At 50.7% G+C, this 553,013-nt stretch overlaps 11 protein-coding genes across 44 annotated transcripts; 4 read left to right on the top strand and 7 right to left on the bottom strand.

The window, feature by feature from the left end:
* Positions 1-2,085: 2,085 nt before the first annotated feature.
* Positions 2,086-47,605, bottom strand: CDON (cell adhesion associated, oncogene regulated). The gene is given in 21 exon segments (XM_050983508.1): positions 2,086-2,433; positions 3,347-3,603; positions 7,975-8,054; positions 10,360-10,634; positions 11,682-11,909; positions 13,341-13,463; positions 16,614-16,719; positions 17,887-18,068; positions 18,702-18,908; positions 20,209-20,337; positions 22,543-22,717; positions 25,104-25,396; positions 29,887-30,225; positions 31,147-31,359; positions 31,362-31,415; positions 32,248-32,535; positions 33,263-33,406; positions 33,698-33,844; positions 35,339-35,611; positions 37,642-37,778; positions 47,365-47,605. Coding segments are annotated over 20 exon segments (3,756 nt in total). The 5' UTR covers positions 37,718-37,778; positions 47,365-47,605; the 3' UTR covers positions 2,086-2,266.
* Positions 47,606-69,876: 22,271 nt separating this feature from the next.
* On the bottom strand, positions 69,877-77,417 carry CHEK1 (checkpoint kinase 1). The gene is made up of 12 exons (XM_050983652.1): positions 77,282-77,417; positions 76,486-76,709; positions 76,317-76,381; positions 75,614-75,683; positions 74,816-75,004; positions 73,504-73,608; positions 73,272-73,367; positions 73,092-73,200; positions 72,715-72,892; positions 70,483-70,614; positions 70,296-70,397; positions 69,877-70,127 (listed from the first exon to the last, which is right to left on the bottom strand). Exons 1-12 carry the CDS (start codon positions 77,344-77,346, stop codon positions 70,032-70,034), a joined length of 1,431 nt encoding a protein of 476 aa, XP_050839609.1. The 5' UTR covers positions 77,347-77,417; the 3' UTR covers positions 69,877-70,031.
* A 213-nt stretch (positions 77,418-77,630) lies between these two features.
* Positions 77,631-85,941, bottom strand: STT3A (STT3 oligosaccharyltransferase complex catalytic subunit A). 3 transcript variants are annotated; one of them, XM_050983516.1, is made up of 19 exons: positions 85,851-85,941; positions 84,710-84,807; positions 84,461-84,611; positions 84,303-84,363; positions 83,693-83,814; positions 83,377-83,522; positions 83,046-83,136; positions 82,310-82,416; positions 81,767-81,931; positions 81,088-81,268; positions 80,456-80,611; positions 80,216-80,307; positions 79,430-79,585; positions 79,136-79,324; positions 78,946-79,062; positions 78,762-78,864; positions 78,262-78,450; positions 78,033-78,148; positions 77,631-77,946 (listed from the first exon to the last, which is right to left on the bottom strand). In XM_050983516.1, the coding sequence occupies exons 3-19, from the start codon at positions 84,546-84,548 to the stop codon at positions 77,908-77,910; spliced, it is 2,118 nt and encodes a 705-aa protein (XP_050839473.1). In that variant the 5' UTR covers positions 84,549-84,611; positions 84,710-84,807; positions 85,851-85,941; the 3' UTR covers positions 77,631-77,907. The 3 variants fall into 3 exon arrangements, with proteins under 3 accessions (XP_050839473.1, XP_050839471.1, XP_050839472.1); XM_050983514.1 differs by having other exon boundaries at positions 84,461-84,586; positions 85,851-85,940; XM_050983515.1 differs by having other exon boundaries at positions 84,461-84,586; positions 85,790-85,889.
* Positions 85,942-86,245: 304 nt separating this feature from the next.
* On the bottom strand, positions 86,246-94,034 carry EI24 (EI24 autophagy associated transmembrane protein). The gene is made up of 11 exons (XM_030233397.2): positions 93,959-94,034; positions 92,941-93,088; positions 91,165-91,310; positions 89,893-89,953; positions 89,180-89,246; positions 88,659-88,783; positions 88,316-88,435; positions 88,116-88,227; positions 87,242-87,353; positions 87,084-87,158; positions 86,246-86,960 (listed from the first exon to the last, which is right to left on the bottom strand). Exons 2-11 carry the CDS (start codon positions 92,980-92,982, stop codon positions 86,801-86,803), a joined length of 1,020 nt encoding a protein of 339 aa, XP_030089257.1. The 5' UTR covers positions 92,983-93,088; positions 93,959-94,034; the 3' UTR covers positions 86,246-86,800.
* Positions 94,035-94,661: 627 nt separating this feature from the next.
* Positions 94,662-99,130, bottom strand: FOXRED1 (FAD dependent oxidoreductase domain containing 1). The gene is made up of 10 exons (XM_050983633.1): positions 98,963-99,130; positions 98,011-98,255; positions 97,818-97,928; positions 97,623-97,741; positions 97,441-97,535; positions 97,158-97,259; positions 97,013-97,080; positions 96,783-96,931; positions 95,902-96,031; positions 94,662-95,826 (listed from the first exon to the last, which is right to left on the bottom strand). Exons 1-10 carry the CDS (start codon positions 99,102-99,104, stop codon positions 95,467-95,469), a joined length of 1,521 nt encoding a protein of 506 aa, XP_050839590.1. The 5' UTR covers positions 99,105-99,130; the 3' UTR covers positions 94,662-95,466.
* A 68-nt stretch (positions 99,131-99,198) lies between these two features.
* Positions 99,199-105,393, top strand: SRPRA (SRP receptor subunit alpha). Its single transcript, XM_030233267.2, has 14 exons — positions 99,199-99,380; positions 100,008-100,091; positions 100,900-101,063; positions 101,160-101,320; positions 101,442-101,595; positions 102,046-102,196; positions 102,358-102,464; positions 102,655-102,773; positions 103,057-103,143; positions 103,234-103,406; positions 103,497-103,710; positions 103,787-103,950; positions 104,076-104,174; positions 104,394-105,393. Exons 1-14 carry the CDS (start codon positions 99,261-99,263, stop codon positions 104,520-104,522), a joined length of 1,926 nt encoding a protein of 641 aa, XP_030089127.1. The 5' UTR covers positions 99,199-99,260; the 3' UTR covers positions 104,523-105,393.
* A 117-nt stretch (positions 105,394-105,510) lies between these two features.
* Positions 105,511-115,830, bottom strand: FAM118B (family with sequence similarity 118 member B). 16 transcript variants are annotated; one of them, XM_050983577.1, is made up of 9 exons: positions 115,752-115,823; positions 115,361-115,392; positions 113,083-113,178; positions 111,579-112,537; positions 109,416-109,668; positions 108,395-108,622; positions 107,112-107,240; positions 106,554-106,839; positions 105,511-106,085 (listed from the first exon to the last, which is right to left on the bottom strand). In XM_050983577.1, exons 4-9 carry the CDS (start codon positions 111,647-111,649, stop codon positions 105,742-105,744), a joined length of 1,311 nt encoding a protein of 436 aa, XP_050839534.1. In that variant the 5' UTR covers positions 111,650-112,537; positions 113,083-113,178; positions 115,361-115,392; positions 115,752-115,823; the 3' UTR covers positions 105,511-105,741. The 16 variants fall into 16 exon arrangements, with proteins under 16 accessions (XP_050839534.1, XP_050839537.1, XP_050839545.1 ...); XM_050983580.1 differs by having other exon boundaries at positions 111,579-112,013; XM_050983588.1 differs by having other exon boundaries at positions 111,579-111,656.
* Positions 115,831-115,985: 155 nt separating this feature from the next.
* On the top strand, positions 115,986-121,426 carry TIRAP (TIR domain containing adaptor protein). 4 transcript variants are annotated; one of them, XM_030231749.2, is made up of 6 exons: positions 115,986-116,141; positions 119,067-119,150; positions 119,619-119,686; positions 119,884-119,938; positions 120,212-120,820; positions 120,956-121,426. In XM_030231749.2, exons 4-6 carry the CDS (start codon positions 119,932-119,934, stop codon positions 120,997-120,999), a joined length of 660 nt encoding a protein of 219 aa, XP_030087609.1. In that variant the 5' UTR covers positions 115,986-116,141; positions 119,067-119,150; positions 119,619-119,686; positions 119,884-119,931; the 3' UTR covers positions 121,000-121,426. The 4 variants fall into 4 exon arrangements, with proteins under 4 accessions (XP_030087609.1, XP_030087606.1, XP_030087608.1 ...); XM_030231746.2 differs by having other exon boundaries at positions 119,619-119,719; XM_030231748.2 differs by having other exon boundaries at positions 116,134-116,281; positions 119,619-119,719.
* Positions 121,427-121,506: 80 nt separating this feature from the next.
* DCPS (decapping enzyme, scavenger) lies at positions 121,507-139,797 on the top strand. Its single transcript, XM_030231745.2, has 6 exons — positions 121,507-121,731; positions 123,220-123,388; positions 131,495-131,640; positions 134,181-134,294; positions 138,416-138,526; positions 139,337-139,797. The coding sequence occupies exons 1-6, from the start codon at positions 121,507-121,509 to the stop codon at positions 139,601-139,603; spliced, it is 1,032 nt and encodes a 343-aa protein (XP_030087605.1). The 3' UTR covers positions 139,604-139,797.
* Positions 139,798-143,558: 3,761 nt separating this feature from the next.
* Positions 143,559-163,047, top strand: ST3GAL4 (ST3 beta-galactoside alpha-2,3-sialyltransferase 4). 13 transcript variants are annotated; one of them, XM_030230829.2, is made up of 13 exons: positions 143,559-143,583; positions 151,857-151,926; positions 157,944-158,073; positions 158,504-158,576; positions 159,076-159,157; positions 159,695-159,778; positions 159,884-159,981; positions 160,444-160,504; positions 160,747-160,842; positions 160,914-161,103; positions 161,200-161,343; positions 161,440-161,583; positions 162,023-163,047. In XM_030230829.2, the coding sequence occupies exons 3-13, from the start codon at positions 158,041-158,043 to the stop codon at positions 162,107-162,109; spliced, it is 1,092 nt and encodes a 363-aa protein (XP_030086689.1). In that variant the 5' UTR covers positions 143,559-143,583; positions 151,857-151,926; positions 157,944-158,040; the 3' UTR covers positions 162,110-163,047. The 13 variants fall into 13 exon arrangements, with proteins under 13 accessions (XP_030086689.1, XP_030086687.1, XP_050839445.1 ...); XM_050983490.1 differs by lacking the exon at positions 143,559-143,583 and adding an exon at positions 149,533-149,553; XM_018922792.3 differs by lacking the exon at positions 143,559-143,583 and adding an exon at positions 151,589-151,607.
* Positions 163,048-163,137: 90 nt separating this feature from the next.
* On the bottom strand, positions 163,138-542,011 carry KIRREL3 (kirre like nephrin family adhesion molecule 3). 2 transcript variants are annotated; one of them, XM_050983486.1, is made up of 17 exons: positions 541,932-542,011; positions 300,069-300,146; positions 272,138-272,287; positions 267,858-268,007; positions 224,812-224,969; positions 219,792-219,942; positions 213,831-213,936; positions 190,745-190,893; positions 190,279-190,406; positions 186,721-186,847; positions 181,124-181,224; positions 180,848-181,046; positions 179,658-179,693; positions 176,782-176,889; positions 172,176-172,285; positions 165,224-165,310; positions 163,138-164,274 (listed from the first exon to the last, which is right to left on the bottom strand). In XM_050983486.1, exons 1-17 carry the CDS (start codon positions 541,990-541,992, stop codon positions 163,831-163,833), a joined length of 2,343 nt encoding a protein of 780 aa, XP_050839443.1. In that variant the 5' UTR covers positions 541,993-542,011; the 3' UTR covers positions 163,138-163,830. The 2 variants fall into 2 exon arrangements, with proteins under 2 accessions (XP_050839443.1, XP_050839444.1); XM_050983487.1 differs by lacking the exon at positions 179,658-179,693.
* Positions 542,012-553,013: the final 11,002 nt, after the last annotated feature.

The raw sequence follows: 553,013 nt of genomic DNA, 5'->3' as shown, positions 1-553,013 counted from the left end.
TTTTTTCCCTGCATTGGTGCAAGCACGAAGGGAAGCAGGGTCCAAGGAAAGTGTCAGGCAGTTCCCAGCTTTCCTGAGTCCTTATCTTCTGCCGTGTGTGGAGACAAGGGCACCTTGGGCCATTTTCTCCTCTATTTGGTTAATAATAACCCATTGGGAAGTATCAAGCCACACGAACCAACCTTGATCAGTGCCCACAGAGTATCAGTCTCCACACCAGCCATAAAGCATCATTAATCCCTTTATCAAACTGCCCCCAGAAATGCAAATCCTACCCAAACACCCTGCAAAACCATCACTTCCAAACACAGAACATTCCAAAGGGATATTACAGCTTCTCTGGACAACAGAGTGTCTTTATCTGACACACCCACAATACAGGGGAGATTTAAGCTAGATTGCTTAAAACCATAGTTAAATTTCAGTATTTGGGGAAAACAAAGCATCCACAGTTAAATCCCAAATACTCGTGGGCCAATCTCTTATGGAAAAGGGGAAAACCTTGCAGCAAGATCCTGCAAAAGGAAAATCCAGGCTGGGAGGACAAGATAAACAAAGAGGGAGGAGGGAGATCTGTGGTGGCTCTGGGGTATGTGCCAGCCAAAACCCACGGGTGTGAAGTCCAAGGTGTGCAAAGAACTTTGGAATAAGGCAGCTCTGGCTGGGAGGATGCACAACCCTGAAAAAAGGGCAAAAGAATAAACAGAACCACAAATAATGCAATAGAAGACAAGGCTTTGGGGAGAGCTCATTGTGGCTTTCAATTACCTGAAGTAGGAGGGAGAGGGATTTCTTATACAAGCAGATAGTTACAGGACAAGGGAGAATGGTTTCCCACAGCCAGAGGGCACGTTTAGATGGGATACTGGGAAGAAATTCTTCCCTGTGAGGGTGGTGAGGCCCTGGTACAAGGTGCCCAGAGAAGCTGTGGCTGTTCCAGTCTTGGAAGTGCCCAAGACCAGGTTGAATGGGGCTTGGAGTAGCCTGGGATAGTGGAAGGTGTCCTTACCCATGGCAGGGGGTGGGATGGGATGAACTTTAAGGTCTCTCCCAAATCAAACTGTGCTGGGATTCTATGAAACATAAAAAAACCCATTCCAACACTTGGAGCAGCCTGTGAAACTGCTGCTACCACAGCAGATCTCAAGGGTTTCCTCCTAAAACAGACATTACTCCCCAAACCCTGTGGCTGGTGAAGCTGCGCCAGTAGCCCTGAGCTCCCCAGGGCTTTGGAGCAGCTGCAGCCAGGTTGGCACAGCTCCCTCCCTTCCCACACTGGCCAGGGACACACTGCTCTGGGCTGTATGTGTCACCTCGGGGTGGCCATCACTGTAAATTGTGCTTCATTTCTGGGGCTTTGCACTGTGACTCATGTGGGGGGAGGGAGTGCTTTGCAAGCACTGGTTTGGTTTATTTACTGGGATTAAATTTGGAAAGGAAAAATTAAAAGACCCACCCAAGCTCTGCATTTAAGGTTGCAGCACCTCCATCGTGCTGTGTCCAAGATGGGCAGGTTCCTGACAGTCGTGCCCAGGGCTGCTGGGAGCTGTTTCACCATGACTGGTTTAATTTCAGAGCTATCCAAGCTGTTAGTAATCCCTCAAACCAAGAGTTGAACTGGATTTTTGTCTTCTGTGAGTGAGAAAGTGAGACAGGCTGGAATTCCACCTGTGCTTCTGCAGAAGGGTTATTGAGCACCTAAAGACACAGTCACTGACTCAAGTTCTGCTTCAAGCTGCACAGGACAGACTCAACCGAGGCTCATTTTCCTTACTGATCTTCTTATTTCTTCATTGGGATCTTCCCAGAGAAACCAAGAGAGGCCAGGAGGTGTTCATGGAAAGGAGGGTTCAAGTGCCATGTCACTGAGCTGCCAGGGAGGTGGCAGCTGTTGGTCATTTCAGACCTGCTTAAATCCCTCTCTTGGGCTCCTCGGAAGTGCTTGTCCTTATGGTAAATTGCCATGGAAACACACTCCACATTTCCCATCCTCATTCTTTATATTATTACAATTCTTTTTTATACACATAACCAGGCTAGTTTTGTGGTGTGTGGGGGAAGAAAAAAAAAAAACCAACAAAAAAGGGATTTCAAGGCATAAATAATATAAAAAGGCAACCATTTTGAAACCAAGATACATTCATATGACACTACTACAAAAAATAAATAGTGACTCTCTCTGTTATAATTAACATCCCCCCGTGACTCCCTTTCAGCGGTGCTGCGGTGCAGTTCCTGGCCTTAAGTGGGGACAACGGTCACTGCCTCAGGTTTCCTGCAGCTGGAGCTGACAAAGGTCCCCAGAACCATTTAGGGTGACTCTGGATGAACTCCATCCTGGTTTTTCCTTACAGTCCTTGGAAAGAGGCTGAAGAATGAGGGGACTCCAACTCAAAATGTGGTTTGATGTTTCCGAGTGCAGGAAGCTGCTGCCTGCAAAGCAAGAGCAGGGCAGGTGGTTGTGTCAGGTTTTTCAGGAGATTCTCTGTCAGCTCAACAGAACCACATGCCCCAAAAACTCTTTAATTCCAGTGGGTGATGCTCCTTGGGCTCAGGCTTATTCCCAGCATACCAGGCACAAGCACAGGGCACAGGCTCCATCCCAGCACAGCACCTGTATTGAACAGCTCAGAGGAGGTCAGCCCAGCACTGGAATAATAAAACCTGCTCTGAGATGGCTGCTGCTGAAAACAGCTATGAAATAAAGCTGAACCTTTAGGATTCATTTGCACGTGGTCACAATTCACATAACTGCTGCATTCATCCCAAATCAGAAACAGCTCCAGGCATTTGCTGGAAATGGGTCACTAAGGAGTTTGTGGCACCAAGGCCACACTCCTGATCTGGCACGTCCTGCCAGAGGTGTGTCCACCTGAACCCCCCTTCCCCTGCTGCCAGGGGTGGGTGCAGAGGGAGCTGCCTGATTTCAACACACAAGGAGCAATGATTCCAGGGTGGGACAAGGAACAGGTGCTCTTTCCACCAACAGAGACTGGGTCCCTCCCCGTGCCAGCTCCTGTTCCCAGGATGGCTCTGGAATGCTTGTGTCCCGTGTCAGGGCCAATGGGTGTGCTGTGAGGGCAGCATCCATCAGTCACAGCCTCTTTATGTGTCAATGAGCCCTTTTCAGAGGCACCAATCACAAGGACATGACAGGACCAGGCACTGGAGCAGCACTGCTCCCACCTCCCACGATGGGAAAGGCGGGACGCTTCACCTTCCCCCAAGCCTGCTCTTACAAGGGTTTCATTACTGGCTTCTCTGCAGTAAATTAAGCTCCCTACTGATGTCCTACAGAATATTCCCAGCTTCCCAGCCAGCTGCTATCCTCTGTGGGATGCCTCACCGTCCATGCAATCCACAGAGAGCTGGCCGATGCCCTCCCGGCAGCAGGGGGGCTGCGCCGGGGTCTGCTCCGTGCTCTCCCTGCCCTCCTCCTCCAGCCGGGCGCTGCAGTCGGGGCTGGCCGGGGCCAGGCACATGGCCACCATCACGTGGGGGCTCAGGGGCTTCATCTCCACACCATCCTGCTGGAAAGGGGCTCCCAGGGGCACCACGGGCAGCGTGCTGCTGCTGAAAGTGCCGTTGGTTTTGGTGAAGCACCTGCGGGAGGGACAGAGGCCAAAGTTACTCAGCGGCTTCTTCCCCCCACAACTTTGAAATGTTTTACCATATCAATGATCAGAGCATTTGTCAAATCAGCTTTAAATATATTTGTGGAGCGATTCTGACATGAAGAAAAGGATTGAGTGTTTTTTTCTTCTCCCAGCAGACAGCTGAAAACATTCAGAACACGCTCAGTTCCTTCCCCCATCAACTGAGACCCAATGACCTGACTTGTGAGTCCATTTCTCCATCAAAGCAACTCCATAAAACATGTTTTCACTGCCAAGATAAAGAGCTCAAGTTTGAAACCCAAGCAGCACACTTAGGTACCTTGAAAAATAAATACTAAGTGTTATCGGAGTGAATGCAAATTAGAAAAATAGATGCAATATAACAAATTTAACCCCCCTGTTCTGCTGTGTAAGTCAGACTGTGGCCCTGCAATACCTGTGTAAAGCTATGGAACTGAAGTTAAAGTGCTGAATCAATTGTTACAGCTGAGGTATTTAAGCTTTAAACAAAAAGGAGCAGGACTTTGACACACACCCAGTATTGCAGGACAAGGGAAAACACCTCAGTGTTTGCAGCCCCATGAACAATGTGGCCTCAGGGAACATTTATATAAACAATTCCTACATAAGAAAGCCATAACTACCCCAAAAATAAAAGGTTCACTTGTGCAGCTACCACAAATTTTGAGAAACTACACGCCAAGATGCTCCTTGTTATGTGGTGCAGGACAGAGACAGATCCCCAGATAAACACATGGAAACAAGGATGGAAAGTGTTCACACCCTCCAGTGACACCCCAAAATCCTCCAGGTTTCTATGTGCTAGTGCAGATACAACTGTGAGCACCCTTCTCTTTTTTCTGACCAGATGTAAACCCAGCCCTCACCTGCTTTGCTCACAGGGATCAGCCCAGTGCACTTGCTCCCTGGGGCTGTTCAAAACTGCATTTGGAAATACAAAAATGGATCCCTGGGACCTGCCTGCTCAGCAGCTGGCTCAGCAAGTGGCACTGTGTGCTGCTCCAGACTGATTCTGGCCCAAACCTGAGCAGAGCAGATGAAAAATTGCTGGAAAAGGAGGAAAGATGGAGTGGGACAGCAGCAGTGCCAGGGCAGCGGCCAGCAGAGCTGACACTGACAGCAGCCCAGCACTGAGCTCCAAAGGGTTTCAAACCAGGACATGTTAAGCTTGGCAGTCTCAGTTAAGTCTTTCCCAAGTGCCAGAAACCACTTTTATGCCATTAAAAAAGTCATGGCAATAAGGAAAACCATCACACTGGAGAGACCTGTCCTACAGCCCTGCCTAGAGCCTCAGCTCATACCTGAAACCTGATCAAAACCTGGGATCAATATTGCCAGAACTGAAAGAACAACAAAACACCCAACAACACAAATAAACTTGTCAGAGAAGGAGCTATAGTGAGCTTTCCCTCCAGCAGATGCTTCACCTGCAAAGCCAGAACAGGACAAATGGGCTCCCTCTGGAGCCTGTTCCCCTCCCAAAAGCTATGAGGATGGAGCAGCACTAAGCTTCAACCTTCACTCTCCTATTTTGTCCTCCCACTCCTGTAACTGCCTCCAAAATCATTATTCCAAGTACCAAAATACCACAGAAGCCACTGGAGAATCCACATGAAACACATCTGGTCCTCAAACAAATCCATTTATTAGTTTGCCTTTCTCTCCACTGAGGTTTTGACTGCACTCACTTATTATTTAGAAAAAAAGGCTCAGAGAAACCCATCTAAATGTTTGGGTTTGCATGCTTCTGGGGGTTTCTTCTTAAAGATACAGGGGTCAGTGGAGTTCTCAGTATTATTGTAAGAGCTTGAAGGATGTTTCAACACAGCAGTTCAGCCTTCTAAGCTTCAATAACCACATTTTGATGGAAACTAGCCATGGGGATAACCAGAGCAGAGTGTGGAGGAGGAGTGATGTAAAATCCCTGCTGGGAAAACACATCTTCTGTCAATTCTTAATACTGAAACCCTACTAAACTATAATCTAAAAAAAAAATCATAATTTAGATGAAAAGGCTGGAAAAACAAACTGATGTTCCTACATTTGATTTGTGTATTTCAGAATTCTGATCAAAACACAGCGAATTTGCAAAGGAGAGAGATCTGCAAAAGTGTAAATTCCTCTGCAAACATCAGGTATCTTGAGAGCTTTAGCACAAAGGCACAAGAGAAGAAAAAAGATCAATTCTCAATCCTGTCAACCACAGGCTTTGTCCACAATAGCAAAGCAGGTCTCCAGTTTTCAGCAGCTTCTCCCTCTGGCAAGGCTCCACCAGAAGTTATGAGGGATAAAGTGCTAATTTAAACAGAAGATCCAGGGATTTCAGCACTGGAATAATAAAACCTGCTCTGAGATGGCTGCTGCTGAAAACAGCTATGAAATAATGCTGAACCTTTAGGATTCATTTGCACGTGGTCACAATTCACACAACTGCTGCATTCATCCCAAATCAGCAACAGCTCCAGGCATTTGGTGGAAATGGACTGGTGAGGAATTCATGGCACCAAGGCCACACTCCTGATGTGGCACACCCTGCCAGAGGTGTGTCCACCTGAACCTCCCTTCCCCTGCTGCCATGGGGGAGCTGCCTGATTTCAGCACGTTTCTCCAGGGTGGGATGAGCACAGTTCAGGGGGACAGCCCTCACCTGTGCAGGGAGGTTGAACAAAATGGGCAAAACACTCCAGCCTCAAATTCCCACTTGCCAAAACCTACTGGGCTGGCTGCACTAACCCAACAGGCCTTCCTCCTCCTTCTCCTCTTCCTCCCCCTGGGCATACACCCAGCTCCCTGGTGTAAAGCTGAGGCACGTTCTGCTCCTCTCCACTCCCCTCTCCCATGTCCTCTTTGCATTCCCCCAGCGGCAGGACAGGAACAGAGCGGTCCCTGCTGTGCAGCTCTCTGCCAAACCGAGGTTAATGATCCCCTCCGGGGCAAGGCAGCTCTAAGGGACAACTTGTTTCTCTATCAAGCAGGCAAATATAGAATGGGGCTGTGAAAACTCAAAGTTCAGGCCCTGCTGATGACCCGTCTGGGAGGAGCAGTGCAGTTGTAGAGGATGGAACTCTTTCCCTTGCTTTCTTAGGGAAAAAAAAAAAAAGGAACAAATAAGGAATTAAATGTGTTTAACACTGGAAGCAAGCTCTTAATTACAGTGTAACACATATGGTATGTTCTAAATTATTACCACGAGGCTCAGACATCCTGGTGAGAGCTGCTGCACAGCCTGCTTGAAATCACAGCATTGGTGTGTGAGGGAATGTCCTGGGCTTTCCTGAGACCTGTCAGGGACACTGGGCCAGGCAAGGCATGCCCAGCTCCCCCTGTGAGCAGCAGCTTGTCAGCATTACACTGTCATGCCCATATTTATGGAAGGAAGAAGGATTCAAAGCTCATTATAAGTGGTATTTTAAAAAGTAAAACTATGAAAATAAAGTGAACGTGTTTTCTGCCTTCAACAACAGCTTTATTGCTCAAGAGGGGTTGGACTCAATGATGCTTGGGCCCAACTCAGAATAGTCAATGATTCAATGAATAATTTCAACTCGGCTTAGCCAGATGCACCCCTAAAGGAAGCTGAAGATTTTAACAATACTGAAAAATCAAAGTATGATTGAAAAAAAAGCCCAGAACCCACCAGTCAGAGGAGCCCTGCTTGTCTGACTTTCAGTCCTATTTCTAATCATTAAAATAACCAGAGATTGAGTCAGAAGTCTAAGGAGGATAATAACTCCAAAAGTGAAAACTCAGTAATTTTTGTTAGGTTTCCAACTCCCTGCTACAATGCAGAAGACAGATTTTCCCTTATTCTACACAGAAATCCTTTTTCACATGACAAAAAATGTATCTCACCCTGACAATGGGTGGTCATCTCCTTTTGAAGGCCTCAAGAACTTCAAATCCCATGTTTTACAAAGAACAGCATTGTGAAGGCAAAGAAGTGAGTTGGTTAAGGGAATGTCAGGAAGTGTAAAATATAGAAGACCAATTAAATCCAATTTGACAAGCTCCATATGGAATGATTGTGTTATCTCAGAACTGAAGAAAAACACAGGAAATACAGATTTTTTTTTTTTAAATCCAGTGCCCAACCTGCCTCACTTCCTGGAGAGCATCAGAGAAGCATGTTGAGGAAAGTGAGCTCTGGAATTTTAAAAACTTGTTTTATTCTGTCCTATGGAAAACCCTCAATTGCTCTCCAGGTCATCCATGGAGCTCCTCATGCTAGCCAGGAATCCAGCTCTCATCTTTTGTCAGCCCCAGCTCCACCCCAGCAGACAGAGGGAGGGCTGTTCTCTGGGTAGGTCATTTCTCACCTGCTGTTGTCATTTCTCACCTGTTATTGTTCCGACAATTCCGGCAGCTGATGCACTCCGAGGGGTCAGCCTGTGGCACTGTCGTGTACATCCCACCACCCTGCAGTAGAAAGGATTAATAATTAATAATTAGAAATCAAATCACTGTTGGGACACCCAAGAGCTTGGACTCAGTTTCCCCACTCTGATCACGTTATCGATGCCCTGCTCCGGGCTGTACGTGCCACAGCAACACTGAGCGATTGTCCAAAGGCCAGGGGAGGGCTTTGCCAGTGTGTGTGTCAGGGAAAAGTAAATAACTGCAGCTTAGACAAGTATGTGGTCATTTCCCTGGTCTGTTTTCAGCTTAATATGCTGAGGTTTAATTTAATAAACACACTGTAAATATATTTATTTTTAACGCTGATGACAGACACGAAAGTGAATTGCTGTTCATTAGCACGCAAGGCTTGTTTAGGGAGACAGAGGATTAAATTTGCAGGGCTGATGTCACATACAAACCCATCCCACTTTCCTGTAATTACTCCGATTAGATCAGTTTACTTCACTACACTGATTTTTGAACCATTTGGTATTTGTACAGATGGGGTAATTCCTCAGCCAGCAATGACTCCGGGTGAGAGGGATTTTGTGTTGTTGGTTTTGGCTAACGGGGCCATTACAAGCCAGTTGAAATGCCCAGATTAACACATACCTCATTGTTAGGGACCAGGCAGACAGTGATGTGGGAGCCACTCCAAGGGGGCTGCAGAGCCAGGCTCCTGCACTGGGCTCCAGAAGGGAGCCAGGCTGGGAAGGCTCACCTGGCTTTTGGCAGCTCAAGTGGTAGGCAACTTCTAGCAATCCCTACTTTTGCAAAAACAGAGCTTACCCTGAAGTTTTTGAAGGATAGGGAGCACTGAGGAAATGCCTAATTAGTCTTGATTGCCATCCTGGCCAGTTTCTCCCTTCCTCACTTAACTCAATCATTGAAACAATAAAGAGCGCCCTAACGAGGATCAGAACATCCTGTTCCTCTGCCTCGCCCACGTGCCAGTCCCAGCCCTTCTCCATGGGCAGAGATCCTGTGACTCAAACTTTCTGCAACACGGAATGGGGAAAGAAAAGCTCAACCCCATCACCTGTTCCCAGCAGGACAGAGGTGTTGGGTGGACACCTCATGGCACAGAGGAGCTCTAGGAACCAAGACCTGTGTCATCACACATGTATTTCATTTTTCCCCCCAAAAAGATAAAAATGGGAGGGACAAAACTTAATGCAAACTCCCAGTCTTTCTCCTGGGCAAGCTTTTGAGCACTGCAAATGTTCCCTCCCTGAGGGCTTGGAGATTTTTGGAGAGTTTCACCCACTGGGAGGGTGGACAGGTCAAAAAAACCCAGTTTGGGCCTTGGTTGCCCTTGAAAACAACAAAAAGTGGGCACTTCTTGCTACATGTGTAGGCCAAGGGCAGAATGGGGTGAAGAACTGACTGATCTGGGCTCAGACTGGAGGGAAGTGAAGTGGCAACTACTGTGCAAGTGCTAATTTGTTGTTCAATAAAATGAAGTGCTTGTGCTCAATTACCAACACAAACAATAGACCCGTTTTTTTTCTCCAGAAACAGCATGGGTTATTCAGACTTTTGAACTTTTTCTTTCAGTTTTCCTGGGCAATGTTCACAGTTTTGAGTAAGTTTAGTAAGTTTGAATGCAAGCCATCTGTTTCCATAGACAATAATGAAATCATTATTCTCTCTTGGAAACAGGACACGTTTCAGCAAATGAAGTATTTTTCCACAGCATACAAAGGCTGGGTCGCAGACTGAAATTAGTTTTTAATTTTATTTTCAATTTCAAAACAAAAAACGAGCCTGTCTCAACAGTCACAAACAGGGGACTGAAAAAAAAAAAAAAGCAGTGTTATTACTCTGCTGCAGCTCAAGATGTATGGGGCACTTCATTCCATGGAACCTCCTGCGCCATTCGTGCTTTGCCATAATTAATAGCATTGCTCAGGGTTACAGATCTGAAACAGGTGGGGGAAAAACGGGTGATCCATAAAGCTGCAGAATAAGCAGCTATAATTAAATGTATTTAACTTGGAGATTGAGAAATACCATATGTACAAGTAAAGTATCTCAGCCCAGCACTGAGGCATTCTCAGAGCTTACATGCTGTTAGGAGGAGGGTAGAGGCAGATTTCCCAGAGTAAGTGGAATTCTTGCTGTCATCTGATATTCTCAAATGAAAACCATGATGTTTGTATCACAAATATCAGCCCAGTTGCTTCCTCTGGGATAAGGAATTCAGTGGAACTGGCTGTTATCAATGGATGAGTATTCCCCCACACAAACTAAGCTGGCTTCCACAGCCCCTGAATGAACCCCAAGGTCTGGGCTGAGCCCCCCACCCAGTGTAGGACCTTACGTTCACAAGGTGATGGGGATGTTCATAGTCCATGTGTGTTCTGGACAGGGAGTTGGTGTGCCCTGGGTACAGTCCTGCTCCTCCTCCACTCATGATCCCATTGACACCATTGGCAACTTTGTGGTGGAGGTGGGGACAGCCGTTGCTGAGGCCATTGCTGAGGAAGTTCCCGTGGATGCTGCCGTTGACCCGGCTCGTCCCGGGCAAGGTCGTGTACTCAACCATCTGCCCGTTGATATCTGCCCCTTGGTAGAGGTAGCCTGGAGGGTCATATTCTGCAAAAGACATTTTTACTGAAAGCACTTCTGCTGATAAATGAGAAGCTAAATGAACAACCCTAAAAAATAATGAAACTCATCTTTTCATTCTCCAGCTTTTGTGAGCTAACTCTGATATCCAACTGCTTAGCATCCGCATGTAGACATGGAAAACAGCCACATCCTGGAGAGCAGGCCACAAATGTTGGTCTGGAAGGACCTGGCTGCTTTCAATCACTACAGGAGCATCCTAAAACCAGGCCTTTTGTAGCACCAACAGATATAGCCCTTCTGCTATATCTGCTATAAGACGCTTCCAGAAGATCTCTCTGGGCTGCAGCTGAAGATACTATCTTTATTATCTCCTACATTTCTCTCTGTAGGAGAGTAAGAGCATTTATAAATAACCACAGGCCGTGGCAAGAACAAGGCTGATTTATGCACAAGGAGCAGAAAAGGCCAGGACAGAGATTCTGCTGGCTCTGGGCTGTTGGTGGGCACAGAGCACCTTGCAAAGCTCCTGCTCCAGGCTCCTGCTCGCTAATGAACAGGTTTTCCTTATTAACACCTCTCTGTTAGACTTGGCCATTGAATGCCATCTCATTGTGCACAGACTAAGAGGTAACATGGGACTTGTCCTAGAGCTGCAAGTTCTCTTTCTTTCCAGATGCACTCAAGTAAGGGAGAGATCCAGGGTTTAAATCTCCACAATTTTAACAAGTGATTATGATTACATGCATTCTACCTCTGCAACCATCAGATACCTATGCAGGGGCTTAAAGTTAAACAGAAACTGCAGAAATTTTGCCCAGGCCTTTCCCACACCTCTGCCTGGGTGAAACCGCATCACAGTCCTCCAGGGACCCAGCAGGACAGGGAGCATCAGTGTGAAGAAATGGAGACACTGCTCTTAAAAACCCAAGTCTGCACCTAAGGCACACCTGGAAGTCCAAGAAATGCAAGCTGGCTCCTAACAGGAAACTGCTTCCCATCCATAAAACGCAGCATGGACATTCCTAATTTTACCCTGCTAATATTTTCCCCATGAAACCAACCCGCACTCACTCTGCATGGCGTTCTGCTGCCGGTTCTTCCAGAGGCACATGGCGATGAAGACGATGAGGATGAGGACCATGACGCCCAGGACACAGCCCACAATCAGGTAGAGCATGTCCCCGCTGCGCACGGGGCTGCTGGCAGCCACAGCCCCGCTGCCCCCAGCCCGCTCGGGGGGGCTGGGCGGCGTGCTCAGGTCTCTCACTGGATACTCAGACGCTCCTGGCGTGCGTTTCACTGGTGAGCAGAGACAAGCATGTGTACATCCACTCAATGCATTTTCTAAATGTGTTTTTTTGTCATGAAATGAAAATAATTACTGCAGAGTCTGAGTCCCGATACCTCACAAAGAAAGCCTCCAAGTCAACACTAAATCCTGCAAAGAGAATGCCAGCTCCTATTGGGTAATAACTGTTTGCCTTGGAAAATGGTGAATATCCCGCCTGCTCACCCCCTCTTTGAGGTCACTGGAACTTTAACGAGCCGCTCGAGGTACCCGTGGCTGCAACTGCTCTAGCTCTCAACTTGAAAGAGCACAAATCTTTCCACTTCTGAGGTCAGGAAAAACCACAACACTCATTTTTCTCGCCCAGGCTCTGCCAGATGACCTACCCTTATCTGATGTGAACCCTGCTAACCCCCTTTCCAAACCACACAGATGAAGATCAACCAAGAGATGAACAGAAAATCACTGAAAATGAGATGCTGCTTCAACCCAGGGATTGCATTTACATTAGTTTCCAGTACACCACAGTTCAGATTTATTTCATTTGACACTAAAACCCTAAAAGAGGTGCCTGGCTTAGGAGTGAAGCTGGTTAGAGAGACAAGCACCTCCATGCATGTATGCTGGATAAGCTGGATCACCCTTATAAGCCTTGGGGAGATGAATTTTAAGGAAAAGGCAGTGTGAATGACAGATTACATCTTGCCCATTTTAAAATTAGAGAAGAAAGTTATATTCCTTGCAGGAGGGAGACTAACTGTGTGCACAGCCTTGAAGCCCTGCAGCTCCTACTCCTTCCTTCAAAGGTTTCACTACTCACTTCACTGAATTTTGATGCTTCCGCTCCCAGAGGGCTTTTTTCTTTTTTTTTCTCAAACATTTTTTCATAGCACTGCATTTGAAGTTTACTGTCTGCATTTTCCCTTTACAGCCTTACTTGGTTTTAGAGATTAAAGGAGACAGGAATTCTTTGCAAAATAAATGTGACTGCCATATCTGACACTTCCCGAGAACAGTACAAACTTTGTGCCAGAGGCATGCAGGATTAGGGATGGAGGCAGCCAACACAGCCATCAATTGCTGTGGTCTGCACTTATACAACGTGTCACAGAGCCCTGAAGACATAAAACAGATGTACAAATCAATTCTGTCATCTTCAGGCGCATGGTTGTCTCCTAAGGAGAGGCCATCAGCAGAGCAGAGGCAGCAGCGCTATCTCTGAGGGCAGGCAAAGCTGCAGAGCTCTGCTGAGAGCCTCAGGAGTGTAACGGATCACTTTCCATATGTTCAAAACAATCCCAGCTTCGGAAGACAAAACAATCCTCCGAAACATTCCAGAAAATTATGGTCATCATCGCAGCTGACTTTTGTGCTGCACAAAAATTCCCCCAGTGGATCTTTCCCGTCCCAAAGGCCACCTCGGCTGGACCCTGCAGCCTCACCTTTGGTCTCGCAGATCATCACGTTGCTGTACTCACTCTCCCCTCCCTCGTTGTAACACTGCATCTTAATGTCATAAGAAGTTTCAGGCTGCAGGTGATTTATCAGGTGCCACTGCTTTGTACCTGTGGGGGGGACAAAAAGTAAATTGCAATTCATTTACCCATAGGAGCCAGAATTATGGTTGAGTGCATTGCAGGGACCTTTTCTACCAAATGCAGGGGCACTGCAGCTTGTCTTGTTAGCACAAAAATCTTCAGCAGTAGTTTATGGACAAGTGGCATCCCTGCTCATGACAGAGGGTAGGAACTAGATGATCCTGAAGGTCCCTTTCAACCCAAATTATTCCACTCTAAGACTTGTGTTATCTTGTGAAATTGATTATTAGAAGGACCTTTTGATGAATTAAAGTGAGGGTTTTTTCAGTATTTTCTTTTAAAGAAGGTCATTCTCTACAAAAGCCAAAACTCACTAAACTCAAAACCCAGTCATCCAAGTGCCCACACATGTGCATTTAAGTTGAACAGCAGCCCTGTGCACCCTAAACATGGAACTGTCAGAGGGATGGGTTTAGGGTGGATTATGGTGACTATTTACAGTAACCTGGGCAAATGACAAGGAAAACTGGCACAGAGAGCTTGGGACAAGGAAGAACTTGACTGTGAGCAGAGGTGCAAGGTACCACTGCAGCCATTGGTGTCACACAGAAAGGACACATCTCGGTTGCTCAATTTGGCCGAAACCCCAAATAACCGAACGTGCATTTTATGAACCATCCTGGGAACGCAGCAAGGCTGTCCTGGTGCCACTGCCCCTGCAGAGCCCAAGCCCCAGCCCCAGCCAGGCAATCTTCTCTAATAGGATGGTTTTGTCATCTTTGGCCCCCAGCCAGCTTTTCATTTAGACACCCTCCTGAAGTACTGAGCACTTCAGGATAAATCACTCCCAGTTTTTACTTTCACGGGCTTGTGACAAATTTTACTAAACAGCGACTTTTTTTTTTTTTTTTTTTTTAGGGAGTTTAATTAACTGTTTGAGTGCTCTTAATCCCTCTTGGAAAATACCACCTTGAACTGTTTCCACTGTTTCTAAGGAACTGTCTACCACCTACTGATTTAAGCATTAATAAAAAGGCTCGGGCGTGCTCGGCGGGCAGGGGCTGTCACCGTGATGCTGCTCAAACTCCTCCGGGACCCCAGCCCAGGTCCGGACCCTCTGCCCGGCCCCAGCAGGGCAGGGGTACCCAGGAGGGCCCCTCTGCACCAGGGGCTGCCCGGCACGGTCCGTGTCCACATCCCAGTGAGGGCGGACAAGCCCTGGCTGAGGCTGGAGCTGCCTTTCCCTAAATCACACGTTTTCCCAAGATTCAGCCTCGGTTTTCCCGGCGCCCCCACCCCCAAGCATTCCTTTCGGTAATTACTACACCAGGTTTTAGGTTTCCGCTTCAAACCATTAGTGGAACTGGAATCAGTACAGGCACTTTAACTGTCCTCTTCGTGCACCATTAGCAAGGGAAAACATTTAAACAACTGACATCAGACTGCATTTACATTTAAAATTCAATCTCCAGGATTCTCGAAACAGAGAAATTCAGACCAGAAACGAAGAAATGCCGACCATCGCTGCAGGACAGGGGTGATTTTTTTTGATTTTTTTTTTGCTGTTGCCTAAAGCGGCTGAGAGATAGCGAGGAGCCATCAGAGCTTTTTGCTTGTTTTTTTTTCCTACAAATAAAATCTGATTTTGCCTGCAGCGGCATTTATAAGGGGAAAAAAAATGTTTCTGCAGAGTTTTGAATGTCTCGAAAGACAAGACTTAACAGGAAGCGGTGAGGAAAGCCTGCGGCAAGCACTTAGCTAGCACAGGCATCACAACACTTTTTCCACAACTCATGCAGTCATTTCAAGATAAAATTCCCTGTCATAAAGCAGATTAATTCAAAGGTAACAGGGGGGAAAAAAAAGCAAAGAACAAGTGATTTATGGCAAAAATACCTTAAGTCACATGTTCCTCTACATATTTCACATCAAGTGCTTCCAATCACAACTTAATTGAAAATAGTTCTCTCTTTTTTTTTCTTTTTCCCCTCCTGAAAAGCTAATTTAGGGGAGCACAGTAAAGAAAAGTTGAAGTTTAAATCTTTCCACCAAGTGATTTCTGTTGCAGGCTCTGGCAGAGCAGAGCAGCTGCTAATGGTTTCAGACTGCCACAAAGAGTTCAATACACACACGCTGGAAAAAAACCCGAAACAAGCTAATTTCACAGCACAGTGGAGCCCACTTAAACAACTAACTGCTCGGTGTATAAGATTTATAAACACACAAGTTCTGTCTAGCAAAGGCTAAAATACATTTGCAGATGAAGGTGAAGCCTGCATAAGGTTCTTTAAAGCCTCTGAGCTCAAACTCTGGATCTTTAATAGCTTTATAGTGTGCAAAAGCTTATGTCATGCATCAAAGTACTATGTGCAGTATTGTCTGGCAGGGGAAAATTTTCAAAATAAAGGTCCATTCCTCTTGTAACTGAATAAATGAGGGGGAAAAAATAATTAACGTCACTGGCCAGAATGAGATCACTGCGTTTGCTCAGCCCGAGCAATAAGGACATTAAATAAAATATTTTTAAAAGGGTTTTCCACTTCTGGACTAATATAGACATTATCTAATAACTTCTTCCAGGAAAATGATGATCTAATATGCACAGGGGAAAAAAATAACTTGATTAAAAGGCAAAATGAAGCACAAACATAGCTGCATTTGCAGAGTGCTACAGCACTTGAAGCTAAAAGCAACTTCCTTATAGTAGGAGAAGTGATTAGGCGAGGTAAGAGGAGAGAAGGGCAATTACACACAAGATACTACCAGCTTAGAGAGTCCAAACTGAGGTAAATAATTTTAAAAGCCAGCTAGTTGTTAGTACAGTCTGTAACCCAGATGTTTTTATCCTGGGTTAAACCTCATTTACACTGCTTTCTCTTTATACAACTTGAAGCTACACCAGTTTAAATAGACCTTCATTAAGGCTTTGCAGCTGTATAACAAGCCAAACCTAACCCCAGTATTTAGCTCTCAAGCTTCCATGTCAAAGAGGCTTCAGAAGGAAGAAACCAGCTCACGTGTGGGCAAAACCTGACGTTAGGGAGTTGAGATAGCTCCTTCTGTGAGATATATTATAAAGACTGCTCGGGAAAAGCAGTTTAGATTTCATATAAACACAGCCAACATGGCTACAGGGTGTCCTTCCCCTTCTCCAAGCAGGCGTGCCCGGCACCGTACCGTCCACGATATCGCGCTTGTAGTCGCTGTCGTTGTCGCTGTCCGTGGGCCGGTAATAGATGTAGAATCCTTGGATGGGCGTGTTGTTGTTGCTCGACGTGATGTACTGCAAAAGAATTTTAAGAGACTGCATGAGAGAAGAAAAGTTTTAACTGAGTCCTGCTGTGCTGCTGTGCCCGAGTTGCTGATGCTCTGCAAATATGAGTATTTTTAATAAGGTTGTGTAAGTAAAAGTGAGTGAACTCCCCTGAGTAGACAGAGAGTAGGATGGGTACAAGAGATTGAGTTTGGGCCGACTCTATCCTCCCACATCACTTCCCAAACCCTTAGTTAGGGTTTGACCATGCACAGCCCGAAAATCTGCATGATTAATGGAAATGGAAAAGTTAAAACCATAAAACTCTTCAGAAAGAGTTAAGGTCACTCTAAAAATCAGCTCAAGAATCTTTAAGTTATGCAGCCTCCTGAGGAACCAGAGGTTATTTTAAGTTTATTATCCTTAACATCTCTTAAGGCTGAGCTAGCAGAGCAAACTAACACTGGGAACTCTACACATTAAATCCTCCAAAGTATACCAGGGGGTTAGATTTCAAAACAAGAGCAAAGAATTTCTGTGGGTTTCAATAAGGACTTTAAAGTACTTGTTTACAATAGACGAGGTAACAGGGGAAAGGAAAATGTTTCTCTAACATGAAACCTCCACTGGATGTGAGGGAAGACGGCGGGTTTGAAACGCTCTCCCAGCCACCCCAGCCTGGATTGACAAAAGCAGCAGGAATTGCAGGAAACGGAGCCAACTCACTCACAACTCATGGCATGAACAGGGCTTGGGACAGAGTTAAGCCCACTGGTGCCTCTGAGATGTCTGTGCCAGAGCAGGTGGACTGGGGCGGCTGCAGCTTCTCACTGGAGCTGCCAGTTGGGCACATCTGGCGTAACCTGAGGAGGGGCGTGCGGGGTCCCCGGGGAGCTGGAAGGGGAGTGGGGCGGAGGGAAGCTGGGAGATGGTGCAAAAGACAACAGACAACTGACAGAGCTGCCTCTGAGCGGGAAAAAGTGTCTGGAAATGGGGGCAAAGGGCTCAAGAGGCACAAGTCCCATTAAGTCCCCCAGTTCTACCGTACAGCCATGAAGTGCCTCAGCCCCGTCCTAGGAACACGATCATCTCCCGGTCTTGCGGGGAGAAAAACCCCTGCTCACCACTTTGCAAACAGCTCTTAATCCTCAACTCCGAAGTACAAACTGTGGTAAGAAGAGGCAGAACTGCACCCACCGTCCATTTCAGCATGATCTGGGTGTCGCTGATGGCCTCGGTGTAGGCGATGTGCGGGCCGGCGATGGGCCGGCTGGAGAAGCGGCCGCTGAACCCGGCCACCTGGTAGGGGCGCGACGCCGCGCTCCGCGGGCTCTCCCCGTAGTTGTTCACTGCGATCACTCGGAACCTGTACATTTCTCCTTTTAAGGGAAAGAGGGAAAAGAAAGAAGCCCTTGTAGCAAAACAAGTGCTGGAAAGAGGATTCGAGGAGAGACTAAACAGATTAGGAAGTACTTTTTGCACAGCATCCAGTTAGAAAAGGAGAGGAGTCCTCGCCACAGGCTGATGTGGAGATATAAACAGCTTCTAGAAGTCACTCAAGGAAAATCCAAAGGCTATTGGAGATATCTCCATCAGCCCAGGAAATCCCTAAACTGCTGGGCACTGAGAAGATGCTTCAAAGGATCCCTATCACTATCCACTCCATCTTCTCTTATGTTTTTTGCCTGAGTTTTCAGGGCTAGACACTAGAAGAAGTCAGGACAGACATTTTTCCATTAATGCATTTTTCTCTACATTCTGAGTGTTCACTAGAAGGACAATTAAGTTAAAAATAGCAGTGATACACAACCCTCCTCTCCACATGAACAAGTATTAAATTATGGTGGGGTTTTTTTCCACTTGGAAAGCCAGAAATCAACTTGAATTCATGTAACGAGCTCCTAGACCATACACAAACCCCAAACCTAATCGAGCAGAAACAGGGTAATCCAAGCAGAAGTTAAAACGAAAAAACCCGAAGAGCTGCAGTAATGAAAGATCATTTCTGATACCTGGCTCCAAGTTCCTAACTTCCACAGACAGCTTGGAGGGAGAGATGTTTCCAGCTGCGACGAGCCAGTCGCTGTTGCGACCCAGACGTTTGTACTCCACTTTGAAAGCAGTGATGGGGGAGCCCCCGTTGGCACGGGGGATCCACGTGACATAGACGGACGATTCCGAGGCCGTGGATATCGTGGGTCGGTCAGGAGCTTCTGGAACTGAATGGGAAAATTCGGGTATAAGAGGATTAGAGTCAGCTGAAACTTCATTTTCACTGACTAGAATTGTTGCTGATGATTGTGTTGGACTTCACATATTAACAAGGAGAATCTTTAATCCTCCTGAAATCACCACTGCCCTTACTCTGCTGAAAAGGATGGATGATGAGCAATTCAAGAGGAACTGATTATCTTACCAATATAATATTAAAAAATTATATGGTATTGCACTACTCCAACCATTTCTACATGAAAACAGATACATACACTAAGTGAACAAGAAAAACATGGTTATTATTTTCAAGTCCCCAAAATCCCCCCAGACCCAATGAGACTTCAACCCATCTGCACTATCAAGTGCTGGAGAAACGAGGAGGAAGAGAGAACAAAGCATGCACCAGGATGTACTTACAGAACTCACTGAAGTTACAGGCAGCAGTGGGACAGAGAGAAGGGAAAGAGGGGTGTTAGTAAAACTGGTTGTAAGAGCTGTGAGGCTTTACTGAACCAGCCTGGATTCTTGAACATGGAGCTGGTGCTGAGGAGAGGAGTGGAGCAAGGAGCAGCAGGCTGGCAGCTCTGGGGCCTGAAGCAGATGAGCATTTGCAGCCAGGCACAAGTAAGGCCCTTGTGTGGCTCCTCTGCCATTCAGTGCTGCCACAAGCTCAGCTCCTTGCCTGTGTTATTAAAATTCTCCACTCACCTCTGGCTTTACCCCAAATTTTAGATACCTCTGAGAGCTCAGCCCCTGAGTAAATCTGCCTGAACCAGGCCAAGGAGTTCAAAGGCTGGGGGAAGGGGGGATGAGAAAACGGACTATAAACGTGCTCTTTTCACTGGAAACCAGGCCAAAAGACACATCTACTGGAAGTGCTTATATCTCCTCACCATCAGAAATAAGCCTGTCCCTAGGAAGGCACAGGAAAACGTTCAGAACAGATATCACACACTTTGAGAACTTAAAGCTCAGACACAGCCATTTCCCATTTCCTCTTCCTCTGGCTCTTTTTTGGTGCAAGGAAAGAGAAAACCAGAGTATTTAGCAAAAAGATACCACAGGTTTAAAAATGAGCAGTAAGAATATGGGTTGTAAGCAAAAATTCTCTTGTTTTTTGAGAGCCACACATGCAGGCAGCAGCATCCTAGGAAATATCTTATGTAACAGAGTAACCTCAGAGTATAAAGGAAATAGAGGAGGCAATACAAGCACCTGGAGCAGTAATAAACACAGGTTAATTCAGATACAGCTCCTCGCAACACAACTTTTAGTGCCCAAATCACAAACCATCCACCCTCCTACCTCCACTGTGGCGAGACGGGTCTGGAAGGATGACACCAAAGTTATTTGTGCCTTCGTGAACAACGGGATGTTTGGGGATTCCTACAGGTGGAGATGGAGCCTGTGTGTTTTTCGAGGACGATGTTCTTTCTAAGAAGATTTGACAGACAGTATATCAGTGTAGGGCCTGCATAAGGAAATGCTGTTTGTCAATGCTCACTCTACAAGGTCACTTGCTACCTTGCTGCCCTGACCTCAAATCCCAAGCTGGACAGTCAGGATAGCAATCAGGGAGTTTCTCTGGGAGAGCTAGAGAGATTTCCCACCCAGGCTGTGGGTGGGTGACTGTCCATCTGCAGTACTGACATCCACAGTGCTTAGTGGTGATGCTGCCAGCTCCCGCCTGTGCTGCCAAGCCCACTCATCACAACATCACCAGATGGGGAAAATTACACACTGAAATCCACGTTTAGAGAAGGAGTTAAAATGCTGTGGCAGCAGCTGGACCCAGTACACCAGGCTGAGAGGGATTTCGACCTGTGGCAGAAGGGGTGGCAGGATAGTGGAGCAGGGTGGGGTGCAGGACTGACTCCCCTGAGTTTGCCAGGGATTGACCACAGGACACTGAAGAGGAAGCATCACCTGGGTTTAATATATGGGCTGTGACAAGTGGCTTTGCTGGTGTGAAGTTTCTCAGCCCCCCCAGTAAGCTGGGAGGGTTTGTAGGAGGAGGAACATGAGTAGGAACACCAGGATGTCTTTTACAGAAAAGTATGGGTGGAATGGGATTTTGCCACAGTTTGGTACAATACCCTGGGGGCTGTTTGAACCTGACTCGTGGAGGAAGGTGGGGTGAGGAATGTGCACCTGTGATGATAAAGGGAGGAGGTGTAGCGCAAAAAATCAGGTAAGTGTGGGGTGTTCCACAGAGAATCCTCCTCAGACTCATCCTCTGAGGGTCGGTGCAAGGGAGGGGGTGGCTGAGAAGAGGCTGAGGATGGATGACTGTGGCCTCTCGAAATGGTGTTTGGTCTCATAGTAGCACACAGCCCATGAAGGGGGAGCAGGAGAAGGACTCCTGTGTTAGAGGTTGCTTTGTGTAAATAGGAGCCATAGAATCCTCATCTAGCGTGCTGATGGGTGCAGATGAAGAATGAGGCTCCCTCTGGAGCAGCTGAGGAACCAGTCAGCCATACTGAACATTTCTGTGTGGCTGGCCAAGGGTGGTGCAGGCTGGGGCTGTGTCTGCTGGGCTGTGGAGAGCAAGCAGTAGCTCAGCCAGGATTGGAGTTGTTAGGCAGGTGCCTGAGAGGGACCCAAAGTTTCATCAGGCAGAGATGTGCTGGGGGGTAGGCAGGTCACAATTAGGGAGTTGTTGACTTTTTTTAGCAGGGGAGAGATTTTCAGAGGTTGAGGGCCATCAATTTTTTTTGTACCTGTTCATTGATAGAATGATGATAAGGATGGATAGGGTAAAAGATCTACGTATGTTTCACAAACTTAATGAAGACATTAAATTCTTTTAAAAATTTTAAGTTATTGTGTTCATCATAGAATTCCAGGAGGATTTGAGCCAGAAGGAACCTTTAAGCTCATCTTGATCCACACCCTCCCCTGGGCAGGGACGCCTTCCACTATCCCAAGTTGCTCCATGCCCCATCCAACCTGGCTTTGGACACTTCCAGGAATCCAGGGGCAGCCACAGCTTCTCTGGGCAACCTGTGCCAGGGCCTCACCACCCTCCCAGGGAAGAATTTATTCCAAATATCCCATCTAATCCTTCCCTCCGTCACTTAAAAGCCATTCTTGGACAGTAGTACAAAAAATATCTACTTGTTTGTGTGCTAAAGAGCACAGGCAGCAGAGTCCAAACTTGAAAGAAAAAACGCTCTGATTAGGAATGTTGTGCTTGTTGCTGTCTGCACACAACTATCAGAACAGCTGGCTTGTGGTCGGTCAGCAGAGATTGTCACTGAGGTGTCTGCAAAGCAAACCAGGAACAGCTTTGTTGACACATGAAAACTCAACGGTGCAGAGTTTCTTCTGTGATACAAAACCTCAACAAGGACAGACTGCTCCTGACTTTGCTCCTTAAAGCAAGAGAGACCTCACAGTACAAATCTTAACAATCACCCCAAAAATAATATTATCAAGCTTTTAATGGCTTCTACTTACCAAAAGCCTCACACTCAAGGAAGTTTGCCCTCCAGCAATTTTAGCTATTAGAGGCCGCTCTTTAGCAAATAAATTGCAGAATATTTCACATATGGCTTAGCAGATGCCATTAAATGACTGATGTCATTAAATAAATGTCTCTGGAAGGCCAGGACACAGGGCACATTGTGCTGCACCTACCCTTGCTGGTGCGGAACGTCAGCATGGCCGGCTGGCCCTCGCCTGCGGCGCTCCTGGCCACCATCAGCACCTCGTAGAGGCTGGAGGGCTCCAGCTCGGTGAGGCGCAGCTCGTTCTCACTGCCGGGCACCCGCACCGTGTGCCAGCCGCCCGCCGCGCTCACGCCGTCCTCCAGCTGCACACGAGAGAAACTGTCACGGCATGTTGGAACTGGGGACTGCTCACACCCCGCACTGCACCCCAAAGCACCTCTGCTCCTCACCAAAACTGCTTTCCTACATTTTCCTATGGTTTGTCTCCAAGTGCTTCTACTACAAATCAGCAGCTTTGCACCCACAGCACTCCTTGGATAAACTTATTTTCCCTCTCCACACACATACACACAGTTGGTTTTGACTGTTTTTTTTTTTTTCATTTTCCCTTGTAGCTAAAACTACAAAAGCCCAAATGATTTTCAAGCCTTCAGTCAGCCTTCAGCTGTGTGCTACTAAAGGGCTGGACCCAATAACCTAATGAGACACTTTCCCTGTACTAGCCCAGCATTTTTAAAATGCTGTACTTCAGCATTTTAAAATATTTATTGGCTAAAATGGGCAACAAAAAGTATGTCTTAGTTATTCCTTAAGGGTGGCAAAAAAGTCAGCAGGGAGACCAAAGATTTATGTTTACCAATTTTTTAAAATCAAAACGACTTTTAAACTTAGCAGTGAAATAATCAGCTCCATTAAAGAAAAGAAAGACATTCTGGGTAGTCTCTTAATACTTGACCTTTGCAGGAAAACATTACCCCAAATCCCAAAGGAAAAGACAAAGATTCCACCAAAAATAAACTACTAAACAATATAAGACTTTAATAAAACATTGGAGGCAGATCTAAACGCTGTGGATTATCAAAGGTTATGCCAGAGGTCTTTGTTCAACTATTTTCTTCAACAGCAGCCACTCCAGGGCTTTTATTCCCCTGCTTTTTTTTTTTTTCCTCTATTAAAAGAGGGAAATCAATAAAATAATTTAATGACACAAAGAGAGCACCACCCTAAAAACCAGGATAAATTCAGTGCCGAGAAATGCATGAGTGAGCACATTTAATGTGGAAAGGATTGGTGTGAGAGAAGGGAGAGTGCCAAAAAGGTCAAAAAAGCATTCAGAGCTTCCAGGGCTTATGTGAACCAACCGCCTTTGGAAGAGAAATTATCACCAACAAACTCTGGCACTTGGTTTTCAGGAACCAACAGGTCAAAAATCTAAGCATTCCCTCCAGGCTAAGACAAGATCAGGATGTAGAGGATTAAAAAGCTTATGAAAAATAAATCAAACAGCTTTGCCATGCAGAAAACTGGTTTGCTTGGAAGAACAGACACAGGCATTGCTTGGTTCTGATTTTAGAATCACAGAACCTCCTGAGTTGAAAGTGGCCCACAAGGATCATGGAGTCCAACTCCTGGTTCTGCATAACAGACCCCAGGAATCCCACCGTGTGTTAAGTAAAAGAGCTTGGTGCTGTCACACCATTTTTAATGCCACAGTAGGTACTGGCCTGTAAATTTCAGCTCACTTTCATATTTTATAACTTCAGTTTCACTGAGTCCTTTTGGGACCCAGACCAGCAAACTCAGTGATGCACTTAGGTAAACTTCAGCTTCCCTTCAGCTCTCACACACAGGTTCAAGCTGGCTCACATTTAAATGCATTTTTAACCCCACTGATTCTGCACACAACATGCCCTGGAGCCTCATTCTGCATAATGACACCGTAAAGAATAGAAAAGCTTGGATAAATCTCACTTAAAACCAGACAGAGCAGGGTACAGGTGACAATGTCAGCCATCCCTCAAATAAGCTGTGTGGGCACAAGAACATTGTGCTTCAGACACTGTGTTCTGCCTGGCCTGAGCCCATGTCCTGGCTCACACCACTGTGGAGACAGATAAGTATGCCAAATCTCTCCCTTGGAGAGATGGTCCTTGAGTGGGCTGTGATAAGATCACCTCAACCCTCCTGGATTGAGGAACCCTCCTTGGTCATGGTGAGTTCCTAGCATGCTTTGGAGCCCCATGTAGATTCTTTATAACCCATTGGTTTTTCCCCCTATGTACCACCTCGCTTTTCCCCATAAAAACCCCAGTTTGTGCCCTGTTCAGGAGGGAGCTGTCATCACTGGCCTCCTCTGCAGGGTTGCTGGGATAAAGGAACTCTGTGGAACTGCTACACGGAGCTCCTGTCTCTGTCCCTGTGTCAGCCTGGGGACGGACACCTTGCAAGGCAGAGCTGAAATCACTGAGAGCTGAAATCCCTGCTAAGAGCTGAAATAACTGCTAAAAGCTGAAATCCCTGCTAAGAGATGAGGTGCCTGCCCCTTCCTGAGGTTACCCTGTGGCTGAAGGACTGCCTGAGACCCCTAAAAGTTGTTTCCTACGGGAGCTCTCTCTGGGAAGGCTGCAGCGTCCGGGTCGAGCCATCAGTCCCCTGACCGGCGGTCACAACCACCAGCACTGCTGTTCCTTGTGAGACCCCCCAGACCCGCGCTGTGTCCCGCGGGCTGGGCAGGGCTGGGGACGGTACCTTGCGGTATTTGACAAAGTAGGCGTTGATGGGCAGGCCCCCGGCGCGGCCCGGCCGCCACACCAGGCTGTACGTGTCCGGCTTCGGCGTCTGCGGGGGGCTCAGGATGATGGGCGCCTCGGGCGGCGCGGCGGCGCTCGACGCTTTTTCAATCGCAGCCGCGTCCAGAGCAGATTTCGTTGGAGGCGAGCTTGAAAATGCCATTTCTGCACCAAAATCTCCGCCGCTCTCGTCGCTCTGGGCAAGCTCCAGAGGAGCTGTTTCTCCTGCTCTCGTGCCAGTTGCTGAAGGAACTGCAAAGGGAGGGTCTGGTTACATCCCCACGATGACGTACGTTCGCCCCACGCCAAGGGGACATTAAATCATTTCAGAGTGACATTTCCAAACAAGCCCTGCTGCAAAACGCCAGGTCCAGAGGTGCCCACACAGATCCGAGCCTCGTGCCAAGCTGCGGCCTGGGTGTTTTTTCAGGGCACAGCAGTGGGGTTCGGTTTGTTTTGTTTGGTTTGGTGTTTTTCTCACAGTAGCAAAGAGAGAAAACCTGAAACTCAAGGTCTACAGGCACAGTTTGACTGTATCTCCACTAAATTAAGTCATGGCAATGCATGTTAAAAGAAATAAATAAGTATTAGCTAAATTTGTGAGACAAACCGAGTAATTTCTATGTCGTTGTACAAGGAACTTTTCATGGCCTGCACTGGCATGCACACAAGAGGACATTCTCCTACCCCAGTTTCTGAGGTTTTAGCTGTAATTTAGAGAAGCTTTGAAAGCTGTACAACTCAACTACTTCATTTGAAAATTTATGCTGAGAACTAACTCAGTTTACAGGAAGATCTACATGCAATTTAATACCAACGCATTTCTAGAAATCCTTCTCCAGCCTCCTCCATCCTATTTACTTTTGCTGGTATGAAAAAGAAATCTATATAGTATCAGTAGTCTAAAAGAGGCCACAAGACAAAAAAAAAAAGCCCTGTTTGGCTGATGTAGGGTTCATCAGAATTCCAGGCAGGGTAAGGGTGGCAGGTTGGACATGTGAGATTATCCAGGACAAGAAAACATCAGGACTTAAAGCAAGAAGGTTTGGGAAGCAGCACAGCTCCTCAAGGCTGCACACGGCAGCCGTGGGACAGCCAGATGTTCAGAGCCCTATCCGTCCTTTCAGATTTGTGTAGGTTTATGTTACGTGCTGGGGTCTGGAAGGGGAAGGGAATGAAGGGAACTTGGTTTACAAAACAAACAAATTCCTTGGTAATGTAAAGCCTAGGCAGTGTTAGCCTGGCTGACTCAGATTCCTTCAAACCTCCATTAAAATACCAGCAGCACGTGTGGCTGCTATTTTTGGCCACTTTTTAAAAAGCTGGGAAGGAAAGTTCTCTTTTCAAATTGAAGACATGCTCTCGGCAAGCATTCCTTGTTTGTTTCTTCTCATTTATTTAGCAATGCCACAAAATTCAGAGACAGGAAGAAGGCAACAACATGGGGAGGATGTCCCCAAAGCCCAGATGGTCCTAAAATGCCAGACACTCCCAGAACAATCCCTCAGTGAAAGGGTATCTCTGCTGTCAGTGGAGCAGCGGGAAGGGCGTGATATTGGAAACAAATGGGAGGAGGTGGAAGGCCCTCAGCACTGTGCTGGACCCTGAGGACGTGGGTGGGCATGGTTTGGTGCCTGCTGGCACTGGGGACACGGACTCTTGGAGTGGAGGATGAGTTGTGGTTTCAGCTGGTGACAGCAGACCCACAGCCAGCGCTGTGTTTATTGCTGCAGGAGGGGAGTCCTCAACAACTGCTGGGCTGTTGTATTTTTGCTTTGGAAAACAAGCCCCGGGTAACAATTCCCATTGAGTAATTCAGATCAAAGCTCTTTTTGCAAAGTTTCTGGTATAATTACTACCCACATAACCCAGCACATCAGCCTTCTCTCTGCTGCTGTGTCATTATGCAACTTTTTTTGGCTGTTGCTCTCAGTGCCATCCCTTCCCCCTTAGCCATGGAGATTTTTTCTTCCTCAGCTTCCCAACCCCACCAGGAACACCAGCAGCACGGAGATGAGTCAGGCCAAAGGCTGCATGCACCCAAAATACTGATCCCACCAGTAACCAGAGAAGGACTGAATGACCCAAATTTGAGTATAAAAAGAATGTATTCATAGAATCTTGAATGGTTTGGGTTGGAAGGGACCTTAAAGGCCATTCAGTTCCACCCCACTGCCATGGGCAGAGACACATTCCACTATCCCAAGTTGCTCCAAGCCCTGTCCAACCTGGCCTTGGACACTCTCAAGGATGGGGCAGCCACAGCAGCTCTGTGGCCTCACCACCCTCACAGGGGGGAATTTCTTCCCAATATCCCATCTAACCCTGCCCTCTGGCAGTGTGAAGCCATTCCCCCTTGTCCTGTCACTCCAGGCCCTTGTACAAAAACCCTCTCCAGCTCTCTTAGGCATGGGAAGGGGGTCTAGGATCTCCCCAGATCCTTCTCTTCTCCAGGATGAACAATCCCAACTCTCCCAGCCTGGCTCCAACTCACACATTCCATAATACCCAGTACCTGACCACCTGCTGTTGTTTCTCCCCTTCAGCCGCCTCATTTTGAAGGGGAAGAGCCCTCACTTTTCCAGCCTCTCCTCCTGCAGAAACCCTTCCCCACCTGCTGTGTTTCACAGCACCTTTGCTTGTTCTCCTGCTCCCCTGCTGACCAGGGTACAGCCACAGGCAGAGCCAGCAGCTCTGGGTTTTATCTCTGCTGTGCAAACAGGTCACATTCCCAGGCACCTCCTCCCTGCTCCTTTAGCAGCCAGAGGATCCTCCCTCTTTCCAAGCTCTCCAAATACCTCAGCACAGGCTGGGGAAGCGCTCTGAAAACCTGAACACAGCACATCAGTGAGGTCACCCACACCTGGCACATGTTTCAAATCACATTAGGACTTCTCAGAGCTTCTCTAAGGTTTCTGTAGGAGCAACTTCAGCCTGTTTGCCCCTGAAACACCCACCTCCATAGACTAAATGCTCCTTGTGTTTTTCACTCCCTCTCCTGCTACTCAGACTGCCTGCAGTGCATTTTTCTCGTTCATCTCCATTAGATGAAGTTATTTTGGAGATTTAACTTAGTGTTCAGTAGCTCTGGGAAGCTCCTGCAACTGTCTAAAAAAGACCCAAAAAAGGGAGGGCCGTGGGTACAGGAACCTGAGGCATCATTTTACATTTTGGTGGTTTCTCACTATGATGGCAGCTGAAGTTGTCCTGCCCACTGTAAGACCATGCAATGAATCACAGCCTGGAACAGATCCAGCAGAAGGGGGAAAAAAAGATATATTTTTCAGCCAAATGGGCTCTCTTACTGTGTGCTGGGACAAGGCAAATTACAGGACCAGGTACTGAAGCTGAGAGGTGTTTACGGTGATCCTTCTACTGAAGCAATGGAATCCCAGCTGAAGTCATTCAGGTGCTTCAGAAGTGTTACCTGGCAGGAACTCTTCATTAAACAGCTGAGTGTCTGAGCATGTCTTTGGCATGGCTGGGAGCTGTTCTAAACCCCTAACAGCTCCCAGAAAGTCCTCAGAGACTTTTATATCAAAACCAAATGCCTTAACCACCCTCTGCACCATAATCAGCAGCCAGTACAACGTATTAGAAACCGATAAAAGTTAATAAACAAAGCATGAAAATTGAACTCACTGCCATAAAATTCTGAGGCAAAGCACTGGGATTTTTTTCTTTAACACAGGCTGAATTCTGGGATGATATTTAGTTTCGTTTTTCCACTCAGCAAGGTCCAAAAATAACTGATTTATAAAACTACATGATGGGATCACTTTCCTGAGGTTTCTTCTTTCTTTTTTTCCCCTAAGTGAACCTTTAAGCATCTTTTTATGTTATTTACAGGAGTTTTAAACTCTAACCAAAGAACTTTAAATATGGGGCCACATATTAAATCCCACTAACCTGAAATCTCCCTGGCATTCAGCTAAATTAACTGAGGCAAGGTGCTGAAAGAGCTGAGAAACTTAAGTAACTTCATGTAACTAAAAATCTGTATCTTGGTTCTTGTGAAGGGAACTTGGGGGAGCTCAAACCTGTTATTAATGTCACATAATATTCCAATGTGAGGAAAGGCTCTTTCCCATTTTGCTTTAATGTAAGTACTGTCTTTTCCTAGTAGCAATTTCAAGAAATAAATAAAAAATACCACCCTTGTCGGAAATGGATTTGTAGAAAATTCTCAAAACCTGACAGAAGACTCACATAGTATGTATTTGTGTATAAACATTGAGACAAGAAACACTGACTTAGAAATGCTATAGAATAGGACAGATATTGCTGAGAGAGAAACGGAAATATAAACAAGTTTTAAAGGATGGTTTTGTAAAAAAGACTAGATACTTTGGAGACATAGAACTATGAAAGATGTATTGTATTAGGACCTACAAGGGGTAGTTTGAGACGACTGGCTTTAAGGCATGAAAGGCATTTTGTCCTCAATTGCCCCATCTCTGAGTCAGAAAAGGGCTTAGTCTGGCACACCCTCAGATAGTTTTTTTCACACAGAAGATGCTAAGCCCATGCAACGCATATTTTGAAGGGCACTGTACATTTGAAGGGCACAAAGATTCCTCCTTTACCTAAGGTGGGATGGAGGATCTGCTCCATGAAGTTCTAAGAATCCTCTGCTTCCTTCCCCTGAGACTCCGCCCCACCCGCTTGGCACGCATTTCTTACTTTAAGGCATTTCTCACCTAACCAGGGAGCCAAGGGGGAAGGCAGGGGCTTCAACTTACCGACTGCCAGGAAGGCTGTGGCCAGGGCAGAGCCGTGCTCGTTGCTGGCCTCGCAGCGGAGTTGCCCGGCCTGCTCAGGGCTCACGTTCCGCAGGCGCAGGGAGCCCCAGCCCTCCCGGGGCACCGAGGGGCACCAGGGCTCTGGCCCTGCTGGGGGAGGGCTCTGTGCTCTGGGGGGAAGCCCCTGGCTGGGGGGGCTGATCACGAGGCCTCTGCTGTCGTACCAGCGGATCAGAGGAGCGGGCAGGCCGGTGGCATTGCAGGACAGGGTCACATCCCCACCAGCCACCACAGTGGTGTTGGCTGGGGAAGAGATGATGATGGGGACAGAGTCTTTGCCTGGGGGGAAACACAACCAAAGAATGAATTCAATGAAGGGATATGACACTTAATGCCAGAAAGTCAATACAATTTAAACATCACATGTGGTTCCTTCTAACCATTTTAACAACTATTTCTTCTCTACACAGCATCTCTAGACTTCCCACCCAGTCTGAAGAGATTAGCACAGACTTCACCTTAGAGAAGGCTGATAAAAACCTACACTCAAACTGCACTCTAAATTCTCTAAATGACAAAGACTTGACTGTCAGTGAGGAACGAAGCACAGGGAAGACTGGCTTAGTCCACTCCACACACACAGAGGCCACAAAATCTCTGCTCAGCCAGGCTCTGAACAGCTCACGCCAACCATAACTGGTCCAGAGAAGGTTCAAGCTTCAGCTACACATGACAGGGAGAGAACGGGGACAGCAACAATCTTGCCTGCATCCTTGCGTCAGCAGAAATCAACTTCTCTGGGTATTAGAAGGTATCTTAGAGAGAAAAGAGATCAAAAAGACTGCTGGAACCTGATCCTGGCAATCCGATAGAGGGGAAGCGTGCATTAACCCCAAACCTGATGACTGTTGTGTAAACTTGATTATGGGACAGGCTTAACCACTCAGCAGCCAATACTACTAGGAGTACTAGCTCACCCAGCACAACAGGATCCTGATTCCATTTAAGAATAAATCCCATCAAGTCAAATCATAAGCTGATTTGATTGCAGCTGATAATCCAGGTTTTAAGTATCAAGTAGCCACACTGCCCCAGAAATCCTTGCAACTCTTAAAAACCAGCTGAAAGCACCTTCTTTGTAAGATTAGTGGTCAGAAACAAATTAATACATAATCCAGGGAGTAAAAAATACCACAAGAGAATAAAGTTTAAAGTATAAATGCTTGATGTGAGTTCTCGAGGGCTGCAAGTGCTCCTAACCTGGCTGGACACGGAGTCTCCCCGTGGACTGCACAAACCCAATTCCATTGCTTCCCATGCACTGGTACAAGCCAGAGTCCCCCAGGGTGACCCCACAGATCCGCAGGTGGTTTCCTGTGAGGAGATGCCGTGGGGAGGGCCGGAGAGGAGCCGCGTTGTGGAGCCAGGTGAGGCTGGGAGCAGGGCTGCCGCCAGCCTCGCACCAGAAATGGACGTCGCCCCTGCAGCCACGGTTTTGTCCTGCAGTCCCCTGGAGAGTGAGGGAGGTTCTGCAAAGGGAAATGATTCTACATAAACGACTTAGACTAAGTCCTGAAAAAACTGCTGTGAGACATTACACAGCCTTATCACATCCAAAGGCTGAACAAGTACCACAGGCTGCACAGCCTGAAGCTGGTTTTCCCACACAAGGGCTTATTTGAATGGTTTCTCCCTTTTATTGCAACAGCCACACATTTGCATTAATCTTGTAAATAAAAAGACTTCTATTTTCAAAACAATTAATTAGCAACATCCCCCAAAAAGAGGTGTGTTGCGCATCAACACCCTGTTTTCTGAGTAACTCAAACACACACATTTTAAAACCCAAACAAAATCTGTCACAGATGCAGAAAAACTCAAATACCAGGAAAACCTGCTACAATGGAAAGGGGAGGTGAGGAACAACTAGCAGCCAAACAAAAGAGGCCAAATATATGATTATGTTTTTTTTGCTTTTGTGGATACTCTCATCCAAACATATCACCTTCCCTCACCAGTTTTTGTTCACATCCGACCTCAAAAGAAGCAAATCTGGTCCCTGGCACATTACTGACACTGGCACTCTGTGGGAAAATAAATGGATCAGTTCTTCCCTTGGAGTTTGTTATCCTTCACTGTTTCATTATTTCAGACTGCAAATGGTTTGAAGAGATAAATAATTACGGATTTTAACTTGGGAGAATTGATGGGATATGGTCATTATAAACAGATCTGTATTCTTTATTTTAACATGCTTAAGGTTGAGCAAGAATGCAAGGCTGTTTGGAAGCAGATGCCAAAACTAGCAGGTATATGAAGGTATGTTTGTTGCCTGGATGTGAAAACATCTTTAATTCTTACCAAGTACAGTAAGCGAATAGTTAACATATTTCACTGCTCCAGAGTCACTTCCCACCACGCAGGAGTAATTCCCAGCATCTGATGGCTCCAGCCTGTCCGTGACCAGGTGGGAGTGCAGCAGCCTCCACCTGCCTGTCCTCGGTGCATCCTGGCCATCTTTCACCCAGCGGATGGGGGCTGGAGCTGCCCCGCTGACCACACACTCCAGGGTCAGGGTGCTGTGCTGGGGCACTGCCAGGCTCTGGGGAGCCAGTGGGTGAAGGATGTGGGAGCCACCTGAAGAAGGGCCTGGAGGAAAGGAGATGAATTGTGGAATAGAATCACAGAATGGTTTGGGCTTCTGGTCACCTTCCACTAGACTGGGTTGTTCCAAGCCCAGTCCATCCTGGTCTTGAACACTTCCAGGGATGGGACAGCCACAACTTCTCTTGGCAGAGAGACTCTCAGGGTCTCACCACCCTCACAGGGACCCAGTATCTAATCTAAACCTACTCTCTATCAGTGCCATTCCCCCCTGTCCTGTCACTCCAGGCACTCTACCTTCATTTTTCTTGTAGGCTCCCTTCAGATACTGGAAGGTCACAATTAGGTCACCCCTAAACCATCTGTTTTACAGGCTGAACTATCCCAATTCTCTTAGCTTTTCCTTGCAGGAGAAACCAATCAAGCTTTTAAACCACAGCCTCCCACCCCATTCCCTGTCCCCCTCCACATCTTTCAAACACTGCACTTGGGACTGAGCACAATGTTGTAACACTTCCAGAAGTCCTGCTCCAAAAGAGATTTGGGGACAGAAGTATTAGCAGTATTCCCTTTCCAAAGGTGACTGCCTGGGATTTGAAAAGCAATCACGCTACTCCACAGTGAGGGAAAATAAGAACTGAATGTGCAAAGAATGCAGGAGAGATCTTACATACCATGGTGTTGGAGGCACTGATAGGCCCTTGCTAAAAAGGGGATGTTATTTATTCTGTTTGAGTTGTATTAATTCTGGAAAGCTGAACTGAATACTCACGTGTGACTGTGAGTTTCCGTGCAGTGAGTTCTACTCTGAGGTCATGAGTAACTGGGTTGTATGCTGCACACTTGTAGGATCCTTTGTCTTCTAAAGATACATTCAAAATTTGCAGGTTTCCAGATGGAAGAATTAGGTAGTTGTCTGAACAAGGGGGGGAGGTGAAAAGAGGATTAAATTTAATTTTGTTTCAAAAGATGTCTTCCTTTTTTGTAATTTTTAAAATTACTTTGTCAGCTATACCTGTTTATTCTAAATATAGGATCAAAAAGAAATCACCATGCAAAGGAGACTTATTTCCAAGGGTAGGTTTAGATAAAGTAATTTGTACAGGAAGTTCTGCAACTTTCCAGAAGAGTTTTTTTTCCTTTAGGTTCAAAGAAAAAACTCTAGACAAGCTTTTGTTGGATATTTATACTGCACAAAACACCTCACCTGTTGATTGTTCCAGCCATTTCCCCCGCACCTGGAAGCGAACCTGTGCTTTGGGGTGACTTTCTGGCACCTTGCACCTGATGAGAGCTGTGCCTCCTTCCTCTGCTGCAACAGCAGCTGTCCCCAAGGCATCAAAGTCACCCAAACCTGGAGAGAGTTGGGAACAGGGTAAGAGCAGCCACGGCTTGGGAGAGGGGAAGGGCAGTAAGCTCAGTGTTTGTGTTCAGAATACAGTTGGTTTCACGCTGAGTATCTTCTCTGCTGCAGCTTTTGGACATTCACATCAACAGGCCTGGTCTATCCTGCAGCCCATATAACACCATAAACCCTCCTTATCCACTTCCTTACTACAAAAAGCTTTTACCTGGGAACAGTGAGAAAAAAAAAAAAATCCAACATCCCCCTCAACTGCTCCCAGAAAAGCCAGCGGAGAGACTGGAAAGGCTGCAGGACTTCTCACACGCTCTGCAGGCACTACAGAAGACAATTCACACTGACAGCAGGAAGCCTGTCCATAAAAACATGGAATTGTCTTTCTGGGATGATAATGAGGCAGGCAGAGAGCTCCCAGCACCTTCCTGTGTGCTGCCAAAACCTCCAAGGCAGGAGGGAAGTGTGAAAGCTGCTCTTCTACTCTCTCCATGTTCCAACTTCTTTGAGGCTGTGAAGTTTTCTTATGTTGGCTACCCTTGGAGCTCTCTTGAGAGGGACTGGCCATGGGTCAGTACTTTACCAAAACACTTATAAGAGATTTTCCTCCCAAGGGGATTTTGGACATGCTCCATAGATGAGGTACCCTTCCAGAGAAATCACTCAAACTCTGCTTGACAAAGACCTGATTCATACAGCCCACAGATCCAAGCAGACAAACCACGCTCATGCAGGAATATTGTACTCCCATTCTCAGCACTGCACTGTCCTTTCCATGTGGAAGACATCGTCCTTCCTCTTCCAAATCCCTGGAGGTCACACAATTTACAGATGAAGCATCAAGGCAAAGACTGATCAGAAGAGCCAGTGCAGCTAAGAGAAGGGGAGCTGTCCCTAAGAGGTGAGAAGACTGTCCCCACCTGAAGAACATCAACACTGGTTTGATCAAATCAAATGAAAATGAAAATCTGCAGATCCCTTTTATTTCCCAGGCAACAATTCCCACAGATTTCTCCCCAACTCTCAAGCACACTTCTACATTGGTATGGCAGCTCAGCTGCTCCTTGAACATACTTTGTGAAGGGAAGCATTTGGGAATCTTGTATTTTCAGGCCAATTCATGGAAATGAATATTATTTCATTGAGTAACATTTGTGTTTGCTGAAGGAGACCCTTGAGGTCCTTCAACTCGAAATGAGGCTGACACCACAACTGAATCCATCAGGTATGGGGTTTGGTGTAGCTGAGGCTTTAAAAGCCTCCAAGGATGGGGACCCACAAGCTTTCTGGGGAATCTGTTCCAGAGCTGCATCACCTGACAGGTCTCAGTTGATGTAATTAAAAAAAAAGGCAAGAAGCGTACAATCCATCATATTGTATGTACTGGCTGAGGAAAAATACCCAGAACATTTTGATGAAGTCAAAGAACAAACCATACAAGCCAGCTGAGAACTGGCAAGGAGCAAAGAACAGAAATGCAGATGAACTTACTGCCCATGGACACGGTGGCCGGCCGGCTCAGCACGGCGCCCACGCCACTGCTCGCCACGCACTGATAGCGCCCGCACGCCGCCGGGCTCAGGGACACGATTGTCAAAGATCCTGCCTGCATCTCCACCTCTCCCACCCTGCTGCTCAGAGGCTCCCCATTAAACAGCCAGGAAATGCGAGCTGTGGAGGGCTCGGCAGAGCAATGGAGTTGGACGGGCTCACCAGACTTCTGGACAGTAGATGAGGGCTCAGAAATAAAACGGGGAGTTATATCTGAAAGGAAAAATATACATATATTGAGTTAGAGACCAGAATTTTGCATGGACACAGGAGATGAGGTTAACAACGTATTGACTGGTAGGAAAGACTCACCATATAAAGGGACTCTAAACTCTGAGTGATACCCAAGCAAGTGTTGTCTTTTCCTTTGCAAGACGACCTCAGTAGAGATTCCTGCTCACTCTCAAATGCTGGGAAAACGTCAAGATTCAAACCCCACAAAGGGGGTAGCAACAATTAAATGCAGGTAGGTGCAGTAAGGGGGAGGCACATCCCCTAGTGTGCACAAGGTACAGGCATCACGCTTGCCAGGGCCAGCAAAAATTGCAATCCCACTGGATTTATCCAGAGGAAAAGAGCAGCCGTCACCTGAAGAGATGGAGCACAGGAACATGCAGCTGTAGCTGATCTGTCCCATATGAAGCAGGCCCGGACGTGACTTGTAAAATGCTAGAAATGGCAGGAGCCTGCCAGGTATTTACACAGAACCGTCTCCGAGTCTGCAGAACTAATTAAAAATAGCCGGATAAAAAAAAGCTGGACGAACAGCAAAGGCTCTTGCTAATTCCAAATACATGGACTTCATCAGGACAAGGATGATGAATTGGGCATCCATTATCTTTACTGAGTAAAGATGAACAGAAACAGGAAGAGAGCTGCTAATAAATAAAAGGTTCAATTCCACAGAACTTGGTTATGAGAATCCATTTATTTGCCAAAAGAAAATTCCTGCTTGTTGGAAAAGATTTTTTCCTATTCTGGCCAATGAAACACTGGGAAGTATTTCCATTTGTTTTCTATTGAATTCTCCACTAAAGATTTTGCATGAAGGAAGCAAGCAAAAGGCAATTAACACCAGTAATACTTAATTGGTTAGTAATATAAATTAGGAGAAAAAGCTAAATTAAAAATAGACACATTGGCAGGGGAAAAACAACTTCTATTTTGTAAAGGATCTAAGGAATTCCAGATAGTACGGGTCAAGATGATATTAAATGACATCCAAGTCAGAGACAGTTTTCTTATAGGTGGGGCCCTGGGTTCATGCTTTTCTTCTCAAGTCAGTCCATCCCAGCTCTGGTTATGAGTTTCAGATGAGAAACTGCACATTTTTAACTGAACCATAAACTATCTGCATAAACATAAAATAAAACTGGAAATTAAAGTGTGGCTTCACTTAACAAAAAAAGATGAAATCCATAAAAATGGTATCCAAGCATTTCGCAGGACTCCAGATGTCCATTTTTAGCTTTTAATTAGAAAACTGTTTTTCCTATTACTTCAGTTTGAATTTCCAGGGATAAGAGGGAAGCACTGACCTTTCAGTTTGCTTGCCACCAATTGCTATGAAATCATACTGCTACTTTCATCTTTGCCCCTGCCCTCACTTCTGACACCAACGCTGCACTTCGCGTAAAAGGCAAAATTGGTAGCAGTGACCCTGCAGCTGGAATTTATCTCCTATGACTGCTTGAAAAATAAAATTTATCCCATTTGCTCATAACGATTGGCTATGAAGTGCTAAAAGTAGTAAAAGCTTCTTTTTTGTGTGGTTACGTTAAGACAAGCTGACTACACAGAGCAGATGTGTCAATTAAAACCATCCCTCTTCTTTTTTTTAACACCAGAGCTGTTCCAACTGCAGCCACGCATCAGCTTTCGGATTTCAAAGGGCTGATTCCCCTCTCCCCCTGAAAATCCAAGCCCCTCCCAACCCCTGGGAACACAAGATGCACTGCATGCAGCAGAACCGGCGTCCAGCTGAATCCATGGAGATCCTAAGGAACAAACCCACGTATCTCAGAGTCTTCCACGTTCTGGCGCTTTTCCTGAGCCAAGTTTTCACAAGCAAAGTCATATTGAGTGTAAGGCTGTGTCTCAGTGCTCCATGCTTCCTTAAAAGCAGCTTATTGGCAATATCCATTAAAGTTGGCCACTTTGAAATGCACTCCCAAGCGTTGTTTGTTCCAAAGTTTGAGCTCAACCCCAAAACTTTCAAGTCCCCAGCTTGGGCAAGGCCTTACCTTTGCTGGTGACAGTGACAAGGCTGGTGGCAGCAATGAGGAGCAGTGCCTGGAAGCGCCCAGGGGCTGGATGCATAGCGCCAGATTATCCAAATTGAAAGCCCAAAGCTCCAGACTAAGATGAGGCACGGAAACAGCTACAAAACAAACAGGCACATGTCTACTGTGAGTTTCAGGAGTTTGTCTTTTAACTCTCTTACAACAAAGTGTTTGGGGTTTAAAGAAAAAAAAAAGCACAACCAGGAAACAGCTAATATTCTTTGCAATATCGAAACCATCTGTAAAAGTGAGTTAGAGCTGAACTTCAGTGTGGTTCCAAGTACTATTCTTAATGTAAGAGTTTTTCCACAGCTGAGGCATGAGGCATCCGCATTGAACCGCTCTGCCTTGATAAATTAGACTCCGTTCCACCCAGAGGAGCTGGAGTCCAAAGTAAACAGCTTATCTATTGGAGATAATATTGTTTGCAAACAATAATCATTTGACCATCTATCATCAGGCCGCACTTGTTTTACAAGTTTCTATGAATCTACTGCTGTGATGTCGTTACCGCTCTCTATTGCTCTAAACCTGCTCACTGAGACCTGTCATCTGCTGGTCCTTCTGCTGGGCTTTACAGACAAACTATAGCAATGAAAAAACACTAATGTTAGTCTTGTTCTCATTTATATTCCCCAAAAAATTGTACTTTCTCCTATATCCTTTTGTGGCATGCATTATATCCACTATTATCTCCATACCTGCTTCTAGAGAGAGCAGTCCTTTCCCTGGCCACATTACACATGACCATTCAGCTATGTGAGATCTCACTTTCATCATCAAAAATAAAAGCTGTGTCATTAAACCAGCAAAACACTAAATATGATCCCAGAGGTCGTTTCCACACTAAATGACTCTACAATAAATTGTTAAACCAGCAAGATACAAACTAAATCATGGAACCAGCAACAGAACTTGCCCGAGGTGAGTCTCAGGAATGGTGTTTCTGACACTTTGAGTCTCAATCAAACACTGGTTTCTCCAAGAAAACAATAAATCCACAGCTGTCATTCATGTAAATGTCCAACTGGCCTTGTGTAATGCTATGATGGATAAGATCTGAGCTCATTTAGCACAGTTACTTCATTTATCAGCCTGGCCATACAATTCCACTGCTGATAACACTCCACATAGACTTTAAACATCTCATCTATCAGCTGCATATGTAAACATGTATCCAACACACACACAATAACTGGGAGGTTTACTTCAGCACAGAAACAAGTGCAGCAATACACATGCTTGGTAGGAATAAGTCCCAGTTTATTGAGTGTTCATAGAGCTAGTTGCTTTCCAAGAAGCTGGATCCAGATAACAACAGCAAAATTATTCCTGTGGTTTATTTAAGAATAACCATATTTTATCATCACAGCATCACTGTAAAGTATATATGCAAATGAAGCATCAGGAAAAGCCTCCAATCATAATTAAATAATCACTCTGGATTTTATGGAGCTGTTTGCTCACTGCCACTTCTGCCCACAAACTGCACTCTGGGTTTCACTGACAGCTTGAGAGGGCGGCAAGAAACGCTGTCAAGTTCTGCTCCCGTTTCTGGGCAGTTTTATCTGATCCGGCAAATTTATTTCAGCTGCTGGGAAGACCCAGCGATCCTGTGGCCCAGGCTGGCTCCCAAGGCGAGCCAGGGCTGTTCTGGAAAGCCACAGATGGCAGAAGAGCCCAGCTGTGCCGAAGGGGTTGGTTTATTTGAATTCTCCCTCGGTTCAAGGGCAGGAGCGCCGCTCCACCAGCGCACGCAGAGGACAAAGTAAACACCCAGAGAACTTGTTAACATCAAACACTTTGCTGAAGAGGGCTGGGGGCAATGTTGCTTTTTGCCAAATCTTCCCTCCACTATTTATTTATCAAAAGCAATGAAACGTATATTCTGGGTCAACTTTAACCCCAGCACATGGAGCTACTGGGTTATTTTGCAGCTGTCTTTTCAAACAAGGCCAGCTCATTATCTTTAACTAAACTTTATCTTTGGAGATCTACTTTATCCAGGCTCTGATTTCCCTCTGTTTATCTTTCTCCTTACATGTTCCTCACTGCCAGTGTCAACAGCTACTCCTCTTTTGACCTACCAGTTTGGCTTTTGCAGGCTTGTGGAGTGGTAAGATCAACTGCAAAGCAGTGAGTACACAGAGTGAGCCACAAAGACCAAAGTTCCCTGACTGGGGGGAAAAAAAAGGAAAAATATTGTCTTTAACTGGAGGATTGCTCAGCAACAACACTCTGGCATCTGAATGAAGCTTCTCAACTTCGGCTTCTGAAGGGATGGCAGAAATCTTGCTCACTGGTAGATCTAGAAACACAGGGGAAGATAAGATCCAGCAACACAACATAACCCAAAAATGCTTCTTTCTTTTTCTTCTGCAGATGGTGACACTACAGAAGCTCCTTGATAAATACAGAGAAGAGGGCAAGATCACAGCTCATAGCTTTTGGTCTTTAGAAATCCCATGGAGAAACTCTGCCTCTTTAATATTGTATTAAAAAAAGCTCTAGGGATGGAAAAACATGACTCTTCCCCTTTACCATCTTTTCAATAACCCTGTGAGGTTATTATGACAGCAAATTTGGGACATTTTGACAGCAAATACCAGTCACTGGGTTCCTGTTGGGGTCTGAAAGAGGAGCATCTCAGTTAGGTGTGACTCCATTTTAGTGCCCTAGACTCCAAGATGAGCTCTGCTCAGAACAACTCTGCCCACTGCTCACTGTTCCTAGATTGGAAGGATGTACCTCCATCACTGGTGGATCAAATAGAAGAGGTGTCACTGTCTAGTAAGAGGTGTCACTGTCTGAGCATTTTAAACTAAAAGAGGAGTTATTAATATAAATAATATTCAAGGTTGAATAGAGACAGAAATAGTTTTTGTGGATCAGGAAAACGTACGTTTCACTTTCACTGGCCATCTCTCCAGCCCAGCAGAAAGGTACAGCATGGCAAAGGCCACATTTCTCCTACTTCCACCCAGACCTCTTCACCTAAAGTCATCCTCCAGTTATCTTCATGCAGCACTTGACCTCCTTGTCAGCTCTAAAGTAGGTTATTGCTCATGGATCAAGGGAAACAAGGAAGATAACAGACCTGTGTCAGGGGGAGGGGTCATCCTGACCATTTCAGTGGATGCCTGCCCCTGGGAAGCATGCTGCACACACAGAGGCACCCAGAAACGTGTGCCTGCTACTTCTGGACTCAATTAGCAAGATGAAGTATTTCTGCACATGACACAACTCTAGCTGTGTGCCTCATTTCTCACAGACCCTTTATGAAAGGAACCCCTCAGCACAGAGCTGTGGGCACAGGAGCCCAGCAGCTCCCAGTTTCAGCCCCACAACCTCTGGAATGCTGTGCACAGACAAGAAAATAAACCATCACCTCTAACTGCAGCAAACAGAGGGGAAGGCACAGTTCAACAGTGTTTCCCCAGCATGGGAGCAGGGCTGTCCCCAAAACCAGAATGGCACATCAGCCTGGCACACAGGATGCTGCAGGGCAGCTGGCACACAGCTGGTGTGGCCTGCAGACCTCAGCAGGATGGACATGGGTCACCCTGGACCACAGAGCAACCCACGGGCTCAGTGAAGCACCATACTGAGCCAAGATGGGGAGGCACAGGCACCAGAGCAGCTGGGATTTCTGCAGCCCTGGCAGTGACCCTCCTGTCCCTTCCCAAAGCTTCATGTTTGTCACTGCTTCTCCAGAAACCAGTGGTGTTCAATGCACAGCCCCACAGGCCCGGTCCTGGCACTGTAACTTAACCCTCACCTCCAAATGAACTCACTCCTACCCAAGTTTGCCCCCAAATAAGGCTTCACACTCTAAAAGATGACAAAATGCTGTTTTCCATGCATTCCCATGGTGCCAAGCTCCCATGTTCTTCCAATCACAGCTGAGATCCTGCACCACTTATTTACTGGACCATAAACTTCTCCTCTCCACCCTTGCAGCTGAGGGCAGTCACTATGAAAAGAGCATTATCTCATCCCCATTTTGGTTTAGCTCCCTGAATCATCTTCCTGCCTTCTCAGACCAGCTGGCAGGACACCACCAGGACCTCCCTTCCCAACAGCCACCACTCCACCTCAATGTGTTGATGCACTCCTGCTCCATCACTCCCTGCTCCAACACTCTCCCAACCTTCAGTGAGCTGTTCCACGAGGAACAGCTAAATGAGGAAGGGTTTCTGCACTACCCAAGTGCTCCAAGTCCTATAAATGTTGGGTAGAGCAGAAGGAGGAGGAAGGAAACAGCATGCTCGGGAACAGAGGGAGTTATTCAGGTTGCCCACTCTGCCTCCAGGAGCTGACAGCCTTTGCTAAGAAGCCCAAGGAAAAAGTGACTGAACCTCTGGGACGGCACTGCCCACCAGCTGCACTGTGAGTGACAGCCCTCTGGAGTGTACCAGCTTTGGATACACAGATTTCCCATTTTTCCTAAACAGCATCAACTCAAAATTGATTTATCCGACCTCATAACTTTATAATGCCGTATATGATTTAACACCCAAAGTTCAGCAAATTGGTTTTTTTCCCCCAGGTAATTTATTAGAATTACCAAGAAAAATTTCATTTTAACTTGCTATCAGTACAACAAACCCCACGAATTTTCAAACCACCTAAATTTAGAGCAAATGAATCCCCTTGAATTAAGTAAAATACTTTGGCTTCAGCGTGAGCAAGCTGAGTTAGATCATTAAATCTCACACCAAGACACCTTAAAAAAAAAAAAAAAAGAAAAAAAGGAGGTATTGAAGCCTGTGGCATTCCAAGAGAAAGCAATCAGACATTCCTGCCGCTCGGCTCCTCAGTGATCTCCAGAGCCTTTGATCACTGACTGTCTTCATGCTGTCCTCCTGGGGTCTGGCAAAATGAGTGTAACAGCTGGCACATAGCCTTCATTAGCTTTTGGGGCTGGGAGGAGCGGGCTCCAGCCCGGCAGCCACCGGCAGCCTGCCCGCGGCTTCACGGGCGAACCTGCCCGGGTTATTCCCGGCGCTGCGGGGCCGGGACAGCCCGGTGGGGCCGGGACAGCCCGGTGGGGCCGGGACAGGTGACAGCGGAGCGCTGCGGGGCTGGGACAGCGCAGGTGACAGCGCAGCGCTCCGGAGGTGGGACAGCCCGGCGGAGCCGGGACAGCGCAGGTGACAGCGCAGCGCTCCGGAGGTGGGACAGCCCGGCGGAGCCGGGACAGCGCAGGTGACAGCGCAGCGCTCCGGAGGTGGGACAGCCCGGCGGAGCCGGGACAGCGCAGGTGACAGCGCAGCGCTCCGCACCCACCGCGCCGCTCCCAAAGCCAGCGCTGCCCGCGGGATGCGACAGACGCGCTCCTAATGCCAACCCGCGCGGCTCGGAGTGCCAAAAGGCAACGGAGCCGGCCGAAGCCTCATTTTTATGAATGCCTAATGACCACTCAATCATTAACATCAACCTTTAAAAAGCAAATGCAGCACCTACAGTGTTCATTACCCTCCCCCTCCCCCCCTTTCAGGGTCTCAATCGAGTCAGTCAAGCGTGCAAACCGATCCTGTCGCCAGCAAAAGCATTTCCTTTCACTGTGGTCAGCCAAAAGCAGGGGAAAAAAATGGAAGTGACTTGGAGTTATGGCACCAAAAAGGCCAGACAAGCAAGGAAATAATCAACTCCACATGAGCCACTTCGAGCCCATCACAATGAAAAGGGCCTACGACTAACCCCAGGAAAGGTCAGCGGGACTATGGGGGTCAGAAGCTGAAAAAGGCAATAGCGAGCAGCTGCCAGCTGCAATAAGAATCAATGTGTTCCTAATTACACTCCGAAGAGAAGGCTCGAGCGCCGGGAAACGCCGGGCTGTAATCACAGCTTGGGCAGAAAACATTCAAATGCTCCCGTTTTACCCTTCTACACCTCGAGCACTGGAGCTGCAGTTTGTGTGCTACTAAATCACAGGAAGCCGAGTGCTGGAGATAAGGAGCCAGGCAGCTAGAGGGTTGGGGATTTTGTAAAAAAATACCGTAATTAAGCATTTGTGTTGGAATTATGGCATCACCAAAGAGAGGATTTTGTGAGCGTAAGCAATAAAATTACGTTCTTCAAAGGGATTTTGCATGTGCTTTTAGGAAACACGCCGAACAGTCCCATACACCCGGGATTTTCTTAATGCCCCAAAAAAAAAAAAACGTGAAAGGGAAAACCCCAGAAAAATCAGTTTGCTGATAGTAACCCTATAAACCAAACGTGAGAGACACAAACGGGTCAAAACACAATGAAACGGACGCCAAAGAATCCACAGAAACACTGAGGGGAGAGGCAATCAAAAATTACAAGAAAAAGCATCCTTTGATGTTCTGTTCATATTTATTTATTGCATTTTAAACAAATGAAAGTGCACCCTCCAGATCCTTATCAGAAGGATAAGGATCTCCTGAATAAAGGAGAGGAATTACAGTTGTTCAAACTTTGCAATCCTCAGCTTGGATTTCTGTAATGCCTCCACGTTTCTGTCCATACCCATGCCTGGCACCCACATCCACCAATGCTAGGCCAGATCCAAGTGCTTCCTATGCCAATTCCCACCTAAGGATTCAATTGGTATTTTTACCTTTTTTTAGGTAACATATCTTTTTATAAGCAGCCTTGCATGGAGCTTTTTTCTTGCTTCACACAATTTAACCCCCCATGAATGAGTGATGAATCCAAAGAACAACTCTGGGGCTGAAGTCCCTTATCAGTTGTGCATCAATTACTAATGGCACATCACTGTTCACAGAATGGCTTGAATTGGAAGGGACCTTAAAGACCTGAAAGTTGATATTTTTGTCAAAATACAGAGCAAGTGTTTGCTCGGGTGGCAGATGGCAGGAAAAACAAACAGTGCTGAGCAAACAAGACAGTGACTGAGCCCCAGAGAGGACAGGGGATCCCACAGCCTGCTGGTCTCTCAATAATCAGGCAGATGTGTTTCCTACCAAGCTATAAAAAATCCGAAATATCATCATTAATTTACTCAAAATGCTCTAGGTAAGGTCCAGTGGCACAGGACAAAGGTGACACAAGAAGAGGTTAAGCAAAACTGAGGAAGAATAGCAGTATTAGCCCAAACCATGGCCAAGAGGCTGTGTGCCTGAAAGATGGAGAAGGAGGTATTTTTTATTGGATTTTTCTATTTTGATTTCAGGCCTGGAAAGTCTCAAGGTTGGTATCAGCTGTTGGACTTGGATCAAAGTTTAGCCTTCCATTAATCTTTTGAGTTATATGTGAGGCTGATAGAGATTTTTTTTTTTTAGAAGACAGTTAAGATTACTCAGATACTTAATTTACACTCCAATATTTCAAAAACACCTTGACTTTAGAACTTTGGTCCTGGCGTACATATGGTCTTGATAGAAGAACGCATGCTTTGGCATGGACTGGAGGAATGGATATGGGAGCTGAGGGAAGGAGATTTAACAGTTTGTGTACTGTGCCTCAGCACACACGGATGAAAACACTCCCAAATCACGACTCTGCTCCAGAGACACATCTGTGCTCCCAGGGGGAGAGCTGGGGCTCCCATCCTTCCATTCCAACACTGGTCACAGCAAGACAGGCATCAGGAGAAAAATAAATAAATCATCCCAGAAGCCACACTTTCTTCTCCACAAACAGGCATAACAATTAGTTTAATTTTATTATTAACTTCAGCAAAGGAGCAGAGACAGTCCCCCTGCTGCCACACTAATGAAGTGGGAATGGCTCCTGCCTCCTCTGGCCTCGGGGAAGCCAGAGAACAGAGCATTAGCCTGATACATAGTTCTGCTGGGCTGCAATTATGCTTAAATGCCTAAATCAGGCCTTTCAGCCCCCAAGGGAGCTAAGGGTATCATTAGTTTAACAGTTCCATCACAGTAGGCCAAATACATACAAAATTCTCACCCTTTGCTCTTCCAGGCCCCCTCAGATCTCCCCCATCTTTATCTCTCCTGCTTTGGCACTACTTTGCCTCATATTTCCATTTTCTTCCCCACATTTAGCTCGACACCTGTGCCACTCCACTGAAGGGACACCTGTGACAGCTCTGCTGCCTTCAGTCATGTCTCTCCAAGGGTCCTTGGGCCAACACCCCCTCCCCTCCCCTCCTTCCTCAGGGCTGGCCTCAGCCTGGGAGAGAGGCGCCTGCTTTACTTCTCCAGCTCTGGTTTTTAGCAAGAATGAGATTTCGCAACCAGTTTTTCAGCCAATTTAAAGATGGGCTGCTGCTGAGGAGGGCAGCAACACCTTCCTTCAGGACCTGGCTTGCATTCTCCTATCTGCACCAGGGATCCTGCGGCCAGCAAGTGAGTCAGATCTGCTGGCAGATCCAGCTGAAAACTCAGCCAGAGAAAAAATGAGGTTCAGTTTTCACCTGGATGAGGGAGCAGTTTCAGCTCCCCATGCAGTCCTGCATCACGAGCCCAAAGGAGGGGCTGGGAATGGACATCCAAGTACAGGAACTTAGCACTTGAACAGCGTGAGGCCTCAGCTCAACTCATGAAGCACCACCCTGGTATGTTGAATAAACCCTGGACTGCAAGAACGTGTGCAAAAATGAAGAAAAAGATACAAAACCAAACTCCAAGTGAGCCATGCCCCTTTTCTCAAGGGAGCTAGGGAACTCACCATCCTAATTATCTGAGCTACAGGTGCACACACCACATCAAGCTGGAGTAACTGCCTCAGGGGGTGGTTTTTTCCCTCCAAAAAGTTTGCATTGTGCATGTCAAGGACCATCACCCATGATTATAATTTGTCTGTGGTTTCTAAAACCAGAATCCAGCATGAATAAAAAACAAAAAGGACTAGAAGAACCACAGTCTCGCTCTGGACATCAGAAAAAGCTGTCATACTCTCAGACAAAGGTGTTTGTGTCCACACAGGCTGCCTAAAGGTCCCGTTCCAGTGGCACTCTCTCACCTGCGTGGTTTAGCCCTGAGAGAACTGGAACCATGGCTGAGCTCTGTTAGAGGATAGCGAGCTCATTCCTCAGGCAATTCCAGATGAACACTGACACCTCGTCCTTTAGTAGCCTCCAGCAAGCAACAGCTCTAAAAAACGCAGACAAATGGGCTCTTTTAGCTGTGCTAGCCCGAGTCCAACTCGCTCTGTTGTAACTTGCAGGGATCCATGCTATCCGTGAGCCCTTAAAGGGAAGCACAGCCATTAAATCCACACCTGCAGCCAGAATTTACAGCAACCTCATCTACTGCTGTCTTACATCATAGGCAATTAGGAGCCTGTGAACTCATGGCTGCAGGATATGGGAGGTGCACTGGAAGCGGAGAGCCGAGCCTGTGTTGCAGCACAGTCGTTTAGCACCTTAGAATTCACCGTGCTGGAACTGCGCTCAGACTGGAGCAACAGACCCATCTGGGCTCTGCTTTCTAAACAAAAGTGCTGCCCTGCACTCCAAGTCACTGCTTCCCCCCTTGTTACAGCTGTCCACACGCTGTCACAGGCAATGCCAACACTCCCTGCTGCTGGACCAAGGCTCCAGGCAGAACAATGCTTATTAAAAAGCAAACCAGCTAACCAGGGACAGCTGAGGGAGAGAGCAGGAAAGACCCCGGCCTTTCCTCCCCCGATTAAAACAAGCCTTCACACAATCCATCCTCCAGCCTTACAGTAATTCAGTTTTACTGCTCTCCTCCCCTCCCTTCCCCCATGCTCAAAAGACCAAACCTGGTTTCAAAATTGAAGTCCGAGCTCTCTGGCAAACACACACTTCTGCACTTCTTCACCTCGAGGGAAGGAATCCTGACACAACTGACAATATTGCTTAGCAAAAGGAGCCCCTTTGCCTCAGGCCCAGATAAAAGCAGCAGCTCAGCAGAAAAAGAAATGAAAAAATTGTGTTGGTCAGGCCAGGTTTGCTACAACAAACCAACCTGGCTCCCAGGCAAGGAGAGGGGTAGTGGAACACGGGGAAAAGAGAGGGAGGCTTTGGGTTGGCTTTGCTCAGTGGTGTTGCACAACCCAGCACCGGTGTAGCTTCCCGCCTCCTTCCTCGCGCCAGCAGAGCGAAGGAGAGCACTGATCCAAGGGAGGGAGGCAGCAATCATCATGAAGCTCTGGCCTGAGGGTTTGGCTCCTGCAGCCCTCCTGCTTCACTCACTGCAGCCAAGCCCAGGCTGCCAGCTCAGCCCTGCCAGCAGCAGGGACCCCTGCCCAGGGCTGGGGGCACTTGGGGCAGCACCCTCACAGTGGCAGGTCATGAGTCAGAGCCCAAACCTCCTCCTGCAAATCGGGGCCATGGCAGCTGTTCCCAGCAGAACCAGTTCAAACACGAGCAACTGATAGGAAAGGAGTTAAGTTTCATCACAGGGACCAGGGAGAAATTTCCGCCAGGTTCACCTGACTGTGCCCTGTTCTCACTCGCTCAGACATATCCTGCTCTGCCGAACAGGATTTCTGTTTGGACATCCAACATCAGGCTGGCAATTCCTGGAGACACCTTCCCAAAGGAAGATGGATGCCACAGCCACAGCTTCACCACATAGGAGGAAATTTCCAGACTCTTCATAGCAAATCAACTCCCCCACAAGACTTTAATGCCGAGCTCAGCAACATGGGGGCCCTGCAAAGATAACCGGCTGCCGGGATTGATTCCATCCCACGTTAGCATCCATCAGATAGCAAGAAAAACAAGATTAAGCAGCACCACGGCATTAGTCTTCATTTAAACTTGGCAAAGAAAGCAAATGTTTCTTTTTTGTTGGCTTCTCTGTGTGTGTTTTTTAAAGCAGTCCCAGGCTCAGCCAGGGAAAGGTGCCTGGACTGTTTAATGTTGGGGGATTAGAAGGGACAACACTTGTACACTTGCCAGAGCCCAGATAAGCAGAGAGTGCTTGGGTTAAGCAGGCGAGCATCTGCCTCCTGCAATATATACATTGTCCCAGTGAAAATAAACAGCTTCACACCTTTGGCTCAGAGAAGGACTAGAGCTTCTTCTGCATCCTCAACCTGTAGCCTCTCCACTCAAGGCTGAAGGGTCACAAGGGTGAAGGTTACTCACAGTTCCCTTATTCCAAGTCTAAGGCTGGAAACTTTCTGTCTCCTCTTGCACTGGGTAGAGTCTTTGCTGCTGCACATCAGATCTGGTGTGCTTCCTTGTGTTCACTGTGCCCAGAGCTGTTTCAGACAAACTCTGAACATGTACACTTTCTACATGTGCTAGTTACGTACAAGCCACGGCAAACGCCTAATTAGGAAAAATGCTAACTTGGAAACTGGACCCTTTTTAAAGTGCTCAGCCACAAAGTCCTTAATCTAGAAAACCACACCTCAATTTAATGCTGCCACCCCAGTCACTGGAAATCACAGGGCTGATGACTCCAGCCATAACACTACAGTACCCACCACCTACAGTCTGCTCCAAACTCTTCTCTGGTCCATCTTGATGCACGATTTGAAAGTGCAATCTGCACCCTAAACCATGCCTCAGTCTGAATAGTTGAATTTAAAATTATATCATTAAGTTTGAAATTTCAACATACTTAGAGAGTTTTGATAATAACATTTTTGATTACATTCGTTGCCAGCTTCCTTCTACACCCTGACAGAGATTTAAAGTATACATTCCTATTTCATTCTGCAACAGAGATTAGTGGCAGGAACAGAAAACATCTTCTGTTCCAAAAAACCCTCGGGGTTTTCCTCCTTCTCTTGCATTTTATTAGAGGAGTCTCAAATCTACATCAAGCTGCAATACATTGTCACTGCAAAGCATTTAAGGCAACAAGTATCCAAGTGCTGCACTAAAACACACCTTCAGAAAAAGCTCCTGAGAAACAAAGAGATTTCCAAAGCTATCCCAAAGGAGAAAGTGCTCCCCAGCAGTAACAGCCTTCAGCAAGCTTTATGAAAATTTGAGCCTACGCTTGAGCGTATGGCACGCAGAGCCCTAATTCAAGAACTTTTGTGAACTCTTATTGTGGGGAAGAGGGGGGGAACAAAGGAAAACCACATGCTATTGTTTATTTTGACTCCGCAATACATTTAATCTACATGGAGTTGGAACATTACACAGCAAAACTCCTCAGCTCCCAGAATTTATGTACAGCCAACAGCAGCAGAGCCCATTCTCCAAAGGGAGAATGCCATTTCAAGTATGTTATCTTCACCCCACAGAGCACAGAAACTCTCCAAAATGCAGCTGAAAGCTACCACCAATGCTTCCAATCCCACACCCCAAGAGCATGGGATCAAGGCAAGGCTACTGGCACTCAAGACACAAGGAAAGCTTGTGGGGAAAAGCAAGGAAAGCTGGGGACTTCCACCAACTTGACCTTGAGCTATCAAAGCTTTTTTCAGTAAGACTGTGACTGCCTAAGGGGTCCCTGAGCAGGAGGAGCCCCAGGCATCTCACACCTTCTTTGAGCCTATCAACAGGAGCAGACCACGCTCCTGATGCATTCCAAGATGTTAAAGCAACAAGACCCAGCATATGAGCTGCCGAAGAATTATTCCAGTGCATCCACAGGGATGATAACAGATCTCACTACATGCATTCCACTGCTGTAGCTGCACAACTCCCTTCCAGCCTTGTCTCCTACTGGGGCTGTGCTAGCAAGGACTGCCCACGTGTCACTGAAGCCTTCGGTGTCCAGCTCCAGGACAAGCAGCTCCAGAAGCCGTGGCTCTGCTGATGAGTTACAGCTCTGCCCTGGCACAACTGAAGAACAATCTTCCTAAATATTTTTTTTCTGTTCAAAGCCACCCACTGCCATCCCCTTGTGCCCAGTGAGTTCACTCCCCCAACCCCAGCATTCCAGCTCCTTTACACAACTTCTGGATGCAGAGCCTGCTGCCTCACACTGGGGTACAGTCACTGCCAGGGAGGGACTGGAGCTGTGCAAGCTCACCCCGGGCAGGTGCCAGCACCAACACTCTCACCTACAGCCAGAACGTGCAGACAGGTGATGTCATGGCCAGAGCAGACAGGTGACATCACAGCCCCAGCAGCCCACAGGCACTTTTCTCCATCCTGGTTTATCTTCTCCTGCACCTGGGAGCAGAGGCCTTTGGCACAGCCCCATCCTGGCCCTCGCTGGGCCGGGGGCTGGTGCAGACACAGGTTGCTGTGAGGTTTCAACAGGCAGAATGAAACGGTGAAGAAAGATGCTTTTCAGAGGGGGAGGGGAGGCACACACGTACTGAACAAATCATCTGTTTGGAGCGCTGGCTCCTACTTGTTCTCAGTTATATTATTCACTCAAGGGTGGATTAATCCATCACTGCAAAGGAATCTCCTGATCTCAGAGATAAAGGCAACAAGTCATGCACTGACTGTCTGTGGATCCTCCTGGAAATGGCCAGCCTTTCTCATGGCCTTATTTGGGCCGATCCATCAGCTCTCCACTAACAACAAGCAAGAAAAAAAAAAAAAAAAGAAATTAAAAACTGAAAACATACCACCTGTCTACAGTAATTTCAAGTGGATTGATCTGGAAGCAAGCTGGGGATTTCAACTTCAAACAATCACTGTTTGTTTCAGAAGGGGCCACATGAACTGTCCCCTTCCCTTGTTTTTGTTCCCCAGGAGAAGACCAGTCACCTGGGTCCTTACCATCCAAACTGGCATGGAAAAAAGATTAATTTATTGCAGGATTCTCTAGAGTGAGGTCTTTTACCCAGATAAATGGTTTCTTTAACTCACTGGGGACTGGGAAACAAAACCCTCTGGTGCCATCCCATCCCCCTGCAGGAGCATCTCCAGCTAGAAGCTGCACTTGGACAGAAGGTGTCTACAGAGAATATAACAGCAATTCCAGGAGGCTGGACATCACCAGCATGTCTGTACTTTGGTGCTTCAGCAGATGCCACAGAGCGATTACAGAGACATTCAGGATCTGGCTGTTTTTCATCTAACATTAAGGGGGGCCAAGAAGCTCCCCACAGCTCGCCTCTGGCTGGAGCTGGCAGCCCAGGGCTCACCAGCACACAGAAGAGCTGGCAAGGAATACTTGACAGGCAACACAACCCTCATACACCTTTGCAGGGACAAAGCACCTGTGAACCCCTCCAAAAATGTAAATTTGTGGTGCTCAGCCTCTTTGCCAAGACCATTTCAATGACAAGCTGCTTACAGCTCGAGCCTTTTAGTCCTTGTAGTGGTATTTTATAGGTTCACTGCAAAGAAAACCATGGGCTGCAAGGCAGAGCCTCCATATACTGCGAGGAAGGAAGCGTTAAACTTCTCTTTGAATTAAACAAATAAGACTCAACCACTTGGTTCATTATCAGATTCAATGGTTGGAGTCTGTGGGGAAAGCTAAACAGCAGAACCCAGGGTATAAATCAAAGACATGATCAGAGAGACAGGTGAGGCCGAGGGTGTGGTTTCACCTCTCAGCTCAGCCATGGCCAAAGGGATGGTCTCCTTCTCCAGCACGTTCAGCTCCCCCCTGCTGATGGCAGTATCCCAGCCAAGCTGGTCTTGCTCACTCTGAGCTTTAGGGAATTGCTCACTCTAAGTTTTTCTGGACTCGTTAAACTGGGCATTTCCAGAGGCAGGAGATGGAGGGAGTTGGCCAGATCCCCTCCCTCTCTGCAAGGCACCCACCCTTGGCTGAGCAGCAGAGCGAGCATACAGGATCAGGAGACAGCATAGCCAATTTAGAAGCCAGTGTTGCCAAAAGGGGCCATCCCCCCACCAGCCCCTCAGGGCCTTCCCAATCATCCAAGTGGAAGATTTAGCAACTCTAACTGCGGGGCAAGATCCAGGAAAGTTTGAGGCTTGGGTACTTTTTTTTTTTTTTTTTGAAGGGTTAGCTGGAGTCACTCCCCTGCAGCTGCTCCAGTGCTGGATTCCTGCAGCAGGGAAGAGGCAGGAATGTACCTGCCACCTCCTGCAGCAGCGAGTCCTCAGATGGAGCTGTAATGTGAAACTGCGCCCAAGGAGCTGGGGAGGAGGAAAAAAGGGGGGAAAAAGAAAAAAAAATAGAGTCTCACCTGGCTAGAAGAGCTCCAAGACATCTCATAGGTATGGAAAATGGGAAAACAACCCACCTTACATGATTGTTTTCCCTCCTGTTGAAAGACAGCAGATATTTCTCACACAGAAAGAATGAGTATGGGCTTAATGGAAATGGCAGATGGTCTGGATGTACAAGGCTCAATCCCTTACTGGGCTGAACAAGCATTTCCCCTAAAGTGGTGGCTGTCACTGGAGAATCATCATCCCCAGCAGAAATGGACAAGTGAGCTAGGAAACTCAAGTGGAAAACTCTGACACACTCAACCCTGGAAGCTGTACTGAGCCATCTACCAAGGAAATTACTGGAAGAACACTCAACTGAAAAAAGTGAACATATACACAGATACACAAGGAGGAAACTATCTAGCCTAGAAATTCTTGGGCCAGCATAGTTGGAGACCACGCACTAGCCAAAGTAACACAGCAAAGAGGTTTTTGCTGACTTTGCCAAAGACAAACACTATCCCAGAGCAAACCATGCAGGGCAAGGGGACACACAATAGCAGGGTTTGCTCAGGGAGGCCTCCAGGGCAGCAGAAAGTGAGTAGGAAAAGGAAAACACCTGGAAGAAACAACCAGAAGTACCAGTCCAAACAACAAAATAGCTCCAAATTAACAAAATATGTCAAAATAACAAAAATAGTGGACAGAGAACACAGTTTGGTGCCCAAATACCAGCTTTAAGAGTCAAGATTGCAAGGCAAGCTGCAAATTCCCATTTAAGGAGGAAATTTCCAGGAAATGACCAGTTCCACTTGAAACAAGGTTTTTAGCTCAGTCTCACCCCAGCTGCAGATAGCAAGTGGCTCTGGAGCTCCCCAGCCCACTGAAACACCAAAAAATAGATAATGACAGCAGATCAACGCAGTGAGGAGGCAGGGGCAGGACTCAGCTCAAGGGAGCCACTCACTAGTCAGCAGCTCATAAGCAAGGCAGGAGACAAAAACCTGACTCTACATACAAAGGGCAAGTATGCAGTATCAATTAATTTATATTAAAGAGATGTTGCCTAACAAAAGACATTCAATTTCCAAGTCACTGATTAAAGCAATTCCATGAAAACCATTACCTGGGATGCCCAATCCCAGCAGCTTTGTGGTTCAAAACCCACTCAGTCTCAGGGCTTCTGGTACTAAACCAAAAGTTTTGAAGCCTCGTGGAAACTCACCAACAGGTTCACCACATTCCCATGTCATTTTGCACAGGACTGTGTGCCAAGACCACAGCACTGCAATGAAACCCCTCCAGAGTCACATCTGTGGACATGGGAACAAGGGAGATGCAGAGCAGGAGGTGTTCCACCACAGGCTCAAAGGCCTGGCAGAAACAGAGGAGGTAAAGGAGCTCTTGGAGAGGGTGTGAAGAGTGGCTTTGGTGGGTGATATGGGAAATTCAGGTGAAGCTCAATGCCTTTTTACACACAGAACTAGAAACAGCTCATATAACCTGCAGGGAACCTTCTCAATACAGCTCATTCTGTGTGCACATACAAACACCCAGAGATCAGCCCCTGACCCACAGCTCCTCACACCCAGCCCTGCAAACAACCTGAAATCACAGCACCTGGTCCTGTACACACCCAGTCACACCAACACCCATGTAGGAGAAAGTGCTGCTGACTGTACCATCACATCAGAAAACAGCTTTATTCACAAAACTACTTAATCATCATGTTTCCCTGTTAGTTTTTTGGCACTGAGACTTTGTTGGTCTTGCAGCTCATGGCAGTGCCTCATCTTGAGCACCCACCAATTAATGCCCTGGTCATGGTACACCTGAGACCTCGTCAGGCAGAGCAGTTCTGCTGTGGGACAGGCAGAGGGGGATTTATGAGATGCTGGAGCCTGACGTGGCTGTGCACTCACAATCCATTGCTTTGCTTCCCCATTTCCACATCTGCAGAAGCAGTCTTTAAACAAGCCAGGGTATTTTTAAGCTCTGACAGTTAAAATCCTCAAGTGACATCACCTGAAGTCAGAGCACAGCTGCCTTATTCCTCTGGCACACCAGCAAGCCAAAGTAAGCAGGAGCCTCGTTTATGGGCTTACAGCACACCTTGAGATAATGAAAGCACTGGGGGGACTTGCCCCGCAGTCAGGCCTCTCCTTGCAAGGCTTTTTTCCACCCCCTTGTCAGTTTTGGGGTAAAACCCAAGAATTTTAGCACCAGAGCAGCCCAGTGATCTAGCAGAGGGGGCATACAGGGGGACCAGCCCAAACCCCACTGCCACTATGCCAGGGTTTGGGGGTAAAGAACTAGAGAATAAGGATGAAAAATCACCAAGACTGTATGAAGAATGGCAAAAACCAGCCCCTGAAGCTATCTCCCGTGGTGTACCCGAGCTTGCCCGCCCACACTTCACCTTGCACACACGGGCACGGCTGTTTACGAGCACTTGGAGCAGCTTAAGGGTGTAAATCACATTAATCCAGGCGACAAAGCCACATCCCGCTCATCCTCGGGTGAGTTACTAATCCCTCCACACCGCAGCAGTTCCCATCTCACTTCCTACCCCTTGAGGAGGAAAAAAAACCCAAACCTTTTAACAGGATAGGTAACTTAGTGGATCCCACCGTCAATCTGAGTCCAGCTTTCAACAGCTTTGAGCAACAGTCATGGGTCTCCCCACAAGCCTGAGGATTTTCTGGGATGGAGACCAAGCCAGTCAGAGGCTTCCCTCTTCTTATGGAAAGGCGAATACAGGTCAAAAATATTTATTTCTTTTTAATCACTGCATTACCAAGTCCTCCCCACAAGATAGGCTTGCAGCTGCTTCGAAAAAGCAGGGCTTGGTTTCAATGTGTTTGACTCATGCTCTCGACACCTACTTTAATTTGGTGGAACAAAAGCATGCTGGCTGTAATTAAGGCAAATAACATCAAGTTCAACAGAAAAGCGTTAAGAAATTGTGCCGGGAAACGTTCACTGCGAATTTTTTGGAATATAGAAGGAGCTGGCCGTCGCCCGCAGCAACCGCTACCACAAAAGCACTTTTTCTCCTTAAAGCAGCTCCGGGCAGGCTGTACATCCCATAAATCGCAACTGTCAAAACACCCGAGTCGGGGGAGATGAGGCGAAAAGCAAACGGGCTCCACACAGCTCAGCTGGGACAGCCAGCACCCCAGGATTACCTGCTTTGTTCAAGGAAAGCGCCGGGCCACGAAGGCTAAACCCCAGAGAAGCAAAGCTTCCACGCTGCCCGTAACCTCGGTGACCGGGGCTGGTGTTTGGGTTGGTAAATTGTATTTCTGGTGCATGTGTGAAAGATACAACTCACTGAGTAAACAGCCCTTCAGAGCTGACAGCTTTACAGCCACAGGCTCGGCGCGACTACTCCTTCCCAGAGGCAGCAAGGCACTTGGGGAAAGCAGTAAAATAATAATTAAAAAGAAAAAGCTACATAAAGCCATCACATTTACCCTTTCACCAACCCTTTACACAGTTACGAGGCGGGAGCAAAATAAACATTGCCTGTTTTCTACCCGACAGTGTGTCACGGCTGAAAAACACATCCCTCTTAGTTTAAAAAACATCAGTATTGGAAGCATGGGACAGACGGCTGGAAAGTTCTTCCATTAGAAGTCAGGAACTATATAATTTATATTTGTTTTTGGCAAAGAGACAGATAAAGCAAGGGAAAGTAATTTAAAATTCAAGAATCGTGTGGCTTTAAGAAGGTAGGCAGCTTAATGCAATAAAAATAATAATAACAGAGATAAGATGTCAGGATGCTTTACAGCCAGAGACCTCAGGCATCACACACCACCTCCTGCCTTAGGGACTGACTTTCCACCGCTCTAATTGCAGAGAAAAGTGACCTTACAGGTTAAAAACATTGAGATTAACCATTTTAAGGCGGTTAAGAGGCTGGACGCGACCCCAAACCCATCCCCTACGGCATCTCCTTCAAGCAGAGCAGCGTTTAAATGACAAATAGAGAGGAGTGGAGGCGCGTTCCCGGCGAAATGAGCCCATAAATCAGAGCCGCGCAGCGCGGAGGGTTCGTCCCGCTGCCCGGAGCGCTGTGCACCGGCTCAGCCCCGCGAACCGAGGGCACACAGCGGAGCCGGACGGCGCGGGCGAGCCCTGCGGGGTGACAGCAGCCGCCACCTGCGGCCGCCCCGGGCCCGCTCGCCCCTCACGGAGCAGCCGCGCTCGCCCCTCCCGGCGCGCGCCCGCCCGCGCCCCCTTCAGCGCGCGCCGGCGGCGGGAAGCGCGCACGTTACCTCTCCGCCGCGCCCCCTCCCTGGTCCCGGTCCTGGTGCCGGTGCCGCTCGGCGGCGGCTCGCCAGGACATTCCAGGCTGGGGCGGGCGTCCCGGCGGGCGGGAGCCTCCATCCAGCGCCGCCCGGCCGCTCGGCGCCGCTTATCTCCCCCCGCTCCGCTCCCCGCCCCGCTCCCACCGGCGCCCCGTGTCGGGGGAGGCGCCGCCGCCCCGCCCCGCCCCGCGGAGCGAACCAAAGCCGGCTGGGGGGGGAGCACGGGTGCCCCGCGGGCGGACCCACCGCTCGAGGAGGGGAGGGAGCGGGCGGCGGTGAGCGCGGCCCGAGCTCGCGACGAGCGGGGCGCTGCGGGCCCTTTAAGGGGAACGAGAGGGGTGGAGGGGATGCACGTGCGCGCGGGGCGCCGCGGGGTCCGTACGCCGCCGGGCAGAGCCGGGCCGAGAGAGCGAGCCCCGAACCGCTGGGACTGGGCACCCGTGTGAGCCGGGACCCGCGGCACCGCGCCCCCGAACCGCCGGGACCGGCCATCCGTGTGAGCCGGGACCCGCAGCACCGCAGCCCCGAACAGCAGGTGCACTGGGCACCCACGGGACGGGGAAGGCGGGACCGGGCACCCACCCGGCCGGAGCGCCCTCGTGTGCGTGGCCGGGCACCGAGCAGCCGCGCACCCGCTGCCTGCGCTCCTACGGGACCGGCCGCTTGTGCAGCCTTGGGCGGCCGCACACCCGCGCTCCGTGCGCTCCCGCACCCACACGGCCCTGCCACCTGTCACCTGTGCGTGACAGTCACCCACAGAGCCGGCACCCTGTGCGCCCTCCGAGCGCCGCAGCGCGGCTCACCTGCGCGGCCTCCCGGAGCCTCCGCCCTTGCGGGTGCAGAGGTCATCCCGTGCCCGCCCGCTCGCTCCCACGCCGGAGAGCCCACGGCTCCCACTCCGGCTCTCCTGCGAGCAGTTGTATGTTCAGAGTGTCCCTGGAGTGAAGGAGTGGCTCTGGGTTTTTCCAAAGGGCTGGGAAATGCCCCCCACACATGCTCCATGCATCATCCTTCTCCAGATGACGCCACCAAGAACCCCGTACTCGGCTCAAAATAGAAAAAAGGGGCTTTATCGAGGGCTCATATTGTGCCCAAACCATTGACCCCTTCCAAAAAAACCCAAATATGCCCAACATGCCCTGTTTTTTGGGAATTTGTTGTGTTTTGGTCACTTCCACAAGTGGTAGCTGGAAAGGGATTTATCCCAAGGGGAGTTTCACCAGGAAAGCACCAGCACCACATGGACTGCAAAGAAACACAGTTGCTACGTTTATAAATAAAGAAAAAGTAAGCTTAAAACCCCCCTAAAAAACTAGAGTTGAAATAAAATCTCATGGTTTTCAGACAAACCTGTGAGACCAAAACGCTGCAGTACCCTGTGTTTACCAGCTCTAATTTTATCCCTCAGGAGGTTTCCTGTAGGACGTCATTATTTCCACAAGTGTGAAAGTGGGAAAAAAAAGAAAGAAAATGAAGAGTAGAAAAATCCTCAACAGATTAAAAATTCCATAATCTGAAGAAAACACCCCAAAATAAAACAAAATCGGGGTTGGCACAGCTGAGGAGTTAAATGACTTGATTTATGGCAGCCCCTGGAAAACATGAGGGCTTCAGGATTGTTCTCAGCACAGAAGAGACAGCCAAGTCTGGTTTTTTGGGATAAAAATACTCAAAATGAGGATTATAATGAAGGTGATTTGCAGACCAGGGGCGGTGCCAAGTTGCAATTTCTCCCTGTACAATTTTTTGGGGCGATGTTTTCCCCTCCTTGAGCTCATTTGCATAAGAATACCCTCTTGGGCAGGAGAATTGCTGCTTAATTAGCGAACAGCAATCGCTTTAATTAGCATGTCTCCATGCTCCCTGCTATTTTGCATAGATTCAAATGAGATGCTCATTAGGGAGCAGGCGCCCGGACAAGCTACGTCCTTTAGCCGCTCACTAACCCAATTAACTTCAGCCAAACTGTGCCGGGCCCTGTGCCAGGAGGGATCGGGCTGCTCCCAGAAGGAAGGTGCAGAACCTCTCCTTCAACCTGCTCACTTCCTCCAAACCTGTGAGGTTTCCTTCCTTGGGAGGCTTTTCTCCTTCAAGGTTTTCCTTCTTGCAAGATTTCCTTCTTGCAAGATTTCCTACCTTGTCAAAGGTTTTCCTTCTTGTAAAATTTTCCTCTGTACAAGGCTTTTCCTACATTGAAAGTTTTTCCTTCCTTGAATGATTTCGTCCTTCAAGTATTTTCTTCCTTGCAAGATCTCCTTCCTTGCCTAAGGGTTTCCTCATTGCAAGGTTTTATTTCCTTACGAGATTTTCCTTCTTTGTGATATTTTCCCCCACCCAAAGTTTCTTCTCCATGTAAAGTTTTCCTCTTTGCACGGTTTTCTTCCTTGGAGGTTTCCTTCCTTTCGAGGCTTTTACCTCCTTGCAAGTTTTCCTCCTTGTGAAGTTTTCTTCCTCACAAGCTTTCCCTCCATGCAAGGTTTCCCCTCCTCATAAGGTTTGCTTCCTTGCAAGTTTTTCCTCCTTTTCCTTGCTTGCTCAGTGCTGGGATTTGGGAGCAGAAATGGGGGGGGACACCCCCAAAAACCACCCTCCCTCCTTGGGGATCCTCAAGCCCTCTCCGTGCCCCTTCCCCCCGCCCAGGTGGGGCCATCATTCCTGGCAGGAGCAAGAGGGAATTTGAGGGTCCCCTTTGTTTTTCCGCCCAGCCAGCGTGGTCCCAGCGAGGTTGGGTTTTATTTCATTTCATTTCTCCTGCCCCGTAATCCCATCGTCTTGTCACGGTTCCCCGGGAAGCGGGGCTGCTCCGAACAAAGCCCCCGGAGCATCCCGGGCTCCCGGAGGGGGTTTTGCAGCTGCGCCTCGGAGCGTGACCGATCGGGAATGAGCCTTCGCAGCGCGTCTAATGCCGTTTGGACAGGGAGCCTTTCATCCGCTCGTGGGAGTGAGGCCCCGGCATTGACCGCCCGCTCCCCGCGCCCGGCGCTCGGCGCTCCCGGCCCCGCGGGAGCCGATCGGCAGCGCCGCCGCGGCTCGGGGGGAGCCGAGCCGAGCCCCCGGTGCTCGCCTCCGCTGCTGCGGGTTTGGGTGCAGAGCTCAGGGCCAGAGCGGAGGGGCTGAGGCTGGGAGATGCTCCCCATGGCCATGGGCTGGTCGCTGTCGCCCCAGGCTGGGCTCCGCTGAGTTCCTTCTTGTGGTCCCCTGGCTTCTGTCCCTGGCAGTACCTGAGCCCTGTTCCCACATCCACACCCTCAGCAGCTTCCTTGTCCAGGTCCGATCATCCCAGCCCTGTCCCCTGGGATCCCTCATCCCAGTCCGCATCATCTGTCCCTGTCTCTGTCATTACATCCCAGTTCCCATCACCTTGTCCTTGTCCCATCACCCTAGCCCAGATCCCAGCAGGTGCCTGGTCCCAGCCCCATGTACCTTGTCCCAGAGAAATGGCCCTGTGTCCCTGTATCTCTCCACAGGGCCAGCCCAACATCCCAATGCCCTTTGGCATCCAGTGATCGCCATCGAGGGAAGGTTTGTGGTCCTTTTTGGGAAGGGGACAGCTGGTGTCAGCCTGGTGCCCCCCAGCCTTGGCAGTGCAGGTGGCATTGGGTGGCATCTGCTGCTGAATGTGCCCTGCAGCATGGCAGGCAATGTGTGTGAGTGGGGAATCCTGGGATTTCCACTCCAAGGGAATGGATCAGGAACAGGGCACAAAGGCTGTAGGGGTGCTGGGATGGAGCACACATGGAAACAATCACCTGGCAAGAGAAGATGAGAAGAGACAAGATGAAAATGATGAGGATAGAAGAAACAAGAGACAACAGGAAAGAGGAGGAGGAGAAGGACTGAAGGATGAGGAAGACTGGAGGGAGGAGAGGGAGAGGGAGAGGGAGAGATGTCGCCTCTAAAGAAGCTCTATGTCCCTGTGAGGTTTGCCAACCCATCACTTCATGCATTGGTCAGGGGGGTTTTGTTGTTCTATTTTCCCCCCAGTGAAAAGTGGCTTTTTGACCCAAACACACGTTTTCATAGCAAAGTTTTTTTTGGCTGAAAGGCTTTTTATTCTTTGTTAAAAAGAAAATTGGGGAGGTTGGTGGGAAGGGTCACTTCTGTAAAACCTCTATTTTTCTTTTAAAAAGCCCCAACTAATCTATTTTGGCTTTTTTTTTTTTTTTTTTTTTCTCATCAGAAATTCCTCTGCAGGAGGCTTTGGGAGTGAATCATTCCCAAAATCCCCTGTCCCACACTGTGCCTGGTCCTGCCCAGCTTTATCATCTACCCTGCAGCAAACACCCAGGGGCAACAAAAGAAAATTAGAATTATTAGGAAACACCTTTTTTTAAACTTTATTTTTTTTCCAGCGGACTAGAGGGTGATTTTGCCTAATTTTTCCATATTTTGGTCATTTAACTCCATGGAGCTGCTTTGGCACCAAAAATTGCCTCAGTCTTTAGGAAGGAGCAAAGAACCTCTGCATGCAGTGATTGTTGTGTTTCCCGGGGCAGTGGGGTTATCTCTGGGAAGAGCCCAGACTGCTGGGGTGGCACAGAGCTCCCTGCACCCCTCTAGAGAGTTCTGAGGGTGACAAAAGGTTCCGTGACCTCTCCAGCACCTGCCTGCCCCAGGCCAAGCTGGAATGAGGCTCTCTCCAGCCTGGTCTCCTGGGCAGACCTTGGGCCCACAATTCAGGCACCTTGTCCTCAGCCTCCCCTCTGGATGGACCTCAGTGTTGCAGGGATGTTGTCTCCATCCTTATCTTCCTGGCGGATCCCAGCTCAGCATTGTGGGTCTTTTGTCTCCATCCCTGTCTCCTGAAGGATCCCAGGGGGTCCTGCAGGTACCTTCACTCCATCCCTGTCTCCTGATGGATCCCAGGTGGGTCCTGCAGGTACCTTCACTCCATCCCTGTCTCCTGAAGGATCTCAGGGCTGCAGGTGCTGCAGGTACCTTCACTCCATCCCTGGCTCCTGAAGGATCCCAGGGAGTGCTGCAGGTGCTGCAGGTACCTTCACTCCATCCCTGTCTCCTGAAGGATCTCAGGTCACTGCTGCAGCCAATCTCCACCTTCTCTGAGCTCCCCAAAACCCAACCCACCACCTCACCTTGCTGATGGTGCCCATTCCCAATCCCAGCTGGACCCAGCTCTTGGTGGATGCCTCTTGAGGGGCCAAGACCGTGGTGGAGGGAGAACTGGAGCCGGGTGGAGGGGATGGAGTGCCTTCAAAATTGACACCATATGGCTGCTCCTTATCCCCGGGCCCAGTAAATGGGTCTTTCATGCTGGGCTGGTTGCCATAGGAGCAAACACGCAGGAAATATCCCAGATAACTGGAATAGTGGTGAAAACATATGTTTTGGATAAAACCCGGCAGAAAATCGCCCCGTTTAACCCCTCCAAGTCAGTTTTAACGCCCCTGCCACACCTCAGTGCATGCATGCAGTGGGGAAACTGAGGCACACCCTCCTCAGCTGGCAGAGGGGAATCTGGCAGGCTTTTTGCCATGAAGTGGGATTGCTATCAGGTTCCCAGTGTCAGATTGCCTCCTTCTCCTTCTCCTCCACCTCCTTCTCCTCCCCAGAGCCCCTTATCAAGACGGATGGCTGGATGCAAGGCCGTGTGCAAGCATTTTGCTTTGATTTGCCAAGGAATTTGCTTTGCTTTTGCCTTTTTTATATCCCTTTTTTTTTTTTTACCCCCCTCTCTTCTTTTTGTCTCTTTTTTCCAGCCTGGGCCAAACCTTTCCTTATCGCATCTGGTGAGCAGCGCTGCCCTGGCCGCCGGCCAAGCACGGAGCCGACAGCCAGGCGGCCACAGCACGGCCAGTGGGGCTGAGCCTGGACACACTGACAGCCCTGGCTCCCAGGAAGGGGAAACTGAGGCATGGAAGGCCTGAAAAGCTGCTGCAGGTGTTCCTGTAAAGTGGGTTCGTGCATCCCTCCATGCTGCAAGTATCACAGTGTGCCACAAATATCCCAGTGCACAGCCACTGTCCCTGTGTGCTGCTGCATCCCATAAACATCCCTGGGCATTGCCAGCATCCCTGTGTGCTGCTGCATCCCATAAACATCCCCATGCATGGCCAGCATGCCTGTGTGCTGCTGCATCCCATAAACATCCCCATGCATTACCACATCCCTGTGTGCTGCTGCATCCCTGCATCCCAAAATGTCTATGCACCCTGCAACACTTCCCAGGCCTTTTCCCAGGAGAGGACATTGCTGCTGAGTCTTCCCAGCACTGCCTGAAGATGGAGCAACCCCGCGGAGTCCACCCCAAACCCTGCACCCAAGGGCAGCCTTGCAGCAGCCCTGTCCCTAGAAAAGACTGAAGGGGAAGCTATGGGTGCTGGGATGGGGAAAATTTTGGGAGGGGCTGCTCTGGAATGTCATGAACAGGACTTTAGCACAGGAGGGATTGCAGCTATGGGGTGCAGAGAGCACAGAGCAAAGGGATCAGGGAGAAAGGCCTGAGATTAAGGAGTAGGGGGCTGTGGGGCTGCAGCACTGGGGCCAGACCCATGAGGAGATCTGGCCGACCTGGGACTGCTCCTGGTGCTGTCTTGTAAATATTGCTGGTGGGAGGAATGTGCAAGCACAGAGGAAAATCCCCTTCCACGCCAGAGCATCGCCTCACAGCCTCCCTCCCAGTGGGATCAGAGCCCTCCTGATGCTTCTTATCCTCCCAATTCTCCTGGGGAATTTTTTTCCCATCTTGATTTTGGTGGGATGCACATCCTCAACAAGGTGCAGCATCCCTGCCACCCACACATCCCTGCCAGTGCCACATCCCTGCCACCCACTGCCTCTCTCCCACTGCCACATCCCTGCTCTGCTGCAATCCCAAACTCATTTTCCCACTTTAGCTCCTGTGCTTTGTTTTGCCCCTATTTTTTAATAACCTTTCCCTGCATCTCCTGCCCCCTCCTCCTCCCTCCAAGCTCTGGTTTGGGTTTTGGTGAGGTTTAGCAAAACAAACACAGTCAAACCACCCCCTCCTAATGTGTAAAATCCCTGGAAAAGCCACAACAGCTCCGCAGGGCGGCCGAGGGCTCGCACAAGGCACTGGCAGCCCCTGAGCTTCTCAGGCAGCCCTGTGAGCAGAGCACAGCAGATGAAATCCATTTAATTTCCCCCCTCCTTTTTGATGTATTTTCCAGCAGGATGTTCCTCGCACGCAGGTCCCTTTGCCCCAGGGGGTGTTGCTGGGTGCTGAGCCCACTGAGATGATGCTAAATCAAGGAGGGATCGAAGTGATGATAAAACTCTCCAGGACAATGGGAAAAACGGCATTTTCCCTGCCAAAACCCCTCACTTTCCTCCTTTCCACATCCCAAAACCCCCAGCAGTGGCCAAATGATGCTCAAAAACCACTTTAAAGATTCAGTTCTCTGCTCCCAGGGGGGATTTTCCCCTCCTCCATGAGATGTTTTCACACCTCTCCACCCCAATACTCATTTACTCCACACCTAGAGGTTCCAAAGAAGCAGTCTGGGGGTTGGGGAACTGATTTTGGGGGTTTTAGGATGTTTGGGTTTTTTTCCTAGGGCGTTTGGAGGTTTGAGGGTTCTGCTTTCGATGGTGAGAGCAGCACTTTCTCCCCACCCTGCCCAAGAATGTTTCTGCTGATATTAAACCCGACCCGGAGGCATTTGGAAGGAGCCGACTTCCTCGCCAAGAAAATGACCTCAGCCTTCTGCTTTGGAGCTTTTTTTTTTACCTTTTTAAAGCGTTTTTCACCCTCTCCTGCCTGCCAGGCAAGAGGCACTGCTGGGGCCTCACCCGTGTCCCTGGCACCACTGCCAGGCTGCATCCACAGTGCCAGTCCTCCAGTTCAGGGTGATTGTTGTAGGTTTTAACCTGAAATTCCAATTTTGAGCTATAAATTCCAGGTTTTTCCCCACAAAACCCCTCTCTGATACTGGCAGGAGGATCTAGGGGCCCAACCTGCTGCAAAGACCCCACCTTGCACCATCCTCTGGGTACGTGATGACCTCCAAAACTCATTTTCCCAATAAAACAGGGGAAAAAGCTCAAACCAAGAGCTAATGTTGCCCACGATGTTTCTGGAAGGAATTTTTGCAGGAGTTTCCTTAACAGACTCCTCTGCATTTTTGCTTTTATTAATGTGGCGGCATTCCCGAGGCTGCTGCAATGCTTTTGCAAGAGCTAAAACATCTCCTGAGTTAAAAATCCAACAAATCCAGCCCCCCAGGCACCTCCACAGGGGGAAATGCTAAGGAGAGAGGAGGGAAATGCTGGATTTGGGTGTCTTCAGATGGAATTGCTCCAGCTTTAGGGTTTTTTCTCTAAATAAATGTTTCTGTCCTGGAGACACCAAGCTGATGGGGGCAGTTCAGAAAATAAAAATGCTTCTGGAATCCTATTGAATTTCTAGTCCCTGAAGAGCAGATGTTATTGGGAAATTCTCTCATTTGCCCCTAATAATCAGATGGGAAATGCTTCCATCATTCTTCTCTGCTTGAGGTGGTGCATCACTATCCTGGAGTTTCATTGGTACCTCACATCTTCATCCTGAATCCAGCATCTACATCCTGCACCCTGGATTCTGCATTCCATTCCTTTTATCCTAGAGCTGCACCCTCTAATTTCATCCTGCCTTTGCATCCCACACCCATTCCCTGGATCAGCATCCTGTGGCTGCCTCCTGCATCCCAAATCCTTCATCTGCACCCTCAGCCCTGCACTCCATGTCCTGCATCCGCACTCTTGATCCCTCACCCTGCATCCTGCATCCCAAATCCTGTATCTGTACTCTGTGCCCTGCATTCCACACCCTGCATCTCAACCTCTCATCCCACATCCTGCCCTAAGCATCCCACTTCTTGCACCCTGCACTCTGCATCCCGATTCTTCCATGCCAAATCTACATCCCAGATCCTGCATCTCCACCGTGTCCTGCGTGTGCAGCCTCCATCCCACATCCTCCATCTGCACCTGCATCCAGCCCCCCCTCTACACCTGCACCTTGCACCATCCCTTGTCCTCCACCTACACCCCAAACTCTGCATTTGCATTCCACATGTTCCCTCCCCTGTATCCCACATCTCCATCCCACATCTCCCACATCCCCATCCCAGTGCCTGGATCCCAAGGGCACCAAACACCTCTGTAGGCCCAGCTGGCCTCACCAGGATCTCCCACCCCACGCAGGGCCCTGGGTAAGTTCAGCCCAGGGTTCTTACTGGGGCACACTGGGCCATACCCCTATAACTGCACCCTGGCTGTTGCTCATTGCCACCTCCCCCAGCCCCAGGACAAAACCTTAATTGAGTGAAAACTGTTTGTGAGGCTGGATTGGTCCCATCCAGTCCTTCCTTCCCACTGCTCCCTGGTCCCATCCAGGCATTTCTCCAGAGCAGGTGTGATATGGTAGAGCTGCATTCCCAACCTGGCCTGCCCACAGGGGAGTGGGGAGCTTTCCCATCCACAGGGACTCTGTTCCCCTCCCCAGCACATCTGGCGGGCAGATGTGGCCAAAGGCTGGGATCTGCCTCCCAGATGGGGGACAAGCTGCAAAATGTCTGCAAGGGCTTGGAAAGAGATAATTTTTTCCTTGGAAGTCTGCATGTCCCGGCTCGTTGCACGCACTCCCCATCTCCAGGGGTGCTGCGAAATCCCTGTGCAGAGCTGGGGCTGCTCTGGTGCTCTGTGCTGGAGCAGCCCAAGTCCTGCTCCTCCATCCCACATCTGCACCCTAAATCCCACTCCTGCGTTCCATGTCCTGCATCCACATCCCATCTCCTGTGTCCTGTATCCCACCTCTGCATCCCAAATCCCTCCTCTGCAGCCCATGCCCTGTACATCCTTCATCTGTATCTTATATTCCATGTCCCTCTCCACCTGTCCTATATCCCACCTCTGCATCCCAAATTCTACTGCTCTACCCCACGTTCTGTATCTGCATCCCATATTCTGCATCTGCCCTTTCATCCCATGTCCCGTGTCCTGCATCCCACATCTGCAGCCCCTCTCCTGTGTCCTGCATCCATGCCACATGTTCTGTGTCTGGAAAGCTGCATCTGCCTCCTAAATCCTCCATCTTGCATCTGGGAACCTGTGTCTACATCCTAAATTCTCTATCTGTTCCCTAAAGTCCTGTCTGCATCCTAAATCCTGCATCCCACATCCTAAAGGCTCCCACAGTCTCTCTTCTGTGCCCTACATCTGGCACCCTGTATCTGCATCCCAAGTCCTGACTCTCCCATCTGCATCCTGAATTCTCCATCCCGTGTTCTGCATCTACATCCTAAATCCTCAATCCCCCATCCTGCATCTATGTCCTGAATCTTATGTCCTACACCTGCATCCTAAATCCTTCATCTGTGTTTATATCCTAAATCCCATGTCCCCATTTACATTCCAAATATTCCATTCCAGAACTGCATCCTGGCTTCTCCATTCTGTGCCCTGCATCCTGTGTCCCCCACCTGCATCCTAAATCCTCTATCCTGCATTTACATCCCCAGTTCTATGTCCCACATCTGCATTCTAAGTTCTCCATCCTGCATTCTGCACCTACATTGTGAATCCTCCATCCACCATCCTAAATCCTATATCCCAAATCTCTATTTTAAGTCCTGCATCCTAAATCCTACATCTCAAATCCTATGTCCCACTTTTGCATCCCAAGTTTTCTGTCCTGCATCCTGCACCTACATACTAAATCCTGTGTCCCTAAATCCTAAATTGTCCATCCCCCATCCTGCATCAATGTCCTAAATCCTGTGTTCCATATATGCATCCTAAATCCTCCATCCTGTATCTACACCTGAAATCCCAAGTCTCCACATATCTCCTAAGTGCTCTATCCCACACCTTCCCCAGTCTTCTATCCCACAATTGCATCCTGGATCCTCCATCCTGTGTTTTGCATCTTAATCCTAAATCCTGTGTCCCATATCTGCATCCCAGGATCTCTTGGGATCTGTCCCAGATTCTGTACCTATGTCCCAAATCCATCTACATCCTAAATCTTGTATTCCATATCTGAATCCTGAAACCTGCACCTGTGTCCTAAATCCTATGACACCATCTACATCCTCAATCCTCTGCTGTGTCCCATGTCTAAATCTTAAATATTCTATTCTGCATCCTGAATCTACATCCTAAATTCTGCATCCACAGCCTAAATCCTAAGTCCCATATCTGCATCATAAATTCAATTTCACATCCTGCATCTACATCCTAAACCCTCCACCCTGTGTCTACATCCCAAATCCTACATCCCACATTTGCATCCCAAGTTCTGTCCCACAACCAACACCTAGATTCTAAATCCTCCATCCCCCATTCTCCATCTGTGCCCTAAATCCTGAATCCTGTCTAAATCCTAAATACTCTATCCTGCATCCTGAATCTACATCCTAAATCCTGCACCCACAGCCTAAATCCTAAGTCCCATATCTGCATCATAAATTCCATTTCACATCCTGCATCTACATCCTAAACCTCCATCCCAAATCCTATGTCCCACATTTGAATCACAATTTCTGTCCCACAATCACCACCTAGATCCTAAATCCTCCATCCTCCATGTCCTAAATCCTACATCCCATCCCTGAACCCTCCATCCTGCATCCAGCACCGCATCCCAAACTCTGCTCCCAGGATGCTGCCAGGAGCTGAGGGCTGGCAGAACCCCCTGTGCCCACTGGAGAGCCATGAATTCGGGATGAGGTGGGGGCAGAAGCCCCGGCTGCCCGCCCTGGCCGTGCTGTTGGTTTTAGGATTTGCCACGCTCCGGTGCCTCCGAGCACGCCGGGTCCCCGGCGGGGCCGCACAAAGGGCGCTTTCAGGGCCCTGCTCAGCACAGCCCCCCCACCCAGCCACATAGGAACACAAACCTTTCATCCCCCTCGAGTTTCCCCCACAGACCCCGAAAGAGGAAAATAATCCTCTCCACGGAGTTAAAAAACCAAAAGGACCCTCAAAATTGGGGTTGAAAATGATTCCCATGGGAATGGAGCTTGGTTAACGCATGAGACCGTGGTGGAGCAGAAGCAGCGTCCAGCCTCCCCTGAAGCATCCTGGGGAGGAGGGGACGTGCCCGTGACCCCCAAAATATCCCATTTACAGCAGGTAACAGGTGAAAAATTAATTTGTTTTGACAGCGAGACCCACTCATGCAACGAGTTGAGTCCAGCCTCATACCCCTCCACAACCCTCCCTTCCCGAGGCATTCCCAAAGATTTTCTTTTTCATGCCCTTAGAAATATAAATTCCTGGGGGGAATGAACCAGAAAACCCTGTATTCAGCCTAATTATCCCCCCTGGCCGCAATCTGTGATCTCTGGGACAATTAAAAGTGCTTAATCCCAGCTGAAAAGCAAACAAGGTCGGAGCGCGGCGTCTTCCTGCTTTCCCCTCGCCCGCTGCCGGGGTCTCGCTCCCCAGCTGCAATATAAATATGCAATTAAAAAATCGCCGCTAATTGCTTCGCCCAAGGGGGGTTCCCACCAGGGAAACAAAAAGCTGGGGAAAGGGATATTAAAAAAATAATAATTTAAGAAGGGGTAAAAAAGTAAAAAATGCTTTTTTTAAAGCCCAATAATTAAACAGTGATGCAGTTTTAGGGAGGAATTGTGGTGATATCTCAGGGTTTGTACCCTGGGGTGGGTTTTTTTTTGGGGGGATGCTCTTTTTTGGGGGGGATGGGGTTAATCCCTGGCTCTCCTCTCTCGCTCCAGCGCTAACAACCCCTGGCAGCTCTTGGGCTCGTTAGTCCTTCGGAAAAGCAATTAGAGAGGTTGGAAAATGAGGGCAGCCACTGCCCTGAGACAGGGCAGGAATGGGGGTGGGGGGGTCAGCCCCCAGCCCTTGGGGCTGGTTGAGGGCTCGGCAGAGATCCCGCAGTGGGATTTCCCCTGGCTGAGCAAAGCTGCGCCATCAGCAGGTTTCAGAGTGAACAACCCAGTGCAACTCCCCCTTGCAGCAGCCAGCCTCACCTCGTGTCCCCCAGGGCTTTATTGAACCTTCAAAACCTAAAACAGGTGACCAGACACCTTCACAGTATTTGGGTGCTGCTGCCAGAGTGCAGCCAGGAGGAAGAGGAGGAGGAGGTGGAGGAAGAGAAGGAAGAGGCAGAGAAGGGGTGTGAGGGCTCAGGTGCCGGGCAGCCAGACCTTCTGGGTGCTGACAATGTCGTTGAGCTTGGCCTTGATCTTCAGGAAATGCCTCTTGAACTCCAGGCCATCGCCCTGCGTGGGGAGAGACAGGGTTTACATCTCCCTACACCCACCTGCACCCCTCCCTCCCCTGGCACCCACCTCCCGTGGTCACCCCCACCCTGCACCCACTTAATGTGGTCCTTCCCCACCCTGCACCTGCCGTGCAGCCCCCACCACCCACCCTGACCCCACTCTCACCTTGGAGAGACGAAAATCCACCAAAATCTTGCTCTCCATCTCCACCAGGTTCACCTTGAAGATGAGTTTGTTGTTCCTCCTGTCTGTGGTTGAGATAGTGACCTGCAAAGGGGGGGAATGCCTCAAATTATTCCCTGATGACCCAGCACAGGGGGTCCCAGCCCCAGTTCCATCCCCTGACCCCCACCTGGTTGGTGCAGCTCATCTTCCAGCCGTAGCCCATCTTCTCACACACCTCCTTCAGCGCGCGGTAAGAGCCGTCGGCGTCCAGCTTGGTGAAGAACCGCGTCATCCGCTTCACCAGCCGCTGCCACGGGCTCTGCCGCCCCAAAAAAACATTCCAAGGGTCATAAATCCCGCCAAAATGTCCCAGATCCCACCAGGTTCCAGCCCCAGCTCTGACACAGCCTGGCTTCTGGTGAGGAAATGTTGGAAAGCTGCACCCCCTGATGGCACCAGCCAACAACCGCATCCCAAAGAGCAGAAATGCTGCACAGCCTCCTCCCAAAGAGCAGAAATGCTGCACAGCCACGTCCCAAAGAGCAGAAATGCTGCACAGCCTCCTCCCAAAGAGCAGAAATGCTGCACAGCCACGTCCCAAAGAGCAGAAATGCTGCACAGCCATGTCCCAAAGAGCAGAAATGCTGCACAGCCACGTCCCAAAGAGCAGAAATGCTGCACAGCCTCCTCCCAAAGAGCAGAAATGCTGCACAGCCTCCTCCCAAAGAGCAGAAATGCTGCACAGCCACGTCCCAAAGAGCAGAAATGCTGCACAGCCATGTCCCAAAGAGCAGAAATGCTGCACAGCCATGTCCCAAAGAGCAGAAATGCTGCAGAGCCACGTCCCAAAGAGCAGAAATGCTGCAGAGCCATGTCCCAAAGAGCAGAAATGCTGCACAGCCATGTCCCAAAGAGCAGAAATGCTGCACAGCCATGTCCCAAAGAGCAGAAATGCTGCACAGCCACGTCCCAAACAGCAGAAATGCTGCACAGCCATGTCCCAAACAGTGCAAAGTCAGCCCCTGGTATCACAGAAATGCTCTTTAAAGACACACATAGCATGTAAGACACACATTGCGCCCCAATGGTATAAATAGTGCAATGATGGACCCTGATATTGTAAATTGGATGAAAAGTTGCCTCCCAAATGCTGCAGAGCTGTGCCCTGGAACTGGAAAGTTGCATTTTATTATTCAAAATGCTGCAAAATCGTGCCCCAAATACCACCAGGTTGTACCCTGAGATGACAAGCCTTGCCCAGCAGCACCCCAATGCTGCCAAGCTGCTCCCTGATACTGTAAATCAGATGCAAAGCTGCTCCCCTAACACCACAGAGCAGCCCCCAACCACTACACAAAGTGCACCCTGATGCCATAAATGATGCACATTTAACACCCAAATCTTGGAAGGCGGCACCCCGAGATGATAAAACTCACAGCTGCATCTCAGCCTTGTCAAGCTGCTCCCTGATATTCCATATACAGCAAAGTTGCTCTTTAATGTGGTATTTATGATGCAAAGTTGCACCCCAATATTTTACACAGCACAATGTTGCACTCCAGTGCTGTAAATCAGATGTGAAACTGCCCCTCAAGTCCCTGGCAAAGCGACAAACTGATACTCAAAGTATTGCAAATTTGCACCCCAAATCCTTCACCTGACACCCTCAGGTGGTAAATATTCAACAGCCACAGCCCCAACAGTTGCTCCCTGATATTATAAATACAACAAAAGTTGCTTCTTAATCTTACATATCTAAGGCAAAGCTGTATCCCAGTAGCATAAAAGGTGCAGCACTGGATCCTGATGTAAACTGGATGAGACTCTGCCCCCCAAATGCTGCAGAGCTGCCCCCCAAGATGATGAACCTCACCCAGCCACACCCCACACATTGCCAGGCTGCTCCCTGATGTTATAAATATGGCAAAGCTCCTCCTCATTGTCATATATATGATGCAAAGTTGCACCCCAGTTTATACAGTGCAACGTTGGACCCCAGTGTTGTAAATCAGATGTGAAGCTGCCCCCAATCACACCAAGGCCATGGCAAAGTTGTCACCCTGATACTGAAAACACTGAAAAGCTGTGCCCCAAATCCTGCAAACTTGCACCCCAGGCCATGGCAGTGTCACCCGGATACTGAAAACACTGAAAAGCTGTGCCCCAAATCCTGCAAATGTGCACCTGAGGTGATAAATACAAAAAAGCTGCACCTCCAATATTGCCAAGCTGCCCCCTGATATTCCCCACCAGGCAAAGCTGCAGCCCAAGCAGCACAGAGCAGCCCCCAGCCACTGCAAGGTGCACCCTGACTCAACGCCGCGAGGTGAAATCCCGAGAGGATCAGCTGCATCCCAAGCACTGCGAGGCAGCACCCCGATATTCCAAGTGGTGCCAGGTGCCCCCTGCAGCCCCTGACCTGGGAGGAGCCTGGGGTGCCCAGGAGTTGGCTGTTGACCAGCATGTGCTCGGGGCAGGCGGGCTGCGAGAAGCTGAAGCCCTGCACCAGCTGGTCGATGCTTCCCGTGCCACTCTCCCAGGGCATCCCGCCCGTGCCAGGCTCCGGCTGTGACGTGGAATAGCTTGCCTTGTCCTCACTGCAAGGCAAGGGGGGACACAAGGGTTAGGAGCGCTGGAGAGATCCCGATGTGGGAACTGCATGGGATTTTGCAAGATCTGGGACGATCACAGGGGTTGGGCGGGGTTTCCACCCATCCACCTCCTGGACAAAATGCTGGGAAAGCCCAGAGGCGTGCAAGGAAGTGCAAACCCGTGTGGAGGGAAGCAGAGGCTCACCCCAGTGCTCCCTTCACGGGTGAGAAGTCTGTATCGGATCGGATGTGCTTGGAGAAGCCTCCAGGGGAGTCGGCGACTCCCCCCGAGGAGAGCCGAGCCCGCTTGACATCTGCAAAGGGACAGGACACCAAGTAACCCCCAAATCCGGGGGCACCAGCGCGCTCCCCCACAGCCCCTTACCCTTTTTGAGTGGTCTGCTGTACCACCGGTCCTTCTGGATGTCAGGAATGGTGATCCTCGCCGTCGGGCTCTCTGTGAGGATCTTGTGCAGCAGCGCTGGGGGAGACGAGGGGGTGGAACACAAGATGGTGTGTGTGTGGATATGTATGTATTTGTGTGTATATATAGCTATATATTTATGTGTGTATATATATGCATGCATTTAGGGAGCTGCTGGGTGCCGGATGCTTACCCAAGGGAGCGGAATCAATCTTCTTCCAAGGTGGGAGGTAGGTTTTCTTCTCCTTCCAATCACTGTATTCCTGGCAGCTGTCGCTGGGCTGGTCCCAAGGCAGCTCTGCCAGGAGATCCCACTGCTGTCACCCCCCCGGTGCCACAACCCGCCAGGCACACTCATGGCACTGTGGGGACGTGGTGTGCCAGGTGACCCTGCCCTGCCATGGATTCTGTGTACTCCCCACGCATCCCAAACCTCCCTGTGCATCCCATGGTTTCTCACATATATCCCATACCTCTCCTCTGCCTCTCATACACACCCACTACACATCACATCACTGCCCCCATCTGCAGCCCTCTATTCCTTCCATGCATCCCTATGGATATTCCAGACATCCCCCTCCATGCAATTCACATCTTCCTTATGGATCCACACATTCCATCTCTGTTTCACACATCCCTCCCATCTCATGTGCACCCCTTCCCCATCCCATACATCCCTGGTGCACTCCAGGCACTTCCCCTCACACATTTCACCCGTGCACCCCTTCTGCATTCCACACATACATCCCTGCACATTCCACAAACACTCCCCCATGTCCTCTGCACCACTCCTGCATTTCCCACACACCCCCTGAACATGTCACATGCATTCCATCCATTCCCAGAGACATTCCAGTGTTCCCACCTCCTTGAATTCCATCCATCCATCCCAGCATTCCCACCTCTGGCCAGCATGGCTGTCAGCAACAGGCCACCCCTGTGAATTCCATGCATCCCAACAATCCCACCTCTGGCCAGCACGGCCACCAGCACATCACCCTCTGTGAATTCCATCCATTATCCCAACATTCCCACCTCCAGTCACCAGCACATCACCCTCTGTGAATTCCATCCCAGCATTCCCACCTCTGGTCAGCATTGCTATCAGCACATCACCCGCTGTGAATTCCATCCATCCATCCCACCATTCCCACCTCCGGCCAGCATGGCCACCAGCACATCACCCTCTGTGAATTCCACCCCAGCATTCCCACCTCCGGCCAGCATGGCCACCAGCACATCACCCTCTGTGAATTCCACCCCAGCATTCCCACCTCCGGCCAGCACAGCCACCAGCACATCACCCTCTGTGAATTCCACACCCCCATTCCCCTCCTCAGCATGCCCCAGCACTCACCCTCTGGAATTCCAGCACCCACATTCCCACCTCCTCAGCATCCCAGCACATCACCCTCTGTGAATTCCACCCCAGCATTCCCACCTCCGGCCAGCACAGCCACCAGCACATCACCCTCTGTGAATTCCACCCACCCCAGCATTCCCACCTCCAGCCAGCATGGCTGTCAGCACCACGCCGCAGGCCCAGACGTCGACGGGCTCGGCGCGGAACTCGGGGCGCCGCAGCAGCTCGGGGGCCACGTAGGGCAGGGTCCCGCACATCTTGTTCAGCAGCCGCTCCCGCCCGTTGTGCCGGAACACCGTGGCCAGCCCGAAATCCGAGATCTTCAGGTTGTCTAGGCCCAAACAGAAGCAAAGCCAAGTTAAAACTTCAAATCAAAAGTCCAAATTAACCCACCCCCCTGCAACAAAATTAATTTTAAATGCAAGTTCAAATTTAAATAGAAATCAAAATGTAAGTAAAATTTTTAATTTTAAATTCAAACTTAAAATTTGCTTGAAAAATTAAAATTCAAGTTAAGATTCTAAAGTTTTAAGCTTAAAAGTTGAACTTAAAATTCGAATTAAAATACAAACAATGTTAAAAAAGAAATTTAAACTAGAATTTAAATTCAAGATTCTAAAGTTCGAGGTTTAAAAGTTGAACTGAAAATTTGAATTAAAATACAAATAAAATTAAAAGAAGAAATTCAAATCAGAATGCAAATTCAAATAAAACTTAAATTAAGAAATAAAGTGAAAAAATGGTAAAAACTTTAAATTAAAATGTAAAGTAAAATTTAAATTCAGAATAAAATTAGACCCTTACATTAAAAATTCAAATGCAAAATATAAGCATTGAAATTAAATCTTTAAATTAAATACTCAAATAAATAACCACAAATTAAGAAATGAAAACTTAATGGAGGCCGGAGAGGGACACGCCTGGCCCTGCCTGCCCCCACCTCGCTCATCCAGCAGCAGGTTCTCCGGCTTCAGGTCGCGGTGGGTGATGCCAATGCTGTGCAGGTACACCTGTGGAGGTGGGGGGGGGTCAGTCCTGAGTGGGAATCATGGCAAGGGTCAGTGCTGTGTGGGAATTATGGCAATGGTCAGTGCCATGTGGGAATCACAGCAAGTGTCAGAGGGTCAGCATGGTGTAGGGATCATGGCAAGGATCAGCACTGTGTGGAAATCATGGCAAGAGTCAGGGGGTCAGGATGATGTGGGAATCATGGCAAGGGTCAGCACTGTGTAGGAATCATGGCAAGGGTCAGTGCCATGTGGGAATCATGGCAAAGGTCATAGGGTCAGTGCTGTGTAGGAATCACGGCAAGGGTCAGAGGGTCAGCATGATGTGGGAATCATGGCAAGGGTCAGCACTGTGTAGGAATCACGGCAAGGGTCAAGCACTGTGTGGGAATCATGGCAAGGGTCAGTGCCAAGTGGGAATCATGGCAAGGGTCAGGGGGTCAGCATGATGTGGGAATCATAGCAAGGGTCAAGCACTGTGTGGGAATCATGGCAAGGGTCAGTGCCAAGTGGGAATCATGGCAAGGGTCAGCACCGTGTAGGAATCACGGCAAGGGTCAGGGGGTCAGTGCCGTGCAGGAATCGCCGCTGGCACCCGCGGCATGGCCGCCCCCAGCGCTGCCGCTGAGCACTCACCACGCCGGCAATCAGCTGCTGGAAGAACCGCTGCGCCTCCGGCTCTGGCATCCCGACATCCGGCTCTGCACGTGGGGAAGAACGAGGGGAAGAGCAGTTCTCAGCCATGTGGGGATGACAATTTAGGATGCCCCACTGGCCCTAAATCCCCGGGTAGCCCTTGCCGCACCGATGCGGTCGAAGAGCTCCCCGCCGCGGCAGTACTCCAGGAACAGGTACTGCGTGGCCCCCTCCCGCCGGTGTCCGTAGAACCGGACGACGTTCTCGTGGCTCAGCATCTTGTTGATGCAGATTTCCTTCTTGATGTTCTCCGGACACTCGGCCGCGCGCTTCATGTCCACGATTTTCACGGCCACGGCCTCCTCAGTGCGGCGGTTCACGGCCAGCTGCACCCTGCGGTGGGCATGGAACAGGGAATGGGCATGGGAGTGGGCATGGCAACGCTGCCCCCAGAGACAGCAGCAGGCAGGGAAGGGGGAGAAAATTCTGCCTCTGGAGACAGCAGCAGGCAGGGAATATTGCCACTGGAGGCAAGGAACGGGCAGGGAATGGGCAGCAAATAGTGCCCCTGGAGACAGGGAGCGGGCAGGAACAGGCAGGGAATGCAGGCACGGGCAGGCGCACGATGGGCACACAGGGGTGCAAGGGGGCGTGATGGGCGAGCAGTGGGCACACAGAGGACGTGCCACGACCGTAGTGGGCAAACAGCGGGCATGTGATGGGCGAGCAGTACGGACTGGGCAAGCTGTGGGGGGACACACGGCCTGCGATGGCCAAGAGGCGAGCAAACAGCGGGCACGCAGTGGCCTCGCAGAACCACGCAGGAACAAGCAGCGGGTCAGCGGGGACAGCGGCCGCGCAAGGGGCAGGGCAAGGCCTGGGGCGCGCAAGGGGCAGGGCAGGGGCGTGCAAGGGGCGGACCCGGCCGGCAGCAACCCCGCGCCCCCCGGCCCCGCCGCACTCACTCCCCGTAGGCGCCTTCGCCCAGCGTCTGCACCAGGTCCCAGTCCTCCACGAAAGGCACCGCCATGCCCGGCCCCGGGCCCGCTCCGGGCCGCGATCCCGGTCCCGGTCCCGGCAGCGGCCCGGCCACGCCGCCCTTTCCCGCCACAGCCGCGAGCCCCGCCCCACCCTGCGCGCGCACGTCCAAAGCCACGCCCACGTCGCCGAAGCCACGCCCTCATCTGGACTCCCGCGTCCATTACAGGCCACGCCCCCGCCCCACCCCGCCCCTCGCCTCTATTTACATTCAAATCTGTTAAAAACAGCTAAACGGCCCCAACGCCCTTCTGACAGTATGCAGGGAGAAACCCACCAAATTTATTTTTATTTATTTGTATTCTTTACAATTCCTGGTCAATCAGCCCCGGTGAGAGCCGTAATTCCTGATTTGGCGACGGCTCCGTGTGTATATAAAAATCACTCCCGGCAGGATGGGGCGGGCAGGGTCCTCCCGCCACTGCCCGCGCTTACAAACGGTATAAAACAAACCCGAAACAGCCCCCCTCGAACCCCCACCAAACCCCCGAATCTCTGCTGCACAGGCAAGGCTGGGTCAGTGCAGTGTCTGGCGTGGCCGGTGCCGGCTCGTCTACGTCCGCGACAACCCGCGGTTGTCCAAATCTTTCACCTGGGCAGTAAAAGAAGGTTCATTAGGTAGAATTCCATGGTTTTTTTCCCAAACTGGATGGGTCTGGGCTTGCTCTGGTGCCATACCTTGTATATTCGGACCAACCAGTGCTCTGTGGTGTACGCCTCCTCCAGCACGTCCAGCTCAAAGTCCTTGTTGCCAATTTCAGCGTTCCTCACCCGGTCATAGCCTGGAGGTCGCTCTAGGAGAAGAGGAAAGGAGAGGCAGTGCTGCTGCATCGCACCCAGAGATGTCAGGGCGCAGTGGGGCCCCCCAGAAGCAGTGCCACACCCTGGGGGTGACTCAGGGACTCACTGGCCTCAGTGTAGACCTGGCCGAAGCGGTAGTAGCACATCTTGTACATGAGGCAGTTGAGCAGCACCGGGGAGCCCTCGCGGTCGACTCGGAACTCCCCGGTGGGGGTGTAATAGTCGTGCTCCTTGATGTGGCGCCCCGTGTCCGTGCTGCCCCCGATCCGCACCATCCACAGAAACTTGTTGATGTCTGGAAGGCAGAGATTGGGGGGTAAAAGAATGAGAGTTTGAGTTGATTTGGGGGGCCAAGAGCAAGGGGTTGCATTGGGGTGAAAGAACAAGAAGTTGGGATGAGGTAAAAGAATGAGGAGCCAAGTTGAGCTGGGGGGCCAGGAGGGAGGGTTGAGGTGATGCGGGGGAGCCAAAAGCAAGGTTGAGATGAGGGAGAGCTCCAAAGAGGAGCATTCTGGCCCCGTTTTCACTCCACGGCCGCGGACAGAGGTGGGATTCTGCCACCAGCTCCCCTGGCTGGGTCTGACCTGGCTCACAGCAGGATCTTACCATCCGATGAGTACCCGGTGAGGCCACCAAAGATGACCAGCACGTAGCTGACGTCCAGCTCCCTCATGATCTCGTAGGCTTTCTCCTCTGTCGATGCCATGGCCTGGGGCAGACAAAGTGTAAGCCAGTGCTGATGTGGTGCCCAGAAAGGCTGGGCAAGGCAGCAAGGGAGGGAGGGACCCACCTGGCCGACGCGGGAGATGTGCGTGTTGTTCCAGGTGTTGTTGTCCACCAGGATGGTCCGGTTAGCCATGGCAGTGATCTGGTACCCGTAGTCCCACCAGGACATCACCTTGGCATCCTGCACCAAACACCGGCCGGGCATCAGCGCCCCAGTGGGCACTGTGGGGTGCCCAAGGCCCCACCTGCCGTACCTCCGGTGTGTTGTGCCGCAGCCAGTAGTAAGCTTCTCGGAAGTCATCAAAGATGATCCTGCTGCCATCGCCGCCACGGGCAGAGAGGACGATGGAGGGGGAGGAATAGGCCTCACTGGTCACCCAGGTGGAGTGGAAGGTGTAGGTGATCAGGAAGAACGCCATGACCAGGATCATGCCACTGGCAACCTGAGGGAACAACCCAGGGACTCAGCAGTGGAGGGACAGGGCCGTCAGCCTCCCACACTCAGCCCATCAGGACCCGGCGTCTTCCTGAGCCAGCCTGGTGCTCACCTCATTTTTAATGGGGTAGGTGGAGTCTTGCTGCTTTTTGCTCTTCTTGTCTGGCCGGCTGATATCCAGGTTCTTCATGTAGGTGGACAATACCTGAGAGACCCCGATGCCAGACAGGATGCACATCACCGGAGCCAGCACCAGCATGAGACGCACCTATGGCAACAGCGGAACTGTCTGATTCCTTTAGAAAAGGAATCCAGCAGAAATCCAAGGGAAGAGGGAACTGGATGCCATTCCTAATCCAGCACCTCAAATTCAGTGGATATATGAGCCTTGGGATAAACCTGTGGCTGGTTTTTTAGTGGGGAGTTGCCACCATCCCAGGCACCCCTGAGGGAAATTCCCTGAAGTGCTCAAAATTGGCCCACATGGGAAACTGAGGTAACTTCAGCAATCTTAGGTGGAAGCAAGGACTGGTCGCTGCCTCCACACCAGAACTCAACCACATTTAGTGTTCAGGGTGCCACATGAAGAGTGGAAATGGGCTCATCAACAACTGTCAGCACTCCCTGCCTGAAAACCCAGAGAATTTGTTTGAGATTGCACTGGGTACTCCGGGAGATCAGGAACACTGACCAGGCGGTGCTGGCCCCAGGGACACGAGTCACACCCAAACCACTGAGTTTTGCAACTTCACCTTCCCTCACTGCAGAGGGGCGAAACAAAACCACATTTATGGAAGGGAGAAAAGCCCTCTGGGTAAAAGAATCATTGCTAAGTTCAGAAAAACAAATTAAATTGTAATGAGCACTCGGTGGCAGTGCTGGTGCCTGCAGCCCTCACCATGACAGCTGAGAAGTACATGCTGGTCACACCGTACATGATGATGAAGATACGGGCATCCGAGAGGTTGCTGAAGCAGTAGTAGAGACCAACTGTGAGAGGGGAGAAAAAGGGGTCAGGTTCAGCTCAGTGATGAAATAAAACCAGGCACTGAGGGACACAGCGGGACACAGAAGGTTTGGCACAGCCAGAAGAGGCAGGAAAGCCCTCTGGTGACTAACTCAGGATCTGGCAACTCACCTGGGAACATGAAAACAAGGAGCTGCAGGTCAAAGTAGTAGGAGGACCAAGTGGTGGGCTGGTGCTCAGAGACGGAGGCGATGATGGGGATGTTATTCTTGGCATAGGAAGGGTCCAGCAGGGAATAGAAACGCCCTGTCCATGGGGAGATTTTCCCTAGGAAAGTGGAGAAAACAAATCCTTTTTGGATCCAGCAGAGTAACAGGCAATCCAATCTTGACACGCACTCTCCCAGAGAACCACATGCGAGGCTGAATGGGTGATCCCAGGCCTCATTTAGAATCTCTACCACTCAAACCTGTCATTTTAGAAAGGAAATACAACACAATTTCACTCTAAAATCTCCTCCCTGCCCAATCTCTACCTTTAGCATCTCTTTGCTACTACAGAGCAACAACCAGTATCTGCAGCACCAGCCTGGTGTCCCCAGAGTCTCTGCCCCTCTTATTTTACAGCTGCTGCTTAAATATTCCTTGTTAATGCAAAAATTCGAGCAGGTCCCAACCTTCCCCTTCGAGGGGACTCAGGCACTTGCACCACAGTAACACAGAGTTAGGATGGACAAATTGCATGCCTTTGGAAGCAAGGAAAGAGAGTGAAACACCCTTGTAATGGCAACAGCCTCAGGCTACCTGTGAGCATCAGCACAGCCCCAACAGAGAGGAGGACGAAGCCGACCAGGGAAATGACACTCCTGAAGAGGATTTCAAACTGCTGTGGGTTCAGCTTGCTCCGGAGGTAGTCCACGAAGGCATGGATCTGGCACAGGCCAAAGACTCCAAGGGCAGCCATGTGCTCCGAGGAGAGGACAGGCTGGGAGTGGGGCAGAGTGTGGTCAGACACAGAGATGAACAGGAGTGTTACTGGCTTTTTTCACAAATCTCTGCTTGGCACAATCTCTGTCAGCCACGGGAAAATGTTCAAATGTTCCCTCCCTGTGACTGGCACAGCTGGCACGAGTTCTTTTCCTACATCCGCTTTGATTCTGATAAGGATCCATGTGGAAAATTAACCAGATTCTCTTGAGAACATGAGCTGGGCAGGTCTGTTTCCTGCCATACCAAGACACCCATGGCATGAGTCCTTCCTTCACCAAAACCAAAGATATTTTTATGAAAGACAGCGGTGACAGGAAGGTTATTAGGAACTTTAAAAGTCATCCAGCACAGCCAAAGGCTCATTTTGCCACAGGTGGCAAGGAATCAGCACCCACTCATAACCTCAGTGATGAAGACAAGAAGTAAAACCAGGTGTCAGCATGCTGCTGTTCTGTTAGAACCCATCCCTGAGTCTGCAAACCCTGGTGCCCACCTGGAAGCCAACAAAGGAGATCTGCATGGAGAGGATGGTTCCCAAGCAGTAGACTGTGCAATAGGCTACGTAAATCCTGTGGGAGAAGCGCCCGGTGAGCATCAGCACCAGGACGTGCAAGGGGATGAGGTTGATCAGGAAGACATATCCACCCCACGAGGAGACCTGCCAGGACACAAAGCAGACACACACCCACAAGTTCCAGGACTGAACAGCTGCAGAGCTGAGGTGAAACACAGAGGTTTAGCTTTCCTGGGATCACGGGCAGGATATTACACAGTAGCAATACCAGCTGGGATCTGCTCTTAGAGCATCCTCCACCCCCCCCAGCTGCCAGAAACACGGATTTTTCAACACTACTAAGAACACCTCACACAAAACCCGTTAGTTTTGCAAGAAAGGACCCATTCCCTTTCCACCTCCAGAGGATCTAGCTCTCTAGACACACTGACACAGGAACAGCACACCATGGCTTCGTGGTGAGTGCATCCAGAGGGATCTCAGAGTCAGGTTTACCCCAGAGCTGGGAGAAGAGACACTCACCATGTAGAAATAAGCGAGGGCACACATGGCTGCCCAATAGATGGAGCCAGTTTTGACAGCCTTGATCCACATGTAGTAGGTCAAGAGCATGCAGAATATGGCGATACCTGCGGAAGGAGCCAGAGCCATTAATGCCATCCCTGGGGCATGGCAGAGAACTCAAGCCATTAAAAACAGATCTGTAAATGCTTTTGCTGCTCCATCACACAAAGAGCCAAGCCTGGGAAAAGCATTTGATATCTGGTTTCTAGACTGAAACACTGTGGTGTTTGTGTCTAACAGCTCACGTGGCTTCTTCCAGCCACACCAGCTGGAAGAACTCCTACACAGCCCCCAAAAGCCCAGCTACAGCAAAGGAGCCAGGATCCTCCTCTGCCCCAGGCTGTGGCAGTGAGATTGCTGCCTTTGCCAGTCCCAACATCTCTGCTGGAACAGGGATAAAAGCACAGAGGAACCAGACAGTAGCTCCAGTTCCAGGCAGAGTTTGGGGAGGTGACAAAATACTTTCTGACTGGCAAACAAAGATACTGGAGCAAACTCGCTGCCAGAGCTGGGAGACACTCCCTCTACTCCACAGCATGGCCGAAAACCATCTCTGATGGGTCAGGTTTGTTCAGCACAAACCCAGCAGGGATCATCAGGAAAGGACAGAGCTCTTGTGCTCTGCAGCATCTTCCAGCACCACTTTCCAGCACCCACCAGTCCTTAAAGGTTTCCCCAAGGGTCACAAACTCACCTTCATTATCATAGGAGCCAGCAACAGACCGAGAGATGTATCCAGGCACAACAGCAATCATGGCAGCAGCAAGGAGTCCTGCCCCTGCATCCTGGGAAAAACAGCCAGGGAAAAGACATCTGGGTTTAGGGATTTTATTACTCAAAGGAATAAGAACTGCATGTGGAAACAAAGTTTTCAAACGGATCTCCTGCTTCCCAGAAGGCTGGGGTTTTGAGGAGTGTGGTGGTCACCTCCAAGCCTCTGACCCAGCTGCTCTCCCAAATGGCAAACAGCTCCCACTCCTCTGGAAAGCCAAAGCCTGTGGGGCACACCCCGCTGGCCCCTGTACCTTGAGCTCTTTGGTGAGGTGGTAAGTCACGATGGTGGTGAAGGAGGAGAAGAGGGGAGCCAGGAACACGCAGACGTTGCGGATGTCGATGGTGATGTGGAAGAAGTGCAGCACGTGGTAAATTGCTGCTGATGTGATCATCAGGCCTGGGGATGGAAATGACACCATTATCAGGGTGCTCCAGAGCCACCAGGAGGGAGCTGCTGCCAAGGATGCATCCCCAAGCTGCCCTCTGCTCCAGCTGGCACTCAGGGATGCAGTCCCCACCCCGATTTTCCCTGGCACCAGGTGCATTTCAGCTTGGCAAAAGCTTTACCTGGGTAAATGGTTCCCCCGATGATCCTGCCCAAGGGGTACCACGCTCGGTCATCAAACCAGTTGTGGAATTTGTAGAAGCCCTCCTCAGCCAGGAAGCGGGTGGTACGGTAGTTGAAATACCTGTAAGGGTGACAGGGTGTGACAGCACTGTGGGGGCTGCTCCCATGTGTTCCATGCACAGAGAACTGGCCCAGTTTCCCTCAGCTGCCCCAAACCTCAGCTGCAAAGGTTCATTCCTCCTCCCAGTGGGACTAACAGTATGTTTACAAAAGTGTCAGTGTCCCTTGGGACTGAATCAATCTGCAAAAACTTGGGACAGACAGAAATTGCTCCAGGAGCTCTCTCCTTCTGTGCCCAGGTCAGAAGTAAATGCCTCCCAGAAGAAAAGCAACAGGAGGTGATTCTTGGATCTGGGTTGCAGGAAGACCCCTGGGTACCAAGGAAATTTGGGAGTGGAAGAGAAAAACCAAGATGTACTGAAACATGTCCTCCACATCCCACATGCTCAATGGGGATTAACTTGAGCCTGGCACCATCAGCTGAATTCTGTGTGCTCCAGAACAGGAAAAGTCCAACAGGCCCCCAGGAAATGAGGAAACGACACTTACGGGTCAAACTCATGGATGACACTTTCAAATCTTAAGACGGAGAAAAGTCTCGTGGAGAAAGCTGCAAACACAGAGAAGGGGCAGAGTGAACACACAGAGCTCATGAGTTACCCTCAGTTTTCCTACACCAGGAGCCATCCCTGAGGGCACAGACTTACACAGGACAGCTGCCATCGACAGGATGAGGAGCTTGAGCAGCGTGTCCTGCTTCTCATAGGAGAGCCGGAGGAACCCCAACTTGGTCATTTTCACATCAAATGCAGGGCCCGAGGATTCCTGAACGCCTGGACAATCAGGAAGACCAAAAGCCTTTAAAGCCTTCATGAACCTTCAGACTTTAAATCCCCTCCTCTGGCCCAGCCTTCACCCCTGCCAGACGCTTGTGCCTCCCCCCACAAACCTCTCACCTCCTGTCCTGATGTGAGCTGTCACCCTAAATCCTGGCTGGTTTTCCTTCCTTTACAGAGCCCAGAACTTCTCCGGGGCAGAGGACGTGCCTGTTTCTCTGTGCACAGAACAAAACCACAGTATAAACCTGAGCCAAACCCCTGCCCTCCCTCTGGACGCTCTCTGAAGTTTAACCATCACCTGCAAGCAATGCACAAAAAATAGAATCCATGGAGATGCTTTTTCTCACACACAGGAGATCTGAGTGGCTCCTGGTTACCCCCAGTTTGGATCACTTATATAAAATATATATATATATATATATTCTAGTAGTTTGTTAATGTAGACCAGGACAGTTAATTTGTTTTGCTCACACCAGACAACGTGACTGTTTAATTCAAACTCCCTGAGGGGAGGGAAAGCCACCTAAACCCTGGGGTTGCACACCAAGGAAGTGACACTTACTGAAGAATCACAGCTTTAACATCTTTCTAGCTTGAAAACACTCAGATTTCTTCAAATCATTTCTTGCCCAATCAGTCAGGAAAACCCCTCCCACTGCTCTGGGCAGGCTCGGTCCCACCACGGGTGGATAAATGTGCAGTTCAGGACTCTTGAGCTACATCAGGCAGGACGCAGTGAGACAAGCTGAGATTTAAAACCCAAACAAACTGGGCCTGGAAAAACCTGGCTGTGCCCAGAAGTGATTCCGACTGGTGCACGCTGGGCACTGCCTGCTACAGAAATACCGGTGGTGGTTATTTCCTCGATCCTCTGCGATAACGGAGCACAGCGCAGACGCCTGCGGGCACGAGTGGCTCTGCCCCGGGGTGCCCCAATGTCCTCAGGGAGGGACCCCTGACCCCCAGGAACTCCCATGACACAGAGCACTCCCGAGCCCCGCGCGGCCCCCCGGGCTCCGCCAGGCTCCAGCCCCTGAGCAGCCCCAGGATCTCAGCCCTCACGTCCCTGGACCCCTCAACCCCCGGGCTCCCTCTCCCCACAGGCCTGGGGACCCTCCAAGGCCCGGGCACCCCGTGACCCCTCAGGCCCCACACTCCGCAGACTCCGCACGCCCCGCAGCCCGGGCAGCCCTGCACCTCCAGGTCCCAGGACCCACAGCTCCCCCGGCCCCGCTCAGGTCCCGGTCCCGTCCCTCACCGCGGCCCCGCCGCCCCGTCCATCCGCCCCGCGCAGCCGCCCTGCTGCCGCGGCCGCCAGCCCGCGCCCCGCCCCGCACACTTCCAATTGGCCGTCGCGCACGCCACTCCAAGCACGGCCACGCTCATTGGCCGAAGCCCCAAAAATTCAATCGGGGGCGGGGAGGTTCGTGAGGCGCACGACGTCTCCGCATTGGTGGAGCGGGAGGTGGGCGGTGCCGGCGGGGAAGGAGCCGTGACGTGTCCGTCCGGGTTGGCGGGGCCGGGAGGGTCACGTGGGCGGAGGCGGAAGCGCGCCGGCCTGGCCACGTGGGCGGCAGAACCACGGCGGGGCGCGGGGGGAGCCCGGCCCGGGAACTCCGCCTGGAGTAACGAGAGCGGCAGGCACAGAACGGCTGAGAATCGTGGTCTCTCCGTTTAATGTTTCAGTGTGAAAATACTAGAGAAAAGTTGATAAACCGGCCCGAAATATCCAAAGGGGTCTGAACGTCACCGGTTCCTTCCCCGACCCGACAGAAACGGTACATGCACACGGCAGGGGGACGCTGCTCGACGGCAGCGGGAGCTCCCAGAAATACCCGCCCCCCTCCCACGACCTGAGTTAGGGGAGATGGAGGGAGCGGGAAGGGGGACAAGGGGCAGGGGGACACGGGGGAGACAGTAGGGACACAACAGCAAAACGGGTGACGGGGTTCCGACCCACGGCCCGAGGCGGGGAGATGGCACGGGAAAGGCGTACAAAAGAGTCCACTATAAAACAAGCGCAGGGCACAACCCGGCTCCTGGAAACTCACAAAGGTGTTAAAAACCCAGATTTTCCCAAAAAAAATTTCCAGGGGGAGACGCAGAACTGACAGTGACACCTCGTCAGGCTGGGTCCTGCCCGTCCCTGGAGATCGGGGGTGCAGAGAAGCCCGTGGGTGCCCCCCCTCCCCGGGGTCTGGGTGCAGCTCAGTGCCCCGGAGCAGCCGCGTGTTTGGCAGGAGAGGGCGAAGAGGAGGAGGAGGGGGAGGAGGAAGCACCGCTCAGGGCGGACTGAAGGTAAACGGTCTTGTGAAAGAGTCTGTTGCTGAGGAAAACCACCAAGGAGAAGAGACGGAGCTGGAAGTGGCTGAAAGGGAAGAGAGTCCATCAGCTCTGGATGCCAGGAGCGCCCCCGCAGGGTGCTGGGGAGCACTGGGGGAGGCTGGGGGTCCTGGACAAGGGTCAGTGGGTGGCACTGAAAGATACTCACTAGGTTTTGCCGGGGGTCCTGGCTTCATTGGCGCTGATGATGAAGAGAGGGAAAAGGATTGAGAAGAGGCAACCGCTGCAAGGGAAAAATACAGTAAAATAAAATAAGGGGCACTCAGTGGATGTCAGGAGGAGGAGGGGCCAGAGTGGCTTTCCAACCTGATGATGTAGGAGGACTGCATGGCCGTGAGAAATGCCAGGGGCAAGCCGAAGCCAAAGTAGTAGGGCCAGTTCCTCTCGATGTTGGACAACCGTTGGTGCATTTCAATTCCTGCCAAGAGGAGAAGCCCGTGAAAGGAACTCATGGGGAGGAGACACCCTCACTGCAGATTCACAGAGCCATTTACGCTGGAAAAGACCTCCAATCACCTCCTTTGACCAATTCCTACCTTGTCAATTGACCAGAGCACTGAGTGCCTCATTCAGTCACCTCCTGAACAACTCCAGGGATGGGGATTACACCACCTCCCTGGGCAGCCCCTTCCAATACCTGACCACCCTTTCAGTGAAGAAATCCATCCTGATGTCCAACCTGAACGTTCCCAGCACAGCCTGAAGCTATGTCCTCTCATCCTGTCACTTTTTCTGTGGGAGCAGAGCCCAACCCCTCTGGCTGTCCCCTCCTGTCAGGGAGTTGTGCAGAGCGAGAATAACCCCCCTGGAGCCTCCTTTTCTCCAGGCTGAGCTCCCCCAGCTGCTCTAGACTCTTCCCCAGCTCTGTCCCATCCCTGGATATGCTCCAGCCCCTCAATGTCCTTCTTGTCCTGAGGGCCCCAGAACTGGACACAGCACTTGAGGCCTCACAGTGCCCAGCACAGGCAGTGCCCTGGAGCTGTGGCCACACTGGGGCTGGTACAGGCCAGGTACCACTGGCCTTCTTACTACCTGAGCACTCTGCTGGCCCACATTTACCCTTCATCCCATATAAAAAGTGGCAGAAGATCAGCCTCTGACCCCCAGATTGGATGCTCCTTCAGTAGAGAAATGCTCAATCCAGGCAAATTCCCCCTTTCCATGCAGGAGCCTCCCTCACCTTTGTTGAACCAGCGGTACTCGAAGCAGTAGAGCGAGTAGAGCAGCGACATGTGGAGGAGGCTGATCAGCTGCCCAATGAGGTCGATGGGGAACAGGCTCACGATCATTCCCTGGGATAGAAAAGGAGCAGATTGAGAGAGGGATGCTCAGATTTGGGGGAGGGCAGAACTTGAGCTGTGGCGTGGTTGCTTGTCTCACCTGGATGAGGAAAAGTGCCTGCAGCAGGAGGTTGAACAACATGTCAGCGATGATTTTGCTGACGCTGGGGAAGGGGTGAGGCTTCCTGCCCGACACTTCAAACGCCAGGTCTGCGATGTCCTGCCAGCAGAGACAGGGGCTTCAGGCAAATGGAACTCCAGAGCAATGGGGGCCTCAGGGAAATTAAACCCAGGGTGATGCTCCTCAGCTCACCAGGAATATGCCCAGAGCCTGTTTTGGGGCAGGATTTCATCTTGTACTCCCACACCACCTGATCAAGCCCCACCCAGTGAGGAAACTCCCCCTGTTTGCTCAAGGCAGGGTCCAGGTTCCTGTCACCCACCTGAAACCAGATGGCATTGACCACCTTACTGAGCACAAAGAGGGGTAGGACCCAGAGAGCACTGAAAATGGAGGTGAGGATGAACTCCAGCCAGGACCAGACATCACCATGTAAGGAAGGGTCACCTTCAGAAGAGAGACAGTGAGACGCGCGTAAGGAACTGGTGTAGGAACTTCCAAATGCTTCCTGGCACAGCCAACAGGGAGTTTCTCCTGACTCTAGTTCTCTAATGTCTTTAAAAGCACATTTCCACCCACTTGATTTTTATTTAAATGCAAAACCACACAGAGAAATGTTTGAAATGGCAAGACCCCCAGGCTGGATCCCTGATGTGCACAGCAGGGTGACCCACTCCTGATTTTCTACTGAACGATTAATGATGAGATTGGTGGGTACTGGGAAGAAGAGGAAAACAACACAAGGAGACAGAGGTGTGAGGAACAGCTCAATGGGACAAAGACCCTGAACTCATCCCATGGACTGCTGAGCACCCTGGAACCCCCAAGGGGAAAGGCACCCACCGATGATCTGCGCCGTGACCGACTGAAGGACGGGGATGAACACTCGGTAGAACAAGAAGAGACTAAGCTGCAGGGAAAAACAAACAAGGGCCCTCAGTGAGGCACTGCATGGGCATTTTGTGCTCTTGTGATGGCTACAGATCCAAAGGCACATGGGCCTCTCCTCCCCCAGCAATCCACAAATAGAGAGGAGCAAGGATTTCTGTTTAAATACAGCCACAATCTACAGCTGAACACTTTAACATTTCCATGCCCATCCCTCATACTCTGCACCAGTGTAATGAGAAAATGAAGCCATTTATTTGGTTATTTGACTTATAAAGTGTTGGCTCCATTAAGGATCAGCCCTATGAACTAGGCATAGCAAGTCAGAGCTGAAGAAATGTCTTTAAGATGTCAATATCCAATTGGCAAAACAGTATCCCAGGCTGCAGCAAAGCAGGAATTGAATGTTCAGGAGGAAAAAAGTCTCTAAGACTTGGAAAAGCAGCTTGAGTTTCATGTGTGGATCTCTTGAATAAGTCTGTGGTCCTGTATCCCAAAGTAAATCCCTTAAAATAAAGCATTGGGATGGGAATGTGGTGGTTTCCCAAAAATTTCTGCTGCCATGCTGATGGCTAATCACTCACAGCCTATGAGGGCTGGAGCAGCACATGGGTTTTCATAGGGTTTTAAAATAAAAACTGTAAAAAATAAGAAAAATCTCCACATACCCAGAAGACACCTCCATTCCAGGCACAACACTGAAATATCCGGCTCACTATCCGGGGTTCACTGTGGGAGAGAGGCGTGTTAATGTCCCAGCACCTGGACACATGTTTCCTCACAAGTGCCAACTGCTTCTGCCCCATGTTTTGGACACCTTGGAAAAATCACCAAGAACCAGCTCAACACCAATTGTGCACCTGATTTTATCCAAACAGAAATCCTGGAAGGAATCTCTGCACAGATTCACACCATGTCTCAGCCAGTGCAGTCTCTACAAGACTTACATCAGGGAGACTCTTTCAACTTTTATTAATTCCCCAAATCTGCACTGAAACAGCAGAAAAACAAAGCTTTCTTCCAGATTTTTAAGCACATATTGTAGAGCTCAGGCTTTGTTCTCCCCAAACTCTTGACACAATAAAACTGTGAAATTTGGGGCATTTTTTGGTCTCAGAAGGGACTGTTTCAGCTCAGGGTGGTTTTGGTGTCTCTATTTGGACATGCAAGAGCAGCCCTGTGGGACTCTGCAGCACTTTCCCAGTCAGCTCTTGAGATCAGCTATAAAGAAAACCACCAAAATTCAGCTATTTATATAAACAACAACAACAAGTTATATTTTTCTTCAGAGGCAGCCCAGATGTGGAGCTGCAGAGACCCCTGAGGAATGTTGGGATCATGGGAGACTTTTCTTTCACCTTTCAGCCAACCTCCCACCCAGCCAGCCATGATAATTGGTAAATATGTCTCAGAATGTGCCTTACTGCCCAAAACCACTGTGTGAGGTGCCAGCCCAGTGCCATCAGGGCAGCAGAGACATCCTGGCATGGTCTGGGAGTCAGACATGGGAACAGATGCTGTTTGCTCCTGCATGGGGATAATTCTGGCATTTCTAGAGCCACTGAGGTTCTGCAGCTCCAAACTCCACAAAACACAGCAGGGCTGAAGAAAAGAGACACTCAATCTGCCTTGATGTGGACATTGGATTCAAGCTGCTGTTTCTTTCCTGATCTCACAACTGCCAGCAGCAACAATGGATCTGTGATAGCACGAGGATTCAGGAAGAAAAGAAACCCATAAATCCATGTTCTTTCAGTGGTAATTCAAACTGATTACCAAACAACATAAAACACCCAAATCCTTATCTCCTGGTAACAGCTCCAGCTCCATGACACAGGGCAAAAAGGGAGTTTCCTACCACGTGTTTCCCATTTATTGGCTCTGCCTACTGGAGGAGAAGGGAATTACCCCATTTCTGAGCAGCCACACCCCACACTCACTTCTCTTGCTTCTTCTCTTCCATGTGAAACCTCCGCTGGGCGAGTGCACTGTTGGCTCTCCTCCGCCTCTGCTCTTCCCTTTTCTGCTGGATCCGGGCATCCAGCTTGGAGATGGTGCAGATGCCCCAGATGGAGTCCTTAATTCCCTGTGGGCATGAGGAGAGAGGAGCAATGGCATGTGGCTGACCCAGGCCATCCAAACCCTCCTGGTGCCATGGCTGGCCCTGCTCCTTGGCTGCTTGGGCTCAGCTGGAGCAGCAACACCACCTCTCTTCCATGGCCTAGTGACCTAAATCACTGCAAATTCCAGCATCTCTGTGACCAGCAGTAATTTTGTCTGCAAAGGTGCAATTTCTCTTCCAATCTGCACTATTTAAAACCCTGGCAAAAAATCAGAGACCGATCTCTCCCAGCCTTGCCTGGCAGGAAGCCCCTCATCCCCTGCCAGCTTTCTGAGGCCAATAAAATGGAATAACACCAATATTTGGGATGTGTGAAGTCTCAGTGTATGCTATGAGTTTGATGCTTATACCTTCACAAATAAAAGCATCTATCCTCATCTCAGAAACTTCCTCCCACCAGCTACATCCATGCCTGTTAATAAGAGTGCCCAGGAGTCTTCCCCTACTCCATGTTTGGAAGATTTGCAGAGCTGCCTCCTAGGACTTGGCTTGTCCAGAGAAGCTGTGGCTGTCCCATCCCCAGAAGCGTCCAAGGCCAGGCTGCATGGAGCCTGGAGCAACCTGGGATAGTGGAAGGTGCCCCTGCCCTCGGCAGGGACATGGAACGAGAAAGACTTAAAGGTCCCTTCCAACCCAAACCACTCTGGGATCCTGTCCATTTATTCCCAGCTCCAGGTGATCCCACATCCATGGTCATCACAATTTCCCTTTAAAATAAAAATCCTAACGATGAGCCAGGATGGTGTCACCACCCTGTTGGGTTCATGGAGTTCTTGCCCAAAGAGGATAAGCTCCAATCCCCAATTCATGTCTGAAACAGCAGAGCTGGGCCCTGGCCCAGGCAGCTCTTCCAGCTGATGGTGTAGGAGCACTGGGAAATGACACAACTCCTGCTTTTAGGTTGTGGCCACAGGGCTTTGATCAAACCTTTGCCTGCTTTCCAAACAGAATTATTTCTGAGCATGAGTTATTGCTCAGTGACACAGCATGAGTGGCTTTTAGTCTGTATTTAACCCTGGATGATGGAAGACAGGGTGGGAGCAGTGAGGTGACACAGACCTCATTGCTGGGACAGAGCTGCTGTGGTCACAGACATTAATTTATTATTGTTGTTGTTATTATTATTAAATTATACATAATATTGTACAATCTATATTAAAATACATTATAAACTTTGTATGTTGTTATATATTGTTATTTGATAATTAATATTATTAAGACTTTTCATTAATTTGTGCCCAAAGGAAATCTGTCCGAGGTTCAGCAGCAAACACCAAGCCCTTTGCAATAGACACACCACACAGCAGTGTTGAAATACACCTGGAGACCCTTTTCCTTCCTTGGAAAAGTCACCAAGAACCAGCTCAACACCAATTGTGCACCTGATTTTATCCAAACACAGAAATCCTGGAATGAATCTCTGCACAGATTCACACCATGTCTCAGCCAGTGCAGTCTCTACAAGACTTACATCAGGGAGACTCTTTCAACCTTTATTAATTCCCCAAATCTGCACTGAAACAGCAGAAAAGCAATGCCATGGGAAGGAGGGTGCTCCCGAAGTGGCAGGAGCAGCCCCAGGAGCCTCGCTCACCCTGACGAGGTCATGAAGGAAGATTCTCACGCTGTCGGCCATCTCGACTCCAGCATCACCTCTGCTTCCCAAACTATCAACTACAGGGAGAGGGGGAGAGCCGGACCCAGGCCTCTCTCATCCTGGAGAGATGGGAAACGGAGGGAGCCTGCGGAGAGAACACACAGGGCACAGCTGGGAACAGCGGGCTGGCCGGGAATTCCAGGGCCTGTCACACCCCGCTGATTTCCAACAGGATTCCCGGCCCTCGCTGGGCACAGCCATCCTCCAACAGGCCAGGGAATAGACCCAGCGAGCCCAGGGGTAGAGGAACAGCTCTTGTAAATAAAAACAGCTCAGAGAAATAAAACCAGCCTCTAAAACAAGGCAAAAATAAACCACCAGCTAACAGAACTCGTGCTCTCCCACCAGGATGCAAACCTCTCGTTCCTCCCAGCAGAGCTCCTGGCAGCTCTGGAGCAGGCTGGTCACAAACCCCGGCATGGCAGCAGCCGCGGGACGCAAACAATTTAAAATCATTTTAAAGATGGGTTTGTTTTGGTTATTCTGAGTCAAACCCTGCCGGGATCTAAGCTACGGAACCAGAACTGACCTCCAGATTTATTACCGAGTTAATCACAGGCAGCTTCCTCCTAAAAACCCGAGTCGTGGAATACCCTGTCGAGGAGGGCACCCACAGGAATCGCCCCTGCTCTGGGGGTGACCTGGGGGTCCGCACCCCTGAGAGCTGAGGGAGTGACCCTGAGGCACCCGGGGAGGGACAGAACCCCGCCGTGCCTGCCGGGGCTCTGCGTGCCCCCCACAATTCGGGGGCCCGCGCTTTATCCCAGGGCTGTTCCCACAGCCTCCCCAAACAGTGTTCGAGGGGGACAGCTCCCAAATGCCCTCAGGGCCGCCCCCGCAGTGCCCAGAGCCCCCTGGGGGTTTGTTTCGGCACGGCAAGGCCGCGGTTCCCGGCAGTGCCCCCCGAGCGTGGCTCCGTGCGCCGCCCCCGGCCCCCCGGTCCCCACGCACTCACCGGGGCCGGCCGGGGGCGCACGGCGGGACGGGCCCGGCTCACACGGCCCGGGCGCGCCCACCGCGCATGCGCCGCGCGCACCGCGCACACGCACTGCCGCGGCCCCGCCCACCGCCGCTCGCCCCGCCCATCAACGGGACGCGCCCATAGCCGGGGCACCGCCCACCATCCCCGCAACCGCCCACCGCCTCAATTGCGCATGCGCCAAAAAATCTAGTGCAAGCACCTCTGCCCTTAATGCAGTTGCGCATACGCGCTGGTGCCGCCCGCCGCCAGAGGGCGCCACATGCACGGGGAAGGGAATTGGGAGCACCGGGGAAATACTGGGGGGATACCTACCGGGGAGTTCTGGGGCTCGGGCACTGCGGGGATACTGGGAACACTGGAGGATGCCGGGGGGAATGGGAGTACTGGGGCTGGGGCACTGGGAACACTGCGGGTATATCAGGGCTGGGGGCACTGGGGAGATAATGGGAATACTGGATGGGGTAATGGGCATACTGCAGCTGCGGACACTGGGGGAGATAGAGGGGATACTGGGAATTATGGGAGCACTGGAGATGGGGACACTGCAGGACTGCAGTGGGGATACTGAGAATACCAGGGCTGGGGGAATATTGAGGGCACTGGATCATAATGGAAGTACTGGAGGTATCGATGCAGGCGTTCCCCAGCCAGGGAATAATGTGCTCCGACTCCAAGATTCAGAAGGGAGAAGAAAAGCTTTATTAAGCTATATTATATTACTTTACTTACTATACTATACTCTATAGTAAACCACACTAAACTAAAGAAAAACCCGTGACCCTTTCTGGACAGTCACAGCACAGCTTTGACCCAACTGGTCAATCAGTCCAAACAACCATCACCGGTGTCCAATTAACAAATACCTTTTGGTAAAGAATCTCCATAATACATTCCACGTGTGCCAAACAACAGGCACAGCAAATCGAGACAATTGTTTTCCTTCTTCACTCTCACTGCCTTCCCCAGGAAAAATCCTGGGAGAGAGAATTATGTCTCTCTGTTCCGAGAATGTGAACACCACACTGGGGGAAATAGAGGTTAAAGGGGACACTGGGGGAATAACACGGACACTGGATCTGGAGGATAAGAACATAATGGAGGTACTGGGGCTGGAGGGGATTGGAGCGCCGGATAATGGGAGCACTGGGGGGATGGGACACTGTGAGGATACTGGGATTAGGGGGAACTGGGGAGACAATAGGTAACACTGTGGGATACTGGGGACTGCAGGTGGGGGAACATAATGGGGATACTGGGAGGGAATGGAGTATAGTGGGTACACTGAGGTTGTGGAAGGTGTCAATGGGGAATTAGTACTGAGGATACTGGTAGCACTGGTGGAGGGAGCAGGGAAGGCATGGACCCTGTTAATTCTCTGACACACTCATCATCCGTGCATCCACTTTATTCCTACAGGACACCCCTCTGGCCTGGGGAGGGGGTCCACAGCTGTGCCTCAGTTTCCCCCCACCCCGCCCCCATCAAACCACGCCATGCTCCTCCAGCGGCTCCCCATCCACCAGCCTGCCCCAGCCCAGCCTCTGCAGGTCCAGCGTCTCATAGCGGCCCTTGACCACCAGCTCAGCCACGGCCCTGCCAGCAGCTGGCGCGTGCTGCAGCCCGTGGCCACTGAACCCCGCGGCTAAGAACAGGTTTTCCAGCCGGGGGTGTGGGCCCAGCACCCCGTTCTGGTCGAAGGTGTTGTAGTCGTAGTATCCCGCCCAAGACCCCCGGACCCGCAGGGATTCAAAGGCTGGGACCCGCTGAGCCAGCCGGGGCCAGATCTGCTCCTGGAAATAATCGTGATCCACCGAGAGATCGCTGGGATCCGGCTCTTCCTCCTGGAAAAGGATAAGATGGGGGTGTCTGATAAGGAATAGGGGGGTGAATGATCTGAGGGGACCCCACGGGCTCACCTCGGTGGGGCTCATCCCGCCCAGGTAGTTCCCGGCAGCGCCGTCCGGACGGAAATAAGCACCGGAGGTGTCGATGAGAAAGGGGCAGGAGAGGCCAGGGCCATTGGGGCAGTGCCAGGTGAACACATACCTGGGGAACACCCAAAGAGAGTGTGAGAGGTGCTCCTCTTGCCCCCCAATATGGTGCAGTGGGGCTGGGATTGGACATGTTTGTCGCCCCCCCCCCCAAAAAATACCATTGAGGGGTCATGTCACTCCTAGGCACACTGGAGGGGCTGTGGGCACTGGGGGGATAATTAAAGTACTGTGGGGGTAATGGGGGTAACAGGGCTGGGGGCACTGGCAAGGTAATAGGGGCACTGGGGGAATAATGGGGTTATCGGGAATACTGGGAGAATGTTGTGGATACTGGGCCCACTGAGGGGCAATAGGTGACACTGTGGGGGATAATGGGGACACTGGGATTGGGAGTATGGGGACATAATGGGGACACTGGGGCTGAGGGCACTTGAGAAATAATGGGAGCTCCAGGATGCAAGCCCCCACTTCCAAAAAACAATCTGAGGAAGCTCATCATCCCCCCCAGAAGGTGGTGGGTTCTGGGATGTGTGTCCCATTCTGTGATCCCTCCAAAATAGCACCTAGGGGTTCATGTCACCCCTTCATAGACAGAGCATGCCAGGATGACACCCCCCTTAAATAAAAGTGCCTAGGTGCTCCCCCATGACACAGTGCGGGAGCACCACACAACAGCAGAACAGCACCAAGGGCATCACCCCCCTGAAAAAGGAGTTTCCGGGGTGTGCCCCCACTCTGAGCCCAGGAGCTGACCCCCAACAGAGGGGTGCTGCCAGGCTGTCCCTGCTGTGAGCCCCCAGTACCTCTTCCTGGGCTGGATGGGCAGCGGGGGCTGGCACAGCCCCCTGGGCAGCCCCTCTGCCTCCAGCAGCTTCCCGGCCCAGGCGCCTGCAGCGTTGACCACGATGGCACAGGCCACTGGCTGGTACTCCAGGCTGTCTGGCATGTGGACCTGGGGCACGGACAGGGGGTCATGGCTGCAGGGGGCTCACGGCCACTCCCGGGGAGCTGGGGGAGGCACACACACACTCACGTGGACGTATTTGATGCGCGCAGACGGCGGTGCTGACGACATCATGTAGTTGGTCGAGGTGACAAAAGCTGGAGGGTTTTGGGGTCAGGTGGGGGCTCCTGGGGGTGGCAGGGGGGAAGCCTTGCTGTGCACCCCCATCCCTCACCTCGCACCTCCCCAGAGCAGCTCTGGACTCCCAGGGATGTCGCTTTGCGCCGTAAAGCATTGAGGAGGGTCCAGGGGTCAAACCAGCCTTCATCCTCCAGACCTGGGCAGGGAAACATGGGGGAGAAACTACTGTGTGACTCCCCCATCCCATACCTGCAGTGTGGGGGGCTGGACCTCCCCTTCCATAAATAAAGCAGGATGAAGCATGCATCAGGAGGATGAGGATAAGGAAGGATGTTGATGGGGGGGGTCTCCATGCCCTCCCCCATCCTCTCACTTACCATAGGATGCCACAGCCACATCCTCTGTGTTCATCCAGGGGAATTTCTCCTTCAGCTGGGTGGGGGACAGCAAGGTCACCTGTGCTCCTTCATCCCTGGAGATGGCCAGCATGTGGAGGAGGGTCAGGATGACCCAGAGCCCCTGAAACCCCCCCCGGAAGGGTCCTATGTGTGTCCCCCACCTCTGCAACTGGACGGTGGCCTCCAGGGCAGCGGCGTTCTGGAGGGAAGCGAGGAACAGGTATCCCCCAGGCCGGAACTGGATGTCAATGGGGGGCTCATTCGGCACCCCAAGGTACTCCTGTAAGGAGACAGGGGGACCACAGTGAGTGGGGCTGGATTCCCCAAAATACCCCAGCCTATCTAACCCCACGTACATTGATGTTGCGGAGGAAGCTGGCAGAGAAACGCGACATCTGGATATTTTCCCGGAGGGAAAACTGCTGCCGGATCCCCCCCGCCGACAGCACTGTGGAGGCTCTGGAATACTGAAGGAAAGGACGCCCCAAAATAGAAGGGGTTGAGGGGGGTCCCCAGGCCCACAGCCTGCCCTGGGAGGGGGTGTCTCACCATGGGGTCCCGCTCCACCACGAGCACCCTCATTCCGTGCCGCCGCCGCCGGCCCTCCAGCACCTTCAGCCAATACGCCACGGACCAGCCCACCACGCCGCCCCCCACCACCACCACGTCGGCCTCGTCGGGGGGCCGGGGGTCGGGGTGGGTGCCCGGGGGAATCCAGCCGCGCCCGCCGCTCCCCGAGCCCGGCAGCTGATCCCTCAGGGTCTGCACCATGCGCTCCAGGGTCTGCCCCAGCTCTGCCGGCGGAGCGGGGGCTGCCGAGCCTGGGGGCACGGCCGGCAGCCCCCGGTACCTCTGCACCCCTCCAGCCCTCTCTGGGACATTCCCAGGATACCCCTCAGACTCTCCCCAGGTCCCCCTGGGTCACTGGGAAAACGCCCCCGAACCCCCTGTGAACCACCAGAATTGATTCCCAGTAATGTGGAATCACACCAGTCCCTCCCCCCGGGAGTCCAGAGTCCACTCTGGGAATCACCCAAGACCTCCACGAAGGTTCCTGCGACATGCCCCCATGGAACCCCCTCCAGTTCCCCTGGGCCTTCTGGAACCCCCCAGTCCCCTCTGAGTTCAGCCGCCCAGTTCTCCCCAGCCTCTCCAATGCCCCCTGCCATCCCCCGCAGCACCCAGGGATCATCCCCAGGCCCCTCTGGCACGCTCCCATACAAGCCCGTAACCACCCCAGCTCTCCCCATTCCCAGTTCCTCCCCATTCCCAGCTCCCCCCCCATTCCCAGCTCCCCCCCCATTCCCAGCAATCCCGACCCCGCCGTATATCCTCATAAACCTCAGCAGCCCCTCCATCCCCTGGGACACCTCAGTTTACCTGACCCCCCTCCCCATTCCCCGCCATCCACACCCCGACCCCCCCCTCCATTCTTCCCGTGTCCCTTCCCCCGTCTCCCCCAAATCCCCGGTACAGTGCCGGGGACCCCTCCGGATCTCACCGCGGAAGAAGTCGGAGCTGAGCGGAGCCGCGGTGCGGAGGGGGCGGCCCGGGTCCCATACCGGGGTCCCCCCCGGTTCCGGGGTGTCCCCCCTAAACCCCCCCGGTCGCCGCGCGCGCAGAGCGCGCCCCCACCGCAGCATGGCCCCGCCCCTTTCCTGTAGCCCCGCCTCCCAGGGCAGGGCCTTCGCCCCGTCCCCGCCCTCCGCCGTCCCGCCAATGGCGCGGGGGGGCGGAGCTTCCGGCGGAAGCGCGGGGCAGAGCGACGTGTGCGCCCCGCCGGGCCCGGCGCCGCCGCCATGCTCGACTTCTTCACCATCTTCAGCAAGGGCGGCCTCGTCCTCTGGTGCTTCCAGGGCGTGCGCGGGCCCGCCGCCACCGCCCCCGTCAACGCCCTCATCCGCTCCGTCCTCCTGCAGGTCGGGCGGGGCCGGCTGCCGGGGGAGGAGGGTTGGGTAGGGGTCACGTACCTGGCGAGGGGGGAGAGGGAGCGCCCAGCTGCCGTGAGGGAGGGGGCCAGTGGGACCCGTCTGCCTGGAGGGAGAGGAGATGAGGCCACAGACATGGCGGGGGAGGCGGGATGGCACCGTCTGCCTGGGAAGGGAGATCAGCTGAGCCCACGGAGCTGGCGGGGGAATGGGATCAGCCTTATGTGGATGGGAGGGGAGACATGTACCTGGGACGGGGAGGAGAGGGGTGGCATACAGGTGGGACCACCTGTTGAAGGGGACACATAGGCACGACCAGCTCTGGGAGTGGGGACGGGCGTGGGGTCACCTATTTGGGGGGTGTGGATGGGACCATCGCCTTGGAGAGACTTGGATGGGACCACCTGCCTGGAACGGGGCACAGGGGGCACGACCACCCCGGGGTGGGTGGGATGGATGGGACCACCTGCCCAGGGTGTGTGGGGTCATGTGTAAGGGATGCTGGACCGCTTTGGGAAAGGGGCGTGACTGGGATGATGGCGGGGAGAGGGGGATGACAGGGATGAGGGGATGGTGGGTGCTGCTGGCTTCCCCATTCTGACAGCTCCTCTCCTCCAGGAGAGAGGTGGCAACAACTCCTTCACCCATGAAGCTCTCACACTTAAGTACAAACTGGACAACCAGTTTGAGCTGGTGTTTGTGGTAAGTGACTGCACCCGCCCCCAGGCACCCCTGCAGTGGCAGGAGGGTCCCTCCAAGCCCCCCACATGGCCGCAAACCCGAAGGAAGGGGATTGCACCAGAAAAGAGGGGGAACAGTTCCCACTGTGCTGAGGTTTGAGCAAGCAGCTGTTTGCATTGCCTAGGGCTGGACCTCGGCTGCCAGACTGGTTTGGCTCCTCTGTCTCTGGGATTGTGGCGGGTGAGGGGCTGTGATGAGCAATTCAGGGGGATGTTGAGCAGTGACCCCAGTGTAGCCAGGCTCCCCACAGAAGGGGGGACATGGGTGTCTGTCAGCTGAATGCTACTGCAGTAGGAGCTTATTTTAATCATCTGCAACAGGATTAAAACTAATCAAACCTCAAATAGAAGCTGCAGCCTTGTAAAACTTCACTTTGGCCAGATCTATTGAAAAAAAGCCAGTGTGTCGTTCCCTTCACTTTATGGAGCATTTAACACTCTCTTTTTTAGTCTCCTGGCACCTTATCTCCATAAATCCATACTACTTTTCCTGTTGACCCACAGATAACCTAAAGGTTTTCTGCCCCTGCCCTACGTGTCCTTGTTGCCATGAGACAGCCTCATGTGTGTTAGAGTCACCTGTTGAAGTGAAGCTCTGGGCTGTTTTTCACCTTTTTGGGGGCATTTTAAAAGCTTGGGAAGGTGGAGCAGAAAGTGCAGGCTGAAGCTTGCCCAAGTTAAAGAACTCAATTAACCAGAGAGGTTTTTACATGCTTGTTGCTGTTGAATGTGCTGGAAGTGCAGTGTCTGTTGGCCATGCTTCTTGCCAGGTGGGCTTCCAGAAGATCCTGACTCTAACCTATGTGGACAAGTTGATAGACGACGTCCATAAGGAGTTCAGGGACAAGTACCGCAACGAGTTCCAGCAGAAAGGAGCCCTGGGCCTCCTAAATGGCACCTTTGATTTTAAAGATGACTTTATGCGCCTCCTCCGGTACAGAGCTTGGGTTTTGTCTTAAATTTCTGTTTTGAGCAGAGATGGGAGCGGGGGAAGAGCTGAAATCCAGGCTAATGGGTCACCTCCCTGCAGGGATGCAGAGGAGAGCAGCAAAGTCCGAGCTCCCACGGTAATGAAGACGTTTGAGCAGTCTCTGAAATCCCAGAAGACTGTCAAGTGTATGATTGAAACCCGAGGGGAGAAACCAAAGGAGAAGGTCAAGAACAAGAAGAACAAAGGTTCCAAAAAGGATGGTGAGTTGATGGGGAAGATAAGTGGGAGGGAAATAAATATTCCAGAGCAATGTGTTGTAGCCTGTGCTTTCCCAATCCGCTTGGAGCTGGACTGAGCTTGTGTTGGGGCTCTTCCTGTCAGGAACTGAAGCTGTGGCAGCACCCAGTAAAGCATCTGCAGGTGACAAGCAGCTCTCAGCAGCGGGGGACAAGGAGGAACTGACCAAGGATGAAATCCTGCAGAAGAACCGGGAGGAATTCTTCAGGAGACATATGAAAGCTGGGGAGAAGTCCAGGTGGGTGATGAGGGTATGGTCAGTCTGTCTATGCTTTGAACTAGGCCATGGCTGAATCTCTTCTCCTTTTGGTGACCCCTGGAAGCCAGATCTCACTTTCCTGGACCTTATTTCCCTGATTTCCCTCCTTGCTGAAAAATTGAGGGAAGACACATGGGTGTCCTGTAGGGGTAATAGAACCTGATTTTCTTTGCTGGGAGATGCAGAAGCCTTGAGAGAGATCCAGACCTGTCTTTAGTGAGCAATGCACAGTAGCGCATTGATACCTGGCTTGAGGGGAAGTGGTGCCATACAGGGTTAAAGTTCAGATAAATAAACTCTGGAGATCAGATTGGTCAATTTCTGCCTTTTTGGGTAAACCAGGCTTTTAGTTTCCACGTCTTCTAAGGAGGTGATGGCTGCTGCTTCCTTGCACTGAACACAATGTTTTTCTGGTCTTTGTTCCACCAGATCTCCGAAGCCTGACGCACAGAAGGAGAAGGGGAAGAAGCCCCGGGTGTGGGATCTGGGGAACTCTAATGCCAAAGTACTTGATTACAGTAATTCTGCTACCAACGGCAGCGCGGAGGCTTGTCCCGTGGAGGAGTTTGACCCTGACATGGTAAGGAAAAGTCAGGCTGCATTTGCTGTTGTGCATCCTCTGGGATCAGCTGGGCATTATGAGCCCAGCCCAGTCTCTGTGCCTGCATGAGAAGGGATCATGAAGAAACATGAAATAAGGATTGTGGTGCTCAGCCCATAAAGCGTTTCTTCCTCTTGCAGGCCCTGGGGGATAAAAATCGGGAGCCTGGCCGCCTCTATGACCTGGAATATGAGAGCGATGATGAAGCTGAAGAGGAGAAAGTTGTCCAGAACCCTTCAAAACCCAGGTAGAGGCTCCCACAGCCCTTTCTTGTCACATGGTTCTTGATTTCTCTCCCGTACCTCCTGTTCCAGTCTAACCAGTAATGCAGGAAGCACAGACTGGTGTGTTTGTTCTCTCAGGGCAAGCTGTTCTGCATCTGACCTTTGCAGATGATCATTTTCAAACCTCAATCTAGCTCTTTTGTTTCTCCACAGTGTGAAGAAGGGTGGCCTGGGGGGCATGTTTGGCATGCTGAAGGGTCTTGTGGGTTCCAAGAGCTTGACCAGAGAGGACATGGACCCTGTGCTGGAGAAGATGAAGGATCACTTGATTGGTACGTCTGGATCCGTGCTGTGAAGGATTAGTGGCAGTTCCCTGTGCTCTGTTGGGTGGGCCCTGGTCTGGGTAGTGCCCGTGGTTTGGGATATTCTTGCCCACAGGAACTGTGGTGGGTTCCTGTGTCACCCCTGAGAAGCCCTTGAGAGTGCAGCAAAAGGGGGGCAGCAGTCAGATCCAGTGGGAATCCTGCACACTGACTCCATCCTTCCCTTGACACTGATGTGGGATGTAAGTAACCTTCTCAGCAGCACTGACTCCCTGTTTTGTCTTTCTCAAAGCTAAAAATGTGGCAGCTGAGATTGCAGTGCAGCTCTGTGAATCGGTGGCCAAGAAACTGGAAGGGAAGGTGATGGGAACGTTCACCAGTAAGTGTCCGTGTGGCATCCAGTGTGTGGTTTAGAGCTCGGGAGTATTCCCCATGGGTGACATGTCCTCTTTGCATCTCCTTTTCGCAGCGGTAACCTCGACGGTGAAGCAGGCGCTGCAGGAGGCCCTGGTGCAGATCCTGCAGCCCCAGCGCCGTGTGGACGTCCTCCGCGATGTCATGGATGCCCAGCGCCATCGCCGGCCCTACGTCATAACCTTTTGTGGTGTTAACGGTGTCGGGAAGTCCACCAACCTGGCCAAGGTAGGACAGGACCCTGAATCTCAGGACTGGGGTGATGGGGTCTGGCTGTGTAGCTACTAACAGGCTTTTCTGGTCTGTTGCCTCCTGCAGATCTCGTTTTGGCTCATCGAGAACGGCTTCAGCGTCCTCATTGCTGCCTGTGACACGTTCCGCGCGGGAGCGGTGGAGCAGCTGCGCACCCACACGCGCCGCCTCAATGCGCTGCACCCTCCAGAGAGCCACGGCGGGCGCACCATGGTGCAGCTCTACGAGAAGGGATATGGCAAGGATGCTGCGGGCATCGCCATGGAGGCCATCTCCTACGGTATGTGTGGAGCTGGGGGCGGGGGGTGCTGTCCTGGGGCAGCGCTGTCCTTCACACTGCCTCCCTGCCGCCCCAGCTCGGAACCAGGGCTTTGACGTGGTGCTGGTGGACACGGCGGGACGCATGCAGGACAACGCACCCCTGATGACTGCGCTGGCCAAACTCATCGCTGTCAACGCTCCCGACCTGGTCCTGTTTGTTGGGGAAGCACTGGTGGGAAACGAGGCTGTGGATCAGCTGGTGAGTGTGGTGGCTTTGTTCTTGAGAGACAGAGAGGGAAAAGAACCCATTTCTGTAGGTTTTACCAGAGAATTGGATGGTGGCAGCACCACAAACTTATTTCTCGTATCTTTCTCCTCTCTCAGGTCAAGTTCAACAAAGCCCTGGCTGATCACTCCATGGCCCAGACACCGCGGCTCATCGATGGGATCGTCCTCACCAAGTTCGATACCATCGACGACAAGGTAAGGAGGCTGCTGAGGTGACTCTGCACAGAGCTTCCTGGCAGTGACTGAAGGGGAGAGATGGGAATTGTCAAACGCAGGGCACTCCTGCACTTTCTCCTTGTATTCAAGCCATTAAACCCAAATTTATAAGTCTGGTTTCCACTCATGGGGGATGAATGACTGACGAGCTCCCTGACAGGGAGCAGTGGATTTCATGGTGCTGCTTGTCCCTGGCAGGTGGGTGCTGCCATCTCCATGACCTACATCACGAGCAAGCCCATCGTTTTCGTTGGTACCGGACAAACCTACTGTGATCTGCGAAGCCTTAACGCCAAGGCCGTGGTCGCAGCGCTCATGAAGGCCTAAACACCAAATTGCTGTGTGCAGATGTCCCAGAAGAACCTGCTTTACCCTGTCACCAACTAGTCTTTCCCGTGTAGTGCAGAACAGAATGGAAGAATTGGCAGCATGAGGAGTACTTTTTTTGGATAAACTCTGTTTTATCCAGAAAAAGCCCTTCCCTGGGTTCCTCCATTCTGTGACCAGTGACACAGGCTCCCTTGCGGGGAGGCTGAATCCAGAGCTTTGTATTGTTCATGCTGCACGGGGGAGTGGGCGGTGCCAGGATCTGCTGTGCTTTTTGGTGGGTTTGAAGGCTTTTTATTGAGCTGCTTTTGATTTTTAGACCAGCTTAGGGAGGAGGCAGGAGGGCCTTGGGCTTAGGGACAGTGTTAGATCTGGCTGTTAATGTTGCTGCTCATGGCAGCTCCACTGAAGCTGATAAACCAAAAAAAGGTGACGGCCTGTACTGGGCTGGAGGGGACATGCTAAATTGCCTTAAAGTCCCCCATATCTGTCCTCACCCAGACTCTGAAGCAGGGTCCCCAGACACCGTATATTTGGGTAGGAGCTGGAGAGCTGCAGCAGCCAGGTCCAGAGGAGGAAGGCAGCGTGCCCTCCCTGGCTCCTGCCCACTGGTCTTGGTGTTAGTTGCTAGTAAAAAGGAAAAAAAACAAACCACATTAATACTGGAAGAGAATGGTGGCTGCTTGCTGCTTTCCTGCACCCTTTCTCCCCGCTCCGAGTGCCTCTTGATCCTGGTCGGAAGTGCTACACTGAGTAATACAAACCTCTGACGATGTCTTGTAGCTCTGTATTGCAGATGTGCTATAGTGCAATAAATTGAATGCTGTCTGCTAAGAGACATAATTTATATAAAATAAACTTCATAATTTGTTCTCTGTGTATAAATAACTTGCCTCCAGCCAGGACCTGTTTCCTACTGGGTTTGGGGGAGATGAACTCCCACAAGTGTGAGGTGTGAAAGGGCCTTTAAATGATACAGCAACCAAAGTTCAGTGAGCAGGCCTTTAATACAACTTCAACATACAAAATACTGTACAGTAAAAAGACAGGACTAGAAAACTAGAGCTTCCAGTAAAAAAAAAAAAAGCTCAAGTTTCATTTTTAAATTGAAATACAGAATATAAAAGCACTAGGTATGAAGTTAGAGGAGCCTGCAGCTCCCTCAGGGATACCGCGCTCCACAGGCACACACAGCCCCAGTAAAACCACAATTACTGTGTTAGACCAGGTGTTCATCCGAGGTGGCTCTGTCCTGGCCTCGTCCCTGCCGGAAGGGTCCTGGCTCAGTGCTGGACAGCAGTGCGACAGTGGTGGGCTCCGGCCTCTCTGAGGACTGCTGGCCTGGCCTGGGCCTGTCCCAGGAGCCCCTGCCACAGCTCAGGGCCTGGGCAGGGCTCAGGTTCAGGGGCTGCCTCCTGCGTGGAAGCAAAGGCTGAAAACCTGCTTGGGACACCAGGGTGCAGCACAGGGTGAAGCCCCTTGGCTCCAGAGAGCCTGCCTTACCTTTTACCTCAGTGTGGGCAGCGGCAGAGCCGTTCAGCTGCTGCCCCTCCTTGGGCACACCTGGGGCAGAGCAGAGACCAGTCTCAGGTGGAGAGCCAGCTGCCCATGTGGTGGTTTCACACAGGCTTTCCTGGCTGGGTTAACCCTCAGAACACCTGCCAGCAAGGCTTTGGCCAGTGAACCTACTTCCACCCATTTTTATGATTTAGTGATACCTCTTTTATGAAGGCACTGGCTCAGGCTGAGCAGCACAAGGGTCAGTGAGACTAAATACTTCACTAAAAAGGGAACAGCTGCACATGAAAAACAAAGTTTGCAGGCGTGGGAGGCAGGACAGCTGTCTAAACTGTTAAAACATACAGTGTTTTCAGAAAAGTAACCTGCAGATCCAGCTGCACTTCGAGACACGTTTGCTTTTTTTAAAAAAAAAGGCTTCAGGAATCTCTATATGGCATGGACAACAGGGGCTACTACCCCTGTCTACTCTGCATGGTGCCAGGCAAGGGTCCCCAGCCCCTGACCCCGTACCTGTGCGGCCCCGCATGGCAATCTCGCTTGTCAGCCGCTCAAAGTACTCGGGCAAGTCAGCGTAGTCATCTCCGTAGGAAATCACTTTGATCCCTTTGTCCAGCATGTTCTCACGGAGCTTCTTGAACTCATCCACGTCCCCCCTCCGCACCAGCATGAAGTGCTCCAGGTCTGACTTGTGCTTGACAGCCTCTAAAAACAGGGCCTGAAACGTGGTGTCATCAACTGTCCAACCACAGCCCAAGAAGAGGAAGGACTTATTTTCATACAGCTTCTGAATCTCTCGCTTTAAGAAAGGGAAAGATGAGCTTGGTCAAGGTGAGCTTCATCCTCACAAGAGACAGCACCTGCCCTATCCCTGGGGAGGCTCTGCAGCAATGCCATCCTTCAGCAAGTGTGGGAGGTGTTCCAGCACCTCAGTAGGCCAGGGAATTCACCCCTCCTATTTCCCTTATCTAATGAATTCTCCCCCACCCTCTGTGAAGCTCAGTCTAAACTCAGCTGAGCTGTGGCTGGTGGGAGCTAGAGCTGCCCAGGGCAGGCCCCAGCGTGGCTCACCATGACCTCGGTGTTGCGCAGCACGTTCTGGTAGCCAGCTGGGTGCAGGACGATGCCGCTGGGGTTGGTGTAGACTCCGTGGATGTGCAGGACACTGAGCTTCCTCTTCTCTTGTGCCCACTCCAGCACCTGCACAACACAAACCCGCAGCAATGTCCATGAGTGCATCACACTGGCTACCACAGCACTGCTAAATGCCATTTTGGGGAAGCATTCCAAAGAGGCTGCTTCTTCCTCATCTTTCCTCCATCGGCCTCTACGCCATGGCCTGCAGCCACAGCCTGGGGGGCTCATTTGGGTCAACACTTCAGCTGACTGCTGAATGTGATGAGAAGACTGAATCAAAACGCCAGATTGACCAGAAAAAGGGGGAAAAACTACAAATCCTATGTCAGCATGTTTCTCAAGGCTGAAGTTTTATTTTGTGGCCCTTACTGGCTTTGAGGGAGGCACCAGCTGAGCTGACCTCCATTTCAGACAGCTGCTTCAGAGGCTCTCGGTTTACTCCTGCAGACCTCAGCTCGTTTAAGCTTGCAATAATTAGAATGCTTACTTGTAACACTGTAAGTACTTCCAGCCATGTAGATTAAGAGGTCATGCAGGAAACGTGAAGCACAGAAATGAGAATGAAAAGAGAGCAAGGACTGCACAGGACACAGACATTGAGGGTGTTTAACATGCAAACAGAAGGATGAGATGCTCCCCACCAGTAAAACCCATGATGGAGAGATGAGGTGGGCAGGTGCAGAGTTCAGGGTCTCACAGCCTGACTGGGGCAGGAGGAGGGATTTTTGCATAAAGAGAGTAGGTCTGAGAGTGCATCAGGAGGAGCCATTCCAGTCATTGTAGGAGGAGAACATGGGGCAAGAGGGGAGCCTTGAAGGCTGCAGCTCTGAACGCCCATCACAAAAAGCACTTTGCAGCACCCTATAAAAATATAAATTTCCGCTTTGCATCTTGAGTGGAGTTTTTCATATGGGTTAGAAAAATCAGCCCAAGCCTTATGTGGAAACAAGGCCAAGCCAGAAGTTTCAAGGACAGAGATCAAAGGAATAGCAGGCTTAAGGACTCCTCCTGAGCACTGGATGGTAGCCAGCAAACCAGTGTTCCAGAAGGAGTGTTCCTCCTCATTCCTCTGCTTGCTGCCCTGGACAGTCAGAGCCTCTGCCTGGAGCTTGTCTGCCACCCGTTAAACCACTACAATCAGAACAATGCCCTAAGGTAGCTTGAGAGCACATTCTGCACCACCACAGTCCCTGACAAAAAAAATAATCATCCTTTACCTTCTTTTCATCAGTCAGGTCAAGAGACTCAAGGTGCTTCCCCTGGTGTGCTGCATACAGCTCCAGCAGGTTATCAAAGTTTGTGGTTAACACAAGGGCCCCGTTCTCCATCAAGTGAAGCACAGACTGAAGCAGCTGTTTCCCCGAATCTTCCATTTTGGATTCCAGGTCATCAAACACCTCGTATAAACAGTCCTTGAAAAAGGTTGAGCGAACGTTGCTTGTGCGCTGAGAAGGGGAGACAGATTGAGATCAGAGCCCAGCCCTGTAACACCTCACACCAAATGGCCCCATGAAAAGCTACCCACATTTCCCCAACACCCTGCAAAGCTCTGGGTCCTTGTAGGGCAAACACAGAGCCTTGGCTGCACCAGGGTGAGTGCTCTCCTTCAGCATAGTCACAGGATCACAGAATCCCAGACTGGTTTGGGTTGGGAAAGACCTTTAAGCCCACTCTGCCATCTCGTCCCCACTCTGTACCATATGCAGGGACACCTTTCACTAACCCAGGTTGCTCCAAACCCCTCCAGCCTGGCCTGGAACACTCCCAAGGATGGGGCAGTTTCTCTGGGCAATCTCACCACCTTCACAAGGAAGAATTTCTTCCCAATATCCCATCTAGCCCTGCCCTCTGCCTGTGTGAAGCCATTCCCTCTTGCTCTGTCACTCTAGGCCCTTGTCCACAGTCTCTTTCCATCTTTCTTGTCAGCTCCCTTCAGGTATTGGAAGGCCACAATTAGGTCACCACTGAAGCCTTCTTCTCCAGGTTTAACAATCCCAGTTCTCTCAGCCTTTCCTCATAGGAAGGTGCTCCATCCCTTTAATCATCTTGGTCCAGGTGAAATACCCAAAACCCATGTCCACAGCAGGGTTATGTCTCAGGCACCTGGCACAGTAAGTGCACCTGTGGTTCCTTGCACACAGAAGAATTGTTGGGATGGGAGCACCATTGCTGGAGAACCAAATCTGGCTATTTCCAAAAGCCAAATCCTATGCTCAGGGCAGGTACAAGCACACTGACCGGAGACAGCTTCTGAATAAGATCGTGGGCAACATGGACCAGGTTCTTGTCTTCGTGAAGACACTTCTGGAACCGTTTGCTCTCCTCATCTTCCAGGAGATCAAAGTCAATAGCAGCGTCCAGGAGGGCCTGAATCAGCCCCTTCCAGGACTTCAGTGCTGGGACCTGGGGAGCAACTGCAGCACTAATTCCTGTCCCAATCACCAAGACAAGTTCCCGAGGCTTCTTGGTTTTGAGACTTGGCAACAGCTTCCTGCAAAAGGAGAAAGAAGCACAGCTGGTACCACCATGAGTGGAAGGGTGTCTGGGGTGGTGGCACATGCAGACTGAGAGAGAGGCAGGTACCCTGTGCCTAAATTTTGAATCAAATATTCATTGGGGCTCTCTGATAAACAGAGCATGAGAGGAGCAGCTTGGTATCCTTAAAGGACAGCAGGCAGCTGCATGGATCAGCAGCACAAATGCTCCCAATACAAGGTCCATAATTACATTTTTGGAATCAAATCTGTTACCAGGACGGTTACTGGGGAAGTCAGTGATGCCCCGGGGTGCTTTTGAAGCAAAGCTAATCCACTGAAAGTCTGGAATAAGGGAAGTCTATTAATAAAGTTACATGAAGGGCTGGAGGGCATGGGAGAGGAGTGGTGAGCATGAGAGAATGAGACACAGACACGCTCTGTGTCCCGAGATAAAACGTGTGTCAGATCCCATGCAGGTCGGAAATGCGACCTGGCTTAAACAAGGTGCAGAACAGGGGCCTTGGGACAACAGCTCCATTTATCCCAGCACAGACAAAAGCAAGGGAAGGCTTCCTCCAGCTCTGCCCTTGAGGGGCCCAGCCCCAGTTTGCTGAGGAACCCCCTCAGCTGTACCAGCAATCGCTTCCCTGTGATGCCTGCAATGTCAGCAAGATGCTCAAGGCCAAATTTTTAGAATATCCCAGATGATACAGAGTCACATGAAAGGGCTGCAGGGCTGTATTCTCCTTAGTCCTCCTCCCCTCCTCCCTGTCTTCCTGGCTTTACACCTGCACAGAGCTTTTAAATATGATCTTTATCATTTATTAAGCAGATGTGCTGCTCCTTGCCTTGCCTTGCCTGGTGTCCAGCTGCTTTCTGCAGCGGGGACCTGCTGCAGCTTCCCAGGATTGAGGCAGCAGCCTGGGAAAGCAACTTGTATGGAAGAAATGGGCTTTATCAGCAAACACGTGATATTTAGTGAGAAGGGGAGAGGAAACCAACACCACACAGATGGAGCTGTGCCTTCCCTTAGCCCCTGCCTATGAAAACAGACTTGTTAACCCTTTCCTTGAGGAGGGCTTCACTGTTACTGCTGATAAACAGGGTTTGAGGACTGCAAGCCTTTTGTGAGGAATAAATTAGCATTCAGGCTAATGAGCTAGTATAAAAACACTATTGGAAATACAGGGACTGAAATCCAAATAATAGATACCCAAGTCTTAATGTCCTGCATGCCTGCCCTGCTGATAAATACACTTGTTTCTACCTTGATATCCTTTTCTGCACATTCCAGGGTCACCGATCAACCTCGAGACCACACAGAACTATTCTGCAGCCCTCCAGAACTTGCAAATAAATCAAGTTAGTGGGAGACAACCCCCCAGATGAATTAGCTGCTTGTTCACAAGAACTTTTGAGCCTGCAGCCGCCAGTCTCAGTCTCTAACAGACAAAATTATCCACCAGATTCCACTCACAGAACTGTAAGACCACCTACTTCTAAGCACAGGGAGCCTCAGAGTGAATTATTTAGCCTTTACATGCAGCTCAACCATACTAATTTGAGTAACTCCCTCTCCTCCTGGAAATCACCACCCAACTCAAGCAAAAAGCACAACCACCGTGTCCAACCTGACACTGTGAGTGGACAGGACCGTGGAGACAGGACAGCAAAATACAGCTTTGAGAGTGACCCCATCCCCTGGCTGAGGGTTAAAACCCCAAAAAAGTACATTCTGTATGTGAAGGTGTTTGTTCCACAAACAGCAGGAAAGCCCAGGGCACGGCCAGAAGCCAGCACACAGTTCTTGGATCAGGAAATGAAACAGCTGCGGTCACCAGGGGTCACAATCCTTAAAGAACAATGTGAGGCAAAGGAAAAGGTTCTTGTTAGAACAAATTCACTGGAGCATAATTAAATTTACCTGGGCTTTTTTGCAGGTGGCATTCCATCTTCCAATACTGTTTCCTTGCCCAGGTTCACCGTAGAAGCCATCCAGTTTCTGTAGCAGACAAATCACCACAAGCGAAGTCACTGCACATGGACACCACCACCTGAACAACGAGGTTTTACAGAACCAGCTTTGCACAGGTGGATAAATCTCAGGTTTGTTATCATTCCAAGATCACCTCTGGGCTGAGAATTGCACGTTTTTGTCTCTGAACTTTGTCCCACAGTCTCATTCTCTTCCTTAACCTCTTTTACCATAAAATCCTTGGCTGTTTTTCCCAGGTGTGATTGCCTCAGCAAAACACTCTTTGCCAGACCATTCGTTTCACCTCAGCTGCTCATTTTCCCCGAGAGCCTGGATCTTGGAGGAGCACTCCCCCCTTCCCGACAAGGCCCGTCAGCAAACTTGCTGCTTGGGAAACAGTGGGAGGGAAGAGAAGACAAAGAGATTTTTGTTGGCTCCAAAAAGCCACGGAGAGCATTTCATTCCCTGGTGATGAGAGAAGGGTTTCCCAGCCCTCCATGAGTCTGCAAGCACTGGGAAATGACCTTAAAGCCCACAGAAAGGAAGTGCAGTTTGAGAACTCTTTCAACAGCCCGTCACATAAAACACAAAAGCTCTGCCAGCACGCAGTACTCTCCCACTCTGCTTCTCCCAAATAAGTCTCTGAAAAGGGAATAAAAATTAACAGAACTGTTCAACCTCCTCTGCTTTTTCTTTGCCAATTGTAATGAAGAGTCCATCAAAAACTCTGTTAGACGAGGGCTTTTGGCCAGAGGAAATGCTGAGGAAGAGCTGCTGACCCAAAATCACAGAGTTTTTGCAGGTTTTGCCATCTCAGGGAGATGTGAGGGTTTGCTCTAGAGATGACACGCTGTGATTGCTCCCTGGCAGCCCAGCAGGTGACAATGGCAGGTCTCTCCAGGTAGGACCTGCAAGTGTTGGTATGGATCATGTGAGAAATCAGCCAGTATTCTAGGAAAGCACCACCTTTCAGTGTTGGATGATGAGAACAGGGCAAAGTGACACTGTCAGACAGCGATATGCTGTGTGTGCAGCCTTTACCCTCTGATCCCTTTGGAAAACTTTATACAATGGCATTATGGAGTGGTTTGGGCTGGACAGGACCTTAGAGCTCATGTCATTCCACCCCCCTGCCATGGGCATTGTACCGACAGTAGAACACCTCAAAGAGCTGGCTTTCACTACCTACCTCCTGAAACATTACTGAACACATGCTGCTCATCACTCACTTTTTATCTTACTGGGCCTTACTGTAGGGCCCAGATTTTGGATAAAAGTGTCAAAGGCCTTTAGCAAGTGAGGAATCTCCTGGTTTTCCCCCTTCTGTGCATGCCAGGCAGGGCTCCTCCATCACACCCTCTTGTGAACATTGTATTTTTCCAACCCACACTCAGCCCAGGAGCTCAGTGCTGTTCTGAGAATGAACCTCTGCAGCCTCACCGCCCCTGAATACCTGCAACCTGTCAGGTGAACTCTTCTGGGGGGGTTACATCTCCAAAGACCAAAGTCGTGACTCTCAGGAAGACAGGAGGACCTGCTGGACACAGATCTGTCAGATTCACCATTAAATCACTGCTGAATGAATGCAGCCAAGCATGCTCAGGATAAAGGGGGTAAAATCCCTCTTTTTCCTTCCCAGGAGGGTCCCATCTCTCCTTTTGGATTAGCTGATTTTTCTGGGAGGACAGGCTGCTTCCACAAAGCCAGACAGATTTTATTTAGTGGTGCAAAGATGCTTTAGATAAGGAAGGCACTAACAATAGATAATTGGAGTGTTTCAGAGGGAAGTTTGAGCTCTTGCTGGTGCCAGGGCTACCCTCAGCCCCTGTGCAGAAGCAGAGCTACAGCTGAAGGTAAATCCTTCCTTGCTTTCTAAATTGGATATAATTTAAGCTTATAATTATCTTTGCATTGTGAATCATCAGCCGAGCCTTGAATATCAAGGTTGTTTGTAAACTCCCACCTAGAGCTCCCCTGTTTGCTTCCACCTGCTTCAGCACTGCTCCCATCTCACTCACCCTGCACATTCCCATGTCATTAACAGCAGGAATGGAGCCATCAAATCAATTTTAAGTGCCTCTAAATGACATTTCAAAAGCAATTTTAAACTTAGGAAAAAACACCTTTTGGAATTATAATCACCTTGTAAGGTTTTCTGATATAATGACCTTCAACGTTCAAGTCCATTATTTAGTGCAGAGAGCCATAAAGGAACAAAAACCCCATTATAAATACAGCCTAGTTCCAAAAAAGTTATTACAGGTCTTAAAAGAATTCATGGGGATTCAGCCAAGAAATAGAAACCTCCAGTTTTTAGTCCTGGGGAGAAACTCTGCTTGCTAGAGGGATGGATTGTGCTGGCACAATTGAGGTAGCCAAAATTAAATGGAATTACCTCAGAGCACGACATTGCCATGGGAAAAAAACCACACCAGGTACTGCAGGTTCCCCCTGGGAACACAGGTGACATGGAGGAGAGGGAGCCACAGGCACTTAGAAGATAAGAAGTGTCTCTCCAGCCTTCCTCAGACATTGGGAACTTTCCAGCTATTTAGACTACAGGGAGCTGCCGACTGTAAACACAACACTCCATGGATTCCTGGATCAGCTGACACATTCCCCTGTCCCAGCCTTGTCCCCATCACTTTTATCAGGGATGCTAAGAGACTCCCTGTGTGGGTTTGCTGCGTTCTCTTTCTCCTTCCACACCACAGAAATCCCTTAATTTATCCTAAAGCCTTCCAGACTTCAGCTTTAAACTGTGCCCAAGTCACCCAAACTGGAGAAGCCCAACCACAGCAATTCCCTGTGTGACACAGACACATCCAGCTGCAGAAATGTTGGAAAGGTGAAGGTGTATCCCAGGTAAAAGCAAACACCTGAACACCACGTGTGTCAAACGAAGGCCAAGGTTCACACAGGGTGTGTATTTACAAAAACCTCTCTGCAGCTCTGCAAAACACAACCACATCACACAGTCAACACCAGAGCCCAACCTGCAGAACCAAAATGGGGAATTAATGAAACATCTTCTTCCCCGCTTCATGGAGAAGTTGCTGCTGACACCATCTCCATGCTCAGCACCCAAGACACAACTAAAACTAACCTGGGTGTTTAAAAATGAAGCCAAGTGATCCAGCACCATGCTGGAAGATGGGCTCTTCCAGAAGAGCCCCCACAAATTCCCAAAAGAAACAAGTACAAACCTACTGCTCATCCATTATTTTGAACTTCTTTGAGTGCTGAGAACTGCCACCAGCAAAGATGTCATTCCCAGCTTCTCTTTCAATTCAGCAGCTTTAAGGTGTTGGGATAAGATAGTGTAAAAGCCACTTCGTTTCAGCTGAAAGATGAGCTGTCCCTGGCCAATTCCCAAGCCCACCCCTCCACGTGGGAGCTGCACTGGAGCTGGATCAAAACCATCCTAGAAAAACACAGGCTCCAGGGACAATGGGACCCAGGGCAAGCCCTGCTCCTGTCCAAGCCACAAAAACACAGGATTCAGCCTCCTTGTACGTGAGTCAAAACACACCAGAGGTTTTTATTCAACGCTGTGATTCTCCACGTGCTTCCCAATGGCTCCATGAGCAAGGAGAGGCAGTGACACAGCAAAGCCTGGCGGAGCTCTGTATCCCATAGACTCCCACGGTCGCACGCTGGCTTTCCAGAACTGACTCTGGCAAGGGAAGCGGGGAGGGGGGTCACACCTTAGGGTTTGCTCGAGCCCTTACCTGTGCACTCCGTTGTGCCCTCCTCGCTAAAGCTGCGGGAAAAGCAAGAACACGGGGATTCAGCAGGCGGGGAGGACGGCGAGGCTCCTTTCCCACGGGGACACATCAATAAAAGCGAGCTTTTACAGAGGGCGACGGCGCGGCGGGGCCGAGTCTCGGCCGGGCCGCCCGCCGCTACCGGAGGTTTCCCGGCCCCCCGGCGCACTCCCGGCCCCGCGGGTCCCCTGCGCTCCCCTCAGTCCGCTCCGTCCCCTCAGGCGGGCGGCCATGGGACCCCCCCCGCTATGGCGGCCGCCGTCGCTATGGCAACAGCTCCCCCCCCCCCCCGCTGTCTCCATGGCAACCGCGCCCTGCCCGCCCCCCCCGCCGCTGCCGCGCGCCCCGCACGCACCTGGCGCCGCGCGCGCGGCCCCATTGAGGAGACGCCGCCGCGCCGCGCGCAGCAGCCCCGCCCCGCGCCCGGCCACGCCACGCCCCGTGGGAAGAGTTGGCCCCGCCCCTTCCAGCCCCGCCCTGTCACTGGCTGACAGCGGAAAAGGCGGGGCCAGGCGTGGGAAGGCGACTATGCTCTCGCGGCGCTTTGCGAGGCTATAAAAAAAAAAGCGGGCGCATGCGCGGCGCAGTGTTGAGGCGGGAGGCGGCGCCCAGCCGGTCTGTCGGGCCGCTGCCGCGCCGGGCCTGGCGGTGTCCCCGTGCCCCCCCTACCACTCAGGGGCTTCTCCTCCGCCAGCTGCCGTTGCCTGGGTTCCTGTATGTGCGACCGCGTCTCCAGCCCTATGAGGTACACGCGGTGCCTGGGCCTGGACGGCCGCTATGATTCATTCAAGCATATGCGTGGCGGAATTTGGGTGTACTTAGAGCTTTCCAGGAGAAAAACTGTTCTGTTTTCTGGGTAGCTGCGCGCTGTTTTGTACTGGCACCGTAAGTGAAACATTCATGGTGGTTTTAGGGATAAAATTAGCCTTATTTTCCCACCAAAACCACTTTTATTTCACCCTTCCTTGCAGCACCTGGTCTTTGCCGTTTCTTAATTCCACAGGCAGTCATGTAAGCCACAGGCTCCGGAACTCCTGCTGCAGGGATTTCAGCGTGGTGCTTCTGCTGCTGGGTCAAGGCACGCTGTGAATAGAGCTGTGCCTGCTTAATTATTCTTTAATAATGATTCTGTTATTGCTGGGGTAGGGTGGAGGTTGATCCGGATGGTGCTGCCTCGTGGGGTTGGGGGTTTGTGGGTTCACCCTCACTCAGGTTCCCTCTCTGGGATTTCCAGGTGGGGTGACTCACACAGGCAGGTGACTTGCTCTTCTCTGGGTCCTGTCCTCCCTCTGGGTGGGGAGTTCATTTTTGGGGGTGCTGGCAGCAGTGCTGGGGCAGAGACTGATGCAAAATGGGTCCCAGTGGGATGAGTGGTGCTGGGCCCATGACTGGTGGTAGCCTGTGGGTCCCTGTGGGGCTCAGTATCACTCGGCCTTGGGCTTTTCCCTTTAGGATTTGGCCACCAAGGGGCCAACTGGTGTCCCCTGCTTGGTGAAGAGAAAGGCAGCCGAAGTAGTGGCATTGGGTGGGGAGGAGCCCAGTGTCTCTCATGGAATTCATTGCATTTTTGGGTACAGGCTGCCCAGGTTCCTCTGGCTCTCAGCACCGTGTTTGAGGGTGGGCTGGGGGCCCTGCAGGAGGATCCTGCTTGCTCCTGCACCCCCAAGGTGCCTCCCAGGGCTCACAGATGGCCTGGCTTAGGAAATCCTTGGGGATGGGGAGGTGTTTACCGCAAGGGGTCAGAGCCATCAGGGAGCCTCCCCATTTCACATGGTTTTGTGTTTTGTGCTACTGTGCCCTGGTCTGTTGTTTTGCTGAAGGTGGTGGGTGAGTAGACATGGAAACACCTGTGGAAGCCACAGCCAGGTGGTGGCATGGAGGAACATTGTGTCCAACAGGAGCTCTTCAAAAACATGTGGGACACAGTGGTGATGTGGGCATGGGGTCCCAAAAAGCCTGACAGGTGCTGGTGGGTTTTGGGGATCTCCTGACCTTCAGCACTCCTTCCCAGGAGACTCCAAGGTCCCTGGGGATGAGGAAGCAAACAGCAGTGTGCTGAGCAAGGAGGTGGATTCAGTCCTGTGGCACAGCTGGCTCATGGTGGCATTGATGAAAGGGAGTCTTGACTAGCCCTGGCATGGGGTGTTGAGGTTAAATGGGGTGGGCAGATATTTTTGGGGGTCAGAGGACACAGAACTTTTCCTTGAGGGGAGTACTTTCCTTCTGGTATGGAGGTGTGGGGGTGGTTCTCCCAGTCAACTTGCAAGCAGTTGGGGGACACTGGGGTTGTGTTTTGGGGGCAGGGGCAGCAGTCCTGAAATTGGGGTGATGGGCACTGGGCACAGACTGCCCTCTCCATGAACACACTGAGTTAGGTCAGCATGGCCATCTGCCAAGGCCAGGCCTTCAAAGGTCAATGCTAGGAGCTACCTGGACTACTGGAAGGGACTTGGAACAAGATGATCTTTAAGGTCCCTTCCAACCCAAACTATTCTGGGGTTCTACAATTCTCCCTGCTGGAGTAGAGGTGAGGACCCACCTGGGTGGGTCCTGGTCCAGCTCCTGCAGGTTGGGGACCCCACAGTTGGAGCTGTGGTACTGTGTACAGTGGGGTGTGATGGCCACCACTCTGCTTCAGGGTTAACAGTGAGGGAGATGCTGACCCAGCTTTGTGCTCTGGTCCATCCTGGGGTCACTCTGGAGATGCTCCTGTGTGAGTGCCAGGGCCAGCTTCTCTGGGGATCTGAGGTCAGGGGGTTTTGCTGTTATTCAGGGTGAGGACTCAGATGGGTGAGGGAGGGACACATTCAGCAATGGGGCTGGACCCCCAGGCCCCCTCCTCCTGGTGTCCCATGGGGTGTGGGACAGTGTCCAAATCAGAGGGTTCAATGTCCACATCAGAGGTCCAGGCATTGTCCCCTAGGCAGGGAAGAGATGGGGAAATCTGTGCCAGGAACAGCCTGTCAGGGAGCAGGATGGGCATGCAGGCCTTGGAAAGCCCCCAGACTCGCATCTTGGGAGATGGAACCAGGACTCACCTGGAGCTCATTTCTCACAGGGCATTGAGGAGGAACCACCAGGCATTGGAGGGGTTGAGGATGATGAGGAGATGAAGGCAGTGTCAGTTGTTGGCCACCATCAGCAGCACCAGGGGAACGAGACCTGGGGAAGGACAAATACAGGGGGGAATTTGGGGTGAAAAAATGACTTGTTAGGTATATTTAACTTGTAAAATAAGTGTGAGTGGCAAACATGGACCTGTCTGTATTTAGTCAGGAAACCAGGGAGGAAAACAGATCTGGGTGCTGGTGAGGGCTGGGCCCTCTGACACCCAGGCAGTGACGGCATGTGGCGGATGTGGGAGGGAGGTCCTTGGCAGGGCTTGGCTTCCCCTCCCTGCAGTCCCGGCCTATTTACCCTGCCTGTGCTTTCACATTCCCCAGCAGAGGCTGGAGCTGCTGGCAGCTGGGGGCACCTGTGTGTTCAGGGAGCTCCTCCACTCTGTCCCTGGGGAGGCAGGTGAGTGCCTCTGCCCTCATTTCCAACTTAGGGTGGCTTCACGGGGAACCGCTCCTGGATGTGGCAGCTGCAAGGATGGGTCAGCCTTGCCATTCACTGCAGACCCCATCAGACTGCAGAGTGAACATCCTACCTGTCCTTTCCCACCCAGGTAATCCCAGAAGATCTTTCTTTGCCAAACTCAGGGGCTGATGCATCCCCTTCCCTGCTCTGGTGCCGGACTCCTGCATTCCAGGTAAGCATCCCTCCAGCTTCCCCCACTGCTCTCTGTCCATGCTCATTGTTCCTCACACTTGAGCTTTTGGCTGTCACTGAGTGGTGACTCTTGGGCATTGTGGTTTCCGTGGGTGTGCTGGGGTTTTGTGGGCATTTCCTGCAGTCCTGTGCCATTTTTGGAGTAGGGGAAAGGCTTCAGCATGACGTGGGGTGTTTAATTTTGGAAGGGATGATGCCAGCAGTGGAAAACAGCAGCTGTTTGCCACATTGCTGTTCCTGGGTATCTGCAGGGAGTGTCTGGGCTCCCTAAACCGTGCTGGAAGCACAGTGATGAGGATGGTGTGAGCTGGCAGGAAACAGACAGGAATGCCAGGGCAGGCAGCACTGAGGATGCACAGCTCTGGGCATCACCCACACTGCCTTTGGTTTGCCAGCACCCAGTCCATCCCTGGTGATCCCAGCTGATTTCCCCTTCTTCTCTCCACAGGATCCTTTTCCCACTGGTGGGAATGAGGGTTTCTCCTCCCCATTCTCTCTTGGCCTCGCTTGCTGCAGGTGTGTATCTTCAGTGGAGAGAGCCAGTAACAGGTAAATGTTCCTTCCCAGCACATTTTGGGGAGGCAGATGTGCTGGGGGCAATTTTGGGGCTGTAAGAGCACCCCAGAGGTGCAGGTCCCAGGAACAGACCAGGCTGAGATCTGCCATGAAGCAGTTCTTGCTCTCAGTTTTTTATTCCTCTCTTCTGCTTTCAGGAGAGGTGTCCTGCTGGCAATCAGTGGCTGAGCAGTGTGCTGCCCATTATGGCTGGTGAGTCTGGGAACAAACCTGGCTCTGTCCCCTCCCTCGCAGCATCCCTTCCCCAACAGAACACCAGGGTGTCCATGGGCTACTCCTCACAATGCCACAGCATTCAGGTGTTGGTGGCAGCTCAGTTTCAGGGACCAGGATGGTTTTGGGGTCAAGGTGAGATCCTACCCACCCCTTTCCATCTGGGGGCATCCTGCAGATTGAATGATGCTGTGGCTTGGGAAGTCCAGGGGGTGCTGAGCCCCCAAAACTCACTGTGACCTCACTCTGCAGGTTGGTTTAGGAGGCTCCTGCACAAACCCAAGCCCAGCTCAGTGGAAAGCCTCAAGTCCAGCCACTCTGGTTCATCCTCGCCTTCCTCCTCCTCCTCATCCTCTGCCAAGAGCTCCAGCTCTTCTCCTGGCACAAGCCTGGCCACCAGCTCCATCTCCCTGTCACCTGTGTCAGCAGTGGACATCAGTGCCTCGGACAGTCCCCGGTGGGACAAGAGCTATGACGTCTGCATCTGCCACAGCGAGGGGGACGTGGAGCTGGTGTCGGAGCTGGTCTCCTACCTGGAGGGCCAACCTGAGAGCTTTCGTTGCTTCCTGCAGCTGCGGGATGCGGCGGCGGGGAGCGCGGTGGTGACAGAGCTGTGTGACGCCGTGCAGAACAGCCACTGCTGGGTCATGCTCATAACCCCCAGCTTCCTGCAGGACCCCTGGTGCAGGTACCAGATGCACCAGGCCTTGGCTGAGGCTCCCATGGCCAACGGACGCACCATCCCAGTGCTGAAGGACGTGGATCACAAGGACTATCCCAGGGAGCTGCGGAACATCTACTACATCTACATGGCGCTGAAGGAGAAGAGCTTCAGGCAGATCAGAGACACTGTCATGTGCTGTGAGTATCCTGTGGGATGCTGGTGAAACCTCATTGGGGTGAGGGCCATGGGAAGGGACCAGATTCCATACATTTATTTAAAGTTGATTTTTAAAGTAATTGTTTGCTAATGGAGCTCATCTGTTATCCCTGCAGACCTCCGGGAACTGTGCCGGAGCTCCACAAAAAGCATGGAGTAGTGCTGGGAGCAGGCAGATGCATCCCCATGGGCATCATGGAGCTGTCGCCGTTGAATCTGGGTGTTGGCATGTCCCATTGGACCTTGAGGTCAAACCTGAGCTGCTCAGAGCAGACCTGGGACCAAAGATAGGGAGTTCTCCACGTCCATGAGGGACAGCAGACTGGAGCCCGCCACATCCCAGTGGGCAAAATCTCCTCGGGGGGAAAGAGACATTCATCACACAAACACTAAGCTGTGGTACCGGGTGGTTCTCGGGGTCATGAGAGCTCTTCACTGCACTGGCATTCTCTGTCCTGAGGACTCTGGAAACCCTACTAAACTGACTGGGCGCCTGCTGGGCGCCTGTGGGCAGGACAAGATATGAGGCAGGCAGCGACGCTGCACGGAATTGACGCAACTACGAAAATGCAGAAGTTTTAAATTTTGGTGGTTTTCGTGTTTTTGTCTCGGGCGTTTGTGGGAGGCGCCGCAGGGGTGCGCGACCTCTGAGCCGCCAGGGGGCGCGATGTCTCGGCGCGTCCCGAGGCGCCGCGCGTGCGCAGTGCGGGGGCGGCTGCGAGCCATGGCGGAGGGCCCGCAGCCGAAGAGGAAGCGGGAGGAGGAGGAGGAGAAAAATGGCGGGGCCGCCACTGAAGGCGGCGCCGCCGCCGCCTTCGCGCTGTCGGACCTGCGGGTGCGGCGCGTCCTGCGGGAGTCGGCGCGAGACAAGATCGTGTTCCTGCACGCGGAGGTACGGGGGAGTGGGGGGCGGTCGCGCCCGCCGCCATCTTCCCCGCTGTGGGCACGGCCCCGCCCCCGGCGGCGGGCTCGGGCAGGCCCCGCCCCCGGCAGCGCGTGCCGGGACCTCCCGGGCGGCCCGGCCCGGCCCGGCCCGAGGCGGAGCTGGGGCCGGGGAGGCGGCTGGGGACCTTATTGCAATCCTCTTTCTTCTTGGTATGATTTGATGCTTTTGAATTCCAGCACGTTCTTCGTGCTTGGTAGGTAAAGTGGCACTGGATTGCAAGCAGCGTGCCGATTCTGGGACTGTAAATTCTACAGCCGTTACAGGAAAATGTGCAGTAATTCTTGGGATTGTGCACGGTGAGGGAGCCATTCAGCTGCCTCGGCCCCTGTCTCCTGAAGATGTTCAGCCAAGCAGGAGATGAGGGCAGGGAGGTTCCAGGCTGCTTGTTTGATCTTGAGTCGGTGGTTTGCTGCACTAACAACTGGGCACAGACTCGCTCTGCCTTGTGAGCGTGTCGGGAAAACCCACAAACGCCAGAGGTTTATGCTTAGAAGGAGATATAGGAGTCCTTCAGCTTTATTCCAGTGCAGTGAGAGAGTGCGCTGAGCCACGTGTCCGCAGGGTTTTCTTTCTCGAGGTTTTGGAGGGCGCAGCCTCCCTTTAATCCTAACTCCCGGCCTCATGTTTTCCTCTTCCTGTCCCCATTTGCTGAGCTATTAGGAAGGTACAGCCTTCTTGAACGCCCACCCCATATCCCCCTTTAAACCTGCCATTTTACCCCGAAATTCAGGCTTGTGCAGACCCTTGTCTCTTTTTGGAGTCAAGCTGCCCAAAGTCAATGGAGACGTTAAGACCCATTACAAAGACATTAACACTCATCAGATTGTTTGTAAAGGCATTAGCACACATCTTCCTTCTCAAGCTGACAGGGTTGGGAGCCCCAGGTGAGCCTAGTTGCTCTCCCCAGGTGGTGTGGTGAGGCCTCACATGGGTCTTGTACAGACAGGGGTGGGGCTGGGGGATGTTCCACACCCAGCGCCTCCCAAACCCAGCATGCTGAGGCCACTGGATCAGGGGCTGAGTGGTTCCGTGGAGCAGGGCAGCAGTAGGTGCTCCCTGCCCCAGAACTTGCTCCCTGACAATGATGTAAATCCCCACTCCTGCCTTTGCCCTCTTCCTGGGAAGTGTCAGAGATGAAATTGGTGCTGTGGGTTAGCAGGAAACCTGGGAGCATCCGGGGAGGTGCAGATGGGCTGAGTCATTGCCCACATCCCCAACTCCCCCAAAAACCACCTGTGTTCCCTGGTGGGGAGCAAATTCCTGCTGGTGCTCCAAGGCAAATGTGCTGTTGTTTTTGGTTGGATGTCTGGCCTGCAGGGGGGTTTGGGTATGGGGACTGGGGGGCTGCAAGGTGTCTGCCATGATCCCTGACCTCAGACTGTCCACCCAGTGCTGGATCTGTGTTGCTGATGACTTTATCCATTGGTATTCCAGAGGATTGGCCTCTCTGGAGAGGGCACAGATGCTGTAGTCATCCTGGAAAAGACTCCTTTCCAGGAGGAGAAGATCCCAGACCTGCTGAAGAAGCCCATGAAATCAGAGCTGCAGATGCACAATGACATTTACTGCACCTTCTACCTGAGCCCTCCCCCGGAGCTGAGTGGTGAGTGCCCTCAGTCCTGCCCAGGGATCCTGGGAGGGCAGCTGGGGTGCCAGGATGTGGTTCCTGCCCATTCCAGAGGGGAGGATGCAGTGAGATGGGCAGGTGCCACTGCTGGACCTGGCTGTGTCACCCTGGTTGTGGTTTGGTGACAGCAGCACACCTGGCCCAGGTGGGAAGGTCAGTGGGTTGTTGCCATACTGGAGGCAATGTCTCATCCTGAGGCTTTGAATGCTGCCCTCTTTCATCCCCTTTTTCCCATGCCACAGACAGGTGGCTCAGCTGATGAGGCACTGAATGGCCATAGCTTGGTGACCTTGTACAGGAAGGTGCAGAAAGGCTCAGGGTGAGAGGGCTCTCTGTGGGTGGTTGTCAGTGCTCTTAGTGCTCTTACTTGAGTCAGAAAGAGTTGTCTCCTTCCAGAATGTTTCTCTTGAAACAGTCTGCAGGGCACATGCAGCTGCTTCTCATCCCATGGTGGCATCTCATGGGCTTTTTTGTCACCTGGTAAGAACAGGCAGTTTGTATTTGGAGGAGGATTTAAATGCTGGTAACCTCAAGTGCTGGGGCAGATGACCCCCATCCCCCTGAAGATTTCACACATCATGTGTGTTATAAAACTGTTGATAACCAAGTATGACAAGGACTGATATGCAGGTTGGGGAGCTGCAGTGGAAGGCTCTCACCCTGGGGAGGGGACTCAGGTCCCAGTGGGAAGGTGCCCTGCAGTGGTGGTTCTTTCCAGCTGCCACTGGAAAGCTGGGCTGGTCTTTGGACACTTCAGTTTAATCACAGAATTCCAGACTGTTTTGGGTTGGAAGGGACCTTAAAGTTTGTCTTATTCCAACCTTCTGCCATGGGCAGCGACACCTTCCACTGTCCCAGGTTGCTCCCAGCCCCAATGTCCAGCCTGGCCTTGGACACTTCCAGGGGCAGCCACAGATCCTCTGGGTACCCTGTGCTAGGGCCTCACCACTCTCTGAGGGAACAATTCCCAATTCTCAATATCCCATCCATCCCTGCCCTCTGGCAGTGGGAGCCATTCCCTGTGTCCTGTCCCTCCGGGCCCTTGTCCCCAGTCCCTCTTCATCTCTCCTGGAGCCCCTTTAGACACTGGCAGGGGCTCTAAGGTCTCCCCAGAGCCTTTTCTTCTCCAGGCTGAACACCTCCAGCTCTCCCAGCCTGGCTCCAGAGCAGAGCTGTTCCAATCAGAGCTTCTCCATGGCCTCCTCTGGACTTGCTCCAGTGGCTCCATGTTCTTCCTGTGCGGAGGGCCCCAGAACTGGGGGCAGCTCTGCAGGTGGGGTCTCACCTGAGTGGAGCTGAATCACCTTCCACAATTAATTCCATGTGAATGATGGTATATATTTAAATTCCAGAAGTGCAGTGATAAATTCCATTTCAATGCTTTTATAAACACAATAACAACCAAACAGGTTTAATAGTCAAAATTAATCTGAGTCCCTTAAGTAAGATGTTGTTCCAGGGCCAAGTTAAATTTTCATGATGCTTGATGTGCCTTTCCAAAAATGCTCTTGTTTTAGCTCTGTTCCCACAGTGTAGGAAGGAGCACTGTCTGGATTTGTCAGCTTGAATTGTGCAAAACTCCTTTTCTCCTGTGCAGGACTCAAAATTAAAGATTTTGTTGTTGCAGTGAGTTTCAGTCTGAGGAAAACACCATAACATCACGGGTGTTGTTGGAAGACCTTAAAGCTCCTCTTTGTTAGCTGGGAAAGCTCCTGCTTGGGTGCCTGCTGTATTCCAGCCCGGCAGGAGTTGCAGTGTTTCCCACGAGGTGGCATTGCAAGACTGAAATCCCCTGGGCTGCCTCCAGCTCAGCCCTGCCCGCCTTTGCCTTCCTCACAGCACTTGGCTGCAGCGCTGTGTAACTCCACATTGCTCTGAGAACAGAATTCCTTATTTTGTTTAAGGCTTATGCCAGGTGCAAAACCCCTCCTGCATGTTTGAATGGGGAAGAAGCCTCTGGTTTTCTTATGCTGAGCTTTATCTTTTTTATGACTTTTAAATCTGTCTTCAAAAGGTAATTTTTTGCAATATTTGTTATAAAACCCAGTAGTGCATCTTTCCTTCCCACCCCTCTCCTTGGCACCCCTCAAGTCGTTCTGGATGCTGAGCAGCCCCAAGCAGAAGATCAGGAGGGGGCTGTAGACCCTGGAGCTGCTATCCAGGCTCCCCAAATCAGAGTGGAGAGCAAGGAGCCTTCTTCTTTTGAAGCAATTAGCAGCAAATAGCTGTTTGGTGGGCACATTGCATGAACTGCTGGTGAGCAGCTGGGCTGGCACCAGGCAAACAGCCCTGTGTGTCAGGAGGGGAGGGAAATTACCCTTTGGAGCTGAGTCAGCCCAAGGACATAGTGTACAGTTGACATGAGGAGTGTGGCTTAAGAACCTAAACAGGAGGAATTTCCTGTGAGGCTGCAGTCAGGGTTTGACTGACCTGGGATAATGTCATAATGTGGAGACCCAGGGAGCCCTTGCTCAGGGTCTGTTGGCTCCTTTGTTGCAGGGTTAGTGTTACAGGGTTTTATTTCTTGGTCGTTGCAAGTTTACATTTGAGTACAAGATACAGTAAAATATTTTAGAAGAAAGGCCAGACTTTGGCAATAAGCAGTTTCTTGGAACAGTCCTGTGTTGTGTGATGAAGGAATTTACCTGGGGGATTTCACAGAACCCTGGGCAACTGAACCCTGCCACACTCAGCCTTTTGCTTCTGAGGTAAGATAAACCTCAAGACTGAGGAAGTGGTGACTGTGAGTGACTCGTGCTGATGCCATGAGGAGCTGCCTTCAGAGCATGTTTCTCAGTGCTGCCTCTATGCTCCCAGGTGCCTGGGGCTCTTCATTCAGCTGGAAATGGAGACTTCCTTCACTCTTTCCCCACCTCCATGCTGGCCAGTAGGATCATGGAGGTCATTCTTCTCCTGTACTTGTCAGTGGTGAGGCCTCACCTTGAGTGCTGTGTCCAGTTCTGGGCCCTCAGTTTGGGAGGGACATTGTGACACTTGAGCGCATCCAGAGGAGGCAACGAGGCTGGAGTGGGGCTTGGAACACAAACCCTGTGAGGAACCACTGAGGGAGCTGCGGTTTTCTAGCCTGGAGAAAAGGAGACTCAGGGGTGATCTCGTCACTCTCTACAAGAGAGATAGACCTCCTTTCCTTCCTGAAAGGTGGTTGTAGTCAGGTGGGGTTGGGCTCTTTCTCCAGGCAGCACTGACAAAACCAGAGGACACAGCTTTAAGCTGCACCAATGGAAATTTAGGTTGGATATCAGGAAAAAGTTTTTTACAGAAAGAGTAAAATTCTGATAAATATCCAGATAAATTTCTTGAATGGCTGCATGGGGAGGTGGTGGAGTCACCACCTCTGGATGTGTTTAAAACAAGACTGGGCGCGGCACTGGGTGCCGGGGTTTGGTTGAGATGTTAGGACATGGGTTGGACTCAATGATCTTGAAAGTTTCTTCCAACCCAGTGATTCTGTGACAAGGGTTGAATGCTGCTCCCTCTGTGCAGTCAAACCAGCACAGACCCCAAGCAATGATGACTTGTTTGTATGGTGACACAGGGAAAGGGAGGCCAAAGCATGTTGCTTGAGCAAATGACTCCCCTCTGACCTCAGAAGGGACATTTCACTTGGGGAAGATGAATTTCACTCTGATGAGATTTTTAGGTCTGGGAGCACACTGGTGTAAAGGCAGCACCAGATGAGTCTTGCTCATCTCACTGATTTTACTGCACGTGTCAAGGCTAAAATGGGAAATAACATTTGCAGACAAGCCAGTAATGGTCAGAGTTTGTCTGAAGGGCAACCCAAACCTGTGGAGTGAGGAGAGGGGACTTTGTGAATTTGTGAGGAGTAGTGTATCAGAGCTGATGTGACTGTGCTGCTACCAAAGGCAGGCACGTGCATCTTGTTTTAAGGCCACTTTCTGGATGTTGCCTTGACTTAAGAGGCAGCTTAAGCCTAGATGTGAGAAGAACCCCCAGCCTTGGCTTTCCCCTGCAGGGAGAGCAAGGGCTGATTTCACAGAAGGAGAAACATTTTCTGACTACCAAAGGTTGGATTGTAAAAGCCAGATGGTTCAATGTGCATGTTGCCTGATAACATCTATTTCCTCACACCCATTTGCCAAGGAGAGCTTGATGTTTGTGGCAAAAAGCAGCCTCTTCGTGCCTGGCTGCTGTGGGACTGTGTTTCTCCAGAGCTGTGCTGGTGATTTAAGGGCTCTTATCAGTCCTCTAAGGAGTCTTTACTCCCTGGCTACAGGCTTCTTATCTTTTTATCTTAAGATAAAAACATCTTAAAACAAGCACAATAGGAGAAGCTCTGGCTCCATTGCTCCAACATGGGGTGGAGAAATTGTGGGAAAAATGGGAGAGCGTGGAAGGAAAGTTTTCAGTCATGCAGGAAGTAATCCACATCCTAAAAAGAGTCTGGTTTTGGGCAGTGAGGAGCTGGAGAGACTTGCAGGAGCTGAAGTGGGAAGGCTGGTTCTTCCTGCGTCTCCATGCTTTGGCTGCCTCTGGGGTTTGCCCAGCCAAGGAAACTTCTTGCATTTACACTTAAAATAAAAAGCTCCAGCCTGAAGCCATGGGAGCATGAGGGGTGGTTTGGAGGATAGTGGGGGGTGTCACTGTGCTTTGCTCTGTGTTTTGCAGAGGTGGTAAACTGCAACTTTCCTCTTTGCAGTGCCTGTTTTAGCTAAAGTTCCCTGAGCCCCCCAAGTCCTGGTGTGAGCCCCAGGGGCCAGGTTGCCTTAACTGAGTCCCTGACAGTATGCTTGGCTTGCCCTGGCATGTGCTAGCCTTGGAAACTGTGAGCTCTTATGCAAGCTTTATCCTTTGCAGCTTTAATTCATTCACTTAAGAGTGCCCCAGCTGTCTGGGACAAAGCCGTGGGCGCACCTGGCTGGGGCTGGGTTGGAATCCGGTGTTCCTGTGTGACCATAAACCCAAATAGAGGCTGTTCATGCAGAGGGAGAGGTTTTGTGTTATATATTTACTTAGGGCATTATGTATTTGGTTAGGGCTGCATCCAAGGCGCTGTAATCCCACCTGATAGTGAGAAGAGAGCTCAGAGCTCGGTGTAGCAGGAAAGAGGAAAAAAAGACCTGCAAGAGCTCAAATGCTGACTTGCCTGTTGTTCCCCAGCCTTGGCACCTTCCTGCACCTGATGGTGAGGTTGATTGGGGAGCTTATAAATGAAAGCTCTGCTTCCTGCTAGCAAAGAGAGGAAAAAACACCCCTGGCCAAAAGGAGATATAGGTTGTGCCTATCCCGTGTACTTCTCCTGGCTCCTTGGAAGGGTTACATCTGTCTAAAACAGGCTGGTAGTCGGTGTTAATGCTGCAGTGGGGTGGGAGAAGAGAGTGTGAGGCCTCTCCTCACTGATGTGCTGAGCTGGAGTGGGGTTTTGGCAGAGCCTGGGGACAGTGTGGCACAGAAGGGGATGAGCCCCAAGTACAGATCATTAGTGAGCTTGGTGTGCCCTTTCCTACTGCACGAGCTCTCTCTGCTCATATTTTGTCCTCTCCTCCTGACAGCAGCTGCCTCCAGACAGCTCCAGGTTTTTCCTTAAATTCCCCAAATGGTGTTCTGATTTTCCTTTTGTCTTGGGTTGTGTTTTCCTCTCTTGTTTTTAGCAGGAGAGGGGAGAAGTGTGTGCCTGGTCAATCTGAGCCTCCTTTTCTCCTGGGCAGTTTCCCAGCACTGTGGTGATCCTCTCAAGTGCCTGTCGTAGAGTTACCAGCCTGGGCAGTCGTTCTCTGCCTCCTGCTCATCCAGGTTCCTTCAATTAAACCTCCTGGCTTTTTATAACCTCCAGTTAGTTGATGGTCAGTCCTGTCTTCCAGAATAAACCACAGATGCTCTGTGGTGGCCCCGGGCCGGTGTTCAGGAACAGGCTGGCTGATGTGAGTCAGATGTGAGCAGAGACAATCCCTGGTGCTTCAGCCAGCTTAGAAACCCACATCACGTGTCCAGCGGTTCCCTACCCCCGCTTCCAGGCCAGGGCAGGTTTTGGGTGCCCCACGGCCTACGTGCTGCTCCGGTGCACATGGAGCCTGCCAGGAGCAGACTTGGAAACCGGAGTGTGGCCGAGTGCCAGTACTGGGAAGATTTTGGGGCAAGCCTGGTCTTGCTGTGGATGTTTCCTGCAGCCGAGCCTGGGCTCAGCTGTGACTTGGCATCCTGTGTGCAGCTCCTAAGGACTGTCAGGCTCTGAGCAGGTATCAAACAGCCTCTCTGGCTGCACTGATTGATGCTAATTAGCATCGCTGGGGCATTTTGGGGTTGATGAGACCTTTAGAAGGGAAATAGTCATAAGTGAACCACAGCTTTCCCCTGCCTTTTCTTCCAAACATCTGCTCAGCTGCAGCTGCACATTAAGGAGTTCTATGATCTCTCATTTAAAGCACCCTGATCTCTCTCCCCACCATGAGCAGCCACCCCCAAGTTGGGGAGGTGCCAGGGAAGCCATTATGGGTCCCCTGCACCTCCACGCACTGTGGTTATCACCACCCAGCACTGAGGGGCTTTTGCTGCAGATCTTGCTCTATTTTTGGGGTATAAAATCAAATTTTGAAAGTTTCAGCCTGAGGCTGGCTGTGGTATTTTATCTTTTGCCTCTTTTGTTTTCTCCCCAGTGCTTTGCTGATCTTTTTAAGCGAGGAGAGCTACAGCCTTGTCTTTTTTTCTTTGGTATTACATCATCCTGCTAGAAGTGCTAATTGAGTCCTGGAAAACAACCTTGTTTGAACATGTGTATGGTGGGAATCAGACCAGACTGCCCTTGTGGTTTGCATTTTCATATTTCATGTTACCAGCATTTTCCTGTGGATTTCATTAAGCTGGGTTTGGCATGGAATGAAAAGGCAGAGTCTCTCAGATTGTACAGTGCTGACCTTAAAAAAAACAGAAAGCAGAAAACTAAAAAAGACTCAAACCATCCTAAATCCTGGCTCTGGGAACAAATAGGTGTTTATATTCAGTGTCTAGCTAGCCTGTGTACGTACTTCAGGAGTGAAGCACAGCTTTGGTGCCCTGCTGTGTGTCCAGCCTGTGGTTTTGTGTGGCAGACCCTGGGCACAGACTGCAGTGTTCACAGTGCCCCAGTCACTCGCCTCAGTCTAGTCTGCCTGGGGTTTGCTCAGGCTCATGGGGCTTTTCTCCTTCATGCACTGAAGTTTATAGCAGCTTTGTCAGCTGGGAAGGCAGAGACACTCCTGTGCCCTTGGAGCACCTTGGAGCTGTGGCAGGCTCCGTATCACACATCCAATCTTGGCCAAAGACGGATGTTTTCTGTGTGTTTTGGCCCTGTGGCTAGGATGTGCTGCTGCCGACATCACAGCTGCCAGGTGGACAAGGTAAGCACTTGCATCCTGTTCAATGGCACAGAAATTACACAGCAAAGTTCCAGTCTTGAGGCAAACAGAAAATGTCTTCTTTTTGCCAGGGTAAATACCGAAATGCTTTTTGTGGGCAGAGGGTCACTCAACCCTCTTCCTTTGGCTCATCCTGAGCTGTGTTGACCTATCAGCTCATTTTGCTTGCTCTGGATCTGTCCCTGTGCCCTTGACTTCTTTGCCTCCTGTACTTGGGGCTTGAGGCCAAGCACTCTGACTGAGCTCTGGGAAGAAGCTACTCCTGGGAGTTCGTCTTGGTTTGTGGCTGGATGAAGTTGCTGGGTGTGTCCTGTGAACTTTGAATTTAAGTATGAAGAAGACGTGTCTCTGTCCCCAGGGTGGTGTTTCTGTCCTGGTTGTTGATTGCTCATAAACACTGCCCTGGGAGCCCCTCCTCTGCCCCGATGTTGCTAATAGGTGTGAAAGAGAGAGTGTGGAAAAACTCAGACAGCAATCTCCTCCACCTGAACTGGAAAGACATGCCCTGGTTGTGGCCTTGGCTTTCTCTTTCTTCAGAAAAGCAGCAGCAGTGCAGAAGGTTAAAGCACTTGTTTGTTTTCCATGTCCATTCTCCCTCACCCTCTCTTCAGAATGTCTTAGTGTGGCATTTTTTGGAAGGGAAAACAGATTTGTTGGGGACTGAAGGAAGCAATGTGGTTGGTAACTCAGTGATTGTGTTTGTTCCTAGAGATCAAAGCCACAGTGGTGTACCCTGCCACGGAGAAACACATCCAGAAATATCTCCGCCAGGAAGTGCACCTCATCCGTGAGACCTGGGAGGATTACAAGAACATAACCCTGCCCTTCATCCAGTCCCAGAGCTTCAGCATCCAGGTATGGGTACCATGCCCTCTCCTGCAGACACAGATGTCTTTGGTCTCCTCTGTCAAAGCACTGCTGTCAGAACGCTTCTCTGAAGCCCCGGCTGGAGAGCCAGGAATGTTCTGCCCCATCTCCCTGTTGGTTGTGTTGTCAGCTCTGTAATGCTGTCACCTCTTATTTGGTTGGCTGGGACATCCTGTTCCATCTTTGAAGAAAAATGTTTGCTTTGGAGCTGGACTTCAAATTGCCTTTCCTCAAGTTTCTGGAGAAGCTCTAAGTTTTTTTCTCCTTTCCAAGGTTGGCTTCCTGGGCATTGGTGCTGTTCACTGGGCTTCTTAGGAGTCTCTTGGTTGTTGTGGAAATGGAAAGGCACAGAATGTGCTTGGATTCCTGCATCACAACTCACTCCTCCTGTCATTTAGCCCCTCCGTCCATATTTCATGTGGTGAAACTGTTACTTTTAGTGTGCTACTTGCCCCAGGCAGCCCCAGCTTTTTTACTTTTTGACTGTTCATCTCCCTGTTTCTTCTTTAGTGACCAAAGGAATACAAGTCTGTAGGGATCAATTCATGCCAGCCTTTGCAGAAGGGGGAATAAACCAAATCCAGGGGCTGCTGAGGCTCTCCATTAAAAATAACTCCCCAAAACTAACCAGGAGCCTTGGATTCCGCCCCCCCACCACCACCTTCCCCCATCTTTCCTGCTGCCTTAAACTGCAGCATTTATTAGCTGGAGAGAGGCAAGTGTGTGTTTCTTCCAGGCCACAGCCTTCATGGAATATTTTCTCTTTTCTTTTGCTCCCAAATTTGTTATGTTTCCTGGTGTAGCAGCTGCCTTCAGGAATTGCTTGAGCTCTCACTCTGCCTCTTGCCCCAAGTGCTTGTGAGCTGGTTTCACTACATGGAAACACGTTCCTGGTGACCATCAGGAGCATCTGCTGAGAAATCATGATTGTTCCTTGACCTCTGGCATTTAATAATGCTGTTCCTTGTCTTTATCCAACTGGTTTTGCCAAGTGGAAGGGGAAATGTGAGGGGTGACAGAAATACCAGGGGACTACAGAGGCAGCTGTGTTTCCTGCTGGAAGATACAAAGTGTGGGTGCTTTCAGGATAATGGTTTTATTGTGGTGCCAGTCTCTGGACATGTGTTCTGCTTGCTAAGCTTGTGCTGGGAGCAGCAGGAGCAGTCAGCCAAGGACCTGCCCATCACGAGGCAGCCTTGGGTTTAAAATTCAGCTCATCTGATCAGTGAACTTATTTAGGGCACTGATAGCTTGGCACTTGTGATCAGAGCAGGCTTAAAAATCCCAACAAAAGGCAAATGTCCATTTTCTACTGAGCTTCCCTCTGAAGTTCCCTCCCAGGGTTATGGATCAGAGTGAGCTTGTGCCATGCTTTTTAGAATCACTTGAAGAATCTAATCTCTAAGATGATGCTAAGGAGAAAAGATAGCAATTTAAGCCAAAAATCCCGGATTTAGGAATGAGAAGTAGTTTTTTCTCTCCAGATGTATTCAGGTCAGTTTCCAGCAATCCAAAGTGTTTATTAGATTAATGAAACTCTTGATGGATTTCCCCCAAAGTGTCTGGGGGGAAATCCAGCCCAGCTCATTTGGTGTGCTTGTGAAACTGGCTGCACCTTCTCTACCGACCTGGGGCAGCCAGAATATTTCAGACCTATATTTGGTGAGGAAAATTATGTTTCCAAACATTTTCAGCTTCCAGACTTTAGCAATTTCCTGCTGCCTTGTGTTACCACCTTCCAGGGACCTGGCTGAGGACTCTCTTGCCAGTCCAGTACTTAATCTAAGCTTTAGCTAGAGCATAACATGCATTTTGGAAGTGTAAAGAAAGATGCTGGAGCTGAGGCTGGGAGCCAGGGAGAGCAAAGAAGCTTTTCTCTGGTCTTACTCTGTCATTTATCCCTGGAGTCTTCCATTTCCATAACTCTTCTCTGAATGGTGCTTTGCCTTGCAGGAGGAGCACGGGGGGATAACCAGAGCAGGGATTACAGGCAGGCTGGAGGCTGGAACCTTAAGTATGGAAGAAGAAGAGTGGTGAGCTGTTTTCTAATCAGCCAGGGAGCCAAGAGACATCCATTGCCCAAAAAAACACAGGCCTTTCGTATCCCTGCAGAGAACTGCCAGCAGCCAGAGCCACATCCAACTCTGCTCCTTCCTTTTTGAATAGGGAACAAAATCAGCCGAGTTCCCTTCCCAGACCTGATTGTAAAGATTTTGCTGCAGCTTGGGGGGTAAAAAAGATGTAAATAGCCCCATGGTGCTGCAAGAAGTGTGTGCTGAGCCCCACAAGAGTTGGGTTCCACTGCTTTTTACTGAAGTGCTCATAATATTCTGGAGTTTATTGGTTGATGAAGTGTTTTATGGCTAATTAATTACAAATTATTTGGTCATTTAAAATAAAATTGGCAGGTTTTTTTAATGAATTCTAGTTGCAGAGAATGTGCAGTAATCCATGAGCTGGGCTAAATGCACCTGAGGTTTTGTTTTTTAATTATCTGCTGACTTCTAAATCACATATTTCTCTTTCAGTGGGTGTATAATATCCTGGAGAAGAAAGCTGAGGCTGATCGAATCGTCCATGAAAACCCAGATCCTTCCAATGGCTTTGTTCTGGTTCCAGATTTAAAGTGGAATCAAAACCAGGTTGGTTTGCTCCTCTCATGCTGCCTGTCTGAAGGTAATCCAGAGGAAATGTCCACTTTCAGGCTACTAAGAGCACCCTGAGAGAGTCTAAGTGGGTTTCTGTGCACACTGTTGTTAGTGATGACGTTGCCAGGGCCTTTTAGCTCAAGCTGATTAGGAATGCTGCAGACCCAGGCTGTTCTCTCTTGCTGAGATGTATTTATTAGGTTTACTTTCACTTGTCCATATCAACCCAAATGTTGTCAGGATGTGTTCAGACCAAAACCTGTGTATTTGTTCTGCTGAACTTGTCTGGTTTTTTTGGGGGGGTTTGTTGTTTTTTTTTTTTTTTTTTTTTCAAACCTTGACTTGAGGTGCAAACCAGGCAGCTGTGTTGTCCTTTGGTTGCTGCAATTAACTCTCCTCCACAGTGTTAAACAGATGGTTCTTGGCTGATGAGCAGCTGCTTTACCCCTTGTGGGAGTAGCTACTTGGTGAAAGTGATTTCTAAGACCAGGCTGTAATCCTAAACTGAGAATTATTTCTTGGGTTCTGGCTCCCTTTTATGCTTTAAATTTGGGGAGGTGAAACTCCATACACACACCCCTCCCTTGAAGTTGGTGGCATCAAAAAAAGTTCCCATCGTGTTTCTGATCCTCATATGATTCTGCAGGGGGCATGTGGGGAGAGTTGCTGTATGATTAAGGCTTAGAAATGAAAATTAAAACTCAAAAAAATGGGAACAGAAGGCTGCTGGTGGGCAGCTCCATCCTGTGTGTCTGTGCAGGGAGCAGCTGTTTGTGGTGCAGAGCTGAGCTGTCTCGGGGAGTCCCTGCAGGGCAGTGTCTGCTCCCTGTGAATTCCTTGCACATCACTTACTCCAAAAATCCCCTGTCAAGAGCTGATGGGACAGCTAAGCTCGAATTTCCACTTGGTCACCAGAGCACACCCTTCTCCCTGGTGAGATTTTGCAGCACAGGGGATACATGTCCAGCTTGTAGGATGTGCCCTGTTCAGTGCCCTCCCAATGGAGCAATATTTAAAAACATGCAGCATGTTGACCCTTTCCTTGCTGTGAGCAAAACCTTGGCACATATCCTTGTGTGCAACCAAGCTTGGCAACTCACATCAGGATTGGGCTAAAATTTGTGGTTTGGATTTCTCTAAAGAGCTGCTGCATCCACATCTCCCAGCTGGCGTGGTCAGGGAGTGTCTCAGTGGCAGGATTTGTCCTTAGGGGAGGTTTCCCCGTGTTTCTGTTGTCTCTTGGAGCGCTGAACAGGATCTTCTGGACTTCTCCACAACTGCTGGGCTGCTGTCTGCACCCCAGTCATCCCTGGAGCTATCTGGGCCCTTTGGACTGCTGATCTCCTTCCCAGGCAGGCAGACAGCATCCAGGTTGCCTCTGAGCCAAGGAATTTCTTCTTGGCTGTGGGTGGCACTGAGCCAGAGCTGATCCTGACAGCCCCGGGGCTGCCGGGGAACAAGGTTCCTTCTGCCACATCTCACCTGACAGGCAAGGCTGCTGAATGAAATCAGGGAGGTGAGATGCAGCTCCCAGCAGGACTCTCCCTCAGAAGTCCTTTCTGCAGTGTGGCCTCACTCCTTTAGTCCCTGGCCCACAGATCCTATGAATTCACCTGCAGTTATTTCAGACTACTGGATGGGGGGAAAATTCCCTTTATCACTGGGAAATCTGCTGGTCTCAGCCTTCTTGGTGCTGCTGCCCAACCTTGATAATGGTTTGAATTGGTTTCTTGGGCTGGTGGGGGTTTTGGGGGATTTTCTTTGGGGTGGTGGGGTTTTTTTTTTGGTTTGTTTTTGGTTTGTTTTTTTTGTTTTTTTTTTTTTTTTTTTTTTTTTTTTTTTTTTGTGGTTTTTTTTTTTTTCTGTTTTTTTTCTTTCACAACTTTTGAGTTGGTTTTAAATCTGCAGGAGCCCTGAGGCGTTGCCTGAAGCGATGCCTGGCATGACATCATTCCAGGCCTTTTTAGCAACAGGATTATTTGTTTCAAACAGCAACATGCAGATGTTCTAAGGAGAAGAGCTGTTTGCCTTTCCTCTCACCATCCAGCCTGGAGCCAAAGAGCACAAGCTGATGCACTGTCTTTTTCTGGAGCTGTGCATGGGAATCAAATGTAACCCTGAGCATGGCTGTGCTGGCTGGGTGCAGGAGCAGCTCTGTGCTTCGAGAGCTTTGTGAAGGGTCCTGTGAGCACCCTCTGAGACCAGCATCTATTTCCAAAGACCTGCATTGGGTTTCTCACAGCCCTGAAGAGATCTGCTGGATCTCAACTATCTAAACCCTTTTCTTTCCACTGTTTATGTTACAAAGCCACTAACTGAGCTAGAGGAGACTGGGATTTTTATTTTCTTTAAAGTGGAATGATCCACACCTTTGTGTCACATTAAACATTGAACTTGCTGAGTGCTTCAGGGGATGCCAAAGGTTTGTCTGAGAGCTGCTCAAGGGACATATTTAGCTGCCCTGGGTTTGTACAGTGACCAGTTAGGCCTTGAAAATTGTTTATAGAACTGATGTGATTCAAAAGTGGCCAGCTGTTTGCACAGTGGAAAAGTAGTGAGCTTATCACTGGGGAAGTTTTCAGTTTCAGTTTTAGCCACTCTAGTTTGCTGTGGTCTGCAGTGGTGGTGGTGGACACAACCTTCCCTGAGACCAAAGGCAGGACCCGCAAGAGCACCAACACGCTCTCTCCCGCTCTCTCCCGCTCTCTCCCGCTCTCTCCCGCTCTCTCCCGCTCTCTCCCGCTCTCTCCCGCTCTCTCCCGCTCTCTCCCGCTCTCTCCCGCTCTCTCCCGCTCTCTCCCGCTCTCTCCCGCTCTCTCCCGCTCTCTCCCGCTCTCTCCCGCTCTCTCCCGCTCTCTCCCGCTCTCTCCCGCTCTCTCCCACACAGACACACCCACACATGCAGCAGCTCGGCGGGGAAGGCATGGGAGGCCCTGGGCATGGAGCTCTAACATGCTGAAGGGATCCAGGGGCCAAAGACAAGGACGGTCCAGGGTATAAATCCGGGGAAAGAGGGGGGCAGAGGAGAGCCTCGGGGATCCAATGGTCTGAGGGCTCAGGGGCAGTACACAGGGGATGCCAGGGTGGATGGACAGGGTTACACAAACCAATGGCATAATGGGAAAGGGAGAACTCACTAGGACATGAACACATGAACTTATAAGGGTAAAAGGGGCAGGGAAGGCCAACGGGGCAGTGGGGAGGGCAGAACTGGGACAAATTAACATAGTGCTGCAGAGCACCTTGGGGGAAGCTTCTTTGCTCTCCCTGAGGTGTGAGGAGTGCCTGGAGCCTAAGGTGCATCTCTCCAGAGCATCACTGTTGTCTTCTCTCCAGTAGGCTTGTGGCTTTCTACAGTGGTTCACTGTAAATGCTTGCCTGAGTGTGCTGCAGATCAGTTGTCACTAAGAAGGCTGTGGGCTGTGCATGGGGGTGCTGGCAGGGGCTTAGTGACCCTACATGTTTGGGTGGGTCCCTGCACCTCAACTCCAGCCTCCAGTTATACAGAGAGAGCATTTTTGAGGTGCTCAGGTGGGAAGGGCAGCACCAAGTGCAATACTCCCAGCATGAGAGAGCTGGTCACTCCATCTGCCTCTAATGCTGAGAAAGTATTTGTGATCCCTCTGTTTATGGGTTGGGATGAGGCTGTTCTCTTCTGGTCATTTCTGGACAAAACCCAGTTTCACCAGAAATGATGCTTTGAGGTGTAGTGGGATTGTGGCTGAGCTCATCCCATACTGGGACATTCAGCCCCCCATGTGGTTGTTGAAGACAAGGATCCTGGTATGACACAAGAATCCCTTTATAACACAAATATCCCTGTGCAGCACAAATATCTCTGTATGACACAAGGATCCCTGTGCAGCACAAACATCCCTGTGTAACACAAATATCCCTATGCAGCACAAATATCTCTGTGTAACAGAAATAACCCTGTGCAGCACAAATATCCCTGTGTAACACAAGTATCCCTGTGCAGCACAAATGTCCCTGAATGGCACCAGGATCCCTATATAATAGCCTGGGAAGCTGTGAATAGTGTGTCAGGCCCAAAGCAGTGCTGCCTCCATGTGCTCCCTGTGTGTCCCCTCCATGCCCACCCTGTGTCCCTGCAGCTGGATGACCTGTACCTGATCGCCCTCGTGCACCGCCGCGAAATCAAGTCTCTGAGGGACCTCACGGCTGAGCACCTCCCACTGCTGAGGAACATCCTGCAGGAAGGGAAGGTGAGTGTGAGCCTGGTCCCACGCTGCTGCCCTGGCCAGGGAGAGCTTGGCTGCCTCTGCAAAGGCACGCCCTGGGTTTTCTGGCACAGCATCTGCCTGGGGGCTGCTCCTCAGGAGATAATGACTCATGAAACAGGGCAGTGTTGCCCTCTCTGCCCGGACAGCCTGGCTCCTGCTCTCCATCAGCACCTTCCCCAGATCATGCCACATCCAGGTGCTGTAGGAATGCTTTATACTTCCTGTTAGCAGTGAGCTCTTCATATTAACAACCCCGTCCCAATCCCTTGCCTGTTCTCACTGGCTGATGTGTTTTTCCACAGGGTGTGTTTGGGAGATGGATGTGCAGTAGCTTCTCTTTCCTTCACTGCGTTAGAATTTGGAAAGTAATTGCACTAGGGAAGGTGGGAGATTAATTAAGAGATTAGTCAGGGGATTGCAGCGAGCGGAGCCGGCGTGCCGGAGTTCGCTGTTGCTGTTCATAGCTTTAATTACACTGGCTGGTAACGGATCCCTGTTACTTTTCCAATGAGTTGGAGTGATAAGGGTGAAAGGGAAAATGATAGGGGTGGATAGCACATCCCATCATGGAGAGATAAAATTGGGGCAGCTGGAGGCCTTGCTCTGTCCCTGCAGAGGCTGAAGTGGAGGGTGGGAAAGAGTTCTGTCCTTCGGAACTTCCCCCTTTCCCTTGCTGTGAGGAAGCTGAACTCCCTTTTACCTTTCTCTACACCTTTCCTGCCATCCAGAGATGCTCTTTCCCATCCATTCCAAGGTTTTGCCAGTGCTGAGCTCTCTGTTTCCCCTCTGCAGGAGGCCATAGTGAGGCGCTTCGGCGTGCCGGGCTCCCAGCTGCGGATCTACCTGCACTACCAGCCCTCCTACCACCACCTGCACGTGCATTTCACTGCCCTGGGCTATGATGCACCAGGCAGCTCCGTGGAGAGAGCCCATCTCCTGTCTGATGTCATCGACAACCTGGCCATGGACTCCATGTACTACCAGAAACGGGCTCTGACCTTCCCCCTGCGGGCTGATGAACCCCTGTTTAAGAAGTTCCAGGAGGCAGGAAAAGTGTGAGGAGGCAGAGGTGTTTTTGTATAATTTTTTAAAAAATAAATACCCATTTTTGGGCTTTTTTTAAGGTTGTGTTCCTTTTATGTTTTTAAACTCTGTTTTTGTACAAGGTGGGGCTGATGATCCTTTGCTATGGAAACCATGTTGTCTGTTCAAGTCCATTAAAACACTGAATAAACCCCTTTGAGTGTGCTGGATTTTACCTCAGCCTGGGTGCCTGTGGGATGCAGTGAGCAGAGGGGTTTGGCTGGGAGTGGCTTTATGTATCCATCTTTTCCACCTGTCCCCAGATGACAGCCCAGATAGGGTAATAGGTAGATGGACATGTCCAAAAAACCCTGCTATCCTCAGAAAGCTTCATTTGTTTCTTTTCTACAGATTTACCCCTGGGAGTGAGTTTGTGCTTTCCTCAAGCAGGGAGGGGTGCCTTGCTCCAAAGAACTCCAGTGACTAACCCAAGTCCTCACCCTTCCTGTCTGGCTGTGTGGAGACAAATGCTGTGTGCTGCCTGATCCCCAGCCTGAGAGCCATCACCCCTCTGCTGCTCCTTAGTCATCTGTGTCTGAAACAGCCTCGTGTGCAGGGGCAGCCCTTTCTGACAGAAGCTGCTAAGGGTTTGCAAGGATTATGGGTTAAAACCTCCCAGAAAGAAATAATAGTGCTCTTCCTTCTGCTGAGGTGGTGGTAGGATTGGAGTGTGGCAGGAGGTGGATTCAATGATCCACTGTGGTGCAAGACCCAACTTCTCTGTGTGCAGGGAGCTTCCTTGGCCACCCAGCCATTGGTTCCCTGGCAGCTTCTCTGCTGAGCACCAGCCTCTGAAAACTTCATGAGTTCTTGGTGCCAGAAAGGGCTCTGGTTTCTGGTTGGTAACCAGGGATGTAATTGCAGGAATTGTCTTGCTGCTACCCCAGTTCTTTGCTCCTTTCCACACCCTGAGCTCTAAGAGGGGGTTTTTTTGCTGATGGTGGAAAACCCAGATGTGATTTATTTTTTCCAGGCTGCTGGCTGTGCCAGAGCAGAACCCAGAGCTGGCTGGAGCAAAGTGCCATCATTGGAGCTGCCCTGGGGCTCTGCTCAGCTCATCCCATTTATAAATATTAAGGTCAGGCAGCTCCCTGATGCCTTTTAGCAGCAGGGAGAGGCAGAGCAGCTGGATGCAGCCAGCTTCCCTTATTTCTCTGCAGAAATTCACATTTCCTGGGTGAACAGTTGGGGTTGGTGATCTTAGAGGTATTCTCCAAATTATTCTTGGAGTCTAGAAGTGCAATCCATAGTAAGAAAGCTGCAGTGATCTGCTGCGGGAGCCTTTCCCTCTTGCTTCAGCTCTACCACCTCCTGAGCAGAGCAGAGCAGTTGACTTGGAGAGCTGGAGAGCTCTAGGATCTGGACATGGTTGGTGGGGTTGCCTGTCCCATGCCTCTCCCCTTCCCTAGTTTTTAAATTGCTAAGGGCCAGGGGTGATTTGCCCATACCAAAACATTTTCTCTGCCAAGGGGGAGCTTGGTCTCCTTTGGTGAGGGAACATCCCAGTTTTATGTTTCCACTCAGGCCAGCCCAGGAATGGAGATGGTTAAACAACACACAGGTCTATGCTGTTTCTAAGGAAGGCTTCCTGGTCCTCAGGTATTGAAAAAACACCCTCAGTTTTGGAAATAGACTCTCAGAGGGCTGTGACAGACAATCAAGCAGCACATCTTCCACAGACCATCTGCCTGGCTCCTGCTGGATGAATCGTTTTCCTGGGAGACTGCACTGGAGAGCAGGGGGTGCACAGAGCCCGGGATGGAGGCTGCCTCTGCCTGCCCCAAAAGAAGGGGTCAGGGGGAGGCATTCTGATGGATCTGCGCCTTCAAAGGATTAACTGAGGTCCTGGGGCTGGGCCTGCAAAGCCAGATGGCATTCCCAGGCTGTGGCTTGAGGAAGGGTGAGCCTGAGGTGATCCAGGACAAAGCCGGCTTGTGCTGGGCATGAATTGCCACATTCTTGTCCCTCTGGAGCAGATGCTGCTGAGGGCATTCCCTTCCTCCTTTCTGAACAGATCCTGCTTGCCTGGTTCCTGCTTTGGCCTCATCACGCTTTTGGGAGCATTTTGGCTGTGCTGTGATGGATGGCACAGCCTCTGCTCATGCCCTGGTGGGGCAGGACACCAGCCCTGTCCTTCACTGGTTCCCCAAACCCTTCTGTCAATGTGAGTTCTGAAGGGTGATGGCAGAGCGTGTTACAAATTCAATTCTCAAACTGCCAGCAATTTTTCCCTCTCTTTTCTTCTCCAAATTACTCAGCACTCATCATGCTGAATTAATCCAAGTGGCAGTTTATCCTTTGTAAATTAAATATTAGGGCAGGGTGTAGTCATTCACAGTGATGAACAACCCAGCAAAGGCTCCTGGCACTCTGCTACGGCAGCAAATATATTCCTGTTTTCCAGTGGGCTTTGAACCCCTGTTGTCTGCTAAGGTTGTGGTGGCCACTGGAAGCTCATGGCTGATTTTTGGGTCCACCCAAGGCAACACAGGTACCTTGTGTCTGCTGGTGTCCTGAGATCCCTGTGGGATGGACACAGCTGGTGTCCAGCACTTGGTATGGGATCACCATTGTTCCCCAAACCTTGGTGATGCTCGAGCCACAGCACCGTGACCTCTTGGCACAGAGGCCTGGGCAATCAGAGGTCTGGGTGATCCTGGATTTGCATCTCTGCAAGGGCTTTTATTCTGCTCCCAGTCCTGTTGATGTTGCCCTGGGCCATGGGGGATGCTGGAGATGGAGACGATCACCCCAAAATGAGCCCAAAGAGCATCATTAGCAGGACGCAGCTGCTGGGGACTGAGAAGATCCTGGGAAGCAAAGCTTTGCAGCCTCTTTTAATATTCTTTCTGTCTTGGGGGCACAGCAAAAATAGACATTTGGGATGCATTATTATTGCTGGAGTTTCATTGAATGCTGTTTATTATTTTCAGATGCAATAAACCAGGATGTGGAACCCATGAGACTAAAGGGTCAAAATATCCTTCAGGCAAATCCCTGTGGCCCCACTAATTATCCCAGATTGTCTACAAGACCGTGGCAATTAAAACCTAATTATGGCAAGTTCTCCTGTCACCACGGGTAAAACTGCCCCACTTGTTAATGGCAAGGAAACCCCAGCTTAAAAAGGATGAGGAATGAGGCAAAGATTCTCTTCAAATACTGCTGTAGTTCCCTTGGCAAAATCGGATGTGTCAGCTCGACAGGTGTTTTATCAATTTATATTGGCACTGGACATGTTGTCTCAGGGGTTGGCAAAACTCACCCCGGGCAGAAGGGATGAGTTTGAGGCTGCAGAAATAATAAAACAAAAGTTTTGAGGGGAATTAAAAACTTCAAAAGTTGACAGCTGATTTTGTGAGGTGGGATGGAAATGGAATCCCGTGGGAGAGCAAGGTGGCCTGACATGGGGCATTGCTATGGTGAGGAGTAATTTATTTTCAGGAAAAAGAGAAATATTTAATATTAGTTGATGATTTAAAGCAAAGCCATCCCCAGGGTGTTTGTGTGTCATCTCATGATGGCTTAGAGCTTAATCTCACAGCGCTTCCAGCATCATCTCATGGGGGTTCGATGAGGGAACAGTGCAAACCCCCTGTCTCCATGTCAATCTCCAGCAGAAGGAGTTTTGCTCACCCCCAAAATTTGCTGTGAGCCAATTTTGGCGGGTTTTGGGGTTTGCCTGGAGGCCCTGCCCCCAGCCCCATGACTTCTGGGGCAGAAGGGCACGTTGTTGCCCACCCCAACCTCTCCCGTGCCGGAGACGAGGGACCGCGCGCCTTCAGCTCCCGGGATGCTCTTCCCTTCCTTCCTCCTCCTCCTCCTCCTCCCTCCGCCGCCCATCCCGCGCTGTGCGCAAGCGTGTCCGCCCCCCGCCCGCCCTCCGGGCCGGCCCCGCATCCCGCACCCACCCCCCGCATCCTCCCGCCGCACCGACCCCCCCGCGCCGCCCCATGGTGAGTCCGCAGCCGGGGGTCCCCCCCGACTCCCCCCCAGGTCCCCCCCCGAGTCCCTCCTCGGGTCCCCCGGGTCCGCGTGTCCGGAGCGGGGCTGCGGGTCGGGGGATGTTGAGCACGAGAAGAGGGGTGGGAAGCAGAGCCCCGGTGTTTTTGGGGGGCTGGAGGGGTCGGAAGGGGCGCCCCGCGCCGGGAGGGCACAGGGCAGGGCAGGAGCTTTGCCCGCCTGGCAGCTCCCGGCCAGGGCTGGCATGGGGGTGCACATTGGGGCTATGGGGGGGCTCCCCGTTCACCCCAGCTCCGACCCCCCCGGAGCATCCACGCCTTTGGCATCGATGTCCTGGCGAGCGCGGCACATGGGAAAGGGAGAAAGTGGCTTTATTTCTACGTTTTGTGGGTTTTTGAAAAATAACTATTATGATTATTTTTCTAATTAGCGCGATTAATCAGCGCCTGAAGTGTGAGTGTGGGCAGCGGCGAGAGGAAAGCCCCCGCTCTCCCAGTGCCCTTCCATCTGCTGTCTCCCCATTCCTGGCAAAACAAACCCCCTCATCTCGCCGGGAAAAGACGGCCTTTGGCATCGCTTCTGCCCGTGGCCACTCCCGGCAAGGAGATCCCACCCCGAGAGCCCCGGGGAGAGGGGGTCTGGGATCTCCCCATAGCGCGGGGTGGGCTCCTTGCGATGGCTCCGGGTTATCGGAATGCCCGGGAGCCGGGGTAGGGAAGGGAAAATCCTCCCGGAGGCCCTGGGAGGGGAGGACGTGCCCCGTGTGCAGCTCAGGACCAGGACGGCATCGCTCCCGTGCGGAACAACGGGCTGAGGAGGATTTATGAAGTGGTCTGAGGCTTTTTTCCTCATCCCTGAGCATCCTGACTGGTGGGTGGATGTGCTGCAGTAGCCTGGTGATCCCAAAGGGGTAGGAGGGGTCCCTGCTGGTCCCCCACCCAATGCTGGTGTGGACAGAGCTGCTGGCAGCGGGATCTGGGCATGTTTGTGCAGGATAAACCCCGTCCTGTCCCATCCTACTCCATGTGCCTGGAGCCCTCTTCTCCCACGGGACAGGATTGCTTCCAGGGAAGAGATGAGGATGCTTGCCCCAAGACCAGCATGGAAAGGACCAGCTGGACCTTTCCCCATTGATATTTTCATGTCAGGTCTTTGCAGGGTGAACCAGTGGTGTTTTATTGTTCTGGGGAGTGGAAAACAAAGGAAAGTTCTTCCTCTGGGGTTTTTTTGGTCTTCCTCAGCTTGGACACCATCTCTCCTGTTGGATCAGTAGTTTGATGCCCGGTGGGTTGATGCTGGCTGCTTGGCAAGTCTGCTCTCATCTCTTGGTGAGATGAGCTGAAGAAAGTCTTGTGGTGGAACTTTTTGGGAAACTCTGCTGAATTTCCCCGTCTTTTCTGCTGGGCTCTCCCTCTGGATGCTCCTGGAGGCAGGTGATGGATTGCCCAGGCTTTGCCAGCTGTCTCTGCCAAGGGTGTCCTTGGGACAGGCACCCCAGGCAGGGCAGAACCTGGGATCTGTGGTAGAACTGATGGTTTAGGTGTCCTCTTCCTACTCTGGTGCCTAACGATGTGTCCAACGTTTAATGAGCTCCTCGTGTTGCTATAAGCTGTAGGATGGGATCAGCATGCTTTGCTGGGCTCTCCCTGACCCCTGTCCCTGTCTGCATCATTAGAGGGCTGCTTGCTCATCCAGCTTCAGGCAGGGAGTTAACAGCAGCTGCTCCAGCAAGGCACCAAATTCTGAGGAATAATGCCTCTGCAAATGTAAATATAAAAGGAGGAGCTGTCTGTGGATACTGATTTTAAGGGATGTCCACTATGGAGATCTGCAAGTAGGGTGTGTTCCACATGTGGGATTGGAGAATCTTCCTGGAGGGAAAACATCCATTTGGAACTCTGGAGCAGCTGTACTCATGTCCACAAGCCTGTGTTTTAATAGCTTGTGTCATCCCCATTCTTGCAACCAGCATCAGAGGTGGATGCCAGGCTGTGGGATGTGGGAATGCTGAGACCAGTGCCTTCCCCATGCCTGTGTTCAGGGGTTTTCAGCTGGCAGCAATCCTCAGGTTGAATCCTGCTAATTAATTATTTGGCAATATCTCTAAATCCCATGTATTCTGTTGCTTATTCTCTTTGATGAAGTGATGGTCCCATTGCTTTAGCTTCGAATATTCCAGAGCTGATGCAGGCTGGCAGCATGGAATCTGCTTCTCCACAGCTTTCCCTATTGTGATTTTTTTTTTTTAAGATTTATTTTATGTTATTTTTTCCCCTTACATTTTTTTCCTCTGGAGGTTGCTTGATGGCTATGTAAGGAGCAGGGATGTGGTCCTGTTCCTGCAGAGGTTGGCATCCTGGATTCACTGGGATCCCTTTGGGATCTCACCCTGCTTTACCCATTCCAGGCTGGGACCCCCCCATAGTGGCCCCCAGGGACATGAGTGGTTTTGGTTTTGCAGTGAGGAAAGGAAATTATTTGATGCTTTCATGCTGCTCGTTGCAACTTCTGGTTCTCTTTTTTTTTTTTTTTCGTGTTTCTTAAGTTCCTGTCACTTTGCTTTCACACTTCTCTGTCCTCCAGCTGTAATCCTCATATTTATTGAGCTTTTTCTAGGAAAACCCTGTGTCTTCTTGGGAGGGAAGAGGAAAAAAACCCAGTACTTGGTAATCTCTTGCTTTTCCAGCTGCTGACCCCTTGCATGTGACTGGGGTTGGGCTGGAAAGCTTCCTTGGAGGAAGGAGAAAGACATTTGGCAGTCAGGGAACGGAAAAACCAAAGGAGCCGCTCTCCATCCCTGTTGTCCTTCGGACTGGCAGATGCTCGCAGCGGTCTCGGGCTGCGGCTGCTCTCCAGGATGTGTTTTGCCGTCTGCCGGAGCCCCCGGAGCCGCGGCCGCTGCTCCCGGCCCCGGCGAGGCGCGGAGGGGCCCGGGCTGGGCACGGCCCCGCCGGGAGAGGGGCAGGGCTGCGGCCAGCGCTGCTCCGGGGCTCGTGGTGCGGGATGGGGCCGAAGCGGCGATCTGGGGGAGCGGGACGGGGCAGGAGCACGGCGGGGCTGGAGTCTGCCCCTCCCACGTGGATCTGCCCTGTGTGAATTGCTCTGCCGGGATGCCCAGCGAAGGTGGGTTTGACCAACTGCTGCTCCCTGTCCCTTGGAAGGGGCTGGGGACTCCTCACTGCATCAGCTCCTTGTGGAGGACTGCTTGGTCCAAGCTAGGCTGGCAATCTCCATCAGCTCTTCCAGCCATCCTGACGATGCTGGGATGCTCCTGGACCATCATGGGATGCAGCCTGTGCTGGCAAGGGATGCTCAGAGGTGGGATGCAGTGGTCCCAAGGGATGGATGATGCAGTGCTGAAGGAAGACTCCTGACACCACACCAGAAGTTAGATCCACAAATCCATGAAAGGATTTCTGCGCCGTTTTGGAGTTTTGGTTTCTTTTTATTGCAAGTCAGAACGACCTTAAATCGCCAAACCACGAACAGATACAACCACGCAGGAAGCTGGTTTCCTTTCCCCTCTTCTTTGGAGGTTTTAAAACATAGATCTGTGCTGAAGTTTGGTTCTCCTCTTTAATCCTGGGTCTGTGAAGGAGGCTTTAACCTGAGCTCACGCCGTTGGAATTCCCTGTTGCGCCAGGGAGAGGCTCCTTGCCTCCAATCGCTTCCAGATGCCATTCCCGTTCCGGCTCTTCCCCTTGCAAAATGTCTCCCCCAGCCCGCCGAAGTTTTCCCGGCTGGATTTGACATCCCGATATCCGGCCAGGCTGAGTAAGCTGAGCCTTAATTTTTTAACCAGAGCCTGATGCCAGTGGTGGGAGGTTGGAACTCACCCACGGTGTTGCACAAGCCGGAGCCCCGGGGTGGATCCTCTGCCGGGGTTTGAGCTGCTTGCGACATAGGGTGGTCTTAAAGTTTCTTTTAAAACAGAAGTAAATGAGCTGAGATGGAGTTTGGGGTTTGGGATCCCTTGCTGCACTCTCTGCCCCCATTGCCAATGGGTCAGAGCTTCTCTCAGCACCATAATGGCAGGAAACTGAGGCAGGAGAATGCTGAGCAAGAGCTGAGGTGTCTTAAACACTGCTCTGGGGCTTTGCTGATGCTGTGTGCACCCAGCCAGCCAAGCATTCTCACCGTGGGTCATAAAACACCCCTGGATGGGGATTGAGCCCCCAGCACAGCAGCTCTGTGGCTGTTGGGCTCCTCTGACCCTCCTGGCTTGAGGTCTGTGGGTGAGATTTTGTGGCATAAGGATGGATCAGACCTGTATGTGCGGGGAATGGAGGAAAGCACTGAAGCATTGAGGGGAAAAATGAGGTGGAAAGTGAGAAGTGAGGGAGAAAAATGTAGAGAGGGGGGATGCAAGTGAACTTTGGGGATGCAGGACTGAACAGGCCTAGGGTGGGGGAAGTGGGATGGTGTCAGAAATGAAGGGCAGTGAGGGCATTTAGGGGTTAAATGTGGTGCTGCCTTCGAACAAGGCATCAGGAGCAATGCCAAGGGCTGGGAATTCCTCGGGCCCATCCCTGTGCGATCACCAGTGCTGCTTCCAAACCAAAAAAATAGACGGGAAAAAAAAAAGAATCACAAAGAAATGTCTGTTCGGGCATATTTGGGCTCAACAGGTTTTGCTCCTGGGCGGGTCTGGTATTTGGGGTGGGGGAACTGAGTGTGGCCAAGAGCCCGGCTGTCAGAACAGGCTCTTTATGCAACAAAAAGATGTGATTTGTCCTCAGAAATCTTATCCCAGGCTCCTTTTCCACTGCCTTTTTTCTCGTGGGGTGACAGCAACCCTCGAGGGCTTGGGTGGTGCAGGCAGTGTGGGAAGGGATGGGCAGCTCCTGATGAAGGGCTGGGGGAGCTGGGGGGGATTTTCGGTTAAAATAAGGATGAACACAAGGTTTTGACACCTCAGCACCTGCCCCAGGACCAGATCCCACTGCCAAAGCCCTGCATCCCCCACACATTTGGCTTCTTCAGCATCCTGGTGGTCCATTGGCATCTGCCCTGGAGCTGGGGCTTCCCCGGCCCCTTTGCTGCCTAATTAACAACGTTGCTGCATAATCCCCCCTGCATTTACAAGTTAAATCGACAGATTATCTGTATTATGCAAACACAGCTTTAAATCTTAATTATTTATTTGCATGGGGTGTCTGGAAATCAGCAGCACTAAGCTGGGGGATGCTGTTCTCTTGGAAGTGCAGACTTGCGCTAGAAAATGAACCCAAAGCAGGCTTTTTTTGGTGTGGTGGGTGATGCTCAACACCCCAGCCTGGGAATATGTTTATTTTTTCCTTTAATTTTTTTTGGGGTGGGGGGTGGTTATTGTGGGAGGCTCATCCTTAAATTGCAGTGGTTTATTTTTAGGTCGGTCGCTGCTTTGGATAATCCGGCTTGGCTGGGCAGCTTTGCTTTTCTTCCCATTCTCAGGGATTTGATAGAAATAGGTTTATTAAATTATTTTATTTTAAATAAAATAGTTTTTATAAATTTAATAAATTATTACTAGAATTAAAGAAACACAGGGTTGAAGGATGGAGGTTCTGCCGGTGGTTGCCCTTTTGTGCTGTCCTGGACAGGGAGCATGCTCTGAGATGACCATTAGTGAAACCTCTTCCCAAAGTGTAATTCCCACACTGGAATTACAATTTAGGCTCGGCCAAAGGATGGTTGGGAAGTGGCTGGGTTATCTCCCATTAAATACTTGCTGAATGAATAAGCTGCTGGTCCTGGGGCCACAGCAACTGGGGTGACGTGAGGGATGTGCTGGGCTTGGAAACACCTTGCTCCTGCCAGCTGGAGACGTTTTCTCTGGAGGAGGATGAGCTCACCTGGATTTTATTCCCCTCCCAGCCTGGCTTTTGCTCTCTCCCCCCTCGGGAGGTAATTTTAACCGAGGGAGGCTGGCGCCGGTGATGGAGCACCGAGGGACGGATGGACGGACGGCTGCCTCCCTGCAGGTCTGGAGGGAGACTCCTCTCCATCTCCCCCTCCCCTCTTTTAACAGCCCTGGGGAGAGTTGGTCCTCGATGGGGAGGATGATGACAGGAGGAATTTGGAGACTCGTCCCTGCCCTGTGTGTCCCCTCCTGCCTCTGGAATATCCGTTCCTGCCGGGATGCTCCGACACTGGGGCTGGGGCCCTCCAAGGGCCAGTTCTGGCTGGCTTCAGTCTTTAGCACAGGAAGGGATGTGCCCATTGGATTTTTGTTTTCTTTTGCTCAAAGCCACGAGCATCTTGGAAGGAGATATTGGGGAGTGGGCAGAAGGTGCCTTTTACCCTTCAAATTTAGAAATTATTATTTAAATGATTAAACTGATAGGCAGGAGAGGAAACTGAGGCCAGCAACATGGCTGGAGAGGGAAAAGAACAAAATCCAGCTTGTTTAGGGCTTCTTGAGGGGTCTGGGATTTGCAACGTTCATTTCCTGCTGGGATCAGCTGCTGGATGGGTTGAGCTGCCTGCGGAGAGCAGTGGAGACGGTGGCTCTTGACCTGCTGGACTCTGGAACTGTGATGGGACTTTTCTGGACCTTGGGCTGGGAACAACCACTCGAGTGGCTGGAAAACAACCCCGGGAAGAGTGGCAGCAATCCAGCTCCTGGCTCTTCCAGTCAAGCTGGAAAGACCTGCTTAGGGCAAGACCTTGGATCCACAGGATCCTGCCTGGCTGATGTGCTTTGCAGTATCACAGTCTCCTGCTCACCCAGGGCTGCAGGATCCTCCTGGAACCCCCAGGCAGCTCTGAACATCCTCATCCTCATTTCCATGGGCAGGGGCTGGTGCTGTGCCATGAAGTGCTTTAGCAGGAGTTCCCCAGGGAGAGTTTAACCTTGTTAGTGGATCCTGTAATTCACAGCTCTGAATGAAAAGGCTCTGTGTCAGAGGCAGCAATGTTGGATGCTCTGGTGGATTCAGGGCTTCTGGAAAGACCCTGGTGCCAAAGGTGAATTTTGTGGCCTCAAGTGCATTTGGTTTGGCTGCTGATTGCTCTGAGCCCTTGGGATTAATTGCCCCCCAAGGCAAACAGCGATGGAAGGAGGAAGAAGAGGTTCTTTGGGTGGAGAGGGAAGGTGAGACACTGGGATGGATCCATCCCTGTCATCCTGGGGCATGTGAAGAAAGCCTGATGCCTGGCGAGAAAAATCCATGAGAAACCTTCTCAGGCTCCTGGGTGGTTTCCATCCCCACCCCTCGGACAAGGACATAGCCCTCTTTGTTAAATTAATGGGATATTAAGAGAGGAGCATGCTGTAGGGAAGGCTTGTACCTCTCTCATCTCTGCTTTTTCTAGCTGGAGGAGATGGAGAGAGGTGAGGAACCTCTGGCCCTTCAGAGCTTTCCCTTGGAAGCACCTTACCTGCCAGGGCTTAAGGAGCAGCTGACAGAGAGAAGCTTGTGTTCCTCACCTGCATCATTGTTTCTTGCACTGAAATGAGCTGACATTCCCTCTCGTGTGTTTTTCTGGGAAGAGCCGTGGCTCCCACCACACCCCTTCCATCCCAGGGGCACAGGCAGGAGAGCAAAGCTGCTGCCCTGAGGCTAACTGGGTTAGCAGTGGCCTTGCTCCACTGGCTGCCTCATTTTCCCCTACCTGGGAGCATGACTTGGGATGCAGAGCAGGGAGGCTTTCTCTGAGAGGCAGCAGGGTTTCTGTGCATGGTGTGGTTTTTCAGCAGGGCTTTTCCTCTCCCAAATCATAAGGATATTACAGTGCTGGGCTAGGATGTGCAGTTTGGAAAGTTGTTGGGGGAAAAGATGCCAGAGATGCGGGAGTAAGGAGCGTTCTCTACACAGGAGGGCAGGAAAGCTGCATTCCCCTTTCCCTGGGAAAGAGCACCGCTCCATCTCCTGGGGTCTTCCTAAAAGCCCGAGTGAGTCACGGAAGGGGATTTCGGTGTGAAAGGCCAAGGGATGTTGGGGAAAGCTGCGGCGAGGTCTTTCCTCCGATGGGCCACACCTCCTGCTTAAAGAGCGGCTGGGAGCCCGGCCCTGGGGTGCCGGTGCCGGCCGAGGTGGGTGGGAGGTGGGAGGTGGGAGGCTTTTCGGAGGTGGGAGCTTTTCGGAGAGCTCACACCTCGGTGAGACCTGTGCCGGCTCGCCGGAGCCCCGCTCCCGCTGCCCCGGGGCCGGCTCCTCCCGGCGCTCCGGGCTGCCCTGCCCGGGGATGCGCAGCGAGCCGTGCATCCTCCGGAGGAGCCTGGCTGCCCTGCCGCTGTGGCTGCCTGCAGCCCTAAGGATGCTCTCCCTTCTTGCTCTCCCAGGGGAAGAGAGGACGGCCGCGTAGATCCCGCCGAGCTCCCGCCTGCTCCGCCTGGATCAAGAGGACGGGCCGTAAGTAGCCGTGACTTGCTGCCAGCTAATCCCCGCCCTGCTGGGACTGCTTTCAGCCTCTCCCGCCGCTGGGGATGCAGAAAAGGTCTCTCTGCGATGGGAATCCTCCTCCCTGCGTGGGTTAACGGAGCACTGAGGTGATGCTGGGGTTGCAAAGTGATGGACGGGGTTATTTGCTAGGAACGTCCCTCTGAACGTGAGAGAAAAGAGCAGAGAGGAACCCAGGGGATTTGGGGCTGGCCAAATCAGGCTGTGGGGTTGCTGTGGAGGTTCCCCTCCTCTGAATCTGGTGCAAAACAGGAAACAGAGAAGAAACCGCCGGGCCGAGGTTACGTGTAACCTTGCAAGGGGAATGGTAACGGCAGGCAGCTTCTGAGCCCCAGAAGGGAGCCCCCAGAGTCAAAAGCCATTGGGAGCAGGAACTCCCTGCAGGATAACTCAGCCCTGGAGCTTGATATCCCATAATTTCCCACCATTTTTCCCAGAAGAGCTGGGTTATTGCTTGAGTTTGGGGTGGGGGTGGGCTGGAGCATCTCCATGGTTTAGTTTTTACCTTCCAGAACTGTAAGGGAGTGGTGCTCCCGGTGGGTGTTCTGCCTGCTGCTCCCAGGAGAGCGAGGAGAGGCTGCCAGCACCCTGCCTGCACCCTGCCTGCACCCCCAGCTCACTTCCTCTCCCTTTCTGCTGCTTTTTGGGGGGATTTAGCCCAAAACACGGGCTCAAAGCTGTGTTGCCAAAGCTGCTTTTGCTGTTGCTGCTGCATCCCTGGGTGATCCCTGAGGATGGAGATACTGGAGAGTAAACACGGCACCGAGGTGAGCGTGGCAGCAAAGGGGGGCTGGATGGGGCAGGTAGGAGAAGGGTGTGCCTGGATCGATGTCAGGGGATCAGGGATAAAATCCCACAGGATTATCACTGCCCTCATCTCCTTAGCAGGAGCTTGTCACCCCATGGGTGGCTCTGCTCTCTTCAGCAGCTCAGCCATAACCTCCAGGGTGTAGGGAGAGAGACCTTTTCAGGCAGCAAGAAAAGGCTGCCTGAAAAGAAAAGGTTTTAAATAGCAAAAGGGTGATTAAACCTATATAATAAAAATAATAATGTGTAATCTCTAGCACTGTAGCTCAGCTGTAGTGCTGAGCTCTGTCATGGCCCAGGGTTACCCCAGAACAGTGAGATAAACAGGTATACCCACATAGCTGGTGGTTTGGGGCTGTAGGAGGGGATTTGTGTCCCATCCCTTTGTTTTTTCTGCTGCAAGGATTGAAAAAAACATAGGGGGAGAGAAGAGGATGGACCCAGGGCTGGTCTGAATCGTTCTAGAGCACATTAAAACCAACAGTGCCATGGGAAGGCAGAAGCAGCTTGGATTTATCCTAGGACCTGCCACTGTGGAAATACTTGTTGTACCTGAGCTTATTTGCTGTTGCCACCTTCAAAATTGCAGTCTGGTCATGGGTAAATGTTTTGTTAAGACTCACATGCCAAGGAGGGCTTGTTTCCCCTATCATAAATCTTTGGCTGGGTTATTGTGTGCCTGGGATACCATGGTAAAGGAAACAGCGCTGCCTCTCTGGGTGAGAGGCAATTAAGATTCCTTTAAAGATTCCTTTAAAGTGACTCGCAGGGCTCTTAAAATAGGATAAATGTGGGTATCAGTACACAGGCCAGGCTGGCTCCACACCCTCTGTGGGGTTGTGCCCAATGTGCAGTGGAGCTGATTTTGCAGTACTGTACCCTCATGACCCTCTTCATCCCCCTAACCCACGGCACTGCAGCTCCGGCTCTTGACATTGCTCTGCTCTGTGGTTTGTGGCATCCCAGGATCCCTGGTCCCCCTTGGCATCCCTCTTTCCCTTCCATGCAACATCTCTTGGAGGGGGTTCAGGTCTGATCCCTGCTGCCTTTTGGGCTTGCAGTGGTGGTTGTTGCAATCCCACAAGGATTTTCTCCCCGGCTTGGAAAAAAACTCCCCGAGCACCAGGAGCTCGCAGCGGCTGGGGCGAGGAAGGTTTGGGATGCCAGGCTGGGGATTTGGGTGTCTTTGATGCTGTGCCAAGCCCAGGCAGTGCCTGCAGTTGGCTGGATGCTCTCCCTGCAGGATGGCCCCCGGCCGCCTCCCAGGTTGCGCTCAGGCTGCGGCAGGCGCGGGCTGTGCCGGGGCAGGCGTGGCGTGGGGGCGATCCCGGCCCTACCGCGCCGAAAACCCGCAGGACGGGGGCTTGGAACATCCCGGGGCTTAAACTGCTTCTGTGGGGTCGTTGCTGTCCTCCACGGAGCACAGGGTCTGCCCTGCTGGTTCCCGAAAGCTCCGTGTGCCTGGAAAGCTCGGGAGAGATGGTGTGGCTGGGACTGAAGGGGTCTGTGCTGGCCTGGCTGTCTGTCTGTCTCCGTTTGATTCCCACTGCTGAGAGTGAATCCTTAGGGACTGCCAGTGCATCCCTTCCTGGGGTGCTACCCAACTCTCCTTCAGTTAAAAGTAAAGACATGTTTTTTTGGGATAAACTGTTGGAGATGCTTATTTTTCAGTGAGCATCCTTCTTACCCAGGGAAGTTGGACCAGGCTGTGGGTGGCTCTGTGTCCCGTGGGCATGTGGGATGGAACGGTGGGAGCACAGGAGAGGTGTCCTTGCCTCGTGTCGTGCTTTTCCCAATCCACAGGTTACCATAGGAACATAAAAGTACCAAGCCTGCTGGTCCATGATGCTTTGCCAGGATGGCCTGGGATCACTATCATGCTGGGATGGTGTGGGGGAATTTATAACCACTCCCCACCTCCATGCTTGTTCCATGCCTTTAAATTCCTTTTTTCCCTTTTTTTTTTTTTTTGGCTGGGAGGAGCTGGGCAGGTGCTTGCTTCTACTTTGTGGATTGACATGACTTAGATCTGGAAATGCTGGAGCTATTGAGGCCATGGTGGGAGATGGGAATGGGTGGATGGAGATACAGGGATGAACCTCTCTGAGTTTCCCCCCTGGCAGGAGGGTCAGTCTGTGTGGGTGTTGCTGGCATCTCCCAGGGGACATGGTGAAACAGGGAGGCAAAATGTTGCTCCAGGTCAGAGGCAGACAGGGAAACTCCATGAGGCTTGGACATGAGCTGCCTCTGCAGCATGCTGGGATGGGGCTTTCCCAGAATACGGGGTGGGGAAGGGAGTGGGAGATGGGGAATGGGCCATGGGGCTTTTGGATCCTTTGTGCAGCAATAATTGCAGCCTGCGGTGCTGTGGGGGTGCATCCTCCAACATCAAAGAAGGGCTTTTCCAGTCACTTCTTCCAGATGTGGGGAGCTGAATCCACCTGGGACTTTCCCCCCAGCTCCAGGGCTTGGTGGGGCAGGCAGTGCCCTGGAACAACCCTGGGGGAGCGAGGGTTGATCCCAGCGAGTGCTGAGTCTCCCCTGCCAGACAGGGATGCTGCAGTGGTGGGATCCAGGCAGGATGTTGTGGTGAGGGGTCTGTGCTGGGGGCTCTGAGGGGTGCTGTGATAGGACAGGGATGTTGTGGGGGCACTGAGGATGCTGTGGTGGTTTTGAGGATGCTGTGATTCTCAGGGAGGCTCGAAGAATTCTGTGGGGGCTTGGAGGATCCTGTGATGAGATGAAGATGCCAGTGGGAGGGGACTCTGAGGACATTGTGGGGCACCATGGATGCTGCAGGAACAGGGATATTGCAGGACTGGGGATGCTGTGGGAGGGCTCTGAGGATGCTGTGAGGCCAAGTTGGGTGCTCTGAGGATACTGTGATGGGACAGGGATACTCAGGGGGCACTGAGGATGTTGTGATGGGACAGGGATACTCAGGGGGCACTGAGGATGTTGTGATGGGACAGGGATACTCAGGGGGCACTGTGGATGTTGTGAGGGGACAGGGATACTCAGGGGGCACTGTGGATGTTGTGATGGGACAGGGATACTCAGGGGGCACTGTGGATGTTGTGATGGGACAGGGATACTCAGGGGGCACTGTGGATGTTGTGAGGGGACAGGGATACTCAGGGGGCACTGTGGATGTTGTGATGGGACAGGGATACTCAGGGGGCACTGTGGATGTTGTGATGGGACAGGGATACTCAGGGGGCACTGAGGATGTTGTGATGGGACAGGGATACTCAGGGGGCACTGTGGATGTTGTGAGGGGACAGGGATACTCAGGGGGCACTGTGGATGTTGTGATGGGACAGGGATACTCAGGGGGCACTGTGGATGTTGTGATGGGACAGGGATACTCAGGGGGCACTGTGGATGTTGTGATGGGACAGGGATACTCAGGGGGCACTGAGGATGTTGTGATGGGACAGGGATACTCAGGGGGCACTGAGGATGTTGTGAGGGGACAGGAATGTTGCAGGGGTCTCTGAGGGTGCCATAATGGGACAGGGATGCTGCAGGCTCTGAGGATGCTGCAAGACTGGGGATGCTGTGGGGACCACCAGGACCCTTCGGCATCGCTCACCCCAGCAACCCTACAGGGAGGACACAGGACCTGGCTCAGGGTTTCAGACCCTGCTTTCAGCAGCTGCTCTGGTTTGGGCTGTGGAGCTGGGAGGGCTTGTGGGGAGCTTGAACTCATTCCAGAGGCACCAGGGGTGCGGGGGCAGCCGGGTGTGCTCTGTTTTGCTCCGCATTCCCTGATCTCTTCACTAAACAACGTTCCTTCTCCTCTGGGATTAAAAGCCATGTTTGCCTTAGATGAATTTTGCATCAGGCCCAGCTTGTGCATACAAGCCTGGGAAAAGATCATAAAGCTTTCAAAAAATATTATTTAAAAAAAGCTGGTATGTAAAGGCAAACATTGCGGGCAGAGCAGATTTTCCCAGTGCTTTCACTGGTGGAAGGGGTAAAGTGTGCTTGGTTGGGTGTTTTGGCACCCAAAGATGAAGCTGGGGGGTGAATTTGATGCTAAAATCAGGTCCTGATGCCCAGCAATTTGCCAGCCCTGGGCAAACAGGAGTACTCAGGTCCCCCAGGAGCAAACCCAGCCTCCAGCTGAGGCAGTGGATTTCCCCTTGGGGCTTTTGTGGCCAGTTTTACTAAGAACAAAACTCCCCAGGAAGCACAAGCTGTTTTTACCTTCCCCTAATTTTACTTTTTCCAAGCAATTGTCATATGTAAAGGGGTGAGACCCCCCTGTTCCTTCTCCCTGTATTGACTCCACCTGTGAAGACCCAGCTGTAGGTTTCATCTTCCCAAGCAGGAGGGGCTTGTTGATCTGGAAATAGGGATGCAGGATGAGAGCCAGCTGGGATGGGGGGTTGCTTCCCCTTTCTGGAGCCTTCAGAAAGGGGGGGGCACAATTATCCATGTTTTACAAAGGAGAAGTGGTGCAGGGAGAGGTGCTTTCCTAGGGGACCACCTCACCTGCCCCATCCCTCTGCTGTCAAGTGGACACAATTTTCTTTTTCTAGTGTCCTGTTCTGCTGCTTTTAGTGTGGTTTAATTGTCCTTAACTGCCTTTTAATTGCCTGTCCTGCCCTTTTTCATTAATTGCTCTCCTGCCCTTTTAATTTCAGAAGCCCGTGACAGGGAGGGGAAGAGCCTGGCTCTTGTGGGACCATCTTTAGTCCCATTTCTCCTCATTCTCAATCCATTTTTGCCCCAAAGCCTGGTGATCATGGCTGGCTGAGGTGGCCCAGCCAGGTGTTTGGCAGGTGTCAGGTTTGTTAGTGACACTTGCCTGGGCAGGGAGGGGGTGAGGTGGGTGCCCTCCCTTGGCAGGTGATCAATCCCTGGAGGCTCTGATGGGCAGGCTCTGATTGAGGGACTGTTTGCATCGCCCTGCCCTGCTGCACCTTTCCCTTTGGCTGGCATTCAACACAGAGACGTGGCTGGTCAGAGGGCAAAGCCAAGCCCAGCTCTGAGCCTGGCTTAGAGCAGGATTCACCCTGGGAGCAAAGCCTCCCCTCTACCCCAAAGGTTCTCCCTCCGGGTAAGTTCATTTTCCGTCCTTGCTGTGTCCTGGTGGGATGGGATGAGCCCATCCTGGGATGGCTCCAACCATGGCTCTTTGCTCCTTGTTCCAGGAGTGAGAGGTTTCAGAGGAGCACAAAATTGTCCCTGCTTCCCTGGGCAGTGTTTGTGTGGGCACTAAGCTCCAGCACCTCCTTTCCCCAGGCTGGGATGGGTGAATCCAAGGCGCTGGAGGTTCCCCAAGTACGTGATGATCTTTGGTTTGATCCTGCTTGGCTGCTCCTGTCCTTTCTGACTGGCTTTGTGGTGGCACATTGGACTTTGTACCTGCTGGTGCCAGGTGGATGCTTAACTGGGTTTAAAGCCTCCCCCATGGGATTTTGTGGTTGAAACCCTACTGGGGGCTTGATTTTCCTCTCTAATTAATTTTTTTTTCTTTTGGCCTCTAACCTGTAGGGCTGAAGCTCCTTGGGAAGTGCTGCTTGCTTGGCTTTGATAAGCTCTCTAAACCAACCTTTTGGTAGCAAAGAAATGTGAACTTAAATAAACAAATCCTTTGGGGGCCCCTTGTACCTGCTTGTCTGCAGATGCAGATGGGCAAGCAGGGGGTGATGCCCCTTGAATGGGGCTTTAGGGTCAGCTCTGATGGGTTCTCCCTGTTTTCCTGCTGCAGGTGACCAGCCACGATGAGAGCTCTGGCCCCCGCCTGATCCCTTTCCTGCTGATAAAAATGATCAACAAGTCTCGTGAGTCCCCCAGGGATCCCCGCTGTCCAAGCAGGGATGGGGAGCCTGGGGAATTTGCATTTGGAATTCTGGGGGTTGGATGCTGCTTTGCTGTGGTTCCAGTTGAGTGATGGAGTGTTGGGATATCACAGGAGAAGGTCGCAGTGGGGAGGGTGGTTTTGAGCACCCTGATCTCTGGGCTTGGGCACCTGGAACCCCTCGGACTTTGTTGTACAAAAATGGGGTGGAGGCACGCAGAAAAGGATATTTGCCTAGGCTTTGATGAAAAGCAGGCAGGAGGAAACAGAAACGTCACAGTGGCTTTTAAACCTGGGACAAAACCACCTGACTCATCTTAGAGCCGCTCCTCTCCGGGCCATGTGCCAGTCAAACCTGCTCCCTGAGGAGAAGGCTCTGCCATCCTGGGTCTAGCTGGGGATGCCGTGGGACCCCACAAGCAACCATCTAAACCCCATGGCTGACATTGGTTTATCTCTCCCCCTCCCCTCTGGGCTTACAGGAGGGAAGATACTCGGGGTGCTGGCGCTGTTTCTGGTGATGGTTTGGTACTCAATCTACCGGGAAGACAGGTACACACAGCTGTGAGTGCTTCTTACTCAAGTTTAAAGGACCTCCTGCCCTTTCCTTCACTCCTGGGGGGCAGCAGCTTCGTGCCCATCCTTCACAGGGATGCCAGAGCATGGCAGATTCCCTGGATCCGAGGGGACTGGGGAGGTGGTAGCATCCTTGGCTGCTGCTGGAGAATGGGGGACACAATGAGGTTCCCCCTCGGTGGGTGGTGGTGCTTGGACTCTGTGGGTTTTTTGCAAATGCTGCTTTTCTGAGCCCAGGAGGATGGGAGAGCCCTGCTCTCTTCAAGGTGCCAGCGATTCTGGCGGAGATGGGGAAAGTGGAGCATGAGGTTCATGAGCAGAGCAAGAGAGACCTCTTCTGATGCTAGGCTGCAAGCCCAGCAGATAAATGCCCAGGCAGTGCTGGCCTTAAATCTGGCTGGAAATCTCTCTCTCACAGCTTGAATCCTATAGCGGGAATGCCTGGGGGTGCTGGAGCCCCTTTCACCAGGAGGGGGCTGCAGAGGAACAGGCATCATTTGATCTAATTAACCTCTTTCTTTACAGCTTTTATTTCCCTGTGCAAGAAAACAACAAGACAATGTGTCCCCTTGGGGAGGTGGAAAAGAAAGCGGCGCAGCTCATCGGGAAGTGAGTTTTGGGGCTGGGAGCAGGCAGTGGAGGGATGCAGAGCCAGGACCCCCCTCCCTGTGCCATCCCTGATCCCAGTGTCACTGACCCTTTGCTCCTTGGCAGCTACACGAGGGACCACCCACTGTTCTTGCAGCTGAAGGACTATTTTTGGGTGAAGACGCCGTCGCTCTACGAGCTGCCCTACGGCACCAAGGGAAGTGGTAAGCCTGACAATGCTCTGTGGGATCTGTCTGTCTGTCCTGCTGCTGCTTCTAGGGTTTCAACTTCCCTTTTCCTAAAGACATCTGCAAGTTGATTTTGCTGAGGACTATTTCCAAGCTATTTTCTTGGTTTTTAGACTCTCCTCACCCTGGGTGCACATGGTGCCTCTAAAAGAGTTAAGGGTGGGCCAGGTTTTACTAAGCCCCAGGGACAGATTATCTGCTTGAAATTGGGATTAACAGTAGGAGCAAATTTGGCCGGGATGGGGCAGCACTCAGAGTGTTGTGTCAGGCAGAAGCTGCCCTCCTCACCCTCCTCACCCTCCTCACCCTCCTCACCCTCCTCACCCTCCTCACCCTCCTCACCCTCCTCACCCTCCTCACCCTCCTCACCCTCCTCACCCTCCTCACCCTCCTCACCCTCCTCACCTTCCTCACCCTGTCCTTGCCCTTGCTTTGCAGAAGACGTCCTGCTGCGCCTGCTGTCCATCACCCACTACTCCCTGCCCGAGAGCATCCAGAGGTAACACTGGGGTGGGTTTAGGGGCTTTTCTCTCTTTTTCTTCATCATTGCTCTCTTGGGGGTGGTAGCGATTTGTCTGTTGTGGGCCCAGGATTTGGCAAAATGAACCTCTGTTACCCAGGGGTGGTGGATGGAGCATGGGAGGGTTTGGAGACGGGACAACACCAGGTTTAACCCCCCAGGGGGTTGAAACCACCCCAGTTTTAGAGCAGGTCTGGTTGAGACAGGGTTTTCTCTCTCAGCCTCAAGTGCAGGAGGTGTGCCGTGGTGGGCAACGGCCACCGGCTCCGCAACAGCTCCATGGGGGACACCATCAACACCTATGACGTCGTGATCAGGTACAGCCCCGGCCCACCGCTCCCTCCCCAGTGCTGCCGCAGCTGGGGCTGACACCTGTGATGTCCCAAAGGCTGAACAACGCCCCGGTCCATGGTTATGAGCAGGATGTGGGCTCCAAGACCACCATGCGCCTCTTCTACCCGGAGTCAGCCCACTTCGACCCCCAGACCGAGAACAACCCCGACACGCTGCTGGTGCTCGTGCCCTTCAAGCCCATGGACGTCCAGTGGATGGAGGCCATCCTTAACGACAAGAAGAGGGTGAGTGTGGTGAGAAACCAGGTCCAACCCCTTCCTGGTTCTCCAGACTCCAGCTGTCATGCCACCCCACCCTTGGGGACATCTGGGCTCTTGCAGGTTCGGAAAGGGTTTTGGAAACAGCCCCCATTGATCTGGGATGCCAACCCGGAGCAAGTGCGCATCCTCAATCCCTACTACATGGAAGTAACTGCTGCTAAACTGCTCAACCTCCCCATGAAGCAACCACGGAAGGTCAAACAGGTAAGGGGTGGGGATGGCCAGTCACCCTGCACACCCTGAGTGGGGACAGCCTGTCCCCGTGCAGCTCCCTGAAGGCTGTGGCTCTCTGTCCCCCAGAAGCCCACCACAGGGCTGCTGGCCATCACCTTGGCACTGCACTTCTGTGACCTGGTGCACATCGCGGGTTTTGGCTACCCCGATTCGGCCAACAAGAAGCAGACCATCCACTACTACGAACAGATCACACTCAAATCCATGGCCGTAAGTGTTTGCCCCACAGTTTTGTCCCTGTTCCCCCCATTTTTCCCCCAGGAGGGAGGATGGCAGCCCAGGAGAGCAGTGCCAGGAAGCTGAATGGTGTGGGAGGCTCTTCCCTCTCACTCCCCTCCCATGATGAAGGTTGAAGTCCACCTTTGGATGGTCATCATCCAATTTCTCTTGGTAGCTGAATGTCTTTGAAGGCATGGAGAGCTGGATCCATCCCCAGTTTATGTGTGAGGAGAAGAGCTCGTGGACAGGGGGATTGGATGTCTGTCCCTGCTTTTGGGGGGATTGGATGTCTGTCCCTGCTTTTGGGGGGCTGAAGTCCCTGCTGGTGGGGTGGGCAAGGTGGAGGGTGGGAAGGTGTAAGTGGTGGAAGGAAAGTGTGTGGCCCCTCCTCACCAGACTCTGGTGTCACCCCCTGCTCCCTGTCCCACAGGCATCGGAGCACAACGTGTCACACGAGGCCGTGGCCATCAAGCGGATGCTGGAGCTGGGACTCGTCAGGAACCTCACCTACTTCTGAGGGTGGCAGGGCTGCGCAGGGACACCATCCCGCTCAGCGAGGGGACACCGTCCCGTGCAGTGAGGGGACACTGCGCTGGCAGGGCCGGAGTGACCAAGGGCAGAGCATCGTTGTCACCGCTGCCACCACGGCCTGGGACTCCTGGAGCAGGGCTGGGGCTGGGGCCGCGCTGGCCCGCGGGTACCCAGGGTGGGGCAGCTCTCGGGGTGCAGGGAGCCCGGCGGGGCCGTGGCCCAGTGCCTTTTCTACTGACGCACTGAAGCGACCGAGGACTTGGAGGGGGTTTTTGGGGTAGGGGGTCCTCCCTCCCAGCGGGCCTGAGGGGGTGAGCCAGGGCAGGAGCCGTGCCCTGGACATTCTCTTTCCCTTAATTCCCTCCTACACTGACGAGGGCCCTGCTGAGGGGCTGATTTTGGGGTCCTGGCCCCTCCCCACCCAGGGAATGGGAGCCTTTGGAGGCTAATGTTGCCTCCTCCCTGCCCTGGACCTCCCCCCAAATATTTAATTCCTTCCCTTTTTTTTTAATTTCCTTTTTTACTTGGTGGCCCTGTCCTGTGCCTTAGCGCTGGCGTAGGGACTCCTCCCCACAGCCCCCCTGGGTGGGGGCACCCTGGGGTGCTTGGCTTCGAGGTCTGCCAGGGCCCTTTGGTGGTGCAGATTAATTTAATTAATTTAAATGCTTATTTATGGTGGAGCCTTCACCCAGGGCCTGCATGCTACTGGTGTCAGGGACGAGGGGCCTTGGGTGGGCTGGTGTGTGCTTGGCTCCAGGAGTGGCCATTTGGGATGTCCCCCCACCATGGAGGGGTTGACCTGGTGCCTTCTCCCTGCTGGTGTAGGGTCCCCTCTGCCCCCGTGGGGCTGCAGGTGTTGGGGGGACCCATGGATGGGGGTGTTGGGGCTCATGCTGGCACCCAATAAAGTCCTGGTGAGGCTGGGATGGGCTGGGTGCTCCTGGGGCGTGGTGGGGGCGTGTGAGGGAGTTTTGGGGCTGTGAGGTGCAGGGAGGGTGGCCTGTCCCCATACCTTTGTGTCCCCACATCCCCTTACCTGTTGTGACGCCCCATCTCCGGGCTCCCACGCTGGGCTTGTGGGGTCCCAGCTGCCCCGTGCCTCAGTTCCCCTCCACCACCGGCCATTTCTGCCCCCATGGGGCCTGACCCAGGAGGCCACGGCACACCCAGGCTCCAGGCTCCAGGGGCAGCGTGCCAGGGAAGCCGATGTCCCCGCGGGGCGGCCATCAGCCCAGGCATGCCACGAGAAACACCTCTTGTATTGACCGCGGTGCCACGATACAGCGTGGAGAGGCCCTTCCCGGGGAGTCCCTGTCCCACCGCCGTCCCCACCTCCTGTCCCCCAGGGCGGGACCCCCCCGACCCCCCACACGGACTCTATAAGTATGGACACCGAACACCACGAAGGGAAGGGAGGAGCCGGGGGGAAGAGGGCAGCGGGAAGCGGAGGCGAGCGGCTGGGGGGGCGCGGGGGTCGCGGTGGGGCCGGGGCCGTCCCCAGCCCCGCCGAGGGAACGGCTCCCGGGGCTCAGCGCGTCCTCGGCGGGGTTGTGCTTAGCATGTGCCAGGGAGGGGGATGCTCGGCCGGTCCCCTGCCCCCAGCCCCGCTCCGGGGGGCTGGATCCGGCTGTTCCCAGCGCCGCTGCCGGCGAGCGCCACTGTCCGAGCACGGCGCCCACGGGAGGGTCCCGAGCGTCCCCGAGGGGCTCAAACGTGCGTCTGCATCCGCCTCTGCAGGGGCCGGCTGGGATCTGAGTTTTGGGAAGACGACTGGGAGTGGTGGGAGGAGGATGCGGAGGCCTTGCTGGCCTTGTCGAACTGCACGTAGCCGTCCTGCTTGCCGCTGCTGCTGATGCTGCTGTCGCACTGGGTGTCGAGGAAGGAGCTGCTGTCGCTCATGGAGCCGCGCTGGAATTCGCGCTCGCACAGCTCGATGGAGCTGCTGCCCATGCCCAGCACGAAGCGCTGGCTGTAGTCGTAGAGGCGGCTCTGCCCGCTCAGGGTGCTGTAGATGTTGGTGAAGGACATGCCCGTTGGCACCCGCTGCTTGCCGGCCGGGCGCAGGTCAGCCGGGCAGCCCGACAGCGAGATGGTGGGGGTGGAGTGGTGCTCCTTGAAGGTGTTCACGCTGTAGTAGCCGTTGGTGGGGTCCTGGGGAGTGGGAGAAGTGGGGCAGATCGGTGGTGGCCTCTCTGGGTACCTCCCTGGGCGTTTGGGGTGCCCACCCTGCCCATCCACCCGGGACATGGGAGACTTATCAGAGTCATCTAATCTCCTTAGGTAGAAGAGACCCACCAGGATCATCCAGTGCAACTCCTGGCTCTGCACAGACTCCCCAACAATACCACCCTGTGCATCCCTGGCAGTGCTGTCCAAACCCTCCTGGAGCTCTGGCAGCCTCGGGGCTGTGCCCATTTCCTGGGGAGCCTGGGTAGTGCCAGCACCCTCTGGGGGAAGAACCTTTGCCTGACATCCAACTTAACTCTCCTCTCCCCTGGTACAGCTCCAGCTGCTCTCTCAGGTCCTGTTGCTGGTCACAGAGATTAGAGCTGTCCCTCAGGAAGAAGTTGCAGACACTGATGAGTCTCCCTTTGGTCTCCTCCAGGCTGAACAAGCCAAGTCACCTCAATGATTCCTCATATGAACCCTCCAGCCCCCTCCCCATTTTCATAACCCCCTTTGGAGGACACCTCAACCACCAAACCATCCAGCAATGTCCTCTTGTGTCACCAGTGTACTCCAATCTGTTCAGCCCCCTCCAGGCTGGGACACAAGTGCTGCTTGTATGCCACTCTCCTGGCACACCTTTGTGCTACCCCTAAAAGCTGCTGGGGCCACAAAACAGTGCCAGCGTGCCAGAGCCTTTCTCCCTGCACAGGGACAGCCCTCTGGGACAGGCCACCACTGGAGACATGGCCCAAGGACAGACAGCCTGGCAGCAGCAGTGCTGGGTGAGGCATGAGCTGGCTCTGCCCGGTGGTGGGCACGGGGAGGGGAGGGTTCCCAGCACGCCGGGTGCAGCCCCTCTGCCAGGAGTGATGGGGGGCTCTGATCCCATCTCTTCACTGGGGACAGGGGCAGGCCCCAGGATCCAACCCACCTTCAGGTTTTGAAACTCCTTCTCCTCCTCCTTGAGCACCTCGAGCTGCTTCAGCACCGAGTCCTGCTGGAACTCCCCCCGGTCCATCTAGGAAAGGAGGCAGGCGGGGTCAGCATCCAGCACCGCCCGACCCCCCCCCGCGGTCCCCACCGCCCCCAGGCCATGGGGGCGAGCCCCACATCCGTCATCAGCCCCAGGGCACAGGGAAGTTGCCACCAGCTGGATTCAGGGACTTGCCCGGGGTGCCCCAGCGGCGTCCGAGGACAGACGCCCAAAAGCCACACAGTTCCCTGGGTTACAGATTGTTCTTCTCCGTTTAGGCTGGAAAAAGGCAGGCTGAGGCAGAAAACGAATTATTTACCGAGATGAGGGCTGGGGCTGCACCCGCCTGCCCAAAGCAACCCCAAAAATCGCCTAGTTTTCTTTTTTTTCTTTTTCTTTTTTTTTTTTTTTTTTTTTTTTTTTTGTTTTGTTTGTTTCCCTTCTTTTCATCCTTTCCTCCTTAGCTGAACTTGGCCGCCTCATTAGTTTTCCTTTGAAGGCTGGCTGTGATCGGGGGGAGGCGGAGGGGAGGGACAAGGTGCACATTAATTACACCACAGCTTTAATTACCCTTCCTTCAGCACGCGGGGCTGTGCAGGAAGCAGGATAATTATCAACCAATTTCTCAGTTGCCTTTTTTTAGCTTCTCCCGTATTCACCCGACGCCTCCAGCCCGGCTTCTCTGGGATCACAGCCCCACATCAGCCCCAAAATCTCCTTTTATTGCCCAAATTCTCTCCTCTTTAAGATGGTAAGTGGCTGTGGAAATTCACCCCGCGGCACTTGCTGTTCATCTCCCGAAAGCCTTTGATGTGGCTGTTAAAGGCAATAAATTAAAGTACCTGAGTTTTCCTAGGGAAAAGAAGGCCTGTATCAGTCATTGATTTACCAGGATAAATACAAGTGTCGCCGAGGATTAAACGAGTGAAGCTAAAATGGGACGTGGAGGGCTTTTTTTGCTCTGCCAGCCCCGGCGACCCCCTCGATCCTCTAAAGCATCTCTGCAAAGGCAGACTGGGGCTGTTAACCCTATCGGAAGGGTTTAACAGGTCCCAGCTCGGAAAAAAAAGGGAAAAAAACACTTCTCCTTGAATTTGGTTTGGTTTTTGTGTTGGCGTGGATGACGCAGGGCCAGATCCAGAGATGGAGAGGGCAGAAGGGAGGTAGGAACCAAGGGAACAATCCCACTGTGACCAAACCTCCCTGAAATTAATGTCGGCTTTGATGGGGTGTTTGAAGCCATTTTATTTAAGCCATTTATTTAATTTAAGCCATTGAAGTGATGGTGGGAATGATCCAGGTACTGGGATGGTCCCTGAGCTCCGTGGGGACCCCGCCTGTCCCCGACGCTCTGAATTCGGCTGCACCCCGTGGATTTGGGGACTGCTGGGAGTCTCCACATGAGGTCCACAAAGCGCCGCCACATCACCGAACCTCCAACTCCCCCATTACAGCCGGCCATTAACGTCATCTTTATTAAAGTTTTCCGCCGTTAATTAGTGGGCGGTGGGATCCTCGTTAGTGTGATTTCCTCTTTGTCATCTCTGAGCCAACACCAGGAAGGGACCGACCTTAACTCAAGTTCACTCCATCACCAATATTAACCGCGATTATGAAGGGGGAGAGGGAAATAGATGGAAAAAGAGACCAGAGATGTCTGAGTGCCCTGGCATGGGATGCCCCAGAGTCATTCCTGGACATTTTTCCAGAGCCATCCTTTCTCCAGCCAGGTGACAGCACCAATATGCTCCGGGCCTGGCCGTGCAGATGGCTGGGGGTACACCTGCCTGTTAGAGCCCACCATCCCCTCTTGCCAGGACTTCATCCTGCCTGGCACTGCCAGGCGCCGCAGCCTCCCCTTCCCCAGAAGAGCGGGGCGCCGCAGGTGGGGTGTAAAGCCCTGCCCATGGCCAAACCCCGCCGGTGCCTCCTCGGTCAGCGTGGCTGGGGGATATGACAAACTGCCCTGTGACTGTCACTGCCTCAGTTTCCCCCACTGCAGAAGGCAGGGACCCCCTCAAGGTCCTGAAGCACCCCTCAGGCTGGCAGTGCTGGCTCCCCCGGCCCAGGGGCAGAGCAAAGCGCCTCCCCAGGCTCCCCCGGCGCCGGGAAACGCCGGCTGGGAGCAGCGGGCAGTGCCCTGCCTCCCGCTCTGCTACTGCGGAGCTCTCCCGCGTTTCACGCCACCAAACGAAGCCTCTGAGATGGAGAATCCAACAGGATATTAAATTCTTGGCTATCATTAGTGGACACAATATGTTTTTTAAAACGCTGCTTCAGGTTTCTGAGTATCCTCCAGACCCGGCGGGCTCAAAGTGCCTCCCCCCGCCTCGCTCCAGGTTTAATTACAATATTTCCGGCTGGCTGGGTAATTGGATGCCACCCGGCAGCACTTGTGCGGGCCAGACGGTACCAGGGTGAGGGATGTTGATGACGATTCTCGAACAGCGACTTCCTCTGCTCCCAGGGAGGGACAAACCCATGAATAAAGAACCCCTCTGGGAATTCCCAGCTCGTGGAAGCCTTATCACCTTCAAACACCGGCTCTGGCCTCGGTCAGTGATATGAGCTCCCGCTGGGTGGGTGTGGGTACCCACCACAGGAGAAGTTGCCCGCCTTGTCCCACCTCTCCCCAAAATCCTGCTTTGGGATGGGCTGGTGCCGCTGGAAGGGGCCGGCTGTGAGGGAGGGATGCTCCCCGAGCCTCCCGGGCGAGGCTGGGTGTTGCGGAGACGCAGCCCGCTCCAGTTCAGACCCGGCTGTGACAGCTCAGGGCTGCCGGTGCTTCTCAGGGTGCCGGTGGCCGCTGGGCACATGGAACACGTCCCAGCCCGCGGGCACGGGGGAAGGCAGAGGAAGGGGCAGAGAAAGGGATGCTGTGTCCACTGGGCTGCAGGCAGGAAGGAGCCTCGCCCAGAATGGAAATTCTGCTCCTTTGATTTTTCCTCTTCCACAGTGGGAACTCAGCGCATCACTCCTGATGTCCAGAGCTACGGAGAGAATCCTTGGGGGGCTCGGGGGCCTTGGAATGTTGCCAAAAGCACTTGGTAGCTTGATTTTGATCCATCTAGGGATATGCCACCGATGTATGAGGAGATGGAACCTGTGAGAATCACTCGGGTGTGAATGGTGAAGGGAAGACGTAGTTATAGGGTAAATCCCAGATTTTGGGGTTTTGGTACAGGGGAGTTGTGGAGACAAGATGGAAGAATCAGGGCGTGTCACAGGGCTCTTCTTTCTTCTTGTCGTCCATTTGTTGTGGTGTTGGCACTTGTGGATTGGTCTGGGGTGAGGGTGTATTTGGTGACGAGGGTGACAGGTATTGGGGATAAAAGGTAAATATGATATACGTAGTTTTTGTTATAAAAGATGTGCCCGCCTTGGGGGTGGTCAGAGTGCCTTTGGCTGCCGTGCTGGTCAGATCCAGGTCGGGCAGAGAAGGGACGTTGTAGATAAGAAACAATAAACAATTCTGAAGACCGAAAAAACCTGGAGTCCAGACTCATCTTTTGAGGCCCAGCGTACAAGAACCATCCTAAGCGTGTGTAGGAGCAGAGACAAACAGCTGAAACCCCATATTCCACCTGTCTGGAAAAGGTGTCTGGTGCAGATCACCTGTGAAGGCTGTGAACAATCTGGGAACGGCCCTTGGAGCAGAGGGATGGGTTAAAGGAGACAGAAAAGATAAACCTATCACTGGATTGATTACTTTGACTGTTCCACTCCAAATATGAACCACAGGTGAAGCCTGGATCTGCCTGGCCACAGCGGGGGATGAATGATCCAGGGCAGGAGATCTCTGTGATTCCCCTGCCTGCCTGTCCCCTTGGGATCGTTTCTGCTCACGGCAGTGGGGATGGCTCCTTTGGGATTATCGGCCCCATTTCACAGGTGGGGAGGCACGGGCTCCGATTAGCCAGGAATAAACCCAGCCGTGGTAAGGGAGGAGGAGGAGGAGGCTGTGCCACGCCGGGGCTGACCATGCTCATCATCTTCCTCCTCACAGCCCGGAGCTGCCGTGCCCATGCAATGCGTCCCGCAGGAAGGAGAATGCGGCTGTTGCGGTTTATTTTCCCCAGGATCAAACCCTTTACCAGGATCTTTTGCCTGCAGCCACTGGAGCTGGCAGCCTTTTCCCTGCCCGTGGGCACTGCCTGGCAGAACAGCTCTCGGAGCAGGGGGTGGGAACGCCGCTGAGGCAATGTGAACATATGCAAATCAGCCAGCGTGACGCGTATCCTAAGGTGTTAATGAGTTTATAGATGCATGAATAATTACTTGTGAAAAGCACGGTGAGCTGCCGAGGTCACAGATGGCTGGAGAATGACAAAACAGCGTTTGTGGGGACGGAGAGCCACGCTGGCAGCCTGCGGCAGAGCGGGACACGGGGAAAACCGAGCACAGAGGCACAGCCTCGGCGCTGAGCATCCTGAAATTCAGCAGGAGCGGGTCAGGCTGTGCTGGAGTCAGGGCTCGGGCCGGGATGGGGTTAGGATGGAGAGCAGCAAGGAGCTGTTTGCCAGCGTGGCTGCTCCTCGTTAACACCCACATTAATGGTCCCGAGCCCGATCGTGGCACTGACAGTCACAGCTGCCATTGAACTGCAGGGTGGGATGAACACCGGGAGGGAGAGATCATCTCAAGGGATGGAGATCTCACAGGACGCTCGGAGAAGGCAAATGGGGAAGCAGAGGGAATAATGCTGGGAGAAGGGAGAGCTGGAAAATCCCAGGGTGAGGGGAGGGAGGTGCTGGGCACTGCCCTCCTCCTCCTGCTAAGGAGGTCTCACTGCTCCCCATCAGCAAGGGGAAGTTTTTATCTTGATCTTTCATTTCATTGACAAAGTTGGGACATTTTATCAGGAATTGTTTGGCATCCACGGCTGGGTGTCTGATGGCTGGAGGAGGATGCCCACACCAGCTGTTGGGCACAGCAAAGATGTGGATGAAGGACAGAGGAGGGGTCTCTGCAGACTCTGTGGAGAGAAGGAATTGGGCAGTATTTCCTGGGAACATGCTTGCTGAGGGCAGATGGGGGTGGGGAGGTTGTGATCCAGGCAGGGGAGGGGGCTTTGATGCTTTCCTCCTGCAGGTAGAATGCCCCAGCTGTCCCAAACCCTGCCAGCATCAAGAGCAGAGATCATGGACCATCTCTTCCAGCTCCTGAACAGCACTGATCGAATGATGTAATTTCCAACTGTTGTATTTTCAGGAAAAATTCCTGGATTTGGCCAGGAAAGGGGCAGAATTGCCCTCTTCCAGTCCAGCCAGGCTGTGAGTTTCTGTTGTGTCCCATCTGAAAGTGCTCAGCCTGAAGTACGAACCCTGCTCACACTTACACCGTTCCATTGTGCCCTGACCAAACCACCTCTCACCAGTCTGGCTGTAAACCAGAGGAGCTCCACAACCTCTCCCTGTAAGGCATTTTTTCCCAGCTCTCAAACAATTATTGTAATTTTTTCTGCACCATTTCCACCCTGCCAGAATCCTCATTGCAATGTGCCCGGCACAGCTCCGCTCCCAGCCCCACCAAGGCACAAACTGATGTGAAATCCCCCCCTGGCTACTGAAAATAACCCAAGAAAGTCCCCAGGATGTCTTCCAAGATCCTGTGCTTGAGCTCCCACCACCATCCTCTTCCTTTTCACTCAGAGTTGTAAATGTTCTCTTCTGCTGAGGCTTGTGTGCTTCCAGCTTGATGGTTACAGTCTGGAGTGGGATTTGGGATGATCCCAGATGCCCCTGTGGGAGTCAGATCTGGGCTTGGCACTGCTGATCACACAGATGATGTACAGGGTCCCATGGAGAGAAAACTTCTCATTTCCCTTCATCCCAGCAGATTGCTCCAAACCCAACCCCAGCCTCCTCCGTCCTTCCAGCCTTGCAAATCCCACCATGGACTTGCAGATTTCTCAGGGCAAAGCCCTACTGGGAACGAAGGGTCTTGCACAGGAGCCCTAGTGGTGCTGGGATAAGTTGCCAGATCCCCACCTCCTCCTGCCTCATTGTTTGGAGGCTCCCTGGCTGTCTAAATACTCTGGCAATCCTGACAATTTCAGCAAGCAATTCCACCCACTCTACCATGATCAGCCTTGCCTTCCCACCAGGCATTCATGGAACAGCTTTTGCAGGCAGGACATACAAGTGCTGCCCAAAAAATTGAGATTTAGAGGAGGAAAAAAAACACCCAGCAGCCTAGAAAGCAGCCACTGGCTTCTTCAATCCCTCCCCCCTTTCCCATCTGCTCTTTTATCTCTCTTTTTTTTTTTTTTTTTTTTCAGGATTCTTTGCCATTTTTCAGCTTGCATTTGTCACCAGCAAGTGAAAGCCAATGCAGACTGGGGCTGAGCCACAGAGAACAGTGACCACAGCATACAGAGGGGTGAGGATGCACCAGCATCAGGGCACAAGCTGCATTTCCCGATCTCAGCCATCCACCTCTTGCCCTGCCCGTGTCTGCCAGTCCCCTCGGGTGAAGGCGGTGGCCTCGGGAGGGTGACAGCTCCCCGGTGTTACAGACCCAGGGGCAGGCTGGCCTCACACCCAGCCCTGTGCCCGCAGGAGCCCCTGGGCGCAGCTGGGTGATGAGCTCGTTCTCTCCTCGTGCTCGCCCCTCGGGTGTCTCCCTGCCCTCTGCAGCTTTCCAGGTGTAAGGTGGCAAATTTGCTTTGCAATTAGCCCGGCGGGCAGATGGGCCGCTGCAATAAACCCCTGGCAGCTCTCCCTCCTCGTTAGCCAAGTTTCACTCGAGGAGTTTTTATGGCAAGAGAATGTGGATCTCGAGAACAGCATTTTTGGAAGAGCATCTTTGCCTTGAGAGGTTATTACGGGCCTGAACGACACGTGTCTGGGCTTTTTACCATCAAACCTTGCCCGGAGCAATCGCCTGGGGAGAGGAAGGAATTCCTTACCATCAGCTGCTTGATGGTCGGGTGCTCCTCCGCCTCCCTGCCCGAGGCCGGCTCCTTGTGCACGATCTCCACCCGGATATCGTTCTTGGCAGAAACCACACCCTTGAGATCTGGGAAAAGAGGGAGATGGACAAGGAGCTTAGGCTGAGCTTCTACCGGGACATGACTGAGGATTCCCGGCAGCACCTGACAAAATAAACCCGGCTCAGCAAGCCCACTGGAGAGCTGGAGGAGCAATATTTGCGTTGCCAGAAGGTACGGACAGCTCAGACTCCTACAGGAATTCCTTTTGGAGCTCGGTTGGCTCTGCCACGCTCACGATGCTGTTACCAGGGGCTGGGCTGTAGCAGAACTGCTCCCACAGGGAATGAAATCGTTGTCCAGCCTGCTGATCCGTAGGAAATACGGCTCCTGAGGGATGGACCAGCTCTGGCCAGGCTCTGGGAACCCCTGAGAAAAGCCTCCCCCAGTCTGGGATGCAGACAACACACGGAAAAGGCCAAGCAATGAGCACAGATGTAGCCAGGGACAGTTTTATCATCTCCAGGCAGCCTGGAAATGACAATGAGAGACGAGAGAAACATTCCTGGAGAGACTCCCTGCCTTCCCTGAAGGTGTCAGGCGTGCTTTGAACAAGTCATTTTAGCAGAGGGAAACCGCGGAGCAGCGGGAGCAGAACGGCGGCGCAAAGCCGAGATGAAAAGCAGAGATGGAGGCAAATCTGAGCAGCGAGACCTCAACAGCTTTGAAGCTGTCCCCCAGCCACGGGCCTGGCTCTCACCTCCCAGGATGGCTGTGCCAGCCCTCCCAGACCCCAAAACTGCCTTGAACCGCCGGTTTGTCAGATCTACCTCCAGCTGACGGATCCAGCAGCGCCCTGCCAAGCCAGGATTGTGGGGATCAGTCCAGAAAAGGCTGGACCCCCCGGGAGCTTGATCTCTAAACCAAACATCTCGAAGCTCTGTCCTTGAATTCATCTCTCCCAGCATTCCCCTGTCCTCCACACCCGCAGCCCCCAGACCTCGCCAAGTCTCAGGGATAAGGCAAAGGGACAAGGCAAAGCCTTTCACTGGGAAGTTACAACAGCTTCTTTTTTTAATGTTGTCCTGCTGGGACCACGTTCCTGGTGCTGGAGCCTCTGTCTTTAATCACAAGGAGATGCTAATCAGTGTCTTGCAGCTCCTCTCCCAGGAGTGTTCCCCCTCAAATAACTCTGGGCCGTTAAGTCACTGAAGGTATAACAACAGATGCACAGTAAATTTTTTTCCTTTCCAGAGACTCCAGGCTCGGTATGTCTGCACCTGGTCCTTTTTTTTTGCTGCATTTCCCCAAAACATGGTCAGGAATTGCCTCCCCCATTGGTGTTAGTTGTGGTCAGGGGCTGGGGCAGGAGATTCCTTCTCCAGAGTTACTCTGGGTCACTGTGTCCCCTCGACACAACAGTTCCTGCAGCCTGCACCAGGCTGTTGTTATAAATGATGGCACAACGCTCCAGTATTTGTCTTGGGAGAGGAATCTGCAGTCATCCTGGCAGGAAATGAGTCCTTCTCCTGCTCTCCAAGTGCTCTGTCAATCCCATCATTCCTGAGCTGATCTCTATAATAACTCTGCACCTTGCACACCACTAACAGTGATGAAATTCCTTTCCTCACCTTTTAGCCTGGTGTTCCCACCCTCCTGCCACCAGAGATGGTGGCCACAGCATTCAGCTGGCATCAGCACCTCAAAACTGGGGTGAAAGCCCATCCACCTGGCACATCCAAGTCCTTCCCTGCAGGGTTCTGCACCCTGAGTGTCACTGGGCTCTGGTTCAGCTGCTGGTGCTCCCAGTTCCCCCCAAACCCAAGGAGTGACTGTTTTGGCAGCTTCCAGTGGCTTTTGAAGCCAGATAAGGAGGAACTGAGTGGCCTCAGTGCCAGCAGCACCCCATGCATGGATCTCAGGCTGGGGAATCCCACCTGCACTCTGGATTTGCTGCTATCCCCAGCTGGGTCTGGCTCTTCCCTTCCCATAAGGTTTTGGGGAGGAAAGGAAGATCAGGGCAGGGATCTTCACTGATCTCTTGGGTGATCTCTTACTTATTCTGGTCTCAAAGTGAAGTGGCACAGAAGCCTTGTAGGGAGCACAGGGACCCCTGCCCTGGCCTGGGGATGCTGCTGACCTCTCCCTGGGGAATCACACTGCCAGGGGAGCAGCAGAGCAGGGAACACTCCCAGACCCAGCAGCTTCTGTTGTATTGGAGACCCAAAAACCTTTTCAAAATGGGATAGCACCAGAAACCCAGAGGAGAAAAAGGTGCCACCATGTCACCTGTGCCTTCTTTGCAGAACCTGTCTTCCCAGCCCTGGTGAGGAAAATGCCTCTTTTTCCTGATTTCCCAATGGGATAAATAACACAAGGCATTTGGTTGGGATAGCCTTGTCCCCTCTTGGCTTTCCCCTTGAAGAGCAGCTCATCCTTGCATGCCTCCAGCTTGTGAGGGTCTAAATCCTGGCGTTTCCACCATGTCTGGGTTCTGTTGTCATGGCATTCCTGTGAAATTGTGTGTCCTGTAAAGAGCCCTGCACCATCTGGTTCCATCAAACGAGAGGGAAATAATGAAGCACACGCTCTCTGTTTCTCTGAAGGATGTGGCATGGGGAAAAAACTGCTCATGGACATGGGAGCACAGCTTGGCCCTGCTTCCTTCAGGTGCTTACATTGTCTCTTGCTGCCAAATGACATCAAACTGGCCTGGTTTTGGGTGCTGTCCATGAGCAATCCTTTCCCCAAAAGCAAGATAAATTACTTCCCCTATTTAATTCATTAATTCTTGCTAATGGAGGCTGTGGGAGTTCAAAAAAAATGGGACAAAACAGGGAGATGCATCATTATCACACTGAAAATGAAACACATTTCTGCAGTGGGGGGTCGTGTGTCCTTACTGAATTCAGGAGCAGCTTGGTGTCTTTGATGGCTTCGTAAACCATCGAGGGGAGAAAAATAAAAGAACAACAACTGGGTTTTCTGGCACACACGTGAGGAGTTTGGCATCCCAGAATCCGCACCACGCGTCTCGCGAGCCGGGAGCAGCGCCAAGGATCTCCTCCTCTCCCCAGAGGCTTGGAATGCTCTAGACAATCACACTCTTCTCCCTCCTGCCTTGGTGCCTTTTCATGGAGCCAACAATCCTCCTTTAATTTCCTGGTGTCTTTTTAATCAGGCCAGACAATGCTGCACTGCTTCCCTCTCCTCCTCCTGTACCTGTGTCTCTAATGTCACTTAAACTTGTATTCCCACTGCAGCCAGACTCCAGAGTGCACAAGTCCCTGAAAAACCCCTCTGCTGGCTGTCATTCCTGCCAGGAATATGCATGTCAGAAAAATTGGAATTAAAACAGAAGCAGAACTGTGGAGGGTTTTTAAACACTGATGTGGCACAGTGAGGATGCTTCTCCCTCTTGTACCTCAGGATTTCTCCAAGGGAGAGATTAAGAGGTCCCCTGCACACCTCCTGAGCTGCCTGTGCTGCTAACAGGGATCAGCAGTTACCCTGGCATGGTTTCCATAAACCCTTTCCCATTTCCCACAGGGCTGCTGTTTGCAGCCCTACGCTTGGTAGACCAACAGAGAAGCAGCTGGTGTGGAGAAGTAAATTCAGTAAATTGTGCTGGTTAATTCAGGCTCTGATTTCTCTCTGCTTCACTCGATTCACCCTCTCCCCAGAGTTCTCCCCCTAGCCCTTCCAAAGGGTGCAGCGAGGTGGGGGTGACTGTTGCAGTGTGATTTCAGGGTTCACTGCAGAACCCCGGGTCCCTCCCCTGAAGATTCCCTCCCAGGTGTGTCAGTCACCTCTCCTTTCCCCTCCCTGACCCCTCCCAGCACTGTCTGTCAGTCCTGGAATTCCAGAAGGGCATTGAGTGATTGGCAGATTCAAAGGATGCCCTCCACCCCGGGGGGCACTGGGCCATCCAGGTGTCCTTTGTCCCTTGAGACCTCCCCTCCTGTCCCGGCTGGTGGCTCCCTGCCCCTTCCCTGCCCTCTCCCCGGGGTTAAAAGGAGCAGCACCCACGGGGTCAGGAGTTCTGCTGGAGCTGGGGCTGGGTTCAGAGGCTGTGGGCCAGAACAAAGCTCTGGATCCAAACCCTCCATCAGAACCGACTCCTTTCCTTCACCATCACCCTAAAGCTTCTCCACAGAGGGAAACCTGAGGAGCAGATCCTGTTATGGGGGGAAGCTCCATCCCAGAGCCACCAGAGCTCCTGCAGGCCTGGACTTGTCCCCAGGTGCCCAGCTGGAGCACCCATGGCCAAAAGTGTCCCTGGTGTGAAACACCACCCAGCCATGGATGGCCAAAAGTGTCTGTGGGGTGAAACACCACCCAGCCATGGATGGCCAAAAGTGTCCCTGGTGTGAAACACCACCCAGCCATGGCCAAAAGTGTCTGTGGGGTGAAACACCACCCAGCCATGGCCAAAAGTGTCGGTGGGTGAAACAGCACACAGCCATGGCCAAAAGTGTCTGTGGGGTGAAACAGCACAGTGCCACTGTTTGGTTCAGCAGCAGGGCCAGACAAGCCAAGGCACATCCCGTCCACAATATTGGTGATACCAACAGGTGACACTTACTCCTCTGGGAGCGGGCGCAGCAGAAGGCGACGATGGTGGCCATCAGCACCAGGAACGCCACGCCGGCCCCCACGGCCACCCCGATGATCACCGCCATCGGAACCGACTCTGCAAGAGCAAGGAGAGCAAGCGTGAAGCTGCCTGAAGGTCACAGAGGGGGCTTTCCCCCAGGGACCCACCCCTGGCTACTGGCAAGAGGCTCAGTGATGAGCCCGGGGAGGGTTTTGGGGACTCCTTCCCTGATCCCCCATCCCTGCGAGGTGATGTCGCCACAGGCTGCCCGCGGGACGCTGCAGTTTGCACAACCCTGCTCATTCTGTGCCTCAGTTTACCCTGGGAGGAGAGGAGGGGGGAGCCAGAGGAGCAGATTAGCAACTGCTCTTGTTAGTGCTCTGCGGGTTAATGAATGAGCTTCTCTAAAGGATGAAGTGCAAAAGAAGACTGTGTATTAGTATTATAAAGAAAGAGAAATGGCATCCGAGCAGGCTGATGGATGACTTAACCCCAGTCATCATTCACAGCCCCTGCCTATTTTATATCCCAATTTCCTGCCTTCTCCTGTGGCTTATCAACTGTCATCCTTCCAAAATTCCTGAGGGTGCTACAAAGACTGGGACAGGAGGGATGGCCCATGCTGGGGCTGAGCACTGCAGGGTGGGATGTGTGGGCAGGGTCTATGGGAGGCAGAGCACCTTCACATCTACCTACAAGAACTCTGTCACCAAATTCCTGGTGGGGATTTTGGGCTGTGGCTCAGCCAGGAAAGTGGATTTATCTATGCAGGCTGTGACAGCAGCTTGTGAGGTGTGGGGAGGGTAGAATGGGAAATCACATTTAGGGTAAGGGAGTCAGATTTGGAGCCCCAAAGCCTTTTTATCTCCCTGCTGTCTCTCCAGTTCCTCCAGGCACAGCTCTAACTTTACAGTGAGTGTCGGGCTGGATTAAGGAGGGGCAGCAATGGGCAGCACTCACACTGTAGGACACCACAGCTGTGGGTACCACAAATTGCCTTCCTTGGCTAGGATGATAAAGCTGCATCCCAGACACCCTCTCCCCTAAAGCTGCAGGTATCTCTAGGTCCCCATTCCTCTCTTTCTAAACACTTGTAGGATCTTGTGAACCAAAACAGGGATAAGCCTGTCTGGGATGGCCAGATAAGGTGGGTGACTGTGTCCTCACAACTTTCCTGGACACCTCCTTGGAAGGTGTTTTCTCCTTGGAGGCCTTGCCTTGGAAATGGATGGGATGAATTTATGGAAAAATGTATGCAGAGAGTTGGTTCTCCTCAGAGGTCTGTGCAGATGCTGCTGGACCCTGGGGACACAGGAGAGACCCAGCTGAGAAGAAAAGCCCAGGGACTGTCACTTGACTGGGTGATACAGGAACAATTTCCCATTGCCCACGGGTGTGGAGCTGGGGGTGGGCACGAATTTCATGCTGGACCTGAGAGCACAGAGCCCATCTGTGCCTTTTGTCCTTCCCAAGGGGGACACAGCCCTACTGGTGGGACTGGGGGCAGTTGTCCTTCCACCAGCATCCACTGTGTAGTCAGCAAAGGGTGTCATCCTTGTTTGCCCTATCCCAAGTGGGACAGGGGAGTTCTAAAACCACTTCATGGTACCCTTAAGCCATGGCTGTGGAGCTCCTGGGTCCTGAGCCCTAATCTGGGAACTGCAGGTGATAAACATGTGGTACTGATTGAGTTTAGGCTCTGCTCACCCTTGATCAAAATAGAACTGATGTTTCTCACTGAGTGGCTTGCTCATGGATTTCCTGCTTGGGCCTGCTGGTCCCTTGATGTGTCACATGTCACCCAAGCTGGGCCACCGGTGACATGACTCAAGTGGCACTGAACCAATCCATCACCAAACCTCTGAGAGTGCCCAGGTGGTGAAAAGGCTAATCCCCTCAGTCCTCTGCTGGAGCTCGGGGAACAGGTGCTGCAGCTGGGTCCAGCTGCCCCAAGAAGCTCACCCTAAAATCAGCATCCTCCAACCCAGCAGCTGAGCCATGGCACAAAGGATTTTCTGAAGCCGCCTGCTAGGCAGTGCTCCCTCCAGCAGTGGTAGCTCCTCATGGGATATTTTTGGCCTTCCAAGGGGAAAATGGATCAAGAGACTGGAGAGACAGGAGCCTGGAGGGCCTGGGAGGGCTGGCTGGCTCTCAGCTTTGGGGAATGGGATCTGCAGGGCAGAGCTCAGAGAGAAGCAGGTGGTGATGGGGGTGAAGAACCATGCAGGGAATGGGGTGGGGAGAATGTCCAGGGCTCTCCTGGGCTGGATTAAAGGTAACTGCAAAGGGGCAGTGACAGAGTGGTGGGGATGGTGAACTCTCCTGTAGGGCTGGGTGAGCTGAGGGAGGGGCAGATTGCTGCTCCCCCAGGAATTCTGCTCTGGGGAACAGGACGAGGAACCACAAGGGCAGCACCTCCTGCAGATCTGCCCCAAGATCCATCCAAACCTGCTCTGGTGCCAATGGATGCTGGCCATCACTCTCCCAGTATGCTGAACCAAGCTGATGTCTGCAAATGACCCTGGAAACATGTACTTTTGCCTCTTTGTTTTTGTCCCAAAGGCACACTCTGTGGGACTTCTGCAACATTTTAAACATGGCTGAGTAACAGCATCCCCCTTCCAGTGTCTGGGAAGCTGGGGCAGAGAAAGTTCTGGTTTCCAAAGTGGGTCAGTGGCACAGGGGGACTGGACCACTCCAGCTTCCCAGTCCTGCCCCAGTCACTGCCCTGCAGCTTCCCTGCACCCCTTCCTGCCCTGCCTGCCCTATGGAAAGCTGCCGGGCCAGGAGGAGGACGCTGGGCCCTCAGGTGTGGTGGTGGCTGGGGACAATTCACATTCACCGTCAGCTCATGATTTCCATACCTGCTTGAATACCAGCTCCTGATTTCATTTCCGTACCTGTTTGAAAATAAAGCAAGTGTCCACAGCCTTGCACAGCCCACGCGCCCACCGCAGCCTTCCTGAGCGCTCAGCCCTCTGCTCTGCTCTGCTCCGGGGCTGGCCCGGGGAGGGGACCCTGCGGTGTCCCCCTGGCCCGGGCAGGGCTGTCCCTGTGCCACCTTGGCTGGGGCAGGGCTGTCCCCTGTGCCACCCTGGCTTGGGCAGGGCTGTCCCCTGTGCCACCCTGCAGTGTCCCCTGGCCCGGGCAGAGCTGTCCCCCCCGGTGGCCCTGCAGGGATTCCTGGGTGTGAGCTCGGCTGCCCGGCCCCCTCCGCCGGGACCCGGGCTCGCCGCCGAGCGCTGCCGCTGACTGGCAGACGACCTGGAAAAACCACTGGCTCTGTTTGCATTGGAAGAAGCCCAAGGCTAATTTTAAGGGGTTCATTTAGCTCTGATTTAATCTGGACGCCAGCCTTGCCTATAAATCACGGCTTAATGAGAACAATCCACCTGCCTGCCCTGGCATTTAATAAAATAGAGGAGAACTGGAGTTCCTCCAGGAGCTAAGCATTCCTCACACAAGCCAACTCCCTCCCCTGCTGTGGAGAGCCCCGAGAGTGGAATTTCCCTGGCCATCCCCTGGGAATTGCTGGGTGTGTGAGCCTAGCCCTGTGCAACGTGCTGGCATTGTGGCTGGTGGCCAGGATGGAGAGTTGCCACCAGTCCAAACTCCTTCATCTGCTTACTCCCATCATCATGGACCAGTGGGCTCTGCTGGGAGCAGCCACTCTTGTCTCTTCAAGGCTGTAAATGATCCTCTAGCCTGGGCCAGTGACATCACCTTGTACTGTGGGACAGGGAGTAAGGGGTGCAGGATCAGCCCGTGCCCTCCAGCTTTAGCAGGACAGGTAAAATCAGGAATACCTTACCAAGCAGAGACTTTACAGGGCTTGTCCCTGCTCCTGCCCCTTAACCAAGATCATGTGCCTTAAGGATGCAATCCTGCAGCTAGCACAGCTAGAGCCTTGTCACCATCCTTCCTAATTTCCTCTTTGGTATCCTAAGGCTCTCCTGAGCACCTCCTGCCTTTCACAGCATGTCCCCACTCTCAGAGCCCAGCCAGGCGCTAATTCCCAGTGCCACCACCCCCAGCAGCCCCCAGCAGTGCCCACCTTGCTCCTTGAGCCGGATGATCTCCGTGTCGGAGCCGAAGCTGTTCCAGGCCGTGCAGTTGTAGATGGTTTGGAAATCAGCGCGGACGATGTTGCTGATGGTCAGCGTGGAGATCACCCCCTCATCTGTGCTCACCGTCTCCACCGTGTAGCGCCCTGAGGTCCCAGATTCCAGGACGTTCTCCTTCCAGGACCAGGCCTGCCGAGAGAGAGAGGGGTGAGCCTGGGGCACCCTGAGGTGCTGCAGGTGCCCGCTGTGCCCAGGGTGATACTCACGATCCGGTCTGGCGGCGGAGTGCTGCGGATGAAGCACTTGATCTGCCCCTTCTGGCCGTGCAGGGCGTGCTGGGTCTGTGTGCTGGAGATTATGGGGGGCCCTGTGGAGACAGGAGAGGCTGCTGGCACCCCATGGGACTGGTGGGGATGGGGGGCGTTAGGGGAGCCCTGAATGGAAATTGGGGTCCATCTCTGAAGGGCAGGGATGGAGAAACAGCCCCATCACCTCCTGTGATGGAGAACATTGAGTGAAGGCTTTGGGCTCTGCTGGGTTTTTGCAAAGCCCCCACAAAGCACCAGGGTGCCCCATCTCTGTACCCCCATCCCTGGTGAAAAGGACCCTTCTCCCATCTCCTTGGTGAGCCTGGCTTCTGAGAAGGGCTGTTTGCTGCAGAAGAAAAGCAGGATCCCATCCCACCTGGTGTTCCTCTTCTGTGCCCTCCCAGATTCATTAGCAACCATTAAACTAATTGTTCTCCAGGGCATTAAGGAGGATGTGGTGAAGTTTCTGCTGGAAACTTTTCTGCTGCCCATCAGCCGGGCTCTCCTGTGCCATGTGGGTCATGAAAGGAGCCGAGGAGAAAGGGTAGGAAAGGCTCTTCCTGAGCCAAACACCAGCTTGGGATGGGAAACATCCTTGTCCTGCCTTGGTGAACATCCTGTGATTGGGAGAAAAGGGATGGGAGAGGAGAGCATGTGGTGTGTCCCTCACTCTTCTAACAGCCCTGATGGCCCCAGGGGAGTTGCACAAGAGCTGGGATCCTAATTGATGTTTATTAACCTCCTTAATTAAAGCAGATTTGCATTTCCATGAGCGGCTTGCTCCTGGCAGAAAAGAAAACAGCAGCAACGGGGCTGCAGGGCAGGGAGAGAGGAGTGGCAGGGGTTATCAGAACTCCTCCTAGTCCAGCTCTGGAACTTTGGGTGTTCACTTGGGGTTGCCATGCCTGGTTTGGAGTACGTCACTGGGTTTATCAGTAATGCAGCCTTGAGGATTTTTTCCCATTTTTTCACCTCCCTGCCCTGCACCTGATGTGCTCTTTCAAAAAAAGTCTCAAGGATTTGGGGTAAAGAGGGAAGAAAGATTTGCCTGGGTATTCCTGCCTGATTCTCATCCAAATCACCCATTTATAAATTTCATGAATGCACAAAAATGTACCAAAATGCTAAATCCTTCACTCTCAGGCGTTTGTACATACAGCTGCCTTTTGGAACCGTCCCAATAACCCCTTCCTGCACCAAACTTGCACACTCCCCACACATTTCCCAGTGAGGCACAGCCCTGTCCCTGCTTCCTTATGCTGCTCCATGGGGAGATGGATGGAAAACAAGCTCACTGAAGCACAATTCACTGACCAGTAACCACGGTTCTGGCAGCTCAGGAAATTACTACTGGAAGGGAGCCGCCATCAACATCAGGAATTGCAGGAGCTGGGCGTGAAGGTCAGGACTTGTTTTTCTGTAATGGACATAGCAGTACTGCTGTGGAAGACTTGTGCCCTTTTTGATCAAAGAAGGCAAAGAAAAAAAGACACTTTGTTGTGTTTTTCTCTCTAAATGCTCAAGATGTTGTTCTAGGCACAATCCCAAGGTGTGAGTTCTTGTTTACCCATCGCTGAAAGCTCAGCTTTCCCAAGGGTCTCAGTGGAGGTGACTCCTTGCTTTGCCTGAGGAGCCTGCTGAGGCCATTGATGCTCCTGCCCACCTGATGATTCCAAAGCCAGCAGAGGCAAGAGCAGTGATGGGATCTGCAGGCCAGGCCTAAACAGTAATAAAAAGAATCATCTCCTTTCCATTTTGATGGTTGTATGTTACTTATAAATTCTGGAAGTGCTCCAAGACTGGGTGACGCTAGAGAAAAATGGCTTAATAATCATTAAAAGGATCATTTTCCCCAAGGCGAGTGGATTTTAAATGGCACAAATGCCAATGGCTTTGGCTTTTATTATTGCTTCAGGAGTTCAGAGTCGAAGGCTTATCATCATGATAATAGTGGATGACTAAAGACTATTTGTGAGATGAACATGCCCAGAAATAATAGCACGAAGTTGCAGCCTCTTCGCATTCAGGGCTGGTGTTTGATTCTCCACCAGGCTCTGGCTCCTTATGAAAGCTGCCAATCTCCAGCTTGGCATTCAGCGCCGAGTGAGAGACAGCCCACAGGCAGGGAAAAGGCTCTAAGCAATGTTGCTATGGATATAAATGATGGAGCTATTGGTGGAGGTTATTTTTAGCACCTCAGTGCCAATTTATTTGTGCGGTCCTGGCGGCTCACACAAAAGAGAAGTCTGAGGTGGAAGCCTTCAGGAATGAAAGGATAGGATGGCCTTGGCTTCTCCAGTCTGCTCGAGTCCATCTGAACCTTTCTCCCAAGCACTCAAAATGATCTGGCAGGAGAGTTTTGTTTAACTCCTTTCTTCCTGCAGAAGTCCTGGGCTGTCTGGTTCTGCCTGCTGTTGCAAAGGAACACCACAGAATGATTTGGGTTGGGAAAGACTTTAAAACCCATCTCATTCCAGATCCCCTACCATGGGCAGAGACACCTCCCACCAGAGCAGGTAGTTCCAACCTGCCCTTGAGCACTTCCTGACACCCTGACGTGCTCCTGACCAAGCGAGGTGGCAGGTCAGCCCCTGCCCTGCTCCCAGCTCTCAGGCATGCCCAACCTCCTTGCTGGGGTGAATCCCAGGCAAATGACATCCTGAATTAGTCACCTGGAGCTGTCCAGCCCTTCCAACAAAACTTCTCTTGCAGAACAAGGTGGGCAGTGGTGGTGGTCCCTGCTCAGCAGCCCCTACCAAGCCCGGATGGTTCAGATGGGACTGCTGCTGACCTGCCTGTGAAGGTGACCTTGGGGCACTTCTGCTGGGGTGGGAGCTGTGACCAGGCTGGGTGCAGTCAAGAGCATTGAGAGGCTTTGGCTGTAAATCCAGCTGCTGCTGATTTATGATGGCACCAAGTTCCTCCCTTCCCTTGAGCCTCTGCTGCTCTGGCCCTGCCAAATGCTGCTGCTTTGCATAATCCTCCTTCCCACTCACCAGACTCTGAATCCTATCTGCTTCCTTGCAGGCTGGTGGCCTTGGCTCTGGCATGGGACTGGGCTGCTCTGCAACCACAGCCCTGTCTGAGGAAGCTGGGTGGGAAGGACAGAGGATGCTCTCCCACCCCAATCATGCCATGATTTTGGACAATTTTGGGAGTGGATGGGCTGGTGGGACCACAGGCTCAGAGCGGGTTGGGTGATCCCTCAGCTGGGATCTCCGTGCTCGGTGGGATGGATCAGCCCCCTAAAAGTCCAGATGTCCTGACCAGGGGCAGTGCAGCCAGCCCAGAACACAACTTCTCAATGCCTGATTTTCTGTGACAGAGGGAGGCAGCTGGTAATAACAGACAATTGTATCACCCTCTGGATTTAAAATCACTTCAAAATATGAAGGCATTCAACTTCCCCCTTAAATTACATCAGAACAGGCTTCCAGCAGAATTCATTAGCTGGATTAGACACACTGTGCCGTGCTCTGGAGCTGGAATGCTGCTCCTGCTGCAGGACAGGCTGCCTCTTGTTCTTGGTGGATGTGGGATGTGGGGATGCTGCTCAGGGGCTTGGTTCTCCTCACTTGGAGGGCCAGGAGAGCATCCTGCCCTGGAGGTGTGGGATTCTCCCTTGGTCCAATACCTGCAGTGACATGTCCCAACGCTGTCACCTTTGGGGTGCCCCGAGCCCCTGGCAGCACTTCCCATGGGATGGGGTGTGCAGGCAGTCAGCTCCTGGCAGATGCTCAAGGCTGAGCAGTGAACCCCATGCATGGATTTCATTTGCTCCCCATCAGTTTCCCCAGGCATAAGCTGGGGGAAAAACCCCAAAGTTGCTGGAGAGAAACTTTTCCAGTCAATGCTGCATGCTCCAAATGCCCCAAGCCTGTGAGGAGTTCTGCTCTGCTCTTAGGGCAGCCCTGTGCCTGGTAGGTGTCAGGGAAGGAGCATGTTCTTCATGCTAAATTGTTGCTTTGTTTTCCATGAGCTCATTTAATTGTAATTAAAACCCAGCAGCTGCTGGGGAAGGAGACTGAAGGCGCCAAGGAGCTGAGTCCATGTCGAGGGAGTGGTGGGTTTTTAGTGGTTGGTTTTTAGTGGTTGGTTTTCAGTGGTTGGTTTTCAGTGGTTGGTTTTCAGTCCCTGCTGCATTGCCCTTGGCTTCCTTTTCTAGGATTATAGAAACCTGGAATAGTTTGGGTGGGAAGTGACTTTTAAAGGTCATCTAGTCCAACCTCCTTGCTATGACAGGGACATCTTCAGCTAGATCAGGTTGCTCAGAGCCCTGTCCTTGAATGTTTCCAGGGAACTGGGGCATCCACTGTCTGCATTACCTGTGTTTGAAATCAATGCTTGCCTGAGCTGCCTCCTGCTTATGTTCTTCTCTTGTGACAGTGAGTGGGGAGTGAAACCTGCCAGTTTGTCATGCAGGTGAGAGACAAAGCAAAATTCAGCCTCTGCTTACACCATTTGCAGCCTGCCTGGCTCTTTCCCTGCTGTATTTATGCTGAAATTTGTTATCAGCTGCTGTGAGGTCCTGGCTAGGCCATCACTAAACTCCAGAGATGTGGCTGTGAGTCTAGGGCACATCCTGACATGGTGCTGGGTGAGCCCCAAGCAGCCATGGAGTATCCTGACAGGAATCCTAACAGGAATCCTGGCAGGCAGAGTGTTCATAAGTATCCTCACAGGAATCCTCACAGCTATCCTCATGTGGGTTGGAGAGTGTGATTAGGCTGCTGCTCTTGAATCCAGACTCAATTCCCAGCTCTCCAGGTGTACAACAGAGACAACAGCACTCTTCGACCTTGCAAGGGTGTTGCAAGTTTAATCCATTAAAGATTTAAAGCTGCCAGCTCCCAATTACTCAATAAACCCCTGTTGATAAAAGGGAGCTGTGTGGGGCTGAGCAAATGTTGATTTTTTTTTTTTTTTGCTTTAACTTGTGCATTTCCAGGCAAAATAATGCAAAATCCACTTTACTCCAATTGCTTGGATCTCTGATTCAATTGGGGGTGGGATCTGCTCCAAAAGGAAGTAACTGAGGGGATAATTTGGGAACTGGAACTGTCAGAGCAACAGAATCAAGGCAGGAAGGGAATGGGGGTAGGGAATGAATGGTGGTAGGGAAGAAGGAGGGAAGGAATGGAGTAAGGGAAGCAGGAGGGAAGGAATGTCAGAAGGGAGCAGGAGGGAAGGAATGTCAGAAGGGAGCAGGAGAGAGTGAATGTCAGAAGGGAGCAGGAGAGAAGGAATGTCAGAAGGGAGCAGGAGAGAGGGAATGTCAGAAGGGAGCAGGAGAGAGTGAATGTCAGAAGGGAGCAGGAGAGAGTGAATGTCAGAAGGGAGCAGGAGAGAGTGAATGTCAGAAGGGAGCAGGAGGGAAGGAATGTCAGAAGGGAGCAGGAGAGAGTGAATGTCAGAAGGGAGCAGGAGAGAGGGAATGTCAGAAGGGAGCAGGAGAGAGGGAATGGCAGAAGGGAGTAGGAGAGAGGGAATGTCAGAAGGGGTTCAAGGTGCTCGTGGGAGGAATGGAAGGAATGTCAGACGGGAGCGGGAGGTACCGTTGACGGTGAGCGTCACCTCCCGCTCCCCCGCGCCCACCCGCGGCACCACGGCTCTGCACACGTATTTCCCGGCATCTTCCTGGCGGACTGACTTCAGGATCAGCTTGTTCTCATTGCTCAGGACCTGAAAGAGAGGAGGGGGGCTTTCAGGTGGGCCATGAGAAGTTACAGATCAAACAAATGACCTGAGTCCCCAGCTCCTGATCATCCTTGGGAAAGCCAAGTGGATGAGCCCCAAGTCTGCCATTGCATGGAAATGTCACTTACTGCTGTTGCCCAAAGAATAAAGAGACACCACAGGTGTTTTGGGGTGGAATTAGAAATCCTCTTCCTATTCAATTGAATTTTTACAAACTCCAGTTTTGTAAGAAGCTCAAGATGCAAGAGAAAAATTTTGGTGGCTGCAGTGACACAGAAAAACCTCAGAGAGAACCACACTCCACACTTGCACCTCCACATTCACAGGCACAGGGGAGGCTGCTGGGATTGACTTGGGGATTTTAAGCCCAAAAGTGGTGGCAGAGGTGGCAGACACCTTGGTACAGGGTCTGGATACCCAGGGAAATCTCAGCTGGCTCTGGCCAGCCCCCTGCTATGGACTGGCTGACTGTTGCTCCCCTGCCCTGCTGTGCAATGAGCAGCTTTATTAAACCTGGAGAAGCAGAGAAGCTGAGGGATCTGGCTGAGGCTGTCAGCAGGATCTTGGCACTGATGGGTTTGAAAAAAACATGGCAGATCTCAAACAGAGAGTGGTTTCTGGAGCAAACTGCTCCAGCTGCCCTTGGCTTTCTCCCCCCAGGCTCTGCAGGTCACAGCTTATCATCTCTCCTCCTCCTCCTCAGCTGAGTGAGCCTCTGGCTCTGCTGGCTGCTGCTCCCACAGCTCCTGGAATCAGTGGATGCAGTGGTTAGATGTGATCTCCCTGTAGCAAGGTGGGGGTCTCAGCCCTAACCTGGCACGAGGCAGAGGCACAGAGGGTCAGATCCCTTTTAAACCCACTGTGTTAACATTGATTGCAGAGTTAGCCATAAAAACACCTGTGTTTACTTGGCCTCAACCTCTCTTTGGTCTCTGACTTCCTTTTTGTGAGAAAAGGAGAGAAGAAGGCGATCTTGAGGGACTTCAACCTGGTTCTGAAAACAGAGGGGCTGGGGAAGAAGGAGCCATGAGCCCAGCTCCCACTGGGATTGCTGGGTGCTGATGGCTTTACAAAGCAGCATCCTCTGACAGGATCCCTCTGGGGAGATGGAGGTGGCTCTAGTGACCAGCATAACCACCTCTGCTGGGCTACACCCACTGGAGGGTCTGTCCTGAGATCACAGAACCATGGAATTGTTTGGCTTGGAAGGGACCACAAACACCTTAAACACATTCCAATCCCATGGGCAGAGACCCTTTCCCACTATCCCAGGCTGCTCCCAGCCCTGCCCAGCCTGGCCTTGGGCACTTCCAGGGATCCAGGGGCAGCCACAGCTGCTCTGAGCACCCTGTGCCAGGGCCTGCCCACCGTCACAGAGAAGAATTTCTCCCCAATATCCCATCTATCCCTGCCCTCTGGCAGTGGGAGCCATTCCTCTTAGTCCTGTCAGTCCAGATCCTTGTCCCCAGTCCCTCTCCAGCTCTCCTGGAGCCCCTTCAGGCCCTGGCAGGGTCTCTGAGCTCTCCCTGGAGCCTTCTCCTCTCCAGGCTGGATACCCCCAGCTCTCCCAGCCTGGCTCGAGCCCTGGAGCATCTCTGTGGCCTCCTCAGGACTCAATCCAGCAGCTCCATGTCCTTCTGAAGCTGGGGGCCCCAGAGCTGGACACAGCACTGCAGGGGTCTCATGAGGACACAGTGGAAGGGCAGAATCATCTCCTTCATTCTGCTCCAAGAAGTTCCAACGTGATGGAACTCAGCTAGAGAGAGGCAGATAAAAAGGGAGAAGGGGGCTGTGCCTGGGCACTGCTGGGGAGCAAAGGCAAGCCCTGGTGGGAGGCTGGGGGGAGCAGGAGGGTGAGGCAGCCCTTGCTCCCAGCTCCTGCAGCCACCTTGAGGCAGCAGAACAACAACCTGTGTGTGACAACCTGCAGTGACAACCCAGAGAGAGCCACAGCAGCTGTGGGATGGGAAACCACCCGGGAGTTACTGACCCACTGGGACTCCTTTGCTGATTCAAGCCATCAGCTCTCCCAAGTCTATAATTTCCTCCCAGGAGATGGCCTGCACCAAGGTCATTATGGCTTGGAAAAAGCAGCCCAGCAGTCAATGCCTCAGTGTCCCCAGAGGAGGAGAGGACTCAGCCTCTCTGTGGGGGTCCAGCTCTCCAATTCCAGCCTTGAGCAGCACTCCCCCATCCACAGATCTGCCCAGATGCTTTTCAAACCCACACTTGTGTGTGCTTCTGAATGAGTTTCACATCTCAGCCCTCCTTTAGCTTTTTCCCGTGGCTTTGCTCAGCTCTCCTGTCTGTAAGGAGGGATCAGAGCATCTCCTGCTTCCCAGGCCTGACTGAGCTGTGATTATGATTGGCAGAGCTCCTTAGGATTTCCAGTACAAAAGAGATGTGGACGAGTCTGCTGGGACAGATCCAAACTCCTCCCTGGAGCAGGCTCCAGTCGACAGCAGGGAGTGCTGGGCATCCCACAAAAGTCCATCCGAGGAAGGTCCATCTGAGGAAGGTCCATCCCAGGAAGGTATATCCCAGAAAGGACCATCCCTGGGAAGACCATCCCAGGAGGGTCCATCCCAGAAAGGACCATCCCCCACAGGACCATCCCAGAAGGAACAACACACAGATGAATTGCAGAACTGCTCCCCATCAGTGAGGTGTTTAGTGATGCTCTGGTTCAACATTTCTGTCCATCATCATTAAATGAATTCCCTCACTCTCAGGACCCTTTGCATTTGGAGGAGCCAGCATTCGTGCAGCCAGGAGCTCCCAGAGCACCTGGGTTCTGCTCCATGGGAAGGGTCCAGCAGTGTCAGAATTCAGGACATTCCTCTGGCTGTCCTGGAGTGCAAGGACCCCTGCCAGGGGGCTCAGAGACCCTGGCACAGAGCCCAAGACCCCTGTGACTTTGATTATAACCCACGGAAAAATTATCAACCTCATATGAGGAACTGCAAGCCACAAAAGTCTAAGTAGAATGATAATTAGTTTGTCATAGGGTGAAAAATAGATTTTTGAGGTTTTTAGCATGGGGGTTCAGGGGGCAAGATGGAAGAATCTGGTTTAGAATAGAAGCTCACTGTCTAACACAGGTGATAGGTATTGGGAAGTTATGGTAAATATTGCACACATAGTTTTTAGTATAAAAAGATAACAGGGCCCTGAGGGCAGGCAGAGTGCCTCTGTCTGTCCTGCTGAGCAGACCTCGGCTGGACAGAAGAAGGAATTTTATAGATAAGAAACAATAAACAACCTTGAGACCGAGAACTGACGAGCTCTGACTCCTTCGACCGCCAGGCTGGAAAAAGAGACTTTGTGACACATCTGGGGGTCACTGTGAGCAGCAGAGGTCCTGAGACTGCAGCACCCCGTGCCCTGGCCGTGGCCCTGCCCCCCGAGGTTCTTACCACGCCCGAGCCTCGCTTCATCCAGACGATGGTGAGGGAGGGGTTCCCAGTCCAGGCACAGTTGAACACCGCGTCCGAGCCCAGGTCCACCAGCAGGGACTGAGGCTCTGTGGCCATCCTGGGCCCAACTGCGCAGAGGAAACCAGAGTTACTGCCAGGGATGGGCTCTGCCAGCCAGGAACCCCAAACCAAACGGGGCACAGCGAGCAGGGGTAGGTCTTGATGGGGCCCAAGTGAAGAAAAGCCTCAGGCAGGTGCCTGCTGCAGCTCCAGAGGGATCAGCTCCCCAGTGACCACCCCACAAGCTTGGCAGGAAATCACAGGTCCAACCACCGGAGCATTTACAAAGTGTGAGCTGCAAGTCCTGTCACCCTGGGCAAGTCAGACTGAGCTCTGTCTGCTTCCTGCTGATTCTCAGCTGCTCTGCTGAGCCTGGAAGCCAGACTGAAGCCCACAGGTTACTCACAGTAGACATCCACAGTCCTGCTGATGTTTGTGCTGCCCAGAGCATTGGTGACCTCGCAGGAGACGGGCTCAAAGAAGAACGTGTGGTCCACGATGGTTTCGTAGAAGTCACCGGAGGCTTCCTTTATAACCTGGCCTTTCTTTGCCCACCTGTTGAAGAAAACAGAGCATTGTTGTGGTGCTGCTTTGTGTCTCTTGCCATGTCCACGTGTAGCTGTCACAGTGCTGGGGGCAGCATGCCCAGAGTGCCCCTGACTTCAGATGGGACATGAACTTGTTCTCAGCATCATCCCCTTCCCTGGGGATTTAGGGACTACAGCCACAGGTTCTGGAGAGGAGCCATCAGAGAGATGTGTATGTGTACCCCTACAGAAACCTTTCCAAAAGAAGCCAACACTCTATTACCCTATTTCACTGGGAATACACCTCATTTTTTTGGATTGTGAAGGATCTCAGTGATGGGAGGAATGGGACATGGGGGTCTCTACTTGATGGGGATGACAGTCCCTTCCTGAACATTTGCCAACAACACTGCTGGTCCTTCCACATCAAAACCACTAAAAACATTTTCTGCTGCCCCCAGCTTTGGCCCTTTTCTTCCATTTTTTTTTCTTTCCCCAGTCAAAGAGAACTTTATCCCTTTAAGGCAGCTGAAATAACATTTCCCGAAAAGCCAAGCTGGCATTTGCAACACTGCAACTTGCAAATTGTCTTGGAGAACAAGCTGTCAACTCAGCACTTGAATTAAGCCCTGTTTGCCAAACAATGAGCAAATGTGACCTAATGGGGCACCATCTGGCAACCTGCCACTCGGGAACGGGTGGGAAAGGCGGGAGATGCTGTCAGGCAGTGTGAAACTCCAGCCACTCTTTGGGGAAGGGAAAAAAAGCCTGGGAAAAAACATATAATAATCCTCCCCAAACAACTGACAGGTAAATTGGAGGGAAGAGGGCTTCCCTGAGGAGTCTCTGCCTTGTTTTGGGGCTGCCCTTTTGGTTGTGCTGGATGGGCTGGGAAAGATTCAGGCACTGGGAGCTGGCTCTGGAGAGAGGAAGGAGCTGCAGAGGCTGCTCCCCACACGGGGTCGGCAGCGTGGTTTGGGGAAAGCTGTCCCCTTCAAGGCAAGCAGCATCTGCTCCTGGTCCTCCCAGCGGTCTCCTGCCTCCCTCTGCTTGCTCCTGTCACTCTGCCATGCTTCCCCACTGCTTCAATGCTGCCCCAAAGGCAGCCAAGGACAACTGCAGTTGCAGGGAGCTCCTGCTGAAGGTCCAAAGCACTGACGTGCCTCAGTGGGGCTGGAGAGAGAGCAGAATGCTGATCCATGGCAGGCTGGAGAACACTCTGAGCGCTGCCAGAGCCAATTCCCCAAGCACCTGCCACTGTGAACCTCAGTGCCTCCTGCCAGTGACCTGCTCAGCCTCCCCCGTGGTGACACAGCACTCTGAGAGGTGTTCCCCAGTGGATGGAAGTGATTTGTATGCACTGACCTGCCCTCGCCTTCCATTTATCTTCACATTTCTAACAGATGCTGACTGGCCACTTCAGCTTCGCTCCCCGGCCTCCCTCGCCTCCCCCTCCAATAATTAATCAGGAGATGCTGATTTTATTCCTAGGGCTGCACTTCATGTGTTAATGAGGGAGGTTCTGCATGGAAAAACCTGCCCAAATGGAGCCTTCCAGGTGCTGCGCCCAAGGTCTGAATGGGCAGTGATGCTTTGATGATGCCTTTCTCCTCCCAGAGGGAATTACAGCCCAAGCCAAGGCTGACCTCAGCATCCTGCTCCCCTGCCTCCTGGCAGATCCACCTTGCCCTGCTGCCTCCCTGCCACAGGAATTGCTGCCCGCTGTGGGAGGCATCTGCCAGTGCTGTGGCAGCAGCTGTTCCTTGGGGATGGGGCAGCAGAGGGACAGGGGCATCTGCCCCAGGTCTGGCACCTTGTGCCCAGAGCTTAGCACAGCTTGTAGGATGGAGAGAGACACCTTCCTGATGTCCCCTGTTTGGTTTGCTGGTCCAAAAGGCATGAATTCCTATGTCAGGAACTGCAGAGGAATGAAAGAAAAGAGGGAGGGAGGGAGGGAGGGAGGGAGGGAGGGAGGAGGAAGGAAGGAAGGAAGGAAGGAAGGAAGGAAGGAAGGAAGGAAGGAAGGAAGGAAGGAAGGAAGGAAGGAAGGAGGAAGGAGAGGAAGGAAGGAAGGAAGGAGGAGAAGGAAGGAAGGAAGGAAGGAAGGAAGGAAGGAAGGAAGGAAGGAAGGAAGGAGAGGAAGGAGGAAGGGAAGGAAGGAAGGAAGGAAGGAAGGAAGGAAGGAAGGAAGGAAGGAAGGAAGGAAGGAAATGGGGAAATGCCCCATGCTCTTTGACAGGAATATTTCTGCTCCATTAAGCTCCTTTTACAACTTTGTCCCTGTAGAAATTCCCAGCCTGGAGCAGTTTTCCAGCCTCTGGAGGGTCTTGTTCTTCCCCTCAGGTGTTCAGGGGAGGTAGCAGGTACATGAAGCCATTTTTTTCAGTAGTCAGTGGGACAGGGCGTGGCACCAAACTTTTGGGACAATCCAGAACTTCTCTTGTGCCAGGCACTTCCCTGGTTATTTTGCACAAATCCACCCTCCCTGCTGTGCAAAGGACAGGAAGGGGGCTTCAAGATGAGGATAAAAGTGACTTGTGGGGTCATGTCCTTGCACCTGCCTGCAGTTCATCCTCCCAACGTTCCTGGAGAGCACTGGGAATTGGAACCAGTGGAGAAGTGGAGAAGTGTCTGGAGGTGGGTTTGAGCTCAGATGAGATCCTTCTGGATATTGCAAAACAGAGAACAAGGTTTCCAAGAGCTGTTTGACATCGCAGCTGCTTGGGAAAACACCTCCAACAACCGTGGCACGGTGCTTTATGGATTTGTTCAAAACCCATCACTGCTACAAAACTGGATTTCCTGATGTGTCACAAACACCAATTTTTCCTGCTTCAGCAGAGATCAAGGTTCTTGCTCCAGTTTTCCAAGGCTTAACATGGCTAAATCAATGTGGCTGAACGAGCGGTATGGATCTTTTATAATGTCAAATTGGTTTTTAATAATGGCAGCTGATAACTCTCTTGTAAAGCTTCCTGTGATGAGCTCGTGGACAGCCAGAAGGCAACTCAGTTTTAAAACCCTTAAAACTGAGGGTTTTAATGAGCCCATAACGTGCCTTGCTCACCTATTAACCATTCAGTTGTTATTTATAAACAGAACCTGAATAAAATGGAGCAGAGAAGAGGGGAGGATGCTCCTGCAGCCCCATCCACCACCTCCACCGCTGCAGCTCTCTGTGATTTATTCCTCCTGTCTCTGTGGCCTGCACCAAGCCTGGCTCCCAGTGCTCCTGGTCCTGCCAGCCTGGAGATCAGAGGCTCCTTTCATTTATGTTGTTCCCTTGAAGGTATTTATAGATTGCAAATGTGCCCCTCAGGGTCTTTTCCAGACTATATAAATTCACCTGCTTTAGTCTCTCCTGGGATAACTTGGCCACTAACTCACCTGTCACTGCTTGTGCTGATTTCCACCCTTGGCCAGACTCCAGTGCAGGGGCAGGGCTGGGCAGGGGAGGGGTGAGGGTCTGTCTGTGGGGACCCTGCCCACAGGACCTGTTTCTGTGACTCCCTTGGGCTCCCCAGGCTGAAAGGCAGCACAGGCAGAGGGGATGCTGTGGGACCTATCCCAGGGCCCCTGAGCCCCTTGGGGGGTCACAGGGTGACTGTGGGGTGTCTTCATTTCCTGCCCTCTACCACTGACAGGAACCTTTGGAGTACCCAGCTCCTAATTCACCCTGCTCCCACCATCCCATGTTGTATGACCAATGCAGAATCATAATCCCAGAAGAGTTTGGGTTGGAAGGGACCTTAAAGCTCATCTTGTCCCATGGGCAGGGACCCTTTCCACTATCCCAGGCTGCTCCCAGCCCTGCCCAGCCTGGCCTTGGGCACTGCCAGGGGCAGCCCCAGCTGCTCTGGGCACCCTGTGCCAGGGCCTGCCCACCCTCACAGGGAACAATTCCTAATTCCCAATCTCCCATCCATCCCTGCCCTCTGGCAGTGGGAGCCATTCCCTGTGTCCTGTCCCTCCATCCCTTGTCCCCAGTCCCTCTCCAGCTCTCCTGGAGCCCCTTCAGGCCCTGGCAGGGGCTCTGAGCTCTCCCTGGAGCCTTCTCCTCTCCAGGTGAGCACCCCCAGCTCTCCCAGCCTGGCTCCAGAGCAGAGATGTGCAGATTTTCTCATCTTCATTTCTTTTCACCTAGCACTGTCTCGGTCTGTGTCCCCAGATGGGCATTTCTTCCCCTGTGGGCTGGGTTTCATTCTGTTGTTTCCTTTCTCATATTTCTAAAGTGCTTTTGTTTTCCTCTGGTCTCTCTGGAGGGAGTACCAGGTGCCTCCCAATTCAGTATCTTCTGCAAATTGAATTTGCTCGGGTGATGGAAGAAAACAAATTTCAACCAGGAAAGAGATATTTTGATCCAAGTTTCAAAGGGGTTATTACAGTCAGCACTGAAAACCGGTGATTAAAGAATGAACAAAAAATAGAATACCTGCAGTGGGTTCTTTTAACACTGAAGAGGGAGGGAGGAACTTTTCTAAGGAGACATTCTTCAGGGAAATAGCATTTTTCTGACTCCATTGATTGCTTCCCAGATATGAGTACACACAAGCAAATAAGAGAGGACAGTTTGGGATTTGTCAGCTCCTAAACAATGCTGGGGCTTTGTTTTGGTTTTCATGTCTCAGTGTTTTTCTTCTGCTCTGGTTTCTGAAGGAAAGCTGCCAAAAGCTGGGATGACACACCTGAGCCTCTTCCTGGGCTCTCAGAGGGATGCTCAGCTGTGTCTCCTTCTGCACAAGGGGTTTTACCCAGCACTTCCATTCCATTTTCCCATGAATCCTGTTTCTGGCTGGTTCCCTGAAGAGTTCCCTGTGCTCCCAGTGAGAGCACAGCAAATCCCTCAGGGTGTCAGTCCGTGGAGGAGCATTGTAACTTCATCCTGCCCCCGCTCACCTGAACAAACACCTCCCTCTGTCTGCCCTACAAGGGCTTGTAATCCTTCAAGACCCAGCGTGTGGGAGCAAACTACTGACTTCCCAGCCCTGGGAAAGCCGTAGGACTCAACAAAATCTTCTTTACAAAGGTCTTCATCAGGCCATGGCTCCTTACAGCAGCACAGGACTCCTGGGGGTTACCAGGGGCTGCTGGGGCTCTGCAATGCCCCATCAAGCACTGCACAAATCCACCCTGCAGGTTCTGAGGGAGGATTTGGAGCTGCCAGCAGCTCTGAAGCAGCACTCCTGGCAGTACGGCTGCTCTGGTGGCGAATAACCCGGGGAAGTGGAGTGTGTCGTCGGTTTTAATTAACAATGCAAAATAAAGTGGTTGCTTGCCATATAAATCGTGTTTACTAGGAATTACTTAAAATGGATAAATATTTTCTTGGACGCATTTTAATTGCTTAATAAAAGTACCAAGAACACCCACAAATACCTTAAATAAATGCATGGCTCAGGGAAAGAATTAATTAACATTTCATTCCTGGGAATGGCTATTAATTGCTACAAATTGCTCACAGAATGGGTTTTGTTGCTTTACTGCCAGCAGTACCTTCAGTTCCTGGGTGTGATGTGATAGTCCCCTCCCCTCACCCTCACAGGAGAGCTGTCCCCAGCAGGATGCCCTGACCACCACCCCAAAGCCCCCAAGGCCCCAGACCCTTGGTATCCTCCACAGGATGGATGTTTTGGGGCTGACATTCTGGCATCCTTTGGAGGTCCAAGAGGGGCAGGGACAATGGATGGCCCCTGCTAGTGCCAGCCTTGTGAGAAATGATGGAGTGAGGTTCCCAGCCCGAGCGGTGTCACGGTACCCCCCGCGCGGCTCCATGGTGATGCATCGCAGAAATTATTTCTTTATTACGGGTAAATTTTCATAATGGTGATGTATGGGGTTCTTCCTCTTCTCCCTGCCTAATGAAGACGTGTGGGGCTCGTGTGGCTCCTCCACCTCCCCCTCTGAGCGTGGGTTCATTTGTCAGCAGCAGGCCCTGGGTAAGCTCTCCCCATCCGCATTACACGGCTGCGCCTTCCAGCCTGGCCTTCATCCAGCCCAGAGGATCCTGGCTGAGCCCTGGCTGGCCCTTGAGCACGGGGGCTGGGCTGTGGAATCACAGAGCCAGGAATTGTTCAGGTTGGAAAGGAGCTCTGGGATCATCAGTCCAACTGCTGAGCCAGCAGTGCCAAGGTTACACTGACCCTAAGGTGTCCCTAAAAGCCCCACAAGCACTCGGTTATTTGAGCACCTCAGGGATGGTGATGCTGCCACTGCCCTGGGCAGCCCGTGCCAATGCCTGACAACCCTTTCCATAAAAAAATCTTCTCTAATATCCAACCTAAACCTGACCTAGGGCAACTTGGGGCCATTTCCTCCTGTCCTGTCCCTGTTCCCTGAGAGCAGAGCCTGCCCCCCACCCTGGCTGTCCCCTCCTGTCAGGAGTTGTGCAGAGCCACAAGGTCCCCCCTGAGCCTCCTTTTCTCCAGGCTGAACCTCTTCCCAGCTCCCTCAGTTGCTCCTGGGGCTCCAGACCCTTCCCAGCTCCATTTCTTTCTGAGCTCTGGACATGCTCCAGCATCTCAATGTCTTTTTTTTACAGTGAGGGGCCCAAAATTGGACACAGGATTTGAGATGTGGCTTCACCTGTGCTGAGTACAGGGGAAGAAAGCACATGGAAAGGTGTTTCCTTGTGTATTGTATCCATTGTACTCAAGGGAATGTTTCCAAGCCTCCAGCTCCCATCCTGACAAACCTCCATGCACACACAGCTGCTGCAGTGATGACCTCTTCCCAAACCTCTCTATTCCAATTTAGGGATCTTGGCTCCACCACAAAGTGAACCTCGAGTTCTAATGCTGGAAATGCCACAGCTCAGATGTTGAGATGCCAACTTTGCTCATCTCCTCCTGCCTACTTTTTTCCCATATGTTTTTTATTTTTTAAAAAACAAATAATCAAGGAGAAAGATTGCAACCTTTCCCCAAATTTCAGACTTTTACCCCTGACAAGGACATGTTTGGTGTCTGATTGCACTCACCACGATGCACCAGTTGCTGCTACTGGGGTTGAATTGTTTTTAAACACGCTGGGATTTTGATGATAATAATAACACCTCACTGCAGAGGAAAATTCTGGCTTGATTTTCCATCTCATCTCGGCTCCAGTGCTCCCACTCCTGCCAAGCCAGGAGGCTGGGATGAGCCTGATTGCTCATCAGCTGCAGGCTTCAAGGGCAGTGTCTGGGTTTTGCATCTCCTCCTCACCATCAGCAGGTCCTGAGGGTGGGAAAAATCCATGAGGAGCTACTTAGAGCTCCCCAAATCACACCTGAAGATGTTCAATGAGAGTTCAGCTCTGAGGAGAGCATTGGGGTACTGGAGGAGAGATTATCAGGGACACCCTGGGGTCAGGTCTGTGCTGCCCAAGGCACAGGAACCCGAAAGAAGTGGGGTGAGAAGGTTTCTCTCTCCCAGGTGACACAATTGAAGACATGTCACCAGTCCATGCACCCACCATGGTTCATTTTGGGTGAGAAACCAATCAAAACAGCCTTTCTCTCAGCACAGTGATCAGAACAAATTGGCTGCAGAAGTGAGAGGGAGAAGTAAACAAAGCTGTTAACTTGTCAATGACTTGACTGATCAACCGTGGGGAATAGTTGGAGAGGGCTGATGAGCCGTGCAGGTAATCAATGGAGCGGCACTGCCGGGGCTGCAGCTGGGCTGCACAGAGCTCCAGAGACACCGAGGGGCCTGGAGCCCAGGGGCAGGGCTTGGCCAGGGCACGGTGGGCAAAACCCTGCCCAAAGGTGCACCCAGAGTGGGCAGAGCAGGGCAGACTCGCGAGGATGGCGGGTGCTGGATTGAGCAGCAGGGAGGGAGTCCTGGGCTGTGAGATATGGCTTGGGGGATTCTATTTCCCATCTGTGAGCACCTCCAGGGATGGTGATGCAGCTTGGGCAGCTCTCTGCTGCTCACTGGGCAGTTTATCTCTCCCACAACCAGTCCTCCCTCCAGGAGATCTCTGCTGTCCATGGGCCATTCATTATTAATTATCTTCTGTCCATGGCCAGGGAGTGTCCCTGCAGGGCTGATCAAATTCCACCATCCCATGGGGAGATGCTCTGCCCAGGGGAGGAGCCAAGCATTCCTACCTGGATCCAATCTGCCCTGGGAACAGCCCAGCAGCCTTTGCCCCCTGCATTCCCAGAGGAGCAGCTTTCTGCTGCCCTGCATTCCCAGAGGGAGAGCAGGCCCATCTCCAGCAGCCCTGGAGCTGCAGAGGAAAACTCCCCCCTTGTGCAGGATCCCTGCTCCAGCAGAGCCACAGCTGGCACTGCAGGAGGGCTGAGCCCCCTGGGATGGGACTGTGCCACCACCCTGAGCCCCCTGGGATGGGACTGTGCCACCACCCTGAGCCCCCCTGGGATGGGACTGTGCCACCACCCTGAGCCCCCCTGGGATGGGACTGTGCCACCACCCTGAGCCCCCTGGGATGGGACTGTGCCACCACCCTGACACACAGGGTGCCAGGGCATGTTCTGACTCTGTCAGCCTTTTTTTTTTTTTTTTTTTGTACTATTGCATTTTTATTTTTAATTTTCCTAGTGAAGAACTGTCATTCCTGCTCTCATCTCTTTGCCTGAGAGCCCCTTAATTTCAAAATTACAATAATTCAGAGGAAGGGGGTTTACATTTTCCATTTCAAGGAAGGCTCCTGCCCTCCTTAGCAGACACCTGGCTGTTCAAACCAAGACAGAGGGGTGGCCAAAGCCCATCCCACCGTGTCCCCCTGGCTCATTCCCTGCACCAGGGGCTGGGAAGGATCCTTGTCCCTCCCCTGGCAGGAAACCAGAGAGGCTGTTACTGGAAAAAACTGGGAAAGCTGTTACTGTTTCAGAGGGAAAGCATCAAACTTCATGGACTGGATGATTCCTTCTGCAAATCGAGCTGTTTTCATGACACATCAAAACAAAATGCAGACGCTTTAGATGTGCTGTTTTAATCCTGCTGTTTGAAATCCTCACTCCTCCCCCAGCCCAGCACAAGACAGGGCTTGGCACCAAATCTGTCCCCATTAATCCCTGTTAGGCACTTCTCTTGCCACTGTGGATGTTTTTCTGCCCCTCCCCTTTCACAAATTCACCCTTTTCCACAAGAACTCCTTTTCCCTCTAGGAGGGGACTTAAGATTTAAGAATCTTTGGCCCCAGAGTCATAGAATGATATGAAAATTGTACTTCTCTCCCCAAGTTAAATTATGAACATTAAATTCCTCATTTTAATGTATGCAGGGAAAGTTTAAAACCATTCAGACTATGACAGCCAGTTGCCAAAACTGCTTATTCTGGGCAAACACTGGGGATGTGAGTCACCCTCCAGTCCTGGATGAGCTTGGAGGTGTCACCTCTCCTCGGGGAGTTTTCTACCCCTTTGGCAGTGATGCTGCATTTCATTTTTCCTGCCTACATCGTCTTGACTTACCCCGCCACACAATAGACATGACTAATAGCTTAACTATTATTTTGGGTAATCCAATTTCATCACGTGGTTTGTGTTTTCTCAAATGGTTTAACAGGATTAGTCCTTTCTGGGGTCTTCCTACCCCACTCCACCCCCGTAGCAGAATGTCTTTAGCCAGATTTATAGATGCTGGCATCTTGAAGAGCTAATTCTCTGCTGTGTTTATCCTCCTCCTCAGTGCAAAGTGAATCCTGGTGCTGTGAAGCTGCTTGAACTTGCCTTTCCCTCTATTCCAGTTCTTATTTTCCACCTGTACTTGAGGCCTTTGCAACTTTACACCTCGATGTGAAATTCCTTTGAGATTGGCAGGAAAAAGACAATGGTGAATGGAGACAGAAACTCAGAGATCTTCATCAGCATAAGAAAGCTGCTCTTGGGGATCTTGAAAGTGGTGCTGGGCTGGAACCTCATGTTCCAGATCACTGGAGCTGCCAAATCCACACATTTCAGGGCAGAACTGACTGGCAGAGCAGGCAGGAATGGCTCGTGCCTTTCTGCACATGGAACTCATGCAACAGGGCATTGCTGGGTGTCTGGGTCTTTTCCAAGGTTTTTCTTTTTCTTGGCTGGCTCCTGAAGCTCCTCTGAGGCTTTGACCTGGTCCTGAGTTTGGGATGTTTTCAAGGGCTTTGTGGTTTGATCTCTGCAGCATGAGAGGGTCTGCACTCTCCCTGGCATGGCAAGAGCAAGACAGACCTGGGGCCAAGTTTATATTGGCTCTTCAAGGATGGTGGCCCACCTTGGACATGTCAAACAGCCCAAGCAATGCTTTGGGCCACCAAAAAATGGTGCCCACCAGCCTGAGCCAGCTTTGTCTGACTTTCCAGCCCCAGCAGGGCCCCTAAAGCCCCTCCTTCCCTATGACAGCCACTGTTCCCACCCCTTGTGCTCTGAGTCCTGGCATGTCCTCAGGTTGGTGTGAGGCACAGCTCCTTCTCTGGCAGGTTCCCTGGCCTGCCTTGCCAGAACAGTTAATTATTCAGGGCTCAACTGTGTTGAGATCAGATGGTTCACATTAACATTATCAACAGGATATCAGGTTCACGTTGGGATTATCAACAGAGGCAGCTGAGTCACACGGGTGAGATGGGCTGAGCCCTCATTTGGTGGGAATCTCCTCACAGAAGATGCCAAGGGCAGGGATTTCTGTGTAAGGAACTTGGATTTCTGCTGGCTGGAGTGTGAGCAGATTTGGGATCTGGCAAATCATGAGGAGGAATAATAAATATCCAAAGTGTTCCCTCGTGCTAATGCAAACACACAGGCAGCTCCCAGGGGAATTGAATAAAGCTAGGAGTTCACCAAAAGATCTGTTCTTCATTTCAGTATGAAATTCTTCCATGGAATCACAGAATTGCTCAGTTTGGAAACAACCTCCAAGATCATCGAGTCTGGGCATAACCTGGCACTGCCAAGGCCACCACTAACCCATGTCCCCAAGTGCCACAGCTACACACCTTCTAAATCCCTCCAGGGATGGGGACTGGGAAGACTGTGCCAGGGCTGTTTAGCCTTTTTGGGTAAGAAATTGTTCCTAACATCCAATATAAATCTCTGCTGGTGCAACATGAGGCTGTTTGCTCTTATTCTACTACTCCTTACTTGAGACGAGAAACCAACCCTCACCTCACTACAAGCTCCTTTCAAGCACTTGTAGACAGCATAAGGTCTCTCCTGAGCCTCCTTTTTGTCAGATGAAACAACCCCAGCTCTCTCATCCATCCATCCATCCATCCATCCATCCATCCATCCATCCATCCATCCATCCATCCATCCATCCATCCATCCATCCATCCAGTCATTCATCCATGCCCAAAATTATGATCAAGTCCCTCTTCTCTCACAAACCTCTGGAGTGCCCTTGACACCCTGGCACAACTCTGCCCTTCTCAGCCATGTCATGGGAAAACAGCCCAGTGTGGTTCTGTCCTGGTACAAGAGACTGACCCAGAGAGCTCTGTGATTATCTATTGACTTCTCCATAGAACAGCATGAAACAGTATTAAAAAAAAAAAAAAAAAAAAAGAAAAAAAGAAGACATCTCCCAAAGTAGCAGCCACTTCAGTAACAAAGTGGAGCCAAGCAATAAATGCTTGTTGATGAAAAAACACCTTTCTAACCCAGAGACAACATCCTGCCTTTTCTCTTTGCTTTAATATTTGCTAATATTTGCCAGCAGTTTCTAGAGCAGAACAGAAAGCCAAGGGTATTTTTGAGACCTGAAGTGAACAGGGTTACTCCCCAATCCCAGAACTCCTTTGGGGTCTCTCTGGGATGGGGTGTGCAATGGTGAGTGCTGTGTACCCCAAAGAGTTGGTGCCAAGCCAGGTGGAGAGGATGCTCAGGGTGCACAGCACGTCCTCAGCACAGGTACCACTGTCACACAGGTTTGGGGAGAAAAGGCTCCCCTGCCCCAGCTCAGCCTGGGCCATCTTGGCCCTTGCTTCTCCTCTTTTTGCTGTTTCCTGATGAACTCAGCCTGACCTGCCAGCTCCAGCTTGGCAGTGGATCCACATTCCAGCAGCTGAGCCCTCTGCCAGTGTCTGGTCACAGGTACTGGGGAGGTCACCAGGACACGCGGTCCTGGAGGGCACGTGGGACCCACTGGGTTTGTTGTGGGACCCACTGGGTTTGTTGTGGGACACCAGCACCCACTGGGTTTCCCATTCTCCTGCCATGGCTGCTGACCCACATTTTGCAGCTCTCCTGACTGCTCTGTGGGCAGAGACATCTCCAAGGGTGGCACTTGGGAAAGGAGTCACATGAACAACAACTGGTGCTGCTGCAGTCACCAAATCCCCACTGGTTTACTGGGCCAGAGACAGTGGCAGAAGCAGATGTTCACAGATTTGTTCTCCATTTAAACACACCCCTAGCCCCCACAATCTGCAATAAAGGAGCAAAGAGGTAATTGAGGAGTGAAATCCCTTGGAACAGCTCCTGCAGGGCTGTGGTGGGTGCCACCTCTGTCCCTATCCCACATCCTCCTTGCACACTCTGCTTCATCCTTCATGCCTCGCTCGTCCCTGGTCACATCCCTCCCTTTCTGGCAGAAAAGCCTCAAACAGAGCTGAAGGCCTCTTAAATCAACGTCTTTCCTGACTCAGAAGCTGTAAGAGGATTCATTATTTATGTGGCAGAAACACAAAAGCTTAGCATATTTTAAGCTGTCTGAAACAACTTCAAGGCAACTCTTCCTCTGTCTTCTTTTTTTTAACAAAACACATTGAGATGTCTCTGAACTGAGCGGCAGGGGGAAACTGTTTTTATAATTCCAAAAGATAAAATAATATGTACAGATTGAGGGAGAGAAGGAAAAAACCCCACAATCTAGCTTGGGATCACCAAGGAATGGCCATCAGGGGATGTTGCCTGTGAGGTGTTGGCAAAATCCTTGGACAGACTCTACTGTGACATGGCATTGAAGTTATGGCAGTGGGAGAGGTCAAGGAGAAAGCTCTGCTCCTTCACAAGCACATGCAGCTGTAGCCTTCAGAGGCAGCAGCAGAGGAGGTGCTGGGTGTCTTTTTTTCCCCTCTTTCTCCCCATTTTTACATTTTCAATTTAGTCACAGCATCTCTAATTTCCTTAGATCTGAAGCCACCTCGTGAGACTGGAAGGGAACGATATAGAAGAAAGATGAGGGGGAAAAAAACCACCAGTAATCTTGTAAAAGTCAGTTTTGAAAAATCAATTTTCTTGTGTGACAAGATTTGCTTAAGGCTTTTCGTTCTGTGAAATCAGCCCATCATCCTGCGGGAACGCATGAAGGAAGTGGCAAGTGTGGTTTGGAATAACTCAGATTAAAGACTGCTAAATTAGGCACAAAAAGCTGCCACTTCTTGCAAAGGGAGAGGAGATTTGGCCAGAAGAGGCAATGATGCTCCCTTCTGAATCACACTCCCAGCTCCAGGAGCAAGTCTGGAAGGAGGGGTGACTGACAAGGCTGGGAACACACAACCACAACCCGAAGGTCTGCTGGAAATGGGATGGAGACAGGTTCACTCTAAGGCTGGGAAAGGGCTGGAGCAGAGTTTGGAAAACTCCCGGTGCTGCTGACTCCTGGGATGCTGGTCCTGGCTGGGATGGACATGAGCACCACCATGGGGCACCCCATGTTTCTGTGAGCTCTCCTGGAACACCCAACCCCCTCTGGCAGCCCCACCATGGGAGCAGCTCCATGCAGCCCCGGGCTGGCTGCTCCATCTCTCTGCTCTGGTGCCTCTCATCATCTCTATGTCAGCGATGGTGCTCACCAGTACAAAGCATTTTCCTTCCCCCCGCCTTTCCCCCCTCCATCAGACTCTCTCCCCTCTATTCTCTCTCCTAATTAGTTCAAGCTGCCTTTGAACATCTCCCACCCGCTTGTTCCCATTACCTTGACAAGCCAGGGAATGGGAAGACAAATCTCCCTGTCCTCACCCCTCCATGAGTGAAGGCTCTTCCAACCCTGTCTTCCCAGTTTCACCTGGAGCTCTGTGCCTTGGCAGAGCCCCCCCAGCAGCCCAGTCTCACTTCCCAGCTGCAGGGATAGTTGTGCCTTTTATTTCCCTTTATTTCATTTTTTTAAAGCCTGTCTCTCCAACTGCCACCCAGCCACGCTTCGCTCCCTGTCACGGGGAGCTGGCAGATGGGGCTGATGCATCACGAAGGAGATCTGAAGAATTCATTTCCTGGTATTTTTTTTTTTCCCCAGCTTTCATTTTCACTTCAGAGCAAAGGTCCAGTTGTCTGGGAGGAAGCTACAAAGACAAACCCAGGCAGGAAAACAGAGATAGTCAGGAAAAATGTTACAGTGCCGATAACTTAGACCTCAGTTTGCTTTGCATTTATTTCAACTCCTGCTTTAGCTCCATTTTGCTATGTCTGTAAATTAGATTTATTCTGTTACTGCTGGGAAATGCCTGCAGGCCCCTTCCCCACTCCAGCTTCTCTTCCCTCCCCTGCCAGGTTTGGCTGCAGGAGGCAGCAGGAGAGGTGACAGCCCTGCCCAGGGACAGCAGATGGGCTGCCAGCGTCCTGCCGCTGGACAGACGGCAGCCATGGCCACTGCAGGGGAGGGAGCAGATGGGAGCGGGGGGAGCAGGGCAACAAAAACTGCACACTGGAAGAAATGAGAACTTTCCCAAGCTGGACTGGAGGAGGGAGCTGGCTGGGGGGGGAGAAAGTCCAAAGTGTGCCAAGAAATGGCAGCAAAACCAAACTGACCATTCCATTTCAAGATGCTGAAATGCCTCTGGTCTGGACCAGACATGTGTTGAGCTGCTCCCCATCTCATCTCTCTGCAGCTTCTCTGCAGAAGCTCTTGTGGGGCTGCCCCAGACCATAGAATCCCAGGATAGTTTGGGTGGGAAAGGACCTTAATGCTCATCTCATTCCAACACCTTCCACCAGACCAAGCTGCTCCAAGGCCCATCCAAGCCAGCCTTGAAAGGGTCCCTGTGCAGTCTCTGGAGGAGAAATCTGGGTGATTTTCCTGTGAGTGGGGCACTGAGTGCAATGAATGTGGAGAAAAGTGCCCGTGCACCCACAGACTTCACACCTTGTCTGCAGCCACTGGGGCCCTGCAGCATTTCAAACCCTTGACAGCCCCTTTTAAATATTAAGAGAGGCATGACTGTAATTTAACAAGAGTTAATATGGCAGATCCTCCTCCCTGGTTGTGGTCTTGGTGATCAGAAGCTCTGGGAATGCAAGGCCTGAGGGGTTGGTCACTTTTATCCTGGGCCTTCCAGGAACAGGCAGAGGAAAGCAAGGAACACAAAAACACACCAGCTCCCAGGAGACAATTTTCAAAGCCACCAGAACTGCATATTAAAATATATCCAGGTTTTATAGTGCCAGAAGAGGGAAAACAGCCCCTGCTCTGGCTTGGCTGGAGGCAGTGCCCATTAAATGGATCATTTGCCCCTTCTCTCTCAAAAGTTGCCAATGAAATCATTGCCCTGAATCTCTGATCAGCTTCCCATGATCCAATAATCCCTTCTGGCCCTTACAGCCTATGGATGTGTGAATACATTCAGCTGACTGGAAGAGGTAGGGACAACTCTGGGTGTTAAATCCCAAACAGGCCTTTCCCTGGCCTTTCAGCCAGAACCGGGATCTGTGCACATCCAGGAGCTTGACTGACCAAGCAAAGAAGCAATGGAGATCTAGCTGGAACAGAAACATCTTGCTCCCACTGTCTCCTTCTACTCATCCCACCTGGCAGCAGCAAACAATTCCCGTGGCTCCTCCTTCCCTATGACCTGAATTCCTTGACTTTATTATAGATATTGTGGATCCTCATGCCTGGATGGAACAGGGTGCACCCATTCATGAGCCCAGCTCTCCTCATTGCCTGGATGTGGGAGGCACTTTTATTTCACCTTCCCTTTTATCCTGCTAAGAATGTATCCCTGGGGGCAGACCTCTGGCATGGGAACAGGTCTGATCCATGGGAAGTGAGTGTGAGGAATTAGGGATGGGATTCCCTGGATTCTCAGTGGGAATCAGTGATGTGGAAGGGGTGGAAACAGCCTCAAATTTCATCAAGGGAGGTTTAGATTGGATATTAGGAGACATTTCTTCACCAAAATGTGAGTCAGACATCTGAACAGACTGCCCAGGACAGTGGTGGAGCTCCCATCCCTGGAGGAATTTAAAAGATGTGTGGATGTGGCACTTGGGGACATGGATTAGTGGTGGCCTTGGAAGTGCAGGGGTAAAAGTTGGACTCAGTTTTAGAGGGTTTTCCCAACCTAATTGATTCTGTGATTCCACGACTTGCTGACTTTCATTCTGGGCTTCCCCCTCCGCCTTAAGCAACCTCTCAGGGATGGCAGGGAATGTCTCTTGGCTCTGTCCTTGGGATTTGTTTTGGAGAAGCTGGGTCTGTGTGCTGAGCCCACAACTGACTGGTGATGGAAGTGCTCCTGGCAGTGAGTTGGTCCATCCAGCCACATCCACTGGGGCAGGGAAAGTGCAATGATTCTGCCAAGCCAAGCAAGGGCTGACCAGCTGCTCATTCCCTTCTCCATTCTTCATGCCTTTGATAAGGCTTTCCCAGATTTCTGCTGCTTTTCCTGCTCTTTGCCAGGACCAAAGCAATGCTGAGCCATGAGGGAGCTGGTTTGAGTGTCTGAGCAAACTTCCAAGCCATTTCCAGCAGGACATGGGGCACGTGCTCTTGCAGAACTTGACTCCCCTGTGAGAGCTGAGGCATCTCATGAATAAATCTGGTGAGGTGCCAGCAGGTCCCCAAATGGTGCAGACAAGGCTCAAAGGGTAAAGAGCAGCAAAGCTCTGTGGAGTTTGAACTTCTCCCAAGGTTTGTTCAAACAAATTGTGGGAATGTGTCCCCGTGGCAGGAATGTCTCCGAGCTGCCCAGTGTAAGGCAGGCAGGCCAAAGCACAGATGATGCACATTGTGATTTTCTCTTTCTCTCTCACAGTTCCTTGATATCAGGTGAAATTTTTCTGTACCCACAAAATTTTGCCACGTTTTTCCCCAAGGCCAGCAGCCAAAACACCCCAAACCTGTACCTGGGCATGTATGATCCTTGGAGACACAAAAAGCACTTGGGCTCTTCACTTGTTTTCCTAAACCTGGGTGGGAAATGCCTATCCTGTGGAGAAGCTGGAGGAACTGGACCAGGGAGCTTTTCCCTGTTGTTGTCCCTTTGTTTTCCCTGGGTAGAGCCAGGGGGAAGCCAGGACTGCCTCCCACCAGGTGTGCTCCAGCCCCAATGCCTTCAGAGAAAACCTCGTTAAGAAGCAGTTGAGTTTGGATTAATATTTGATGAGCGACAGTGAGCTGCTGTTCAGAGATAAAACAGTATTTACTGAGCAAGGGCTTTCCTGCCTTACTGAGCCAACAAACAAACAGTGCTCAGGGGAGGTGAGGACAGGGCATGCTGTGGGGTGGCTCAGCAGGACCAGGGGGACGGTGGGGCTCCAGCCCTGAGCTGCAGCTGCCACTCACAGAGCTGTGATTCAGGCAGCAGCCTGGGCTTCAGCTCAGCAGGGGTGGGTGGAACTTGCTTGGACTGCACTTGCTGTGATCCCTGTCTGGCCGTGGGATGGGAGGAAGTGGAAGAACCATCCCTTGGGTGGCTGACAAATAAATGTCCCCTGATTCCTCCTGACCTCTGCTCCTGCTGCAGCACCTGCTGGACTTCTGCAACATCCCTCAGCTATGAAGAGCCAGCTGTGTGCTGCTCACAGCTGCCATGCTCAACACCTTGCAGCAGCTGGGAGGGATGTCTCCCTCTTCCCAGCTATGTCTGTGTGTCTGTCTGTCAGTCCCACACCTTCCTTTGGAAGTGCAGTGGTCCCCAGAACTGCAGCTGGTGCTGGAAGGTGGCTGCACATGTCTCCCTCTGCCACCAAAGATAACATTATTTGCAAAGGTCTCTGCCAGCCCTGGGGGCGAGAGCTCTGTGTGGATGCTCAGAATGAGATTGGTATCACTGCCCTGCCTGCACCAGCTCCCCATTGCTCCACAAAAATAATCATCAGCTCAGGAGCCCGAAATGCTCAGGGACTCTGCCTCCTGCAATATTAAACCTTCCCATTTTCTTCTGCCACTTTAAAGATTCTCTTTCTTACTGCGAGTGATAAATAATAACAGCAAAAAAACACCCCACAGACACACAACAGACATCAAAAGCCACGAGAAGATTGGCAAATAGAGAGATCTGAAGGAGCAAAGAGGAGGCCTGGTTGGGAGTCGGTTCACGTCGCCCTGACTTCTGTTGCTTCCCATTAATTTCACCCGCCATCGCAGGTAGCAGAACAACGGCGACAGCTAATTACTCTCCCTTTCCCTTTCCTGCCTGTTTGCTTGCAGCAAAAGAAAGCCAGTAAATTCCCCAACTCCCCCCTCCCCATCCCAGACCTGCCCAGGCACCTGCAGAGGCACGTGGGAGGGGGTGTTGAGGTAGGATGTGTGCTGGAGCCATTAGCTGGCACTGGGATGCTCTGCCAGCAAACAGGCTGGCAGGGGCTGGCAGTGGCTCAAGAGAGGGGAGAGCAAAGGTTAATGTGGTCCCCTGCCACCCTTGGGACACCAGGGAGCCTCTTTGGGCTTCCAGCCTCATGTCTGTGGTGCTAAAGCACATGGGGACACATCCAGGGAAGCGCTGCCGAGGAGCCCAGGTCCCCTTGAGCCTTTTCCAAGTGGAGGATGCTGCACTGGCATCACCCAAGGAGGTTTTTGGTGGGCTGAGCTGCCCTTCAGCTCCAAAGGGAACCTGGCAGAGGTGGGATAAACCCAGCCAGATGGGGTTTAAGAATCTACAGAAGCTGTAGGATGTGTCTGTGCAAAGCTTGCTGTATATGGAAGGAGGGAAAACATCCAAAGAGCAAACCTCTGCTGCCAGAGGGTTAATTCACCCCTGTGCCAGAACCCCCAGCTCAGGATCACTGTGACACCTCACCAGCCTCTGCCCACCCCTTGCCTTTGGTGGCCTGTCCTGTGTCCACAAGCGAGTGACAGCCCAGTGACATCGTGGGCACACAAACCTCCCTGGGGAAATGCTGCTCCTGCTCAGGCTGCTGCCAGCGAGGGCAGGGCTGGCATTTCAGCTCCAGCCTCCTCCGCCAGGAAAGGAGCAGAGGAGCTGTGCCTCCAGCCCAGGCCAGCCTGCCCCAGCCCTGCCTGCCTCCCAGCATCATGAGATGCCAGCAGGCTTTAAAGAAGAGGGATTCTTGCTTAGAAAATGCCACTGAGGCCAGAGATTTTGTGAAAATCTGTCAGTTTTGAGAAAATGCCATTAACCCTCTGCCTTCAGAAGAGAAGACAAGGTACAGGCTGTAACTTTCCACTCTGGCTCTGGGAGTGGATTGCTCCAAGGTCTCTTTTCCAACCAAGTTTTTCTTGCATTAAAATCGACCTGTGTGTGATTATACAAGCAGGCATGAAGAAAACTTCCTAAGGAAAAAGCAGCTCAATTTAATCAAAACTGTGTTCTCTACAGGGGCAGAGAGGCCTTTTCATCTCTTGGGAAATTGTGTTGAATTTTGTTTCTTTTCCCTTGCCCTCCTAGCTAAGAGAATAGGAGGTCTGGGCTTAAAATCTTGGGTCAGCAGGACCATGGAGGTGGTTTAGTGGCTTCATCCTAACAGAGAGCCCAGTGCATGGATTCCAGGGGAACATCTCTGGGTGAGATACTTGACCTCATGTGCTTTTCCCAGGAAGAAAACTCAGGATGCAAACCCAATGCAAAACTTTTGGCTCCTCAAAAACTCCAGTAAGGTGAAGCTTGCTGGTGTGTTGGTGGCAGGGATGGCCCTGCAAAGCTGGCTGTGGATTTATGGCCACAAAAGGGGATTTAGGTTGTTTAAACATTCTTTGTGTTGAGAGTTATTTACTGACAAACATATTGGGGGGGGGGATTAAAAATAAATATTGTTTGAAGATCTCTGTCCAAGCATGAGGGAAGCCATAGGAGATATATCAGAGTGGTCTTGCCCAAGGAGAAAAAAAAAATCACACTTCCTATTGTTTTTTTAAGGCAGAATTAAGCTCATTTTCACCAGTGGTGGGGTTCTGAGTGAGCCTGGGGATGGCACCAAGCTCATGTTCTGCCTTCTCAAACCTCCAGATGTCTCAGGCTTTACAGTTCCCATCCTTCTCTCCTGGCCAGTGTCAAGGTGCAGGGAGCTCCTTGCTTGGATGTCCCACTCCAGAGGGCTCCAAGCTTAAGTGCTGGAACATCTGACACTTTTACATAGTGAAGAGCTTTGGGATCTGATGGAAGGGAAACAAATCCCACCTCCATCAATCAGAGCCTTTAAGCAGAAGGAAGCCCCAGTGAGCACTGCTGAGTCCTGTTTGCTTGTCACAGTGGTAGGGAAAAAGCCTCGTGTGAAGTTTACATGCTAAGGGAGCTCAAAAAATGAAAAATCTAAAGTGATTCAATTTGTCATGCCTCTTTTTTTTCCTGCCCCAAACCCTTTTTATGAGAAAGCATAGTCTGAAAAAACATGCAATTAATTTTAAGAGTAAAATCCATCCTGAAATGAATTCCAAAGCCATTTGCAGCAAAGTGGAATCATGGAGGCTCAGGGGACAGGAAGGGTGACAAGACCTGTGGCCTCAGGATGGGTGAGAAGGGAGGAAGAGGGCAGAGGGTGGCATTTGAAGACAGAGGGGACAGCAAAAACCTGTGCTACCAAGATGGCAGCAAAGATGGGAGAAGAGTGTTGGATCCACCTCTGCTTGGTGGAGAAAAGCAACTCAGCTTGGCTTGAGCATGAATCCCATGGGTGGAAACAGCCAAGAGAAATCACAGCATGCCAAAATGGTTTGGGCAGAAAGGGACCTTAATGTTCTTTTTGCTCCACCCTGTGCCATGGGCAGGGACACCTCCCACTGTCCCAGGCTGCTCCAAGCCTCATCCAACCCAGCCTTGGGCACTGCCAGGGATCCAGGGGCAGCCACAGCTGCTCTGGGCACCCTGTGCCAGGGCCTGCCCACCCTCACAGAGAAGAATTCCTTCCCAATATCCCATCCATCCCTGCCCTCTGGCAGTGGGAAGCCATTCTCCCTTGTCCAAAGTCCCTGCCCAAGGAAGTGGAAACCCTCAACTGGAGCCTTCCAGGCTGCTCCAGGGCACAAGGGATCAGCCCAGCTGGGTTCAGGGATGATGTGGAAGGTTCCTTTGTTGAGAATCAGGCTGATGGAGCAGATGTTCTGCCAGGGTCTTGCCACTGTCTGGTTCCTTGACCAGAGATGGTTGTTTTGCTTTGGACTGTACCAGAATCAGTCCTGGGGTAAGAACCACGTGGGTCCTTCACCCAGCCTGCCATGCACTTTGTTTTTCTTCCAGCTGTAAATATGAAACCAGGGCTATTTGTATCTTTGACATTAATTGACTTCTTGAATTAATAACTCTTCTGTGTAACCAGGAACACAATTACTGCTTTGTTGTGCTGGTATCCAGCTGGAAGGGATAGTTCCTACCCAGAAACTTGATTGTACTAATTAAGCTGTACAAGCCTAACAGGAGGAGGGTCATGGTAACCTGTCCCCGGAGGTGCCTCCTCTGTCTTTATCCATGGATGGTTCTGCAGAGCCAGAATGGATGGTGAGCCTGTGTGTGCATGCTCAGGCCTTCCAGGCAGGAGGGGTGAGTGGCTGATGGATGAGGCAGGACAGGGCTGTACCTGTTACACAAAGCTCTTTTCTCCCAAGTGTGCTGACAGCCTGCCCCGCTTCCCAGACCCATATTTGTCTGCTTAGACAAAAACACCTGTGATAGGAGGGGTGTTTTCTAATCTAGGAAACCTCACACCCAATGCCAAAGGCCCATGGCAGTGACTCTGCTCAGTGCAGAGCATCTGCTCTCCTGCCCATCAGTCCCTGGGTGTGCACTCACAGAGTCACAGAATCTCCTGAGTGGGGATGCACCCACATGGGTCATCGAGTCCAGCACAGTCCCTGCCCAGACCCCCCCAGCAATCCCCCCTGGGCATCCCTGGCAGCACTGTCCAAACTCCCCTGGAGCTCTGGCAGCCTCGGGGCTGTGCCCATTCCCTGGGGAGCCTGGGCAGTGCCAGCACCCTCTGGGGGCTGAACCTCTTCCTGAAATCCAACCTAACCCTCCCCTGGCACAGCTCCAGCTGTTCTTTCAGATTCTTTCCCTGTTCACCAGAGAGAAGAGAGGGCCAGGTGGCTGGCAGGGACCCCGTGCACTGCCTGCACCCCAGACCTCCCTCAGCAACGAGTGATGCATTTCCTGCTGCTCCAAATCTCCTCAAGCACCTGTGCCCTGCTCCGAGCTCACCGTGGCCAGTGCAGGGGCACTGCAGACTGTGGCTAGCAGAGATGACCCCACCTACTCAGGGAGAATGTCCCACTCAAGGAGATCCCATCCCCTCTGTCCCCTCACATCTCTGGCACCTGCACCTCTGCTCTGGCCCCTCCCAAGCTCAGCTCCACCATGTTGGGCACAGAGAGGCTGATGGTGGCTGCTTAAGGGTTACACAGAGATGGCGACAGAGCTGCTTTGCTCAAATCATAAAAGAGTGTGCAAAAAAGGGAGAGGAATTCTCCCATAATAGACTTTTCACTCAGCATGCATTGCTCATGATGTCCCCAAACAGATGGCTCTGCCAGCTCAGTGCCAGGCCCCTTAATCCACTCCAGGTGCCCATGAATCCCTGACCAGGAAGCTGTAGAATGTGGCAGACACCTGGTGAGTGGCAGAAGAGGAGCCTCTCAATGTGCAACAGCACCATCGAGGCCAGAGTGGCACCAGGGAGCCACCAGAGTGGGGACAAGGACCTTGCCACAGCAGGGAGGGGGGCTGGCTCCAGCCATTGCATACAGGGGTAGCAGAGGCCGTGGGGATGAGCCACAGTGAGCACCAAGCAGCAAGAAACACAGGAGGAGCTGGGAGGGCCACCCCAAACCACAGCCAGAGGTGCTGAGCTCTTCTGGGTCACCTGGAGGGGAAGGCGAGATGCCCTCAGCAGAGGGCCGGACTGAGGTGCCAGGGGTGCCAGGAGTGCCACCTCACCTGTACTGGGTGACAGCAGGGTTGGCCTTGGCAGAGCAGTGGAACTTCACAGTGTTGTCCTCCAGCACCGGCTGCGGCTCCACGGACAGGTTCACCAGGGGTGGGTCTGCAAAGAGAGACAGCCCATGAGCAAGCCAGGACAGCTGAGGCCTCCCCTGCCTGCTGCCTGCCAGCTTCTAGGGCTAAAACCCAAAACTTGGCTGCCAGAAAGCCTGGCAAAAGAGCTGTGATATCACAGAATCCCAGAATGGCTTGGCTTGGAAGGGACCTCAAAGATCACCCAGTTCCACCCCCTACCATGGGCAGGGACACCTTCCACTGGACAGAGGTGCTTCAAGCCCTGCCCAACCTGGCCTTGAACACTTCCAGCTTCTCTGGAAAACCTTTTCCAGAGCCTCATCACCCTCACAGGGGAGAATTTCATCCTGAGATCTCATCTAACCCTGTCCTCTGGCAGTGGGAGCCATTTTGCAGTTTAAAGCCATTTTTCAGTTTAAAGCCATATAAGGTTTGTCAGAGAAGCTGATGCCACGAACGCTGCTCTTCTCTTGAAGGGCTTCAGCAAATAAGACAGGAAGAAGAGCCACAGACACCATTTGATGTAACATTTCACTTGGAAAATGTGACTGCTGGCTCTGATTCTCATTTAAGGACATAAACTTGCCTGCTTTGAGACACTCCAGTTTAATATCTCGCTGTATAACAATGATTTTTTGTCTATTCTCTAACTTTAAAGTGGCATTTCTGCTCTTTCATCAGCCTAATCATCTCTGCCAAGGCCTTACTGGTGTCACAGGCTGCTCCAGTCTTCCAACTGCTCCTCAGTTTCTCTCCTCCTTTTCACATGAAAAGCATCTAAATGCTTTAGCAGCAAATAAAATTTAGGAAAGAACCGATAAAAGCAAGCAGGAAATGGGTGACATGTTCAGATGCAGAATATCCAGAGTTGTTTTAATTTTTCTTGATGACTGAGGCCTTCAGCTTTAGGTTTTAAGCATGGGACCTTATTTGAGGGCAAAAAGCAGAAAAAATGGCCTTGTGGGGTTTTTTTGGTGCCTGGAGAACCAGGTGTCCCACGGCAGAGGGACTTGAGGCTCACTGACCCAGCTGAGGGGCTTGCCTGCTTGCCCTTGTCTGCTGCACACATGCAAAAACATCCTAAAACAGGACATGTCACATGTTCAGCTTTCCCTGCTGCCTCTCTCCTCTTCCAGCTGCTCCAACAAAGCCCTTCCCAGCTGGAAAACGGGGAAAGGCTGCAGGTGACAGGGCAGGGGCAGAGAAGCTGGGTGGTACCCCCTGGTCCAGGGCACCTCCCTTGGCCTCAGGTGTGCTGGGGCATCCCGGCGCCCTGGGCTGGGTGTGGGCTCAGCACTGGACACCCCAGGGCTCGAGGTCCCGTGGGGATGCTGTGGAGCCACGGCTCCAGCCAAGCCCAAGGGGTGTCCTTGGCTCTCCAGGGATGGAGGTTTCCCTGCTGGCCCCTCCCTCCAGCACCCCCAGGTCAGGTCCTGCTGCAGTGACCTGCTCGGTGCCTTTGCTGGAGGTGTGGGCTCCAGCTGGGCAAACTGCTGCGGGAACTGCCTGCCCAGCAAGGCTGGGTTATTCCAGCCCTGCGAGGGGCCAGGTCGGCTCGGGGACAGCAGCCGAGGTCGGAGGTGGCCTCGGCAGCGACCTTGGCTGGGCGGGAGGGGAGAAGGAAAGGCGGAGTCCCGGCAGAGCTCCAGAGCCTCCTCCTTCTCCGCCCCGTGGTATTTACCCAGCCGGAGCCTGGCTTTGTTGTGAGCAAAGCCACCTGCCTTCCTGATGGGAAATTATGACGGGGAAATTATAGGTATTTTCAATTTACCCTAATTTCATTTTAAAATGTGCAATTCAAATGACAATAAAGATGGGCGCAGTTGGGAATATAAATGAGCTTCCCTGACACAGCAGCCCAGAGATGTATAGCGGGCTCCTAATTCATTCCCAGGCATCCTGACACTTCCCTATTGTTAGACAACAACAGCTAATCACCTTCCTTTGTTAAGTATGAATCACACTTCTCTTTAGTAGCTTCCCCATTGTTTGATGGGTTAGGAGCTGTGCCTACGATTTACAGAGAGGAACCTCTTTGTATTAAAATGAGCCCGGTTCCCTCCTGCACTCAAAATAATAATAAAAAAAAAAAAAAAGAAAAAAAAAAAGCAAAGGAAATGAATTAAAGTCTTTGATCTCTCCTCTCAGAAATGGGATTGGGCTTTCGAGTATTGTGGGTGCTGCGGATAGCGTGGGTTGCCTGTGCCACTGTGTTTCGGGGCATTTTAAAGGGAAAAAAGACACAAATTGTAACTCATCAGGATGTAATTCCACTCAGTTGCAATTATAATTCCTGCCTGGCTTCTTGTAATGAATTTGAATGATGGAATGAGATGGAGCCAGCCCACAGGTGGCGGGAGGAGAGGGTGTGAGTGCTGGTACAGGTGCTGCGGGGACGGGCACCGGGACAGGCACCAGGAGCAGCATCACTCCTCAGCAGCCCTGCAGCCCGGGAGGCACCTTGGCAAACCCCTCAACCCCCACTGCTCCCACTCAGCACCTCAGGAATGGCTGCAGGCTGAGCTCCCTGGGCTGTGCTGGCACGTGCCCTGCCAGGTGCAGATCCCTCTCTGTGCTCCTCTCCCCTGTGGACAAACCCTTCCCAACCTCTCACTAAGGCTGAAGTGCCACTTCAGCCCTGGGCTTTCCACTCCCCAGTGAGAAGCACAAAAGGGAATCAAACACTGCAAAGCTCCAAGGATAAACCCAGCAGGAGACCCTTCAGCACAGTGATATCACCCCTCATCACCCTCCACTTTCCTTCTCCTCCTCCCACCTCCTGCAAAAACATACAGATGCAGCCAAATCTCTTCTTGCCATGACAAAAAAAGGTGTAAAAATGAGCAACTGCACATGTGTGTGCAGGGGCTTGGAGCAATGGCTTTGGATAAGCAATAACCCTGCTCCTCCCCATCCCAGCATGCTGGGTGTGCATTGCCATGGAGCCACTGGGCTCCTGCAGTATAAATAGTTTATGGCATATCAAACTATTAAACATGGTTTTAATCCCACTTGTGATGTTCGACGCATAACTCACAGGAGGCTGACTTTGATGTGGCTGGTGGAACGGAAATCACATTGAACAGATGTTCCAGCTGGAGCTGCTTAGTGTTTCCATTACAGAGCCTGCACTGGGGTTTTTTCCAGCTCCTTCCACCAACCCCCCTTTTTTATATATTTGGGAGGGGAGGGTTTTATGACTCAGCTCTTTCATTGCTACTGTCATGGTCAGGCATGAGATTGATGGGACCCCAACTTCAGTTTTCCATCAGCTAAAAGAGGATAATCTCTCCCACCACGCACACACCCTTCCTGGGGATAACCTCCATCCTGGTGCTTCTCTGCTGCTTGTGAGCATTGCTGATGTTCTTTTGAGTTGCACAAGAAAATGAAAGAAAGCTGTAGGAGTGATTTACCAGGCTGCTGCTTCCTGGAAAGGATTGTTTTTGGTTCCCTGGGATTTTTTTGCAAGGCCACCTCTCAAACCACGCAGCTGGGTGATGTTTGCTATGGTGTGAATTCAACCTGCTGGAGGTGGAGAGTGCAGGGTCCAGGGGGATGCTGCAGCTCATGCCAGGCTGGGAAGAGCTCCCCAGCCAACAGCAGCTTCCTGCTTTTCCTTATTCCTCCAGAAACCACTTCTTTCTCTCCCTGAGGTGCTGCTTCTCTGCTAGATATTGGAAGAAGACCCACAAGCAGGACTTCCCAGGATAATTCCCTAGGGAAAAATGAGTGGTCCAGATACTTTTTGCTTAGGAAAAGCACCTTTAGCTCTTTGCAAAGTGAATACAGCTGATTGTCTACAAGGCTGGGAGTGAGACCTCATGAGCTAAAGCTGGGTTAATAGTTGCACTTGATGATCTTAAAGATCTTTTCCAACCTTAACAATTCCATGATTCTGTTACTAGATGCAGCTAGAGCAGTCTTTTGCATCCAGGTCAAAATCTATCCCACCTCAGCTTGGTTAATCCATCTCAGTATTTTTCTATCCCATCACCCATCCAGCTTTGGAAAACTGATATCCTCATTAGCCACCATTAAGAACAACATACTTTTAATAGCTGGGTAGAATATTACTGTTATTATATTCACAGCATGGAGAATTTAATAGCTCAGAGTGGAAATTGGTGTTCTTGATTGGGTTTTTCTCTTTCCCAAGCAGATTCCATGTGGCTCGGGGATTCAGCTCACGTCTCCAGCCCACACTGTACTGCCCTGGTGTAATGATGTCTCTGCTCCACATTGTTTGTGTGAGTGTGTCTCCAGCTATTGTAGCTGTTTGCTGGCTGTGAAATAACCCAAGCTATTATCTCATTTTATCTGCCCAGTTCTGTCAGGACATGCAGGCAGCAACCCAAGAGCCTGGTAATCTTCCGGCAGCAAAAGCTGGAAGTCTTAAATGGTGAATTTTCTGCTGTGCTTGAGTTTGTTCAGTTGAGTTTGCCAGTTTTAATTGGTCTCTGGAAAGCAGCTGGCATGCTAATATTGAACATCCTGCTTTTGCAAGTCGTGGGTAAATACAGCTGCAGGAACTGGGTGTGTGAATGGAGCTTGGCTGGAAGGGGTTGGGAGGAGCCCAAGAGCAATGGCTGCTGCAGAGGAGGAGGGAAGAAGCTTGTGAAATGTGAATTTTGGAAGATGGCAGATTTTGCTCTGTGGATTTACAGCACAGGGTGAATGGTACAGCTCTGACCACAGCCCTGTCCCCTGAGGTGGTGACTAGTGCTGGCTTTGTGTCATGGGAGGGACACTGTCCCGATCAGGTGTCTCACAAAAAACATATCACTGAACTGCCTGTAAGTTTGGAAACATAGATTCTGCACCAGAAATCCTAATGGGACTTATCTCTGCTAGTGGCCGTGCCCAGAGGTGTTGCGTACTCACCCAAAACCCTTTGGGATCCATCCCTGCTCCAAAGACCCCCGAGGGCCTGGGTCAGGGCACAGTGGGGCCACCCAGAGCATGGCAGCTGGTGCTGCTTTGCTCAGATCCATGGACACACGGAAGCAGGATATCTCTGTAGTGTGGGTGTTCCTCAGGGAGCTCAGGGGTCATGAAATCTCCTGGCTGTGACTTCACTCTGTGATATTCCACTGTCCCAGATTGCAAGGCCAGATGTATTCTATTACCATCTGTATGGCAGTTGTCCTCTGTTCAATGGGCAGTTTTTCCTTATCTCTTCTACACCCACTCCTCCCTCCAGGGGCACACCTGCTGATACCAGGCTATTGAATGTCCCTGCATGGCTGATAAGAGCTACAGCATCCCACTGGGAGATGTGAGCCCAGGGGGAGGAGCCAAGCATTCCTACCTGGATATAATCTGAGATTCTGGAACACCAGCATGACTTCTCCACTGGATTTCCCAGAGAAGCAGCAGCTGCCTCTGCCCCTGGACCTTCAGAGGCAGACTGCACCCTTCTCCAGGATCCCTGCTCCAGCAGAACCACCTCTGGCACTGCAGGAGGGCTGAGCCACAATTCCAGTGGGACTGCTGCCAGCACCCTGATCCACAGGGTGTCAGGCTGTGCTCTGACTATGTCAGTGTCGTTTTAGTTCACTGCATTGTTTATTTTATCTTTTTATTTTCTTCCCTGTTAAAGAACTGTTATTTCCTGCTCCCATATTTTTTGCCCGAGAGCCCCTTAATTTAAAATTTATAGCAGTTTGAGGGGGGGGGGTTTACATTCTCCATTTCAGGGGAGGTTCCTGCCTTCCTTAGCAGACACCTGTCTGTCCAAACCAAGACATCCAATATCCCAGTAAAGAGAAACCCCCAGTCACAGCATGCTGCTCCTGCCTGGAGTCAGAGCCCTGGCTGGAGAGGGCGGAGAGGCCGGGGTGTCCCAGCAGGCAGAGGTGGCTCAGCCCGCTGTGTACTCACGCTGGATGTCAATGGTGACAGAAGTCTCCTTCCCGCTGGGAATGGCTTTGTTGGTGGCACGGCACACGATGCTCTCCCCGTTCTCGATGTCGGACGGGGCGATGAACAGGGTGCTCATGATGCTCTCCCTCTTGCCGTCACGGAGGAGTGTCTGCCAGGGGAAACAGGGATGAGGAAAGTGCTGGAAATGAATTTGTAGCAAACTCTCAAAGCCTGACAGAAGGCTCACATAGCGTGCATCTGTATGCAAACCTTGAGATAAAAAATGTTGACTTAGAAATGCCATGGACTAGGACAGACATTGTTGAGAGAGAAATGGAACTAGAAACAAGTTTTGAAGGGTGGCCTTGCAAATAAGACTAGATACTTTGGAGAAATGGAACGATGAAAGATGCATTGTAGTGGGACCCACGAGGGGTAATTTTAGATGATTTGCCTCAAGGCATTTACAGGATGGTGTGGTTAAAGCTGATAGGCCAAGAAATGCTTATAGAGTTTTGTAATTAGGAAATAGTCAGCTTCTAATTTTAGTGGCGTGAATTATAACATTTGTATTGTTTCACCTTTCACATGAGATTGAAAATGGAATAAAAAGTTTTCAAAATTACTCTCAGTTGCCCCATCTCTGGGTCAGAAAAGGGTCTAATCTGACAGAAAGGACTTTCCTGCTGGAGAGGGGTCCTTTCCCCATCCCCAGGCTCAATAAGAGCTTCTCAGCCAAGCAGCTTCCTGCAATAACAATTCCTCTGGCTGGAATCTGCCAAAAGCCTCAGGGGGAATAACAAAGACAAATTTCACTGCACTTCCCTGGGAACTGGGCTCTTAACTCCCATCTGCTTCCCTGCGGCCCTGCTGTGCCTAGGGAGGAAAGCTCCAGTGAGACACCTCACCCACCATCCCAGCAAAGAGGGAGCCAGAGGCAAATGGCTTTGTGACCCTGCTGTCATCTTCTGCCAGGTGAGCACACAAAGCTGCCTGGGCACTTCCCACAGCCATGAGGTGATGCCAGCTGCCAGCAGCACAGACAGACCCTGGCCATGGATCATTGGCTGCTGTGCTGTGGTCTGGCCCAGCCCATGGTAAATCATCATCTCTCAGGTGTTCACTGATGGGGGCCAGAGATCCAAATCCTGGGGGTGTCTTAGGTTGGGGCTGTGTATTCTATTGCCATCTGTCAGAGGTGGGGCAGTTCTCTGCTGTTCCTGGGGCAGTTTTTCTTTATCTCTCCCAGCCCATCCTCCCTCCAGGAGATCTCTGCTGTCCATGGGCCATTCATTATTAATTATCTTCTGTCCATGGCCAGGGAGTGTCCCTGCAGGGCTGATCCAATTCCACCATCCCATGGGGAGATGCTCTGCCCAGGGGAGGAGCCAAGCATTCCTACCTGGATCCAATCTGCCCTGGGAACAGCCCAGCAGCCTTTGCCCCCTGCATTCCCAGAGGAGCAGCTTCCTGCTGCCCTGCATTCCCAGAGGGAGAGCAGGCCCATCTCCAGCAGCCCTGGAGCTGCAGAGGAAAACTCCCCCCTTGGGCAGGATCCCTGCTCCAGCAGAGCCACAGCTGGCACTGCAGGAGGGCTGAGCCCCCCTGGGATGGGACTGTGCCACCACCCTGAGCCCCCCTGGGATGGGACTGTGCCACCACCCTGAGCCCCCCTAGGATGGGACTGTGCCACCACCCTGAGCCCCCCTGGGATGGGACTGTGCCACCACCCTGAGCCCCCTGGGATGGGACTGTGCCACCCCCCTGAGCCCCCCTGGGATGGGACTGTGCCACCACCCTGAGCCCCCCTGGGATGGGACTGTGCCACCACCCTGAGCCCCCCTGGGATGGGACTGTGCCACCACCCTGAGCCCCCCTGGGATGGGACTGTGCCACCACCCTGACACACAGGGGGCAGGGACTGGTCTGACTCTGGCAGTGGTGTTGTGTATTATTGCATTTGTATTTTATTACTTTTTCCTAATAAAGAACTGTTATTCTTATTCCGATTCTCTGACTGAGAGCCCCTTAATTTCAAAATTATAACAGTTCAGAGGGAGGGGGTTTACATTTTCCATTTCAGGGGAGGCTCCTGCCTTCCTTAGCAGACACCTGGCTGTTCAGACCAAGACAGGTGGTTACCAGCTCTGCCTGCTCAGCCCTGGCACTGTGCTTCTTCCCTGGATTTATCTGACTTCAGCTGTGGTGCCCTGCTGTGCCTCTTTTGGGAGCACAGGAGCCTGGGAGTGCTTCCTTACCATCCCCTAATCCTCCTGCATGTTCTTACAGGAGGTCACATCACCCTGTAAACCCTGACTTTGATAAGCTGAGCCCTCAGAGCTCTCAAGATGTTGTGTGGTTTTCAGTCTTTGAATCATTCTCCAACCTCTGACCTCTCTCTGGTTTATCCACATTGGATTTTGGACCCTGCCAGGCAGTTTTTCCTTCTAAATCTTTATCCTTCAAGTTTGTTCCTCACAGTGTAAGACAGGGCTTTACTGGGAGATAAACAGATGTCAGCAAGATGTGTGCATGTGGCCCTTGGGGACATGGTTTAGTGGTGGCCTTGGCAGTGCTGGGGGAATGGTTGGGCTTGAATTTGGAGGGCTTTTCCGACCTAAATGATTCTTTGATTCCAAGACTAATGCTTTCCCTGGGTCATGGTGGCACAGCCTGCATGCACACAGGTTTGTGCCTCTCAAGCACATGAGACAAGGAAGGATGCTGAGAAATTGTCACCACAATCAGCCCAGAATCCCAGAGTTGTGAGGGTTGGAAAAGCCCTCTAAGATCGAGTCCATCCATTTACCCAGCACTGACAGCCCTGACCCACTAAACCACATCCCTCTGCACCCCATCCACAGGGATGGGGAATACACCACCATGCTGAGAGCCTGTTCCAATGGCTGAATACCTTTTCAGTAAAGAAAATTTATCAATATCCAATCTAAACATCCCCTGGCACAATTTGAGGCCATTTCCTCTCCTCCTGTCCCTGTTCCCTGGGAGCAAGAAGGTTCCCCCTGAGCCTCTTTTTCTCCAGGCTGAGCCCCTCAGACACTTGTGGTCCTCCAGCCCCTTCCCCAGCTCCATTCCCACCTCTGCACACAACTGCAGGATGCTGCCCTGTCCTCGCTTTATTGTCACCCTGTCTGCTCTTCCCACTTTTGCTGCTGGGGTTGAGGTGAACCCTAAGTCTGTGTAAAATTTCCCCTGTTTGAGATTAACCTCCAAATCCTGCTGGATCTTGTAATGTTCCCTGTCCCCTTCAATAGGGATCTGGGGGATTTCAGTCAGCTGTGGCTCTTCTGTGCTGCCTGGCTGGGATTGCAGGGGGCTGCAGATGGATCATTTGGAAATTCAGAGTAACAAAGACATTATCACTCAGTGTGAATGGTTTCAGGCAGTCAGTAACCCAAACAGGACTTCTTTTGGTTAGCTGGAATATCTGGATCAAAGGAAAGCTGGGTTGGGTTTCAGTTCTCTTGAAAAAGCAGAAAGAGGCAAACTGAGGAACTATTTTAAAGGGAGCTTCAAAAGGGAAACGTTTTCAAGACCCCAAAAATCCAAACTTCCCACTCAAAAGATGTCTAAAATTGTCTGCTAGTTTTTCTAAAGGCTGATTTTCTTTTTTAATGTGGAAGGGCCTCATGGAAACCTTCAGGAAGTCAGGAGAAAATGAGGTTCAGCCTCAGAAACAGAGGTTTTCCTGACTCCAGGGGAGGGAAGGATGCCTCCCCCCAAGCAGAACAGGCATCCCCTCCCAGCCCATCCCTGCCAACTGCTTAAAATGCCACGGAGATCTCTGTGGTGTGGGAGAGGGATCTGCAGCCTGGAAAACTCTGCTTTGGAGGGTGTTTTGTTGGAAATATTTTAAAGATGGGCATCCCCCCTTCTCTCCTCCCCACTGCTTGTGGGTCTGAAAGGGAGAGGGCTCAAAATTTGTCTCCTCAGGGCCTGACAGCTTGAGGGGGTGGGGGGGGATAAACTGTGAACAGTTGCACGTCAGTGGCCTGGCTTTTAATTAATTCTACTCGATTTGAGAGAGAGAGAGAGAGAGAGAGAGAGAGAGAGGGAGAGAGAGAGAGAGAGAGAGAGAGAGGTCAGTTCTCCCTGGCTCTAATTAGTGCTGCCTCTTCCCTGGCAGGCAGGGAGATGGGGCAGGTTCCCCTGCTCACCCCTGGCTGCAGGGAAGCAGCTCAGCTCCAGCAAGGAGGAGGAGAGGGAGGAGGCAGGGAGGGTGTTCTGCCTCCTCTGCTCTCCCCAGCAAATCAGGATATTGCTGGAATGAATGTGGATGGAGGCTGCACAGTGGCAGCCGAGGATGAAATGTTTATTAAAGATCTTTGGGAGCTCTAGGAATGGCTCTGACTGCCCCCTTTGATGTTTTTGCTGCAAACTGACCCATTTTGGGTTTTGAATTTTGCTGTTTAGAAAATTTCATTAAAACTGTCAAGTGTTATTGAATCTTTCACGCTCACCAGCCATCAGGAGGTGTCCCAGCACACTGGGAATTGGGGTCCCATTCCCAGTGTGCTGCTGATTGCTCTTTGATTATTTCCTTCATGACCCAATAAAGACTTTCTGTCTAAATGAAAAATGCCAAGAACCCTGACAATTTTTCATGGAAAACTGTAGTTGGAGGAGGGGACTCATGTCACTGCAACCACCCCTTTGATCCAGAGGTTTTGCTGCAGAACCAGAACCTGGGCTGGGTCAGTGCTGCTGTACACAACATTAACACCACACCCAGCTGGGATTAACGGGGGAGAAGGGGCCACACCAAGTGATGACAAGCTGTGAGAAGGTACAAAAAGCCAAATTCAGAGCAGAGCCCGTTTTGGTGACAGTTTGTGGCTTCTCACCTGCATCCTGCTGACTGTTTTCTTCCCAGGTCCCCAATGGGAAAGGATGCAGGGTGAGAGTCTGAGCTTGCAGAGCTGAGGGTGCTGCCCCAAATGTTTGGGGTTGTGTGAAGTGTCAGGCCTGGTACCCCTTTCAGGGGCACAGGCCTTGTCCCAGCCCCATCCTGCCTCACCTTGGAATAGGTGGCTCCGTTGATGACTTCTCCCCTCCTCATCCAGATGATGGAGGCAGCTGGCTTGGCATTGTCTGCGTGGCAGGTCAGGTTCAGGGGGTCTCCTGCTCTCAGGCTGATGATGGGGCCCCCCAAAATGACAGGGTCATCTGGAGGAACTGCAATGAAACAGCACAGAGGAGACAATGTCATTAGAAGCATGAGCCTCACCTTCCTGGAGTCATCTGTGGGGGCTGAGCTGCCAGGGCTGGCCTGTGACCTCTCGGACTCTGCAGATGATTTGGGATGGCCCTGGCAGTGCCACCCCATGTCCCCAGGTAGAGCCACCTGCCTTTTGCTGCTCTCATGCCTCAGATTTGACCTCCAGTAGCAACAGCTGGAGACCTGGGCCAGGTGGCTGCAAGCTTTGCAGGAATATGAGGGATCAGGTCTGTGCTAGATAAATCCACCAAGGGCTACTAAATCCTCAAAGCCCGGTGTCACCACATTTCTCTTCACAGAGAAAAGCAAGGCACAGTTCTGAATAATGTTTCTGGGTTTCACATTCTCTGAACCTCAGAGAAAGAAAAAACAGTTCTTATCATTTGCTGTGCCTGTGTTTGTGCCAAAGTAGAATAAAATATGGAGATTTTTTACCCACAGTGATGGTGTTTTGGTTACTTGGCCTAGGTGTGTGTGTGTGTCAGGACTGTCAGGACAGTCACGAGATGAGTGCAGTGGAGCTGAGTTGAGTGCTTGGCAGATTCGGTTTAGATGTAATGTAATATAGTGCAAGATATTATAGAATAATATAGTATAATGAAGTCCTTAATTAGCCTTCTGATAAGATGGAGTCAGATGCATCATTTCTCTCCCCCTCGTCGGGGGTTGTCCTGTTTTGATAGCCCTGGATGTCCCTGAGCTGCAAACTCTGCAGATGGTGAGCACTGAAAGCAATAGCCCTGCTTGAAATAAATATCCCTGCTTCCTGTGCCTGCTTCTTTCCTCCTCCCTGGGGATCTCCAGCTGGCTGCTGCTGGACACAGATACAGGGCTTGGAGAGGATTGGTGTGACCCCTGCTCTGACTGTGGAGTGGGAGGGAGGTGAGGCTGTTTTGGGGTAGAAGGGCAGGGGAAGTTGGATTTGGACCTGTAGGACTCAGGGTGGAATAACCTCTGGGCATCAGGAGTGTGACCTCCAGGTGCCTGCCTTGGAGGAGGGCTCCCTTGGCAGCCTCTGTCCCAGAGGGACCACGGAGGAATGGGGGCACTCCCTGCTCTCTTTGATGTCCCTGTCACTCCCACAAGCAGGTTGTGGTCACCTCCTGCCACAGGGAGGCTTCTCAGCACCTCCCTCTGGGAATGCAGACCTAGACATGGGGGAACAGACACATTTAAGACCTCAGCCTTCCTTTGAAAGCACCTGAGAGCCCGTGGGAGGCTGCAGCTCCAGGCTCTGCTGGTATCTCACAGGCATGGGCATCTCTGCTGGAAATGAAGGCAGAGACAGGGACAGGTGGAAACACAGAAGCATAGGAGGGGCATCTGAGCATGGTCTTCTCTTTTGGGACCAGCTCATGCACCTGGCACCCCAGAATGCCAAGAGATGGGAAATCCAGCTGGAGAGAGGGGCTGTGCTTTAATCCTGCAGGGAGGAGCTTTTATCTCTGCTACCCTGATGGGTCTGCTCCATCCAGGATCTGTGCTGGAGATGGAGCTTTGTCCAGCTCCTCATGGAATCAGAGCATTATCTAGGTTGGAAAAGACATTTAAGATCAAGTCCAGCCATTCTCCCATCACTGCCAAGCCCACACTAAACCAGGTCCCCAAGTACCACATGGCTTTTAAATCCTCCCAGGGACAAGGACTCCAGCCTGCTCCAGAAGTGAACCATGAAAAGTTTGGCCATTGGTGAGTGTTTCATCAAGAGATAAAAAGTTCCTGACTAAGTAAGACAAATGCACTTTTAGTTTTGCTCTGAGAGACCCGAGCTCAGCCCTCCCTCTCCCTGGCTCTTTAACAGCATCCCCAGTCCCATGGATGCCTCACATAATTCCAGGAGAGCAGCAGGGAACCTCCTTGTTGCTGAAAGCTGCTGGAAACCCCCTCATTGAGAGCCCTTCCAGCCCAAAGCACTGCCCAAAGGCACTGAGCTCTTCCCAGCCATGACCTTTGGGAAGCCAAATTCTGTTCTTGCCACAGACAGATGTGCTGGGGCACATCTGTCCTGGGGCCTGTGTGGGGCTGGGAGGCCAGCAGGAATGACGGACACATGAAAGCCACTCTCAAGAAATGGGAAATTGCTCCTTGACACCCTGCTCAGAAGTGGGTGGCAGAGCCCTCTGACCCTCATCATCCTTCAAGGGGGATGCAGTTGGGTGAAATCCGATGGTTTTCTGCCAAAGTGGAGCTGGTTTTGTTCCAAGCCAGTGCTGCTCCCTCTCGGTGTTGAAACCCAGGACATCTCTCTGGCTGTCCTGGATGGCTCCAGCCCCTGGCAGGGGGCTCAGAGACCTTGGCACAGAGCCCAAGACACCTGTGACTTTGATTTTGACACATGGAGCAAATCACATCCTTTATATGAAGAATTACAAGTCAAGAGAGTTTAAGTAGAATAATAGTTAGTTTGTCACAGGGTGAAAAATAGATTTTTGGGGTTTTTTAGAATGGGGGTTCAGGAGGCAAGATGGAGGAATCTGGGCATGTCCAGTCTTTCTCCATCTTCTCCTTGGCCTCCATCTTCTGGGTGATGCTGGCACTTCTGGATTGGTTTAAGGTAGAAGCTCACTGTCTAACATAGGTGATATGTATTGGGAAGTTATGGTAAATATTGTACACATAGTTTTTAGTATAAAAAGATAACAGGGCCCTGAGAGTGGCCAATGTGCCTCAACCTGACCTGCCAGACAGACCTCAGCGGGTTGGAGAAAGAATTTTATAGATAAGAAACAATAAACAACCTTGAGACCAAGAACAGAAGAATCCTGACTCCTTCTTTGACAGCTGGGCTGGGAACAAGGAGCTTTTGTGTATCTCAGAGTGACTCTGACCAGCAGAGATTCTGAGACCTCGGAACCAGAGCTGGCCTAAGCCCCCTCTGAAATCCCCAAGCCTGGCCTTGCTCCTGAGCTGCCACTGCCTTGTGGTTGGCTGAGGAGGATTTAAAACCTCCAGTGCTGGGCTGGGGTGGGAACTGGGAAGGGATTATGGACCCTGACAACCCAGAGGTGGCTGCCTGCCCCAGGCTGGGATTTGCAGATGGGCTGTGGGCACTCCCTGCTGTGCACAGTGGCTGCCAAGTGCTGGGAGTAATGGGATTTTTCAGCTCAGTGGGTGGAACCCAAGGACTGGGAAAAAAGCTTTTCTACATGGATCCAAAATGTACTTTTTGGGTTTTTCTCTCTCTCTTTTTTTTTTTTTTTTTATTTCTTCGGGCTAAAAGAGTGGAACAAGAAAGTGAAAATCTGTGGTTTGGGTTAGCTGGAACGCCTGTCACTGAGATGTGAAAACTGGAACAATTCTGCTCCATTCTGATGTTATTTAACTATAAAGGAAGTATGAATTTTAATTTTTAAGATTTATTTATTTTAGTTTATTGGATGAGTTTATGCTGTTTAAAACCAAATCTGGCATTTTTCAGTAGTTTTTTCTCCCTTCACTGAATCCATTAATTGAATTTGACCTCTGCTTGTAAAAGTACTGAAAATTCATCGTGTAGAGTGGGGAAAAAATCAACCCACAAATCTTTCTCTGAAGACCATCTTGGAATTTAATGAGGGAACTTTTATGGTGAGATATTTGACATTCCTGACTTTTTTCCCTGGTATTCCTGCAGCAACAAAGCAAAGCAATCTAGCGTGTCCACTAGGGGATATTATGGGACAGGGGAGAACATAATGCAAACAAACATGGAATCACTTGTCAGGCCTGTGCCAGAAATCCTTGGTTTTTACAGTTTTGCTCCTGTTTCTCCCTATGGGATCAGCAGCCAGCCTTGAGGAGCTGCTTATGGCAATGAGGAGAGGATGGGTTCTGGCTATCTCTTCCCAGGTAAATGGTTTTCATCACCCAGTTCTCCAGGTAGCTGTGAATTATTGATGTCTCCAGGCTCCCTAACAGGGAATTTGCTTGGGGTGGAGGGTTTGATGAAGAGGAATCAGTGATGTCTCTCTAACTTCTGCAACATGAAGGATGGATGTATTCTTCCCCACCCCAACTCCAGCCTGGGAGAGGAGGCAGAGGAGGAGGAGGAGGAGGAGGAGGAGGAGGAGAATGAAAAGATGAAAAGGGGAGAAGAAGAAAGGAGGGAAAGCAAGAAGCCGTGATCCATTATTCATCCACTGTGCTTCCAGGATTGGTTGTTATTATGAGGCACCACTACAGAATCTGGTCTCCTAATTTTTAATCACGTAGCTATGGAAGCTCTAGCCTTCCTGATTAAACCTGGGATATAAATAGGAAGAGTTGTTTGGGGTTGCAGGGGGAGTTATTCCTGACAGCAAAGCAAATGAAGTTAACCCGCTCATGCCCAGGAAGATTGAAATGATGGAGAAGGGATGTGGAGAGCTCCAGCCCACAGGCACAGAAAGCTGGATGGAAAGGGCCTCAAGGTGCACCTGGGAGGTGTAGTTGGGATATTAGGGAAAAATCCTTCACTGAAAGGGTGGTCAGGTGGGAACAGGCTGCCCAAGGCAGTGGTGGAGTCCCCATCCCTGGAGGTGGCACCTGGGGACGTGGTTAGTGGTGAGCATGGTGGCAGTGCTGGGGGGACTCGATGGCCTTACAGGGCTTTTCCAGCCTGAATGGTCCCATGAGTCTGTGACAGGCAGCTTGTTATGGGGTGGGAGTCCCCATAAATTATCCCCAAATGGACATGAGAGTGAGTCCTTCTGGGGTGGAGGTGAATCACCCCAGCTGAAGGTCTCCTGTTCCTCACGTTGCCCTCAAGACCTCAGCTGGACACTTGTCCCTCTCTTCACTGCAGATAAAACTTTCTAAAGAAATGCTGACAAACTTTTCCCTGCCAAACTCCTCATTTTCTGTCAAAATACAGGAATTGCTGAATATTTTAAAGCCAGTCTTCAATCTGTTCTCCATGGCTCTGGGCTGCCTGGATGAGAGGGGACAGCTTGGGGTGTCTGCTCCCTGCCCTTTGGAAAAGTGCACTTACAGCACATCATCATAAAGAAACACAATTAAATGATGGTGCTCTTGGTGCATTCATCAGCTTTTAAAATTACTTGTTAGAGGCTCTCCTGCACACTGTCCCACCCTGCACAACTTGGTTAATTAGTGACCCCCACAGAATCCTTCTGCTGGGCTGAGACCCCAGGCTAAGGCTGCCTTTAGGAATGACCTGGCTGTTTTTAAATCCACAGCAGCTGGATGAGGATGTAGCAAGCAAACAGAGCCTCAGTCATTAGCAGTAGTTGCTGAGATAACAGGATCCTCCAGCAGCCAGGTCCTGGAAGTGCAGGAAGCAAAAAGCCCTGCAGCCAGCAGCACATTTTCCCTAATTAAGGATGTTTTCCTGGGTTGTGCCTGGTACCTTACTGCTGCTGGCTTTGGGTAACCACCTCCTCTTCTTGGGGCCAAGCTCTTCTTCAGTGTTAAGGGATTCAGCCCCAGCACCTGCTGGTGGGCAAGGGTCACCCAGCTGCTGGGCTGGACAGGCAGACACAGCAGCCCCTGAGGGCTGCCCTGAGCCAAATATCTGCAAGGAGTGTTCAGCTGGTGTTGGACTCAGCACAAGAGTCCCCTGGGGAACCAGATCCCTTGGATAAGGCCTTGCTGATGCATTGCTCATCTTCATGGCTCCCCTTCCCTGGGGGCTCTGGGCCCAGCCCACGTGGGAGTTAAACAAATAACAGTGACCAGAGGATGCTCCAGGTGATCACAATGTGCCATGAACCACTGGAAGGTTCTTCCTGGCCCCAAAGCTGAGAGAACAAGTGTAAATCAGCCTGGAGAGGAAAAGGCTCTGGGGAGACCTGAGAGCCACTTCCAGTGCCTAAAGGGGCTCCAGGAGAGATGGAGAGGGGCTTGGAACAAGGGCCTGGAGGGACAGGACACAGGGAATGGTTCCCACTGCCAGAGGGATGGGATGGATGGGAGATTGGGAAGAAATTATTCCCTGTGAGGGTGGGCATGCCCTGGCACAGGGTGCCCAGAGCAGCTGGGGCTGCCCCTGGATCCCTGGCAGTGCCCAAGGCCAGGCTGGGCAGGGCTGGGAGCAACCTGGGACAGTGGGAGGTGTCCCTGCCATGGCAGGGGTGGCACTGGATGGCTTTTAAGGTCCCTTCCAAACCTATTCTGTGATCCTGTGATGAATCAAGAGCATCCCCAGCCTCCCCAGAGGGGAGAGCTGCCTCCCAGTGAGCACTTGGTGAGAACACAGGGCCCTGTGGGCTGAGGAAGCCAGGCTGAGCACAGCTCCCTTTGCTGCTGTGCTTTGTCTGTGCAGGAAGGGAACCCCCAGAGAGATTCCGCTGGCTCAGCCCAGCCCCTCGTGCAGCAAGGGTGGATGTGGGAGCTTTGCTCTGCTCTGCCAAGTGTTTGTGCATTCTGACACAGTGCTGCAGCTTGCCAGGGAGGCACTTGAGCTCTTGTAGACCAGCCAGGCTCGTGGGGCAGCACAGAGCAGCTGCTGGGCCTGACAGGGTCCGGCACTGCCCTGACCCGCAGGAGCCGCTTGCCCCGGGGGGGTTTGGAATACAAACCCTGCAAACAGAGTCTGCCTTGGCAAATCCCACCTCTGCTCCACACTGGGCACTGGGAGGGCAGGTTTTCTGCCTGGCAAGGCACTTGTGGAAGATGCAGGATTCAACCTGCAGCCTCTGGAAGATCCTCTGATCTAGTGGAAGGTGTCTCTGCTGGGGGGTTGGACTAGACAGCCCCCCAACCCAAATATTCTGTGTGTTTATTATCCTGTCCTGGTCCAAAAGGTGGTCAATGTATCAAGACTCTGGGGCTGTGACTTTGGCAGTAAGCTCTTGCTAATGATGTTCAGCAGAATGAAGAGTTAATTGGCTGTGGTATCATTTCTGTGCATCATTTGGGATCAGAGCATCCTCTTCTCTGCTTGAGAGCTGCAGGGAGCTGCCTCCTCTTCCCAGACAGTATTTGCTTTCTCCACCAGCCTTGGGGGCATTTTGGAGCTTTAGTGGTGTTGCTCTGCACGATGCTTTTGAGATTCTGGGGTGTTTTGGCCACACTCATGGATGCAGAACTCTCTGGAGCTGATCAAAGGAAAAGACCAGCTCCCCTACCAGGCAAAATCAGCAGAGGTTGGGTTGTTTAATTGGCAAAATAAAGGCTGGGAGGCTCCACTGGCATGAATTACAGTGAAAGAACCAGAAGTAGGTTGGGAGAAGACAAAGAAAAAAGCAGGAAAATTTGGATGCTGGGGGAGAAAGAAGGTTCTCTGTTTCATCAAGTGTCTAGGAAAGCTTGCCACGAGGAGGAAAAGGGGCTGGAACACAAAACTGCTTTTAGGATGAAGCTTGCTACACAGGATAAGAGAATCCCCTTACAGGGATTGTGTTTCTGGCAGAGTTTTCCAGCAGACTGCTCAGGGTCTCGCTGTATTATCAGCCCTGAAGGCTGCAAATTGTGAGGGCCTAAACCACTGCAGAGCAGCTTACAGCTCCAGGAGTGTTTAGCTTTCCATTTATCAGGCCTTTACACATTTAGGATTCAGATTTCCAGCAGTTCTTCAGAGCTAGGAAGGATATAAACAGACTCTTAAGTTTTGTCCAACACTTGAAAGGCAGGGATTTTGCTGTCTGAGCATTGTCACGGGCTGGGCTTCTCAGGGCAGCACCAAGTGGGGACTTGGGGCAGGACTGTGGGGCTCAGTGACCTAAGATCTGGAGGAAACCTATTCCTGGATGCCAACTGCATCCTCCCCTCCACTGTCTTGAGGAGCATCTGTTCTACCTCTCCCCTTCCTGATGCAATTAGGATTTCAGTTCTTTTGCTTTGGCAGGTAAGGAAAAACAAACAACACAGAGTTTCACTGGGGTCAGCACAGGGCTCAGAGTCCTTCCTGACTCCAGAGTGGAATATTCCCCCATCAGGTATGACTGGGCAGATCTTCCTTGGCATCCCACATCTGAAACCTGGAGAGCAGTCCTGTCTGCAGCTGCTCAGCAGGAGGAGGCTCCACTCTTCTCATCCTCATCCTCCCATGCTGGGCTCATCCCCAGCAGTGGGGGCAGCAGGATGGGTGAGGGGATTCTGCCTTTCTGCTCTGCCCTTGTGAGCCCCCACCCACAGAGCTGAACCTGAATCCAGCTCTGGAGTCCTCAGCACAGGAAGGAGCTGGAGCTGCTGGAATGAGACCTTGGAGATGCTCCAGGGCTGGAGCCCCTCTGCTCTGAAGCCAGGCTGGGAGAGCTGGGGGTGCTCACCTGGAGAGGAGAAGGCTCCAGGGAGAGCTCAGAGCCCCTGGCAGGACCTGAAGGGGCTCCAGGAGAGCTGGAGAGGGACTGGGGACAAGGGATGGAGGGACAGGACATAGGGAATGGCTCCCACTGCCAGAGGGCAGGATGGATGGGAGATTGGGAATTAGGAATTGTTCCTGGGAGGGTTCTGAGTCCCTGGCACAGGTGCCCAGAGTAGCTGTGGCTGTCTCTGGATCCCTGGCAGTGCCCAAGGCCAGGCTGGACAGGGCTGGGAGCAGCCTGGGACAGTGGAAGGTGTCCCTGCCATGGCAGGGGGTGGCACAGGATGAGCTTTAAGGTCCCTTTCAAGCTAAACCATTCCATGCCTCTGTGACTGTATACACAATCCCTGGAGCTGTCTGCACCTTCCCTACTCATGACAGGCTGAAAACCACCCAGCCTGTGCTGTCCACAGTCAATTTACAGAGGCCACAGTGGCTCTGGGATGAGCCCTGGCATGGTTTTCAAGCATCCAGCCCCCACTGTATGCCCAGCCTCTGGCCCTGCTGAGGTTGCCATGGCATGGGAGGCTGGTGCTTTGCCTTCCTGCATCCATCCCATGGCAGGCCCTGGCAGGGTTGCCCACCCTGGGCTGGCATTCCTGCTCTGTGCAGGACAGAGCTGTCCCCCAGTCCTTGCTGGGGATGGATGGGAAAAGGAGGGTATCGTGTCTACAGGTTCCCTGCTGTCCCTGCTGTGTCCTGGCCATATCTTTCCCAGGCTCTGCTGTCTCATTCCTCCTCCTGACCCATGGGAGCTGAGCCTGGAGAGCCTGAAAAATGCTGGGCATCTCCTGGTGCTCCAGAGCTGCTGCCAGGAGAGGGAGAGGAAATATGCAGGCAAACAGCTCAGCCTGGGGAAAACACACTAAAAAATAAATCAAAAGAAACAAGGAGAGTCAGGGAGAAAAATAGTGATGAAAGTTTAAATAGTGCATCTCTCTCTTGGTCCTATTTGTCTTGTGGCACTTCAGTGTGTGTGTGTGAGCAGGAGGGGCTGGGGGGCTGCCAGGAGTGCTGCCTCCTCTCCATCCCAAGCACAAACCTGTGTCCCTGTTTTCCCCCTCTCTCTGCAGCTGAGCCTCAATCATGGCCCCTCCTCACATTAAGGAGCTCATGGGAAACAAACCCCTAATATTTCCTAAAATTCTCCCCTTTCCCCCCCCTATTTTCTCCTAATGATTTGTCTTTTTTTCATCCAGCCACTGAAAGTCTCACATGTTCCACATTTCTAGGGTCACCAGGATGGATTTCTCCAGTGGAACAGTGTCTTGCTAGAGAATGAAGATCCCTAAAATTCAGAAATGATTCCTAGAGATGGTTTCATCTCACTGCAGCAAAGCACAGCTCTGCATTCCTACTCACTGCCCTGGAGGGGCTGATTTTCCTCCATCTAAGCCCTCTCCAGGTCATTTTGAGGAATATCACTGGAATACTCTGCTTTTTCATGCTGAGGTTTGCTCCCAGATTCTTGGCTAGAGAGCGTTTTAAATATTCAATTTCCACAATGGATTGGAATTAAATGAAATGTCAGAGTTCTGAAATCCATTGTGAGAGCTGGCTCTGGGCAGGATCCATTTTGGAGGGCACACAAACAGATCTGACATGGGATAAGTGAGCATTTGTATTCCAGTGAAAAGCCTTCTGTGCAAGGAGAAAGAAGTTTTGGCAGCCCCCCTCCACACTTTAACAAAGATCCAGATGCTGTGCAGGCAGGTGGCTGGCCAGGTATGGATTGTTTACGTGGAATGTTCACTCTGCAAAGAGTAAAAAACTTAAAATTTTCTCTCTCAGCTGAAAGGGCAACACAATGCCAAAGAATATATTGCATTTGCCAGGTCCTCGTTCAATTCTCCCACCATGGCAGTGTTTCTGGATGGATCATGTCAGCAGCCACTGCCAAGCCCTAACTCAGGGCAGGGGCATTTGGAGGGAGCTGTTTTGCTTTGCTGTGCCTGCCCTGGCTGCCTGTAAACTGAAGATTGCTGCCCACAAGTGAGAGAGGTGGGCCCGTGGTCCAGGACAACCATGATTAATGGTTCCAATTCTGCCTGTCAGGATGGTAGAAAGTCAGGGTAAAACTTCCCAGATGTGTCAACAGGGAGGGGAGTGGAGGAAAAATTACCTGCCCACCTGGCCTTGTAACCACTGACGTAATCAAATTTACTGATAAGAGCCCATGTCACACACAGGATCCCTGTGCTGGGGATGGCCCTCTGCAGGACAGGCAGCTGAGTGCAAAATTGTGGAATCCTGGAACAGTTTGAGCTGGAAAGAATCTTAAAGCTCATCTTGTTCCACGTCCTGTCATGGCAGGGACACCTTCCACTATCCCAGGGTGCTCCAAGCCCAATCCAACCTGGCCTTGGACACTTTCAGGGATCCAGGGGCAGCCACAGCTGCTCTGGGCACAGGGGAAACTGAAGCACAGATAGACCAGGTGTTCTGAATCCCAGGCTTTCCCAGCTGGAATATCCCTTCATCCCTGCTCTTGTGCAGGCCCCCTGCTCTGCCCTGCTGCCCTGCACCAAGGCCTGTGCCTGGCCTGTGCCAAGCCCCCCTGCACTGGAGGCACGGCAGGGGCTGTGGTTTGGGTGTCCCAAAGTTTTGGGATCTTCTGTGAGAAAAGGAGGCTCAGAGGGCACAACTCCCTGACAGGAGAGGGGAACCAGGGGAAGGTCTGGCTCTGCTCCCGTGGAACAACGGGAGACAAAAGGAAGAGAGAGAGGACAAAAGGAATCAGCCTCAGACTGCAGGAGGGGAGGGTCAGGTTGGGCATCAGGAGGAATTTCTCCATGGAGAGGGAGCTCAGGCCTTGGCAGGGGCTGCCCAGGGTGGTGTTGGAGTCCCCACCTTGGGAGGTGTTCAAGGAACAGCTGGATGTGGCACTCAGTGCTCTGGGCTCGGGTTGGTCACAGGCTGGACTGGATGGTCCAGGAGGTGTTTCCTGGCCAAAATGGTTCTGGAACTCTCCAAATGAATCTGGGACTGTACAGAGACTGCAGCATCCTCACTGATCCTGCACTGGGTGATGGTTAGAGATGCTGAAACTAAAGAGCACAGCCCTGGGTCAGTCTTTGGAGGCAGCAGGGCCCTGGTGGATCCAGGAGGCCCTGGGAATCAGGGAAGAGCCCAGGAGATTGCAGAGATGCTCCAAGCACATCTCTCTTTGCTGTAGCTAAAAAACAGCCTCCCACAAAGAGAAATACAAAGCTGAAGGAAAAGGCTGAGCCATACCCTGGCTCTCCTCAGCTGCAGGACATGCCTGAACCTTCTCCTGGGAGGGGGATCAGCAGGAACATCATTATCTCCCCAATGTAGGCCAGCACCCCTGCCTCCTCCTCCCCCTGCACACAGCTCCCGGGTGCAGACTGACAGATCAGAGAATGCAGGAGAAAAACCGAATTCATTATTTTTCCCATATGTCAGATAGTTTCAAATTGTTAAAAAAAAAAAAAAAAAAAAAAAAAAAAGAGGGGGATTATTACTGTTCATAAAAACATAGGAAAAAAAGGAAAACAGGAGCAAAACCCTGAGCTGGTCCCCTTCTTCTAGTGAGAGCTGCTCTTAGATCCCCTCTCTTGCAGGATGGGGGGAGAACTCCTGCCTGTCTGCTCCCAGGAGGTGCCATGGAAATTCAGTGATGCAGGGCACAGCAGGGTGACATGGGAGACTGGGACCTGGACATTGAGGTTTGGGGCTTGATTATCTGGATGCAGTTTTGAGGCTGCACGCGCCTTGAGCTCATTAGCCAACACCTCTTCTGTTAATTAGCCGTGGTATTTACTACCCTAACAGCACCTTACAGGCCCGGGAGCCTGAGCACAGCTGAACCCTGCATTTCCCTTGGGATGGGCCTGGCAGGGAGCTGGAAGGGTGTGAGAGGAAGGCAGGCACCACCTCCCACTGTGCAGCACCAGGAGATCTCTCTGTCTGAGCCTACATCCAGGGCAGGGTGGGTGGGTGATCCCAGGGATGGGCACAGCCCTTCCCAGTGCCCTGCAGGCTGAGGAGAGCGAGAGGAGGTTTGTATTCTGAGCCTTGCTGCATCTCAGTCCCGGGCTCCTGTCTGGTGCTCAGGGACAAGGAGACAGGATGAGATGTGAGTTTCCAGCTCAGGAGCTCATTTCCACCCTCGTGGCCCCGGTGCTGATTCACTTGCTCAGTGCAGAGGCTTTGCCCTCCCCTCTCCCGTGGTGTTTCCCTGCCTGGCCCAGCTGGGATGTGCAGGTTCCTGCTCTGATCCAGCTGTCCCAGACTCGGATGGCAGAGAAGTGCCTGCCTCACCAATGCCAGGCTCTGCAGCACGGGATGGAGACATCCCAGGGGTGCTTTGTCATTCCCAGACTGCACTTTGAAGAGTGGAGGGATTCCACCTTCCTTTGGGTCTGGAAGGACTGATTTTATTTATTTGCTTTTAAGGTGAAAGGCTGATTTTTGCTTTTTTTTCTCTTCTTTCCCTTGAAGGCCACAGCTTTGTCATGTGCTGCCCCTTAAACCATTCCCTGCCCCAGAGCCATGGCTATTGCTGCTTTCCCCAGCTGCAGTCCAGGGCTGGAGAAAACCCAGATCCAGCTGCTGGGATGTGTCACCAAGGAAACTGGGAACAGGAAAGGGGGAGAAGAGACAAGACTTGAAGGCCAGGCTGGGAAAAATCTCCCTGGCACTTCCTGTGCCTAGGATTTGAAGTATGACTGCCATTTCAAGGAAGAAGGATGAAGGATGCCTTTTCATTTGTACAATCTCAGAATTGGTTTGGGTTGGAAGGGACCTTAAAACTCATCTCATTCCACCCCTGCCATGGCAGGGACACCTTCCACTGTCCCAGGCTGCTCCAAGCCCTGTCCAGCCTGGCCTTGGGCACTGCCAGGGATCCAGGGGCAGCCACAACTGCTCTGGGCACCCTGTGTCTCACCTCCCTCCCAGGGAAGGATCTGTCCCTGTGGTTTCTCTGTCCTTGGCTGTTTGCACAGCCAGGATCAAACTGAAGAAAAGGACGAAGGTTTTTCACACCTGTTCAATTTGGGTCACTAGGAAGGGTGGAGTTCCCCAGGGTTTTTAGGCTGTTGCCTTGTGCTACTCTCCATGGACATGCTGGGATGGGCCCACCAGGGCTGGGAAAGCTCCTACCTCCCTCTGCAGGATTGATGAGACAATTTCTTGACCCAACTGCCCTTCCTTGGGCATGGATCCTTGTTCCCATGTGCTGAGAACCTGACATCAGCACAGACTGAGTTTGGAGGGATGGAGAGGTTCCCAAGACCTCAGAGCATGGTGACTGTGATGGAGATGGGCTAACGTGGGACCAGAGGAGGATGGGGGGTGTTGCCTACAGCTCATGTCTGTGCTGTGGCTGTTGGAAACAAAGGACGACCAGGACAGATCTGTCCCTTTCCAGGCCATGGTGGTGAAGCCCTGGCATAGGATGCCCAGAGCAGCTGTGGCTGCCCCTGGATCCCTGGGAGTATCCAAGGCCAGGCTGGACAGGGCTGGGAGCAGCCTGGGGTAGTGGAAGTTGTCCCTGCCATGGCAGAAGGGGATGGAATGAAATGAACTTTAAAGTTCCTTCCAACTCCTTCCATTGTTGGATTCTGTGAATACTCTCTTTTGCAGGTCAGTTGGAAGTTCTTGGATCCCTCCTTCCTTGGCAGGAACAGGCTGTGCACTCCACCAGGAGACATTCCCACTCAGATCCCTGGCTGTGCTGCTGCAGAGGAATCGAGGGCAGCTCACACCAGGGAGCCCCACGGGGACATGGAAATCCAGTGCTTTGCTCTTGCCTTGTGGTGGCACCGAGATGGACGAGGCAGGAAGGGCTGGGCTGGGAGCTTTCATCTGGGTACCAGCCAAACCCTCCCAGGTGTAAGACCCCACCAGAAATAATAAATAAAATACATCAATTAGTGACTAATCCCATGTCCCAGATCTGTCAGTGGTTTGCTTCCCTCCCCTCTCCCCAGCACCACAGGCCTGCAAACAGCTGGACTCACCCACCTGTGGTAGCTCCAGCCAGATTTAAACACTCCCTGTTCAACACACCTGGGAGCAGGTCACACACCTGGCCTGAGCCACCTCAGGCCTCACAGCCCACATCCTCCCACTGCTGTGCTGGACAGGTCCTAAACCCTGTCCCTGATTCAGAACACGGGAATGCCAGGGAGGCCATGCTGACCATCTCCTCAGGGAAAAGGGCAGCTGGAACTGGGCATCCAGCTCTGGCAAACAAGGAACATCCCCTGCTCTGCTTTAAGCACCGTGCAGAGCATTCAAAGATCAAACAGACCGAGCCACTGTTGGTGCTGTGGCAGGTCCCACGGGAGCTTGCTGGACACCAGGGACGTGTCCCTGAGCTGCAGAGGTCACAGGCTCTGCAGACCTTCAGCTGCTCTGCAGTGAGGGCTGAGCAAACCCCCAGGGATGAATCCAGCATCCATCAGCTGAGTTTGATCAATGCAGTGCAATTCCTTATCTCCAACGTGGCTGGGCCACACATTTCAGAGCAAACCAAACCTAGCCTGCCCAGGATGGAGCACGATCAATCCCAATGTCCCTGCATTGACACATGTCTGGGTTTGGTCTGAATCCCTTATCAGGCAGCAGTACAGCTCCACAGGGAAAAGGTTCAGCCTCACAGACACTTTAGTGCCCTTGTCTGCCCTCCAGTCTCGCAGCCTTTCCCAGGATAATTCATCCTGCACAGACCATTAGCATAGCCCCATTTTAAGATAAATTATCCAAATCTTTAAACCTCTGCTCGGAGGGAATCCCCTGGGGTGGCTGTTCACAGTCAAGTCCCTCTGTGAAGGCATCCCCATGGAGCCAGAGCCATTAATACAGCATTCCCAGAGAGCCTGCAAATTGCATAGTAGCAGGAAAATGGGGCTGGAAAAGCAGGAACCCTGCTTAAAGCCATGACACAAGGATCCTGAGAATACTGGCTTGGGGTTTGCTCTGCCTCCATGATTCACCAAAGGTTGTTCTTTGACAGGAGCACAAAGACAGAGGTGTCACTCATCCTTAGGGACATGGTGCCTGTGTACTGGACCCTGCAGGGAAACAGGCAGGTTCCCCGGGCTTCACCCTCTAGAAATAGTGACAACCCTGCCAGAAATGGTGGGATTTGTGGGAAAAGCCCAGAGGAAAGGATGCCAGTGAAGATAAGAGGAACTGGAGAGCATGGGAAGGCAGAGCAAACAGAACTCGTTAGAGAAGGGAGTAGATGTACTACCTGGGGCTGCTCCAAAATCTGCTCCCAAATGTGTTTGGTTTTCTTTTTTTTTTTTAATAGGATATTGATTTTGTTTCTTTTTTTTTTAAATTTATTTTGACTGATGGAGTGTTTCGGAGAAATGTCTGCTTTGGTGGAATTTTATTCTTTTTTAATTAAGGAATCAATAGCAAAAAAAAAGGCAAGAACATGTCAATAGGGGAAATGTTTTGGTCTCGTTCCTCTTGAAAGGTGATGGTGAATCTGAGCAGGTTTGGCCTGACCTGGGAAATGAGGCGAGGAAAGAGCAAGGGAGGGAGCATCAGGTGTCTGAGTGATGGCTCCCAGGAGCTTGTGCAGCAGAAAGAGTTGTGTTTCCTTCTGACTTTTTTGCTTGATTTTTTTTATTGTTTCTCTTTTCTGGCAGTTCTCATTATGGTTTTCTATCCAGCACCTCTGAAATGTTATGGGCTGAGAAGCAGCAGCTCCCCTAGGGCTGTTCCCCTCCTTAGACTGAGACATGCACAAAGCAATCAGGACAGCACTAATGACACCCCAGCTCTGGCTCCTGCTCACCAATCCCAGCTCCCACCACACCAGGATCCTGCTCACCAATCCCACCACACCCAGATCCTGCTCACCTGGATTGCAGCAGAAATGACCCTGCTCAGTCACAGCAAAGGAGCCTCCAAGGACACAGAACAAGCTGGGAGGTGAGGCTGCTGTTGGTAATGGAGTATCAGCTTTTGATTCCATGGGAAACCCCACTGTGAGGGGTTCTACCAGACCTTTTCCCATTTATTCCCACTGTCCAAGTGCATGAGGAGCTCTTTCTCAGCTTCAATCACAAATTGATCCCAAAATTTACATATAATAAACCCATAAATGATAAATCAACACCATCATTGTACCCCTGGGCTGGAGCCCCAGGGTGCTCCTGTTCTGGGGAGATGGATTTCCCTGGTGGGGGGCACAGAGAGAAGTGCCACTGGCATTACCCAAAACGGCCATCACCATCCCCCTCCTGCCTCCTGAGGGTTTAATCAGTCAGATCCTGGCTGCTGAAATGAAGAGGAAGGGAAGAGAAATGAGGAAGCTCAAAGCTGGGTGGCCCAAGGGACAGGACAGAGCCTTGCTCTGTCACAGCTGGAGGGAGAAGGCAGGACAGAAACTGTGCTGGATGGGAAGGGAATGGAAAGAAAATCTACTCAGGAATTTAGGTTGTTTTTATTTTAAACAAGAAGTGCTGAGTTAGCACAAAAGGAGAGGTTTGGAAGACATCAAAACACAGGATTTGGGTTTTTCCCTGCCTAGCCTTTCATTTTGGAAAGGCTCATGTGAAATTTTTGGCCTTTTTCAGGAACATAAAGCCCTCTGCTGCCCTGTCCCAGCTGGAATGCTTTCTCAGCTTTGACTCACACAACAAACAGCTCCCAGTGAGTTTATCAGCAATGGAAAACCAGTCAGTCACCCAGCTCTGGACCACTGGCTCCATCATTTTGTGAGGTCTCATTTTGGGACAAGCTGTGCCTGACCAGACAGACAGGGCATGCAGGCCTGGAGGTGGTGGATTAAATAGAAGAGACTGAGGAAGAAGAGGCAAAAAGCTGGGAGAAGGAGGATCCAAGTAGTGGTTGGAGGGAAACTGGCTGGAAAGGATGACGTCCTGTCTGGACATGTGGGCTTGGAAGGCAGGGGAGTGATGCAAAGCTCCTTCCTGAGCTCCTCACTCACCCCTGTAGCCTGTGGAGCGAGTTCCCAGCACTGTCCCTGAACCCTCACCATTATTCATGACAGCCTGATAGTGCCATTTAACAATCCTAATAATTAGAAAATACCACGAGGTTCAAAAGCAGAGAGGCTGCTCAGGGCTCGATGAAGGAGGGAAGAGACGGCAGGATCCAAGTTCTACTGCAGCAGGAGGGGACAGCCAGGCCTGGCTTGTCCCTGTGTGACCAACCTCCTCTGGCAGCAGCAGATTTAGGGGCAGCAGCACAGGATGCAGCCCCTGCAGACACAGCAGGGCCCTGTGTGAAGGCTGGAGTGACTCTCTGAGCTCCCGTCAGCCCATCCCATTCCCACGGATCCGGCAGCATCCGTGGCCCCAACCGGCTCTCAGCAAAGTTCTCTCTTTCAAAGTGCTGGAGATGAGGACAGCACATTGGGGGAGCTCCCAGCCCCTGGGTACTTGTCAGTTATTCCTGAGATGCTCCAGCTAATTATTTTTATCCTTCACGAGTCGTGTGGCATTCCGGAGGTGTGGAAAATAGGACATTCTCGGCATCCCTGTCTCTCTGGCGTGGGCTAATGGTGCCTGCAAATTGCTGCTCCGTGTCAGGGGATCACTGCTCCTAATCAGGCTGAGATTTCTGATGGGCTCCACACTGACCACACTTCTTCCTCCCCTGCTTTGCTCCAGGGGGAAATGCAGGATGTTTTTTCCAGTGACACAAGATTTTCCTTTCCCTTGTGCCCATCTCAGTCCACTATGGGCTTGCAGGAGTCTCTGGGAAGGGATGTATGGACTGGGATGCCATTCCTTTTTTGGGCTGCAGACCACCAAAGCCGTCTGAAAAGTGTCTCACAAGTAGGCAAACCACTGCTTTGGCTCTGCAAGCACATGGTTGTCTCCTGTTCCCATCTGTTTTTGAGAAGTGGAAGGTGGTGAAGACCAGAATGTGAATTTGTTTTTTCCCTGGGTCCATTCCTCCTGTGCTGAAGAGCTTTGGCCCTGAGGGCTGTGAATGGTACAGAATTTTTCAGAGATGGGGGGCAGTGTTGGGGGTGAGCTGTGGGTGCTCTCCATACACAGAGAGCCTCCCAGGCGTGTTGTGACCACGGCACTGCATGTGCTGGGGGAGGATGGTGGTCACGGACCTGGTGGTACCACAGTGACCAGGGAGCTCTGCCCACACACAGGGATTCTGGTGGTGAAAATACAAGGCAGAGGAGAAGGTGTTTGTTTCCCATCAAACAAACAAACAAACCAACCAGATCAGCTTGTGACTATGTTCCAGCTGCTCCAGGCAGCAACAGAGGAGTTGGTTTGTTGTTTACACACTCAGAGAGGAGATAAGGTCAGGAAATCATAGTTGGCTCCTGCAATCCTAAGGGGGAGAGCAAAGCTCAGTCTGGGAGATAAATCATTCACTATTGACTGCTGTTCTCAATTATTCCTCCATTTCATGAGAAACCTCCAAAACACACACAAATATTTCCACCCAGGCCACAGCAGTGCTCAGTGCTCTCCCACAGATCCCACCTCTGCCTCACCAGGAGTTGCTGCAAGGCCTGTTGCACATTCTGGGTCAGGGCAGGTCCAAAGACAACCTCCTGGAGAAGATTTTTGGAAGTCACTGCCATGCCAGCCATGGGACAGGAAGGAGAGCTGCAGGCAGGGATGTTGGGCCTCAGCACAGGTTGCCTTGTCACAGCTGGATGCAAACTACTATTTGCATTAGGTTAAAATCTTGAGTAAATTGAAATCACAGCAACATCTGCTGCATTTTCATTAAGCTTGTGTTGACACCGGGGGAGGGGGACCTCGGAAAGACAGATGGAAAGGAGGGGGAAAGGTGGATTGACTCAGCACAGCTCTTGAATTGCCTCTGGCAGGAGCCCTGGGCTGGTGCCAGGCTGGGCATTGCAGTCTGGGCAAAGTGACCTCATACAAAAAGGTCCCTTCACCTTGAGTTTTGCTTTCCACCCCAGAGAGGGGTCAGGGAATGCAGGGCACAGCTGTCCACCTAAGGAGAGACCCCCTTCCCAGAAATGGAGCCTATGGCACTGCCAAGAGAGCTCCCAGGGTCTTGGATTGGTTAAGAGAGAGCCTTGCTCGGCTTCTGCAGTGCAGAAGGGATGGGGGAGAACATCTGCCAGCAAACTGAGTGTCACCAAACCCACAGCAGCTGTACCCTGCTTGTCACATCATCTCTCACTCTTCTCCCAGCCCAGATTCCAAAGCCATCGGAGGCGAGGAGGAGCAGAGCTTTTCATCACTGGAAAACCAACACAATGCTCGTGTTCAGTGCTGCAAAGCTTCAGAACATGACCCTGGCATGCTCCACCAATAACAGAGGCAAAGCAGCTTTATTTTCACTAGAAATTCCCTCACTCCTTCATGCAGTCTCAAGGCTTTGGGGACCTGACATCTGATTCTGGAGTGCCACTTGTGCAGCGCAGCTGTTTCTGAGCCTCATCCCAGGGCCTCACAGCAGCCACTTCCCAAACAAACCCAGCTGAAATAAAAAGGGTTATACATGTCTGCAAACAGCCACCCTTGTGCCAGAGCTTGTTTGGAGGATTGTTTGAGGGGAAAAAAACACACTGAGGAGCTTTTGTTGGGCTGTCCAGCTCCAGTCACTGCAGCCACTGACATGGGGCTGTTCCCACTGCATTCCATGCTGGGAGAGCACCCACGGCCCACTCCGGGGTCCTGGCTGTGGCACTGCCAGCACATTCACACCATCTGCAGCCATGGAAGGGAGGGAAAGCCTTATCTGTGTGGGAAATGATGGACTGGCACTGGTTTTTGGGGAGCTCTGTGGGATTCATGGGCAGGAATATGCTGCAGGTTCAGGTGGGTCCTCTGGGAGCACAGACGTGATGGACTCACAGTCCCAGTCCCAAGTACCAAAGTACTGGGACTGTGCTGAGGACACAGGTGCCACCTCCACCTGCTGGAGAGACACCAGCAAGTGCCAGTGGCCACCTCAGCCCTGGTCACTGCACTCCAGGGCTGGAACCAGCACCATGCCAGCTCGCAGTGCAAAACCAGGAGGATCCTCAGAGCCTGCGGTTTTGCTGCACACACAGAGCTGTCCCTGCAGGTCCCTCCCTCACACTGTGCCACCCACCGGCATCATTCCATGATTTCCCAGGCTGTGGCTCATCCTGGCCATGCCAAGTCCTGCCAGCTCCTATCGGGGAGCTCACAGGAGCTCATTAGGACTGTGGTTGACACTGGGATTTGCCACCTGAGGCAGTCATTGGTTTGTTATTTCTGTGGTGGTTTTGTTCTCCAGCACCCCCAAAGAGAAAGGGATGACGGTTCCCATTTGTCCAAGAGGAGTGTTCAAGTGGCCATCAGGTGCCCTAGCAAAGCCAGGGATCAACACAGCAATTCCTCTGTCCTTGCTCTGCTCTTGTCCATGTTTGGGGCCCAAGCAGAGAGCAATTAGAGCTGACAGTGAGCTGCAAAGATCATCTGGAGATCCTGACCAGGATGAGCAACACTGTGAGGTCAGGAGAGCAGGAATACTTCAGAAAAAAATGACTCATTCCAGTTGAGAAAACGACGCTGCTGCTCCTGCCCTGGGCTCATTTTGTACCAATTCAATTCACCGTTTGCTGTGCTGCACTGATGCAAAGGCAGGAAGAGGAGCAGGGCAGGGACAACACCTGACATGGGGGTTCAGCTCTGCCCTGCCTGGAGCAGGGCTGGTTTCTCCTTTGTTGGATCCTCAAATGGGTTGAATAGATTTAGAAACCTGGCTTGAGGTGGCTGCCTGCTCCCAACAAACCCTGTGTGCTGTCTGCAAATAAAACACCCAACACACGCCAGATTTCAAAAGTGATTTGGATGAAGGAAGTGTCCCCAAAAGAAGTGCTGCTAATTTTCTCCTTCACTGCAGCAAGGCTGCTGGAAGAATGGGGTGGGGCTCCAGGCAGACGTCCCAGTCCTGCCCAGGTGGCACAGCTGGATAATTCACAGCTCTCACGAATATTCAGATGTGATGTGAATAAAGAACACCCACTTTCCTTCTCTGATTCCCCAGGGCATGAGCTGCAGGGGGGAAATCCTCTAACACAGCCATTGCCAGACCACAGGGGAAATGAGTGCAGGGGTGCAGGAATGGGAGCAGCACCAACACCCTTGGAGGATTCTGCCCTTCCCACCTCCCCCTTGGTACCTGTCCCTCCACCCTGGCACCCACTGAAGTATCACACGTGTCCCCAATGGACACTGCCAGCCCCTCCAGTCCTGTCACCCCATGAGGAGGGCAGGGGTCCCTGCTGACTGCCAGCTCTGCAGGCACTGAGAGGAGCAGGCAAAACCCCATCAGAACTCATCATGCCTGCATAGAATGAACAATAAACTCCAACATTTCATTCTGGACAGACAAGATGGAATTTTTTCAGTTTTTCAGTGGCAAAAAAGCCTGAAAAATGAAGTTATTCACCTAATTTAACTCAGTAATTTCTTTTCTTTCTTCCTCTCTGGAGAAAATAAATGGAGGAAAGAGGAGGACAAAGCTTAAAACCTTATCAACAACTTCACATGAGTGTCTTCCACTGAAACCAAGGAGGAAAAAGAGCATCTTGGCCTGTTCACTGATAAACTTTTCATTCTAACTGCTGCACCTTTCTTTCATCCCAGCTGCTGCATCTTCCCAAAGTATCTCCCAAAGCCCATGGGAAGTGTGCCCTGTGTCCATGTCCCTCCCACGCCGATGGCACTGTCTCTATTAACAGTGTCCTTGGCACTGCAGAAGTGCCACCACTCCCTGCTCGTGGCCTGGGTTTGCCCATCTAGAGGCCAGCTTGGAATTCCAGTTCAAAGTGGAGCTGCCTGGATGGAGGCTCAGCCTGCAGGAACTGCTGGTGGAAGGCTAAACCAGAACTAGGGTGGAGCTCCTGGATTAAGGAAAAACCAGGAGTGGCTAAAGATGCAATAACGGCCACATGTTCAGTGGGGCTTTGATCTGGGGATTAGGGCTGAAGCAATCAGGTAAAGGTGGAGAAGCTGGTGAAACTGTAATAAGACACAATTTCCAAAGCCTGTCAGATTCTTGGGTTTGATCTGGCAGGATGATTTATCCAAAGGCTTGGGTCAGAGACTCTGCTATTCATTCCCTCCAGCAGCCTCTGCCACACTATTCTTCAGGATGATTTGGCTTCCTACTCAGGAGAAGAAAAGCAACAGTCCATGTACCCACCCCACACTGCCACTGCCAAAAGTCTGATCATCCATTTTCTGGAGCCCTACAGAGAGAGCTGGCCCTCCCAGAAACCACTCTCTGCTCACCAGTAATTCCATTGGTGCTGAAAAATAAATGAAAAACCCTCTAACCACCTGATGATTATTTTGTTTGGCCCATTGCTACTAAAAAAATCTCCCAATTCCTCGTTGGATGATTGTTGGTAATGCTGAGCACCAGCCCTGGTTTTGGAGCTATTAAGCTGCGTGTTAAATGTGAGTGAGGGTTGGGTTTAGGATCGCTGGGGGAAATCCACCCCATTTCTGCTATTGCTCTGGGCAAAGCCGTGCCCTGAGCAGGAAGTGTGGGATGAGCACTTTGGGATGCTCTAGGCATGGCAGAGACTCACAGGCAGAGCTCATTCACAGAACTCACAGAATCACAGAATCACTGGGCTTCAAGAGACCTTCAAGATCATTGAGTCCAACCCAGCCCAAACACCTCAACCAAACCCTGGCACCCAGTGCCACATCCAGGCTTTGTTAAACACACCCAGGGATGGGGACTCCACCACCTCCCTGGGCAGCCATTCCAGAATCACCCTTTTTGTTAAAAACTTCTTCCTAATATCCAACCTCTATTTCCCTTGGCAAAGCTTAAGGCTGTGTCCTCTTGTTTGATGACTTGCTTCCTGGAGACAGAGACCAACCCCACTGACTACAGCCACCTTTCAGGAAGTTGCTCAGAGTGATAAGGTCACCTCTGAGTCTCCTTTTCTCCAGACTAGACAAGCTCAGCTCACTGAAGCTGGGAGAGCTGAAACACCAGAGGTTTGGTTCTGGCCCTGTAGTTTCATAGAATATCCTGAGCTGGAAGGGATCCACAAGGATCAAGGAGTTCAGATCCTGGCCCTGCACAGACACCCAATAACCCCACCCTGTGCTTGGGAGCTCCTTGAGCTATGGCAGGCTTCAAGCCTGAGCTTTCGTGGAGCAGGAGGAGGTGGATGAGTGAGGAGATGTGAATGCAGATTTCACTCTGAGGCAAACCAGAGAAATGAATTACTGCCACTTTTTGTGGGTTTTTTGCCCAGTCAAATACCACAATCAACACACAGAGCATTATAACCAACCCAGAGGCAATTCTGTGGCAGAAAATAAAGGGAAGCAGATGAAAGAAACCCTCTTATTCTTAATTTACTCTGGTTAATTTTAGTCTAATTTGATCACAATGTTCTTCTGTAAATATCAGCCCTTCTTTAATAAGGCAGGGTTGGCCACAGAGGCTGTGACTGCGATGTAATCACCTGGTGTGTCGTAAAAGACTTTCTCTGTTAATTGTTAAGAGGAACTGGAGCTATTCTGAGGCAGGTATGGGGTTTCAAAGAGAGATAATTATAACCCAATCTAATTAGTAATTATAACAGACCTCTCCTAGAAATTGTTTTTTACTTAAATATTCCCCTGGTCCTCCTAAACAGCTGTCTGTGCTGCTGTCAGGAGGTCCCTGGGTGACACTGGGCCAGGACAGGGTGTGGGCACTGGGCTGTTGTGTCGCTGTCCCCATGGCCTCACCCCAGGATGTGATGGAGCCTCGGTCCTGGCATTTGCCAGGGGAGGGAGCAGGAGACAGGCAGGCAGAGCTGAGACAGGAGAGGGTGCTCTCGCCGCAGCAATGGATTAGTGGAGGGACATGGGGTGTCCTGGTGCCGGGGGCTCGCGGGGGGGGGGGTCCTGCTGCCTCGACCCACATCCCAGGAATGCTGCTCCTCCCGGAGCCTGCAAAGCAGCAGAAATCAGAAAGGATTCAGGGGAGACGGGAAAACGGGAGAGGCTGCACAGAAAGCTGGGAGCTGGCTGGGAATGGCTCCTGTTTCATTTTTTCAGTTGTGTTAATGGACACAATCCCCTCAAACCTTCCAGCTCCGACCCCAGGACAGAGCCCGGGGCTCTCGGGCACCGAGACACGTCACAGCACATCACAGGAGGCATCCAGGTCCAGCGACGCCAAGGGCCACAGGCACACCCAGGGTGTGTGGGATTGGATGAACTGGTTTTGTCCCTGGGAGGTCTGCCCAAATCAATTGTTTTTCAGTTCAGTTCAGTTGTAGCAGAATCCTTCATTCCAAAAAGGAAACTTTTCAAATCTCTGCAATTGTCCTCTCCCACTCTTCCTGCTGCCTCTGCGCCAGCCAAATAACTCCAAGTGCTGTCTGGAGAGCTGAGACAGACACCAACAATGCCAGGAAATGGAGCAGCCCAATCTGAGGAGCCTCTGCACAGAAATCCTTGCTCCAGAATGTTTCCTGAACCTGTAGCCACTTTTTCAGCTCTTCCAGAGGCACCTCCCAGAGCACTGGGTTCTCCCTTTCCTCCCCACCCAACGCCATCCTACTGTGGATCCCCGTGATGCCCTGGGACCACCCAACGTGCTTTGGAGGAGTTGCACAGCTTGACCTCTGCAGCAGGGACAGGCAGGACTTTGCTGCCAACCTGCCTGGATTGTCAAGAAATGGTGCAGCCTCAGGAATTAGGCAGAAAAGTATCAACAAGCAGGAAACCTCAGGGATGGAGCAGGAGCTGTCCTGACATGGTCCTTTCTGTGAAGACAGGACTGGGAGATGCGAGGAGTAATTAAACAGAGCTACTGAAAGCTGGCCTTAAAGGATTTAATCTCTGAAATTCAGGCTCTAATTACAGGGCTGCACCAATTCTGACCCTGAACTGATGCGCTATTTTTTAATCGAGTTATTTCTTCCAAGCAGAGCTGTCTCCAGGGGCTCTCCTGGGGCAGCAGCATTAGCTCACAGCTGGGAATGGGCTAACTAGGCCAGCACTGCAGGAATTCGCTGGGATTGGTTTTGTTCTGCACGTCTCAGTATCATTCCAGCAGGGAACACCAGCAATCCTGTGGGCAGCACACGTGTGTAGGGTGCGGGGAACCATCACGAGAGGAGCAGGAGGTGGCAGGCGAGGAATGGGGCTCACAGTGCCACTGTGCCCATAGGGATGCTGCTGTGATAGTGGGATGGCTCACAGTGCCACTGTGTCCAGAGGGATGCTGCTGTGATAGTGGGATGGCTCACGGGCCACTATGCCCACAGAGATGCTGCTGTGATAGTGGGATGGCTCAGAGTGCCACTCTGTCCAGAGGGATGCTGCTGTGAGAGTGGGATGGCTCACAGTGCCAGTGTGCCCACAGGGATGCTGCTGTGAGAGCAGGATGGCTCAGAGTGCCACTGTGTCCAGAGGGATGCTGCTGTGACAGCAGGATGGCTCACAGTGCCACTGTGCCCACAGGGATGCTGCTGTGACAGCAGGATGGCTCAGAGTGCCACTGTGCCCACAGGGATGCTGCTGTGAGAGCAGGATGGCTCAGAGTGCCACTGTGTCCAGAGGGATGCTGCTGTGACAGCAGGATGGCTCACAGTGCCACTGTGCCCACAGGGATGCTGCTGTGACAGCAGGATGGCTCAGAGTGCCACTGTGTCCAGAGGGATGCTGCTGTGACAGCAGGATGGCTCACAGTGCCACTGTGTCCAGAGGGATGCTGCTGTGACAGCAGGATGGCTCAGAGTGCCACTGTGTCCAGAGGGATGCTGCTGTGACAGCAGGATGGCTCACGGTGCCACTGTGTCCAGAGGGATGCTGCTGTGAGAGCAGGATGGCTCACGGTGCCACTGTGCCCAGAGGGATGCTGCTGTGACAGCAGGATGGCTCACGGTGCCACTGTGCCCACAGGGATGCTGCTGTGACAGCAGGATGGCTCACGGTGCCACTGTGTTCACAGGGATGCTGCTGTAAGAGCAGGATGGCTCAGAGTGCCACTGTGTCCAGAGGGATGCTGCTGTGACAGCAGGATGGCTCACGGTGCCACTGTGTCCAGAGGGATGCTGCTGTGACAGCAGGATGGCTCACAGTGCCACTGTGTCCACAGGGATGCTGCTGTGAGAGCAGGATGCTAAACCTGGAGCAGGACGTTAATTTGAGAGCACAATGCTAATCTGAGAGTGGGATGATGATCTGAGAGTCACATGCTAAACTAAGTCTGGCATGCTAATCAGGAACAGGATTCTAATCCAAGAGTGGGAAGCTAATCTGAGAGTTGCATGCTAATCTAAATCTGGGATGCTAAATCAGGAGCAGGATGTTAATTTTAGAGAGGGATACTAATCCAAAACCAGAGATGATAATCCAAGAGCAGGATGCCAGTCTGAGAGCAGGCTGTTAATTTTAGAGTGGGATACCAATCTGAGATCAGGATGCTAATCTTAGAGCAGGATACTAATCTGAGAGTGGGATGTTCCATGGAGAGCAGGATGCCAGTCCCAAGAGCAGGATGTTAATCCAAGCACAGAGATGCCCATTTCCCAACCTGCAGTGCCATCCCTGAAACAAAAGAGACCCCCCTGAAGCATCTCACTGTGGTTCAGCTGCCGTTGCTGTGTGTGGAGGGACAGACCACACCTCCCCCTCCACCTCCACCCCGAGGTGGCCTGGCACGGGATGTGCCACATCTCGCTGTGTTAGCCCATCTCCAGGGCTCCACCTGGAGCCCTCGCTGTGGAGCCCATCTCCAGGGCTCCACCTCTAATCAGGGCTTCTCACTCCCAGACAGAGCTGCTGACCTCGATCCCTTCCAGTTCGAGGCCCCTCCATGGCAAAGTGATTCAATTAAGCTCTGGTTCACAGAGAGGGCTAAAAACAAGGAGGGAGGAAAAAAGAAGTGCCCAACAACAACAAAAATCCCCACTCCTGAGAACAATTTCCTTCTATGGATTTTTAAGACCAGCGGCTGGAGAATCACTTTCTCGTTTCTGTGCTGTCTCTCCAGTCAATAAATAAGAGGGAAATAAAGGATTTCAGAGAAAATAGAATGCAGTCAAAAGGTAAATTGTGGTCTTAAAAGCCCCTAAGAGACTGTCACCGACTTTGAAATGTTTCCTAGTTTGAGACCATTTCTTCCTGACTACATGGTTTCCGCTCCTTTATTTGCATCTCTGGGAGGTAATCTTTAAAACTGATTTTCCCCTGGTTGCATTTCATTGGCAAAGAAACTAAACAGGCTGCTGCATTACAGTAATAACATCAACACTGCAGCCACCTTCGCCTTAATTATTTCTCTGTCTTGCCAACAGAACCAGTTAAACAAGATTTGTATTTGGGTGGGGAGGAGGGGGGTGAAGTGGCAAGTGTGTGGATGGGTGAGATAACCTGGAAAAACCGATTTCTCCCTTGTTATGTGTCACCAGCAGTAAAAAAAAGGTAAAATAATAATAAAAAATACACGAGGTAAAAGGTTTGGGCCATTTAAGTAATAATAATGCCAGCATTTCACCTGTCTTGCTTAATTATTCCCTTCTCTCAGCTCTGCCACCTGAACCAGTTTAGATAAGATTTCAGTGTGGATAAAGAGGAAGAACCTGTATTCTCCACAGCAGATAAGCTGCTTTTTCCAGTCAAAAGGAAGAGAATACGTCACTAAAGCCTTCCTGCTGCCTACTCCAGATTTATCAACAGCCTCTTAGCAAAAGTCTCGCCACTAAAAGCTTGTGAAGTTTTGCAAAATACTACCAGATAAGAGAGAAGCACTTGTAAAGACAAGAAGGAGGCTGGATGTGCAAAGAAGCTCTACACAATCTGTGTCCAGCCAACACACGCTCAAGGTCACCTCAAAAAGCCCCAGGGAGGGGGAACCTGTGTTTAAGGAGAGTCCACAGGCTCTGTGAAGGTCTCATTGCACATGCAGGATGTCCAAGCTGCCTTCTGAGCTGTGTTTGAAAGTCAACTCCTTCCAGACCTCCTGCTCTGTGTTTTAGGTCTCTCCTTTCCAAGACATCCACAGCCACCTTTGTCCATCAGCAAGGGCCTTTAGAACAGTGCTGACTTGCCAGGAAAAGAGCTTGATGGAACATAAACCCATAGAATCATGGAATCCCAGAATGGCTTGGGTTGGAAGAGACCTTAAAGATCACCTTGTTCCAACCCCCTGCCATGGGCAGGGACACCTTCTACCCAACCAGGTTGCTCAAAGCCTCAAGCTCCAGAAAATCCCATTGCCACCATCCCTCCAACCCACCTTCACCATAAATACAGCTTTGATCTTCCGTCTGGTTCTCTCTCTGTGACAGAGACTGACATCACAGAGATGACAGACTCTTCAGAATCCCAGACTGGTTTGGGTTGGGAAGAACCTTAAAACCCATCCAGTTCCACCCCCTACCATGGGCAGGGACACCTTCCACCAGACCAAGTTGCTCCAAGCCCCATCCAGCCAAGCCTTGAGCATTTCCAGGGATGGGGCAGCCACAGCTGCTCTGGGCAATTCTCACAAGGAAGAATTTATTCCCAATATCCAACACAAATCTCTTTCAATTTAAAGCCCTTCCCCTGTGGAGCCATGCATTCCCTTGTAGCCAAGGACAGGAGTTGGGACCCTCCTGCTGCAGGATCGGTGATATTTCGCCTGATTGGTGGAAGGAATGATGAGCAGGACTCCATGATATCAGAAGGCTTGTTGCCCTGATTTTTTAACATTTTCTAAGCTTTCTGATATTTACATTCTTGTAATGAACTTCCTTACACACTTTATGTAAATAACTTATTGCTTTATATTCTTTTATGGAAGAGGAGAAATTTAATAAACTGTTAGTTTGTCCAGTGTCATTGGAGAGGTGGCACTTTCACCCTCCAATCCACTGTCACTTTTGGAAATCTATAAATGTTAGAGTCAGAAAAATAAAAGTCCCTTTTTTACCTTAAAAAGAGCAGCAAGTCTGCGTCATGTTGTTTTGTGTCCTATAGTAACAGCTAATTAATTACTTCATTATACTGTATTATTCTATGGTATATTACACCATATTACACTACATCTAAACTTAATCTGCCAAGCTCTCAACTGAACAAAATCTGGTGGCTGTCTGCTGACTGATAGTCTGGACACACACATGGCCCTGATGGGCCAAGGAAACAAAACCCCATCACTGTGGGTAAACAATCCCCATATTGCATTCTACTTTGGCACAACACAGGAGCAGCAAATGAGAGAATTGTTTGGATCATTCTTTTCTCTGCTTCTCTCAGGTTCAGAGGATGTGAATCCCACACTGCAGGGCTGCGGGTCCGGCAGGCTGAGCCCCCGCGGGTTGGGATTCACGGCTCTGGGTGCCTGTGCCCGCTGCTCCCGCAACGCTTCCAGCCAAACCTTGCCAAGCCACGTGTTCTGCTGCTGCTGAGGCACAGATGGGCCTCGAGAGCCTGTGTGCAAACATTCCCCCACACCTCGAGATGCCGTGAAGCCGCGGCGGGCGGCTGGAACCCGGCCATCTGCGGGAGAGGCGCAGCCGTGGGGAGGGCTGGGCTGAGCTGGAGCTGCTGCTGGCGGAGGATGAGATGCTCTTGGCTGCTCTGCACTGCATGACACCTCTGGTACTGCAGAGAAGCGTTTTAAAAGGGAGAGAAGTAGCTCCCCAGTACAAAGCCAGGAGTTTTTCCTCTGCTTGTACTGCAGAGTTTACTTTTATTATACAATTTTCACCCTTCACAGCTCAGATGTTTTGCTTGCGTTTCATTGCTGACCCACAGGCCAATCCTCAAAGCAGTATTTACTCAGGGTTTTGTGTGTGTGTGTGGCTTTAAAGTTCTTTTTTTTTTTTTTTAAATAAATTCAGTGTGGGCAAAACTTTTTTTCTTGATTTATGACAGGCAGGGGAGTGATGATGGATTTTTCTGCTGGAAGGCAGGAGAGCAGGAGATGAGGAAGGTGAACCTGAGCAACCTAGGGTAGTGGAAGGTGTCCCTACCCTGGCAGAAGGCTGGAATGAGGTGACCTTTAAGGTGTCCTCCAACCCAAACCATTGAGGGATTCTGTGACTCTGGTGCTTTCTGGGCCGTTTTGGACGTGCAGGGCGGAGCAAAGCCCTCACTGCAGGAGCGGTTCTTGTCCCTGTGCACTGCCTGTTCTTAGCTGCTGACTGAGAAACTTCCCCCAGGAATCACCTCGCAGCTCTGGTCTTTCCTTCCTTCCCAAACCTGGAAGCTAAGTGGCTGCTCCTGCTGCATTCAGCAGTGGGGCTGGATTTGGCCCCGTGGCTCTTCCTACAGAGCCACCCTGCTGCTGTTTTTGCTTCTGAGCTCCTCCAGCTTCCCTTCCCCGGCCTTGCCTTCCCACCCTGCCTCACGCCTGATTATATTGGGTCTGCATGTGTAAGTACAGCCTCCTGCCATCCTAATCATCCAAAGTGGCTATTTGAATAACACTTGTTGGTGCCTGTAGCTTCCTGTAATTTTCCAAAGGAAACAAATCCATGCAGACTGCAATTTTGCGCCTATGAATTTTGAATGAATGTCTCTGAGAGCCTCGATTTCTCTCTGCCTTCTGTTCTCCCCTCCCCTCGCCTGCCTCCCAGGCCCAGCTGAGCCAGAGGCTGCCACCAAAGGGGCATAACTGAGTGGCTCCTTTCATATTCAGGAGGACTTTGGGCTGGGAAGGCTTCATCCCTCCCAGGACAGGCACCAAACCGTGGTGGCATGGGCAGAGCTTGCTGGGGGAAGGCTGAGTTGCACCCAGCCTGTGGGAACAGATTTGCTCCACAGCAGGACAAAGCAGAGCATGGAAGAAGAAGCATCATTTGAGCAGCAGGTGTCAGGATTTTTCTTTGTGTTTCACCTCCAAAATAGTTTGGGGTGGTCCCTGACTACCCAGCTCTGATGGTACCCATGCTTTGGGGCTGCTCCTGCTGGCCAAGCTCTTCACCTTCTAACTCAGAGCAGCTGGAGGACATTTCTTCTCCAGGGCTGATCTTCCTAATAGCAACTGTCTCTATTTATCATGGAATAATGGAATGGTTTGGGTTGAAAGGGGCTTTAAGGCTCATCTCATTCCACATATGCAGGGACACCTTCCACTGTCCCAGGCTGCTCCAAGGCCTGCCCAACCCAGCTTTGGACACTTCCAGGGGTTGGGCAGCTGCTCTGGGCAACCCTTCCCAAGGCTTCCCCCCCTCACAGGGAAGAATTTCTTCCCAATATCCTGCCCCAACCCACTCTGCTTTATTTTAAAACTGTTATAACCTTCTCCCTCTCAAGTTTCCCCTCCTGTTCCTCTGTGTGCCATTTTATGACACTGAGGGTTCTCCTTTTTTATGACATTGTTTTTAAAGTGTGTTTATCACCTGGTTTTATTACAAAATTACCATAGAGCACCCCAAGTACTGTAGGAGCAAGGAGGGAGAGCAGCTCTGGAAGTGCAGCAGCTCTTTCCTGAACAGCTTGCAGGCTCGCCAGGGAAGGGGCTGTGATTTGGTGCTGGATGGAGTGCTTGTTATCCAGTATATTTTTATCCATACATATATAAAGCACTTTGTGATCCCAGTGGATACAAGGCACTATATAAATGTAAATCATTATCATTATCATTAAATACCTTCTGTATCTTTTAAACCTACCAGTTGGAATCAGATACATACAGGGCAGCTGCTGTCTGGGTTTTGTTGGGGAACCAAATGTATTGTCTTCGTTAGCAATTAAATGGGATCTCATGAAAGACTCTTATTTTTCCATCGCAATTTTTTCATGCTGCCACTGATTTGAAAGTCACTTCTCACCCACTAGGAGAAATCTCTGCAGAATTCCCTAGCAACAACCTGAATAAGAAACAGCCACCTTGGGTATGAGGATGTTCCTGGATTATCTGAACCCACCATAGGCTGTCCGGCACTCATCGCCATGAGCTCGGGGAGAGGATCCATGGGGTCACGGGGAGGAGAGTTCAGCTCCTCCATGATTTATGACTCAGTGGAGATTACAGACACTTGTCTCCACAACTGTGACTCTGCAGTGTTTCTGCTTGGCTGCTGCCCAACCCTGGGAATGAGTGACTGCACCGAGCTCCTGGACGCCCTCCTGTCGCAGCCAGAGCTGCAGTCAGAGCTGCACCATACCCATGACCCAAGGGCTCCTGTTCCTTCCTCACCCTGCTCCTTTTTCCTGCTCTTTAAGGGAGGGATTTGAGCCTTAGGGATCTGAAGGATTGCACACGGAGGCTTTGGCACCACAGAAATGACCCCAGGCTGTGTGTGTTTCCCTTGAGGCCACAAATGACCCAATTCCCTCTCTGTCCATAGGACAAGCCAAGCAGGCAGCACTCTGGAAGCCCCTTCCCTGATTTTCCTCCCCTATTTAGTTGCTAAAGCCTGTCTTCCTTCCTGCACTTCCAGCAAAGCCCCCCAGTGGCAGCTACTGACAGCTTCTCCCTGTGGGAATTAATTTCCAGATGCATTATCCCAAATCCTGGAGTGGTTTGAGTTGGAAGGCACCTGAGAGATCATCACATTCCACCCCCCTGCCATGGGAAGGGACACATTCCACCAGACCATGTTGCTTCAAGCCCTGTCCAACCTGGCCTTAAACCTCATGTTTGGGAGCCAGGAGCCTGCTGTAAGATAAAAGTGAACTTTTCAGTGCATTTTTTAATCCTTCGCTGCTCCATTGGCATTTCCTAAAGGGAGATGGCCAGTGCAGGGTCAGGCTACACTCAGAATGTAGTGAAGGGCAGGTCCTGGCCCAGAGACAGGGGATCAGTTGTTCTGAGCCCCCAAGGGACCATCATCAACAGTATTTCCTTTCCCCTTGTCATAACAACCAAGGTGATGGATTTAAAAATCTTGGATGTGTCACAAGTCTGAGCTCTGGCCTTTAAACCCCACTAACCTGCAAGCAGTGGCTTGCAAAGGTTTTGCAATATTTAGTTAATGGAACAAGGTTTTTTCCTAGTTCTCTATTTTTTCCCCATTTTTTTCATTCTATTTTCCCCAGCCTCTCAGGAACTGCAGCCTCCTGCTGCCCAGGGGAAATCTTCCATTTAGCTACATTTTCCTTTCTCATTTCATGCTGTAATAGGGATTCATCATAGGTGTTAAATCCATAATTTGCCATGAATCCCTTGTCTCTGTGGAGGTCAGAGTTGAGTTTAAAGCAACCCGATATTGTGGCTTTGTGGCTGTCCCTGTGGGAGAACACTGGCTCAATTCCCCAGAGCAGGAGGCTGGAGAGTCCTGGGTGGGTCATCCAATGCCATGTCCATGCATTCCACCTCTCTTTACCCAATGAAGGGGGCAAATTTCAGCACATCAGGCACCTTTAATGTCCAAAAAAGAGTAATAGCCCCTTCCAGAGAGTCATTTGTCCACCTTGGCATGTGAGAAATATCCTAGGGCAGGAGAGATTATTCTCCTGTTAATTACCAAGGGCACTCACAGGTCATTAAAACATGACCACCCAGTTTTACAGCCCAGCTGAAGCCAGAAGGAATGCCACAGCTCCCAACCCATCCCAGCGGTCCTGCAGGATGGGAGGCTGGCATCCATCACACTGACAGGGGCACCAGGAACGCACCGTGATGGATGTGTAGCAGAGAGATTCCTTCACCTAGAGCTGGGAGCTGAGCTGGGATGCCTGAACCATCCAATGATGAGAGAGAAGCTCAAGCACAGTGGGGCAAGGCTGGACACGGAGCAGGGAAAGGCAAGACAAGCATAAAGGGCTGGCCAAGCTCTTGGAACCAGGAAACAACATTCCTGCAGGCTGGGCACGGGCAGGGGGCTGGCATCCCTTCAGGCAGCTTCTCCCAGAGCGGCTCCTCCGCTTTCGCGGCCGGCCCTGCCCTGCCGAACCGCCGCTTCATTTGTCACCCGGGCGATCGATGGCCGAGCGGGGGCTGTCGCTCAGGTGATGTCACGCTCCGAGAGCCTCGTTGTTCTCCGTCGGCTGACAAGGGAGGGGCAGTCAATACTTGTGTCGGGTCACCAACAACAAACCGGGCTGCCGGCGGTGGCGGCTCCCGGCGCTGCAGCCGGCATCGCATCCGTGCGCAGCGGGAGAGGCACAAAGGGGCTGCTGAGAGCCCCGATGCAGGGGAGCACGGGCAGGATGCAGATGGGGGAGCTGGGTCTTGATTGGCAAGAGGGAGAATCGTGCGTAGGAGTGAAAGCAAAGCGAGGTTTGCTCGTGCAGAATGTGAGGTGTCAGCTGTTCAACAGCGCATGAAGCAAGATAATGCCCGCTGTCCACGGGCGTCCCAGGGAGCTGGAGGCGCTGGGTGCAGCAAAAGGAACGGCTGGTGTGACGTGGAGGGAGCTGCTGGCCCCCAGCTGGCTTGTGCAGATGAGGTGCAGAGGGGTCGTGCCCAGAGCAGGAGGGGCTGCAGGCACAGGAAGGAGTGGTGAGCGCAGCAGCACAGAGGGGTCCTGACACCAGCACCCCCACATCATTTCACAGCACCCTCGTGGCCATCACAGCCAGAGTAAGGGGCGCTAGGACAATGGCAGAGCCAGCAGAAGAGGCTGGGAAGGCACAAAGGGATGACTAAAGATCTGGAGGGTTTTTTTTATCAGCCCTCTGTGCTTTGCATCCATCAGGTCAGCCCAGCCCAGCAGACTGCAGAGAGAAGCCAAATGCTTCATGTTCGATAAAACCACAGGTCAGAACCGTGATGCCCTCCCTGCATCGAGACAAGGAATCACAGATTGGTGCAGGAACACAAACATTATTCATTTCTATCTGTGTCTCTTCCTATTTACTCTGTGGTACTTCAGAGTGCAGGTAGGAACGCTGGTGGTTCTGAGGGCTTAGGGAAGGGAAGCTTTGATGGGAGAGGCAGCATCAGTCAACCACATGGCATTTAGGAAATACAAAGTTTGTAAGAACTGTGTGAGCCCATCTGGAGCAGGGTTTGAGGGAGCAGAGGAAGCATCTGCTTAATGCTGGCCTGGCCCTGCTGAACTTCCCCTAATGTGACTGAACACCAGCCCCTGCTCACACACAGCCCTGTCCTGTGAGGAGGCACATGGACTTGGCAGAGGGGCCCAAAGCATACCATGGAAGATGCTTCAAGGGCTGGAGCCCCTCTGTTCTGGAGCCAGGTTGAAAGAGCTAGGGGTACTCACCTGGAGAGGAGAAGGCTCTAGGGAGAGCTCAGAGCCCTTGCCAGTGCCCTAAGGGGCTCCAGGAGAGCTGTAGAAGGAATTGTTCCCTGTGAGGGTGGGCAGGCCCTGGCACAGGGTGCCCAGAGCAGCTGTGGCTGCCCCTGGATCCCTGGGAGTATCCAAGGCCAGGTTGGAGGGAGCTTGGAGCAGCCTAGGATAGTGGAAGAACAAGGAAGCAGAGCTAAAGGATCTTTAATATCCCTTCCAAGCCAAAGAATTCCATGGTTCTATTATATTTATATTTTTTAATGTCTGTAAGGTGAAACAAACCCCTTCCTTAGCTTTCTTCTCCCCATGTTTGTAGGACTGCAAAGTCGTTACTCCACTGCTGTGACCCTGGCAGAGCCTGAGGTGGGTGGCTCTGTCCCACAGAGTTTCATCCTGGCACCCACCACCAGCCCAAATGTACTTACTGGGCATGTAAAGATGTCATTTTGCTTGTCTCCTTCGAAGTAAGGAGAACAGAGCTCATGCAGATGCTGCCTTCCCTCCTCCTCCTCCTCAAAGACAGGGTGCAAACCCCTCCAGAATGGGAGAAGCAGCACTTCCCAACACCCAGGTGAAATGTTGTGGTAAGGTAGAAAAATTATTAAAGAAAGTCCTCATAAAATCAGGCCTGCTCTGTTAAATAGATGGTTGGCCTTGTCAAGCTAGCACTTTGCAAGTTCCCATGTGAAATCAATCCTGGAGTGAGCAGTTCGTTAACATAACAATCTATTCCTGGGTGAAAAACAACTAACACCTGCATCAACATTAAACCTATCCCATGAAAACCAGAGAAAAAAAAAATGTATACAATTGAAGAGTAGAGAGCTTTGATAGACAAGTAAAATACCTTTTACTAACCAATAAAGTAACTGGAAGAAAGCTGCTAACCCATTGGAGTCACACACGAGGTCTGTGAACTATATAAAAATGAGTTACATGGATAAAGTAGGGGCTTTTTCCACCACGAAGAAAATGGAGTTTTGTGTGATTTATTCCAATAGTGAAACCCACCTAGGGAGATCCCAAGACCCAGTTTTTTAGCTCTCTCTGTGGTCTGTTTTCCAGCTCTAGACTGCACAAAGGCAGCAGCTGCCTTTCACCTCTGAGCTCCTGGGTTTGGCAGGAATGGTCAATCCCATGGAGATGCCTTCCCACCCCAGAGCCACACAGGGATGAGAGCAAGGAAACCTGGCCACCCTCTGCTATCAGAAGGAGCTGGCTCAGAGAGCTGTAAACTTAAGCTGCTGAGACACGACATCAAATATTTAGGTTATTTGGGATTTGCGCTGGATTGTTTGATGTTTCTGTTTCATTCCCAGTAGAGCCACTTGCTGTTTTGCCACTGAAAATATTCCCAGCAGAAAATGCAGCTTCGTGAAGACCTAAAATTGTTCAAGGAGAAAAGACTGTCTGGAAGAAAATGATCACATTTTCATAACTTTTTTTTCTTTCTTTTTTTTTTTTTTTTTTTTTTTTTTTTTGTTCTGAATTGACATCCCAGCTCTAAATGCTCTGAATTTTGCAGTCAGAGAATTGAATTCTATTAAAAAGTGTGGGAAAAGGGTTCCAATTGAACTGTTTCTGGATTTGAAACATCACCTCCTCACTTTTTTTCTTGCAGCTCAGCATTACAAACAAATGTTTAGAAAGGGCATTTACCCAGGACATAACCTCTTTATTTCCTGATCAAACTCCACTAAAGAGCTTGAAAGCTGGGAAATGCAGATGTCTCAAGCTGCCAACCATCGTTTTGGTAATGGAAAGGCTTATTCTGCTCTGCAGGGAAGGACTGGAAAAACTTGGCGAGAAAGAGGATTGGAATAAAATAAAAAAATAAAATAAAAAGAGGAAAATGGCTGTGATTGAATGTGGATGCACTTGACACCCCAGTGACCCTCCTCCTGTCCCTGCCTTGTGCCATTGTAAAGAGACAGGAGATCTCACTTCAAATTAACTTAATCTGTAGAGTTAAATAATTCATGTTGATTTAAGAAAGCTTTATTCCTAATGGGACACACATGAAGAGAGAGTTAATATTAGAAGAGGCCGTGGAGGGGAGGTGAGAGGGAGTTAGACTATAAAAGGTGAAGGTACAAGTTAATTGCCTATCAATTATTCACCTAAAGTCTCTGGAAGAGCTCCCCTGCCTCCCTCCTCACACCCTCATATTGCCTTTTCCTGCTTGTGGCCAATTTCCCACTGGCACCTCTGGGACCAACCTTTACCCTGTGCCAAGCAAGTGCTGCCTGGGAGCCTCCTGGGACAGCCCGAGGCAGGTGGCTGGTGATGCCTCAGGTTTAGCTTTTATATTTTTCACATTCTGTGCTGATTTAGTGTGTGGGTCTGGGCTTCATATTATGGGATGGTGAGCTATCTGCACAGAGCAGGGAGACAAAACAATTCCTGCTCCAGCTGGGCACCAAGGACAAATGATCCAAATCTCAGCCCAAGAGCACAAACAATGTGGGCTGGAGAGAGAAAAACAAGCAGGATGGGACTTCATGGGCTAAAGCTGGAATGGGACAATGAACTCCAAAATGCAAATGGAGCAGAACTGATAAGAGTGTGAGACCTCATGACTGGGTGTCCATTTTTGGGACCATTTTGGGTTCACCTTGGGTGCCTGGCTGGGCTCTTGTGCTACCCAAGGTGAATCCATGGAGGCCTTTTAATAAATCCTTACTTTATTCTTTAACTCTATCTAGTATCTGTTCTAGGGCAGCCTTCACAGGGCATCACCAGGCTGGAGGTGCCACAACTCCTGCTGGGGAGGACAGACCAGGACAGCCTTGGGATGCTCCTGCCAAGGTGCCATGAAAGAGAGGAGCCCTCCAGTTTCCCAGCACCTTGTCATCCATCTGCTTCATTGTCCTGGCTGCTCCATCATCCAGGCATGGTGGGTCCTGCCAGCCCTGGTTACCACAGGCTGAGGTGTCACCACATGCAGGAGAATCAGGCCTCCTGGCCAACTAACCAATATGATTAAGCAGAAGCCCCTTATTGTTTACATTATGCACTTATTTATATATTCTAACCCTCCTGCACACGCTGATCATGCATCTCTTGATTGCTGCCTCTAGCTTGTCCACGCGTTCTGCACACACTTCTCAGAATATGTCATTGGTTACAGTCCAGGTGCTTCACCACCCTCCTTTATCTGGTTCTTGTGGTCTTGGAATTCTGTTTCTCAGTTGCTTCTTTCTTCCTTTAGCACAATTTATGTCTTAGTAACCTTGATGAATTCCAGAGGGCTCTGATGATAATAACTGCAAGCAGCATGGCTGGTGCATGATGTGGCCTAAGTTGTTCAGATACATTGCTACAACCACAGGCGAGGTGTCACATGGCAGGCTGAGATGGCACCACAGGCCAAGATGTCACTGCAGACTGACATGTCACTGCAGGCCAAGGTGACACTGCAGGCCCAGGTGTCACCACAGGCCCAGTCATGGCAGGCCAAGGTGTCACGGCAGGCTGACGTGTCACGGCAGGCCCAGGTGTCACTGCAGGCCCAGATGTCACGGCAGGCCCAGGTGTCACCGCAGGCCCAGGTGTCACGGCAGGCTGAGATGTCACGGCAGGCCCAGGTGTCACCGCAGGCCCAGATGTCACGGCAGGCTGAGATGTCACGGCAGGCCCAGGTGTCACCGCAGGCCAAGGTGTGACCACACCATGGCCACGTCGGCGCGGTGAGCTGGGGCTCCTCTCTCCCTCCCCGCTCCCTCCCAGGGAAACCAGAGCTCTCTTCAAAGTTTCTCCTCGCTTGGCTGCCTCCGAGATCTGGGAACTCAGTGCTAATTAACGTGTCTGCAAATCCCAGCTCGGCTGCCGGGGCCTCAAATTCCTTCACGGTCCCGCGAGTGCAGAGGGATCCACGAGCGAGCCCTCTGGCTCCTGAAGCTACACGGCTGGCAGATGCATATTTTAACAACACACATCTGTTGGCAATATAATCTCTTGTATTTGCCCTCCCTGCTCTGAGCTTTGATGGAAGACTGGAGGGAACTCTCCAGTGGTTACAGCCAAAGTGTTTGCTTTGCAATTTTGCTCGATTGCTGCCTGATTTTATTTTTAAATTTCTCCAAGTCCTAATCAGGCTCTTACTTTATTTAATTAATACCCTGGCTTAGTTAAATAGATCATAAATTAAGCAGCCTGCCATTAGAGATGTACCAGGTAGCAAATAGCCCTCCAGTGGCTTCCCAGAGCCTGCCTGGCTTGGGCTCCCCTGCCAAACTGCCTTGACATCCTTTGCTTGCAGAAAATCTGGATGCTTCCATATGTCCCAAATCCCATCGCATCAGATTTATCAACCTTCCCTGCTTGGGGCAGATATCCTGAGGAGATTGGGCAGGGACTCCTTCCCCAGAGAGTTTGGGCAATGGTTGGAGGGAAAGTGTCCCTCACCTGGAGAAGGGGAGCCCTCCAGCTTTGGGATGCATTAACAACATTTCCCAGCAATATCTGTCCCTGGAACTCCACAAAGAAAAGACTTTCCCTGATGCTGATGACAGTAATAGGCTCGTCTGTTTGAGTGTTTGGACTTCCAAGGCTATGGAATGATCCGTTCCACTACATTTAACCATGTAGATTTGAAAACAATGTGGCAAAACCTTAAATATTTAATTAAAATATGGTGTAGCTCAGCATCAGAGCAGGGAGGTAGGAGGCATCAGCCCCATAAAGCTGTTGTCAGACATGAATGACAGCAGCTGGAACCTGAATCTGGAGGCATTAGGGGATTTCTTGATACCAAGGAAGTGGAAAAATTGGCAAGGACAGACAAGGCAGCAGCAACATATACCAAAAAAAAAAAAAAAACAGGCAGGGGCATTTTTCCAGAGACAAGGCTGGGGGTGATAGAGTGGGATAGAGTTCCCCAGAACTGCCTCTAACACCCAGCTGGCTGAAGAGCCTTGAGTCACTGAGAAACCAGCAGCAGATGCTGGGCTCCCAGCCACCAGAGCCCCCCAGCCACCAGAGCCTCTCAGCTCTGCCTCAGCTGTGATCAGTCGCTTCCTAGAGAGCTGCATGGTTTGCACCCAGCTCCAGGGATGCCTCAGGGATCCTCTCCTGCCCAGGGGAAGTCTGCAGCCTCAGTGAAGCTGGGCAGACTGGGATGAAGGAAGCCCCCCAGGCATCTTCCTGTGAGCAGCTCAGGCAGCCTGGCACATCCCATCCCAAGCCAGCCAGGGAGATGAAATCTGGGAGATCCAGCTCCCTCCAGACACAGCTGCTTAGCTCACAACTACAGCAGGCTAAGAGCACACTGCACGCTAAGAGCAGACATGCCTGCACAGGTGGTGGTGCTGCACATCTGGAAGCACCAGAAATGTCTCTCCCCCTTCACAGACACATGTTGCCCCCTTGTCATGCAGTGAGTTTAGCCTGACAGGCTGCACGCTGTTCCCAGCTGTCAGAAACACAGGGGCTTAAGGCTTCTACTCTTCATGTGCCACATCTGTCCCCTCCACTGTGGTGGCTAAAACACAGAGAACAGATCCCACAGCAGCCCCACCCTCGCTGCCAGCACAGGACACCCCATCCCAAAGGAGCAGTGTGAGCTGCTGATCACCAACCCCCTGAAAAGGTGGGATCATCACTCCTACCTCCCCATTCAGCCTGAAATGTCATAGAATCACACAATTTCCTGAGCTGGAAGGGACCCACAAGGTCATTGAGTCCAACCCCAGGCCCTGCACAGACACCCCAACAATCCCACCCTGTCCATCCCTGAGAGCATTGTGCAAATGCTCCGGGAGCTCTGGCAGCCTTGGGGTTGTGACCACTTTTCCCCCCTCAGAACATCTGCATAAACCCCCTGAAGTTAAAGATGAGCTACCAGTCAGTTCCAAACCCACACCAGCTCATTGATTTGGCCTAAATTGAACACGCTGTAACTTTAATTTTCTTAAAAGGAAAACACTCTGCAAATATAAGTTGCTGAACATCTTAGGTAAATGTACCAATTAGCAACTACTATGTATATCCACATAAACATTAACTACCATCTATTCAACACATTCCATAACCCCAAAGATAATAACGATTTCCTTTTGATCCATAAAAACATCTCTCTGCTCAATCAACGCTTCGCAGCAGCTCTGACGTACGCCCTGGGACTAAATTAGTTTTGAAATCTTTAGCTCTAATTAAATAACATTATTTCTTTTGTCTGGCTCCTGCAATGTATTCTGCTTTCACAACAGAAGGAGGGAGCCCAGGCGAAGGAGGGGTTGTCGGTGAGAAAGACAACATTCCCTTTTCCTATTCATTTCCAGGATTATTTCATGTATGGGCACATGTCAGAGCTCTGAGCTGTTGCCAAGGGTTGATTGAGAAGAAGGAGGAATCAAAGGAAAATCATCATTATCATCAGGGTCAGGGAAGGAAGGGATGGCAGCTGTGAAAATTTGGGAGTAGGGAATGCTGTAGGGTTGTGGAGGGAGGAAAACAAATGCAGGGGAAATTGCAAACCAGGAACTGGAACTCATTTCCATAGTGCAGACTCCAGTGAGGTGCACCTTCGACCACAGCTGGTACCTTAATTCACTTCTTTTGGCTGCTTAAAGCTAATCAGTGTTGATCTGACTAATAGCACAGAAATTCTTGATTTGGACCTCTTTAAAATGAGGGTTTTTTTCCTCCCTAGAAACTAACCAGGAATAAAAAGAACAAGGAAAAAAGAAATCCAATCTTCAATTTAAACAAACTTAAATATGCAAATGGTTTCACTTTGAGGGTTGAATAATCAGGATGAATCTGGGAGCAGCAATACAGACTGGGTTTTGTCCAAGCTGCTTAAGAAAAATACCATTTTCATTAACTTCTCTGAAGCCACGTCCATGCCGGGAAGCCTCGCTGGCGTGCCTGCCTTTTCCCAGCACTCCTGTGGGGAGAGCCTCCCTCCCGCTCTGCCAGATGGCCAACAAAGCCCTCCAGCCCTGCCAGTGCTCCCCACCCATCTCCCACAAAAAAAGGTCCTCTACATGATTTTGGGAGCCACTTCCAGTTTGCAATTCCAGGTAATATCCTCCTGTGCTGCTCATGGGAAAGATGAATTACTGATAAATGCAGGGTGATAAAATATTAGTATGGAGATAGTTTAAAAATACTGCATGGTATGAAACCAGTCTTTCCTCAGGGGGTGGAGTCGTCCCGGTCCTGTAGGCAGGGTGACACATAATTGATGACACTGACACTCTTCATATCCTTAAATTTATGGACAGACTCTCTTGAATTGGGGCATAAATCCATAAAGCTGAAGTGCCAAACACTCGGTGGCTGTGTTACTCCTCGAACTGTCATACTCCACCCCAGAGCTGCTTCACTCCCCAAGCAGCTTCCTTTGATCCTGTTCTCAGGACTGAGCTGCTCCCCCACTGCTCTCACCATGAGTTCATTCCCAGCCCTCTTGATCCAGCAGCAACACATTCTGTCAAAAGCTACTCAGGGTGACCATGAGGGCAGTGAAACCCCAACAAACACTCAACAAACACGAGTTTGGTGTGAGGAGCCAGGACTCACCGAGGACGGTCAGCCGGGCAGGTCTGGATCGGATGGCGGCTTGGATGGCCTGGCACTCGTACACGGCGTCATCCTGGAGGTCAGCTCGCAGGATCTTCAGGTGGTGCTGACCTGACAGATGGTCTCCTACGACCAGATAGCGTGGGTAACCTGCCCAAGGCAAAGCACAGGTCAGGAGAAAGCTGGTGTTGGCACACAGTTTGTGGTGACTGGGATGGGGCTGTGGCCCAGCCTCATGCCCCACGGGTACAGCTGTGAGCAGCACTGACAGCACTGAGCCATGGAGAGCCCAGGGGGGATGAGCAACCACAGAGGGAACAGAGGGCACACAGGTGTAAGGCATGGATGGACATGAGGGGTATAAAAGGTTGAGCTAAAGAACAAGGGCAGGCACTTGCAGCTTTTTGCAGTGTTACAGTTACTCTGTATGGGTTGAAGCTTTCTGAAATTGTATGGTGATACTCTGTGTATTGTGGCTGTCTTAACTGGAACAGATGCTGTGAGGAGCTGGAGCCACAAGCCCATGGATGAGGAGAGCAGAGCATGGGTCCAGAGCCCTAGCATCCCACAGCAATTCCCAGGATCCAGGCAGCTTCCTCCCCTCCTGGGCAGTCAGCCCAAAGAGAGAGAGAGAGAAAGAACCTGCCAAATCCAGGAAAGAGACTGCACATTTTGGTCTAGAGGTTCAAAAAAGAAGTGCTGATGAAGGAGCATTAGCTGAAATCCCAAGGAATCATGGGATCACAGAATGTTAAGTGTTAGAAGGTTTGGTTTTGACCTTAAAGATCATTGGGATCCATGTCCCCCTGCCATAGGCACTCTAGTGGGAGTGATCTACTCCCACTAGATCAGGTTGTTCAAAGCCTTCTCCAGCCTGGCTTTGAACCCTTCCAAGGCTGGGGCACTCACAACCTCCCTGGGCAAGAAAAAGGGGTGAGCCCTTCCACCAGGAAACCCACCACCTCCTGCTCCTCTGCAACCCACTATGGAATATCCTCAGCTCCTGGAGTCAGCTGAGGTGACACCTGGACTACAACCATGATTAGCTTTGTGTAAAGCTTGAGCAGGGGTCTGGGGCTGTAAGAATCCGTGTCTGGACAGGCTGTCCAGGTCATAGGATACAAATCATGTGAACAGTGCAAATTACCAAACACCCAGTGCAAACAACTAAACAACTATTTAGTGCAATACAGCATGGGGGCACCAGCAGCCCTGGTCAGCCTGGCTGGACACATAGCATGGACACATGGGAGGAAAGGTGCCACCCCCTGTCCTCCTGTGCCCAATGCCCTGTGTAACCCAGCACTGGCACACACTTGTGCTTCTGCTGTTTCTCGAGTTATCAGCAGCAGGATTTGCTCTCCTGAACTGCGAGGAGTACAAATGATGGGTTTGTTTGTATTGTGCTAATTAGACACTGGCTGAGCTGGTATCACGCGAGCTGGCAGCTCCTGTGGCTTCCAGCAGCCCTGGCTCTGTTAATTGTGGAAGTCATTCACATCAGCTCCCTACTTCACTGGAGCTCTTGTTACTCAGTCGTGTTGCAAGGTCTTGCATGGGAAGCTCAGCTCTCTAATAGATGCAAAAATTGTGGCTCAGAGCTTTGAAAAACAGGCGAAGACGGGGCTGCTCACTTGGGCACGGCTGTAAATGAGCAATTATACGTATTAATAAAAAAATAGAGGGAAAGAAGAGGCAGGCACTGCACTTTAGGGAAGAGCAGGGTCCCTGGAGACCAAAAAGCAAGGAGCCTTCCCTGGTTTCTCAGTGTTGCTTCTTGCCTTGGGGAAAACTCTCTCAGGTCACAGGGAGCTGAGCGGTGTCACAGTGCACAAACTCTGCAGAGCCTGGGGGACACTGCAGCTCCTGAAGCACTCCATGTCCTCCCAGGCTGTTTCCAGCAAACACTCTTCCTATTCACATGAAATATTTCAGTTCCAAATTAGTGTTTTCCAGCAAAATACACAGAATAAACTCAAAACTTCCCCAGTATTGCACCTGTCTTCACCAGCTGCAATTAACCCTCAATCACAGTGTGGGTGTGGGATTAAGGAATGTGACTTCTGAGCACTTTGGTCACCAAACTATAATTTGCCAAAACCAAAACTTGAAGAAGCCACAAACACTTGTCCAAAGAAAACAGAGCCTTGTGAGTCCCTTTAAACTCAGGGTATTCAGTGGTTCTTTTCATTTTTGAGAATATCAAAAGAGGCACTTTCAACATGTATAAAACATTTCATCCCACATTTTGGAAAGGTGACGTTAATTTCCAAGGAAATCAAGCCAGGCCTTTCCAAAGGGTCAGGTGACATCTGCGGGAGCCAGAAGTTTTGTTTCAGGTCAGAGTGAAACAGATTTTGGTTTATTCCAAGCATCAGTGCCTGTGTTTGGGTGGACTGGAAGGGGTTGGAGTTGAAATGAAAACATTATTCCCCAAATAAATGTTGGGTGAGGAGAGCTCCTGCTTTCCTTGTTTATGGAGGATGGTTGTGGATTTGTTTTGGTTAAAGCTGGGATTAAATGTGTGAGATGGTGTTTTTTGTTCAGATTTAGATGTTCATTAGTTTTTATTTATATTACAGTTTTATAAATTATGAGTTTTATAGTATCTTATTTTAATAAGTTAAAAATGGAGTTGTATTTTATAGGGTTTTTTTAATGATAAATTGTTTAATTCAGAAATGACACCGCAATTATTTTTATTTTTAACTGAAAGACTAATTATTTGTGACTTGTTTAATTTTATTTTTATTTAAATTTATAATTTATAATTATAAATTAATAATTTATTCATATTTGTTATTTATTATATTTATATTTATAGTTGTTAATTCAATTTATTTTTATTTATATTATTGTTTTATTTATATTTATTTTTATTTATAATTTATTTTATTTCTATTTAAATTTTTATTCAATTCTATAACATTATTTAAACTTAGGTGAAGAAGAAGGGTTAGTGTTTGTTTTAAACTTTTATTTTGTTAGATATATAAAAATTATATATATCTATAAAATATCTGTATCATATATATGATATGATGATATGATATGATATGATATGATATGATATGATATGATGATATGATATGATATGATATGATATGATATGATATGATATGATATGATATGATTGATAATTTTGTTTTACATTTATTTATATAAAATACAGTCATATTTTAAAATTTTAAATTTTAAGGTTTTTATTATGCAATATTATACACTTCTATTTAAACTATACACTCATAATTTTTGTTTTATTATTTAGTGTTTAGAAGGTTTTTTTACAATTTTATGGTTAAATGTAGTTTTTTTGGGGGGGTTAGTGTTTGCCAGTACAGAAAGTTTACAATCCTTAGTATTGGAATATCACCAATATTGTGGACAGGACGTGCCTTGGTTCGTCTGGCCCTGCTGCTGAACCAGACACTGGCACTGTGGTGTTTCACCCCAGGGACACTTTTGGCCATGGCTGGGTGGTGTTTCACCCCAGGGACACTTTTGGCCATGGCTGGGTGGTGTTTCACCCCACAGACACTTTTGGCCATGGCTGGGTGGTGTTTCACCCCAGGGACACTTTTGGCCATGGCTGGGTGGTGTTTCACCCCACAGACACTTTTGGCCATGGCTGGGTGGTGTTTCACCCCAGGGACACTTTTGGCCATGGCTGGGTGGTGTTTCACCCCACAGACACTTTTGGCCATGGCTGGGTGCTCCAGTTGGGCACGTGGGGACAAGTCCAGGCCTGCAGGAGCTCTGGGGGTGCTGGGATGGAGCTTCCCCCCATAGCAGGGGCTGCTCCTCAGGTTTCCCTCTGTGGAGAAGCTTTAGGGTGATGGTGAAGGAAAGGAGTCGGTTCTGATGGAGGGTTTGGATCCAGAGCTTTGTTCTGGCCCACAGCCTCTGAACCCAGCCCCAGCTCCAGCAGAACTCCTGACCCCGTGGGTGCTGCTCCTTTTAACCCCGGGGAGAGGGCAGGGAAGGGACAGGGAGCCACCAGCCAGGGACAGGAGGGGAGGTCTCAAGGGACAGAGGACACCTGGATGGCCCAGTGCCCCCCGGGGGTGGAGGGCATCCTTTGAATCTGCCAATCACTCAATGCCCTTCTGGAATTCCAGGACTGACAGACAGTGCTGGGAGGGGTCAGGGAGGGAAAGGAGAGGTGACTGACACACCTGGGAGGGAATCTTCAGGGGAGGAACCCGTGGTTCTGAGGTGAACCCTGAAATCACACTGCAACACCTCAGTACCCAGGGTTCTAACGAGGTGTCCCCACTTACTTGAGAGGTCCCGTCCGACGCCGAGGGCCAGCCCGTCCTTGATCCAGAGCACGATGCCATTGTACTCGGGGATGGCGCAGAGCAGTGTCACCGGCTGCCCTGCGATCACCACCTGGTCCTGCGGCTGCTGCGTGAACGAGGACGCCTGGCCTGCACGGGAACAAGAGAGGAACAGGGCACTGTCAGCTCTGCAGGGCCTTCCTACACCATGCACTTCTTGGGATGCAGCGGGCCAGCGTGCTCCTGGCACAGCACAAATGGGAGACTGAGCTCGGCAGCTCTTAATTATGCATCTGCTTAATTACCTGATTGCCCCATAGAATGACAGAATGGGTTGGAAGGGACCTTAAAGCTCATCCTGTTCACAGGGAACAATTCCTTCCCAAGATCCCATCAACTGTGCTCTCTGGCAGTGGGAGCCATTCCCTGTGTCCTGTCCCTCCATCCCTTGTCCCCAGCCCTCTCCAGCTCTCCTGGAGCCCCTTCAGGCCCTGCAGGGGCTCTGAGCTCTCCCTGGATCCTCCTCCAGGTGAGCACCCCCAGCTCTCCCAGCCTGGCTCCAGAGCAGAGGGGCTCCAGCCCTGGAGCAGCTCTGGGGCCTCCTCTGGACTCATTCCAGAAACTCCACATATTTCCTCTGCTGAGGACCCAGAGGTGGACACAGCACTTTGTGACAGACAAATATTTGCAATATTTTTGCTCCCTGGGGGGAAAAGAAAGCTCTAACCAAGAGGCACCAGCATTTCTTGTAAGTGTTTTATTCTGAATTGTGGTGGTAGTGTTTCAGCCACAATGATCACAGACAGAGAAGCAGCAGGATGTTCAGCAGCAGCAATATTTTATATTACACATAATAAAAGAGGATGTTGATCCTCTGCTTTTGAGCCTTGCTCCCACCCTGTGTGCTCTCTGAAATCAGGATGTGCAAGGAAACAACCTGCTATAAAACACGCAGGGAAACAACCAACTGCTGCTGTTCTGCTCCCTCCCCAGGTGTCACCTCCTGGCATTTGCTGGGAGCTTCCCACACATCTGGAGGGGAAAGGAAAGCCCAGCTCTGCCTCAGCATTGCCTTTCTCGAAGCTGCATTGCCAAATTCACAAATCTCTCCTCACCCTTCCCCACCTGCAATGCTGCAATAACAAATCCCAGCCCCGGGTCATCTCCTGCCATGGTGGGATGTCTCACACCTCAGGTGTGACATGGCACTCCTCATTTTCCATGGGAAGCACCCCAGCCACTCTAACCTCTTCCACAGCAGAGTTTACTCAGCATTAAGTTTTATTTTCACTCTCTCTTGGCTTTGCCATGATTGAAAATTATTCAGAGAATCAGAGAATCCCAGAATGGTTTGGGTTGGGAGGGACCTTAAGGCCCACCTCATTCCACGCCCTGCCATGGGCAGGGACACCCTCCTCTGTGCCAGGAAGGTGTCACATCCAACCTGGCCTTGGATGTTCCAGGAATTCAAAGCGTTAAATCCTGCTATTTCTTTTTCTTTCCATAATGAGTGCATGGGACAATGCCAAAATCTCCCTGCAGAGCCACAGTCTGAAGCTGGAAGATCCTAAATGCCATTTCAGGCAGATCTGCTGATATCTGGGCTGCTGTGAGCACAGTTTTTTGTGTGAGCTGGTTGTAGAGCATCCCAATTGCTCTGCCTCCACTTAGTCTTGCTCTGATTCTGAATTCAGGAGATGATCTGGGAAAGAGGTGTTGGGGGGAAGGCAGAACCACTGAATTGCCCCTCACTGAGTTACCTGTGGGGTTTGTAGGACCAGGAGCCTCTCTGGGTTGGAATTATGGCCCTGCACCAGGCAGGAATTCAGAGCCTGTGCCCTCCACTGAGTGTTCAGTCCATGGAAGGGGACTGGGCTGGAGGAAAAATTCCTCTTGAAAACCAATTTGTCAAAGCAGGACAGTCTCCATGTGATCCACCCCAAATCAATTCAATCCTAATTTACACCTACTCCATTTAATCATTGCCTGATGATTAATCCAGAACCAAGGTTAAGTGTCACACAAGTTCTTGCATCTGAGCTTGTTTCCAGATGAGCTGCAGGGCCTTTCCTACAGGGCAGGGCTTCAAAGCTCCATCATTTTCCAGCTCACACCGTTGAACCAACGTGGGCCCCACATGAGTGCTTATATTTCAACTTAATTTATAATAGCTTCAGCTTGCTCTTAGCCACCTAAAGGAGCACAGGGAAAAGCGGAGCTGTCCTTCTGAAATTCCAGATGCTTTACATTACAGGAAGGTAAAAAGCCCAGCTGGAGTTTTTGGAGATCTCCAGGAGCACCTTGGGCACCTTATTCGTGGGTATTTTGGAGATCCCAGGTCTCCCAGAACCCACATATCTCCTAGGAACTCTGATCTTCACCCCAGATACTCCAAAAGACCACAGTGGTGGCTCTTGGTGTGGTTCTACCTGCACAACAGGGCAGGTTAATTCCAGAGGAGATTCCAGGTTTTCCCTCTGGGAGGCACTCCCTGGAATTCATGGTGGCCTCTGACACAAAGACTTGTGCTAAGATTAAAATATTTGATTTCAAAGGGAGTATGAGTCAGCTCTGTATTTTTTGGTTTTGGATTCATAAAGGACAAACACTCCTAGGATAGCAGAGAAAATGGGATGAGAGAGAAAACTCAGAAAGCAGAAAAAGTGGGTGTTTTGCTTTGTTGTTTTGTTGTTTTATTTTAATATATACTTTCCACCCCCTGACTGGGTTTTCACAGCTCACTCTGTAATCCTGACAATTCTCAAGGCAGAGCTGGGTGAGCAGGGACAGTGCAGGAAGGCAGCAATAACCCAAAAAGATTTGTTTTATCAGTGAGAATTATCAGCTTGTCAGCTGGGAGCTGCATGAGCTCTAATGAGAACGCAGAGGCACAAAGTGGTGTCTGTGCCCTCTGCAAATGCCCATTAAGCACAGGCTTCATTTGGTAATTGCTGCTGGAAATGAAGCTCTTTTTATGTTTTATTTTTCCTTTTTCTCCTATTTCTTGATTTGTTTTAAAGACAAGCTGATGGCCATGGAAAATCAGAGCAGAAACATGGCATATGTCTCCTGTATTTTCCTTCTCTGTGTTTGTTCAGTGTGAAGAATTGTCACTTAAACCCATTTTTTATTCATCCAAGGCTCCATTTCAGCTACAAACAGCTCAGACTCAGTCACAGGAGAGGAAAGATGGGTGTAAGGACCTTAAGAGCATTACCTGGCCCAGTCCCTGCTCCACAGCAGGATCATCTCTCTCTAAATCTCAGATAAAAAAAAAGAAAAAAGTACTGAAGACAGAGCTCAACTCACTTTCAAATCAGCTTAAAGTCTGATTACTGGGTTTAACTGGGCTTGGAAGATCAGAGGCCTGTCCATGTTACAGCTTATGTCTTAATGTCAAAGGAACAACTAATTTGCAGAAAAGTTTTAAGGGAGATAAGATACTTGACAGAAAATAACTGAAAATGGGGAGATTGGGAAAGGGTGATTTACAAATGCAGGCTGAGTGTTTTCAGCTACAAGAAAATGGGCTGAAAGATGTCAGTTGGGTATTTTTCCAGGAATGTTTAAAATGGAATTACAAAATGCTTCTTTGGTTTCAAAGCAGGAGGTTTGACTCTACCCTGTTGGGAAAGCAGGAGCTTCCCTGCTTCTCCCCTTCAACTATAGAGTTTCAGCAAAAAATACTGGTTAATCCAAATCTCTGCAGAATTGGAGTTCATCAGAGAATCAGGGAATTGTTTGGGTTGGAAGGGAACTTAAAAGCTCATCCAGTTCCACCCCCTGCCATGGCAGGGACACCTTCCCCTATCCCAGGCTGTTCCAAGCCCCATCCAGCCTGGCCTTGGGCACTGCCAGGGATCCAGGGGCAGCCACAGCTGCTCTGGGCACCCTGTGCCAGGGCCTGCCCACCCTCACAGGGAACAATTCCCAATTCCCAATCTCCCATCCAGCCCTGCCCTCTGGGAGTGGGAGCCATTCCCTGTGTCCTGTCCCTCCATCCCTTGTCCCCAGTCCCTCTCCAGCTCTCCTGGAGCCCTTCAGGCCCTGCCAGGGGCTCTGAGCTCTCCCTGGAGCCTTCTCCTCTCCAGGTGAGCACCCCCAGCTTTCCCAGCCTGGCTCCAGCCCTGGAGCATCTCCATGGGCTGCTCTGGACTGGCTCCAGCAGCTCCAGCTCCTTGCTGTGCTGGGTCCCCAGAGGCAGATACAGGTCACCACATGAGCCTAACAAGAGTCCAGCCATGGCACCCTCATCACCATCTCCTTGTCACCTCCTGCTGCACAAAGCATCCCCAGATGGATTTGGGAAGTGCTGCATGGCAAAACAGGGAGATGCAACAACATGTCCATGTGCCCCCAGCCCAAGTGCAGCCGTGTTTTACTTCCACATCCCATCTTCTCTCAAGTGTAGAGACTTGGAATATTTTCAAAGAAATGACTGAGTTGATGCCTGGCTTCCTGGGAACTTCACTGGGAGCCACTGGGCTCTGACTCTGCCCCTGAGAGTGTCCATGTGAGGATCTGCCCATCCAGCACAGAGATGCTCTGAGCAGAAGCAAAGCTCAGGGCTCTGAATTCGTTGTTGAATTTTTTGGTTTTGTTTTAAAAGCAAACAACTATGGAAATGAGATGCTAACGATGCCCCTTGGCCGGGGTCCAGCACAAGCCCAGTGTCCCACCGGCACTCTGGAGCTGCCCTGCAGCTGGACGTGCACTGTCACCACAGGTCACCTGCTGTGACCAGAGGAGCTCTTGATCCCAGAGCCATCTCCTCCCCCTTTGCTGCTTTGCCCTCTCCCTGAGGAGCTGCCAGGCACCAGCAGGACCCCCTTGCTGGCCCCCAGGCTCCTGCCTTCCTCAAGGAGTCTCTCATGGGGGGCATTTCTGCAGCCACTAAAACCCCCGAGGGCAGGAACAAAAGGGGACAATAAAGACACCACTGTGAAGAGCAAGCAGGCAAGAACACTAACCCTGCTTTCAAAAACCCCAGGCTGGATCCTTGTGAAGTCACAAGCGTGTCATAAAAGCTAAAGGAAGAAAAAAGGAGGGACAAAGAGAGAACCACTTTAGAACTCTTTCTATTTCCTTAATGGATTTTGCACCTGTGGCTCCTGTTTCTCAGTGTTTCTCTGTAATGTCGCCTTGTTCTTTCAAACAAAGGCTGAGACTCTTCTCTGTTTGTGGCTTCCAAGGGAAATAACACTGCCAGTGCCAGGGCTTTGCTTTTCAGATGTCTCAACGCCCACGGATGGTGAGAAGGCCCAAAAATCCTCTTTAATAACCCAGAAAACAGAGGAAGGCACCTACACAATGACATTGCCACGGTCTGTGCTGCAGCAGGACCTTGAAGCCCCTTCCATCGCTGAAGCCAGAGTCTGTGACAGGCTTTTAAAGCTCCCTGAAGACTGAAATCTGTTTGCATGAGTTCCTGGCTAAATTATTTCAGCTTGCAGCCTCCTGTGCCCAAACCAGCAACCGGGAGCAGCAGAAAGTTAAATTTTCATTACCCAAGAGGAGTGAGTATTGTAGTAGGAAGCGAGGGACTCACTGAGGGAACAATGACTCATTAGAAATGGAGACATTGTGGCTGCTTTTATGTAAGTGAAGCTTTGAATGTCCATTGTGCTCTGAAAAGAATTAGTCCTTTTTGTTGAGGAGAGCATAGAAGTGGAGAAGGAGGACTATGAGCTCCTTGTCAAAATATTACTGTTCTGAAATGAAAGGCCTGGTGATTAGGAGTGGTGGGACATTCTCCTTGTCCCTCAGTGGGAAGAGCTGATCCTTCCCTCAGCTTGGAGCCGTCACGACGCGTGGTGGGAGGACGATCAAGGGGCTGCTGTGAGACATCCTAATCCTACACAACATCCCAGGAGGGGCTGGCTTCAGACCAAGCAGATCCCACCCGATGGAAATCAGGGCATTTCAGCCCAGGGGCTAAAATTACACCTGATTTCAGGAAAATCAGCCCAGCTTGGGGCTGGTTTCTTGTGGCATGACACCTGGGGATGGAGAAGTCTCTTGGCCATGGAGAGGGCTGGGAAGAGATGTCTCTGTGCCCACATTTCCCAGCAGAGCTGAGCCTGGCTCTGCACCACCCCACACAGCTCCTGCTATGGCTCTGTGACAAACAGGCTGGTTCTCAGTGCTCCTTTGGGTCCCCTCCCTGGAGCCAAGGACACCGAGCCCTGCACAGGGCCCATCGTGCTCTGGAACACGTGCCCACATTGATTTTCAGATGAGGAGGAAGAGCAAGCAGACAAAAGCTTTACATTATTTACAAAGCTCTCTGGAATTGTCAGTCATGGGGAAGCACAGGGAGGAGCTGTGCAGGCAGCAGAGCTGCTCATGACCTGCCTGCAGCCCAGTTCCCTCCCTGGTGGGACACAACACGCAGACCTGCACTGAGGTGCAGCCCAAAGCCTGGCTGGGTACAGAGCACAGGGAAGAGGGAGCCACATGTTCCCAGGGCCAAGGATTTCTCCAGACAAGGACAGAGATGAGCTTTTCTTACGGCATCAGAGAAGCAAAGAGCTGTGGCTGCCCAGACAGGAGCAGAGGGATGGCACCAGTGATGCTGTTCTCAGTGAGCGGATGTGGATCAGCCTCCCCACGGGACAGCCCCTTGCTGGTGATGGCCACAGCCATGACAGACACTTCCTTGGGCTTCACAGCACAAATAAGAGAGGTAGCTTGAGTTCAGCTCTTGCATAAGATTTCTGTTTTTTAAAATTTGGCTTCCTTGGGGAGAAAATAAAATCAAATCCGTTTGAACAAAAATGTCAGTTTGGCCTTTTTTTTAGAGAGACTGCGTAAGTCCAGCTCACGTGGCCTCAGTGCTGAATTATTCAACTTGAAAGAAAGCAAAGCACAACACAAAGTCAAGGGATGACTCAGGTGTATGGCATGGTGCTGGTCACTGCCCAGCTGTGTGACCTGGCAGAGGTGTCCCTGCTCCAGGAGGGAAGCAGGGGCTGCTGCGCTTGTGCCTTGCTCACCCACAAACAGGCAGGGAGATGAGGCTTTCCCTGGAAGCACAGCTTGGGGCTCCCCACGGATTCCAGCTCCCAGGGGAAGGTGTTGCACTGAGGTGAAACCAAAGCCAAAGGGATGCCCAGGATTAGCAATGAAAAGTAGGACAATGAATCTGGGAAAGGGGCTGGAGCACCAGGACAGGCTGAGGGAGGCTGGAGGAAAGGAGGCTCAGGGGGACCTTCTCCCTCTCCACAACTCCCTGACTAGAGGGGGCAGCCAGGTGGGGGCCAGACACTGCTCCCAGGGAAGGAAATGGCCTCATGTCACACAGGGGAGGTTTAGGTTGGATATTTAGGAAAGTGTTCTTCACAGAAAGGGTTGCAAAGCATTGGAAGGGGCTGTCCAGGGCAGGGGTGGTGTCCCTGTCCCTGGGGTGTTCACAAGATGTGTGGATGTGGCACTTGGGGACACGGCTTAGTGATGAATATGTTGGAGGTGCTGGGTTGAGGGTTGGACTTGATGATCTTAAGTCTTTTTCAAACAAAATGACCCTGTGGTCCTAATGGCAGCTGCCAGAGCAGAGTTTAAGGTGCAAAGCTGGTCATGGCCTGCCTGGCCATGACCAGCTCTCAGCAAGCCCAGGTGCTGAGCTGAGCTCATCTTGCAGTGATGTCAGATATTTTCCTGGCTGCTTTGAGAGGAACCATCAACATCCCACTGTGTCCACTAAGTACTTCAAACAGGAAACAGAGAAATTTTGAGTAAGATATTAAACCTTTCAGAGATCTTTTTGTCTATTAGTCACAGAGGCAAGAGATCTGAACTACCGAGTGTTCTGCTGGCTTTGATACCCACATGAAATCCCAGCACTGCTTTCAAAGTCACTGTGAGGAGTTTGATCAGCCATGCAGAAAGGGCTGAAATGTCATCGGCTGCTTTGTTATTAGCTGCCAATTGGGAAAGGTGTAAGAGTATCCTTACTGTGGGATATTTATTAGCAAACTCTTCCCAGCAGCAGCCTGGAGAATTACCTCTTGTGAGATTAAACACCTGCTCCTGGGAGCTGCACTGATAGGAAACAAACTAATGTACTGCATCGAGGTGCCAAAGAGCAGCATTCAAGTGACCTTATGGACTAGATTACACTGAGTATTCCAGCTGCATGCATGGCTCCGGGCTCCATGGATGAATCCAGGCTCCCTGGATGGCTCCAGGCTCCCTGGATGGTTCCAGGCTCCCTGGATGACTTCAGGCTCTGTGGATGGTTCCAGGCTCCCTGGATGGCTCCAGGCTCCCTGGATGGTTCCAGGCTCCCTGGATGACTTCAGGCTCTGTGGATGGTTCCAGGCTCCCTGGATGGCTCCAGGCTCCCTGGATGGCTCCAGGCTCTGTTGATGGCTCCAGGCTCCCTGGATAGTTCCAGACTCCCTGGATGGTTCCAGGCTCCCTGGATGGTTCCAGGCTCCCTGGATGGCTCCTGGCTCTGTTGATGTCTCCAGGCTCTGTGCCTGACTCCAGGCTCCGTGGTTGGCTCCAGGCTCTGTGGATGGCTGCAGGCACCCTGGATGGTTCCAGCCTCCCTGGATGGCTCCAGGCTCCATGGATGGCTCCATGCTCCATGGATGGCTCCATGCTCCCTGGATGGTTCCAGGCTCCCTGGATGGCTCCAGGCTCCCTGGATGGCTCCTGGCTGCTCCGCTCCCACAGCCTCTCCTGCTGGCCGGATACACCAAGCTCTGAGCAGGCAGCATTATCTCCTATTAGACAAGCTGCCAGAGCTGGGATGTGTGCTTTGGGGCACACAGGACTTTTGCTGGGTTGGAGGTAGAGGCAGCAAACTTGACTAGGTGGTGTTTTACCCAGGGCCAGCACAGGAGGAGGGGGAAAAGCAGGCAAGCTGCTGCAGGGGGTGGCAGAGGAGCTGAAGGGTCAGCGAAGCTGGTGGAGTCACTAAAGCTGTGGCAGAGAGGTGTGAGAGCCTCCCCACACCCTGGGCTGGGGCCAGCACCTCATCCCAGTGCCTGGGCTGCCGTGGCTCCCTCTCCAGGGGCAGCTGTAAGCTCTGAGCCTGTGCCAAGGCTGCTCAGGGCACAGGGTGATGTCTGTCTTTGCTGGGAACAGGAACAGTGGCACCAGCAGCTGTTCCAGAGGCACTGGAAACCCTGGGCAGGCACTGAACACCAATCCCTCATGGAGACAAGAGCAGAGGGGAATAGATTTCCTCCCATTGATCCACCTGCAGGCCCAGATCCACTGAGCACTGCCAATGACTCCAAGAAATATTTTGTTACCGGTGCTCCTGAGGAAGCTGTGGCACAGTAAGAAATCACCATTTGTTCTCCTGTCAAGGTGCAGTGCCCTGGCACAGCTCCCCAGGCCAGGCTGACGGGCTCAGGGGGGAAGAACAGAGCAGGGGATGCTCCTGTGCTGGTAATTCCAGCCAAGCAGCTCTGCCTGTGGCAACTCCAGCTGCTTTTTGGGTAATAACTATTTGTAGCTCAGAAAGGAGGTGGCAGGTCCCCAGCTGCAGGAGTCTTACACAGACACCCCTGGGATCTAAAACCTCCCACTTGAATCCACAGAGAAGAAAAAGAAACTTTTCCTTCTAAAAATAACAGTGGATGTGCAAAGCAGTGGGCAGCAGCCTGCCTGCACCAGGTCTCCCAGATAAAATCCTTAAGGATTTTTATGCCTTGTGACCTTCTGAAATCTGTCAGGTGACCCCCCCTTCCTGGATTACAGTAAATCCAAGTGCCTCCCCTTTGCCCACCCTTTGTTCCCAGATCAGGGCTGCTCTTTTGAAATAGAGTCCTTTAAATCTCAGCTCATCTTTGAGTTAGAGGGCACAGAGGACACTCGTCCATAGGAAAACGAGAAGGATGAATAATCCATTTCACAAACGATTTGGAGATTTCAAAGTCTGGCTCTGCTCCCAGGAAGAGCTGCAACTGGAAGTTGTGCAGTTCACGGGGTGGAAAATTAGAGCAAAGAGCTTGCCTTGGGTCGCACCATGTTTCACTTCCATCCTCGTTTTTCAAAATCTGTTATCGCACGCTGTGAGGCATGGAGAGAAATCAGAATGAAGATGCAGCTCAGAACAGAAAATGCAGATATTGAGTGTTACATTCTCTGCATATGGAAGTGGGGTTGGATGATCTTTAAGGTCCCCTCCAACCCAACCTGCTCTGGGATTCTATAATATTAAAATGAGTGGAAAATTCTGCTCCTTCTCACAATAATTTTAACTAGTCTTGCTACAGATTGGTGAGACATTGTACAGATTGGAGAATCCATCCAAGGAGGGGTTAAATGAGTCTCTCTAAAGGGTGTTTCCATCTCTGCAGGTGTTGGAAGTGCCACCATTGAAGATTCCCCTACCAGATACTTCCCTGAACAAGAAACACCTTGGTGGCACCAAAGCTCACAGATGGAGGGAAGAGAAGGCAGGAATAAATCTTCTTATTTCCCTGGAAAAACATTTTTTGCCTTCTTTTTTTTTTTTAAACTAACTTCTTTTATTAGCTAGAACAAAAGATTTTACCAGAACTGTAACAACAACTTCTTCTTCTCCTTCATCTTCTTCTGAAATGTCCCATCTCATTCCCAAATTCCTTACAACTTTTGAGTTTAAATCCAAGCAAAAAGCAAAATTCGTGCATTTGTACATTGGATGCTCCTGTCAGATTCTCCATTTCACTCCACATCTTATTACACTTTCAGTCTCAATGCAGAAATGCTGGGAAGCTGCTGTCTGCATGAAACATCACCTGGGTGACTTCTGGGGGAGCTCCTGGCCAGATGAGCCCTGGGATATTGCAGAGCAGGCTGGGGACTGCCTCCAGCTCCTGATGTTTACCAGAGTAGGGTGGGATTGCTCGGGGTTGTGCTGTGTGAATTATCATCTCTGAAGATGAAGTGGAGTGAGAATTAGCAGGTTTCTGCTATAATTATTGTTTGCTTGGATTTTTACAAGTGGAAGTGATTGTAAATATGTGCATTTTTTTTTACACATGCAAGATTCATATTTAAAATTAAAACAAATTATTCTGAAAAACAGCCTAAAGTGAAGTATATGCAATACAAACACAAAAATTAAGTGGCATGGGGAAGGCAGGAGGGGTTGGAGATGCTGAGTTGAACAGACAGGGAGCAGATCATCTCTGAGGAGGAAATGTTTCACACATGTGCCCATCTTGTTATCCCAGGAAGGTGCTTAAAAATTCACTTACTTCTCTGTCTATATGTGGAAGCTTAATAAAAGCTCCCCTCCATGAAAACCTTGGCTACACTATTCCCAGAGCCAAGGAAATGCCTAGAAAGTTCATTTGTCCATCACGGAAGAGGCCAGTGACCTGCACCACTGCTGACAACAGCCAGCTGGTGCTTTTCACCTGGGTTTTACCCAGTAAAGCAAAGAACCATGAAAAATGAGAGGCAACGTGCATCCAGTCAATATTTACAGCCCTGCAACTGCTTTGCCAGCCCAGGGGCAGCCCTGGGAGAAGGCCAGGGAAGGGGCTGTGCCTTGTCAGACAGACCCCGTGGCTTCTCCCCTTCCCTGCTGGAGGAGAAGGGAGGCTGGGGGGGGGCTCGGATTATTGAACACGGATTTTGCTGTTTGTTTTGTCACCAGCTCCTTCTCAATGCTCCCCACTGCAGAGTCAATGGCTGCCTGGTGCAAAAACCCGGTCCAAGAGCAGATTAGCACATTCCAGCCTGCTGTGTTAATTAGCAGGTAATGAGAGATGCTGTCAATAAACTCAGCTGTGTCTGACCCCCTTCCTGGGTGCTGCCTGCAGGACTCGGGGATGATGAGCCCTGCTGGGGTCACTCTGGAGGTGATGTGCTCTCACCCAAGAGCAGAGGCACAGCTTTGGGAGAGGTCACACAACCAGCACAGCAACAAAGGCCTTTCACTCAGGTTCTTAGGGGACAGCTGGAGGAAATGCTTCTCTACCTGGTTTGCTGGTAGAGCAGCCCATGCTCAGGGTTCAGAGCTGGTAGTGTAAAGCCAGGAGTCAAAATGAAAGGAACTTCATTATCATTAATCAGGAGTTGGACTCGGTGATCCTTGTAGATCCCTTCCAAGTCAGTGTATTCCAGTATTGCATTATTCTCTCAGTATAGAGTTATATTCCCTTGGAGTAAATCAGTGGAAATCTCTCCCCAAGGATTCCTCACTCTTGAGAACTTATCTGCAGGGGGGATAAATACCCCCGAGTGGTAAATAAAAAATAAATAAACCTAAGAAAAACCCACAAAAATACATACATAAATAAATGAGGCTCTTTTGCAGCTTAAATCAGAGCAGACTTCAAATGCAGGTCCCTTTTCAGGCTGAAATCCTGAGGAATGGTGAGAGGAAAGTCCCCAAACAGTAACAGTTGCCTGTGCCACGTCCATTTCTGACTTGAGGAAAAGCTCCCTGCCTTCAAGGTGGCAGGAACATAACCTGTTTGAGGCCTCAGAGAGAGACACATAACCATCATCATCATTTTGAAGGAGCAATGTGCACCACAATGCCTTACGGACACCTATAAATTACCCAGCACCCGCCTGCCAGCTCAGCCTAAGCTCGATATTGCCTGCAGTAATTATTTGGATCAAATGCAGTTTATCTGCTTCATATTTGTGTTTCTGTGCTCTCTGGTAACTTATAAATGTCATTGCAGTGTTTATTTGTTATAATGAAACTTAATGACGTTTGAAACCAATGGCTGTGGTTGCAGGCTGCAGGTTCGAAGTAATCTCTTCATCTTTGAAGCAGGAGGCCCAATGATAACATTAAATTATCCTACAGAAAAGGAAGATATATGCAGACAGATATTCAGGCCTGTGTATTATTCATTGGAGAGATGACTAGCAATGAGCCACAGTGCCTAAGGCGACGGACTCAAAGCATTGTCACCCAGCAAGGCAAATGTTCCTGTCCAAGGGGAGCCAGTTGTCAAGCCACGAGCCCAAGTGCATCTCAATCTGTTTTATTAAACCTTCGAAGGCATGCTGGGTGCCAGACGCCGGTGTGAGATGGCTGGCAGGGAAGAAATGAGGTGGGGCTACCGTAAAACAGCAGAGCTGTGTCAGGAGGGAGAGCATCCAGCTTTGGGTGGCATCAGATGGGTGGGGAGCAGAGCAGGAGTGCTAGGACCCCACCCCAGCCAGTTGCTGGGTGCTGAAGGCTGTTCTCCCTCCATGCAAGACCCAGAATAAACTTTTCTTGCTTTGCTTCAGGCACTGCTCCTTGTCCTCCCTCCTTCTGAATAATTTCCTCCCTTGGTTTCTATTTCTGCGTGTATTTATAGACTCTGGTCGTGTCTCCCCTTGAGCCTCCTCCAGACTATATAAATTTACCTCCTCCAGTCTCTCCTCTTACAACCTGCTGTCGAGTCCCTGGGCCATTCCTGGCACCGCAGTCAGAATTCTCCCTGGCTTTGCTCCGCGCTCCCCCCTGCAGGGCCCGGCGCTGCCGTGCCAGTCCCGCCGCAGCCCACGTGGAGCTGCACAATTACTGCTGCTGAGCACCTCGGGACCCGCTGAAGCAAAATGCCCGTGGCAACAGCCAGGAACATCTTTCCCTCAGCTCCCTCTGTGCTGTCAGGAGTGTGGAAGTACCCAGCACTCAAAGAGCTTTAACCCCTGCAGCACAGCTGAGCTGTGCAGCTTCTGGTTTTTGAGCTGTTTCCATTCACATGGGCTGGGCTGGTGCTCCCACATCTCCTGCTCAGGCTGCTGCACCCCCCAGGAATATGGAAACAGCTTCACCAGACCCCTCCTCACAGGGGCAGTGAAACTTTAGGGTGTGCAGGAAACTGGACCCCAGTGAAGTCTGGCTTTTTATCTTCACCTGCTTCTCCTGCACAGGGTCAGAAGGTCTGGAAGTGCTCTGTGCTGCAGCATCTGCCCCAGCAGCAAAGCTCCATCCTGTGCTCTGGCCCTGAGCAATGGACAGCATGGCCAGAGGGTGAGGGAAGGGGTTCTGCCCTGCTCAGATGAGACCCCACCTGCAATGCTGCCTCCAGCTGGGGGTCTTCATCATTGGAAAGAGGACATGAACCAACTGCAGTGAGGCCAGAGGAGGCCATGGAGATGCTCTGGAGCCAGGCTGGGAGAGCTGGGGGTGCTCACCTGGAGAGGAGAAGGCTCCAGGGAGAGCTCAGAGCCCCTGCCAGGAGAGCTGGACAGGGACTTGGGACAAGGGAAGGAGGGACAGGACACAGGGAATGGCTCCACACTGCCAGAGGGCAGGGATGGGTGGGATATTGGGAAGGAATTGTTCCCTCGGAGGGTGGGCAGGCCTGGCACAGGGTGCCCAGAGCAGCTGTGGCTGCCCCTGGATCCCTAGAAGTGTTGAAAGCCAGGCTGAGCAGGGCTTGGAGCAGCCTGAGAGTGGAAAGTGTCCCTGTTCATGGCAGGGGGTTGGAACAAGATGGTCTTTCAGGCCCCTTCCAACCCAAACCATTCCATAATTCTTTGATTCTGGGATAGCCATGAGTCTCTCTTTCCCAGGGCTGTTGTGCGAAGCCACTCCAAACCCCTGAACTACCCTGAGAGTGCCAATGTTTAGAGCTTCAGCTTCATGTGATTGCAGGGCAAGATTGTTTCCCCCAGACCCTCCAAGGAGCAGCCCATGAGGGACACCCACCACTGGCATCTCTGTACCTGGCACCTGCTGAGGTCCCTGCCCTGGGCACCTGCAGGGCAGGGAGGTGACCCCTGCAGAGGGCAAACCCTACAAGCAGACACTGGTCAGTGCCTTATTCAGTGAGCACCAGGAGTGCAGGAAAGCCTGGGCTGCTCTCTCACTTCACCCCCCTGAGCACCTGGATGGGAACCAGAGGCTGTTATTGGCAGATGAGCTACCTGATGACAACTGACAAGAGAAATTCATCTTCATTACTCATGATCCTTACACAGCCCAAGCTAGAGAACCCCCTGCAAGGATCCCACCACTGAGAGCTCATCCCAGCCCCCAGCTCTGATTTCCCTACGAGCAGACCTCTTTTCCAGCTGGGAGCGCCTTGGATTAACTGACACACCTGTCCCTGGGTCCCTGCAGCCCCCAGAGCCTGGGCAGGTCTCCCATCCACACTCCCACTGGATCTAACCTTGCTTAAAACCTCGGTGACATCGATTAATGAGGAGGAGAGACCTGTGCAGGGCCACCTGCAATGCCCTTGATGGAAACCCTTGAAAAGGGAGTTAATTCCAGACTCTGGCCGCGCTCAGCTTGGAGGGGATGCGAGCTCTGCCACCTCCCAAGCAGCTCTGGAAACAAACAAGTTGACAAATGAGGCTGCCTCTTAATGAAGCTGCAGCCAAAGTCAATACTCGGCCCTTCTATCAGGGCACAGATCAAAGATGGTCTCAAGGGCAAAGGACCTGGCAGGGGTGGGACAGCTGTCACTCACAGGAGGGAAGGGTGGCTCAAAATGAAAAGGAGCAGCCTCAGAAGCAGAGGGAGACAAGGGCAACTTGCAGAAGCAGAAAGGAAAAGGATTTAGAAGAGGAGGCATATAGAAGCTGGGGGAAGCCTTTATTCCTGGCCTGGAGTGCTCTCTCTGCAGAATCCTGGTATTCTCTCTGTCTCTCTCATCACTGCTGCACATCCAGAGCTACATCCTCACAAACCTATATTTCAGCTACTCCTCTGCAGAAGTTTTCCTTCTCCTCCCACCCAGCTGACAAAAGATGAGATAGGGAAGGATTAAGTTTCCCCCATCTATTTACAAGTATCTTGAGGGGTTTAAAACTTCACCTCCAAGTTAGGTACACTTGGGATGATTTTCTGGGGGCAGGGATGGGCAAGAAGGAAGCAAATAAGAACAACAGATAAGGGGACCCCTCCCACAACAGCAAATCAGCTCCCCAGTATCTACAGCTGTTTGCAGCTTGGAGGAAGGATATTCTCACCAGGCAGTTGGGCCCTGCAGCTGCTTTAGATCCATCAATGTCCACTGCACCCTCCAAGCCACCACTTCAGGCTGTCCCCTGTCCCAAAGAGCAGTCTCACTACAGGGAGTGGCTGGGACAGGAGCCCTTTGGTGGATGGTGTGAGCTGGGACTCACCTGGGACAGGCCACCCCTGATCCCAGCCTGGCTTGGACAAACCCCTGGATGCAATTCCATACCCCAGCTCTGGCTGGCTGGGAACAGGCTCCTGGGGCAGAGATCGTTCCCTCCCTGTTTGGGAGGTGCCACAGCACCTGGCCCAGCAGGGATTTGACCCCCAGCTGAAGGTGAGCCCACCCAGTCGTTTTCTGTCTCCAGAAAAATCCACGGGCAGCTCGGCTTCCCCTTTGAAAGCTCCAGGATTGAACACTGGTCTGAGCTGATTGCAACAACGACCCAGCACACTTATCTCCAGGTCAGCCTAAATATTTCATTTAGCTTCTAAAGGAGTCAATGCCTTTTCTCTTTCTTCTTTTATTTTAAATCTCTGAATGCTACTGACTCTCATGAATATTGATGAGGATCATTAGTCACTGAACATTTCACTTCCCTTCTCTTTTCCCGTCTATATAAAAGCTTCATCTTTGTTAAAGAGGAAAAACAAAACCCATCTCAAGTTATATATCTGGATATGCTTTAAGATTAGCTCCATTAATACATTTATAGAGGAGTAAATACCCATGGGAGCAAATAAAGGGTGTAAAAGGGCACAGAGATACTGACTGAGACTGGTGCTGCACTGGAGGGAACTGGGAAGGTTTGTGGCTGATGTTCTTTGCCCTCTGAAGGTTCATTGTGGCAGCCTTGGGTGCTAAATAATCCTTGCACTGGCTGCCTGGCCCTGGGGATTCCCTTCACTCTCCCCCTCACACGCCATCCCTACACATCCTGCAGGTTTTTGACCATTCTCCCTCCTTCCACCTTCATCAGCCTCAACCTGAAGGCTTCAATCACACTGAGTGAACACAGGTGGGAGGGTTTGGCCAGATACAGCAAATAATCTGGGGCAAACAAGAAAAGCAGGACTTGCAGCATTCAGCTGGTTACTTCACAACCAGATTTCCCAATTTTCTTATAATAAGAAAGGATTTTTAGAAGGGTTTAAACCAAGTCAGCTCAAACACAGCTGTGTGCATTGCTGGATGCTTGGCAATGACTTTCAGTCAAATCCAACACAGTCCCACTTCACTGAGGAATGGAAGCAGGATCATTCTGCTGGCCTGAAACACACAATTTCATCCCATTTTGTCATTACAGCAGTGAAACAGAGCTGCCTCACACTGCTCCTGTAAGAGAGGAGCTTCATGCTGTGGGTTGGGACTGCAGGGATGGTGTTATGTGGCACACAGGGAAACCCTGGGGATGGAGCTTCCAAATGAGTTATTTAAGCCTTTTCCAAGCACTGCAAAGCCACCAGCTCCCCAGTGCCCAGGACACCAGAGGGTTTCATCTTCACACCAGTCTTAGCTCCCACCCACAGCCTGTTGGGCTGGAAGTGCTCCAGCCTCCAGTTTCTGCTCACAATTGCACAGCAGATTGCCTTGTGCTGGTTCAAGAGCCATTTCAATGGCAGGCCTGGCTGTTTGTTGATCCTGAGTGTGTCTCAGGGTGGGGCTTACAAGGCTGCAGTGGTTTTAATTGATATTCTAAGTGACAGGAGCTTGGTACTGCTTCATTGCTCCAGTCTGGGCATCAGCAAACCATCTCTGCCTGCAGAAAGCACGTGGCTGCCTCCAGGAGAGGGAGGTTGGGGATCCAGAGCGGGCAGGAACATTCCTGGTATCTCCTTGCAGCCATGTCTGTGCCCCACAAGTGCCCCCAAAATAGCAGAAATGATGCTCTCCCTTTCTCCAGCCTTGGGTAGAGATGTGCTGTCACAATCTTGCCCCCTTTCTGACCAAAATCTGGAATGTTTTCTTGAAAGCAAAGGCTTGAGAGCTGGAGACTTCCACACAGCCAGGCTATCGTGTCCATGTCAGGGGGATTTACAGCATCATCAGCAACTGACTCAATGGCAGAGCCAGATCTGCCCATCCAGGCTCTGCTCTGGTTGTCACCACATCCTTTAGTGGTGGCCTGGCAGGGCTGGGTTGTTGGTTGGACTCAGACCTTTGAGGTCTTTTCCAGTCTAAACAGTTCCATGATTGTGTGTCAGCTGCGTGACTGGGGTCACTGATCACACTGCTGCCAGCAGCCTCTCTGGCAGGGTCCCCATCAGGGACACGAGGGAGGAAAGCTAAATGACAGACCCCAGGCTGCAGCAGCAGCTCTGCAGAGAGGGGAAAACTAGCAGCAGATATAGCTCCAAGGGAAACTCAGCCTGGAGCAGTGTGGAGGTAGGAAAGCCAGAGCTGCCATCTCCAGTCAGAAGCCTCGGACCTCCTGTCATTCATGTCCCCCATCTCCTGATTAAAAATAAACTGGCCCAAAGCCCACAGCACCCAAAGATGGCCAGGCAGCTGTGGCAAGGTGAGGTCCATAACCTTATCTCTGCCTGCTTCCAGGTGCAGTTCAGAGGACAAGCTTTTACCAACAACTTGCCATGTTCCTCAGGTGCACATCCCATGTCAGTGCCAGAAAGGATCTAAAGGAGCGTGGCAAGGGCAATGGAATTCAAGGGGCTGAAATAATCTATATCCCACCCTAGATATTGATCCATGTATGTAAATAATCAAATCCCAGAATGGTTTGGTTGGGAGCGACCTTAAAACCCATTCTGTTCCACCCCCTGCCATGGGCAGAGACACCTTCCACTATCCCAGGCTGGTCCAAGTCCTGTCCTACTTGGCCTGGAACACTTCCAGGGATGGGGCAGCCACAGCTTCTCTGGGTAGCCTGTGCCAGCACCCTCACAGGGAAGAATTTCCTCCTAGTATCCCATCTAATCCTGTCCTCCTTCAGCTTTAGGCAATTTCCTCTTGTCCCACCACTACCTGCTCTTGTGAACAGCCTCTCCAGCCTAAGACTTCTGAAATGTTTATAGTGGGCCCTCCCAAAGGCAGTCCCTGCAAGGGAGAAATGCACAGATCCCACAGGATCCAGGTTCTGCTGTACACACCTGCAGGCTGAGCAGTGAGAGAAGCAGCTCCTGAAATGTCTGATGCTGCTACTCAGGGAGTGAGGAAGGATAGTAGTCATTTATTTAAGACCACGCAGCAATAGCTTTCCACAGGGGACTGCTGCTCAAATCAATAGATGAAATGATACCCTTCAACCATTAACTGCTCCAACAACACTGTTACCGTAAAGCTCCCGAGCTTTGATCAGATTTATGACCAGCAGAGTTGTTCAGCCGCTCTACAGCTGCTGTAGATGACTGGAACATCACGCATGGAGCTCTGCTCCCCCTCTCCAAAGGAGCAGAGAGCAGCAGGGAGCTGGGGACAACAAACAGCAGGTAACACGGGAATGCATTCCCTTGGCAGCATCCTTGGGAATGTGCGTGCTGCACCAGCCAGGACTCAGCTCATGGCCACACAGGTCCTGCCTTTCCCAGTTTTCCAGCTCACCCAACCCAGGCACGGTTTCCCCCTGACACCAGACACAGGCAGCTCCTACGCTGGTTTTCCTCAGGTTTCACTTACATCCCTGCCTTGTTCAGCTCCCAGACACACAAAACATCTTGGAAATATCAATGAGACCTCTGAGATAACAACGTGTCCTTAACAACTGCTTGAGAAGACTCTATCCACTCTTCTCTTCCTTCCCAATGCCTTTGTCAGATAAAGAACAAAGGCTCAGTGCAGCTCACCCGGAGCTGCTGGCCCTAATCAATTGCTGAGTGACAGCACTGGGTGAGGGAGCACCCCCATCACAGGGCTGGTAGAGCTGGTGGCACCTTCACTGGGAGTGACAGCAGCGTGAGCAATGCAAAGTTCCCATGACAGCCCTGGGGGAGCCTGGAGATCAGCTGATAACAGAGCCTCCATCCCTGGAGATCAGTGTGGTGTTTGTGAGGTCACCAGGATGAGGGAAAAGATGATAATTTGACTCCATGTTCTCAGAAGGCTGATTTATTATTTCATGATATTATATTAAAAATACTATACTAAACTATACTTTAGAAAGAGAAAGAGTACATCAGAAGGCTTAAAAAGAATGAATAATAAAAACCCATGACTGACTCAGAGAGTCTGACACAGCTGGCTGTGATTGGCCATTAAGAAAAAACAATTCACGTGTTTGGATAAACAACTTCCAGACCACATTCCAGAGCAGCAAACACAGGAGAAGCTGAGGCTTCTCATCTTCCCAGGAGAAGAAATCCTGGCAAAGGGATTTTTCAGAAAATATGACAGTGACAGATCAGCTGATAACAGAGCCACCACCACTGCACCCCTTTGTGCCAGGGTTCCTGCAGCTTGCAGGACAGCTTGGCAGAAATCCCATTTCCAGGGTGCAGACTGTGCAAAGCCCAGAGGGCAAAGCTGTGGGAAGATGCTGGGGTGCTGTTGGACCTGTTTCTGGGCTGTTGAGCTCTGCTGTATTGGCTGAGCAGAGCCAGCACTGTTTGAACTAAACCAAGTGACACATCACAGGTCTGCTCCCAAAGGACAGACCCTGTCCACTGTCAGGCCAGAGAACCAAGAGCAGTTTGACCTTCTACAGCAGCACTGAGGTTGTTGGCATCTGCTAGAGGAGAAAGGTCAGGTTTTACAGGGATAAGAGGACTAGCTTCTATTTATCCTTGAGGCTCAGGAAGATTCATGCTCAGCCTGTGCTGCTGCAGATGTAAAAGTCACTTGCAAGATCCAGATTAAGTGTTCCCATAAATCCAAGTAATTCTGAGGCAGCAACTGCCTTGCTGGGCTGTTAATGGGTGGCACAAATATGCCACTGTGCCTCAGTGCCATGCTCTAATCAGAGGTTTTCCTGGCAGGAAGGGTTCACTGAACCCAGTTTGAACTATGGCAGGGAGCAGAAGAGGCGGTCAAGCAGAGAGACATTTGGAGCAGAGGCACAGCCAGCCTCTCTGAACAAGCCATTTTCCCCCAAAAGAGCAGGGACTCCATCCCAGAGCCCAGCTGGTTTCTCTCCAGGCAGTAACACGGGGCCTGACAGAGACACGAGCTGCAACTCAGATCGTTGTAGAAAGGATGGGAGAAAAAAATATTGTGAGTCCCTCTGTTCTCCACTGGAGAAATGGAAGGGTGTGGTGGGATGGATGATGAGGAGTGGGACATCAGAGGGACATAGAGCTGCTGGAGTGAGTCCAGAGAGGCCCCAGAGCTGCTCCAGGGCTGGAGCCCCTCTGCTCTGGAGCCAGGCTGGGAGAGCTGGGGGTGCTCACCTGGAGAGGAGAAGGCTCCAGGCAGAGCTCAGAGCCCCTGGCAGGGCCTGAAGGGGCTCCAGGAGAGCTGGAGAGGGACTGGGGACAAGGGATGGAGGGTCAGGACACAGGGAATGGCTCCCACTGCCAGAGGGCAGGGATGGATGGGATATTGGGAATTAGGAATTGTTTCCTGGGAGGGTGGGCAGGCCCTGGCACAGGGTGCCCAGAGCAGCTGTGGCTGCCCCTGGATCCCTGGCAGTGCCCAAGGCCAGGCTTGGCAGGGCGGGGAGCAGCCTGGGACAGTGGAAGTGTCCAGGCCCCCAGCAGGGGTGGAATGAGATGAGCATTAAGTCCCTTCCAAGATAAACCATTCCATGACTCTGTGATTCTGAGCCTGAACTGGGCACACATCTCCCCACAGCCCTACAAGCAGCAACACATCCATGCTCTGTGCCCACCACATTTTCCAGGATTTCAATATTTGTGACATGTTTTAAAACTTGAACCCAGTCTGGTGTTTAGATCCATCTCCTTTCCTCTTTGTCCTCCTTGGTGCTGTGTTTCCCTACCTCAGCACTGCTGCCCAGCTCCCCAGGGACCGCAGCTCTGCCCCACAGCAGCTCTGCTGCAGAAGGAGCTGCAGCCCTCGCTCCTGCAGGAGCTGCAGATTGCCTCAGAGAAGCTATTAAGAAGCAGTCAAATAGAGCAACCTTTCATTGACAAGGCACTCGGCCCTTTAAACGATTCCAAATGGTGTTTTCTTTTTATTGCTTTCTGCAGTTTAACAGCCTTGATTTCAAGTTACTTTGGCTTATGATAAACTCCAGATCTATAACACCTCTATTCTCTCCCTCTTTGGTCTCTCTTGCCTGCTTCTTCTTTATGTTTTTATTAAAAAAGATCCAGGAAAATAGATAGCAGATTAAAAGGGAAACAAATTGAAATGGGTCAAATGTATCTTGCTTAGATGACAGCCACCCCATTAGATACTTTTAAACAGGACAAATAATCCGTTTGGAAGGATAAGTGGGCTTTTACATTTATTCTAAATTACAAACCAAATGATTGCAGCCTCAAATGGAAGCACTGGCTAATTGCACTAATATCTCACTAATTCCAGCACCAAGGAATGGGGGAAAAAGGAACAATTTTCACCATTTTTCCAATTATTCAATTTAGGCCAAGGTACATTATGCAAACTCTGGGTTGAGCTTCCTCTCCATTTTGTAATCTATGACAAGGACTGGAATTCCAGTTATTAATAATGGAGGAGCAATAATTATTCTAAGGATGGGTATGAGATAATTACAAGCCATAAACCCAACTTTCATATGCACACACAATTCTCTCCCCATTTCTGGCAGCACCAAAACCTTGCTGCAGCCTGGAGACACCCTGGAGCTCAGGACAAACCCCCACGCAGAGCTGCTCGCAGGTCATGATGTGAAGCCAGAGTTGGGAACATGAGCAAGAACACGAGCAGGAACACGAGCAGCTGCCCAGCTCTGCAGGCAGGCAGGGACTGGTCAGAATCAACTTTCCAGAGGCTGGAATTGGGTGATCCTGGAGGTTCCTTCCAACCCAAACATTGAATGACTCCATGGCTCTGTGATCCCTTGAAGCTGGAGTCTTTGAGGGTTGCATGGATGCAGGAATCACACCAAACAGAGCAGGCTGGTGGCTCTACTTGCATTTAGGCCACCACTGTCCCTGTCTCTCTGGGCCAACTCACCCCTGTCCCATATCTGAGGTATGTGGATGAATTCCATCTTTCCCCCTTCCCCTGACAACTTGTTGTTGGAGCAAGGCCAGAGGAGGCCATGAACTTGACAAGAGGATGAGAGTGCCTTCCTGGAGAAGACTGGATTGTGTGGAGACCTTACAGCACTTTCCAGTATCTGAAGGAGCCACAGGGAAGCTGGAGAGGGACTCAGTCAAGAAGGAATGGGTACAAATGGAAATTTAGACCAGATATCAGGAGGAAATCCTTCACTGTGAGGGTGGAGGGATACTGGCACAGGTTGTTCAGGGAGCTGTGGATGCCCTATATCAAGATGTGTCCAAGGCCAGGTTGGATAAGAGCACCCAAGTCTAGTGGGAAGTCTCCCTGAATATGGCAGGGCAAAGTTGGGACCAGATGATTTTTAAGGTCCCTTCCAACCCTTAACGTTTTGGAATCTCTGAACAAAAGAACAGAGCTTTCCATTAGTCCCTACCATTAGTGCCTTCAAATAAGATCCCAAACCTTCAGAACAGAAGAGCCAAGGTGAGATTGCAGCTCAGACTGCAAAACTTTCAAAGCCTCACTCCTTACCCTCCCAAAACTGAAGATTGTCTTATGCTGCCCAACAGCCCCACGTGGCTTTTAAAGAAAAGTTGTGCCCCCAGGATCTGGGCAGCCCTTCCCTGAGCTGATTTCTGCAGCCCTGACCCAGCAGAGGTGACCTGCCAAGCTCTCCCTCTGGCACAGAAGGCAGAGCACTCGTTGCTATGTGGAGCTGCAGCTCTGCAGCACAGGCTGCTGGTTCTGCTGTGCTTTGTGTGGTGAATGGAGACACCTTGAATGCACAATCCACAAACGGAGAGCGGCTGCTGCCGGAGATAACTGCAGCACAGCCTCCTCCTGGCACAGCAGGCAGTGTTTGCATCCCTCTGAAGAGGAGGGTTTGTCCTTCCCTCAGCACAGATCATTAACCACTCACTGCTCCAGGAGGAAGATGCTGCACCAAATCCTTCTGTCCCTTTCCCCACTCCGTGCTGGGCACGGGACTGGAGCCCATCCCTCACACTCCAGGAGCTGTGTCCATCCCATGGAGATGCCACCTGTGAGGACACGAGAGCCAGCGAAACAACGGGAAGGGGAGGTCAGAGGAGGGCAGGGAGCTGCCCTGCCCCGCTGCCCTGAGTGGGGGGACGTTGTTGTAGGCACCTTCCAGCAGCTGGTGGCTGGTGGGAACAGGTGGTGGAGGTGAAGGCTGACACCTCTCAGTGCTTAATCGTTCCGTTAGTAGCTTTATGAATGGCAGCCAAAAAGTGCCATAATTGCTGCAGTGACGCTTGCTAATGAGTCGAGTTAGATCTGGCAAGTAGTCAAAGGCAGGAGACAAGAAGTAAAATTGCAGGAGCTAGCATCTGAATTCCTGCCTTGGACTACTGCAGAGGAGAGCAGAGCAAGCCCAGCTTGGGACTTGCAGGTATGGACAGGGAAGGACCAAGCATGATGGGTGGGCAGAGAGAGATATTCCAGCATAGACTTTGCCTGCCCCTGGGGAGAGAACTGCATGAGAAAGAAGTGGGAGTAGAAGAACAAGCCCAAATTTTCAGAGGAGCTCAAAACCCTTTTTCTTGGGGGACAAAGGTAACCCACCTCCTAGAAAACATCTTTCTACTCCAAAATCACCTTGAATCAGGGTGGCACAAGCCCTGGGAGGAGCAGGGTGACTCAGCTCACAGCATCACCTCCAGCCCCAGCAGCACCTCCCTTGCACTGCAGGTGCCTTGGGACATCCAGGCCACCCGCTGTGGCTCCCACTGCTCCACCCTCGTGGCCATAGGAGAGCTGTTCCCAAGGAGCAATCCAGCCCCTCCTGAGCTAACAGCACGCTCCTCCTGATTATGTATCTGTTTCTGAATGTTAACAAACAGTTGGCAGCAGCTGATTGAGTGGGTTATTAGCAGAATGAAGACAGATGGTGGAGGATTAACTCCAAAGCGTCTTTATTGCGCGGCCGTCATTGCAGACAGCTCTCCCTCTCCCTCAGCCTGCAACTGTCACCAGCTCCATTCCACCCCACAGCTCCCAGTGCACACCAGAGCAGGGGCCCAGCACGAGACGAGCCCATCATAATCACATGAGCACAGAGCAGCCATGCTGGAGCTGTGCCTTGCTGCTCCCCAGCCAAATTCCACCCCAAATCCAGACTTTTCCTGCTGAGGGCTTTACAAAGTGAGAAGTGGTCGCACCTGATACAGCACAGCAGGGCAAGGACAGTGCCCAAACTGCGTTTGCTGTGCCCACCACGTGGGGCCTGACAGCTGGGAGAGGCTCCAACATTGCACCTGGGCCTGTCTGATCACTACACAGAGATTGAGATGAGGAGCTGATGGAGCTGACGTGGGCAGAGGCACATCCATGGACACTGATCTTGGCTCCTCATCCTGGGACTAAGCTCAGCTAGAAGAGCCACATCAGCAGCCAGCTGTGCTAATGGACATCATCCCTTGCCAGCTGGTTAGCAAAGAGCACAATGCCACCAAAGGCCCTTGCTGGGCACCTCTAACCCAGATCTATTTCATCCCACTGGGAGAGGTTGCCAAACTGATCTGTGAGCATCCAGACTGGATCTTCTCTGTGAGGACAGCCCAAACCACCACAGAATCACAGAATATCCTGAGCTGGAGGGACCCTCCAGGATCATCCAGGGCAGCTCCTGGCCCTGCCCAGACCCCCCAGCAATCCCACCCTGGGCATCCCTGGCAGCGCTGCCCAAACCCTCCTGGAGCTCTGGCAGCCTCGGGGCTGTGCCCATTCCCTGGGCAGCCTGGGCAGTGCCAGCACCCTCTGGGGGTGAACCTCTTCCTGAAATCCAACCTAAGAAATGATTTCCCATCGGAATATGATTCTTCCACACTGTCAAGGCTTCCAACTCCTCTTGTGCTTGTCTCCCTCCAAGCCATTGTAGATGTCTCCAGTAAATGACAGGAAGGTTCTAATGGTCTCTGCAATTTCCTCTGGGATGGAGAGCCCACACCTCATATTATCCCACTGCCCCACTGCCTTCCTGTGCTTTCAGTTCCCTCAGCTCCCTTGTAATTATTAATAGGGCTGCTCTTCAGCCTCTTTTTAAAGGGAGAAAAACCTCTCACTTGGCACAAATACAAAGGGGGAGCTGCTCTCTCTCCTCACCCTGGCAAGGGAACTGGCCCCAAGAGTCTGGCTCAGGCACCTTGGCCAGGAAATTCCTGTAGATGACCAGACACTGACCCCACCCCAGCTCACACACCATACAGTGTGGATCTGAACTGCAATCCACCAAAACCCTGGGAAGCTGGATGTCTGCAATTGTCATCTGTAACTGCTTCTAATGAAAACACAAATCCTAGGTGGTCTTTGTAGCCATGGAAATCCCCCTGACTTTTGTTTTTTGGCAGATTGTACCTTTAAACATAATGGCCCTGCAGCCTGCAGGGGCCAGAAACTGGCTGCATGTCAGGCAGGAACACTTTGTTCCCTTTCCCTCACAAAAGCTTTACTTTTGGCCTTTCATGTTTCTTTGTTCTCTCCACACAAAGCCATGCTCAGCCTGAAAAGGGGGCTCACTTTGGCTGATGCAGGCTCTGAATCCATCAGGGGACAGAGCAATCCCAAAGGATTGGCAGGATGCCCAGGGTCCTGCCAGCTCTCCAACACCCTGTGAGCATCCCCAGGGTCTGGGCTCAGCCACAGACAGCCTGTCCAAGAGCTGGAGGGACAGGAAGGTACCGAGAGGGAGGCTGCACCTTCTTACAACACTCATGTCCCATGGGGCAGCCCCTTCCCATTAAAAACATCCTCTAATCAATGTTTAAAGAGTGTGTGGTAATTAACAAGCATGAGGTGAAGCCTTGTGAAGTACTTTCCCCATGTTATCAGCTCAGTATCAGGGCTCCTGGGAACGTGAAGGAACCTTTGATCTTCTAACTGATATTTGAACCATAAACTTGCCTCCATGAGAGTTTTACTTCATGGAAACAAACTCACCTTTTACTGTCATGGAAAAAGGCTTCCTGCAGGAGCAGACACTCCCATGGCTAACTGCTGGCAAAACTCCATCCCATGCAGGGAAAAAGAATCATGCAATAGTTTGGGTTAGAAGGGACCTTTCAGGGTCACCCAACCCAAGCAGTGAGCAGGGATACCTTCCTCTAGATCAGGTTACTCAGAGCCCTATCCAGCCTGACCTTAGATGTTTCCAGAAAAGGAAAGGCAGCAGGGCAAGAGATCACACCCTTTGTCCAAATTATTTCCAATCAGAATCCCTAAAAAGAGTTAAATCCACACTTGGGTCAAGTTTCCAATTCCCATAGTGACCTCACAGAAGCCAAACTCCCTGTGACACATCCTGGAGACCCTCCCATCTCATGGGGCTCTGGGCTTCCTTCTCTCATCCAACATTAATCAGAGGGGGCTGCACCAGGGCTGGCTCCAGGAAAAGAAACTACCAGAAGCAAGGATGGCAGTTCTTCTGAACATAAATAGTTTTTGTTTAGTTATTATGCTTCATAATTATTTATGATATTTCTATGGATTAATCAATGCTCATAAAGTACTTGGGGAATGACTGGAATATAAAATAGGGAGATTTTAGCAGAAGTTTGAAGAGCAATGTAATGGTGACTCTGTGAGTTTCAGAGGCACTGGAAACTGGGATTCTGGAAGTGGCATGGGGACCATTGCCACCCATCTAGAACAGAAGAGTAGATGCAGCAATTGCTGCAAGAGCTTCCTGTGGGACAAATCCTTTCTGTAGGAAAAGACAGTGGGCTTTGGATGTATGGAACTACAAAGCTCCTGCTCTTCTCTTGCAGCTTCACACAGGGGGCTCTCCACATGCCCTCTAAGATGTTCCAGAGATATCAAAGGGGAAGCAGGATTTTCTCCTGGGTGGGAGCAAGAGCCCAGCACACCCTCAGAGGTGAAGCCCCTCACAATGAGATTGCTAAAGAGGAAGAAGAAGAGAAGGTGAGGGAGCTGCTCACCTTCAGTCATCCTGCGGTACTTCTCCTTGTACATGAACCCCAGTACTAGGCAGCATCCTCTTCCTGGGAGCCCCAGTTCTGCAAGAGAAGAGAGCGTGGGGTTAGACTGGGCTGGGGACAGGAGCAGGCACCTGGGGGCTGCTGCAGGGAGCAAATCCTGCTGGAGACACCCTTCAGGAAAAGCACCAGGAAGGTGGGCACCTAACTGAAGTCTTTGGTCAGCCTCACAGAGCTGAGCTTGGCTGGGCCCCAAGAGAGTGCATCTAAAGACAGGAGGGTCAGCATCCCCTCCTGTGCCTGTCCTTAAGCTCTCCTCTATTCCAAGTGAGCAATGAGCTGCATCTTCTTCCACAGCAGCTTGTTGCAACAACAGGACTCTTTCATCCCTTTCTCCCTTAGTGGGCAGCAAAGTGAAACGGGAAATGGGCCTCAGTAGGGAAGATAATTCTGGCCTGAGGAATCTTGCTCTTTAGAAGCAAGCAAGTGACCCTATGAGCAGGAGAGTGCTAGAGTCTGAGGAGGCACAGGCCTTTGATGCCTTGATTTGTTAATGGGGCTTTTTGACTCTTGGTAACAAACAGAGAGATCTGAGCGTGGGTTTTTCCAGAAGGAGGCTGCGAGCTCAGGCGCTCTCCCCGTGCGCATCTCAGAGAGGCAGAGAGCTCTTGTTCTTCAAACAAATTCTCCTGTGTCACAGTGCAGAAAATTAAGGTACCATGTCCCCAACGCTGCCTGCGGACCTGCAGAGCTCCTCGGGGGCTTCTGTGCTCTGCAGAGCCCCGCTGATCAAAGCCCCTTTGATGTTTACTTAATATGGCTGTGGACTGTGCGGAGCCCCTCCGTAGGGAAGTTGTGCCGCTCCTCGCTGGCAGGAAGGGACGTGGTGGGACCAGAGGCTGGAGAGCGGAGCAGGACCTGCCTGGCAAGCTCGGCTTTCAGTGCCACGAGGCAAACTGAATCGCAGGTCTGGATCGTGTCCAGAGGAAGAGGGAAGTGTGATGTGATGAGGGAAGATCCCCAGATCCACGTGGGTATAGACCCAGACATAGAGAATCCCTCCCTAGCAGTGCTCGCTGCCACGGCATCCCAGCAGAGCGGTTACATCCTCCTCTTGTGCACAGTATGAGGCAGAGTTGGAGCCTAAACCTAGGAAAAACCAGACTTCTTTTGATGCCACACACAAGCCCAGTTAGAGCACTTTCTCTAGCATTATACAGGGCTCCACCTTGCAGGAGGCCCCTGTTCCTGAGGCTCCCATCAGGGAGGAATCAGCACCTAACCAAAACAAATCACACACGTCAATCCACTGAGGCTGATGATCAGACAAAGGCAAGTCTCTTAAAATAATCAGAGTAAGCTGAAATTTAATTGCTCCCCTAAATCTGCCTTGTCCTGGAGGGAATGCCCCAGAGAGAAACAGGCATCTCCAGAATGTGACTCCAGCTTTCAGAATTTCTTTGAGGGTGCTTGTAACTCCTTCATTGGACATAAAAGGTGGTGACTAACCCAGGTGAAGATGTCTAAAGATCAGGGCAGATGACTCAACCACCAGAACTCTCAGTGGTTTCTTGAATTGGCAGGAAGGAGTAATGAGCAGCCATTGTCCAGGTCTGATGGTGGAAACCAGTTCTTCTGCTCTCCAGAACAGAGATTATGTGCTCCACCGTGGTCTGCACCAAGTGCACAGCCACAAACACACCCAGAAAGGTGTCGGCCTGCAGGGAGTTGGATGCCTCTGACTGCAGGGACAGCCAGCTCAGGCTGCCTCCCTCAGCCCTGGCTGATAAGGAGGATCGATAAGACCTTGCTGACCTTGGGAGGATCCTGTGAGGACACACACTCTGTGTGCCCGGAGAGCCCTGAGCCTGCCAGGGGCCCCTGGGGCCGACAGCACAGAGCCAGCCCAGCAGGTGAGAGCCTTTATGTCTTTATTGATAGGAAAACAAAACCACATCGATTGCTATTGAGCCTCCAACGAGCACCAAGGTATCAAAGTAATTAAAACAACACAATTAGATTAGTGTCAGACAAGGCAGCAGAGCCCACAGTGCAGCTGAGCAAGCCAGCTCTGCTTGCTCAGACGTGCACACGGGGCCTGTGAGTGGATGCTGGCTGGGTTTTCCTGGACACACACCTGGGGTGAGGGGGCCTGCCACCCCTGCCCACACCATGAGCACAAACATCACCAAGATCATGGAATGGTTTGGATGGGAATGGGCCTTAAGGACCCTGCCATGGCAGGGACACCTTCCACTGTCCCAGGCTGCTCCCAGCCCTGCCCAGGCTGGCCCTGGGCACTGCCAGGGATCCAGGGGCAGCCCCAGCTGCTCTGGGCACCCTGTGCCAGGGCCTGCCCACCCTCACAGAGAACAATTCCTAATTCCCAATCTCCCATCCATCCCTGCCCTCTGGCAGTGGGAGCCATTCCCTGGGTCCTGTCCCTCCATCCCTTGTCCCCAGTCCCTCTCCAGCTCTCCTGGAGCCCCTTCAGGCCCTGCCAGGGGCTCTGAGCTCTCCCTGGAGCCTTCTCCTCTCCAGGTGAGCACCCCCAGCTCTCCCAGCCTGGCTCCAGAGTGGAGGGGCTCCAGCCCTGGAGCAGCTCTGGGGCCTCTCTGGAGTCACCCCAGCAGCTCCAGCTCCTTCTGATGATGGTGGCCCCGGAGCACCCTGGGCCAGGGCAGCACTGAGGGCAGCAGGAGCTGCAGTGTCCTGGGACAACCCCAGCACTCAGGTGTCCAACTCTCACCTTCCCCTTGCAGGGAGCAGAAAGCTCCCAAAAAGGGGGTTGTGGGCAGGGGCTCCAGCCCCAGGCAATGGCTGTGCTGCCCACAGGTCCCAGCCCAGCTGAGCCCTCAGAGAGGGAGGGAGGCTGAGCTGGATCCCAGTGAAATGTGGGCTCTTGCCTCTCTGCAGCCTGGCTCAGCAGGCTGCTGTGGGTGCCTGTCTCCCGTTTGCCTCCCCACGGGGTGCTATAATTAACACTTATAAACCACTTTGATATCCCATGATGAAAGGAGCTGTACAAAAGCACTGCATTATAATAATTCATACCATAAATTTGTGAGAACATGCAAAAATCTTTATAGCTAAAGGCACCTTTAAATACTTGAGAGCACCTTTGAAAGGTAAAAGACTTCAAGATGATTCTGCTGCCTAAGGATGTCTCACCATTTTGGCTTTTAGTGGCTACCTAAAGCTTAAATAGTTAAGCAGATATGCAGCATTTTAAATGTCTTGGCTTTAGGGGGGCTGCTGAGACACACCAAAACCAGAATGTTTTAACCCTTGTGTGTCCCCATCTCCCCCAAATCAATCCCATCCATTTCCTTGTGATGAGAATTGAATTTCTCAGCATGACAAAAGTAGTTACAGCCGGTTGTCCCACGCACTGTGATGAAGTGGGAGCTAAGGTATCCTGGCTGCAAAACAACCAGCAGAACCATGGTTTCCACTGTCTCAGAAGCACCTGCATTAATTCACCCCCAAGCTGGCAGAAGAGCCACTCACTGGGCAAAGCAGGAGCAACTTCAAACCACAAATTTTCAGTGACAATGAAGCAAAAGCTGATTAAAAGAAACAAGACCTTGGAGTCTTGGAGAAAGGGATCCTCAAACTGGGAAATAGAGGGGAAAGATGCTTAGGAAGAAAGTGCTGGCCCAAACTACAGATTACTTCTGTTTTTTCCTCAGTTCTTTCATTGTATGGCATTTATTTTCTCAATTTCAAGGCAATTCCTTCCCTCACCACTCAGGGAAGGAAATATCAGACCACCGGTGCACTAAAGGCTAAAGCTGCAAAGCTGTAATAAGGGTTTATTAACATAATCATAATATGTACTATTGTGTAGCTGCATCCCACCAGGAATGATAATAAACATTTAATAGCCCAATAATACCTGTTTAATAATTTTTCAGCTCACCCTGTCTAATTGCAAGTTTATTAAAGAACGATAAACTTTATAATCGTTGTAAAGGCATAATTGCAATTCCATTGCTTATTTAATATTGAGCTAATGATATTACAACTAAGTTATATTTTCCCATACATATTAAATATCAATTAGCTGGTTTAAACTATTGATTTGTATTTAATTAACTATGCTATTATATACCAATTAAACTCTTATAAGAGAAGCAGAAACAGCTGGTCTCTAAAATTAAATTTTTAAAACTTTGTATTAACATAAATATCACGTTTCCATTTTGTCATGTTTTCCTTCTACAGTGATGGTAATTTGCTACCTGTAAATATTTTTTCTGATTGCCTGTTATACCCATGAGTTGAACTCTACCTTCTGAGATGGGGAATGGGCAACCTCCAGGGTAGATATCCTACTGTCAGTGACACTAAAATGTGGAAACTGGGCAAGGCAGAGGGCTGGAAAAGCCTTATCTCACCTGGGGATCCCAGGAGCAAAGAATTCAGCTGGGAGTTCTTCAAAGAGCATGAACTTCTCGCAAGGAAAGAAGCTAGACACATTCCCACGTTGGCCAGCAAGAAGATCCTACCTGACCAAATCTGAGAGATTTTGATGGAGAATCCTCATCCTCCCTCTTAGGAGTTCCTGTCCTGGTGGGTACAGTTGCCTGCTGTACATGGGTGCCTTGGTAAAGAAGCAATATGGACAGAAAAGCCTGGTCTCCCAGGGTTTTCCATGCTCTTGGCTTCACTGTGTCTGGGGATGCTGCATCCCAAAAGTTTGAAGAAATAGGTGAAGGAGCATTTTCTTTGTTTTTCATCATTTTGATTCCCAGGCTCTGAACCATCCCAAACATCCCTGTAACCTCTTCTTCAGAGGCCTCTGCCCTGGGCAGCCATGGAGCACCTTTCCTCCAAGTTCTCCTGCCATCAGTGCTGGGTTCAAGCTTCCCCCCTGGATGTCATTTGCATCCACGAGCATTCCTGAGCCATCCAAACTCCTGCTGCCCTTTGGCAGAGAGCAAACAGATCCTTTGGCACAGAATTCCTATATTACACTGTAAAGTCTGCAGAGCAATCTAAGATCTTCAGAGAGGAAAAAAGCCATACAAATTCACATTATTATTAAATCTGTGCCTGGTTAATTTATAAAAATGTATTAAAAAACCTAAGAGGCTTCCCAGATGAGAAAATGGGCACATTGCTGTTTGAAATATGAATGAAGCAGAGATCAGTGTTAAATGCTGGAGTGGTATTGTATTTTATTCTACAGTGCTCTGCAAAAAAGTTGCATTTATAAACCCATTTATTGTATTATGTACTCGCAAACCACCTTGTCATCCATTTATTGCACAAATAAAATCTTAAAAGCAGAGGATTAGTTGAGTGTGTCCCTGTGGGACCACAATCTGACTTTAAAGAATCCATCAATGAAAGAAAACAGATGGGGCAGAGATGTTTGCCAGCTCATTGCTCCGAGATGGAAAACACAACTGGCTATTCTCCCATAGACCTGCAAAGAGAGGAGGACATCCACAGGGCTTGTGGGAAACTGTCCCTGTTCAGAAGCCAGGTCTGGATGAAGAATTTATCATTCCAGTCTCCTCTCCTATTGCTGTACAGGGTGGAGACCTTGGAGAGGACAGCTCAACTTTGCACAGCGAGAGAAAACTCCCCAAAACTGAAGCCCTGTGCAGAACCTCTGTTAAGACCTAAATTTGCCTTAAACACCACTGGAGAGGCACCTGCCTGCATTTGGGAACAGCAACAGCACAAACCAGTGCCAGGGCTGCTGTCCCTACTGGGAATTTGAAGGGTGAAGGTCTGGAGGATCCTTAAAACTTCTCTCAAACATTTCTTTTGGGTTAAAAACCATAATGGAAAAAGACAGGAAAGCCTGGATGTGCTGATTTTCATTATGCCTCTTTCAACTCACTAGAAAACCAGGGTCTCCATGACCCAGGAGGGCATTTTTTGGGACAAACAACTTTGGACAGGTACATGCCTTGAATATTGGAATTCAGCTTTCCAGGTGCCTTGAAAGGCATCAGCACTGGAAGCTTCAAGAGGAAGAGCAGAAAACACCCAGGAGGCAGCTCTTGCCAGGAACAAGCTCTACCCTGGTACCAGACAATTAAAAGTTGTTCTTAGCAGGAAACACAACTGGCAGAAGGGGAAAGGAAGAAGAGGGATTTGTGCTGCTGAGCAAAGAGAATGATATCCCTGTGTTCCCTGGCTAATGAAGGGAAAAGAGGCACCTCCAAGTTGTAACTCAGCACTGGAGTGTTTTGAAGAGGCTTTTTTCTCTAGTGGCAACACAGAGCCTTTGGTCCCTAAAGTTCAGAACTGAATCTGTCTGTATTCCCCACTCTCCTCCCCAGCCCTTCATGGCTGATGCACTTTTTCTGAACCTCTCACAAACATGTCCAATTTGGGGAGCATCTGACAAGTGAAGAAGAATCTTCACAAACCTCAAATCCAGTCATTCTTTGCATTATTTTTTTTCCTTTTCCTGAAGTTAAGAAATCTGATGGAGCTGCAGTAGGAAAAACAATTCACCCCAGACTAAGGTGGCTGTTGGTACTTGAACCCTCCCACACAAACAGCTTTCACAGCTTTGTGTGCACAGACGTGTGTTTACCCTGGTCAAATTGTCCAAAATGCTTTGCTAAGACCTTGGGGCAGCAACTTCCACAGCTTAACTACACCTCATGTGCAGGAAAAGGTATTTTTGCTGTATTTCTTACTATAAAAGTTATAACTCCTACACAGGGTTTTATTTGAAAGAAAACCAAATAAAAGGTTATGTAGAAACAATCTGTTTTTTTCACTACTGAATATCAAACCCACTCCTGTTTGCACTGCTGAGAGCTGGGTTGGGTACGCCACACAGTCAGAGAATCATGGCAAAAAGCACACCCAGGCATTGGAAAAGGCTGGTGGGGCTGCCCATGATCCCAAATTCAATTAGCAGTCCCATGGGAGTTTGGGTTGCACCTGCTCCTTCCTTACCCCCCTTCTGAAGGCTCCACTCTTGTGGGGTCAGTGTTTCCTTCCACAATCTCACAGGATGCAGCTGTAGCTCCAGCATTTTCCCCCAGTTCACACAAGTTTTGGAGTACTTCTCAAGAGCTGCTCTGGCTTAGCCTGGCTCAGCCCCTCTGGTGCTCCTGGCCTTGCTGCAGCCCTGGAGCTCAGATCCTCCTTTGTGAGGTTCCTGAGTTGGTCAACCAAGTCCCCTGCTGGTGGCTCTGACCTGCACTCCCAGGGGGATGAACCTGCTTCACTCCAGCCCATTGTACTGGCTGCTCCAGCCAGGTCTTCAAATGTTCTGTTTGAGTGCAGTGAGCTGCTGCAGGAAGGGCTGGAACAAGCCTTCCAGGGAAATTAAAGCAACAGGCAAGCACCTGCCCATGCATTCCCCAGTCTCTCCTAGTGTTTGCCCAGGTCAGCCCCTGAAACCAGGACACATCACCATCCGTGTTGTCCCACCAGTAGGAGATCTGAACTGACAGGATCTGCTGGTTCTGGGGAGGTGTCAGGGCAGCCAGGGACAGGGCAGGACAGCCAGGGACAGGGCAGGACAGCCAGGGACAGGACAGGGCAACCAGGGACAGGGCAGGACAACCAGGGTCATGGCAGGACAACTAGGGACATGAAGGGCAGCCAGGGACAGGGCAGGGCAGCCAGGGACAGGACAGGGCAACCAGGGACAGGGCAGGACAACCAGGGTCATGGCAGGACAACTAGGGACATGAAGGGCAGCCAGGGACAGGGCAGGGCAGCCAGGGACAGGGCAGGGCAGCCAGGTGTTGGGCAAATCTGTCTTGGCCTCGCTGCAGTGGCTGATTTCCTCAGCCCACACAGATCCATGTGCTCCATGCTGCACCTCCATGGCCAGGGCGGGAGAGGGGAACAGGCAGTGTCTTTCACCCTGTCTGACTCCACCTCCTCCAGGAATTGCTCTGCTCCAGCCAAGGGCTGGGATGGCCCTGGGCTGGCTGTCACTTTCCCCCATGCTCTGTTGGCAGCTCAGCCCTGCACTTGCAGGGACTTGTGGACCTGGCTGGCAAGGGCTGCAATGGCACATATCCCCTCCACCCACCTTCTTCCACCCCACCAAACCCAGGAGATGCACATTCAACCCCAGACAGCAGAAAAGTGACCCCACCCTCCACATGTGAAATCCATCCCAGCTTTCTGCAGCACCCCTTCCACTAAATAAAAGCTCTCCAGGGAAAGCAAATGCCTTAATGGGGACATGGCCCAGAGACTGGAAAAGCCCCAGAGTCTGCAGCACAAGGGGTCTGTGTGAACTGGGGGGGCTGCAGGGAAAGGGGTGTTTGGGAGATGGGTTCAGCTGGTCTAAAGCTGTGCTGAGCCTTCCTGTTCCATCTCCAGTGATTGGATCAGGATGTGCTCCTGGGAGGGCTTTCAACAGCAGGGATTGAGAGACTCTGAGATGGTCTAAAACCAGCTCAGAACAAAACTGACAGGGAGAAAAAAAAAATCCACACATTTTGATTCCTTAGGAGTGCAGTGTTTTCTCTGAAGGCCTTTTTTCACTGGGGCTTCTCATTTCACTGAAAGCCCCAGCACTGTTCCTTGCTCCTGCCAAAGGACCCCCGTGTGTCCCTCCCCAGTCCAAGGAACATCAGCCACAGCCAGAGCACATTATCCTGGGGCCTGGTGGGAACATCTCATGGTGGAGTAAATAACATTGTTTGTCACTCAAAGAGCCACATTTGCATGCAAGTCTAGAGCTCACACAACAGCAGGAGTGTCCCTGCCTCACTCCCCACCCAGAGCACCTTGTAAAAACAAACAGACAAACAAACAAACAAACAAACAAACAAACAAACCAACCCCCTAAGGTGAATATCCAGCACAATAAAACAAGCTCAACTGGGAGGAGAACATGGCAATGGAAACACTGTGCAATAAACCCTGGAAGTCCCCACGCTGCTCTGACAGATTGTGGATAAGCTGGAGAGAAAAATAACAAAAATAAACCCGCAGAACCGTAAAGGTCACATCTATAGCCGTGCTCTGGATCAACAATGGCTCCTCACAGCTCCCACCCTGGACGTGTTTCTGCCTAAGCCATCCTTCTTACGAGTCTGGAAGATGGACAGCAGCACTGGGAAGCACAAACCACTTCTGCCCTCAGAGATGTGCTGGGATCACAGCTTTCCTCTGCCTGACCTCAGCCACTGCCTTCAGCCCATGTGCCCCAGATCCTGCTGGCCCTGAATCCCATTGCCCAGCTGCTCCAAAGGCTGCACGTGCTGGCCACCCCGAGAAGAGCCCAGCTGGTCCAAGCTGGAGGAGCTGTGGGCCTCCCCTCCCCTCTGAGGCAGGGAAAGCACTGCAGCACCGTCCTGCTCTCTGTGAACACACACACAGCCCAAGCAGGGATCCCTGCTGTCCTCCTATTACTGGGAAATCACACTCCAGCCTCACAAGCTCCATTACCCCTGTGTATTGTATAATTAAATTCTATTTGCTGGTTACCTCACAGCACGGCTGCAATTCTTCTGCATCTCAGGCGTTTTAAAAATATTTCTGATCTTCAGCTTCTATTTCATTTTTCCTCTCCTTGGCAGCTTTCAGCCATCTCTTTTAGCTGCCTTCCTGCCTGTGAGGTGGGAAGGGGCAGGAGACCTGCTGTGACCAGTCCTTGCTGTGCTGTCTCCTCTCCAAGATGACGTGCATGTGTTATCTTAGGGCAGACCCACGACACAGGTTAATCCCCATTTCCTCCTCAGATATCCAAACTTGAATTACTTCCCAGGAATTTGAACGGGAGCTGAGGTTCCTAAACAGCTTGGGGAACCTTGTGGTAGTGTCGCCCAACCCTCACAGATGAGTAAACTGGCCAAGGAAGAAGCAATTCCAGGTTAATCCCACTTGGAGGTGCATTTGCTGCAGTCCCTCCTCCTCCCCTTCTGTTCAAACTTTCTGGAAGAGCTGTGGTGCTAAATGGAGGGGGCAGCATGGGAACAGGTCCCAACTCTCCACCAAGGAACAAGGCACCAATTACAGGGAGAGGGAGAAAGCCATAAGATTTAAGGGATTATCTCATCACCACCAATCTGCTTTGATTGAGGTATTGAGGTTCAAGGCGCTGGCAGGGAAGGCTTTGGCCACTCTCAGCAGGAGGAGAAAGGAAAGTGAGTGGGCAATCTCAGGCTGTGGGAGGCTGATTGCTGCCCTGTCCAGACCCTGCTCCTTCCATGTCCAAGGAACAGAAGCATCCCCCAGGCCATGCAGGCATCCACAGCAGTGCCCTCAGGCTGGGGTCCTTCAGCTCACCCTGCCTTGGCACTGCTCGCCCTGCCCAGCTCCAGAGAGGACACCAGAGACACTGAGCAGCCACAACAACATCAGGCTGCAGCATTCAGCCGAAATCTTTACTCCAGTGATATTTGTGTCTCATGACCATCCCTCTCCCCTTTCGAGAGAGGTTTCTTAATTGACCTGAAAACTCATGATTTCTGCAACTGGTCCCACAAGCTGGATCTCCATGCAAACCCTGCTAGCCATGCTCAGCTGCCTCAGCTGAAATCATTGTGGTTCACACCAGTTAAACCCTGCTTCCACCTCTGCAGGTGCAATTAGCACAGGTCAGGGGCAGGAAGGTAAACCAGGGAAGATGGGTGTGAGGGAGGGACCAAAGCAGGCACGAAGCAGGGATCTCCCACCCAGCAATGGGATTTCCCCCACCCAGCAGTGGGATCTCCCCCACGCAGCAGTGGGATCTCTCCCATCCAGTAGTGGGATCTCCCCCACCAGAAATGGGATCTCTCCCATCCAGCAGTGGGATCTCCCCCACCCAGAAATGGGATCTCTCCCATCCAGCAGTGGGATCTCCCCCACCCAGAAATGGGATTTCCCCCACCCAGCAATGGGATCTCTCCAACCCAACAATGGGATCTCCCCCACCCAGCAGTGGGATCTCTCCCACCCAGCAGTGGGATCTCTCCCATCCAGCAATGGGATTTCCCCCACTGAGCAGTGGGATTTCCCCCATCCAGCAATGGGATTTCCCCCATCCAGAAATGGGATTTCCCCCACCCAGCAGTGGGATCTCTCCCACCCAGCAGTGGGATCTCCCCCACCCAGCAGTGGGATCTCTCCCACCCAGCAGTTCCCCTCCTTGTGACCAAAGGAGCAAAAGGACCTTGTGCCCTGACCCAAATCAGCCCCCACTCAGGGCTGACTCGCAGCACTGGTGCCTTTATGCGCCTTCCCTGCTCCTTCCCTGCTGCCTCCCTGCCAAGCCCTGTCACTGCACACAGCTCCTGCAGCCAGGGGGGCATTTTCCCAGCGTTGGCCATAACTTGGATGATCTGTGGAAACAACTCCCCTGCTTCCCCCAGTGCTGCTCCCCGTGCTCTCTCTCAATCCTATTAAAAGTAATGGGGTGAGATTGTCCAGCCCATTACTTTCAATGGCTCAGTTTCAGCCAGCCAGCCTAAAGCTCCCATATCCTCCAAACAGCCAGCAGAGGAGCTCCAAAACTCCCCATTTCATTAGCACATCGTGCATTCCAGCTTGCCAGGGTTTAATTGGAAAGAGAGCCAAGCCTGCGTTAAGGTTTGCTAATTGCTGCAGGAGAGACATGAGCACTCCTTGCACCACTGATGATTATTTCCTTGCTCAGCAGTTTTGGGTTCTTCAAGGTGTGAGGTTTTATGAAAACAGTCCAAGTTAAAAAAAAAGAGAGACATAAGCAAACACAGCCACAGGAGAGGGACTTTATGGAATGGTTGTGTGCTCCAAGATTCTGCTGGGCTTGCTGGCGCTGGAGGGGAAATACAGTTACAGGAGGATCTGCCAGGAAGAAACATTGGTCTTGCAAAAAGCCAAGTGAAAATCTTATATTTAAGATGCATCACAGGAGCTGCAGTTTGAGTCCTTCTGAACTGTAAGTCCAATAATCCACTGAGGGCAGAGACAGGCCAAAAATCAAATCACTTTACTTCCAAGACAGTTTGATTTTACAAGATGCTCAGAAAGCTGCACAGCCAAACACCTTTCTTTGGGAGCCAGAGAAATCCCATTTCTGGTCTGATTTCTGACCTCGCCTTCTGCTCTGCGTTTAGAAAAGCCTTTCAGAACTTGATCATGTAAAGCCACGTGCCCTGTTACAGCCAGGGAAGGGACCTGTTAGGGAGGTACATAATGATGTATCTGGGAGACTGAAATAATGACACCTCAACAGCTGGCTAAAAAAAGTGGAAGAGCTAAGTAGTTAAATCATAGAATATCCTGAGTTGGAAGGGACCCACACAAGGATTGAGTTGGTCTCCTGCCTCTGCACAGGACACCCCAAGAATCCCACCAGGTGCCTGAGAGTGTTGACAAATGGTTGATAAAAATCTCCTCTGACCATAAAACACCAGGAAGCTGCTGGTGTCACTCACAGCCAAGTGCTGGAAGCTTCCAGCCCAGCCTGGACCTTTCTTACCTCTGAGCTGAGCCAAGAGCAGATTAGGAAGTGCAGCTCTCCTGCACCACCCCCTGCAAGGTCTCTGGTGGCCCCAGGGGCTCAGGCTGTGCCCTGATGAGATGTTGGGTCTCTCTGCTGCTGCCCCAAAGCTGTTAGCAGCGTGATGCTCCAGCCCTGTCCAGTCCAGGACAGATGGTAATAAATTTTTCAATGACTGGAGCAGAGTGCAACAACTGTGTGATTAGCATCTTTTTCTCCACTGCACATTTCATCTGTAAACTAAGATTAAATACCTGGAGGAAAAAAGCTGCAGGAAAAGAGAACTTTAATATGTTTTCACTGCAGAGCTCCCACGAGTGAGTAAACAGCTCAGATCCAAGGCTGGGGCAGCTTGTGGGATGGGAAGCTTCTCCCATGTGCAGAGTCAAGTTATCCACATTTCATGAATGTGCTCTTTAGAACCATGAAAAGGATGGGTTGAAAGGCACCTTAAAGATCATCTCATTCCATCCTCAGGGACACCTTCCACTATCCCAGGTTGTTCCCAGCCTCTTCCAGCCTGGCCTTGGACACTTCCAGGGATCCAGGGGCAGCCACAGCTGCTCTGGGCACCCTGTGCCAGGGCCTGCCCACCCTCCCAGGGAAGGATTTCTTCTCAATGATGCTTTGTGAAGGCTGACTTGGAACAGAGACTAGATGGAGCTAAAGAATAAAGTAAGGATTTATTAGAAGGCCTCAATGGATTCACCTTGGGCAGCACAAGAGCCCAGCCAGGGCTACATTCAAGATGAACCAAAATGGTCACAAAAGGAACCCAAGATGAACCAAAATGGTCACAAAAGGAATGCCCGGTCACAGGGTCTCTCACTTTTATAAGTTCTGCTACATTTGCATATTGGAATTAATTGTCCAATTATAGCTTTAAGTTATGAAGTCCATTCTTGTTTTTCTCTCTCCAGCCCACGTTGTTTGAGCTCTTGGGCCTGAGATTTGGATCATTTGTCCTTGGTCCCCAGCTGGAGAAGGAATTGTTTTGTCTCCCTGCTCTGAGAAGAGAGCTCACCATCCCATAATATGAAGCCCAGACCCACACACTGAAGCAGCACAGAATGTGCTAAAAAGCTAAACCTGAGGCATCACCAATATCCATACTAACCCTGCCCCCATCAGTGTGAAGCCATTCCCCCTTGTCCTGCACTCCCTCCAACCCCTCCCTCCAGCTGCACCTCAGGGTTCTCCTGACTGGAGCAGGTGCCTCTGAAGCAGAGCTGAGAGGAGCAGCAGGGCCTGCAATCCTCTCACAGTGAACAAGGGGAACAGAACCGCTCCATTACCTGCCTGGCTTTGAACTCTCAACTCATTTAAACCCAACAAAACCTATTCCAAATGCCTGTCAAGCCTCACCGACCTCTCTCGCTTGCAACCTCAGCCAGAGATAAAACAAGGGAATGAATTTCATGAATCGCATGGGAGATGAGGAATGGTGCCTGCTGCTGAGAAGGAAGAAATCATCACCTACAATTTCTGCAACCATCAAAATATTGCTCTTCATCACTGGAACACGAGTGCCAGGGCAGTGATGCTGATAGGGCACCTCAGGTGGTGAGCACATCACCATTTTTAAAAAAAACAAACACAAAACCTAACAAAAAGTCATACACACAGAGAAAATACCACCACACTTTTTGTATTGGAGTGCATCCGACTGATAGCCGTAAGAGTGCTGTCAGGGCTTGTGAGCCATCCTTCCCAATCCCAAAAAATAACTGACTCTGCCCTCCCTAGGTGTTGTACCAAGCTTTCGTTTTGCTCACATATAGACATGGCCAGGGCATCCTGCACATAACCCACTCCTTTTGGGAGGTATTGTCTGCTCCGAGAGGGAAGGACAATGAGATTTGAATGCTCTGGCTGCACGTGTAAAGAAAATTTTTTCAAGCACCTTCTTGCCTAAAGGAAAATTCCAATGTGCCAAAAGACAGGGCTGCAGACTGGGGAAATTCCATAGCATGGTTTGGGTTGGAAGAAAACTTAAAGCCCATCCAGTGCCACCCTGTGCCATGGCAGGGACACCTCCCACTGTCCCAGGTTGCTCCAAGCCCTGCCCAGCCTGGCTTTGGACACTTCCAGGGATCCAGGGGCAGCCACAGCTGCTCTGGGCACCCAGGGTCTCATCATTGTCACTGTCAAAACTTCTTCCTTGTAGGCTGATATCTCCTTTTGCTGTTCTATCTGCCAACAGCTCTGAGCCACATTTCCCCATTCCTGCCCATCCTCTCTCCCAGGGAGCCAGGGGAGCCAGGCACACGGAGCTGTCCTGCCCTGAATTCCCAAGGAGCAGGAGGATCCACGTTCGGAGTGTTGATGGATGGGCAAGCACCACCCGCCTTTCAAAGGACATTACATGCCACTGCTGCAATCAATAATGTATTATTTCCTCTGTGTTTTATGTCCTCGTGTTTATTATGTGTAAATAGGGATTTACAGTGATCTGAGCATGTTCATTTAATGCAGCTGACACCCTGCATGTGAGATCTGCCAGCCACCCCTCGGGACCTGCGCAGAAAATGAAACAAAGCTTCTCCCACAAAGCCTTCTTTTCCAAAGAAATGGGGAAAGAAAGGAAGAAAAAAGGGAATAAAACAAGGCCAAGGTAGAGAGATCAGAGCCTGTGCACACGGGATGAACGCAGAATGAGTGCCAGTTCTGGGATTCAGAGTCATGCTGGCATCACTGTGAAAGGGACGTCAAACACTGCTCTCATCTCGAGTCCAAGGTGCTGCTTCCAGGAGAAAAAGGAAGGCTGGGGTGGGGGGAGAAACTTCCCCTTGAAAGGCATTGGCACACCTATGCAAAGTTCCTTCTTATTTGATCTCGGGCACAAAGAGCAGAACAGAAGCATATCATCCTTTGCAGCTAAAATGAAAAAATAAAGGGGACTTTTATCCCAGATCCATTTATCTCAGGGAATAAATTCTGCTCCTGCCTGCAGCCAGTCAGTATTTTCCAGGTGGGTAACTTTCTCGCTGGAAAAATGAACAAAGCAATCAAAATAATTTGCTAATTCATTTCATACTCTTTTTTTTTTTTTTTAAACTGAACTGGAAGTTAAAACAAACCTGAATAGCCTGGTGTGTTGTGTCAGTGTTTTGTTCAAATATCAAAGCAACACTGAAATTCTTAATTGTCTCCAAAGAGATCTTAAGACACCTCCAGAAGTTACACAGCACTTCCCAGCAGGAAGGTGGCACCATAGCTGGATTGAGCCATGTATGGTTCCTGTAGGATGGCAGCAGCCTGGAAATGCCACCAGTGCCACCCTGCCATGGGCAGGGATACCTTCCACTGTCCCAGGCTGCTCCAAGACCTGTCCAGCCTGGCCTTGGGCACTGCCAGGGATCCAGGGGCAGCCACAGCTGCTCTGGGCACCCTGTGCCCACCCTGGCACCTCTGGGCACCCTGTGCCTCACCACTGTCACTGGGAAAATATCTTCCTTGTGGGCTGATATCACCTTTAGGAAGTGCCTTGTGGGCTGATATCTCCTTTTGGGGAGTGCCTTGTGGGCTGATATCACCTTTAGGAAGTGCCTTGAGGGCTGATATCTCCTTTTGGGGAGTGCCTTGAGGGCTGATATCACCTTTAGGAAGTGCCTTGAGGGCTGATATCTCCTTTTGGGGAGTGCCTCTGCCTGGCTCGACAGCAGCAGCAGCCGGTCCATCCTGGAGCACCTTGGGATGTGAGGACATGATCCTGCTCCCACCTTCCCAGTGGAGCCACCAGATGAAATGAAGCAACCTGACCTGTCCCCAGCACGTTCTCAATCCTGATCAGCAGAGCAGCTCAGCAGAGCAGTCGAGCACACCGCTGGGAAATGCAGGCTCTGAGCAGTTTTCCTGTGCCAAGTTATCCCTGTGTGCCTTTCCCAACATCTGTGCCCTGCCTCGTGTCCTCTCAAGCTCATCTTGGTGCATCCAGCCAAGGAAAAACACGGCTCTGCACCAGAAACAAACCCCTTGGGATCCATCTTCCCTTCTGGCTGTGCCAAAGCCTCCTCGTGCAGCCCAGTCTGTATTATTTACTCATCTGTGTTATTTACTCCCAGCTTAGCTGGGAAAGAGCAGCCACAACGTTTTTTTGCTTCTGGGAGGATGTGGGACCATGTTTGTGTCACACAGGAGACTTTCTGCAGCACTACAGAGGAGCGGGAGGCTCTCCTCGCTCCCTGAGCTCATCTGCCTCGCCAGGCTCCTTCCTGCACCATTAAACAGCTGCCACGTTCCACCTCAGAACTTCTTGCAACTCAGCAGAAAAAAAGAAAAAAAAAGAGGAGAAAAAAAAAGGAGGCCTAGTAGGAAAAAAAAAAAAAATGAGTACCATAAAACACTGGAGAAAACAGGCAGGCCCCCATTGGTCAACAGCTGTGCACTGCTGTGGCATCGTCCTCGCTAGGAGACACTGCATCAGGGGAAGCAATGATCATCATCATTAAATGCCTTGATGGAACTCAGGCATCTGGTTTGCAGCATTTAGCTGATGAAATAAATAAGGGTGCTTTTGGCAAACACACAGGGAACAAACATGAGAGGATCACGGATGCTGGAGGGATTCCAACTTCCCTAATAGTGTCCTTCCCTTTTGCCAGCTCAGGGACTTCCCAGAGGAGAGTCCTGCCGCACATGAGGGCACTCACACCAGGGCCTGAAGGCTCTTTGGGCAGGCAGATCCCATCACCAAGGGCACTCAGCCCTCCTGGTGTGGGACAAGAGACAACAATCTGCATTAAAGCCTGACAGACACACAGAGACTCCATGGCACAAGTGGAATACCTGCTGCCCCCATAGCTCCAGCCCTGAATGCTGAGGGATGGATCCACAGGGCTCCTTTGGGAGGAGATGAGCAGAGTTCTGGTCACCCCCTGCCGTCTGCCCAGATGAAATACCCTTCTTTGGGACTCACTTGCTGTCTGAGGAAACTGCTCCTCATCCCTGGAAGTGTCCAAGGCTGGGTTGGACAGGGCTTGGAGCGACCTGGTCTGGTGGGAGGTGGCCCTGCCCATGGCATGGGGGGGAATGGGATGGTCTCTAAATTCCCTTCCAACCCAAACCATGCTGGGATTCTCCAGTGCTGTGGGCATCCCACAGGGAATTGCACTGCCAGCCCCACCGGCAGCGAGGACAGAAGGAACACCTTCTCCATCTACACTTGGGGCAAGTCATTACTCCACAGAGCAGTTGCTCCTTCCTCCATTCCCACCCCAGGGATGCATCTCTGATCTGTAGGACTGGTTTGGATGACCCACCAGTGCTCAGCACCTGGGCTGTCCCATCATCACAAAGTTGCCCAGCCCCAGAGACACTCATTTCCTGTGTTTCTGTCCCTGGATGGGTTTTTACTTCTGGCTGAATGCAACTGCAGGACAATCTTGGTGACAGATTGAGCCATGTGATGTAGTCCCTGCACGTTGAGATTAGAAATGATTATGACTTTCATGAAATAGCTGAACACAATTCTCATGGCCATCTATTTCCACTCCTCCTCTTTCAAAGACAGCAAGTGGTGCAGAGCAAGTCTAGAGGGATAATAAAGATGCCAGGATCCCGTTCTTGCCCTGCACATTGTGTCAGGGCAGCTGAGGTGCAGGAATGCAGCTCGATTTACAGCAGATCAAGACAGTGTCTTTCACCTCAACATTCTGTAACCATCCCCTCAGGGAATGGCAGAAACATCTCCCTCCCTTCCACAGCCAAAGGAAGGAGGATTGGGCACAGAGGACAGCCCACACAGACCCCAAACCCCCTTCTTGGGCAGAAGGACACCTCCTTGGAAGGAGGAGACAGAGTTCCTTTGTAAAGGAGGGCTGGTAGGTTCCCTAAGGAGCGTGGAGAAATGCTGCACCTCCCTCATCACAGCATCAGAGCAGAGCAGGGAAGGTTTTCCCTGGACTGTCAGACACAACACAGGGGCATCTGAAGGCCTTAAAAGAGATAAGCAAGATTTAAATGGTCTGGGTAGCAGAGTGGGGAATAAACTGGTGACCACGTTCCCTGGCATTCCATGGGCTGGAATATTCCCATGTCTGCAGCCAGCAGCAGGCTGCTGAGACTGGTGAGAACGTGCTGGAGGGAATGGGACAGAGCTGCTGACCTTTCCCAAGGTTTATCCCAGTACTGCCAAGCCTGGTGGGAGGATTTCATCACTTGGAGCTCTGTGGGACGGAGTGAAGGACGCCCATGTACTTTTAAAGTTACATCAGGCACCACACCTTAGGGAAAGCCTTTGGAAAGAAGTTTATCCATCATCAGCAGGCAAAGGTGACATTCGGGGAGACACAGGCAGCATCACAGCCCTGCTAGGCCACGGAAGAGAACAGGATTAATGAACTTTGAATGTCTGACCTCAGGGGAACCCCAACACCTTCCTGCTCTCAAAGCCACCACACACATCAGGAACTGCCTGCTGCAGAGTGACCCCAAAAATCCACCCCCAGCCCCTCCTCACAGCCACCTTTTCCCATGGAAAACACCTCCCAGAGCACTTGTGCTTCTCCCATCAGCCTCCCACCCCCATCTCAGCATGTGACCAGCCCGAGGGAACAGCAAGGTCTTGGGTAAATTTAGGGCTGGATTATAGCCCAGCTGACTGTGACTAACCTTCTGAAATGAAGGTCAGTGCTGCTACCTTGGGATGTGCTTTTCTTCCATTTATTTCTTGATGGGAAAGCGATGGAGAGTGTAATTACTGCACACAAGTTGTGAATGTCCTAGTCCAGGGAAAATGAGGATTTGGATACAAGTTCTGTGCCAAGAGGGGGAAAGAGGGATGTTAAACAGTCAGAAAAGGGATGTTAAAAAGTCAGAAAAGGGGTGTTGTGGCATTCACATTCCTCTGAACAATCCCTTTGCCCAGAATTTTTCTCCTGGGAAGCTGAGAAGCCTCAGAGAAAAGGGAAACAATTCTTATCTCATTTGCTTCTCCTGTGCTGTGCTGATGTGGAATGTGTTTGGAGATTGTTCACCCACAGGTGATTGTTCCATTGCATTCTGGGGTGAGTTGTTTTCACTCTTTGGCCAATCAGGGCCGAGCTGTGTCAGGGCTCTGGAGAGAGTCACGGAGTTTTCTTTATTATCTTTTTAGCATTGTGTAAGTGTCCTTTCTGTATTCTTTAGTATAGAATAGTTTAGTATTCTTTAATATTATATAGTATTATATTAAATACTAATAATTTAGTATTCTGTATTCTTTAGTATAGTTTAGTTTAGTATTCTTTAATATAATATAACATCATAAAATAATAAATGAGCCTTCTGAGAACATGGAGTCAGATCCATCATTCCTGCCTGCCACGGGGTTCCCTGCAAATACAATAGGGTGCTAAACAGTCAGAAAATGGATGTGAAACAGTCAGAAAAGTGCTGTTAAACAGTCCATGCTCCCACTGCTCTGAGGGAAAAGCCCCCAGGCTGTGCCATCACCCCATGAGTGGGAGATGCTGCACAGCAGCTGAAGTGCAGGGATTTGGGAAGCAGCATCCATTGCCTGCTCTCAGCTGTGCACTCCTGAACCTGCAGAAACCTTTTAAAACTCCCTGTGACCCAAGCAGCTGCAGCAGCACTCAGCAAGAGCTTTGGAGAGGTTACAGAGATCACAGCAAACCCTGGGATCTTCCAAGTCTGGGAGCATCCCAATCCCACCTCTCTGCAGCTATGGACACATCAAATCCAGGTGCTGTGGATGGCAAACTCCTCAGCAAATCCTGCTGGGAGCTCAGGAAAAACAGCAGCTACTCCAGGAAGCAAAATAAAATCCAAAACCAACTGAAATCCTTCAATTAGTGCTTCAGCATCAGGCCAGGAAATAGATTTGTTTTGGTTGAAGAGGTGTTTTCACCTGGACTGAGACACCCCCTGTGCCCTGAGGGAGGGCAGCCAACAGACCCCACCACACCTTGGGCTGCAGAGCCTGCAGGGTTTGGGAGCAAAGCCCACACCCACACCCTTCCTGCAGGGCCTTTGGAGGGAGGGGACTCTGTTTGGACAGGGTGCTCTGCAGTGGGGCCAGAGAGCAGTGGCACATGCCCTGGGCTGCCTGCCACAGCAGCCACTGCTGTCTCCTCACCACGGCCCCTGTCTCATCACCTGATCTCACCACAGCATCACCCAACATCACCACAACATCACCACAACATCACCACAACATCACCACGGCATCCCCCTGGCATGGCCACCCCCAGCAGCAGAGCCAGGGCAATGGAGGGAGGAGCTGCCCCAGGGCCCTGCTGAGCTGAACCCTGGCACCTGGGGCTGAGGAGCCCCCATGCACTGGCACCTGAGAAACAGAATCAGGAAATCACAGAACCTCCTGAGCTGGAGGGACCCACAGGATCACCCAGGGCAGCCCCTGGCCCTGCCCAGACCCCCCAGCAATCCCACCCTGGGCATCCCTGGCAGCGCTGCCCAAACCCTCCTGGAGCTCTGGCAGCCTCGGGGCTGTGCCCATTCCCTGGGCAGCCTGGGCAGTGCCAGCACCCTCTGGGGGCAGAAACTTTCCTGATCTCAGCCTGCCCTGGCCCAGCCCCAGCCGTGCCCTGGCTCCTGTCCCTGTCCCAGGGCAGAGATCAGAGCTGCCCTGGGGAGGAGCTGCAGCCCCTGAGCTCTGCCCTCATCCCCTCTGCTCCAGCTGAACAATCCCAGTGCCCTCACCTGCTCCTGGGCCCCTCCAGATCCTTTCCCATCCTCATGGCCTCCTCTGGGTGCTCTCTGATGGCTTCGTGTCTTTTTTATATCGTGGTGCCCAAAGTGCCCCCAGCACTGGAGGTGGTGCTGCCCCAGCCCAGCACAGCAGGACAGTCCCTCCCTGGCCCAGCTGATGTCCCAGGGCACGGTGGCCCTTGGGCTGCCAGGACACACTGGTGACTCATGTCCAATCTGCCCTCCAACAGAACCCTCAGGTCACTTCCCACTTTTCTACTCTTCATTCCCTCCTTCCCCTTCCAGCACCTTCCTCTTTCCAGGGGCAAAAATCATTGTGAATGATCCCAGCACAGAGACACCTGAGGGGGGAAAATGAAATTAAACTCCACAAAGCCCCCTCCCCTCACTACAAGTGGCTGAGAGCTGAAGGCATCTTGCCTTGAACATCCCCCTGCATGCTGACAGGGACCCCAGGGAGGCTCAGTGCACATGGTTTTGCTTCCCTTCACGCTTGTATAAAGAGAAAAGGACAAATAAATTGAGATTTATGGTATGCCAGAACAGCTGAATTTTTTAAAAATAATTTTTCCCTCCCCCACCTTGAACTCAGTGTGTTATTTTCTCCCCTGCAGTGGCTGTTTGGAGGCTGCAGATGGAGCGGGGAGAGCAGCTGGGATCTCCTTGAAGAGAGCTCAGTGACAGCAGGATGGGCTGGGATGTGTGTGGTGCCCTCACAGCATCTCGTTCACCTCCATGTGCTCCTGGATATCCTGGAATCCCAGGATGGTTTGGTTTGGAAATGACTTTAGAGATTGTCTCATCCCACCTCTGCCATGGCAGGGACACCTCCCACTGTCCCAGGCTGCTCCAAGCCCTGTCCCACATGGCCTGGGACACTCCCAGGGATCCAGGGGCAGCCACAGCTGCTCTGGGCACCTGTACCAGGGCTGCCACCCTGCCAGGGGTGAATTTCTTCACAATATCTAACCTGATTCCCCTTTATGTGCTTGTTCACAAGCACCTGACCAAGGCCCAGCCTGGTTCCCAATATCTGAGCATCAAATAATGCAGAAATTACTTTCCTACAGCTGCTGTGCAAGTTGTTGTGGGGTTTGCTTGGCACAGGGGCCCTGTGTGCTAGGAATCAGAGGGAAGTGGGAATGGCTGGTGCCTCTTGATGGAACCACCTCCTGCAGCACCTCCTGAGCCCCCAGGCAGAAGCAAGACAGCATGAACAGAGAGGGGAGGGGAGCTGGGGAAGGGGCTGGAACACGAGTCTGGTAAGCAGCAGCTGGGGGGCTCAGCCTGGAGAAAAGGAGGCTCAGGGGGACCTTCTGGGTTTCCACAAGTCCCTGACAGGAGGGGACAACCAGGTGGGGGTGGGGTTCTGCTCCTGGGGAAGAAGTTACAGGACTAGGGAAAATGGCCTCAAGCTGCACCAGAGGAGCAACCTCACCATGATGTCTTTAACCTCTCCATGGTCTCTACAACCTCTCAATGGTGTCTTCAGCCTCACCACAGTCCCTACAGGGTAATCAAGTCTCTACAGCTCCACTGCTCTCCTCAACATCACCATGCTTCAGCCTCAGCATGGTTTCTACAACCTTACCATGGTTTCTACAATCTCTCCATGGTCCCTTCAGTCTCACTAGGGTCTCTTCTGGTCCGTCTGGATGCAGACACGTGCAGAGGCACAGGTACAGGTGTTCCTGGGCTGCACACCTGTCCTGTGTCACACAGGTGTGTCCCACAGGTGCAGCCCCTCCATGCACAGCCCTTTCAGCACACACAGGAATGAGAACATCTCACAGGCATGTCCCTTTTCAGTGCCTGGTTTCTTCTTTCACTGGGAACCACAAACTGATATTGCATGGATGGGCTGGATTTTCCACCCTGCTTTTAAGCTGCTCCCTGAATCTACACTCTTGTGGGTGTCCCACCCCCCAAACCATCTCTGTGTAGCTGCTCCTTTTCATGTCCCAGCTGACTCCTCAGGGATGGGAGGCAGTGGTTAATATTACATTTTCCTTCCAAGCATGCAAATCCCCAGAGTGGAGCTGCAAACAAGTGACTTCTGACCAGAGCGATGTGATTAGGAAATGCAGATTTTCCCTCTCCCTCAAGTCCTGGTGGCTGGAGTCAGGTCTGTGTCACCTCTGCACACTGGCTCTGTCAAGCAGCTGCCTTGGATGCATCTCTTAACGAAGCCCCAGTGACTGATTGCTCCCTGGCCTTACAGGGATGCTGCTGGCCCCCAACCCGCTCCTGCCAGCCAGAGGATTCTGGCAGAGGGGCTCAGCCCACGCCAGCCCCAGGCCTGTCTCTCAGCTGAAATTTCCTCCTTCCAGCAGGGATGTGCAGCACGAGCAAAGTGACAAGTTTGAGCTGCCGTCAGCACAGGAGCCCATGGTCTCATCTGAATAGCGGCGCGCAGGTTTAGGTTTTAATTAAGCCCTTGTGGCTTCCTTGAAAGGTTGGAGATGACACAGCCTCCTCTGAAGCTGGCCCAGGGAGACATCCAGAGTCAGCACCAAAGCCTGCCTCCTCCTTCAAATGATGTGAAATTGGGACCCTGGAAAAAAGGATGAATTCTGAAGAGCAGCAAAAATGTGGTTTTCTTTTTCCTGAGCTGAGGTCAGCTCTGGGAGGAAGGCAGCTCCTGCCAGCTCAGCTCCTGTGCCTGGTGAGCCATCACTCCATTCCAGCCTGGCCATCCCTTCAGGCTCTCGGGGGGACCAGCGCGATCTTTCATCCCCAATTTATCGCTGCTCTCCCTGCAGGTGCCAGGAGGGGAAGGCTCTCCCTTGCACTGACCCTGCTGGACACACAGCCATCAAACCCCCTCAGTCAAGGAGCTCTGCCTGCTGCCCAGTCAGTCCTGGATCCGCCCGTGTCCATGAAATCCAAACATGCCCCATTTGCTCCCTGGACTGATGAATGTGCATCTCCCCTCCCCCTCCTGCTCCACAATGCTGTATTTTATACTGACTGGAAGAGTCCTATCAAACAATATAAGCACATTTGTCAAGACTGTTCACAGTGGCTGGGCTTCTCTGAGGAAATGATGGAAAAGGAGCAATGTTTAATTCCCAGGTCGGTGGGATTTGCAGTGCTGTGTTATTTGAGCTTTGTTTCCTCCACACTTCCTTCTCTGCTTTTTTCCTTTTCAGGATGGAAAATCCCTCAAGCTAAAATATTTTTACCTGGCTTGCACTCATTTCTAACCCAAACAACAACAACAAACCAACCAACTTGGTAGTTTTGAATTGGTTTATGAAGAAAACAAACAATGATGCAGAGCAATTTTTTGAGAAAGGCTTGCTTTTTTCTGGTTCAAGCAAGAACAAAAATGTTCATTTCCCCACCAGTCCTCTGGCCATTTTAAACATGAGGGTTAATAAATGGGGAGAACAGGGAGAAACACATTTATAGCTGGGAAAACGAGACGGGAAAGCCCCAAGGGAGGAGACATCATGGATTTGCACAGGGAAGGAGATGCCTCATCAGAGAGATCCTGAATTTCACAGGGGCAGTTTGAGAGATGAACGTGGGGGAGGAGGAGAAGGAAAAGGATGAGGACGAGGAAAAGGAGAAGGAAGGCTTCTACTGACAAAAGAGAGATAAAGTGGAGCTTAAATGTCACATCCTCTCCTGGCAGTGCCCCGTGTCCCCCTGATCCCTGGCTTTGACTGCAGGGGAAGTGGAGACGTCTCCATGCTGATGTCACACAGTCACAGGTCTGCACTCCTGGGACTCTGTCTAACAAAACCACCCAGAACAGCCTCTGCAAACGTCCTCTGGGCAACATGGAGTGAGAATTGACACTGAACACCCTGAACACCATTTCTAGAGCCACTTGTGCCATGAAGCTGAAGAGCTCTTCTGTGCTGTCTCCTGCTTTGAAGAGCTCTCGGTGTGACACAAGGGTTTAGGTCAAGCATTCTCACTTTCACCAGTTCCATCCACTCCTGGGAAACACATTTCTAGGAGGAAAGGATCTGTGCTCTTCCCTCTCACATCTTTAGGCAGCTTTTCATTCCCTAGTTCTTATTTTTCTGGTTTCTAGCGGGTTACGGAACAGCCTAGAAGATGTACAAAAAGGTCCAATTCCTATCATTATTTACACATCTACACTCCCCAAAACCATTTCAAGCACTTGAAAAATGTGTGTGAGACTAAAGTGCTTTCAAAATACAAAGAAAAAAAGAAATGATGAAATTTTTCAGAAATAGAAATAAATAGCAAACGACTTCTATGTCCTTTTTATTTGCTCCCTGGCTCTGCAGAATGTAAAGGTTATGTTTTCCAAATTTTCCCTGCTGCTGTAAAGATCAAACAGTCAAAAGGCAAGGAAGGCTGAGCCCCTCATTTCATGTCATGACTTCAGGAGCTGGACCCTTTGGAAAAGCAATAAATATCCTGGGCCTGATGCTCCAGAGTATTGGTGAGATTTGTGAGTAAGAACAGAATTTTATGGGCCTTGACTGTCCTTAAGATCCTTCAGGGGGACTTTTGGTTATCCTAAATATAACTTGTTTCTTTTCCAAAGTCCTTTCTCACCTGGCTTGTGCTAAAAGCTGTGCATGGGGTTGAGAGCTCTTCCACCCTGACAAGAGAGATTTCCCTGTCTGCTTTCCACGGCTGTACCTGGACACATGGGATGCTGCCTCGGCTCATTGTGCCTCTGTGTGTATCTCACAGCCTCAGCAGCCTCTCTCAGACATCAGGGCAATTTCTTTTCCCTTTTTCCCTGCCACAGGCCAAGCACACGGAAGGAGGGCTCTGGCCCCAGGGGATCCTGCTCTTGAGATCGTTCCAGCGGGAGCAGATGGCGATGGCTCATGAGCATTTCAGGCATCACTACCACCGTGGATGGGCTCACCTTAAGGAAACAGAGAAACCCATTTGTCCTACTATTCAAACCATGTCTCTATCCTTGGCTGACACAGCTCAGCCTCGTCAGTGCACGCAGCCAGGTTGCTGAATTCAGCTCCCTGCAAGCCGGGAAGGGGAGCAGGAAGGATCCCAAGCACCTCCTGTTACTACGGTAACACAGCAGCCCTGCTCGGTACCACGCTGGTGACTGCAGCAATACTTTCCTCTAACAGTTCCCACTCCTTTCCACTCAATCCTGCCTGGGAAAGAGCCCAAGCCAAGGGGAGGAATACAAAAAGCCCCCCCTCAGTTGAGAGGGAAGCTCTCCCCACTGCCCCCAGCCACCCTAACAGCCACCCCAACCTTTTATTAAGTGTCGAGCCATTCCCTCTGCCTGTCGCTCTGTTTTATTTCCACTACCTTTCAGCAGGGAAAGATTTAGGATCCATCTCCCTGTTTAGCAACATCCATTTGTAACAGCGGGACCGCTGGGGAGCAGTCAATAAGTGCTACACCAGTCCATCCCTGGAAACTGTGCAGCAGTTAGTGCAGAATATGAAATATATATGGCTGCCTTCACCTAATCTAAAACTGTATCAAATGGCTCTTAACCTTGCCCGAATGAATTCAATTTGGCTACCGGATGCGGATCCAATCCTTGGGCTAGAACAGAAAAATCACTTACTAAAGCGATGCTCCCGAGGGACGAGCTTCTGAAAGAAAACTCGGAAAGATTTCCAGTTCGCTAGTGCTGTGATAGTTCACGCAAGACAAATCTGGAATGATGAGGTCTTTTCGTCAAACACAAGCAAACCCCAGGAAACACGGGAATAGCATTACAAGTGCATTGGAGGGGGGATTGTTAGGGAAGCTCGGGGGAATGCAGGAGAATACAAGGATAGGCAGAAGATGGAGATGTGAACTGGAGGATCATTGTGTATTTCTGGGGGTCTCATAAGAGAGGGGGTTTGTGAAGAGAAGCAGAGAGTGCTTAAAGCAAGGGGAACAAAACCATCTATCCCTCCCCTCTGCCAGTGGGAAGCCGTTCCCCCTTGTCCTGTCCCTCTAGGCCCTTGTCCCCAGTCCCTCTTCAGCTCTCTTGGAGCCTCTTTAGGCACTGGAAGGGGCTTCAAGATCTCCCCAGAGCCTTTTCTCCAGGCGAACACTCCCAGCTCTCCCAGCCTGGCTCCAGAGCAGAGGGGCTCCAGGCCTGGGGCATTGCCATGGCCTCTCTGGACTCACTCAAACAGATCTGTGTCCTTCCTGCAGTGGTGCCTCTGAGCTGGACATAGGTGAGCTCTCATGAGAGCGGAGTAGAGGGGCAGAATCCGCACCTCCAAGTTACTGGCCACACCTGCCCATTCCTGGGCTCTATCCCTCGAGTACAGACAGCTGTGGAGAAACCAGGCTGTTCTCACAGACAAGGCTGCCTGTTCCCCGTGGGGGATGCTCTGGGAGATGCTTCTCTCTGCAGCATGGCTCTCTGCCCCATGGCAGCCCCTGGCCAGCAGGCAGTGATGATTTCCCCTGGCTCGGGAAGCGCCGCGCTCCCGGCCCCGCGCTATTGACTCCCGCTGCAGTTAATTGAATTGTCTTGTACTACACTTTGTTTAAGCCGATGAGTGATGGCTCTCACTCGAGCATTCAGCTCCCGGTGAAATGAGGACAGAGACAGGTCCTCAGTGCCAAACCCCCCGGCCACCAACACCGTGCCCAAATCTGCTCCCCCTCCCTGGGGACCCTCTGTGCTGGGTATGGCTGGAGCTGCTCCAGCTCTGAGCCCTTCTCACGCTGAGCATCAAAGGATGGTGCTCTGGGGAAATCGGGATGGCTGCCCCAGGGATGCCGTGGGGCTGAGGAGGGAGGATATGAGAAGGTGCTGCACAAGCCATGACCAGTGGAGTGGGGAAGGGAGAAGGGTGTGAGGAGAAGGGAGGTGAGCGAGGCGAGCTCAACAACTTCATCTGGAGCCGGAGGCTGCCGGGCCCTCAGCACAGCTGGGCTGCGGCGCACGCCGTGGCTAATGAGGCATCTGCTCGGGCTGACAGGCGGCAGCTGCTGCTGCTCCCTCCTCCTGCCGAGCTCCTGGCAGCTGGGCTCGGCCTCCCACACAGCCAGGTGTGCCCACCTGTGCTGCTCCCACAGCCCTGGGCACAGCCAGGTGTGCCCGGGGCAGGGACAGCTCTGCGAGGGATGGGAGCATCCAGGGATGCCTGCAAATGGAGGAGCCTCTCTGCAGGGAGGGAGCAGGAACCTTTGCTCCAAAGCATACCCCTGTTCCCCTCTAATTGCTAGTATTAAGCCATAAAATGGTATGCTTGCCGTCTCTCCTTTTATGTCTGACTCCCTGTTTACAATCACTTAGGCCAAGCTGCCAGGCCTGGCACTAAAATACCCTGTTCAATTACTGTGGGAGCCCAGGGCAGCGGGGGCAGTGGGAGCAGAGCTGTAGGATGCACTTCCAGCCAGGAAATGGGAAAGGCTGACCAGGACTGGCTTTAACTGAGGTGGAACTTGGCAGCTCAGCCAGAGATGGCTCAATAACAAACCCCCAAACTGGAGCAATGGGAAGATGAGGAGAAAATTTGGATTCGGATTTGGCCTCTCTCTAAACTAGAAGTGTTGGGGATGGGAGGGTTTTATTTTCCTTGGGAAAAGGGTCAGTTTAGAAGCAGAGGAACCTTTTGGCTTTGTTTAGGGGCTCTGTGGTGCAGGCCAACAAGGAGCAGGGAGGTTTGGCCAACAAACAGAGGTTTGCCATTATTTTTTAAGCAGGAGCATCTGTAAGTGCTGCTGAAAACCTCTGTCCTCTTCGGAGTTGCAGGTGCCTCTTGCCCAGGACAGGTGAATTATCAAGGGTCTCTCAAGATGAAATTCTTAATCAAAGTCTTGATCACTATTGGTCATCCCACACCCCACACAGCTTTGCTAATCATGGAAGAGGAAATCCACTATCTCAATCAAATCCTGGTTAACTAGATTCCCATTTGAAATTCGATATTTTCATTGTACTTATTTCCTGGCCTGTTCAGCTGCACTGTTGTACCACATGGGAAACATGGGAAACCTTTCCAAAGGTGTGGGTCTGTGCTGGTGGTAGCTGTGAAATCCATCTGTGAAGCTCTGGAAGCACTGAGAGATCCATCACAAACGAGTGTGGAATGGCAGACATAAATCCAAAGGCTGTTTGAGCACCCCACCTGAATGGCAGTGCTCCTGCTTTGATTTTGCCATCTTTAAGGAAGAAATATGTGTATCAGGGAGACAGGAGCTTATCAATAAAAGTAATAGAGGGACCAGTGCTGAGATAATGGGGCAGGCAAGTGGTGGGTATAAAGCCCAACCTGATTTCCATAAGGGGAACACAAGACACCTGCGTTTTGCTCCATGCTCTGCCACAAAGGCTCTTGACCTTTGACAAGGAGCAGTTTTCCTTGCTCTGCCTCACTTTCCCCAGCTAAAAACTAGGAACAACCTCACAAAATCGACACTCGGTGGTCAGTGATGATGAAGCCCTTTCATAGGCACTGAGAGGGGCTGAAAGGGAAGTTTGGCACCCCTGAGCTCTCCTCAGCTGGGCAGTCCTTGTTTAGTGTAGCACCTCCCACATTTGAAATGAATGCAGTGCCCATACAGAACAGGGAGGAAAAATGGGTCTTTTCCATGTCCAGCCCAGCCTCACCACCAGCTCTGCTGCACAGGGACTTTGCACCCTTCAGACCCCCTCAGCCACCTCCAGCATCACAGGTGAGGCCCTGCACAGGAGCTGACAGATCACACAGCCAGGCAGGGGATGAATTCTGGCTTTTGCTGCATTTTAATCCAGCCTGACTCTTCCTCTTTGCCAGGATCCCAGCAGCATCTCCTCTTTGTCCAGGACCCCATCTGGCTCCTGTCCTTCCGCCCTGCTGCAGCCACATCCCCCTGTTCCTCCCTGGCTCTGCACCAGCTGCCATTAACAGAGCTCGTGACTCTTGGAAACTGGGGCTGTCTTAAATCCGAGGCCCTCCCTGGATATTTCCATATTTCGGCAGTTTAATGCATTGTATTTAATGTACTCAATTTGGAAGCCAGCAGGCAGCACAATTTTCAGGTGCACACAATGTGAATAATGAAAGTCTCTGAGTCCCCAGTTCTCAATCCACCTGAGTCCCTGGAACTGGATTAGAGGAGGGAGAGAGAAGGGCTGGCCAAATGAAACTCAGCAGCTGAGGGATGAGGGACAGAAATGAGTCGAGGGCTGATGGATGGATTTTGGATGTCCCAGCCAAACTGAAGGACATGCTGTACCGAGCTCACGCTGGGCACACCATCTCCAGGAGACATTTAACTGGCCTTAATAATCTCAGTGTCTCCTAATGAAAATAGTCTGCTCCACTTAATAAGTACAGTGCAGGCTCGAGCCATTAATCCAGCAAACCCAGGGTTTTCCAGCATGGGAAGTTGGTTAGTGCCACTGCAGCATGGAGCTAAACCAGGAGATGGGCACAGGAGAGCATCCTTTCCCTCAGCCATTTCCAGATTAATCCCAGCCTCTACAGAGTGGTCACCAAGCCCACCACCAGCGTGGTTACTGGTGTTTCTGATGTGTTATTCCCCTGGGAGGGTGGGAGCCCTGCTGAGGCAGTGGGACACAGTTGGCTCCAGAGAGGCACCAAAGGCTGGATGGTGGAAAGCCCTGCACTGGGTGTGCTGCCTCGTTCACGTCCCATTAACCTCCAGCCTGCTCTGAGGGTGAAAGCAAAGCCACTTCCCTCAGTTACCTCACCCTACACAAAATGAAGATTAATTTTAGGCAGGTGTTAAACCCATAGAGATTGTTAACTCCGTTCAGTGGAGAGGAATAAACATCTCAAGGCACATTATTGGCACGGGAACGTCATCCTCTGGTCCTCTGGGGACGGGACAAGAAGCAGAGGAAAATACTCCCCCTGGGAACACGAGGGCTGAAGCAAGAGAGAAATTCTGGGATGCAGAATTAGCCAATGGTAGGGCACCTGCAGCTGATGGAAGAGGAGTTCTATGGGAAATAGGCCCCCCAGCACAAAAGGCTCTCAGCCCATAATTGGGGCTGCCAGGCTCCAACTTAATAATGCCAGTTAACAACAATATTAATAATGAATCCACTCATGCGGGATTTGCCTGCGCTGTGCCATCGGGGTCCTTCAGAAAGCAGCACCGAAGGGAAATTGAAACTACTGAGCAAAGTGATAGTCTAACCTCCCCCGTAACTCACTCAGTTATCATGATGTAACTTAAAATCTGCTTTAGCAATTACATTCCTCACAAGATCTGAAGTGGTGGAAAGGAGAATTATAATGATAATATTAATATACAGCCTCTTCCTAGCGAGAGCAAGTCATTAGGCAGCACACGGGGAAGATGCTCAGGCAGAAACAGATGGGAAAAGCGCTACATCAAGAGTTTAAAGGCAGGCTTACAAAGGGGAAAAAAGCTGCAAATTCTAAGTGGATTATGGAAGGCAGACTGCAAAGGGAAAGCGAGAATTGCTCTGTGCCATGCCGGAAAAGGCTGTTCACACATGGTGTGTGAGAGGGGGATGGATGAGGGGAAAATGAGCACCGATGGCAGAATAAGTATTCTGGGGATGTGCTTTGCTCCCTGTAATTCCAGGTGCTGAATAGGTTTTTGTCTCACGGATTTGACCAGGCTGTTTCTCCTCAGCACAGACAGATCAGTACCTCTGCCAGGTGACACATCCTGCCTGTGACAGATGGGCAGCAAAATTTAGGTGGGATAAATCTCAGTGTGGTAGCAAAGTGCATGAGGCTGCACCAGGTTTGCTGGGGAGAGTCTAAATCGGTGTTGTCAAACCCACAGTGCTCTGTGAGGTATTTTCATCCAGGACCAGTAAAAGCAGGAAATTAGAACTTTAAAAACACACAGGCTTTATCTCTCCTCCCCTCTAAAATCTGGGGCATGTCTTCCCAACTGCCTTTTGGCTGTCAGCCCTTGTGGGGGGGTTCATTAACACAACACTGTCCCCACTTTTGTCTTCATCCAGCTCTTTGCACCTCTGCCTGCTGAGGAGAGGGAGCACAGGCAGCTTCTGGGCAGCTTTTCCTCCTGTTCCTGGCTAGAAGGAGCCTCGATTTACACACACACACACACACACACACACACACACACACACACACACACACACACGCAGAGAGAGCAGCAGAAATCCAGCAGCGTGGAGCTGTCCCTGGTGCCTGTGATGCTCCCCGAGCCCGCTGCACACGCAGGGGTGGCAGCAATAGGATGAGACTCATCCCCCACCCTGGGCTTTCAGAACGTCAGCAGGGACATCAAGCCACAAAAATAAACTCAGTGGCCCCCAGCAGTTTCCCTGGGGTGAGGGGGGACAGCTCTAGAGCCCACTGGGGTGACCCCCTCACCTGCTGGGCTGTCAGATGCCAGTTGGACCTTCCCAGATCTGGGCACTGCCCAGTCTCCCCAGGGAATGGGCACAGCCCCGAGGCTGCCAGAGCTCCAGGAGGGTTTGGCAGCGCTGCCAGGGATGCCCAGGGTGGGGTTGTTGGGGGGTCTGGGCAGGGCCAGGGGCTGCACTGGCTGATCCTGGTGGGACCGTTCCAGCTCAGGATATTCTGTGATCTGTGATTGCTTCTCTACATGCCAGTGCATGTGATATTAATGATTTTGGGGCTCCATCCCAGCCATTCCCCCTCCCTGGCTGTCCTTGAGGAGCTGCAAGCCCAGCAGTTTCCTCAGCTGGGGTTACACCGAGCCCAGCTGGGGACACTTCAGCAAAGAGCAATTGGTGCAATTATTCTCAATCTTTCACTCCTCACAAAGCAGCAGAGATCCCTCACACACAATATTCCTCCAGAACCTGCACCTGCCCAGGCCCCTCGGCTCAGCCAAGGCCTCTCCAAGGGATGCTCTCCTCTAGTCTCACATCACCTGGCTGACAGGGAGCATCAGGGCACTCCCTGGCTCAGCATCCCAGGGATCCCCAGGGCTCAAGGATGACACAAACCCCCCAAACCACCCCGACTCCTCAGCAGAGGGAGGCCACACGGGACAGTTTGGGATGAAGATGAAACCGCTGCCATCAGGAGAACTCACCAAGAACCCCAGTGGCTTTGGAGGAGATGTGAGGGATGTTTTTGTAGTGGGAGTGAGAGGACAGAGGCCTCCTCTGCCACACTGTCGTAATATTTCATCCTGCTCTGCCATCAGCCAATTGAAATGCAATTATCTCCCAAACACTCAGCCATACATTACTCCCTTATTGTTATCTTACTGGATTTTTTTGGCTGTTCCATGCCAGATAACCTTAATTTTCCCCCATTTGTTCCAGCATATAGCTATTTGTTTGCAATCATTGCCTATTAGAGAGACAGATCCTGTAAAGAAGCCAGCATTTCCCCCCCATAATGCAGTCCCAAAAACTTCTAATAGTTTATTTGATCAAATAATCATTGCCATATCAAAACAAAACTATTTTCTTTTCAAAACTATGCTTTTATTAAAATGTAAAGTAGTCTGATTATATTGGGAGCGAAAAATAAAAATAATATTATGGTCCTTTGTAGGAAAATATTGCATATTTATTTTGGATGGCTTCCCTGGAATTTTAATTTAGGCCTTTATATATTTATTTCCATTGCCACCAGCTGGAGAATTAACCTAGAAGGTCTGATGTTCATTTTTTTTTTTATAGAACTCTTCAGGACTTCACATTTTATTTTTAAGAGTGGTTTTTGCCTTAGGGCAGAGACTCTTTTTTTTCAGACTAAGATCCATGCAGGAAACAGAATGTCCTGCTGCTGGAAATGGAGGGCCTGGCACTGAGAGAATCGAGCTGCTTGGAGAAATAAGGAAACTGGGAATTCAGCTGGGAGCTGGGCTCTGGGAGCAGCTCTGTGCTAGATGAGAAGTCCATTTGAAGGGGCTTTACAAGCTCAGAGCATCCATTGCTCTCTGGCTCCAAGGAGAAAGAGTTGCATTTCCCAGCCCAAGCGTTCAAATAAAGCCATGATTTATGTCCTCACCTCATGGGACCAGCTTAAAAAAAGAGAGGAAATCACAGGCATTTATAAAACAAGTAAATTTTAGTGGTTTCTTTCTATTTCCCTTCTGAGCCTCGAGCTTTTAAGGGGTTGTATTTTAAAGCCTTCTCTCTGCAACTGCATGAGACCAGAACTTTTTAAGATGCTGTTTATCCCTCTTATTTACACAGCTCCAAGGATTTTCAGACATGGACACAAACATGGTGATGGGGCTTTTCCTGATGGGGAAAGGAGGATCCACTGATGGGAAGGTGCAGGTGTGACCCCTGGGACAGATGGGCACAGCGGCACAAATCTGCAGAGGACACTGAGCTGGGAGCGTGTGTCCATCTGCTGGAGGGTAGGAGGGCTCTGCAGGGAGACCTGGAATGGTTGGAGGCATGGGCAGAGTCCAGTGAGATGAAGTTTAATAAGTCCAAGGACCGAGCCCTGCAATTTGCCCACAATAACCCCTGCAATGCCAGAGGCTGGGGATGGCATGGCTGGACAGTGCCCAGGCACAAAGGAACCTGGGGGTGCTGGTCAGCAGAGACTGACAGACTGACCATGAGCCAGCAGTGTGCCCTGGTGGGCAAGGAGGCCAATGGCTCCTGGCCTGGCTCAGGAATGGAGTGGCAGCAGGAGCAGGGAGGTCACTCTGCCCTGCCCTGGGCACTGGGGAGGGCACACCTGGAGTGCTGTGCCCAGCTCTGGGCCCTCAGGTTGGGAAGGACCTTGGGACACTGAGCACATCCAGAGGGGACAGCGAGGCTGGAGAGGGGCTGGGAACACAAACCCTGAGAGGGAGCCCTGAAGGAGCTGGGGGGGCTCAGCCTGGAGAAAAGGAGACTCAGGGGTGACCTTGTCACTCTCTACAACTCCTGAAAGGTGCCTGTGCTCAGCTGGGGCTGGGCTCTGTCTGCAGCAGCACTGACACAACCAGAGCTCACAGCCTTGAGCTGCACCAAGGGAAATACAGGTTGGATATCAGGGAAAGGCTTTTTACAGAAAGGGGGATAAAATTCTGGAATGGCTGCCCAGGGAGGGGGTGGAGTCCCCATCCCTGGGTGTGTTTAGCAAAGCCTGGATGTGGCACTGGGTACCAGGGTTTGGTTGAGGTGTTGGGGCTGGGCTGGACTCGGTGATCTTGAAGGTCTCTTCCAACCCAGTGATTCTGTGAAATGCCTCATTTTACAGATGTGGCACCAGTGGGGTCACATGGACAGGCCCAGAGAGTCCCTGCTCCCATCTCCAAGGCCACCCCGAGTCCCAGCACCCAGCAAGATTAACAGCTGCTTGCAGCAGGATTAATATTTAAGGAGGATGTTAAAACCATGAGGCCTGGCATTCATAAATCTCCCTTTATCATGTCATTTCCAGACAAACAAATGTTCTTAACAGCACAATCTCCACACCAAATGTGTGCCAGCTCTCTTTGGAGAGTGGACATTCTCTGCTGGAGCAGTTCTGGTGCAGGACAGAGTTCTGGTGCCTGTCCCCAAACTGGCCAAGCAGCAAGGGCTGCTCCAGCTCAGCTGAACAGGAGGGAGAATTGAGGTGTGGAGACGCTCAAAGATTTTGTAATCCTACTTTAGCCTGACACAAATTTCCCTGGAGCCACATCAGAGCTGGGTCTGCTGCACACATATGTTGGGTTTTAAATTCAGCCTCCCCCTGCCGTGACCTTGGCAAAGCCCTGGCACAGTTGGGAATGTGTAGCTCCACACTTCATAATAAATCAAAAGGGATGTTTGTGGCAAAAAGCTGCTTGCTTTACACCAAATGCCATTTTTGGGGTTGTGTTTTGCCAGGCCAGAAGTTGGACTTGATGATGTTTGTGGATCCCTTCCAGCTCTGGAGGTTCCATGATTCTGTGAAGGAACTCCCCTGTTTGCTTTACAGCAGGACTTGGGGTGAGCTCCTGGCTCATTTACCAACCTCCACTGCATGGGCTCCCCCTGTGCAACTCCCATTCATGCTGATGGAGCTGGGGTGCACATCCTGGGAGCACAGATGGATCCAGGAGGATTAAATCTGTGCACAGCACAGGGATCAGCTCTCCAGGTGACACTGAATGGGTCAGAGGGGTGAACCAGTGCCTGGTTTCCTGAGGAACAGCACCCTGAGTTTCTCACTGTGATGTTCCATCACAATTTTCCTGCATTAATAGATTACTTAGGAAATGTCATGGTGGGGCTTTGATCCCAGCTCTCCTGGCAAAGCCATGAGTGCTGAGGGGATGTAAAAACTCCAGCATGAAGGTTTAGCCCCTGAAGGCATTGTTCTGCTGGAAGGGATGTGAGATTTTCAAAGGCAAAAGCCCCAGCCCAGGTCCCCCTGGTGCCTCAGGGGTGATGTCCCCTCTGCTGGGAGGGGTCACATCAGGGCCCCACGAGCTCATGAGACCATGAGTGAGGAGTTTAGAATCACAGAATCAACAAAGCTGGAAAAGACCTCCAAGATCAAGTCCAATCTTTCACCAAATATCACCACAACCACTGTACCACATTGCCCAGTGCCACATCTGCCACCACTCTGTTGGATGGTGACCCCACCCGTTCCCTGAGCAGCCTCTGCCACCCTGGCTGCTGCCATGGACAGGCAGTTTTAGCTCAGGGCTGGAACCAGCTGGGCTGGTACTGATGATGGGGCAGGGGCAGGATTTGGGCACCTCCTCCCCCGCCTCCTTAAAAATTAAACTGAGAGCTGGGTTTCTTCAGCTGCATGGGGGTGGTTGTGAAAAAAGGAGAGGATATTAAATTAAAGTATTTTCATTTTAACAGAATGCACCATAACTTGGGGGGGTGGAAGAACAGGGATTCTTTAGATTCCAGCTATTTAATAGGTAAAGAAAAAGCCATACAAAATGTGCTTCTATTTCCTAAAACACCCATATAATATCTTCAATTAGGGTCCAAGCACAGGAAAGATCATTATTAAAAATGAGACCCTCCAGGAGTTTCCCAAAGTGTTTGCTTTTTGCTGTGGTGGGGAAGATTGCTCGGAATAATATAATTTTGTGTGTTCAAAGACTCAAGAGTACGCTGAGTGGGGAACAGGAGAAAAACCCAGCTAATGGTAAATGATCTCTTAAAAGCAAGGGAGAGGTTGGAAAAGTGGATCCATGCAGAAAATAATACACTATTATTTAAAAAAGTGAATTGCTGAAATGACACTCTTCCCTGATTCTGTCTCCAGAAAAACATCTTGGCTGAATCCTTAATGTACAAGGGGTTGGGATTATTTTTTTTTAGTGACAGTGTAAAACCTGCAGAAATATCTTAGTTATTTACCAAGTGATTAAACCCCAGTCATTTATAACAGTTTTACTAGAACATTTTTTTCCTGGTTCTTCCAGGGTTTATTGCTTCCAATATAACACGCCTCCCCCTTTAATAATCCCCACTGCTTTGCCTCTATTGCCTTATATTTTTAGATTTCTTTTAGCGTTTTGCATAAAATTCCAACTCTAATGGGCTTTATAAAATGAGATGTATTGTCATGGATCCAAGCCCTTATGAAGATAATTATCTTGTCCATTTGTGTTTTCATTATGTTGAGAAATACTTTTTCTCTCTCCCCCCAACATTTTATTTCCCATCCCAAAACACAAGGGTCCTTTATTTTTTAATTTTCAATCCATTGGCAATGGAAGAAGGAAATCCAAGCAACTGCCATCCTGTTTTTGGCTGATGGAAATTCATGAATCCTGGAGCAGAGAGGTGTGGAATGGTGCTGTTTGTAGGGTGTGAATGGCACCATGGTGGGGCACAGGACAAGGTGAGGAGGAGGATGGAGGAGAGAGGTGACACAGAGCCAGGTGAGCTCCAAACAGAATACAGAATACTCCTGTATGTGATAGGAACACCCAAAGGTGGAAGCAGCTCAGGGGGGAAATACAGAAAGGATGCATCAGGTCCAAAGCACCAAACACCCTCTGTATTTTTGGAAGGAATTGAAGCAATCAGGGCCGAGGCCAACAAGGGGAAAGTGGAGCCCAGAGATGTCTGAGACAAGAGGGATTGAGCCAAGGGCTCAGTGAGAAGGATGGGACAGGCTCTCAAGGAGAAACCTCCCCCTTGGAGATTCCCAATTGGCTTCAACACATGGTTTAACCACTTGGAAAGCATCTCTAAACAGCCTGAGGCTGTGCTTTCCTCTAGGATCATTACCTCCATCAGACAGAGCCTGTGTTTCCCTGTAGATATGCACAGATCCTGACCCAGTCATGGCACTGGTCTCTTCTGGGGTCTTTACTTCCGTATAAACATGGATTATCATCTTGAGAGCTGAGTACACCTTCCAGGGCCCTCATGGCTCTGGAGAGCCAACACCCGACACAGAAGACAAGGGAGCACCTTGCAGAGTCCTCCTGCAGAGGCTTCTCTGACAACTCTGAAAACCTTTTGTCTTTTCCCTGAGGCCTGTTGTACGGAAATGGGAATATGTTCCATTTGCTCAAGAAAAGCTCCCCTGGAGCTGTGCAGAGCAATCACAACTGGTGCGTGGGGGAGGTGGCTCTGCCCTTGTATGGAGTTAGGCTGGGTATATATTTCCACATTCCTATAAAACTGGGGTTATTATTTCCACTTGAGATACATCCAGAGCTCCTTGTAGAGCAATGACAATTAGAGAGCAACAACGATGTGTGAGCTGCACCATTCACCTGCCTAACAGGGCCCGTGTGCATAGTCCAGAGTGTACTGGGAAATAACTTCCATTGATCCAGCAGCACAGCACTGCCAGGAGCCATGGAGACAAAGATTTCATCAGGAGCAGGCCCAGGGTATCACGGCTGCACCAAGGAAGAGCCAGATCCTCCCCTGGTTTATGTGGGTGTGGTTATGCAAAAAATAAACACACTTCTGGTGTAAAGTCCAAAGCAACTTGGCCTGAAATCTGGAAAAGTGGCCAAAGCCCAGGGCTAAGGCAATGGCTTTCCCCAAAGATCAGCTGCTGCAGATATTACTTCAGTCACCCTTGGAGCTTTGCTGGTCCCATTAATATGATGAGGTTGTAACGAGGTGACCACCCCAAACACACATGGCACAGCAGCCCTTGCAGGTCTCACACCCAGCCTTGCAGGACATTCATGGGTTCCTGGCATCCTGCCTGCCATGGGGGACATGACCCCAACATCCCAGCAGGACACTGAGGTCATCCTGCACAGCCAGAGAAGAATGGGACAGAGGGCAGGAGCTGTGAGTAGATGCATTGCTGGAGCTACAACCCAGGTTTTCTCCCTGGGCACTTCCAGGTCAGTCAGGCTCCACCTCAGCACAAGGGAGAGGTTCCAAGGACAGCCAGAATCACTGCCTGTGTGCAGGCAGGGGGTGAGAGTGGATTTAAGTCAAACCCTCCCACTTCAACAGACCTTGGACCTAAAAGAGGTACCCACATGTGAGTGATAGCACAGTCCCTTATCAGCTGGTGCCCTGTCTTTGCCCTTCCTTCAGGAAAGACAAAAGCAGAAACTGCTGGCTGAGTTTGCTCCCAGGCAGTGATGGTCCCTCTGGACCAGCTCGAGGGCAGCAGGACAAGAGCCACAGACATGCCAGGCACTCTCTGGAGTGAGCAGGGTCCCTGTGCTGGCACGGCCAGCTCGCTGTCAGCGCTGCCTCCCTTTAATGAGAGGTGACGCTGCGGCCGCGCTGCCCGCCGTGAGTGACGCTGCCAGTTGTGCTGTGCTTTAGCAGTGTCACATCCAGGGACATCACATCCCAATTAACACATCTTGTCAGGTCGGGCAGTTGGCTGTGGAGCATGCTCCCAGCAGCTGTCACTGGGACCCAGCTGAGGGACCAAGGCCACCTGGCTAGGTGGCAATTCATTGTAGTGAAGGTTTTATTTTAGGAGGAAAGGTCCTAAATTCAGGATTGTAAGGTGTGGGATTCACATTCCCTAAACCAGAGAGAAGCAGACAGAGAAGCAGGGAAAAGAATGATCCAAACAATTCTTCTCTTATTTGCTGCTTCTGTGTTGTGCCAAAGTAGAATGCAATATGGGGATTGTTTACCCACAGTGATGGGGTTTTGTTTCCTTGGCCCATCAGGGTCATGTGTGTGTCCAGGCTATCAGTCAGCAGCCAGTCACGAGATTCTGGGCAGCTGAGTTGCGTTGGGTGCTTGTGCAGATTCAGTTTAGATGTAATGTAATATAGTGTAATATAGTATAGAGTAATATAGTATAATAAAGTAATTAATTAGTCTTCTGATAAGATGGAGTCCTCCTCATCATTTTCTCCCTCCCACGGGGGTCGCCTTGTCACTGATAGTAAGGTGAAGGTGGCTCTGACACTGGTGGCAATCTGGACTTTTCGTCTGAGGGCTGGGTGGAAAGAGGGAAGCAAGTTTTCCCATCTTTTCCTCATCTTGTAACAGGACAAAAGCAGTATCCAGCATTCATTCACGCCTTGAAAACAGAAATGAGTTCAGGCTCCCCAGTGACCCTGCACCAAGGGTTGGAGAAAGTCCCATCCATCTCCAGGACGGACAACCTTGCTCAAGGTCACTTGCCACATTGGATGCTCTGATTTTTCAGTCCCCAGCATCAGGCATGGAAGGGAAACAGACTTGACACATTGAGGGACTGAACTTGTGCACCCTGGCTCTGCTGCTCTGCTAATGATTAGGCAAGACAGCTTGGCACGGGTGAGTGCCAGGCCCAGGTGTCCTGGCCTCTCGGCTCTTCCCAAGGATTAAACATTTAACACTGCTGCAGAGTGGGCTCGGACACAGCCTGGCTGTGACCCCAGCTTGAGCTGCCATGTCCTCCTTCCCAGCCCAGCACCACAGCCAGAGGCCTGAAAAAGCACCAGCAAGGAGGAAACATAGGAAAGGAGGGATTTTATAAGTGATTCTTTACCCACATTGTAGGCTCTCTTTAAATTCTGGATCCTGAAGTGCATCTGAGGGGTGAGGACAGTGTTCTTCAGCAGCTCAGTGTGGAAGGGGTCATTAGGGCTCTAATTGAAAATAAGGCACAGAGCAGTGGCTGTGAAAGGTCCTGTGGCACTTTGGACAAGCAGAGGGTTTGGGGGCCATGGCACTGGCCAAACCCCACTCTGATGCAGCTTGCAGGGATCAGGCATGGAACTCCCTTCAGTTCCAGGAGCACACATAGGGATATTCATAGCAAGATGCTCAGCAGAACCTCTGCAGACCCAAAGTTCCTCTGGAAATATTCCTGCTGGGTCAGACAAGGTGTGGTGGGAGCTGCAGGCCCTAACAGGCCCTCCTGAGCCTCAGAGCCAAATTAGCTCTTTCCAGCACACCTGGCTCCTCCTTTAGCCTTGTCTGAGGTCATGAGCAGCCTGACATGGAGGTGGCCTGGCTGGAGCTGGCCATTAGCCAGCCTGCAGTGAGACCAAGGGAAGAAAATCCCTGGAGCTGGGATGCTTCTCCCTTAGACAACAATTTCTGCTCCTTCCCTCTGCTGCTGGCCCATCCGTACCCCATCAGCAATCCAACCCACAGACAAAAAGGGCTTTTCCAAGCAAACGCACATCCCAAGTCAGTGAAATTTGTACAGCTTTGATAACGAGCATTTGAAGGGTAAAGCCTAATGAAGGGATCCAGAAACAAGTTGCAAATGAAGGCAGGATGCAGCTTTTTAATTAAAACTCTGATGCTTTTTTATCTCTTTCCCTCTCCCTTGCTCTTCCCTCTGCCGACGGAGGGGATTTCTCCATCTGAGGCCCGTTGCTGTACAAAAAACTCAGCTTTAATATTCTCTTTGATTAAATGAGATTTTTTTCTTCCTCATCTTCTGGTGGTGCTGCTGTCATGTTCCTTGGTGAGGATTTAAAGGAAGAAGGGCCCTGCCAGAAGCCAGGCAGTACCTGCAGAGGGGGAAGGAGACACAGACCCAGCTGTGCTCCAGAGAGGATCAAAGCACTGGGGCGGCCACGTCCCTTTGGAGCCCCAAATGCTGCCTGTCCCACAGTGTGTCTCTGCAGCACCTTCCCCTAACACCAACCAAAGTATGCTGGTACAAAGGGTTAAGCAGCAAGACAGAGGGAGAAGATCAGGCCCATTTGAGGGGATGATGAGCACTTTAATTTGATTGATTTTCAGTGAATTCATGGCACTTCTCATTTGCAATTCCCCTCCTTTTAATTAGCTGATGCTTGTAGCTATCACATTTGATTCTCATTACTTAATTAAATAGGGTCCTGCACCTTTAGGCAGTGCTGGGAGGTAGTGGAAGGAACCAGCTGGAGGGAGGGTTGGACAGGAACAGGAGCATCCTCCAGTATTGCTCTACGCTGGCTGTGAAAGCAACATAGACCTCGGCATTGTCTTGGACAGCCCAAGCTCCTGCCCTGGCTGCATCCTGCTTGGCACTAAAACATCCCTAGATTGAAAGGGAACAGAGCCTGAGCTCTCCTTTCAGCCCCTGGAGGCTTTCCATCACTCCAGGTGATCTGTGTTCAGGTGCTGCTTGAGAATTGTACTGGCACCAGTGGGACTTAGATCACAACTGGGTGGGCAAAGATGTCTTTGCCACTCTGATGCTCAGCTAAAGAGGCATCAGAAGCTGTTCTGGTCCCCAACCCTCTGCAGCAGTTTATCTCTGCAGGAAAAGCTACTAAAAAAGACATGCAATTTAAAATCCACAAAAAAAACCCAAAACAAAACAGCAAACTGCCTGTAAACTGTAATGTTAATTGGTTCCACAGTGAAACCCAGACCTCCGGAATGCTGACAGTATTTGGCTGAGTGGCTTGTGACAGGGATGGCGCTGGCACTGGGACCTTGTTGTGTCTCCTTGGTGGGAGGTAACTGGGACAGATGTGCTGCCAGTCACACCAGCTGTATTTCTCCTTCTCCACTGTAATTTCCCTGCCCTGTGCTCCTCTGTTTTATCTGTCCAGCTTCTGGCTTACTTGTGCTTGTGTTTTTACACCATCCCAGCTGAAATGTGCAGCCTGTATAAAGGGTTTATCTCTGATGCAGTAGGTCTGACTGATTTTGGGGTGCTTGCATCCCAAAGAAACTCCTCTCTGTGCACAGGAATGGTGCTCCAGAGATTAAGTGCTCCAAAGTCACATGCAAGGGCCCCACTCCTACAGACCTGCAGCTCTTTAATGGCACATCCTGGAAACCCTCCTCAAAATACCCCAGAGCAGAATGGCCAGGCACCGGGGCAGCTTTAGCCCATGCCCATGGTTGTGTTGGCACCTAAAGCATCCTCTCACTTCAATTCCAACCTGTTAGCACCAGCAGAATGGTTTATTGTGAGTTTCCCATGTTCCCACACTCCATGGATTTGAGGTGCTGATGGTGCTCAGGTGAAGGGATGCCCCTCAAATTACAGATCCTTTGATTTGTGAAAAAAGGCAAATGTTGTGATAGTGACATCCTGGCTTGATGAGGATTTCTGTGGGTCTTTGTTAACTGTCACAAAAGCACTTTGAGATCTGGGGATTGGATGGGTGACCAAAGCACATTGAGTTATTATTATTATTATTATTATTATTACTATTATTATTATTATTATTATGGATTTCCATTTGGACCTTCCCTGTTGGAGCATAATATATTCCATCAATTATGGGAGAGCAGCAGGGGCCTGAACAGCACCCTGATAATGAAGGGCTCTTTCATTTCCCCTGCACATGCACAGACCAGTTCAGAGGCTGGGAAATGAAGGTCTCCCCCCTCCACCGATGGCATTTGAGAATTCTTTCAACAGAATAATTTTATGGCTCTTGACTCAGGAAGTCAGTTTGAACTTTGGTTTTAGAGATAAAAGGACTGACAAAGCATCCCCACAGGACGCCTGGACTCGTTTGCATTCATAAATGTGGAGCCAGCACCAGAGCCCTCTTCCACACGCCAGGAATTACCTTCGCTCAAAGATTTTTCTGTATTCACTTATCACCTAATGAGCAGTGCAAGAAACTTCATTTTAAGGAGGAGAGAAGGGGAAGGAGGATTAAAAAAAAATCCTCTCTTGGTGGATGCCTTTAAATGGAATTCGATTTCTGTGGCTTTTTCATATCCTGCCAGCGAGGAAGACAAGGCAAAAGAATGAAGAGTTAAAGAGATGCAGAGATGAAAGGAGCACGAGTCCCTTTAGGTGGGGACAGGGTGGCAGTGATGGTAAACACTGCAGAGCATGAGAGAGTGGGAGAGGGCAGGACAGGCAGGAGGGACCCATCCTGGGGTCCCTGCCAAGCTGGGGAGGAGCAAGAGGGTAGGGGAAGGAAAATACCACTGTCAGCTGGATGGGTAATTGTTCCCTGGGAAGGCACTCCATGCTGTGCTCCATCCCCGTTGGAGAAGTGCAAGTCTGGGACAGCTCTGACAGCTCGTGCCTGTTGTCCCAGGGCCATCCCAACCCTGGCTCGCAGGCAGGACACCCAGAGGGAGGAGAAATGGGACAACAGTGACACAGACTCTGCCCCACACATGAATCCAAGGCCCCGTGCCAGCTGCAGGCTGGTGATGAAGGAGCTGGTGAAGGAATAAAGCAGCTCCTGCCCACTGGCAGCCACCAGGCTGATGCTGCAGCTCAGCAAGGCCTATGGGCTGAGGGGCCACAGTGAGGTGTTTGAGGCTGGGGACAGACAGACACAGCTCAGAGGGACACTGCTCATGGCTCAGGAACGCCATCCAGGCACTTGGAGAGGAGAGGTGCGACAGGCTGGGGAAGAGAGGAAGCTCCATCCCCCGTTCCAGCGTCCTCCACAGTGATCCCTGCCTGGCCTCCCTGCTCCCTGCTGCTCCAGTGGGTCTTGGGCAGGACAGCACAGCAAACAAGGGGTTTCCAAACAACATAAAGCCCAGGGAAATGTCACATTGTCTGTGGCATCTCCACACCTCCTCATGGTGGCTGTGTGGTGCCCTTTGCTGCTTTATCAAGGGAGCCAGGCTGGAGCCCTGACCTTCCCCACATGCATCCTGGGCTCTGAGCTTGTCAGCTGGTAAAGCTTCAAGGAAGGGCAGGGATCTCACAGAGCCTTCAACTTTGAACACTCCCACACAGCACACCATTAATCTAATGAGCCAGAAAATACCCAGGGAAAAGGCTCCTGATGCTGCCCCTCAAGGTGAGGAATCACCAGCACTTCATTTTGGTCTTGCAACAAAGCAACTAAACCATGATTTTGTCTGAGATGTCTCTGCACCAAAAGTGGGGAAATGTGAATTTTCCTGTTTATCCACTCTACCATTGCCATTTGCCCCTTTCCAGCCCCCAGGGAGCAGAAATCTTTGCTTTTGTTGCCCCACCTTGGTTTCCCCAGAGCTTTCTTTTCCCAAGCCTGGTGACCTTGTGAATGTGGCAGCCCCTGAGAACCTGGGGACCAGAGGTTTGGCCACCACAGGTTGGATGCAGCTCTGGGTACCAAGACAGATCCATGTCCTGCTACTGAAAAGGACCTCAGTGGTAACCCTGGGATTTGTCTCTCTGCCATTTAAGCACATGGCTCAGCAAAAGGCTGCCCAGGACAAAGGGTGTGGAAAGCTGCTTTTCTGCACAAGTCTGTGTGAACCTCTGGAGTGCAGGCCCCAGTGCTTCCAGCTTCCAGCATGAGCTTAACTTCCCAGTCCTGACTCTGATTTAGCACAGCCCTCACCTGTTCCTGATGTTTTGAGGCAGATAAGGCCAAGATCAGCCCAACTACTCGTGAGCTCAAATGTGTGTGCTGAAATACTTGGCAGCATTGAGTCCTGAAGAGAGAAACTACAGCTTAACACAAATAAAACACCACAAATCAGGCTGTGGGAATCCTTAAAATCAGATGTTTTGGGGAAAGCTGCAAAAGGCAGGCCTCAGAAACTGTAGAACTGCAATTAGAGCTGAGCAGTAGCCATACGATTTGTCATCAGAAAAGTTATATGAGAAGTAGAAAATAAGGACAAATAGAACAATGGTCTGTGTATTAATGCTTGGCTAGAATAACTCCCTAAGATACAGCAAAATATATTTAGTGAGATATTAGGAAGTTCTAAGCTTAATAATGGAGCTCTGTGCATTGTGTTTTAAGGCTTACAAGCAGGTTTTGTATTTGAAATAAGCAAGCATCGTTTCAATAAAAGGTACATGTGCTTGTAGTGACTGGATAGAACTACTGTCAATATGCTTTTGCTTTTGCTTTGTGGGATTGGTCAAAAAACGTTTCAAGTTAGTGTCAACATTAAGTTCGTTGTCTGCTGCTGGGGATGTGAGCTGCTGGCATCTTCCCATTGTCACAGCCACATAATGAGACTGATGTTGGAAAATAAACCAGCTTGGGACGTGTTCCACAGCAATCCTGTCCCCTTCATGATTTGTGCATAGACCCATGGCTGGCATTACAGGCAGCTCCTGGTCCCTCACTGCTTCTGAGGCAGGAGAAAGCAGAAGCCCAAGGCGATGGCTGGGGAACAACCTACTTACCCAAAGTGTGTTTGAGCAGCAGCTCTGAGCTGCTAAAGGCTGTCAGATCAGTATTCTGGGCCAGGCTGATTGTGTTCAGATATATTGCTGACATCAATCACCTCTTCCCAAACTCATCTGTCTGGATCAGTCAATTACAAACTTATTTTCAAGCTGTGGGTACTCATCTGAGATAGACCCAGGGAAGGAGCTAAACTCATTTAGGGGGCTGACCTCTCTGCCTGGCTGATCAGTGGCATGGTTTAATAACTCCTCTGCTCCATCCACTCCAGTCTGGGCTCAGGCCAGCCCCCAGATGGCCACCCTGGGGCAACGCAGGTGTTGCCCACGCTGATGGAAGGAAAGTGCCACGATGGCCCCGTGAATACGAAATAAATTCATTATGATCTCTGCTAAGGCCATGGATACAAAGTGAATTCATAATTATAAGACAATTAACCTGCTACCTTTCTCAGCCTTTTGGATGGCTTGCAGCATCTTTTATTGCCTCTGCCATGCAAATTGCAAGTACAAAGGATGGGTTTTTTCCCCATAAAATTGTTCCCATCCTTCTCCCAGCGCATTTCCCCAAGTTAAAAGCTGCAATCAGTGAGACTGGCCTTGGTTCGTCCGCTTTTTCTTAGTAAGAGGTACATAAATAAAATAATAACAGATGATTAATAACCCTGAGAGCTTTCCAAATATTAATGAATTGATCTTGTTGCTCGAGAAGAATGGGAGAGTTTTAGATTTAAAGCTTTGATAGATTTTCTCCTGAGAAGGAGCGGTGATAAATACTGCGTTAAAATGCTATTTGTATCTGTGTTGCTAATATTAAGTTTGTGTGTTCATAGATTTGAAAGCACAGAAGGAGAATTATGTCACCTGCTCTGACTCGTAATGAAGGCCATCGACTTTCCCCCAGCAAAATGAGTAGAATTGAGTAAAACTGAAAAGATACATTTCCAGGGAAGTTCTCTTTGAGGACCCTCCTGAGCTTTTCCTTGGGGGCCACCTGCCCACCAGCCTTTGTTCAGACAGCTGGAGCAGGGATGGGGCAGGTTGGATCATCAAATCCATCTCCAAACCCACATTCCTTGCCTCACAACCACCCCTGTCTCATCTATCCTCAATTAGAGACAACACCACAAATCATTATGGCTGCTCCTAAGAGAAGAAAAAGCCCAACAGCCTTCCTGTGCAAATCACAGAATCTCCTGAGCTGGGAGAGACCCAGCAGGATCACCCAGGGCAGCCCAGACCCCCCAACAACCCCACCTGGGCATCCCAAACCCTTCTGGAGCTCTGGCAGCCTCGGGGCTGTGCCCATTCCCTGGGCAGCCTGGGCAGTGACAGCATCTCTGGGGGCAGAACCTTTCCTGATCTCAGCCTGCCCTGCCCTGGCCCAGCTCCAGCCGTGCCCTGGCTCCTGTCCCTGGTCAGAGAGAGGAGAGATTGGCATCTGCCCCTCAGGAGAAAGCTGCAAATGGTGATGTCTCCCCTGGACAAACCAAATCCTCACAGATCTGTGGGATTTTGGGAGAACCAGCTCTGCCCCTGCAGTGCTTTGTGCAATCACTGAGAACCTGCCCCAGGGTGAAAGTAGCCAAAGGCACCCCCAAAATCTGGGTGCAACAAGATCAGTTGATGAATATTTGGAAAGCTCTCAGGGTTATTAATGAGGCAGAAAGTACCATAGTCCCTCAATTCCACAGAACCCAGAGCAAACTTTTGGGTGAAAAACAACTAAAAGACAATCTAGAGACAAAGAAGATCCCGGGTCTAACCCTGTCAAAGACTTTTTTGTGTCCTTTCCAGGCAGAGAGAAGATGTAAAGCAGGGTCCTGGCTGCATGAACTTGGCCCTTTCGTGGTGGTGCTAATGCTCGTGCACACAGTAATTAAGGCTGGATGGATGAAGGCTGAATATTGAACTCTGAAGTCTGTGAAGGTCAGGGATGTGCTACCAGAGAGGCAATTTATCCCCAGTCTGTAATAAGGTCTCACATCTGACCTATTAACTGAATGTTACATGATATTAATAATCTCCCTACAGATCGGGGAGAGACAAACAAAAGTCGAGTTTGGAGGTTGATTTGCTGGAGTTAATCCATCAAACACTCTCAAAATCTACAGTCAAACTGATTATTTTTAACTGAATATGCCTTTCTTTGATGAGACTGTGTGTGCATCACACTCCACACATACCTTTCGATGTAATAAAGATCGATGAATTATTCATGCCAACATTATTAGTCCTCTATATAGGACACTCTCCTACAGATGGGTGAGCTCCTTCCAATCAGAAACCTCATTTGCTGAAAACTGAAGAGTCAGATAATGTCCCAAAATCGTTGACAACCAGCTTGAAACACTTCTAATTGGAAATACTCTTCTTCTATGGGAAAATTGGGAAGTTTTTATCTCTGCCTTCTCAAAGCATAGCATTAAGATTTTTTTTCTTCTTTGAAATGATGGTTTGTTTTAAAATTTACCTAAATTTAATGTAAAGCTTTTTTTTAGAAGCACCACAAGACAGTCCTAAAAATCCAAGCACTTCAGTGCAGCTCCAGCAATATAATTCATTTTAGCCAAACCCCAAACGTTTTGTTTTCGTGCTATCAAAGGGCTTTGATTTGCTTTTATTGTTTCAACTTTATAATCATATGATACCATAAACCAGAAAGGAAACACACAGACCTCATCAAAGCAATGGCTTGCTATCAGGTTATGTTGATACAGCAGGAAAAGAATTGGGGGGGGGTTATGGGGGGTGTGGTTTTTTGTTTTTTTTTTTTTTTTTTATATTCTTCTAGAAAACATTTGATTTTACAAGAAGTTCCATTTTTTATTGTGCTTCAGGTGAACTGTGCTGTGCTGGAGTCTCCTATAGAAAGAGAAATCGTAGAATCACAGAATCATGAAAAGCTCTGAGTTGGAAGGGATCCACAAGGATCACTGAGTTCAGATCCTGGCCCTGCACAGACACCCCAGCAATGACACCCTCTCCCTGAGAAAGTTGTTTAAACAAATTCCTGGAGCTCTGGCAGCCCTGGGGCTGTGACCATTCCCTGGGGGGCTGTTGCAGTGCCCCAGCACCCTCTGGGGGAAGAACCTTTCCATAATATCCAACCTAGACCTGGCACAGTCTCTTGCCGTTCTCTTGGGGTGCCAGCTGCCATTCTCAGCTGTGGGAACAAGATGAGTGGTTTATTAATTTATAACAAGAGGTTGTGGCATCTCACCAGCAGGGACGGGCAATGGGCTGGTCCCCAACCAACCAGTGAGGCTGGAGAAAAATCCAGGTGAATCCAGAATGGTTTGGGTTGGAAGTGATCCTAAAGCCCATCCCAGTCCCGCCCCCTGCCATGGGCAGGGACACTTCCCACTCTTCCAGGGTGCTCCAAGTCCCATCCAGCCTGGCCTTGGACACTTGCAGGGATCCAGTGGCAGCCACAGCTGCTCTGGACAATGCCAGGGAATGGTTGCACTCTGGCACCATCCATCCTCCAAGGGGGGAAAAAATCTTGAGGGACCACCAAGGTTTGTCCGCTGAGAGACTTTGGGAGCCAAGTGCCAGCCCTGCAGGGTCACGCCAGGCTGAGCTGAGCATCTTTGAGTCAGGGTGGGATGGAGGAGCTCACAACTGGCCCTGTCTGCTGGCAGGAGGCCACATGGGGACCTGTGAGTGCCAGCCCTGCCCAAACCTGCCCCGTGTGACACCAACCACTGCAGAACTGCCAGTGCTGGCACGGAGCAGCTCAGGTGCCACACAGTGATGTGTACAGCTCAGCAAACGTCCCCGAGCTACTCCCGCCTCTGCTTCAGCACTCCCTGCAAAGCCCCTGCTGGGATCTCCCCCCCCCCTGCAATTACTGCAATGCAGATCTGTGCTTCATTAGCCAAAAATGCCATAAACTCACCCAACCCCTTCCTGGCTGCTGTGCTGTGGAAATGTGCACGGGCAGGGCAGGCACATCCCTTCATTCCTGTTTTGTGTCCCTAATTCCAGGAACACTTGTGCTGAAGGATAAGTGACAAAGCCACAGCTCAGATCCACGGCAGCTGGAGCTGAACAAAGTTTTTCTAAGCTATTTGATTCTCCCAAAAACCTGCCCCTGAAGATCTTCAAAACAAAGAAACAACCCAAACCACCCAGCTTGCAGCTGGAAGTGGACAGGGCAGTTCAACACCTTGTAAACCACGATGGGCTCCCCCCGGCCACAACACGGAATTAACACCCTTCAGAAAAACCCCCCAAATGATGATGCTTTGAAGAAAAGGGAAAAATCAGAGCTCTTGGGGACCATTCTGCTTGGGGAAAAGGGGACAAAGCACCCTGCAAGCAATCAGAGGGAAAACACTCCTGTGCACTGCAGATGGCCACTGCCACCTCTCACTCCATTTCTACAGCTGTCAATCTTCAGCTTCTACAGAAAATGGAGTTTTCCACAAAATGCCAGAGTTTCTCAGTCAAATAATAGTCCTCGCCCCGAAACATCACTAAAATTATTTTACAGCAGCTGGAGAGGTCGTCTGTTCCCCACCAAGGTCACAGAGGAGATTTTCCATACTCTCCCAGGCTCCTGTGGTGTGATGAGTGTGAGGAGTGTGGTTTAGTCCCTGTACCTGGGGTCTGGCTGGACCCCAGAACCTTTCAGTGCAGGGGTTTCCAAACTCAGAGCCCACCACCACGTCCATGCACACCCAGCCCATCTCCTGCCTCTGTCCACTGAATCCCTGGACAATTCCCAGCCATGGGATAGAGGAGCTCTGCACTGCAGAGGCTGGAAAGGCTCCCAGGCTCACATTGCCTGCTTTGAACATTCTCTGTGCAGACAGAAGAGCAAAGTCTAGGAGGGCAAGTTACAAATTAAATGGGGTGATCTCATGTCCTTATCAGAAATGGAATGTTCATCTTGTCATTGCACCAGCACAAGGTACAGGAATCACCTGTGTCAGAGCTGCAGGAGGATTTTCTTGGGACAAGCCAAAGCCCCTCTCCCAATCACTCTGCTCCCTGTCCTTGTCTTCAGGGGACACCACTGAGGTGCTCCAAGGGCTGGAGCCCCTCTGCTCTGGAGCCAGGCTGGGAAAGATGGGGGTGTTCACATGGAAAAGAGGAGCTCCAGGGAGACCTTCCAGTGCCTGAAGGGGCTCCAGGAGAGCTGTAGAGGGACTGGGGACAAGGGATAAAGGGACAGGACAAGGAGGAATAGGTTTAAACTGGCTATTTGGAAGAAAATCTTAGTTGTGAGGGTGGTGAGGCTCTGGCATGGGGTGCCCAGAGCAGCTGTGGCTGCCCCATCCCTGGAAGTGTCCCAGGCCAGTTTGGAAGGTGCTTGGAGCAGCCTGGGATAGTTGAAGGTTTCCCTGACCATGGCAGGAGGATTGGAACAAGATGAGGTTTAAGATCCCTTTTTAACCTAAACCATTCCACAGTTCCATGATTCTCTGATTCCTCATTGTGAGAGTCCTTTGAGCATGGGATGAGAGATCTCATCCCACCTGCATCAGAGAGCAACATTTGCACCCCAGCTGCCCCATGCCCTCCCTGCTGGCCCTTCCAAACTGGGCTGTGGAGGAGGGGGTTTGGCTGTATGAAATCCTGTGGGGGCCTGGTGGGGGAGTTGTGTGCCTGAGCTGGATTTTGGAAAAGGGAAAAAAAAAATTGCAGAGAGAGGTGAGCCACACACAGCGAGACAGCTGCAGTGGTGCACACATGTCAATAGTGCTGCTTTTCCAGAAAATGAGGTTTTGATTCCTTTTCAATTTTGTTAAAAAATGACAAATAAATGTCTTAATATTAATAAAGAAAAAATAGATCCTCTGTCGGTGTGAATGTATAATGTGATTTGACATACAGAATGGAATTAAATTAGTGAGATACAATGGGCTGGAAAGAAGAGCTGCTTTCCCTTAGAAGATTGGCATCAATGTGGAACCAAAGCTTGGCATTTCACGCTGGCTGCAGCTACTGCTCCTCACAAATCTCAGCTGGCTGGGTGCAGCAGCCAAATCCTCAGATGGTGGAATTTGGCACAATCCCCCCCAACACTGGTGTGGCAGCCTCACCTGCCAGGTAAGGATCTGGCTGAAGGAACACTCATCGTGCACATTTCTCATGGGATGTGTGTGAGGGGACAGTGCTGTCCTGCTTGTCCTCCTGTCTCATGTGGAGAGGGGTATTAGGAGCTCCAGGGGCTGGAGTCTCAAAAGGGTTGTGAGCTCAGATGGCCTTGGGAAGTGGCGCTTCCTTGTCATGACTGGAGGACATCAGGGAGGGAGAACAGACCTCAAGGCTTAAAACAAAGGAACACCAAGAGAAAACAAAACTTTTCCCCTTGTCTGGAAGGTCACCCAAAGCAGGGGACAGGCTCCAAAGAGCCTGTGAGCATTTTGATGGTGAAGGCTGGCATTACACCATCCCAGGCAGTTTTGCATGGGCACACCATGGCTGAGCTGCTGCTCTGGGGAAGGGTATAACACACATACTTGCAGGTGGCAGTTCCTCGCTGCTCTCAGAGCTGTGCCTACCTCCCTCATTTTGCTAATTTCCAGAAAGTTCAATTTAAATGTCAAATTTAAATGTCAAAGTGCTGAAAACTTGTGAATCAAAAAAACACGTGAAAGGATCAGAGAAAGCACCTAACGTTCCTTCCTTCTACAACTCCAACCCTCTGGAATTTAGTCAGGCACTGGCTCTGGCACTGGCGGCCCATGGCAATGGTGGAATCACCATCCCTTGAGGTGTCCAAAAGCTGTAGATGTGGCACTTGGGGACAGCTGTGGCCTTGGCAGTGCTCAGGGAACAGTTGGACTCGATGATCTCAGAGAGGTTTTCCAGCCTCAATGATTCTGTGATTCTGCCTGTGCTCCCATGGGTACCCTTGAATGCTAACGATGCTTCCCATACATCCCAGCCCCAGGGATCTGCCAGGCTCTGGCACTGCTGGTTCCCACCACCCCAACCAGTGACTCACTGATTCCTGAGTATCCATTTCCCACCAGCTCCCAGGCAGGTCGTGCTGTTGCATTGTGTAATAACGTATTGATTAGCCAATCACTCCAAATTTTAGTACTGTGCCTACAAGATAATTAAATTATCTGCCTTTGTTTAAATTGTAATTTTATTTACTCTTGATTCTACTCTATAAAATTCACAGCCTTACGGTGTGTTACGTGTCTTATTAGCGCTTCACTCCGGCGCTAATTTTCAATACTCCATCACCACAAGTATTCAGTAATTGCTGCTGTTTATTCTTTGTGATTGCTCCGCGCTCGGATCCGCGCGTGGCATCGCGAGCACCAGGCGGAGCTGAGCGGGGCCGGCCCTCCCGGAGGATCCGGGCTGCCCTCGCCGTGCAGGGAATGTGATTTCCCACTTTGTCTTCCTTCTCTTAGGTAAGGGAAGATCCGATTGTCACGCACGTGCTCGGAGAAGCGGAACCAAAGCTCCCAATTTATGCGGCCTGCTCCCTGGGTTTTGTTAGGAGTGGCATGTTGGGGGTGCAGAGCTCTGTCCATCTCTAGGGACTGGAAATCATCAAACTCCTACAGGCACACACCCAGAGCAGGGGAAATCCATCCTCTCCCACTGCTGCAGGGCCAGGGGCAGCTCAGGTGCACAGAGAGAAGGTGACTGCAGGGAGGCGCTCAGGTGGAGACATCAAAGATGATTCCCCAAGTGCATTCCGGGCTCTGAAAGCCACCAGGGCTCTCAGCAGCAGCGGTTCCTGCAAAAGGCAGGATTAAGCTGTGGAAAAGTGCTGCTGCCAGGCCTTCCCACCCTGGTTTTCTGGAGAAGGTGTAGGAAGAAATGGGATTCAAGACATTCTGCTGGCCCTGGGGCGAGTGCAGGAATGATACAGCTGCCTCTGGGATGAATGCAGAAGAGATTTTAGTGGGTTTAGATTGGTGTGACATGAATTATTTTTCATAATTAACGAGACTGTTGATTTTACATGGTAGGTGTTCAGGTACTCTGGTGATCCGTGGCTGTTAAACACCCAAAGGTAATTCTAAATGCTGTTGATCTATGTCTGTTCTCAAGGGATGACTAATCTACATTTCTCTTCTCCCTCTACAATTAATCCCTGGATAATCTTATCTGCAAACACAAATTTGGTACCTGGAGGCAGATGAGTCACAGATCTGCAGCGGAGGTTCCGGAAGATCTCCGGCACAGAGGGAGCCGTGGGTGCTTCCCACCTGGCCCCAGCTGCCACCCTGCCCCTCCTGGGGATTCCTCACCGTCAGACCAAGCCCAACCCAGCTGCTACAGAGCTCTTCAGACTGTTCTCTAATCCACAACGTCACCTCAGCCCCGGGATCCTGCCTCTCTCCCCACAAAGCCTTCCTCCATCATCCTCCTCCTCCCAAGGGCTCAAGGCTCCCCTGAGCCTTCCTCCCGGGGTACCACAGTCCTTTCCTCCGACCTCTGCAATGCAAACTCTCCCTGCTCCTGTCCCGCCTGAATCCCAGCTCAAAGATCACCCTCATTGTGCTCTGCCCTCTTTGTGACACAGCCACTCCTCCCACCCTTTATGCCAGCACATTCCACCTTCCCACCTCACTCCTGACACACCCTTGGTGCTTCCTTCCACCCCTCCCAGCCCCTGTGACTCTCAGCAGGAGCCTCCCAGCTCTTCCTTTTGCCTCAACACCTCCAAAACCCTCTGGGTGCCTGGGACTGTGTCCCCATGTCACCTCTGTTTCCCTGAGTGCCTGATCCACTCTCCAAGGCTGGGCCAGAGGCCTGGATCAGCCCCACAATCCGTGGGATGCTGGATGAGGGAGTGCTGCACTGCACGAGCCATAATGAGAATAGAAAAAGTAAATAATTCCAAGGATTGCTAATGCATCAGCTGCCAAGGAGTGGAAAATGAGCTGGCTCCAAGGGTAGCAACGGCACTGTGAATTCCAGGAAAGGGGACATGGACACCTCCCAGTGGGAGCTGCTGGGCTGGAAGCGTGGACACCCTCACACCTGATCTCTGGAGCACAGCCACGATTCCCAGAGGGTCTCACTGTGTCACCCTGGCAGGTCTCACAGGGAGCACAGCAGAGCTTCCCTGTGCCTTGGAGACTGTAATTGAGTCCTTAGGATAGAGCCAAGCAGTTTGGTCGCACTTTAAAATAAGTGTCAGTGGTTCATGGCTAATTACTCCTGAATTAGCTAGGTGATTCATCAGGTCTGATTATGAATGCATAATGAATTTACCAAATCCACATGTATTAGTGAGATATTAATTCCATACGAAATCCCACAATTCATTCATGTGCCATTTGTTTTCATTCCCTTCTTTTAATAAGCTAATTAGTTCAAATTATTTGTACTTCACTAAAGGCTTGAAACACATATAAGGAATGATTAGCTTAAAACTCAGTAAATGGACAAGTATGGAGCTCACATTAATTGTGACGGGATGTTCATAAAGAATTATTATCTCTCAGCCATCTCTGTTTGCAGCAATAATAATAATGTCTAATCGTGACAAGTGGATAAAACATGTGAAGCCCTGAACTAATGCAGCTGTACATGAATTTCTAAAATGAATATCTCCAGGCTCGGCACTTGCCTTTGAAGTTGAGCTCAGCAGAAAGTTTTGTCTCTCTCTGACAGAAAACAAGACCACAGCTTTGGGGTGGATCCACCCTTTTCCTTTGCTCCCTTCCTTCCCCAGCATGCAAAGAGGGAAGAGAAAGGGATGTGGAATTAACCCCCCCATGCCCACACCATTCAGCTGCTCCCCTGCTGGAGCAGGGTTGTGGCATTCCAGGTATCCCTGCCCACCTCACAGCAATGCAGGAGATCTGGGGTTTGCTTGAACCCAGACTTCCCTGCTGCCCCCAGCAAATGTCCCAGACCCCCAGAACTCTCCAGGATTTGAGAGAAGAAGGAAGAGAAGAACACCTGCATTTTTTCTACTTGCAGGAGGAATGGAGACACAACAACAATGCCAGAGGCAGGTGCAAAGATTCCCCTCTGGAGCAGTGCTGGGATGAGGAGGTTTTTTTAGATAGAAGAGGGGGAAAAAAGACAGGATTTGTCCCTTTAAAGCAATTATTCTTTCCCAGTGTCAAAATTCTCTCCCAAGCACTGATGCCTCTTTCTTCTGTTTTTATTTTCCTTCTCCCATTTATTTCTGTTCAAAGAGGGGGAAAAGTCTCCTGCTGGCTCCTGCTCTCCAAAGTGGGTCATGCCAAGGCTTCCAAAGGAGCCCTGCCAAGGAGCTAAATGCCTCCCTTCACTGGAGGCTCAGGGTCTGGAAAGGGCTTTGTTTGTTTTCCTGAAAACTTTGACTGGCTGAGAAATGCCACCCTGCCACCCCCCTCAACACCACCCTGCTCCCCTGCATTCCCTCCCCTTGTTCCCAAGCCAGACATTCCTGGCCCCTTCCTTCCTCCTCTGCCTGCTGCTTTCTCCACTTGGCTTTTAGCAAGGAGCTGAAGATCATGGAATTTTTTAGGTTGGAAAAAGTCTCTGAGATCATTGAGTGCAACCATTAGTGCAGTTGGATGCAAAGGATCCAAAAGGGGTTGCAAAGGATCACATCCGAGCCTGGAGCTCTGGATCCCCCTCAGGAAGGATGCTGGCAGGGATCCACAGGGCTTTGTGCACGCAGGGGATGTGATATTTGGGAGTCTGTGTAAATGCCCACAGGGAATTCTGTGTGTCAACACACAAGCTCCTTTACATTAAAACTGCATCACTGACATCCACCAGTAGCCAACACCCTCCTCCCAGTGAAGGCACATCCTCTCCCTGTGCCATCTCTTCCACCAAACCCAAAGGCCCTTGGTGCTTTGGGGAGAATAATTATTTTTATGGTATCTCTGACCTTTGGGGATGATCTTGCCCCTTTGCTGTGGGAAATTGTGAGGAACACGTGGCCCCTGTCCTGCTTCCCTTCAACATTATTCCCTTCAGAATTACATATTTTACAGCCAAATGTACATTTTTTATCACTCACACACTCAAATTTGAATCCAGTGCCTTGGACAAGAAGAAAATGGAAGACAAGGGTGCTGGGGAGGTGGGAAATGCAAATAATTGATGGATTTACTTTCCAGGGTTTGTTCTGGAGCCCTGGAGGTGAATCTCCCTTTGCCTCTCAGGTTCAACATCATCAATCTCCTCTGAAACCTCATTCTCTGCACACACAGCACGGGTAGGGATTGATTAAAGATGCTCAGTGCTGAGACCAAAGAGCTCTCCTGTCCACCACACCCCAAAAAAGTGCCTGGCACTGTGGGATCAGAGATGGAAGTTTCCCACAGGACCCTGTCCTGTATGGCACAGAGGAGGCAGTGAGGACAGACATGTTCCACACACACGAGCGATGCAGCAGCTCCTGGGTCACTGTGGATCCTGTATTTACTCTTTTGTGGAACCAGAATTACCATCAAATCACAAAAGAAGGGGGTTTGGGGCCTCTTCCCTAGATCCCTCAATACAGGACAGCAGAACAAGACTCCAGAAACAGCAAGAAAGATTTGGGGAGCCCTGACTTCTCATACCCTGGAGCTCATGGCACCCAAACCAGCAGGTGAGCCCTGTTACAAACTGGGTTAAACACAATGAAACACACACAGATAGAAGCACAGATCCACAGCCTGTGTCCTATAAACATCAGGCACTGGCAGCAACAGCAGCATTCAGACCCTGAGCTGCTCTCCAGAACAGGCAGTTTGCAAGGAGAGAGCTCTGAGAAGGGAACCATGGAATTTCAGGTGGTGATGGGGTGACTTTGGGCAGAGAGGGGCAAAGCATCCCATGCAGTGCCCACCACATCCAACCAAGTGGGTAAACTTGCAGGTTCTGTGCTCCAAGATGTTCTGCAGGTGCCACTTTGGGTGCAGGTGTGTGACCAGGGCAGGAGGTGGGCATGGCCAGGGCTGGGGACACTCAGCAGAGCTCCAGGCCAGCCTGCAGCAGAATCCAGGGGTGGCCTCGTTTCCTCAGTGAGTTTTCCAAGCCTGACTTGATTGTTTGGGGCGACCCCAACCAGCTCCTGCAGCCCTGGAAGCTGCTCCTCACAGAGCTGCTCTTTCCAAGCACCTGAACCTTCCCTCTGTGCCTGCTCCCCCAGAGGCCCTGTGTGTCTGATGTGAGGAGACACCAGTTTGGAAGTGGTTTCTCAGGGCCTTTTCCCCTCTTCTGAAGGAGCAATAAAAACCTGAGCAGCAAGGAAGGATTAAGGGATTTGAGGAGTTTCCCTGAGGCAAACCCACAACCACACAAACTCCATCACCAAATACAGGTCCTGCCACCTGGCCCCAAATTGCCCCCATGGCAGTGCCAACCATAAGTGTTTGTGCAGTGAGCCCACAGCTCTGGGTGGGGAAAAGTGCAAGGGAGCAGTGAAATAAGATAATCTAACTTGTCATAGAATCCCAGAATGATTTGGGTTGGAAGGAACCCCAAAGCTCCTCCCATCCCAGCCCCTGCCATGGCAGGGACACCTCCCACTGTGCCAGGCTGCTCCAAGCTCTGTCCAGCCTGGCCTTGAGCACTGCCAGGGATCCAGGGGCAGCCACAGCTGCTCTGGGAACCCTGCATCTTCTCTTACCTATTCCAACAAAACCAACATGTGGAGCAAAACCCAGCAGTGCTGTCTGATTCCTCAACTTGGGGCTGATTTAAGTCCCTAAAACCCCCGGCAGAGAATGCATCCAGCGCTGATGTATATAAAATATTCCAAGCAAATCAAATATACAATAGGTTAGGAGGAATAAAAGCAATCAGCCAGTCTGCTACTAATGAATTCAATAGCAGCAAAGCCCATTTCCTTCTGTTGGTTTTCTATAAACAATTTACAGAATAAATGTATTTTTGAGGTGTACAAATTGGTTGGTATTAAGATGCTTGATAAACAGTTTCTGGGGAAAGACAGGCTGTGAAAGCCTTCAAGTACTTCCTGAAATGCTAATTTATTTGCTCGCACCCTCACTTTTAACGGAGATGAAGCGTTTGTGCCGGGAGTGAGTTAAAATCCTGCGGAAGAGAATGATGGTGGAGCTGGAATGAAACCCAAAGGACTGTGTATAATTAGATGGAGACACACAGTGCCAGCTGGTTCAACTGCACCTCGGATTTGCAACATATCCATGTTTTATTATGCGTAAGAGAAGACATCAATAATAAACCAGTGGGATATCCAGGTGAGAAGTTTTTGCAGCGCAACCTGGCAAGGCTGCAGTGATTTTGTTGGAGTTTTCCCCAGTTATGAATGGTGAAACACCCCAGTTCACTATCATTTTAACCCCAAAATCCCATTGAAACTACACACTATGCTGTTACAACTTCAAAAAGCCCCTGAATTGTGTTTTTGGCTCTTTGGTGCCTGTCACCCTTGCAGGGCTGACTGGGGTCTCTGACTGGTGGGTTTGTGCCTCAGCATGGCAGCCCTTGGGCCATGGATGTGCAGGATGCTCCCAGTGCCACACCAGCACTGAGGCACATCCAGGGTGGAATAGGAATTCTCTGGCTGAAGAGCTCTGGAGAAAGAGTGAGAGGTGAAATCCAGCTCCCAGTCCACAGGAGCTGGATTTCACCCTGCAATGTCTGAGAGGCAAGAAAAATTACCTATCATATAGGAACAGCTCGGTCTGATATTCTTCCTGTCCCTTAGAGAGGTTTTGAGAAGTCTGTAAAGCAGAAAGCAGTGAGGAAAGCAGCCCAGGAAGATAATGAAATTCTAATATCAGCTCCATCGTGGTGGGAAGAGCAAAGGACATTGCTTAATGCAAGAAACATGCGCTGAGCTGGCAAAATTCCAGCTGCCCCCATCTCCTGGGGTGGCTGGTGGGGCAGGGAATGAGCTACTGGCACCAGTAACATTTAGCAGGGCATGGAGAAGGAGGGTACCGAGGCACCTTTGGCAACCTTTAATTCCTAAATCCATCAGTTCTTGAAAATAAGAGAGAGACTCCTCATGTTTTGATAATTCCACAAGAGCCTGTAGACATTATGCAAATGCTCGGGGAGCGCTGTGAAGAATAAGGCCAGGACACCGAAGGCAGGGAGTTTATAATTGCTTTTTAATATATTTTCTAAATTCATTGTGCATGCGCTATCTGTCCCAGGGGCTGAGCTGGCAGAGGGGACAGTGTCAGGTGGAATAAATAGGATCTCATAACTTTAGTCATTCTGTATTAAATAGCGTCGAGCAGCACAATAAACAGAGGGACTGGGAAGCACATGCAATAACGAAATAATTCAAGCACTGTGCATGCAAATCTTTCTCTCTCAGATCACCCTCATTAATCACCTTGTGCTCATTTATACACTTAAAGAAGCCATAAACAAAGGCAGAGATGGTTCCTCTCATTATTAGTTTTTTTATTGAGTTAACTTCCAGAATATTTTATAATAATAGTCATGGCTGGTGATGGAGTTGCCTGCTCTAACCAGCTCATAAAGTTCCCCCTGCTCCTCCTGTCTTGGTGTGATATAGGTGGTTATACAGAGATTATGAAGCTTATTGAGTCAAAAGAGGGAGATGTGATGGCAGCTCCATCATTTCTCCTGCCTTTGGCTTATTCCAGGCTCCAGAAGGCACCAGGGGTTCAGCACTTTGCTATGGAGACACAGATCCTGGGGGGAAGGGAGGAGGGAGATGGATGAAGCCCCAAATCCAAATCAAAACAAGTAGTTCAATTGTGACAATTCCCTGCAAACTCTGTGTGTCTCCAGCCTCCCTGGAAAATTAGGTGGAAAATAAGGAAGAAAACACCCATTTTTCTCTGGGCTGAAAGAACCTGGGGACAGCCCAGGACCAGAGACCTGCTGGGAGTGGGGGTGATGCTCCCAGTGGTAGTTTTTGGACCTGAGGACTGTTTTGGACCTGCAGTTTTGGACCTGCACTATTCTGCAGCCTACACCATTAAAGGATTTTTGATTTTTGGTGACACTCTGCTGCTGCCCCACAATACTCCACGCTCTCCTCCCCCCTCAAAGAGGTCATGGCTTCTTTCTTAATTACTGACTGCTGCTGTTCTCTGCATAGAGCCAGGCAAAACCAGCCTGAAGTATAGTTAAAGAATAAGGAGAGGCTGCAGGAGATGCTCTGTCCCCTTTGGATATCAGCAGAAATAAGGGGATGGGGAAATAAGTGCATCCTGATCACCTCCAGAGCACTCCAGCCCCCCTGCACCCACCTCTATCCCCCAGCACAGCTCCCCCCTTCAAAGTCCCTAAATCCTGGCCAATATATCCTGAGTGCCTCATACATAACTCTGTCAAGTAAGAAGATTAAGTGATGTTAACTTAAGTCTAATATGAGGCTGGGTAATAAATTTCCCCGGGAGCTGCGGGAAGTGGGCGCCGTGGCGGAGCGTCAGGTGCCTGGCAGCACTAACACACATCTTAGGGAACTTATCATCTAATTAGAAGGGATAAAGCTGATTTTTCCAGTGTGGTTACATGTGGTAATGAAGCATGTAGAAAGCCACACAAGATAGATGGCCACTCTCACTGCTGAAGCTGAAAACTTGCTTAACTTAACAGTCTATTATTACATTTACTCCCGAGCATCCCTGCTTAATAACGCCAGCTCATCCTGTGCCCCGCAATTAAGACCACTCCGTGTGTTTGGAGAGCTTGGCAGGGGGATTTAACACCCTGGGAATAAGCAGGGGTCAAAGGTTGGTGCTTTCCTTTCCTAAAAATGAATCTTGGGAAATCAGGTATGTCCATGGCTGGTTTTGTCCACCTTAGAGAGGTGAGAGGAGTTTGGTGCTACTGCCCTGGAAGTGTTTAAAAGCCATGTGGATGTGGCACTTGGGGACAAGGCAGTGTTGGGTTAATGGTTGGACTTGATGATCTCAGAGGGCTTTTCCAAAATGATCCCACAATTCCACAATTCTTTATCACCAGCCCGCAGTTCCCAGGGCATTGCATCTCCACCCAGTGACTGATCCAGTGGGACATGCAGGCATCCTGCTGCTTTCCACCCCAAAATGGGAAATTGCACTGCCAGCTCGGGGGGAAAATTCTGCCAAAGACCAGTCTGAATGCAAATTTTGCATCCAGCCCTGTTTATCCACTCTTAATCCATTTGTCACAACAATCGTCAGAAAACTTTTCTCTCCAGCGCCTCCAGAGCCGAGAGCGAGGGATGAAAAGTAAACTCATGCAAGGACAGGGGTTTAAGCATCCCATTAAGATTAACTTATCTGCAGTAATTGACTTAACTAGGGGATTTTTAATGCTTTTCAAGGTTTTTTAGAAGACGGTTTTGCAGCAGCCAGCATAAAGATGCTCCTAAAAAAAAAAAATAAGTATCTAGCACAAGAAGTCCATAGCTAAGACTTTCTAAGGCAGTGATTCCAGGGGATTTAATAAGAATGTAATTTGTATAATTAACCATTCATCACTGTCAATTTCATTAAATGAATGCCAGAAATATTACCTTCACCAGCACGACCTAACAGGATTGGAATATATTATGTGAGAAATGAACGCTTAGTGGGGTTTTTTTTCCTCTCTCTCTCTTTCCGTGCCTGGGCTCTGGCTGTCAGGAGGAGCTGTGAAATAATTTAAAACAGTAGTAAATGAAAACGACTAAAGAAAATGTGTGGATTTGGGTAACCAACCCTCATCATTATGTATGAAAGTTCAAGTCAAAATGTTTTCCCTTGTTCAAAGAGGAACGGAGTGGAGGAGCTCCTGTCAGAAGGCTGCGGTGCTGGGAGCCATCTGCTGAGGTCCTCAAGGATCTCCTGCAGGGTGGAGGCAGCCAAGAAAGGGCTTGTGGGGGAAGAAATGCTGTCCTAAACTTCTAATATTGGTTTTTCTATTTTGAGGTAGAGAGATGAGTGACAGCGGGGTTGGAGAGGCAACACAACCAGAGTTTCATGTGCATTTCCCACTCCTCTGTTGGGTACAGAGAAACCCCCAGACCCTTTATCTCCAAACTCCCACCATTTCTCACAAGAAAACACAAGAGGATTTCTTGGGCAGGGTTCCTAAAATTCCTGTTGATCAGCCATTAGAGGGCAACATCACACAAATTCATCGTGACAGCACAAAAGCCCATCCAAGGTGTACCAGAAGAGGCTGAGGGGAAGAGAACACCCAAGGAAAACCATTTCCATTGGAGGCACGTAGGGAAGAGCTGAGATTTTGCCTTTAGACATGTTTAATAATCTCTTCAGGTGTGAGAAATGAGGAGGAACCGAGAAAGCAAAGTTGGGTTTTGTGCTTTTTTCTCCTTTCCTGTGGGTTTCTGTGCCTCGGCCTCGTTTGAAATGCAAACGAAGAATTTATGAAAATGTTCATTTCACAGGTCGTGGTGGCTGTGATCACAAGGAAGAGGAAGGAAGTGGTGGAGGAGCAGCTAGACAGACAGATGGGATGCTGGAGAGATGAAAGGATGTTTGCAGACCAAGAAACCAAACGTTTCTAGATGCTTTTTTGGGATAAATTCCCCACCAGGGCACAGAGGAGACTTCAGCTTCGTTAGAATTAAGAGCGAGTAATGAAAATAAATACCAGTGATATTTAAAGAAGGCAAAACCTCAACACATCAACAGTATCACCCTCCAACGGCGGTGGAGAACAGCAGATGGAAAAATCGATTCTCACTCTCTGAGCCTCACAGAAATTTCTGCCTTTCTCATGAAAACAGAAAACTGCCCTTTTTTTGCTTGTTTCAAATTAGATGCCAAGGTGGGTTGGTGCAGAAGCTGAGACTGGCTCCTGTGTCCTTCCCTACAGAACTCCCAGGAGCCAAGTGTCCCCTCTCTGTCCTGAGAGTTCATGGCTATTTTTCACATATTCCTCCTTTTTTCTCACTTACAATGAACGTCTGTTGCTGCTCTCTAGCTTAAAAATCTGGAACAAATCAGCATTTCAAGTCAAAATGTCAATTCAAAATAAATGTTTTCATTTAATTTCCTGTTAAAATGTCATTGCTGCCAGGTTATTTTGGGTTGGGAAAGAAAGAGAAAGCTTTGGAAAACATGGGCTCTAAATTTAAAAAACTACAAAATCAGTGCAGGTAAAGGGCCTGTTTCCTGTTGCAGTTCTATCTGTGAGACAAACTGCTCATCCCTTTAGACTTCCAAGGGTAAGAGCAAAATCTTCCTGACAAAAGATACCCTGGGATTCAGGGTTTTCTGCTTGAGTTTCATTCTGAGGAAAATGCAGACTTTCCAGCAGGATTTTCTTTGCTTGCTAAGTGGGATGGAGCCAATGGGACCTGTCCACTCTTGGTTCAAGGCTGACCCATTCCTTATGGGAACAAGAGGGATTGGAATGAAATGATCTTTCAGGTCCCTTCCAAGCCAAACTATTCTATAATTTCATGAACCAATTTCACCTTGTCCCACCTGAAAGCAGCAGTTTGGACTTTATGGTTTCACCATGACAAGGATCCGTGTGGGTTTCCAAGACAATGATTATTTTTAATGCCCTATGTCCATTTTAAATCCAGAGGGAAAGCACGGCCAAGCAGAGTTGGTCATGTCAGATCTAGCACCAAGGAGAGAGGGAAGAAAGGATGAAATGTTTCTGAGCTCTGTCCATTTGTGTGTGCTCCCAGCTCCCCGTGCCTCTCCACTGCCACCCCTGGCACAGCACAAACCTTGGGATTCAAGTGGTGATGGCAGCCCAGGAGCAGCCACAGCATCAGCAGGGTGCCCCCAGCCCCATCCCACACCACCAGCTGCCACCCTGTCCCCTCCCCGACATGTTTTATTAAAAAAACTTTCCTTAGGATTTTTTCCTCCTGAGTTGCTGAGAGGCCTCAGGAACAAACTGCAAACAATTCTTATCTGCTGCTGTGGGATGCAGCAGGTGGATCTGGGATTGGTCTCACCTGGTTGTTTCTAATTAATGGCCAATCACAGTCCAGCTGTTCAGATTGTCTCGGTCAGAGACAAACCTTTGTTATTCACTCCTTTTCTATTCTTAGCTAAGCCTTCTGCTGAAATCCTTTCTTCTGTTCTTTTAGTATAGTTTTTAACATAATATATATCATAAAATAATAAACCAAGCCTTCTGAACATTGAATCAACTTTCTCATCTCTTCCCTCATCCTAAGACCCCTGTGAACATCGTCACACCACCCCAGGCAGGAATTAACACCCAAATGATGGAAACTTGGGTTGGCCCATCATCTGGGGAAAAGATCAGCCCTGCCTGCCCCAGTGGGGGGAAAGGTGAGGCTGGAGCTGGGAAGGACCCCCACATCACTCTGGCACTGAGCATCCTTCCTGAGAAAACACACGTGGAAGGATGGGGGAAACTTTGGGGTCCTCCCCCTGCTCAGAGCAGGGAGGGACGCTGCAGTTTCATATTCAGAGGTGAAGGATGGAGTGAGAAATAAATACATAAAGGGACAGGAGAGAAGAATTTATGGCCTGCTAAAGGTGCAGAGCATTTAAATCCGAGAGATAAGTAATTTTATTTATGTTGATGCCAAAGTAAGGAAGATACACGACTTTCTTAAGAATAACTCGCATCTCCTCGGGCTGGTCAATGCTGAAAGGCATGTAATGATTTTTTTTTTATTATTTTCATTTTTCCTCCCCCTCTTTATACACGAAGATGGATGCTCACTAACGGCATCGTATTGTCAGGGCTGTAAATTAGGGAGCAGGAGAGATCGTTCCCTATCCATCTCTCTGCCCTGGGGAGTGCTTGGAAAACTTCTTTCAAATTTGGGCTGCAAACTGTACTTTCTCAGAGAAAATCCCTCCTCCCATTTCAAGACCATCCCCAAATTCTCCTTTCCTTTCTTCTAATGGGACATGGTGTGAAGTGTATTGACTGCTAAAGATTGGCAAAAATCAGGTGGAGTGAAAAAAGTAGGGAAAAAGGAGGATGGAGCAGAACCAGGGGCAAGGGAAGGGAAAAAATACTCAGAAGAAAGAAAACAAAGACTCTCATGGATTTATCTGACTGGAAGCAGCAATGTTGTGAGGATCTTCTTCCTGCTAGGGGGACTTGGGGGAAATGACAATCGGCAAACCAGTGAGGGTGGAAAAAAAAAGTAGAAGGGAAGAGGAAAGAAACAAAAATAGGAAAATAAGCTGTGGTGGATATGACCAGAGGGGTGAAGACATCCCTGACTGCCTCTCCAGACTTGTCAAGCAGCACCACTCCTGATCTAATCACAGTTAAATTGCAGGGAGAAGCTGTAATCCAGCCCTGAAAGAAAGAGGAAAACTCGATGCTCCCTGAGCCTCCGGCAGTGCTGGCAGCAGGAGGGGGAAGCTGGGATGAGAGAGGGCATCGCTGCCAGAGGAGCTCCTGCCAGGGTTCCCATGGCCAGAGGAGCAGCAGAGGAGCCACAAAGGGCCCTTAAATCCCTCTCACAGCCCCTGGAGCCCCTTGTTTCCGTCAAGGAGCACTGCAGGAGCAGCGGGGTTGGTTGGAGCTGCTCCTTCCCAACACAGCAGTGTGACAGCAGAGGGACACTCACAGCCTGGAGTGTCCTCTCACACGGCGGGGGTGGGAACAGGAGCGAAGGATCCAGAGCACTCCGTGCCAAAAGCAGCCCCAGCTGAAACAGGGTCTGGGGGCTGTGTGCCTGCAAGGCATCTTTCAGGACAGGAGATGTGGGAGGTTCTTCAGGTCTGAGAGCTGTCTGTGCCCAGGGTGCTGCCCCAGGATGTCAGAGAGATGGGTGTGAGCCCCAAAATGTGTCTAATTGCCCCAAAAAAGCAAGGCAGGGACCAGGGCAGAGGTCTTGGGAATCTGAGCCCTGTTGAAGAAGGGCAGGGACCATGGAAAAGGTTTTGGGAGGCAGAGTCCCATGGAAGCCAGCAGGGTGGATGGGAGAGGTTTCAAGGGCTGAGCCCTGTTGAAGCAGGGCAGGGAGGATGGGAAAAGTTCTGGGGGGTTGAGCTCTGTGGAAGCAGAGCAGGGACCATGGAAGAGATTCTGGGGAGCTGAGTCCCATTGTAGAAGGACAGGGACTATGGGAGAGGTTGTGGGAAGCTGGAGAACAAATGGAGAGACATCAGTCTTTGGTACCCATGTGCAAGCAGGCAGAGACACACAGACCTCCAGAGCTCGAGCACCTTCAAACAGCAAAACCACCCAAAAGGAGCATTTTTAGGTTCACAGCTCCATAGAGAAGGAACAAGAGACACGAGGGTCCCTTGCAGCAGCAGCAGCTAAGGGTGAAGGGCAAAAGGCTGCCCCTACCCATCAAACACCAATTTTATCGTAAATAATGAATTCCCTTCCCATCTCCTACTTCCCATATTTTGCTTGCAGCCATTTATTTTGATTCCAACTTAATCATTTTACTGAGTTCTTATTTTATCTCTGTGTTTCCCCATGTCTATCGATTTCCAGGACACAAAGGAGTCCTCAGACTTCAGGCAGCCTCAAGGTCTGGCTGGAAGACTTTGAAGCAAAGGATTCCGACAGGGCTTTTAAGACATGGCAAGAGGGAAAATAAAAGTATTACACACATATAAATACCCAGGTTTGTGTGTCAGAGGGGTTTCCATTCCAAAGGAGCTGCTGTCACCCCTTGATAGGAGTTTGGTAGGAGCCGGGGACAATGTGGGACATCAGGAAATAGTTACAGGTTCACCACAAACACCATCCCTGGTGTCATCATGGGAGCTGGGAGAAAGTTTGCACCCAATTTATCATCTTCTTTCCAAGAGAAAGAAAAGCTGACAAAGGACATTGTGAATCATCCAAGTATTCTCTTTTATTACTATTATTATTTTCCTGATTCAGAAAACTCAACAAATGGCCAGTGGCAATGTTTTCAAACCGAAGTGACCATAATGTGAAAAATAAACTGTTGAGAAATAACCCTTCAGTGCTGAAATCAAATGTCCTGACTTGGGTTTAGAAAAAATATAAAGCAAAAAAGGAGTGGTGAGCCATCCAAAATAATTCCTGTTTAACTCCTCAGCACATCAAATACTGAAAATAAATACACAGTTAACACAAAATAGTGATTTGGGTTGAAATGGGGCTGTAATTAGTTGTTCCCTTTGCTGCTGGCCTTGAGAGCTGCCTGCCCTCCCTGCTGCTTGCACACATGGAACCATGGAGTAGCTGCTGTGGGAAGGGACCTTTCAAAGGTCACGTAGTCTAAACACGCTTAAAAATGTCCCTGGCGAGCTCAAGAAACCCAGAAATCACCAAACCTACCCCAAATCAGCCTCCTGAGGGTTGATTTCCCAGGGGAAAATATTTATTTTTACAGGCTGGGGAGATGTGTGGGTGTGAGGGGACCATCATTCCTGGCTTCAGAGCCATGGGACTGGGAGCACCTGAGGGCCTGAGGTTCAAGTGGTGATCATTCAGTCACCTCCCAAATTGCATCCCATGGCATCCTCACCCATGGTGGGGGCTCTGAACTCCCAGCAAAGCCTCTCCCAAAGCCCCATCAGAGCCTTTCCCTCCTCCTGAAACCCAGGGATGCTCCAGCAGGGTCCGAAGGGACGCGGAACTGCGATTTGGGCAGAGCAGCACACGGCTGAGGACAGAAACAGCAAACCCCTCCCTGGAGCACAGATGGGAGGGAGAGGGTAATCTTCTGGAAAAGCCTCTAATTGTCTGCCCACACCAATAATTCCAGCGTGCTCGTCCCCCTCCCCGTGTGTAATTACAGCGCTCCATCTGTCTATCAGCAGGTTTTTACAGCTCCTGACGGCAGCCCGGCGCTCAGCCCCGCAGCCAGACCAGGGCTGGGTGGGTTTTTTCTGAAGATTTAAGGATGTTTCTGACACACATCCCAAAGACAAGGCTCTGGGGACAGCAAATCCATCTCGTGGGCTGGCGAAGGCGCCGTTAAAAATCCTGGGATAATGGCTAGGAGCTGCATTCCAGTGCCAGAGCAGGAGGGGCCGAGGGACCTGGTTTGTTTGCAGCAGTTTGCTGTTGCTTTAGGGCTGGGTTTAATTTTTTTTCTTTAGGAAACCCTCCTATTTTAATTCATAAGTAAGTCTGGCTGCTCTGCAGCAGCTCGGTGCCGCTGGCTCTTGAGCCAAGATAAAACCCAGCCGGGAGCGCTGGTGCTTTCCAGGTGTGTGAGAGAGCCCAGGAGGGTGGTTTTGCTGATGTTCCCCTCTTCTCCCATCCCTTCCCAACCACAAGCAGGTGAGGATGCTCTATCCAGGGAGGTTTGGCATTATGGGGTTGCCTCCAGCCCCTTCTCACAGGAAATCCAGGTAAGGTGGGAAATTGGGGGCTCGACACAACTTTGTGACCCAGAAATTTCAAATGAATCCAGCAGAGAGGGTTGAGGTGCACCACAGTTAGAGAGAAACCAACAAGGCCATATTCATCCCAAGAGAGCTTTGAAAGGGTGTAGCAGGGCGTGTCTTTGCAGAAAAAACCAAAAATATATAAAAAATAGAGATATAAATAAACCCTCACAGTACTGTTTGAACAAGGCAGCTCCAGCTAAATGATGTCCATGCACTTCCATCATTTCCCAACATCAAGGCTCATTTTTTAATATCAAGGACCTTTAGATGATAAATGAGTTGCAGGATTTGTGGTGGGGTGATTTTTCAGACTCCTTTCCAAGAGGAGTTTTGGGATAAGGCATGTCCAAAGCCATCCATCCACTACCCCAAACATCAGGATCATGGAATCCCAGAATGCTTTGGGTTCAGAGGGACCTTAAAGCTCACCTTGTTCAACTCCCTGCTATGGGCAGGGGCACCTTCCACTCGCCCAGGCTGGTGCCTGGCCCAAGCCTTGTCCAACCTGGCCTTGGACACTTCCAGGGATGGGGCAGCCACAGCTGCTCTGGGCAGCCAATTCCTCACCAAATTCTGAAAGAGCTTTTGAGCTTAAAGAACTTTTAATCAGAGAATCCCAGAATGGTTCAGACTGGAAGGAACCTTAAGGATCATCACATTCCAGTTGGGTTTTTTTAATGCAAATCACGCTTTTTTTCTGTCTTTTTTTCTTTTTTTTTTTTTTTTTTCCTTCTTGGGACAGTAAACTTCAGAAGGGATTCCCTTAATCCATAAACTAATTGGATGCAGCAGCTCTTGCTGCCTATCGATGATAATCCAGGCACAGCCTTGTGATCTAATGATATTGTGATCTAATTCCTGCTGACACAAACACCCAGGAGCTCCCCAAGTTTCAGGAATGCTCGAGACTACCCAGGGAGAACAAAGAGCTTATTGCTCTCCTTGGTTTGAGGGTGGGCTAGGCCCATTACTCTCATTTTTTGGGTAAAATCAGAGATGCCTGTGTGTGGCTCTTGTTGCTGCCCAAGAAAGGCAAAATGGATATTAAATGACCTGAGTGTTTCCAGCCTCCTGGAGAGGCCCCTGTGGGCCGGTCACACACGTTGCCTTGGCACACTGAGTTGGGCACAGGGAACTGAAGTGTGTTTTACACCAGGAGATATTTCCCCTGGGCTGGATTGCAGCATTCCCTGCCCCAAGAGCAATCCTGCCCCTCTCACTCTGAGCCCAGCACTTCTGGCAATCCCAAAGTCATTAAGTTTGAAAAAGACCTCCAGGATCATCCAGCCCAACCTTCAGCCCAGCACTGCCAAGGCCATCACAAACCATGTCCCTAGGCACCACATCCATGTGTTTTCTGAACCCCTCCAGGGACAGTGGCTGCCCTGGACAGCCTGTTCCAGGGCTTGGCCACTCCTCAAAGGGTGCCTCAGAGCATGTCCTGACAATGCTGGAGCATCACAATTCCAAATCTGTCTGGGAATGGAGGAAAGTATTCCTGCCTGCCACCATCTTCCCAGGCAATTTAAAATTTGGGAAGTGACTGAATGATCACCAGTTGAACCTCAGGCCCTCAGGTGCTCCCTGTCCTGTGGCTCTGAAGCCAGGAATGATGGTCCCCTCACACCCACACATCTCCCTAGCCTGTAAAAAGAAATATATTTATCCCTATGGTCTCTGGGTTATTTCCTTCCCCCCTTCTCAGTGTTTATCACATTTTCTCCTGGCAAATTGCAGCACTGCTTTGCTTTTGAAAGGAACTAAATGAGCCTGTGAAGTCAAGCATTGGAGAGTATCAAAATGTCTGGAATAAATAATATCAGAATAATGATCCTGTAATAGCACAGATTGTTTGTTGTTGTCGGGTACTTTTCCTTCCCCCCCTCCCGTTGTTATTTGTGCTACAAGAGCACCCAGTTGGGATCCTTGTTTCCTTTTTAAAAGCCACATTAAAAGGGGAAGTAATTAAATCCCGATTAAAGGCAGCAGTGCTCCCTGCCCACCTTCCCATCTCCTTCCAAGGCGAAAATGTTCCCAACAACGGCGTTTTAAATATCACTGCTGACCCTGAAGGAACCAAAGTGTCTGGATAATGGACTGGGGAGCCTTTCCCCTTCACATCAGCAACACAAAGCTCCAGCCAGAGTGATTTCTGGGGCTTTTTGTGCAGCTCATTCTTCCCCCCAGGGCACCACAGTCACCCAGATGCTTGGATGGAGTTTTATTTCCCCTCCTGTGGGTTTCCAGCACTGCACCAGCAACTTCTCCCAGTGCTAAATGGGGTTTCTAACAAATAACCAAGCAAAAGGCGAGGCTGGTAATTCCCTCCCTAAATCAGGGCAGGAGCAGAGCTGCCCCAGGGTGGCCACAGAGCTGGCACAGAGAGAGGGCTCTCCCATGTGCCAGCTTTCCTGTGGAAAGGAGAAGGAGCCCTGGAAGCTGCCGTGAGCACCAGCTCAGGGAAATAATTCCATAAGTGCCAACTCCATAACCATCACCTTTCACATTTATTCAGTCACAGACTCGTCCCTCAGCACCAGGAGTGAGGGTGGGGAACTCCCACAGCGCCAGGGAAAGGTGGCAGGGAAAAAAAATAACCCCCATGTAATTAGGTGTCTCAAGCAAAGAGTTGATTTAGATTTAATAAGAATGTTATTCTAAGTCAAACAAATGCCAATTGGTTATTAAGAACCTCATTACTGCACTGGAACACCTGCCACCAATGGGTTTTTTCCTTGTTTTCTGGCTGTAGACTTGTTAAATCTCAATAAATACCCTTTTAATAATTAATTAGCATTTAATTAATAGACAATAACAGTTGAGAAAGGTTGGTGTATCCTTCTGTATTGAGCAGGAGCTGCTTGGGAGCTGAGACAGGAAGCAGAGAGGGACACAAGGAGTTGTCTGCATCCAGACTTGGATGATGGACCTTCGTCCAACACTCCTGGTCTGCAATCTGCTGAGCACCCATCTCAGTCCAGAAATATGGTCTGATCCCTTGGGATCACACCCTGGACCTGAGGCTGCCAAGTGGATGCATCTCACACACAGATCTGGAGATGCTGGAATGCCTCACCAAAGCCTTGGCAAAGTTTTTGGGGCTTGAAGAGCTAAAACCACAGCAGTCAAAAAATAAACAAACAATTCCCCCAAGGATTTAGAGGGATTTGTTTTGACACTGGCAGAAAAAATAAGAGGGACACATTTTCCACCTTTAGTTTACTTTTAATTTCAAATTATTCCTCTCTCTTAGCAAAACCTGTACACAAACAGTCGTTGCTAAGAGGGAACATTGCACCTGGGAGTTGAGCAAAGCTCTGCATTTGATCTCAACCTCTCTTTGTTTTTTCTATCACTGGTTTGCTAAAAATCACAAAGAATCTTCCTTAGGCTCAACCCAAGGCAAACCCTTACCCCACCCCAAGCTGCTGCTCCAGCTCCTGGAAGCCTGCCGAGCAGTTCCTCACACAATTCCTGTTCCCTCTTCCCTCACTGTTCACCTCTGGAGCCAGGGGTTTATCACCACTGCCCAAAATGTGGGGGCATCACCCCTGTCCTGCCTCCCTGGCAGATGCCAGGGGGTGTCCTTGTGGATCAAGGATATTTACAGGGATGATCCAGCCAGAGCTGCTGCAGCACTCGGATGTCCAATGCCAACCAAAAGTGGCATTGGCTCTCTGGCTGTCCCCCCGTGCTGGTCAGGCACAGGAAGCTCATCCTTCAGAGACTCAGGGTTGATGGGGGAAGCTATTCCCTCCTGGTGGGTAAAACTCCCTCTGCTTTGCTGTCCCAGGAGTGCAGGACCCTCACAGGATGGTTCATAGCAAATCCTGGGGCTTCACCCTTGTGCCAGGGGGTACCTCCAAGCCATGGGAATGCAGCAGCTTCCAAAGAGCTTAATGTTTTTATAAGCAACAGCAGGGAGGCCAAGAGGGTTGTGTGTGCAAAATGCAGCCCTGTGAGCAAGTGAGAGGCCCTTTCTCTCCGAGGAAAACCACTGCCAAATCTTTGAGTCATCACACACCAGCCCCAAAACCCCTGGGGGCATCTGCTCTTTCTTGGGACTGATGGGTCTCTCCTCCTTTCTGGGGTGAAGGTTCATTCCACTCAACTACGGTCTCACCTCCTCTCCAGGGTGGATAAAGAACCTTGGTACTGGGTAGAGATTGAAGAATCCTCAAGTGGTTTGGGTGGGAGGCACCTTAAAGCTCATCTTGTCCCATGGCAGGGACACCTCCCACTGTCCCAGGCTGCTCCAAGCCCTGCCCAGCCTGGCCTTGGGCACTGCCAGGGATCCAGGGGCAGCCCCAGCTGCTCTGGGCACCCTGTGCCAGGGCCTGCCCACCCTCCCAGGGAACAATTCCTAATTCCCAATATCCCATCTATCCCTGTCCTCTGGCACTGGGAGCCATTCCCTGTGTCCTGTCCCTCCATCCCTTGTCCCCAGTCCCTCTCCAGCTCTCCTGGAGCCCCTTCAGGCCCTGGCAGGGGCTCTGAGCTCTCCTGGAGCTTCTCTCCTCCAAGCTGGGCACTCCCAGCTCTCCCAGCCTGGCTCCAGAGCAGAGGGGCTCCAGCCCTCAGGGAGGTCCCCTCAAATACTTTGCACCCACCCCTTCCCCATCAGACCCCATCCAAGAGACACCCACATGGATCTGGCCAGCCAAGGGTTACCTTGTTATTTCCTTCCTGATTTATGTAAACTCCTGCACCGCGTCCTAATAAGAAATCAGTTCCTGTCATCATCTTTATTTCTTATTCCAAGCTGCAACACTAAAACACTTCACGGTGATTACAAATAGCAAAGTTATTTTTTGCCAAGTCCTCGCATCAAACTTAATAGCACGGTGTAATGCCACCCCGTGCTGATGTGTGGCATATTTAATATCCATCTTTCTTGGAAATAACAGTGCTCTGAAATTAGAAGGGACTTAAGCAGCGAAATAATTAATGTGGATAACCATCATAAATGCCACAAATGGAACAAATACAGATAGCAGCGAACCGTGATTGTTAATACTCTAACCTGGTGTGACAGAACTTTAAAAAATGAAACCCTTTTCCCCAGAGACTGGTGGAAAATTAAAAAAAAAGGGGATTTCTCTAATTGTGTCGTCCCTCCTCGTTAGCAGCCACCCAGCCCGCAAGGCACATGTGGTACCTGCACTCCCAGCCTGCTGCACTCCATTAGCAACAGGCTCTTATTAGGGCCAGGCTTATCAGTGCTAATTATTTGAGTTGCTATTAGAGGGAGCAGCAGAGGTGCAGCACAGTCTGCTTCACATCCCAACTTCAGCACAGGAATGGCCAATCCAGCCAGGATTAATCTGAACCCACCCCATAAATCCCTTTTTTGTGAGGAGAAAAAGCCTCGTGGGGTGTCCTCAGTGCCTCTTTTGACTGAGCATCCCTTCTTTTGTCAGTTTGGTGGGTGATCTTTGGGCAAGTGGTGCTTCCAGCCTTGAATCAGGGAATGCCAGAATGGTTTGAATTGGAAGGACCTTGAAGATCCCTTCTTCCCAAGCCCCTCCCATGGCCAGGGATGTCACCCACTAGATCAAGTTGTTTCCCCATACAAACTGTCCTTGAACACTTCCCAGGCTGGATTAAATACACATTAAAAGAGGAGATTATAACAGAAATGAGAGGGAACAGCCCCTTTGTCCATAGGGAGCTGCAGCTGGCACTGTGGAGGGATATGAGGGGACACGGAGCCCATCTGGCACAAACAGGAGGGTCACAGACTGCAGGACATCTCATCTCAGCCCTGCTGAGTGTCAGCGTTTTCACTCATTCCCCTGAGACCTCCCTTCTTCCTTTCAATTATCTCTCCAAATCCAGTCCGAGGGAGTGAAGGATTTCTCCTCACTAACCCCATGCTGTGCAGAAATGACACAGACTGTTCTGGGCTGGGGACAGAAGGGCAGCAGCTCATTCCCTCCTCACCCTGTGCACCACAGACCAGGAGGGAGCCTGTGGGTGTGAGGGGACATCACGGGGCTGTGAGTTCACAGAGTCTCTGAGGCTGAAGAGGTGAAGCCCGAGGTGTTTTCAGCACTGGACAAGACTCACGTCCCTGGAACAGGGTCACTGAACAGCACCCTGAACCTCAGCAGCACCAGCAAAACCATGGAAACCATGGAATCACAGGACATTCTGGGTTGGAAGGGACACAAAAGGGTCATCGAGTCCAACTCCATGCCCTGCACAGGACACCCCAAGGATCCCACCCTGTGCCTGAGAGCAATACTCAAATGGAAGTAATAGACCATGGATTTAAAAAAAAAGACCTAGCAAAGTCCTCTTCACTCCAAACCACAGAGACCACAGCAGATTTCATGCCCTGGGGACATCCCAGCCTCATACTCAAGCATGCCCTAGACCAGGACTTCCACTGCTTTCTGTCTGGATCACAGCCATGACCTTGTTTCAATCCCAAGAGCATCAAGGACTCAGCAGCCTGGAACCTGCTCCACATTGCCAGATCCTGCTCAATATTGGCCATTTCAAGAACCCCAACATCTGCTGGATGTGATATTCTAAATTTCCTTAAAACTCCTTCTTTTGCTCTGGGCAAGGCGGGGGATTTTCACCTGTAGCCTCCCATGATGATCAGAGGGTTTCAGAGGGATCAGAGGGCTCTGAGTCAGCTGCAGCTGAATTTTGGTGCCTTTTGCAGGGCTGCAGCACCGGGCTTGGCAGCATTTCACACATCCCCCAAAGCAGGGGGCAGGTGTTTTTACACCCAGCCTGTCCTGCTAAAGGAGCCCGGTCTGCTCGCCCAGAACTTAGAAAATAAATCAGGAAGCAGGAAAGCCAAAGTAAAATCCGAAGCAGACAGTGATTTTCCTAACTCGTCAAATGGAGGGGATGTGGAAGGAGCTGGCTGGCAGATGGGTCCCCTCGGGGTACATGGCTTTGTCACTCCCTGTGAGGCGCCGCGGAGCAGCCGCCGCGCTCAGTCCCTCCCTCTGCCCGGAGACGGAGCAGGAACAACCCTCCCAAAATCCCAGCACCCTCCTCCCTGCGGGGATGAGGCAGGGCCATCCTCATGCCTGCTGTGGCCACAGGAGCACCCCTTCCTTGCTCACCCCACGGTCCGGCAGAACTCTGCACACGCACACGGCCAAGGGTTATTTATGGTGCCAGCGTGAAGTCATTGAGGCAGAGGCGAGTGCGAAGCGTGACATCCTGTGATGTATGGGTTAGGACAGCTTGGTGCTGAGAATGCCATGAAGTATTAATCTCAAGGAGATGCTACTGAACTCAAGAGAGACTTAACATCAGCACAGAGAGATCAAAGATATGATATCTCTGGCAGAGCGCGCTATCAGAAGTGATCATAGGAAAAACAAAGGGGTCATTTTAGTGCCTTCTGCATTAGCAGAGCGACTCGTAGCCTCCAGGCACAGGAGAACAGCAATTTTTTCCCAATCCAAACCAACGTACACATGGGATTTTCTGACATTTCTTTACATCTCATTGTGGGCTGCCAATAAATGGAGGCATAAGAATGTCAAATCGCTTTTCTCTTGGAACTAGTGAGCTGCCCTTGGTATTTTTCCCTTTTGGAGCTTTCCAGACAGCCCATGATCCGAACTCTTAAGACCTCTAAATGCAAAACTTCAGCAGTAAATGAATGCTTAAGCATCTAGGTCACAACAACATCTGCATGCTGGGAAAATCCTGACAGGAGACTCAGCCACTCTCTGTGCAAGGGGAAAAGAGGGAAATCCTGTCCTGGCTAAACGTATGATGGCTTTGGGAAAGGGCTTTGTGTAGTGCTGGATTTTCACCAGGCACCAAAAAGCCCTGAGTGTGTTTTGAGCTGCTCTTTCCCCAAATGAAGTTGTGCTTTCCTGTACTGAGGGCCAAAGAGTTTGGCTTGGTCCATGCAATATTGTCCTTGGGATGTGGGACCAACCTCCTGTGAACTTGGGATGCAAATAACCCAGGAGTGTCTGGAATATTTTGAAGACAATCATGCCTGGAAATTGTTTGCGGTGTCCTCCATGTCCTGCAGAGGGAGGGCTGCACTTGAGTGTCCTGGGGAGGAGCAGCAACATAGATATTTCATGGGTAAAGCTGTCCTGAGGCTCATCCCAGCTACCAGCACTGTTTCCTGCCTACTTAGAGGGCAGCAGGATTCCCTTTGCAGTTTGGAGACCCCAGGAATAGGCACTGTCCCCTTCAGACTTGCCCCGCCGTGCCATGCCTCAGTTTCCCCAAATCACAGAGAGCCATAGATTACCCTGAGCTGGAGGGACCCACAGGATTAGCCAGTCCAACCCCTGGCCCTGCCCAGACCCCCCAACAATCCCATCCTGGGCATCCCTGGCAGCTCTGACCAAACCTTCCTGGAGCTCTGGCAGCCTCGGGGCTGTGCCCATTCCCTGGGCAGCCTGGGCAGTGCCAGCACCCTCTGGGGGTAGAACCTTTCCCTGATATCCAGCTTAAACCTCTCCTGGCACAGCTCCGTGCTGTCAGTGGGTGTGAATGCTCAACTTTGAACAGCAGCTTGGGAGCTGCAGCACAGAAGGATGTGAAGAGTTTTCTACTTCTCTAAGAAAACAAGAAAGTCTGGAGACTTCAACTAGCGGAAAATTGAACCCTATGGGAAGTCAAATCTGTGCAGTCCCCCAAGAACCTCCTAAGCCTGAAATATCCAAAAGGCCTCATGAAAATACAGAGTCAAGTGAAAAAATAAACCACCTGAAATTTTCCTGTTCAGGCCCTCATGGCATCCCCTTCCTGAGCCCCCACTTGAGCCCACCATCCCACTGTGGCACAGCATAGAGCCACATGCTGCTGCAGCTCTCTGCAGCCTCTTAATTCCCTTATTCCATCTGCAGCTGCCTGTACTTTCAGGGGGTCACTTCCCAATGCTTTTTAATTACCTCCATTAGGTAACACCGTGCCCTGAAGGCTCGTTGGGAAATCCTCCGTAAATCACGGTATTATCAGGACTAAGGAGAATTCAGGCTCCCCAAGGACAGAGCTATTGTAGTCCTTGTACAGGAGAGGGCAAAAGGCAAGGGGAATAATTAAGAGATTTGCTCTACAGCCCAAAGGTACTCAGTGCTGCAGTCCAGACAAATCTGACACTGATTTCTGGCCCTTAATTCAAATGTGCTGGGGAGGGAAGGGGCTGCTCAGCTTGTGTTGCACGGCTTCGGGCCTGACCTGAGTTTTCCAATTATATCCTCTGCTATATTCAGGCCTCAGGTCTGGTGATTCCACATGCTCCAGGCTGGAACAGAGGAGGAGGCAACACCAGGAACAACTGGTGGCTGCAAGCAAATTGAAAGTCAAGAAAACAGCAACGTATTGGAGGATCCTGATGAAGAACACACAGGAACCTGACCAGGGTTGTTTAAAATTAATTAGGACAAATCCTGGGAAGCAGACAGCACAATACAACGTGGGACTGGATGTAGGGAACAAACCCACAAAGGCCTTGTCACATAATTTTTAGGGGTGCAGTTCACCCGTGGGGCTGAAGGAAACCCTGCATGTCCCTGGCAAGAGAAGAGGCTCCATTCTTGCTCACTTCGGGATCTCTCACTCCCTGGAAAGAAACCTGCTCTTCTGGCAAGATCCAGACTCTCATCAGCTTCCTTATGCCAACAGCCAGGCAGGAGTCTGGTGGCCTCCTGTATTGTCACATAACATAAAGTCTGAATCATTGCTGTTCTGCTTCCATCACTGTTAATATTCTTAAAAGGTTCCTGGAAACACATTTACACACGGCTACATGAGCTGTTTCAGCGTTGTCTTGAAATTTAAATGTGAGTTTTAGCCAGGCTTTTGATGTGCTGTTTACTTTAATTATTGTTCTCCCCCTGTCTGTGTCTTGCCACGATGTCATTTAATATTTTATACATTTCTCTAAATCCCCTTTCAGTCCCCAGCGTGCGCAACTCCGCGTCCTCCCCTGCCTCCTCCCCACCCCACAACTTGCACTTCTAACTTTTCAGGGCCCGGCTGTAAACAAGATGTGGCATGTCACTGAGATTATCCTCCCGTGGTGGCTGCAGAGGGGATAAATAAACCAGGAAACAGATGCTTCCCAAGCTGGCATGGGGAGCCAACACCAGCTCTGTGCAGATGCGTGGCTCCTTGCCTGGCACAGGCAGGTACCCAGCAGCAAAAGGGATGGAAGGATGCTAAAAAAAAAAAAAGCATCTGCACTCCATGCATCTTTCAAGGATATGCTGGAAAATCCCGGAAATCCGCTTCTTTCCTCATGCCTGGCACAGCTCTGTGTGACCAGATTGCTTCAGCCACACAGGAATGCGAGGAGTTCGAATTGCAGGTGCCAGAAGATGGCACTCCAGAATGCACGGCTCTGTGCCTGCCTTTGCCAGCCCAATAAAGCCGAGGATGTCTCCCTGTGGCTGCTTTTATACCAGCTCATTACTTTAGGAAAACTTTGGTGGGAGTTCTGCATGTCGGGAGCATGAGGGCAGGTAATTTGATATTTCTTCTCTGGTCCCTAATGGCCAATCCAGGATGCGTCTCCATGGGCAGGGCAGGGGATGGGGGGACATAAGAAACTCTGCTCATCTCATTTGTGAGCTCCTAAAAGTGAGCCAGACTGGGACCAGGAGCCAGGGAGGGCCATTCAGAGCACAGAGGAGTCTCCACATCCAGCTGTGGAACAGCCACCCTTCTTGGCCAAAGCAGACCCAGAATATTTGGGCTAAGTCTTGAAGGCTGCACCAAGACAAGGAGCTCTAATGTAATTATACCTATGTGTCTATACAGATATCTATATGATATCTATAATGTCTAATCTCATGATATCAAGAGCTGGTGACCCTAATATGGCTTTTCTTGCAGGGGTTGGGGAGGAGTGATGGAGAGGGATGTGGAGAGCCATGGAGGGGCACAAACAGCTCCTCCCTGTTCAATCTCCCCTTGGCAGGGAGGAACAAAGAGTCTCTGCCGTTTCCCACCCTCTGCCTTCAGGAGTGGGAACCAAACAAGCTGAGGAAACCCCAGCCATGGGGCAAGGAGGGACCTGCTCAGGAAACCCCAGCCATGGGACAAGGAGGGACCTGCTCAGAGCTATGAAATCACACAACTTTTACAGGCACTGCAAATACGCTGGGGAAGAGCGAGGCACAGGAGGCAGCCAAAGAGCAACACAGGAAAGAGCTAAAAAAAGATGGATGGTGAAAGGAGGCTCTGAGCATCCTGCCCTGTTCTGGGCCTGCTGGGGCAGTGCTGTGTTCACACCTAATCCAGCTCCAGCCACGGCTGGGTGAGCAATCAATAACGCTGCGATGGCACGGGGGCTAAAAAGTCTTGAGGGACAGAAATCCGATGCTGAACTCCAGGTAACGTGCTGAAGGGGGGTGGTGAGGCTCTGCCCAGGCAGCTGTCATGGCATGACAGCCTGAGGAGAAACTGAAATTACTCACTGCCAGACATCCTGGCTGGATGCTGCTCCCTCCTCCTCCTCCACTGCTTCGGGGAGAAAATGCTGCTGGGAGCAGACTCCAGCTCAAGCTGTCACTGTTTCACTGGGCTGCCACGCCAGACGGGGTTCCCCCAGGTTTTGGAAGCACCAAGTCTTTCTCCAGGCCCAGGTAAACATGCCCTTGGAGCAATACCAATGAACCTGGGGTGTTCCAAGAGTTTGCCACAAGTGCTGGATAAAGAGGATGCAAACTCCAACCTCCCTTATGCTGGTGTGTGATGGGAAGAGCGCCCAGCACGAGCCATGGAGGGAAGGAAATCAGTGCCTGGGAAGGTCTGCTCAGCCCTGTGGTTATGGCTGAACAGAGAGGATGGAGGGAACAGAAATATGAGGAGCAGGGATGATGTCTGACCCACCCACCATTGGCAGCACAACAGCAGGAGGGTAAAGCAACAACTCCAGGTGCAGCAGGACAGTAATGACCTTGATTTCACAGCTCTCATCCAGACCATTGGAACCTCCAGCGTTTTCCAGATCAGAGAATCCAGATGAGGAAACCCAGATCAGCATTTTGGGGTTTTCCTCTCTCAGGAACCCCATTTCCCCTTTCTTTGCTCCCTTTACCTTGCCCTCACATGTCCCACACCTGGGTGACCTGCTCTGCCCGGCAAGGGGACCCTGGGCTCCTGCTGTCCCTTCATCACATGTCCCATGATCCTGCTCAGTAATTCTTGGAGCATCAAGCTAATTAATCTATCACTCAATGAAATTGCACTGAGCATTAATGAAGGCATTTAGTATTCACGCAGAAACTTCTCTCTCCATTTCCACAAGTGCTCCATTGTAGATCAGCATTTGTTGGGCAGTAATTAATGGTACTTAATCCTTAAATCCTTAAATTGTTTCTAATTTGGTAAGCAGCAGAGTTGCAGCAATCCATCTCTTTGCTGCATTTCTGTGGAGCTCTTTGAGACCTTCCCCTGGGTTATCCAGAGGCTCACCAGGGGCTGTGCCAGGGAAGGAGGACTCCCTGACTTTCCCCCATTTCTGTCAGGTGACTTTCTGAAAAATGACTTCATCTCTTTTATACCTGTGTGTCCATTTGTGTAACTAAGGAAAATGCTTATTTTCCCTCAGGAGGATGAGTCAATAGCACAAAGAGCTCCTAAAGCAAAGGGATCGATGAGTAGGAGAGTGGAGATTTCCACCTTTTGATCTCCCATGCGTGTCCAGGAGCTGGGGGACACTGAGGCATGAAGTGAGAGAACAGAAGCCTTTCACTCCTTGCTTTGCTCTCTGAAACTGCTGCTCATTCACCAAGAGATGACGCAGCACTTACTGCTCCTCACACATTTTATGGAAGTTCTGAGCACATCTCCATGCAGCCACAGGAATAAATGAGTCCTCCTAGAGCCAGCAAACATCTCCCTGATATGCAAACAGATGCAACAGATGGGTTCTTTTCTGCCCTGTTTTCTTTTGAAGACAACCGGATTTTCATGTCAAAACAGCAGAACCAAAGGTGATGCAAGGGGCTGGAGAATTCATTCTGAAAATTAAAGGGAATATTGGGTCACTCTCCATGCAGCTCCAGGGGCTGGAGGACAGCATGGAAATAACCACAGGTATTTGGAGGACCTGTTCCTAATCAAGCTGCTGATGAAGGTGAGTCCATACCACTCCACATTCCCTGTCCCATACCTCACCATCCCAGCAGAAGTGGGGTTTTATTCCTCTCTCAGCTTTCTTGCTGAAACCAAGCTGGTTTCTCTCCTCTCTTCACTGCAAGATTGTTCAGTCTTATCCACAGTACCCACTTGACGAAAACCATCCCTTATTTTGTACACAAAGCAACCCCCAACCCTCACAGCTTTTCCTCACTGACAGCTTTCCAAAAAATCTTTCTTTTCTGGACACAATTTGCATTTATCCCACTGTGCAATACCACAGCTTCCCACCTCTCCAAATGTTTGGATACACTTTGTGTTTGCTTCCTCAAACAGTGACCAAATATTTGAGGTTTCTGGTTTGTTTGGTTTTCTTGTTCTCCAGTGAAAGTAAGCAGGGAAAGAAAAACATAAGGGGAGGGAAAATACCCATAAATCTCCCAGTGGTTACTCATCAAGCTGAGCCAGGGAAGAAAAAATTCCCTTTCTCCCCTCATCCCCTATTCCTGCCCCTCTGTTGGGCAGGGCTGTATTAGGACAGATTATGACCCTATGGGGAGACAAACCCCCAAAGCTGAGGGCATGTGCTGCTGTTCCACGTGCCAAATCTGCAGTCCTTTGTAAATCCCTGCTGTGGGAATGTGCTGGAGAAATGCAGACTCACTCCTTGCACAGACTCTTTCAGCAGAGGTAACCTCAGCTGCCTCCAGAAAGGGATTGAAAAGGTCTTTGGTTTGCAGCTGCTGAAGGGGTTGGATGAGAAGAAGCGCTTACAACATTTTTTGACACCACACTTTGATCAATTGGACAGATTTAATATTACAGAAATATTTCATTTTTCAATGTGGATGGGAGAGAGAAAAAAAAAATCTAATCATCCATCCAGAAGGCTTCTATATTTTTCATAATTCACTGGAAAGAAAAGTAAAAAATACAATTCCCCAAACCTCTGATTTAAAATCCAACTTAACTCGAGGTAATTTCTATCATTAGTTCAAACTGTATGATCTTCACTCTCTCCTTATTTTTCAAGCCATTGTTCTGTTTTTTTCCAAGGTATTATTTAACCAAAGCAGCATCTAATTGTGTTTTCTCTCTGTATTTATTTTTAAGGAGGAAATGAATGGTGTGGGGGAAACAGCATGAAGAATTCATGTCAGGGAAGGTGGATGGGGCTGAATCTCACACATGGAATCAAATTTGTTTTCACAAACACCAAAAGAAGGAAACAAGCCACCTGGAGAACATCAGGGAAAGGTTTCCACCTGCCACCTCTGCAAGGTGACACTGAGGAGGCACCTTCCCAATAACACAATTAAGGAATTAATGGGAGACTCCTCAATTCTTTGGGAGCTGAACCGGGTCGGGGACGCTTGAACAAAGTTGTCATTAATGACCTTGGCTCGTTCATCAGGCAGGAGCTGTCCCAGAGCCTGAATGAGCTTTACAACATTTACAGCACAAGTCACCTTCTCCTTTGAAGGGGAATGAGTCCAAAAGCCACCCTTCAGTATCCAAATCCTGTCCCAGGAATACTTCTTAAGGATGATGGACCTGCCAGTGCCTTGGGATGGGAAGGAGCAACAGTGTAGGTCCTGCCTAGACTAGAGGTCTATGACCTCTTCCAAATGAAACCTCTTCCAAAGTCATCCCTCTGCCCTTGATCTCTTTCTTCCCATCTCCCTCTGCCTCTTATTTCCTTGGATGTATAAAGCAGATGATGATGGCGAAGAGCAGCATTATTACACATTGAATCAGGGCAAGGTCTGGAGGACAGGAATGACCAAGGACTGTCCAAGACACTCAGAAAAGTGTTTCTGTTTATCTGGTGTCTTGGAAAAAAATTCCCCAAAAATCCATGGAAATAAACCCAGCCAAAGTATGCTGGAGAAATGAGGTCAACAGGAGAAACACCCAATTAGCGGTGTTTTGTGGCTGGATGTGGTGTGCCAGCTGGGATTCAGGGAGTTGCTGCGCCTCAGGAAAAAGAAGAGAAGCTTAAAATAATAACATCTAGTGCTCAGAGAGCATTTTGCATCTTCCCAGTGTGACATGAACTTTAATTAGTTTGTGAGTCAAGACGGTGCTGGGTGAGTGAGAGATACCTGTGCAAGAAGACCAGTGCCAGAGGCTCGTGTGGGGCTGTGGGGGCTGTGTCCAGTTTGGGGAGAGGGACAACTCCAATGCTTCCAGGTGGCACAGGGAGGAGGAAAACTCCTGGCAGAGGGATGGAGCTGTCAGAGCTTCAAAAGGGGCACTGCTGAGTTCAGCTCCGTGGCTGAGTTCCAAGAAAACTCTGCTTATGTGGAGGTGAGGTCATGGGTAAAAAAATAACCCCCAAATGCTCTGGGTTTGAGCAGCAGCACCTGAAACAAGAACTGCAGGGTGAGGATGGAAAGTCTCCCACTTCCCTCCTGCAGAGGTTTGGGATGCTGCTGGAGGACACAGTGGGCAATGCTCGATCGAGACAGCTGGGATTGGATTTCAGCCTTTCTCCAGAAGATGTGTGGTCTGGAGGAGATTTCTGATACCAGAGACAGGGGTAAAGGGAGAATTGCTCATTTTCCCATCAGAAATATTTCCCTCAAAGAGCTGGTTCATGCCAGGAAATGCTGCTCCTGGTGTGGTTCCTGAGTGGCTGAAATGGCAGCCAAGAGAAATTAGATGGCTGGGAGGTTGATGAGGTTAGCAACCCAAAACCATGGGCAAAGACTTGTTTATTCTCTCCATCTGTGGCACCAGTGCATTTGTCCTGCTCCCTGCTGGTGGCGGGTGCTCAGGAGGCTGTGAGGGCTCCCACTGATCCAAGATGACAAGAGATCTCCTGGAGCCTGCCAAGCCAGGCCTGTCCTTTTAGTACTGATGGCCTGGGGTCACCACCACAGTGATTTTGGCCAGAGGTGCAGCTCTCTGGAGCTCCTTTTGGTGCAAAATCCAATCAGCAAACAAGTGAACAAACCCCTTCTGTTGGCCAAGCCGCTGGCAGGGTGGGATTGGGAGCTGGAACATCCCACAGAGCAGGCATGAAGGGCTGCCATGGAGGCTCAGACTGACAAATGCAACCCCAAAATAATAAAGATGGTGGTGGTCTCTATTCAGGTCAAGTGGAGAGTGAATGAGAATATATTTATCCCCTCCTGCTCCCACCCCCAGCATTCCCTGAAATAGCAGGGAGCAGGCTGGGAGATCTGCCTGCCCAGTGAGCACCCACACAGTGGCTGAAATGATAAAGAATAATAAAGCTCCTGAAAAAAATCCTTCAGTGATTAAGAAATCAGTTTGGTTTTGACCAAGCATCCCATAGGCTGAAAGTGGAGCTGCCATTCAATGAAGAATCTGGTTTTACCCTGACATACTGAAACAATGAGATAAAAATGAAACAAAAAAAGAATTACTTGGTGAAAGGGCTACAGATCAGTGGGACACTCAAAGCAAGGCAAGAGAGAAAGGCACGAGTGCTGTTCAGCTGCCACAGCTCCCGGGTCCTTGACTCTGCTCAGCTTTTCCCTCGTCTGCTAATTTGCTTACTCCTCCAGTAGCAACCTGGTTTTCCTTTACTGGAGACAGCTTTAGCCTGGGGAAGCTATGGAAAGCAATAAAAAAAATAAACTGTTTCTGGGTCACCACCAGTTCCAGTCCCTGGGGGTTATTTAAACAATGATTTCTCCTACGCCTCTGTCAGAGCTGAGACTCGGCCCCCAAGGTTCTTCCATCAATAACTCCTGAACCACCTTAAGGGCAGCAGCTCACCCCCAACAGGTTTTGAAGCCAGGGCCTCCTAGATCACAGGTTTTACTGCACTGATGTATTTAACACAAAGAGATGGTGCTCCTGAGGCCAGGGAGAGGTGTCACAGTCCAGGCAGGGCTGTGTGTGAGACACTGGACCCCAGAGCCACCTCTGAGGGCTGGGGTGTCCCCAGGAGCCTCTCCTTGGCTTTGGGTCACCCAGAGGTGCTTGGGACAAACACTCAGAATTCCTGGAGGCTTTTCCCTCTGCAGCCATTAACCTCTGTGGCACCCAGCTGGCTCTGGAGCAAAGCAGACACCCCAGTGACCCCCAAACTCACCCCAGGGCCCAGAGGCACAGTCTGTCTCTGTGGGATGAGAAGAAAGGCACCGTGGGCTGCTCAGGCCATGGGGTCTGGCAGCAATGCCCTCACCCGAGCTGCCATTCCCCAGGGACGCCAGGCACCTCCAGGAGCAGAGAGGCACCGCCCTGGGAGAGCCAGCCCATATCAGAGGTTTTCTGTAGGGATTTACAGATAACAGCAAACTCCCCTTGCTCTGAGTGCAGCCAGTACCTCTGTATGGCCTTAAGAAATCCATCCTGCAGCTTGTGACTAAATTTCCCATTTATAGACCCCCCAAACAGAGCCCCATCAAGAGAATACTGCCATGGAGCCAGGCTGGAGAGCTGGGGGTGCTCACCTGCAGAGGAGAAGGCTCCAGGGAGAGCTCAGAGCCCCTGGCAGGGCCTGAGGGGGCTCCAGGAGAGCTGGAGAGGGACTGGGGACAAGGGATGGAGGGACAGGACCCAGGGAATGTCTCCCACTGCCAGAGGGCAGGGATGGATGGGAGATTGGGAATTAGGAATTGTTCCCTGTGAGGGTGGGCAGGCCCTGGCACAGGGTGCCCAGAGCAGCTGTGGCTGTCTCTGGATCCCTGGCAGTGCCCAAGGCCAGGCTGGGCAGGGCTGGGAGCAGCCTGGGACCAGTGGGAGGTGTCCCTGCCATGGCAGGGGTGGCACAGGATGAGCTTTAAGGTCCCTTCCCACCCAACCCATTCCATGATTCCATGGTCAGCTCTCCCAAGGTCCTGCTCTGTCCATGGTGGCCTGGAGGGCTCCCTGCTGGGGGCTGCCTGGAGGCCCCTCAGGCACTCGGGGAGAGCCAAGCTGCCCAAAGCAGAGCCAGGCTGGGGCCATCTCCCTTTGTGACTCTGTCCTGGGAGACAAAGGCTGCAGCAGAGAGAAATGAAACCATAAAAGCACTGTGTCCCAGAGCACACAGTGCCCTGAGAAACCTCCTGAGGAGAGGCACCTGAATGGACTGCAGGGTGAGCTGGGCTGCAGGGAACATCTGCTGCAGTCATTTGCACTCTGTCATCTGCAGCACCTGAGAGGCTCTGGGCACAGCTGCTCCCAGCCTGAGCTCTTGGACACAGACCTCCCCGAGAAATACCCTCCCAGGGCCTGACCCTGCAGACATGGCCTGTGGGACTCCAGGTCCTGCCAGCACTGATGCCTTAGGATTGTAGCTTTTATAATTTTTGTAATAGAAATTACAAAATAATTTTGTAAATTACAAAGCAATTTTTGTAATATAAATTATTATTTATATTTTTTGTAATATAACTAATATTGGAGGATTTGTAACCCTGCAGTTTTTAGTGTATAACTCCACACTCCACACACAGTGGGAGCTGCTGCTGTCCCATCTTGGGCAGACACAACAATTCCTCTCCAGGCCTGGCAGCCAAGGACACCTCATTGCCTCAGGGCCCAGAGATGGAAACAAAAGGGAGTTGGGGCAGCAAACTTGAGGTCAGTGACTTCATTAGCTGGAGCTTTAATTGGAAAATTAACCCCCAGCATGCAAATGGACCAAACTTATAAAAGTGTGAAACCCTTGCGTCCATTTTTGGGTGCAGCTCCTGGGGGGTTTCATCTGCCCTAAATGAACCTGAAGCCCTTCAATAAATAAACCTGCTTTTTATTCCCTTAATTTTGTCTGGCCTCTGTTTTTAGGTAGCCCAAACGGCACGAGCACCACTGCAAAGCAAAGGCTTCCAAGGAGAGGAAGCCAAGCCAGAGGAGGCAGCCATGGCCTGGGTGTTCCATGCTGCCCATTTCTCAGCAGAGAATGTGCTCCCCCTGCCCAGCTGGGCTTTGGGGGATGGAGAGGTTTTGGGGGAGGGAAGGGATGATGGAAGGGAAGACGGATTGCAAGGTGAATCAGCAAAATGAGAAGAGCCAAATCTGTGCTGGGATGGATTTGGTTTCTGCCTGAGGAGAGGCAGCACTGAGACACAATGGAACACCCACTGCTGGGGGTGCTCCATTCCCAATTAAACCTGGGCCTAATTCAGCTGGGGGGAGAGGGGGCTTCCCTGACCACCATGATTGTGCCCAAAGAACCACTTCAGCTCTAGCTCCACCCCAAAACCACTGGCAGCACACCATCAAACCAAAGCACTGGCACCTGCAAGGTTAGGAATTCCTGGCTGTCAGGGAAGCACCAAAGAGGAAAACATTGTCTGGTAATAATAATAATCATCATCATCATCAGCATCATCATCATCATCAAAATAAAAATAAAAATAAAGTAAAAATAGAAATAAAAAATAGTAGGAAGAGAAGGAGAGGAGGAGGAGAAAGAGGAATTTAAAAGAAAAATGATGAAAATCCCAACACTTGAAACCTTCAGTGTTCCAGTGCTCCCAGGCATGGGGATGAGGTGGCCAAAGGGGTGAGGGAGGCTCCTCTCTCACATCAAGCCGTGGCCCTGTAACTACAGCTTTATCCTCATCACACACATCCAACCATCCCTGAGCCCTCCAGGGCACAGACTTGCCTCCCATCACGCCTAAAACTGCTCAGGGAATGGTCAGGGCTCAAAAGACAAAAGCTTGGGGCATCAGCCTGGCTGTCAGGCTGCTGGCTGAGATCAGCACCATGGGGCCACTGGAATCCAACGCTCCCCAGAGAGATCTGGGGCTACTCTGGAACAAATCCTTGCAGGACTTGAAAAATAATGAGAAAAACCCCCAAAGGGATGCACTTCCAAGGGCAAAAAAAGGAATGTTTTGACCAACCTTCCTTTCTGATGGCAGATTGCTCAGTGAAATGGGTTTGGACCAGCCCAAAAGACATGTCTGATAAGAAATATCACTCTGGGAGCCTTGTCCTGGGAGAGTGTAAGGAAATAAATCGCCAGGGAGACAACAAGACTATCTCTGACCCAAAGGCCTGCCTTCCCCACCACCAGGGATGCTGCATTTGTCATTTCTCTCCTGTGCATTCCATAGGAGCCTCAGCTCCATTCTCTTTAGATGATATTTATATTTTTCTAATCTACTGGCTGTGATGGATGGGAAAGAGATTTCTCCCTGCAAAACCATTTACAATGGAAAAAAGCCAGAAGCACAATATAGAACTTGTGTGTGTGTGTGTGTGTGTGGTGTGTGTGGTGCTCTAGACAAATAAACATTGCTCCTTTTTCTAAAACATCTCAACATCTTGTAGAGGAAATATTAGATCTCAGTTGACTGGAAAATGAAACCAGCTTTATGTTCTCTTCCAAAACCTCTTGTGATATTAGCAATATTTTTTTCCCCTGTCGAGAATAATGGCTTTTCTACAGGCCAGCAGATAGGAAAGTGCTTACAGAGATTTCCAGATGCAAAGACTTCCCTGAATTACCTTGTCTTAATGTACCTTGGAGTTTGGAGCAAGTTCCTTGATGACTCTGGATAATCAGAGCCTGTGGAGGAAAGCCATGTTGAATCCATCACTCATTGCACAAGCAGGATAAGGTGGTGATAAAGAATCCCATGGGAGTCCCCACAGGCCTTGGGAAGCTGCTTTAGGGCTGGCACAACATCAGTAATCCCATTCCAGGCAGGGCACAGTAAAGGCAAAACGAGCCAGGTTTGGGGTTTGGGTTGTTTTAGGAAGTTCCCCCCTGCTGCTGAAGGGTGAAAGGAAATAGAACCCCTCAAGTGCAACACAGCCCCCTCGATTCTGCCATGGTGAAGCTGGATCTGCTTGGGAAGTGCAGAAATTTCCCCAACTTGCCCCTGATAAAGAAAGTCACTTCTGGCTGAAAAACTGAGGATCAGAGAATGGCCTGGATTAGAAGGGAACCTAAAGTTCTTATTCCACCCCTGTCCTGGGCAGGGACACCTTCCACTGTCCCAGGCTGCTCCAAGCTCGATCCAGCCTGGCTTTGGACACTGCCAGGGATCCAGGGGCAGCCACAGCTGCTCTGGGCACCCTGTGCCAGGCCCTGCCCACCCTCCCTGGGAACAATTCCTGCCCAAAATCCCATCCATCCCTGCCCTCTGGCAGTGGGAGCCATTCCCCCTTATCCCATTCCTCCAGGCCCTTGTCCCAAGTCCCTCTCCAGTTCTCTTTTAGGATCCCTTCAGGCCTGGAAGGCCACAATCAGGTCTCCCTGGAGCTTTCTCTTCTCCAGACTGAACAATCCCAAATTTCCCAGCTTTTCCTGACAGCAAAGGTGCCTCATCCCTGTAATCATTTCCCTTTCCTCTGGACTCCTCCAGCAGCTCCAGCTCCTTCCTGTGCTGGGACCCCTGAGCTGGAGGCAGCTCTGCAGGTGGGGTCTCACCTGGGGGGGCAGAGGAGCAGAATCAGCTCCCTCAAGGTCCTGCCCATGCTGCTTTTGAGTCCCAAAGAGTGCCCAAACCAATCCCAAAGCAACAGAATAAGCTAGAAAAGCATCTCAGACCTTTTCCTGACATCCTTCCTGCCTGTGCCATAAAGCCTGGAAGATCAAAACCCCAATCCCAAACAAAGAGTTGCTATTTTTTCTTCTGTAAATTGAAACCAGGTGAGAGGTAGGAGTCCCACGAATCCAAAACCTTCTCATAGCAAACACGTTATTTTTTTTTAAGCCACATTTTGATGAAAATCTAATTTTCAGCCACAGTAAGGTTTCAGTGGAAATGCTGGAATAACCCCACAGAGAAACCCCTGCATAAGGAGATGTTTCTCTTCCTTTTAGGATGGGAATTGCAAAACAAAGGGCATGAAAAAATCCTACGTTGTCACTACTTATCATTCCCAGTTAACAATATAAGATATATGATAGGAGCAAAACAATTTGGTGGCAGAACATCATAAATGAAGTCTGTTTTCCCTGGAAACTGCATAACCATTTGAATTAATTTAATTTGAAATATCAAATTAAATTAAACTGTAGAATAATCCCCAAGGGGAAGCATATTTCATTTGCAATGTCTTCTGATAGAGTATTCCCTGCCAAAAGTTTTGCTATGCATCTGGCTTTGGATCTAAATTTATTACATTAGCTCTGGGAAGACTTTTAATAGAAAGTGAGATTAAAGGGGAAGAAAAAAAAAAAGGAACTTCTGACAGGGAAAAAAAAGACCCCAAAGTTGATAAAGAGCAAAAGAAGTGCTGAACACGGGTGGATCTGGGCTGCTGCAGCTCACCTGGCTCTGCCTGTGCCAATCTAAGCTCCAGTCCAAGGGGAATGAGATGTGTCATTAGGCAACTGGAGAGCTGCAATGTGTGTATCCATATGCACAAATGGGATGTCTTCAAATCCACCTGACAGGCTCCGACACCTCCCAGCTCTTGCCAGCCAGCGTAATAGCAACCCACGGGGGGGAAATCAAAGAGGGTCAGGAGATGATGAGTGGAGGAAGATTACGTGCTTTTAAATCAGTTCTGAAAGATGGAGACAGCAAAGGAAGCACTTTCCTGGTCAGGTGGAGCCAGGCTGGGATTTTCATTTCCAAAGGAGAGTAAAGGGGAAAGGAGAAAAAAAAAGCAAAAAATCAAAGCTTGCCAGAACAACACCATCTTATTAGTAATAGCTACCTTGCTTTTTAAATAATCTCCGAGATAAATACAAGCTAGGAGAGATCTCAGACACTCTTTGGTTCAACAGGTTGGGAGGAGGGAGGTGGTGACCCCATCAGTTTTCAAAATATAGGTCACACACAAAAGCAGCACTTACAAAATGAACGCTCTTGCTTTTCACGGCGAGAAATTGAAGAAAATTGCAGCCAGCAGATGCCTGTAGGTTGATGCAGTGGGAATAATCTATTTCTTTCTTTCTTTTTCTATTTTTTTTTTTTATAGTTTCCCCTGCGAGCAAATACAGAGCAGCAGATGTTGGCATGGAAGAAGGGATTTGCTCTAAACAAACAACCCACTCCCTCCACAAAAAGCTTTGTACCAGACCAAAATCAAGCACAACCCCCTCACCCCATCCCCTTCCCTCACCTGCCCCCCATAACCCAAATGCTCAAAGGTCTCTCAGTCAAAACAAAAAGCTTTAGGACTTGAACCACCAGCACTTTAGTAACCTCCCAGTTTGTTTTAAATCTTGATTGGGAGAATTATCCTGACAAGAAAATTAGCGGAAAGTCAATAAACCTGTAGCCTGGAGACAGAGCAGGAGGAACTGGTGGAACTCATTTGCTCACGCACACCAAGGCGACACGGGGCTGCCTGGGCTGGCAAAGTTCATTACAATTTTGCCTGTGAAGCCATGAAGTGCAGGTAATCATATTTAAAGAGATAAGAAACACAAGGAGAGCGGGCCTGAGCTGCGACACAGAAATTCTCATTTATAGCAGTCACGGGTGGAAAATCAATACCCACTTTTGGATGCAAAAGGAATGTCAGACTTGACAAAGCTTCTTTGGATTTTTTAGCCCCCTCCCTCCCCTCGCCTGCTCTGCTACTACTTCAAAACCAAAAAACACAAGGAGATTTGCATGCTTGCTGCATCCAAGGCTCCCCCCAACTTGGCTCACAATTCCTTGAGATTTTCTCTGGCAACAGCCTCATTCCATCTATCCTTGTCAGAGTGCATCTTCCTCCCCGGTCCAAGCAAATTGTCTTCATGCCACTTACTCGGATCCTTCTGCCTCCCTTCTGCGCTCACATCGGCAGATCCAGCTCCAGTGCCAGAGGGGGGTTTGTATTTACATGGGAATTGAGGAAGTCTGCTCCAAAAATGCATTTTGGGAACAGGACAGATTATTCTGCAGCTTCTTTTAATTCATTTTTAAGGTGATAGGAGAATCGTGCATTTTTTTCCCTTTGCCTTCTATAAAATAATGAATTATTGGCAGCAAATGGTTCAACAGGCCCTGGCATTTATGAACTTCCCGTGCTCAAGCCTCGTTATTTATGAGCTGATTCTTTCTGTAGCATTCCTGGAGAAATGGGTGATGCAAACATATTTCAGCCTTTGGGCTGCTGGGATGATTTACAGTGATGTCACTGAGGGCCCTGCCTGGGATCCATTGGGATCAGGGTGATCAAACACAAATGCTTTGTTTAAAGAAGGAGTTGCAGCAGCTGAGAGGAAATTCCATGCAGTTTGGGGACCAAAAACCACCCCTGACCTCCACAACTCCTACTGCTTGGGCTAAGATAGGACAGGGAATCACATCCTTGCAGCCCTGTAAATTGCCAGAGCTCCTTCTGCTCCCTACATGGGGGATTTTTAAATCCCCAAGGATCCTCCAGGTGTGTTCCCAGCCTCGGTGACAGGAGCTGGACAGTGGGGACAGGTGATCCCACCTGTTCTGCAGGAAGGTGACACATGCAGCTTCCTTTTCCTCAGAGCTTGTCCTGATCCTGCAAGTACAGGTGAGGAAAAGAGTTTCCATCACACCCCTGCCTATAAAAGAACTATCCTCATGGCTTGCCCCACTAGAACATTGCTGGTTTTCCCAGCTTTTACAGAGATGGGGCAGCTGAGAGGAGCTTTAAAAGATTCTATTCCATTATCAGTCTCGATGAAGGCTGAGACTTAAGAGAGGTAAAACTCTATGCCATTCTATCAGAAGCCAACCCGTTTCCTGGTTACAATACCTTACCAATGTTTTCCAGCCTATTAGCTGTTGCCACACAATGCTGCTATTACTTCTAACACCAATCACCAATGTTTTTACCCCACGTGGTCTTGCCACAATGCATCTTTCACAGTTCTATTTCTCTACAATATCTGGTCTTTTTGCAAGGCCATATTTTGAAACTTGTAGAAACTTGTTTCTAGTTCAATCTCTCTCTCAACAATGTCATCTCTATTCCATGGCCTTCCTGAGGCAGCACACCTTATCTCAGAGTTTGCATACAGATGTACAAGACTGTGTGAGCTTTCTGTCAGGTTTTGAGAATTCCTTACAAATCCATTTCTCACATCTCCCCCTCTTTCTTGAACTGTAAAAACATCTTTGATGGTGTTATTCATCATCAGCTGCACGCAGTGAAGTATACAAGGCACTGTTACTAATACTGCTGCTGTAACAATCACTACACAGTAGGGTACCCACCCTACCCAGTTACTGTAGGGTAAGTACATCAGTTCTCACAAACATGGGGCAACCAGGAGCAAGGCCTTGGTACATGCCAAGGCCTGGATCTCACATGGATGGGCTGACTTGGGCCCACCTCAGAATTCACAGAATTCAGTGAATCACAGAATCACTGGGTTGGAAGAGACCTTAAAGCTCATTGAGTCCAACCCAGCCCCAACACCTCACCTAAACCCTGGCACCCAGTGCCACATCCAGGCTTTGTTAAACACACCCAGGGATGGGGACTCCACCACCTCCCCGGGCAGAACATTCCAGAACTTTACCACTCTTTCTGTAAAAATCTTTTTCCTGCTATCCAACCTGTATTTCCCTTGGTGCAGCTTGAGGCTGTGTGCTCTGGGTCTGAGAGTGCTGCCTGGAGACAGAGCCCAACCCCACCTTGGAGGATTCATATCCTCTGAACCTGAGAGAAGCAGTGAGAGAAGCAGAGAAAAGAATAATCAAAACAATTCTTATCTCAATTTACTGCTCCTGTGTTTTGGAACATGTGGAATGTGTTAGAAGATTATTTACCTGAAGGAATTTTCTTGATTAGATTCTGGTGTGAGTGTTTTGTTTTCTTGACCAATTTCTGCAAACTGTGTCCAGACTGTTGGTCAGGAGACAGTCGGGAGATCTTATTGAGTTGAGTGCTTGTGCAGTTTCAGTTTAGATGTAGTGTAATATAGTATAGAATAATATAGTACGATAAAGTAATTAATTATCCTTCTGATATTATGGAGTCCTCATCATTTCTTCCCTGTGTCGGGGGCCCTGATTTTCCAACCCCATCTGACCACAATCTCCTTTCAGGAGTTGTAGAGAGTGATAAGGTCACTTCTGAGTCTCCTTTTCTCCAGGCTAAACAGCCCCAGCTCCCTCAGTCATTCCCCACAGGGCTTGTGTTCCTCATTCTCATTGTCAGAGTTGGGAAGGGAGAGTTTGATCCAAGCATTCCTCTCAAGAAAAGGGAAATCAGCAGTCAGCTCCTTGACTGAGTCCTGGAAGCTGTAACAGCCCTGGATTGAACTGGGTGGGAAGGGGGATCTCATCAGGAGCTGCAGTGACAGGACAAGGGGAATGGCTTCAAGCTGAAAGAGCAGGGATTTCGATTGGATATTAGAAAGAAATTCTTCTCTGTCAGGGTGGGGAGGCCCTGGCACAGGGTGCCCAGAGAAGCTGTGGCTGCTCCTGCATCCCTGAAAATGTCCAATGGATGGGGCTTGGAGCAGCCTGGGACAGTGGGAGGTGTCCCTGCTCATGGCTAGGGGTGGAACTGGGTGAGTTTTAAGGTCCTTTCCCACCCAAACCATTCCATGATCCATGAGCTACACTTGGAGGAAGACTCTGGTGTTTGTACATCCCACACTGCATGTGCCATGACTCCTGTGCCTCCCCAAGCACCAGCAATCAACAGGAAAAGTTCTGGGGCAAGCTGTGAAATCTCCAAAATGAAAATCAATTCCATCTCCATTTCACAGGGCCTAATGTGGCATTTACAACATAAACAATCACTTCTGCTAGGGAGGGAAATTAAAAAGCTGTGCTACATGAAAGAGAGCAATGTTTAAAGTTCTGCTGGAAATGAGCAGTTGGGTTGGAGATAATTACAAAGGGGTGCCAGGCACGGAGGGAGCCACAGCAGGCACAGCTCCACGGCCTCAGGGACAGAGCAGGGGGACTCAGAAACCAATGCCAAAGCTGGTGGGGGTGCTTTGAGGGAGGCAGAGGATGGAGCTGAGGTTCACAGGACAGCCAGGTTGCAGGAATAGCTCTGATCTCAAACAATCACCACCAAGCTCCTCCTTTCCAGCTGGAGAGGAGCTTCCTGGAGTCAGAGAGGAGCCCAGAGCTCTGAGTTAATTTTACATCCCCATCTCTCAGCAGGGTCAAACAGCCCTAGGATGCAGATTAATTACCACAATGTCCTCAGTTTCAGCATGGCAGTGGGGCTTGTGAGCTACCCCCATGGGTATGACCCTCTGGGCTGGCAGCTCACGTTAATACCTAGATTTATATCTTCCTGAGATAATCCTGTTGAAAGGAAAGGGGGGGAAATTCCCATCTTGATCTGCATCCCCTAGGGGAATACTGCTCTGATCCTGCCATGGGAATAAATTGCAGCTGGGAAATGTGAGAGTGTTTGAGCTGTGACAAGGGTGAAGTGCTGGAAGAGCATCTTAAGAGCACTGCCAGGTGATGCCAGCAAAGAACTGAATCAGCTGCAGCCCAAACTCTGGAACCTCTGCAAACTCAGCCCTGAGATGGGGATGCCTGTGAGAGGAGAGGGCTGGATGTGCCTCAGAATCATGGAATGGTTTGGGGTGGAAGACACCTTAGGGCTCCTCCAGTCCCTCCCCCTGCCTTGGGCAGGGACACTTTCCACTGCCCCAGGCTGCTCCAAGCCCTGTCCAGCCTGGCCTTGGGCACTGCCAGGAATCCAGGGGCAGCTACAGCTGCTCTGGGCACCCTGTGCCAGGGCCTGCCCACCCTGACAGGGAGGAATTTCTTCCCCAAATCCAACCTCACCTTGCCCCTATCAGTGTGAAACCATTCCCCAGATCCTGTCACTCCCTGTCCATTCAATGAGTCCCTCTTGGGGCACCCCAGGACTACTCCTGGGGAATCTCACAACCATCTCCTGGGCATGGGATGCTTCCCAGCTCCAGCTGGAATAGATTCTGTGGATCTCCCCCTGCCATGAACAGCTGGCTTTCCCTTTGCCCAAAGCCCAGCAGGAGCTGTAGGACACTCAGGGAATCCCTGCACTCTGCTCAGCTCCCACACTGCAGCAGCACCACCCAAGCAAGGGACTGGGGTGAGGGTCCAGGTGGCAGCAGGGACAGGAAAACACCCCAAAAAGGACTGTGTGAGCCACCAGGGGCTGTTTGTCTGCACAAGAGATGACTGAGGAGAGCCACAGGAATAATCTTCCAACACAGAAACAACTGGTGGCAGGAGGGAGGAAAGCTCCTCTCCATGTCCACAGAAGATTGGATAAAAAATAATAAGCTTAAATTGCATCAAGGAAATGTTAAGAAAGACATTAGATACAGCTTCCTAAAAAAGAAATAAAATAAAAATGTAGCATTGCACCATCTCAGTTGCTGCAGTTTCTTAAGCACTGCTTAGACAAACTTAGTCCAGGTGTGGCAAAAGTGTAGAAGTCCTGTCAGGCTTGGTGATGCACTTGCTGTTCAGTCAAACCATCCCAATGCACAGCCATGGAAAACTTGGCCTAAAAGAGCACCCACTGGCAAAGAAACCAAGCAAACAGCACAGGCTCCCAAGCTCTTTGGTCCTGTTCCTCACCTGCGTTGGGTGGTCCTGAGCAAAGCTCCTCTGCCCAGGATTATATTTGACCTGGACATGGCAGAGGCATGAGCACTTTCCCTGCACTGACATGTCCTGATGCAAGAGGCTAGATCCTATTTTCTCTGTCTCAGGAAAAAAGGTTTTGCAGGAGAAAGATCTTTCCCTGGCAGAAATAGCACAAAACCCCAGCAAACAAAACCACAAGGTCTTCATTTTCCTTTGAACAGAGAGTAGCTCTGGGGGAGGACTGGCTCCCAGATCATTCCAGGGGATGTCTTGATTTACCTTGATCAGAACAATTTAGCAGACATTTCTTTCCAAAGAGCACTAATCACTTTTTTCCTCCTTCCTGTGCATAAAATAAGATTGAAACACACTGCACAAATTGCTTACCACAGTCCCAAAAATGCTAATCAGCTGCAAACATCTAAATCACGGCTCGAGCCCCAGCCTGGTAAGGTAAGAAAACAGTGTCAGTGCATAGAGAACTATTATTTACTGGTGTCAGAAATAACTCTGGCATTTCCATAACTGTGAGCCTGCATGACAACTTCCTCCGGGAAACTGCTTCAGCTGCAGAAAAATCCATGACTTGAATGAATTGGGTAATTTTTTTATAAGGAGCAAGGAAATATGAACTAGGATGCAAGCTTAACCTTCCAAGGGCTCTGTCAGCTGGAGATCCAGGGAGAAATGTTCTCTTTAATAAACAAACCAAGGTACCTTTCAGTGCTCTGCCTGGACATGCTAATTCCTGATGGCAGCGCTGGATAACAGAGCTGGTCAGGGCTGTTATGGGTTTTAGGACATCAGTGGTTACTGGGAGGACCATCCAAGGAAGCCTTGGGTGTCAGTGGTCTCTTCCCCTCCCTGCTCTGTGAGCTGCCCTCCAGCTCTCCTCCTCAGGCATCCTGCTCCTCTCTGGGACTTCAGCTGAGCCAGAATGGGAAACTATTACTGAAGAATGCCAAGCCAAAGACCTGCCAGGCTGGTGGATGCCTCTCCTCCATCACCATCCCACACCAGGCTCCAACACACCTTGGGAGAACTTCCATCTGACAGCCACCACACCCAGAGGTGTCCTCCTGCTCCCCACCTCTCCAGTGGCACATCCATGTCCCATGGGCAGATTCCTGCATGAAGAGCCCATCTAAGCCTCCCTCCTGCTGGTTAAAGCAGCATTTTAACAGGCTCCAGCCAGCCTCAGCAGCAGAAGGTGCAGCTGCACACCCCTGGCTCCAGCAGAGCCTTATCACCACTGCCAGCTGTTTCCCCCTCCAACCTCATCTTCTCCTATCTTTTGGGGAGCACTTCCAGTTAACAGGGCATGTCAGAACCATTTTCCCTGATTTTGTGACCCTCTGGGCTGGCAGCTCAAGTTAATACTTAGATTTATATTTTCCTGAGATAGTCCTGTTGAAATGAAAGGGGGAAAATGTTCCCATCTTGATTTGCATTCCCTAGGGGAATACTGGCCAAGTTCATACAGATTTATGAGGGTGGGGGTAGATATTGACTTAGTCTCTCCAAGGGCTCCGTGGAGGGAGGGACACAGGGGACTCTTATCTTGCTCACACTGTTATAAAGCCTGGGTCGACTCCACTGAAGCTGACTGAAGATTTACACCACTACAACCAAGATTAAAATCTGGCCCTGACTCCAGTCAAATGAAGTGAGCTACTGAGGATTAGGGCACTGCTAATAACTAATTCTCACTGCAGTCACCGAACAGATAAATCGAGTAATGAAAGCGTGGTGGATGGGGAAATGCTCCTGGGCTGTCTCCAGATCAGGGAAAGGCAGGAGTGCTACACATCCTCAGCAAAGGGAACAGAGGAAAATGATCAGCTCTGGCCACGGGAAGCAGCTCCTTTGGCAGGGAGGAGGAGCAGGGCTTTTTGAGGAGGATGCTCGGGGAGGGACCCAGGTCTCCCTTTCCTCCCAGCACACAAAGCAACAAAGCCTTAGCAGGAGCTTGAATGAAAGGCTTTTCCACAAAGGTAAGGTAAGGGTGAGACAAACCCCGCTTCTCTCTCTCAGAAAGAATCCCCCTTAAACCTGCAGCTGAGCTTTCCTTGCAGTTCCACTGCTGGAGCCAGAGCTTTCCTCTGCAGAGCTTGCAGGAGCCAGCAGAGCCCCTGCTCACTCACCTCACCCCCTCCGCAGCCCTGGAGGAAGGGGTGACTTTTGCCAGGCATTGCCCAGCCCAGTGAGATGCTGGATGAGGCTGAGAGCACCAGCACTGCTGCCCACTGCATGGCACAGCCTGGCCTTGCCCAGCCTCCCCTGGCTGCAGCCTCCCCTGCATCCCCCATCTCCCTGCAAGGCCCTGTCTGCCTTTACCCTTTCCCAGGGAACAGCCGAGGTAAGGCTGTGCATATGCTCACTGATATTTCAAATCCTCCAATTAACAGGAAGATAATTCATGCATTTGAGCATTAAAAAGGTACTTAAATCAGAATAAATTCCGCTTCATTGTTTTCCAAGATTCACCAGCTCCCACAGCTGAAGGAAATTTAAGAGGCAGACACAGCCTGCTCCTCGGTCCAGCTCTCCTGGCCACCAGATCCACCATCACTCTGAGTTTGCCCACTAATGAATTGCTTTGTAAAACCGGGTAATATTAATCAGTTCAGTGTATTCCAACCTGAGGGTGCAGCCAGGGAAGGTTATTTTAAGCTAATTGTCTGGGAATATCCCTCCACAGATCGAGCATTCACATCCCTCTGTGTGAATTCCATGTGATACTACAGAGGGGAGAGTTAAAAGCATCAGGAAGAAAGAAACAATCCTGTGTGCATCACCTTGAAACAAAACAAACTCTTATTTCAAAGGCTAGCTGCTTTAATCTTCCTTATAATGGGTTTCCATGTTCCTACAGTTTAACAGGTTTGTGGCTGCTGCATTTAGCACTGGAATAAACAATGCTCCAGTAATTGCCAGGTCACTGGTATTTACTTCTGTCTTTTTAAAAACCCTCCCAGCACAGCTGCCTTGAGTAGGACAGACTGTAATTTTCTTTACTGTCTCCCACTAATGAAGGCAAGAGGGCATGAGGACCAAGTCAGATGGTGGAAAATGAAGCCAAACAGCCTGGTTGACTTTCAACATGATATTAAAATAAACTCCCACCTGTAACAGATTAATTGGCCTGGTCTTTGGCAGCCTGACGGGAAATAAAGACCACTGCTCGAAACCCAGTGCATCATTGTTTTTAATTATAGCTATTTTTCTCAGCTGGACTGGTGAAAGGATTATTCTCCCACATGAATGTTTCTTGTGCAATTCAGGATGAGCAGATAACGGGGATAGGGCCAGTGCAAAGCATGGGGAGGGGACAGCAAACTGGGCGTGCTCCAGCAGGCTCCCAGAGCTGGGATTTATTGCTTCCTTCAGTGGAACAGATCTCTAGGCTCCACAAGCCACCTCCCAAAAAACAGTGGGCACTTTTATCTCCCTGCTGCTCTCATGCTGCAACAGCCAGAGGCAGAAGCAGGGACAGCTCCCACTCTGTGGGGACATGGGCAGGGCTGGGACTGAGGCTGGCACAGTGAGACATCACATCCCTGACCCAACAGAGCTGTGCTTGATGAGTCCACAGGCACTTCCCAGTGTGGCGATGTTGGGGAAGATGAAACATGAAAGCCTTATAAATATGATTGCCTGGAAAAAGATTTTGAGAATATGGAACTGTAAGTGAGATTGAAATGAAAGCAGCTTTGAGATACCTTGGTTACTGAACAACTGGAAAACAATGGTATGGCTGGCTGAAGGTAATCCCCTTTGGATGGAACAACACCCTCTGCTTGCAGACAGCTCCAAGGGTCAGAGCAGACCCTGCTGGCTTGGCAGAAGGGGCCCAAAGAGGAGGTTTTAGGGTTTAAAATGGAACACAGTGTGGTAATGTAATGATTCTTATAGGCTGTATGTAAATGCTGTAGGATTTGTATCTTGGACTAGATTGGTCAGTGAGAATTAGAATATTCAACACAGAAGAAGATTTATGGTATTGTAATGGAACTTCACTCTCTCATCCTCTTTACCACGCTCTTGCCTTCTCTCTCTTCACCACCCTCTTTACCTCTCTCTCCCCCTCTCAGCCCTGCTCTGATCTGTGGCTGGCAGCTCCCAGCAGGGCCCTGCACCCAGGCCCTTGGCAATAAACCCCAAGTTCCAAGCCCTGGTTTCAGAGATCTCTCATCCCCGTCCGTCTGTCCCGTCCTACCCCCTGGCGCTCCTACACGGCTCCTTCCCAGCCCTTAGGAAAACCAGTTCATTTTTCCAGCAGAATAAAGCAAAAGCTGTCCTGTATCCCCTCATCCTCCTAACTTCCACCCTGGAATCACATCAACACATTCCCAGGCTGCTCCTTTGAAAGTCCCCACATTCCTTGAATCTGGATGGAATTCCTTGCCATTTTCTGGTTGTGAGCTGGCACAAATGCTCATCTGCACCCTGAAGGAAAGCCAAGCTGCATGCACAGGTCACCCAGCAGACACAGGGAGAAGTCCCTGCTCCAGGCAGAGCATCACAAGAGTTTGCAGCTCTAAATTTAAGCTCTTTCTGCAGGTTGAGCTATTAATTACAGCTCTGGAGTGTTTCATGACAGTGCCTATTCACTGCCTGTGCTCTGCCACGAGGTGCTGGAATAGCACCGGATAATTCATGGAGGGGAACAGGAACGGAGGTTTACAGCTCATTGGGAAATTCACTTCCATGAGAAAGTGCAGCAGAACACAAGGAGGCACTGAGGATTTCACCACATCCCCTCTTTATGCTCCAAGCTGGTGGATCTGGAAAGCAAGGAATGCTTGGTCAAAAACGAGCCATCAAATTTTGGCCAAAATTAGCAATATGTTCTTTCTTTGCTATGCTCAAATGTTTGATGGAAAACAGACAGCTCCTGCTGAAAAGCCCATGCTAAAAAAAACCCCAACTTATTTTCTGTGGGAGAGGAGAAAAAAAAGAGAACACAATCTGCTATCAGCTCAACCATTATTAAAGGGAGAAATCCTAATCCCATATGCTGCCACTTACTCAACGATCTCCACCACATGTACACAGTGTCCTTACAGAGGAGAAATGAGAAAAGAATGCCCAGAAAGACAAAACTGGTTCCCCCCCAAACTGGTTTTGGTAACAGAAAGTGAGCAGAGCAGATCCTCCAACCTTGTCCTGACCTGCACAGACTTAAGAGGTTGAACAAGGCCAAGGGCAGGTGCTGCACCTGGGTCAGGGCAAGCCCCAGGATCAATCCAGGCTGGGGATGAAGGGATGGAGAGCAGCTCTGAGAGAAGCACTTGGGGTGCAGGTGGGGGAGAGCTGGACAGGCCCTGGCCCAGAACCCCCCTGTGCTGGGCTGATCCCCAGCCTGGGCAGCAGGGCAGGGGGGATTCTGCCCCTCTGCCCCCCAGGTGAGACCCCACCTGCAGAGCTCCAGCTCAGGGCTCCCAGCACAGGAAGGAGCTGGAGCTGCTGGAGCCCAGAGGAGGCCATGGAGATGCTCCAAGAGCTGGAGCCCCTCTGCTCTGGAGCCAGGCTGAGAGAGCTGGGGGTGCTCACCTGGAGAGGAGAAGCTCTGGGGTGAGTGAATTGTGGCCTTCCAGAGCCTGAATGAACTGACAAGAAAGATAGAGAATGGGGACAAGGAATGGAGTGACAAGACAAGAGGGAATGGCTTCCCCCTTGGATGTCTGGGATGGATGGGATATTGGGAAGGAATTGTTCCCTGTGAGGGTGGGCAGGCCCTGGCAACTGTGCCCTGGCAGCTGTGGCTGCCCCTGGATCCCTGGCAGAGCCCAAGGCCAGGCTGGATGTTGGATGGGACTTGGGCCAACCTCCTTTAGTGGAAGGTGTCCCTGCCCATGGAAGGGAGTGGGACTGGATGAGCTTTAAGTTCCCCTCCAACCCAAATTAGTCCAGGATTCAATGATTCTATCACTTCTTCTTCCCACTGTATTTCTAGGCATTTTTGCTTGGCCTTTTCTTTGTCTGCTGCACCACCAGGGTTCAAAAAGCTCACAGAAAGAAAAGATAAATAGGAAAATATGTCCATGGCATTTGAGATGTGATGCTTCTGGCAGTAAGATCCTTTATGCTCTCTTCAAGTTTTAAAAAATCTGAGCAGAAACTGCATCCTGAGAGAAGAAATCAAAAAGGTTTTTAAAGCCCCAACACTGCTGTGGGATAACTCCAGAAGAGGGAGAGAAGCCTCCCACATCGTGTTCCTTGCAGGTAACGAGGGGATGGTTCATTACAGGCAGTTTCACAGAACTTGATGTCTTAAATTTTTTACAGCAGCCATGGGCATGGCAGGATCTGGTGATTTGCCACCTGCGCTGAATTCGTTACCTGCAAAAATGGCACCTTCCTCAGAGCAAAGGAAGAGAAGGAAAACTAAAAGCGAGAGAAGTTCCTCCAGCAGTGACACACCGTGTGGCCTCCTCTGTGAGCAGCAGGCCCAGCAGGCGGTGCTGGATGAGTTAATGCTTCATTAAGGACCTTTCCCAACTCCGCTGCTCCGGCGTGGGGCTGAGCACGCTGAGCTGGGGCAGCGCCGTTCCTGATGAGCTACAACCCAGTGCCTTGAACATTTGGGTTATTAGAGTCGGGAGAGCAACTCCAAGGTTATTGCCTCGCTCCAAACTAACTCTGCATATTTTGTGAGTGACTGAAGACTCTGCTGCTTTTCCTCTGCTTCTCCCTCCCAGCCGACGGGCCCTGCCGAGCCCTGGGGTGGCTGCGTTTGGCGGTGACAAAAAGCTCACGGTTTAGCTCCAGTTGCTTCCGTCTCACCATAAACTTTACAGGCTACTGGAGGGCCCTTTTTTCATGAAGAACGAGCATGGGAACATGGGCTGCACATAGCAGTGAGGCTGAGAACACAAACTCCAGTTGAGATTTGCAAGAGATGATGGGGAATTTTGCCTTGCAACTCCCATTAATTTCCGTCGCAGCCGGGTGATGTTGAGCACATGATTTATCGGGAGTCTCGTGCTGGTTTGTGCTGCTATTCACAGTAAAATATTACCTTCCCTTTAGATAAGAACAATCCCCTCTCCCAAAGTCCTGGCTCTGTCAGTGGCACTTTAGGAGCATTAATAAAAGTGAGTGGAGCGTTAATAAATTAGTAGGTACCTCACAAATTTCAGCACAGAATCCCAGAATGTTTTGGTTTGGAAGGAATCTTAAAGAACATCTCATTCCACAATCCTGCCATGGGCAGGGACATCTCCCACTATCCCAGGTGGCTCCAACCCCCTCCAACCTGGCCTTGGACACTTCCAGGGATGGGGCAGCCACAGCTTCTCTGGGCAGCCTGTGCCAGGATCTCACCACCCTGACAGGGAAGAATTTCTTCCCAAAATCCCTCTTTCATCCTAAAGCTATTCCCTCTTGTCCTGTCACTCCAGGCCCTTTATGTCAAAGGTAATGGGGAACTGCAAGGTTGTTGTGGATTTTTGACTGATTAGGGCAATAAAAACCGAAAATCAGCTTTGGGAACCCAAATTTCAGCACAGGCTTTGCACCCAGCATAGCCAGAATAAAGGAAAACAGAGAGAAGGAGACTTCAAAACTACAATTTCCATCATGTTCAGGCAAATAGGGTGTATATGGATCTGTTTCTTCTGCAGGTACCTCTCAGCAGATGGAATAACCAGATATGTGGCATTAGAACAGCCCACTCCAACCCCAGGCTGTGCTGCCACTGAGGAGGAAGAAAGGAGGTCTTGGGGAACTTCTGAAATAATTTTAATAATGAAGCCAAACCTCAAGTGAAAGCTTTTCAGTAGCGCTCACTATTCACACCTTGGGCACTTGGAAAGAGCTCGTGCATCCCACTGTCCTGCTTGCATTTATAGAACTTCCTCACACTCAGAAGGGTCCCAAAGTGATTAGAATTGACTGGCTACAGGATTCATTTCCCTGGGCCTGAACTGCATCGATTCTGGTGTAGAGCACAGCGGTTCTTTAACGATGAGCAGTATCAAACCATGAGAATTCGAGGCAGGAGGTCAAGAACGACTCAGCCATCCAAAACCACCCAAAAAAACCAAAAAGGGATTGAGGGAAAAGCACTGTAGTTAAAATAATCTAAAATTTGAGCAGAACCCATGGCCAGCACCCTCAAGCTTTTGGAAATTTCCTTCAAGCCATACACAGGCAGGTGATTACTTTCTCAATTTTGTTTGGAAAAGCCCAACATGGATGTATAAAAACTCACATTATTTGCTGGGTACAACAGAGGGAATTACCAGCCTTATTTGACAGCATCTTGAGCTTTCTGATTGATTTCCCAGCTAAGCTGTTGACCAGGGATGACCCAGCAGGGATGGCAGCCCAGGCTCGTGCAGCTCCCTCCCAGGCTGCCTGCAGAGTGAGTGATCTCCGTGCACCAGGAGTGACCCCGCAGGCAGAACAGTTTCTTGGCACCTTTATTAGAAAACAGTAACAATATGAGAGCAAAGACCCCTGGTTTTATTTGAAGGTGCACTAAATAATTTATTTTCCAGTGAGACTTTGAGCTGGTCTGTCTGCCTTGCTCTGGGAATCACAGAATCGCAGAACAGTTAGGGTTGGAAGGGATCTCTGGACATTGTCCAGCCCTACCTCCCTGCTGAGGCAGAGTCACAGAGTCCAGGTGACACAGGAACACATCTAGGTGTGTTTTAAATATCTCCATAGACAGATATTCCACGACCTCCCTGGGCACAGGAGATGCAGCCAACAGGAGACACTAACCTGGATTTCTGAGTGTCAGACCCTCATTCTGTCAGCAGGGACCTACAGAGAAAGACCTTTAATACCAAAACCCTTTACACTGGCCATGACCTCCAAATACCCTGGGTCTCTCCATAGTTCCTACAACTCAACAAGAGCACAGTGACACCTTGGACTTCCCTTCTGGCTGGGGCTGTGCATTAGATGTGCCACCTCCTCCCAGCCAGGCTCACCTCCTGGAAACACCATTCCCAGGAATGCCTTGCAAAAAGCTTTCATGCTGCCAGAAGGACCATGGGGAGAGAGGACAAAAGGCTGTGCCAAGCCTGCCATTAGCACAAACCCTGCAGATCCAAAACCACCGAGCCAGAATTACGTCTCCCACAAGGCTGGAGCTCTCTGCACCAAAGGATTTACAGTTTGCAGTTTGCACACGCAAACTGTGGGGTGGGGTCCCTCTCCAGCCCCTACCAGCATCCCCCTTGCTGGCTGAACAGCTCCTTTCTGAGCCTTGGCTTCACAAACACCTAAAGCCCCACAAAAGGTTTGAAAGGACAGTGTCTCCTCTCTGCACCCTGGCTGTGCTGCTTTCCCAGGTTCCTGGGAAGCCTTTTGATGTGATGTTCACGCGTCTGAGACAGAACACACGACAGACCTCAGCTGTTCAGCAGCCAAACAGCCTCTTTTATTGCTCAGGGCTTGCTCTTACAGGCAATTCAAAGCTCCCGGCTCTAAACAGCCATTGGACTAAACTCTACAGCCCCTGGACTCTGAACCAGTCAAATGTTTGTGTTTTAGGAGAGTTGTTATTGGTTGAGACCTCTGCCAGTCAGCCCAGAAGCTGGTTTATGGCCCTGGGCTGGGTTTGTTATTCAGGACTGGGGTGATGTTCAGTCCCAGTGACCCTGTGCTGTCACAGTTTCCGTGTCCCTGGCCAGGCAGGGCTGTGGCTGCCCTGCACAGACCGGAGGTGAAGCACGGTCATTGCTGGTGGTGCTGGCTGGAATGTCCCGTGGTTCCCAAATGGATGAAGGGAAGAGAGGTGGCTTCCGCAGCACACAGCTTTCCTAAAAGAGCCAAAACATCTGCTGGAAACATCTGTAGCCAGCTAGCACTAGAGAAGGCTGGCTACAGGATGGACCTCAAGGGACACAAAACTTCCAAAAACTAACACTGCCTGAGTGGGTCTGTCCCAATGACACCAAAGGTCTCTCTTAGCCAGTTCAGAGCTGCTGAGCCCTGGGGATGAAGATTCTGCTCTGAAGGTAATAAATCAGAGATGACAGGGGGAAAACTGATGGGGAATGCATGAGGCAAAGAGCATGGAAGTTGGCTAAGAGATCCCAGAGACTGCATGGAGAGAGTTCATTACTTTTCTCAAGTCAGTGCTGTTAATTACATTCAGGGCTCAAAATAAAAGTCGTCTCTAGGTGAGGGAACCCGACAGGGCTTTGTTGTATTTTGTGTTTGCTGAGTTACCTTTCCTGCATCACTCACCTGGTGGGGAAGATTTGCTCGGACCGTGGTGACAGCAGATAAATCACTGGCTTTGCTGCCATCTTTGAAAAATGAATTTCGGGCCCCCACATTTCTCATCAGTGCATCTCCCTTCCTGCTGCTCCTTGCTGGCACAAGGAGGCTTGTGCCAGCAAGCCCTCCTTGCTGGAAGGGCTGGAGGCTATTTTAAATGGAAAGCAAGGACAAATCTGTGGCTGAGCTCCTCTGGGCAGCTTTTGAGGTGAAGTCAGAGCTCCTGCCCCGGGAGCTGCTGCAAACACCACCTGGTGGGTGCCCACCAGCGGGCACTGAGCTCTTACTTGGGCTGGGATCACTAAAAATTGGGGTCTGGGTGTATTTTTAGGAGCGGATGGGCAGCCAGGTGCCCTCACCTGAGCCAAGCTGAGCTTGAAGAGTTGTGCCAGAGGCTGAGCAGTCACTGCTGCCCAGCACCCACCATGGGCACATCGGGGTGCTCAGGAAAGGCTCTGGGGGGCTCCCCACAAGTGAAATGCTGAGGGCTGCTCTGCAAGGCTCATCCAGGCCACCAGGCTCAGCTTTTCCAGGAGGAGCTGGCCTCCCCCACCAAGTGAATCCAGCCGCAGTAAAAGAGCCGGATCCGCCGGCGATGCCGCTACCAGGTGTTTGAAACAAAGGCATGGGAAGAGCAAAATTAGGTCAAATCTGCTGATGAGAGATGAGTAAATAACAGTTGCTATTCCAGGGAGCTTTTGTTCTCGCTAAAAGGAGAGCAGGCAGCTTTGCAGATCTGTCTCCTCTCATTCCTGCTGAAGCAGGGGTTTAGGCATCCTCAAAGTTTCATGGGAGCATAAAAGGAGGCTGCGGAGAGGGAGGGGGGTTTAAACTGTGCACGCTCATGGAAATGTGTAGCTGAGGCTGTGAAAAGTGATTAATAGAGCCAATCAACAAACAATAGTGAGAATATTATTGAAAGACTTTCTTTGCGAGTGTCTGAGCACGATGGACCTACAATACAGAAGAGTGCGCTGCTTTATAACTGGAATTTTTTCTTTGCAAGTCTAATAAGAAAGTGGCTAATAATAGGATGGAGAATATTTTCAAGGTGTGTTTTATTATCCACTTATCTCTGACGCTTGCCAAAAGAGGCCTGAATATTCCTCAGTACATTGGAGACTTTCTGGCAGGGGAGAAAGACTGATGAGTGCTATAAAATAGGGAGTTAATGAAAGCAACTACATCTAAATGCAATATCTGGGTCCCATGGCTGAGATTTCCTGCGGACCGACACCGTATCCCTCCGTGGCTTGGGCTCTGCAGCCAAGTGAAATAATGTTCTCTGCCACAGGAGGTGGGGGAAGCTGAGAGTCATTGCCAGCATTTAATGACACAAAAGTAAGATCGTAGAACCGTAGAATGGGCTGGGCTGGGACCTTAAAGATCATCAAGATAATTGCCATTATCTAATTTGCTGATAAAAAGGAGTTCCACAAGCCCCTGCTTCCCAGAGGGATGCAGGCAGAGAAGCTGGCAGTCTCCAGGCAAAGTAATTCAAGAAAAAAGTCCAGAGTGCTTTTTTTCTCATACAGAGGGAAATAAGGGGCAGAAATGATCAGTTACTCATATTCCCTACCAAAGCATCTGGGACTACCTGAAATCCCACAGCTACCAGCAGCATCCCAGAGCCATTCAAACAGCAGGACCCCCCAGGTGTCCCCTGCTGAGAGGAAATGTTGCAGTTTGGCTCATTTGTCCTCTCATTCCTGCGACGTGATCCCAGCCAAGCTGAACATGCAGGAGCTGGAGATGTGCTTTATGCTCTTTGTAATACCAGCTGACAGTAGATATATATATATTTATATAAATAAAAAAAAAACCCTCTACACACAAAAATCTATCTATATTTGAAGCATCTAAAGGAATTACTTCGCTGAAAAACATGGGAGATGTTGATGGCAGTAGAAGCTGTCAGAGAGGCGCAGAGATTTAGCACTGCTGGGCCTTAAGAAATGCTGTTTTTGTGGATGCTCCTCATGTGCTGCAGCTTCCCCAGCTCAGCTCCATCACCTCCCCTCATCTCCACAGCCACCAGCCCTGGCATCCCTCACCTCATTCAAATTCCAGAGGTTCCTCTCTAACGTGCTGAGCAAAAGCTTCCCACCTCTTATCCCAAGCTTTCAATCTCGTGAGAAATGTTAAAACGAAAACATGAAAATTACAGGAAAAGTATCCAAAGGATCATAACCTGCCACAGTAATGAAAAATCCAATTGGGCTTGGAGTGGAGCTGGGCTGATGTAAAATAAAGAGGAAAATGAGGGATGTTTAGTTCCTCATGTGGGAAGTGCTGCTGTGTGGGGCAAGAAACAGAATGCTAAATAAAACTGCAGATGGAACATTTCTTGGGAATTACAGAATTATGGAATATCCTGAGTGAGAAAGGGACCCACAGGATCATCCAGTCCAACCCCTGGCCCTGCACAGACACCCCAAAGTCCCACCCTGGGCACCCCTGGCAGCGCTGTCCAAACCCTCCTGGAGCTCTGGCAGCCTCGGGGCTGTGCCCATTCCTGGGGAGCCTGGGCAGTGCCAGCACCCTCTGGGGGCAGAACCTTTCCTGAAACATCCCCTGCACAGCTCCAGCCATTCCCTCAGTTTCTGGATGCACCAGGCACTACAGAGGGAAGATGAGGGGTTCAGTTATCCTTGGGAAATCAGCAGGACCTTTGAAAAATGGCAGGGATAGCTGGTAGAGAAGGAAAAGGGTGTGTTGGGGTGCCAGTGCCAATAGCAGTGTCCTGCTAACACCCATGCCAGCTGTCCATCAGGATCCCTGCTAACACCTGTGCCAGGCTGTGTTCCTGATGGAGCATCCCTGGATGGAGCCCAAATTTCTGCCAACAGCCCCATCCCAGATTGGCTGCACCACTCTTTGAGTCTCAGTTTCCCTCTCACCAAAACCACTGCAGCATTTTGGATACCCCTCTTTTTCCAACCCCAGCCCCGCCAAGTCCCACCTGAGCCTGAGTTAAACCAACAAACCCCACTCCCAGCCCCCATAACTCCCTTTGCCTGGCGTGGAAGAGTGACTTCCCTGCCAAGCTGTGCAGCTCCAGCTCTCCATCTCAGCACTGCAACATTCACAGAGCCACTCAGAGGCAGGCAGGGTCTATTAGTGCTAATGAAACTGGGGAGCCCAATTCCCCACACAAATGAACTTGCAGGAAGGGGATTACATCTCCTCACATGCACGAGGTTGAGATCTGGCATTCGTGGCTCTCTTTAAAAGTCTGACCTCATTCCTGCCTTGTAAACACCCTTCCAAGTATGAATAATAATAAAACCCCCTCACTTTTCTTGCAGAATCATTACATTGTTTTATTATTTTCCTATTCATGCTGTCAATAATAAATCACATTACCCAAGATGTTCACATCTATTAGACTATTTAGAGCTCAGCATCGCTGGCGTGGGTTTGTGTTCGTGCTGTTACCAGAGCTCAGGGTTTGTTAATAACTTTGGGTCCCCAGCACACACCTTTCATTAAACAATGCAAGAGGGGACAGTAGTCCTGAATTAGCAACACCATCCAACCACGCCAGTGCCGTGGGAGTGCAAGGAGAGGGGCTTTGGGCTTCAGGGCCAGGCTGGACAGGGCTTGGAGCAGCCTGGGGCAGTGGAAGGGGTCCCTGCTCATGGCAGGACGTGGGATTGGATGAGTTTAAAGTTTTCTTCCAATCCGAACTGTTCTGGGATTCTACAGAGCTCCTGCAGACATTGGTAAAGGGGAAGGAAAGACTTAAGGGGGGGTAAGAGATGCAAAGAAACAAACAGAGCTTTAAGGCAATGCCCACTCCCATCCCCAACTCCAAACTAATCCAAGAAGCAGCAGGGAAAGCTGAATTCATACAAATTATTTCTCAGCTCACTTGAATTGCCCCTTTACTCCGACTGATGCACACACCCATGAGAGGATTCCTCACTTGCCAACCTGAACATGGAATTTTTGGCCCATTTCCAGGTGTCACCCTGAGCACATTGAATGAGCTGGAGAAGGCCACACAGGGCCCTGGGAAATGAATTTCTACCAAGTCTGCAGCCCCTTCCCTGGGGCCCTTTGGGCCACAGAGAGTTTTAATGGTGACACACATAGTGTCCCCCATCTGTGTGAGCCTGCAAAGCCTTGGATCACCAAGAGGAGCACATGGGCTTCCTGAGGAGCTCAGTGTGGGGTCAGAAGGCCTCAACCAGGGTTGAGTGCTGGGAGAGAAATTGAGGGACAAGAAGAGGAGGAATTTATTCAATAGATACACACAGCACTGGCATAACAAATCCAGGGTCTTTACTCTTGACTTCACTGCTGAAGCCAGAGAATCTCCATCCCTTGGCGCCAGAGCAGCGGGATTTGGGGATGCACCTTCCCTGCCAGCTTCCTTGAATAAAGTGCAATTTAGCACTTCAGGTTTGTTTGTGCAGGCTCAGCCTGGGGCTGCTGCACAGCGAGGGTGGGCAGAGCTCCCAGGGCAGCAGTGAGAAAACAAACCCGGCCCTGGCTGGTGCATGTGAGCAAAAGGGAATCATATGGTTGAAGAGAAGAGTAATTGTAGTGGAAATTCAAAATCACTTCACTGAGCCCATTTCATGCTGTCCTTGTTGATCCTGTAAATCAGCAGCGGCAATTTATTCCTAAACAACAACAATCCTGAATGGGGAAGAAAATGAAATAATTGTGTTTTGACCAGCTTGAGACAATTCCTCCATATTTATAAACACAGGTGTCGAGTGTAAAAGCCCTGTCATGCTCATCAGGCAGCACCAGGCTGGGCTGTGCAGCGTGGCCAGGGCAGGAGGCTCCTCCTGCAAAACTTGGCCAAGGGTTTGGGATTCCCATCTGGCCTCCCAGAAACCAAAAGAATTCATCAGTGTCTCAGGGAAAAGCAAAGCCAAAACAGCCAGAGTAAAACAGCCCCATGTGGCTGAGCCCCAAACCAGGACTGTCCTGCTTCTGGCAGCTTCCATCCCCTCCAGTCCATCTCACTCACACACGAGTTCACCTGAGCTCTGCTGCTTCACCTCTGTCCGTGTTCACAGGAGTCCTCACTTCCCAGCCCTTGGGACATGCACAAATCACAGAATCCCAGAATGGTCTGAGTGGGAAGGGACCTTAAAGTCCACCTATTTCCACCTCAGGGACACCTCCCACTGTCCCATGTGGCTCCAAGCCCTTCCCAGCCTGGCCTTGGGCACTGCCAGGGATCCAGGGGCAGCCACAGCTGCTCTGGGCACCCTGTGCCAGGGCCTGCCCACCCTCACAGGGAACAATTCCCAATTCCCAATCTCCCATCCATCCCTGCCCTCTGGCACTGGGAGCCATTCCCTGTGTCCTGTCCCTCCATCCCTTGTCCCCAGTCCCTCTCCAGCTCTCCTGGAGCCCCTTCAGGCCCTGGCAGGGGCTCTGAGCTCTCCCTGGAGCCTTCTCCTCTGCAGGTGAGCACCCCCAGCTCTCCCAGCCTGACTCCAGAGGGGCTCCAGCCCTCAGAACATCTCCATGGCCTCTCTGGCCTCACTCCAGCAGCTCCACAGCTTTCCACAAGCAGAGAAGATATTCTGGTTTCTGTAAAGCTGTGCAAGGCACACCCAGCCCTTTGCTGCACACGGAGCAGGGGATGCTGAGCCAGCCAGGGAAGGGGTTGGCTGGAGGGGAACTGTTCACACCCCTGCAGCCTCCTGGGGTCTCCCCAAACCTCAGATCCATCCCCGTGCAGGGGCTGGAACAACCTGTATTGCCTTTGGCTATCTCAGAGCCCTTCATCCTAGATCAGAAGAGAATCAATTGGCAGAAAAAGAATCTGACATCCAACCACTTCTGCTTTTAACCATCCTCAGGATTGTACCTGTCAGTCTCCCACACTACTCCACGACTCCCTGGGGGATTTGGGACTCCCTCAGCCTCTGTGTCACCTTCCTAAGAGCTCTGACAGCCCCTGCATCACAGGAAAGAGGTGCCAGCAGCCAAGACCCATTTGCAGAGGAAACCAAGGTAGAACAGCTCTCCAGGTACATCAATCAAAGTGTCTTCTAGGGGAATATTCTGCCTTTTTTCCCTAAAAAATGTATTTGGCAGATGATGAAAACAATGTCAGACTTTGTCTGCCTCACAGTTCTCAGCAGAAGACCTCTCAGCTCATTTTCTACAGTCTCTACTCCAGGTGCCAGATCCTTTATGATCCCCACTGGATCTAGCAGCTGGAAAACCTTCCAGCCTCTCTCCTTATCCATTTCATTAATTATTATCTTTAGTTTCACCCTCATTTCCTTAAGCTGTTTTGACAGCCTTGTTGGTCCATCAATCAAGTGTCGTGTAAGGACTTTTGAAATTCGTGGTGAATCTCAACCAAACTTGACAAGGGATGATGAGACTTCACTGTTAAAGGGAAGAAGGAATATGAGAAAACCTAAAATAACAGCAACAAAAAAGCAAGATGCAAAAAGAGGCTGGGTAAAGGGAAATTCCCCCTCTCTCTGGAGGTAGAGAACATAAAACATAAAATATAAAACTTCTTCCCTCCTCAGCACAAGTTCCTTATTCCTGTGCCCTGGGAAGGGGGAAGGCAATGCTCTCCTCCCAAAAAAATCCAGCACAGTCCACGAGACAGTGCCCAGGAAAGTTAAACTGCAATAAGTGGAAAACTTTCCTCAGGCTGTTTGTTTGAAATCCGAATCACAGACAGGGAGATGTGCCAGGGGGAACAAACATCATCTCGATTAAGATTCCGCTGCAGGAGGGTCAGGAAATGCCTCCTATGAGAAGTTTGCCCTCTGAGCCTGCCGTGCCTGGAATCTCTAGAGACAGAGACAAAAGACAATTCCAATACATTTTATTCCTTCTTTTCTCCCTTAAGCCCAAAACATCCCCATGGCTCTTTGACCTTCCAGTTTCACTCTCACTGTAATGAGCCCCAGGCACCCTTTGGCAGGATCCATGAGCAAGCCCTGCTGTGACACTCCTTCCTCTGGCTGAGGACAAGGACATTTCCTCAGTGTTCTTCTGGGATCATTCATGAATCTCCCCTTTCCAGCCCAAATTCAGCTGCATGGGTCTGCTCATGCTCAAGTTTAATGATGCCACGGGCTCCAAAGAGCAGGGAGATCATTTTATGGAGTTGTGGCTGATGGATTGATGGAGCAGGGAAGGGGCCATCCCACAGACTGCCAGTGCACGCTGCAGGAAATGTACTTTGGCTGTCATTTGGGCTGAGATGGACAGATGGAATCAGGGCATAGCTGCAAGGAAAATTATGGAAATAGGAGGTAATGCCAGTTTTTCTTCATCAGGCTCAAGTAGATGGTGCAGGATGGGAGGATGCAAAGCAGCTTTAAGAGCAGGGAGATGTCGGGGCAGGCTACTGTCTCCTGAGCAGAGGTGGATTGCTGGACCACTGGCAGTTTCTCCTGTCCAAATAATGTGCTGACACAAGGGCTCCTGTTAAATCTGAGCTCTTGGCACTGCCCTCATGACGTGGTCCCTGTTCCCAGGTCTGTCAGAGTCTGGGTTTGAGCACCCTCATCACCCTCCTGTCCTTGCCTTCCAGCCCTCAGGGAGGCTTTAGCCTCTTCTCCAAAGAGTCCAACTCCAGGCACTTGGCACCTCAGGGATTTCTGGACTGCAGTTGGAGGCTGATGCCCACAGTCCAAACCACAATTACCGGAGATGGTTTTGCTTCACACAGTGATAACAAAACCTCTCTCTGGTCTCCTGCTGCTGCCCCAGACTGATCCCTGATAAAGGTGAGAATACCTCAGACACACACAGAGCTGCGTTTCCCATTACTGCTGTTGCTACTGAAGTTATTAAGATAATTGCTGTGCCAGACTCACCAGCAGCAGCTGTTAGGAGCTGGTAATGCTGCCTGCCTGCTTTACACTTGTGGGGACTGATAAGTGGGGGAGATTTACACCCAGGCTGACAAGCAGCTGCATTCCCACACCTGATAATTGCACTCGGAGCCCCAGAAAGGCCAGTGCCTCTTTTCCAACCTGCTTGTTTCACTTTCCCTTTGGTTTTGCTATCAACTAAACGCACTCAAGGGTAAAGACTCCTCGGGGACCTGTGAAACGGTGCTGCTGCAAACACAACATCTATATTTGTTGCCACGGCGATGGTTAATAACATTAACATGGAACATGGGCCCTTTTTGCAGTGGGACACGTGGGCTGATACCTCTGCACACTGGGGGAGATGGAGGTGTTATGGATGGACAAGGAGATGATTGGCTCTCACAAGTAAAAGATAACTCTTGTGTGAATATTAAGAAATAGCTTTAGTGCTGTACAGTGATGTTATTGTGGTTTAGATCTCCTCTGTTCTCCCCACAGTTCCCTTTCCCCCCTGCATTGTTGCCATCAGACAGCCTGGGCTGTCCAGGACAGGTACAGAGAAGCTGCACAGGTGTCCCTTACCTGGGGCAGGTGGGAATGGAAAAGCTCAGGGGGTGCTCAGGGGGTGCAGCATGGCAACCCCTGCCCTCCAAGGCAGTGACAGGAAAGCAGTTTGCACTGGAACATGGCAAAGAAGAGCTGGCTGACAGACCCTGGGAGGGGCCAGGGCTGGCTGATGCCCCCCCAGGGGTATCAAAGCCTGAGCTCCCATCCTGCAGGTGAACTCTCCACATGGTGTGCATGAGGGGCAGTTCCCAGAGCTGCAGCTTTTTCCTTGTGTAGCCCTTTGTTAAGGTTCAGTATTTTTGTTAAGGTTTAATAAACCTCTTTAAATTTTCAAAGTGAGCAGTTGTCTCTCACAGAGGCAAGGGGGGACACAGCTCGGTGCCTCTGCCTCACACATGCTGGGGGGTTCCTGTGCCCATAAGGAGACAGCAAGGACAGCTTTGCACCCCAGCCAGGATGGAGAGGATGGAGAAACCTGGGAACCGTGAGAGGGGTGGTGCTGAGGGCTTTGTAGCTGGAGAAAATGCCACCTTGGGGCCACGCCATGTCCCTCCAGCCACCAGCACCGAGTTCTGCAGTGCAGGAGTCTCCAGGATGACCTTTCCTAGACAGACACTAGAAAGCCATTACTGAGCACAAGCCAATTTGCTCTGCAAGTCTAAGTGGCAATTTTCCTTCTTAAATACATTACAGTTGAAGGTAAATGGCTATAAACAGAAAGTTACTCCTCACTCCCTCCACAGAGACCTCTCCCTGTGGTTATGAGCTATGATCTTAAAAAATACTGTAGTGAAGCACTGGCAGCACAGGACACGGTTGTTTTCAGTGAGTCACTTTTGTGCCAGGCTTTTATTAAGAAGGAAAAAAAAGATTAAGTGATAATATCCGCAGGGGGCAATGACTTCTTCAAATATCCTTATGCAGCAATTTTACCAGGGAGTGAAAAATTAAGAGCAAGGTTTAAGGTCTCTTGGATTTTATTCCGAGAAGGTGCACTGGCTGAAGAACTGCAGCTTGCCAAGGAGCTCATGAAAATTCAGCAGGAGGAGGTCATAAGCTGTGGTTATGTGAGGAATTTCAGTACCAGAGGAGGAGGAGGAAACACAGGGACTGCAAAGAGCTTCCCCCCAGTCCCACTGCAGCCTCCAGAGAGCTCCCACTGCTGAGGGAAGCCATGGTGATAAAAAGGGGAGGTGGTATGTACAGCAAGGGAGATCTGCCCTGCCTTCTCACCTGAGCCCCAGGAGAGCCTGTCCTGCCCACCTCCACCTGCAGGTCTCACCTGAGCCCCAGGAGAGCCTGTCCTGCCCATCTCCCCCTGCAGGTCTCACCTGAGCCCCAGGAGAGCCTGTCCTGCCCATCTCCACCTGCAGGTCTCACCTAGCCCCAGAGAGCCTGTCCTGCCGCACCTCCACCTGCGGTCCCACCTGAGCCCCATGAGAAGCCTGTCCTGCCCACTCACCTGCGGTTCTCACCTGAGTCCCCAGGAGAGCCTTCCTCCCATCTCCCCTGCAGGTCTTCACCTGAGCCCCCAGAGAGCCTGTCCTGGCCCATCTCCACTGCAAACAAAAAAAACACATAAGGTCTCACCTGTAGCCCCAGGATAGCCTGTCCTGCCCACCCTCCACCTGCGGTCTCACCTACCCAGGAGAGCTGTCCTGCCCACCTCCATCCCTGACAGGGTCTCACCTGAGCCCCAGGAAGCTGTCCTCCCATCTCCACCTGCAGGTCTCCACCTGAGCCCAGGAGAGCCTGTCCTGCCATCCTCCACCGTCAGGTCTCACCTGAGCCCCAGGAGAGCCTGTCCTGCCCATCTCCACCTGCAGGTCTCACCTGAGCCCCAGGAGAGCCTGTCCTGCCCATCTCCACCTGCAGGTCTCACCTGAGCCCCAGGAGAGCCTGTCCTGCCCATCTCCACCTGCAGGTCTCACCTGAGCCCCAGGAGAGCCTGTTCTGCCCACCTCCACCTGCAGGTCTCACCTGAGCCCCAGGAGAGCCTGTCCTGCCCATCTCCACCTGCAGGTCTCACCTGAGCCCCAGGAGAGCCTGTCCTGCCCATCTCCACTCAGGGCTGTAGGGGCCAAACAATGTGGGGCATTTGCCCTCCCAGCCCCTCCTCGTGCCTCTCAGCAAACAACCTGAGATTAAACTCTTTAATTAGCAGCTCTCAAAAGCATTGTGGGATTCCCTCCTTTTTGATCAACTCGTTGGTCTTTCCCATCCAATACCTGCCTCCAGCTGCAGCGCTGTGGCTCCAGACAGCCTCACACAAAGGCAGGGTAATCACACCACCCACCTTGGAGAATTGAATCCTTCTCATCTCTTATTTTGGCCTGACATTTCTGTTCATTAGGAGCACGCTGTGTACAACACTGTACATCTTCATTGGGAACCCACCGTTTCTATTAAATGTAATTATTTCTCCCTGCGGCTCGCATGCTAAAGATGGGCACGAAAAAGCAAGAGGCTGCTGCAGGAAGGGATCACAAAAGTCTTTTACAATCCACGTGCTTTGCAGCAGCATTCATGGACTGCCTGAGTCTGGACCCACAGCATTTGGAGCTGTGCAGGACATTGGGATGGGTTATTTCCACCTCTGGGCTGGAAGGGACCTGAGAAAACACCAAACCTCGAGGGCTGCCCTGCCAGCACCCGGCTGCACTACAGCACCTGGGGGTGAGCAGAACATCTGCTTTGCCCTGAAACCCCTCCAGTAACAAGAGATCCACGGCAACCCCTGGCACTCGGTGCCAGCAGCTAATTAGGCTCCTGTTGAAGGTGCTGCTTCTATTCTAGCCTGAATTTGTTTGCAGGCTTTATCTTCCAGCTGAAGGGTTTTAGTGCCTCTCTGATGGCCAGACCAAACCACCTTCCTAATGCTCCCCTGGGACCAGGTTATCCCTGTCTCTCACCTCTCTGTACATTTTCCAAACCCAGAAGAGAGAGAAAAATTAGGGGTAGACTAAGCCCTAAACTTTTCTTTTTTTCCCCTAAGCATTTTCCCACCTTGTAACATTATTTTGTCTGAAACATTTTTTTTTTTTTATTTTCAAAAGTGTTTTCAGTTTGACCAAGCCAAAAAGCCATTTACAAAGTCATTTTCAAAGCAGTGGCACATCTTATTTTGGCAATTTGGTATCAGGCCTGTGCTCTTTTGAAATGAAATGGTATTTTAGACATATTACAAAAGTAAGTAACAGTACTTCCAAGTACTTAATTTGAAATTAAATGCTATTTCAAAAGTAAGCAAGAACCATCAGAGCTCCATTTGCTTATGTTGAATGAAAGAATGACCCCTTTGCAGGAAGGGGTTTGTCTGGGTGGGGTTTGGGGTTTTTTATTTGTTTTTAAATGATGTTTTTACAATGTTTCAAAATGCTGTCATTTTGTCACATTTTAGTCTGAAATTGCCATTCTTGACTAAAGAGGGGAGCCCAGCTAAAACCGTAGGGCAGGAATTTCAGCTGGCCAGAGCCAGAGGGGATAAATTCCACCCTTGATTCCAAATGATGGCCAAGCACACAGAAAAACAACCTCCATTAGCAGCTCCCTGGCACCGGGACCTGTGTGAGCCTTTTCAATTCCCAGAGTCTCAGGACTTGAAAAAGCCATTCCACACTTATTTAGTGGAATATCTTTATTCAACCCTAAATGTAGGCAATCAGCATTAGGTTGATGTATTCCAGCCAGCAGCGACTTGGGGGATCCACTTGAACAGGAGACTTCATGAATATTCTACAGACTGACATTTGTTTGCAGTATTTGAATATTTCCTAATAACCAGGGGAAAAAAAATGCATTCCAGGAGGCCAAGCTCATGAATGCTTCATAAAGTCAGGTCTCCCCTGAAATATCATAAATGGCAAACATTGCTCACTGGTATGCAAAAACCACTGGGCATTTCCAGCACCTGAGCTCCACTGGGAGCTCCCCTTTCCGGGCTGGGTCTGCTGGGCAGCAGGTCCCAGCTCCAGGTCTCTTCCATGGGATGGAGGGGAGGATGTTCCCACCCCTCCCTGCCACTCCTGACATCCCCAAAGGTTGTTTTATTCATGGGAGCAGAAAATAGGTGTCTCGCAGTCCTTCTGTTGGCAGAATCACACAATCACAGAGAGCTTTGGGTTGGAAAGAATTTTAAAGATGGTCCATTTCCAGTCCCCCACTGTGGGCAGGGATGGCACTCTATGGCTGGAGAAATCCTTTCTTTTAAGGGAACTCTTATCAAGGATTATCAGTATTTTTATGAGCCTCAGTCCTGCAGCAGCACTGCAGGAGTGTTTTATTTTTTACTGCTGTATCTTTTCTCATTCACATCATAAACTTCAACCCCTCAAAATATAACTTTCAATCTATGCCACCCCCAGTACTTGAACACAAGGCAAAAACCACACTCGAGGTAACTGCAGCCATTAAGGATGTGAACAGTTATTTCCTCCAGCTCCTCCTCAGTGACCCTTATTTAAAGCATTCCAAAATCCAGCCTTTTTCCAACCTTGGCCTGTGCTTGTTGAGGGCAAGTGAAATGGATTTTCATTTGCTACACAATTCTCTCCAACCATTCAATCTTTCTGCCCTTATTTATCCTTTTACAAAGTCAGTGGGTCCCTATCTAATATTAATATTTCTTTGTCTTGAAGAAGTACAAGGATTACTCATAAAATCTCTGCTTCTGCATATTTTGAAGAGTAAATAAGGGGATTTTGAAAGCCTATTTGGCATCGGCCTAAATCTGCCTTTCAAAGCTCCTTTGTGACCAAACCAGTTGTCCAAGACACTCCTCATTGTCTCAACAGCTTCATAATTCTGACAGCACTGTCTCACTCCAAACAGATTGCTTCCAGCTCCAGGATTAGTCCAGTGACGTGCAGCCAAAGTCAGGGAATTCAATTCCTCTTGAAACACTCCGAAAGCACCAGAAAGCGTCGATGCTTGGTGCGAGCAGGCCAGCTAGCTGGAGTCAGACACTGAGGGATGAATCCGTCACCTGAGATTTCTCTTACAGCCAAAAGAGAGGAATGAGCACTTTTAGCAGGCAGGTCTCCTCAAATGCCCATTTTCAGCTGAGACAAATCATCCCTGAGGTTGTCTCTTCCCATTGACTGAAATCCCAGGAATCTGGGAGCACAAGGCTCACAGCTCATGCTTGGAGACTCCACCTGGAACATGAGACCATCCTCAGAAACACCAGCCTGACACAAACTCCTAACCAACCTCAGGGGCTGCCTTCCATCCCAGCTTCATTTCAGCCGTTTCCCTGCATTCAAGAGATTCCTCAATCCAATCAAGTGCTTATTAACTGCCCTGAGCTCTTATCAGCAGAATGTGCTGCTGCTGCCAAATTAATGCAACGAGGATGAAATCACCCCTGGAATGTTTTATCCCACAAAATCTGTGCGTGCATCCAGGTAAGGATGTCCTGATGGAGTCCAGGTCACGCTCCTGCAGAGCCAGTGGAGGTCCTGGTCCCATTCTGGGTCTGATATTTTCACCATCAGCCATCTGGAAATGTTTCACTAATTAAAGGCTCTCCCTGAAAACTCAATTTGGCGAAACTCCTCCAGCTCTGCAGTAGATTTGACCTCGGTGACCCCAGCTATTGTGCTCTGCAGGTTGACAAGGTGCTGAATAAACAGGTAAGCACAGATTTTGTCTCCTTTACTAATAAATCAATTTTAATTACGGCGACAACATCAGTGACAGAATCGAGTCAAACTGCTGGGGCCATTCTTCTCCCCAGCTAACTATCCCAAATTAAAGGGTGAATTGCTCTGTGCTCGAGGTATTGTCATGCAGACGAGGGAAAACAACCTGCTTTCCAATTTCCTCATGCAAATGCAGGCGGAATTGTTGAGACACAGAATATATTTTGCCATCTCAGTGGTTCTGTAGAAGATAAGAGGAGCCGCGAAAGTTTTGCAATTTGTAAGCTGGCAGCTTATTAAATAAATAAATAAGAACCCCCGCCCTGCAAACCCAAATGTTTAAATAACATTACAAGTAAACTGTCAAGGTCAGCAAATAATACGTTTAAACAATCTTGTATTCTTTTTGCCTTTCTGCAAAGACTATGCTATAATTTATGGGTTTATTTCCTTTTCAAAAGAAGTTTCTTCAGTCTCAAACTCTAGTGGAATATTAAAAAAATAATAGTAAAATATTCCAGCCTGAAGGCTCTTGCAGGGTGCTCTGCATTCCCGAGCTGGTGCCTGTGCCTCCCTAGCACGAGGCAGGCGGCACTGCAACACCAATTTCTCAAGTTACACCCGACCAATAATTGCAGGAGGCCAGAAAAAGGTTCAGACCACACCTGGGCTGCAACACCCTCCAGGAAGAAATAAACTTGTGGGGATACTCAGAAGAGCCAAAGCAGAGGGGGAAAAAGGCTGCTCAGTCATAACCAAGTAGGACCAAATGTTATTTTTTACCTTTTCAGGACCAAATGAAAGCTCAAAGCAGTTATGTGAGTCTGAGGTCTCCTCCCAGGCTCCTTATGTTTCATCTCCATGACTCCATGTGTCCCTCCTTCCCTTTTATCCCACCTCTGAGAGCATCCCTGCACCCACAGGAATGCTCTCCATGCCCTTGGGGTTTGTGTAAAGGCTGGACCACGAGCCCTGCCGCAGGACACCCTGTGGTGGGGACATTTCCAGGGTGTCACCCACAGCTGTGGCCAGTGACACCAGTAAACACCACTGAAGCACCCACGCTCACCCAGCTTCTGTGGTGGTGGGGGCAGAGTTTGGTGATTTCCACGCTGAAGTCACCCCCAACACCATTAAACTCAAATCTCCAGTGCCAGGGACAGCAACAGGAGCCAAAGGCCAGGAAATGGACCCTGATCCATCTGGCAAGGAGAGGACATCACAGAATTACTGAATCATTAGGGCTGGTAAAGACCTCCAAGATCCTCAAGTCCAGCCTTTGACCAAGTTACATTCCAGGCCCACTAAGCCATATTTTGAAATGACAGAATCACTTGTTTTTCTGAACACTTCTAGAGGGGGTGACTTTTCCATTTCCCTGCTCCAATGCTAAACCACTCTCATTATGAAGAAATTTTTCCTAATGACTAACCTGAACCTCCTTGCTGCAACCTGAGGCCATTTCCTCTCCTCCTGTCCCTGTTCCCTGGGAGCAGAGCCTGACCTCCCCCTGGCTGTCCCCTCTTGTCAGGGAGCTGTGGAAGAACAGAAGGTCCCCCCTGAGCCTCTTTTTCTCCAGTCTGAAGAACCCCAGTCCCCTTGGCTGCTCCTCCTGGGACTGATTTCCAGATGTCCCACCCCAAGACTTCCCCGTGCCAGGGCCTTCTCCCCTGCCCCAACCCAACCAGCCCAGCCAGTGTCACGTAGGGATCAGCAAAAGGGGCTTCCCTCTTCTCTGTGGGTCCATCTCAGCTGCTCTGGCACGCTCTGAACTAGAAATAAATGGATATAATCCTTAAAAACAGCCTCATGGGGCTGGGGGGAGGGAGCTGAGCCGAGCACTGACCATGTGCACTGAGCACGGAGAGGGAAGGGGAAGCAGGACTGGGAGGAGGCTCCTGCCGAGCAGCTGTCAGCCCACCCCGGCTCTTTGTGGACTAAAAGCGTGTAATTCCCAACTCCTGCACGCTGCACATGTTATCATTTGGAAGTTGTTGCTCTGCAGTGACTTGACAGTCTAACAATGCAAAATAAATCTATTCACGCTGCTTTGGCGAGACCAAATCCCGGGAATGTGCCGCAACAGCAGAGAGCAGTGATAAGTTCTTGTAACTTACAGCAACTCGGTGCTGTCCTCATTACCATAAATTATCTTCCTGCACACACAGGAAACCTTTCCAACGGACTCCAGCTTTTATTCCCTGCTCTGTGTTAAAGCTGGGGTGCTTTGTGTGAGCCCAGAGCCCTCCTGATAGCGCCGGGTTTGAAGTGCCTGAAGCTGCAGCACTTCTCTGACCAGAGCATTGGTGTTAGCAGCGCTTTCTGAGGGCTTCTGAAGAGGATTCACAGCTGGATTTTGTGCTCTGGAATGCACAGGGACTTTGCACATCATCTCCTGCAGGTCTCTCTGGGCAGCCTGGGTAGGGCTTTGCAGCAGAATGTGGTTAAAAGGAGGGGGAGAAACTTTTGCCTCAGGGGGGAGAGCAGAACCAAGACAAATTCACAGAGCCCAGGAATGAGGCACCGAATTAATCAAAGTGGACAGGTGAGGGAACAGTGCTCTGCCTATCAGTGGATCTTGGATGCATCAGTGTTGATGAGAAAGGGCAGTGAGACATCTTCATTTCACCTGGTCCCTCATGGAGCCAGCTGGGGCACGTGCCCACAGCCAGGACCGGGGACACAGATCCCCATGGAGATGCTCCCAGTCTGGCACCAATTCCTTGCCTCATCTCATGCACTCTGTGCACACTGGAAGGACCTGTCCATGCCCACTGCTCTACCCTGGATCTGCTGGCCAGAACACCCTGCAGGGCCACAACGACTGGAGATCCCTGGGTCCTCCCTGCAGCAGGCAGAGACACACAGGGCCTTGACTGAAATAAAAGTGGGTTTTTTTAAAGCTTTGTCTGAATTTACAGCTCAGAAAGTTGCTCTGGGAGGATGTTTGGGGCCCCAGCCTGAAAGGAAACATTTGTTCAGGATGGGACAGCTGGAACTGGAACAGGCTGGGAGAGCTGGAGGTGTTCAGCCTGGAGAGGAAAAGGCTCTGGGGAGAGCTCAGAGACCCTTGCAGGGCCTGAAGGGGCTCCAGGAGAGCTGGAGAGGGACTGGGGACAAGGGATGGAGAGACAGGACACAGGGAATGGCTCCCACTGACAGAGGGCAGGGATGGATGGGAGATTGGGAATTAGGAATTGTTCCCTGGGAGGGTGGGCAGGCCCTGGCACAGAGCAGCTGTGGCTGCCCCTGGATCCCTGGCAGTGCCCAAGGCCAGGCTGGGCAGGGCTTGAAGCAACCTGAGATAGTAGAAGGTGTCCCTGCCCATGGCCAGAAATGATCTTTAAGGTCCCTTCCAACCCAGACCATTCCTGGATTCTGATTTCACAATCCACTGTGGTGGGTTGACCTTGGCTGACACCAGGTGCTCACAGAGCTGCTCCATCTTTCCAGCTGGACAGTGGAGATAAAACAAGATGGAAAACAACTCACAGGCTGAGATAAGGCAGTTTACTAAAGCAAAGACAACAAAAGGTTTGTTCTTGCCTTCCCATCAGCAAGGGATGCTCAGCCACTTCCTGGGAAGCCTCAGCACATGGAGTGGCTGCTCTGAGAGACAAATACAAATAATGAGTGTCCCTGTTCCTGGTCCCTTCCTTCTCTCTTTGCTCTGAGCTGGGGGTCTGGAGTGTCCCTTTGGTCAGGGTAAGTCAGCTGGCCTGGCTGTGTCCCCTCCTGGAATCCTGCTCACCCCAGCCCCTGGATGTGGGGAATGTTGAGAGACAGGGCTGAGGCTGTGCCAGACGTGCCCAAACACACATGGGTGTGTTATAAACACCTCTCCCGCTCCTACTGGGAGCACAGCACTGGGATGGCTCCTGTGGGAAATGAACTCCAGCTCAGCAGACCCAACACATCCCCTCCCACCCCCAAAAATGCACCTGAGCTGGCACAGGAGGAGCATCCACCCTCCCCGTGCAGCCCAGCAGAGAGGGCAGAGTGGGAAGGGTATTGGATTTGCAGGGATCCCCATGGCAGGCAGGAATGATGGATCTGACTCCATGTTCTCAGAAGGCTCATTTATTATTTTATGATATTGTATTATATTAAAGAATGCTATACTAACTATACTAAAGAATACAGAAAGGATACTTACAGAATGCTAAAAAGATAATAAAGAAAACTCCTGACTCTCTCCAGAGCCCTGACACAGCTGGGCCCTGATTGGCCAAAGAGAGAAAACAACTCACCCCAGAATGCAATGGAACAATCACCTGTGGGTGAACAATCTCCAAACACATTCCACATGAGCACAGCACAGGAGAAGCAAATGAGATAAGAAATGTTTCCCTTTTCTCTGAGGCCTCTCAGCTTCCCAGGAGAAAAGTCCTGGGTGAAGGGATTTTTCAGAGAATGTGAATGCCACAGAAGGGCATGAGGGCATCTTCCTCAACAGGAGATGCAGCTACAGGAGGCTCCAAGCACCAGACTCAGCAGCCTGACAAAGCATATCCTAAATATCCTGGTTCTTCCCCTCCAGGTGGATTTTGGCTCTACAAAGACTCTAGTGGGGCCACAAGTTCACATTAGCAGATTTCCAAACAGCAACTTATCTCCAAAAGCCCTTCCTGGGGAAAGGCTTTTGGGGGTTATCTGTTTGGGGTTTAGAGCTTTCTCCCAGTTTTTCCTTAAAACAAAGAGTGCTTGCTCTGGGGCAGGCAGAAGTGACTGCCTTGTGCAGGGGATGGGGGAGCAGATTTAAGGAATGGGAGGCACAATCCCAAGGGCTAGTTAGGGCTAGTTCAGGTGTGCCACACCTGCATGGGCCATGTGTGCATATTGCACACCTCTCTCCTTGTGGAACTGAGGACTTCCAGCTTATTCCCTTGAAATCCCCCAGCCACCTGACACCAGCAGGAAGCAATTTTGATGTTGAAACTTTTTTTTTTCCCAAATCACAGGGGTCAAATTAAGTTTGTTTTTCCTCTCTATTCTAGCCAGGCTAAAAACCGTGCTGCCAAAATCCACAGTGCCACAAAATGAGGGAATCTCCCCCGGATCCCCATGGGATCCAAAGCCAAGCTGGGAGATGTGCTCCTCTCCAGGCTCCACACCAGGAAACATTTGCAGGTCTCCATCCCCAAGGTCCCTGAGCTCCAGTCCCACGCTGATCCAAGCCTGGTGTTTGGCTGGGTTTTAACTGGGTGGTGTCTCCTGTTCCTTTGTTGGGGGATCAGCTCTCGGGGAGCTGTTCCCAATTTATTCCTCAAGCTGGATGCTCCTGAGCAGGCGACAGCCCTAAGTGTTTCTTGACAGGAGCTTGGAAATATAACGTGCCTCAGGTTGTGTTTCCTTCCTCTTAATAGGATGCAAAGCTCAGTTTTCAAAAGGATATGCTAACATTTTAAGCTCTTTTTGTTCGTATAAATGATAATGTAGTCAACACAAGGGCCTCATCTCTCCTTGAAGTGAATATTATTCCTATTCACCTTAACTTATGAGCACCAGGCTCGAGAGTAAACCTTAGCCAAGCTCCCCTTGAGTGGGCTTATCCAAGGCTTTGCTCCCAGAAAGGAGCTGGTGGAGGAGAAGCAAATCTGGCCACTGCTAGAAAACCAAAGGATGGACTTGAGGCCTCCTTAAATTGTACAAGCTACTGCAGCTCCTCCTTTAGTGCTGTGCAAAAGGAGATCTCCCAGTCCCAGAGGAATGATTTCCTGGAGGAAGGATGCAATAAATAATTTGCCTGAAATAGAGAGGTCAGGGCATTGTCCAAGACAGGAGGAGATCTTTGCTTTGGGCAAACTACACAGATAGTGTGGAGTAAAGTCATAAAAGACAAAAAACTTCAGTTTTTAAGAGCACTGACTTCTCCGAGCCCCTTCATCATCCTTCCAGTGCCTGAAGGAGCTGACAAGAAAGATGGAGAGTAACTCTTTGCAAGGGTCTGGAATGGAGGAACAGGGAATGGCTTCACAGTGCCAGAGGGCAGGGATGGATGGGATACTGGGGGGGAGTTGTTCCCTGTGAGGGTGGCAGGCCCTGGCACAGGGTGCCCAGAGCAGCTGTGGATCCCTGGCAGTGCTCAAGGCCAGGCTGGGCAGGGCTTGGAGCAGCCTGGGACAGTGGGAGGTGTCCCTGCCATGGCAGGGGGTTGAAATGGGTGAGCTTTAAGGTCCCTTCAGCCCAAACCATTCCATGACTGACACTGGGACTATTCAGGCTCGTGGTGCTTTTCCATGCTTAAGGACCAGGATCCCCTCCACACGCCAGCCCCTCTCTGAACAAATCCAGCCTGCTGTCTCCAAAAGACATTCCTGGCAAAGCACACGAGCAGCACTCAGATTCAGGCAGGGAGGAGCTGAAACCCTTCAGGTTTCCTGCTTGTGAGGTTTTGGAAGATGCTGTTCTCCTTGTTTTCAGCGCCCGGGCTCCTCATCACACCTGTCTTACACACAACCCCTGACAGGTTCACAGACAGACCTGTCTGCCTGCTCCCACATTACAAAGGAAGGATCAATTCCAGCCTGTCAATCCCTCCGTTTCATTAGCAGCTGATTGGGAGGCATCACATCCTGTCTTCCAAGAGTCAAACCCGTAAACAAGACAACATTGTTAAAAAATGAAAAAAAAAAAACCCAACCACTGAAAAAACAGCTAATAAAAGCTCTGACTGCCAGATGCCAGGGACTGCTACAAGACTGCAGCAGGAATAACAATTTGGGAGATAACTGAGCTATTCCTGCTGGCCATGAAACCACAGCTCTGGTGGGACAGGTGAAAAGAGGTTTCCCAAAGTTACTGGACACCTTGGAAGATAGTTTTCCTTTTAGGATGAGCAGGAAAAAAAGGTGCCATAAGGAGAGAAGGGGAGTTGTTCAGAAAACCATCCCTCTCTCCTTGGATTTTTGATACAACCTCACCATTTCCAAAGCTGGGGAGGTGCTGGCTGGGTTCCTCAGGAAGGACTAAACCCATCCATGTTTTTTCCTAAAGCACCAACTGTCACGACTGTCAATGCAGCTCCTTTCGTGGAGATTAGAATTCATTTGCAAAAGGAAAAAGAAAATGGGGAAAAAAAGTTAAAAAAAAAAAACAAAGAAGGAAAAGGAAAGAAAAGGTATTTAATTGGCAACTGGATTCTTCATGAAACAAAGAGATGGATTCATGCAAAGAAGAATAGGGAGAGCTGTTTTGATATCTGAATTTTAATGACTCCATGGCATCCCTATTTGTTATGTATCTGCTTTCGAAATGTCACGGCTGGCTCTAGTGGTAATTACTGAATTTCAACATTTATAGAAAAGCAGCACATACAGTATGGAGATAATTGCCCAGTTGGAGAGTTATGAAGGATCCAGGTTCCCCCCCACCCTCCTCCCTCCTTCTGTGACTACAGATTTTGGTAATTATCACTAGAGCCACTTGTTAAAAAATCAGAAATCAGGTAAACAACAAACACCAGTGTAGTTTATTCATTAAAATTCAAAAAACACATCATCATATTGATCTTGAAATTACAAACTGCTGCAGCTTGCAAAAAGCAGGGCCCTCCTGCTACTCTGGTGTTTAGTGTTGCTGTAAATCATACACTGAGACACTTTCCTGATAGGAATTGTTATGTAATAAACACTATTGTGGGGCACTTACAGGTAAAATAAATCGATTTATCCAGGTTATAACATCAGCCATGATCAGACCACAAATTCTTGGGCTTGGGGTGGATCTGATGTCAGCACAAAGCAGGGAGCACCCACACTCCAAGGAAAACACACTCCAAAGCAGTTGGGGAGTTTGATATTTGTGTTTTGGATTAAACTCCACGTGCCTTTTGGCTCTGGTCTGTCCCAAAATGCTCCTGCATCCATAAAAATCCCAAAGGAAAGGGCAGCTCAGCTCTGCCTCTGCCCTGCTTTCACCCACACAGCTCCCACTCCTTGTAGGAAACACTCTCCCCACCTTGCAGACAGGAAAATCCAGACACTCAGCTGTCAGTCCCCTCTGGGTTTCTCTCAGCTCATCCCTGGAGGGCTGTGTGATGTCCCCCACGTCCCCTGTGCCCCACCCCAGGAGTCACAGCAGTGCTGGCTCCACACAGAATTCAAACAGCCCCAGGTGCTGAGTTTCCAGAAGATGGGATTCTGTGACGTTCCCATCTTTAATCAAAGTCAGGTACAAAGAAAACTCGCCTGCTTAGAAGTGGGGATGTGTTAGAAGCAGGGCCATGGGTTGGGGAAGGTAAACACACAGGGATATAATTAAAGGAGAAACGACAGTTAACGACGAGAATCTCTTGGCTTTTACAAAAACACAGAAGGAAAAGACCATTATACAGACACAGGAGATAAGTGGATCCAGCACAGATAAGACTGACAGAGGGAAATTGGAGGCAGAAGAGGATAAGAAGCTGACACCGACACTTACAATATTTACTTTTCCATCTGTGTTCACAAATGAAGAGGATGAGGATTTGCCTAAGTCAGGGATCAGAGCCCTGGGGAGAGGAGAAGAGGAATTAGGGAGAGTGCAGATCACACAAGAAATGGTCAATAAGAGCTTAGGGGAACTTAAACTGACACAAAGCATTAGGGACCAGATGGCAACACGTGTACAAGGGATTTACCAAACAGGGGAAGCGATGGCAGGGCAGGACTTCAGCCTGATGGATTCCCTGAAAACGGGCAAGGCAGGGAACAGAGAGCTCCAGCAGCAGGTGGACATTTACATCAGAGCCACCAGTGATCTCTCAAAGTCCCCATTTCTCTGACAACTCTCTCCTGGCGATGCTACAGACAGCAGACTGGATTATCCCAGCTGCCTATAGTACTATGTTTTTGGACCAAAAAATCACTAATTTCATCGCTCTGATGGCTCCTCTTGAACTGCTCTTCCCACCTTTATTTTTACTATTCAAGCTTAGCCTGTCCAGGAGAGAATTAAAATTTGGGTGTTTTCTGAGGGCTTACAACTAAATCTTAGGTAGAAATATCAGGGCTGAGCCAGCTTTCTCAAACCACCACTCTGTGAGACAGTTTTTTGTAATTAAATCCATCTTTATTTAAGACCAAATATAAGATTTGCTTAACTTAAGCCTCCCTCCAAAACCAACACCCATGACCAGCAGAAAGCCAGAGGGGTGCCTTATTCAATACAAACCTTAATGCTGGTGAATGCAGACGGGAATCAGCTGCCCATCGACTGGAAGAAGAGTATTTGTTTGGAAGCTCATTTTTAAGGGGAAGAAAGGCTTAAAACTGCCCAGGTTCATTAAGAACAGCCAAGATGATCTGATGAGCAGCAGATCAATCCTTATTAACTTGTTAGGAGCCTTTGAAGAGGTTTCTGGAGTCTGTGGACACAGGAGCTGTGATTGGCACCTCTTGCTGGCCAGGGAGTCACGGACGGTGGCCAGCCCGTGGGGCTCAGAGTAACGGGAGCCTCTGCAGGGCCTGGGGAACCAGTGGGAAAGTCTGGGGAGAGAAAGGACACCCACAAGGACACCCCACAGTGTCAGGGGCTGCCCTGAGATCCTGCACGAGGCTCCCCAAGGAGGTGAGGAGCAGTTTTACAGCCCCCTCTGCCCACAGCCTGCAGGGTAATTTAATGAATTTATCGTCTCCACACATTTGTTGTATAAACCCCAGCTTTGCCCATTTTATTGCACCTCCCAGCTCTCTGCCTAGCCCACAACTCAGCTCTACGACTCCCTGGCAGGTCTGAGCACCCTTCTCCTACTAAAGGTTCTCCTGGAGCCAAAGAAACAGGAATCTGACCAGAAACACCAGTGGAAAGGCTGAACTGGAAATATCAACACACACCAGGCAGGACATTCTCCTGGACATCCTTCACTCTCAGCTTGTACCCATCAGTCCAGGCTGAGCAAGCCATGATGTCTTAGAAATATTCCCCAATATTTTTATTCCCCAAATATTGCCATTCCAGAGGGAACCAGGGCTGGGTTGGTAATAATCAAATAACTCCCCAGAATATGAATATCCCTCCGCCATCATTAGGGATGAATGTTATGGAGATGAAGCAGTGGAACGGGATAATGAGGTGTGCAGTGGAGGAGGCTGGGAGCCTGCCAGACAGGGAGGATGCCACTTCCTAGCATTATTCATTGGTAAAATTGATAGCTTGTGCCACCAGCCTCTCCCCCAGTTCCACATTCATCCCAATTAGGGAATCATGACTGATCTCAAGGAATGAAAGTGTCACAGTGTTCAGCTGGGGTGGAGCAACTTTGCTCCCAGCTCCCACAGCTGCAGGACAAGAAGCTCCTCGCCCACCTGATGTCCTGTTTCTTCCACACAACAAGAAAAGAATGTTCCTCATGACCCTGGAATATTTTCTTGCTCTTGGTTGGGTGAGAAGATGAGCTCACAGCTTTGCCCCTCCTTTGTGCCCACCTGTCCAGAACAAGGGAGGATGATGCCCCACCACAACCCCTCTAGACAGCTGCCAAAACCCCAGGCAGTGTCTGGAGCAGGGTTTCCTGTGTGGGTGGTGACACACTGCCAGGTGTGCCAGTGACAGGTGCCAGATGGGATAAAGCAAACTTGGGACCTCATGCATGGAACTCGTTAAGTGGACTTTGTAAGGAACACCCAATAACTTGATCTGTGCCAAGGGAAATTTAGGTTGGATATTGGGACAAAGGTTTTTTTACAGAAAGAGTGATAAAGTTCTGGAATAGCCTGCCTGGGGAGGTGGTGGAGTGCTGGAAGCCAGGACATCTCTCTGGCTGTCCTGGATGGCTCCAGCCCCTACCAGGGGGCTCAGAGACCTTGGCACAGAGCCCAAGACACCTGTGACTTTGATTTTGACCCACGGAGCAAATCACCACCTTTATATGAAGAATTACAAGTCAAGAGAGTTTAAGTAGAATAATAGTTAGTTTGTCACAGGGTGAAAAATAGATTTTTTTGATTTTTAGAATGGGGGCTCAGGGTCCCAAGATGGAGGAATCTGGGCATGTCCAGTCTTTCTCCTTCTCCTTCTTGGCCTCCATCTTCTGGGTGATGGTGGCACTTTTGGATTGGTTTAAGGTAGAAGCTCACTGTCTAACATAGGTGATATGTATTGGGAAGTTATGGTAAATATTGTACACATAGTTTTTGGTATAAAAAGATAACAGTGCCCTGAGAGTGGCCAATGTGCCTCAACCCGACCTGCCAGACAGACCTTGGTGGGTTGGAGAAAGAATTTTATAGATAAAAAACAATAAACAACCTTGAGAATGAAAATAGAAGAGTTCTGACTACTTCTTTGACTGCTGGGCTGGGAAAAGAGACTTTCTAACCCATCTCAGGGTCACTCTGACCAGCAGAGATTCTGAGAGTGGAGTCCCCATTCCTGGGTGTGTTTAACAAAGCCTGGATGTGGCACTGGGTGCCAGAGTTCAGTTGAGGTGTTGGGGCTGGGTTGGACTCGATGATCTTGAAGGTCTCTTCCAACCTGGTGATTCTGTGATTCTGTGATAACACCCCTCAGAGAGGCGCTGCAAACCCAGATCTTACGAGGCAGCAGAGACTCCCTCTCTCACACCTGACTAAGTCCCCTAATCACAGGCAAAACTTCAATCAGCGCTTACAACAATCCCACAACACAAATCCATCCGACGCTCCATTAATGCTCGCAGTATGACTTGTTATCCACAAAGGAAACACTGCTGGGTGATAATGAAGGCGTTCGATTGGGATTTCGAGATGAGCAACAAGAAGTGCCTGGTTACCAGAGCGTGACACTCCAAGCTGGGATAAATAAGCTCTTGATTGCTGCGCTCAGCCCAAGTCACCTGTGGCTCCACTGAAGAGCCTCTACCTGCCCACCACCACTGTCAGCTGGCTGGGATGACCACAAAGCCACGGTTCTGCTGCCTCTTTGCTGTTTCCCAGCCAAGCCTGGCCGTTCCTGGCACAGGGCTCACACATTTGTGTCACCACCAATGCCATGAATCCCAGTGAGGTCACGGGAAGAGCAGAGCAGAAGTGGCTCATTGCGAGTGGAGAATTATCTCCATTAATTGAGGCTGGCTAAGAGCTGCACAGGCCAATTTTTACCCATCAGTCTCTCATGAGGACCAGCTCACCTCTCTGGGCCCTGAGCCATTAATGGGGGGGTTTTTATGCCCTGCTCAGGATTCTTCATTAAACCACCCTGGCATTTCTGCCAGCACAGGGTCATGATTGCACTGCACAGCCTCATTGTCTGCACCAGAGCAGCACAAGCTCTGCAACAAAGGAAAGGAAAAGCACAGAAATAGCTTGTTTTTCCTGACACAAGGCTCAGGGAGGGGCTGGCACCACTGAGGACTTGCCTTCTTGACTGCTGGCTGCAGCTGCCCTGCATGAGGCAGCCCTGCCCCGCACCACTGAGCACCAGGGTCTCATCTCACCTGCCTGGCTTAGGATGTAAAAAAGCCCTTCCTGAGCCTAGGCTGCCAAAGTCTAATAATTCCCCTGGCAGCTGGAGTCCAGACTGGAAGCCTTATTTTATTGCTTTCCTGCTACTTTTTTGCTCAGAAGGCAAGGAAAATGTCAGAGAAGTCTGAAGCCCCTCCTATTTTCATATTCATTGGCATAGAAAGCAGTGAACTTTCATCTTCCCTCAGCATTGATTTAGGGCAACTTTGCTGGGACCATTCAGAACACAATAATAATGATGATGATAAAAAATATAAATATATAATGGTCTCATGTATGTGCATATGACCATCATTAGCAGGGAAGAATTTGGGACTGAGTGAAAGCAGAAGAAAGCAGAACTTCTCCAGGCAATGCTGTGCCACCCACAGGTTTGCATTCCTTTCTCTCACAGATGAAAAACATTTCAAAAATCTGAGGGACACATCTGGGGACAGTCTCTACTCACTGCCTATAAAGAGGGGATATGTCTCCCCCAACACCAGCTCACTGCTCTTGGTGTGAGTGGCAGCAGGAACCTGACCCTGGTGGGTTTGGAGGAACTAAAGCTTGGTTTGGGTGCTGAGGGTGAAGGGGAGGAGCAGTTTGGGACAGACAATAAACACCTCAGGCTCCAGGCCTTGAAGGAGTTTTTTGGCAATTAAGAGTTAGGGCAGCACCTGCCTAGGAATGGAGGCAGGGGACCCTCACCTCTGCTGCAGCATTTTTTCCAATCTTCCTTAGAAATCCCTGATGCTGGTCCCAGGCAGTGACAGGACATGGCTCACTGGAATTGTCCTCCCTGGCAGCTGTGGGGACTGTCACCAAGCAGCTTTCCCAGGAATTCCCTTTCTCCCTACACCACACTGTCCATTGCACAAAATGTACCCCCACTCCCAAATACACCAAAATGCAGGATGTTTGTGAGCTACATACAGTAAAATATTACACCTGTGGCCCCACCCACCTTGTAAAATTTCCTACAATCAGCTCTAAAAAGCTTTGAGTTGGTCAGGAAGGACCAGCTGAGCAGCTGATGGGGGCTCTGCCCCATGTACCTGGAGGTGCTTTACTCACCCCCCTTCCTTTTATTTTTAATATCATCACTGCTCTAAAAATAAAATCAACTTGACACTGATGGAAGCTGAAAAACCCCACCAGACCAGTTTCTCCATGTGCCTGACTCCAGGGCCCCTTGATCAAATTGTTTTCCTTCTCCCTGCTGATCCCCACAAACTCCTCAGCTCTGCCCAGGGGGGACAGGGCTGGAAATGGAAGCCCAGGTTTCCCTTTGGCACTGATCTGTCAGAGACAGCTCTGTGAGCACCATCAGCTCTGTGGCTGCTCCTCGGGAGCGAGGCACGGCTTTGGAAATAGAAATGAAACATTTCTTCCCCATTCCCTTTTCCCTGCCAAGCCTGTAACAAGCTGGAGATGGGAAGTGCCAGGAATGGATGAAAATAGAAGGAAAATAGCTGATAGTATTTCAGTACACCAGCCCCAGGGTGAGGCAGAGAGCATCTCCTGAGGAACCCCTGACCTCACAGCAAAGCCCTGAAAGCAGGAAGGTTATTTCTCCCACGGGAAACAGTCCTGCCTCAATTAGCAATTTTTTCAGCCCAGATGGAGCAGGGTGATTATCTACCATAACTATCACTGCTGCTTCACCTGCAAAAAGCCCTGCCTGGCTCCACAGCCCTTCCCTCTCCACCCAAAGCACGTCCCAGCTTTCAGGCTTCACCAGCTCCTTCTCCTTTCAAGGCTGATCAACCTTGGCTTGTAAACGAGGTGAGTGGCTGCAACCCTTGCTCCTTTACGAGCTCAGTCTTGCAGCATCTTTAGGAGGTTGGCAGGGGAGAGAGAGGAGAAATAGCACATTCTGCTGCCACCAGAAATCAAATGATTCCCCAGCCAACATGAAAAACCCACTCATGAACTGACCACGGCTCACTCATTGCTCCCACTTGATATTTACCACTAAATGAATCCTGTCACCAGCCTTTGCAGGCAGTTGCCAAGTCCCAGGAGCAGCTGCAAATCTTCATTAATAAAATTTCAGGATGTGCTTTGTTTGGGCTGGAGATTGCCACTTCCCATCTTGCCACCCTGCAAGCGTGAGGTGGCACCAAAATTGTGTGCAAGAAAGGCATGTGAATTTGAAATGAAAACAGGTGTTGGGAAATGCCATCATCCAATGTGTGCTCCAGGAAACAGCATCAACATTTCCCAGAGATGGACCCTGAAATCTGGCTGCTGCAGGGGATGTGTTCACAGTTATTGAATGGGGTCCTTCCATGGGTGGTGGGACAATGGGGTCACGTCTGCTGCCATCAGGGTGGGTGTGGAGGTACCTGGGTGTGAGGGATGGGTCTGAGAAATGCCACAGGCAGCACCTGGCTCTCCTCAAGCCACGAGCTCTGCAGTCCCAGAGTGTCAGACTGGTCCTGTGAATTCCCAAAGTTTGGTATTGCCTTCATGCAGAGACACAGAGCACTGAACAGAGGATAAACAGAGCTGTCCCAAACAGCTCAGATGGAGACAGGAGAAAGCTAAACCAGCACAGAACATCCTGCCTCTGCCATTCCCAAAACCAGGTGTGAGGGGCAGGGGAGATGGAGCCAGGCTGCTGCTCTCCTGCCAGGGTGGCTTTGTACTTCTGGGAACACACATTCATGGAACTCAAAGGGCAGGAGGGAGTCAAAGCAACACTTCCAGGCAGCCAGGAGGGTTCACAGAATATCCTGAGCTGGAGGGACCCAAAGGATCACCCAGTGCAGCCCCTGGCCCTGTCCAGACCCACCAGCAACCCCACCCTGGGCATCCCTGGATGTCCAAACCCTCCTGGAGCTCTGGCAGCCTCGGGGCTGTGCCCATTCCCTGGGCAGCCTGGGCAGTGCCAGCACCCTTGGGGGCAGAACCTTTCCTGATCTCCAGCCTGCCCTGCCCTGGCCCAGCCCCAGCCGTGCCCTGGCTCCTGTCCCTGTCCCAGGGCAGAGATCAGAGCTGCCCTGGGGAGGAGCTGCAGCCCCTGGTGATGTCTGACTTCAGCCTCCTCAGCTGAACAAGCAAAGTTTCCTCAGCCACTCCTCGTGTAACCCCTTGAGACCCTTCACCATCTGAGCTTTGGCTTGGCTTCACTTCAACAGCAGCAGCAGCAGATGGGAGTAAAGCCCTGGCACCTGATGCTCCTGGGTGCTGGGCAGGGTGATGCACCCCCAGCAAGAGCCCAGGGCATAGGTGCCTCTGCCATGTCCCAGAATTTGGGTGAAGGTCCCAGTTTGGAACACTGCAAGCCATGCCCAGTCACCTGCACAGGAAGCTTTGCTGTTCACTGCAGGAGTGTCCCTGTGCTCCCCAGCTCTGCCCTGCCAGGCCAGCTCTCTGCTCCCTCGGGGCACTCAGAATGGCACTCAGAATGGCACTCAGGATGTCCCTGCTCTCCATGGCTGCTGCCTTTACACCTTGCTGTGCTCAGAGCACTGGGGAGCCTCACTGTGAGTGAGGGACACGGCCTCCAGCAGCACACACAGCTCTTGGTCAAGGCTGAATCAAGCCCAGAGAATTCCATTTAAATCACAAACACTGCCTTTAAATCAAGGTAATGCCAGCTCATGCAGCCAGGAGCTGTCTCTCCTTGCCACACTCACCCTGATCACAGGCTCATTCAAGTCCTCCTCTTGTTATAGATACACATTATAATAGTGGCTTTCCACAAATATTGAAATGGATTTTATATGTGTGGTGTTAAAGTAACTTTGTTATACAGACATAGTTTTAATTTCTGTTGTTAATTAGCTCAGACATAGCAGTGCAATAGCTGATATCAGTGTGCTTGTGTTAAAATGCCTGCTGGGATGGGCTAACACCCAGTGCACACAGGATGAGCACACCTGGACAGACCTGCCAACCATCAGCACTCAGTGTTTGAAAACAATGTGCACCAGGGCTCAAAACTGGAGGTGATGATAAAAAAGGACTAAAACCACAGCCAAGGAATCTGCATGCTCTAAAAGGCTGGAACTGAGGAGGAGCCATGGTAAACAGTTCTTGGAACATGTAAACTAGTCTAGGGAAAAAGTAAAGTTATAATATGGAATCTTGGAACATGTAAACTAGTTTGGAGAAAAGTTTACTATGCATATTTGTTTATGAATATGTAACAAGCTGATACAATAGAAATGGTATAAAAAGGGTGTTTCCAAACTAGCAGGTGTGCTCTTGGCTGAGTGGCTGTAACATCTTTGCTCTATGGCCTTTGTTTCCTGTTGTCCTTTATTAAACTTTTTAAATTTTCACAGGAGAGTGAAGGTGTTTTTCACACTATCAAGGCTCCTGGATGCTTTGTTCCTCCCAAATGGGAAATATTGGTCACCCTGCCCTGCAGAGCTTCACCCCTTTCCTTCCCCACCTGCTTTAAGGATGAGTCAGTATGGCATTCACATTCTCTGAAAAAAATCCCTTCACCCAGGATTTTTCTCCTGAGAAGCTGAGAGGCCTCAGAGAAAAGGGAAACATTTCTTATCTCATTTACTTCTCCTGTGCTGTGCTCATGTGGAATGTGTTTGGAGATTGTTCACCCACAGGTGATTGTTCCATTGCATTCTGGGGTGAGTTGTTTTCTCTCTTTGGCCAATCAGGACCCAGCTGTGTCAGGGCTCTGGAGAGTCACTGGAGAGTTTTCTTTATTATCTTTTTAGCATTGTGTAAGTATCTTTTCTGTATTCTTTAGTATAGTATAATATAGTATTCTTCAATATAATATAGTATAATAAAGTAATTAATTAGCCTTCTGAAAACATAGAGTCAAATGCATCAGTCCTGCCTTTGTCAGAGTTTCCCTACAAATACAATAAGTCAGACCTGACCTGCGGATTTGAGAGCCCAGCAGAAGAGGCACAAACCATGGGGACAGCTGGATCCAGGCAACCCCTGCAATCCCATCCTGAGCGTGGCTCCAGCTCATTCCCCTCTCACTGCCTGCCAACCACCAGCAGCTTCTGCTCTTCCTGCTTGCAAGTCAAAAAGCTTGGAAATTGAGGAACAGAGGAAAAATATTTGCTCGTTATCCAACCAATTAGTTGGTGGTAAAGACAGCAAACAGAAGCGAAGTCTCCGAAGCACCACATTTTTCTTTTAAGTGCTGTAAGCAGCTAATGACTCTGCAGAGCTCTGGGAAAACAGACTGGGAGCTCCAGCTTTTTAGAAAATGTGAAAATAATCTGGAGCTCACTGTGTTGTTTAGGTCTGAAAAGAAAAGCTTTAGGAAGGACGGCCCAAAAGATTTCCTTTTTTCTTCTCCCCCACAGACCTTGGTAGTATCCAGCAGCCCCTGAAGGTACCTCATGCACCTTTTCAGGTGTTCAATAAAGGGAGCATTGATGTTCCCTGAGGGACAGGATCATCAGTGTCCCCAAGGATAAGGAAAGGGTCCTCCTGCTCCCCAAGATCCACCTTGCAGAGGAAGGTAAATGAAAATACACTTCAAACTCACCAAACTCCTGATAGCACCACAGCCAGAAGGGCTGAAAAATACCAGGAGCACATGAAAAATACACTGCGGCACCTAATTCCCAGGAGAAAATTTGCTGTGGGTTCATTATTGGTTATTCAATGTGGGAAAACACTTCATAACCAGATCCAGATTTGATCCCACAAACCCCCACACTTTCCCCCAGGTTCTGACCAAAATGCACACCCAGCACAAACACTCCTGTAATCCTGATAGCTTTGAATCATGGGTGTCACACAGAAATCAAATTATTTATTTTACTATTCCCACATCCCTCCCAAGCTGCTTCTGTCCCAAAATTGCCTCTTACATTTTCTGTATACAGATAGCAATAACTAAAATAACCATGTGGATGGATATCACGAACCTGGAAGGTAATAAGAGGCAATGACTCCAGTGACTGAAATGAAGGAGAAAGACAGTTAATGAAATAGAGATGCCTTCCAATAGCTTTTAAATCAATTCACAGAGGCAATTTAAACAGCCCATCCTGTCATGATGTTTAAAATATGTCAATTCTGCTACTTTTTCCCCATTTCCCTTTTTGGCTGAGTTTCTTTCAGTTTTCCCTTTTGGTTAAAAAAAAAAAAGGGGGGGGGAGGGTGTAGAAAAACTCACCCTCTTAGCTTCACAGCTTGAGCTTGCAGAAAGACAAAAATCTACTTGAACAGAAGTGAAGTAACTCCAATGACAGAGTGCCCTGGTTAGAAAATTCCTAATAAATCACCAAAACCAATTGCTGCTCCAATGCCACGTTTGACAAATTGAAAATAAATTGCATCAATTGCATGGGAGCCAGGAGAGCCCAGTTCAATATTTTCTCCCTAATACATCTACAGGTGGTGTTGGGGGGGACATTTCTATTATTTATTTATTTTTCACTCCAATCAATGCTGTGTTCTTTTCCGATACACCCTGCCCGGCGCTGGTCAGTAAATATTCATCTCTTCCCTTAATTAATGTGTGCTCAGGAATAGCCAAACATGCATCTCCCCCTTCTGCACAGGGCAGGCATCAAGGTGGTCAAGCTCACACAATTATGAGCTATTTTAGTGAAATGATTTGAAATCTGAAGTTTTTGCTCAGTCACTCTTCACACATCCCACTCCTAAGCACAAATTCCCTCATCTCAGCTCCCTCCACAGTCATGGGGAAGGCCAGCATCTTCCCAAGCACAGGTTTTTGAGGACTGTTTTTCTTTACCTGTATGGCATTAATAAAAGCTAAAATTACTACAAGCTGAAATAAACTAGAAGAGCAAAAATTTAAATATTGAGAAGGAATTGTTCCCTGTGAGGGTGGGCAGGCCCTGGCACAGGGTGCCCAGAGCAGCTGTGGCTGCCCCTGGATCCCTGGATGACCAAGACCAGGCTGGGCAGGGCTTGGTGCAGCCTGGGACAGGGGAATGTGTCCCTGCCACGGCAGGGGTGGCACTGGGTGGGTTTAGGGTCCCTTCCCACCCGAAATGTTCTGGGATTCCATGATTCCCACCACCCTAGCGCCACTTGTAGAATTCTGCAGCATTTCTACAGCTCCAACAGGTCCCAACAAAGTCAGAATTTGGAGTCTGCCCACTTCATCATGAAATTCTCACTTTAAAGCACAACCTATGCAGCCAAGGCCAGGTGAAAAAAGGACAAAATGGGGATAGTGGCTGTATAAAAACACCTCTGATCCTCCTGTGAACCCTCTCTGCAGACAGGGATGCAGCAATTGGAAGATCATGGTCAGATAACACCATTTCTGACTAAATTAAGCATTGCCAGGTGAAGACCACTAAAACTTTGCACCACTTCATCCCAGGATCTCCAGCCCAACAACAGGCAGAGCTCCTTTCATCAGCAATGTTTAATACCAGCATTTCTCCTTAGGTCTTAGTTTTCTTCCCATTACTCTCAAACAGGTTTTTTTCCTGGAGCTCACCACAACCAGCTCAGCTCCTTGGGTGAGTTCTGTCCACCCAGTCAGGGCATGACCTGCTGGAAATCCAAATATGCTGTGACTGTGTTATTAAGCCTCAGTAATTAAATTCTCTTATAAAGCAAATGCAGCAGAGTCACCTCCCTCTCCTCGCTGCAAGACCCAGCAGGACCATGGAAATAAAGCTGGGCCTGCTCTGGTTTGCCTGGCAGCCTTGAGGAGAAATGGCACAGGGGACAGTGCCACCACCAACTGCTCCATGGGGGATTCCCCCAGCACTTTCTACCCTCTCTATCCACCTGCACACTCAACACACTCAAGGTTGTTCCCAATTCCAGGAAGAAGCTTTTTTTTTTTTTTCCCCAAGTGCAGTGGCTTTTCCAAGATTAAAATAAGGCATTTTCATGATCCACCAAAACACCTGTCCTTGTCCGGAAGCACTCAGGCTCTGGAGATACTCATTAGTGATTTTTGCAGCAGGCAAACCCAGGGAAAATGTGTTTTCTCCATTGAACTCAGTCTTGGAAAGGATAGAAAATGTTGGCTCTGATTTCAGCTAGGAAAAAGCAAAAGCACCAAGCAGCCCTGCTGTCCCCATCCCTCCTCGTCCATCCCTGCAGAACAAACAAACAAAGCCTGTGAGCCCCAGAGGACATCTGGCCCTGGGAACTCCAGCCCAAACAGTTTCAGCCTGGCACAGACAAGGCAAGGGAAAGCAGAGTCTGGTGGGAGGTGTCACAGAGCCTTAATTACAGGCTGTGGGTAACAGAGCCCTGCACAGCAGGATCTGCCCAATATTCCTGTCTTCGAGAGATCTCCTGCAGGCTTCACAGACACAAACCCTATATTCCACATATACAGCTGCAAACATCTCATTCCTGACCGGAATTGCTCCAGTTAGGAACAATTTCTAACGGTGCTGAGAGCAGTGACACTGCCGAGTCAGTGCCTGTTGCCCAGCTGCCAAATCCAGAGCCCAAAAATCCCTGCTGCACCTCCGGCCACAGCCCTTGTGCTGCTGTCCATGGCACAGGGGGCTGCAGATTTGGGAGGAAGCTCATCCTGCTTTCCCCTAGCACATTGTGTGGTTGCTAATTTGTGCAATTATTAACTGGAAGCAAGTAGAAAATGGGATATTTGGGGGCTATGAGAAACTTTTGGGCCATCTGTTGCTCTGCCCTGAGGAAAGGAACAAGTGGCCCTGAGGGGTGCAGGGACTAACTAGGATTAAGGGGCTCCACTGGTGACTCCAACAAGGTCCATCACAGGAAAAGCAGACCCCACATTGCCAGAGGAAGGTGTGAAACAGGGATATCTGCTCCCTCCATCACCCCCCAGGCACTGGAGAGACAGCTAGAGATTGCCCTGCTAGGAATTCTGCTGGAAATTCTAACCCCATCCCAAGGAAACAAAGAGGAACTTTGAGATTTCACACCAACCCAAATTGAGTCTCCGGAGAGAGGACTGGAAACAAAAAAAAATTGCAGCAAAGGGCTTTGGCATTACCACGGTTCAGAGTCCAAGAAAAGTGGGCTTTGCCACGGCCCTGCTCTAAAGCTGTGCCTCTTGCATTAAGGGAAGCATAATTCAGAGTCGCCAAATCCCAGGCAACAAGCCCAGGCAATTGTGTTTGTGTCTCTACTCAGGGTAAGAAATTAGTTATCTGCCTAAAACAAGCAGGCAGTTTCCAATGCTGTATTTGTGTAATTTGCATGCCTCAATAATGTTTTATGTATTACGCTACTTATAAGCTAAAATGTACATGCACGCTCCTGCAAATTTAGGTAAATTATGAATAAATTAAATCTTATCTAAATAAACAAGTGTCTTTTTGAACAGAAATGCGAGCTGTCATGAATATTTAAGTGGACAAGGATAAATCCTCTTCATACAGTGTTACTTCAAAGAGGATTTTAGAGCTTCCTGATTTTTAGTTAGGGGAAAGTAAAGAAAAGAAAAGAGGAGGGGAAGGAAACCTCAGGCCCAGCTATTCTCCAGAGAAATCACTATTGAGGAATCTGGCCCTGTGGGGAGAGGTAGCAAAAGCTCTTGTTTTGGAGGACTGCAAGGGGTTTTGTTATTTTTGAGCAAAGGAAGACTTGGAGGTTGGGTTTGCAGGGAGGAAACTCGAGCAGAGCCAAGACGTGGAGCCCATGGAGAGCCAGCACTGGGAAAGGAGAAAAGGGAGACTCAGAGGACAAAGTCAGCATCGTGCACCACTGACATATCTCTGCATCCAGCTCGTTCTGGGGCTGCAAAATGGGATCCACACGTTTTCAGTCCCGTGGAGCACCTTATGAGAACTTTGGGCAGGCAGTGCAACCTCTGGGCTCACTGTTCTCAACTGCACAGGGAAGATAAACATGCAAATAAGACAGCAAAGACGAGGCAGGAGATCATGTGCCTTATCTGCCTGCCCGAGCCGATCCCTCCTAATTGCAGCTCCTCGCCCGGGTCTCACCCGCGGCTCCAGGGGGCAACGTGAGTCTTAATTAACTGAGCCTGTGAAGAGCTCCGAGATCCTCAGATAAAAGGTGTTATGGAAGGGCAGAGTGTTATCAGCTGGAAATAAACCCTGGATAATCTTCTCTCATCCAGAACGGGATGTCTCTCAATAATAACCCTGCGGCGCGGCGCTCCCGATTAAGCTCCATCTGGTGCTCCAGCAGGAGCCACACGGGAATTGGGAGGGCTGGAAGGCCGGGCAGCAGCTTCCCTTTGGAACATCCACTGGCATGTCCATGTTCCCTCACTGTCCCTAACCTGGAAGTCCCAGCTCCTGCTGATAACCCACAAATTCCCCACAGGGCGCCAAGGATGGAGAAGGGCACGCAGAGGATGTGGGAGGACGACCACCACTGGCACAGGGAAAGTGAAGAATGTTGTTTTACACATTTTCAGGGAGGAATGCTCTGGGTTTTTACCTGGTAAATTGGAGAAAGTGTAGACTTTTTTACTCAGAGGGAGAAAAAAAAAAAAAAAAAGAGGAATAAAGGAGCTGCTTAGGTGGATTCTGCTGTAGGACATGGAGGTTCTCCTGCATTCAGGCTGGGTCTAAAGCAGTGAAGGGCTGAAGCTGTTTGCCCTCAGGCCATGGGAAATACTATGTGAGATTTCAGCCCTGCTCACACCTAGAGCATGGCTCTCAACAGGATGAGCCTGGCAGGGAGCCCCTCATGGAGCCAAAGGTGGCACCACCAACACAGCTGCTGATGCCAAGAGGCAGAACAAGGGCTCCTTCCCCCAGTGCCAAGGTTGGGACACGTCAGTGGAATTCCCTGGGTGCTTTCCCACCAGCTCCATGGATCCGGAGGGAGTTTGGCTCTGATCTGCTGCCCCATGGCAGTGGAGACCCTTCCCTTCACACCTGGGGGGCCTGGTAGCCAATTCCTCTTCCTGATGGCAAATCCAGCTCCCTGAGAGCAGGGACTCTCCTGGCATGAGAGCCTTGGGCACTTTTTTGTCCATGACATTCCCGCCTACCTGTCAGCAGGAAAACTTAATAGTCAGCAGGGACAAACCAAAAATGCACCAGTGAGCCTCTTCAGAGCACACTGGGGGTGGATTTGTGGAGTGAGCAGCAGCGTTATCACTTCAAGGTCCAAATGAACAATCTGGCTTCATCGTGAATGTGTGGGTTATTGGGAGATAATGGCAGTGTCACTGCAGCAGGCAAAGCCACTAAGGCCATTTCAGGCTGAGAAACAGCAGCAGGAGACACTTAATGAACTGCAAAGACATTGCTGGGAGCACACCCTGGCTGAGAGGGGCCTCCTGCAGCCAGCCATCACATCAAATCACCACGGACACGTCACTTGTCCTTCCAGAACCACGGCTCCAAACCCTGCTCTGTCCTCTCCTGGCACTCCTCTTCCTCACACCCCACCTGTCCCCCATGGTGTCACTCAGCCCAGGCCTGGATCTTGCTGCGAGAGGGACCAGAGGATGATGCAGCCTGGGGAAACCAAGTCCTTGTGTGACCCACATGTCCCTAGCCATCAGTGCAGGGGCAGCAGGAAGCACTTCCCAAAGGAGTTGCTGCCCCCCTCCCCATACAGATGGTCCTACACAGATTTTATCATCTTTCAGGTTTTGAAGGAGTCAGGGAGGAAAAGAGGAGGGGAAAGAAAAGATCTTTAAGGTCTCTTGGCTTGTCAGATCTTAACCTTTAAGTCAAAAGCAATTTTCGGAGTCATACAGGAATAAAAAGGCTTTTGAAATCAGTGCAATATTTTTCTTCTTATCAGTGAGTTCTGCATTTCCCAAGTTAGACAGATCAGTTTTGGTCTGAGACCAAAGTCTTGGATAACAAAAGCAGAGGTTGCTGCCTCATCCCAGCATCCTGGGGAAGTTGTTGAGTTTTGCCCTTCCTGAAGGATCTGCAAGACTCATTTACAAAGGCACTTGGTGGCCTCCCACCTGCGCTGTTGCAATTCCACACTAATGAGTCAGTCCCGTGCTCCTGCAGCCCCTGGGGAAACAATCTCATCCTCGTTCCAGCTCAGCTCTTTATGAAAGCATAATTACAGTTCTAGCTGAGGATTTTAGCCCAGGATACTCATCTTCAGTCCCATTTGCTGCTGTTCCCAGGAGAAGATCCCAGCACGTGCCTGGTAACAGCAGCTCAGAGCTCACGGCAAATCCCTGCCCTTGGCGGCCAAGGGGCTCCCGAGCCACCCTTGGAGAGACTCCAGCAGTGGGATTTGGGCTCAGCCAGGCAGCACAGGGCCATCCCCCAAAGGGAAAACAAACTCTTGTGGTGAGAGGAGATAGCAGAGTGCCTCTGAACTTCCCTGAGCACTCCTCATCAGCCAGGCAAGGCTTCCCATTGCCCTGAACTCCCTGCAACCTCACCTGAAAGGAACAGGGCTGGCAGCGTTGGGTGTGCTCAGCCCCTGCTCCCTTCGGAGAGGCCGAGGGCTCCCACATCCACCTCTCCATGCAGCCCTGGTAATTCCATCCCTGAGGCCCAGGGAAGAGCAGTGTGACAGTAAAAATGCTGACACAGCTGTAGTGAGAGAGCAGCACATGCCGTGTTCTCTCTGGAAAGGTGTTCTATGGCTTCCCTTACCCACTTCTGTCCCCCTGTGACATTTAATCCATCAAGCTACGTTGGAAGCAAGCTTGGGGAGGGGGGAACAAAAGAAACCCAATCCAAACCCTCTAAGATGTGTCCCATTTTGCATCCTCATGGCTTCCAACAACAACAAATTTACAGCAGAGAGAGGGAGGGCGAGGGAAGATGAATGAAATTGCCTAAGAGAGGGAAATGAGCAAACCCAAAAAAGCAATGCCTTTATTTAAAAATATATAGTTGAGAAGTCTAATCACAGAGCATTCAGCTGTGAGGTCTATCCATTATCAAGAGACTGACAACACACACCAGTAGCCAGTCGGGTAACGTTACTTAATAAATCAAAGCTGACAAGTGCTCCCAAACTGATATAAAAATGCTCTTTAATGTCTGTGACCTGCATAAGTTTTATTCATTTTACTTTCTAAAATAATAGATAATAGCAATCGAAAACAATCTATTCTGCTCAAGTAGGCATCATACATCTTTATTTTTCCAGTGGTTATGGGAAAGAAAGAGAAGTCCCTGGTGTGGAGGCACAGGGCAGGGCCGAGTGTGCCATGGGCGCCTCTGAGGTAAATTATTCCTCCAGCTGTTCCTCTGCCTCTCCCTTCCTGAGCAGTCAGCAGCCAGTTGATGTGAATGTTATTGATGTGTTGGAGGGGCTGAAGGATGCTCAGCTCCACAGATGCCACAGCTGGGCTGAGACGGGCCCCACATGCCAAGGGCACACCTGACACCTGCTCAGCTCGGCACAGAACCCCCTGGAAATCTCCAGGCTCAGCATTCCGAGTCCTCACCCACCCTGCAGCCCCTGGTTCCACAGTGCTCCTGTGAGCCTGCATCCCTGACAGGAGGTTTTATAACCTACATTCCTGTGGGAACAAGGGTTTTAGGAAGCAAGGAGCATCCACCACAGCCCTGGTGACCATCAAGCCTCCAAAGGCAGAAGCTGTTGTGGGAATATTCCCTGACAGCCAGAAATATTGCTTCCAAAAATTAGCTATAGCTGCTTTGGAATTAGCCCAGACTCCCTGTAACTCAGACCATCAACCTCCCTGCAGGGTTGTTGTTTGAAAAGTAGAATAAAACAAAAGGAAGCAGTTTCTCCACTGCTCTCAGTTTCCATTAAATGATGATCTTTCAGGAAAAAGAAGATTGAAATTGCTGTGTGTGTCGCCTCCGCCACCCCACCTCTCAGCTTTCAGAAGAAATAAGGTTTGATCTTTTCAAATGGAAATTAAGCAATTTGCAAAATATGTATTTTGGCATTTCGGCAACTTGGCTTTCAAAACAAACTGGGGGTTTATTGATTCCATGAACCACCACCAGAGTTATCTGCAGACCATAATTTTCAGCTTTAATGAGAAGAGCAGCTTTTCATTTGGAATAATAAGTGCCCTGCTCTTGTGTTTTGGCCCATGCCCTCCTCTCCCATCAGTGCCTGGCAGCCAGGGACCCCGTGGAGCACAGGCAGGGATGGATGCTCCTGACATCCCAATCCAGAGACCCTGGGTGAGGCAGGAGGGAACCTTCCCTCGACTTTAATCAGCCTTAATTCACACTGTGCTACAAAGTGGTTGGGAGGACTGGTCAGGCATAAATCACCATCCTTCCCTGCAAGTTTAATCAACTTCCAACTGAACCAAGCACCTTTCTGGTGATGAAAAGGACCATAAAACCACGGAGAGAGAGATCCTGAGTGTTATTGCTTCCATGGCCTTAGGTCTGGGAGCAGCAGTGCCATAACCCTGACAGGAGCATCTTCCCTCATCTCAGCACTGATAAACATTCATCTTACACAGGGGAAGGGATTTGCAAGCAGCTTTCCATCTTCTGGGTGCCCCTCCAGGCATGTCCCAGAGAGGGAACAGCCAGCCCTTTCCCAGGTATTGCTGCAGGAAGCACAGCTTTAGTGGGGAGCTTGGGAAGGCAGGCTGGCAGGAGACAGCACCAGGGAAAATGTTCTGTGCCTATAAAATGAGAAGAGTGATTCTGCTTTTACATGCCAGGAACAACAAGGATAAGCTTCTCACCACCTGTAAAATGCCCAGTGCTTCATTAAAACAATGTCCCAGCAGACAGAAGGATCAGGCTGGATGCAGGAGAGCAGGGAATGTACTGAGCTTAAAATAACATCCAAAAGGAGCAGTTCGTGGTTCAGCAAGGAGACTGGGGTCTGGCTCAACATCTGGGATGTTACATCCTGCCCTTCCACAAATCCTGCTGCGATCAAACATGTGAACAGGCAGGGGAACAGCAAAAAGAACAAAAAAAGGAGACAAAACTCAAAAAAAATGGGAATTATGCATGGCAGAGCTCTGAGATGTGCTAACAGGGCTCCAGCAGTCGGCTGCTCCCTGCTGATGCACAGCCCAGGAAATGAGGCTGCACGAGACAGGTGAGAGGCAGAGCTGCACTGAACATGGAACAGGAGATGTTTCACCTCCCCACTCACCTGCCCCAATTACTGAGCTGTGGCAGGTTTGCTCCTGCACTGCCTCTCCCCCAGGGAGGCTCCTGCTCCATTCCCTGCTCAGGTGAGACAGGAAGGTTCCAGCAAAGCCAGAGCAATCTGGGGAGGGCTGGGGAAGGGATTTGGCCAATCCAGGTGGAGCCTGACAGGCTGAGAGGAGGAATGTGCAGGGGATGAGCACCAGGCAGTGTCCCAGGCTGGATGGGGCTGGGAGCAGCCTGGGCTAGTGCAAGGTGTCCCTGCCCATGGCAGGGGATGGAATGAGACTTTTAAGGCATTTTCCAACCCAAACCATTCTAGGACTCTGTGATTCTGCAAAATCCCATTTCCAGGGAGCCCCAAAAGCTGCAACCATGCTGGGAATTGCTTGGTCTGGGGATATTCCCTGTGGAGCTGCAGTGCTCAGCCTGGTTCCTGGCTACAAAACCGGGCAGGATGTAGGAAATGTATGGAATAAAGAGTTTCAGAGAAACAGAAAATATTTGTGAATGTCACCAATGCCAAACTGCTAATGGAGTTTGCTTTGTTTTTTAAAAGCCAAACGTTTTACCGTCAGCACTTCTGAAATAAAGTAATTTGACATTTTGGAAATAAATTCCTTTTGATAGAGCATTTTAAATTCAAATTACTCTAAAAACAGAACGCTAAAGCAAACATGAGGGTTAAATAGTCCCAAACCCCACAGATGAACATTTTGCATAGTTTTACAACAATCAGCTTTAAATTTTCCTTTGTGAAAAAAAGCGAGCAAGAACTCCAGCGCTGCTGGCATGGTTTGACCTGAGTTATTAGTTTTTTCCTCCAAAGCTTTTGGCTCAGGCACAGCACTGATCCAGGCTCTATTTAGAGACACTGACACAGGCAAACCTCCCGTGGTCAGTGCATCCCCTTTGCCCAGGCATAAAAGAACCTATTTTCAGCCTGGCCCCATTACCAGGGCACGGCCCCCCCGCTCCACCTCCCACCCCAGACTTCTTCAATAGGAACATGAATATCAATAAAGCATTAATGAGCAATTTTCCCAGCTTCACCGGCTCTTACTGGAAATAAACCCTGACATCTCTTATGTCATTGACTACCTCTCATCTCCCTGCCTGCCCTGACAGATCCCCAATGCAGCCTGGCCTTCCCTCGCCTCTCAGAATAGCAGCTTTGCTCCACGGGCCTGGGGCCGTGTCTGGGCTGCAGCTCCCACTTGGGCCCATCTCAGATGGTCTGAAGCCATGCCAAGGAATAGTCAGAGGCCTTTCCTTTCTTCTGAAGTTACTGCTGAAGGGTTGGTGATGCTGCCCTGGCACCAGCCAGCCCTGGAGGGTGGGAGATGCAGGTTCCAGGTGTGGCTGCCCCATCCCTGGAAGTGTCCAAGACCAGGCTGGACAGGACTTTCAGCACCCTGGGATAGTGGAAGGACACCCTTTCACCAGCCTTCCAAATGGGCATCTCCACCTGCACAACCAAATCCTCCTTCCAATAAAATAGCCCCTGATCCTGGATAAAGCCAGCACTGCCTAACCCAGGACTTGGAGGAAGATGGGTGAGTTATGTGATCCCTCCAGGTCCTCTCAAGCCATTCTTATTCTGCATTTCTCCACTACCAGGAGGAGCTGTGCCCCCAATACAAACAGCTCATGTGTGTCTGAGCTGCCTCAAACACCTTCAGGGTTCTCTCTCCTCACCAAGAAAAGGATTTTCCAGATGCTCCAGCTAAATGTCTGCACTGGAATTTAAACATGGGATTATGACCCTTTCCCCATGGTCAGTCATGGTTCCCCTCTGCTTTGCAGCAGTTTTGGCCTGTCCAAGGCTGTTGGTGCTGCTCTCCCACTCTCTGTGCTCAGCTGCTTCCAGACCACCCCAGAAAGGCACAAGGGAAGGAGTTACAGGCATGGGAACTGCCTGGCCTTGCCAAATAAAAAACCCAACATAAAAAACCCCAAATACCCCAATCCACCCAAAACAAATGAAGAAAAATCCCAAAACACCAGAAGGGAAATGGAATTGGCTTTGAAACCTTTCTAAAACTCAGCAGCAGGGAAAATAGGAGGTAAAATCATGGTAGTGAATAAAAGTGTGGCTGACCCAAGCACTGGCTGGGGAGGCCCAGGAGTATTTTGTGAGGAAGGTTTGCAGGGAAATAAGATATTCAAAAACCCCTTAAGATGGAAGTAAAAACAAAGGGGATTATTTTTTCACCCCTTTAGAGCAGAAGGTTTTCCTGCTCCATCATTACAGGAAACCTGTGCCATGAATTGCCCCAACACAGAAGATTTCCCTGCATGAAAAGGGATTATTTCTGCCTTTTCCCCTTCCACACATCATTTACAACATTCGACAGTGATTTACCAACATCAGCTGGACTCCCTGGCATGAAAGCCAGGACAGAAGCAGCTACAGAAGTGTTTGTTCTCCATTTTTCCACGAGGCACCTCCCAACCTGCCCTGAGCTATTCCCCAGCCCTGCCCCATGGGGGCACAGGGAGCAGCTCCCCTGGCTCAGGCCCCAAGCCAAGGCTCCCACCCTGGACGTTTGGAGAGCTCCTTGAACCTGAGCAGTGCTCTCAGAGCCCCCTGAGCCCTGGAATGGGGCTGAATTAACACACTGGGATCTGCTGCCCTCAGCAAGGCACACCACTTCCACTGAGGGCAGGGAGCACTTCAATCAATAGAAAAATAATAAAAACCCCAGCCCTGCCCAGCTCCAAGTGGTTCCCTCAGTGGGACCGGGTGAGTGAACCCTAAACCACACTCAGGCACCTCCCAGTGCTGCTCTTGGGGTGAAAATCAGGGGTGTTGGGGTTGAGACCAACTGTTTGCTCAGATTGCTGTTTTTATCTTCATGTCAACAGCCACAGGGTGAGATAAAACACAATGAGGGGAAAAGCTGCTGTTTTCCAGGCTGACCCAGACAACAGAGAATTGGGGGAGCTTCTGATTCCCTGCAGTCACTGTTGAGTCAGGAATGGGAAGAAAAGCAACACTTGACTCCATGCATTTCCAGAGGCTCCTTTCTTGCATTCTCATGGTATTTATCAATATTGCACAATATTTATAACCAACATCATTCACCCAGAACCTGACTGGCTCTTAACCAGCACCCCTCACACCACTGGCTAATTCAGGAGACACCCTTTGGTGAACATCTCATGGGAAAACCACTGTTCAAAACACCAGCTGCGAGATTGTTTTATTCCTTTCTCTCAGCCTTCTTGAAACTCCCCAGGACAATTCCTGGGGAAGTTTATCTGGTTCTTCTCTGACCAGGCTGTCACTATCCACACCCTGCAAGTCCCTGGAGGTTGTGGCCAGGAGGTGGGGGTCGTGCTCTTCTTCCAGGTAACAGCAACAAGACAAGGGAAACAGCCTCAGGCTGCACTGGGGAGGTTCACGTTGGATATCAGGGAAAATTCCTGCCCTGAAGAGTGGTCAGGCTTTGGAAGGGGGTGTCCAGGGCAGTGCTGAAGTCCCCATCCCTGGAGGTGCTCAAACACAAGCAGGTGTGGCCCTACATGGCTTATTGGGGGTGTCCCATCAAAGGATGGACTTGGTCTTTGAGGTCTTTTCCAACCTCAAGGCTGCTGTGATCAGACATCTCCACTTTTCTAGAGCCCAGCTGAGACAAGAGACATTCCTGGGCTTCTGTGTCCTGGGCCACCACAGGAAATGCTTGGCTTGCTCAACTGCTTTGGAAATTTACCTCTAAACAAGCAGCCAAGCCAACACACAATAAAGATTTACATATATTTATATAAAATCATGGAATCCCAGAAGGGTTTGGGTTGGAAAGGACCTTAAAGCCCATCCTGTTTCACCCCTGCCATGGGCAGGGTCACCTTCCACTACCCCAGGCTGCTCCAAGCCCTGCCCAGCCTGGCCTTGGGCACTGCCAGGGATGGGAAATGTATATTTAAGTGCAGCCAGGGATGCAGAGCCATCCAGCTGCCCAGCCAAGACTTCTTCCAGTGCTTCTCCATTCTGGTTGGATCCTCTTAGGATCCCACCCCAGTCGCTCTTGGGGCCAGCCTGGGCCCATGGGTGAACACAATATCTTCTCACAGGAAAAAATCCATAAAAGTCAAATTTTCTCTGAGCAAAAAAAAGAGGGAAAAAAGTCAGTTTTGACAGGACTTTCATTTAAAGAACTTCTTTTCCTTTTACAAAGGAAGAGTGCTTTAAAAATGTCAAAACATTGGATTTATTTATTTATTTATTTGGAGCAAAATGACATTTCACTTGGAAATGTCAGTTAATTTTTAGCTTTGAAAGTTTTACAAGATGAAGCAGTCAAACTGATTTTTCTGACAATACCAAGACGATTTCAATGAACTTGACTGGAACATGTTTTGGGAGGGAAGTGCAGGGCTTGAAGAGGGTAAAAAAAATTAAAAAGAAAAAAGGGAAAAGGAACAAAATTCAGTGCTCTTCTAAAACCTTTAGAACAACAATAGGGAATGAAAAATATCATTTGAATCCTCAGAAAGCAGTGAAGAAAATTGCCAGCTCAAGTGCTTTGTGCCCTGTTGGAATTTACAAGTTTTACTTGAAGCAATTAAACTTCCTGAGTGGATTTTGGTGATTGCTCAGAACAGAAAGTCTAATGCTGCTCCTCCAGCTCTCCTCGCCTCCTTAATCCGAGGAGAGGCGGGAGGAGAGCAGTCACTGGAGAAGGAGGTTCATGGAATAAACGCTCCTGGCTCACTGCATCTCCAGCCCCGGCTCTCCTGGAGCTGCCAACACCCAACAGGGACAGGGGATGTTCCACAGAATCACAGAATCACTGGGTTGGAAGAGACCTTCAAGATCATCGAGTCCAACCCAGCCCCAACACCTCACCCAAACCCTGGCACCCAGTGCCACATGCAGGCTTTGTTAAACACCCCCAGGGATGGGGACTCCACCACCTCCCTGGGCAGAACATTCCAGAACTTTTTCACTCTTTCTGTAAAAAACTTCTTCCTAAGATCCAACCCATATTTACCTTGGCCCAGCTGGAGGCTGTGTGCTCTGGGTGTGTCAGTGCTGCTGGAGACAGAGCCCAGCCCCAGCTGAGCACAGGCACCTTTCAGGAGCTGTGAGAGGGATGGGGGCAGCCCTGAGTCTCCTTTTCTCCAGGCTGGATGAGCCCCCCTTGGTGCCACTTCAGCTGAGACCTCCCACCCACAGGAGCTCACCAGGGGAGAAGCTGATGCAGTTTAATGAGCACAGAACAGCTGTTGATCCATTTGTTTCCGGCTGTTAAATAGGAGGGAGAATGACCATGGGAGCCCAAAGAGCTGCTGCCAGCCCTGAGCCTGGGAGCCAGTGTGGATTTGGAGAAGAGTTTGTAAAGGAAGGATGGAAAGGACCTTCACCTCTCCATGTCACTGGCCCAGCTGTTTGCAGACCTTAGCTTGGGCATCAGGGAGAATGTCCTCATGGAGAGGGTTGTCAGGCACTGGAAAGGGCTGCCCAGGGTGGAGTCACCATCCCTGGAAGTGTCCAGTTAGGGTTATGGTCTGGGTGCTGTGTGGTCACATACTGTACTTGAAATCTTGGAGTTGTTTTCACAATTTAACAAATATTAGCTAGAACAGCAGAGCCATGGAATGGTTTGGGTTGGAAGGGACCTTAAAGATCATCTCATTCCAGCCCCACTGCCAGGGCCAAGTGAAGCTGTCCCACAGCCACGGACTGATTTACTGGAGAATGGAATTCAGGATGACCCCCTGGCTTCCCTTTGCACCAAAACCATTCGCCAAGTTTGGAGTAATGTTCAACCACCTCCACTAGGAAATCCTGAACTGATGAAGATTGACCACCAACCTCTTTTTTGGGTGATAACCCCCAAAGCCCAGGAGGGGCACAGGGCTGTGCCTGTGGTCATGGGAATGAACAACTCCATGGGCAGCCCTGTGGCCCCTCCTGTCCTTGGCACACCCAAAGACAATGCCAGCCAACAGGACAGATGCCTCCTCTACTCTGCTCTTCTGTTGAAAAAAGTCCAGAGAGGCCATGGAGACGCTCCAGGGCTGGAGCCCTCTGTGTTGGAGCCAGGCTGGGAAAGCTGGGGGTGCTCACCTGGAGAAGAGAAAGATCCAGGGAGAGCTCAGAGCCCTTTACAAGGCCTGAAGGAGCCGACAAGAAGAATGGAAAGAGACTTTTTACAAGGGCCTGCAATGACAGGACAAGGGCAGGGATGGATGGGACATTGGGAAGGAATTGTTCCCTGTGAGGGTGGGCAGGCCCTGGCACAGGGTGCCCAGAGCAGCTGGGGCTGCCCCATCCCTGGAAGTGTCCCTGGCAGTGCCCAAGGCCAGGCTGGACAAGGCTGGGAGCAGCCTGGGACAGGGGCAGGTGTCCCTGCCCATGGAATAAGATGATCTTTAAGGTCCCTTCCAATCCAAACCATTCTGGAATTGTCTGATTTCTGTGAACAAAATACCTCCTGCAAGCAGGGTTTGTGCTGCAGCCAAGAGCTTTCCTTGCACGCTCTGAACTCCCATCGGTTTCCAGCACTGAACAGTTTTGTTGAAGGACCCACTGAAGATTTCTTTGCCAGGGCAGGTCCTTCAGAGCACTGGGGATGTCCTGTAAGGGATCACACGGTGGCCACTGGCACAGGAATGGGCAATGCTGCAAACTTTGACCCTGGATAAAAGCCAGCAAAGGCTCCAGCCCTCCGTACCTGCAGCTGCTCTCCAGCTGCAATCCCGACACCTCCGAAGCCACGGAAATGCTGCACACAAGAATTGCCCGCTGGAAATTTAAAGCCAGCAAGCTTTGTCAAGGAATAAGTGCTCCAAAACAGTAAATTAATAAATTCCCTCGAATCCATAATAGATACATCTTTGTTCAGCCACAAAGCTTTGATATAAATTGTAGCTTTTTAGGACTGCACTGTCAGAAGCGTAATATATCACCCGAGAGTGGATCCGAGTTCAAAAGTACATATAATAATATAATTAAGATAGCTTGACAAGAATGTATTTTAAAAGTATAAAATACCTGCAGGTATAATGGCTTCATAAAGTCTGTCAGATTTACTTCTGCTGTGAAGAAATTTAAAATGTTTTACTCTAATGCAATGCAAATTAAGCCAAGGATATTCATATAACAGCGTCCTGAAGAGAAAAAAAAGAGGTGGAGAGAGGGAAGAATCAGAAGTCAAGAGCAGAGCAAACAGGGTACTGAGCTTTCCAGGCACCTGGGCTGCTCAGTGGAACGACCAGGAGGCAGCAGAGCAGAGTTGGATGCATCCCTTAGCTGAGTTTCCTGAGGTTGGTGTTATCATCTCAGATTCCTCACCTCACACTGCAGCACTGATGTGCTTTATAGAATCATTTGCAAGTAGAAAGTGATTTTCTTCTTTTTTTTCCATTCTCTTCCCTTGCTGCACTGAAAGCTTAAAATAACAGAGGTGTTCAAGGGGGAAGGAGTGCACGAGGGTGGAAACCCAATCCAACCTCGCCAAAGTTCCTCTACTTTCTTCAGAGGGCATTTCCCCTCCAGGGGCAGCTGGGACTCAGCCTTGGACGCCTTCATGGCCCTCCTGACACCCCTGCCCCCCTGCCAGCCCCTTCCCCAAGCACCGACCAAGCACAGTAAATATTTGCCTGTTTCCAGGAAGAAAAGCCATTAAGAAATCAATAGCAGAATGTTAATAAAATACTTTTCACTTCTCAGTTTCCTTGGCTCCAATGGTTGTGTTTGGATTTAACTCTGACAGCTCTGCTGAGCCACACAAATCCCTCTGACAGCACGGGCAGGGAGGGGCTTTTCCCCTCCCTCACTTCACGTGTGGATTTTTTTTAGGCATTATGAACTAATCTCCTTTCTAACAGGAAGGCACTACATTCAAAGGCCACTGTGTGCAGCAGGTGAGACTTGGCTTCTCTCTTCGTCCCTCAGCTTGGCTTTGTGCCTCAGTTTCCCCACCCAAACCACAGGGGCTGCTCTCCTTGAAGACCCTTAGCAGGATCTATTCAAAGAAGGACTCTTTTGGAGTCATCCTTTCTACAGAACAAAACTCCTTTGCTGGGGCTTTCGTTCATTTTCCTATCTCAAAGGGAAAGAAATAATCTTTTTAAGCTTTAATATCATGCCTGAGGGCATTTGGGATATTTTTTCCCCTTCTGTTCCCTACTGAAAACAGCTTGAACGTTCAGTAACCAGTTCCAAGAGGTGGGTTCCAGGAACCCCAGCCATGAAATATTAAGAAGTTTGCAAGCAACAGCAACACCTACAAGGATGGAACAGCTCCACTTTTAGCAATATTTGGGACAAAGCTGAGCCTAAATATATTTTAAAGCTGGGAAGAAAGAGAGGGAGCATGGAAATGAACCAGGCAGCCAGCACAGAAAAACAACAGTCCCAGCACTGGATAAACTCTCTTCCTCATGCTGTTGTACCTCTATCCTACCTCCCCTTGCTCCCCCCAAAAAAGCAGAGTCAAAGAATCAAAAAGCAAAGCAGTGACAGCCAGGGAGGGACCGGGCTCGTCCCTGTGACAGGTGGCAGAGTGCTGGGCTGCAATTGCTGCTGTTAAGTCACAAGAAAACAAAGATGTCAAGAGTCCACTGGGAGAGCTGGGAGGATGCAAATCAAGATCCATTTCCCGGTGTCTGTGCCAGGTGGAAAAGGGAAGTGTGAGCTGATTAAATCTGTGCTGGTGTCAGATGGGGAGAAGGCTCCTTCCATCTGTTTGTTCCTGAGCCATTCCCGGGCTGGCAGCTCTGAGTGAGCTCAGCAGCCACAGGTGAGCAGAGCCCGGCCTGGAGCTGCCTGTCCCTGTGTGAGCTGCTCCTGCTGGGCAATCCTGGCATGGAGGGGCACAGCAGCTCTGCCTGTCCCTGTGTGAGCTGCTCCTGCTGGGCAATCCTGGCATGGAGGGGCACAGCAGCTCTGCCTGTCCCTGTGTGAGCTGCTCCTGCTGGGCAATCCTGGCATGGAGGGGCACAGCAGCTCTGCTCCCCCTCACCTGCTGATCCCTGCATCCCTCCTGCTGCAGCTGGCTGCTCCCCACCCACACCCAGCAGGTTCTCTCACACCCAGAGATCCTGGGTCCTTCTGAGAGTCCAGTGAGAGTTCCCATTTCAGTCTGCACTGCAGGAACAGGGATGCTCCCCATGCTGCAGGGGAATTCAATACAGGGCTGTTGGCCACTGAAACAATAAAATCCTGCATAGGTTTGGGTTGCAAAGGACATTAAAGCTCATCCCATTCCACTCCCTGCCAAGGGCAGGGACACATTCCACTATCCCGGGATGCAAGCTTGCTCCCAGCCCTGTCCAGCCCGGCCTTGGGCACTGCCAGGGATCCAGGGGCAGCCGCAGCTGCTCTGGGCACCCTGTGCCAGGGCCTGCCCACCCTCACAGGGAACAACTTCCCCCCAGTATCCCATCTAACCCTGCCCTCTGGCACTGTGAAGCCATTCCCTGGGTCCTGTATCTCCAGACCCTTGCAAAGAGTTACTCTCCATCTTTCTTGTCAGCTCCTTCAGGCACTGGAAGGATGATGAAGGGGCTTGGAGAAGTCAGTGCTGCTAAAAACTGATGGTTTTGTCTTTTATGACTTTACTCCACATTTTCTCTGTAGTTTTCCCAAAGCAAAGATCTCCTCCTGTCTTGGACAATGCCCTGACCTCTCTATTTCAGGCAAATTATTTATTGCATCCTTCCTCCAGGAAATCATTCCTCTGGGACTGCAGGACCACCAGTCCCTCCAGGCTTTGGTATCCAGCCCTACACCAGCCCCACTGAATTTATCTTCTGCCTTCACCAGACAGACCTGCAAACTCAGGAGTTTCTCCAAAAGAATTTCCAGGTGTTTGGGAGTGATCCAGCTCCACCTCTGCTGTGCACACTTCACACTTCACTTCATCCTTTTGTTGATTTTCTCAGTTGTGCAGCCACCTGAGGTAGTTTATTTTTAATCAAATAACCACAACCCTCTGGAAGCCAATGCTCCATCAACAGACTAAAAAGACTCTTTGCATCGTGGCTCTTTTCAGCTGCATGCTCAGTCTGACAACACTTCCTACGAGGGCTAATGCTAAAAAAAATAATAATAAAATGCTTTCCTCTATTTCAGCTTTTATTGGCAATCCATTCTCATTAAGCCAAACACATTTGTCTTCATAACATGTACTTCACAATTACAATATCAAAGGGTTTGTATCTACATAATAAAAATGATCTATAGAATAAAACAAGGGGAAAGCATCGTAACATAATGTTGATATTAATGAATCCAATGGGACGTAGGAAGGAGATGTTCCCATGGGGCATCTCCATGGCCTCCACTGCCAGATGCTCTGCAGTGAGCTTGGGTCTGGGACCAGCCCTGGGAGGGGAGGGAGGGCAGATGGGAGTGGAATTAAAGGGAATGAAAGGACAGTTCCAGTGGCAGAGGGAGGGCAGCTCCAGGGCTGTGTTAGCACATCTCAAACACCTGTGGGGTGTGATCCAGCTCCAGCCTCCTCTGCACATCCTGGGCACCAGCTGGGGCACAGACACCCAGAGTCACAGACCACAGAACCTCCTGAGCTGGAGGGACCCACAGGATCACCCAGGGCAGCTCCTGGCCCTGCCCAGACCCCCCAGCAATCCCACCCTGGGCATCCCTGGCAGTGCTGCCCAAACCCTCCTGGAGCTCTGGCAGCCTCGGGGCTGTGCCCATTCCCTGGGCAGCCTGGGCAGTGCCAGCACCCTCTGGGGGCAGAAACTTTCCTGATCTCAGCCTGCCCTGGCCCAGCCCCAGCCGTGCCCTGGCTCCTGTCCCTGTCCCAGGGCAGAGATCAGAGCTGCCCTGGGGAGGAGCTGCAGCCCCTGAGCTCTGCCCTCATCCCCTCTGCTCCAGCTGAACAATCCCAGTGCCCTCAGCTGCTCCTCCTGGGCCCCTCCAGATCCTTTCCCATCCTCATGGCCTCCTCTGGGTGCTCTCTGATGGCTTCGTGTCTTTTTTATATTGTGGCACCCAAAGTGCCCCCAGCACTGGAGGTGGTGCTGCCCCAGCCCAGCACAGCAGGACAGTCCCTCCCTGGCCCAGCTGATGTCCCAGGGCACGGTGGCCCTTGGGCTGCCAGGACACACTGGTGACTCATGTCCAATCTGCCCTCACAGAGCTCCCAGGTCCCTTTCTGCTTCCTTGGAAAGGCCCCTGGGTGCTCTGCAGGATCTGTGGCTCACACAGCCTCCTGAGGGGAACATTTCAGGGCTGAAATCTGAAATGGAGGAGGGGGCTAGCAGAGGAGGGTGCCTGTGCCCAGGTGGGAGCTGATCCCCAGCAGAGCCCTGTGCCCAGGTGGGAGCTGATTCCTGGCAGAGCCCTGTGCCCAGGAGGGAGCTGATCCCTGGCAGAGCCCTGTGCCCAGGAGGGAGCTGATCCCTGGCAGAGCTCTGTGCCCAGGAGGGAGCTGATCCCTGGCAGAGCCCTGTGCCCAGGAGGGAGCTGATCCCCGGCAGAGCCCTGTGCCCAGGAGGGAGCTGATCCCCGGCAGAGCCCTGTGCCCAGGTGGGAGCTGATCCCTGGCAGAACCCTGTGCCCAGGAGGGAGCTGATCCCTGGCAGAGCCCTGTGCCCAGGAAGAAGCTGATTCCTGGCAGAGCCCTGTGCCCAGGTGGGAGCTGATCCCTGGCAGAGCTCTGTGCCCAGGTGGGAGCTGATCCCTGGCAGAGCTCTGTGCCCAGGAGGGAGCTGATCCCTGGCAGAGCCCTGTGCCCAGGTAGAAGCTGATTCCTGGCAGAGCCCTGTGCCCAGGTGGGAGCTGATCCCTGGCAGAGCCCTGTGCCCAGGAGGGAGCTGATCCCTGGCAGAGCTCCTGTGCCCAGGAGGGAGCTGATCCCTGGCAGAGCCCTGTGCCCAGGTAGAAGCTGATTCCTGGCAGAGCCCTGCACAAGGAGCAGCTCTCCTGGAGGCAACTCAGACACTGTAAAAAGCTTTTCAACACTCAACCTCTTTAATTCCTTTGTGTCTCCCAGACAGGATTCAGCAGAGCACCAGTGGGTTGATTAAGCTACATTGTATGAGATTACAAAGAAGGAGGATAAATAGAAGGGGGAGGTTCCTGCAGTCGGCAAAGACATTTCGGTCCAGAAAAGTGGGGGAGGAGGAAATAACCCTGAGCAAGCAGGCAGGAAGGCAGAGCTCCTCTGCAGCTAACAGGGAGAGACTCAGAGCAGGGGGGAGGCCATTCCAGAGGCACCCAGCAAGCAAAAATCATCATAAATAGAAATAATAATAGCAATGCAGTTTTGTAGCAGTATGAAAATAAAGGGAAGGTGGAACATGAGGTTTAATTCAAAATTTGTGTTATTTGGCCAAACCTCTTCATTTCCAAGTGCCCAAGGTGGGAGCACAAGAGCACTCCCTTGTCTGATCCCGGCTCAATATCCTCAGAGCCACACAAAAAAAGGAGTTGGGGCTCTGAGCCAAATTTTGTCATTTAGGAGATGTGCTCCCATTTGTGTTCCATCAGAGTGAGAAGGCAGATTTTGTATAAAAGGGCACATTATTGACTATCATTGGCAGCTGCTGGCCAGCTCCAGGAGTTTAACCAAGATACATGGCTGGCTGCAGCAAAACAACTACACACAGGGCCTGGATGGTTCTTTCTGAGGCAGCAAAATAATTATGCTCTCAAATGCAAAAAACCCACCCAATACTATCAGCATTTCACAAACAGTCCCCACTTGGAAAAAAAACCCTGGGAGATTAGGCAGGCAAGGCAGTGACAGCAATTCTTCTCAATAACTTTGACGTGCTGCTTGTCGTTCTGTTTTTTCTCCCTTTCCTTCTTCAAACAGACCAACACAAACAGCATTTGAAAACAGCCCTTTCAAACCAGGAGCTGGAATGTTGGACATCAATGATGTCAAACCACAGCAATCCAGTGCTTACAAATAACTTCTCACCTGCTGACAAGAAAAAACTGATTTTTGCCTACAAGGTGCTTGTCGAGGGAAGCGCTCAGTGGCTGCGGCTCCCTCCTCACCAGCTCTCCCACAGGGACAGAGTGTGGGATATCAGGGAATCTCCTTCAGATATAGGGGAAGGTCCTGCCCCCAGAGGGTGCTGGCACTGCCCAGGCTCCCCAGGGAATGGGCACAGCCCCGAGGCTGCCAGAGCTCCAGGAGGGTTTGGGCAGCGCTGCCAGGGATGCCCAGGGTGGGATTTGGGGGGTCTGGGCAGGGCCAGGGGCTGGATCCTGGTCCTTCCAGCTCAGGATATTCTATTCCACACCCCTGCCAATGGCAAGAGCAAATTCCACTGGACCAGGCTGCTCAACCTGGCCTTGAGCACCTCCAGGGATGGGCAGTGCACAACCACTCTGGGCACTGTTTCTCACCACCCTTGCAGTAACAAATTTCTGCCCAATATCTCATCTAAACCTACACCTCCAGCTTTCCTGTCTTTTAATTGTCTTAGCTCCAATAAAAAATTCACTTTTTTTTTCATAATACGAAAAAAACAAGACTGGAATGCTTTTACCAGGGATGAGGTGCAGCACCTGAATTTCCAGCTCTCTCTCACACTCAGCACCAGGCCAGGTGTGCAAGCACATGCTGGAGGGAAAGCCAGGCACCGCCTGAGAGCTCAACCAGCAGGATAAGCATGGAAGTGAAGTGCATTGCCCATCACCAACAGCCCAGGCAAGGCAGAAACTCAGGATCAGAGCACTCTGCTTGGGAGCACAGCTCTGGAGCTGCCTGCTTTTCACCATATTCATTTTATTGAAAAGGGAAATTTATATAAATAGCCCTCCCTCCCAAATTCTGTTTGTAATCTCAGTGAATAACTATTGCTTTAGGAGTGTGGAATTGCTGACTCCTTTATTTCTGAAAAATGTATTAGAAAACCTTCTCTTTATAAGAAAAAATGAGAAAAACAAAATCAATAGAGTATGAAGGAGCATGAAAAATGCATTTTAGAGTCTCTCTTTTTTTTTTTTTTTTTTTTTGATCCAACGTTGCTTTCCTGTAAAGCTTCTGCAGAAACACACATTTAAATGTAAATGTTCTGAAAGTAAATGGGTAAGGATGGAAAAGATGAAGAGGAATCGTGAGCCACTTGCAACAGCACCTTGGGATAAGTAATGCAATAAGCAGTGACAGGCCAGCATGGCACATGGGACTTCCCTGGCTCTTCCTACATCAGTGGAGATGTGCTCCTGCAGGAAGACAACAGGTTCTGCTGCTGCCCAAATCCTAGAATTCCAGAATCAGACACTGGCTTAGGTTGGGAAGGGACCTTAATATCAGCCAGTCTCAGCTCCTGCCATGGCAGGGACACCTCCCACTGCCCCAGGCTGCTCCCAGCCCTGCCCAGCCTGGCCTTGGGCACTGCCAGGGATCCAGGGGCAGCCACAGCTGCTCTGGGCACCCTGTGCCAGGGCCTGCCCACCCTCACAGGGAACAATTCCTAATTCCCAATATCCCATCCAGCCCTGCCCTCTGGCAGTGGGAGCCATTCCCTGTGTCCTGTCCCTCCATCCCTTGTCCCCAGTCCCTCTCCAGCTCTCCTGGAGCCCCTTCAGGCCCTGCCAGGGGCTCTGAGCTCTCCCTGGAGCCTTCTCCTCTCCAGGTGAGCACCCCCAGCTCTCCCAGCCTGGCTCCAGAGCAGAGGGGCTCCAGCCCTTGGTGCATCACCACGGCCTCCTCTGGACTGGCTCCAGCAGCTCCAGCTCCTCCCTGTAACAGGAGCCCAGAGCTGGAGGCAGCTCTGCAGGTGGGGAGAGATTCCAAGTGAATCAAATCCCTCAGCTCCTCATGGTTGCAATGCTCAGAGTTGAGGACAGCACACTTTGAAGCTTTTGGGCAAAGCAGAAGCTCACAGCTGATCAGGATGGAAAAGGATAAAATCCAGGGAGTTGTCCCTCACCATAGGCCAGACAGCAGAAGGTCAAACACAGCAACAAAAAGATCCCCCCAAGCTGTAATTCGTAGATTTCCATACATTTCCCTGAGATAGAATGGAACCTACACAGATCATTGGGTCCAATGTTTGGCCCTGCACAGGAGAATCCCAAAAATCCCACCCTATGTCTCAGAGCTTTCCTGTCACTGTCACATTTTCTGAAAAATCCCTTTGCCAGGATTTCTTCTCCTGGGAAGCTGAGAAGCCCCAGAGAAAAAGGAAAATAATATTATGTCATTGCTTCTCTTGTTTTGCTGCTTTGGAATGTGGTTGGAGATTGTTTATCCAACATTTGGTAGTTTGATTGGTTTATTGGCTTCATGTGAATTGTTTTGACTTAATGACCAATCATGGTCAAGTTGTGTCGGCACTCTGGAAGCAGTGACGAGTTTTAATCATCATTCTTTGTAACTTTCTGTCTGTATCCTTTCTCTATTCTTTAGTATAGTTTTAGTATAGTATTCTTTTATATAATATAATATAATATAATATAATATAATATAATATAATAAATATAATATAATATAATATAATATAATATGAATATAATATACTATAATATAATATAATATAATATAATATAATATAATATAATATAATATAATATAATATAATATAATATAATATATCATAAAATAATAAATTAGCCTTCTAAGAACATGAAGTCAGATTCTCAATTCCTCCTTTGTCCCGGGGACCCCTGAAAATACCACACTTTCCAAACCCTTCTGGCTGACCTTTGCCTGCCCAGACAGTTTTTGTCCTTCAGCAGAGCAGGTCAGAGCCAATCTAGGGCATGCCCAGCCCTGGCAACACATCATCCCACAGCATCTCCAGGGTCCCTCCTCCAGCCCTTTCAGCCCTCATTAGCAGGAAGGAGAGGGAATTAACCCCCCCAGCTGCTTGGCAGGAATAATACCAGATCTAATTTCATAGACACCATATCTAGGCCACAAGCCTATAATCAGAATAATACAGATGTGAGATACAGATGTTCCCAGCGCCAGGCTGGGTGCATCCTGTTAGAGAGTGACTCAGTCTGGTGCTAAAGCTGAGCTAATACCGAGCTCCTGAGAGGATTACCAGACATTAACAGGGCATTATCCAACCATTAAACACACTTGGGATCCTGCTGGGCCGGCCCTAATGCTCCCATGGTCCCGGTCATTCCCAGCAAGGTCAGGGATTCTGAGGGGTGCTGAGCTCCCTGGCTGGCACACAGCTGGCACACAGCTGGCACACAGCTGGCACACAGCAGCCACCGAGCTGCTCCTCAGCAGCAACCCACACTCCATCCATGCTAGCTGTCACTGGAATATTTTCTGAAAAATCCCTTCGCCAGGATTTTTCTCCTGAGAAGCTGAGAAGCGTCAGAAATGTAAACAATAATTATCTGATGGCTTGGAATGTGGTCTGGAGGTTGCTTACCGACAGGTGCAGCTCTGATTGGGTCCATGTGAATTGTCTTTAATTAATGACTAATCCCAGTCCAGCTGTGTCAGGACTCTGGTCAGTCATGGGTTTTTATTATTCATTCTTTTCTAGGCTTCTGATGTCTCCTTTCTCTTTCTTTAGTATAGTTTTAGTATATATATAATATATATAATAGATATAAGTATAATATGATATATATAATATGATATATATAATATAATATAATATAACATAACATCATACATATACATAACATAACATAACTATAATTCATATAACATATATCATATAATATACTATAATCAGCCTTCTGAGATCTGGGGTCAATTCTCATCTCTCACCTCGACCTGGGACCCAGAACACCACAACAGTTGGTGACCACACTAACATCTCCTGGAGCAAGGACATCCCCAGAGGGCAGGGATTTTGGGGATCCCAGCCCCAGGAGTGCTGCCTTGCTCCTGGAATGCCAGACACCTCTGCTAGAGCTGGCATCCTGCCCAGGGAGGAAAGAAATTGGTTTTTTGGGTAAGCCAATATGCTGAGGTGGTGGCAGCTCTAAGGCTTGGCACAATTCCTGTCCCACCTGGCAGAGACAGGCTCAGACTGAGAGGATGAGAGGAAATGGCTGCAGGTCATGCTAGGGGAGGTTTAGATTAGAAAGATTTTATGTTAGGAAAATTTTCTTCATGGAAAGGATTGTCAGGAGTTGAAACAGACTGCACATGGATGTGGTGGAGGTACCATGCCATGGAAGTGTTCAGCAAACACGTAGATGTGGCACCTGGGGACATGGGTTAGTGGTGAACGTGGTGGGGCTTGGTTAATGGTTGGCCTTGATGATCCTAAAGGTCTTTTGCAATCTTAGTTATTCTGTGATTCCCTGACCAGCTTGGATGAAAAGAATCAGACGTTATTTCCCTGACATCTCCAGAAGAAAGTGGAGAAAATGTGTTCATGCAGAAGGGAGAATATTTTCCTTTGGAACCAGAAGCAGACAAAGGCAGAGGACAGAAGATGGGAAGCAGTGACTGTTAAGGCCATTCCTCACTCATGTCCCTCATTACTACAGGAAGGGAGAAGAGGCTTCCCACAGGATTTGTTCATAAGGATCCTGTCATGAACAATCCAAAGAATTATTCCCCACTCCAGACCAATTTTGCAATGCACAAGCCTCCACATCTCTCCAGTAACCACAGACCACGAAGAAACCTTGTAATGTGAGAACAGAACCACCCAGACCAAATATCAGCCCTTCACCTGCTGGTAGGAAATATCAGGGTTCAGTCCCATCAGAACCGGGGGCACAACATGAAACTTGTAATTCCAGAGCCCAAACAAGCACTGCTTTAGCAAAAGGGATAAAATCCCATCAGCCAGCAGTGGGAGCAGGCTGGTGTTATCCTGGTTTCCCAGGCAGGAAGGATGTGCCTCAGCCAGCACAGAGCACCTTAAAGAAAAGAATCTGAAACCCTCCCTGGCCAGCAATTGTTGCATTGACCACTTCACCTGGTTTATCATCATACTCTGCTTTTTCCTCCTACCTTTATTCAGGTCTTTCGGCACCTATCTCACAAGATTTATTGACTGAACACCTATCAGGTTTTCTCTTCCTTACTTGGCTCTGAAGGAAGGGGAAAAAAAAAACCCTCTCTTGAAATTATTTGTATTCTTCCATATAATACCTCTTTCAGAGACCCATCAGAAAAGTCCTTTACAAGCGAGGAAATAGCCAATATTTTAGAATCTGCAGCGAGGCACTTCAGCTAACCTCACTTTATTGTAAAATTAGATGTCATTGTGAGAAGTACCCATATAAATACCAGTGCAAAGGGCCCTTGTGCTAATGCAGGAGCCAGGGTAACAATGTGCTATTTCTACCTGTCTGCAAAAAACTTCCCTTGATAGCTTTGCCCATATAATACACAGCATATTTACATCCAGCATTAAATAAATATTATGCAAAGAGTACCGTGCTCTAATATCCAAGTGTATTTATGAAAAGCTAAATTATATTGCTGAGTTTATTTTAGCCCTAGAAAGCCCCGTGGGGAAAAGATATTGTGCATCTTAAAAGGTAAATGTAAGCTCTTCGAGAGAAAGGAGCCTTTACTGGAAGCAGCACATTGTACCTGGGTAAATCTTGGAGCAATTACACAGCAAAGTTTTCTTTGATGAGGCAGAGATGTGATGACATGTAATTACTTTTTCAATGCTGCACTGTGTGTTTATCAAAATGTTAATGCAAGCATAATAACAGGCTGTATGTTTGTGCCGAGAATGTCAGAGCCTCCAGATGTCAATCACATCTGAAAATAAAATTGCAAATAAGTAGGAAGGCTTGATGGCACAAGTGACAGCCCTGTCCTCGGGCGGCTGACAGGCACCAGCTCTCTCTCCCTGGGCGCTTTGTCACTGTAATGCACCTAATGGAACAGAGATTCCTTCTATTAACCCAAATGGAACAGCCTGGCTCCAAAGTGAGCTAAGCCATGCATGGCCACGGACACCGGGAGGCTGCTAATGAGCACTTCTGTAGGCAAAGTTTGATGGGTTTCTCATTTCTGCCATCCCTCTGGCTCTGCACAGACCAGCAGAGGCATTTCTGGGCTCCTGCTGCACAAAACCAACCTGGAGCAGCTGCACTCCCAGGTGAGGATGGAGGGCTGGAGCCTGGCAGGTGAGCCAAGAGCCAGCAGCCCTGCCACAGCATGGGCAGAGCACTGCAGGCAGTGGCCCCATGGCACTGGTGCCTTTTGGGCTACCTAAAAACAGACACCAGACAGAATTAAGGGAATAAAAAGTAGTTATATTTATTGAAGGGCCTTCAGGTTCATTTAGGGCAGATGAAGCCCCCCAGGGGCTAAACCAAAAAATGGACAATGGGTCATGGGTTTTCACGCTTTTATAAGTTTGGTCCATTTGCATATTGGGGTGAATCTTCCAATTGCATCTTCAGCTAATGAAGTCATTTACCCCAAGTTTTCTCCCCTCAACTCACTTTTGTTTCCATCTCTGGGGCCTGAGGCAGTGAGGTGTCCTTGATTCCAGGCCTGGAGAGGAATTGTTGTGTCTGCCCAAAGTGGGGAAGCAGCAGCTCCCACTGTGTTTGGGGTTTGGAGTTCTGCACTAAAGAACTGCAGGGTTACCAATAGATGAAAAATACAAAAGCTAAAATCCTAAGGCATCACTACAATCACAGAATCATGGGATGCTTGTCTGGGAAGGGACCTTCAAGCCCACCTTGTTCCAACCCCCTGCCAATGGCAAGAGCAAATTCCACCAGACCAGGCTGCTCAACCTGGCCTTGAGCACCTCCAGGGATGGGCAGTGCACAACCACTCTGGGCACTGTTTCTCACCACCCTTGCAGTAACAAATTTCTGCCCAATATCTCATCTAAACCTACACCTCCAGCTTTCCTGTCTTTTAATTGTCTTAGCTCCAATAAAAAATTCACTTTTTTTTTCATAATACGAAAAAAACAAGACTGGAATGCTTTTACCAGGGATGAGGTGCAGCACCTGGATTTCCAGCTCTCTCTCACACTCAGCACCAGGCCAGGTGTGCAAGCACATGCTGGAGGGAAAGCCAGGCACCGCCTGAGAGCTCAACCAGCAGGATAATCAATGGGATGAGTGGGCAGAGAGCTTTGGGAAAACATGTTAATAAAGCCAGGGAAGATGATGTCAGGATGGGAATAATGCTCCCTGGCCTTCCCAAAGCTCCCTGCCCAGGGAAAACAGCAATCATGGGGAGTGGAGCAGCAGCATTTGGGTCCAAACATCTTGAAGGCGGCCTGAGCATCTTGGAAATACAGCTGACAGTTGCTTGGCAACTGCAGTTACAGAAAGATTTTCCAAGTAAGCAGCAGGCTGAGGGAAGTTCAGCATCACAGGCAGTCGATAATCCCAGTTTGCAGCGGGCGAGAGGAGCGCGAGGGGAATGTCTAACAACCCCCTCCCCAAAACAGAGCAGACACCTCATGGGGATGCATGTGAGATCAGGGATCAGGAACAAGGGGAGAGGGGTGCTGGGACAAGGCAGTGACAGAGAGGTTGTGTCTCTTTCCAAGTGGGTGACAAAAGAACCTGGAGTCAGGTTGGGACTCCAAAGAGGAGGAACCAGGATGGGACTCCAAAGAGGAGGAATGAGGATGGGACTCCAAAGAGGAGGCTCTTTGCTCTGCAGACCTCCTTCCCTACCTGCCTTTAGCTCAATACAGAGAATTTTGGATTTCAAGGCTTTGTATATCACAACAACCATGAGCAAAAGCAGTGTTTTGAGAGCAGGGGGCTCCACAACAGCTCCTGCCTTTCAGGAGGGATGGAATAGTCAGTTGTCAGCAGGAAAGCATCCAACCAACTCTCTAACAAATGGAGACAGCACTACTGATACCATTAAAACAGCCAACGAGTCTCTCTTGAGCAATATACTGAAAAAAGGGGGAGGAAATAGCAAAGCTCACGAATTTGCCATGGTAAGCAGCTTAATCCTCAGCAAAAGACAATAGGGAATAACCACTTGTTGAGGGAAGATGTGCCATGTGCTGATTCCAGGCTGGACAAAGCACTGAAACATTGGTTTCATTTATCCTTCCAGCACGGTGACAAAACTGCTTAGCAGAAAATTATTGCCTTCAGAAGGCTGCTGGTGACGGCTGACTGAGCTGATGATGTGGAAATCGCACCTCAGATCAGTATGCAAAAAACCCAACAGAATGGAATAATAATGAAAAACCCCAAACCAGCTTTTTCTCTCCCCTCTCTTGTTTCTCCTCCCCATTCCAAGAGTGCTTGGCCACAGCCCTTTGGTGGATCCCTGCACTAATGCCTGGGATGCTTAACCTTTGTGTTTGCCACTCAGCAGCTGCAAAATGAACCCTCTTTTTTCCCCCCTCTTTTTTAGAGTAGCTTTGGGACCTGCCAGCAAGCTGAGTGTCATATGGACACTGACATGAGACTCAGAGCGCTGTAAGAATTCACTGGGGCTTTGCAAAGGATGTCATTGTCATCATCATCATCATCATCCTCCTCAACACCACCTTGGGAGCATCCGAGTTAATGTTTGGAGTCCTGCTTAATTGGCTTCTTGCAAGTTGAGCCTGCAACATGACAGCCTCACTACCCTGCCTAAAAATAAAGGAGAAAGCTTTTCCAGCCTCTGGGAAGCTGCAGCCAGCGTGAGGGATCTGAGATGTGTCTGACAAGGCAAGATCTCGCCTTCCTCAAAGCAAGGCCCTTACAATGCAAAATGTATTTATATTTTGGTGCCGCTCTCCAAAGCAGGTGTTAGATAATTCAGTAATTAGTATGCACATCTAACTTCATTGCAGCCTCTGTTGATCTCTCAATTAGAGTTAGCTGGGTCCTCTGAAGTTTGCAGTAGTTAATTAGAGCATTATTGAACAGCCAGGCTCGGCGGGAGAGCTCTGCCGGCAGCTGCCGGCTCCGGCTCACGCGGTCCCGACCCCCTTGGGTCCGTGGAGGAGTGGGAATTCTGACCCACGCTGCTGTGGGCATCCCCTGCCACACCAGGGGGTTGGGAATAGATCATCCTTCAGGTTGCTTCCAACCCAGACCAGTCTGGGGTTCTGTAAGATAACCCTGAGAAGCTCTGCACGCTGCCATTAATATCTGGGGGGGGGGAATGGGGTAAAACAAAGAATCTAATCCAGCACTAGTGAGACCAACAGGGAATGAAAAACCCCATCCCTACAGGTTTCAGTGTAGAACTCAGACCCAGCAAGGCAGGGAGCACAGAGAGGGGGAGTTTACCAGTGGAATGCAACACAAAAAAGAACCAAAACATACTGGAACACAGACTGGGACTACTTTCATAGATTGAAGGGATCACAGACTGGTTTGGGTTGGAAGAGACCTCAAAAGAACTTCTTGTTCCACTGCCTGCCATGGCAGGGACACCTTCCACTATCTCAGGGTGCTCCAAGCCCCATCCAGCCTGGCCCTGGGCACTGCCAGGGATCCAGGGGCAGCCCCAGCTGCTCTGGGTAACCTGTGACAGGGTCTCCCCATCCTCATAAGGAAGAATTTCTTCCCACTATCCCATCCATCCCTGCCCTCTGGCAGTGGGAGCCATTCCCTGTGTCCTATCCCTCCATCCCTTGTCCCCAGTCCCTCTCCAGCTCTCCTGGAGCCCCTTTGGGCACTGGCATGGTCTCCGAGGTGTTCCTGGATCCTTCTCCAGCATGTGAGCCTCTGAATACCTGAACAAAGCACAGCCAGTAGTTTGAAACCCAGTTCCCAGTAAATAATTGAAGGTGTCATGTCAACTCCTGAAACCTGTTTTTGAGAAGCTCCTGATAATCACTGAAGTGTAGCTTAGCATTTATCCTATAAATATTAGAGGAGGCGTGTGTGTACATCATTTCACATTCCAAAGCAAGCCTGTGAGCTGAACTTTAGGGAAATCCACGGGAAGAACACATGCAGCACGGAGAGGCGCGCGACGCAACATGATCAAAACCAGGAGGTTTTTCAAACACTTGTCTCAAACACAGCTGATGATTTTTACAAGAGCTTCCTGCAGAAACGCCGGTCTTTGGGGACTTGGCAGAATGTATTGTCCAGGCCCAAGGTAAATAAACACCCTAAAAGGCAGCGCCCACGGGAATCTCTTGGAGACTCCAGAAATGTCCTTCTGGGGGATTACTGCCTTTGATAGGGATGCAGAACAGATGTGGGGCCGTAGCAACGCTGCTGAGCCAGACCCAGAAAGCCAGAAAGCAGCAAAACGCAGAGCTTTGAGGCAGCAAACTCCGGCAAGCCTTGAGAAAAGAACCCATGTTTGATGCACATCCCCAGCCAAGCTCCAGGACTGCCTCCCAAATTCCCAGCGTCACCAGAGGATGCCACCTGTTGAGAAGCCCCATTAGCAGGGACCAAAGGCCCACGTGGCACATTAGGAGCTCCAACACCTGCTATCAGGAGCAAGTTCCTTTCCAGGTGGCTTTATCACTGACCTCCAGATGGAGGTGAGCTCCACGGCAGGCTCTGAGCAGGGCTCGAGGAGAGGCATAAACAAAAAGCCATGTTTTGAAAAATTAAGGAAGCAATTTAGAAGTGGATAATTAGATCTCCTTTTCGTGCTGCACTGGGAAAATTAAATTACTTTTTTATGAAGGTGTGTGTATCAGCTCTGAGAGCATTGTAGGGAAAGATTATTTTTCTAATATTCCTTCTCCCTCCCCCCCCGTCCCAATTCCCCAGCTCTCTGCTCCTCACACATCCAAGGAAGTGGCACTTGTAGCCTTCAGCTGTGGCAGGCGTTCATCTCCAATAATTGCGTTTGCTGCATAAATTGCCAGTGACACGGAGAATAAAATTAGTTTAAAATGAACCCAAATGGCAAATCTCAAACAAGTATCAGATGGAAGAACTCATTAATCCTCATTTCAAAATGGGCAGAGTGTTGGGGTGGCTGAGCTGGCCCCAAGCCTGGTGGGAGGGTGGGCTCTCTTTGGAGGTGGTGATGGAGCTCGGTGAGGTGGACCAGACTTTACCAGAGGTTCTGGTCAATGTGGAACTGCTGCCTGTCGAGGCACTGATTTCACTCTGCTTAGAAAACCCTCCCCACAACCCCACGATGAAGAAGGAGCAGATGAGTAGCTCCACCCTGCACTGCCCAACTCTTCTCAGGAGAGAAGAAACTCATCCAAGCCCCTGAGCTGCCCATGAACCACATCCCACCAGGCTCCTTCTGCCTGGCAGCAGCTCCTCGGGGGGAATGCTGCAGCCTCATTGGGATGGGCACTCACAGAATCACAGAATTGTTAAGGTTCAAAAAGAACTTTCAGATCATCAGATGCAGCTGTCATCTCAGTGCCAGCACCATGCTCACCCCAGACCATGTCCTCATGTGCCAAATTCACACATTACCTGAACACTGCCAGGGACGCAGGCTCTGCCTGGGCAACCTGTTCCAGTGCTTGACAACCCTTAGGGTGAAGAGACTTTTCCCAATATCCAACCTAAACCTCCCCTGGTGCAGCTTGAAGTGGTTTCCTCTCATCCTATCATTTGTTCCCTGGGAGCAGAGCCTGACCCCCCCTGGCTGCCCCCTCCTGGCTCTGAGCAGAGCCAGAAGGTCCCCCTGAGCCTCCTTTTCTCCAGGCTGAGCTCCTCCAGCTCCCTCAGCTGCTCCTGGGGCTCCAGACCCTTCCCTGGACACACTCCAGTCCCTCAATGTCCTTCCTGTGGTCAGGGCCCAGAACTGGACAGGGGATCAGAGGTCCCTCAGCAGTGCTCAGTGTCAAGGGACAATCACTGCCATGGTCCAGTGTCCACACTGGAGCTGGCACAGCCCAGGGGCCATTGGTCACTTGCCCACCTGGGGACACCTGGCTCATGTCCAGCCACTGCTGACCACCACTCCCAGGCCCTTTCCCATTTCCCAGCCCTCCACCCCAGCCTGGAGCTCTGCAGAGGCTTGGTGTGACCAAGGGCAGGGCTTGGCACTTCACTCTTGACTCACACACTTTGCCCTCACACTCAGAGGTTTTGGTCCTGCCTGGCCCTGCACAGAGATCCTGGATCGTGTCCCCACCGTGTCCATTCCCAATGCTGGGTTGCTGAGCTGCTTTTGCTGACTTTCTTTAATGAGGTTTATTGTTTGCACTGCATAATTTTCAAAGGCATGTCACCCACTTGGAGATGGCCCTCAGATCTCCAGCTTGGGGAGGGGGAGGGTCCTTTGAAGCCGCAGTCATTAATTCAGGAGCTGGTTTCTGCAGTTAAGAGCACACGTGTTTGAAGCACACAGAAGCCACCGTGGAGACATCTGAGAGGTGTCCCATGATACTGCACATTAGACAGAGCGATTATAAAACTGCCAGGCCTGCCGTCCTTCCCTGCTTTGTAACTTCCCTCCAGATATCAAAAAAAAATTGTCTAGAATATCAAAATATGACTGTCTGGCTCTGATGATGATCTTAGGAGTAAAGACCACATGGAACAAAGATTTCACTTTAATTATCAGCAGATCCATTTCTCCTAACCTCGTTGTTGAAAATGAAAGAAAACCAAAACAAATCACAAACAAACGATAAAAAACCTCTCAAAACTTCATGCAGACAGCTGGGAAACTGAAGTGTTGTGAAGCTGAGAAATGAATGTGTTCATAAGCCAGGAATGCAGACAGGCACAGTTTTGTTTTTAACATTCCCAGTGGCTTTCCACCTCTTTACTTGTAGTTCCAGTAGAGAGAAAACAGTCCTGGTCACACCAAGGTTGTTCCTGACACTGTCACCCTTGGTCTGCTCCCCAAACTCCAAGCCTGCCTTCCTGAACATGTGCCACTCGTCTGTGAGGCAGGATGAAGACAAAATTATTCTCTTTATTAAGAGACTAATTTGTCACCGTGTACATGAAAATAGCCAGAGCACAGCCTCCTGCAGAGATTATTCCTTGGCCAACCTGTCTTTTATTCAAGAGACTGATCTTCCAAAAGTTTTAGCTTTGGGGAGAGGACTTGCAGGTGCTTGGGGATAAAAGCCTCAGCATTTCTCTTTATTTTCCCTTTATTTCTTCCCTTTAGGAGTTGCACCAGGGAAGGTTTAGATTAGATATTAGGGAATATTTCTCTGTGGAAAGAGTTGTCAAGCACTGGCACTGACTTCCCAGGGCAGTGGTGGAGTCAACAAACCTGGAAGTGTTCAAAAAACTGCTGGAGGTGGCACTTGAGGCCATGGTTTAGTGGTGAACAGAGAATTACAGAATTACTGAGGTTGGAAAAGACCTCCAGGATCATCGAGTACAACCTGTGCCCAACAGCCACCTTGTCACCAGCCCAGAGCACTGAGTGCCACATCTAGGCCCTCCTTGGACACCTCCAGGGCTGAGAACTCCACCCCTCCCTGGGCAGCCTCTTTCAAAGCCTGAGCACCTTTTCCATGGAGAAATTCCTCCCGATGTCCAGCCTGAACCTCCCTTGTGGCCCTGAGGCTGTTTTTGCTCATTCCTTGTCCCCTGGGAGCAGAGGTCTCTCCCAGGGTGGTGTCACTGGATTGATTGTTGGACTTGTCTTGGTACATTTTCCAACCCAAACAATTCCAAGACTGTTGGCAGCACAGGTGAAGGCTCTGACCCCAAATCCATGACTGCAGCCTCATGCAAGAATCACCTTTTTTGGCAGAGCCACCACCAACTGCAGCTGGAGGAACTCCCCCGCGGTTTCACCCAGACTCCAGCAGTGGGAACCCACCTCACAAAGGACACTGGAGAACCCAACAGTCACAATCCCCTCTCAAAAACCCTCTTTACATTCAGCAGACAACAAAAGCCACATTAACAAGCTGCCAGTGAAGGAAACCAAGCTGCTGCTGCTCATTATGACAGGAAACTTCTCCCCCTGTTCCAACACGGGCGCAGCTTCGGCATTGCTGGCCCCGTATCACTCAGGCATTTATTTTTATATACCTCAGCAATATGTAGCAATTAGCAGAGGTAACACTAATTAGATGTTACATTGTAATGCAAGTCCCTCTAAACTTAAGTCATAACATACCTCTCTCCTAATGACTGCAAGGTCATTTTGGTATTCCACATAATTGCTTGGATGCTAATGAATCGTTTGCTATGCATGGGAACATCCCGGCTTTTCCCTGGGTGGTTTTCACCATTTACCAGTGGACACTTGCTGTAAATTGCTGCTGAGCCTAATGTGGTCTTGAAGAAGCCACCTAAGCACCCCGATTAATTGCAGCATTTCGTGGCTCCCAAGAAAGCAAGACCCCATGGCAAACCTGCTCCAAGGGCAGGGAAACGCTTGTTTGAAGGGATTACTTTGAGATTACAATGGCATGAGTCTCCAGGAGGCAGAAAACCTGAATTTCCTTTGTGCCTCGTAATGGAAAAAGCTGGAAGACAACAGGCTTACAGGCAGCTTAGTGCTGTTGCTGTGTCTTTTCCATCATCTATGTCCTAATCCCCTTAGGACCCAGCACGGCACCACACACGTCAGGATCCCACACTTTGACTCCCTCAGTTTCCCAACCTGCAGCCACCACCAGAGCTGAAAAATAAAATGGAAATGGCAGCATTGAGCAAAAGTAAATTCATTAAAAAATTTGAAAACAACATTCATGGGCTTAATAATTAGCTTTTTAATTAATTTCCTATTCTCCTCTAATTACTCTGCTTGCAAAGAAAAATTTTAAGAGCTATAATTGTTTTACTAAAAGCAACTGGATTATTCCAAGACTGAAACCATGCATGCCACAGGCAGTGGGAGCCCCAGTAATGGGAGCCCCAGGCTTGGACCTGTTGATTTGGGGAAGACTCCATGGTCCCTGCACAGCTGGGCTCTGATGGGATCCCATGGTTTGGAGCACAGGGCATTGCTGCCGGGAATTCACCCAGGTAAAGGCACTGCCCAGCCTGCAAGATGTGCAACAACTCAATCCAGGACTGACCTCACTTCCAAGGACTTCCCTGCAGCAAAACCCAAAAGAAAATCTGTGTCCTGTCTTCAGCACAGAATGGGAACAGAATCCTGGAATAGTTTGGGTGGGAAGAGACCTTAAAGCTCATCCCATGTCAGTGCCCTGCCATGGGCAGGGACACCTTCCACTGTCCCAGGCTGCTCCAAGCCCTGTCCAACCTTGCCAGAGATGGAGCAGCCACAGGGCCTGCCCACCCTCCCAGGGAACAATTCCCAATTCCCAATATCCCATCCATCCCTGCCCTCTGGCACTGGGAGCCATTCCCTGTGTCCTGTCCCTCCATCCCTTGTCCCCAGCCCCTCTCCAGCTCTCCTGGAGCCCCTTCAGGCCCTGCCAGGGGCTCTGAGCTCTCTCTGGAGTCTTCTCCTCTCCAGGTGAGCACCCCCAGCTCTCCCAGCATTTCCATGGTGGGAAACTGCACAAATCAGGAGGGAGGGAAGAGTGTAAAGAAGTTTTGAACTTCTGGCTGGAGGTTGGGTATGACAGACAATAAAATCAGAGTGAACAAATGACTCATGACTTATCTCCTGTACTTTGATCACTTACTAAAAATCCAAGGAGAAGCCATGCTGGGATGCATTTTCCAGAGCCCCACAATCAGTGCCTGCAGTAACTAAAGCACTTTAACATTAGCTGGAAAGAGCTGCTGCCATTCCAGGCTCTGCAGTGCTCAGTCTTTAGCTCTGAGCCTTTCTTTCTGCTGGAGCGGCCAGATGGATCCAGCCTGGCTCTTGCCACAGGGGTCACCAAGTCCAGCAGAAGCTGGAAGCATCTCCTTGCATAAATCAAGGGGCTTGAACTTGCCGAGAGAAATTTGCCAACAGAGGAAAACACACTGAAAGCAGATGGAAGAAATCCTTCGACCCCGACTACAGGTCCCTGGAGCAGAGGCTTTGTGATTTTAAAAGCAATTTAGGCAGATTTCCCTGCCTGTTTGGGTAGGAAGGCAGGGCCAGGTAGGCAGCTAAATCCCTCAGACCACTTCCTGCATCCCAACCCGCGTCTTTAGCGTGACTTAAGCCAAGGCTCTGCAAACGGCAAAATCATCACGCCAGCAGGATTTTGAAATTCAAAAGAGCCCTTTTTGAGCTGAGGGAGTTGAGAGGCAGCTCTGTCGCTGCACTGGGTCTGAGTGCTGAGGAGAGGGTGCTGCAGTGGATTTGTTGGTTGAGAGAACAGTCTATTCTCATGCTCAGATAATGCAGAAATAAAGTGCATTTGTAACAGACAACAAAAGGATTATCCCCCATTCATTTCAAAGCACCTTTCATTCCACTCAGGGATTACATTTTCCTTTACTTATCTTGCAAATGGTTTTTCATAAGAGAGCGTGGCTTATGGCAAATACCAAACTGTGGTTGGGACAATGGGAGTGTGTTCTGCAGGAGAGAGATCCCGCTCCCAGCACAGCTCCCTGCTGTAATCTACTGCCTCACAAGGACCACTCTTCTCAAGAGCCGAGGCAGATCAGCTTGGAAACCTTGGCACACTTCAGATTTGGGGGAAGTTTCTTACAAGTGCAGCTTCAGCACTCAAACCTTGTCGCTGGAGAAGAACAACAGAGCTTCGCACTTCTGTCGGATCCATCTGCCCAGGATCTCAAAGCACTTCTGCAAACACAAATCCCATCCAGTAAACAAAATTTAGCCCTGCATGGCTTCTTGCCAGCAATTGCTGGAAAGCAATTGCTTCTGCAGTTCTCTGTGTCTGGGAAACTGGTGCACCACAAAAAATTCAACTGCTCCTCACACACAGGAGAATCCAGGGCAGAGACACACCAGAGCCTGGTGCAATCACCACACATCTCCTTTTCCAGTGAAAATCCAAGAGGATTGAGAAGATGACTCTGCTCCAAAAAAGACTCAACACTTGAACCATCAACACCAAACTACTGGCACTGGCAAGAGCTGGTTCCACCCAGATCAGCAATTCCCATCTCATCCACTCAAAGACTTAAGATTTTACAGACTGTGAGAGAGGTGTGCTTGGTCTCAGCCCAGATGTGAGCAGGGAGTTGGGAATACCAGAGCTGGGCTCTGCAAGCCAGGGAAGCAGGTTAAGGGAGGTGCAACTCACTGGTCACTGGTTACAACTGTCATGCCTCTTTCTGCCTCCCAATAACAGAGGATACAGAGTTTCTCAAAAAAACAAAAACCAAAAAACACACAAAAACCCCCAACCAAACAGAACACAGTGTGGGGATGCAGCGAGCAGGTGCTGTCTGTAAATCAATGACTCTTGGAGAGTTATGATTGATTGGAGCTGGAGAGGGGACACCTTTCCATGCCTAGAAGACAGATAGTCCCTGCTTGCTCCATCTTAGCTTTCCAAATAAAAATTGAGAAGAACACAATGCTTGCCATTATGGTGTCACTCAGCCAAAAAATAACCCCCCATGTTTGTCAGCCCCCAGCCTAACAGAAAGCATTCAGTTATCTCTCCTGTCCTGCTGTTGCTGATAAAGTAAATTACAGCATCATCGAGGAGCTGTAGGAGCAGCCCTGCTCTCCACCGCTGCTCCCTCATGATTTATTCCCCATGGTCACCCTCAGAACCCCCAAAATGCTGGTGTGTATTTCCCTGTCCCATGAGAGATAACAGTGCCACAGGAGCATAAACACCACTGCTGGCAGCACTGGATTTTCCCAATGACCTGTGAGCTGCTCCTTTCCAAAACCAAAGGCAGCCGGACACAGTGGAGTTGCACAGGGGACATGGAATTGGGGGGAAAGTGGGAGAACATCCCACTGCTGTGGGAGCTGCTCCCCACACTCATGCATTGATTCCAAGCCGAGTCCCCAGTGCAAACCATAGCTGGAGGCAGGAGCTGATCACAATTGGCCCCGTTTGCCTTCTCATTGATCAGCCACTTTCAGCTCCGTGTTTATGGAACTGTTTGGTCTCGTATAAGACCTATGGGGCTCCCCCTCTTCCTCCCCCTTCCTTCTAATGGATTGAAATTTTTAAAGGAAAAAAGAAATCCAGACAATATGACCACACTGCAAATCAATGCATCTTGTGGATAATAATACCCGAGATTTATGTAACGTTTAATGTTTGCAAAGTGCGCTGGAAAAAATAAATTAACCTGCAGAACTGCATTGCCATGGGGAAGTGTCATCATCCATCTGTGCCGTGGGGTGGAGCAGGATCACAGGGATTCAAACAAGGAAAGTTTGAACTGATGCTGTTTTAACCACTGGCCTGGGCTGTCCTGGGGACCCTGAATCGATCTCTGCAAGCTGCACAAATAAAAGATTATGCTATAGATGACCAGTGACACTTGCTTGAGTCAGGAGACCAAGGTTTAAATCTTGCTAAAGACCAAACCCATGAGAAAATACCCAAAGCACTGGAACTCTTGGATGATTCAACATACCCTTGGGTCACGGCCAAAGCCAGGACCTCATTGAAAACCATCCAGGCCTGGGACAAGCAAAATGCCAAAGGTGGCTTGGCTTCAACTCTAAAGTTGGAGAAAAGAGGGAAGTTGGGGAAGGGTCTGGAGAGTCAGTCCTAAGAAAAGGAGCTGCTGAGGGAGCTGGAAAGAGGCTCAGACTGGAGCAAAGGAGGCTCAGGGGGGCCTTTGTGGCTCTGCACAGCTCCTGCCAGGAGGGGACAGCCGGGGGGGTCGGGATCTGCTCCAGGGAACAGGGACAGGAGAAGAGGGAACGGCCTGGGCTGGGCCAGGGAAAATTCAGATTTGAGATCAGGAGGAATTTCTTCACTCAAGGAGTTGTCAGGCATTGGCAGGGGCTGTCCAGGAAGTTTTGGTGTGCCCATCCCTGGAGGTGTCCAAGGAAGGGCTGGATGTGGCACTCAGTGCTCCGGGCTGAGTGACAAAGTTGGGATCAGTCACAGGTGAGATCCAATGACCTGGGAGGTCTTTTCCAACCCAGGTCAGTGATTCCGGGATTCTCTGCAGAAACACCAGCACAAAAGGTGCTCAAACCATCCAGGCTGGTTCCTGGGCTCATGAGGCAGTGGTGCAGCAGAAAATCCCTTTTGCACCTTTGCCAAAAGCTGGCAACTCCATCCAGACACACCTGTACCTACAGGAGCAGCTGGAGCATCCACAGGTGTCCAGGTAGATGTTCCACACTGCTGCATGGCAAAGTCCTGACCTCCTGGACTGAGGCTGGACCTGGACCCTGGAAGGGGCTCTCAGCTCTCCCCAGAGCCTTCCCTTCCCCAGGCTCTCACAGCATTTCCGTGATGAGAAACTGCTTCAAAGCAGGAGGGAAGGAAGTGTGTAAAAAGTTTAACAACCTTGCTGCCTCCTTGGCCTCGGAGCTGTGCCTCGGTGCTGATGTGCATATCCCAGGCATGGAAAAGCACCACATCCCTCCCTCCTGCCTGCAGAGCTCTCTGTCCCAGGAGAGGCAGCAGGAGAGCCCTCCCATCTGTAAACACGGGATCAATGTGCTTGCCAGAAGATGGATTATTTGTGCAGATGTTGGTGCTCTTCAGAGCAGTTTCCATGTGAAGGTGAACAGAAGCCCGGCACACTTCAGCAAAAGCTCATTTAATTCTCATCATTACCAGGTCCCTAATGTATAATTGATCCTTAAGCCCGTCGGATAACTCTGGCTCCAGCAGCTGCAGCTCCCAGGGATGGAGTCCTGCCTGTACCCAGGAGGGCCCCGGACTTAGGTTGGAAATGGGGCTGGGTGTTCTGTCCCCATCTGTCAGAGCTGGGCAGCTCTCTGCTGTTCCTGGGGCAGTTTTCCTTTATCTCTCCCACAGCCCATCCTCCCTCCAGGAGATCTCTGCTGTCCATGGGCCATTCATTATTAATTCTCTGCTGTCCATGGCCAGGGAGTGTCCCTGCAGTGCTGATCAAACTCCACCATCCCATGGGGAGATGCTCTGCCCAGGGGAGGAGCCAAGCATTCCTACCTGGATCCAATCTGCCCTGGAACAGCCCAGCAGCCTTTGCCCCCTGCATTCCCAGAGGAGCAGCTTTCTGCTGCCCTGCATTCCCAGAGGGAGAGCAGGCCCATCTCCAGCAGCCCTGGAGCTGCAGAGGAAAACTCCCCCCTTGTGCAGGATCCCTGCTCCAGCAGAGCCACAGCTGGCACTGCAGGAGGGCTGAGCCCCCCTGGCATGGGACTGTGCCACCACCCTGAGCCCCCCTGGGATGGGACTGTGCCACCACCCTGAGCCCCCCTGGGATGGGACTGTGCCACCACCCTGAGCCCCCCTGGGATGGGACTGTGACACCACCCTGAGCCCCCCTGGGATGGGACTGTGCCACCACCCTGACACACAGGGGGACAGGGCATAGTCTGACTCTGGCAGGGTTGTTTTGTGTTACTACATTTTTATTTTATTGTTTTTTCCTAATAAAGAACTGTTATTTCTACTCCAATATCTCTGTCTGAGGGCCCCTTAATTTCCAAATTACAATAACTCAGAGGGAGAGGGTTTGCATTTTCCATTTCAGGGGAGGCTCCTGCCTTCCTTAGCAGACACCTGCCTGTTCAAACCAAGACACCCCCAGAGAGCACAAACCAGTTCCAGTGAAAGGGGAAAGTCACAGCCCAAGTGCAGGACAGCTGGAATCAATACAGCTCCCTTGGCCCTGGGGCAAAGCCTCTGCTCTTCCCTGCTCCAGCCCCTCTCACATTGCAAGTTCAGAGCTCTGGTGAGAATCGAAGCTCCCAGCTCTGTGCTCCAGAAAAATGCATTTGGCTCTGAATTGGAAAAATTGGAATTGAGCCTTTCCCAGGGTTTTGCTCCTCGGTTTTGCTAGAATACTTCTGCTGTTGAAAGTTATTTGGGTTTTGGGTTTGGGTTCTGTTTCTGGCCTAATCTAAGAGTTCTGTGCGCTGTAACCCAAGGCTAAACCTACCCTCAGGTGGAATTAAACCCGAGAACAAGGCTTTTTGCTCAGTTTTGATGCATGAGCACAATGCTGGCTTGGGATGCACCAAAGATTTCAAGGTTGGCTGAGCACTAATAACAGGAGGCTCGTAGGCTCCCTCTGCTCTGATGGCATTGATGGAAACCAAATCCTCCAGAAGCCAAGAGCTGCTCCCAGCAGTGTCTGTACATAAAACACCTCCATGGACTCACTCCTGGTCCGTTCTTTGGCATGGCTAATGAGAGCTCTGCAAAGGAGGGTCTGTCTGTCTGTCTGTCACAAACTCTTTCAGAGGAAGGTTCCCAGCCTGCAGTTGTTGACCAGCACTGAGAGATCCCAGGTTTTCTGCCTGTGCTTCTGGCTTAGTCGAGGCTCACCCACAGTGCTGCATAACAGGAATGACTCTGCTTTTCTCATGGAAAATGAACCCATAACTCCCTAATCCTGGAGCAAAGCAGCTCAAGAGAAGGGTGAGTTAGAAAGTACCCCAAGCCTGGTGTTGTTTGTGGAGCAACAGAAGCCGTGACGCCAAAACACCGTGGGCTGCCACCTCCCCCCCAGCTCGCCTCCCTTCAAAGGATGAAAAGAGCAAGTAATTAAACAATGGGTTTGCCATAAGTGCTGGACTTCAGAGGCTGCTTTTCCCTTTCTTCTTTTTTGTACGAGGAGGAAAAGGGGAAAAAAGATTTAAGATAATGGCCTTTTTTCTCTTCAGAATAAATTAAGCTCAAAGATAGAGAATCCCATTACTAATGCCTTTTAGCAAAGCCCAGACATTCTTTTAAAGTCAAACTTTAAAGTCTAACGTGCAGTGATCTTGGTGAAATCTTTCCTGTAATGATATTTAAGTGATGGCCAAGTATATCAGTGGGTTCAGGAGAAGTGCTGATTGCATATCTTCAAGGGAATGAGGCACTGCAGAGCTGTGGCAAAGGAACCCATGCTGCTGATATAAAAGTTGCCTTTAAAACTACACACACATAGTTGCTAGTAACTAATTATTCCAGGAGTCATGACAGAAGAAAAGAAAAAGGTAAAGAAATCAAGGCAAAGGATCCGCCTCGAGGAGGGGAATGTGGGACACGCGGCTCTGATGTGCGATAGGAAAACTTGTTCCCATCCCTTCTGTGCACCCTTCCAGGATTTAATATTCTTTTCAAATTCTTCTTCCCTTTTTTGGAGCAGGAGGAAAGCTGACAAAAGCATGATCTTCACATCTGCTCAGGGAAAATAAAATATAAAAGATAAGGGGGTGATGGGGGGAGGATTGAGATTGCTCACGTGGCTCCTCTCCCCTTAGGAGAGCCAGTGGCCACATTTGGGTGGGGGTCTCACCTGATAGCACCTGTCTGGATTTGGGGGCCGACCTAGCCTCTTGTGCTCGCCCTTCTCCAGCCCATTGGGGGCCAGGCTGCAAAAGCCAGAGCCCCACCCTGATCCCAAAGCCAGGCTTTTCCATGGAGACAGAGAACGGCTGGGCCCGGAGCGCCAGAAGGAGCCACTCCCTGTTCCCTGTGTGGCACCGAGCTCCCAGGGCACAGGGAATTTATAGCAGTGCCTCCAGCACCAGGGCAACCTCTCCATCTGCTGCAGCCTCTGCAGCTGAAGCACTGCCCCGGGCTGGGCAGGAGGAGGAGCAGGGTCACAGCAGAGGGGGAGGAACTCCCTCTGTCTGCTCTGCAAAGCCCCTTCTCTAGCCAGGCCCAGGGGCTCTGCTCTGCCCCGCATGAGCACAACATGCCAAGGAGGGAAAGGCAGCAGATATTGCAGACAAGAGCTGAAAAGCACAAGGGAAGCAGCAGATCTGGCCAGGCAGGGATGGCTGCACTCCCTGAGTGCTTCCCAAGCACCACTCCAGATGGATGCAGCTTTGACCCACACGTGCACCTCATCCTTCAGCCTCTCTAAACCATGGGCTCAAAAGTTATGGCCAGAAGCTTTCAGGCTAATGCCACCTTTTGGAAACAGAAAGACAGCAGTGCTTTAGTCCTGTCTCATACATAAACATCCCCACACCAGCTGCAAATCTGTTTTCCCTCTGTGCTCTCTGTAAAGAAGCTGTTCTTGTTTTAGGCAGTGTGGTGGGAGAGGTTAGACAAATCCCTGTATGGACACGGGCGAGAGGTGGCACCACCGGAGCTCCTGCAGCCAGGTTCAAGCCCTCCCAGGGCTGGGGAGGTCCTGTCTCACCCATTTCAAAGCTGTTTGCTGCCAAAGCAATAAAATAATGTAATGTACGAAAATCCCTCCAGCCATACCACATCCCCTCATTTCTTCCCCTAAATAGTTTTGCTGTGTAGACCACCCAAACACAGACACCCAAAATGGAACAGAAATCCAAACAGCAGCAATATCTTTAAGCCACTCTCAAGACAACAGAAGATTTCAGTCAGTCAGGAATCAGCACCTGCTCCAGCATCCTTTGGTCCCCACAGAGAGAGGTTGTGGGGCTGCAGAGAAACTGGGAGCTGGAAATGAGTGACAGCACCTCCAGCTCTGGCCTCTCCCCCAGGTGGATTCATCACCACACTTTCAGAGGCCTCCCCTCCATTTTCAAAACAAAGTTTTGGTTTGAAGAATTACAATTTAAAGGATATTGAACATTAATGGTCATCAACCATTAGGGTGCCTTTAGGGGTAAAATAAGAGCAAGTCCCTCTGGCAATTACCACCCTCCAAGAACTTGGGGCTCTCATTTCTCTGCTAACAGTGCAGAGATCAGACTTACACATTTATTAAGAAGAGGCCACTTATGTTCAGCTTGGCACAAACACGCTGTCAGCAGTGGTGTTTAATTAGAGATTACAGCCACGGAACTGGATAATCAGGCCTGCTAATGAACCAGGAAGCTCAGTAAAGTGCAGAGATAAAGATTTTGGCTGCTTTCCTTTACCTACCCGTGCTCCTCCTTCACCATATCCCACTCCTTCCACCTAGAATTGCAGCTTGAGATGTCGGAGCAGGAAGACAAAGCTTTGTCTTTCCATGCAGCCCAGGTGAATGCAAAAAACCTCCACAACATCAGTGAATATTCAGTTCGCTCTGAGATCCCAAAGTAAACAAACAAACCCCATCATTATTGCCTTGTTTCCAGGGGGCCCCGACCAAGAGAGAGCAGCTTCACTTCGGCAGCACTGCCAGCAGGAAGGTGCAATATTTAAGGCAATTTTTATTGGTTGGACACTGAACATGAGGTGATACATTTCAAGCCTCATTTGGCACAAAATTGAAAAGGTTTGAGTCAACATTCAAGGTAAACGTCTGCATTTTTATGGCCAAAGGCCTCAAGTTATTATTATTTGCTTCTCTGCTGGTTAAATTCAGCTTTGGTATATTTACTGCATCATCCTAAACTCCAATCAGACTGATTGCTGGTGGGGAAGAAAGGTCTTTTGCTGAGGCAGTGAGAGGGTAACAGACTTCCTTTTGCAAAGTCGCTCATAAATAAGAGGTCATATCTAATAATGTTTACTTAAAACTTCTTAGCAGAGCTTCTGTTCTCAGACACTGCTTGGCTTTTTAGTTTCAGCTTTAAATAACTACATGGGGATGGATTTGCTGGTGAGAGCAGAAATAATCCCCCTCAGCTGTTCTACCCCTGCCTGTGCACGGGCAATGGGGACATCGAGAGAATAATGAGGAAAGGAGAAAGAAAGTTTATTCTAAAAGGCAAAGGAGGAAAAGTTCATCACCCAAAGCCTCACAGAGTTGCTGGCAGCCACCCCTCACTACCCATCCTCAGCTACAAATCCCTCCAGGCTGGGGATGAAGGGATGGAGAGTAGCTCTGGGAGAAGCACTTGGGGTGCAGGGGGGGAGAGCTGGACAGGCCCTGGCCCAGAACCCCCCTGTGCTGGGCTGATCCCCAGCCTGGGCAGCAGGGCAGGGGGGATTCTGCCCCTCTGCCCCCCAGGTGAGACCCCACCTGCAGAGCTCCAGCTCGGGGCTCCCAGCACAGGAAGGAGCTGGAGCTGCTGGAGCCCAGAGGAGGCCACGGAGATGCTCCAAGGGCTGGAGCCCCTCTGCTCTGGAGCCAGGCTGGGAGAGCTGGGGGTGCTCACCAGGAGAGGAGAAGCTCTGGGGTGAGTGAATTGTGGCCTTCCAGAGCCTGAAGGGACCAAAAACAAAGACAGAGACTTTGGATAAGGGCTTGGGGTGACAGGACATCAATTTTGGGCACTCCCACTCCCTTCCACAGCCCTGGTCTGGCTGCAGTGACCGTGCCAAGGCTGAGGGATGACCGTGGTCTGCAGGAGGTGACTTTGAACATCACTGTTGACTGATGCACTCAACAGGGACATCAGTCCTTGATCCAGGCAAGCACCTCTGCAAGGGCTGGGACACTTGCAGGGGGTAATACAGGAAATTCTGAGGCTATTCACTCTACAAGTACATGGCCATGGATGCCTATCAAAAGCAGGAAGCTGAGAGGGTATCTTGGATATAGAAGCACACATGTGACAAACTGAGACAGAGGCAGAGCACGAGGGCCAGCACCCAGAGCTTTGTCATCCAGAAGAATTTGCCATTAGAATGACAAGCCTGAATTAGTCTCTGGCACCAGGATGGGGATGGAGTTAACTTGACTGGTGACAAGCTCCTGAGCCTGGAAATGTCGAGGGAAAGACCCTGCTCAAAGCTTCATCCTGAACCCAGCAGCCAAAGCATTGCCTGAGCAGGGAACTGCTACAGAAACAAAGGCCAGGGTTGGCAAAGCCCTTCCACAGAGGTCTGGCCAGGGCCTGGGGGAGAGCTCGTGCAGCAAGGCAGGAACACGAGGGTGGACAGGGAGCATCTCCTGGGGAGGGGAGGGGAAGGGGCACTGAAGCATTTTCCTGATGCACACACACAAATGTCAGTAAGCAGCACGGACATGAACCAGCCCTGACAGATGGAGCCATCCTGGTTTTTGTTTGTCTCAAAAGTTGTCAGTTCAGGTCTCCAGGTCAGAAATCATTTTATCTGTTAAACCATATGCTTTGTGGAACAAAACGCCTGGCAGACTTCAAGGCATATGTATTTTAAGGAGCACAGTAACACGATGAACATCACCAGACACTTGCTTCCCAGTTGTTATTGCTGTGCTACAGGCCAGGCTTTTCTCCTCCTGCCCCGTCTGTGGCCTGCAAATCACTGAGGAAAAGAAAAACACAACTTCATTTCAACTTAACCATTTATGAGTATCCTGGTCTAGAAATCCAGTAAAGAATCATAAAAAGGCTTCTGCAGGAAGGGACCTTATAAAAATAATCTTTTTCCACTCCCTGCCGTGGGCAGGGACACCTTCCACGATCCAGGGGTGCTCCGAGCCCTGCCCAGGCTGGCCTTGGGCACTTCCAGGGATGGACATCGTCTCTGGGTACCCTGTGCCAGGGCCTCACTGTCACCATGATATTTTCTGAAAAGTCCCTTCACCAGGATTTTTCTCCTGAGAAGCTGAGAAGCCTCAGAAATGTAAACAAAATTTTTCTGGTTGCTTGGAATGTGGTCTGGAGGTTGCTTACCACCAGGTGCAGCTCTGATTGGGTCCATGTGAATTGTTTTTAATTAATGACCAATCCCAGTCCAGCTGTGTCAGATTGTCTGAGTCTGTCATGGGTTTTTATTAGCATTCCTTTCTAGCTTCTGATATATTCCTTTCTCTTTCTTTAGTATAGTTTTAGTATATAATTTATGTTAACATAATATAATATCATAAAATAATAAATCAACCTTCTGAGAACTTGGAGTCAAATTCTTATCTCTCACCTCATCCTGGGGACCCTCACAACACCACAACACCTCACCTCCCTCATAGGGAACAATTTCTTTCCAGTATCCAATCTCAGCCTACCCCAGTCTTTATATGAACAGCAGCATAAATCCTTCCCACTGCAGGACCTTCAGTTATCCCAGCTGAGGGTTCTCTGCCTGCAGCACGAGGTTGCTTTCACTCCAGATGAAACAACTGCATCTAAACCTCAGGTGAGGGGAGTTTTCCAAGTCTCAGCTCTAAGGGGATGATCACTTGGGCTTCGTCTCTGCAGAATCTTTCTCCAGGAACTCCTCTCAAAGCAGATGAAATTTCCTGCTTTGCACGAGCCCCATTAACATCCAGCAGTGCTTGGGCTGGGACAGGAAAGCCCCCTCCCCTGACTGCTTTTCCTCATGCCCCCACTTTGTACCAAACACCCCCTGGTATATTTTAGGCTGCAAAAGCCAGATGCTGTTTTCTGCCACTGCCCACAGCTCTTTGACAGAGCCCAAGCAACAAATCCCCCCTCTCCTTAATGGAAATAAATAAAAATAAATGATGGACAGTCTATCAAACCGATTAAGCAGGCTCAGAGAAAGCCTCCCCAGCAGTCAGGTTCAGGGCCATCGTCTTGAGCACTCAGAATAAATGTCCAGGAGACATCTCCAAGCACTAACTCACTGCCTCAGGGTCAGGGTTCAACTCACACACGGCATTTGGGGCAGGACAACAGCTGCTCTTGGAGGTTCCTTGCTGAAATCATGTTAAACCATCTTTATTTTTCTCCAGCCAATAATGCAAAGTCTTTAATCCCAGCTTGTGGACAGCCTAATTAAGCAGTGAGCAGAGGAGGTTGGATTCTTATCTGACAAATAATTGGAGCTTCCCACCACACCCAGCCCAAACCCAATCCCCTCTGGCAGCAGAGAGCTCTGAGCAGCACCCAGGTTATTGCAGCAGGACATGGGGCATTTGTCACCCTTTGTCCAGAGCCACGGATCATGCTGGATGTGGATGTGCTGCCTGGAGGCCACAGATCCTCCTGGAGCTGAGCAAGGGCAGCTGCTGCTCCTCCTGTGCTCCAGCCGTGGTGACAGGGAGCTGCAGGGCAGGTTTTCCATTGGGATGATCAATATCCAGCCATTTCCTACCGAAAACCTGGCTTTGCCTGAAAAGCTGACTTTTCACTAAAGAAAAGATTGGCTTTTTCCACCAAAGAAAAGATTGGCTTTTCCCACAAAACCCCAGAATCATCAGAGGGAAACCAGTGACTAGCTGGACTTTCTTTTGTCAAAAAGTCAGAAAAATCCTGAACTAATATTCCAGGAAGGATAAACTGCTCTGTTCTGTCCCCAGGACTCCTAAAAGCTTCACCTCCCATCCACTGCCTCTTACCTTTAGACACCTATTGTGTCTTTGCAGTGAAAATAAAGGCAAGAAAAAGGCTCAGAGAGTCGGGGTGCTGAATATTGCAGTAAAAGGGGAAAAAAGCACCATGAGGGCTCAGACTGGCTGCTCATGCTGGGGCTGCCTGGGGGGACAGAGCATCTCTCAGGACTGATTTCTGAACAAAGAAAGAAGAGTTTGGAGGCCAGCAAAAACCAGAGACTGCTCAGGAAATGGTCCATGTGGGATAGGGCTTGGAGCAGCCTGGGCTGGTGAAAGGAGCATGCTGCTGCTCCTGTCCATGGCAGGGAGGGTTGGGATGAGCTTTAAGGTCCCTCCCAACACAAACCAGCCTGGGGTTCTGTACTCCAAACACCTGTGATGCTCCCAGCCACATGCAGAGGTCCTGAGAACACCAACTCTTGGGCATTTGGCAGGAGGATTTCAGTGCCTCACTTTATTTAACATTCAAACTCCTGCAGAGCAGAAAAACAATGTGTTCCCCCCTCCTTGTTCCATTAGTTTCAAACAAACCCTGCAAATAGAAACATCTTTTTCCCCTGCCTGTCCTTACCTTGGGCTGCTCACCCGTGTCCCTTTCCAATCCTCTCTGCCAGCCCCTGTGCTCTGCCAAGGCTCCTCTTGCTTTTCCCTAACAGCACTGATTTTTAGTACAAAAAAAGCCCAAATAGAAAAATTTCCTCTAGTGGAAAGTGTCCATGGCAGGGGGTGGAACGAGATGTTTTCATGGTCTCTTCTAACCCAAACCATCCTGTGGTTCTGTGGAATAAGTTGAGGCCATTTTACATGTGCTGATGGATGTGAGTTCCATCTTTCCTCTGAAATGACTCCTCAGCAGCTCCCCAGGCACAGCCAGCCCTGCTGAGGAGCAGCAGGACCATCACAGGAGGCTCTGTGAGCACCCAGCCCCAGGAATACAACAGACCCAGCAGGAAAGCAGGAAAAGCCCTCTCATGTGAGTGCCATGGGACAGGGAGAGAGGAACAGCAAGTGTTTCTCACTGCAGCTTGTGAGAGATTTTAGGGAGCTGGAAAGATGTGATAACCTGTTGACTATGAACAATTTGCAGGTGCTGTTTTTCTACTTTATTTTTCTGTTCCTCTCAAGGACAGTGCGTGAGAAAGATGTTTCTGTTTGTTAGCCAATAGAACAGAATCTATGGTACCACTCTATAAAAACCACGTGGTTCTTTTGAATAAATTCTTCTTCGCCTTTGCTACAATCCTGCCCCTCGCCTGCTCCTGCCCTGACCCCGGTGCACGAGTGACACTCTCAGATCACCAGAACCAACTGTTCCCCCAGCACTGCCAAGGCCACCACCAAACCATGTCCCCAAATCACAGAATCACAGAATAAGGAGGTTGGAAGAGACCTCTGAGATCATCAAGTCCAACCCTAGTCCATCCAAGTCTGATGCCCTAACGCCTCAACCAGACCATAGCACCAAGTGCCACATCCAGTCTATTTTTACACTCATCCAGAGATGGTGATTCTACCACCTCCTTGGAAGAGCATTCCAGTGCTTTATTATTCTTTCGTTGAATTTTTTTTTTCCTAATATCCAGCCTGTACCTTCCCTGCTGTAGCTTGAGACAGTGTCCCCTGGTTCTGTCACTGCTGCTTGGTGAGAGAGACTGACCCCACCTTCTGCAGCCTCCCTTCAGGAAGCTGTAGAGAGCAATAAGGTCAAAGGCCACACCTAAGTGTTTTTGAACATTTCCAGGGATGCTGACTCCACCACTGCCCTGGCCAGCCTTTCCCAGAGCTTGAGCGCCCTTTCAGTGAGGAAATTTTCCATCATATCCAATCTAAACCTCGTCAATGCCATCACTTTGCACTTGCAGAGGCATGCCAAGTCTATTAAGTGCCACCAGAAATGCCAGTAGGATTTAGGCACAGGCCAGCCAATGGCTCCCTGGAAATGCTGGCCCTTGGGAGCTCTGCCAGGACACTCCTGCATCCCATGGCAATCCTTGGATGGGCTGGCTAGCAGCTCTGCCAGCTGGGAGGGTCACAATTAAGAGAACACTGAACCAATCCAGGGACTAAAAGGGCCAGGACTGACCTCCAGGCAGCCAGTGAGAGCCTTTGCCAGCAGTTTGGCAGAAATCTGTGTGAGCAGATCCATCCAAGAGGCACCAGATTTCCCTGGCATATGGGGCAAGCAATTTCTGTGCTGCTGTGCCTGATCCCAGCAAGCTGAGGCTGTTTTTAAGGGTTGTTTTCCTTCTCCTTTCAGGCTCTGATGTGCTGAGGTAGCTTGAATGAATCACCAACTTGCCTTTCCCAGGGCCCTGTGGGAGCCTGGGAATAGACAGGGATCACTGGAATCCCACAGCACAATCAGTCTGTGTCCCCCATGCTGCAGCTGCCCCTTGGAGAGCCTCTGTCAGGGTGTGGAGCTGCATTTCATGGCACATTTCATCCTGGGGACACCCACAGAATTCACAGAATCACAGAATCACTGGGTTGGAAGAGACCTTCAAGATCATCGAGTCCAGCCCAGCCCCAACACCTCAACAGAACCCTGGCACCCAGTGCCACATCCAGGCTTTGTTAAACACACCCAGGGATGGGGACTCCACCATCTCCCTGGGCAGCCATTCCAAAACTTTATCACTTTTTCTGTAAAAAACTTCTTCCTGCTATCCAATCTATATTTCCTTTGGTGCTCAAGGCTGTGTGCTCTGGTTGTGTCAGTGCTGCTGGAGACAGAGCCCAGCCCCAGCTGAGCACAGGCACCTTTCAGGCAGTAAAGGAGGTCTATCTCTATTGTAGAGAGTGACAAGGTCACCCCTGAGTCTCCTTTTCTCCAGGCTGAGCCCCTCCAGCTCCTTCAGGGCTCCCTCTCAGGGTTTGTGTTCCCAGCCCCTCTCCAGCCTCGCTGTCCCCTCTGGATGTGCTCAGTGTCCCAAGGTCCTTCCCGAGCTGAGGGCCCAGGGCTGGGCACAGCACTCCAGGTGTGCCCTCACCTGTGCCCAGGGCAGGGCAGAGTGACCTCCCTGCTCCTGCTGCCACTCCATTCCTGAGCCAGGCCAGGAGCCATTGGCCTCCTTGCCCACCAGAGCACACTGCTGGCTCATGTCCAGCCACCTGTCAGGAGCTCCTCCTGATGAGTTCTGGGGTGCCAAAGCACAGAATATCCATTTTTCCAGGAGCAGAGATGCTGCCCCTGGCCACAGACCCTGCAGCACCTGGGAATAAGTCCCAGATGAAGGTCTCAATTCCATCTCAAACCTTCCACCAGAAGCACTCCTTACACTCCCAATCCCACACTGTGGCTCTGATCCCAAACCAGTTTAATTCTCAGGGCAGAGGGATGGGTCCTGGTGAAAAGCCAAGGCCTGGCCACAGCTGCTCTGGACTGAGGTCCCACCTGAGCCATGGATCCACTCCATGACCTCAGACAAATTCTCTTCCATCATCAAAATGTGGTCGTGGTGCCTTGAACCAAGGGAATGATGAGACAGTGGGAGCCATGGGCAGAGCATGGTGATAAAGATCCTGACAGACACTTTCACAGCCAATTTGGAATTTTCTCCAGCCCAAAACTTAAAGCTTTGCTTCCCCAAATTGACATTTTCAGAGAGTTCAGGTTTTTGAGAGGGAGTGACAAGTAAAAAAAGTGAGTGAAGTAATTTAATTTTGCAAATCTGAGCTACATTCAGAGAACACCTTCAGCTCATGAAATGAAAGTATTTTCAACCCCAGTGTTCTTTATTGCAAGGAAAAAAAAGTCATGTACCTTTTTTAGTCACTTTGAGATTTAAAAATAAACATTGTGTTTGCAGTATACTCCTGACAGATCAACAGGAAACTTCCCTTTGGTGAATATAAACCACCTGCATTTACTATCCAACCAGAACAGACCCCCCAGCCCGCTGGGACCCTCAACCAGGTACCAAACCTGAAAAAGCTGTAATTTCAAAGTGCTGAGTATTTTACCTCAACAAAGATTTGTCACTTAGAGAGCTCTAGGAAAAACTACCAGTGGGATGCAGAGGCAGCCCTGGCCCCTCCTCCTGCAAAGGAAAGCAGGGAAAAAAAAAAAAAAAAAGAGGACTTTGCCAATCTCCTCTATCCCTAAGACCCCAGGCTGCAGTGTGGGCACACCTGGAAGCAGCACAGGCACTTTGCTGCAGCCTCTGAGCACAGATTAACACCAGGGATCACGAAATCCATTTGAAGCTGAAGACTGATGAGCAAAAACCTGTGTGTGGACATCAATGCCTGTGCTCCCAGGATGCTGAGGAAAGGCACTCTCCCAAAGCAGATGTGATTTCCAGCTGAGGAAAGGGAGCACCACAGCTGCCTGTGATGGTCCTGCCCCACTCTGGAACCCCCCTCATCTGGAAGGAAACTTGCTGTTTTCATGTCTCCTTCATCTTCTTGAGCCATCCATCAGTGAGCCAATAATTGGTAAACATGCTCCAACTTTCAACTCCGGCTCCCTTGGAGCAACAGATTCACCAGCAGCTACTTCAAAATCCACTGGGCACCTCCCTCCCTGTTCCACATGTTTATCACTGTCAGAGAGCAGCTTCTAAAGCATTTTTGCTGTGCCTTGAATTCAGTTGCTCCAAATTGTCTCTCAAGTATTGCATGTACGAGTTCAAAGCCCCGAGATGTTAACAGCAGCAGCACATCCTGGTATCTTTATCTGCAGTTTAGTGAGGAATTTTATTCCAAAGAACAGAAACTCTATTTCTTAACAAGTTTTGCTTTCCTCCTGACGTGCAGCTTTATGCTCTGTGTCTCCTGGCTGGGCTGGATCACTGGTCAAGGAATCAAAGCCTGGCTCAGGCTCCTCCAAGCCCTCACTGCTGACAGCACCAAGCAGCACAAATTGAGCTCTGGGGAGGGTGAAATGCTCTGGAGCTGTCAGCAGCCCCACAAACCACGAGCACTTTGCAGAAAGCCAAAGCTGGCAACCAGGCTGTGCAAGGAGCCCCAAACAAAACAGGGTCCCATGAAAGGGGAACCCACAGCAAAGCCAAGCTTTCCACAGCCCAGCAGAGCTGTGCAGGGGGACACACCTGAGCCACAAGCAGCTGGGAACACACACCTGGCCCTTGCAGGAGGGCCCTGGGGACATCAGGCATCCACTGCCTGGTGAGGAGGGGATAATCCTGATCTGCTCTGGGCTGGAGCAGCCTCAGCTCCAGCCCTGGGGCAGCTTTGGGCACCTCAACATGAGATGAAAAACTGTTAAAGACCACCCAAAGAGGGACATGGGGATGGGGAAGGATTTGGAGAGGAATAGAGCCACAGGAGGAGCAGCTGAGGGCACTGGGATTGTTCAGCTGGAGCAGAGGAGATGAGGGCAGAGCTCAGGAGCTGCAGCTCCTCCCGAGGTCAGCTCTGATCTCTGCCCTGGGACAGGGACAGGAGGTTCAGAGATTTAGACTGGAGATCAGGAAAGGTTCTGCCCCCAAGGGTGCTGGCACTACCCAGGCTGCCCAGGGAATGGGCACAGCCCCGAGGCTGCCAGAGCTCCAGGAGGGTTTGGACATCCAGGGATGCCCAGGGGGGGATTGCTGGGGGGTCTGATCAGGGCCAGGGGCTGCACTGGATGTGGACCTGTGGGTCTCTCCAGCTCAGGATATTCTGTGATTCTGTCTCAGGACCTGCAAGTTCACAGCTTGGGATGGCCAGGGTCCTTCTGCCCCAGAGCTCTTTGCTGTAACCCAGAGTTAGACTGAGCTCATCCTCGGGGGCTGGAGTGGGGCACAGCCCAGCCTGGATGAGCAAAGTGTTATTTCCACCCTATCCCAGAACTGCAGAGAGGATTCTTCCCTCACCAGTGCAGAAAAGCACTCGTGGATAACCAGGAGTCCCCCCACCTGCTTTTCCCTGTTTTCTGCTGCACTCCTTATGAAATGACTCAGAATAACTAAAACCCTGTGAAGTTCCCAGGTAATTTTCATTTCGCTGTGATCCGACCATCTCCTCAGAGCAATGAGACCTCTCAGTGCCAAAATTTAACAACTGCAACAATTCTCCTTAACACCTCCTGCCAGCGATATTGTTCATCGCTGAATTGCTTCATTAATTCCAAGTCGATACAAGCAGCTTCCTTTTGTCAATCTCGCTATATTAACATATAATTTCAATGTTTGGGGCCGTTTTCAGGCTTGGAAATGAGATTAGCGTCAAGTGATTAAAATAAGTTCTCAAGACTGGGCAAAATCACCAGCTCACAAAGGCTGTAGATTGATCTTTGCAATGGAGAATGTAACAACCATTCCCAAATTATAAGTTTACCAGTACACCACTCAATTTTTGAAAGCTGTTTGCTTTCAATATCTTGTTTTTTTGTTTTCCCAGGAAATCGACATGGGCAGACTCCATCAGAATTGCAGCCCTGATTCCAGAGGGTTTCAAAGGCTTTGCTGGAGGAGTCCGGGTGCATTTCCCTGCTAATGGCATGTCAGGACTGGCTGTGCTGAAGGACATGAAGTCCAGAGAAGTTGGGAAATCCTCCCTGCTCACATCCCCTTCACCATTCCAATTGCATGTGACATCATCAACCACAATTAATGAATTAGACTTGTCACAGGAGATATTTCCCTGCAGTAGGACTGGTAAATGATGCTCCCAACGGAGCCAGCTCCAGCTCAGGAGCAGGATTTGGCTCTGGGAGATTGATGGTCTTACCCTTTCCTGGTGCTGCACAGGAGGCTCCCACAGGGCAGGCTGGACACGGGCAGTAAAACACGAGTGAGCCGTGGCCCCTGTGCCCTGGCTGTGACATCAGACTGGACCTGCCCGCTCTGAGAAGGACCCAGATCCAAAGGGATCCATTCATCACCCCTGGCCAGGCAATTACAGCAAGCACAGGCTGTTCTTGAGCACACACCAGGTTTTCTCCACTTGCATGTTCAAACTTCACTTGTGGTGCACACCTGGGGTCAGGGGGTGTTCACTGCACTCATGGTACAAATCCTCCTTTGCACCTCCTCCCTCCACACGGCCTGAAGGGCCTCCAGAGCCTCCTGGGGAAATCTTTCCAGGTGGCATCACCTTGGGGACATCTCTGACCAACAGCACCAACAGGGAGAAGATCCAGGTCCCTGAGGGGGAACTGGATCACAGACCAACCACAGAGATTGTTGGTCAAAGGGCCCTCAAGGGCCAGGTGAGCTACAAACACAGGAACTGCCATGCTTGTCTCAGGAAAACCTAAAAGTGAGAGGAATCAACTCACAAAAATCAGAGCTTTTTGGAGAGAGAAGGAAACCTGTGGTGAAACAGAGGCCAAAGATGTGCAGCTGATGGGGCTGCCAAGGCTCCTTGTGTCTGGAGGGAAATCAATGGCACTGAGCTCATGGAGAGCTCTCCTGGAGTCTCTTGCAGTTTTACCCAAAGCTGAGCTGGGGTTGGGTGAGTCCAGTCCTCTCAGCTGTCAGTGAGAAGTTCTTAATTCCACAGCTGAGAAGTTGGGAAATGAGATCAACCCCCTCCAAAGCAACATGGGCAGAGAGGAAGGCTCAGAGCAGCCTCAGTGGGGCAGAGGGAAGCACTGAGTGTAAACCTCACTTCAGAGGGGATGGGTGCAGAGGGGAGAAGCTGCTGCTCCAGCCCTGCACGTGTGTTTGTAGCCTGTGCCCATTGTCTCAGCCCTTCAGGAGTTCCAGGCACAATTCACTGCTCCTTTTGTTTAAAAAGCCAGCATCAAAAAGAACAAATAAATGCAATCTTGGGGATTCTTTCCTGTGGAGCTCCCCTGACACTGACATTTCCTCCCTCCCAAGCCAACATTTATTTTTCAACATCCTACATAGAGTGATGGTGCTCTGCACTATGTTCACCCCTCCAGCCCTCAGCCTGCTCTCCTTTACCCTCTCTAGAAGGTGCCAGAGGTGCAGCACCACTGCAGGTTCTGAGGCACCCCTGAGCAGGTTCAGTTCCACATCACCATGAGGAGAGGACCAGAAAGTTCTTTGTGACACACAGCAAGTTGTTCTCAGCACCAGGCTGTGCAAACCAGCTGTGCAAGACAAGGTTTGGGAAACAGGAACCTTCCCTCCTGCCCTGTGACCTTTCCAGAGAATCACAGAATGTCCTGAGCTGGAGGGACCCCCAGGATCATCCAGTCCAGCCCCTGGCCCTGCACAGACCCCCCAACAATTCACAGAATCACTGGGTTGGAACAGACCTTCAAGATCATCGAGTCCAACCCAGCCCCAACACCTCAACAGAACCCTGGCACCCAGTGCCACATGCAGGCTTTGTTAAACACACCCAGGGATGGGGACTCCACCACCTCCCTGGGCTGAACATTCCAGAACTTTATCACTCATTTTGTAAAACACTTTTTCCTGATATCCAACCTGTATTTTCCTTGACAACCCCACCCTGGGCATCCCTGGCAGTGCTGCCCAAACCCTCCTGGAGCTCTGGCAGCCTCGGGGCTGTGCCCATTCCCTGGGCAGCCTGGGCAGTGCCAGCACCCTCTGGGGGCAGAACCTTTCCTGATCTCAGCCTGCCCTGGCCCAGCCCCAGCCGTGCCCTGGCTCCTGTCCCTGTCCCAGGGCAGAGATCAGAGCTGCCCTGGGGAGCAGCTGCAGCCCCTGAGCTCTGCCCTCATCCCCTCTGCTCCAGCTGAACAATCCCAGTGCCCTCAGCTGCTCCTCCTGGGCTCCTCCAAATCCTTTCCCATCCTCATGGCCTCCTCTGGATGCTTTTTTAACAGCTTTAGATCTTTTTTGGATCATGGCATGCAAAGTGTCCCTGTGACTGGAGGTGAAGCCCTGGGTCCCCAGGGAGCTCCTGCAGGCCCAGGGGAGCTGGGAAGGAAGAGGAACTGACAAGGTCTCTGGTGTTGAGATGACCCCGAGGTGTTGGAAAGTCTCTTTTTCCCAGCCCTGAGACCAAAGAAGAACACAGAGTTCCTTGGCTCTGGTTCTCAAGGTTGTTTATTTGCTCTTATCCAATGCATGGTCTCTCTCTGCCCTGCTGAGGTCTGTCCAGCAGGTCGGTCCATGGCACACTGACCACCCTCAGGGCAGTGTTGGCTTTTTATACTAAGAACTGCCTGTACTTTATTTACAATAATTTCCCAATACCCATCACCTCTGTTAGACAGTCTGTCTCTACTCTAAACCAATCCAGAAGTGTCCCCATCACAGCAGGAGATGGAGGACAAGAAGAAGGAGAAGAAGGACAAGACACGCCCAGATTCCTCCATCTTGCCTCTTGAACCCCCATTCTAAAACCCCAAAATTCTACATTTTCACCCCGTGACAAATTCACTGTCATTCTACTCAGACTCTTGTGGCTTGTAACTCCTCACAGAAAGTTGGGAATTGTTTCCATGGCTAAAATGGAAGGCACTGGTTAGAGCAGTTTTTTGGGACTCGTGTCTTTACCTGGGATGACATGCAAGCCATATTGAGAATTTTGTTTACTACTGAGGAAAGAGATGATAAGACAAGCTGGCATACGAGAATGGGAACACTGGAATCCCCAGGATTTAACTGGGAACCAGAAATGGCCAAATCAAAGGCCCTGAACGCTCAGACAGAGGAGGGTCCCACATATGGTGGATTTAAGAAACATGCTCATACAGGGGAGTCAGGAGGCTGTGCCCCGAGGGCAGAACATTAGCAAAGGGTTTGGAGAATGCCAGGGGAAAGATGAAACTCTTACCAAGTGGTTAGAGAGATTGAGAAAAGGTTTGCAAATGTATTCAGGAGTTGATCCAAATTCACCTGTAGGGGAGGTATTATTAAAAACACAATCTGTAGTGAAATCTTGGGGAGATAAATGGAAGAAACTTGAGAAACTAGAAAACTGGCAGGAGAGGGGATTGCAGGAATTATTGAGAGAAGTTGTCTTTGACCCCTTGCCAAGGTCTCTGAGCCCCCTGCCAGGGTCTGGAGTCCTCCAGGGCAGTCAGAGCAATGTCCTGGGTTCCAACAAAGACCCTCCCCAGAAGGCCAGAAGTGAGGCTGAGCTGATATTCTCCTCAGCCAGGCATGTCTGGAAATCTCCTTCAACCCTCACTGCTGCCTGAGGCTGTTACGGCTCCCAGTCTTTGGCTTTCATGTTGGAATGAAAATATCATGATGTACAAATTATTACTTTGTAATTAATTATGCAGAATAACTAAAGTGAACATGACTTCAGCATTATGACAGCTTTGAAATTTACCACTTTGTAAATTAATAAGTAATGAATCTGGCTTGCTGGGTATATGTTTAATATAAGAGAAGGTTACCTAAACAAAAAGGAAGGCTTCAGCTGATTTAGCCATAGGAGAGCAAGAAGGAGCCTCAGTTTTATTGGCAAGGAGGAGAGAGGAAAATGCACTCTTTGTACCCTTTTCCACTGAGACACACTGGCAGGGGTGTGATAACGCCACTCCACACAGCTCCTGCACCCAAAACTGACTCAGATTTCCCCAGACTTGGCAGAACCTGTGGAGCCAGAGCAGGGAAGGAGAGATGAGCAAATGTCTGCAAACAATCTTTGTTTAAAGCAGGCAGCCAAATCCAGGGAAGATTCTGAATTTTGGCCTGCCCTGGAGAATGCCAATGCTCCTCTGTTCCACAGGCAGCCCTGGGCAGCAGGCTGAGTGCCAGCAAGCCTTCCCAGCCTGCTCACCCTGGCCAGAGCTGCTCACTCACCACTTCCCCACCACAATCCAGCCCCTGATGCTGCCACCTCAGTCCTGAGTGAAGTTTTGGGCCCGTGAGGTACCAGGTTCCAGAGGCAAACACCCATCCTTGTGTGAGCTTTGCTGCTCAGCTCCTGCCACCCACCTCAGGTCTGTCCTCTGGCCCCAAGGCTGTTGGTATTCCTGAGCTGTTCCTGCTCTCACTGCCTGGCTCTCCATGGGCTGGGGGCACGGCACAGGACCCCAAGGGCCAGCTGAGCATGGCCAGCCTCAGCTCTAAAGGCCCCTTCATTCCTCTGTTTCTTCCCAAGAAAGGGGAGGCATTCTGGTCCTTCCTTCCCTTCCTCCCTCCCTCCCTTCCTCCCTGTGCCATTTCAATCGCTCCCACTGAAGTGGCAGGGCTGTGCTGGGAGCTGAGGGCTGACCTTGGCAGTGGGGCAGCGCTAATTACAGTAATTAGAGGCACAGCCCTGCATGTCAGCCCGGGATCCACAGGACACCTGTGCTGCAGGATGTCCAGCACTGACCATCAGCTCGGGGACAGGCCTTTCCCAGCTCTTCCCACAGCAATAAATCCCTCTGTGCATGCAACAAAACCCCAACAGCCAGGGAGGACAGGGCCCCAAAATGCAAACCCTCCTCTGCTTCATCTGGTGAGCCAAGGCAGTTCTGGAGCACTTGTCACACTGGACAGGCTCAGTGGAACTCCCAGAGCACACAGAGATTTTCCCTGGAGCCAGATCACACTTTAGAGGGGACAAGACAGGCTACATCCCCCTGCTTTCCTGAGAGCAGAGTCACTGCCAGCTCAAACACCGTAAACATGCCCCCCAGCCATGGAACAAACAGCAGTTTCCCTCCCAGAGAAGCACAGATATTTTTCTTTGGCACAGGGACACGTTTCCAGGAGTCAGGAAAGGCTTAAGAGGCCTCTTTGCATGGTATTTTTCCAACCACTTCTTTTGTGTCAAAATTCAACTAATTTTGGGAGGACAGAGGGGGAGAAAAATCTTAGGGAAAAATCACACCCAAGAGAGCTGGCTGGAGTGTAAAAATAGCTGCTGAGCTACTCCCTAATAGCCCCTGTGGTTGGGCACGAGGCTTCAGCCACTGCCGAGGTGCTAAAGAGATGACAGGTGGCATCTCGGCACTTTTTCCATGCCAACAGGTTTCAGTGCAGACAGCCGAGCTTTTCCCCTCCTCCTGAAGGACCTCGCATTTCCTTGAGAAGAGGGACTGGGATTTGTGTGTGCTAGTCCATCCCTGAGCTCTGTGCTTCATTTGGGACCCCCAGGTACTGTTTGAGGAGCTGAAGGACCCCCAGCCTGGCATGTGAGCTTTGGAAAACAAAAGTGCTTAAAGCCTTAAAATACACAGATGTGTTCCTCGGGGTGGAGCCACCCTGCAGCAGGCACGGGTATGCCTCTCCTGCAGGGAATGTCCCTCTCCTCCCCAAAACCTGCATTGCCCCCCGTCCAGCCCAATGGGGGATATGAACCCAAGCCCCCAGCATCCCCTGGGATGTCCCTCTGTGTCACCGTCATATTTTCTGGGAAAATCCCTTCACCAGGATTTCTTCTCCTGGGAAGCTGAGAAGCCTCAGAGAAAAAGAAAAAATAATATTATCTCATTTGCTTCTCCTGGGCTTGCTGCTTTGGAATGTGGTTTGGAGATTGTTTATCCAACAGGTGAATATCTAATCTATATCTAATCTATATCTGTATCTATAAATATCTAATCTAATCTATATCTAATCTATCTAGATATATATTAGATTATATATTTTATATATAAATAATATATAAATAGATAATATGTATTTTATATATATATAATATCTAATCTATATCTATATCTATCCAACATGTGAATTGTTTTTACTTAATGACCAATCTCTGTCTGTCTGTGTTGGGACTCTGGGAGGAGTCAGGAGTTTTTTATTAGTATCTTGTTAAGTATCCTTTCTCTATTCTTTAGTATAGTTTAGTATAGAATTCTTTAATATAATATAGGATCATAAAATAATAAATTAGCTTCTGAGAACATGGAGTCAGATTCTCAATTCCTCCTTCGTCCAGCAAAAACCACACCTGTGCAGAAGGAGCAAGGCTGCCTGCAAGCCCCTGGTGTCACACAAAGCCTGGCATTTCCCCGAGGAGGAGCAGCTCTGCCACTGACAGGGGCACATCAGCAGCAGCCATGCCATTACTGAGGAGGCAAAGAGGAAGGGATGCAAGTCTGGTCTAGACCTGAAGAGCTGCACGGGTGAAGCCCAGCAGAGTGTTTGGAGCACCAGCCCCACAGGGAGGAGGTTTCCCTGTATTTTGGCTGATGTGTGTTGTGGATCCCAGAGGAACAGAGCCAGCAGGATCTGGGCTGACTGCTCCCTACCCTGGAACAGCTGAACCCACTGCCTCAGGAGCCACTGGGAGCTGCTCCTCATTTTCTTCCCTTTCCAGCTGTATGAAACACTGGCAGGGATATGACAATCCCACACAACTCCTGTCCTCAAAACTGACTCAGACTTTCCCAGACTTGGCTGCTCCCAGCTGAGCCTCCTGCCAAGATGACTTTGGACTTCTGAGCACACATTTAATGTGCTCACAGGGCAGGGGGCAGGCCCAGCAACACTCCCAGGTTTTCCCTGTGTTCTTACTGATTTGTTTCATGGTTCCCAGAGGGAGGCCAGAGGAACACAGTCAGCAGGTTGGATTTGTGTGTTATAGATACACATTATAATAGTGGCTTTCCACAAATATTAAAATGGATTTTATATGTGCGACATTAAAGTAACTTTGTTATAAAGATATAGTTTTTATTTCTGTTGATAGTTAAGCTTAGACATAGCAGTGCAATAGCTGATATCAGTGTGCTTCTGTTAAAATGCCTGCTGGGATGGGCTAACACCCAGTGCACACAGGATGAGCACACCTGGACAGACCTGCCAACCATCAGCACTCAGTGTTTGAAAACAATGTGCACCAGGGCTCAAAACTGGAGGTGATGATAAAAAAGGACTAAAACCAAGGAATCTGCTTGCTCTAAGAAGGCAGATCCAAGGATCCATGCTGAACAATTCTTGGAACATGGAAACCAGTTTGGGGAAAAGTTTACTGTGCATGAGGATCTATGAATATGCAACAGGCTGATGTAATGGAAAGGTGTTTAAGGGGTGTCCCCAAATATAACAGGGTGGTCTTGGCTGAGTACCAAGGTGCACCCTAATAACCTTTGCTCTGTGGTCCTTGTCTCCCATTGTTTTTTATTTAACTTTACATTTTCACTGTTGAGTGAAGGTGTTTTTCACATGTGGGCTCACTGCTCCCCACCCCAAACCCCGCTGAACCCGCTGCCTCAGGACCCACTGGGAGCTGTTCCTCACAGCTGCTGCTGCTTGTTTGATTAATTCCTGTCTCTGCCTCTCTCAGCCAGGTGGGGAAAGTCAGCAGGGTCTGACAACAAGGGCAGTGTCTCATTTGGGTTCCTCCTGCCCGGCAGCTGCTCCCTGAGCACGGGCAGATTGCAGGGATGGATGTCCGGGCGGGGGCTGCACAGATCGCTGGGATTTAGGGATTAGGGGAGCAGACTGGCAGATTCGAGGAGGGATCAGTGTGAAGACTGAGTGTGAGAGCAGATGTTGGTGATTCTCCCACCCCCCTCACTGCTCATCCCCTCCCCAGTGCTGTCCCTTCCAAGCATTATCCACTCTCAGCATCAGAGATCTCCTGTCATCCCTTTTTTCATTTGCCAGCCTGGCTCTAAAGGAGCCAGCTGCCTTCCCCAAATCCACAGGCAAAAAGACTCAGTTAATATAAAAGATTAAAGGTGTCTATCTGGCTGTCTTCCCTTGCTTCTTTTGCTCTTTCTCCATGGCACAAGCTCCCTCCATCACTCCTAAAGACACGTCCTTATCCCCACAGTGTGAGCACTCAGAGCCCCTCACCTGCACAGTCATCGCCCTCTTTGCCCAGGGAACAGCAGGTCCTCAATACAGAAGAATCTCCTCTTTTCCTGCTTTTAACCTTTCCTGCCCAAAACTCTGCAAGTTCCCTGTGACCACCAATCCTTCTGCTCCTGCAGCAGGCACAGGAGGCCCTCCATGCCTGCCATGTGTACCTGTTTACACGGAACAACAGATCCGCAGCCAACGCGCTCCTGCACCACTGGCAGCACATAATGAGTCCCCAAGGCCTCTCCTCTAAGAGGCTCCAGCAGCTCCCTCAAAAAGCCCCACTTGAGCAGCTTTCACAGCTTGACCTGTGTCTCCTCCTTGCTGGTGCAGCCGTGGTTAATGAGCCAGCCCTGTGACACGGCTGGGCTGGAAGCATTCCACTGCCACCCACCAAGGGGACATTCCTCATTAGCCCAGGTACCCCCAAGGCTGGGACAAAAAAAGACTCAGAAAATAGGGAAAGGGCACCAAAATGTCTGCACTGAGCAGCAGCAACGTAAAGAGAGACTCAGTGCCCTGGCAGTGCAGGAGGAGAGCAAAATGGAGAGGGTGGAGGTCAAGGGGAACAATTCCCAACCAATCAGCTCCCTTCCAAAAAAATCCTGCACATCAAAAGCTTCAGATAGTGCTAAAATATCAGCTGCCTCCCAGAGCCACTTCCCATCTCACACCCATGACAGCAGGGAGGGAGGAATCACCCAGGCTAGGTGAGGACAGGCCCTTGAGCTAAGTCACAGCAGCACGTAAAGCAACCAGACACAACTTACCAGTGTCACAGAGTGGGAAAAAACGGAATAAAAATAAAATAAAACCAGCTAGGATGGCTACCACCAGATCCCCTGGCTGAGCAGGTCCCCCCTGCTCGAGGATGACAATTTACAGGGGAGGAAGACTAGAAAAATAAGTAAATAACTCTGTGCCTGCATTGCTTATACAGGAGAGAAGATTTAATAGGCACAGAGAACGGAGTCTTATCAGCACAACTCACGCTCAGTGGTGCAAGGGAGGGCATCATACATTAGCTTGCTTTGACCTGCAGGGCCCTCAGTGGGAATTTTCTCCACCACACTGACATGATGTTGTTTAGATGCAATGCACATCTCGCCTGCATGGAAACATGCTGACACTTTGGAGGCTTTTGAATGCGGAGAAGGAGCAGAGAGAAAAAAGATGTCTGGGTCAAAATGTTTCTCTAATGGTTATAGATTTAATTCCATGGTCTGGAGGGAAGGGTGGGAGAAGAGATTATTTTTTTTTCCTCCCTATTTCCTTTTCAGAACATGAAAAAGGAATCCAAAAGCATATTGCTGTCCTGCTCTGCTTTGCTTTTCTTCCATTCTTTGGGTTGGCTCTGGCTTTCTCTTTCCCTCCCACCTCCATCACTACACACAAGACCCCGGGAGGATCTGGCCAGAACTGCTGAGAATTTAGCTTGGATAAAACATTCTTGGGTTCCTCTAAAAAGGAACAAATTAACATCAGATTTCTCAACACACAAGGCAAAATAAACAGGGAAATTATTTGCCCAGCCATGCTGGTACTTTAAATTCTCTCAAAGAACTGGGTTGTATCCAGAGACATAGAGAATATGACATATTCTTTCAGCTGAAGATGCTTGCAGCCCCTCACATTTCCCATGCAGCAGCTGTATTACATCTCAGACACAACTCAGAGGACACCAGCACCCAAATTCGGGAGGGGAGCAAGACCAGGAATAGCAGCAGGAGGCTCTTGGGCTTGGCTTTGGCTCTGAGGATTAAAGTGGTCACAGTGGGGTGTCAGGGCATAGCGAGTAGGATTTATAGAGACCACAGAATCACTGAGGTTGGAAAAGACCTTTGAGATCAGAGAATCCAGCCTGTGAGCCACCACCACGTCAGCCAGACCACAGCACTGAGTGCCTTGTCCAGTCTTTGCTCAAGCACCTCCAGGGACAGGAACTTCCCCTCCTCTCTGGGCAGCCCATTCCAGTGTCTGGTCACCCTTTCTCCAGAGAAATTCCTCTTGGTGTCCAACCTACACCTGCCCTGCTGTACTTCAAAATGATGTCCTCTCATCCTCTCATCAGTTCAGAGCAGAGCATGACCCTCACCTGGCTGACCCCTCCTGCCAGGGAGCTGTGGAGACTGAGAAGAGCTCCCCTGATCCCCTTTCCCCCAGGCTGAGCCCCTTTCCAGCTCCCTCACCAGACTTGTGGTGCCCAGGGACCTCTCCCCCCACATTCCCTGAGCAGGTGGGTGCCAGGGCCAGCACAGCCACCCCGGCTCTGCAGACAGAGAAGGCAGTGGGTGCCTGGCAGTGCCAGGGTTTGCAGCAGCCCAGAACTGCAAAACCAGCCACCTGGGAGCAGGAGAGCAGTGCCAGCTTTCCTGGGCACGAGGCAGCCTCATTTGTCTCCATCAGGTGCAAATGGGCTGTTCAACCTTTAAGCGCTTAATTAGTTTCCTTTTTGTTTTTAAAAGCAGCACTTGGGTGCCGCGTTCCCGGAAGGGGAGCAGGGAGTGATGGATGGGCTGGGCACAGGAGCCCGGTCCTTCAGCTCCCACCCCAGCTCCCAGGGAGGAGCTGCGAGCCATCCCAAAGCTCTGCTCCTGTAAATGCCCAAAGGACTGGGCTCAGCCCTGCTGCTTCCCAGAGAAAAACCAGTGCCAGCCATCCCCAGCATCCCAGAGAAAAACCAGTGCCAGCCATCCCCAGCATCCCCCTGCTCCGGGATGCCCACCCAGGCACATGTGGCACCTCCCAGCCAGGGCACATCCCTGGAGGTGTCTCTGCATCCCCAGGTGCACAGAGCACCAGCAGGCCTCCGATCCCTCCCTCCACCTCGGCTTCCTGCTCCAGCTCCAAAAGAGAAATCTGCCCGTGCCAGCAAGGTGGACAGGAGCTAAGGAGAAACAAATCTGCTTCAGCTGGGGTCACGGTGGGTCAAAGAGATAAAAAAATACACGTTGGGAAAGGCACTGGCTGCCTGAAGGATTGATCTGCTGTGCTGGCTCCCGGGGAAGCCGGGCTGGGAATGGTCCCTGCCTGGATTGATTGGCAAAGTGCTCACAGGAGCCCTCGGCACCTGCATTGCTGCCCCCAGCCCCAGCACTCACAGCTGTTTTCTTTCCTGTTTAATTCCTCATAACTCACTCCCAAGACATCCCCCTCCCTCCTTTCCCCATGCTTTTCCTCCTAGATAAAAACAATATGTGGTGCTTTTTTTTATTCCAGCGGGGTTCCAGCTAATAAAAAGATTTATAATTAAGCCAGTAGATTTCCTTTTGCTATGCTGTCCTGGATTATGAGAAAGTATATTTATATGCAATTATGAAATGAACAGTATTTCTTACCCAAGTGAAGCTTTAAAAGTCATTATGAATCCATTAACTCAGCAGACCTTACAAAAGGCCTTCTCTGCTCTGGATTTATTTTAATTTAAAGCAGATAGGAAACTTTTCCCCTCCTTATTTTTTAAACCCAGCTTTTCTGCAGTAGGAGTGTGCGAAAATGAACAACATGCATCAAATTCAGCAGCAAGGCCAAACTCTGGGGGACTCAGCACCACTTTGAGTCCTTCAAGAGCCTCTGCCCTGGATCTGAGTGCTCTGTGATCCAGCCTATGAGAGATTCATGGAATGGTTTGGGTTGGGAGGGACCTTACGGCTCATCCAGTGCCACCCTGTCATGGCAGGGACACCTTCCACTGTCCCAGGCTGCTTCCAGCCCCATCCAGCCAGGCCTTGGGCACTGCCAGGGATCCAGGGGCAGCCCCTGCTGCTCTGGGCAATCTGCCACCTCATACTGAGCCCTGGAAGATGCAGAATTTTAGAGTCTCCCTTGACTGCCCTTCCTTGGCTGCCCTGCAGCTCTGGGAGCTCCTCTCCATGGGATCACAGGGAAGGGCTGAGGTGCTGCTCACAGGATCCACCTGTTTCATTTTTGCTTCCCTGCACATCCTCACCTGGAGGTTCCCATGGAGCATTATGTGCTCCGTGGTCTGTGATGCTTCAAGCACAGGCTGGAAGAGCCAGCAGACAAGAAATGAAGATGTGAAAAGTCAGAAAGGAAAACCTGCAATGAACCCTGCTCACAAAGCTGCTGCAGCTCCAAAGTCCAGGTGGGAAGAGGCACAAAAGCTTTGATCAGGATGTGAGGTCCCTGCTGTGGCTCTGGAGCAGGTGTGGGTGGCAGCAGCCCAGTGCTCCCAGCACCATGCTGGGACAGGCTGGCACCTCCCTGGGCCTCTGGGAAGGGGAGCAGAACCTGCCCTCCCTCCTGCTGCTCCCAGAGCAGCTCTGCCTGCCCAGGGGAACGTGTTCCTGGGCACAGGCTCCAGGAGCTGGGGCATCCCAAGGAGACCTGGACCCCCAACAGCTGAGGGGGCTTCTCCTCCCAGTCTCTGGTGAGGTCCTCAGTGCCCTGGAGAAGGCTCCATGGAGACCTCAGAGCCTCTTCCAGTGATGCTCCAGGAGAGCTGGAGAGGGACTGGGGACAAGGGATGGAGGGACAGGACACAGGGAATGGCTCCCACTGCCAGAGGGCAGGGACGGATGGGATAGTGGGAAGGAATTGTTCCCTGAGAGGGTGGGGAAGCCCTGGAATGGATTTCCCAGAGCAGCTGTGGCCGCCCCTGGATCCCTGGCAGTGCCCAAGGCCAGGCTGGACAGGAATTGGAGCAGCCTGAGCTAGTGGAAAGTGTCCCTGCTGTGGAAAGTGTCTGTGCCCATGGCAGGGGTGGCACTGGATGGGCTTTAAAGTCTCTTCCAATGACTCAAAAAGCCCCACCTTCCCCATCCATAGCTCTGCCTGACAAGAAGGGACAATCTGGAGGATTTTAAACAACTCGTCAGGCAGAAGGATGGCCTCCACCCAGCAAAATATGCTCCAGTCCCAACCATCCCTCAGCATTCCTTATCTCCAGGCGGGCTGAGGATGGCTCATTTTGCTCGCCCTAAGAGGAAATCCATCTCCAAGTCACCAAAGGAGCCTCAGCTGCAATGGCCTTTTCATTAATGTGGTGGCAATAAAGCACAGCAGCATCCCCTGGCTGTCATGGGGAAGGGAGCTGGGAGGAATATTAAAAGGGAATTTGCTAGCAAGTGGGTGCAGGGAGGAAGGCAAAGCCTGTGGTGGGGCACAGCTCTGCCCCTCCACCACCCAAATCCACCTGGAGAGGGCCACCAGTCCCCCCAGGTGCCACCAACCTTCCCTCAACTCTTGCTGAGCTCAAGACAAGATCTGAGTGTTCATTGGGAGTCCCCCCAAGAGGTGTGAGCCATCCCCTGGCCCCTTGGGCACCAGCCTGTGCTTGGAGGAGCTGCAGCAGCTCTTCCAGAGCTGGGCACTTCCCTGGGCACCTCTAGCCTGCAGAGGCACCTGCCTGTCCCTGCTCTCCTGTCCCTGCAGAGGCACCTGCCTGTCCCTGCTCTCCTGTCCCTGCTCTCCTGTCCCTGCTCTCCTGTCCCTGCAGAGGCACCTGCCTGTCCCTGCTCTCCTGTCCCTGCAGGGGCACCTGCCTGTCCCTGCTCTCCTGTCCCTGCAGAGGCACCTGCCTGTCCCTGCTCTCCTGTCCCTGCTCTCCTGTCCCTGCAGAGGCACCTGCCTGTCCCTGCTCTCCTGTCCCTGCAGGGGCACCTGCCTGTCCCTGTGGTATTTTAGGGTCCCCAGACAAGGGAAGGAAATGATGAATCTGACTTCATGTTCTCAGAAGGCTAATTTATTATGATATGATCTATATTATATTAAAGAATGCTATCCTAACTATACTAAAGAATAGAGAAAGGATACTTACTGAAGGCTTAACAAGATATTAATTAAAATCTCGTGGCTCTCTCCTCAGAGTCTGACACAGCCTGACCAGTGATTGGTCATTGAGTAAAAACAACTCACATGAAACCAATCAAACAACCACCTGTTGGATAAACAATCTCCAAACACATCCCAAAGCAGCAAAACACAGGAGAAACAAATGAGATAAGAAGTGTTTTCCTTTTTCTCTGAGGCTTCTCAGCTTCCCAGGACAGAAAACCTGGTGAAGGGATTTTTTCCAGAAAATATGATGGTGCCATGTCCCTGCTCTCCTGTCCAGCCCTGCAGGGCTGGGAGTGTTCTCAGCCCTCAGACAAGCTAAACCTCCCTGACAGGCTCGATCTGCCTCTGGTTCCCCGTGATGTTTTCACTTCCAGTTGGCTCTGGCAGCGACAAACCTGCTCTGACACCTTGGCTGTGGCTCAGTCTCATTCTCCCCGTGTGATCTGCTTCTCCCTGTCTCTTTGCTGTGCTCGGTGTGAGCTTTGCACTGACAAACCCGTTTTGATCTCCTCCCCCTGTGCTCCCCCCTCCCAGCAACTCCATCTCTGCAATTCTTCCCGATACAGCATGACTGCTTTATTTAATAAGAATAAAGGAGTACCCGAGCCCAGGGAGTTCTCTGCAAACCAAATGCTCTGGATCTAATCTGGGCAACACGGTCACACTTGATTTCATTACACTTGCCCCCTTAGCCCATAACACTTGCTTTCTGAGCCATGGATTTTCCAATTCCACTGGAGCAGAATTCCCCATGTGTCTTGCACCACGAGGAGCGGGGCTCTGAGCTCCTGCTCCCGGTTTAATCCCCGTTTGCAATTTACAGAAGCTTTGGCTAAGGGTGAAAGGTTCTGTGTTTCATTACAAAGCCTCACAGGGACCTCTGCTAACCTGCACTGTGCAGCACTTCTTGTCACAGCACAGCAGCTGCACTGAAAAAAAAAAATCCAGTGTCTGGGATCCATCCCCAGCTCCAGCAGCCATTCCCTGTGCCAGCTGCCTGGAACAGCAATAAGTCCATGGAGAACTCTGAAGAGCAGCCCTGCCCACAGGTGTTCTGCCCACAGGCACGCCCAGCGTGCCCTACAACCAGCTCTGCTTTGCATCCCCCTTGAAGTATTTCCAGACACACCAAATAATGATCCACTGGAAGAGATTCTTGCACCTACTGAGGGTTTTTTTACCTCCTGAAGCTCTCTGAGCACTTCAAAGGGAAAGAAGCTCTTCTATGCTCGTGCTGCAAAAGGGGAACGCTCCATCCACGAGGCAGAGATGGAAAAGCACAGGCCCCAGGCCGGTGGGTGGGAACCAGCCCTCACTGCCTGCAGCAATCGATGTGTCTTTGCTCTTAACGCCCACCTAAGGAAAATCTTTTCATCCCTTTCTCCGTGTCTGTGCCTCCAGAAGCACAGACCCTTCCTCTGATCAGAAATACATCATCTCTGAGCACACGGCTGTGGTTAATGAAACAGCCTTCCTTTAGAAATGTACCGTATTCTACTGAAGTCCATCTCCTCAGAGGTGCCTTTGTCACCTGTGAAACAACAGCAGCTGGCACCACTGTGACTCAAAATCCCTTTGGGAGGGATCTGTGGTGCAGGCAGTGCTCCCTTGAATCCCTCTCCTTTGCAGCTGGCCACTAACAAAACACGAGCACAGCCTGTTCAAAAATCAAAGCTGGAGGTCAAGCAGCTAAAAGCTCCAAATTTGACACTTCCTATCCTATTCAAGGGATTTCAAAAGAGAACACCAGCTTGGAAATTATGCTATTAGCAACAGCTCCTGGCTCCCAGCTCTGGGAAACGCTGCCCTTCTCCTGTCACACTGTCAGGGAGCAGAGCCCAGTGCCCTTTGTAGCTGTGGGTCATTGAATGGGTTCAGGTGGAAGGTGCTGGGGATGTGGGGGCAGCAGGAGGGGCTTTGGGAGCAGCAGCTGTTCCACACCACTGGCTGCTGCTCTTTGCTCTCTCAGGTCATGGGTGGGAACCAGACCCTAAAGCTCCAAGTCTGGGGCACTGGGGAGGATGTCACTGTAGGGCACGAAACAACACGATGTGAACTCGCTGCTCCTTCCAAGGTAAAAAAGGGACTTTTATTTTTCTGACTCCAATATTTCTAGATTTCCAAAAGTGACAGTGGGTTGGAGGGTGAAAGTGCCACCTCTCCAATGACACTGGACAAACCAACAGTCTTGTCAAATTTTTTCTCTTCCATAAAAGAATGAAAACCAATAAATTATTTACATAAAGTGTGTGAGAAAGTTTGTTACAAGAATGTAAACATCAGAAGGCTTAGAAAATCTTAAGAAATCAGGGCAACAGGGAGAGGGAGCTGCTCCCACTCCCTCCAAGTCCTCCAAGAGCTCCAAGTTCACAGACTCACAGAACCCCCAGACTGTGGTCTGGAAGGGACATTGAAGCCCATCCAGTTCAACCCCCGTGCCCTGGACAGGGACATCTTCCACTAGGCCAGGCTGCTGCAAGCCCTGTCCAACCTGGCCTTGGACACTTCCAGGGAACAGGAATCCATAACCTCTCTGGGAAGAGCCTCACCGTCCTCACAGAGTAAATGATTCCATCCTTACGTTGGATCAAAACCTTCCCTTCCTCCGCTGGAACCCTGAGCCTTTGCCAAACTGGCCACAGCCTCTCCCAGCTCTAGGGCTCCTCCTTCAATACCTCAAATGGCTTTATGACCTCAGATTGCTGAGTGAGTCCCTGATTCCATAATCTTGGTGCCTATCTCTCTTCCAGCTATGCACAGAAAGCAAAGGAGTTCAAACCTGTCAGCCTAAAGCTGGAGCTTAAAATGCAGTTGGCACTTGGGTGGACACTAGCAGAGGGAATTTCAAAGCCTTGGTGTGTGTTCCTGAGCACTCCCTGTGAACCCTGGGAGATTTTCTCCGGCAGATCTTCCAAGGAGAGCACAGGAGGCGGAAAGCACATCTTTACATTTTCCCCAAGCTGTCTCCTGGACAGACAATCCCATTAAGTGGAGCAGAGGGACCTGAAGCTGTGTAAAAGCAACAAGGTGAATCTCCTTAGCACAGAAGCCTGACAGATGAGAGCAAAATGCCGGATTTAACTCCAGTGTAACACAACAGAGCGCATCGTGTCACCGGAGGGTGAAATGCAACCCGCTCTGCAACCGCTGCACACAACCAGGTGAGCTCCCAGCTGCCAGCAGAGATTTCATTTAGGCTTCCCTCTCCAAACAGAGGGACTTCATTTGGAGATAAGACAGTAAAATGAGACAGCTTTGAAGCAATATGCTCAAGGTCACCGAAGGAATTAATTGCAGAGCAAGAAGCAAACTCAAATCCAACCATGGTGCACACTTAGCCCCAAAGCCACTCGTTATAAGACATGCCATTTATCAACATCTATCAAATTAGGCAAGTACCATAAACCCAGGCTTGTGGAGCATTTTTTAAAATGGCAGGAGAGGAAATGCAGTTTCCCAGTTCTGAAGAGCGTCTCATGGAGAAAAATACTGGTATAATAAAAGTATTTTAAAAGGCACCTCATGTACTATTTATCTACTACTCAACAGTCTCCCTAAATCTGAGTGCAACACGTTGGTAATGGGTATCTCAGACACATAATTTAAAATGTTACTGTAATTTCTTCCACGCAGAAGATCAGCTGCTGAGATCAAAGGCTGACGCATCCAGTGACTCTGTCTGTGACAAAAGAGAGAGATTTCTAACAGTGAATTACAGTGTTAAACAAATCGAGCTCGTCTCCCCCAAGAATGCTTTTCTTGGCACTCAAGAGTACAAAGTTTGTGTTAGATAGGCCACTTGGAGAGAAATAACAGCCTGTCTGGGAGGGAGTGACTCATGGAAGGAAACCACGGTGCTGGGAGGCTGAGGAGAGGAGAAATGCACCCAGAAATCAGCCACCAAGCCAGAAATTAGAGAGAAGATAAAGTCCTGGTAAACATGAATTTAGAACAGGCTCCTCAGGAAATGGACATTGCCCCAAGGCTGCCAGAGCTCCAGGGGCCTTTGGACAACGCTCTTGGGGACAGGGTGGGATTGTTGGGGTGTCTGGGCAGGGCCAGGGGGGACTGGGTGATCCTGGTGGGTCCCTTCCAGCTCAGGATATCCCATGACTCCACGTCCAGGCCCCAGAGAAAACCATACAAACCATCTCTGCTCAGCCTCCCTAAAGCAGCCCCTGCCCAGGAGCAAACACCTGTCCTCACACCCAAGGGCAGATCAACACATCCCTCAAGGAACATCCTGAAAACTTGGGAAATACAGAGCAGGAGGCTGCTGCAACAATTGGGAAGCAGTGGGAATGCCCCATCTTCAGACAGGCTGTAACTCAGCCATCTGAGAGGACATCAGAGTGTTCCAGTGCCAAGCACCCTTCACCATTCTCCATGGGAGGAACCACATCCCTTTAATCCTTTTTAAAGACCACCAGGTGGGTGATTGGAAAAGGAAGGTCCCCAGTGAGGGCCAGGCTGAGCAGCCTCCCAGTCCCTCCACACTGAGCACGGAGGCACAGCTGGAACTCACTGTTCCTGGCTGGAGACTCCTGGTCTCCAGCTGTTCATAAATAAATAAAAATGACCTTCTCCCAAGCTCTCAGCTGGGGATGGTGAGGAGGGCTGTGCAGGAGGTTCCCTCCAGTGGAGCTGAGTGTCCTGGCTCACTCTGACTCATTCCCTGGAGCTGGCTCTTTGTTCCCTGCCCACAGAGGAGATTCCTCTCCAGCCCAGGCTCTTCAAACACCAGGAACTGTGTTTTTGTTGCAGGTTGCATGGAGTTTGGGAATTGCTTTTTTCTCCCCTCCCAGCTCCAAGTGTTTCATTTGTTCAGTTTTGCTGAACCACAGGCATATTTGCACTAACGATATAAGGAATTCTTTGCTGTGTTTTCCCCACCTGAATATCAAATACTCAGGGCTGTACCTCCACGCCTGCCACCTACACGGATGCTTGGATTCCTTCCCTCAATGGGAGCAGGGAAGGCTTCCTTTCATTTGTTTTCTTTACAGGATCACAAAGCAATTTCAGAGGTGTTCTCTGCAGGGAAAAAATACCTTCAAAACATCATAAGCAACAGCAAAACAGCTCTGTCTTGGGTTTTTTAGGGAGGTTCCATGCAAACAGCAGGAGGGAGAGGGAATCCTGCAGCTCCCCACTGCAGTGGGCACACACCAGGCTCGCCTTTCTCCACCCCCAGATGCTCCCAGGGCTCTTTTCCCACATTCACCTGGCACAGGTGGAGGCTGGAACTGGCTAACATCTTTCTCACAGCCTTGTGGGAGGACACTCAGCTAGAAAAGATTCCCAAACAAGCTCCTGGCATGGCAAAGGGTGGAGGAAGGGAAATAGAACCTCCTGCTGCTGGTCTCAGACCTAAAGACGCCTGAACTGATGGCAAGGCAGGGTCACTGCCTGCCCTGCACTGCTGGGAAGACAATGCCCGTGTCCTCCAAGCCCAGTGCTGCTTTCCACTCCATTTGCAGCTGGACATTGCTCTGGTTTTCCCTGTCTCTCCTCGTGTCCTGTCACTCCAGGTCCCAGCCCGCTCCCCCTCCCCTGGCTGGATCTTTCTCCCCCAGTTACCGTGGCTAATGTCAGAATCATTCCATCTGACAAAGTCTCTGCTCCGCCGTGTCTCCCCTGTCTCCTTGCATCTCTGTCAAGGCCCTTTCCACATGTCTGAGCATTTTAATGACATATGGTGCTGGGACAGGGGGAGGGAGCAGCGGGAGGGAGACGGAAACCCAACACCCTGCACAGCTGGGCAGAGCACACGGGGAGCCCTGGGAGAGAACTGGGGGGTGCAGGAGGCACCTGAGGAGGATCACCTTGGAGAAAGTGGTGTTCAGCTCTTCTCTCACCTCTTCCCCAGTCGGTTACCCAGAGGAAAAGGCACTTTTGGAAGGTTCTGCTGTCAAGAATGGCTGATCCTGCTTTGCACCTCTATTCTGGACCTCTGCATTTTGGGCACTAGAGCCTGTGGGGCCACCTGCCACACACAAAGGCACAGCCTGACTCTTCATTAGCCCAGGAGGTAAGGAGAGCCCATTCTCTCCTGGATTTGACTCACACCCCCAGACTGGGTTAGAGTTGGGCAGGCCACACACACCCCACAGCTTGGCAGCACTTCACTGGTGTGGGAACCCACCAAAGGCTGCAGCACAGCCACTCACACTGCCCCAGATGTGGGGGGGCTGAACCCCCACTGCCCCAAATGTGGGGGTCTCAACCTCTTCTCTGAATCCAGAACAACCCAAACATCACCTCCAACCCAGCAACCTTTCCCCCCCTCAGTGCTGCAGACTTAAGGCTACTTTGCTCAAAGCTCAGTCTTAGCAGATCCCAAAGCTTCCAGACAGCTAAGAAGCCCCAAAAGTCCTCATAAGACAGGATATTCAGCAGAATCCTAGTGGATTTCTCCCTAAGTAATTACATTTTGGCTTCTTATAATCCTCCTGGTATTTAATTCTTCTTCACCTGTTGTAAACCGGTGGGAGATGTGGCAGATGATGACACTGGCTTGTGCTCCAGGCGAGAAAACAAAGTGATCTTTTCTTAAAGAAACAAGATACACTCGGCCACCAAAGCCTAAAATGACAATGGACTCAGATCCAAATTACTCCAGCACCCCCAGCCTGGGAGCTCCAGGACAGAGCAACACCCACGTTTGAAGCTCCTCATCTCTTCAGGAGCTCTAATCCCATTGCAAGGCAGCTGAACTTCAGCTCAAGGATTATGGCAAATCCCATCTCTGGCAGACCAAGGAGAAAGGCAGCAGGGGCCCAAATCCTTCACAGCACCAAGAACTTGTGCAGAGCCCTCGAGGCTGGGAACAACCTGGGCTACTGGAAGGTGCCCCTGCCCATGGCAGGGATGAGATGAGCTTTGAGGTCCTTTCCAGTCCAAACCAGTCTGGGATTTTAGGATTCTCTAAGACCAGCAGGCTGCAGAGGGAACAAAGCATAGCTGGGATGAATCTGGCACATATGGGTGGATTATGCTTTTTCAGCTTTATTCAGTGGCCCTGCAGCATCTGGTGTTTATTCTCCATCCCTCATATTCCTGGGGTTTGGGGAAGCTTCACAAGACTCTCCAAGTACAACAGCTCTGAGCACACTCCCAGTCTGGCTCTCACATAAAACACTGTAACAGAGGGAAGCAAAGACAAGCAGGTGCACAGTCAGTGTCCCAAAATGTGACTCTGGGGACCAAGAGGTGACTGGTGAGAGAAACAAGAGGACTTCTCTTCTGAACATGGTATTTTATAATCTGCAACAAAGCCTTGAATGAAAATGAGGAACCACAAAAAAAGCACCTCAGTTCCCGAGTGAAAAACGAGCCCCTAAAGCTACAAGCAAGAGGCTTGTGCTGCCTGGGCTCTTTGCTCTCTGCATTGTATTAAAAACAAATAAGTCAATAAGGGATGCCAGACAAAACAGTCATTTGTCAGCTGACACGAGGGAAGGATGAGGATACACTTCAGGAATTTATCAAGGAAATCTGTTGAGCTGTGCAACTTTTTTTTTTTTTTTCAGAAGGATGCTGAAGAGAAAGCAGCTTCCCAGCTGAACCTGTAAGCTGCTCAATGAATTATAAAGCAGAAATACCCCCTTAACACCCAGCATTACCTGGCAGCCTATTTACCATTTCTGCCAAGGCTGGAAAGCTGGTGGATCATGGCCAGTGCCTTCTGTCCTCCCCATTTCCAGTCAGCCTGGAAATGGCTGGAGCCTCTGAGTTGTACAGACACTCTTCTAACACAAATATCTGCCTGCCTTCCTCTGGGGGTGGGGGAGAGGGGAATATTTCCAGAGTGTGCTCAGGGCTGAACAAAGTTTGTTTGAACTGGGCTTAGCTGCAACAAGAGCAGCATTAAGCCAACCTCAAGCACTTGTGAAAACACTCTGCTTTAAATAGTGCCTCTTCAAGCTTTAACGTCATGTAAAGCTCAGGAAGATTTTATGGGCCACCGAGAGCATCTAAAGCCTTGGCATCCCATCTGCAATCCCAGCAGCTCTGCAGCAGCAGCACAAAGGAGCTTTGAAGGGTGGCTGTGAGCCCCAGGCAGGCCCAGCCCCAATCCACACACCTTCCCAGCAAACCAAGCGGGAACCAGCCCTGCACCCCCAGCCCTGCACTTCTGCAGGGCTCCAGCCAGAAGGGAGCATCCAAGCAGGGTGCTCAGTGACTCCTTCAGGAAATGATTCCTCAGCAGCCCCCTGGATGCTGTTCATTCCTGTCACCAGGGTCAAAAGCTGCACTGCTGGACCAGGCAGGCTCTTTGCATGCTCAAAATTCATTAAAGTCAAATACTCCTAAGACTTTTTCCACATGAAAAAGCAGATGAAGGTGAGACAGAGCGGTGCTGTGCAGTACAGGCAGTCTTATTTAATGAAGGTATATTTACTCAGAAGAGCTGAAGGGCTGCTTCTTCACAGCAGGTCAGGGGCTGCTATGCAAATACTAATAAATATTTTGCACTTTTCAAGAATGCTTTACCCAAGTGCTCTGCTAGCGTGAACTGCACTAAACCTCCCAGGATCTGGAAGGAGCAGGGAGAGAACAGGAACAGACACTTTGTCCATGACAGAAAGACAGAAGCCTCTTGGGCTGACAGCAGAGGCATTTGACAGCACCAACAGCTTTCCCAGCTTCCCCATGGAAGCTCTTTTCCATGGCTAACCTCACACTTTTGTGGTTGGCAGCTTTCTAGAAACAGCAGCTCAGAAAACAGAGTCATCTGTGGTTCATTACTCCCAACAGATTTCATCAGGGATTCTGCCTGGTGCCTCAGCTGCTCCTAAGCCAGCTCAGCCTGCAGGATCTGGGGTGCCACAGAACAGCAAAGCTTCTTATGAAACACCTCACACAGGACAAAAGCCACCACAGGGATGGGTTCATCGACCCTGGAGAGATTTGAGCTTTATTAACTGGAGTTCCAGGAGATCTCCTTGGGCTGGGGGCAAAGTGTGCAAAGGGGCTTGCTGGTCAGTTCAACAGCTCTGAAAACCAGAGGCAGCTGAGAACAATCCCATGGAGAGGAGCAGCTTCTGCCCTGCAAGACACTGGGGGAAAAAAAAACAACCAAGGCTGGCTCGAGGCAGAGGAGTATTACACAAAGAGTCAGGAGAAGGTGGCACTGAGCTCTCAGGTCCCAAAAGCTGCCCCCTGGGGAGCTGTGAGAAGCCATAAAAGATTTGTGGAAGCCCAGAGGAGCACTCTCTGACAGTGGGGGCCTGGGAGCCATCCCGAGGGACAGAGGAGATCCACAGCCCTGGGAGCTGAGGCTGTGCAGAGCTGGGATCACACCACAGGACAGCAGGGTTTTACTCCTGCCACAACAAATCCAGGCTGTTCCCTTCAGCTGAAGTCCCATCTCTGGAGGGGGCTGAGATACAGACACCAAATCCTGCTGCTGAGGGTGGAAGGGGCAGCCCACAGATAAAACCTGGAGAGCTGCAGCAGGGAATTCCCACAGCAGCAGAGCCCGAGCTGCCCAGAGCCAGCATAGCTGCACTCCGAGATACCAACTTATTTTGAAATCAATGCTGAGATTATTGATCCAGGAAGGAAATATAGACTGGTGAGGAAGCCTGGTCAATAGTAACCCCAGTGGGTAATAACTTTTAATGGAGACCAGGGAAAATTCCAATCTGAATTTTGTGCTGGGGTGAAACTCTGCATACACTGATTACCTCAACCCTGGAGCAAGGCAAGGCTCCTCACTGATATCTGCTGATATTGCCAGTGACCAGCACAGGTGCCAAGGTCTGGCAATGCACATCACTGCTGAGAGAATGAAAAGAGAAACCCCATTAGCTGCTCCCAGCGATCTGTCTGGCAGAGGACGAGCTGCTAATGCCGACTGCCTTGAAAATCAGAGCAAGAAATTCAACCTGCACAGTCAAGGCCAGAGTCAGGCATGTAACTCAGTGATGGCAGCAGTTCAAGCACTTAAACTGTCTTTTGAAACCACAGTAAAATCCTGCTGTCCCATCCCTCTTGGAAATGGACTCTACTGAATGTCAAGGCCCTGAAAGGCAAGAACACAACAGCAACAAAAAAACCACCCCAAACCAGCTCAGCTTGACTGAGGCTGGGAGCACTGCAGCAATTTCCCTTCACGTGTCAGCAAAATCTCATTGGCCACATAAAAATACAAAAAGGGGTTTAAGTTGCCAGGAGGACATCCTCAGGACTGGGGCAGGGGTGACCCCACATCACAATTCTGACAGGGAGAAGATGAAGCCTTAACTCCAGTATTTTGGAAGCAGCAAAATCCCACCTTCAGGGAAGCATTTCTGGGGTGCTGCAGATCCACACAAACTGCAGGAGCAGCGTCCTGCAGCTCCAGGGGATGAAGAATCCATTCTGCACTTCACAGACAACAACAGCTCTGACCTCTACACACAGGTTTTTAAGCAGCCATTGTCTAAACCCCCCCTTTATTCCCCAGTCAATACCTGCAAAACAGCTTTAGAAGAACAAACAGCTCCTCCTGGCCCTTTGAAAAGACTCGGGCAGGCCAATACTGCCTTGGGATACCTGAGGTAACCCCAAGGCATGAGGAGCTGCAGAGAGAGCTGGGAAGGGAGGTTTGGAGAGCAGGGTTTTCCTTGGGGCGATGCTGGCGTAGAGGCTAAAGGCTGCCAGCACCCAGGGAAGCAACTGGCAGAGTCTGACAGCCCTGCAGGAGGATAATTGAGCAGACAGTGCTGTGCAGACGAACTAAAGTGTTTACTGGCTTTAATATTTAATTGTGTCAAATGAAGAGAGAGGAGCTGGGGGATCAGAGCTGCAGAGAGAGGCACGTGTGTGCCAGGGGCTCTGCTTCCCCCGTGCCAAATGGCACCCAAATGAGCCAAAGCACAACCCAGCAGCACCCTTGGGACAGGAAGGAGTGCTCCAGTTTGGGAGAGCACTGCAGGCAGAGCAGGGAAAGGCAATGGCACCTCATGCAGCAGCTGTGAAAACAAACATGGGAAATCCATCTCCATGGGCTCCACCCAGCCTCGTGTATGGGTGATATTCAGGACCCCTGACCCAGGGAAGAATAGTGCATCGGACTCCATGCTGTCAGAAGGCTAATTAATTACTTTATTATACTGTATTATTCTATAGTGTATTACATCACATTACACTATATCTAAACTTAATCTGCCAAGCTCTCAACTGAACAAAATCTGGTGGCTGTCTGCTGACTGATAGTCTGGACACACACATGACCCTGGTGGGCCAAGGAAACAAAACCCCATCACTGTGGGTAAACAATCCCCATACTGCATTCTACTTTGGCACAACACAGGAGCAGCAAATGAGAGAATTGTTTGGATCATTCTTTTCTCTGCTTCTCTCACTGCTTCTCTCAGGTTCAAAGAATGTGAATCCCACACTCGTGGATGCCCATTGGCATCCACATCCCAACAGGAAATCACTCAGAGGTGTGAGCCACCTGAGAAGGGCTCACCCAAAACAAGCACAGGGAAAGCACTGCTCCTCTGCAAGATGGCTTTTCTCATTAGGTGAGGTGGCCAGGGAGGGGAAGTCACCATCTCTGGAAGTGTTCTGCATGTGGCACTTGGGGATATGGTTCGGGGTGATTATGGTGGCCCTGGGGATTAGGTGATGGTGAGATCTCTTCCAGCCCTGATGATTCTGGGGTACACAAAGGGATGCTCTGCACTGCCACTGCTCTGTTCAAAGGCTTGAAGGGAAGGATGCACATCCCCTGCACCCTGAGAATCCCAGCAGCTCACCCACTGGTCCTGTTGCCTCTGCTTATGGTTGTTCACCTGTCTGCAGGAAAGGGCTTTGCATCATGATTTCCCTTGGGATGGAGGCTGGGAGAGCACAATTGCTGTCAGACACACTCAGCCCTTCCTATTCCCTTCCCAAAGATACCAAATCAGCTCCAAACAGGCCTCTGGAAAGCCCTACATCCCAGCAAGGGCCGAAGCCTGGACTACTGTGTTACTGAAGCCACTGTTTGTGTTTTCTCTCTGCCTTTGGCCAAAGCCAGTGTGGAAATTCAAAGGAAGGCTGGCTCCATAAATATTGCAGTGTGAACAACACAGGCCTTTGCTGGATTATCACTGCTAAAAGGAGCTGCAAAGCATCCAACTCCAGGAATGAAAGATGCTAATGGAGTGTTCCCAGCGGACAGCAGGGCTGTAGATTATGGGGAGCTGCTTTCACATCCTGCAAAATGTGCAGATTTAAATAACGCTCCCCTTTCACACGGAATAAATCTCAACCTTGGCCACAAACACACACAGCTCAGACCCTTGCTGGCCCATTCCAGGGGGCAGGTGGCTTGTGGGAGATACAGGTGATGGATGGATCACCTGGAATTCGTGTCCACTGGTCCCAAACACTCTCTGAGATGAAGGCTGTGCCACGCCTGCATGTGCATCTCTCTACCCACAGCAAGCTTCAAACACACAAAAAAAGGGTTAAGATGAATTTTTCTCTCCAACCTTTTAATTAAGCCATTAGTCTCTTCCCCCTTAACCCAGGAATGAGAGGCCTGTCTTCACAGGAGCAAATGATTTCCCCAGAGTAATGAAGATGCATTATCATACAGAAAAAAATCATTAGTTGCTATGTCCAGAACAATGCGATTGCTCAATTACTGCACTAAAACAGATCACAGCCTTCCCAGCACTCCACGTGCTAACTTGGAGGAGATGCAGCCAAATGGATGTGCCCAGAAAAAACAGCACTCGTTCAGCAGAAGACCTGGACACTACAAAGTTCCTACCAGAATGATTTCCCAAGCAGGCCTTTGCTCACTTCACATTTTAGACACCACAGCAGCTGATCCCAGCAGGATTTTCTCCACGTGCTGTAAAGCAGTCTCAACTGCATCAAGGGAAATTTAGGTTGGATATCAGGAAAAAGTTTTTTACAGAAAGGGTGATAAAGTTCTGGAATGGCTGCCCAGGGAGATTGTGGAGTCCCCATCCCTGGGTGTGTTTAAAACAAGCCTGGATGTGGCACTGGATGCCAGGGTTTGGTTGAGGTGTTGGGGCTGGGTTGGACTCAATGGTCTTGAAGGTCTCTTCCAACCCAGTGATTCTGTGATTCTGTGAATTCTGTGTGCTCTGTGAACAAAGGAGTTGGGATGTTGGGAAGGGGAGTTTCCCTCCCCACTGAGAAGGTCCCAGTTACCTTGGTAAGGGTTCACCAGGAACACCCAACACTGAAGGAACTGCTGGTGAAACGCAGTGGCCAGCAGGGTTTGGGAACCCAGCACACCACCAGCCACAGCCTCACAGGGCCCCTCGGAATGAGGAAGGATCAACACCAGGGATTGTCAGCTGGGTTTGGTTCCCTCTCTTGGAAGGGACCACCAGAGTCATTGAGTCCAACTCCTGGCCCTGCCCAAATGCTCCAACAATCCCACCCTGTCCTTGAGAGCATTGCCCAAAGGTTCCTTGGGCTCTGGCAGTGCCCATTCCCTGTTCAGTGCCTAACACCCTCTGGGGGGAGAACCTTTTCCCTTCATCCCATCCCTCCATCCTTCATCCCCCTGCAAAGCTCTAGGCCAGCTGCAAATTACTGTTCCCCCCAATTTATCTAATGAGGATGATCCAAGCCCCAATTTCCCCCCCTCACCACCCCCAGAATGATTAAGAGCAGGGTTTAGTCACCCAACCAGGGTCCTATTATTCCTTCAAATGGATAATTTCGGTCCTTCTCTCACCTACTGAGATACCCATTAAAAAATGACTCATTAACTCTTCCCCCTGCGTCTTTGGCACAATAATTCCAGCACAGATGTGGGTCAAGCAAAGATGTTCATGAATTCTCATCAAACTCATTTGGCCTGCAAGGGGAGGAGTGGGTGTCAGAAGTGAGAGGTTTATTTAGACATTTTCTCCTCTACATGAAACATTTAGATGTTTCCCCTTCCCCCCCCACCCCCCGCCAAGGCACCTCTGAAGATAATTTACTTTAAAAAAAGGTTTTTAAAGTCTGAACAAAATAACATATTGTATCTAATGAAATGTTTTATTTGACCTGAAAAAATTATTTTTGTTCATGTTTTTGATTAACCCAATACAGCATGTTTTCTTCAGTTTTTCAGTTCAGACAGACAAGGGCAAAAAAGAAAAAAAATCAATTTCAGAGCTGCAAACAGCCCATTCTGTAACAGTTGTCACAGAGACTGCAGCTTATGTTAATATTAAAGTACTGCTTTAGCAATTTATGAACATTATCTGGAAAGCGAAGGCACAAATTAGCAGAGATGAAGGAAGTTACCCGAGTTAATGCATTTTTGGCACTAATATCCTTCTATTGTTCAACTCATCCGAAAGAGCTCCAGGTCTGCAGTGACAAACCAGGGAGAGCTCGGTGGTTAACACAGCTTGGAGATGATTCCCTGGAGGGTTTCCACCCCTTGGAGGACAAGGCACACAGAATGCTGGGATGGTTTGGCTTGGAAGGGACCTTAAAGCTCATCCAGTTCCACCCCATGCCACGGGCAGGGACACCTTCCACTGTCCCTGGATGCTCCAAGCCCTGTCCAACCTGGCCTTGGGCACTGCCAGGGACAAGGCAGCCACAGCTGCTCTGGGAAATCCATGCCAGGGCCTCTCCACCCTCACAGGGAACAACTTCTTCCTAATATCTAAATCTACTCTCCCTCAGCTTAAGGCCATTTTGCCCTGTCCTGTCACTCCATTTCTTGTCTCCAGTCTCTCCCCGTTGTTCTTGTCAACTCCCTTCAGACACTGAAAGGCCACAGCTCACTCACCCCAAAGCTTCTCCTCTCCAGGTGAGCACCCCCTGAGCTGCTCCATCCCTCTGATCATCCTGCTGCTTCCTCTGGACTGGCTCCAGCAGCTCCAGCTCCTTCCTGTGCTGGGAGCCCCGAGCTGGAGCTCTGCAGGTGGGCTCTCACCTGGGGGGCAGAGGGGCAGAATCCCCCCTGCCCTGCTGCCCAGGCTGGGGATCAGCCCAGCACAGGGGGGTTCTGGGCCAGGGCCTGTCCAGCTCTCCCCCACCTGCACCCCAAGTGCTTCTCTCAGAGCTGCTCTCCATCCCTTCATCCCCAGCCTGGATTGATCCTGGGGGTTGCAGCACCTGCCCTCAGTCTTGTTAAACTTCCTACAGATCATTCCAAAGGAAGGTTTTCAGTACCCACATCCTGGAGAAACCACAAGGAATTCAGTTCCTGGACCTGACTACCCTTCCAACCCACACCATTCTCTACACAAAAAACATGATATTTCAGTATTTTGGAGAAGGCTGGGGACCTCCAGGAGAACGTGGTGTGGCTGCCAGGGGGTTGGTTATTTGCAGCCAGGACTGGTGCTGAGCTGCAGGGCAGCAGTAGTTAGCAGGAGTGAGGATCCCGGTGCCGCATACGGTGCTTGCTTCAGTTAAATGCAAACCCGCAATCTCTGCCTTCACATGTGACAATTGCCATGCGATTTCTGTCTCATTAAGCTCTGAAATGTAAAACAAATGGGATTTATGCGGCTGCTGCTCACATTGCTCGCAAGGAATCAAGTCTTGCCTTCAGTGACTCTTCAGTCTTATCACTGTCTCATCTCGGTACCTGGTGCTCCCCCACCTCGGGCTGAAACAGCAGAACAGACAGACCAGGGGCAGGTGTAGCAAACAAATCCTCCTGTTTTCCCCCAGGTTGTGACACCAACTCTCATGGATGTCACACGAGCCTTCCGTGCCTCAGTTCCCCCCACGTGCCACTGTCAGATCCACTCAGCTCATTCTGATTCCAGCCCACCAATCCAGCGTGTTTATTTACAGCACTGTGCATGGAATAACAATCTCTGAAACACAGCTCTTTGTAAGGCTGGCAGGAGAAATTGTACAGGCAGCATTTGGGAGGTATTTTGGAGAACATGGGCCATCAGTGAAGTGCTTTTCCACACACAAACCATGAAAATTTAAAGGCTGTTTACAGAGTATTTGATTCCAGCAATCACTCCCAGGGGTACAGGAGCACTGTAAACTCAGTATCTGGGGAGATTTCACTGGTGCCACTGGTACCAGGCTGGTCTGGCCGATGCTCAGGACATGAAGCTTCATGACCACTGGTGTCCAGGGCCATGACTGATCCTTTTCTTCCAGATACAAAGATCAACCACCCCCCGATGCTCCACAGACTGGCTGCACCAAGGATGGTCTGAGATCCAGAGCATCTACAGCAGCACGACTGGTCACGGAGTGTCCTGCAGATGCCATCGAATCATGGAATTGTAACAACTGGAAAGATCTTTAAGGTCATCAAGTCCAACAGTCAGGTCAAGGGCTTTCACTTAAACCACATCATTTGGTATGCCCCATCCCTGGAAGTGTTTATGACCAGCTTGGACAGGCTCAGAGCAACCTGGTCTAGTGGAAGGTGTCCCTGCCTGCGGCAGGGAGTGGAACTGGGTGGGCTTTACAGTCTCTTCCAGATCAAACCATTCTGGGGTTGCCTAGAAAACTGCTGGAGAGCACCAGCCTGCACTTTGAGCAGCCCAACTTAATGCTGAATTTTGCTGAGAGCAGCTCAGTTTTGGGTGCCCAAGTGGCCACCTTGAGAGGTGTGACATTTACTCAAAGTACCCAAACCACCAGGAATTAGGCACCCAGAGACAGAGCATCACCAAGCTCTGGCTGCTCTTGGCTCCTCCAGCCTTGCCCAAGGGTGCTCAAGGAGCCAGAGACGGGACAAGGATCCAACCCCAGCTCCACACACCCTGCTGTCCCAAGGCCACCTCCCCAGCCCACAGAATATTGTCACCTCGGGCACAAAACACCCAGCCAGCAGCAGAGCCAGCATGCCAGGAATTGTAATGCCAGAGCACAAAGCGGCACAGGAGGAGACGGATTCTGGAGCGCCTGGAAAACCAGGGAGAAACACAACAGCAGGGAGGAGCTTTCTGTGGGAAGCACAAAGGCAGGTGTTGTTCAGCAAAGCCTGCTCTGCACGCTCAGGAGGAGAGCCTTGGACAAAAGCAAGAGCTCCCACTGATGCCATTGTTGAGCTCGTAGAGACAAGATTTCTCTGGAAGAAAAGCAGCCCTGCGACAACTATTTATTGCCACAAAAACATCTTCCTCCTCAGCTTTTGTTGGTGCAACACAGAGCACGTGTGACTCCAGCCAGGGAGAGAAAAGCTACCAACAGGATCAAGGAAGGCTGAGATTAATCTGGTTTAACATAGATAAAAAACCAACTCGAGCAATCAGTTTTAAAATTAATATTAAAGTTGTAAGTCACCTTTGACTATATTAAAATACAAACTGGAGCACACAATAAGCCCCAAATAAGCCCCACTGGCAGTCAGAACAGCTCCCTTATCAACCTCGAACATCCTCTGTAAAATAATAACTGGAAGCCAGACTGCTCTGAGAGAAACTCCCTCTCCTGGGGCACGGGGATGTGACCCAATTCCTGCTGCCATTTCAGGAGCCCTGGCTTGGCCAGTGCTCCCTGTGCCAGCGAGGAGCTCAGCTGCAGCAGGAGTCACCCGGGAGGGAGAGCTGGCATGGAAAGGCTGGGCCCTGAGCTGTGCTCCGGGTGTGCCTGTGGGGCACAAAGGGACTCCGTGCTGCGACTCAGAGGCTCTGGTGTCTTTCTCCCCCTCCCAGTAACGCTGTGGAATTTTGGGAACTGATTTTCTCCCAGCCCTTGGCTTCTCCTTCTCAATATTTCCAAACTTTCTTCATTCTTGCTTTGCAAGAGGCTGGGAGGCTCCTGTTGAGGGAGCACAGTGTGGGTGGAGCAGGGCAGCACCAAGGGAAGCTGGGCTCAGCAGCTGGGGATGGATGGGCAGCACAGCCCAAGGCCCATGCCAGGGGCAGGTGCCCAAGGACACCAGCAATAACAGCCCCATAACAGAGAGGAGGAGCACAGGGAGCTGTGGGCAGCAGCCTGAGCAGCACCCCAAAGTCAAGGAGAAAATGGGCACAGGCTCTGGTTTTTCTGCCCTGGACCTCTGCAGTCACCATCAAGTGGCTCGTGCTGGCTGCACCAAAGCCTAACACAGAAATGTCTCACCCACACTCAGTGAACACCAGGATGACCTAAAGAGGCATCTCTGGGTAGTTCAGGGGGCTGGAACTGTTCATCTCCACACAGGGTGACCACCAGAGCCCACCAGCCTCACCTGCTTACGCACAGGGGGCAAGTGGGCCTTGGGACAGAAGTGAGGCTCCTTGTGCTGCCACTGAGCTCTGTCACCAGGACAGCTGCATGAGCTGCTCCCCAACAAACGGCTGCCTGCTTGAGAGGGCTCCAAATAAATAAATAAAGCCACTGCCTCATTAGCATGCAAATGTATTCAAGCCCCATTTCAATTTGAATTCTATGCATACGATCAGAGTGCAAAATGCAAATTATACAAATGCACCCATAGGAAGAAACAAGCAGGAACTCTGCACAAAGGGATTAGGGCCAGGCTACTTCCCTCAGAAGATTCCAGCGCTGGGGAGGCTCTTGTTGGAGAGGATCCTTTAATGGCCACCAGTCACGCTGCACTGAGCTTTGTTACAAACACTTGGAAAAGCATCCTGACTCCGGCTCTGGAGCAACCGCTGGCTGGAAACTGGCTCAGGGAGAGGAGGGGAGGGCAGACAGACACCAAGGGGGCTGTAGTCTCAGCACTCACAGCCAAGGGTTTCCCCAAGGGATCAGCACCCATTCAGATCAGCCTGGAGAGCAAAGGTGTCCCCAGCGCTCCTCAGCAGCCCCCAAAAGGCAGCATTAGCCAGGTCCACCCACCAAGCCAGGGAAATGGGTCAGGACAGCCAGAAAGGGGCAGCAAGGGAGCAGCAGCAGAGACCATCAGGAGGAGGGTCACCACCACTGTCCCTGTCTCAGTGACAAGGGAGGTGATGCTCCCCCAGCCTACCCCACCTCTCCTTCCCATGGAGATTTGGCTGGGAAGGTTCTTCAAGGTGTGGGAGGAAAGATAGGAGCCAGCTTGGAAGGTCCTCTGCAGACCAAGGTCAGCTCAAAAGACCCCCAGGGAACCTGATTTTAGCTGAGTAAGGCTGAGCTCTGTTCCAGCCCAAGCCCCAGGCCCTTTGTCTAGGCTCCCAGGCCCAGCAGGCGGTGGTGTGGGAGATCCTGCTCCCAGGGACACTCTGTGCCCAGGCAGAGCACATGGGAGGCTGTGCACGTTCATCTCTCCCTCCTACGTGTGTGAAATTCTCAACCCACCATTATCGTATTACATTTTCATTTTAAAGTAAATATCTGTTTTCAATTAGTACTTACCGTGAGGGGCATGCATCACTGAGAACACTTATTTCTCTTCCTTTCATTATTAGATTAGGAGTCGCTCAAGTTTAACCACATTTAGCAGCAGCAGACACCCAACTGCTCTGCAGACACTAATCCTCTTCCCATCTCCACCCCCACAAAGGTCCCAATCCAGCTGCTGCAGCCTCCCTGCCAAGGCTCCAAATCAAGGTGTGGCATGAGCCTGGTGCAGCCCTGGCCAACCTTTCTGAGCCCATCCACCAGCTCCCTGCACACCCTCCCTCCAGGCTGTTACATTTCCATTGTTCTTCCTTCATGTCACAAAGTCTGACCCTCTGGCCATGCCATCTGTGTAGCAGCAACGGCCACATGGACCCCCCAGTGTTACATGAAGTGAATAAAATCTGGAGCAGAGCTGCCCCAAACCTCACAAATACAACCAGAAGCACAGAGGGGATCAACCATTTCTGGTGCTCCACCTGCTCATTCAGTCCTGGGTTAGCACTTGGCCACCCAATATCTTTCTGAGGTTTCCCACTCCTCATCTTCCCCAAGGAAGAAAAGCCCTTCCTCCCAATGGGATCACCCAATATCCTTCCCAAGTCTCCCACTCCTGATCCTTCCCCAGTAAGGAAAGCCTTTCCTCCCAGTGGGATCACCCAGTATCCTTCCCAGGTTTCCCACTCCTGATCCTTCCCCAGGGAGGAAAGCTCTTCCTGCAGCGAGCTCATCCCAAGCTCTCCCAGGCTCAGCCCTGGGCGAGAGCACTCTAAGCATAATAGTACTATTATACCTTGCTCATTATGCCTCGTTTTTATTACCTGGCCTCATTAAGTTAAGAAGCCTCTGTAATTTAACTGCATCTCTTGGTCTCCGCACGGGGGCTCCAGCTGTGCCTGTCGTCAATCACTTTATTAAAAACACAGGACAAAAATTACAATTATCCCCATTACTGCCCATCAATCTCTTCAATTGCCTCTTAGGTCCTTTCTTTACCTGCTCAATGCACCAGTGCCAGACTGATATCATTGGCACCCTCAGAGTCTTTCCATACTTCCAATAATTAGGGGCTGATGTTTAAGGTGCTTTCAGAGCTGTGCAAGTGAGGCAGAGGCTGGCACACGATGGCCTCGTGGTGCAGAGCAGAACAGGCAATAAAAGCACGCAAGCAGACCAAGAGAAATAAACTGTGTTAGACAATAAAACCTAATTTTATCAAACCCAACACAAGATGCTTTACAGACACACAGATCAGATTAACACTGGTTTAGAATTCAATATACTGTGACAAATTGGGATGTTCAGAGAGCCACCACAGTGGCTCACTGGCCAGGCCAAAGGCAAGGAGAGACCTGAAATCCACTTCCAGCTCCCAGAGAAAAACCAGCAATCAGCAGACAAATGTTTTTTACAAGTTTCCCCTTCATCCACCACAGGGATACTCAACATCCTTTGTGCAAAAAACCCTTCCGAAATCTATGTTAAAATTTCAGATATCAAAACATGGTATTTTGCCAAGTCTACTTCCAAGTCTCCAGTCCCTAACTCTTAGACGTTTCCTGCTCTACAAGTTTCAGAAGTTCAACTCCTCTTCCTGATTTTGAACAAGATTCTCCCACTGGGACAACAACTCCAATCTGCTCGAGTCAGCAGAAACTTGCAGGGGTTAAGAGCACTGCACAGATTTCTGTCTATCCTTGGGATAAAGCCAAACCACAGGGAGAAACCTCCCTGCTGCAGGAAAAAATCACTGTACTGGATGAAAGGTTTGCTACAACCTCCCCTGCAAAGACATCACCAAGGGATGTCAACCCCTTGGCACTTGCTCGTGGTGCTTTTCCTTGGGATGTTTCACTCCTCCCCACCACCCCTCCTCCTCCCCAGGAGAAATCAGCCTTCCTTTAGCACTTCCCCTCCTGATTTGCTTTTAACACAGAAAGAGTGAAAAGAGGCAATTTGGGGAGACCACAGGAAACTGCCCAGAGATGCTGCCCAGGTGTGGCAGGCAGCACCTTGTCGCAGTCAGGAGGGGAGGAGGGTGAGGGGTGGCAGCTCTCTTGAGGCACAGCATCCTTAGGAGCAGGTCAGCATGGAACCATGGCATTGTGAACAGCCTGGAATGCTCTGGCTCTGCCTTTCCAGCCAGCCCTCTTGATGAGAGAGAGCTTTGAGGATTTCAAAGGGCTCCGTGTTCCCTGGTTTATCACAAGTGTCTATCTTAAACCAACATTATCATTTTAAGCATGACTGGAGCAAGAGGAATCTTCAGCAGGCGCTGCTGCCTCGGGAGAGAGACACAGAGACAGAAAAGACCCCTCAGACTCACAACCCCGTGCAGACCCCGACACAGCCAGCCCAAGAGCTGTGCTGCTGCCATCAGCACAGATCTGTCAGCAGGGACATGTACACTGCTCCAGGCTTGACAGAAAAGACATTTCTGCTCTGCCATGAAATTCCTCCTGCTGCCCTTTCCAGAGTGTTACAGCTCCACTTTGGTGCCACCCCAGTGGAGGGGAACGGATGTTTTCCAAGGGGTGGCAGGTGACAGAGACAGCCACCTTCTCCCAAAAAGCTCCCTACAGCCACTGCCAGGCCAAACACACCTGGCAGGGAGGGAGAGAGCAGCCCTGGGGTGACACCCACCCCAACACCCAAACCATGAACACAAAGCCCGCATGCACAAAAAATGCCCAGAAAATCTTCCCCCTCACCAAAGCAAGAGCAGATGACCATGGCCAGGATGTGGGGCTGGACTGGGACAACTTTAGAGGCTGAGCTGGGCTGCAGAGGTTGTCCAAGCTGCACATGGAATAGGGTTTAGGCACATAAAGGCTGAGGGACAGCAGGACTGAAGATGTTCCCCCTGGTGTCTGGTGGGGAAGCTCCTGAGCAGCCCAAACCAGCAGTGCTGTCTTCCAGGTACAGAGAGAAGACCCTGTCTTGTTTCCTGGCAATTCCCATCACTAGAAGGGCAAATAAAGGAACTCACAAGAAATCTACCATCAATAAGTCAAGACAGAAGGAGTTTCAGCTTAGACAGAAAGAGTTAACTTTCAGCCACTCCAAGCTTTGATATCTTAAACCTTTTCAGTGTCTGGACAAGATGAGGAATAAGCACAGACAGTGTCAGACTCTGTGATCGGGAGGACAAAACGCTGCAAACAGCTGTGCCTAATTTTAGCATCTGTTGGTTCTGTTTCTCAGGCACTTGTGGAGGATGGGGGGTGGCCCCCTCACTCCTGGCTTATTAAAGACACAGCCAGAAGGAAAAGAGGCGAGTGTTGAATCACACTCCGGGGATTAGCTCAGGGCAGGGAGCAAGAACAGCACAGCACCGCTGACCAGCCATTCCCTGCTGCAGGGTATCCCACAGGATCCACAGCAGGGGTGGAGCTGCTCATGGAGGGGAGGAACCCCTTGGGTATTTTATTGCTGTGGGGGGCTCAAAGTTGGCTCAGACAGCCCCATGTCCCCCCCCCCCCACCCCCGGCCCTTCCTGCCTGTGGAGCAGCCCACGGCACTCACACACGATGTGCTCCAGGCAGGGTCACCTCAAGTGTCCAACCCCACACTGCGGTGGCAACTTCAGAGGGTCCCCAACTCTCCTCCCAGCCCAGCACTCAAACAACCTTTCCATTCCGAGGGCACGGCCTCAGCTGCTGAGTCCCAGGCCAGGCTCGGTGCCCTCAGCAGAGCCGGAGCCCAGCGGTCACCTCGGCCCTTTCCGCGGAGGTGACACCGGCAGGTGCGAGCGGAGCGCTCGGCTCCTCCATGCGAGCGCGGCTGCTGCCACCGCCAGGCTGAACAGCAACAGTGAGGGTGAGCCCCGCACAGCTCGGCCAGGTGACCTGCTTCGGAGCCAGAGCGCTCGGGCACTGCCTCCCCGCGCACCCCCGGCGCTCCGGGGACAGCCCCCGTGTCCTGCATTGCTCCTCCAGCGCTGGAACCGCGCCGGTGAGGAGGCGAAAATCCTCGGGAAAGCTGCGGCTGGCACACGGCTGGCACACGGCTCGGGTCACCTGGAACGGGCACTAAGCACATAGTGCGCTGGGAACCAGTGCTCGAAGGGCAGAGGCAGCCGCAGACATCAGAGGAGCTGATAAGGCTCATGTGAGTGATAACGATTTTGTCTCCAGTTATTTTTGTGCAGCTGGGAACAAGTGGCTGCAGTCAGTGCCTTGCCAGCTGGGGAGAGAGCAGCAGTTCTGCATGGTCAGGGATGGAAGCACAGCCAGCTCAGCCCCCCCACCACACTCCCTGGGTTTTCTTCTCTCTGGCAGAACTTGTCAGGGCCTGACCGAGACAGCACCGAGTGATACCTCGGGGTGACAGGTGAAGATGCAAAGCGAGGAGTGCTAAAGAGCAGGGTTTTCCTGCAGACACAGCTTGAGGGAAAGATTCAAGCCTTGGCTGCCTCAGCAACATCTCCATGTGCTGGCTGGGTTTAAATCCCTTTAGAGAAGCCAGAGGCCTTTTCCTGTTGGGCAGAGAGAAGCTCTCACTCAACACCTGAAGGCAGAGCAGCCAGAGGTAACCATCTCCCTGCAGCACCTGCAGGCCCCACAGCGCTGCCAGCATGGACCCGTGCCACCCTTTCCTCATCTCTGTGGCTTTGGGAAGCCTTGAGCTGGAGGTGAATCAGGGCTCACAGTTTGTCATACAGCAGTGACAGCTGAGCCTCCTCCATGGCATCACCAGCTGCAGCCAACAACTTCCAGTTTGCACTGGGAGAGGCAGAGGCAGATCCAGCCAAGTGCTGAGCACGTGGGCAGCTATGCAGGAGCAGCCTGGTCCTTCTGTCCTCCTGGGCCAGCAGCCTCACCAGACCCAGCCAATATTGGCCAAACCACATTTTCATCTCTGGTTTGCAGCCAGCACCATAGAAAGAGCAGGCCTGGTTGTCCAGAAGGAAGCTCCATGCACCTCTTTGCACTCCACGCCATAGAATCAGAATGGGTTGGGTTGGAAGGGACCTTGAAATGTATCTCATTCCACCCTCCTGCCATGGCCAGGGATGACATCCACTATCCCAGGCTGCTCAGGTTCCCATCCAACCTGGCCTTGGGTAATCCCAGGGACAGAGCACAGCTCTTCTGTCCCAGGGCCTCACCACCCCCACAGGAAAGGATTCCTTCCCATCATCAGCTACCCCTGCTCTAAGGAACTTCTGCACCCATCTCCACATCCCCTTCTGATCCAGGGGCTTCAGATCCATCCAAAGCAGCTCCTTCCATCCCACTTTTTCCAGAGACTCTCAAAATCCCTGCTGCTGTTCCTGCCGTGCTGGCCATTATGCAAGTTCGGCTGTCTTAACTCGCTGCTGAGCATACAAGTGGGGCTGACATTTATTTAATCCTCATAGTAATGTTGACTGTGTACTTACTGAAACACCTCATGCTTATGGAAGACATTTGTTTCCAAGCAGCTTATGCTAAATTGCAGTGATATAAAGGAAACACTTATCCAATATTGACATTCACTGACTGGCAGCAGACTGCCTGAATACTCATTTGTGCTGGGGGTGGGAGGGGGACAGGACAACAGGCACCTGAGAGGGAATCAGGCCTTTCCTTTCTGACCTTTTAACGGGTTAGGTTATATAAGGTTAATGATAACCTGCCCAAAATGCAAGGTGGGACTCCAAACCCTGTGGCTTCTTCCACTCGCTTATATTCCGTGCCTAAATGGGGCCCACAGCAAAAAGATTGATCCCTCATCCGTGGGGAAGTCTGAGGAGCTCATCCCTTCCACCATGTGTGCATATTTCACCTGTAATTAGCAGGGCTCCTCTTGCCTGCAGTGTGTGTCCTGCTGGGCAGAGCTCCTCAGAAAAACCACATTATTGAACATTTGCTCCGTTTCTATTTCCCCTCCCACAACGTTGGGGTTGCTCACCCAGAAGGCTCCTGAAACGTTCAGGAGGTGCTGCTGCATCCTCCCAGACCTGGCCCTGCCAGCCAGGGCCTTCACCACTGGCTTTGCCTCATATTGAGCATGACAAGCCCAGACCCCAGAACATAAATCCAGCAGCCCTTAGGAGGTGAATTAGCCACCACAGGACCACACAGAAGTGAAACCTGCGAGGCAATTCCACCCAACGCAAAGTAATTGAAAACAAAAGACAACATCTATTATCCGAGTTGGAAGTCTGACCGTGCCTGCATCAATGGTTAATGAGCAGCAGTTATGGCAAAGCCCTCAAACACCAATTACATCCTGCTCCACCCCAAATGCAGCAGACCAAGTGCTGCTGTAGCTTTTGTTTCGAGTGGGGGCGTTGAATGAACACATTAAGACAAGATCTTATCCCCATGTTAGCATCTGAATTTAACAATGCGAGAGTTCCACCTCCCACTTCTCCAGCATGTGACACTACCCGAGGCAGGACGCCCAGAGCCCATCGCTCACAGGCACTAAAAGCACATTTAGATTTTAAGCTGTTTAATGCAAGTCGGTAAAAGGAAGAGCCATGTAACAGCCAAGTGACCTCCAGCTCCTTTGCTCCACTTTGGAGGCTGCTGCTGCCACCAGGGAAAGGCAAACACTTGAGTGTGGGTCTTGCCAGCGAGGCGATGAATAAACAGGCTGGGCTACACTCAAAGGGCATATTGAACCAGGACATCTGTCAGGCCACCGTTTCCAAGACCAAATCCCAGCACTTTCTCTGCCCTACCACAAGGCACAATTCAGAAATGGATACTTTCCTCTTCTCCCTTCCAGCAGTCTGGAGTACAGACGTGCCATGAGGTTCAGTGGAGGAATGGAAACCCACAAGAGCTGAGCAGCACCAGGATCCTGCTGCTCAACCTTTGCCTGGAAAGACGAGCACAGGTTTTTAAACTTTATTTCTTCCCAGCCAAGAGACCCTGCACATCTCCTGGCGTGTTTGAAATGAGTACTGGGTTCCCAGATCCCTGCAAAAGCCAGGCCATGTGCCAGCCCTGAAGGCAGGGCAGACCGCCTCAAAAACTCACAGCTCCACCAAAGGCCTTAAATCTCAGCAAATAAGAGACTGATTTACAGCCAATTTGCTTCACTACCTATTGATTTATACAATAAGCTTGTACATGGTCACTGTGGCTCTGTCGCTCTCTTTGGCCAGAGGTGGCTCTCAATGAAGCCAAAGGAAAGACTTGTATTGCTTCTGAACAGAAGATAAATTAGGGCCTTCAGCAATTGTTGGTATAAATTTGCTGGGCTTTAAAGTAAATAAATAAATAAATAGAAGCTGTTTAATCCTACTGGAAGGATTCTGGAAGTGATGTAAAGCCAATTCTCCAGCAGCATTTCCATAAAGCCCCCTGCACCCAGCCTGCTGAGGAGCTGAGAGCACTGTACAAACTCGCAAAGCCAATCATTAAATCAGAGCTTTGGAGCAGCCACACTCTCCATCACAGGCTGCTCACAGGAAGAAAACAGTTTATTCAAAGCCCTTGATCCTCAGCCAGCTCACAACCTAAGGGGCACATTGGCCTCTCCCCCCTTTATTTACAGCTACAAAAGAAAGAAGAGCACAGAGCTTTTTTATCCTGACGTTTGCAGTCCAACTACAGAGCGGCTGGAGCCGGTGACACGCGGTGCTGGGAACCTGTCAGGGATTTCTAGGCACGTTCAGACTCCAGTTGGTGTCCCCTAAACCAACAGGAAAGCACAGAAATAATCGACATCAGCCCGAGATGTGCTGTGCATAAACTGCCTGGGCACCTCTGCTTAACCTTGGAAGGGGGAGGCTGGTGGGGATGTGGTGTTAGCTCCGAGAAGGAACATCTGCCCAGCTCCCCTCCCTCTGGCACAGGGCACCTGAGCAAAACCCCAGCTCCTCCCTCCTGTGCTTTTCTGAGAGCTGAAACCTTGCAAGAAAAGCTGATTTGAGCAAAGTCATCAGTGGTCCTCATGTGGCTCTCACTGCAGGAGGTGCAGATGGGAGATGGGAAACCTAAATTGTGTTAAAACAGGTGTTGGAGGAGGAAATTCTGCACCATTCCTTTGGGACAGCACAGACTGGATCACACCAGTTTTATCTTGAGGCTTCAGCTTCCTCCCCATGCAGCCCAGTTGTGAACACATTGTCCCTGCCAAGCCTGCACCTTTCCACCAGCAGCACCTCACAAAGCACTTTCCAAACCACTCCTGTCTTCTACTCAACCATTTCCAGTTCACAGAACCACAGAATATCCTGAGGTGTGACCTCTTGGGCTTCAGGAGCTCTTCCTCACCATCACTTTTAAAGCTCACTGGGTGCTTCCCGAACAGCACCCGGTGCTGACACTGCCCGGCTGGGCTTAGAGAACAGCCCAGCACACTCCCCTGGCAAAGCTGCCTTACTTTCCACGTGGCAGGAGGAATTAACATGGAAGAGGGACCACAGACACAGATTTCCAGGCTTTTCATTGACAGACTCGTGGCTGTCAGACACAGAAACACCCCAAGTGCCCCAGCTCTGGCACACACACTCCCAGCACCCCAAACAATGTATTTTTCCTCCCCATCACCCACTAACCACCCCCAAGATGTGAAAATCCTCATCTCCTGGTCCTAATCAGTGTTAGTGGGTGGAATTGGCCTGGTTTCTCTCATCAGCATAATTTCACCCTTCTCCACCTGGGGGCTGCTGCTGAGCCAGTGGGAAGTTGAGCCACTGCTGCTGCTAACGGGCCCCTCTGACAGAAGATTGTAAAGCATTTGCTTCCAGGGAGGAACCAAGTGAACTGTGAAGGAGAAAAACATACCCTGCAACACCCAGAGAACTCGGTATTCATCACCCCAAGGGAAAGCAAACATGCCTTTGGAAAGAGAGCCCCAGACAGGCAGAAATCTTCCCATCCAAGGTAAATTTAAGATGCTGCCAAATCCATCTAGTACAGGTCAGTGAGAGGAGGTGGCTGTAGGTTCATCTTCAGTGGTGCTCTCCCCACAGCCCCAGCTCCCACACTGAGACACCTTCCCCAGTTGTCTCCAGCCTCCCCCAGTTTGACTGGCACTGCAGCAGGAGAGGGATGGGTGAGTTATTCCCCAGGCAGAAGCAAAGGCAGGGAGATTCATGGCAGCAGCAATTCCTTCCCACCAAGGGTACCACACATCCCATCTCCACAAGAGGCCACTTGTGCTGGGAGTTTCCCTCCCACCAAAGCCGGGCCCTGACAGCCTGGAGGGGTGGAAGAGTGAGGGGTACCAGGGCAAACCTGTCCTGGAGCACTGACCCATCAGCTCTCAGAGAGAGCCAGCACAGGCTCCTTCAGACCATTTGCAAGGGGGACAGACAGAGGAAGGCAATTTGTTCTGCCCAGGTCCCCTGGAGCAGTGAGCTGTGGGACAGATCCTCCTCCCTCCCAGGCTGAGCCATGCCCAGGTGCAGCACAGCCCCAGACAGGAGCAAAAAGCAGCTTCCTCCTCCTGCAAGCTGCACTGGAAACCCAAGTTCCAGCCTGCAGGAAGAGCAGGATGCCAGGATATCGCCAGGGATGCCCATGAAATACAAACCCAAGGTGTACAAATCCCGTGATGGAAAATGTCCTTTTGGGAAGGTTTGGGATAAGGGGATTTTTAAGTATTGTCCAGGCCAGAGATCCCAAGTGGGGTTTTCAGCACAGGTGATCCTTCCAGCCCTGCTGCCCTTGGCATGGGGGGATTTAATTATGGTGAATCCCTTCAAGCCACTTTGGCAAGAAAACACAGCCCTGCCTGCCCCTTGCCCACAAAAAGGAGCTCCTGAAACTCCTGAAGGGCAGAGCCAAGTGATTTTAGTTGTCCCTTGAAGTGAGTTTTGGACCACCAGCTCCTCCTGGGCAAGGCAGGGCTGCCCATGGGTGCCCACACAGCATCCCATCCCCACACCTTAGGGACATCTTTGTCACAGCCAGCCAGTGCCACCACATCTGGGCACTGCTCACAGGGAGGCAAACAAAGCACCTGCTGGAAAATCAGCTTCAGCACCTGCATCCAGGCCTTTCCTGCCCCTCAGCACCGTGTGGCTGCAGGAATCCCGTGCATTAAATCCTGTTAGGGACCCTCTGCATGGTTTCACCCCACGGGAAGAGCCACAACGCTGCCGACAGCGCCTTTGCTACGCACGGAGAACAGCAACTCCACAGAACTGCTCCTGGCTCATCCTGTGGGAGAAAACAGCCGAGAAAACGCTCTGCAAGGCACTCTCTCTGCCTCCTAACCCGGCATGAATAAGCAGGTACCAGCTGCACGATCCTGCAGGAGACAAACCAGCTGAGTTCAGGCAGCAGAGCCGAGGAGCCGCCGTGACTTCCCAATGCCAGCGCTATTAAAAAGTGCATTAACCCACATTAAAATCATGGCTGCAAAAGGAAGGAGCGGGAGGAGAACCCAGCAAATCCCGGCTGGATGCCGCTCACAAACTTCTCCACCCCGCTAGCAAAGTGCCATTTGACCTGCAGGGAGTGACAGGGTCCGTGCGAGCGGGGAGGGATGTGGGAAGGCTGGGAGCAGCTCCCAAATCTCCGCTGTGCCCGGCCCCGCCGCTGCCCTGCTGTACCAGGAGAGTTCAGATTTGTTCAGCCAGAAACCCACACGGAGGACACAGTGGGTTTCTTTTGTGCAGCAGCAAAGGCAAATGCAAACACAGCTTTCTCCCCGAAGGAATATTAGTACAAGCAGAGAGAGAGGGGAAGAGAAAAGGGGAAGGGAGGACAGTGTAGGAGCCCAACATCACATCCGAGCCCAGGAAAAGAGGAGGGAAGGATAACCAGGAGCACAGACACCACAAACAAGGCGTCCCTGCTCGGAGAACTGGGTGAAACCCAGCGTATGGTGGGGGATGTTCAGCACTAATGTCTGGCTGAGCAAAAAACCAGCTGCCCGTGGAGAAGCACTACTCTCTCCAAAAGTTTTATCCTTCATTTAATCAACAGATGGACTAGCTGCGTGGGTTTGGGGTTTTTTTATCCCTTTTTCTTTTTTTTTCCCAAGCATCCCCAAGCCGTACCCTCACAAAAGCTGGCGTGGGGACCACGGCGGCGTGACACAGATGGGATTTGACACCGGCGTTGGGGGGGATGAGCAGCACAGAGGCGAAGCCGGGGTCTGGCTGCAGCTCAGCGTTCTCCACAGGTGACAGTCCAGGGAGCAGGCACACAGCAGCACGCCAGATACAGCTTCCCAAAACGCACCGCCTTCCTAAATCCTTGTCTTTTTTTAATATTTAAAAATTTTTTATTTCATTTATTGCGTGGGAATCAAGCAGGTTGTAAAGTTGCGGGGTGAATTCCTGCGGATTCCCACGCTCCTGCCCGCGCCGTGGGGAGGTGGCATGGGGCGGCGACACCCCCGCGGGGTGCCCACCTCCCCCGGGCTGCCCGCATTGGAACAACTCTCCTTCCTGGCACCCCCCGGCACAAATCGCTCCCTAGCCCGGATCCACAGCCGCAGGCTCCTGTCCCCGGGCTGGAGCCGCTGCCGCCAGCCCGAGCGGCTCCTCCGCTGCACCGAAACTGAGCATCCATCGCCCTCCTGCACCGGGGGAAGCACCGGGCGGCGATGGGGAGTGTGGGGGGGGCTGTTACTCAGCCAAGCCGTGTTTACACACAAACACGATCCAATTTACCGAGCTGGAACAGAAAGCACTCATTTGCATACTAAAGATTTTTTGCTTATTTTTAAAGGAAAGAACGGTAAGCCGCCTCGGCGGGGATGCAGGAGGGAAAAACTCTGCAATCCTCCCTCTCTCCCCCGCGCCCTTCTCCCCTCGCAAAACCCGCACGCAGCCCCCGCACCCCACCCAGAGCCGGGGACCCCCCCGGCTCCTCCCGTCCGCCCCGCTCGGAAAGTGCGGGGTCCTACCGTGGCTGAGCAGGAGGCAGCCGAGCAGCAGCAGGAGGAGGTCTGCCTGGAGAGCGCTCATTCCTCAGGGTGGGCTCGGGCTCGGGCTCCGCTGCCGCTGCCGGCGGGGGCTTCAGGCCGCCGCCCGCCGCTCCGCTCGCGCGGCTCCATCGCCGCCCCCCCAGCTCCTCCCCCGGCAGCGCTGCCTTCTCTGGCGGAGCCTCGGCGGCGCAGCCCGGCTTTTGGAGCGGGGGGGGAAGGGGAGGGAGGCAAAGTGCCGGGGAAAGGGGGAGTAACTTGCGCGCAGCCGGCGCGGCGCAGGGAGGAACGTTCGCGCATCGCCCCCTCCCCAAAGCGCCGCGCACCGAGGGGGGGTGAGGGAGGGGTGGGGGCACCGAGTAGGAGATGGGGATGCTCCTGTCTCAGGTGTGCGGGGGGAAGGGATGCTCGCCCCCCTCCCGGAGCTGCCGCCGCCCCAACGGGGCACCTAAAGCCGGAGCGCGAACACCTGCGCGGCTGTGCCCGCCCCAGCTCTGGGTTTAAGGTGTGGGGGGGTTAGAGCCCATCAGTCACGGCACCCCCGAACCTCTCCTACAGTCCGTGCCTTCCTGGGGGGCACCCAGAGCCTCATCCTGAAATACAGGGGAACACTCCCAAAATCCCGGGGAAAGAGGGGGGAAATAATGTGTGTGTGTCGTATCCACCCCCCCGGAGAAAAATTATATCCAACAACCTCCCACAAGTCCAGAAGGAGCTGGAGATGGGGGGAGTCCTCTGGGAGAACCCAGAGCTGCACCCTCATTTCCTCCTGGAGGGGAGCAGCAGCTCTTCACACCTCCATAAAAACATACATGGGAGTTGGGAAAGAAAAATAAAAATACACCTCCCCCCTCCGATAAAGTTTTGTTTGTAATGTTGGGACCCTGTGCAAGCACTTCCCGCTGTTATTTTGCAGGACTGGGACAAGGGATAAAAGGGTCTTTTCTCTCCTTTAATCACCATTTTTATCCTTTTGGTTTTTTTTTTTTTTTTTTTTTTTTTTTTTTTTTTTTTTTTTTTGGTTTTTTTTTTGTTTTAACTTTCTTAAATTTCATTTTCACCCAGCAGGAGTTTGGGTGCGGGGAGCACAGAGGTGTCCAAAAATCAAACCCAAACAATAAAGTCATTGCTTACCACTACACTTTATATGCCTACTGATGCCAGGGCCTCCCTCATCACCAGTCTGAGGGACATGTGGGGATGGCTGAGGCAATTATTAAACCAAAATGAGAAAGTAATTACAGCTGTGGACTCTAATTACTGCAAGGTGAGTTTGAAAAAAAGGCTGCACAGTGCTTCCTGCTCTTCTGGGGCTTCCTGCTTACCTTGGTGGGACCATGGCTAAACCATGGTCAAACCTTGACTACCAGTCCTGGGCTGGCTAAAAAAGGATAACTTTCTAAAATCCACTTGTGCTAACAAGCTGAACTGGTGCCAGGTGGTTAAACCTGGCCTAGGAGCAGCGTGGAGCTGAGTTTTATTGATTGAAACACAAGCAGTGCACGCAGGCTCTGCTCTCAGCGCAGGGGGAGTCACCCTGCAAATAAAGAGCTTTTATTATTATTTTTAGCCTGCATCCCTAAGGAAATCAAGCTTATTTGGGTTTGTCCACGTGTGCTGGTTTGCCCATCCCTGCCTGCTCGTGTGCCTGGGAGAAAGAGGTGCAGAAGTGGGGCTGGCTGCTCAGAGCTGTCCTCTTCCTGCATTTCTCCACTCCAAGGGACAGTGGCACTCCTGGAATGCATTTTCCACCAGGGCATCACCTCCAGCCTTGGCAGGGATTCTGGCAGTGGCCACAGCTGCAGTGGTGTCCCCATGCCTGGCAGGTTACAGGTGGTGCATTTTTTGGTGTATTTTTTTCTGGCAGCAGCACTGATTTAAATGTGCATGGAATAAATTGCTCAGTGCCTGATTTCAGTGGGAATTAGATTTCTAAATAATTCCAAGGCTCTCCCTGTTGTGTTTCAGTTTATTCTGCAAAATGTTGTTTGCTTGCAGACGAGGGGTACTAATGTATATTAAGGCTGCTACACAAGTCAGGCTTTCCTGTGAAGCTTCAAAACACCATTAACATTTGCATGGCAATTTCTTCTTTTCCTTTCACAAAAAATATTATTCCTTGCCTGCATCCAAAACAGCAGAATTTTTAACTTCCAGGAATCATGAATATTTTTCTCTTCCTTTTTTTTTTTTTTTTTCCTTCTTCTTTCTCCTTCCCAGTGAAAACATTTCAGCTGGAAAATTCTCATCATTGCAATACTGACCTTTGCAAAGGGCTTTAAATCCTTGAGTGGAAGTAGCAGGTAAGTGCGAAGTTTTATTAACTGATTACCTCTGTGGTTTCGACTACATTGGTAGTCAAATTTGATTTAGAGGACCAGGCATGTAAAAAAAAAAAAAAAAATCAGCTTTCTGACATAATTTTGGCTTGCTGCAGCCTGAGCAGCGTCCTGCAAGATCAGCTCCCCTCCACCTGATTCAGGAGAGCAAATCGAGTGCAAACTGATTATTAGCTGCTCCTCTCGGATATCTCATTTAAATCTGCTCTGTGTTGTGGAAGGAAATGAATCATTCCAATTAAAAAGCTGAGAAAATCAGGGAGCTGGGGGGAGCAGCCTTTGGGGAGGAATATTAAGCTGGTGCTGGCAGCTCTGCCCCGGTGCTGGGGCCAGGGTGCATTTGCAGCTGCAAACCCCACGTGGGGTTCCTCTGCACCCCCTGCTCCCAACCTGGGCGTGCTGGGGCCGCATCCAGTTCTCCCCATGGAATTTGGGGTCACACACCTGCCCTGTGCAGTATCCAAAGGCAAAGGGCAATTCCAGAAGCTGGAAAGAGCAGATGTTCAACCTCTTCCTTCCTTCTGAACATCAGAGGGGATAAAACAGGCAAATTCTTCTTTTCCCCCAGCCCCCCCCCCTTTTCTTTTTTAATTCCACATTGACAAGTGTAATAGATATGAAACACCACAACAATGAAAGCCCAGACTTTCTCGTGCCTTTGCCTCTCTTACTTCCAGGCTATTTACTGAGAAGTATTTACTGTGAAGTGCAAGAAACAAAATGTTCTGAAAATGCTGCAGCAAAATGGAGGGGAAAAAAAAAAGAGAATAATATAAAACATGTAAGCAGCTTGATCAAAATGAAGCAATATTGACAGAAAATGGGGTTTTAAGCAGCAGGACAACAGCAACTCAGATGGATTTCATTCTTGTGGTATTACAACGCTAAGCCAAGCACCTGGAAAAGAGAGAGAGAGGAAAATAATCACGTTTCCCTGGTTTAGAAAATCTTTTCCTTGTCATTTAAAAATACACATGACAAGTGAAAGCTGTGCAGAGTCCTGCTGGAAAAGCATGGAGCTGGGAGTTGGAGGTTTTCCCTGCTCCTGTTTCAGAGTCTCAAAGCCTTCCCAGGCTTTAAGGAAATGCATCCCTTGTGCCTCAGTTTCCCCTCTGCAGAGCACCACTCCCCTTTGTCACCTGCTTGCAGCACAAATGCTTCCAAGGCAGGCTGACTCCTGATTGGAAAGCACAAAAATGGGATAAAGGAATGGAGAAAGGTGCATCTGTCCCTCCAAACAACAGGAGTGAGGCACTGCCCTTGTCCCACCCCACAGCACCTTCGCTGCAGTTTTGGGGCTGAGAGGTCTTGGAGGTGCCAAGGACATCCTTGGGGATGGCAGGGTGCAGCAAAGCCAGGCTGGGGCTTTGGGGGGATATCTGGGGCTGTGTTTTTCCTACCAGCAGACCAGGGATATCAGGGCAGGAGGCTGATCTCCCAGGAGGTCACCCCACTGCTGAGATGTTCTTGGAGGGGGCGGAAAACAGGGAGGAAAAAGAAAACCTTTTCACTTGGCCCCAGGTAGACACTGCTGTTCCCTGCAAGAGGGAAGGCAGCTGCCTCCCAAAATCCCCAGCTCTGCTGCCCCTCTGCCCAGGACATGAGAGGAATTCAAGTGTTCCAGCTCTGGTGCTGCCTCGCTTTCCAGGGCAACCCCAGCCAAAAAGTGCCAGTCCCTTTCCACACCTCCCACCGGATCCTCTTTGAAAACAACCCAGGGAGGGCCAGGGAAGCAGAGCAGTGGGAGAGCCTGGGCTCCTTTCTCTCCTTGTCTCCTGTTCCTGCCGGCTGTGTGGAGAGCTGCCAAGGCCCCTCAGCCTGTGGCACTCGATAAAGCTCTTGTGCAGCGGGTCTGGAGCAATGTGGGCAGCCACAGGCAGGGCCTGGGAACAGCCAGGGGAGGGCAGGGAGAAGCTTTGAGGGTTAAAAACAAGAAAGAAAAGAGCTCTGATGACATTTTGTGTTTGGGTGGGGAGAACTTCCTATGCCAGCCTGGTACCCCTTTGTCTGAGGGGAGCCAGGGGAGTGGCTGTGGGCAAGGCTGGAGCTGGGGGCAGGAGCAGGGGTGGAATCATGGAATTGGGACCTCTCCTGCTGCATCACTCCTGTGAGCAATGCCCTGGGGGCTTTCCCTGCTCTCCAGCCTGAGCCTGCCCTGGAGCAGCTCAGTGAACTCCCAGGGCCCTGTCAGATCCCCCTGGAGCACCCCTGGGTGCAGGGACAGGCTGGGAATGAGGGGCTGGAGAGCAGCACCACAGGAAGGGACCTGGGAGCTCTGTGAGGGCAGATTGGACATGAGTCAGCAGTGCCCTGGCAGCCCAAAGGCCACTGAGCCCTGGGGACATCAGCTGGGCCAGGGAGGGACTGTCCTGCTGTGCTGGGCTGGGGCAGCACCACCTCCAGTGCTGGGGGCACTTTGGGCACCACAAAATGAATCCATCTACAGGTGTTGGAGAGTGTCCAAAGGAGGGACAGGGAGATGGCAAAGGATCTGGAGGGGCCCAGGAGCAGGTGAGGGCACTGGGATTGTTCAGCTGGAGCAGAGGGGATGAGGGCAGAGCTCAGGGGCTGCAGCTCCTCCCCAGGGCAGCTCTGATCTCTGCCCTGGGACAGGGACAGGAGCCAGGGCACGGCTGGGGCTGGGCCAGGGCAGGCTGAGATCAGGAAAGTTTCTGCCCCCAGAGGGTGCTGGCACTGCCCAGGCTGCCCAGGGAATGGGCACAGCCCCGAGGCTGCCAGAGCTCCAGGAGGGTTTGGACAGCGCTGCCAGGGATGCCCAGGGTGGGGTTGCTGGGGGGTCTGGGCAGGGCCAGGGGCTGCCCTGGGTGATCCTGTGGGTCCCTCCAGCTCAGGAGGTTCCATGATCTGTGAATTCCTGCCATGCTTCCCACAGCCACCCTGCTCCTCTCAGAGCCTCAGGCCATCCCAGCCAGCCTGGGGACCCTGGGGATCAAAGGCATAGAGGTGGCCAAACCCCATCCCTGACAGGGTTCTTGATAGGCCCTTCCTAACTTCACCCAGATCAGTGCCCAGGCCATTCCCTGGAGGCTTTTTGGCTGCCTTTCATGCAGGTCTTTTAATGCAAAGTTATTTTAATGCTGTGCTTTGCATTCTGCTGCTTCCCCTCTCTGTCAGGGCTGCTGCCTGCAAGGTGAAAGCAGCTGAGCTGGACCTGCAGGGATGTTGTGCATGGATGGACTGGGTGTGCTGCTGGAAATTGGGATTTGTGGGGCAATGCTGAGGGGTTGGTGGTGCACAGGGATGGCTCTGGAACCCCAGGGTGCAGCTCCACAAGGTATTTCCTGGGATAAGAGGGAATTGCCACTGTGCCACCACTGCTTGCTATGAACATTCACAGGGAGCACCAGCCAGCCTTTGTAATTCCCAGCTCCTGTTTTACTGCCCAGATGTGCCTGGGGATTGATTCAGTCTCCTGCTAGTGTTACAGGAGAACTGGGGCCAGATTTCCCCCTCCACCACGTGCCCCGAGGTGGTTGCTGATATTCAGATCTGGGCAGACTGTCCCAGTCCACTGGAAAACTGCTAAAACTGGGGTTAGGGTGCTGTTTGTAGTCTGAACATGACAGACACTGGACTGCATTAGTGCCTTCTGAGAATTGCCGTCTGATCCTGGCGTTTTCCGGGTCCCACGGAACTTTCCCAGCTCGGCAGGGACGTTGGAGGGGAGGCGAGAACTCCGCAGCTCCTCCCGTGGCTGCAGGAGGGGAGCTGGCAGCAGGAAAATGTGATGGCAAGGATGTGCTGAGGCTGCTGGACACTGTCCTCATCACCAATTCTGCTTTTTAATATAATTTTGGCCGTTTCTCATCCTCCAGACTCGCTCTGGAACCTGGCTTGGACTTTTTTTTGCTGAGGAGATAAAAAACAGTGCATTAGAAAATGATGAACGAGCTGCAAAGGGTTAAAGGGAGCATTTGTATAAAAACAATGAATCCCATTTTTGCTTGATTGGCACTTTAATTAGGCCCATGTCCTTTTGCTGCCACTGCAATCAGATTGGAGGAGAATGGGAAGCTTCCACACCGTTATATTTATCTCAAGATTACAAGATTTCCATTTTTTTTCAATGCAAAGGGGAAAAAAAAAGAAAAGAAAAAAAGAAAGAAAAAAAAACCCTGCTACTTTATAAACGTGGCAAGGGAATGATATTATTTAGGGCTCAGTGAAAGTGTGGCTTCCTGATTGCAGCACAAGAATTAATCTTATTATGTTAACAAGGGATTGTTATGCTAAGGAGAAGAGGGAAGAAAAGTTCTGTCTCTCAAGTCTGCCAGGGACTGCGCAGGCTCCAGAGCCAGCCTTGAATTTAAGAGCTCCAGTGGAAAGGAGAAAGCCAAAAGTCCTCGTGGTTTTTACAGGGCAATTTCCCTCGTTTTCCTCTCACTGTGTTTAGGGGGAGGCTGTAATGCCTGGGGGTCTCCTGGGACCGGCTCCAGATCAGCTGGGCTGGCAAAGAATGGTTCAGGTGTGATCTGAAATCACTCCACTGTGCCTGAGCCCAGCCTGGAATCCCAAACCAGACCAGCCCAGCCTTGGAAATGGGGCTGAGCAGGGTTTTACACCCACAGCTCTGGGTGTAAAACAGCCAAGACAATAACTCTGAGCCCATCACAGCAGGGGAAATGGGACCCTGGAGATTTCCAGTTCCTCACCTTTGTGGGAAACGTGTCTGTGGGAAAGAAGGGTTCTTCATCCACAAAAATACAGGAAAAAATTGTTCTGCACTACTTCTGGTGCTTTCAGGTGTAAAAAGGGAAATCTCTGGGTAACCCTGATGCTCCTTCCCATCTCCCAATCCTGAACCCCAACATCTGCAGTCCAGGGAATGAACATTCCCCAGTACACATCCTCCCTGAGCTGGCTGTGTTACGGGGAGATGAGCAAGAGCCTGGAGTCAATATCAGCCCCACTTTCTCCTCTCTTTTTTCCCAGGAAGCTTTCAGAGCCCGTGATGAGTGTGAGCATCTCTGAAAGCAGAAGTTGGCTGCAGAATTCCAGCCTGTTCCTGGGCTTTGCTCAAATCGAGGCAAAGGGTTTGTTGTGCACTGGAATGGTTTATTCTTTGAGCAGAGATAGAAATGATGCTGGTTGATTGAGGTGGCTAATTACACAGCTTGGAAAGTAAATTACAGCTATCAAATACCCCAGTGAATATTCCCTTACAAATAGGCAGAGAAGAAAATGAATTTTTTTGGGTTTGCTGGCAATTTGGAAATAAAAACATTGTCTCTGGTGGCGAATGTAAAACCAATCCCTTTCAAATTCTTCTGCAACTGCTAAATTCAAATGATGCTTTGTTGCAGACCAACCAGACAGTTCACCCTGATAGCTCTAAGCTACTTTTATTTTTTCTATTTGGAGGGTTTTTGTTTCTTTGTGACTTTTGGAAACCTTTGCCCTCTCTTTACCATCTAATCTTTTCAGTGAAAAACATTAATAGCAAGTTTAAAACCAGATAAAAGTGCCCAAGTGGAGTAAAAATCTTTGTCATACAGAGTAAATAGCTTGGCAGAAAAAGCTTAATAGGAAAAACCCCACCCTGAGCCATCTATCTTCTCAATTAGTAAATACACAAAAGTCTGAATTTCATTCCCACAGGTTGGAAAGATTTATAAGCAAGGATTAAAGTGAAGAGGAATGTGGGGAAGAGCAGCAAACGCCTGGATCAAGGCTGGGGGCTGAGCTGATCCATCTCCATCTCATCCCTGTGCCTCCCTGCCTGCATGAAATGGCTCTTTGGATGCTCTTTGCTTACCCAACTCCTCCCAGAAGTTACTGTTGCTTGTTTTTCTGGGACCACACCTCAAACCAACCCTGCACTTCACCTGCAGCATCCCAAGCTTGGATCTGCTCTTACATATCAACCTTCTGGGGCCAGGATGCCAAGCTCTGCTCCCCCAAAACCTCCCCTCTGCTCGTGCTTTTGGGCTGGAGGACTGGAACCCAGACTTCCCATGCCTTGGTTTGCCCAGGAACACAACAGGTGCCTGGAAGGGGCAGTCAGGGAATGTTTTCCAGGCCTTTTTGCTGCAGAGCTCCTGCAGCTATGACTCCAATCTCCCCTGCCGAGCCTTCAGCCTCTCTCCCTGGGTAATGAAAGCCAAGCAGCTCTCTGGGTGTCTCTGCGTGCCTGTAAATTCCTGGGGCCTATTAGGACCTAAAAAGAAAGTCAATTTTCTAATCTTATCCTCTTTCCTGGCCTTTAGGAGCAAACCCAAAGCCCACAGCCATCCCTCCTTCCCAGCCACCTCGCTACCAACATCCCTGAGCATCCCAAGGCTCGCTGCTGCCGTGGGCAAAGCAGCACTTCAGGGACACTTTGGCATCTCCTAATTTGCCCCATGCCACCCTTTGTCCCCAGAGAGGAGGTGTTTTGTTGTGTGCAAGCAGCACATGAGGTGCTGGGGGGGGTTTGTTATCCCATTCCCTGGGGTACCATGGGGGCTGGGGGTGGATTTGCAGCCCCAAGGAGCCCGGGGGCCTTTGGGGTCTGCATGGGAGGAGAAACAAGTCAACAAAACACTGAGATGAGTGCCAAGGGAATTCCATCTGAGCTCTGATCCTGGAGTGGCAGTAGCTGAAACTCCCTTGGAATCTGGATGAGGGCAAACCCCCTGTGGAAGGTGCTGCTGCTCGGTTTGCTGGGCCCAAATGCAAATGAAGCTTCTGTTTCATCATCAGCCTCAATAACTTCTGTTTCCTCTTCAATACTCAGCTGCTGGGGCTAAAAGTTTGGTCCTGAGCATCCCACAGCACATCCCTGGATATCAGAGCACCCCAGACCCACCAGCTCCTCTGCCACATCCCCACTCTGCTGCTGCCACCCGGGGAAAACCCTGAGTGCCCTCTGTGCACAAAGAGCCACTGGCTGCACTTCCAGAGCCTGTTCTCAGTCACAGACAGGCATGGCATATCCTGGAGGGGGAATTTTCCCTGCTGCATGACAGGTTTTGTCCTAGCACGGGTCAGAGAAAGCCCAGCCTTGATGGGTTTCATCTAATTTCAATTACAGTGGTTAAAGCTTTCGCTCACATGAGCTGAGCCTGTCCAAGAGGCCTGGACTGACAGGCCATTAGGGAGAGGTTATTTATAGCTGGCCATGTTAATTTTACAGGATCACAGAGCAGTGATTCAGTGCCTGGCGTGGCTGAGAGGAATCACTCACGGCAGTAAGTGGGAGCTGACATGGAAACACCTCAGTGCAGCCAGGAGCTGCTGGGTCAGGGCAGGAACAGTGCTGGGGGGGGTCACACCGAGGGGCTGGGGTGGGCCATGGGTTGGGGACCCACGTGGGGGATGCTGAATGATCAAATCATCCCTTTCAGGCCCAGTTTGGTGGGAACTGATGGGTTGAGACAGGGAGGAGGTGAAGGAAATCCAGGGAAATGGCTGATTTGAGACGCAGGGAGAGTGGACACGGTGCTGAGTGATGCTAATGGGAAGGGGCTCCTTTCCTGCAGTACCCCCAGGTTTTTCCAGCCCTGATTTGGGAGCTGTGAAGTGCCCACATTCAGGAACAGCTGCCTTTTCCTCCTCTCTGCTCCATGGCTTTTTCTGGAACCACCAGGATGCCCAGTTCTGCAAAAGGGCTTTGCTGAGCCTTTATCTGCCCCAGCAAAGGGCCTGGAGACACTGAATGAAACATGCTGGAGATGAGGGAGGAGGAGGAACAGACAAAAAAACATAAAACCTCCTGCATTGTATTGAATTCCCTTGAATTTTAAAGTGCTTGAAGCTTTCTGGGTGGAAGAACAGAAGTGGGGAGAGGGAGAAAAGACAGGACAAAAGGAGCATTTCCCAGGCATGGCAAAGGACAGCAGGAATTGCTCTGGCTCTGGGAAGGGGGTGATCCAGCTGGTGCTGGGGGACTTCTCCCACAGGCTTAGAGCAGAGCCCTGCTGAGGACAGTGAGTCCAAGGCTGGCTCTGGGCTCTGAGGCCCTCTCCCCTTCCAAGAGCCCATGGGAATCTCATGGTCATCCCAAAATGAGGCCCAGCAGGGTTCTGGGATGGCTGCAGGACAGGGTGGTGGCAGGATGGGGCTGGCACAGGAGTGCTGAGGACACAGCCATGGACAGATGGACCAGCTGTGGACAGATGGGCTCCCTGTGTCCCAGTGTGCCCAGGAGCACCTGGGGGAGCAGGGACCATGTCCCAGTGGGGCTCTCCCAGGCCAGCCCTGCTCTGCCCTGGGGCTTTCTCTGTGCCCATGAGTGATGGAGGCATCAGAGGCAAACTGTGGGGATTTTTGCCCAAAATCCTCAGCATCACACCCCAGATCCCACTAGGAAAGGGGGATTTTCCTCAGGAGAGCTTTTCTGGAGATTTGGGTGGGCGTTTTCCCTCCCAGGGGCAGAGAGGTTCCTCCTGCTCCTGCAGCCAGGGCTGAGCCAGGCGCTGGCAAACAGCACAGACAAGCCAGTGCTGAGGGGAAGGAGACTTTTCCTGGAATAAATATAATAAAAGGACAATAACTGCCCTGTAAAGTGACCCCTGGAGTGCTCCAGGCCCCTGTCCCTGAGTCACCCACCCCATCTCCACTTGCAGGCAGTGCTCACACCCACATTTTCCTGCCAACCTCACCCTGTGGGTGATGTCGACCTCTGACAGAATTGGGCACAACCCAATTAAACCTGACCTCCTGCCCCCTTCTCCTGGCCAGCCAGGGCACCTCAGCCCTGCCTGCTTGTCTGCCCAGCTCCCTC

The sequence above is a fragment of the Serinus canaria genome, chromosome 24, assembly GCF_022539315.1.
Source record: "Serinus canaria isolate serCan28SL12 chromosome 24, serCan2020, whole genome shotgun sequence".
In the NCBI taxonomy this organism is placed as follows: domain Eukaryota; kingdom Metazoa; phylum Chordata; class Aves; order Passeriformes; family Fringillidae; genus Serinus; species Serinus canaria.
The sequence above is the reverse complement of the archived record's forward strand: the minus strand, read 5'-3'. Positions and strand labels throughout refer to the sequence as shown.

What these genes read in the sequence shown, in the direction of transcription:
- CHEK1 (XM_050983652.1), bottom strand. Translation starts at nt 77,346, where the DNA reads ATGGCGGTGCCTTTCGTGGAGGACTGGGACCTGGTGCAGACGCTGGGC. An exon ending in GATTGATTCCGCTCCCTTGG is followed by an intron (nt 73,368 to 73,503) that starts GTAAGCATCCGG and finishes CGTCTCCCCCAG; the next exon opens with CGCTGCTGCACAAGATCCTC. An exon ending in CAGCAGACCACTCAAAAAGG is followed by an intron (nt 73,201 to 73,271) that starts GTAAGGGGCTGT and finishes GTCCCTTTGCAG; the next exon opens with ATGTCAAGCGGGCTCGGCTC.
- STT3A (XM_050983516.1), bottom strand. Translation starts at nt 84,548, where the DNA reads ATGACCAAGTTGGGGTTCCTCCGGCTCTCCTATGAGAAGCAGGACACG. An exon ending in TGGCTCCTATGATAATGAAG is followed by an intron (nt 82,417 to 83,045) that starts GTGAGTTTGTGA and finishes CTCCTTCCGCAG; the next exon opens with GTATCGCCATATTCTGCATG. An exon ending in CCCTCGCTTATTTCTACATG is followed by an intron (nt 81,932 to 82,309) that starts GTGAGTGTCTCT and finishes GTGTCCTGGCAG; the next exon opens with GTCTCCTCGTGGGGTGGATA.
- EI24 (XM_030233397.2), bottom strand. Translation starts at nt 92,982, where the DNA reads ATGGCCGACAGCGTGAGAATCTTCCTTCATGACCTCGTCAGG. An exon ending in TCCTTCATGACCTCGTCAGG is followed by an intron (nt 91,311 to 92,940) that starts GTGAGCGAGGCT and finishes TCATGCCCACAG; the next exon opens with GGAATTAAGGACTCCATCTG. An exon ending in CAGTCCTCCTACATCATCAG is followed by an intron (nt 87,159 to 87,241) that starts GTTGGAAAGCCA and finishes TTTCCCTTGCAG; the next exon opens with CGGTTGCCTCTTCTCAATCC.
- FOXRED1 (XM_050983633.1), bottom strand. Translation starts at nt 99,104, where the DNA reads ATGCTGCGGTGGGGGCGCGCTCTGCGCGCGCGGCGACCGGGGGGGTTT. An exon ending in TGGTGGAGCGGGACCCCATG is followed by an intron (nt 97,929 to 98,010) that starts GTGAGACACCCC and finishes CCTTTCCTTCAG; the next exon opens with TATTCCAGAGCCTCCACAGT. An exon ending in TGTGGCTGTGGCATCCTATG is followed by an intron (nt 97,260 to 97,440) that starts GTAAGTGAGAGG and finishes TTCCCTGCCCAG; the next exon opens with GTCTGGAGGATGAAGGCTGG.
- SRPRA (XM_030233267.2), top strand. Translation starts at nt 99,261, where the DNA reads ATGCTCGACTTCTTCACCATCTTCAGCAAGGGCGGCCTCGTCCTCTGG. An exon ending in GACTTTATGCGCCTCCTCCG is followed by an intron (nt 101,064 to 101,159) that starts GTACAGAGCTTG and finishes ACCTCCCTGCAG; the next exon opens with GGATGCAGAGGAGAGCAGCA. An exon ending in AGTCCACCAACCTGGCCAAG is followed by an intron (nt 103,407 to 103,496) that starts GTAGGACAGGAC and finishes TGCCTCCTGCAG; the next exon opens with ATCTCGTTTTGGCTCATCGA.
- FAM118B (XM_050983573.1), bottom strand. Translation starts at nt 114,846, where the DNA reads ATGAGCAGTAGGTTTGTACTTGTTTCTTTTGGGAATTTGTGGGGGCTC. An exon ending in TTATTCAGAAGCTGTCTCCG is followed by an intron (nt 108,623 to 109,415) that starts GTCAGTGTGCTT and finishes TCCCCTTCTCAG; the next exon opens with CGCACAAGCAACGTTCGCTC. An exon ending in TGCGCAACACCGAGGTCATG is followed by an intron (nt 106,840 to 107,111) that starts GTGAGCCACGCT and finishes CCTTTCTTAAAG; the next exon opens with CGAGAGATTCAGAAGCTGTA.
- TIRAP (XM_030231749.2), top strand. An exon ending in CAGAGACACTGTCATGTGCT is followed by an intron (nt 120,821 to 120,955) that starts GTGAGTATCCTG and finishes TTATCCCTGCAG; the next exon opens with ACCTCCGGGAACTGTGCCGG.
- DCPS (XM_030231745.2), top strand. Translation starts at nt 121,507, where the DNA reads ATGTCTCGGCGCGTCCCGAGGCGCCGCGCGTGCGCAGTGCGGGGGCGG. An exon ending in TCGTGTTCCTGCACGCGGAG is followed by an intron (nt 121,732 to 123,219) that starts GTACGGGGGAGT and finishes TTGGTATTCCAG; the next exon opens with AGGATTGGCCTCTCTGGAGA. An exon ending in ACATCCTGCAGGAAGGGAAG is followed by an intron (nt 138,527 to 139,336) that starts GTGAGTGTGAGC and finishes TCCCCTCTGCAG; the next exon opens with GAGGCCATAGTGAGGCGCTT.
- ST3GAL4 (XM_050983488.1), top strand. Translation starts at nt 146,448, where the DNA reads ATGTGTTTTGCCGTCTGCCGGAGCCCCCGGAGCCGCGGCCGCTGCTCC. An exon ending in CTGGATCAAGAGGACGGGCC is followed by an intron (nt 151,927 to 158,503) that starts GTAAGTAGCCGT and finishes TTCCTGCTGCAG; the next exon opens with GTGACCAGCCACGATGAGAG. An exon ending in TCACACTCAAATCCATGGCC is followed by an intron (nt 161,584 to 162,022) that starts GTAAGTGTTTGC and finishes CCTGTCCCACAG; the next exon opens with GCATCGGAGCACAACGTGTC.
- KIRREL3 (XM_050983486.1), bottom strand. Translation starts at nt 541,992, where the DNA reads ATGAGCGCTCTCCAGGCAGACCTCCTCCTGCTGCTGCTCGGCTGCCTC. An exon ending in GTACCGCAGGATGACTGAAG is followed by an intron (nt 272,288 to 300,068) that starts GTGAGCAGCTCC and finishes GTTCCCGTGCAG; the next exon opens with GCCAGGCGTCCTCGTTCACG. An exon ending in CGACCATCAAGCAGCTGATG is followed by an intron (nt 165,311 to 172,175) that starts GTAAGGAATTCC and finishes CTCCTTTCCTAG; the next exon opens with ATGGACCGGGGGGAGTTCCA.